Genomic DNA, 576716 nt, shown 5'->3' on the forward strand with positions numbered 1-576716 from the left:
CCTGGAGCAGCACAGTGCATTTTGCTCTATCCCATCTATGGCCAGCTGAGTTTTAAAACTCCAAACATTAGGGATTTGGTGTGGCGGGGACCTGTGCTGATCTTCTGGTAGAGAGTCTTGCAGCACTGGGATTGATACAATTTTGACCCAGAAGAGTAGTCACACCAAAGCACAGGAGTGTGGAATTTGGAGCAAAGCACACAAAACAGCAAGTGTCTGGGTTAGTTGACCTCAGCAGGTGTCTGTACTTCTGTGTTGAGGGATGGGGGAGGAAAATGGCATCCACCAGCTCTTTCCTCCCTGGAGAGACAATGCCACCTCTCTCAGATGTGCTTCAAGAAGAGGGAAGAGTCTCACCCAGTGTGTCTTAGGTGATCCTCCGTTCATGCTGTGCTCCTGGGTTACCTGCCTCGCTTCTCCATAGAAGCACTGCCTCGCCCTCAAGGCTGTGTATGATCCACGTCATGGAATTTTAAAACTTCAGTCTTTGAGCCTCGCTGGTTGCAAAAACTCATGAAAATCAGCTCCTTTTATTTTCCTAGTCAACGGCTTTGAGGGAAGTGTTCCCCTAGTTATTTCCACTGTGTGTTCCTCTCTTACCTTTCTCTGTGACCAGGGCTCCCTTCCCCTCTGCAGTACCTGCCATCTGTTTCTTTCCCAACCCACATCTCTGCACCTCCTACCTTCTACAAAATAGTCCCTTCTCTCCTTCTAGTTGTGCAGTTTGTTCTGTCAGTCCTCAAATCAATTTCTTTGATATTCAGAATGATTTGATATTTCTCTAGCTGTATTCAGGTGAAGAGGCAAACTTAGGGTCCTTCTACTCTGCCATCTTAGCTCCTCCATGATCATTGCTTTAAATTCTCTATCAGACATATTACTTATCTCCATTTTATTGAGGTGTCTTATGTAATTTTCTCCTGTTCTTTCATTTGGGATATATTTCTGTGTCCCCACTTTGTCTAACTCTCTGTTTCTGTTTCTATGTATTAGTACTTCAACTACATCTCCTTCCCTTGAAAGTAGTGGACTTTTGAAGAAGAAGTCTTGTATTCTCTTCAGGTAAAATGTCCCCTTTTCACCAAAACCTGGCTCTTCAGGAGTGTCTATTATGTGTGTTGCATGTGTCCTACTATTGTAGTTGAGTTGTGTTTGCCTTTTGTCTAGTCATGTGCAATGGCTCTCTTGGCCTATTTTTGGTAGGGTTTGGTCCCTGTGTTGTTAGTGGGTGAGTCTAGGGTCACCTTGGCCTTGAGTTGAGTCAGATGAGGCATTTGCTAAAGATGCAATACCATGGATCTACAGGACACTTTCCCTGTGCTGTCTCTTGAGCTTTCATTGGTGAGTGGCACCTGCAGTCAGACCTGATGATTGCTTCCATCCCACTACTGGGGCTGCAGTTGGACTATTGGGTGTGGTTATATTCTCTTCTCCCTGGGGTAGGAGTCACTTTGTAGAGCTGATGGCCTTTTGGGGGCTATTTGCACACTCCCAGCCTTCTGGTACTGTTTTCATGGGCTCTGGCCAAGGGCAATTGGTGGGGACAGGTCTGTATCAGAACACAGGGGTTGGGAGGTATGGTGCTAGCAAGGTCTGTATTGGTCTGTGGGAGGGTACCTGCAACTACCTGGGACAATTCCTGCTGAGGCCAGACATGTTAGAGGGGACAGGTATGCAGAAGTGTGCCAGGGCAGGTCACTGTTATCAAGCTTGGTGGAACGTTTTGGCACTACCCTGGCCTCCACAGGTTTCTGTGTATCTAGGCTAGGGAATGGTGTAGGTAAATGGTGCCTGCTAGCTCTTTTGTTCTTGGGTAAGTCTTACAAAGATACCTGCCCCTCCAACACAGATACTGAGATTAGTAAATAAAATCTTTCTGTATCCTCCAGGCATTTTTCAAATTGCTGCTTCTATGCTATATCTCAGTAGGGCCGTCTGCTGTGATGTCTCTTTAAGGGCAAGGACCCCATCCTTCCAGCTCTCCCAGAGCTGAGCTGCTGATTTTTAAGGTTCCAGGAGTTGAGCTTCACTGATTGTGAGGACTTTCTGGTTTTCAAAGCCAAATGTTTTGGGAATGTCTCTCCCCTATGCAGGTCAACTGTGCCTAGGGTGACTGGTGTGGGGGTCTGGTCCTCTTCCCTACCTAAGTCCACCACATTCCTACCTTCTGAGGACAGTCCTGAGAGTCCATTTGGTTCCTGACTGTGTCTCCACCCTTTTTACTCTTTTTAACGTGGCCTCTACATTTAGCTGTGGAGAGTTAGTCATGTAAGTCTTCAGGTCATTTTCCGGGTTATTTGCACTGATGTGGCTATTATGTAGTTGTATCCATGGGATGAGGTGACCTTAGGACCCTCCTATTCTGCTGTCTTACCCAGAAGTCACCTATTGTTATAAATTATTTTTTTAATTATTTAAAATTAAGTTAGTTAACATAGAGTACAATATTGGTTTCAGGAGTACAATCCAGTGATTCATCACTTACATACAATACCCAATGCTCCTCACAACAAGTGCCCTCCTTAATACCAATCATCCATCTAGTCCATCTCCCATCCACCTCCTTATATGCTTTGATACAGGGTCTTTGGCCCATTTAAAAAAATATTTATTTAAATTCAAGTTAGTTAACACATAGTGTAGTATTGGTTTTAGGGGTAGAACCCAGTGATTCATCACTTACGTATAACACCAAGTGCTCATCCCAACAAGTGCCCTCCTTAACTCCCATCATCCATTTAGCCCCTACACATATCCACCTCCCCTCCAACAACCTTAAGTTTATTCTGTGTATTTAAGAGTCTCTTATGGTTTGCCTCCCTCTCAGTTTTTATCTTATTGTTCCTTCCCTTCCCCTATGTTCCTTTGTTTTGTTTCTTAACTTCCACATATCGGTGAAATCATATGGTATCTATTTCTCTGACTGACTTATTTTACTTAGCACAATACACTCTAGTTCCATCCTCCATCCACATTGTTACAAACAGCAAGATTTCATTCTTTTTGATTGCTGAGTAAAATTTCATCATATATATATATATATATTCACAATTTTTTTCTATTTTTTTTAAGGTTTATTCATTTTTCAGAGACAGAGAGACAGAGTGTGAGTGCGGGAGGGGCAGAGAGAGAGGGAGACACAGATTCTGAAACAGGCTCCAGGCTCTGAGCTGTCAGCACAGAGCCCGATGTGGGGCCCGAACTCATGGATGGCAAGATCATGACCTGAGCTGAAGTCAGATGCTTAACCAACTGAGCCACCCAGGTGCCCCTATATACCACATCTTCTTTATCCATTAATTAGTCAATGGATATTTGGGCTGTTTCCATAATTTGGCTATTGTTGATAACACCGCTATAAACATTGGGGTGCATATGCTCTCTTTGAATCATCATTTTTGTATCCTTTGGATAAACAACTAATAGTGCAATTGCTGGGTTGTAGGGTAGTTCTATTTTTCATTTTTTGAGGGACCTCCATACTGTTTTCCTGAGTGGCTGCACCAGTTTGCACTCCACCAACAGTTCATAAGAGTTCCCCTTTCTCTGCATCCTCAACAACATCTGTTGTTTCCTGACTTGTTAATTTTAGCTATTCTGACAGTTGTGCAGTGGTATCTCATCGTGGTTTTGATTGTATCTCTCTGATGATGAGTGATGTTGAGCATCTTTTCATGTGTATGTTAGCCATACAGATGTCTTCTTTAAAAAAGTGTCAGTTCTTATCTTCTACCCATTTCTTCACTGGATTATTTGTTTTTTTGGATGTTGAGTTTGATAACATTCTTTATAGATTTTAGATACTAACCCTTTGTCTGATATGTCATTTGCAAATATCTTCTCCCATTCCATTGGTTGCCTTTTAGTTTTGTTGATTGTTTACTTCGCTCTGGTTTTTGGCCCACTTCTAATCAGTTTTTTTTTTCTTATCGTTGAATTTTAAGTGTCGTTTGTATATTTTGGTTAATAATCTCTTATCAGATGTGTCTTTTGTAAAAATTTTTACCCTGTCTGTGGCTAAAATCTTCCAATTCTCTTGACATCGACTTTCACAGAGAAGAAGTTTAAAAATTTTAATCAAGTCCAATGTATCTATTATTTTTTTCATAGATTATATCTTTGTTAAATATATAACAAGAAGTCATCACCATATCCTAGGACATCTAGGTTTTCTTCTGTATTCTTCTAGGAGTTTTGTAGTGTTGCATTTTACATTTATGCTTATAATCCAATTTGAGTTAATGTTGGTGAAGGATGTAAGTTTGGTGTCGATTTTTTTTTTTCCTTTTCGGCATTCAGTTGTTAGCAAAATTTGTTGAAAAGACTATCTTTTCTCCGTGGTACAGCCTTCACTCACTCGTCAAAAGCACGTTGACTCCATTTATGTGGGTCTATTTGGGGGCTGTATATTCTGTCCCATTTATCTATTTGTCTATTCATTTACCAATACCACATTCTCCTGATTACTATGACTTTATAATAATTCGGGAAGTCATATAGTGTCGGTGTTCCAACTTTGTCCATCTCCAATAGTGTTTACTATTCTGGATTTTTTACCTCTCCATATTTTCTTTAGAATCAATTTGTTAATATTCACAATATCCCTTGTTGAGATTTTGATTGGGATTGCATTGAACGTATAGATCAGGTTGGAAAAACTAAAATCTTGACAATATTTAATCTTCCTATCCATAAGCATGGAATATCTATAAATTTATTTAGTCCTTTAATTTCTTTCATTAGAGTTTGAAGTTTTCCTCATTTAGATATATATGTTACTTTTTAAAACATTTGTACCTAACTGTATACTTTTTTGGGTAGTAGTATTAAACAGTAATGTGTTTTTAATTTTTAAGTGGTTTTTCATTGCTGGTATATTAAGAATATACTGATTTTTGTATATTAACCTTGTATACTCCAAATTTGCTATAATCACTTATTATTTTTAGTTTTTCATTGTTCTTTCAGATTTTGTACATAGATGATCAAGTCAACAGCAAAGACTGTTTCATTTATTCCCTCCAAATCTGTATGCATTTTCTTTTCTTTTCTTGCATTATTAGCCAAGATTTCTATTATGATAATAAAAATAGTTGCATACTGGGATAAATCATACTTGATAATGATATATAATTACTCTTGTACATTATTTGATCTGATGTGGTAATATTTGGTTGAGGATTTTTTCACTATGTTAATGAGAGCTATTGGTCTATATATATTTTTTTTGTAATGTTTTTGTTAGATTTTACTATTAATGCTAGCCTCATAGAATAAGTAATGCTGGCCTCATAGAATAAGTTAAGAAGTATCATCTTCCTCTAACTTCTGAAATAAATTGTGAAGAATTCACACAATCTCTTCCTTAGATATTCGGTAGAATTAATGTAAATCCATTTCGGCCTGGTGTTCTATTTTGGAAGTTTATTAATTAATGATTTGTTGTTTCATAGATATAAGGCTTCTCAATTTGTCTATTTCTTCTTGGGTGAGTTTTGGCAGATTGTGTCTTTCAAGGAATGGTCCATTTTATCTAGGTTACAAAATTTTTGAATATAGAGTTCTTCATAGTATTCCTATATTATTCTTTTAATGTCCATGAGTCTGTAGTTGTGCCTTCTTTTATTTCTGATATTAGCAAATTGTATCATCTCTCTTTTTTTGTTAGTTAGCCTGCTTAGAGACTTAAGATATTACTGTTTTTTTCAAAGTACCAGATTTTTGTTTCATTGATTTTCTCTATTAATTTCCCATTTTCAATTTAATTGATTTCTGTTGCAATTTTCATTATTTATTTTTCCTGCCTACTTTGAATTCAATTTACCATTCTTTATCTGAGGGAAGATTATTGATTTTAGATCTTTTTTTTCTTTTCTAATATGTACATATTCAATGTCATAAATTTCCCTGTAAATAACGTTTTTACTGCATCCCTCAAATATCTATAAATCATATTTTTATTTTCATTTATTTAAAAATATTTTTAAATTTCTCTTAAATTTTTTGTTTGACCCATGTTTTTTTAGAAGCGCTTTGTTTAACCTCCAAGTATATTGAGATTTTCCAACTTCTTATTGAGATTTCCAATATTTTTTTGCTATTGATTTCTTCTTTAATTCTATTGTTGTTTGAGAGCATAATTGTGTGCTTTTGATTCTTTTAAATTTGTTAATGTGTGTTTTATGGCCCCAAAAGTGATCTATCTTGCCTTGATATCCATGTAATCTTGAGAAAAATGTGTATTCTGCTATTGCTGGATGAAGTAGTCTATAAATGCTAATTATATCCAGTTGATCGATACTGCTGTTGAGTTCAGCTGTGTCTTTATTAATTTTCTGCATTTTAGATTTGTCCAGTTTCTGATAGAGGGGAATGAAGTTTCCAACTATAATAGTGGGTTCATCTGTGTCTTTTTGCAGTTCTGTGTTGCCTCACAGATTCTGATGCTTTGTTAGATACATACACATTAAGAACTGTTAGATTTTCTTAGGGCATTGACCTAATTATCATTATGTAATATCCCTTAGGATCTTTGAAAATCTCCCTTCCTTTGGAATCAATTATGTCTAAAACTAGTACATGTACTTTAACTTTCTTTTGATTAATGTTACATTGTAGATCTTTTTCCATTCATTTACTTTTAATGTATACATGTCTTTATATTTAAAATGGATTTTTTTGTAAACAATGATAGGGTTCAGGATACACTACTGAAAAGTGTGGCATCATGCATTTTGAATATTTTGAACTGAAGGAATTTGAGAAAACCAAAGAAGCAAGAAGGTCACTTTGACTTTCTTCCCACACTTTTCCTACAAACAGGTCATAAAACCTTCAGGTGAAAAATGCCCTTCATATACGCAGAGGATAGGAGCATCCTTATCTTAGAAGATAAAGATAAAGGGATGCCAAGAAGAATCCTAACAAACACGATTTGCTAAGTTTCTACCATTTTAATGCACTTACCTCATACTTTTTAACCTATCATATTTCTACATGAATGTCCACTTTTTATCAAAACTTGCTTAAAAATATCGAAGCCTGTTTCTTAGTCTTCATTTCCTTAAGAAGGCTCCCACATCTCATAAAATTTATATTAATTAAATTTTAATGCTTTCCTCTTGTTAGTCTTTTTTTGTCAAATTAATTTTAAGGTCCATCCATAGTACCTAGGAGGGTCAAGGAAATACTTTTTCTCCCCTACAACTACATATACTTGGATATTGTTTTTTGATACATTCTGAAAATCTCTGTATTCTAATTGGTGTACTTAAACCACTAACATTTAAAGTGATTATTGATATAGGTGGCTTAGGATCCACTTTACTATTTGCTATTTTCTGTTTATTGTTCTTGTTACTTTTTCTTGTTTGTCTTGTACTCTTTTTGCCACTTACGGTTTTAATTTACTCCACTTTTCTCCTTTCTTCATATATTAATTTTTAAAATTTTAAGTTACTAGTTGCCATAGTGCTTGCAAAATACATTTCTAAATATTCCCAATCCACTTTTAAGTAATATTATACAACTTCATGAGTAGTGTGCCTGATAATGAAAAAAAAATAATTTTCCCTCCCATCCTTTATGTCATTGCTGTTATTCATTTCTCTTATACATATGCTATATATCAAATACATTGCTGGTATTGTCATTATTTATTTAAGTTTTATTTAAATTCCAGTTACTTACCATGTACTGTAATAATAGTTTCAGGAGTAGAATTTAGTGACTCGTCACTTACATACAATACTTCATGCTCAGCACCACAATTGCCCTGCTTAATACCCATCATCCTGCCCACCTCCCCTCCAGCAACCTTCAATTTGTTCTCTTTAGTTAAGACTTTATTATATGGTTTGTATCTCTTCCCCCCCCCCCAGATAATCTGTTTTGTTTCTTAAATTCCTCATATGAGTGAAACTATGTGGTATTTGTCTTTCTCTGACTTATTTTGCTTAGCATAATACACTCTAACTCCATAAACATTGTTCCCAATGGCAAGATTTCATTCTTTTTTTTTATGGCTGAGTTAAAAAGTTTTATGGCTTTTTAAATATATATATATATATATAATATTTATTTATTTATATATAAATATATATTAAATATATTAAATATATATTAAATATATCTAATATATTTTAAATAAATTTAAATATATATTAAATATATTAAATATATATATTTTTATATATATCTGCTATAAATATCAGAGTGCATATGACCCTTTTAATCAGTATTTTTGCATCCTTTATGTAAATACCTACCGGCGCAATTGCTGGATAGTAGAGGAGTTCTATTTTGAACTTTTTGAGAAACCTCTATACTGTTTTCCAGAGTGGCTACACCAGTTTGCATTCCCACCAACAGTGCAAGAAGTTTCTTTTTTCTCCACATCCTTGCCAACACCTGTTGTTTCTTATGTCGTTGATTTTAGCCATTCTGAGAGGTGTGGAGTCATATCTCATTGTATTTTTTGGTTTGAATTTCCCTGACGATGAGTGATGTTGAGCATCTTTTCATGTCTGTTAGCCATCTCTATGTCTTCTTTAGAAAAGTGCTTGTTCATATCTTTTGCCATTTCTTAATGGGATCATTTGTTTTTTTGGGGGAATATCAAATCTGATAAATTCTTTATACATTTTGGATACTAACCTTTTGTCATATATGTCACTTGCAAACATCTTCTCCCATCCTGAAGGTTGTCTTTTAGTTTTGTTGATTGTCTCCTTCACTGTGCAAAAGATTTTATCTTGATGAAGTCCCAATAGTTCATTTTTGCTTTTGTTTCCCTTGCCTCAGGAGGTATATGTAGTAAGAAGTTGCAATGGCCAACGTCAAAGAGGTTGCTGCCTGTGTTCTCCTCTAGGGTTTTGTTGGTTTTCTGTCTCACATTTAGATATTTCCTCCATTTTGAATTTATTTTTGTGTATGGTGTAAGAAAATGGTCCAGTTTCATCCTTCTGCATGTTGTTGTCCAGTTTACCCAACACTGTTTATTGTTTATCTGTTTATCTGTTTATCTGTTTACCCAACACTGTTTATCTGTTTTCCATTGGATATGTTTTCCAGCTTTGTCAAAGATTAGCTGACCAAATAGTTTTGGGTCCATTTCTAGGTTTTCTATTCTGTACCACTGATCTATGTGTATATTTTTGTGCCAGTACCATACTGTGTAGATCAGTACAGCTTTTTAGTAGGACTTAAAGTCCAGAATTGTGACACTTTCAGCTTGGCTTTTCTTTTTAAAGATTGCTTTGTCTATTTGGGGTCTTTTGTGGTTCCACACAAATTTTAGGATTGTTTGTTCTAGCTCTGTGAAAAATGCTGGTGGTATTTTGATAGTGATTGCATTAAATGTGTAGATTGTGGGGCTCCGGGGTGGCTCAGTTTGTTAAGTATCCCATTTCAGCTAGGTCATGATCTTATGGTTCATGAATTCGAGTCCTGCATTGGGCTCTCCATTGGCAGTGTGGAGATTCTCACTTGGGATTCTCGTTCTCTCCTCTCTCTCTTCCCATTCCCTGCTCACGTTTTTTCTCTCTCTCTCAAAATGAATAAATAAAAAACTTAAAAAAATAAATTTGTACATTGCTTTGGGTAGTACAGACATTTTAACAATATTTATTCTTCCAATTCATGAGCATGGGATGTGTTTCCATTTTTCTGTGTCCTCTTCAACTTTTTTCATATGAGTTCTATAGTTTTCAGAAGCACCTGGGTGGCTCAGTCAGTTAAGTATCCAACTCTTGATCTTAGCCAAGTCACAATCTCATGGTTCGTGAGATTGAGCCCTTTGTTGGGCTCTGCACTGACATCGTGGAGCCTGCTTGGCATTCTCTCCTTCCCTCTCTCTCTCTGCCTCTCTCCTGCCCATGCGCTTTCTCTCTTTATTTCAAAATGAAGAAATAAATTTTAAAAAGGGGGGAATTCTATAGTTTTCAAGAGTACAGATCTTATACCACTTTGGTTAGATTTATTCCGAGGTATCTTATGGTTTTTGTAAATGGAACCAATTATTTGATTTGTCTTATGCTTTATTATTTGTGCATAGAAATGCAACTGATTTCTGTACATTGATTTTACATCCTGTGACATTTCTTAATTCATGTGTCAGTTCTAGCTATTATTTTGGTGGGGTGTTGGGTTTCCTACATAGAGTACCATACCATCTGTGAATAGTGAAAGTTTACTTTCTTTCTTGCCAATTGGGATGCTTTTTATTTCTTTTTGTTGTCTGATAGGTGAGACTAGGACTTCCAGTACTAGCTTAAATAGCAGTAGTGAGAGTGGACATTCTTGTCTTTTTCCTGACTGTAGAGGAAAAGCTCTCAGTTTTTGCTCATTGAAGATTATATTAGATGTGGGTCTTTCACATATGACCTTTATGATGCTGAGATATATTGTGGTCTCTATCTCCCTGCTTTGTTGAGGGTTTTTTATCAAGAATGAATGCTGTATTTTGACAAATGCATTTTCTGCATCTATTGAGAGGATCATATGGTTCTTATCCTTTTTTTTAAAAATTAATGTGGTGAATTACATTGATTGATTTGCCAATACTGAACCACACTTTCAGCCTAAGAATAAATCTCATTTGATCATGGTGAATGATTATTTTAATGCATGGTTGGATTCAATTTGCTAGTATTTTGCTGAGAATTTTTGAATCCATGTTCTTCAGAAATATTGGCCTGTAATTCTTTTTTAGTGGGGTCTTTGTCTGATATTGTAATCAAGGCAATGCTGGTCTTGTAGAATGAGTTTGGAAAAATTTATTCCATTTCTATTTTTGGAAAAGTTTTAGAGGAATAGGTGTTAACTCTTCTTAAATGTTTGGTAAAATTCCCCTGCGAAGCCATCTAGCCCTGAACTTTTGTTTGCTGGGAGATTTTGATTACTGATTCAATTTCTTTGCTGGTTATCAGTGTGTTCAAGTTTTCTATATCTTCCTGTTTCAGTTTTTTTTTTACATTTTTAATGTATATTTATTTTTGAGAGAGAGAGAGAGAGAGAGAGACAGAGCATGAGAATGAGAATGAGCAGGAGAAGGGCAGAGAGAGAAACACAGAATCCGAAGCGGGCTCCAGGCTCTAAGCCATCATCACAGAGTCCGATGTGGAGCTTGAACCCATGAGCTATGAGATCACGACCTGAGCTGAATAAGTCAGACACTTAACGAACTGAGGTGCCCCTTCCTGTTTCTGCTTTATATGTTTGTAGGAATTTATCTATTCTTCTAAATTGTCCAGTTTTTTGGCAAATATTTTTTTTCATAATATTCTCTTATAAATATTTATATTGCTGTGGTGTTGGTTGTGATCTCTCGTCTCTAATTCATGATTTTATTTATTTGGGTCCATTTTCTTTTTGATAATCTGGCTAAGGGTTTATCAATTTTATCAATTCTTTTAAAGAACAACTTCCTGGTTTCATTGAACTGTTCTGCTGTTTTGGAGGAGTTGTTTTATTTTGTATATTATTTATTTCTGCTCTAATATTTATTATTTCCTTCCTTCTGCTGGCTTTAGGCTTTATTTAGTGTTCCTTTTCTAGCTCATATAGGTGTATGGTTAGACTGTGTATTTGAGACTTTTCTTGCTACCAGATGTAATCCCTGTATTGTTATATACTTCCCTGTTATGACAGCTTTTGCTGCATCCCAAATGTTTTGGACTTTCATGTTCATTATCACTTATTTCCATGTATTGTTTTATTTATTATTTAATTTTCTGGTTGTCCAATTCATTCCTTTTTAGGATTTTCTTTAATATCCTTGTATTTGTGGTCTTTCCAAGTTTTTACTTGTGGTTGACTTCAAGTTCCATTGCATTGTGGTTGGAAAATATGCATAGTATGAACTCAATCTTTTTGTACTTCTCTGAGCCAATTTGTGACCCAATATATCATCTCTGCTGGAGAATGTCACATGTGGACTTGAAAAGAATGTATATTCTGCTGCTTTAGGATGAAATGGTCTTAATATATGTTAAGTCCATCTGGTCCAGTGTGTCATTCAAAGCCATTGTTTTCTTGTTGATTTCCACTTAGATGATGTGTCCATTGATGTACATGAGGTGTTAAAGTCCCTTAATTGTATTATTAACAAGGAGTTCCTTTATGTTTTCTATTAATTTTTTTAAATATTTTGGTTCTTTTAAATGGGGCCATAAATATTTACAACTATTAGATCTTCTTATTAGATGGACCCTTTTATTTATTATGTAGTTCCCTTCTTTCTCTCTCTCTCTTTTTTTTTACAGTCTTTGGTTGAAAATCTAGTTTGTATGATAAAAGTATGGCTACTCCATAGGTTTCTTTTGACATCCATTAGCATGATAAATAGTTTTCTATTCCCCCTCTTTCAATCTGCAGGTGTCTTTAAGTCTAAAATGAGTCTTTTGTAGGCATCATATTGATGGGTCTTGATTTTTTTAATCCATTCTAACACCCTATGTCTTTTGATTGTAGCATTTATTTCATTTACATTTGAGTTGTTATTGATAGATATGAATTTAGTGCCATTGTATTACTTGGCAAGTCATTTCTGGAGATTTTCTCTGTTCTTTTGTAGTCTTTGTCACTTTTGGTTTTTCTCTCTTGCTCTACTTTCTTCCAGGCTAGTTTAGAGGTCACTAACTCTTAGTTTTTGTTTGGGAAACTCTATGTCTCCTGTTCTGAATTATACCCTTGGTGGTTAGAGTATTCTTGGCTGCAGATTTTTCCCATTCACCATACTTAATATATCATGCCACTCCCTTTGCTCTTCTAAGTTTCTGTGGAGAGATTTGCTGCTAACCTTATCTGTTTTTCCTTGTAAATTAGGGACTTTCTTTTCTCTTGCCACTTTTGGGATTTTTTCTTTGTCTTTATATTTTACAAATTTAATCACAATATGTCTTGGTCTTGGCCTGCTTTTGTTGATTTTGATGAGAGTTCTTTGTGCCTCCTGAATTTGGATGTCTGTTTCCTTCCCCAAATTAAGGAAGTTTTCAGGTATAATTTCGTCAAGTAAAGTTTCTGCCCCTTTTGCTGTCTTCTCCTTATAGAATTCGTACAATATGAATGCGTTATGTTTTATGAAGTCCCTGAGTTCCTTTTGTCTACTTTCATCATCCAATATTTTTATTTTCCTCTTTTCAACTTCTTTATTTTCCATAGTTTTATCTTCTATATCGCTTATTCATTTCTGTGCTTCTTCCATCCTTGTGGTCATTACCATCAGTAAGTTTCACATTTAGGTTACAGTATTTTTTATTTCAGCCTTACTAGGTTTTAGGTCTTTATCTCTGCAGTAAGGGACTCCCTTGTGTCCTCTATGACTTTCTCAATCCCAGCTAGTATCCTTATGATTTTTGCTTTAAATTCTGGATCAGGCATATTAGTTACATCTGTTTCAATTAGATCCCTCGCCATGATATTTTCTTGTTCTTTCTTTTGGAATGAATACCTCCATCTTAGTGTTTTTTCTTCATCTCTGTCATCTTGTGTGTGTTAAGAAAGCCTTTTATGTTTTCTGTCCTGAGAATAATGGCTTTATGAAGAAGAAGTCATATACTGTCCAGGGCCTGGCACTTCATGAAGTGTCTCTGGTGTATGCTGTGTGCACTCTGCTCTGCTCCTGTGTTATGCTCTTTCCCTCAAGCTAGTCGTCTGCTGAGTTTCTCCTTGCCTTCAGTGCAGAGTGTTTGGTCCTTGGCCAGAGTGTTGTGCGTTTTAAGTAGGTTTTCTCTATTCTGCTTGTTAAATGAGACTATGCTATTTCCACTAGAACTAAAATTTTGCAGAACTCTATTTTCAGCAGTTATTGTAAGTGTGGGATATTTGTACTATAATGTGGGACTGTCCCACTGCTCTGGTTCTTAGGCACACTTGCCCGAGAAAGCAGCCCCTGAAGAATGCAGGTGGACAGGACTTGGTGTAAGTGGTTTAGGCCTCCAGTGTTAGTGCTGTGCTGCTTACTGAGGGTAGTTTATGCTTAGGGGCAGAGGAAAGAAAGGGCATCAGCCCCCTCCTGGTCCCTGGAGAGGGGTGTTCGTGCCCCTGGAAGTCCTCCCTGAAGAGCATACAATCTCCACCTCATGTATTCCAGGTGTCCCTCAGATTCCCTCCTTCACCCTGTCTATATCCAGGCCATCTGCCCACTCAGCTACACAGTACACCTGTGTTCTATCCTATGCAGGCTGGCTGAGTTTTTAAAATCCAAATCATGGGGATGTGTCTTTTGTAGGCATCATATTGATGGGTCCTAGCATGCATGAACATGTGCTGGTCCTCTGGGGTAGCATCTCACAGCACTGGGACTGATGCAGGCTTGACCCAGAATGACAGCTGCACCAAATTACAGGGGTGTGGAGTTTGCAGAAAAATGTAGCCTAGCAAAAGACCAGTGTCCAGGTTAACTGCCCTCAGCAAGTGTCTCTGTGTCTATGCTAGGTGGCGGGGTGGGTAATGGTACCTGCAGGTTCTTTTGTCTCCCGAGAGACAAATGCCACCTCTCCCAGATTTGCTCCAAGAAGGGGGAACTGTCTCTCCCAGTGTGTCCTATGGAGTCCTTAGATCACAATGTCTGCTACTGGGCTTCTGTGCTCCTTCTCCACAGGAGCACTGCAGTGCCCTCAGGGCTCCACATCAGCCACAAGTACACCTCTAAAACTCCAGTCTTTGAGTCCCACTGGTTGTAAAACCTCATGAAAATCAGCCCCTCTCATTTTTTAGTCAATGGCTTTGGGGAAGTGCTTGCCTCATGTGATCCCCTATGTGGATCTCTCTCTCTCTCTCTCTCTCTCTCTCTCTCCCTCTCTCTCTCTCTCTCTCTCCTCCTTCCTCTATCCTCTCTCTCCATGACCAGTGCTCCCTCTTCTCTACAGCACTCATGATCTGTTTCTCCCCAAAATCATGTCTCCACTCCTCCTACCTTCCACAATGTGTCCTTTTTTCCCCCTCTTCTTGTGTAGTTTGTTCTGTCAGTCTTCATGTCAACTTCTTGGGTATTCTGAATGTTTTGGTATTCATGTAGCTGGTTTCAAACCAATTATGATAAGAAAAATAAATTTTCATTTATTCCTTCTCAGAGGTTCTTCCTTTCTTTATCTAGATCTGGATTCCTGACCTGTATAATTTTCCTTCTCTCTGAAGACCTTTACTTAGAAGCAAATCTGTTGGCCACAGATTCCTTCAATTTTTGTTTGTTCAAAAGTCTTTATTTATTCTACATTTTTTAATGAATAATTTTGTAGAGCACAGAGTTATAGGTTGGTGGTTTTTTTTTTCTTTCAGCACTTTAAATATTTAAGTCCACTCTTTTCTTGTTTCCATGGTTTTTCAGAACATATGAGATGTAATACTTACCTATGCTCCACTATGGAAATAATGTGGGCTCTTTCTGGCTTCTTTCAAGATTTTTTTTTCATGTTCTCTTTATGTTGATTTTCTGTAATTTGAAAATGATATGCTTGGTTGTAGTTTTTTCTTTTCTTGGTATTTATCCTGCTTGGTGTTTTCTGAGTTTCCTGAGTCTATGATGATGTCTGACATTAAGTTGGAGGAAATTCTCAGTCATTATTGCTTAAAATATTGTTTCTGCTCCTTCTTCTTTTTTCTCTTTATGATATTCCCATTATGTATATGTTACATTTTTGTTGTTATCCCATAGTCCATTATACATATATATATATATATACATACACACACACACACATATATATATATATATATACACACACGTGTGTGTGTATATTTCTCTGTGTTTTTTTTTCAGTCTTTTTAATATTTGCTTTTCAGTCTTAGAAGTTTCTTTATACATCCTCAAGGTCAGAGATTCTTCTCTCAGCTGTGTCTAGTCTACTTATGAGTCCAACCAAGGCATTGTTCATTTCTGTTACAGTGTTCTTTATTTCACACATTTATTTTTTATTCATTCTTGGAATTTCAATCTCTCTGCTTACATCACTTATTGGTTATTGCATGTTATCTGCTTTTTCCATTAAAGCTTTTAGCATATTAATCATAGTTATTTTAAATTAACAGTTTGGGTAGTTCTAACATTTCTGGCATATCTGTCTCTGATAATGATCCTTGTTCTGTCTCTTCAAACTGTGTTTTTTGCCTCTTTGTATCACTTGTAATTTTTTGTTGAAGGCGCACATAACATAGATAATGTAGAGGTGGAAGGAATTTAGGCAAATAGACTTTTAGTATTACTGTGGTATGAATGTGTATGTGTGCGGGTGTGTGTGTGTGTGTGTGTGTGTGTGTTTGTGTAGGGGCTATAATCTATAGTCTCTCAGTAATGTATGTCTTTGGTGATCCTGTGTCTCTAGACTGTGAACTTAACCAGTGCTTCTCAGGTTTATCTTTTTCTGGGTGGGACAGGATGTCTAAAGTGGGCTGGAGTTGGGCATTTCTCTTTCCTTAGGTAGGCTATGCACTGATAAAACCCCAGCAAGTTAGGCTCTAGTAAAGTAGTTTCTCCTGAGGTCCAGCCTTGTTAATAAGAACAGAAAGTTCTAGTTGATTTCAAAATGTTTACTTTTCACCTCTCACTTCCAGTATTAGGAAGGTAATATTCTCTGACACTCACTGAAAACTTAGTAGAGTTCCTGGAGGTAAAATTCACAAAAGTATGGAGGCCTCTCTCTGACTGGGATGCCCTGGAATTTAAAAAAAAAAAAATTTAATGTTTATTTATTTTGGGGATAGAGGGGGAGGGGCAGAGAGAAGGAGACAGAGAATCCAAAGCAGGCTCCAGGCTCTGAGCTGTCAGCACAGAGCCCAATGTGGGGCTTGAACTCACAAACCATGAAATCATGACCTGAGCCAAAGTCAGATGCTTAACCAACTGAGCCACCCAGGCGCCCCTGGGATGCCCTGGAGCTTTTAACTCTCAGACTCGTCCACATTGAACCTCCAACAAATTGTCTATTACAATTTAGGTTTTTCTACCCTAATAGTGGTTCCTACAGATATTTCTGTTGGGGGGGGGCGGTGTTCTGTTCTGAAGTTTTCATTTTCTGTGTCTGCCTGTTTGTCTCTCCAGTTTTAGGGTTAGCAGTTTTTCCTGTGGCTTCAATTCTCTGATGAATCTAAGATTTGTTGTTTTTTCAGCTTGTTCAGCCTTTTATTTGTTAGTATGGATTGGCAACTCCTAATCTACTTACATGTTGTACATGAAACCAGAAGTCCTTCTATTAGAATTTCATTCATAAAATCCTTAAGTCTAGTTAACTGGAAGATTATTTCCTGATATTTCAAGCAAGGAGATGAGAATGGAGAATAAAGAACTGCAAGAAAGATGTAGGGATAAGCTCATGGGGCTCTTGAAAATAGCAGTGAGCTATGGGAACAGGGAAAGAAGCAGAGGTGGAGAAAAAGAAGATCAGGGAAGTTATGAGGGACAGTTTAGGAACTGGATGACCAATTTGGAGACCCATGGTGGTTGTTGAGGATAAAAGTGACTAGAATGGGTTTAGAGAATATAAGGAAAGATATCTTATTGGATTTTATGGGTCTCTATTACTTTTTCTTGCTGAGATGGATGGTTGAAAAAATATGGGGTGAGATGTGGATAGACAGAATGCTGATTTGTTTTATGTGCATATGAATATAGTGAAGCTGAGGTGTCAGAAAGAAGCATCTCACATGCAGTAAGGACCTGAAATAGAGAAATGTTTGTATATCTAGTGTCTAACGTAGCTCCTGGAACTGAATGGCTGCTCAATGAATATTTCCTGAATGGATGCAGAAATAACTCTGCACAGTTCAATCAACACTTTTTGAAAAGTACTTATAATAAAAATTAATTTGACAAAAAGTTTTATCTTTTATTTCTGTAAGATTTGTCAATGAAAATATAAAAATAAGCATCCCAGGATGCCTGGGTAGAAATCAGAATCTCAAATTCTAGACCATATAGGAATGCATTGCATCAACAATCCTATTCATTTACTTTGCAATTAACTCAATTCAGTTTAGTTCCTCAATCTTTTTTCAGATCCCTCTCTTCCACTCCCATCCTCCTACTCCTTTTCTCCTCTTTCTTCATCTCTTTTCTCCTCTTTCTCTTCACTCTTCTCATCTCCTCACTTCTCCCCCTTTTCTTCATCCTTTCCTCTCCCTTTCTTCATCTGTTCCTCATGGACCTTGAGGGAAGTAGTCATGGTGGGTATATACATGTGATGTTTCTGAGAGGGGGAGGGAAAGGGAGACAGGCAACAGGGATACAGTGAATTTCTGTAATAGAAGAGTGTAAGGGAACAATTTGGCTGGTGATACCTGGTGGTAGTGGAGAATATGTTTGAAAGCTTCCTTTACACAACATGCACATATTACTTACATTAAATGGTTTTTTGGGGTGAGATGACTGATGAAGATTATTCCAACCACTCCCAACAACGTTGGAGCTGCCACTGTAGGAGAATAATTTAGCAGTCTATTTCAATTATCCAGGCCAGATATTATAGCAGCTGGAACAAAGATAGCAGAAGAAAAGGGAGGAAAAGACAAATTGTAGAAAATGGGCTAATGAGAACTGCAGAACTCTCAGCACATAACTGCCTAAATCCCTGCACGAAGAGACTTTCCACGCCCCTAGGATGACTCCCAGCTCTCTGTTGATTCCAAACCTCCATTAAAGTGCCTGAGAAAGCTCAACACATCAAAGATAATTTACTGTTCGTTCTATACAGCCTGATGATAGGTCCCTGACCTATTTTTCTCAGATTATTGTAAAGGGCTTACAATTGTGAATATGTATCTCTTACAATTCAGAAGTGTCTTTTTCAAGGACTTGAAAGCCATCCCATTGAAATACAATAATCAGGAAGGATAGGGCTTTTGTTTTCAAGTCTCTGTGGGAAGATAGATTCCTGACTTTGATAACTGCCTGCTAACAAACAGCTTAATTGCATTTATACTGACCAACCTTTATAGATTTTCATTTTTCTGACTCAAATGAAGCCCAGTTCTTCCCCCTCCCTCATTGTCCCTTTAAAAGGCCCAATTACCTCTGCACATATTGGAATGGAGCTCAGCTTTTCCTTCTACTGTCAGTAGTTACTGAATAAAATCTGTTTTCACTGCTTTAACTCAGACTCTGTTTATCTTTGACACTAAGCATGGCTTAGTTTCACTGTCTGGTATGGACGGCAACGAATCTAATGAATCTATGGAGGGTTTTGGGACTCAGTCTTTCACCACACACACACACACACAAAATTGAACAAATACTTGTTTGGGGGAAGCTGGTAGGTAGGAAGGAGTAAAATAGGGAGTGAAAGGGCTAAGGAAGCTGTGATCAGAATGAAATAAGTATTTCATGAGGTATGGCAGCTGTGGTGAGAAGGGATCATATAGAACAGCAATTGGGGAAATCTGGAAGCAGATAGCACCCTGGTTCTATCCAGTTTCCTTTCCCTTCCTACTTTCCTTCCTCCCTCCCTCCCTTCTGTCATTATTTCTTTCCTTTCTTATTAAGTAACATATACACGTGATATACCCATCTATATCTATATCTCTAGATATAGATAGATAGTACAAAAGGGCTTAAGATGAAAAGCAATAGTCCCCTCACTTCCTTTACCCTGCTCCTCTCCAGAAGCAACCCCTTTGAACTTTTTTGGCCATTTTATCTGGAGGTCTCTATGTCTAAATATATTATATAAATACCTATCAATGTCCCTTCATTATCAATTTTAGACTTTATTGACTTCTTACTATGGTCAGTGAGAATTTATTTCCCTTCCACTTTTAAACAAGTTTGGAGATGAGTATGCTTTCTAGACTTCCCAATGAGTACCTGGTCCCAGCAATAACTTTCATTGTGTGCATAGTATTCGAAAGACTTAGTTGTAATCACTTTGGATGTAATAAGTCATTTCATTACAAGCTCAGTTACAGGGACTAGTAATAAAAAGAAGACAAAGACTTAAAAAGCAGGAAGACAAAAACGATGCTCGGCCTTCCTCACAGAAAAATGTTAAGGGTGAAATAGCAATTAAAACAGCAACAACAACAACAACAACAACACACACGCACACACACACACACACACACACACACACACATACACACACACACACAAAGAAGCTAGCGTTGAAGCACTGAAATTGAAAACGTCTCCTTTAATTCTGCGTGGCAGGCCAGTTGGGTCAGGCCAGCCCACAAGGAAACAGTTTACAGGATGTTAGCTTCCCACCCGACTCAAGGCGGAGCGATAGCAGCTATGGCGACTGGCGACGCTCTTTCTCCGCGCAGTATCTATGGTAGTCTTCCCAGTCCACCCGCCCCTTGGGTAGCAGCCGTCACGTGACGGGCTTTGGGATTACAGGAGGTGCCCACGTGATCCTGGCCTGCTGTCGGTGCCTGCGGTGAGGTACCTGGGCTCCTGAAGGGCGGGCGTTTAGGTCATAACTGCCCCTGCCGGCGGACGCTCTCGGGCGACCAGGGTCGGTAACGACAAGCCGGCGGGGACAGTCACTACTTAGTGCCTACCGCACGGGTCTGCTCTTTCTGCCACCTCCGCCATCTCCACCTCTTTTCGGGTGAAGTCACATTTGCGTTTCGAGACTTTGGGTCCTGAGGCCCAAACTCGACACGAGTCCCCACCACTCCTCTTTTTCACTCATCCTCCGTCTCTTCCTTTGCACCACCACATCATTTAGCCTTTGAACTGGCCAGCTAGGCTGTTCCTTGAGGCCAAGTTCAAGGCGGTTTAAAGTAACCGTGGGGAAAGCAGCCCCCCAGTGGACAAAGGCGGAGGCAAGAATAGAGCAGGCCTAGCGGCCACAGGCAATTAAAGTAGGCGACTGAGGGTGTGAACAGGGAAAAAGGAAAAAAAAAAAAAAGAGTACTGCGGTTTAGAAAGGACTGGAAAGGACTTGTTGCACGATGGAAGAATCTGACTCTGAGAGAAAGATGGAGAAAGAGAATCTGGGGCCAAGAATGGATCCTCCCATAGGGGAACCTGAAGGATCGCTAGGGTGGGTGAAGTTTATTATGTCAAACCTAGAATGGGGGTTCTAACTGAAGAAAATATCATGAATTAGAACACCCCACCTATGATAAATTGCTTTGATTTACCAGTAAGGTTGATTGGTGTCATGCTTTTGGTGACAGGATAAACTGGAAAGAGGATCGATTGGTCGTTAACTGGGCAGAAACAACCCTTGGGATGGGCCTAATATTAGTCCTGAGGTTGAGGGAACTGTTCTAATTGAGAAGATAGTTTTGAGTTTCTTTGAATTATCAGTAAAGGAGATTTAACATCATCATGTTGAGGATAAGACGACTAGGGAGAAGGTTGGTATTTCCAGGGCAGAGATCAGTGGCTTGAGAGTACTTTCAGTGCATTTTTGTTCCTGAACTTGAGATTTCTATTGTATATACTTTGTGCATGTAATGAGTAAAATATGACAGCTGACTAAACATACTTCCAGGTTTTAAAAATAAGCTAACTTAAAAATAATAGAGGACATTCAAATAGGACAGTATTGTTTCACTAAAGCACTTATATATGTTGCTTTGATAATTTTTTTAAGATAATAAAAAATTAAATCTTGAATTTTATGGCTCATTTATATCCCTAAATAAACCTTAGGAGCCATCTCCTGAGCACTGTAATTAGGGGTTAGGGAACTTGAATCCAGTTTTATAATTTAGGAGAACAAGGACCTCTTTAACGAAGTTCCTGCACACAGCTGTACTCAGCTGTTGTGCTAAACATGTTCTTTTGCAACTCCACATTTATTTGTATTTTTTAAATTCCAATTTCTAAGGCAATGGATCCTGGAAACTGTCTTTTGGTTTATATCTGCAGGTGGGTGCTACCAAATACAGCCATGAAGAAAAAGGTAAGACATGTTAATTACATCAAATACATAAAAGTGAAGGTAAGAAGATATCATTCAGGAAATAAATTTGTGGTGTATATATATCATCTTTCCTGGACCATTTCAGGAATCTTCTACATTTTCTCTTTGACTCTTATCCCCTTCTCTGCTATCAGATTTAATTTTTCTAATATTTAAATCTAACTGGGTCATTCACATACTTCCCGAAGCCCATAGAATGAAATTCAAGTGACTTCATAGTATAGAATGCCCTTTAAAAATCTTTTCCTGACTAAACCAATCTCCCACACCTGTGCACCTTGTTGTAGCTCTCTCTACAGAATCTGTTTTTCTACAAATTACGAATTTGCATTTTGTGCAAGCCATACACAAACACTAAACAGGCGTCTTCCTGCACATTTTTGTGGAACCCAACTTAAATGTTACCTCTATAATGGCTTATATGAGTTTTCCAAGTGGAATTGAACATTCCTTCCCTTGTGCTCTTATGGTACTGTGCCCCACCTGGGGGTTAGACAGAATCAATAAGGGCACAGTTCTGGAGCAAATTTCTGAAATTTGGGCTTTCAGTTTCTTCATTTGTAAAATGGTGATAATAATATGATCTATCTCATAGGGCTGTTATGAAGTTTAAATGAGTAAATGCATGTGTAGGCCTTAAGTTAGCACCTAACACCGTTAGCCTTGGTTACTCTTTCCTAAGCAGTTGAAGATTTCTTAAATTAAAAAACACAAGAAAAACACCATATTTACCCGTAACTTTATCCAATAATTCAGTTATATAATTCAGTTTGCTAAAGGAATGTTCTTAATGAGCCTGTCCAAAGTTGCTATTGGGGTAGCTTAGTCACTTGAGTGTCTGACTCTTGATTTTGGCTCAGTTTATGATCTCATGGTTCATGAGATGGAGCACTACATCTGTCTCTGCACTGATGGAGTGTAGCCTGGTTGGAATTCTCTCTCTCTCTCTCTCTCTCTCTCTCTCTCTCTGCCCTCCCCACTAACACTCTCTCTTTCTTTCAAAATAAATAAATAAACTTAAAAAAATAAAGTTGCTGTCAATAAGGTTGGCTAAAAATACCAGAAATTTCTGTGTGATTAAGAATAAAACAAAGTTATTTTTCCAACAGCCTTAGACTGGCTTGTCAGTAACATTTTGTTAGTGAGATAAAGTTATGTAGCTAAAGAGCTAGATTAGATTAAATTGAGTCTGAGTGCAATACACTTTTGTTAATACTCCCTACATTTGTAATTAGAAAATTTCGTAAATTATTTAGGGCTTGAAGATATACCCCCTTAATTTGAAAAGCAAGGTAATTGGAACTATAGTCCATAAATTTTAAAGTTTGAAAAGACTGAAAAGTTACCTTACCAAATTCCCTCCTAGTGCAAGAATCTACAGTATCTTTGATAGGTGTTTTTCTGTCTTTGTTAGGTGCTGACTTTGATATGATGGCTATTCACCTTCATAAGTTCACCTTTTCCATTGGAAAGTTCTCATCATTAAAAACTTGCTAGGTTTATGTCTTTGTTTTGATAGCTTGGTCATTCTTTTGATGAACATATTTTAAGCGCCTGTTATATGTTACACACTGGAGATACAAAGAGTATTCTCCCTGCTATTCAAGAACTCAGAGTCTTGTGAAAGACCAAAAAAATCCCAGATAACCGCAGTGCATTATGGTCTTTGCAATGCTCTACAAGTGCCATGGGAGGAAAGAGGTGAGATGCACCCAAGCCAGCTTAGGACATTGAGATCAGAGAAGCTTCTTGAGGAGTTGGTTACTGAACCAAGTCTTGAGAGATGAATGGAACTTAGCTGAAGGAAGAAAAATGAATGGAAAGTTATTGGCAGAGAATACAGCATGAAACAGAGACATAGAGCTGGGCTGCCTGGAGTTCTGGGAGCAATCAAAGTCGATATAAGCAGTTTAGTTCAGTTCAGTATGGCTGGACTCTAAAAGTTCCAGGCCAGGAAGGTCAGGAGGTAATTACAGAGAAGTAGATAAGCCAGATCAAGGAAGGTCTTATATGTTGTTTAAGGACTTGATCTTGTAGGCCATGGGACACTTAAAAAAATATACAGAGTATACAGAGTAATTAAAGAATAAAATCATAGAGTAAGTAGAAGGCATGAGACCAAGGGCAGAGGTGGAAAGGTTGACCTTAATCAGGAGGAGGAACTTTCAGTTACAATGAAATCCCCTGCCAGGTAGTTCAGTGCATGAAGCATTAGATTATGAGTCAGGGTTTGATTTCCTCAAGTTGGTATTTCTCTAACATAGTTCTGAATATATGATAGTGTATAATGGTAGCATAATAAATTCATGTGATTATATTGCCAAGAGGATGTGTGATCCATGACAGGTAAGTGCCTGGTCCCTGGAATTTTAGGTATCTCTGTATTCACCATTGGTCAGGGAACTAGTTAGTTACAAGTATCTGCAGCAGGTTGTTGGTACTGTCACTTCAGTAAAACATCAAGTACAGGAGAGAAATAGGTCCCTTTAGACTTGATTTGCTCTAGATTTCTAACTTCATTGTTTTTTCTCACTTTTTCATTAGGTGCTGTTGATGGGTAAAAGTGGGTCTGGTAAGACCAGTATGAGGTCTATTATCTTTGCAAATTATATTGCCAGAGACACACGTCGCCTTGGTGCAACAAGTAAGATGTTTTATCTTATTGTGAAATCAGGTGATCTTAACTATTAATAGTCTGCATAAGGCACTTGATTGCATTAAGTTAGGGATGCAGAGGTTGAGAGATTTGTTTTGGAACATGTTTCTCCTTTGTTTTTCATTCCTTCTCAGAGGGGTGTGGCCTAATTCTGGTTACTACTACTTGCTCTCTTGGGGAAGGTCCCTTCTAGGTTGCTTACCAAGTAGGATACCCTTGTCCAACTTGTTTTTTGTCCTGCTGTTTCTTAAATAAACATAGGGACCCTTTTGTTTATTTGTTCCTTTTTTGTGGGGGGTTGTTTTTATTATATAAAAGGAAATAACATGATAGGTATTAACAAGCATAACAATAAAATCTCTAAGACTTTTTTTAAAGCTGTTAGTCATTAAAAGGTAAATTCTGGGTGGCGGGGGCTGTGGGCAGGAGGTTAGCTTGATGTGTATTCTCTGCTGCTTCTCTTCCTGGATATATATATAGATGTTCTCAATGGAGTTCCAGCTCTGACTTGAGAAATGTTTCATTGCCCTTTTTTGTTTGAATGTTAAATCTGGCTTCGTAATATAGGCTAACTGGACTGCTGTGGCTGCCAGTTCAGTGGATATGCTTCTGGAAGACCTCTTCTGTCTCTAGGTTGTAATGCCAATTTATTTTGCAACATCCAGGCATTTCTGGATTCTGCCATGGTCCTTGGCCTCTAAGTGATGAAAGCATTGCCCTACCTGGCTTTCAAAGATTCCTGATCTGGGTTTCTAGCATCTTGAACACTTTTAGGGACAAGTCACCCACTACTTCATAAGGTATCTCATTCTTGTTTCAAGAACCACAAACATTTTAAAACAGTTTATGTTCCACACCCTAGGATACAAAGAAGGATACCTCATTTTTGTTTATAAAGTACTGGGAGTATCATATATATATATATATATATATATATATGCACACATACATATATATACACACACATACATACACCCACATACTGTCAAAATTGGAGCAGCTTTAAATTTTTTTTTAATGTTTATTTTTATTTTTGAGAGACAGAGAGACAGAGTAGTGGAGGAGCAGAGAGAGAGGGAGACACAGAGTCTGTAGCAGGCTCCAGACTCTGAGCTGTCAGCATGAGCCCAATGCGGGGCTCGAACTCATGAACCCTGAGATCATGACCTGAGCTGAAGTTGGTCGCTTAACTGACTGAGCCACCCCAGCACCCCTGGAACAGCTTTAATAGTTAGAAAGCTATTTCTTAGTTAGAACCCTAAATCTATTTCCCTTTTGTTAGCTGGTCCTCTTTTTGTTCCTTTGTGTCTCTACAAATATTTGAGTATGATTAATGTCTCAATCTATCCTTGCTTCCCAAATCTTATCTACCTAAGTTAAATATCTCCAGTTCCTTCATATATTCCTCATTTGACATCATTTTGAAGCATTTTAAGGACTTCTTTGAATGTGTCTATGTTTTTCTTAAAGTGCTGAGACTTGAATATAGATGTGATCTGATCAGATCAAGGTAGGACTATTATATTTCTTATTCTGGGCATCGCACTGCTGTTAGCACAGTCTAGCCCCCTACTCTTATTTTTTGGAGTGGTTTTCATTATATTGAGTCATGCTAAAAAAAAATTCCTTTTCACATACATTGTTACTAAAACACGTATCATCCTTTTGACTCTTGTGCAGCTAATATTTAAAATCTAAGAATAAATTCTTATATCTATTAAATTATTCAGTTTTGTTTGTTTTAGCCTTTATGTTCCTGTACCCACTGTTTGTTAACTGTGAAGTCCAGGATGAGTCATTATCTCTCAGGGCCTCAGTTTCCTTATCTGTAGAAAAGGGATACGATACTGTTTTCATTTTATATGCTTATTATTTCATCTGTTCTGTTAGCTATTCTTCTTAGCTTGGTGCATTTTGTACATTTGATAAGCACCTCATCTAGTTTTCATCTAAGCCATTCCTCAGAAATTTTGGTCAGGACATGGTCAAGGCATGGTTTGTCATGCCTTGAGAGACTTCCTTTTAGAAAAGTACCTCTCCAGACTTCTTCATGTCTTGGTTTGCTAGATTTTAATTTGTTTCTATTCCCCCAAGTTAAATATCTAGACCTAATAATCATATGGTTTCAGTATATTAGAGGAAGCTGGTATTTATTATATGCTTTTTTATTTAGTCTTTATATTAGCTTCATTTTGATAGATGAACTAGAAGTTGAGCTTACTCAACTAGCAAGTGTTAGAACTGAAATGTCATTATATGCTCCTGCTCTATCCATTGTTCTATAGCCACCATTCCTGGGGAATTTCATTCTTTGTGTGTTTTAAATTATGTACATTTTACCGAAGTACCTTTTTCTAGTCAATTAATATTTTTGTGTTTAGCTAATCAGCAGAGGTTGATTTACTACCCTAAGTCTAGTGAATAGTCATGCAACCCAAATTTCAAAACTATTCAAGCTACTTGAAATAGTTTTGAAGTAATCTAGCAGCAGCATTAAAAGGTTACAAACAGAATGTTGCAAATTATATGAACCCCATATATTCAAGCAGTCCATTTATTCAACAAGTGCTTTTCTCAATCGTCCTGTGTGCCAGGCACTGTGAATGGGACAGGACACTTGTCCTTAAGAATATCGCAAGTGGGAGCTTTATTGATATACTTTGCTAGCAGTTGCTATATTTCCTTAAAGGTAGTAAAATATGCTTTAAATAATTATGTTGGACTTAATGCTTGAATGTATCTGCTGAAGAAAAGTCTGGATTCTACTGCTAAACTTAAAGACTACTTGAAAATACATATAGTGCTTTGATTTTCACTTATTGGTTTTTTTATGCAGTTGCTGATTTTCTTTAAAAGTAGTAAAAGAGTACTTCTAAAATATTATATCACCTTTAATGGTTTCCTAGTTTGTCATTGCTGAAAAAATCCAGTTTTATTTTGTTAAACTTAGAGCCTACTGTGTTTTAAACTTTGAGGTAAAGATACAGAATGGTGATATAATTAATTTATTAGAGGGCTATTAAAATGTGTTTGTTGGAATAGTAAACTTGTCAATAAAAATATGATTTTGAAGTATTTTAGTCACAAACACTGTTGACAGCTCCAAGATTTCTTACCTTCTCAAAATTCTCTGTTCCCTTGGCTTTTATTTAATGCTTTATTACCCTGGTTTTCTTCCTTTATCTTTAACTATCCCTACTCCTTTAAAAAATATTTTCTTCTTTCTGTCCCATAAGTGTATGTGATTTTCCAAAGCTCTCTTCTGGTTCTTTTCAGTTGCTCTTATGACAGCAGGACAGGAAGAATAGAAGAGGGAAGCAGAACATAGGGGTTAGATCATAAAGTCTTATAACCCAAGTCAGGTAGTTTGAACTGAGGGTAGAGGGCAGCCCCTAGAGAATTTTAAACAGAAAAGTAACATGATCAGATTTTATTAATTTTCAATTTTAATTACAAAAGTAATACGAAAAATTCAGGTATTATAGAAGTGTAGAAAGTCTACTTCCCTCATCATCAGGCCTGCTTCCTAGGGACAACCACCATTAGTAGTTTGAACTTGTCCTTCTGGCCTTTTTTAATTTTCCTGGGTGTATACAATCATACATATACAGAGACTTTTTTTTTTCTTTTTAAAGAAGGATGGAGTAAAATCTGCATTTTGGAGAGACCATTATATCTAATATGGAGGACAGATTGGACGGAGGCAAGGGTAGAAGCAGGTTGATAAATTAGGAAACTATTTTAGTAGACAAGGTAAGAGATGATGGGACCTTAACTTGGGTTAAAGTAGTGGTAGTGGATATAGTGAGGAGAAAATGAATTTGGGATATATTTAAGAGGTAGAGTAATAGAACTTGCTGATAGGTTTGGGGGGAATAGTAGAGGAAAGGATGGACTTAAGGATAAAATTAAGGTTTTTGCTTAGGCAACTGGTTAAATTCACTGAGATGGAGAAGACTGAAAGAATAGATTTTGTAGGGAAAATGGTGAGATGAGTTATATTTGGATACACTGAGTTTGGGATACTTGTGCATTATTCAAGTGAAGATGTCCAATACATGTTTCAGAAAGGGAGAGGGACATCTATATTAAGAGATACACGTTTATGAGTTAACAGTATCCAAATGGTAAATAATAGAAATAGAATAGAAAGCTTGCCTGGAGGAAAAATCTAGAGAAAAAAGTAGGTTGCCAAAGGTGAAATCCTGAAGAACTCTAACATTTAAGGGACAGAAAGAAGAATAGGAGGATCTGCCAGAGAGGTTATAGGTATGATATCAGAGGCCAAGAGAAGAGAATTTTTTGAGAAGAGAGTAGTCAACAGTGTCATGCTGCAGAAAGTAAGACTAGGACTAAAAAGTCCACTGGATTTGATAATGGGGCCACTGGTCACTTGATGAGAACAATTTCTGATATGGGAGTAGAAACCAGATTTCTGTCCCATGTGCTTCATATCTAAACAGTCACTGAATCCTGTCACTTCTTTTGTTATTGTCTTTCCCTTTCTCAGTAGCACTTCTTTCCATTTTTTTTTAGTACTAGACCGTTTACATAGTCTTCAAATTAATAGCAGTTTGAGCACCTACTCTCTCGTAGACTCTGTTGGAAATACAAAGACATGTAAGATATGATTCCTTTTCCAAGGAGGGGGAAGTAAGGGGAAGAAGGGAAATAGTTTGAGCACCTACTACGTGCCAGGCACTTGTAACTCCTTTAAACCTCACAATAATCCTGTGAGGTCAGTAGCATGCCTTCCATCTTTTTTAATAGAAAAGGAAACATGCTCAGAGGTTAAGTGACTTGCCCAAGGTCACACAGAGAAGTACAGCTGGTATTTGAACTAAAATTGTTTACCTCCAATGCCCATGTTTTTTATAATAATGCTTTGCTGCTTATGATCTAGGTTATAAGAAGAAAAAAATTGCACAAAGTTTAGAGAGCAGTCAATTTAAGCAATAGATTCAAGATAGTCATAGAAGAAACACCACTGTATGATTGATTGTCACATAAATTGTATAAATGATAATTGCTAGACTTTAAGGAAATTTTCAGGATAAGAATTTTCATTATTCCTCCTTGTGATTTTTGGTGCCTGGCAGAGAGTAGATGCTTAATAAATGTTTGAATGAATTCAGAGGGAGTTATGACGGTAAGTGGGGGTGGCCAGGTAGGGCTTTTAGAGGAGGTGGAATTTAATCTGGGTTTTAATAGATGAACATAACTTTGAAAGAAAGGTGGGGAGGACTTTCTAGGCAGATGAACAGAGTAGGCAAAGTATAGAGTACAGAGAGAAGTGTAAGGCAGAGGTCGCAAACAGGCAATCTATAAGCTGGATAAGGCCTGTAGATATGTTTTGTTTGGCCTGTACAATGTTTTAGAAAAATTGGAATTAGTTATTAATATGTAAAAGTTTCTGTAAAAATCTGGATTTCCTACTACTATTGGAAGTTTTAAAGATATGATCGTCTTGATCCCACATTCATGCCTGACAAATGAGCTACAGCTGAGTAATTGAGTAATTGACAACCACTCCATCATCCTCTTGGATGGATGTTTGCTCTCCATACATGATCTTTGCTTTTGTACATTTACTGGCCTGGCCCATATTAGCAAGTTTGCGACCCCTGGTGTAAGGTATATTAGGAGTTGGGGAGGTAGTGGGGTTGGGGAGGACTATGAATAAACCAAATTGGACTGAAGCAAAAGGCTTTATTAATGTGACTCACTGGGGATATAAAGGTAGATTGGAAGGCAAATTCTAAGGGACCTTGAATGCCCCCCTGTAGGCATGGAGGAACCATTGAAAGTTTTTTGAATGGGGAGTGACATGTTCAAAGTAGTGTTAAGAAGATGAACCTGACAGTAGCCTATAGGATGAAGTAAAGTGGGTAAGGTTTCCTGATGAGAGATAATTATAGAGCTATTATAGTTATATAGGCTTGAAAAGGTAAAGGGCCTTCCTTAATGTTAGTGGCAAGTTGTAAAACAAGGAGTGGAATTGAGAGATTACAAAGGAATATCGATGAATGTGGACAGAGAAGTCTACAATGACCTGTTCCCCCCCTCCAAATGGGACAGTGGTAGGATCATTAACTGAAATAGGGAAACCAATAGAGGGAGTGAGTTGGGTTATGTTTTATGCTTGCTTTGTATTTGGTGTTGGTATTAAATTTTTTTGTGGAGGGTGTTGGTGGGTTGGAGAAGAGCTATTAAATGGTATATGTCTCTGTCTTACATGTTGAAATGTTAACATTAATATTATAATTGGAGATTGTTTCTGCTCTAAGCACTAAAGTACTAAAAAGTAAAATGACGTACGTGAAAGCCAGCTCTGTAGCTCAGACTAGTTTAGGTGCCCACCTTGCCACTAAACTGCACTACTAAGCTAAATATCACCTTCTTGTTGTAGCTTTGAGCATTTCACTCCACTTTGGTCCTTCTAAATTCCATGGGTTAGTTCTTTTTGGGTTAGCTTATTTTGAATTTCACCTCACATGCTACAATACTAGATTTGTCATATTTGTCTTCCAGTTGATGTAGAACATTCTCATGTTCGATTTCTGGGAAACCTGGTATTGAACCTGTGGGACTGTGGTGGGTAAGTACCATCTGCTTGTTTGTGGGGCCAGTGGCAGTAATCATAGCACCTAGTATAATCAAGTGTAGAAAATACATTAAAGTAACTATCACTTGTAATAGATACATTCGATAGAAATTACTTCAGAACTGGCACTTGATTAAAGATTTCTGACTTTTATGTAATTGTGAACATGCCATATGTGACATGTTTAATCATCAGTAACATAAGCTATATCTAGGGGCTATATGTAGTATGAGATAGATTATCACCCTCTTTTGCAGGTGAAGAAATTAGGTTTTTATCTCAAGTGTCATAACACCAATGCTGAGTTCTTAGTCATCATACCATACCACCTCATTCTTTATTATTTTCAATCTCCAGGCAGTCTAAGCACTGTAGATTGCCCTAAGTATATATTCTCCAGCTGAGTTACCAGCTGTTGGAGGAGTAGGAAACAGTTTTTCCTCTCATGGCTGAGGCACTTCCAGAATAGTCCATCACAAATGCACATTCACTGTGCTTATATGTGGATACTGCTCCCTACAATATGGCCATTTGCATCTCCATGCTGTGCAGTGGTTAGGAGCCTAGGCTCTGGAGTTACATTGGGGTTTATAGCACACCTCTGTTAGCTGTGTTATCTTGGGTAGATTATTTAAACTCTTGAGCTACAGTTTCTTCATCTGTACAAAAGAGATAATAGTGGTACCCACTCAATAGGGTTGTTTTGATGATTCAGTAAGATGATATATAAATGCATAAGAAAGTTCCTCACAAAATAGACAGACATTATTGTTAGCTCAGTGTTTTACCAGCTCCTGGCATAGAACCAACCATATAACAGGTGCTGAATGAGTTTTTTGTTGAAATAATAATGAAATAGCCAAATATTCTATAAGAAATGACTCCATTATTGCTAGCAGATGGTTCACTTAATGCTCTAGGAGCTCTCTCCATACAAATCCTTCCTCATTATCATTCTTCTAGTTCTGTAATCTATTTCAAGAGATTAGTCATAGTTCCTTGCTTTTAGGCACTAAGGTGTTATTAATTTTGCAGATAAGGCAGCTGACGTCCAGTGAGCTTATGAATTCCCCAAGGTCACACAGCTAATTAATAACAAAGTACAAGACTAAAAGCTTGTGACATGACAAAACTGTTTTTTTATTATTTTATTTTAATTCCAGTATAGCTAGCATACAGTTTCACATTAGTTTCAGGTATACAATATAGTGATTCAACAATTCCATACAGTAACCGGTGCACATCACGATAAATGCACTCCTTAATCCCCATCACATATATCACCCATCTCCTCCACCTACTTCCCTTCTGGTAACCATCAGATTGGTCTCAGTACTTAAGAGTCTGTTTTTTGCTTTCTCTCTCTCTCTTTTTCCTTTGCTTACTTGTTTTGTTTCTTAAATTCCAACAAAACTACTGTTTTTTCACTGGCTGCCTGGTAATTGAGAAGTTCTTGGTAAGCAGTACACAGCCTAAGGATCAAAGAACAACACTTATAAAAAGTTATCTTGGAGTCATTGTCATATAGTTTAGAGTATATGATGGTTATTCATTCAATAAACATTCGCTGAGCACCTATCCTATGGCAGGCTCTTTGCATAAAGCTGGGAAACAACGACAGACAGTAACAGACATGATCCTTGCTTTCATGGAATATATTGTGTAGGGAAGTGAATTCCATTAATTAAAAATTTGCACAGACACATGTAATATCACATTTGTGGTTAAGTGTGAAAAATAAAAACAGTGTTGGGGCACCTAGGTGGCTCAGTCAGTTAAGTGTCCTATTTGGCTCAGGTCATGATTTCACGGCTCATGAGTTCGAGCCCCGCATTGGGCTCTCTGCTGTCAGCACAGAGTCTGCTTCGGATCCTCTTTCTCCCACTCTCTCTGCCCCTCTCCCACTTGTGCACATGCTCTCTCTCAAAAATAAATAAATATTAAAAAAACTGTTATATTAGGGACTATGGTGACTGGATTTGCTCAAGACAGGGATATCAGGGATAGTTTCTGTGAGGAAATATGGATTGAACTGAAATCTAAAGGGACAAGTAGGAGTTAGTTAGATGTGGAGATAGGGGAATAGCATGTGCAACAGAGTAAACAATGTGTAAATGCCCCTGGGTGGGTACACCACAGGCTAGTCCAAATAAGAGAAGGTCAAAGTGTATTTGGAACACAAGGAGAGGAGCAAAGAGTGGTGCAAGGTGGGTCTCAAGAAATAAGGTGAGGCCATACCTTTTTGGCCTATTTATTTTATTATTTATTTGCCTAGTAATTTGAAGCTGTAAGATTATCTTTCACATTGATTAAGCCAACAAAAATAGATTGTAAATAGGAGTGACTAAACCAAGGACTTGTTTACTACCTAGATTTTTTTTCCTACTAGACAGGACACTTTCATGGAAAATTATTTCACTAGCCAGCGAGACAACATCTTCAGAAATGTGGAGGTTCTGATATATGTGTTTGATGTGGAAAGCCGTGAACTGGAAAAGGACATGCACTATTACCAATCATGCCTAGAGGCTATTCTGCAGAATTCTCCAGATGCCAAAATCTTTTGCTTGGTACACAAAATGGATCTGGTACAGGAGGATCAACGGGACCTGGTAAGTAATATAAAGGGTGCTGCACAAAATGGTTTACATGCTTTCTAAACTTCTTTTGTACAGATATAGGTAAATGGTAGGATTGTTTTTAGGAAGAATAAATCTCAGCAGAAGCACTCAAAGTTTTTTTTTTTTTTAATATATGAAATTTATTGTCAAATTGGTTTCCATACAACACCCAGTGCTCACCCCAAAAGGTGCCCTCCTCAATACCCATCACCCACGCTCCCCTCCCTCCCACCCCCCATCAACCCTCAGTTTGTTCTCAGTTTTTAAAGTCTCTTATGTTTTGGCTCTCTCCCACTCTAACCTCTTTTTTTTTTCCTTCCCTTCCCCCATGGGTTTCTGTTAAGTTTCTTAGGATCCACATAATAGTGAAACCGTATGGTATCTGTCTTTCTCTGTATGGCTTATTTCACTTAGCATCACACTCTCCAGTTCCATCCACGTTGCTACAAAAGGCCATATTTCATTCTTTCTCATTGCCACGTAGTATTCCATTGTGTATATAAACCACAATTTCTTTATCCATTCATCAATTGATGCACATTTAGGCTCTTTCCATAATTTGGCTATTGTTGAGAGTGCTGCTATAAACATTGGGGTACAAGTGCCCCTATGCATCAGCACTCCTGTATCCCTTGGATAAATTCCTAGCAGTGCTATTGCTGTGTCATTAGGGTAGGTCTATTTTTAATTTTCTGAGGAACCTCCACACTGCTTTCCAGAGCGGCTGCACCAATTTGCATTCCCACCAACAGTGCAAGAGGGTTCCCGTTTCTCCACATCCCCTCCAGCATCTATAGTCTCCTGATTTGTTCATTTTGGCCACTCTGACTGGCGTGAGGTGATATCTGAGTGTGGTTTTGATTTGTATTTCCCTGATAAGGAGTGACATTGAGCATCTTTTCATGTGCCTGTTGGCCATCCAGATGTCTTCTTTAGAGAAGTGTCTATTCATGTTTTCTGCCCATTTCTTCACTGGGTTATTTGTTTTTCGGGTGTGGAGTTTGGTGAGCTCTTTATAGATTTTGGATACTAGCCCTTTGTCCGATATCTCATTTGCAAATATCTTTTCCCATTCCGTTGGTTGCCTTTTAGTTTTGTTGATTGTTTCCTTTGCTGTGCAGAAGCTTTTTATCTTCATAAGGTCCCAGTAATTCACTTTTGCTTTTAATTCCCTTGCCTTTGGGGATGTGTCGAGTAAGAGATTGCTATGGCTGAGGTCAGAGAGGTCTTTTCCTGCTTTCTCCTCTAGGGTTTTGATGGTTTCCTGTCTCACATTTAGGTCCTTTATCCATTTTGAGTTTATTTTTGTGAATGGTGTGAGAAAGTGGTCTAGTTTCAACCTTCTGCATGTTGCTGTCCAGTTCTCCCAGCACCATTTGTTAAAGAGGCTGTCTTTTTTCCATTGGATGTTCTTTCCTGCTTTGTCAAAGATGAGTTGGCCATACGTTTGTGGGTCTAGTTCTGGGGTTTCTATTCTATTCCATTGGTCTATGTGTCTGTTTTTGTGCCAATACCATGCTGTCTTGATGAGTACAGCTTTGTAGTAGAGGCTAAAGTCTGGGATTGTGATGCCTCCTGCTTTGGTCTTCTTCAAAATTACTTTGGCTATTCGGGGCCTTTTGTGGTTCCATATGAATTTTAGGATTGCTTGTTCTAGTTTCGAGAAGAATGCTGGTGCAATTTTGATTAAGATTGCAATTGAATGTGTAGATAGCTTTGGGTAGTATTGACATTTTGACAATATTTATTCTTCCAATCCATGAGCAGGGAATGTCTTTCCATTTCTTTATATCTTCTTCAATTACCTTCATAAGCTTTCTATAGTTTTCACCATACAGATCTTTTACCTCTTTGGTTAGATTTATTCCTAACCAAATTTATTTTATGGTTCTTGGTGCAATTGGGAATGGGATCAGTTTCTTTATTTGTCTTTCTGTTGCTTCATTGTTAGTGTATAAGAATGCAACTGATTTCTGTACATTGATTTTGTATCCTGCAACTTTGCTGAATTCCTGTATCAGTTCTAGCAGACTTTTGGTGGAGTCTATCGGATTTTCCATGTATAATATCATGTCATCTGCAAAAAGCGAAAGCTTGACTTCATCTTTGCCAGTTTTGATGCCTTTGATTTCCTTTTGTTGTCTGATTGCTGATGCTAGAACTTCCAGCACTATGTTAAACAGCAGCGGTGAGAGTGGATATCCCTGTGGTGTTCCTGATCTCAGGGAAAAAGCTCTCAGTTTTTCCCCATTGAGAATGATGTTAGCTGTGGGCTTTTCATAAATGGCTTTTAGATGTTTAAGTATGTTCCTTCTATCCCGACTTTCTCAAGGGTTTTTATTAAGAAAGGGTGCTGGATTTTGTCAAAGGCCTTTTCTGCATCGATTGACAGGATCATATGGTTCTTCTCTTTTTTTGTTAATGTGATGTATCACGTTGATTGATTTGCGAATGTTGAACCAGCCCTGCATCCCAGGAATGAATCCCACTTGATCATGGTGAATAATTCTTTTTATATGCTGTTGAATTCAATTTGCTAGTATCTTATTGAGAATTTTTGCATCCATATTCATCAGGGATATTGGCCTGTAGTTCTCTTTTTTTACTGGGTCTCTGTCTGGTTTAGGAATCAAAGTAATACTGGCTTCATAGAATGAGTGGCTTCATAGAATGACTGGCTCCCTCCCACCAGTTCGTGGAGCGCGCACCGCCTTGCCACCCTTCCTACCCTCTTCCGTGGGCCTCTCGTCTGCACTTGGCTCTGGAGACTCCGTTCTGCTAATCCTCTGGCGGTTTTCTGGGTTATTTAGGCAGGTGTAGGTGGAATCTACGTGATCAGCAGGACACGCGGTGAGCCCAGCGTCCTCCTACACCGCTATCTTCCGAGTTCTCTCAAAGTTTTTTAAAAATACTCAGAAATTTTCCATGGTAAGGGAAATATAATATCCATTTGGCAAGTAATTTTCAGGTTTATGTAAGGAACTTGTCAATGTGATATCATTAAGCAGCCTGTATGTTTTCTTAATTAAGTAAAATTAACATATAGTGTTATATTTCAGCCATACAGTATAATGATTCATCAGTTCTATACATTTCTCACTGCTCATCAAGGTAACTGTATTCTTAATCCCCTTTATTTCATCCATTTTTCCCAGCCACCTCCCCTCTGGAGACTAGGAGTTTGTTCTCTGTATTTAAGAGTCTGGTTTTTTGTTTGTGTTTTTTTCCTCTGTTATTGCTTTGTCTTGTTTCTTAAGTTCCACAAATGAGTTAAGTTATATGGTATTTATCTTTCTCTGGCTGATTTCACTTAGTATTATATTCTCTAGGTTGATCCCTGTTCTTAAAAATGGCAAGATTTCATTCATTTTTATGGCTGAATAATACTCCATTGTATATGTATATACCATATCTTCTTCATTCATCTATGGATGGACACTTGGGTTGCTGCCATATCATGGCTACTGTAAATATTGCTTCAGTATAGGGACCCACATATCTTTTTACATTTGTATTTTCCTTTCCTTTGGGTAAATACCCAGTAGTGGAATTACTAGATCACATGAAAATTATATTTTTAATTTTTTTGAGGAATCTCCTTACTGTTTTCCTCAGTGGCTGCACCAATTTGCCTTCCCACCAACTTCCCACCAAAGTGTATGAGGGTCCCTTTTTCTTTACATCCTCGTCAACACTTGTTATTTCTTGTGTATTTTTATTTTAGCCTTTCTGAGAGGTGTAAAGTGATATCTTGTTATGGTTTTAATTTGGACTTCCCTGATGATTAGTGATGTTGGACATCTTTTCATATGTGTTGGTCATTTGTATGTCCTCTTTGGAAAAATGTCTATTCATGTCCTCTGCCCATTTCTTAAATTGGATGTTTGGGGGTTTTTTTGGAGGGGGGGTTGAATTATTTAAGTTTTTAATATATTTTTTATATTAACCCCTTATTAGATATATTATTTGCAAATATTTTCTCCCATTTGGTAGGTTGCCTTTTTTGTTTTATTGATGGTTTCCTGTATTGTGCAAAAGCTTTTTTATTTTTATGTAGTCCCAGTAGTTTGATTTTGCTTTTGTTTCCCTTGCCAGAACAGATGTAACTAGAAGAATGGTTCTATTGCCAGTGTCAAAGAAATCATTGCCCATGTTTTCTCTTAGGAATTTTACATTTTCAGGTCTCACATTTAGGTCTTTACTCCATTTTGAGTTCATTTTTTGTGTATGGAGTAAGAAGTTGGTCCAGTTTAATTCATATGCATGTAGCTATTCAGTTTTCCCAGTAACATTTGTTGAAGAGATTATCTTTTTCCTATTGTATATTCTTGCCTCCATTATGGTAGATTAATTGATCATATAAGCATGGGTGTATTTGTGTTCTCTTTTGTTCCATGGGCTCTATGTTTATTTTTGTGCCAGTACCATACTGTTTTTATTACTACAGCTTTGTAGTAGATCTTGAAATCTGGGATTCTGATACCTCCGGTTTTGTTCTTCTTTTTCCAGATTGCTTTGGTTGTTCGGGGTCTTCTGTGGTTCCATACATATTTTAGGATTATTTGTTCTACTTTTGTTAAAAATCCTGTTGGTATTTTGTTAGGGATTGCGTTAAATCTGTATATTGCTTTGGGTAGTATGGACATTTCAGTATTTGTTCTTTTGATCCATGAGCATGGAATATCATTTCCATTTGTTAGTGTCATCTTCAGTTTCCTTCTTCAGTATGTTACAGTTTTCAGAGTACAGGTCTTTTATCTGCTTGGTTTATTCCTATATATTTTATTCTTTGTTTTGCAATTATAAAAGGGATTGGTTTCTTAATTTCTCTTTCTGTTACTTAATTATTAGTGTATGGAAATGCAGATTTCTGTATATTAATTTTATATGCTGCAACTTCACTGAATTCATTTACCAGTTCTAATAGTTTTTTGATTGAGTCTTTCGGGTTTTCAATATATAGTATCGTGTCATCAGCAAACAGTGTAAGTTTGAATTCTTCCTTACCAATGTGGATGCCTTTTATTCCTTGTTCGATTGCTTTGGTTAGGACTTCCTATTAATACTATGTTGAATAAAAGTAGTGAGAGTGGACATCCTTGTCTTTTTCCTGATCTTAGAGAAAAAACTGTCAGTTTTTCACCATTGAGAATGTTAGCTGTAGGTTTTTCATATGGTCTTTATTATGTTGAGGCATGTTCCTTTTAAATCTACTTTGTTGAGAGTTTTTATCATGAATGGATATTATATTTTTTCAAATGCTCTCACTGCATCTATTGAAATGATTGTATGCTTTTTCCCTTTTCTGTTGCTAATGTGGTATATCCCGTTGATTGATTTGCAAATACTAAATGCCTTGTATCCCAGATATAAATGCCACTTGATCATGTTGAATGATTTATTTACTGTATTGTTAGATTCAGTTCGTTAATATTTTGTGGAGGATTGTTGCATCTTTTTTCATCAGTGAGTTTGCCTGTAGTTTTCTTTTTTGTCGTGTTTTTATCTGGTTTTGGTATCAGGGTAATGATGGCCTCATAGATTGAATTTGGAAGCTTTCCTTCCTCATATTTTTTTGGAATAGTTTGAGAAGAATAGTATTCATTCTTCTTTAAATGTTTGTGCTGTCAGCACAGAGCCCAACGCAGGGCTCAAACTCACGGACTGCAAGATCATGACCTGAGCTGAAGTCAGATGCTCAACCGACTGAGTCACCCACGTGCCCTAGCCTCCATGTATTTGTGATCTTTCCAGATTTTTTCTTGTGATTGAGTTCTAATTTTGTACCATTGTGGTCAGAAAACATGCATGATATGCTTTTACTCTTTTATAATTTACCGAGACTTATTTTGTGGCATAACATGTGATCTGTTTTGGAGAATATTCCATGTGCACTTTAAAAGAGTGTATTCTTTTGTTTCTGGATGGAATATTTTGAATATATCTGTTAGTTATATCTGGTCCAGTGTTCAAAGCCACTATTTTTTTGGGGGGTGATTTTCTGTCTTGATGATATATCCATTGATGTAAATGGGGTGTTAAAGTCCCCTGCCATTATTACTTTCAATGCTTGTCTTTGTGTGTATATGTTTGTTTCTTTATGTTCTTTATTTAGGTACTCCTATGTTGATTGCATAAATATTTATAATTGTTCTTACCTCACATTGGATCATTCCCTTTATCATCATGTAGTTGTTGTCTCTTGTTACATAATGCTTTGTTGTCTCTTATTACAGTATTTGTTTTAAAGTCTATCTTGTCTTATATAAGCTTTGCTACCCCATCTTTTTTTCACTTCCATTTGCATGATAAATGTTTTTCCATTCCTTTGTGTTAAATCTGCATGTGTCTTTAAGTGTGAAGTGAGTCTCTTATAGACAGGGTCTTGCTTTTTATACATTCAGTCATGCTGTGTCTTTTGATTGGAGCGTTTAGTCCATTTAAACTCAAAGTAATTATTGATAGATATGTACTTATTGTCATGTTGTTATTTGTTTTATGGTTGTTTTTGTAGTTTTTCTGTGTTTTTTTCCCCTTGTCCTCTTCTTTGTGGTTTGATGGCTTTCTTTACTGATACGCTTGGATTCCTTTCTCTTTATTTTTTGGTTATCTATTATAGGTTTTTGATTTGTGATTACCATTATGCTCATATATAACATCTGATGACTATAGCTGTCTATGTTAAGTTGATGTGTTGCATCCACACAACTCCTGAAACAGAATGCTACAGGCACCAGTGACAGTCACAACAAAGTTTATTGCAATGAGAGGCAAGGCCAACCGATCAGGACCGACACTCTTGATAAGAGTGTGGCCCCGAACAGCCAGGATACAGAGTTTTTATGGCTGATCACATCATTTTATTATCACCTGGGAACAGAACAGAGAAACAGTTCCCAGACGAGTTAGAAACAGTTCCCAGATGAGCTAGAAACAGTTGCCGGATGAGGTGATTATTTTAGACTTTCTGCCGCTAAGTTGCAACCAGTGGATCTCCTTGACCTTGCCTCTGATGCTCTTTTCTTTGAGCTTTTGTTTCCCTCATTAGTGAAGCCTGATTTACAAGAGTGTGAAGCATAATTTACAAGGGTAAAGCAAGGCTATTATCTCTTGACCTTCAGTGTCAGAACAAAGCTGTTATTTTTTAAGCTACGTTAGCCCTACACTACAATTTAACCCTTACAGATGGTCACTTTGAACCCATTCTAAAAGTACTAAATTTTTACTCCTGCCATCAACAACCTTTTATGTATATGATGTCATAATTCATAACTTTTTATTTTGTGAATCTATGGAGTAATATTTATAGATATAATTTATTTTAATCCTTTTGTGTTTAACGTCCATACTAGTATTATAAGTAATTAGTCTACTACTTTTATTATGTTTATATTTACCTATGAAGTATTTTCATTTCATAATTTCATCATAATTTCATAATCTTTTTCCTGGTCATGCCTTTTCTTTCCTCTTGAAGAATTCCCTTTAACTTTTTTAAGGCTAGTTTAGTGGTGGTGAACTCCTTTAACTTTTGTTGCCTGTGAAACTCTATCTCTTCTTCTATTCTGAATGATAGCCTTGCTGGGTAAAGTATTCTTGGTTGCAGATTTTTTTGTTTTAGTACTTTGAATGTATCATGCCACTCCCTTCTCGCCTGCCAAGTTTCTGCTGAAAAAGCAGTGGATAGCCTGATGGGATTTCCTATAAGTTTTCTCATGCTGTTTTTAAAATTCTCTATTTCTCACTACTTTTTGCAATTTTACTTTAATGTGTCTTTGTGTGTACTCCTCTGGTTGATTGTTTTAGGTGTTCTCTGTGCCTCCTGGATCTGGATACCTGTTTCCTTGTCCAGATTAGAGAATTCTTCAGCTATTATTTCTTCAAATACATTTTCTGCCCCCTTCTCTCTCTCTTTTGGAATCCCTATAATGTAAGGGTTATTACACTTAATGATGTTGTTAACTTTCCTTAACCTATTCTTATTTTTTATTATTCCTTTTTTTTTTTTGCTCTTCAGTTTGGTTCTTCCTGTTAATTAGTCTCTCTTCCAGCTCTATGATCCAGTCTTCTTCCTCCTCTAAACTATTGATTCTGTCTTCCTCTTGTGTATTTTTAATTTCAGTTATTGAATCCTTCATTTCTTATTTGTTATTTTTATATTTTCTACCTCTTAAAAGTCCAGTGAGTATCTTTATGGCCATTACTTTGAATTCTTATCACACATATTGCTTATCTTCGTTTCACTTAGCTGTTTTGCTTTTATTTTCTATTGCTATTTCATTTGGGACATACTCTTCTGCCTCCTCATTTTATCTAACTCTGTGTTTGTTTCTGTATCAGATCATTTATGTCTCCTGGTATTGAAAGTAATAGCCTTATGAAGAAAAGTTCTTGTTGTGGCTTGTAGCACAATGTCCCTTGTTTATCAGAACCAGGTGCCTCAGGACTTTCTCCTGTGTGGATTGTGTATGCCTTATTCTTCTGGTTGAGCCACATTTGCCTTCCTATCAGTATGCTATAATGGCCTGCTTTGCCTATTATGCACGCACTGGGTAGGATTTGGTCCCTGTTCTGTTAAGAGGGCAGTCTGAAGCCACTGTGGGCTTATCATTGGGTGGTTTCAGCAATCAGAACAGATGCCTGCCCTCAGCACATTTGCAGGGGCTACAGTAGCATTAAAAACTGAAGTGCAGTCTCCTTGCATTGTCTAATGAGAGGCTTTCGTTTGTGGACAGAGTCTGGAGACGAACCAGCTCTCTGCTCCTGGTCTGTCTGTTGGGGCTGAAATAGCACCTACCAGCAGAGTGCTCTCCCTGTCTTGTCCCCTGAGGGGCTTTTGTTGGTGTATGGGGTCAGGAGTCAGGCCAGATTCCTGCAGGGCCTGCAGGAGTAATGTTTGGCAGGACTCTCTCTCTTTTTTTAAATTTTTTTTTTAGTGTTTATTTATATTTGAGACAGAGAGACAGAGCATGAATGGGGGAGGGTCAGAGAGAGAGGGAGACACAGAATCTGAAATAGGCTCCAAGCTCTGAGCTGTCAGCACAAAGCCCGAAGTGGGGCTCAAACTCACGGACTGGGAAATCATGACCTGAGCCGAAGTCGGACACTTAACCAACTGAGCCACCCAGGCGTCCCAGGACTCTCTTTATACTGCCAGTTATAAGGCTTGGTTACCGAGGCTTTAGTCGAAGGGTTATTTTCCCCTCTCCCCAGTACAGGAGTTACTTTGGAGTAGTGCTGGCCGCTGTAGGATTAGACATGCAGGAGCTGCTCTGGAGGGACTCCTCTGTAGAGTGGGTTGGATAGAACCGGTCCACAAGAGATTGTGAGGGTGAGCTGCATAGTGTTAGCAAGCAAAGTGGAGAGTGTTCATGGTATTTTCTGCAAGTGTCTAGCTATCTAGGCTGTGGGTGCAAAGAAATGGCTCCCACCAGTTCTTTTGTTCTTGGAGAAGTCTCCTAAAGATCCCTTGCCCTCCTTCACATGTTCTGAGATTGGAAAATAAATCTCTTTAATGTGTACCCTAAGCACTTTTCACACTGCTGCTTCTATGCAGTATCTCAGTGGAGTTGTTTGATATGCTGACTCTTTGAGGATGAAGACTTAGTTTCCTATTGCCTTCCAGCTCTCCCAGAGCTGAGCCAGCTGATTTTAAAGTATCTGAATTTAAGCCCCTGACTATAAAAACTCACAAAGTTAAGCCCCACTTGTTTCAAAACCAAATGTTAGGGGGACTCATCTTCCTAGTGCAGGTCCCTATGTCTGGGGTGCCTAATGTGGGGTCTGCTCCTCTCCCTTCTCCATGCTTGTAGTGTCCCTCCCATTTGTGGTTAGTCTGGCTGAGAGTTTGGTTCCCCACATCTCTGCCCCTCACCCTTTCAGTGTGTTCTATTAGCTATGGAAACTCTTTCTGCCAGTCTTTAGATTATTTTCTTGTTTGGTTGCACTGATGTGACTGTTATTTTTGTGTGTCCATGGGATAAAATGAGCTTAGCATCCTCCTAGTCCGCCATCTTCTCCATTTACATCCTCCTTTATGTATGTTTATGTTTACTTATCCTGTTTTATTGTCCTTCAAAAGAGGTAGTTACTGTGAAGGCCAGAAGACCCACCAGGGGTGAGATGAAGAAGGGTTATTGCATTCATTAGGTTAACTTAGAAAATATTTATGCACCAATAGAAGTGCCAATCACTTTAGGTTAGGCTCAATGCCCAGTCCCTCTTAATTACACTGATATGGTATCTTTGGCTTCTTTTCTAGCATGGGGATTAGTACACATAAATTAACCAAAGAAGACACAGTAGAAAGAGATGACTCCTAGCTAGCTATGAGACCCCAGGTCTGGCAAGTAACAAAAATAGTCCAACTTTAGTTTATGCAATATGAGAGGATTTGATTTTAAAGTCTAAGCTGAAAGAGAAGATCCTGTAAGGATAAAGGTAAGAAAAGCAGTTTCAGAATATTGTGGTGATATAGAAGAATACAGTTCCTTTTTGTATTGGAACCTAGGAGTCTAAGGATACCCTTTATTTAAAGGAATTTTTTGGTAATAGCTACAGTAAGGAATACTTTTTTTGTATAACTAGTTACAGTATTGCCTCCAGTGTTTTGGTGTTTGGGCATATTTTGGTGTTTCTAGGTAACCTTACAGGTTATAAACAACTTGACCGGGTTCTGTATTTGACTCTGAAAACTATTTTTGAGTATCTAGTCTTTTTTCCTTCTCTCTTTCCTTTTCTCACGAAATATTAATTCTGTTGTAATTCAGTAGAATATCTGCATGTAGCTTGAGTGTTGGGATTATGAGGGCTGTGTTACTGTTATTCTTGCTGTTGTTTTGTTTTCTGTTTTGTTTCCTTTAAAAATCACTTCATTACCTGGCCCAATTTGCGATAGAAAAACAGAGCATTCCAACAAATAAGGTCCTTATGGATTTTTTTAAATTACTTTTCATTTTTATTAATCAACTTATTGTTTCCTAAATGCTTATAGGATATATACCCAAAGATATATGAATGTTCTTTGTGATATTTTAAACTCAATTAATAAAAGTGTACTTCACTTAATTAAAGATTAAAACTTGCAAGTTTTGAAGTCAAAGTGGCTAGGGTGCTTCCCTAAATATCAATTTCAAGCAAGATAGATAGTTTATTTTATGTGTGTGGGTTCCCCAAGTAAACAGAACCAATAAGTGTGTGTGTGTGTGTGTGTGTGTGTGTGTGTGTGTGTGTGTGTAGGGGGGGGGGATTGATTGATTGATTGATTGGTTTTTAAGGAATTGACTTGTACAATTGTGGAGACTGGCAAGTCCAAAATCTGCAGGACAGGTTGATAGAATAGAGACCCAGGAAAGAGTAGTTATTGCAGTTCCATTCAGAAGTCAGTCTGGAGGCAGAATTCCCCCTTCCTGGCAGAATGGTGACCTTTTTTCTCTTAAGGCCTTCAACTGATTGTATAAAGCCTACCCACATTATGGAGTAGTCTACTAATATAAATATTAATCTCATTTAAAAATGCCTCACAAGAAGATCTAAACTGCTGTTTGACCAAATGTCTGGGTACTGTGGCCTAGCCACATTGATACATCAAATTAACCACCACAGTGTATACATGCGCTCACTACAAACCCACCCAGTCATGGAAAATACCTGTGTATATATATATTTGTACAAATAGGTATTCTTCGATGTGTATGTGGGCATTTATACATAGATACATATCATACCAAAATGGATAGATATTTCTGTTTGTGTGTGGGGGGTGTTATATAGCCAAATAAATGTAGTCCATTCAGAAATAATATATATGAGAATATATTTGAGTATATGCATATATTTGTGTGAGAGAGAAAAATACCTACAAAGGTTAAAGTATTTTAATTTACAATATTATTACCTTAAAGTGACCCAGATTAGGTGATTTGGAACATTAGATATATTTTATAAACACTCCTCTGTATGGTAATTTTTTTTCCCAACACAGTGCTCTCAGTGAGCACTCAGCACAAGCAGCAGAAGCCTGAAGAATTCTAGTAGTTGTACTTTTAGACCTGACCTGAAATAATTTCTGCCATCCTATTTTACGAAGTAATGTACACACTCCTCTGAGGAAAGAGGAAATGTTCTTGTTTAAAATACACTGAAATAATTACATTTCAGATTTTGCAATGAAAGAGAAGAGCTGTTATATGCTAATCTATATGTGGACTTTTTAATTCAGATTTTTAAAGAGCGAGAAGAAGATCTGAGGCGTTTGTCTCGCCCATTGGAATGTTCTTGTTTCCGAACATCTATCTGGGATGAAACTCTCTATAAGGTGTGTATGTTTCCCTTAGTGCCCTTACTTAAGAAAATGAAAAAAAAGCTAAAAGGGTATTGTCAAAAGTAAAAGATTTTAAACTCTGTCATATCCATTTAGATGTGTTGAACTGAAAAAGGAAATAATCTACAATAAATAATTTGCCCAGGTTAGGAAAGTTTTTCCGTTATGATTTGCTCACATAACTCTTCTACCCTATTTGAAAATTATCAAACTTAACCTTAAGAGATTTGGGGTTTGATCTTGAATTGTGTTGAGATACCTACCAAGTGACTGAACTAGCCAGTTTCATCATGATTAATTTCATACTGATCTTTGTGACAGCAGAGGTTTTACTGGCCATCATCCATTGTGACCTGTTGTGGTCTCAATGCTGATTGGATCTGTGTGTAATATTCAGGTATCTCTTCAGTATATAAACTAGTCTGCTTCAGTTTGGATGACAGTAGAATAACAACATTTAGGGACGATATTGGAAATGAGAGTCTTAAAATGAGATATGTTATGCCTAGAATATGGTAGCTTCAACTTTCATGCCATATTGGAGACTAGTATTCTTTTAACCAGGATTGTTTCCATTGCTGTAATGGAAGCACTGCTTGTAGTAGTTGTAGAGGTTATAATAGCTATGTTACAGATTAAGCTGAAATTACATTATTGGCACATAGGCTCCTTATCCTGATTTTTCCCTACTGATCTGGTGATTTGAAAGACTGGCTTCTTTGGGGTCCTCTCCTGGTCAGACCTTTCCTTCCTGCTGCTAATATTCATTGACAAGTCTGACTCTGGGTGGGAAAGCATCTTTCTCTGTCACTGGTAGCTACAGCCTCATTATCAACTGCATCTGACAATTATCTACAACCAGAGAAGCACAGAAACCTGATTTGCCAAGGAGAAAAACCAATGGGCATTAAAAATAGCCATTTATTTCTTTTTTAAACTAATTCATTTTTTCCCAATATTGTTGACTCAGCCTCACTCTAATAACAGATCATTTTGAGATACCTGTCTAGGAAATACTGCTCTAGATTAATTTGGGCCGAATTTCTCTCAAAGCCTTATTCCCATAGAACAGGTAACCGTGAATAAGGATGGACATGACGCACTGATAAGAACCAACTGCGGTGTGAAGGATGGCAATACATAACACGACCAAAGACAATTGGCTAATCACAACACTGCTGTGAGTGACAATGTCTCTGCTGTGGTTAGCTTTGGTGCCTTCTCCAAGGTAAATTCAGCAGTGACATTAACACCGACCTGGGAACTTGGAACCTGAACCCCTATGCTTAAGTAATAAAACTAATTGGAACAGAGACATGGCACTACTATCTCTTACATCAATGTTGCATAGAGCTGACTTAAATTTTTATTTTGTTTTATTCTACAAGCACTCATTGCATATCTGCTTGATGCTGTTGGACACACAAATTGACTAAGACCAGGTTCCTGCCCTCTAGTAGGGGAGAGAAGAACAAGCTTATCAGACAAATTGGAAGGAATTATTACAATGGAAATGCAAATAAAAGAGCCTTAAGAGAATAGAGGGAGGGTGTGGTTAATTTCAACTACTTACATTAGTAATACTTCTCTGGATGAAGTCAGTTTTAGGAATCACACAATGGACCATTTTTAATTCAATTGGATCAATAATTTATACAACTGACAATAATAAGCTTTTTGGAATGATAATGCCACTAATTTCTCTTGTGATTTCTTTTGTACATTATCCCATTAAGGGGAGGGGCCATTTTTCCATGTGACTCTGATGATACTTTTTACAAAATTGATTCTTGGATTTATGTTAAATATAGCACTATTATCTTCTGATATTTAGAGTGGTCTACATTATTGCACTTAAATATTTGTTGAATGGCTGGATTACAAACGTTTTATTTGGTCCAGTAAATCAGAGTTTTCAACTATTCTTAAGGCAAACGTCATGGAATTAAATTATTAATTTTTTAAAAAATTATCAATGGAAAGAAGTTTCTCCAGCATTTTATGTGTTTGAAACTTTAAAAAATTCCATCTGAAGGATAATAATCAAATATCACCTTCATCTCATTTTGTTTGTGTCATGCCATATTTGTTACAAGTATTTGTTTGGGACTCTATATCACCATATTTTGCTGTCCATATGTTATAGTATACTTACTCATTTGCAAAGGTCTGGGACTGCCTACCTGTTAGTAATATTACACTGTGCTTCTGTTCCGTTAGGCTTGGTCCAGCATTGTTTATCAGCTGATCCCCAATGTTCAGCAGCTGGAAATGAACCTAAGGAATTTTGCTGAAATTATTGAGGCTGATGAAGTCCTTTTGTTTGAGAGAGCTACTTTTCTGGTGAGAACTTTCTGTTCTGCAGGTGTACTTCACACTTACCTTCTATCCAGCAACAGAGAACAACATGTTGTTACTTTCAGGAAGAACCTTTTTCCCTCTTGTCATTGCATCAGCATATATAACCTTATTTACAGGTGACCCAAAAGAAGTCCTTTGTGTGTAGCTCTTTAGTAGTTAGTAAGACTTAGATTTTTACAAGCATGCCTTATTATAGAGTTTAGATTATTTCTGCTAAAAATTATTCATTTGTGTTAAATAATTCCTAATTTCCTATTGACTTTTATTATGAAATAAGAGGTATTTTCCTTTTGAGAAAACTCTTATCCCACCCCTTTCTCCAAAAGACTGATTTGAAAACTTTTAACATGTGATTTAGCTAAGAGTTCAGATGGAGAGGTGGAAGGGGAACGAGGTGCCTTGGCATTTTTATTTTTCTCATATAAATTCAACTTAACTATAGAGCCTACTGTGTGTATGGCCCTAAGGGGGTTGCAGTATTATATTTATAAGTAAAATTTTAAAGAACAGTAACAGAAGCTAATTAGGGATGTCATAAAACACTGCATATAATTGCTGATCAGTTTAATAAATATAATTCTAAGAGCAACTCACAGTAAATAATTGGTTACTGAGCTCTACCAATGCCTGATGGTTTTAAAACACATTTCTAAATCTATCTGAGCTTGGTTTCCCTTCTATAAAATGGAGATAATACATCTATACCATAAGTTTATTGTATGGAATAAATGGCACAAGGTAATGTTAAGCCCTAATACAAAGCTTACCATATAGTTGTCATGCTATAAAAAGTAGGTTCTTTTTGTTATTATAGCAACAGAGGGCAGAGAATGTGTACTGTAATTTTTCCTACTCCATCCTTTGTGGAAACATTATTTGTAACTGTAGTTTCTGAGTCATCTATCCTGCTAGGTGGTACAGCTGCAGCAAGAAGTTCTAACTAGAGTGACTTTCTGCTTCAGCTCACTGGCAGGAGTCACTTGCTTGCAGTTTTACTACCCTGCAACCTCTTGCTTCTAGTGTGAATAGCAACAAACAAGTGAGCTATTCTTACCATCTTGATACACATTGGCATGGCAGAATCCTGCTTTCAGCAGTATTCTCCTGCCTTATCCACCACATATGATAGAAGAGGTTAACCTTATATAAGTTCCCTCTTTCTCACTAACAGTAACAGGTGGCTTTGGTTTCTCTTGGAGACCAAGTTTAGTTGTGATCAACCATCTTCACTGAGCGAGTTGAAGTCAAGCAAGGGGAACCTGTTCCACCATTGGTCTAGGAATTACCTTTCGAAAGGTTCACATGGTTTCAGTAAATTGCCCTGTGAATTTTCTTCTGGTGAGCAACTCATTTTTGCTTCCTACTAGAAACTTTATATCTAAATATTCAGCCTATAAAAATACATGATTTTATTAAAATCTGAAAGTGGTAGAAGAAGTATTTTCAGCTGATGTGAGTGTTCATAATGAATAAGTTCATTTATAAATAGTAAATCCTTAGAGGTTGGAATCCTTTAGTTAAGATTTTCATTGTTTTTTATATATATTTAATTTACAATTAAAAAAATTATTTTAATTCTAGTTAACATATAGTGTTATATTAGTTTCAGATATACAATATAGTGATTCGACAATTCCATACATCACCCTGTGCCCATCATCACAAGTGTACTCCTTAATCATCATCCTCTATATCCCCCAACCACCTGGCCTCTAGAAACTATGAGTTTGTTCTGTTAATTAAAAGTATGTTTCTTGATTTGTCACTCTCTCACTCTGTCCTTTATTCCCCTTTGTTTGTTCTATTTCTTAAATTACACATATGAGTGAAATCACATGGTATTTATCTTTCCCTGACTGATTTACTTCGCTTAGCATAGTACTCTCCAACTCCATCCACTTCATTGCAGATGGCAAGATTTCATTCTTTTTTATAGTTGAGTAATATCTACTGTGTGTGTGTGTGTGTGCGTACATGTTATTATCCATTCATCAATTGATAGACACTTTGGGCTGTTTCCATATCTTCACTATTGTAAACAATGCTGCTGTAAACATAGGGTATGTGTCTGTATCCCTTTGAATTAGTGTTCTTGTATTATTTGGATAAATACCCAGTAGTGCGATTGCTGGATCTTAAGGTAGTTCTATTGTTAATTTTTTGAGGAACCTCCATACTGTTTTCCAGAGTGGCTGCACCAGTTTGCATTCCCACCAATAGTGCAAGAGGGTTCCTTTTTGTCTACATCCTCACCACCACCTGTTGTTTTTTATGTTGTTGATTTGAGCCATTCTGACAGGTATAAAGTGATATCTCATTGTAGTTTTTATTTGCATTTCTCTGATAATGAGTAATGTTGAGCATCTTTTCATGGGTCTGTTGCCCATCTATATGTTGTCTGTGGAAAAACGTCTATTCATATCTTCTGCCCATTTTTTTAACTGGATTATTCATTTTTTGGGTGTTGAGTTACAGAAGTTCTTTATATATTTTAGATACTAACTCTTTATCAGATATGTCATTTGCAAATATCTCCTCCCATTCCAAAGGTTGCCTTTTGGTTTTGTTGCTTGTTTCATTTGCTGTGCAGAAGCTTTTAATGTTGCCATAATCCCAATAGTTTATTTTTGCTTTTGTCTTCCTTGCCTCAGGAAACATATCTAGAGACAAGTTTGCCATTGTCAAAGAAGTTACTGACTGTGTTCTCTTCTAGGATTTTGGTGGTTAACACGTCTCACATTTAGGTTTTTTCTAGTTCTGTGAAGCTAGTGGTATTTTGATAGGGATTGCATTAAATGTATAGCTTGTTTTGGGTGGTATAGACATTTTAACATTGTTCTTCCTATCCATGAGATTGGAATGTCTTTACATTTCTTCGTGTCATCTTTAATTTCTTTCATCAGTGTTTTATAATTTTAGAGTACAGGTCATTCACCTCTTTGGTTAGGTTTATTCCTAGGCATCTTATTTTTGTTGCAGTTGTAAATGGTATTGTTTTTGTAATTTCTCTTTCTGCTGCTTCATTATTGGTATATAGAAATGCAACAGATTTCTCTACACTGATATTGTATCCTGTGACTTTAATGAATTTATCAGTTCTAGCAGTTTTGGGGTGGAACTTTTTGGGTTTTTTATATGTAGTATAATGTCCTCTGCCAATCATGAATATTTTATTTCTTACCAATTTGGATGTCTTTTATTTCTTTTTGTTGTCTGACTGCTGTGGCTAGGACTTCCAGTCCTATGTTGAATAAAAGTGGTGCCAGAAGGAGAGTGAAAATAACTTCTTGTTCCTGACCTTAGGGGGAATACTCTGTTATTCCCCATTAAGGATGACATTAGCTATGGGTATTTCATATATGGCCTTTATTATGTTCAGGTGTGTTCTCTATAAACCTACTTTGTTGAGGGTTTTTATAATGAATGGAAGCTATACTTTGTCAAATGCTTTTTCTGCATCTATTGAAATGATCATATAGTTCTTACCTTTTCTCTAATTGATGTGATGCATCATCTTAATTGATTTGCAAATATTGGACTAGTTTTGCAACCCATGAGTAAATCCTACTTGATTGTGGTGAATGATTTTTTAATTTATTGTTGAATTCAGTTTGCTGGTATTTTGTTGGTAATTTTTGCATCTATGTTCATCAGGGATATTGACCTGTAGTTCTCTTTTTTAGTGGTGTCTTTATATGGTTTTGGTATCAGGGTAATATTGACCTCATAGAATGAATTTGGAAGTTTTCCTTCCTCTTCTATTTTTGAAATTCTTTAAATGGTTAGTGGAATTTGCCTGTGAAGCTATCTAGCCCTGGACTTTTATCTGTTGGGAGAGTTGTGATTTCTTTTTTTTGTTTGTTTGTTTATCTTTTTTATTTTTGAGAGAGAGAGAGAGAGAGAGAGAGCGAGTGTGAGAGCACCCAGCAGGGGAGGAGCAGAGAGAGAGGAAGACACAGAATAAGAACCAGGCTCCAGGATCTGAGCTCTTGGCATGGAGCCTGATTCAGGGCTCAAACTCACAGACGGTGAGATCATGCCCTGAGCCTAAGTTGGATTTTTAACTGACTCAGCCACCCAGTGCCCCAAGTTTTGATTTCTAATTCAGTGTCTTTGCTGGTTGTCAGTCTGTTCAACTTTTTTATTTCTTCCTGTTTCAGTTTTGGTAGTTTATATGTTTCTAGGAATATATCCATTTCTTCTAGGCTGTCCAATTTGTTGGCATATAGTTTTTCATAATATTCTCATGCTTTTTTATATGGTTGGTTGTTATTTCTACTGTCTTATTTTATTTATTTGGGTCTTTTCTCCTTTTGTCTTGATCAGACAGCTTAGAGGCTTATCAATTTTATTTTTTCGAAGAATCAGCTCCTGGTTTCATTAATCTGTTCTATTGATTTTTTAATTTTCTTCATCATTTATTTCTGCTCTGATCTTTATTATTTCCTTCCTTCCACTGGTTTAGGTTTTGTTTGTAGTTCTTCTCTACCTCCTTTTGGTGTAGAGTTAGCTTGTTTGAGATTTTTCTTGCTTCTTGAGGTAGGCTTGTTAAACTTCCTTCTCGAACTGGTTTTGTTGCATCTGAGAGGTTTTGGATCCTTGTTTTCATTTGTTTCCATGTACTTTATTTATTCTTTGATTTTCTGGTTGATCCATTTATTGTTTAGTAGCATGTTCTTTATCTCCTTGTATTTGTAGTCTTTGCCAACTATTTCTTATGCTTGTCTTATAGTTTCATAATGTTGTAGTCAGAAAATATGCATGGCGCAATTTCGATATTCTTGAATTTGTTGAGGTTTGTTTTGTGGGCTTGAGAAGAATGTATATTCTCTTGTTTTAGGATGGAATGTTCTGAATATATCTATTAAATCCGTGTGTTCCATTATGTCTTTGAAAGCCATTGTTTCCTTGTTGATTTTCTGTTTAAATGATCTGTCCATTGATGTAAGTGTGCTGTAAAGTCCCCTACTATTATTGTATTATTATCGATTAATTCCTTTGTTTGTTATTAACTGCTTTATGTGTTTGGGTGATCCTAGCGTAGGAAACCTGTAACTAGTTAGCATGCCAGAGCCTTGTTCGTTATTGAAATTAACCAGGCAAATTGCTCCACAAACTAAAACTGGCCACCATGCACAGAAATGGGAAAGAGCTATCAGTGTCCATGTCTAAGCTATCCTGTCCATGTCTAAGTTGGGTGAGATTTCTTATGCTGACTCAAATTAAGCCACAGTCTCCAATTCTGGTGGTTCCCTTCCATCAATTCTTTTAAGTTTCTTTGCAGCCATACTCTTTCTGGAACCCAAAGACTTTGGTTTCCTACATGCTACCTGGTGGGTCATGGTAATAATTCTGCTGCATTGTTCATGGTTGGAACTATAAAAGTATCAGATCATATTTGAGTAATGACATTCATTCTTTTTTTTAATATGAAATTTATTGTCAAACTGGTTTCCATACAACACCCAGTGCTCATCCCAACAGATATCCTCCTCAATACCCCTCACCTGCCCTCCCCTCCCTCCCACCCCCCATCAACCCTCAGTTTGTTCTCAGATTTTAAGAGTCTCTTCTGTTTTGGCTCCCTCCCTCTCTAACCTGTTTTTTTTCCTTCCCCTCCCCCATGGTCTTCTGTTAAGTTTCTCAGGATCCACATAACAGTGAAAACATATGGTATCTGTCTTTCTCTATATGACTTATTTCACTTAGCATAACACTCTCCAGTTCCATCCAGGTTGCTACAAAAGGCCATATTTCATTCTTTCTCATTGACACATAGTATTCCATTGTGTATATAAACCACAATTTCTTTATCCATTCATCAGTTGATGGACATTTAGGCTCTTTCCATAATTTGGCTACTGGTGAAAGTGCTGCTATAAACATTGGGGTACAAGTACCCCTACACATCAGCACTCCTGCATCCCTTGGGTAAATTCCTAGCAGTGCTATTTCTGGGTCATAGGATAGATCTATATTTAATTTTTTGAGGAACCTCCACACTGTTTTCCAGAGCAGCTGCACCAGTTTGCATTCCCACCAACAGTGCAAGAGGGTTCCCGTTTCTCCACATCTTCTTCGGCATCTATAGTCTCCTGATTTGTTCATTTTAGCCACTCTGACTGGCGTGAGGTGGTTTCTGAATGTGGTATTGATTTGTATTTCCATGATGAGGAGGGACATTGAGGATCTTTTCATGCGCCTGTTGGCCATCTGGATGTCTTCTTTGGAAAAGTGTCTATTCATATTTTCTGCCCATTTCTTCACTGGATTATTTGTTTTTCGGGTGTGGAGTTTGTTGACTTTTTTATAGATTTTGGATACTAGCCCTTTATCTGATATGCCATTTGCCAATATATTCATCCATTCTGTCGGTTGCCTTTTAGTTTTCTGATTGTGTCCTTTGCCGTGCAGAAGCTTGTTATTTTGATTAGGTCCCAGTAGTTCATTTTTGCTTTGGTTTTTCTTGCCTCCAGAGACGTCTTGAGTAATAAATTGCTGCAGGCAAGATCAAAGAGGGTTTTGCCTGCTTTCTTCTCAAGGATTTTGATGGCTTCCTGTCTTGCATTGAGGTCTTTCATCCACTTTGAGTTTATTTTTGTGTATGGTGTAAGAAAGTGGTCCAGGTTCATTCTTCTGCATGTCGCTGTCCAGTTTTTCCAGCACTACTTGCTGAAAAGACTGTCTTTATTCCATTGGATATTCTTTCCTGCTTTGTCAAAGATTAGCTGCCCATACGTTTGTGAGTCCATTTCTGGGTTCTCTATTCTGTTCCATCGATCTGAGTGTCTGTTCTTCTGCCATTACCATACTGTCTTGATGATTACAGCTTTGTGGTATAGCTTGAAGTCTGGCATTGTGATGCGTCCTGCTTTGGTTTTCTTTTTCAAGATTGCTTTGACTATTTGGAGTCTTTTCTGGTTCCATACAAATTTTGGGATTATTTTTTCTAGTTCTGTGAAGAATACTGGTGTTACTTTGATAGGGATCACATTGAATATGTAGATTGCTTTGGGTAGTATCGAGACTTTAACAATATTTGTTCTTCCTATCCAGGAGCATGGAATCTTTTTCCATTTCTTTGTGTCTTCTTCAGTTTCTTTCATCTGCTTTCTATAGTTTTCAGTGTATAGATTTTTCACCTCTTTGGTTAGATTTATTCCTAGGTAATTTATGGCTTTTGGTACAACTGTAAATGGGATTAATTCCTTGATTTCTCTTTCTGTCACTTCATTGTTGGTGTATAGGAATGCAACCGATTTCTGTGCATTGATTTTATATCCCACAACTTTGCTGAATTTATGAATCACTTCTAGCTGTTTTTTGGTGGAATCTTTTGGGTTTTCCATATAGAGTATCATGTCACCTGTGAAGAGTGAAAGTTTGACTTCCTCCTGGTCGATTTGGATGCCTTTTATTTCTTTGTGTTGTGTGATTGCAGAGGCTAAGACTTCCAATACTATGTTGAATAACAGTGGCGAGAGTGGATATCCCTGTCTTGTTCCTGACCTTAGGGGGAAAGCTCTCAGTTTTTCCCCATTGAGAATGTATTAGCATTGGGTTGCTTGTATATGTCTTTTATGATCTCGAGGTATCCTCCTTCTATCCCTACTTTCTTGAGGGTTTTTATCAAGAAAGGATGCTGTATTTTGTCAAATGCTGTCTCTGCATCTATTGAGAGGATCATATGCTTCTTGTCCTTTCTTTTATTGATGTGATGAGTCACATTAATTGTTTTGAGGATATTGAACCAGCCCTGCATCCCAGGTATAAATCCCACTTGGTCGTGGTGAATAATTTTTTTAATGTATTGTTGGATCCAGTTGGCTAATATCTTGTTGAGGATTTTTGCATCCATGTTCATCAGGGAAATTGGTCTATAATTCTCCGTTTTAGTGGGGTCTTTGTCTGGTTTTGGAATCAAGGTACTGCTGGCTTCATAGAAAGAGTTTGGAAGTTTTCCTTCCGTTTCTATTTTTTGGAACAGTTTCAAGAGAATAGGTGTTAACTCTTCCTTAAATGTTTGGTAGAATTTCCCTGGAAAGCCATCTGGCCCTGGACTCTAGTTTTTGTCAGATTTTTTATTACTAATTCGATTTCCTTACTGGTTATGGGTCTGTTCAAATTTTCTATTTCTTCCTGTTTCAGTTTTGGTAGTGTATGTTTCTAGGAATTTGTCCATTTCTCCCAGATTTCCAATTTTGTTGGCATATAATTGCTCATAATATTCTCTTATTATTGTTTTTATTTCTGTTGTGTTGGTTGTGATTTCTACTCTGTCATTCTTCATTTTATTTATTTGGGTCCTTTCCTTTTTCTTCTTGATTAAACTGGCTATTGGTTTATTAATTTTAATTATTTCAAAGAACCAGCTTCTGGTTTCATTGATCTGTTCTACTCTTTTTTTGGTTTCGATAGCGTTAATTTTCGCTCTAATCTTTACTATTTCCTGTCTTCTGCTGGTTTTAGGTTTTATTTGCTGTTCTTGTTCCAGCTCCTTAAGGCATAAGGTTAGGTTGTGTATATGAGATCTTTCTTCCTTCTTTAGCAAGGCCTGGATTGGTATATTCTTTCCTCTTATGACCGCCTTTGCTGCGTCCCAGAGGTTTTGGGTTGTGGTGCTATCATTTTAATTGACTTCCATATACTTTTTAATTTCTTCTTTAACTGCTTGGTTAGCCCATTCATTCTTTAGTAGGATTTTCTTCAGTCTCCAATAGTTGTTACCTTTCCAAATTTTTCTTGTGGTTGATTTGGAGTTTCATAGCATTGTGGTCTGAAAATATGCACGGTATGATCTCGATCCTTTTGTACTTACTTAGGGCTGATTTGTGTCCCAGTATATGGTCTATTCTGGAGAACGTTCCATGTGCACTGGAGAAGAATGTATGCATAATTTTATCTTCCAATTCACCAATCTCTCCTCTGCCTCTTCATTACGAGCTATGGTCCCCTCCATTATATTTGCACCTCATTTATAGCATTTTTTAGCTCCTCATGTCTATTTCTTAGTCCCTTTATCTCTGTAGCAACAGATTCTTTGGTGTCCTCTATGCTTTTTTCAAGCCCAGCAATTAATTTTATGATTATTCTTCTAAATTATTGTTCCATTATATTGCTTAAGTCATTTTTGATCAATTCATTAGCTGTTTCTACTTCCTGGAGTTTCCTTTGAGGAGAGTTCTTCCGTTTAGTCATTTTGGGTACTTCCTGGGGTGGCGCTGAAGTGCAGGGCACTTCCCCTGTGCTGTCTGGAGTAACTTGTGTTGGTGGGTGGGGCCACAGTCAGATTTGATGTCTGTCCCCAGCCCACCACTGGGGCCACAGTCAGACTGGTGTGTACCTTTATCTTCTCCTTTCCTAGGGGAAGGACTCACTGTGGAGTGGTGTGGCTCCTGTCCAGGCTACTTACACACTGCCAGGCTTGTGGTGCTGCTTTGATGGGATCTGATGTATTAGCTGGGGTGTATCTGCAAGGTGCACAGGGGCGGGAGGGGCAGGCTAAGCTTGCTTTGCTGTCTGTGGTCCCCTGTGGGAGGGGCCCTGCAGCACTGGGAGGGAGGCAGACCTGTCGTAGGGATGGATCCACAGAAGCACAGCTGAGGGTGTTGGCGCAGTGCAAGCAAGTTTGGTGATGGAAAATGGTTCCTTTTGGGTTTACAGCTGGGGGATGGGAGAGGGAGATGGTTCTTGCCAGCACCTTTGTTCCCCTGCCAAGCTGAGCTCTGTCTTCCTGGGATTAACAACTCTCCCTCCTGGTGTCCTCTCGCCCTCCTGCTCTCCAAGCAGAGCTTTTGACTTTTAACATTCCAGATGTTAAGTCTCGATGGCTGTCAGAACTCACCGAGTCCGGCCCCTCCGCTTTTGTATGCCAGACTTCAGGGGCTCTGCCTTGCCGGGTGGGCTACCTTTCCACCACCCCGGGTCCCTCCCGCCAGTCCGTGTAGCACGCACCACCTCTCCACCCTTTCTGCCCTCTTCCATGAGTCCTCTTGGCTACGCTTGGCTCCAGAGAGTCCATTCTGCTAGTCTTCTGTTGGTTTTCTGGGTCATTTAGGCAGGTGTGGGTGAATCTATGTGATCAGCAGGACGAGGTGAGCCCAGTATCCTCCTATGCTGCCATCTTCCCCTGGATCCCACCCAATACATTCGACATTGATTCTTGAGTAATGACAACATTCTTGGCAAATAATTTTACTCTTGTCCATCTTGCACCAGTCCAAGAATTTCACCTGTAGTGCTGCAATATGAATGTCCCTGGCTATTCCTCTTAATTATGCCCTCAGTTCCAGAAACCAACAGAATAGAACTGCAGTCTTATTCCATTATTCCTGGCTTCTGTATCTATGTGACTCCAGCCTGCTTTGAACATTCTAATTGTTTCAGAGTAAATGCCTCAGGCCCCATGGGACACTCAGCTAACAACATGTAGGGGGCACTGATAGGAAAGGGGCAGGGACATGCAGGGGTTCTCCTCAAGGCATACTTAAGATTTTTAAATGTGATGCCAAAAGCTACTTAGGTATAGCCTTCATTAAAATCAGTACACTAGGGGGGCGCCTGAGTGGTTCAGTCAGTTAGGTGTCTGACTTTGGCTCAGGTCATGATCTCACAGTTTGTGGGTTCGAGCCCCACGTCTGGCTCTGTGCTGACAGCTCAGAGCCTAGAGCCTGCTTCAGATTCTGTGTCTCCCTCTCTCTCTGCCCTTCCTCTACTTATGTGCTGTCTCTCTCTCTCTGTGTGAAAAATGAATATACCTTAAAAAAATAAATAAATAAACATTAAAAATCTTTTAAAAAATCAGTACATTATGTACATCTGAAGAACCACTAAAAATATTTAATTTTTTTAAATTTGTACTTTTTAAAAAACTTTTAACGTTTATTTATTTTTTGAGAGACAGAGTATGAGTGGGGGAGGGGATGAGAGAGAGGGAGTCACAGAATCCCAAGCAAGCTCCAGACTCTGAGCTGTCAGCACAGAGTCCAACATGGGGCTCGAACTCAGGAACCACAAGATCATGACCTGAGCCAAAGTCAGATGCTTAACCGATTGACCATCCAAGTGCCCCTAATTTGTACTTTTTAAATCAAAAACATCCTGTGAAATACTGAAATAAGATGACCATTTAATTAACATAAATGAGAAATAACAGCAGTGAAACCAAAATAGGTAATATTTTAATGTCCAATAAAATTATAAATGAACACTACTGTATAGGTTATCCATAGGGATGTTGAAATTATGCAGTACATTGGCAGGATATGGGAGAGAAGAAGAGACAGTAAGGCTGGGTGCCAAGTCTATCCTGAAATTCAGGGTGACCAAGAAACTGACAGAGGTCTAACTTGAGGATTAAGTAGCAGAAGGTGATATGACTACTTTGCATATTTAAGAGTATTGCTTTTTTTCATAGGTGATTTCTCACTATCAGTGTAAAGAGCAGCGTGATGCCCACAGATTTGAGAAAATCAGCAACATTATTAAGCAATTTAAGCTGAGCTGCAGGTAAGAGATCTTTTGTGATCTATTTATGTCTGGAAAAAGTTGTCACTTTTGAGAGGTTCAGATAACCACAGTAGATTGCACTTCTGTGTTCAGAGTAGTTCTTTTAATTGAAAAGAAAGCTAAACTCTAAGGGAGCTTACAGTTGGTTCAGGTGAAAGTCATTGTCCTTTAATCCAAACTCAACTGATACAGAAGAAGCATGTGAAAAATATCTAAGCAGAAAAACCTTTTGAGATATTCGATACTATGTAGGAAGAAATAAACAGAAAATACCCAAGGGAGTTTTGAAAAAGAAGAAAGGAGAATTTACCCTACCAAATAAAAATTTTGCTATAATACTATAGTAATTAAAATAGATACTGATTCAGGAATGGTACAGAATACAGTCTGGAAATGTCTAATCATGTTGTCTCACTTTTGATTAAATACGGTTTGAATCTTAGCATTGTGAATATAGGAAGAAGGAATGGCTGAACATTATAATTTAGTAAATATGTAATAATCAAAATCCTTATCCTGGTAAAACTTTGATGCCCAGACAATAGAACAAGTATAAGTTTACTCTTTTTATGTCTTAGCACACTGTGAGACTTACTGGCATGTTTATGCTAACATTTTTAAGAAGAAATAGCAAATGGCATGCAAATATAATTACCTTGTTTGTTTTTAAAGAAATGGGATCATTTCTCTAATTTCAATATAATGAACATTCAAAAATAGTTATTCATCACAATGATAGGAAAATTTCAACCTAAACTTCTTAAATATTAGGGAAATCTTTTGTAATCTGTTATTTTAACATGGATCTAGGTCTAAGCCCATTTCACAGTCAATGTCAAGTCCTAATCCACTTTCTAAGTCACTTTCCAAAACATAGTAAATTTAGCATTAGAGTTTCCTTGGAAAACAAAGTGAAGTTAGTGATTAACTGTCTTAATGAAGTGGTGGATCAAGGTATAATGCTATTGAATGTTCAACATACAAAGTAAGAATTTTTTATATTGCTATTATTTTATGTTCTTTACTACTTTTTCTCATTTCGCTTATAGCAAGCTAGCTGCGTCTTTCCAGAGCATGGAAGTCAGGAACTCTAACTTTGCTGCTTTCATTGACATCTTTACATCCAACACTTATGTGATGGTCGTGATGTCTGATCCATCCATTCGTAAGTTCAAACTTAGCTGACATAGATTTAAAGCTTCATTCTTTAAACTAATTGCCCTAGAGGTAGTACTTTATTAGATAATGAACAAACATCTTGTAGTGGGGATGGTTGCACAGCAGTGGGAATATACTTAATGCCACTGACCTGTATATTTTTAAATGGTTAGAATGGTAAATTTCTTGTTATATGTATTATTTACCACAATAAAAAAGCTATTTTAGTACTAGTAATAACTAGTTTTTTTGTTTACTAAACTTATATTTTGAAGCTTAAAAATAATTTAGATTTGTTTTTTTTTTCTTCATGAAATTTCAGAAATCAAGGTACTAAATCTAGGGATTTTAAAGAAAAGAGAACCCATATGTATGATTTATGCTTCATATAGTATAAATTTTCAAAAGACTAATCAGTCTAAGCTCTGGATTACTAAATGCTGAACCATTTTATATGTCACTGTATATTCCTAAATACTATATTCCCACATTTGTACCCTGGGCATAAAAGGATGTATTTGGTACTTCCATGCCATAATAGCCATGTTCATCATAACTACTGAAATAAAGGTTCTAGCAGTGTTTCCAGGATGTTCCCAGAAGTTTAAATAAATTATCTCTGATCCACTGGCTTTTCCTACTTAGGTTAATATTAAAATACAACATAACATAATGGGTTTTATTCTAAAAATGAACCAAAAAAAGATTTGGAAATTTTATTTTGGAAATATATTTAAATATAAACAAATCTTCTGCTTATTCAGAAAAATTAAATCATAGTTAACTTGGGACCTCCTATTCCTGTATGTTCTCTGTGACCTATTTTGAGAGATTTGGCTCTCTTTTGTTTATTTATTTGTTTTTACTAGTCAGACATTCCGTTGGCTGCTTGTACTTATTATGTTGGGTATCTCCTCCACCCCTACCCTCCCTACCCTCAGCTTCTGCAGCTACTCTGATCAACATCCGCAATGCCAGGAAACACTTTGAAAAGCTGGAGAGAGTGGATGGACCAAAACAGTGTCTCCTCATGCGCTAAACATTGCCACATGTTGTTTCAAAAAATTTTGAAATACTGTTTCTTAATTAATCTTAATGTTGTATTCATATATGTAGGCTCTGAAATGTGATGCTTACCACTTGTGTATTTCTTCCCCACGTCATTCTTAACGTTTAACCTTGAATGCTATTTACTAAAATAGCCAGTGAGAAGTTAGAAAATGAGCTGTTCATGGACTTGATGTGACATAAAAGTATGTGATATGTAAGTGTTCTGATAACAAGATTCTAATAGTGTGTGTTCTGATAACCTGGTTCTAATAGTTGTGTATGCCATAGCCTTTTCCAACATCATCTTGTGTTCCTCATTGGATAGTAACCTATAAGTTTGGAATATTACTAATTTCTCAGCATGCATTAAAATTATTCCTTAACTTCAACTGTAAATAAACTTTTGCTGTTAGGGATTTCAGTGTCTGTTTTCTTTTCCTTGTCTTTTCAACTTTTTCCCTAAGAAAGAGCAAATGAATTTCATAGTTATCCTATGGGGAGGGGATCTGCTGTTTGGGAAATATTATAGAATAAAGTTGGATAGGAAGGATGGAGGCAGATTATAGTCTTAAAGTTAGAAGAGTTTAGATATTATGTGATAGGAAATAGGATACCATTGTAGGTTTTTGAGGAGGGAATTATGTGAAAGGAATTTTGAAAGAAAATTAACCTAGACTATATGGGCTGACTGGTGGCAGCTGGAGAAGCTGTGGCAGTAATATAGGCCTGAGGTGTGTTGAAAGCTTCTTCTAGGTTGCAGCTGGAGAAGGAATGAATAAAAAGTTGAGGGAAAAGAGATAAGATTTATGAGATATAAGTATCCTTTCTCTGTGGTCCAGGAATGGTTAACTTTATGTATCCCATTACATCTAATGGGATGTATCCCATTACATCTAATTATCCCATAATTACATTATGCTGATCAAGTAATATTAAAATATTTTTCAAGAAGTTGTGTTTTATTTCATCGCCTAATGAAAAGATGAAGCATTGTTAACTAGGAGAAAAGGAGCTTGATAACACTAACTAGAATTACTCAAAGCTCTTTATCTGCTTCTGTAGATACAATAAAAGAACACAAAAACATTTGGTAAATCTATAACACAGTGTATTCATCTCATTTCTCTTCTCTCTATATCATGAAGAAAACTTCTAGACCAACAGAACCTCACCCTTCCCAATCTTATCATCCTCAGTTGGGAGAAGTAGTTTTCACTAAGCAGTGAAGCACATGGTTTTTAGGTAGCCTACATTATGTAGATTAAAATTATCAAGCTTTAAAAGGTCATGGAACTAATTTTATCAACGGTTGTATTAATCCTCTGCAGAAGGGGAGTTTTTTAGTAGATATTCTAGATTCTTTATTTTCTTAATATCTAGGAAAATGAAGAAGAGTAAATGAAGTGGGGGTCTGTTCTGTGACTAATATGAGCCATGAGTTGATATGTTCTCATTATCCTCAATATATGGGGTTATATTTGAAGGTAGTTAGAAAGTGGACAGATAGATACAGATACAGACATTAAATCAGGTAAGTGTGAAAAAAGTGTAGTTATTATTTGCTCTTGTTCAACCCTTGCTCAGATTCTAGTTATAATTTGGACTTAGAGGATGCATAAAAGAATGAAAGGTTAGAAAAATTAAGTTATGATTTAGCTTGATCCTTCCTATTGTAATGACCAACTAGTCTTCTTTGTCACTGAAGACAAAATATGTTTTGTGATAGATATTTGTCCAAGATGGAACCACCTAGAAACTGAAATAAACACAAGTGAATAGTGAAAGCATATACACAGAAATGGAGAGATGAAATCAAAACTAGAGATATGAATATTATGGGATTATTGATACAATGAAATGATGGTTTTTATAGGCTATGTTAGTGATGTTATTAGGATAGGGCAATAGTTTTCAAACTGGAGCAGGCACTAGAATCACTTGGAAGAGAAATTGTTGAAACACACTGCTGCCCCACACCAGTACCCAGATTTCCAGGTTCTGTAGGTCTGGGGTGGGACCCAGGAGTCTGCATTTCTGACAAGTTCCCTGGTGAAGCAGATACTGATCCTGCTGGTCTATGGGCTATACTTGAGGAACCACAGCTTTAGGGAAAAGAAGAAATGTAGAAAGAGGAGTATGAAAACGTGTTCACTAAGTTTATAAGGATAAGTTGAAGGCATTATATGAACTAAGATATATATAGTATAGACCACTGATTTTCAAAGGGATCTAAAAGTTTGTGAAGCACTGTTTTATGCAAACATAATAACTAGGAAGCTTCTACTTTAAAAGTATGTTGTAAATGGAAACCATTACTAGCATAGAGTAGTGGTAGTGATTTGTGTAGGGAGCTAGTTTTTCCCAGTGTCAACCAGCTTTATTTTCTAACTCAATAGGATATATAACTTTATGTGGGTTACCAAATGAAAACAGTGCTACCTTTAGTTGAGTGTTTATTAAGTGTGAGCTTATAAATGCTTTATAAGGATTATCCCTGTGGAGTTATTTCTAGAGAGTGTATTGTAAGTCTGGAAGGGTGAATGGAGTAATTGCTGAAATGTCAGCGATGTTCTGGTCTCAAGGCTATCAAATGTGATAGCATTATGAGACACAGAGCCCCATGATCCCCCAGAGGACAGTTAGATACAAAATCTGCTGCAATTTCCTGACACTCCTTGGATCTGCACGTGTTCCCTGCATGTCTTCACATAGCCAGCAGAAGATCTTTGTGTTGTCTTTTCCTTCCCTTCCCCTATGGTATATTCTTTTAAGCTTCTTCAAATTCCATGTATGAGTGAAAATAAGTTATCTGTATTTTTTAACTTATTTCACTTAGCATAATATGCTCCAGTTCCATCCACGTTGTTGCAAATGGCAAGATTTCATTCTTTTTCATCACCGAGTAGTATTCCACTGTGTGTGTGTGTGTGTGTGTGTGTGTGTGTGTGTATACACATCTTCTTTATCCATTCATCAGTTGATGGGTTGATGGACATTTGGGCTCTGTCCATAATTTATTGTGATAGCACTGCTATAAGCATTGGGGTACATGTACCCCTACAAATAAGCACTACTGTATACTTTGGATAAATTCATAGTAGTGCTATTGCTGGGTCATAGGGTAATTCTATTTTTAATTTTTTGAGGAACGTCCACACTGTTTTCCAGGGTGGCTGCACCAGTTTGCATTCCTACCAACAGTGCAAGAAGGTTCTGGTTCCTCTTTGTCCACATCCTCGCCAAAATCTGTTGTTTCCTGAGTTGTTAATTTCAGCCATTCTGACCAGTGTGAGGTGGTATTTCAGTGTGGTTTTGATTTATAGTTCCCTGATGATGAGCAATGTTGAGCACCTTTTCATGTTTCTGTTAGCCATCTGGATATCTTCTTTGGAAGAGTGTCTATTCATGTCTTCTGCCCATTTTTTCACTGGATTATTTGGTTTTGGGGTGTTGAGTTTGATAAGTTCTTTATAGATTTTGGATGCTATCCCTTTATCTGATATGTCATTTGCAAATGTCTTCTTTCTGTTGCTTGTTTGGGCTCTCTTTTTGGTTGATTGTTTCCTTTGCTGTGCAGAAGCTTTTTATCTTGATGAGGTTCCAATAGTTCATTTTTGCTTTTAATCCCCTTGCCTTTGGAGATGTGTTAAACAAGAAATTGCTGTGGCTGAGGTCAAAGAGGGTGTTGCGTGCTTTCTCCTCTAGGATTTGATGGTTTCCTGTCTCACATTTAGGTCTTTCATCCATTTTGAATTTATTTTTGTTTATGGTGTAGAAAAGTGGTCCACTTTCATTCTTCTGCATGTTGCTGTCCAGTTCTCCCAGCATCATTTGCTAAAGAGACTTTCTTTTTCCCATTAGGTTCTCTTTCCTGTTTTGTTGAAGATTACTTGGCAATATATCTGTAGGTCCATTTCTGGGTTCTCTGTTCTATTCCATTGGTCTATGTGTCTGTTTTTGTGACAATACCATTCTGTCTTGATGATTACAGCTTTGTAGTAGAGGCTAAAGTCTGCGATTGTGATGCCTCCTTCTTTGGGTTTCTTTTTCAACATTACTTTGGCTTTCTTGCCGTTTTGGATGTGTTTTATTTCATTTTGTTGTCCGATTGCTGTGGCTAGGACTTCCAGTACTATGTTGGACAACAGTCGTGAGAGTGGACATCCCTGTCATGTTTCCAATCTTAAGGGTAAAGCTCTCATTTTTTTCCCTGTTGAGGATGATATTAGCTGCAGGCTTTTCATATATGGTGAGTGCACATGGAACATTCTCCAGAATAGACCACATATCAGGTCACAAATCAGCCCGCAACAGGTACAAAAAGATTAAGATCATACCATGCATATTTTCTGATCTCAGTGCTATGAAACTTGAAATCAACAACAAGGAAAAATTTGGAAAACCTTCAAATATATGCATGTTAAAGAATATCCTACTGAAGAATGAATGAGTGAACCAAGAAATTAGACAAGAAATTTAAAAATATATGGAAGCAAATGAAAATGAAAATATGACAGTCCAAATCCTTCGGGTTGTAACAAAGGCCATCCTAAGAGGAAAATAGATTGCCAAACAGGCCTACCTGAAGAGGCAAGAAAGGTCCCAAATACACAACCCTACCTTACATGTAATGGAGCTAGAAAAGGAGCAGCAAATAAAGCCCAAAGCCAGCAGAAGGGAAATAATAAAGATTAGAAATAAACAATAAAATATCCATAAAAACAGTAGAATTTATCAATGAAACTAAGCTGGTTTTTTGAAAGAATAAATAAAATTTATAACCTCCTAGCCGGACTTCTCAAAAAGATAAGTGAGGACCCACATAGATAAAAATCAGCAAAAGAGGAGAGATCACAAGCAAGAACACAAATACAATTATAAGAGAATACTATGAAAAATTATATGCCAACAAACTGGACAATCTGGAAGAAACAGGCAAATTCCTAGACACCCACACACCATCAAACCTCAAACAGGAAGAGATAGAAAATTTTTACAGGCCCATAACCAGCAAAGAAATTGAATCACTTATCAAAAATATACCAACAAATAAGAGTCCTGGGCCAGATGGCTTCCCACAGGAATTCTACCAGACATTTAAAGAATAATAAATACCTATTCTCCTCAAAGTATTCCAGAAAATAGAAATGGAAGGAAAGCTTCCAAAGTTATTCTATGAAACCAGCATTACCTTGATTCCAAAACCAAAGACTGCACTAAAAAGAATTATAGGTCAATATCTTTGATGAATCTGGATGCAAAAATTTTTTTCTTTTTTTTTTTCAATATATGAAATTTACTGTCAAATTGGTTTCCATACAACACCCAGTGCTCATCCCAAAAGGTGCCCTCCTCAATACCCATCACCCACCCTCTCCTCCCTCCCACCCCCCATCAACCCTCAGTTTGTTATCAGTTTTTAACAGTCTCTTATGCTTTGGCTCTCTCCCACTCTAACCACTTTTTTTTTCCTTCCTCTCCCCCATGGGTTTCTGTTAAGTTTCTCAGGATCCACATAAGAGTGAAAACATATGGTATCTGTCTTTCTCTGTATGGCTTATTTCACTTAGCATCACACTCTCCAGTTCCATCCACGTTGCTACAAAGGGCCATATTTCGTTCTTTCTCATTGCCATGTAGTACTCCATTGTGTATATAAACCACAATTTCTTTATCCATTCATCAGTTGATGGACATTTAGGCTCTTTCCATAATTTGGCTATTGTTGAGAGTGCTGCTAAAAACATTGGGTACAAGTGCCCCTATGCATCAGTACTCCTGTATCCCTTGGATAAATTCCTAGCAGTGCTATTGCTGGGTCATAGGGTAGGTCTATTTTTAATTTTCTGAGGAACCTCCACACTGCTTTCCAGAGTGGCTGCACCAGTTTGCATTCCCACCAACAGTACAAGAGAGTTCCCATTTCTCCACATCCTCTCCAGCATCTATAGTCTCCTGATTTGTTCATTTTGGCCACTCTGACTGGCGTGAGGTGATATCTGAGTGTGGTTTTGATTTGTATTTCCCTGATGAGGAGCGACGTTGAGCATCTTTTCATGTGCCTTTTGGCCATCTGGATGTCTTCTTGAGAGAAGTGTCTATTCATGTTTTCTGCCCATTTCTTCACTGGGTTATTTGTTTTTCGGGTGCGGAGTTTGGTGAGCTCTTTATAGATTTTGGATACTAGCCCTTTGTCCGATATGTCATTTGCAAATATCTTTTCCCATTCCGTTGGTTGCCTTTTAGTTTTGTTGGTTGTTTCCTTTGCTGTGCAGAAGCTTTTTATCTTCATAAGGTCCCAGTAATTCATTTTTGCTTTTAATTCCCTTGCCTTTCAGGATGTGTCGAGTAAGAGATTGCTACGGCTGAGGTCAGAGAGGTCTTTTACTGCTTTCTCCTCTAAGGTTTTGATGGTTTCCTGTCTCACATTCAGGTCCTTTATCCATTTTGAGTTTGTTTTTGTGAATGGTGTGAGAAAGTGGTCTAGTTTCAACCTTCTGCATGTTGCTGTCCAGTTCTCCCAGAACGAGACTGTCTTTTTTCCATTGGATGTTCTTTCCTGCTTTGTCAAAGATGAGTTGGCCATACGTTTGTGTGTTCAATTCTGGAGTCTCCATTCTATTCCATTGGTCTATGTGTCTGTTTTTGTGCCAATACCGTGCTGTCTTGACGATTACAACTTTGTAGTAGAGGCTAAAATCTGGGATTGTGATGCCTCCTGCTTTGGTCTTCTTCTTCAAAATTACTTTGGCCATTCGGGGCCTTTTGTGGTTCCATATGAATTTTAGGATTTCTTGTTCTAGTTTCGAGAAGAATGCTGGTGCAATTTTGATAGGAATTGCATTGAATGTGTAGATAGCTTTGGGTAGTATTGACAATTTGACAATATTTATTCTTCCAATCCATGAGCATGGAATGTTTTTCCATTTCTTTATATATCTTCAATTTCCTTCAAAAGCTTTCTGTAGTTTTCAGCATACAGGTCTTTTACATCTTTGGTTAGGTTTATTCCTAGTTATTTTATGCTTCTTGGTGCAATTGTGAATGGGATCAGTTTCTTTATTTTTCTTTCTATTGCTTCATTATTAGTGTGTAAGAATGCAACTGATTTCTGTACACTGATTTTCTATATTGCAACTTTGCTGAATTCATGAATCAGTTCTAGCAGACTTTTGGTGGAGTCTATCGGATTTTCCATGTATAGTATCATGTCATCTGCAAAAAGTGAAAGCTTGCCTTCATCTTTGCCAATTTTGATGCCTTTGATTTCCTTTTGTTGTCTGATTGCTGATGCTAGAACTTCCAACACTATGTGAAACAACAGTGGTGAGAGTGGGCATCCCTGTCATGTTCCTGATCTCAGGGAAAAAGCTCTCAGTTTTTCCCCGTTGAGGATGATGTTAGCTGTGGGCTTTTCATAAATGGCTTTTATGATGTTTAAGTATGTTCCTTCTATCCCGACTTTCTCAAGGGTTTTTATTAAGAAAGGGTGCTGAATTTTGTCAAAGGCCTTTTCTGCATCGATTGACAGGATCATATGGTTCTTCTCTTTTCTTTTATTAATGTGGTGTATCACGTTGATGGATTTGTGAATGTTGAACCAGGCCAGCATCCCAGGAATGAATCCCACTTGATCATGGTGAATAATTCTTTTTATATGCCGTTGAATTCGATTTGCTAGTATCTTATTGAGAATTTTTGCATCCATATTCGTCAGGGATATTGGTCTGTAGGTCTCTTTTTTTTACTGGGTCTCTGTCTGGTTTAGGAATCAAAGTAATACTGGCTTCATAAATGAGTCTGCAAATTTTCCTTCCCTTTCTATTTCTTGGAATAGCTTGAGAAGGATAGGTATTATCTCTGCTTTAAACATCTGGTAGAACTCCCCTGGGAAGCCATCTGGTCCTGGACTCTTATTTGTTGGGAGGTTTTTGATAACCGATTCAATTTCTTCGCTGGTTATGGGTCTGTTCAAGCTTTCTATGTCCTCCTGATTGAGTTTTGGAAGAGTGTGGGTGTTCAGGAAGTTGTCCATTTCTTCCAGGTTGTCCAATTTGTTGGCATATAATTTTTCATAGTATTCCCTGATGATTGTTTGCATCTCTGAGAGATTGGTTGTAATAATTCCATTTTCATTCATGATTTTATCTATTTGGGTCATCTCCCTTTTCTTTTTGAGAAGCCTGGCTAGAGGTTTGTCAATTTTGTTTATTTTTTCTAAGAAACAACTCTTGGTTTCGTCGATCTGCTCTACAGTTTTTTTAGATTCTATATTGTTTATTTCTGCTCTAATATTTATTATTTCTCTTCTTCTGCTGGGTTTAGGCTGCCTTTGCTGTTCTGCTTCTATTTCCTTTAGGTGTGCTGTTAGATTTTGTATTTGGGATTTTTCGTGTTTCTTGAGATATGCCTGGATTGCAATGTATTTTCCTCTCAGGACTGCCTTCGCTGCATCCCAAAGCATTTGGATTGTTGTATTTTCATTTTCGTTTGTTTCCATATATCTTTTAATTTCTTCTCTAGTTGCCTGGTTGACCCATTCATTCTTTAGTAGGGTGTTCTTTAACCTCCATGCTTTTGGAGGTTTTCCAGACTTTTTCCTGTGGTTGATTTCAAGCTTTGTAGCATTGTGGTCTGAAAGTATGCATGGTATGATTTCAATTCTTGTAAACTTATGAAGGGCTGTTTTGTGACCCAGTATATGATCTATCTTGGATAATGTTCCATGTGCACTCGAGAAGAAAGTATATTCTGTTGCTTTGGGATGCAGAGTTCTAAATATATCTGTCAAGTCCATCTGATCCAATGTATCATTCAGGGCCCTTGTTTCTTTATTGACCGTGTGTCTAGATGATCTATCCATTTCTGTAAGTGGGGTGTTAAAGTCCCCTGCAATTACCACATTCTTATCAATAAGGTTGCTTATGTTTATGAGTAATTGTTTTATATATTTGGGGGCTCCCGTATTCGGTGCTTAGACATTTATCATTGTTAGCTCTTCCTGATGGATAGACCCTGTAATTATTATATAATGCCCTTCTTCATCTCCTGTTACAGCCTTTAATTTAAAGTCTAGTTTGTCTGATATAAGTATGTCTACTCCACTTTCTTTTGGCTTCCAGTAGCATGATAGATAGTTCTCCATCCCCTCACTCTCAATCTAAAGGTGTCCTCAGGTCTAAAATGAGTCTCTTGTAGACAGCAAATAGATGGGTCTTATTTTTTTTTTATCCATTCTGATACTCTATGTCTTTTGGTTGGAGCATTTAATCCATTTACATTCAGTGTTATTATAGAAAGATACGGGTTTAGAGTCATTGTGATGTCTGTATGTTTTATGCTTGTAGCGATGTCTCTGGTACTTTGTCTCACAGGATCCCACTTAGGATCTCTTGTAGGGCTGGTTTAGTGGTGACAAATTCCTTCAGTTTTTGTTTGTTTGGGAAGACCTTTATCTCGCCTTCTATTCTAAATAACAGACTTGCTGGATAAAGGATTCTCGGCTGCATATTTTTTCTGTTCAACACATTGAAGATCTCCTGCCAATCCTTTCTGGCCTGCCAAGTTTCAAAAGAGAGATCAGTCACGAGTCTTATAGGTCTCCCTTTATATGTGAGGGCATGTTTATCCCTTGCTGCTTTCAGATTTTTCTCTTTATCCTTGTATTTTGCCAGTTTCACTATGATATGCCGTGCAGAAGATTGATTCACATTACGTCTGAAGGGAGTTCTCTGTGCCTCTTGGATTTCTATGCCTTTTTCCTTCCCCAGTTCAGGGAAGTTCTCAGCTATAATTTCTTCAAGTACCCCTTCAGCACCTTTCCCTCTCTCTTCCTCCTCTGGGATACCAATTATGCGTATATTATTTCTTTTTAGTGTATCAGTTAGTTCTCTAATTTTCCCCTCATACTCCTGGATTTTTTTATCTCTGTTTTTCTCAGCTTCCTCTTTTTCCATAATTTTATCTTCTAGTTCACCTATTATCTCCTCTGCCTCTTCAATCCGATCCATGGACATTTACATTTTATTTTGCATCTCGTTAAAAGCGTTTTTCAGCTCCTCCTGACTGTTACTTAGTCCTTTGATCTCTGTAGCAATAGATTCTCTGCTGTCCTCTATACTGTTTTCAAGCCCAGCGATTAATTTTATGACTATTATTCTAAATTCACTTTCTGTTATATCATTTAAATCCTTTTTGATCAGTTCATTAGCTGTTGTTATTTCCTGGAGATTCTTTTGAGGGGATCTTCCATTTGGTCATTTTGGATAGTCCCTGGAGTGTTGAGGACCTGCAGGGCACTTCCCCTGTGCTGTGGTGTATAACTGGAGTTGGTGGGCGGGGCCGCAGTCAGACCTGATGTGTGCCCCCAGCCCACCGCTGGGGCCACAGTCAGACTGGTGTATGCCTTCTCTTCCCCTCTCCTAGGGGGGGATTCACTGTGGGGTAGCATGGCCCATCTGGGCTACCTGCACACTGCCAGGCTTGTGGTGCTGGGGATCTGGCATATTAGCTGGGGTGGGTAGGCAAGGTGCACGGGGGCAGGAGGGGCAGGCTTAGCTCACTTCTCCTTAGGTGATCCACTTCAGGAGGGGCCCTGTGGCAGCGGGAGGGAGTCAGACCCACTGCCGGAGGGGTGGCTCTGCAGAAGCACAGCGTTGGGTGTTTGTGGGGAGCAGGCAAGTTCCCTGGCAGGAACTGGTTCCCTTTGGGATTTTGGCTGGGGGATGGGCGAGGGAGATGGTGCTGGTGAGCGCCTTTGTTCCCCACCAAACTGAGCTCTGTAGTCCCGGGGCTCAGCAGCTCTCCCTCCCTTTGTCCTCCAGGCTTCCTGCTTTCGGAGCAGAGCTGTTAACTGATGACCTCCCAGATGCTAAGTCGTGCTTGCTGTGGGAACACACTCTGTCAGGCCCCTCCACTTTTGCAAGCCATGCTCAGGGGCTCTGCTTGGCCAGCAAGCTGCACCTCTGCCCCAGCTCCCTCCCGCAAGTCCGTGTAGTGCGCACCGCCTCTCCGCCCTTCCTACCCTCTTCCATGGGCCTCTCATCTGCGCTTTGGCTCCGGAGACTCCGTTCTGCTAGTCTTCTGGTTGTTTTCTGGGTTATTTAGGCAGGTGTAGGTGGAATCTAAGTGATCAGCAGGACGTGCAGTGAGCCCAGCGTCCTCCTACGCCGCCATCTTCCAATCATCCCTGGATGCAAAAATTTTCAAGATTCTAGCAAACCAATTCAACACTACATCAAAAGAATTATTACCATGAACAAGTGGGATTTATACCTGGGTGCAGGGCTGGTTCATTATTTGCAAATTAATGTGTACATCAATATTAGTAAAAGAAAGGAGAAGAGCCATGTGATCCTTTCAATAGATATGGGAAATGCATTTGACAAAATACAGAATCCTTTCTTGATAAAATCCACCCCCCCAGTTTCACACTGAAGGTGTCTGTAGGTCTAGGATGAGTCTCTTGTAGGAAGCCTATCAATGAGTCTTGCCTTTTATTCATTCTGACACCCTATGTATCTTAACTGGAGCATTTAGTCCATTTACATTCAAAGTAATTCTTAATCAGTATGTATTTATTGTCATTTTATTATTGTTTCTGGAGATTTTCTCTTATCCTTTCTTATTTTTGTCAACTTTAGTCTCTCCTTGGCACTCAAAGAGTCCCCTGTAATATTTCTTGTAGTGTTGGTTTAGTGATCATGAATTCTTTTAGAGTTTGTGTGTGTGTGTGTGTGTGTGTGTGTTGTTTTTATTTTGTTTTGTTTTGTTTTTCTCTCCTACTTGAATGATAGCCTTGCTGTATAGAATTTTCTTGGCAACAGATTTTCCCATTCAACACATTGAAATATATCATGCCACTCCCTTCTGTCTTGCCAGTTTCTGTTGAAGGATCTCCAGCTAGCCTTATTGGTTTTCCCTTGTAAGTTAAAGACATCTTTTGTCTTGTTGATTTTAAGATTTTTCCTTTATCACGGTATTTTGCAAATTTAATTGTAGTCTGTTTTGGTTTTGGCCTGCTTTTTTTGATTTTGATGGGATATCTCTGTGCCTCCTGGATCTGGGTGCCTGTTTCCTTCCCCAGGTAGGGAAGTCTTCAGCTATTATTTCTTCAAATAAATTTTCTGCCTTTATGTCACTCTCTTCTAGGACTACTGTAATATGAGTGTTATTATATTTGATGGTTTCCGGAGTTCCCAAAGTCTATTATTTGGTTGCATAATTATTTCTTTCTTTTGTTCAGCTTCATTGCTTTCTATTACTTTCTCTTCTAGGTCATTAATTCATTCTTCTGCTTCTTCCAGTCTACTCTTCATTACATCAAGCATGTTTGTAATCTCACTTATTGCACTCTTCATCTCATATTAATTAGTTAACTCTTTATTCTCTGTGTAAGGATGTCATTGATTTCTTCTATTCTTTTCTCTAACCCAGTGAGTATCCGTATGATGGTTGCATTAAATTATCCACTGGGCATGTTACTTATACCTCTTTTGCCTAGATCTCTTGCCATGGTCTTATCTTTTCTCATTTGGGATAAATACCTCAATCTCCACATTTTATCTAAGTTTCTACCTTACTCTGAGTGTTTAAAAATCCTGTTATGTCTCCAGTTCATGAAGGACATGGCCTTATGAAGAAGAGGTCATGTAGAGCCCAGGACGGGTGCTTCAGGAAGTGTCTCCAGTGTGCTGTGTGTGCCCTTCTGTTGTATTCTGGCTACTCTATCCTTCAGGCCAGTCATCTGCAGAGGCTCTCCTTGCCTACTGTGGGCAGTGTTTGTCCCTGGCCTGAATGTTAAACCTGGTGAGTGTTTAACTCAGTGTGCACTGGTCTGCTTGTGAAATAAGATGTGATACTACTTTCACTTGAACTAAGGCCCTATGGAAATCTCTGGTCAGGAGACATGGTTTGGGCAGGGGTTTGTACTGTTCTTCTGGGGAAGGGGCCCACCATACAGGGATGTAGCCACGAGTGACTGAGAAAGGCAGTTCCACCAGATCTCAGGAGGTGGGGCTTGGTGTAAGCAAGTTTCACAGCCAATTGGTACTGCACTGCTTCCTGCAGGTGACTCTGTGATTATGCTGAGGGACCATGGAGGGAAATGGCACTAACCAGCTCTTTTGTCCCTGGAGAGGTGTCTCTGTGAACACTGCTTCTCAGGCATGTACTCTGAAAAGAGCCAATATTCTCCCCACTGTGTGCTCTGGGCGCTCTTCACTTCACTGTTTGCATGCTGTCTGCCCCCTGGCTTTTTCTCTGCCTTCTCTCCAGGAGCAGGGCAGTGCCCTCCATCCCCAGCCCAGCCAAGCCCACTGGCATTTTCAACTCCAGGATTTAAGCCCCGGTGGTTGTAAAACCTCAGGAAATTCAGCCACTTGTTTTCCAAGCCAATTGCTTTGGGGCAGTATTCTCCTTGTGCATTCCACTGTATGTTACTCTCTCTCTTGTCCATCTATCTACATGACCATGGCTCCATCCCCTCCATAAAACCCACAGTCTCTGTCTCCCATAAATGACATCTCTTTCTTTACTACCTTCTTTGATGTGGCCTCTTCTTTCCCTTTAGTTGTGAAGTTTGTTCTGTCAGCCTTCAGATTGATTTCTGTGGTATTTATGATGATTTGATAATTAGTGTTCATAAGACAAGGCGAGCCTAGGGTCTACCTAGTCTGCCACTATCTTCCTCTCATACTCTAAAATGAGTTCAGAATTGTTTCATCTTTCTTTATAATTTTAGAAGAGTTGAAAAATTATTGATAGTAATTAACATTTAAATGTTTAATAGAATCCACCTTGAAAACATATGGCTCTGGGCTTTGTTGATTGGAAGGTTTTTGTTTATTGATGCTATCCTAATGACCAAGCTTTCAATTTCTTTTCAATTTAGTCTTTGCATGTTGTATGTTTACAGAAATTCTTCCTTTGATCTACATTGTTTAAATTATTGGCATATTATTTTTCATAATTAATCACTTGAGAGTTTTTTATTTCTGTGGAATCAAGTATAATGATGAGTCAGGTTAAAATCCTTTTAAATTTCTGATTGTTTCTATTTCAGTTCTCTCTTTTAGTTAGACCAGAAAAAAGTTGGATATATTTCATATTTTCAAGAAAAGCACAACTCTTAATTTGCTTGATAGTTTTTACTTTTAAAATGTTGATCCTATATTTGATTTATTTGTGCTTTCATAATTATTTTTTCCTTCTGCTTATTTTAATCAATTTTTTTTCTTTTTTTGAAGTCTCTTGAGATGGCATTAGGTTGTTTATTTGAGAACTTTTTAAAAATGGGTTTATAAATTTTTTCTAACTATTGCTTTTATTTCATTGCATACATTTTGGTATGCTGTGTTTTATTTTTGGTTTTTTTTCGAGATACATTTTTACTACCTTTTGTTATTTTATTTGACCTACTGGTTGTTCAATAGCTGGTTGATTTTCACGTATTTGTGAATTTCCCCATTCTCTTAAGTTACTGGTATTGATTTTCATTTTATTGTACTCAGATTGTTGGGATAGGTTCAATCTTTAAAATTTGTTTATTCTTCCTCTGTTACCTAGTATATTCTCCAACGTGGAGAATGTTTTGTGCATGCTTGATAAGAATGTGTATTCTGCTATTGGGTGGAATATTCTGTGTATGTATGATAAAACCATTTGATCTATACTGTTGTGCAAGTCTGTTTTTCCATAATAGATTTTCTGTGTGCATGATTTACCAGTTATTGAAAGTGGACTCATGTAGTCTTTTACTATGTATATTTTGCTGCCTATTTTTACCTTCATATATATCAATCTTTTCTTTATATTAGAAACTCTGGTTTTGAGTGCATATGTTTATAATTATATCATCTTCTTTTTAAATTTAAATTCAAATTAGTTATAGTGTAGTGTAGTATTGGTTTCAGAAGTAGAATTAGTGATTCTTCACTTACATAAAACACCCAGTGTTCATCCCAGTAAGTGCCCTCCTTAATACCCATCATGCCAACATTTATTTAGCCCATCTTCCCACCCACCTACCTTCCAGCAACTTTCAGTTTCTTCTTTGTATTTAAGAGTCTCTTACAGTTTCCCTGCCTCTCTCTTTTTATCTTATTTTTAAGATATTTTATCTTTATTTTATCTTATTTTGCCTTGCCTTGCCCTATGTCCATCTGTTTTGTTTTTTAAATTCCACATATGAGTGAAATCATATGACATTTGTCTTTCTCTGCCTGACTTATTTCGCTTAGCATAATACACTCTAATCCCATCTATGTTATTGCAAATGGTAATATTTTATTCTTTTTGATTGCCGAGTAGTATTCCATTGTGTGTGTGTGTGTGTGTGTGTGTGTGTGTGTATATATATATATATATATTTCATTTATATATCACTTCTATCTTCTATCACCAAATGGACAAATCTTCTATCACTTGATGGACATTTGGGCTATTTCCATAATTTATCTATTGTTGATAGAACTTCTATAAACATTGGGGTGCACGTGCCCCTTCAATTCAGCATTTTTTCTTTTGGGTAAATACCTAGTAGTGCAATTGCTGGGTTGTAGTTATTACTTATTCATTTTTTTTTTTCTCTCTATGGGTCTGTCCAAATTTTTCATTTCTTCCTGTTTCAGTTTTGGCAGTTTGTATGTTTCTAGGAATTTATATATATCTTCCAGATTACCCAATTTGTTGGCATGTAATTTTTCATAGTATTCTCTTATAATTGTATTTCTGTGGTTTTGGTTGTGATCTCTGCTCTTTCATTTATGATTTTATCTATTGGGGTCCTTTCTCTTTTCTTTTTGATATGTCTGCTAAGGGGTTTATCAATTTTGTTAATTCTTTCAAAGAACCAGCTCTTAGTTTTGTTGATCTGTTCTACTGTTTTTTTTTTCTTACTATATCATTTATTTCTGCTCTGATTTTTATTGTTTACTTTCTTCTGCTGGTTTTAGGCTTTACTTGATGTTCCTTTTCTAGCTTCCTTATGTATAAGGTTAGATTATATATTTCAGACCTTTCTTGCTTCTTGACGTATGCCTGAATTGCAATAAACATTCTTCTTGAGATGGCCTTTGCTGCATCCTAAAGAGTTATTACTGTCATGTTTTCATTTTCATTAGCTTCCATGTATTTTTTTAAAATTTCTAATGTCATTTGCTCATTAATCCATTCATTCTTTAATAGGATGTTTGTTAACCTCCGTGTATTTGAAGGCTTTCCAAATTTTTTCTTGTGGTTGACTTCAAGTTTCTTGGCATTGTGATCTGAAAATATGCATGGTATGATCTCAATCTTTTTGTACATGTTGAGCACTGATTTGTGACAAAGTATGTGATCAGTTTTGGAGAATGTTCCATGTGCACTCAAGAAGAATGTGTATTCTACTGATTTACAGGAAAATGTTCTACATATATCTGTTAAGTCCATTCAGTCCAGTGTGTCATTCAAAGCCATTGTTTCCTTGTTGATTTTCTCCTTAGATGATCTGTCATTACTCTAAGTTGGCTATTAAATTCCCCTACTATTACTGTATTGTTATCAATGACTTTCTTCAGGTTTCTTATTAATTTATATGTTTGGTTGCTTTCAAGTTGGGGGCAGGAATATTTATAATTGTTATATCATCTTGATGGATAGACCCCTTAATTGTGATATAATTCCCTTCTTCATGTCTTATTATGGTCTTCGTTTTGAAATCTAGTTTGTCTGATATAAGTGTGGCTACTCTCACTTTCTTTTGACATCCATTAGTATGATAGATGACTCGACATCCCCTCACTTTTAATCTGCAAGTGTCTTTATGTCTAATTGTTATATCATCTTAATGAGTTCACTCTTTTATCATTATGTAATGAACTTTGTTTTATCTTGACTTACTGTTTGTTTTGTCTAAATATAGCTATCATTCCATTTTTTTGTTTTTTGTTAACATTTGTGTGGAATAACATTGCTCTCCTTTCATTTTTAGATTTATGCATTTATAAATCTACAATCAATATTCAGTATGTAACATATAGTTGGGTCTTTATTTTTGTTGTTTTCCATTCAGTTACTCTATATCCATTGACTCATGAATTTATCCATCTACAATTAAATTAATTATTCATAAAAAATAAAGTAACTGTTCATAGATATAAACATATGTATTCCATTTTAATAATTTTCCATATTTTTGTGGTTCTCTTGTTCCTTTTATTCTGTCTTTCTTAATGGTTTGATAATATTTTTATAGTGAAATGGATTGATTTGTTCCTCTTTGCCTTTTCTTTACTATAGCTTATTGTCTTTTTTTGTTTTTATGAGATATTTTTCAAAGCTATTAGTTATGAACATCTCTTTAAAGCTAATAACAACTTCAATAACTTTCAAAACCTGTGCAATTTACTCCTCCTACTCAGTCTTTCTGTTTTCCATATCAAAATTTACCTCATGGTTTAATTAAGTTTTTAATTTTGATTTCAGTAAACACATAGTATTATAATAAATTTAGGTATCAATATAGTTATTCCACAATTCTATACATTACTCACTGCTCATGATAATAAGTGTACTCTATAATCCCCATCAACTATTTCACTCATCCCCACCAACCTCTCCTCTGGTAATCATCATTTTGTTTCCTATACTACATAGTATGTTGGAGAAAGGAGTTTAGATGGTGGAGAAGCATGGAGACCTTGAACTTGTCTCATCCCTGAAATGCAGCTAGGTAAGCACTAAACCATTTTGAACACCTAAGAAATTGATCTGAGGATTATCACAAAAATTTCCATAACTTGAGCCACAGAACTCGGCAGATACATGGTGCAGAGAGGTATACTGGGGGAGAGAAAAGCCATAGAAGGTAGGGAGCTGTTTTTGCAGAGAGAGGACAGAGAAAGGGAAAGGGGGAGAGTGTGGCACATCAGAATCATGCAAGAAAAGCACTTCCCTGAAAGTAGCTGGAGAAAAAGAGAGAAAGAGTTTAAACACTCACAGGGACTAAACAAGACATCTGTTCCAAAGCCATAGATGGGAAGAAAGGAGAGGGTTTCAATACCACCAGGATTCTATAAACAGTTGGGCACAGAATCTGAAGTCCCAGAGCTCAGGGCCTGGCAGTGTTCCGGTGAGGAAGTAGGGCGAATCCTCAGAAGAACACAGTGGGGTCTGAGGGGTCCATGTGTCACACGGGAAGAAGCATTTCCCCTGCTTGGAATGAATTTGATAGCGGCCACACAGCCTCTCCATAGGCAAAGGTCACAGCGGACCCTGGAGAGCAGCCACATTTGCTGGTATTGAGACAAAGACATCAGAGTGCAGTAAAACCTGGTGCTGTGTGTTGTGATTTGCCATAATCTCTGAACCTATGCTGCTGTGTAATCTCATGAACGTTTTCTGGCATAAGCTGGCACCCAGCCATTGCTCAGCAACACCCTCTCCTAGAGAGTTGGAGTGGATCGAAGCCATGGGGATCTCTGAAGTGTGGGGTTTTGAAACAACCCCATCTGAAATAAAACTCTGGAGGGAGGTGCAGACTGATATGAGGACAGCTTGGACATGGACAGAGTAGAGGTGGGGACTGGACAGATGCCTGAGACAAAGGGGTGCTTTATTGTGGGTTGGTGAGATGGGGAACTTCCTGTGCCAGAGACTACCAAGCTGGGTGAAGCCATTTCTACCTCTCCTACACACATGCATGTGCATACACATGCATGACACACTGGTCCACCTCAGTAAGCTAAGCAGTGCCACCTAGTGGCGAATGGAGCTGTTACAACAAACCCACCCACTGCGCCCTCCAAGCACATCCCCTAGAAGACCAGCACAAGTCACTCTGCCTGTTTAAGACCAACACAAGTTACTCCACCTGCTTAGTGTATGGACTATAGAGGGCTTCATAGATTCAGTTTTAGGGGAAACTGAATGTAACTTCATTTGGGTTTCATTCTGTTTGCTGGTTCAGTTATATGTTTTCTTTGCTTATGTTTTTGCTTAGATTGTTTTTCTTTCTTTTCTTCCTTTCTTGGATAAACAAAGAGAAAAGGCTATTTTTCTCTTATTTTTTTAAATTTATTTTAAATTTATTTTTATTTTTTTCATTCTATTTCACTGCCTTTATTTCATTTAATTTTTTATTATATATTCTTTTTAATTTAAAATTTTTTCTTACTTTTTTCTCCTTTCTTTCCCTTTTTTTCTCTATTCTATCAAGCTTCTTTCAACAATCAGACCAAAACACATATAGAATCTAGCTTTATTTATTTTATTTTTTGCTTTGTTTTTAATTTTTTAATATTTATTTTTATTTAAATATTTTTCTTCCTTCAAAATGACAAAATGAAGGAATTCACTCCAAAAGAAAGAACAGGGAGAAATGACAGCCAGGGGCTTAAGCTACACAGATATAGGCAAGATGTCTGTAGTAGAATTTAGAATCATGATAAAAAGAATACTAGCTGGGGTTGAAAAAAGCAAAGAATCCCTTTCTGAGGAGATAAAAGAAGTAAAATCTAGTAAGAATGAAAGTAAAAATGCTACAACTGAGATACAATCTCAAATGAATATTTCAACAGCAAGGATGAAGAAAGCAGAGCAGTGAATCAGTGATATAGACAATGAAATTATGGAGAATGATGAAGCAGAAAAAAAGAGGGAAACCAAAGGCAAAAGCTCATGATACAAGACTTAGAAAATTCAGTGACTTATTAAAAAGGAATCACATCCAAATCATAGGAATCCCAGAAGATGAAGAGAGAGAAAAAGGGGTAGAAGTTTATGTGAGCAAATTGTAGCAAAAAACATTCCTAATCTGGGGAAAGGCACAGTCATCAAAATCCAAGAAGCACAGAGAACTCCCATTAGATGCAACAAAACCCGACCATCACCAAGGAATGTCATAGTCAAATTCACAAAATATACAGACAAGGAAAGAATTATGAAAGCAGCAAGGAAAAAAAATCCTTAACCTATAAGGGAAGACAGATCAGGTTTGCAGCAGATCTGTCCACAGAAACGTGACAGGCCAGAAAGGAGGGGCAGGACATATTCAACGTGCTGAATCAGGAAATTATGTAGCCAAGAATTACTTATGCAGCAAGGCTGTCATTCAAAATAGAAGGAGAGATAAAGAGTTTCCCAGACAAACAAAAACTAAAGGAGTTCGTGACCACTAAACCAGTCCTGCAAGAAATTTTAAGGGGGACGCTTTGAAGAAAACAAAACAAAACAGACCCAAAACAACAAAGACTAGAAAGGACCAGAGAACATTGCCAGAAACACCAACTCTACAGGCAACACAATGACACTAAATTCATATCTTTCAGTACTCACTCTAAATGTCAATGTACTAAATGTTCCAATCAAAAGACAGAGGGTATCATAATGAGCAAGAAAATAAGACCCATCTATATGCTGCTTACAAGAGACTAATTTTAGACTTAAACCTGCAAATTGAAAGTAAGGGGATGGAGTACCATCTATCATGCTAATGGTTGTCAAAATAAAACTGGAGTAGACATACTTATATCAGAAAAAGTAGATTTTAGGGGCGCCTGGGTGGCGCAGTCGGTTAAGCGTCCGACTTCAGCCAGGTCACGATCTCGCGGTCCGTGAGTTCGAGCCCCGCGTCAGGCTCTGGGCTGATGGCTCGGAGCCTGGAGCCTGTTTCCGATTCTGTGTCTCCCTCTCTCTCTCTGCCTCTCCCCCGTTCATGCTCTGTCTCTTTCTGTCCCAAAAATAAATAAACGTTGAAAAAAAAATTAAAAAAAAAGAAAAAGTAGATTTTAAAATTAAGATTGTAACAAAAGATGAAAGGCATTATACATACTGAAGGGGTCTATCTACCGAGAAGATCTAATGATTATAAACAACTTATGCCCCCAACATGGAACACCCAAATATATAAATCAATCACAAACATAAAGAGTCATTGATAGTAATAAGATAATAGTAGGGCAGTTTAACACCCCACTTATACCAATGGACAGATCATCTAAGAAGAAAATCAACAAGAAAACCATGGCTCTGAATGACAGACAGGACTGGATGGTCTTAACAAATATATTCAGAAAATTTCATCCTAAAGCAGTGGAATCATTCAAATCAGCCCTCAATAAGTACAAAAAGATTGTGTGTATGTATGTATGTATACACATGTATGTGTGCATACATGTATTTACAGATGTATGTGTGTACATGTATGTACACACATACATACCCACACATGATGGAATATTACTCAGCCATCAAAAGGAATGAAATCTTGCCATTTGCAATGACATGGATGGAGCTAGTGTGTATTCTGCTAAGCAAAATAATTTAGAGAAAGAGAAATACCATATGATTTTACTCATATGTGGAATTTAACAAAGAAAAACAGATGAACTTCTGGGAAGGCAAAAAAAGAGAGAGGGAAGGAAACCATAAGAGACACTTAAAAATAGAGAACAAGTTGAATGGTGATAGAGGGAAATAGGTGAGTGACAGGTATTAAGGAAGGCACTTGTCATGAGCATTGGGTGTTACATGTAAGTGATGAATCACTAAATTTACCTGAAACCAATTTTAACATATGTGTTAACTAGCGTTTGAATGAAAAGTCTAAAACAAAACAAAAAAAAAAAGAATGAGGAAAATAAAACAAGATAGTGAAGTAGAGAGTGACTAGTGGTGATTAGTGATAAAGCTATTTTAGCTATGGTGGACCCTGATAATTTCAACTGTTATGTTAGGCTGTATTTTGCCTCTAATTCATCATGGTGGAATTCATAAAGAAAGCAATTGTCAGTCCCTAACCTCAAAGTTCTGGAACTCCTTAAATTTGAACCATAGAACCAGGTATAACACCTATTTCAAGGTTGCTTAACCTGGAGTCCTTGCTTGCTTGAAGAAAAGGGTATACATTATTTCTTCTAACCTGCAAGTGAAAGGTAGCCTTTATTTCAATTAACTACAAATGAAAGGAACAAACCACAACAACACTAACATTACCTGTGACTTTGTCAGCAGTAGTAATCACAGATATTTTCATATCACATTATAGTTTTTCCCAGAAATCCATGTATGTATTCACACATATGTGTGTACATGTATGTTCATATATATTATATACACACACACATGTATAGATGGATTGAAAATGGTATACTAAAAGTGGTTACTGCTGTGTTGTTTGAATTTTTGTAGTAATAATATGTAGTCATACCCCATAATAAATAACATGTTAAAATAACATGTTTAACCCCATGTTAAAATAACAATTTTTAAAAGTCACCTCTTTCCAGATAGGATGGTATCCAGGGAGACTGTCCAACCACTTAGATTAAGTCCCCAGTATTAACTGCTTTACAACTACATGTTTAATATGCTTTGGTCAGATTTAAAATTCTGCTTTTCTGATCTTGTCCAATACATTTTCTTCAGGTTCTGAAGGTATCTTATTCTAGCTTCCATACACTGAGTATATGTCATGACGGAGATTATCTGCAAAATACAAGAGCCTTAATAATATATTTGACACTAAGCTGCTCATTCTGACAATAATAAGGCATCAAATTTGCTACTAATTTGCTCCTAGTGCTTCTCAACTATTAAGGAAAAACTGGTGGAGGGAAGGAGATCTTTGGGAGAGGATGCTAATCAGGAAAATATTTTCTTTCTACTGTTTAAATAGTTTGTTGTTGGGGCGCCTGGGTGGCGCAGTCGGTTAAGCGTCCAACTTCAGCCAGGTCACGATCTTGCGGTCCGTGAGTTCGAGCCCCGCGTCAGGCTCTGGGATGATGGCTCAGAGCCTGGAGCCTGTTTCTGATTCTGTGTCTCCCTCTCTCTCTGCCCCTCCCCCATTCATGCTCTGTCTCTCTCTGTCCCAAAAATAAATAAACGTTGAAAAAAAAATTAAAAAAAAAAAATAAATAGTTTTTTTTTTTTTACTTCTGGAGTTTTCAAAGCCTTTTATTTGGTAACTTATATTGAGAAGTTTCAAGAGGCAAGTCTATTCAAGAGCAGAATTCCTTGGACACCAATTAACATCTGAAGCTGGTATTCTAAAATACTATTATGAAAATATTCTTCAGAATTATTTTCTTATTATCAATAGCTAGCATAGCTATAACACATCGTAAGTGTTCACTAAATTTTGTTGAATAAATAAATGATAAATGAAAACTATACCAAGTTATTGAAATATATTAAAAAGAAGAGGCATCAGGATAGTTAAAATTTTAACTTTTTGTGCTGTGTAGAGGTATTATGAAGTTGGCTTATGAAATTTCACTCCAAGGTAGCTGAAAACAAGAAAAGCTATTTCAAGAATGCTTTTTGTTGCAAACAATAGTATATTGTCAACTTTTCTTTATGAGATAAAACTAATAGTGATTTATAGAATTGTTATAGTAGAAATGTTATATTCTACTTGTTATAGTAAAATTATAATAACAGAATATTGTAATAGTAAAATTGTTACAACCTAGCTATGAGATATGCTGGAAGTTCCTGAAAGGTATGCTGGGAGAGACAATGAACTAAAGTTTACTGGGACTGGAAAGTTACAAAGACTGGAGGACAAGTGCTGACCACCAACAGGAAGAAACCAAAATTCCAAATCACCAAGTCCAATAAGAATGCAATTACTCCAACAATTATCATTGTCCGAAGGTCTGAATGGGTGATAAATAGCTTCTAAGCAGTACTTGGAGTTAGATGGCTGCCAAAATTATAGTTTAGGATTACTGGAAGTAGGTCCCAGTCAGGGCCCCAGTTAATGGGGCTGTTATTCATGGTCAAGACTATAGCCTTTGTAGGAATCTAAAGTGAGGAACAGCAATCAACAATCTAAGAGACAATCATCAAAGTAACCTGGCTATACTCTGTGTTACCAAGTGTAACCTGGCTCTACTCTGCGTTACCAAGGATGTGTTACCAAACACAAGTTTGGCTGCCTGTTGCTTGAAAGATCATTACTCAAGAGACCAGTTTTGATTGGAAAGGAGTTAGAGCTTTATTCAAGGGGCCAGCAACCTGTAAAGAAGCCAAACTCTTGTCCAAAAGCCAACCCCGAGGTTTAGGGTAGTTAATCATCGAAGGGAGTGCAGTGGCCTGCAATATTTCTTGATTATGTGCATACTTGATGATGCCAGCTACCAACGTTATCTCAGTGCTCAGGGGTGTGAAAGGGGGTTCAATTCTTGTTTCATGCTGTATAGGAGTACTCTGTTCTGCAAAAGATGGCAAGTTCTAGAGGTACACAAAGGTATCAGTAAAATCATAAAGAAAATATTTTGCTAAAAAAATTGCTAGGCTAATCAGAAAGCCGAGGCAGCTCCAAACAGACTTGCTGGCCTCTGTGGCCTGGGAAGTTTTGGTTTGTCTCTCCTCAAGGCCAGTGGTCTGTAAAATCTCAGAGAAAGTAAATTAGTTCTGTTACAAATCAAAGGCCTAAAGTCAGCAAGTAAGGAGCATGTTAACTTGAAGCAAGTTAGCCCTTAAGACCTACTGCAGTGCTGTTACAGAGGGAGGGAGGAAACGAGGTTAGATCTCCCAAGATATTCAGTTACCTATTGGGCAAAATTTTCCCCAGTACATTCCTAGTGGAGGGATAGCAAGCTAATTCCATATCTTATGCATCCACTGTCCAGAGGCTTGCAAGAATAACAGTCTAGAAATTTATTTCCTATATTTGATTGAAAGATACATTAATAGTTATAACTAACATTTATTCAGGGTTTATGCTGTGCCAGGTTCTAAGTCTAATCCTCACAACAACCCTGTGAGGCATATATTATAATTATCCTCATTTTGTATATAACAATGCTGAAAAATGGAAAGAGTAAGTGACCAGTTTAAAGTGATACAGTTAAAGTAGTAAAGAGCTGAAATTCAACTAGGTTCACCTAGATCCAGAGCCCCTGGTGCTATTTTATACTCCTGAAACAAAAAATTTGGCTGAATCCAGCCCACAGACACATTATATTATAATCGAACAATGTTTTAAATTATTTAAAATTTGAATGCCTTTAGGTGAAGTATGACTGTCCACTTTGCCATGTAACACACTATTATCTTATTCATGACCACTTCACATGTTTATATTACCTGCTTATACTTGGAAAGCATTTAGGTTTGTAATATCTGCATATTGCCTCCCACAGTCCTCTTCACAGTCCTAGATACTTCTTCTTCTTAAGTAGGCCATCACATTGGCCCCATTTCTAGAGATATACATGATATTCCCACGAGAGTTATTCCATAAACTGTAGTTTAGCTTAATTATATTGTCATCATAAATAACTGATGGGGATATTTTTATTAGTCCCAGATCTCTATCTTAGAGAAAAAGCCCTTGGAAAAGCAATTATCCCAAGCATGCTTTTCTATAGGTGAAACTACTACCATTTTTGGTATTTATATGCCAAACAATGTATGGTTAAATGATATTAAACTCTGAATATTGTCTAACTTGATTTGAGTATCTGGCAGAATCAGTGTACACATTATAATATGGAGGTGATACATTCCAGGAGGACAAGATCATTTTATACCATTGGTAGCTCACAAGTTGCCTCTGCAATGCTAAAAAGACATGTGAGGCTAGCCTTATCTTCTAAGAACCATAATGAGAAGGCTGGGAGAGAAAAATACCTGTAATTTTGAACCATTTAATAAGTAATTACTACCTATCAGGTTATCTCTATCTCTATCTCTATCTCTATCATCTCTTTTTCTATTTTATCATCTATCTATTATCTATCTATCTATATCTATCATCTATCTACCTACCTACCTACCTATCTCTATTTATTTATCATCTATCTATCCTATCTATCTATCCATCTATATATATACATCATCTATCATCTACTTAGCCATCTACATATATATAATCTTATTTTATCCCACAACAATCTTAAGATGTAAATATTATTTTCTACATTTTACAAGTAAGGCACTAAAGAGAGTTTAAACCATTCAACCAAAGTCATCAAACTAGGAAGTGGTACTGCTTGAGTTGTTATTTTTACCCAGAAAAAGATGTCACATAAATTTCCATATCTTTATTTTCCATTACTGATGAAAATTCACCATAACTCTTAACCACTTTAAGGGAAACTTTAAACTTAAAACTTTTAATCAGTGCTATCTTACACACCTGCTGGTTTAAGTAATCTCTTTAGGAAATTGGAGTCTCTATTGGCTAAAGGCTCTGTTTTCTATCATTTTCCCCAGTTCCTAGATGGTGCCTAAGTATAGGGGCATGGGGAAGGGTCTTAGTGCTATGGGAACATCACAGCATTGAAGGAGCTGTTGTGAAGGCCTTGGGCCTGCTGTGAAGAGCCAGGATTGAAAATCTAGGTGTGTTTGACTTCCTAAGCTTGTACAAGAACTTTCCTCTAATGCTCCCTCGCTGCCAAAATCTGGATCTCTTAAGGAGGTGAAATAAAAACCCAGAATAAAGTTTGTAGGTTAATTAATGTTTCACCCTGTCCTACAGGAACTACAATGCAAAGAAGAAGAACTAATTTTACAATCAAAGGGGTTGATGCCATCCATTCCACCAAAAATCCTTACACATGTCTCTAATTCTGCTCCCTGTCCTATTTTTTCTCAGCAGCTATTTGCAAGTGTTTACAAAGAACATTACTCAAACTATTTTTTCTAAAGAAAAACAGACGTTGCCAGACTGGAACCGTTTCAGTTTTCTCCTATTTCCTGGTAATAAGAACAAATCTATATGGATCTGTACTCATCCAGTCCACTTTCTAACAGTACAGATGATCTGGACCTTCTTTGGGGCAAAATAATCTCCTATGCAGTCTGCTCTTTGAATTTACTTCTTCCTGCCTCCTGAAAGATTTTTCTTTATCACCAACTCTTGTACTTTCAGACTCTTCTTTCTTTTGAACTCATGACCCCTGTTTTTTCCTTGTATTTTTTCATATGCAAGCTTCTTGAGAAAATTATGACTAATTATTGTTTAATAGCATGGGCTCTAAATCCAGCCTGATTAGATTCAAATTCCAGCTCTGGAACTTCCCAGAATTTTTACCTTAAGCATGCTTCCTATCCTCTGCAATTCCATTTCCACATTTCAAAAGTGAGGCTAATAATAATACTTAATTCACTAGGTTGTGGAGATAATTCAATTATTTAATATATTTTGAGGAATTTAAAATTGTGCCTAGCACACATAAAGCACTATACAAAATGTTAGTGACTATTACAACTATCTATAAAGTGGGGATAGTAAAAATGTCAACTTCACAGAATTGTGTTGATTAACTGAGCTACTACTCGATCCTTCAACAACAACTGTGTGGGTCCACGTATATGTAGATTTTTTTTGATAATTACAGTTCAGAACTGTAAATGTGTTTTCTCTCTTTATAATTTTTTAAATTTTTTTTAAATTTTTATTTTTTTGAGGGAGAGAAAGAGAGAGAGAGAGAGAGAGAGAGAGAGAGCATGAGTGGGGGAGGGGCAGGGAGAGAGGGTGACACAGAATCTGAAACAGGATCCAGGCTCTGAGCTGTCAGCACACAGCCCAACGCGGGGTTCAAACTCATGAACCAAGAGATCATGACATGAGCTGAAATTCGACACTTAACTGAATGAGCCACCCAGGCGGGCACCCCACTTATTTATACTTTCATTAATATGAAATTTATTGTCAAATTGGTTTCCATACAACACCCAGAGCTCATCCCAACAGGTGCTCTCCTCAAAGCCCATCACCCACTTTTCCCTCAGTCCCACCCCCCCATCAACCCTCAGTTTATTCTCAGTTTTTAAGAGTCTCTTATGGTTTGCCTCTCTCCCTTTCTAAGTTTTTTTTCCCCTTCCCCTCCCCCGTGGTCTTCTGTTAAGTTTCTCAGGATCCACATAAGAGTGAAAACATATGGTATATGTATTTCTCTGTATGACTTATTTCACTTAGCATAACACAATCCAGTTCCATCCCTGTTGCTACAAATGGCCATATTTCATTCTTTCTCATTGCCAAGTAGTATTCCACCATATATATAAACCACAATTTCTTTATTCATTCATCAGTTGATGGACAATTAGGCTCTTTTCATAATTTCGCTGTTGTTGAAAGTGCTGCTATAAACATTGAGGTACAAGTGCCCCTATGCATCAGAACTCCTGTATCCCTTGCGTAAATTCCTAGCAGTGCTATTGCTGGGTCATAGGGTAGATCTATTTTTAATTTTGTGAGGAACCTCCACACTGTTTTCCAGAGTGGCTGCACCAGTTTGCATTCCCACCAACAGTGCAAGAGGGTTCCTGTTTCTCCACATCCTCTCCAGCATCTATACTCTCCTGATTTGTTCATTTTAGCCACTCTGACTGGCGTGAGGTGACATCTCCATGTGGTTTTGATTTGTATTTCCCTGATGAGGAGTGACGTTGAACATCCTTTCATGTGCCTGTTTACCATCTGGATACTTCTTGAGAGAAGTGTCTATTCATGTTTTCTGCCCATTTCTTCACTGGATTATTTTTTTTTTCGGGTGTGGAGTTTGGTGAGTTCTTTATAGATTCTAGATACTAGACCTTCAACTGACAAGTCATTGGCAAATATCTTTTCCCATTCCATCGGTGGCCCTTTGCTTTTGTTGATTGTTTCCTTTGCAGTGCAGAAGCTTTTTATCTTGGTGAGGTCCCAATAGTTCATTTTTTCTTTTAATTCCCTTGCCTTTGGAGATGTGTCAAGTATGAACTTTCTGTGGCTGAGAGCAGAGAGGTTTTCTCCTGCTTTCTGCTCTAGTGTTTTGGTGGTTTCCTCTCTGGCATTCAGGCCCTTCAATCCATTTTGAGTTTATTTTTGTCTATGGTGTAAGAAAGTGGTCTAGATTCATTCCTCTGCATGTTGCTGTCCAGTTCTCCCAGCACCATTTGTTAAAGAGACTGTCTTTTTTCCATTGGATCTTCTTTCCTGCTTTGTCAAAGATTAGTTGGCCATACTTTTGTGGGTCCAATTCTGGAGTCTCCATTCTATTCCATTGGTCTGTTTTTGTGCCAATACCATGCTGTCTTGGTGACTACAGCTTTGTAGTAGAGGCTAAAGTCTGGGATTGTGATCACTCCCGCTTTGGTCATCTTCTTAGAAGTTACTTTGGCTATTCAGGGTCTTGTTGTTCCATACAAATTTTAGGATTGCTGTTCTAGCTTCGACAAGAAAGCTGGTGCAATTTTGATAGGAATTGCATTGAATGTGTAGATAGCTTTGGGTAGTATTGACATTTTAACAATATTTATTCTTCCCATCCATGAGCATGTAATGTTTTTCCATTTTTTTATATCTTTTTCAATTTCCCTCATAAGCTTTCTATAGTTTTCAGCATAAACATCTTTTATATCTTTGGTTAGGTTTATTCCTAGGTATTTTATGATTCTTGGTGCAATTGTGAATGGGATCAGTTTCTTTATTTTTCTTTGTTTTTCTGTTGCTCTCTTATTAGTGTATAAGAATGCAACTGATTTCTGTACATTAATTTTGTATTCTGAGACTTTGCTGAATTCATGTATCACTTCTAGCAGACTTTTGGTGGAGTCTATCGGGTTTTCCATGTATAATATCATGTCATCTGCAAAAAGGGAAAGCTTGACTTCATCTTTGCCAATTTTGATGCCTTTGATTTCCTTTCTTGTCTGTTTTCTGATGCTAGAACTTCCAACAGTACGTTAAACAACAGCAGTGAGAATGGACATCGCTGTCGTGTTCCTGATCTCAGGGGGAAAGCTCTCAGTTTTTCCCCATTGAGGATGATATTAGCTGTGGGCTTTTCATAAATGGCTTTTATGATGTTTACATATGTTCCTTCTATCCCAACTTTCTCGAGGGTTTTTATTAAGAAAGATGCTGAATTTAGTCCAATGCTTTTTCTGCATCAATTGAAAGGATCACATGGTTTTTATTCTTTCTTTTATCAATGTGATATATCACATTGATTTACGAATATTGAACCAGTCCTGCAGCCCAGGAATGAATCCCACTTGATCATGGTGAATAATTCTTTTTATATGCTATTGAATTCGATTTGCTAGTATCTTATTGAGAATTTCTACATCCATATTCACCAGGAATATTGGCCTGTAGTTCTTTTTTTTGTTGTTGTTGAGTCTCTGTCTGGTTTAGGAATCAAAGGAATGATGGATTCATAGAATGAGTCTGTAAGTTTTCCTTCAATTTCTATTTTTTGGAACAGCTTGAGAAGGACAGGTATTGACTCTGCTTTAAATGTCTGGTAGAATTCTCCAGGGAGCCATCTGGTCCTGGACTCTTATTTGTTGGGAGATTTTTGATAACTGATTCAATTTCTTCGCTGGTATGGGTCTGTTCAAGTTTTCTATTCTTCCTGTTTGAGTTTTGGAATAAGGTGGGGGGGGGTAAGGAATTTGTCCATTTCTTCCAGGTTGTCCAGTTTGTTGGCATGTAATTTTTCATAATATTCCCTGATAATTGCTTGTATTTCTGAGGGATTGGTTGTAATAATTCCATTCTCATTCATGATTTTATCTATTTGGGTCATCTCCCTTTTCTTTTTGAGAAGCCTGACTAGAGGTTTATCAATTTTGTTTATTTTTTCAAGAATCCAACTTTCGTTTTATTAATCTGCTCTACAGATTTTTTTAGATTCTATATTGTTTATTTCTGCTCTGATCTTATTATTTCTCTTCTTCTGCTGGTTTTGGAGTGTCTTTGCTGTTTTGCTTCTATTTCCTTCAGGTGTGCTGTTAGATTTTTTATTTGGGATGTTTCTTGTTTCTTGAGATAGGCGTGGATTGCCATGTATTTTCCTGTTAGGACTTTTTTGTGCATCCCAATGTGTTTGAACTCTAGTGTTTTCATTTTCATTTGTTTCCATATATTTTTTAATATCTTCACTAATTGCCTGGTTGACCCATTCCTTCTTTAGTAGGATGTTCTTTAACCTCCATGCTTTTGGAGGTTTTCCAGACTTTTTCCTGTGGTTGATTTCAAGTTTCATAGCATTGTGGTCTGAAAGTGTGCATGATATGATCTCAGTTGTTTCATACTTACGAAGGGCTATTTTGTGACGCAGTATGTCATCTATCTTGGATAATGTTCCATGTGCACTCAAGAAGAAAGTATATTCTTTTGCTTTGGAATGCAGAGTTCTAAATATATCTGTCAAGTCCATCTGATCCAATGTATAATTCAGGGCCCTTATTTCCTTATGGATCCTGTGTCTAGATGATCTATCCATTGTTGTACATGAGGTATTAAAGACCTCTGCAATTAAGACATTCTTATCAACAAGATTGCTTATGTTTGTGATTGTTTTATATATGTGGGGCTCCCGTATTCAGTACATAGACATTTATAATTGTTAGGTCTTCCTGATGGATAGACCCTGTAATTATTATATAATGCCATTCTTCATCTGTTGTTACAACCTTTAATTTAAAGTCTAGTTTGTCCGATATAAGTATGGCTACTCCAGTTTTCTTTTGAATTCCAGTAGCATGATAGATAGTTCTCCATCCCCTCACTTTCAATCTGAAGGTGTCCTCAGGTCTAAAATGAGTCTCTTATAGATAGCAAATATATGGATATTGTTTTTTTTTATCCATTCTGATACCCTTTGTCTTTTGGTTGGAGCATTTAGTCCATTTACATTCAGTGTTATTGAAAGATATGGGTTTAGAGTCATTGTGATGTCGGTAGATTTCATGCTTGTAGTGATGTCTCTGGTATTTTGTGGTCCTTCCAACATTTCACTCACAGAATCCCCCTTAGGATCTCTTGTAGGGCTGGTTTAGTGGTGATGAATTCCTTCAGTTTTTGTTTGTTTGAGAAGACCTTTATCTCTCCTTCTATGATGAATGACAGACTTGCTGGATAAAGGATTCTCAGCTGCACATTTTTTCTGTTCATTACATTGAATATTTCCTGCCATTCCTTTCTGGCCTGCCAAGTTTCAGTAGATGGGTCTGCCAGTAGTCTTCTGGGTCTCCCTTTGTAAGTTAGAGCCTGTTTATCCCTAGCTGCTTTCAGAATGTTCTCTTTATCCTTGTATTTTGCCAGTTTCACTGTGATATGTCATGCAGAAGAGCAATTCAAGTTACATCTGAAGGGAGTTCTTTGTGCCTCTTGGATTTCAATGCCTTTTTCCTTCCCCAGATCAGGGAAGTTCTCAGCTATGATTTGTTCAAGTACACCTTAGGCCTCTTTCTCTCTCTCTTCATCTTCTGGAATTCCTATGATACGGGTATTGCTCCATTTGACTGCATCACTTAGTTCTCTAATTCCCCCCTCATACTCCTGGATTTTTTTTAATCTCTTTTTCTTAGCTTCCTCTTTTTCCATAATTTTATCTTCTAATTCACCTATTCTCTCCTCTGCCTCTTCAATGCTTGCTATGGCCACCTCCATTTTATTTTGCACCTAATTTATAGCATTTTTTAGTTCCTAATGACTATTTCTTAGTCCCTTGATCTCTGTAACAATAGATTCTCTGGTGTCCTCTATGCTTTTTTCAAGCCCATCAATTAAATTTATGACTATTATTCTAAATTCTTGTTCCATTATATTGCTTAAATCATTTTTGATCATTTTGTTAGCTGTTGCTACTTCCTGGAGTTTCTTTTGAGAATTTTTCTTCTTCATCATTCTGGGTAGTCCCTGCAGTAGTTCCAAACTGCAGGGCACTTCCCCTGTGCTGTCCAGAGAAACTTGTGTTGGTGGGCGGGGCCATAGTCAGAACTGATTTCTGCCCCCAGCCCACCACTGTGGCCACAGACTGGTGTTTTTACCTTATCTTCCCCTCTCCCAGGGGCAGGACTCACTGTGGAGTGGTGTGGCCCCTGTCTGGGCTGCTTGCACACTGCCAGGGTTGTGGTGCTGCTCTGATGGGATCTGGCCAAGGGTATATTAGCCAGGGTGGATCTGCAAGGTGCCCAAGGGTGGGAGGGGCAGGCTTAGCTAGCTTTGCCATAGGTGGTCCCCTGTGGGAGGGGACCTGCTGCACAGGGAGGGAGGCAGGTCTGTCAGAGGGAAGGATGAACAGAAGCACAGCACTGGGCATTTGCGTGGTGCCAGCAAGTTCAGTGATGGGAACTGGTTTCCTTTGGAATTTCATCTGGGGAATGGGAGAGGGCAATGGCGCTTGCCAACACATTTGTTCCCCAACCGATCTGAGCTTGTCTTCTCAGGCTCAACAACTCTCCCTCCCGGTGTCATCTCACCCTCCCTGCTCTCCGAGAGCAGAGCTATTGACTTTTAACATTCCAGATGTTAAAATCCCGCTGGCTGTCAGAACTCATGGAGTCCAGCTCCTCTGCTTTTGCAAGCCAGACTTCAGGAGCTCTGCCTTGTGGGGCTGGCTGCCCCTCCACCTCCCCAGCTCCCTCCTGCCAGTCTGTGTAGCATGCACTGCCTCTCTGCCCTTTCTACCCTCTTCTGTGGGCCTCTTGTCTACACTTGGCTCCAGAGAGTCTGTTTTGCTAGTCTTCCAGTGGTTTTCTGGGTTATTTAGGCAGATGTGGGTAGAATCTAAGCGATCAGCAGGACGAGGTGAGCCTAGCGTCCTTCTATGCCACCATCTTCCCAGGTTCCCTCATAGGATCTTTTTTATATTTTTTTATATAACATTTTCTTTACTCTAGCTTGCTTCATTATAAGAATACAGCATATAGTACATATAACATACAAAATATTTTTATTATATTTTCAATGTTTATTTATTTTTGAGAGAGACAGAGACAGAGTGTGAGTCAGGGAGGGGCAGAGAGAAAGGGAGACAGAATCCAGAACAGGCTCCAGGCCCCGAGCTGTCAGCACAGAGCCCAATGTGGGGCTTGAACTCACAAACTGTGAGATGATGACCTGAGCTGTAGTCGGATGCTCAACTGACTGAGCCACCCAGGTGCCCCCATACAAAATATTTTTTAAACACCTATTTATGTTATAAGTAAGCCTTCTGGTCAACAGTAGCTGTTAGTAGTTAAGTTTTTGAGGAGTCAAAAGTTATATACAGATTTTCAACTATGCAGGGGTTCAGCATCTCTAAACTTTGCATTGTTCAAGGGTCAATTGAATATGTAAAGTGTTTAGAAATTTAAAGTAGCTTCTTAATAAATATTAGCTATTTGTGTTACACTCCTTTTTTCTAATGTTTCACCTCTTATTTTTTATTCACCTCCCTGAAATTCAGCTTTGGTTCTAACCACTTAACTTGTTTCTAAAATGTGATCAATGACCTCATAGGTGGTGAATTAAGTCAATGTTTTTCTGTTGCTATCACATTGAATGTCTCTGCAGAATTTCATACTTTATTATAATTGCCTCTTTAAAGATTCTTCCCGTTAGGCCTCTTGAATGCTATTCTCTTTCTTACTACTATGTCTCAGTCTCTTTAGTATGATCCTTCTACTGTCCCTGAATTTAACTGTTCTCTAGAACTCTGTCCTATGCCTATTCTCTTCTCCAAGCTCCACCTGAATGATCACATCTATACCTACCTTTGAAAATGCCACCTATATACATCTAAAATATATGCATCCCAAATATATATCTCTTCAGTCTCTACCTTTCATCTGACATCCAGCTGTGAATATCCAAAGGGATATTTCAACTTGAATGGTGTATAGCCATCTCATAAGCACTATACACAAATCTGGATTCAGTGTCCTCTGCATACATAAGTTACTTCTATTACTAGAAAGTCATCTTTTTGGATGGACCTACCATTTGTCCATTTAAACCATACAGAACTGAGTGTAATCTGGTAAACTTTCTAGGGGAAAAATCTGATTTGTAGTGTTTGTTAATTTCCAGATGTAAATATGTCTCCTAAGACTATTTTAAGCTGCCAATGGTTTAACAAGTGACTATCAAAATTCCTGAAAAGTGGAAAATAAGCTTTCACAAGCAAATATGAGAATATTCCAGCACAAAGCTGTCTCTATAACACTGCACACATAAAATCAACTACTATGCCTTGCTAGTCCACTTTCTATGTATCTCTCCACTTGCTACCTTCCTCTCCGATAAGCCTGCCAACATTTTAGTTGAGGCCTTTATCATCTCTCATTTCTATTTTCACCAATATCTGGCCTATACTCAAAAAAAAAAAAAAGCAAAGTGGGTACAGGCCAACATGGCAGAGAAGTAGGGGGATCCACACTTCCCACATCCCTCAAACAAATAAGGGTTGAAGCCAAAGGACTTTGACCCCCAAGAGTCTGGGAGGAAAAGACACTGAGTCTAAGAGGGAGACACCAGGACAACCTGACGGGCCATAGGTGGGTGATTGCGAACTGGGGGATAAAACAGGCTGTGTAGGCACAGAGGGGAGAGATCCCCTTCTGCGGAGAGACAAAGGGAAGAGAAAGAGCATCTGCGGAAGCATAGGACTGTATATGGACAAGAGAAAAACCTCAGACTGGGACAGAGACGGATCCCATCTCTGTGGGCCTTTCTCTGGACTGGGGATGGCTGCTCTGTTAACACATCTGGGGAACAGGGGAGCCACCCCTGGGTTCAGTGGTATGTCAGGGGTGCAGTCCACAGTAGGAGAAAGTGGTCCCCTCTGACCAGCTGGGTCCACATATTGGGCAGCATAGAGAGGCACTTCCCCAGTGCTGGGGCACACAGAATGGGAGTTTAAATCCCAGCCAAGCACCAAGGCACAGGAGTCAGTGGAGTTAGATTGCCTCGTCTGCAGGCAGATGGCTCAATGGAGTGATTTGGGACACCAGATCCATGGAGAAGATACTGGGGGGTTGCCATTATTCTCCACACCACCACCAAGGTGGGGCCTCAGGGATTGGTTGGCAGGGCCCACAGTGGAGGCGGAATCCACCTACCTCATGCCACACCCCTCCACACCAGGCAAATGCATATCAGAGCAGGATAGAGATTGAGGAACCAGACTGCCCACTCCTTCAGACCAGTGCTGCTGCATTGCCTGGATTAATTCTAGGACAACTCTTGCTATTTAGGTATATTCTTCCTTCCTTTTCTCCTTCTTATCTCTTCCCTCTTTTAGGCTGGATACTCTGGTTGTTGGTTTGTTTAAGCAGACATATTTAATCCATTATCTTGATACATGCTCTACACCTCTTTCTTTACGTTCTTTTTTTTCTCTCTGGAATAATCAAGCTTTATACTTTCTATGGGTAACTTTACCTTCATTTCTCTCTGGATTAAGCAATTTAGTCCCTCTGCCCCGTCAATGTTTATTTTTTCTTTTTACCCACCGCTGTCACTTCTCTTTTTGTATGTGCTTTTCCATCAGCACCATCACCACCCTGTTCATAACTTATAGCTGGTGTTTCTAGTTTTTTGCTTTGGATTGTTTTTTGCTTTTTTGTTTTATTTGTGTGTTTGCGTGGTTTTGTTTCCTGTTTATTGCTCTGTTTTCCTTTCCAGGGCTACATCAAGGAACAAATCAAAGCACACTTGGTGGAGGGTACAAAACTACACTACGAGTAGGGAAATAAAAAAAAGCAAAGTCACAACAACAGAGAGCAAGTAACACTCACCAAAAAACACTTCTTGAAGGGGCAGGCCCTGGACAGTGTATGAACCCCCTTTAATATAGCAGTGCTCACAGGTGCAGAGCACATAACAAGCTTTTAAACTCATAAGGGAGAGAAAATTAGGAAAAGTGATGAAATGGAAGAATTCTCCTCAAAAGAAATTGCAGGAAGAAGTGACAGTTAAGAAATTGATCAAAACAGATATAAGCAATATAACTGAACAGTAATTTAGAATAATAGTGATAAGATTGATCACTAGGTTTGAAAATAGCATAGAAGACAGCAGAGAATCAATTGATGCAGAGACCAAGTAACTAAAATATAGTCATCATGAATTTTAAAAAGCTAATTAAAAAAGTCATCATGAATTTTAAAAAGCTATAAAAGATGTGGAAAATAAAATGGAGACAGCCACAGTGCAGACTGAAGAGGCAGAAGGGAGAATAGGTGAATTAGAAGATAAAATTATGGAAAGAGATGAAGCTGAGAAAAATAGACATAAAAAAATTCCAGGATCAAGAGGGGAGAATTAGAGAACTAAGTGATGCAATCAAACAGAACAATATCCATGTCATAGGAATTCCAGAAGAAGAAGAGAGAGAAATGGGCTGAAGGTGTACTTAAACAAATAATAGCTGAGAACTTCCCCAATCTGGGGAAGGAAACAGACATTGAATCCCAAGAGGCAAAAACAACTCCCTTCAGATGTAACTTGAATCAATCTTCTGCACGACATATAGTGAAAGTGGCAAAATACAAGGATAAAGAGAAAATTCTGAAAGCAGCTAGGGATAAAGGGTCCTTAACATACAAAGGTAGACACATAACAGTAGTAGCAGACCAGACCAGACAGGCAGACCAGAAAGGAATGGTAGGAAATCTAAAATGTGATGAACAGGAAAAATATGCAGCCAAGAATCCTTTATCCAGCAAAGCTGTCATTCAGAATAGGAGAGATAAAAGTTTTCCCAAACAAAAACTGAAGGAATTCATCACCACTAAACCAGCCCTACAAACATCCTAAGGGGGACTCTGTAAGTGGAAGATTGCAAGGACCACAAAGGACCAGAGACATCACTACAAGCTTGAAACGTACAGATAACAAAATGACTCTAAATGATATCTTTCAATGATAACACTGAATGTAAATGGACTCAATGCTCCAACAAAAAGACATAGGGTATCAGAATGGATTAAAAAGCAAGATATATCTCTTTGCTATCTACAAGAGACCCATTTTAGACCTGAGGACACCTTTAGATTGAAATTCAGGGATGGAGAACTACCATGCTCCTGGAAGTCAAAAGAATGCTGGAGTAGCCATACTTATATCAGAGAAATTAGACTTTAAAGGTTGTAACAAGAGATGTAGAAAGGCATTATACAATAATTACACGATCTATCCATCAGGAAAAGCTAACAATTATAAATGTCTATACACCAATTTGGATGTACCCAAATATATAAAACAATTAATCACAAATATAAGCAATCTTATTGCTAAGAATGTGGTAATTGCAGGGGACTTTAATTCTCCACTTATAGCTATCTATAGATTATCTTGACAGAAGATCAGTAAAGAAACACTGGACCAGATGGACTTGACGGATATAATTAGAACTCTACATCCTAAAGCAGCAGAGTATATTTTCATCTCAAGTGCCTATGGAACATTCTCCAAGATAGATCACATACTGGATCACAAAACATCCCTCAATAAATATAAAATAATTGAGATCATACCATGCACATTTTCAGATCACAATGCTGCGAAACTTGAAATCAACAACAGGAAAAACTCTGGAAAACCTTCAAAACCGTGGAGGTTAAGAACATCCCACTAAGGAATGAATGGGTCAACCAAGCAATTAGAGAAGAAATGTAAAAATATATGGAAACAAATGAAAATGAAAACACAACAATGCAAACCCTTTGAGATGCAGTAAAGGCAGTCCTAAGAGGAAAATACATTGCAATCCAGGCCTATTTCAAGAAACAAGAAAAATTCCAAATGAAAAATTAACGGCACCCCAAAAGAACTAGAAGCAGATCAGCAAAGACACCTCAAACCCAGCAACAGAAGAGAATTAATAAAGGTCAGAGCAGAAATAAGCAATATAGAATCCAAAAAAAAAAAATCAGTAAAACAGATGAATTAAACTGAGTTGGTTTTTTGAAGATATAAACAAAATTGATAAAGCTCTAGCCAGACTTCTCAAAAGAAAAGAGAGAGGAGCCAAATAGATAAAATCACGAATGAAAATGGATTTATTACAACCAATCCCTCAGAAATACAGCAATTATCAGGGAATACTATGAAAAAATAGTTTATTTCAACATTACTTCCAAATTAATACCATTTGAATATAATAGTATAATGGCATAATTATAGTACAATTTTCAAAATTATACCATTTGTCCAACAAACTGGAAAACTTTTAAGAAATAGACAAACTCCTAAGCACCCACACACTACTAAAACTCAAACGGGAAGAGAAAATTTGAACAGACCCATAACTAGGGAAGGAATTGAATCATTTATCAAAAATCTCCCAACAAATAAGAGTCCTGGTCTAGATGGCTTCCCTGGGGAATTCTATCAGACATTTAAAACAGATTTAAGATCTATTCTTCCCCCAAAAAATAGAAATGGAAGGAAAACATCCATACTCGTTCTACAAAGCCAGCATTACTTTGACTCCCAAACTATATAGAGACACAACAAAATACAGAATTACAGGCCAATATCCCTGATGAATATGGATGAAGAAATTCACAAGAAAATACTAGAAAATTGAATTCACCAGCATATAAAAAGAATTATTCACCATGATCAAAGGGGATTCATTCCTGGGCTGCAGGGATGATTCAATATTCACAAACCAATCAAATGTGGTACATCAAATAAATAAAAGAAAGAATAAGAACCATATGGCCCTGATAATAGATACAGAAAAAAATTTTTGACAAAATACAGCATTCTTTCTTAATAAAAACCATCAAGAAAGTCGGGATAGAAGGAGCATACTTAAACATCATAAAAACCATTTATGAAAATCCCACAGCTAATATCATCCTCAATGGGGAAAAACTGAGAGCTTTCCCCCTGAGAACAGAAACATGACAGTAATATCCACTCTCGCCACTGTTGTTTAACAGAGTGTTGCAAATCCTAGCATCAGCAATCAGACAACAAAATGAAATAAAAGGCATCAAAATTGGAAAAGAAGTCAAACTTTCACTTTTCGCAGACCACATGATACTCTACATGGAAAACCCGACAGACTCCACCAAAAGCCTGCTAGAACTGATACCTGAACTCAGCAATGTCGCAGGGTACAAAAATCAATGTACAGAAATCAGTTGCATTTTTATACACTAATAATGAAACAACAGAAAGAGAAATAAGGAAACTGATCTCATATACAATTGCACCAAGAACCATAAAATATTTAGGAATAAACCTATCCAAAGATGTAAAAGATCTATATGCTGAAAACTATGGAAAACTTATTAAAGAAATTGAAGAAGACACAAAGAAATGGAAAAAAAAAACATTCCATGCCCATGGAAGTCAATGAAAATGATAACACCACAACCCAAAACCTCTGGGATGCAGCAAAGGCGGTCATAAGAGGAGAGTATATAGCAATCCAGGCCTTCCTAAAGAAGGAAGAAAGATCTCAGATACACAACCTAAACTTACGCCTTAAGGAGCTGGAAAAAGAACAGCAAATAAAACCCCAAACCATCAGAAGACAGGAAATAATAAAGATTAGAGCAGACATTAATGCTATCGAAACCAAAACAAACAAACAAAACAAAACAAAACAAAACAAAACAAAACAAAAAAACCAAAAAACCAAAAAACAAAAACAAAAAACCCCACAACAACCAGTAGAACAGATCAATGAAACTAGAAGCTGGTTGTTTGAACTAATTAACAAAATAGATAAACCACTAGCCAGTTTGATCAAAAAGAAAAAGGGAAGGACCCAAAGAAATAAAATCAAGAATGAAAGAGGAGAGATCACAAACAACACAGCAGATAAAAAAAAAAAAACAATAAGAAGAGAATGTTATGAGCAATTATATGCCAATAAAATAGGCAATCTGGAAGAAATGGACAACTTTCTAAGAAACATATACACTACCAAAACTGAAACAGGAAGAAATAGAATATTTCATCAGACCCATAACCAGTAGGGAAATCGAATTAGTAATCAAAAATCTCCCAAAAAACAAGAGTCCAGGGCCAGAGGGCTTTCCAGGGCATTTCTACCAAACATTTAAAGATGAATTAATACCTATTCTCTTGAAGGTGCTCCAAAGAATAAAAATGGAAGGAAAACTTACAAACTCTTTCTATGAAGCCAGCAGTACCTTGATTCCAAAACCAGAGACCCCACAAAAAGGAGAACTATAGACCAATTTCCCTGATGAACATGGATGCAAAAATCCTCAACAAGATATTAGCCAACCGGATCCAACAATACATTAAAAAAATATATCCACCACGACAAAGTGGGATTTATAGTTGGGATGTAGGGCTGGTTCAATATCCACAAAACAACGAGATTCATCACATCAATAAAATAAAGGGCAAGAACAATATGATCCTCTCAATAGATGCAGAGACAGCATTTGACAAAATACAGCATCCTTTCTTGATAAAAACCCTCAAGAAAGTAGGGATAGAAGGAGGATACCTCCAGATCATAAAAGCCATATACAAGTGACCCAACGCTAATATCATCCTCAATAGGAAAAACTGAGAGCTTTCCCCCAAAGTCAGGAACAAGACAGGGATGTCCACTTTCGCCACTGTTATTCAACATATTATTGGAAGTCTTAACCTCTGCAATCACACAACACAAAGAAATAAAAGGCATCCAAGTCATCCAGGAGGGGGTCAAACTTCCACTCTTCACAGATAACATGATTCTCTATATGGAAAACCCAAAAGATTCCACCAGAAAACTGCTAGAATTGATTCATGAATTCAGCAAAGTTGCAGGATATAAAAATCAATGCACAGAAATTGGTTTCATTCCTATACACCAACAATGAAGCAACATAAAGAGAAATCAAGGAATCGATCTCATTTACAGTTGCACAAAAGCCATGAAATACCTAGGAATAAATCTAACCAAAGAGGTGAAAAATCTATACACTGAAAACTGTAGAAAGGTTATGAAAGATACTGAAGTAGACACAAAAAAATGAGAAAAGATTCCATGCTCCTGGATAGGAAGAACAAATATTGTTAAAATGTCATTACTACCAAAAGCAACCTACATATTCAATGCAATCCCTATCAAAGTAACACCAGTATTCTTCACAGAACTAGAAAAAAATAATCCCAAAATTTGTATGGAACCAGAAAAGACCCCAAATAGCCAAAGAAATCTTGAAAAAGAAAACCAAAGCAGGAGGCATCACAATCCCAGACTTCAAGCTATACTACAAAGCTGTAATCATCAAGACAGTATGGTAATGGTACAAGAACAGACAGATCAATGGAACAGAATAGAGAACCCAGAAATTGACCCACACACGTATGGCCTACTAATCTTTGACAAAACAGGAAAGACTATCCAATTGAATAAAGACAGTCTCTTCAGCAAGTGGTGCCAGGAAAACTGGACAGTGACATGCAGAAGAATGAACCTGGACCACTTTCTTACACCATACACAAAAATAAATTCAAAGTGGATGAAAGACCTCAATGTAAGACAGGAAGTCATCAAAATCCTTGAGGAGAAAGCAGGCAAAAACTTCTTCAATCTTGGCTGCAGCAACTTCTTACTCAAGACGTCTCCAGAGGCAAGGGAAACCAAAGCAAAAATGAACTACTGGGACCTCATCAAAATAAAAAGCTTCTGCACAGAAAAGGACACAATCAGCAAAACTAAAAGGCAACCGACAGAATGGATGAATATATTGGCAAATGGCATATCAGATAAAGGGCTAGTATCCAAAATCTACAAAGAACTTATCAAACTCAATAACCAAAAAACAAATAATCCATTGAAGAAATGGGCAAAAGATATGAATAGACACTTCTCCAAAGAAGACATCCAGATGGCCAACCAACACATGAAACAATGCTCAACATCACTCATCATCCCGGAAATACAAATCAAAACCACAATGAGATACCACCTGACACCTGTCAGAATGGCTAACATTAACAACTCAGGCAACGACAGATGTTGGCGAGGATGCGGAGAAAGAGGATCTCTTTTGCATTGTTGCTGGGAATGCAAGCTGGTGCAACCACTCTGGAAAACAATATGGAGGTTCCTCAAAAAACTAAAAATAGAACTACCCTATGACCCATCGAGTGCACTACTAGGCATTTATCCAAGGAATACATGTGTGCTGTTTCCAAAGGACACATGCACCCCCATGTTTATAGCAGCACTATCAACAATAGTCAAAGCATGGAAAGAGCCCAAATGTCCTCTGATGGATGAATAGATAAAGAAGGTGTGGTATATATATATACACACACACATTGGAGTATTACTTGGCAATCAAAAAGAATGAAATCATGCCATTTGCAACTACATGGAGGGAACTGGAGGTTATTATGTTAAGTGAAATAAGTCAAGCAGAGAAAGACAAATATCACATGACTTCACTCATATGAGGACTTTAAGAGACAAAAAAGATGAACATAAGGGAAGATAAACATAAAATAAAAACAGGGAGGGAGACAAAACATAAGATACTGATAAATATGGAGAACAAACTGAGTATTACTGGAGGGGTTGTGGGAGGGGAGATAGGCTAAATGGGTAAGGGGAACTAAGGAATCTACTCCTGAAATCATTGTTGCACTATATGCTAACTAATTTGGATGTAAATTATAAAAATAAAAAAGAAAATTAAAAATAAAAATAAAATAAAAAATACATGGAAGCAAACAAAATTAAAAACATGAGAGCCTAACACCTTTGGGATGCATCAAATCTGGTCAGCAGAGGGAAATACATTGCAATTGATGCCTATCTCAAGAAGCAAGAAATATCTCAGATACACAAACAAACAAAGGAGCTAGAAAAGGAATAGCAAGTAAAGCCTAAAGTTAGTAGAGGAAGGGAAATCATAAAGTTTAGAGTAGTAATAAATGATATAGAAACAAATAAAGAAACAAAAAACAGTATAACAATCAAACTAAAAGCTGGTTCTTTGAAAGAATTAATAAAATTGATAGACCCCAAGCCAGACTTATCAAAAATAAAAGAGAAAGGACCCAATTAGATAAAATCATGAATGAAAGGACAGAGATCACAACCAAAACCACAGAAATACAGTTATATTAGAATACTATGAAAAATTATATGCCAAAAAAGTGGGCTATCTGTAAGAAATGGACAAATTTATAGAAACTCACAAACTACCAAATCTGTGACAAAAAGAAATAGAAAACTTGAACATACCCCAAAGCAGCAAAGAAATTGAATCAGTAGTCAAAAATCTCCCTAAAAAATAGAAGTCCTGAGCCAGATGGCTTTCCAGAACAATTTTACTAGACATTTAAAGAAGAGTTAACACTTATTCTTCTCAAACTGTTCCAAAACATAGAAATGGAATGAAAACCTCCAAAGTCATTCTACACATCCAGCATTACCTTGATTCCAAAACCAGACAAAGACCCCACTAAAAGGGAGAATTACAGGCCAATATCCCTGATGTACATTGATGCAAAAATTCTCAATAAAGTACTAGCAAATGGAATTTGACAGTACAGTAAAATAATTGTTTGCCATGATCAAGTGGGATTATTCCTGGGCTGCAGTGATGGTTCAATATTCATAAATCAACACGAAACACCACATTTTTAATATATGAAATTTATTGTCAAATTGGTTTCCATACAACACCCAGAGCTCATCCCAACAGGTGCCCTCCTCAAAGCCCATCACCCACTTTCCCCTCACTCCCACCCCCCATCAACCCTCAGTTTATTCTCAGTTTTTAAGAGTCTCTTATGGTTTGCCTCTGTCCATTTCTAAGTTTTTTTCCCCCTTCCCCTCCCCCATGATCTTCTGTTAAGTTTCTCAGGATTCACATAAGAGTGAAAACATATGGTATCTGTCTTTCTCTGTATAACTTATTTAACTTAGCTTAACGCTTTGCAGTTCCATCCGTGTTGCTACAAAAGGCCATATTTCATTCTTTCTCATTGCCAAGTAGCATTTCACTGTGTATATAAACCACAATTTCTTAAATTTTTTAAACTTTTTTTATTTATTTTTGAGACAGGGAGAGACAGAGCATGAACAGGGGAGGGTCAGAGAGAGGGAGACACAGAATCTGAAACAGACTCCAAGCTCTGAGCTGTCAGCACAGAGCCCGATGCAGGGCTCGAACTCATGGACCGCGAGATCATGACCTGAGCCGAAGTCGGCTGCTTAACTGACTGAGCCACCCAGGCACCAAAAAACCACAATTTCTTTATCCATTCGTCAGTGGATGGACATTTAGTCTCTTTCCATAATTTGGCTATTGTTGAATGTGCTGCTATACACATTGGGGTACAAATGCCCCTATGCAAGAGACTCCAGAATTGGACCCACAAAAGTATGGCCAACTAACCTTTGACAATGCAGGAAAGAATATCCAATGGAAAAGAGACAGTCTCTTACACCACATTAATAAAAGAAAGTATAAGAACCATATGATCCTCTCACTAGATGCAGGAAAAGAATTTGTCAAAATACATCATCAATTCTTGATAAAAACCCTCAAGAGGGTAGGGATAGAAAGAACACAAATCAACATTATAAAAGCCATATATGATAAACCCACATCTAATATCATCATCAATGGGGAAAAACAGAACTTTTCCCCTAAGGTCAGGAACATGACAGGGATGTCCACTCACATGGCTGTTATTTAGCATGATACTGGAAGTCCCTCCCATAGCAGACAACAAAAAGAAATAAAAGGCATTCAAATCAGTAAGAAAGAAGCCAGGCTTTGAGTATTCATAGACAACATGATAGTCTATATAGAAAAGCTGAAAATACTCCAGCAAAAATATAGCTAGGACTGATACACGTATTCAGTAACAGTGCAGGATATAAAATCAATGTGCAGAAATTGGCTGCATTTTCCAAACACCAATTTGAAGCAGTAGAAAGATAAATAAAGGAATTAATGCCATGTCAAATTGCACCAAAACCAATTAAATACATGGGAATAAACCTAAACAAAGAGATAAAATATCTGTACTCTGGAAAGTATAAAAACCTTATGAAAGAGGTAAAATATCTGTACTCTGGAAACTATAAAAACCTTATGAATGAAATTGAAGATGACACAAACAAATGGAGAAACATTCCATGCTCTTGCATTGGAAGAACAAATATTGTTAAAATGTATATACTACCCAAAGCAATATACACATTCAGTGTCACAGACTATGAGTCTGGAGTTCTCTCTTGTCCAGCAAAAGAGCAGATGCAGAATTGAATACAAGAGAGGCTAATGTCCAGGAGGAGACAAGAGCCCCAAACAGGGGTTTCATCTCCTTTTTTACTGGGCTCTCAAGATCTTACACACATGGTGAATGTGAAGAAAACTATCAGATGGCAATCAATAACTTGTGTATTTAAGAAGCAAAGGGTCTGTGGGGCAAGTGGTATTTGTGATGAAAGTATATTGGTGCCATCTGGAAAGTAATTTCCTGTAGGTGATATAACCAGTTACTCGTGATCCCATTACAATATCTCCCTAGCTAACCTTGGGCAGTTCCTCCCCCCCCCCACATTGTGGCGGCTTTCCACTCTAAGCTTTTTTCTAACCCATTTATGTAAGTAGAACCTATCTCCCCACAGTTCCTCTTTTTTGTTTTTCTTTGTCTTCTTAAGTTTACATGCGAGGTCTGTCATGGCGAGCTCCTGATTTGTCTCTTGCTGTCGGGTGGTTTGAAAGGTGATTCTGCATTAAATTCCTGTCAATGATGGAGATCATGGTCATCAGATACAAATCAGGGTATGTGCAATACCATTGTGTTGTAAGAATATGCCAGTCTGGTAGATTTAAGGCTTCCCCATATTATATCAGAGGCAAGAACTTGTGTTTGTGGAGTGGCTTCAGGATGAGGAATCAATGAAGAGGTTTCTTCCATCTTGAAAAATGGGAGCAGTGGTCACTCATTCAGCATCATTCTCTGGAAGTCCTGGTTGATTGTAAGATATTCTGGGGGTCTCCTTCATGACATGATATGGTTTCACCAACGAAGAAGGAATCCACAGAAGTCGGGAATTTGAAAGAACACAAGCATATCCTTTACCCCAGGTGAGAAGTTTGAACCAACACCATAGGATGAGAGATTTTATCTGATTTTAAAGAATGTATTTCAGTTGCGGTTAGTCCTTGAGGGTCAAGATTTAAAAATTTAAGAGTGATTATATCTCAATCGAGGAGTAGTTGAGGTTGTAATGTAGACAGTCATGGGTAATCCCCCCTTTTTTGTTTTTAACATATTTTTAAATTTATCATGTGCTCATTCTACAATTGCTTGGCATTGTGGATTATAAAGAAATTTAATTTTATCTGCCATTTCCTTCTGCCGTTGTTTCCCACATCATTTCCCCTGAACAATTTTTACCCTTAAAATCTTTAAGGTTGCTGAGGGTGGATGGTCTTCTCTTCTATAATTTCTTCCTGCTGAATAGGAGTGTAGAGATGTTCCTACCTATGGCTCACCATTGCTTAGTTGGGGTAGGTATAGGGGAGTTACAAAAGAGAAAGACAGAGTTCAGGGGAAACAGAGCCTCCTTGAGTAGAGAGGATCATCTGTCTACTACAAGTTATAGAGGTGAAAAAGTCTTCCAACAAGAGTCACAAAACTATGACAAAAAGACTCAAAAGTGAACATGATTAAAAGAGCTAATGCAATTGACAAGGAAATTCAGTTATTTCTGTGGCACATAACACTTCAATAATCAGAATATCAAGTGATGACCTTATACCAAAAAATATTAAAACTAAGAATTGCATATAATCTCTAGAATAGTTATAACATTTACTCAAATGTAACCTAAGGCTTATTATTTGTTGGACAGTGTTCCAGAGTAACTTAATATACCAAAGAAGCCTAATTGTTCAAAACGACTTCATTTACAATTTAAATCTTGGGAAATTTGTTTAAGAAAATAAACCTCAGAAATTTATAAAGCACAAAGCTTGTTTACCATCAGACCCAAATATCCTTAGTTTCTCTGCAATAAGAAGCCAAAAGCAGATAAACCTTGCTTAGTAATCCATGCTTTATATCCCATCCTATTTAGAAAAGACTGAGATGTCCAACAAATTCAATCCCAATTTATTATACAAGCAAACCTTTTTAGGTTACTAAAGCCTTTGAAAGCTATCTTAAAAATTACCCATGACAACTATGAGATAAACAAAGTTAACCATTACTTTAAGTCATCCTTTTGCTAAGAAGTTGGAACAGAGATAACATGAGCTTATTTGACCTTCAGCAAACCGAGGTAGAATACAGTTTTTAAATTTAATGTTGATAGACAGGTCTATCTCAAGCCAACACACTTAAATTAGCTTAAACACTGAATATGTTTTACTTGGGTCCACTTAAGACAATTTGTTCCCCATGGTTCATTTTCACCTGAAACCTGGTGGGGAAATCTGAAGTGGGTGGTCTTTGCTCCTTGACATCTCAGAGACAATATTTAAGGGTTGGGAAAAGTTTTCTATAGCTAATAATATAGCTTGCAGTTCTGAATGTTGGTTAGAGCTCGGTCTAGTGTATAATATATGTTCCCAGTTTTTTTCTAGTTTTCCAAAGTGCAGAAGCCTTGTGAGTTTTCCCTGAGGCATCTGTAAACTCCATAAGGGTACACTTAATATGTTGTAGCATCGGGTTAAGGATGTTGTCAGAAGGAATCTTTTGTTCCTTTAAAAGGTTAGATTCTTCCCAATGACAAAGAAGGGAGTTGGCGTTCTCTGGATATAGGGGTGCTGAAGGGGCTGGCTGACAATAAGGATGCTTAGATTCCTTGGAATTTTTTTTTTTGCTTTGGGTAGGACTATATCTTCACAAGCATCATCCACACTCAGGGGGAGAATGGTTGTAGGGACAATAGACCATGTAAGTATAACCTCATGCAGAACATTAGCACGTTCCATATGGCGTGTCTTTAGTGTTTTAGCTATTAATTCCCAAATGTCTAGGTCAAAGGTTACTTTCTTGGAAAACCAAGGGCAGTGTTGCTGGATAATCATTAATAATTTAAGGAGTGCTATATGAATGTATTGTTTCTGTTCTAAGGATAGGGAGTCTCCCATAACGATTATCTCAAAACTTCCACAGCAGCAAATCCTAATATAGTTTTGCTTTCCTCTTCCCTCATTGAGAGAGATTGTATTCCAGTGCCCTTTTTCTTTTGTAGAGCGCTGATCATTCTGCGGTGTTTTGCAGTCCTTGAGTTATGTCGGCTTCTTAACCACATTGACTTCTTACCCACGTCAGCTTCTGATCACACCCTTCTGTCATGTTGACTTTTTAGTCATGTTGGCTTTTCTTCTAATCATGCTGCCTTCTATCACGTTGACTTGTGTTCTATCATGTCACCATCTGACATGTCGGCTTTTTTTCTAGTCACATAGGCTTCATGTTGTCTTCTGTCTCATCGAGGTCACCATCTGTCGCAGACTATGAGTCTGAAGTTCTCTGTTGTCCAGCAAGAGAGTGGATGCAGAATTGAATATGAGAGAGACTAATGTCCAGGAGGAGACAAGAGCCCTGAACAGGGGTTTCCTCTCCTTATCTATTGAGCTCTCAAGATCTTACACACATGGTGAACATGAAGAAAACTATCACATAGTATTCATTAACTTGCATGTGTAAGAAGCAAAGAGTATGGGGGCAAGTGGTGTTTGTGATCAAGGTACAATGACACCAGCTGGAAAGTAATTTCCTGCAGGTGATATAACAAGTTACTCATGATACCATTACAATATCTTGCTAGCTAACCTTGGGTGCTTTCACCCCTTGGTGGTGGCTTTTCACCCTAAGTTTTTCTAACCCATTTATGTAAGTAGAGCCTATTTCCCCACAATTCAGTGCAATTCCTATCAAAATACCACAAGCATTTTTCACAGAACTATAACAAACAACTCTCAATTTTCTATTGAATCACAAAACATCTGAATAGCCAAGGAAAACTTGAAACAGAAAAGGTGGATGCATCACAGTTCTGGAATTCAAGTTCTATTACAGAGCTTTAGTGACTAAGACAGTATGGCGCTGGTATAAAAACAGACACATAGATCAATGGAACAGAATAGGAAACCCATTAATGAACCCAAAGCTATATGGTCAACTAATCCTTGACAAAGCACAAAATGGGAAAAAAAGACAGTCTCTTCAACAAATGGCATTGGGAAAACTGGAAGGCAACATGCAGAAGAAGATAACTGGACCACATTCTTACACCATACAGAAAAATAAATTCAATGTGGATGAAAGGCCTAAATGTGAGACAGGAAACCATCAAAATCCTACAGAAGAAAACAGGCAGTAACCTCTTTGACATAGACCTTAACAACTTTTTACTGAATGCATCTCCTGAGACAAGGGAAACAAAAAAAAAATGAACTATTGGGACTTTGTCAAGATAAAAAAAAACACCAAACTCCACACCCGAAAAACAAATAACCCAGTGAAGAAATTGGCAGAAAACATGAAAAGACACTTCTCTAAAGAAGACTTCCGGATGGCCAATAGGCACATGAAAAGATGTTCAACGTCGCTCCTTATCAGGGAAATACAAATCAAAACCACACTCAGGTATCACCTCACGCCAGTCAGAGTGGCCAAAATAAACAAATCAGGAGACTATAGATGCTGGAGAGGATGTGGAGAAACGGGAACCCTCTTGCACTGTTGGTGGGAATGGAGACTGGTGCAGCCACTCTGGAAAGCAGTGTGGAGGTTCCTCAGAAAATTAAAAATAGACATACCCTATGACCCAGCAATAGCACTGCTAGGAATTTATCCAAGGGATACAGGAGTAGTGATGCATAGGGTCACTTGTACCCCAATGTTTTTAGCAGCACTCTCAACAATAGCCAAATTATGGAAAGAGCCTAAATGTCCATCAACTGATGAATGGATAAAGAAATTGTGGTTTATATACACAATGGAATACTACGTGGCAATGAGAAAGAATGAAATATGGCCTTTTGTAGCAACGTGAATGGAACTGGAGAGTGTGATGCTAAGTGAAATAAGCCATACAGAGAAAGACAGATACCATATGGTTTCACTCTTATGTGGAATCTAAGAAACTTAACAGAAACCTATGGGGGAAGGGAAGGAAAAAAAAAAGAGGTTAGAGTGGGAGAGAGCCAAAACATAAGAGACTGTTAAAAACTGAGAACAAACTGAGGGTTGATGGGGGGTGGGAGGGAGTGGAGGGTGGGTGATGGGTATTGAGGAGGGCACCTTTTGGGATGAGCACTGGGTGTTGTATGGAAACCAATTTGACAATAAATTTCATATATTAAAAAAAATAAAATAAAAAAATAAATAAATTCCAGGGAGTTAACATACAATGTAATATAAGTTTCAGGTGTAGAATTTATTGATTCATCACTTACATACAACACCTGGTGCTCATCACAAGTGCCCTCCTTAATACCCATCACCTATTCATCCCATCCTCCCTCATCCATCTCCCCTCCAGTAACCCTGTTTGTTCTCTATAGTTGAGTCTGTTTCTTGGTTTGTCTCTCTTTCTCCCCATGTGTTCATCTGTTTTGTTTCTTAAATTCCACATGTGAGTGAAATAATATGGTATTTGCCTTTCTCTGAGTGAGTTAACTTGCGTAGCATAATGCACCACAGCTCCATCCACGTCATTGCATGTGGCAAGATTTCATTATTTTTGATGGCTGAGTAATATTCCACATGTCTGCTTTTGTTCCAGTACCATACTGTCTTGATCACTACAGCTTTATAATATAACTTGAGGTCTGAAATCATGATGTCTTCAGCTTTGCTTTTCTTTTTGAGATTTGCTTTGGCTATTCAGGGCCTTTTGTGGTTCCATAAAACTTTTAGGATTGTTTGTTCTAGCTCTATGAAAAATATTAGTGGTATTTTGATAGGAATTGCATTAAATGTGTATATTGCTTTGGATAGTATGGATATTTTAACAATGTTTGTTCTTCCAATCTATGAGCAAGAAGCACTTTTCCATTTCTTTGTGTCCTCTTCAATTTTTTTCATAAGTGTTCTATAGTGTTCAGAGTAGAGGTCTTTTACCTCTTTGATTAGGTCTATTCCTAGGTATCTAATTGTTTCTGGTGCAATTGCAAATGCGTTCAATTCCTTAATTTCTTTTAATGATGCTTCATTATTGGTGTATAGTAATGCAACAGACACATAGACCAATGGAACAGAACACCCAGAAATGGACCCATAACTATATGGTCAACTAATCTTTGACAAAGCAAGAAAGAATATCCAATGGGGGAAAAAAAACCCAGTTTCTTCAACAAATGGTATTGGGGAAACTGGACAGCAACACACAGAAGAATGAAACTGGACCAGTTTTTTAAACCATATACAAAAATAATTTCAAATGAATGTAGGACCTAAATGTGAGATAGAAAACCATCAAATTCCTAGAGGAGAATTATAAAGTTGTAGTAATCAAGACACTGTGGTACTTTTTCTGTTTATATTGAGATGGCAATATGGCATTTAATCTTTCTTCTTTTAATCTGATGTATCACATTGACTGATTTGTGAATACGAAACCATTTTTGAATGTCTGAAATAAGTCCCACTTGATTGTGGTGAATAATGCTTTCAATATAGTGCTGAATTTGGTTTGGTAATATTTTTTTGAAAATATTTACATCTATGTACATCAAGGATATTTTCCTGTAATTTTCTTTTATTGTAATGACTTTATCTAGTTTTGCTACCATGGTAATGTTGGTCTCATAGAATGAATTTGGAAGTTTTTCTTCCTCTTTTATTTTCTCTTATATATTTTAGAAGTGGTGTTAAGTGCTCTTTAAAAATTTGTTAGATTTATCTGAAGCCATCTGGTCCTGAACTTTTGTTTGTTGGGAGGTTTTTGGATTTTTATTATGATTACTGATTCCATTAAGTTTCATTAATAGTAATGGTCATTCAATTTTTCTATTTCTTCCTAATTCAGTGTTGGAAGATTGTATATTCAAGGAATTTATACATTTCTTCTAGGTTGTCCAATTTGTTGGCCTATTGTTTTTTGGGTTTTTTTAAAATAATATTCTCTTATAATTCTTTGTATTTCTGTGGGGTCAGTTGTTATTTATCCTAGTTAGTTTCTGACTTTATTTGTTTGGGTCCTCTCTCTTTTTTCTTGCTAAATATGGCTAAAGGTCTATTGATACTGTTTATCTATTCAAGGAAGTACCTATAGTTTTGTTGATCTTGTCTATTGATTTTTTAGTCTCTATTTCACCTATTTCAACTCTCTAATCTATTATTTACTTCTTCTACTACCTTTAGGATTTGTTCCCTGTTTTCTAGTTCCATTAGGTGTAAGTTTAGGTGTTTTATTTGAGATTTTTCCTGACTTTTTTTTTTTTTAGGTTAAGCACATATTGGTATAAATTTCCATCTTAAAACTTATTATACTGTATTCCAAATATTTTGTACCACTGTTTTCATTTTCATTTGTCATTTTAAATTTTTTTTTTCAACGTTTATTTATTTTTTTTGGGACAGAGAGAGACAGAGCATGAACGGGGGAGGGGCAGAGAGAGAGGGAGACACAGAATCGGAAACAGGCTCCAGGCTCTGAGCCATCAGCCCAGAGCCTGACGCGGGGCTCGAACTCACGGACTGCGAGATCGTGACCTGGCTGAAGTCGGACGCTTAACTGACTGCGCCACCCAGGCACCCCTCATTTGTCATTTTAAAAATATCCTCTTTGTTTTCATTGTCACGTTGATTGTTTAGTAGCATGCTGTTCAGCGTCCATGTTGTTTTGTTTTTCAAGTCTTTTTGTTTCCTTGTAATTAACTTCTAGTTTTATTCTGTCGTCAGAAAACATGTTTGGTATAATTTCAGTTTTCTTAAAGTATTAAGACTTTGGCCTATCATGTGATCTATTTTGTAGAATATTACATGTATCCTTGAAAAGAATGTGTATTCTGTTCCTTTTAGATGGAACGTTCTGTGTATATGTAGTAGTTCCATATTAGTAGTATAATGCATTGTTCAAAGTCACTTTTTCTTTGTTAGTTTTCCATCTAGTTTATCTACCCATTCATGTAAAAGGGGTGTTAAAATTCTCTACTATTATTTTGGCACTGCCAATCTATCCCTTTAAGTCTGTTAATATTTGATTTATATATTTAGGTGCTCCTATATTAGAAGCACAGATATTTACCATTGTTTTATCTTCTTGTTGGATTGATTCCCTTATTATTATGTAACTCCCTTCTTTGTCTCTTGCTACAGTCTCTCTTATAGTCTATTTTTTTCTGATATAATTATTGTTATCCTGGTTTATTTTTTGCTTCCATTTGCAAGGAATACCTTTTTATATCCTTTAACTTTCATCCTTCATGTGTTTTTACCTCTAAATTGAGTCTCTTGTAGGCAGCATATAGATATGTCTTCTCTTTTTTTTATCCATTTAATTACCCTATTTCTATTGATTGGGACATTTATTCCATTTATATTTAGAGTAATTATTAATTGGTATGTGCTTATTTCCATTTTCATTTACTCGTGACTTCAATATATAATCAAGCACAGACCCTGAAGCCATAACATATCACTCGATTTTCTTAATGAATACTTATAACAACAAATAAATTTTCATATACATGGAGACAAACTTTCGGATTATCTATAGATATCCCATTTCAACATTAGCAAATTGATATTTGCTTATAATTTATAAGCAAATGATTTAACTTATAAGCATATAATTATGATTTAACTTATAATTAACTTATGATTAACTTATGATTAACTTATGATTTAACTTATAAGCATATAATTAATTTGAAGGGCTAGACATCTGCATTTTCCTTTAGTTAAGAGTTTCTTAAACCTTCAAGTATATTGGGTTAATTTACAGGACTGTATTCCCAAAACCATTTATGTTGTGCTTTATTGTTGAGATAAAGTAGTTTCAAAGGTAATTGTGATGTATATGCTTTTGAATTTTGCACACATATTTTATTATCTTACCACATTATTAGTCAGAATCCAAGTAAACTTGTTGAATGTGAAAACCAAACAGGAGAGTGTAAGTTGAGTCAGAATACAGAGCATGGTTTATTGTTAAAAGTTCAAGCCAGCACTGACAGAAGACAGCACCAAAATAGTAAAAGCCATATGAATAATGAAAGGACAGTCTAGAATTCAGTTTGGGCAAGGGAGTAACTTCCAGTGAGAGAATACTAGAATATAGAAATGGAAAGAGCTGGCTAAGGTTGCTCTGTATCCTAATGCCATTCCTCCCTGCAATTCCTGTTGGTCCAGGATGCTTACATTCTCTTACTTTTCTTTGTATTAGTGCTCCTATATGCTTATGTTTTTATTCTGTTCTGCCCCTACAAGCACCCTGATGTAGAACTGAGCCCCTTCAGTTTACACAAGAAAGCAACTTCAAGTATTTTGTGATTTTTGAGACATTTCTGAGAATTATTTTGAGAGTATTATAGGGAGAGTTAAATTGTATCCTTCTAGATGTAACCTCTTGCTTCCACATACATATATATATTCCATTCTTTCTCCCTCCTTCCTCTCTTTTCATCTTCAACCTCACCACCTGGAAGCCCAGTAAAAGACTGAATATTTTTTAGTCTTAGTGATAGTCAAGCCATTTGAAAACAACCAAGAACTTGATGCTAATTCATAGATCAAAACAGTGTATCTTGCCATAGAGTGGAGCCAGTGAGGTTTATAAAAAAGGGGAAAAAAGGATTCCCATAGGATTATTGTGAAAGCAGCCTCTCTTGGAAAAATGTATTACTCCCTGTCTGAGGCCTAAAGCCTGTACACTGATAGAGAAGATGAGGTTAAAAGTTATTAACACAACTTTGGAACACATTACGTGATAAAGCAAGAAAAAAATATGGGAGATATAGTGTGGGTGTGAAGTTTATGGATTATGGAACCACAAAAGACCTCAAATAGCTAAACCTTCTTTCTTGAGGATGGAGAAAATAGTTGAAAGTTTCACAATTCCAGATTCCATGGGATACTACAAAGCTATAGTAATCAAAACAAAGTGGTACTGGCACAAACATAGACAAATACATTAATGGAACAGGTAGAAATCCCAGAAATAAACCCACACGTATATGGTCAATTAACTTATGACAAAGGAGGCAAGAATGTACAATAAAGAAAATAGAATTTTCAATAAATGATGCTGGGAAAACTGAATAGCTATATGTAAAAGAATCAAATTGGTCCACTTTCTTACACCATACACAAACTAAAACCCAAAATGGATTAAAAACGTTTATGTGAGACTTAAATCCATAAAACTCCTAGAAGAAAATATAGGCAGTAATCTCTTGGACATTGGTACAAGAGATTAGCAACATCTTTCTGGATATGTCTTTCTGGATATGTCTCCTCAGGCAAGGACACAAAAGCAAAAACAAACTCTTGAAATTACACCAAAATAAAAAGCTTCTTCACAGCAAAAGAAACCATCAACAAGAAAAAAAGATAATCGACTAAGGGAGAGAATATATTTACATCCTATAAAAGATTCATATCTTATAAAAGATACAACCTATAAAGAGATTCATATCCAAAATATATAAAAAACGACAAAGAGACAATTCTTTAAAAAAAGCAAATTTTAAAAAAATGGAAAAGGGGCTGAATATATATTTTTCCAAATATACACAGATGGACAACAGAAAAATGAAAAGATACTGAACTTCACTATCAAATCAAATTAACTCAAATCAAAATAACAATGAGAACTTCTCGGAAGATGGGAGGATAGGAGGATTCCCAAGCTCAACTCCTCCCAAAGACACACCTAGATAATGGCCAAATCAGTGTAACTAATTCAGAGAATGACCCAAAGACTGGCAGAACAAACTTTCCACAGCTAACTGTAGAGAGGAAATCATAATGAAAAAGGTAGAAGGAGCAGAGACATGGTTAGAAACAAAACTTAAAACTAACAAAAGCAGAAGGGAGACATCACAGGCATGGGGAGAAAGAAGGGTAGAGCCCACACCAAGACCCCCAGGCATGGAAGACTTGCACTGGGAAGACAAATCCCCCTAAAAGGCACTTGCAGGAACCAGCACAAACACCCTCCATCCACCTTGCTGAAACCACACACTACCCTCTCATACTTCTGCAAATCTACTTCATCAACTCCACCATCATTCAGCAGGCATAACTACAAAATAGCTTGTGCCTCAACACATCCTGTAAGAAACCCCAACAGAGACTGTCACTACTCCAAAATGATGCCTTTCCTTCAGAGAAAGGAAGATAAGCACAAATACCGGTTTGACTGAAGCCCTAGAAGACAGACAGACTGGAATCAGACATCTTATCTGACTGCTAACTCCACCCACAAAAAAAATATCTCTCTGAAAAGAGCACAGGGAAATAAATGGAAGTTTGAGATCACTGTAGCCCAAATATATGGATTTGTGGCAGGCATATGGTCTGAGTGCTAACATTACTCAGCTACAATCCCACAGCAGCACCAAACTGGACCTATAACAGCACAGGGACAAATCATTGCCCGTGAAACCACAACAGGCATTTTAAACAATTGCAGCACACCAGACTAAAGGCATATGAGGCTCAGCCACAATAGTAGGGCAACACAACCCATATAGGAGAAATGACTGAAGTGCCTGATTCTAGTGTACAGGGCGCATTGTGCTACATGGCACCACAGGGCCAGTTCTTTATGAAGGCCCCATTTTCAAGATCAGGTGACATAGCTGATTTTCCTAAAATATAGAAACAGACACAAAAGTTAGATAAATGTGGACACAGAAGAATATATCCCAAATGAAAAAAAAAAAAAAACCAGGACAAAACTACCAAGAAAAAAAGAAATAAAAAAGAGATAAATGAAACAAAGATAAAAAATATACCTGATAAGGAATTAAAAGTAATGGCCACAGAGATACTAAACTTGGAAAAGAATGGAGGATATTGTGAAAACTTCAACCAAAAGAAAATATAAAAATGAAACAATCATATATAAATATCTCAATAACTGAAATTAAAAAACATACAAGAGAGGAGCACCTGGGTGGTCCAGTCAGTTGAGTATCTGACTCTTGATTTCAGCTCAAGTCATGATCTCACAGTTCGTGAGATTGAGCCCCACATCAGGCTCTGTGCTGACAGCATGGAGCTTGTTTGGGATCATCTCTCTCCCTCTCTCTCTGCCCCTCCCCTGCTCATGTTCTCTCTCTCTCTCTCTCTCTCTCTCTCTCTCCTCTCTCTCTCCCTCCAAATAAATAAAAAAAGCTTTAAAAAACACACACTCAAGAGGTAATCAATAACAAATTAAATAAAGCAAAAAAAAAAGTATCAACAAGCTGCAAGACAGGTTAATGGAAAACAACCAAGCTGAATAAGAAAAAGAAAAAAAAAGACTACTAAAACATGAATATAAATTAAGGAAATTCAGTGTCATCATCAAGCATAAAACAATTGCATTTTAGGGGGAAGCCTGGGTGGCTCAGTCAGTTAAGTGTCTAACTCTTGGTTTCGGGTCATGACATGAATCTCATGGTTCATGACTTTGAGCCCCACGTTGGGCTCCAGGATGACAACACAGAACCTGCTTGGGATTCTCTCTCCCTCTCTCTCTGCCCCTCCCCTGCTTACACGCACACACATTCTCTTTCTCTCTCTCTCTCTCTCTCTCTCTCTCTCTGTCCCTCTCTCTCTCAAAATATAAATAAATAAATAAATAAATAAATGTTAAAATAAAATTGCACTTTAGGGATCCCAGGTGGAGATGAGAGACAAAAGGGGGCACAAAATTTATTTCAAGAAATAATAGCTGAGGACAGTGGAAAATGGCAATGGAGTAGGAGGATCCTAGGCTAGTCTCATCATACAAACACAACTAGATAATTATAAAGTCATCCTAAATACCCCAGAAATAAACCCGAAGACTGACAGAACAAACTTCACAACTAAAGGGAGTGAAGAGGCCACATCAAAGAAGGCAGGAGGTAGAGACCTGGTTTAGGGAAGAAACAGACTGCAGGTGCTGCAGAAGAAAGAAAGTCATGGTCATGGAGACAGGTGAGAGAGACAGAGGGGCATACAGGAAATGCACAAGGAGAAGGTTTCCCAAAATACATTGGTTTGGAAAATAAGAGAGGCTGAATTTCGTGCATTCATGCAATGAGCAGGGCTTAAAGCTTGGAGTTTTAAAGGTTAGTAGACTTGGTTGGGATAGATCCCTGAGGGCACTGTGTTGCTCCTGAAGAGAAGGCAAACAATGGGGGACAGTGTGGGAAACAGTGATCTGAAGAGCACAAGGCGCAAACAGTGAGGTGGTTATTGGCTCTCCTTGAGTGTGTTCCTGAGAGGCAACATTCACAGAGAAGCCTCTCCAGGAATAAAGGAGCTGGCCAGAGCCAATTCACTCTCCCCACCCCTCAATATAAACACAAAGATACCTGCTGAAAACATCGCAGCATCAACTCTTGTTGTCTAACTTACACACACCAAGTTCCACCCCACTGTGTTCTGGCAGGAACTGCCCTTCTCAGTCATCCTTTCCTCAGTCTCAGAGCAGTGGGCCCCTCCACCAGAAGAAAACCTCAACCAGCACAAAACCTTGCCCATACCATTTCTCCTGACCAGAGAGTCTTGCAAGGCCTCAGGTCTGGTGGGATTGGGGTCAGGTCTCATTTTACAAGCAGATTAGAGGACACCTAGTTAAAACTCACCACATTCAGGCCAGGAACAAAACAGTGCCCACTGCAAGCAAGGAGAGCCTCTGCATGTCACTGGTCTGAAGGATAGAACAGCCAAAATACATCAGCAGAGCACACACAGAACACACTAGAGACACTTCCTGAAGCACCAGGTCCTGGGTACCAAATGACCACTTCTTCATAAAGCCATTACATTCAAGAGAAGAAGACATAACAGGTTTTTCCAACACAAAGAAGGCAGACTTAGACAAAATGTGAAGATACAGGAATTTAACCCAAATGAAAGGACATGATAAAGTCATGGCCAGAGATCTAAGTAAAACCGATATAACTAACATGTCTGGTGGAGAATTTAAGGCAATAACCATAAGGACACTCACTGGATTTGAGAAAAGAATAGAATACATCAGTTAGACTATCATCACATAGATAAAAGAGTTAAAAGAGAACCAATCAGACATGAGGAGTGTAATAAATGAGATTGGAAATAGGCTTGATGCAATAAACACCAGGCAAAAAAAAAAAATCAGAGGAATGAACAAGTGATCTAGAAGACAAAAAAAGTGGAAAGTAATGAAGCCGAAAAAAAGAGAGAGAATTATGCAACATGAGAATATATTTAGGGAACTCAGTGACTCCATCGAATGTAAAAACATTTGTATTATAGGAATCCCAGAAGATGAACAGAGAAAAGAGTGCATAAAATTTATTTGAAGAAATAATAGCTGAAAACTTCCCTAATCTGGGGAAGAAAACAGACATCCAACTCCAGGAGGAACAGATAACCCCCATCAAATTCAACAAAAGCAGCATGACACCAAGACATATTGTAAGTAAATTTGAAAAAATATAGTGACAAAGAAAAAAAATCTTAAAAGTAGCAAGACAAAACAAGTCAACTTACAAGGAAAGACCCATAAAGTTAGCTGGAGATTTTTCAGCAGAAATGTGGCAAGCCAGGAGGGAGTGACATGATATGTTCAAAGTACAAAATGGGAAGAATCTTCAGCCAAGAATAATACTCTGTCTATAAAGGCTATCATTCATAATAGAAAGAGCTATAAAGAGTTTCCCAAACAAAAACTAAAGATGTTCATGACCATTAAACACACACTGCAAGAAATATTAAAGAAGGCACTTTGAGTGTAAAGGAGAGACCAATAGGGACAAACACAAGAAAGGAACAGAGAAAATCTCCAAGAACAATGACAAAACAATAAATACATAACTATCAATAATGACTTTGAATATAAATGGACTAAATGTTCCACTGAAAACACAGAGGGTGTCAGAGTGTATTAAAAAGAAAAACAAGAAGAAAAACAAGATCCACCTATATACTGTCAAAAAGAGACTCATTTTAGACCTAGAGATACCTGCAGATTGAAAGTGAAGGAATGGAGAAACATTTAGTATGCAAATGGATGTAAAAGAAAGCTGGAGTAGCAATACTTGTAACAGATGAAGTAGACTTTAAAACAAAGACTTTAACAAGACACAAAGAAAGACACTATATAATAATAAAAATCCAACAAGATCTAAGAATTGCAAATATTTATGCATCCAAAATAGAGGCACCCAGATATAAAAATTCAATAACAAATATAAAGGAACTAATTGATAATAATACAATAATAATAGATGACTTTAATACCACACTAACATCAATGGACAGACCATCCACACAAAATCAATAAGAAAACATAGCTTTCAATGACACACTGGGCCAGATGGATTTAACTGAGATATTCAGAAGATTCAATTCTGAAACAACAGAATACACATTCTTTTCGAGTGCACATGGTACATTCTCCAGAGAAGATCACATATTATGCCACAAAACAGGCCTCAACAAATACAAAATAACTGAAGTCATACCATGCAACTTTTCTGAACACAACACTGTGAAACTAGAAGTAAGCCACACACACACACACACACACACACACACACACACACACAACAAGTGGGAAAGACAACAAATACATGAAGGTTAAACAAATGCTAGTAAACAATGTGTGAAGTAGGACATAATGGAAGAAATAAAAAAGTACATGAACACAAACAAAAATGAAAGCACAATGGTCCAAAGCCTTTGGCTCATCCAAAAAGGGAAGCATAGTGGCTGGAAGGTAAATGGTGGAGTAGTAGGAGGATCCTGGGCTTGCCTTATCCTTCAAACACAGCTAGATATATATCAAATCTTTCTGAATACCCAAGAAATCTGAGGACTGAATGAACAAAGTGCCCAACTAGAGGGAGAGAAGAGGCCACATAATGGAAGGTCAGAGTTGTATAAACATGATTTCAGGGAGAAAAAGATCACAGGTGCTGTGGTGGTAAGGGAGCCCTGGTTATGGACAGAGGTGAGTGAGAGAGAGAGGAGTACACAAATATTGTACAAGAAAACACCTCCCCCAAATAAATTGACTGGGAAAATGAAAGAGGCTGATTTTCATGTGTTTTTACAACTAGCAGGGCTCAAAGACTTGAGTTTTAGAGGCCCATGGGATGGCTGGTGTGGAGTTTGGCTGGTGCTGCAGTGCTTCGGTGGAGGAGGGAAGATAGCCCAGTAGTGGACAGTGTAATCTGAGGATCCCATGAGACACACTAGGAGTGATGGCTCCCCCTTCTTGGAGCACATCTGGGAGAGGTGGCATTGCTTCTCCAGGGACAAATAAGCCAGTGGGTGACATTACAACTCCCCCCAACATAGGTGCAGAGAAACCTGCTGAGGGTGGCTAACCTGGACACTGGCTCTTTGCTGTGTTTCACTCTGAAATCATGCCCCTGAACTTTTGTGTGCCTGCCTTTCTGGGACAAACCTGCATCAGTGCCACTGAAGTGAGACCCTGCCCCCAAGAACCAGCATGGGTCCCCACCATGCCAGGTCCCTAAAGTTTACTTTTAAAACTCAGCCAGCCTGCCTGAAATAGATCACAGGTGTACTGCACTGCCAGGTGGGAGTACGGTCCAGACACAGGGTGAAGTCAGAGATCTGAGGGATGCATGGGACACACGATGAGAGATTGCTTGCTCTTCTGGGAGGGCTTCCCTGACAGTGGCAGGTGCAGACTCCCTACTCCAAGGATGAGATAGGGGGCTGGCACCATTTCTTTCCCTCACCCCTCAGAATAAACTAACTTCAGTAACCAGCACAGTGCCAACAGTGGCAGCCTAAACTGCTTACACGAAACCCTGCCACATTCTTGCCTGCATGTGCTGCATTTCAAGGGCAAGTGTGCCAGACAATCAGAGCAGTGGACCTCACCCCCAAAAGACCAGCACAAATCAACTGCGCATATCCCGTCTACTGACCATAGAGTTCTATAAAGTTTCAGATCTAGTAGAAATAGTATCAGGTCTCTTAACAAGCAGACCAGAGCACACCTAGTTAAAACTCACACTCTGGTAAATGTCCAAACACACCAAACTGCATGCAAGAGAAAACACTCCAGAAGACTGACCTGAAGGAAAGAGCAGTCAAAACACAGCAGCAGAGTGCACACAGAATACACAAGAGACACTTCCTAAAGTACCAGGCCCTGGACAGTATGTGACCTCTTTTTTTTTTTTAAATATTTTTAAATGTTTATTTATTTTTGAGAAAGACAGGGAGAGAGAGAGAGAGAGAGAGAGAGAGAGAGAGAGAGAGAATGAGGCTGACAGAGGGGGAAAGAGGATCCAAAGTAGGATCCAGGCTGACAGCAGTGAGTGTGATGTGGGGCTCAAACTCACGAACCATGAGATCATGACCTGAGCTGAAGTCAGATACTCAACTGACTGAGCCACCCAGGCACCCTGACCTCTTATTTATATAGCCATTATTCTCAAGAGCATGAAACATAACAGGCTTACCTAACACAGAAAAGAAGTCAAAGACCTACACAAAATGCTAAGAAGAATTCATCTCAAAAAAATAACATGAAAGGTGCATTACCAGTAGTATAATTGAAACTGGTATAAATAATATACTTGATCCATAATTTAAAGGAACAATCATAGATAGTAGCTGGGCTTGAGAAAAGCATACAAGACACCATGGGTTCATTACCACAGAGATGAAAGACCTCAACACTAGCCAGGCTGAAAAAAAAAAAAAGCTATATCTGAGATGAGAAACTGACTGGATGTAATGATCACAAAGATGGAAGAAGCAGAGGAATGAATAAGTGATATAGAAGATAAAATTATGGAAAATAATGAAGCTGAACAAAAGAGGGAAAGAAAAATATTGGATCACGAATATAGATATAGGGAACTCAGTGACTCAATAAAGTGTAACGACATTCTTATGATAGGAATCCCAGAAAAAGAAGAGAGGGGAAAAAAGCAGGTTTATTGGAGGAAATTATAGCTGAAAACTTCCCTAATCTGGGGCAGGAAACAGACATGCAATCTAGGAGGCACAGACGACTCCCATTAATATCAATAAAAGCAGGCCAACACCAAGACAAATCACAGTTAAATTTGCAAAATATAGAGATAAAGAAAAAATCCTAAAATCAGCAAGATAAAAAAAGCCCCTAAATTATAAGGAAAGATAAGGTTAGCAGCAGGTCTTTCCACAAAAAGTTGGCAGTTTCAATAGGAATGGAATGATATATTTAACTTGCTGAATAGGAAACTTCTGCAGGCAAGAGTACTCTATCCAGGAAAGATGTTATTCAGAATAGAAGAGATCAAGAGTTTTCCAGACAAACAAAAACTATAAGAGTTTGTGACCATTAAACTGGCCCTGCAAAAAATATTGAGGGTGACTCATTGAGTGGGAAAGACCAAAAGTGACAAAGAGTAGAAAAGAACATAGAAAATATCCAGAAACAATGACTTAACAAGTAATACAATTGCAGTAAATTCATATCTATCAACAATTACTCTGGGTGTAAATGGAAAAAAATGCTTCAATCAAAAGATATGGGGTGTCAAAATGGATAGAAAAGCAAAACTTATCTATATTCTCCTACAAGAGTCACTTTAGACCTAAAGACAGCCGCAGATTGAAAGTGAGAGGATGGGGGACCATTTATCATGCAAATAGATGTCAAAGGAAAGCTGGAGTTTGCATAATTATATCAGACAAACTAGGTTTTAAACCAGACTCAAACTAGAGATAAAGAAGGGCACTATATCATAATAAAGGGGTCTATCCAACAAGAACATCTAAAAATTGTAAATATTTATGCTCTCAACTTGGAAGCACAACAGGATAACAACAGTGTTATATATTGTTGTTATGTATTATTGTAATTGATAATAATATAATAATCATAGGGGACTTTAAACCCCCCCCCTTACACAAGGGACAGATCATCTAAGTAGAAAATCAAAAAGAAAACAATGGCTTTGAATGACACACAGGACCAATGTACTTAACATATATATTCAGACATAGCCTTCTAAAGCAGAATATACATTCTTTTCAAGTTCATATGGGGCATTCTCCAGAATAGAACACAACTGGGTCACAAATTATTCCTCAATAAATATAAAAAGATTGAAATCATACCATGAGTATTTTATGACCATAATGCTATGAAACATGAAGTCTACCACAAGAAAAAATTTGGAAAAAGCACAAATACATGGAGGTTAAAGAACATCCTATTAGGGTTGGTGGTAAGATGTTGGAGAAGTAGGGCATCCATAAGCTTTGACAGTGGCATGCAGAAGAATGAAACTGGACCACTTTCTTACATCATACAGAACAATAAATTAAAAATAGAGGAAAGACCTAAATGCGAGAGAGGAAACTATCAAAACTCTAGAGGAGATCATAGGCAGTAACCTTTTTGACTTTGGCTGTAGCTGCTTGATAAATATTTGTTTAAGGAATGAATAAATGCTCCAATAAAAATCGTATACGTGGTTGCTTATGTACATTTGGGACAGTTTCTCAAGGGCATATCTAGGAATGATTTGATTATAAACTATGAACATCTTCACCTTTAATAATTTGTTAATGCTAACAAATGTGTTCAAATTTATATTCCCACCAGCAGTGTATAAGAGTTGATAGATACTTGGGCTATTTCCTAATTTGGCTATTGCAGATAATGCTGCTATGAACATTAGGGTGCTTGTATCTTTTTGAATGATTTTTTTTTTGTGTTCTTTGGGTAAATACCTACTGGAGCAAGTGCTAAACAGTATGGAGGTTATTCTCTGTTTTTATGAAATTGACATTTTTAGAATCCACATGTAAGTGATATCATACAGCATTTGTTATTCTCTGTTGGATTATCTCATTTGTCATAATGGCCTGAATATACATCCAGGTTATTACAAGTGCCAATATATCCTTCCTTCCCATGCCTGAATAAAATAATATGTATTGATTTATATATAAATCACGTATTCTTTATCCATTCATACATTGATAAGTACATAGGTTGTTTCCATGTCAGGCTATAATGAATAATGCTGCAATAAATATATAAGAACAAATATCTTGTTGGGAATATCCCTAGAAGTTGAATGTGGGTCATATGATAGATATACTTATTTTTATGGACCCACCATATTGTTCTCCATAGTGTTCAAAACAATTCATATTCCCACTGACACTGCACAAGGATTCTTTCTCAGGATTGCTATGGTTGTTTGGGGTCATTTGCAGTTCCATAAAAATTTTAGGAATCTTTTATGGTTCCATACAAATTTTAGGATTGTTTCTTCTAGTTTCTTAAAAAATGCTGTTGGTGTTTTCATAGAGACTGTATTAAATGTGTATATTGCTGTGGGTAGTATAGACACTACAAATATTTGTTCTTCTGATCCATGAGCATGGAATATCTTTCCATTTCTTTGTGTCATTTTCAACTTCTTTCATCAGTGTTTTTTTAATTTTCAGAGTACAAGTCTTTCACCTCTTTGTTAGGTTTATTCCTAGATATATTTTTGGTTTTGGTGCAGTTGTAAATCATATTTTTTCCTTAAATTCTCTTTCTGCTGTTACATTATGGTGTATAGAATTGCAAGAGATTTATGTCCATTGATTTTGTATCCTGAAACTTTATTTAATTCATTTATCAGTTCTAGCACTTTTTTGGTGAAGTCAGATTTTCTATAAAACCTGTTGTTTTTAAACCTGTTGTTAAAACCTGTTGTTTCTATAAAACCTGTTTGTTGTCTAATTGCTGTGGCTAAGACTCCAGTACTAGGTTAAAAAAAAGTGGTGAAAATGAACATTTGTCTTATCCCTGACCTTATGGGAAAATCTCTCAATTTTTCCCTGTTCAGGATATTAGCTGTGTATTTTTCATATGGGGTATTTATTTCCTTTTGGTGTGTTCCCTGTAATCCTACTTTTTTAAAAAAATAATGAATGTATATGCTAATCACATGGTTTTTCTGCATCTATTGAAATCATCATATAGTCTTTATCCTTTGTCTTATTGATGTGATGTATCAGGTTCATTGATTTGTGAATATTGAACCACCATTGCAACATCGGAATAAATCCCACTTGATTCTGGGAAATGATTTTTTAAGGTACTGTTGGATTCTGTTTGCTAGTATTTTCTTGTGGATTTTTGCATCTATGTTTATCAAAAGAGATTACTTGTAGTTCTCTTCTTTAGCGGTGTCTTTATCTGATTTTGTATCAGGATAATGCTGGCCTCATTGAAGGAATTTGAAGGTTTTCCTCCTTCTATGTTTTGGAATAATTGAAGAAGAACAGGTATTAATTCTTCTTTAAATGTTCGGTAGAATTTGCCCATGAAGCCATCTGGCTCTGGACTTTTGTTTGTTGGGAGGTTTTTTTGTTTTTTTTTTTTTTTTATAACTGACGCAAACTCTTTGTTGGTAATTGGTATGCTCAAATATTGTATATCTTTCTGCTTCAGTTTTGGTAGGTCATATGTTTCTAGGAATTTACCCATTTCTTTTAGGTTGTCCAATTTGTTGGCATATGACCTTTTTTTAAATAATATCCTCTCATAATTGTTTTTATTTCTGTGGTGTTGGTTGTGATTTTATTTATTTTAGTACTTTCTCTATTTTCTTGAGGAGTCTGGCTAGAGGTTTATCAATTTTGTTGATTTAAAAATAAAAACTCTCCTGCTTTCATTGATCTGTTCTGTTGTTGTTGTTGTTGTTGTTGTTGTTGTTTTAGTTTCTATATCATTTATTTCTGCTCTAATCTTTATTATTTCCTTCTGTTGGCTGATTTGAGAATTTTTTTGTTGTTCTTTTTTCAGCTTCTTTAGATTCAAGGTTAGGTTGTTTATTTGAGATTTTTGTATTGCTTAGGCCCTCTTAGAGCAGCTTTTGCTGCATCCCAAAGGTTTTGCACCACTGTGTTTCCTTTTCCATGTAATTTTTTATTTCTTCCTTGATCTCTTGTTTGATCCATTTATCTTTAGTAACATGCTATTTAACCTCCACGTATTAGTGATATTTCCAGATTTTTTCTTGTGGTTGATTTCTACTTTCATAGTATTGTGGTCAGAAAAGATGCATGGTATGACTTCAATCTTTTTGAATTTGTTAGGCTTGTTTTGTGATCTAATATATGGTCTATTGTGGGGAATGTTCAATGTTCACTTGAATATGTATTCTGTTGTTTCAGGATGGAATGTTCTGAATATATCTGTTAAGTCCCTCTGGCCCAATTTGTCATTCAAAGCCACTGTTTCTTTATTGATTTTTTGCTTAGATGATCTGTCCATTTCTCTATGATCAATAGACTGTATGTTTGTTGTTAATTGATTTATATATTTGGGTTCCACCAAATATGGGGCATAAATATTTGCAGTTGTTAGATCTTGTTGGATAGACCCCTTTATTATGATACAGTGCCCTTATTCATCTCATGTTACAGTCTTTGGTTTAAAATCTTGTTTGTCTGATATAAGTATGGGTGATATGGCTTTCTTTTGACTTCCGTTAGCATCATGGATGATTATCTCCTCACTTTCAATCTGCAGGTGTCTTTAGGTCTAAAATTAATCTCTTGTAGGCCGCATATAGTTGGGTCTTTGTAAAATCCATTTTGATACCCTATTTTTTTTTTATTGGAGCATTTAGTCCATTTACATTCAGAGTAATTATTGATAGATGTGAATTTAGTCCTATTGTATTACTTGTAAAGTCGGTGTTTCTGGAGATTTCTGTTTCTTTTAGTCTTTGTTGCTTTTGGTCTTTCTTTCCCATGCAAAGATTCCCCTTTAATATTTCTTTCAGGACTGGTTTAGTGGTCACAAACGCATTTAGGTTTTGTTTGGGAAATTCTTTATGTCTCGTATTCTGAATGACAGTCTTGCTGGATAGAACAATCATGGTTGAATATTTTTACCACTAAGCACATTGGGTACATCATGCCATTCCCTTTTGACCTGCCAAGTTTCTATGGAGAGATCTGCAGCCAAATAAACATTCTTCCCCCCTTTCCCTCTCTTTTTCTTTTAGGATTCTTGATTCAAATGTTATTCTGCTTTATGGTATTGCTGAATCCCCTAAATCTACATTCATGAGCCAATATTCTCTTTCCCTCTTCTCTTCAGCTTCATTATGTTCCATCATTTTATCTTCTATCATTGATTCATTTCTCTACTTCTTCACTTTGTTGTCATTACATCCTATCAGTTTTGTATCTCAGTTATACTATTTATTAATTCTTTCTGACTAGTTTTTAGCTCCTTTTTATCCCTGCAGTAAGGGACTCCCTAGTGTCTTCTATGTTTTTCTAAAGCCCAGTTAGTATCCTTATGATTGTTTTAAATTCTGGTTCAAGCATATTACTTATATCTTTTTTGATTAAGTCCCTGACTGTGACCTCTTCTTGTTTCTTCTTTTGGGATGAATTCCTGCACCTTGGCATTTTGCCTTGATCCCCGTCTTCTCTGTGTTAGGAAAGCCTGTTATGTTTCCTGCTCCTGAGAGTAATGACTCTATTAAGAAAAGGTCATATACTCTCCAGGGCCTGGCACTTTGGGAAGTTATTTTTGGTGTGTGTGTGTGTGTGTGTGTGTGTGTGTGTACACGCGCTGTGTTCACTCTGTTGTTGTGTTTTGGCTGCACTTTCCCTCAGATCAGTGCTCTGCAGTTTCTCCTTGCCTATAATGGGGAGTATTTGGATCATGTCCAGTGTGTGGTGAGTTTTAACTAGGTGTGTTTTGGTTTGCTTGTTAGAAAATGCTAGATCCTATTTCCCCTAGAGGTGAAGTTTTGCAGCACTCTATGATCAGTTAACTTGGTGAATGCATAGGGTTTGTTCTGGTCATCTGGATGAGGGGCCTGCTGAGCTCGTTCTCTGGCAGACTGTCCTAATAAAGATGCACCTGCAGGGCAAAGTGGGGTGGAGCTTGCTGTAAGGGGCTCCAGCCTGCCCTGGGGGCTCTGTGTTGCATACTAACATCTGTCTTTGCTGATGAGTGGGGGGAAATGGCGTCATACCTCTATCTTATTCCTGTAGAGGAGAATTTGCACCCACCGCTGTTCAGGAAGACCTCACAGAAGAAAGGACAATCTCCCTTCTTGTATCCCAGCTTCCATCAGAACCCTGCCTTCACCGTGTCTGTGTACAAGCTGTTTGCCTGCTTGGAGGCATAGTGCTCCTATGTTTTATCTCAGGTACAAGACTGGGTTTCAAAGTTCCAAATTTTAGGGACCCCACGTGGTGTGGACCCACACTGATCCTCTGGGGGAGGGTCTTGCCATGCTGTGGTTGGTGCCATTTTGTCCCAGAAAAGCAGTTACATAACTGCACAAGTGCTTGGAGTTTATCGGAAAGCATAGCCAAAAGCTGGCTTGCATGTTAGCTGCCTTCAGCAGGTTCCTCTACTGCTGTGTCATTTAATGGTGCAGCTCAATGGCACCTGCAGGCTCTTCTGTCCCCTGAGAGGCTGCATCTCTCCCAAATGCACTCCAAGAATGGGAACTGTCTCCTCCAGTGTGACCCAGGGGATCCTCAGACCACACTGTCTGCTCCCATGACCTCCTTCCTTACAGAAGTACTCGTACACCTGCCAGGCTTGACCCTGGTGATAGCATGGACTTCAAAAACTTCAGACTTTGAGCTCTTCTACTTGTAAAACTTGAGATAATCAACCCTTCTCCTTTTCCCATTCAATGGGCTTTGGGGAACTGTTTTTCTTGAGCAATCCCCAGCAAGCTGCTTTCTCTCTTTCTCCTCTTTCTCTCTCTCTCCTCTTTGCATGATCAGGGCTCCATCCCCTCCACAGCACCTGCAATTCTTTTCTCCCCCAAATCAACTCCCCACAGCTCCTACCTTCCATGATGTGGCCATTTTTCTCCCTCTAGATGTGCAGTTTGTTCTCTCAGTCCTCAGGTTGATTTCCTGGGTGTTCGGAATGATTTGATATGTATCTGGATTTGATATTTATCAGAATGATTTGATATTTATAAGCATGGGGTTTCCCTACGACACTGCCACCTTAACTCCAAAGGCCTGTCTCCATTTCATTCAGTTCTTTTTGTGAAGTTTTGTGTTGTTCTTTCATTTGTTGCATATTCTTCTCACTCCTCATTTTGCCTGACTTTCTGTGTTTGTTTTTTATGAATTAGGCAAAGCAAGTACTTCTAAACTGGAAGGAATAGTCTTATGTATGGTTGTGTTGTATGTTGATTGTATCCACCTTGTAATTTGGCTGGCTGGCTGGAGGTGTGGCTCGTGTCAGCTGTGCTTCTTGGGACATTCAGTGCTAGGGCTGCCCTGGTTGGATGGCTGGAGCTGAGGTAGGCATCATCCATGTCAGTATTGGGGCTCTCCCTGCAGAATGTGTCCTGGAAGGACAGCTGATGCTGAAGTAGGTGCAGATAGGGATGTCAGGGGCTCTCCATGAAGAGAGTGCTGTGGCAGCATAGATAAAACCAAAGTGGGTTCAGGTCATTGGGTCATGGTGCTTTCTGCACAGAAGGTGCTCTGAGAATAGAGCTAAAACTGACATGGGTGCAAGCTGAGGTTTCCCAGGGACAACTCTGGTAGGGTTTTGGAGCTAAGAATGGTATAGGATAGTGGGTTCTCGGGTGCTCTGCTGAGAGAGCACCCTGGCAGGGCATCTGGAGTCAGGACAAGCTGCAGGCAGAGGGGGTCCCAGGGTACTTCTTGCAGGGGGTGCCTTGGCATGGTAGCTGGAAACATTGTGGGTGTGAGCTGGTAGTTTTCAGTGTTCTGTACCAAGGGTGCCCTATTAACTCTTGTGGAGCCAATGTAGTGTGGGACTGGAATGTTCCAGGTTGTGTAGGACATGTGTCACTTTAGTGAGATGGCTAGAGCTCTAGGGAGCATTGAATAAGAAGGTCCTGGTTGCTCAGCACTAAGACTGCTTTGGTGGGGCATCTTGGGCTTGTGTGGGCTAGGTCCCAGGGCTCACTGAGGTAGTAGGTCAGCAAGGACACCCAGATATTGCTCCCATTTGCATTGTCAAGGAAGGGTAACATAAACCATGGTGCTCACCAGCCACTCTGACTGAGGGTTCCACCACCTCCCCCAACATTTGGTAGAATCCTTGGGCGGTAACTTTGGTATTCTAGTTGTTCTTTTAAGCCGTTGCTTTCTTCTGTGTCACAGGCATCCAAAGCTAATGTGGGCAAGGGGGCCAGGATTTGCTGAGGCAGTAAACTGGTTATGGTGCCCACATTCTGCTCCTGTCTGCATTATCAAGGTGGAGGGGGGACGTAAAATGTGGTGATAGCCCGATCCTCTGATGGAGAAAGAGTTCCAGCAACTTCCTACCATTTGGCAAAATTCTAGGGCTAGTTCCTTTATATTCTATTTGCCCTTTTAAATTAAGACTTTTTTTTCCCTGTGATTCCAGGAAGATGAATCTGCTCATAGTCCTTCAATACTATTATTCCCCAAATGTAGTTTGTAGTGGTGGGGCTGGGGATTTTCTTTGTTACCATGTCTCCATCTCTCTTCTTGTTCTGGATATAGTCTCTCTATCTTTTGTTGTGCCGAAGCTGTTCAGGCAGTCCTCAGTTCTTCAGGAGGAATTTCTCTATAAATAGGGAGGCTTTGGTATGTCCATGGAGGAGATGAGTTCAGGGTTTTCCTATGTCATCATCTTGGACCAGAAACCTATCTTTGTCATTGATTTTTGACAGTTTCATTATGTGTCTTGGAGAATATCTTTATGCATTGAGATAATAAGGTGTCTTATTAGCTTTGTGGACTTGTATATCAAAGTCCTTCTTCAGGTTTGGGAAGTTCTCAGCTATATTTCTCTAAACACACTCTGTGGTCCCTTCTCCCTCTCGTTTCCCTCTAGCACACCAATTATATTTATATATGCCATTATGATAAAATCTGATAGCTCTTATAGGGTTTATTTGCTTTTTAAAATTGTTGGTTCCTTTCTTCTTCCAACTGAATTAATTACATATTCCTATATTCCAAGTCCTTTATTTTTTCTTCCATCTCATCTGCCTTGTTACCGATACTGTCTATCACATTTGTCATCTCATTCATTGAATTCTTTATCTCCAGAGTTGTGTTTTTTTTGTTTCTATAATTTCAATATTTTTGGTAAAGAATTCCTTTCCTTTTTAATTTTATTCCTGATTTCATTGAATTGTTTTTCTGAGTTTTCTTGTAATTTCATTGAATTTGTTCATAACAACTATTTAAAATTCTTTGTCAGATTGCAATATTCTATGCCTTTGAGTTCAGTTGCTGGATAATTATTTTCTTTTTGTAACATCATATTTTCTTTATTTTTCATAGTGTTTATAGGTACAGGCTCCTGTTGTCTCATTAGAAGTACAGATATCTGCTTAATTATGGCTTTATGACCTCTTTGGTACTTATAAATCACCAGTCTGGCTATTTGAAACCACCTTTTGGATTCCATAAAGTTGTGCTATAGCTCAATGTGTGGTTTCTCCTTGCCCACTGACTTTGGCCTATATTCTTTTTTTTTTAAATTAAGTATAATTAACATACAATGTTATATTAGTTTCAGGTGTAAAGTATAATGATTCAACAATTCTATACATTACTCAGTGTTCATCATGATAATTGTAATCTTAATCACCTTCACCTATTTCATCCTTCTCCCCACAGCCTCTCATCTGACAACCACCAGTTTGTTTTTTTATATTTAAGAGTCTATTGGTTTATTTTTTCCTTATTCATTAGTTTTATTTATTAAATTCCACATGAGTGAAGTAATATGGTACTTGTCTATGTCTGGATGACATATGATTTTTGTCTTTCTCTGGCTGACTAATTTCACATAGCATAATACCCTCCAGTTCCATCCACGTAGTTGAAAATGGCAAGATTTCATTCTTTTTGATTGCCGAGTAATACTCCATTGTATATATATATACCACATCTTCTTTATCCATTCACCCATCGATGGACATTTGGGCTCTTTCCATACTTTGGCTATTGTTGATAGTGCTGCTATGAACATGGGGTTGCATGTGTCCCTTTGAAACAGCACACCTGTATCCCATGGATAGATGCCTATTAGTGCAATTGCTTGGTCGTACGTAGTTCTATTTTTAGTTTTTTGTGGAACCTCCATACTGTTTTTCCAGAGTGGCCGCATCAGCTTGCATTCCCATCAACAGTGCAAAAGAGATCATCTTTCTCTGCATCGTTGCCAACATCTGTTGTTGCCTGAGTTGTTAATGTTAGCCATTCTGACAGGTGTAAGGTGGTATCTCATTGTGGTTTTGATTTGTATTTCCCTGATGATGAGTGATGTTGAGCATTTTCCTATTTGCTGGAAGATATTGTGTGAAAGTGTGTATTTTTCTTTAAGTGACTGGTAGAATATGTCAGTGAAATCATTTTAGGTCTGGATGTTTCTTATTTTGTGTGTTTTCCCTTTGTGTGCTTGTTTAGTTTCTCAATTTTCACGTATGAGTGAAATCATATGGAATTTGTCTTTCACTGACTGACTTATTTCACTTAGCATAATACTCCATCCACGTCTTTGCAGATAGCAAGATTTCATTCATTTTTAATGGCTGCATAATAGTCTGTTAGCTGTTATATATATATATATATATATATATATATATATAGGGGGTGTGTGTATATATATATATGTATATATATATTTATATATAGGGTGTGTGTGTATATATATATATATATATATATTCTTATGAGACTGTATTTGTTATCTACTTCATCTTGGTTGAGTTTTGGTAGATCATAGTTTTAAAAGATTTCTTCAATTATTTTCCTAAGTTGTCAAATACATAGCAAAAAGTTGTTCATGGGATTTCCTTATCCTCATTTTAATGGCTGCAGGATATTTAGTGTTATTCTCATTTTATTCCTGATACTGGTAATTTGTGTCTTCTCTCTTTTAATGCTCATCATTTTTCCATAGGCTTATCAATTTTATTTTTTAATGAACTAGCTTTTACCTTTTTAAAGTTTATTTCTTTATTTTGAAAGAGAGAGACTGAGAAAGAGAACAAATTGGGGAGGGGCAGTGAAACAGGGAGAGAGAGAGAATCACAAACAGGCTCCACACTGTCAGCATGGAGCCCAATGAGGTGCTCAAACTCACTAACCTCGAGATCATGACCTGAGCCAAAATCAAGAGTCAGACATTTAACTGACTGAGCCACTTATGTGACCAATTAATGAATTAGCTTTTAAAGGGTTCATTGATTTTGTCTATTTTTCTATTACAATCTTATTGATTTCTGCTCTGACCATCGTTAATTCCTTTGCTTTCTTTGGCTATATTTTCTTCTTTAACTGGGTTCTTGAGGAAGGATCTGGTTTTTAATTTGAGACATTCCTTTATTTCTAATGTAACCATTTAGTGCTATAAAATTCTAGGGCTCAGTTGGTTAAGCATCTGACTCTTGATTTTGGCTCAGGTCATGATCTCATGGTTCAGGTTTATGAGATTAAGCCCCATATTGGGCTGTGTGCTGAGCATGGAGCCTGCTTGGGATTCTCTCTCTCTCTCTCTCTCTCTCTCTCTCTCTCTTTCTCTCTCAATAAGTAAACATTCTCAGCAATAAAATTCTCTCTCATCATTGACATATTTCAATATGCTATATTTTTATTTCATTCAGTTCTCTGAATTATTTTTATTTTTTTGAAATTACCTCTTTGGTTCATGGATTAGAGGTTTGTTTTAATTTCCATATGTCTATAGACTCTCCTGTTGTGCTTTATTTATTTAGCTATTTAGTTATTTACTTCTAGTTTGATTTTATTTTGTTCAGAGAACGCATTTTGTGTGACTTTAATTATCTTAAATTTGTTGAGGTTTCTTTTATGGCCTAAAATATGGTCTCTTTTGGTGAAAGTTCAATGGATAATTGAAGACAATATGTGTTTTTGCTGTTGTGTGGACTGTCAATTAAATACAATTATGCTGCTTATATGTGGGACATAAAAACAAAACAAACAAAAAGCAGACATAGGTCCATAAATAGAGAACAAACTGATTATTGCCACAGCAGAGGGGGTAGATGGATGGGCAAAATGGAAGAAGTGGATTGGCCTTCCAGTTATGCAATGAATAAATCATGGGGATGAAAGGCACAGTGTAGAGAATATTGCCAATGACATTGTAATAGCATTGTATGGTGACAGATGGTAGCTACACTTTTGGTGAGTATAGCATAATGTATAGAGATGTCAAATCATTATGTTATACACCCTAAATTAATGTAACATTGTGCATCAACTATACTTCAGTAACAAAATATGATTGTGCTGGTTACTTGTATTTTTCAGTCCTTCTATATCTTTGCTGATTTTCTTTCTTGTAGTTCTAAAATTTTCTGAGATATGTTGAAGCTCCCCAATATAATTGTGGATTTGTCTATTTCTATTTTAATTTCTATTAGTTTTGTCTCATATATTTTCAGGCTCTTGTTTAGTACACACACATGTAGGATCATAATGTTTTAAGGCAGACTGATCATCTTACCATTATGTAATGCCCCTCTTTTGTCTCTATTAATTTCCTTGTGAAAATTGTGAAGCCTACTTTGTCAGATATTAACATAGCTACTCCTGATTATTGTGGATTACTGTTTGCATGATATGCTTTTTCTCCTATATGTATTAGTTTTCCAGGGCTGCCATTACTAAATGCCACAAACTAGGCAGCCTAAAACAATAAATTTATTCTCTTACAGATATGGAGGCTAGAAGTCTGGCATTAAGGTGTCACCAGGACCATGCTCTCTCAAGTCCTAGGGGAGAGATCCTTACTTGCCTTGCCAAGATTCTGGTGGTTTCTAGCAATCATTGTTGTTAATTGACTTGTAGATATATCATTCTAATCCCTGCTTCCTTATTGACATCGCCTTCCCCTATGGTCCTGTATTCAAATTTTCCTCTTTCTAGAAGGACCACACTTATTGGATTGGTGCCCTCCTTAATCCCATAGGGCTCATTTTTACTTGCATACATATGCAAATTGGCACTATTTCAAAATAAGGTTATATTCACAATCTCTTGGGGGTTAGGACTTCAACATACTATTTTAGGGGACAAAATTCAACCCATAACATCATCTTTTTACTTTCAACCTGCCTATGTTATTAAATTTAAAGTGAGTTTCTTGTAAACAGCATATAGATGGGTCATTTTTTTCAATCTATAAATGGTTATTTATACAATTTACATTTAATTACTGATATGTTAGCACTTAAATCTTCCATTTAATTATTTGTTTTTTGTTTCTTCTGGTTCTCATTTATATTTTCCTACACTCCCGTGGGTTAATTAATTTTGTAGAATTCCACCATGATTTATTTATAGTGATTGTGAGTGAATCTCTTTGCATAGTTTCATTAGTAGTTGTTTTGCGTATTGAAATGCACATAAATGACATTAAAATCTCTATTGATATCAACATTTTCCACTTTGAGTGAAGTGTGGAAACCTTACATCCATTTAGGTCCCCTTACTTTCCTTACCTTTCACAATATTACTGTCTTGATTATCAAATGGTATTGCAAATTTTATTTCATTATTGAATATCAATTTTAAAATTCAAGAGAAGGGATAGTCAACTGTATGTACCTATAATTCTGCTCTTCTTGAGATTCTTTGATCCAGGTGCTTCAAGATTCTTTCCTTATTTTCTTTTTGTTTAAAGGACTTCCTTTAGTCTATATTTAAGGGGAAGTCTGCTACCAACAAATGCTTTTAGTTTTCCTTTGTTGGAGAATGTCTTTATATCCTCTTAATTCCTAAAACATAATTTAGCCAGATATAGAAATCAGGACTGACAGCTTTTTTTCTTTAGTACTTGAAAAATAGCGGATCCTGGGAAGATGATGGCGTAGGAGGACGCTGGGCTTACCGTGCGTCCTGCTGATCACTTAGATTCCACCTACATCTGCCTAAATAACCCAGAAAACTGCCAGAAGACTAGCAGAACGGAGTCTCCAGAGTCAAGCACAGACGAGAGGTCCACGGGAGAGGATAGGAAGGGCAGAGAGGCAGTGAGCACTCCATGGACTGGCAGGAGGGAGCCGGGGCAGAGGGGCAGCCTGCTGGCCAAGCAGAGCCCCTGAGCCTGGCTTGCAAAAGCGGAGGGGCTGGATGGAGTGTGTTCGGACAGCAAGCGGGACTTGTCATCTGGAAGGTTATAAGCTAACAGCTCTGCTCGGAGAACTGGAGGGCTGGAGGACAACGGGAGGGAGAGTTGCTGAGCCATGGGACGACAGAGCTCAGCTTGGCGGGGAACAAAGGCTCTCACCAGTGCCATCTCCCTCGCCCATCCCCCAGCCAAAATCCCAAAGGGAACCAGTTCCTGCCAGGGAACTTGCTTGCACTACACACACACCCAATGCTGTGCTTCTGTGGATCCATCCCTCCCACGGGTCTGACTCCCTCCCGGTGCCGAAGGGCCCCTCCCGAAGCGGATATCCAAAGGAAAAGCGAGCTGAGCCTGCCCCTCCCACCCCTGTGCACCTTGCCTATCCACCCCAGCTAATACGCCAGTTCCCCAGCACCACAAGCATGGCAATATGCAAGTAGCCCAGATGAGCGATGCCACCCCACATTGAATCCCACCCCTAGGAGAGGGGAAGAGAAGGCACACCCCAGTCTGACTGTGGCCCCAGCAGTGGGATGGGGGCAGACATCAGGTCTGACTGCGGCCCCACCCACCAACACGAGTTATTCAAGACGGCACAGGGGAAGTGCCCCGCAGTCCCACACCACTCCAGGGACTATCCAAAATGATGAAAAGGAAGAATTCCCCTGAGAAAAACGTTCAGGAAATAACAACAGCTAACGAACTGATCAAAAAGGATTTAAACAATATAATAGAAAGTGAATTTAGAATAATAGTCATAAAATTAATCACTGGGCTTGAAAACAGTATAAAGGACAGCAGAGAATCTCTTGCTATAGAGATCAAGGGACTAAGGAAAAGTCAGGATGAGCTAAAAAATGCTATCAATGAGGTGCAAAATTAAATGGAGACAACTACGGCTTGGATTGAAGAGGTAGAGGAGAGAATAGGTGAACTAGAAGATAAAATTTTGGAAAAAGAGGAAGCTGAGAAAAAGAGAGATAAAAAAATCCAGGAGTATGAGGGGAAAATTAGAGAACTAAGTGATGCACTAAAGAGAAGTAATCTACGCATAATTGGTATTCCAGAGGAGGAAGAGAGAGGGAAAGGTGTGAAGGTGTACTTGAAGGAATCATGGCTGAGAACTTCCCAGATCTGGGGAAGGAAAAAGGCATTGAAATCCAAGAGGCACAGAGAACCCCCTTCAGACGTAACTTGAATCGATCTTCTGCACGACATATCAGTGAAACTGGCAAAATAGAAGGATAAAGAGAAAATTCTGAAAGCAGCTAGAGATAAACGTGCTCTAACATATAAAGGGAGACCTATAAGACTCATGACCGATCTTTCTACTGAAACTTGGCAGGCCAGAAAGGAATGGCAGGAGATCTTCAATGTGATGAAACAGAAAAAATATGCAGCCAAGAATAATTTCTCCAGCAAGTCTGTCATTTAGAATAGAAGGAGAGATAAAGGTCTTCCCAAACAAACACAAACTGAAGGAATTCGTCAACACTAAACCAGCCCTCCAAGAGATCCTAGGGGGGATCCTGTGAGACAATTTACCAGAGACATTGCTACAAGCATGAAACCTATGGACATCACAACGACTCTAAACGAATATCTTTCTATAATAACACTGAATGTAAATGGACTAAATGCACCAACCAAAAGACAATGGGTATCTGAATGGATAAAAAAACAAGACCCATCTATTTGCTGCCTACAAGAGACTCATTTTAGACCTGAGGACACCTTCAGATTGAGAGTGAGGGGATGGAGAACTATTTATCATGCCACTAGAAGACAAAAGAAAGCTGGAGTAGCCATACTTATATCAGACAACCTAGATTTTAAATTAAAGGCTGTAACAAGAGATGAAGAAGGGCATTATATAATCATTACAGGGTCTATCCATCAGGAAGAGCTAACAATGATAAATGTCTATGTGCCAAATACGGGAGCCCCTAAATATATAAAACAATTACTCACAAACATAAGCAACCTTATTGATAAGAAAGTGGTCATTGCAGAGGACTTTAACACTCCACTTACAAAAATGAATAGATCATCTAGACACAGGGTCAATAAAGAAACAAGGGCCCTGAATGATACATTGGATCAGATGGACTTGACAGATATATTTAGAACTCTGCATCCCAAAGCAACAGAATATACTTTCTTCTTGAGTGCACATGGAACATTCTCCCAGGTAGATCACATACTGGGTCACAAAACAGCCCTTAATAAGTATACAAGAATTGAAATCATACCATGCATACTTTCAGACCACAATACTATGAAGCTTGAAATCAACCACAGGAAAAAGATTGGAAAACCTCCAAAAGCATGGAGGTTAAAGAACACCCTACTAACGAATGAGTGGGTCAACCAGGCAATTAGAGAAGAAATTAAAAAATACGTGGAAATAAATGAAAATGAAAATACAACAATCCAAACGCTTTGGGACGCAGCAAAGGCAGTCCTGAGAGGAAAATACATGGCAATCCAGGGCTATCTCAAGAAACAAGAAAAATCCCAAATACAAAATCTAACAGCACACCTAAAGGAAATAGAAGCAGAACAGCAAAGACACCCTAAACCCAGCAGAAGAAGAGAAATAATAAAGATCAGAGCAGAAATAAACAATATAGAATCTAAAAAAAAACTGTAGAGCAGATCAACGAAACCAAGAGTTGTTTTTTTGGAAAAATAAACAAAATTGATAAACCTCTAGCCAGGCTTCTCAAAAAGAAAAGGGAGATGACCCAAATAGATAAAATCACGAATGAAAATGGAATTATTACAACCAATCCCTCAGAGATACAAGCAATCATCAGGGAATACTATGAAAAATTATATGCCAACAAGCTGGACAACCTGGAAGAAATGGACAAATTCCTAAACACCCACACGCTTCCAAAACTCAATCAGGAGGAAATAGAAAACTTGAATAGACCCATAACCAGCGAAGAAATTGAATCAGTCATCAAAAATGGCCCAACAAATAAGAGTCCAGGACCCGATGGCTTCCCAGGGGAGTTCTACCAGACGTTTAAAGCAGAGATAATACCTATCCTTCTCAAGCTATTCCAAAAAATAGAAAGGGAAGGAAAACATTGAGACTCATTCTATGAAGCCAGTATTACGTTGATTCCTAAACCAGACAGAGACCCAATAAAAAAAGAGACCTGCAGGCCAATATCCCTGATGAATATGGATGCAAAAATTCTCAATAAGATACTAGCAAATTGAATTCAACAGCATATAAAAAAATTATTCACCATGATCATGTGGGATTCATTCCTGGGATGTAGGGCTGGTTCCACATTGGCAATTCAATCAATGTGACACATCACATTAATAAAAGAAAAGATAAGAACCATATGACCCTGTCAATCGATGCAGAAAAGGCCTTTGACAAAATTCAACACCCTTTCTTAATAAAAACCCTCGAGGAAGTCGGGATAGAAGGAACATACTTAAACATCATCAAACCATTTATGAAAAGCCCACAGCTAACATCATCCTCAATGGGGAAAAACTGAGAGGTTTTTCCCTGAGATCAGGAACACGACAGGGATATCCACTCTCACCGCTGTTGTTTTACATAGTGTTGGAAGTGCTAGCATCAGCAATCAGACAACAAAAGGAATTCAAAGGCATCAAAATTGGCAAAGATGAAGTCAAGCTTTCGCTTTTTGCAGATGACATGATATTATACGTGGAAAATCCGATAGAGTCCACCAGAAGTCTGCTAGAACTGATACATGAATTCAGCAAAGTTGCAGGATACAAAATCAATGTACAGAAATCAGTTGCATTCTTACACACTAATAATGAAGCAACAGAAAGACAAATAAAGAAACTGATCCCATTCACAATTGCACCAAGAAGCATAAAATACCTAGGAATAAATCTAACCAAAGAGGTAAAAGATCTATATGCTGAAAACTATAGAAAGCTTATGAAGGAAATTGAAGAAGATATAAAGAAATGGAAAAAACATTCCGTGCTCATGGATTGGAAGAATAAATATTGTCAAAATGTCAATACTACCCAAAGCTATCTACACATTCAATGCAATCCCAAGCAAAATTGCACCAGCATTCTTCTCGAAACTAGAACAAGCAATCCTAAAATTCATATGGAACCACAAAAGGCCCCGGATAGCCAAAGGAATTTTGAAGAAGAAGACCAAAGCAGGAGGCATCACAATCCCAGACTTTAGCCTCTACTACAAAGCTGTACTCATCAAGACAGCATGGCATTGGCACCAAAACAGACACATAGACCAATGGAATAGAATAGAAACCCCAGAACTAGACCCACAAACGTATGGCCAACTAATCTTTGACAAAGCAGGAAAGAACATCCAATGGAAAAAAGACAGTCTCTTTAACAAATGGTTCTGGGAGAACTGGACCGCAACATGCAGAAGGTTGAAACTAGACCACTTTCTCACACCATTCACAAAAATAAACTCAAAATGGATAAAGGACCTGAATGTGAGACAGGAAACCATCAAAACCCTAGAGGAGAAAGCAGGAAAAGGCCTCTCTGACCTCAGCCGGAGCAATTTCTTACTCGACACATCCCCAAAGGCAAGGGAATTAAAAGCAAAAGTGAATTACTGGGACCTTTTGAAGATAAAAAGCTTCTGCGCAGCAAAGGAAACAACCAACAAAACTAAAAGGCAACCAATGGAATGGGAAAAGATATTTGCTAATGACATATCGGACAAGGGGCTAGTATCCAAAATCTATAAAGAGCTCACCAAACTCCACACCCAAAAAACAAATAACCCAGTGAAGAAATGGGCAGAAAACATGAATAGACACTTCTCTAAAGAAGACATCCGGATGGCCAACAGGCACATGTAAAGATGCTCAATGTCGCTCCTCATCAGGGAAATAGAAATCAAAACCACACTCAGATATCACCTCATGCCAGTCGGAGTGGCCAAAATGAACAAATCAGGAGACTATAGATGCTGGCGAGGATGTGGAGAAACGGGAACCCTCTTGCACTTTTGGTGGGAATGCAAATTGGTGCAGCTCCTGTGGAAAACAGTGTGGAGGTTCCTCAAAAAATTAAAACTAGACCTACCCTATGACCCAGCAATAGCACTGCTAGGAATTTACCCAAGGGATACAGGAGTACTGATGCATAGGGGCACTTGTACCCCAATGTTTATAGCAGCACTCTCAACCATAGCCAAATTATGGAAAGAGCCTAAATGTCCATCAACTGATGAATGGATAAAGAAATCGTGGTTTATGTACACAATGGAGTACTACGTGGCAATGAGAAAGAATGAAATATGGCCCTTTGTAGCAATATGGATGGAACTGGAGAGTGTGATGCTAAGTGAAATAAGCCATACAGAGAAATACAGATACCATATGGTTTCACTCTTTTTTTAATTTTTTTAATGTTTATTTATTTTTGAGACAGAGAAAGACCGAGCATGAACAGGGGAGGGTCAGAGAGAGGGAGACACAGAATCTGAAACAGGCTCCAGGCTCTGAGCTGTCAGCACAGAGTCTGACGTGGGGCTCGAACTCACGGACTGCAAGATCTTGACCTGAGCCGAAGTCGGCCGCTTAACAGACTGAGCCACCCAGGCGCTCCTGGTTTTACTCTTATGTGGATCCTGAGAAACTTAACAGAAACCCATGGGGGAGGGAAAGGAAAAAAAAAGAGGTTAGAGTGGAATAGAGCCAAAGCATAAGAGACTCTTAAAAACTGAGGACAACCTGAGGGTTGATGGCGTTGGGAGGGAGGGGAGGGTGGGTGATGGGTATTGAGGAGGGTACATTTTGGGATGAGCACTGGGTGTTGTATGGAAACCAATTTGACAATAAACTTCATATATTGAAATAAATAAATTAAATAAATGGTTATGTTAAAAAAAGAAAAGAAAAGAAAAATATCGTGTTACTTCCTTCTGGGCTCCATAGTTTCAGATGTGGAATCTAGTCATCTAAATTGGTGTTCTTCTAAAGATAGTGTGTTCTTTCTCTATCATTTATATCAATATTCTGTCTTTCATTTTATGAAATTTAATTATAATGTTGTCTTGGCATGGAGTTCTTTGTTTTTTCCTGTTTTGGTTTCACTTATTTTAATCTGTAGATTTGTTTCTTTCATTACATATGAGAGGTCTTCAGCCATTATTTCTGCAAACACTCTGCTTCATTTGCTTCTCCATTGTTTCTGACATGTTAATGATACTAATGTTAGATTTTGTTATTGTCTTCCAGGTCCCTGTGGCTCTGTTCATGTTTTCTTTAAAAAAACGTTTGTTTGTGTGTTTGTTTGTTTGTTTGTTTGTTTATTTTGAGGAAGAGAGAGAGAATTAATGAATCCCAAGCAGGCTCTGTGCTATCAGCACAGAGCCCAACACAGGGCTTGATCCCATGAACTGTGAGATCATGACTCGAGTCAAAATCAACAGTTGGACTCTTAACCTACTGAGCCACCCAGACACACCTCATTTTCTTTCCTATTATTTTCTATTTTATTTGTGTTGTTCATATTGATAAAGTCTATTGACCTGTTCTCAAGTTCAATGATTCTATCTTTTGCCATCTCCATTCTACTACTGATCCCATATATATTAGTAATTTTTAAAAATTTAAATTTTCGGGGCGCCTGGGTGGCGCAGTCGGTTAAGCGTCCGACTTCAGCCAGGTCACGATCTCGCGGTCCGTGAGTTCGAGCCCCGCGTCAGGCTCTGGGCTGATGGCTCAGAGCCTGGAGCCTGTTTCTGATTCTGTGTCTCCCTCTCTCTCTGCCCCTCCCCCGTTCATGCTCTGTCTCTCTCTGTCTCAAAAATAAATAAACGTTGGGAAAAAAAATTAAAAAAAAAATAAATAAAAATTTAAATTTTCTAATTGTCAGTTCTATATTTTCCATTTTATTTTTTTTCAGCTCAAAATACTTTTTATTCTGCAGTGGATACTATAGACCCCTTCAGCCTTATTCCAAGGAGAGGATCCTGATAAAAAGACTCACCTTAATGAGATGTTGTGATGGCTGCTGGTGCTCATCACAAATCCGTTCCTCACTAATCCTTGCAATCCACACCTCTCAAACTGCAGCTCCTAGCACCACACCATACAGTGATGAGAACGACCTTTCCCCAATATGATTTTTCTGGTCCTGCCCCTATCCACTGCTGCTCAGGGTCAATTGTGGTCTCCAATCCTGAAGCCATGTTACTAAATCCCCAGCTGTATTTTTTTCTTTTTTTGCTTTTTGTTTAATTTATTTTTTTTTAATTTAAATCCAAGTTAGTATACAGTGCAACAATGATTTCAGGGGTAGATTCCTTAATGCCCCATACCAATTTAGTCCATCCCACCTCCGACAACCCCTCCAGTCAAACTCTGTTCTCCATATTTAAGAGTCTCTTATTTTTTTGTCCCCCTCCCTGTTTTTATATTATTTTTGCTTCCTTTCCCTTATGTTCATCTGTTTTGTCTCTTAAAGTCCTCACATGAGTGAAGTCATATATTTGTCTTTCTCTTACTGACTAATTTTGCTTAGCATAATACTTTCTAGTTCCAACCACATAGTTGCAAATGGCAAGATTTCATTCTTTTTGATTGTTGAGTAATACTCCATTGAATATACATACCACATCTTCTTTATCCATTCATCCATCAGTGGACATTTGGGCTCTTTCCATTCCTTGGCTATTATTGATAGTGCTGCTATAAACATCGTGTGCATGTGCCCCTTAGAAACAGCATACCTGTATCCCTTGGATAAATACCTGGTAGAGCAATTGCTGGTCATAGGGTAGTTCTATTGTTAGTTTTTTGAGGAACCTCCATACTGTTTTCCAGAGTGACTGCACCAGTGCATTCCCACCAGCAGTTCAAAGTAGATCCTCTTTTTCTACATCCTCACCAACATTTGTTGTTTCCTGAGTTAATGTTAGCTATTCTTTTTTTTTTTAATTTTTTTTCAACGTTTATTTATTTTTGGGACAGAGAGAGACAGAGCATGAACAGGGGAGGGGCAGAGAGAGAGGAAGACACAGAATCAGAAACAGGCTCCAGGCTCTGAGCCATCAGCCCAGAGCCCGACGCGGGGCTCGAACTCACGGACCGCAAGATCGTGACCTGGCTGAAGTCGGATGCTTAACCGACTGCGCCACCCAGGCGCCCCAATGTTAGCTATTCTCACAGGTGTGAGGTGGTATCTCATTGTAGTTTTGATTTGTATTTCCCTGATGAGGAGTGATGTTGAGCATTGTTTCATGTGTCAGTTGGCAATCCAGATGTCTTCTGTGGAGAAGTGTCTATTCATGTCTCTTTTCCCTTTTCTTCGCTGGATTATTTGTTTTTTGGGGTGTTGAGTTTGGTAAGTTCTCTACAGATTTTGGATACTAACCCTTTATCTGATATGTTTGCAAATATATTCTCCCATTCTGTTGGTTGCTGTTTAGTGTTGCTGATTGTTTCCTTCACTGTGCAGAAGCTTTTTATTTTAATGAGGTCCCAATAGTTCATTTTTGCTTTTGTTTCCCTTGCCTCTGGAGACGTGTTGAATAAGAAGTTGCTGCGGCCAAGGTCAAAGAGGTTTTTGCCTGCTTTTCCTCGAGGATTTTGATGGCTTCCTATCCATTTTGAGTTTATTTTTGTGTATGGTGTAAGAAAGCTGTCCAGGTTCACTTTTCTGCATGTCGCTGTCCACTTTTCCCAGAACCATTTGCTGAAGAGACTGTGTTTATTCCATTGAATATTCTTTCCTGCTTTGTCAAAGATTAGTTGGCCATACATTTGTGGGTCCATTTCTGGGTTCTCTATTCTGTTCCATTGATCTGAGTGTCTGTTCTTGTGCCAGTATCATACTGACTTGATGATTACAGCTTTGTAATACAGCTTGAAGTCCGGGACTGTGATGCCTACTGCTTTGGTTTTCTTTTTCAAGATTATTTTGGTTATTTGCAGTCTTTTCCGGTTCCATGCAAATTTTAGGATTGTTTGTTCTTCCTTTGTGAAAAATGCTGGTGTTATTTTGATGGCGATTGCATTGAATATGTAGATTGCTTTGGGTAGTATCAACACTTTAACAATATTTGTTCTTCCTATCCAGGAGCATGGAATCTTTTTCCATTTTTTTTTGTGTCTTCTTCAATTTCTTTCATAAGCTTTCTATAGTTTTCAGTGTATAGATTTTTCACCTCTTTGGTTAGATTTATTCCTAGGTATTTTATGGTTTTTGGTGCAGTTGTAAATGGGATCGATTCCTTGATTTCTCTTTCTGTTGCTTCATTGTTGGTGTATAGGAATGCAACCGATTTCTGTACATTGATTTTGTATCCTGCCACTTTGCTGAATTCGTGGATCAGTTCTATCAGTTTTTTGGTAGAATCTTTTGGGTTTTCCATATAGAGTATCATGTCATCTGTGAAGAGTGAAAGTTTGACCTCCTCCTGGCTGATTTGGATGCCTTTTATTTCTTTGTTTTGTCTGTTTGCTGACGCTAAGACTTCCAATACTATGTTGAATAACAGTGGTGAGAGTGGACATCCCTGTCTTGTTCCTGACCTTAGGCGTAAATCTCTCAGTTTTTCCTCATTGAGGATGATATTAGCGTTGGGTCTTTCATATATGGCTTTTATGATCTCGAGGTATGATCTTTCTATCGCTACGTTCTTGAGGGTTTTTATAAAGAAAGGATGATGTATTTTGTCAAATGATTTCTCTGCATATATTGAGAACATCATGTAGCTCTTGTCCTTTCTTTTATTGATGTGTTGAATCACATTGATTTTTTCATGGATATTGAACCAGCCCTGCATCCCAGGTGTAAATCCCACTTTGTTGTGGTGAATAATTTTTTTAATGTATTATTGGATCCAGTTGGCTAATATCTTGAGAATTTTTGCATCCATGTTCACCCGGGAAATTGGTCTATAGTTCTCCTTTTTAGTGGGGTCTCTGTCTGGCTTTGGAATCAAGGTAATTGATAGAACTCTTCATAGAAAGAGTTTGGAAGTTTTCCTTCCATTTCCACTTTTTGGAACAGCTTCAAGAGAATAGGTGTTAACTCTTCTTTAAATGTTTGGTAGAATTGCCCTGGAAAGCCATCTGGCCCTGGACTCTTGTTTTTTTGGATATATTTTCCATTTTATATAAAATCTATTTATTTGCTGAGATTTTCTATTTTTTCATTTGTCTGAAGAAAATTTATATTTGATATAAAGCATTTTCTAATGGATACTTTAAAATCCTTGCCATATAATTTTGACAATTCAAAATTTTAATGTTGGTATAAGTTGATTACATTTTATTATTCAAATTGAGCTTTTCTTAGCTTTTGGCATGACAAGAGATTTTGCATTATATCCTGAAATTTTTTCTATTAGGTTTGTAGACTCTGGGTCCTATTTAAATATTTTATTTTAGAAGGCAATTACTCTATTTAGGTTTAGCATGCAGGTCTTAGGCTACTTTGATAGGCTGAAGTTTTCTTTTTTTAATTTGAGTATAGTTGACACAAAATGTTACATTAGTGTCAGGTATACAACATAGTAATTTAACATTTCTATACATGATGCTATGCTCACTACAAGTGTAGCTACCATCTGTCACCATACAGTAGTATTACAATATAATAGCCTGTATTTCTCACTCCTCTTCATCCATTTTGCCTATTCCACAATAATCAGTTTGTTCTCTGTAATTCATAGGTCTGCTTCTTCTTTTTGTTTATTTTTTAGATTCAACATATAAGTGAAATAAGATGGTGTTTGTCTTTCTCTGTTTGACTTATTTCACTAGCATAGTACCCTCTAGGTCCATCCATGTTGTTGGAAATGTCAAGATCTCATCCTTTCTAATGGATGTGTAATATTCATGTGTATATATTTATACACACATCTATATATTCCTATACATATTTTTTGTCTTCTTTATATATCCATGTAATAATGGGCACTTAGATTGCTTCCAAATCTTGACTATTGCAAATAATGCTGCAGTAAACAAATAAACATAGGGGTGCATATACCTTTTTGAATTAGTGTTTTCATTTTCTTTTTTTAGTTGAAGCATAATTAAAATACAGTTTTATATTAGTTTTGGGTATACAACAATTATTGAACAATTCTACACATTACTTAGTGCTCATTAAGATAAATGTACTCTCAATTACCTTCACCTATTTCTTTTCTTTATTTTCTTTCTTAAATTCCACATATGAGTGAAATTACACGGTTGTCTCTGATTGACTTATTTCACTTAACATTATACTCTCTAGATCCATCCATATTGTTGCAAATGGCAAGATCTTGTTCTTATGGCCAAGTAATATTGCATTGTGTATATTTATAAGACATCTTTATCCATTTATCAATCAATGCACACACTTGGGTTGCTTCTATATCTTGGCTATTGTAAATAATGCTGCAACAAACATGGTGTATATATCTTTCCAAATTAGTGGGTTTTTTTCTAAGAACATAATAGTTGAATTATTGTATCATATAGTATTTTTATTTTTATCTTTTCTTAATTGTTTATTTATTTATTTTGAGAGAGACAGACAGACAGACAGAGTGAGCCCGATCAGGGGAAAGGCAGAGAGAGATGAGAGAGAGAAATCTGAAGCAGGCTCTTCATGGGGCTCATGGGCTTCGTGTATCCCAACGTGGGGCTCAATCTCATGAACTGCAAGATCATGACATGAATTGAAATCAAGAGCTTAACTCACTGAGCCATCCAGGCACCCCTATTTTTATTTTTATTTTTTTGAAAATCCTTCATACTATTTTTTAGTGACTTCACCAATTTACATTTCCACCCACAATGCATGAGGGTTCCTTTTTCTCCACATCCTAACACTTGTTATTTATGGTCTTTTTTTTTAATTTTATCCATTCTGATAGGTATAAGATGATATGTCACTGTATTTTTAATTTGTGTTTCCCTGATGATTAGTAATGTTGAGTACCTTTTGGCTGAAATTTTAGTGATGGTTTAATTTCACAACCATTCTAGTTTTCTTTTGATTGATTTGGTGCCATCAGGGCTCTACTGGATCTTACTGGTGTTACTTGATGTGATGGAAAGAATTCCCACATCCCAGACCTCTGGGTGTCTCTAGGATCTCTGGCATCTTCAGGTGGAAGAAAAATGAGTTTCACGGACACAGGGTAAAAGTTGTTTCCTTGGCAGGAACTTGTGACAGGAACCAATGCACTACTGTGGATGATGGAGAGCATTTCCTGAACCAGGCACTTTGTTGCAGTGGGTTTCTTTTATTTGTGCTCCTTGGCTTCCCTGGTGTCTCTGGGCAAGTGTGGGGATTCTCAGGCCTGTAGGATTAAAAGGGGATCTGCTTTCCTGGTCCAGTAATCTCAAGGTGAAGAGTTTTATGACCAATGGGGAAAGAGAAGACTCTTAGGCCAGACTGCTTGTTGTGGGTGGATCTCTCTTACTAGTTTTGTCAATCCATCTTGGTATCTCTTAGAAATATGGGGACTTGCAGGGAAGGATAAAACTTCTCTTGCCTCTTATACTTGGTGGGGCTCCCAATGGATTCCTCTTTTTTGGTGGTGTCAGAGGAATTTCCTCTCAATCCAGGGGAGAGATGTGCCTGATTGGGCTTTTTTGTGAGGTTGAGGGTCAGGAACAGCTGGGTGTGTGTCATGCTCTTTTGGTGTGTGTGTGTGTGTGTGTGTGTGTGTGTGTGTGTGTGTTGCTATAAGATTACCTAGTCACATGTTGTTCCTCTAGTCCTGGGATCACAAACCAATTCTTTCACAAACCTTTTTATTACTACCTTTTTACCTTTGGTTGTCTCTTATATTATTTCAAGTGTTTCTAGTTGTGCTTAGTAGGTTGGGGCCAGGAGAAATAGGTCTACCTCCTCTTGTACAGATTGGAAGTTCCCAAATTAGTTACTTTCTCATAGAGTATACTTAGATACTTTATATTTTAGAATGAAAAACTGGATTTTTAATGGTAAGAGTTCCAGCTGCTGGTGGCCACTCAGAAGCAGGCAGTATTAGAAAAGTTGTTCTCTCCCATACATGCAGGACTTTCATATGGCAAAGAGTAGTACTATATTCCAGGTGAGCCCACTGGATTTCTGGATGAGGGAGAGAGTAAAGGGCAAATTGTTGACTTTTACTCACACATTTTACTAGTGAAATTTAATAATAATAATAAATTTAATGTACTTATAATGGTTATTGTTACAGTTGAATATTATTTTTGCAACATAGGTTTATTGTTGAGAATAACTAAATTTTTTAAATATTGACATTATTTATTATTTATTTTGTTTCTTTTTAGTTTTATTGAGATATAATTGACAAGCATCACTGTATAAGTTTAAATTGTACAGCATAATGGATTCACATATACATGCATATGTATATGTATATAGTGAGACAATTACTGCAATGTTTAGTCAGAATCTATCATCTCATACAGATATAAATAAAAGAAAAAGCAAAAACAGGAAGAAGAAAAAAAATTTCCTTGTGATACAGCTTAGGATTTACTCTCTTAACAACTTTCATATATATCATACAGTAGTGTAAACTATAGTCATAATGTTGTACATTTGTGGTATTTATTCATTTATATTTATATATAACTGGAATTTTGTACCTTTGACCACCTTCCTCTAAGAATTAAATTTGTAAGATAACATTTCACTTAGCTTAGGTTCAAAGTTATTTTTCCCTATTATTAAAGTCAACTGAACTGTATCTGTTGATGAGTTTTTGTGACATTTTATGTATTCATCTTTGAAAAGGTCTTTTCACAGTGATAGGCACTGCCTAATACTGATAACAATCAATGTGTTTATGATTACATTAAAGTACATTCACAATGTTGTGCCACCATTATTTGTGCCACTATACATTTCCAGAATTTTTTATTGTCTCAAACAGAAATTGTCTACCTATTAGACAATACCTCCCCCTCCCACCATACTCCTGAATTTGCCTTTTCTAAGTACACCATATAAGTAGAATCATACAGAATTTGATGTTTATTAAAGGCTCATCTATGTTGTAGCCTGTATCAGAATTTCATTCTTATATAAGGCAGAATAATATTCCATTGCATGTATATACCATATATATTTTATCCATTCATCCATTGATGGGCATTTGGGCTGTTTCCACCTTTTGACTTTTGTGAATAATGATGCTATGAGCATTGGTATACAAGTATATGTTTGAGTTCTTGCTTTCAATTCTTTTGAGTATATATGTAGGAGTGGAATTGCTGTATCATATGGTATTTTTCAATGTAACTTTTTGAGGGACTATCATGCTGTTTTCCACATCATTGCACAATTTCACATTCCCATCAGCAATACACAAGGTTCCCAATTGGTCCACATCCTCACCAATACTTATTTTCTGTTATTTTGTTCTTTTACAATAACCATCCTAATGGGTATGAAGTGGTATCTCACTGTGGTTTGGATTGCATTTCTCTAATGACTAGTGATGTTGAGTACATTTTCATAAGCTTACTGGCCATTTGTAGATCTTATTTAGAGAAATGTCTATTTAAGTATTTTGTGCATGTTTGTATTGGGTTGCTTTGCTGTTTTTGAGTTGTAAGAGTTCTTTATATATTCTGGATATTAATCTCTTTTCAGACATATACTTTGCAAATATTTTTCCCATCTGTGTGTCTTCTTTGCACTCTGTTTATAATGTCCTTTGACTCAGAAAAGTTTTAAATTTTTATTATATACAATTTATATATTTTTATTTTAGAACCTGAGCTTATGGTGTCATAACCAAGATAATACTATGAAATCCAATTTTATGAAACATTCCTCCTATGCTTTCTTCTAAGAATTTTAAATTTTTAGCTCTCACATTAGGTCTTTAATTAATTTTGTGTTAATCTTTGTATACGGTATAAGGTAAGGGCCCAACTAAATTATTTGACATATGGGTATCCGGTTTCCCCAAAACCAATTATTAAATTGACTGTCTTTTCCAAATTACTGACTTTTAAAATTTGCTTTAAGGTAGTGATGTCAGCAAAATGGCTGCAGAGTTCTCTACTGTAATTTCTTAATAGAACATCAATTTTGACCCACAGATAAAAGTACTCTTGTGGGAGTCTGATCTAAGAACAGATGCATTGAACAGGGTAAGAGGAACAGTTTCACTCTGTCTATGTCACCTTTCTCCCAAGGTGGCATAGTCCGGTGCCAAGAGAAACCCCACAGCTCAGAATTTTTTCCATGGGGGAACAAGAGATGTGGGTGAGCTCTTGGCTATCACAGACATGCAGGATGGTGCCCAAAACACCCAATTCTTTCTCACCACCCAGATTACTAAGGTGGTCTATAAGATTGAAGGGTTAGGATAGGCTGGGAACATGGCATCCAGGTTTCAGAACTCCTTAAGGGAATGCTATTAATTGTTTCATGATTCTTCCTATTAACCAAATCATGGATATAATCAGTAATCTTGCCCATGAACAGCTGATGATGTCTCACCTATGAAATACCTTTGCTGACACATGGGCATCTAAGATTCTCTGACCACTTTACCTACACTCTCTGCATCCTTCCTATGTCAGGACCCAGCCAGGACAGTGAATGCTAGGTTTTGCAGATGGCTACTGATCAAGTGAAAAAAGCAGTCCCTACTATGAGGGATTGGGAGAAAGCTTACAAACTTAAGCATTTTAGGGCAGTCCACTAAGGAAAACAAACAGGAAGCTCTCAGCACCTGGCCGAGATTTGTAGGATTGAGAAAAAGCATGAATATAACAGCAGGAAAATACCCATCCTTAAGAACATTCTTTAGGATGTATCATATGTTAGGTCACAAACAAGTCTCAAGCAAGTTTATCTTGATTGAGATCATATCAAGCGCCTTTTCCAACCACAATGGTATGAGACTAGATTTTTAATTAAAAAATTAACATTTCTTCTTTTTTTTTTGAAAGACAAGAGAGAGAATGAATGGGGGAGGGGCACACACACACACACACACACACACACAATTGGAAGCAGGCTCCAGGCTTTGAGCTGTCAGCACAGAGCCCATCCCTGGGCTCAAACTCTTGAACCATGAGATCATGACCTGAGCCGAAGTCGGCTGCTTAACTGAGGTGCCCTGATTTTAATAACACTAAAGGTACTGGAACATTCACAAATATGTACAAATTAAACAATACATTCCTGAATAATGGGTCAAAGAAGAAATTTTAAAAATGTCTTGAGACAAATGAAAATGAAAACACACATACCAAAACTTAAAGAATGTAGTAAAACAGTTCTAAAGGGGAAGTTTATAGTGACAGATGCCTACATTAAGAGAAAAGATATATCTCACATAAACAACTTAACTTTATACATCAAGGAACTAGAAAAAGAAGAACTAAGCCCAAAGCAAGCAGAAAGAAAGAAACAACAAAGAATGGAACAAAAATAAATGAAATAGAGAACAGGAAAAAAAAAACCCAGATAAGATCAACAAAACTAAGAGCTGTTTTTTTTAAAGATAAAAAAATTTACAAATCTTTAGCTAGACTAAGATGAGAGAAGACTAAAATAAATGTAATCAGAAGTGAAAGAGGAGAGATTACAACTCATATTGCAGATATAAAGAGATCAAGAGAAACTACAATGAGCAAGAGTAATCCAGCATATTGGCTAGAAGAAATGGATAAATTCCTAGAAACATATAACCTACCAACACTGAATCATGAAGAAGTAGAAAATATGAATAGACCTATAATTAGTAGGGGGGGTTGAATTAGTAGTAAAAATCTCCTAACAAATAAAAGTACAAATCAGATAGCCCTATTGGTGTATTCTAACAAACAAGGAGGAATTAATGGCAACCTTTCTGAAATTCTTACAGAAAAATGAAGAGGTGGGGATTTTTAGCAGGATGGCATTATCCTGATAGAAAAGCCAGAAAAAAAGAACATTACAAGAAATAAAATTATAGGCCAATATCTCTGATGAACATAGATGCAAAAATCCTCCATAAAATACCAGCAAATTGAATTTATCAGCACATTAAAATTTTCATATAACATGTACAAATGGGATTTATCCCTGGGATGTAAGGATGGTTCAACATATATAAATTAATAAATGTGATTCACTACATTAACAGAATGAAGGATAAAAACCACAACATCATCCAGATAGTTGCATAAGAAAGCACTTGACAAACTGCAAGATTTTTTTTATGATAAAAACTCTCCATAAATTAAGTACAGAAAGAATGCATCTCAACATAATAAAGGCCATGACAAAGCCCACAGCTGCCATTATAATTATCAATGCTGAAAATCTGAAAGATGAAGATGCTCACTCTTGCTACTTTTATTCAACATATTTCTGGAAGTTCTAACCAGAGCAATTAGGCATGAAAAAAAATAAAAGCACAGAAATTAGAAAGAAATAAGTTAAATTGTCTTTGTTTTCAGATAACATAATCTTATGTAGAAAAAAATTCTAAAGACTTCACCAAAAAAATAAAAACTGTTGGAACTATGAAATGAATCAGTAAAGTTGAATAATATGAAATCAACATGCAAAAATCAGTGTGTTTGTTTATATACACTGAAACAAACTATCTGAAAGAAAAATTAAGAAAGCAATCCCATTACAATAGCATCAAAAACAATAAAATACTTAGGAATAAATTTAACCAAGGAGGCGAAAGACCTGAATACTAAAAACTATAAGACACTGATGGAAGAAATGAATGAAGACTCAAATAAATTGAAAGATATTCTGTGTTCTTGGGTTGGAAGAATTAATATTGGTCAAATGTCCATACTACCTAAAGCAATTTACAGATTCGTTGCAATCCCTATCAAAATTACAATGGCATTTTTTCATACAAATAGGAAAAAATTCCTAAAATTTTCTGAAAGCCCAAAAGACCATGAGTACTCAAACCAATTTTGAGTAAGAAGAACAAAACTGGAAGCATTACATTCTTGATTTCAAACTTATTACAAAGGTAGTCAAATCAAAACAGCATGGTACTGGCATAAAAACAGACACAGACTAAGGAAACAGGAAGAGTGAACAGTAATAGACTCACACACATATAGCCAATTAATGTTTGACGTGGCACAAAGAACAAACAATGGAGAAAGGATAGTCTCTTACATCAATGTTGCTGGGAACTGGATATTCACATCCAGAACAATGAAATTGGTTCCCATATTACACCACTCACAAAAGCTACCTCAAAATGGATTAAAGACTTAAGTGTAAGACCTAAAATCATGAGCTTCTAGAGTAAACCCTAGGGAAAAATCTCCTTGAAATTGGTCTTGACAATGATTTCATGGATATGACATCCAAAGAACAGCAAAGAAAGCAAAAATAAACAAATGGGCTCCAATAAACTAAATAGCTCTTGCACAGCAAAATGATCATCAAAATGAAAAGGCAACCTATGGAATGGGAGAAAATATTGCAAACTACATTTCTGGTAAGGGGTTAATATTTTATATATATAAAGAACTTACAACTCAATAGCAAAATAGTAATAATAAGAAGAAGGGGGGATTCTGGAAGATGGTGGCATAGGAGGATGCTGGGCTCACTGCCCGTCCTGCTGATCACTTAGATTCTACCTACACCTGCCAAAATAACCCAGAAAACCGCCAGAGGATTAGCAGAACAGAGTCTCCAGAGCCAAGCGCAGACGAGAGGCCCACGGAAGAGGGTAGGAAGGGTGGCGAGGTGGAGCGCGCTCCACCATCTGGCAGGAGGGAGCCAGGGTGGAGGGGTGGCCCACCGGCCAAGCAGAGCCCCCCAGTCTGGCTTGCAAAAGTGGAGGGGCTGGACAGAGTGTGTTCCCACAGCAAGCGGGACTTAGCATCTGGGAGGTCATAAGTTAACAGCTCTGCTCTGAAAGAGGGAAGGCTGGAGGACAAAGGTAGGGAGAGTTGCTGAGCCCCGGGACTACAGAGCTCAGTTTGGTGGGGAACAAAGGTACTAGCTAGCGCCATCTCCCTCAGCCATCCCCAGCCAAAATCCCAAAGGGAACCAGTTCCTGCCAGAGAACTTGCTTGATCCACGTAAACACCCAAAGCTGTGCTTCTGTGGAGCCATCCCTCCGGCAGCGGGTCTGACTCCCTCCCCTCACAGGGACCCTCCTGAAGTGGATCACCTAAGGAGAAGCGCGCTAAGCCTGCCCCTCCTGCCCCCATGCACCTTGCCTACCCACCCCAGCTAATACACCAGATCCCCAGCACCACAAGCCTGGCAGTGTGCAAGTAGCCCAGATGGGCCACGCCACCCCACAGTGAATCCCGCCCCTAGGAGAGGGGAAGAGAAGGCACACACCAGTCTGATTATGGCCCCAGCGGTGGGCTGGGGGCAGACATTAGGTCTGACTGTGGCCCCACCCACCAAATCCAGTTATACACCACAGCACAGGGGAAGTGCCCTGCAGGTCCACACCACTCCAGGGACTATCCAAAATGACCAAACAGAAGAAGTCCCCTCAAAAGAATCCCCAGGAAATAACAACAGCTAATGAACAACAGCTAATGATCAAAAAGGATTTAAATAATATAACAGAAAGTGAATTTAGAATAATAGTCATAAAATTAATTGCTGGGCTTGAAAACAGTATAGAAGACAGCAGAGAATCTCTTGGTACAGAGACCAAGGGACTAATGAACAGTCAGGAGGAGATGAAAAATGCTTTAAACGAGATGCAGAGTAAAATGGAAACATCCACAGCTCGGATCGAAGAGGCAGAGGAGAGAATAGGTGAACTAGAAGATAAAATTATGGAAAAAGAGGAAGCTGAGAAAAACAGAGATAAAAAAAATCCAGGAGTATGAGGGGAAAATTAGAGAACTAAGTGATAAACTAAAAAGAAATAATATACACATAATTGGTATCCCAGAGGAGGAAGAGAGAGGGAAAGGTGCTGAAGGTGTACTTGAAGAAATCATAGCTGAGAACTTCCCTGAACTGGGGAAGGAAAAAGGTATTGAAATCCAAGAGGCACAGAAATTCCCTTCAGACGTACCTTGAATCGATCTTCTGCATGACATATCATAGTGAAACTGGCAAAATACAAGGAAAAAGAGAAAATTCTGAAAGCAGCAAGAGATAAACGTGCCCTCACATATAAAGGGAGACCTATAAGACTCGTGACTGATCTCTCTTTTGAAACTTGGCAGGCCAGAAAGGATTGGCAGGAGATCTTCAATGTGATGAACAGAAAAAATATGCAGCCGAGAATCCTTTATCCAGCAAGTCTGTCATTTAGAATAGAAGGAGAGATACAGGTCTTCCCAAACAAACAAAAACTGAAGGAATTCGTCACCACTAAACAAGCCCTACAAAAGATCCTAAGGGGAATCCTGTGAGACAAAGTATCAGAGACATCGCTACAAGCATAAAACATACAGACATCACAGTGACTCTAAACCTGTATCTTTCTATAATAACACTGAATGTAAATGGATTAAATGCACCAACCGAAAGACAATGGGTATCAGAATGGATAAAAAAAACAAGACCCATCTATTTGCTGTCTACAAGAGACTCATTTTATACCTGAGGACACCTTTAGATTGAGAGTGAGGGGATGGAGAACTATTTATCATGCTAGTGGAAGCCAAAAGAAAGCTGGAGTAGCCATACTTATATCAGACAAACTAGACTTTAAATTAAAGGCTGTAACAAGAGATGAAGAAGGGCATTATATAATAATTACAGGGTCTATCCATCAGGAAGAGCTAACAATGATAAATGTCTATGTGCCAAATACGGGAGCCCCCAAATATATAAAACAATTACTCATAAACACAAGCAACCTTATTGATAAGAATGTGGTCATTGCAGGGGACTTTAACACCCCACTTACAGAAATGGATAGATCATCCAGACACACGGTCAATAAAGAAACAAGGGCCCTGAAAGACACATTGGATCACATGGACTTGACAGATATATTTAGAACTGTGCATCCCAAAGCAACAGAATATACTTTCTTCTTGAGTGCACATGGAACATTCTCCAATATAGATCATATACTGGGTCACAAAACAGCCCTTCATAAGTTTACCAGAATTGAAATCATACCATGCATACTTTCAGACCACAATGCTATGAAGCTTGAAATCAACCACAGGAAAAAGTCTGGAAAACCTCCAAAAGCATGGAGGTTAAAGAACACCCTACTAACGAATGAGTGGGTCAACCAGGCAATTAGAGAAGAAATTAAAAAATATATGGAAACAAACGAAAATGAAAATACAACAATCCAAACGCTTTGGGGTGCAGCGAAGGCAGTCCTGAGAGGAAAATACATGGCAATCCAGGGCTATCTCAAGAAACAAGAAAAATCCCAAATACAAAATCTAACAGCACACCTAAAGGAAATAGAAGCAGAATAGCAAAGGCAGCCTAAACCCAGCAGAAGAAGAGAAATAATAAAGATCAGAGCAGAAATAAACAATATAGAATCTAAAAAAACTGTAGAGCAGATCAACGAAACCAAGAGTTGGTTTTTTGAAAAAATAAACAAAATTGACAAGCCTCTAGCCAGGCTTCTCAAAAAGAAAAGGGAGATGACCCAACTAGATAAAATCATGAATGAAAATGGAATTATTACAACCAATCCCTCAGAGATACAAACAATCATCAGGAAATACTACGAAAAATTATATGCCAACAAATTGGACAGCCTGGAAGAAGTGGACACATTCCCAAACACCCACACTCTGCCAAAACTCAATCAGGAGGACATAGAAAGCTTGAACAGACCCATAACCAGTGAAGAAATTGAATCGGTTATCAAAAACCTCCCAACAAATAAGAGTCCAGGACCAGATGGCTTCCCAGGGGAGTTCTACCAGATGTTTAAAGCAGAGATAATACCTATCCTTCTCAACCTATTCCAAGAAATAGAAAGGGAAGGAAAACGTCCAGACTCATTCTATGAAGCCAGTATTACTTTGATTCCTAAACCAGACAGAGACCCAGTAAAAAAAGAGACCTACAGGCCAATATCCCTGATGAATATGGATGCAAAAATTCTCAATAAGATACTAGCAAATTGAATTCAACGGCATATAAAAAGAATTATTCACCATGATCAAGTGGGATTCATTCCTGGGATGCAGGGCTGGTTCAACATTCGCAAATCCATCAACGTGATACATCACATTAATAAAAGAAAAGATAAGAACCATATGACCCTGTCAATCGATGCAGAAAAGGCCTTTGACAAAATTCAGCACACTTTCTTAATAAAAACCCTTGAGAAAGTCGGGATAGAAGGAACATACTTAAACATCATAAAAGCCATTTATGAAAAAGCCCACAGCTAACATCATCCTCAATGGGGAAAAACTGAGAGGTTTTTCCCTGAGATCAGGAACACGACAGGGATGCCCATTCTCACCGCTGTTGTTTAACATGTGTTGGAAGTTCTAGCATCAGCAATCAGACAACAAAAGGAAATCAAAGGCATCAAAATTGGCAAAGATGAAGTCAAGCTTTCACTTTTTGCAGATGACATGATACTATACATGGAAAATCGAATAGACTCCACCAAAAGTCTGCTAGAACTGATACATGAATTCAGCAAACTTGCAGGATACAAAATCAATGTACAGAAATCAGTTGCATTCTTATACACTAACAATGATGCAACAGAAAGACAAATAAAGAAACTGATCCCATTCACAATTGCACCAAGAAGCATAAAATACCTAGGAATAAATCTAACCAAAGAGGTAAAAGATCTGTATGCTGAAAACTATAGAAAGCTTATGAAGGTAATTGAAGAAGATATAAAGAAATGGAAAGACATTCCCTGCTCATGGATTGGAAGAATAAATATTGTCAAAATGTCAATACTACCCAAAGCTATCTACACATTCAATGCAATCCCAAGCAAAATTGTACCAGCATTCTTCTCGAAACTGGAACAAGAAATCCTAAAATTCATATGGAACTACAAAAGGCCCCGAATAGACAAAGTAATTTTGAAGAAGATTAAAGCAGGAGGCATCACAATCCCAGACTTTAGCCTCTACTACAAAGCTGCACTCATCAAGACAGCATGGTATTGGCACAAAAACAGACACATAGACCAATGGAATAGAATAGAAACCCCAGAACTAGACCGACAAATGTATGGCCAACTCATCTTTGACAAAGCAGGAAAGAACATCCAATGGAAAAAAGACAGTCTGGGTAACAAATGGTTCTGGGAGAATTGGACAGCAACATGCAGAAGGTTGAAACTAGACCACTTTCTCACACCATTCACAAAAATAAACTCAAAATGGATAAAGGACCTGAATGTGAGACAGGAAACCATCAAAACCCTAGAGGAGAAAGCAGGAAAAGGCCTCTCTGACCTCAGCCATAGCAATTTCTTACTCGACACATACCCAAAGGCAAGGGAATTAAAAGCAAAAATGAATTATTGGGACCTTATGAAGATAAAAAGCTTCTGCACAGCAAAGGAAACAACCAACAAAACTAAAAGGCAACCAACGGAATGGGAAAAGATATTTGCAAATGACATATCGGACAAAGGGCCAGTATCCAAAATCTATAAAGAGCTCACCAAACTCCACACCTGAAAAACAAATAACCCAGTGAAGAAATGGGCAGAAAACATGAATAGACACTTCTCTAAAGAAGACATCCATTTGGCCAACAGGCACATGAAAAGATGCTCAACGTCGCTCCTTATCAGGGAAATACAAATCAAAACTACACTCAGATATCACCTCATGCCAGCCAGAGTGGCCAAAATGAACAAATCAGGAGACTTCAGATGCTGGAGAGGATGTGGAGAAATGGGAACCCTCTTGCATTGTTGGTGGGAATGCAAACTGGTGCAGCCACTCTGGAAAACAGTGTGGAGGTTCCTCAGAAATTTAAAAATAGACCTACCCTATGACCCAGCAATAGCACTGCTAGGAATTTATCCAAGGGATACAGTAGTGCTGATGCATAGGAGCACTTGTACCCCAATGTTTATAGCAGCACTCTCAATAATAGCCAAATTATGGAAAGAACCTAAGTGTCCATCAACTGATGAATGGATAAAGAAATTGTGGTTTATATACACAATGGAATACTACGTGGCAATGAGAAAGAATGAAATATGGCCCTTTGTAGCAACGTGGATGGAACTGGAGAGTGTGATGCTAAGTGAAATAAGCCATACAAAGAAAGACAGATACCTTATGTTTTTACTCTTATGTGGATCCTGAGAAACTTAACAGAAACCCATGGGGGAGGGGAAGGAAAAAAAAAAGAGGTTAGAGTGGGAGAGAGCCAAAGCATAAGAGACTGTTAAAAACTGAGAACAAACTGAGGGTTGATGTGGGGTGGGAGGGAGGGGAGGGTGGGTGATGGGTATTGAGGAGGGCACCTTATGGGATGAGCACTGGGTGTTGTATGGAAACCAATTTGACAAGAAATTTCTTATATTGAGAAAAAATGAAGAAGAAGAAGAAGAAGAAGAAGAAGAAGTCCAATTTACGAATGGGCAAAGGACCCAAATTTTCCCGAGAAGACATACACATGGATAACAGGCAATGAAAAAATGTTCAACATTGATAATCAACAGGGAAATGCAAATAAAAACCACAATGAGTTACCTCTTCACATCTGTTAGGATGGCTGTTATAAAGAAGACAGGATATAACAAATGTTGGTGAGGATGTGGAGAAAAGAAACCCTTGTACACTGTTGATATAATGTTCATTGGTATAGCCATTAAAGAAAACAGTATGGAGGTTAAAAAAAATTGAACACAGAACTACCATATCATTCAGCAATCCCACTTTAGGGTATATATCCAAAGGAAACAAAATCAGTATCTCAAAGATATATCTGCCCTTCCATGTTCATGTTCATTGCAGAATTATTCAAAATAGCTAAGATATGGAAAAGACCTAAGTATCTGTTGACAGATGATTTCACAATGAAAATGTGATAATTATATATATATAAATTATTATTTATATTTATTATACATATTATATTAAATTGTATACAATAATTATATATAACAATAATATTATATAATTTATATGTAAATTATATATTATATATAAATATACTATATAAATATAATATATTATATATTATTATATAATATTGTTTAATCACAAAAAGAAGAAAATCCTGCCATTTGCAACAACATTGTGCTATTTGCAACAACATTGAAGAAACTGTAGGGCATTATGCAAATCCAGAAAGGGAAAGACAAATACCATATAATATCATGTATGTAAAATCTGAAAAAAATAAGTCAGACGTGTAGAATGGTGATTTCCAGGAGGTAAGTGGTGGGGGAAATGGAGAGATGTTGGCCAAAGTGTACAAACTTTCAGTTTTACAGTGAATAAATTTTGAGGATCTAACATGGTAGCTTTGGTTAATAATAGTGTATTTTATACTTGAAATTTGCTAAATCTTAAGTGTTCTCACTACTGGAAAAAAGGTAACTATATGAGATTATGGATGTGTTAATTAACTTGATTGTTGTAATCATTTCACAATGTATACATAAATTGTCATGTTGTACACTTTAAGCATATACAATTTCATTTGTCAATTATATCAATAAAACTTGAAAAAATAAAATTTGCTTTAAGATGACTACTTTCTCCATGTTGATGGCTATTTTTCTTAATATTTGTAAGAACACTTTATATATTGACATTAACCCTTTGTTACATGTACTGCAAATACTTTCACCCCATTTGTCATTTGCCTTTCAACTTTACTTATGGTATGTGGTAGAAGATTTAAACTTTGTCTGTTAACATGTCTACTGACCTTTTACATTGTTTTTCCACTAGTGTCATGTTTAAAATAGCTTTCCCATTCCAAGATTTTAGAAATGTATTTTCCTCTGGTCCTTTAAAGTTTTTAAAAACATTGCTAATGGACTTCTGTTACATATAATTAGATTAATGATAATCCTTGGTTCTTCATACACTATCATTATTGTACCATTTATGTCATTTATTATGTAATAATTTAACAAATGTCTGTGAACCGACCACTTAACCCAAAAGTTACCATATTATCAATAACTCATATCTACCTATGGGTATCTTTTTTATTGTATTATTTTCCCGTTCCCAGAAGTAACCTAAATATTGCATTTATCATTCCCTTGCCTTAAAAATAGTTTTATCATATGCATATATATATACATACTTATATGTAAATAGACACTATATTGCTTAGTTCTACTTAGTTTTGAACTTTATAAGTTGCTGTATTCTGGGACTGCTTTATTCATTTAACTTTATGCTATTAAGATTTGTCCATTGTGTTGGATAAGGCTATAGTTAATTTTCACTTGAATAATTAATAGAAATAAGCCAGGTGAATGATGAATAGAGGAATACTTCAGGTGGCAAAATAACATGTGCTAAGGTCCCAAGATAGGAAAAAACATGCCAGTCTTGAGAAGCTATAAAAAGGAATGCCAGTGACTTTAGAATACTGAGGCCCTGGGGGGAGAGTAATTGAATATGAACCAGGAATGGCAGGTAAGAACCAGACTAGACAGAGCCTTGTAGATCACGGTACGGATCCGGGCTTTTATCCTAAGTGCAATGGAAGTCATTATGCAGGGGAATAACATGGTCTGGTTGGCCAAATTAAAAGATTAATCTGGCTACACATAAAGAATAGATTGAGAAGAGTTAGCATGAATCCGATCCTGAGGTGGTTTTCTGTTATTTTCCTTATTTTATAGATGAGGAAACTAAAGCTCAGAGAGGATCTAGGCATGGATCTGGAGTTCAGAGAGGTTGGTTCTGAGACATAGGTTCAGGTATTCATCAGCTTGTAGTCAAGCAATAAAATGAATGAGATCATAGGGGAGAGAATGTAGATAGAAAAGAGGGTTAAGAAAGGCTTTGAGACACTCTAATATTTAGACTTAGAGGAGGAGGAAAGGAGACCAAAAAGGAGCAGTAAGACTGAGTAAAACCATGGAAGTATTTTTACATAGAAGCCAAGAGAGAAACAAAACAAAACAAAACAAAACAAAACAAAACAAAACAAAACAAAACTGCTTCAAAAAAGTATCAGTGGTCACCTATGACAAATGTTGCTGACAGGTAAAGTGAATTAAGGACTGAAAAGTGGTTATTTGACTTAGCAACATAAAGGTGGTCAGTCTCTACTTCCTTATCCATCTTAGGACCTGCACAGAGGAGCTTGAGACAAGTATTATTATTGTCTCCTTTGTTTTTTTGTGTGAAGAAGTTAAAGCTCAGAGGAGTTAGGTAACTTGCTTCAGGTAAAACAGGTAGGGAATAGCAAACTTGGAATTAGAAGTATTCTTATCCCAAATTCAATCTTCTTTCAACTATACCACAGTTGATTTTTATATCTGGGAGGTTTTTTAGTTTGCTACAGGACTTACAAGGTCCCACAGGTAGTACAGAGCTGAATCCATTTCAACATGCCTGGAGTGTCTATTACTTATAAGGTTCTGTGGTCATCACCATAAAACATTTGAAAATGAAAAGACACAGACCATACCCCTAAGGAGCTTGTACAGTCTAGTAAGACAGTATCTATAGAACTACATTATAAGACAACATGGAAGTAATGGAAACACCAAAGTGAGGATTTGGGTTAGATATGGATATATGACTTGGTGACAGAGAGAGCTTGTTCATCTTCCTATTTATTGCTATATAATCTTATGTGCCTGACAAAAAAAGGTTGGTGCTCAATAAATAATAAGTATTGAGCACCAACTTTTTGCCAGGTGTGTAGTGATTATATAGCAGTAAATAGGAAGTAGACTCTGGCTATCATAAGTAATAAAAGTTTTTTTTTAATTAGGAGAATAGGGAACTTACTGAAAGTGGGATGTCATAGAGTTAAGGGAAGAGTTGAATCAGAAAGGTTAGGAACCAGGTCAGCTCTGTGGGCACAAAAGCAGTATGAATTTATGGATCTTCGCTCCAGCTTTAATGTGACTTCCCTGCTCCAAGTAACCCCTGACTGTTTCAATTAAAAATATCATGGTCCATGGAAAGAGAAATTGATTGTCCCAGTTGGATCAGGGATCTTTCCCTAAAATAAATTATGGCCAACAGGGAAAGTTTACATATCACAGACATCAGACATGGTCATTACAATATGCTTTCAAACCAGTTCAAAAGAAGGTAAATCCTTATTAATTGGACACCCATTCCATCACATATGGTACTTACTAAAAGACTAATATCAAGAGGAATGAGATTAAGGGAATGTGTTCACTTGCCACAGAAGATTGATATTACAAGTCTTTCCTGTCATAAGAACTTTCTGTCATCAGTGAGCTGACCAAAGGTAACTAACAGAGAATTTCTGAAATAGAAGGTGCCCATGGCCACTATTAATTCAATCTCCTCATTATATAATTCAGAATATGAAGCTATTTTTGCAGTATTTCATGTAGAGAAATAGCAAATAAGTGGTATACAAGAAACTTCTGAACTTTAATCCTGTGGACACTTTCTTTGCTAAACATTGTACAATGCTTAGCACTGTACTTATAACATAACCATAGTATCTTTCAAACCTCCTCATGATATCATGCTCAGGTATAGGCAGGAATCTAGCAAAAGGTATGTGTTATCCATGGTCAGAAGTCCAGAGAATTGGGTGAAGCTGAATAGCTTCTATAAGAAGACAGATAGCTAAGGTTAGGACACATGATGGATAAGTAATCAGGAAGAGATAGCTGAGGTTAGGACACATGATGGATAAGTAATCAGGGACATGCCAGTGACAGTTTAAGACAGGACTAAAAGACAGGATTCTTATCCTTCTGAATTTTCTCTTCTTGAAGCTAAAAAGCCCTAGTCCATCCACTGGGAAAGGGAAGTGACTTCCCCATATGACCTTTTATCAAGATCATAGCTTATAGAATTATTCAAACCATCCTTCCTGCTTTATGTAACAAATGTCCCTAACTATAACTGCCTCCATTTGTCTTTAACCTATTAATGTCAAGTAAACTGGGTGTCTTCTCTTCCCAATATCATGACCGATGAGGTTAGTGTAGGAAATACAGTATAGTGAGAAAGAATGTATATCTGGAGCTGTACTACTTGGGCTCAAATCCCAGATTTACCATTTCATAGGGGTGTGATTTTTGGAAAGTTATTATACTCCCTGGGCTTTGTTTTCTAACCTATAAAAATGAAGATAATAATAATGCCTGCTTCATACTGAGGTTGTGTAAATAAAATGAAGTGATGCATCTTTGGGGGCATGAGAAAGCATATATAAATAATCTGACTTCAAAGTAAGAAACACATCTAGAGGCAAAGATTCTATAATTCAGATGAACCAGACCCTCAAAAACTATGTACCCTAGCACTGACTTGACAGAACTCAGAACACTTAAATCAACCATCAGCAATCAACTATAAACCCTAGAAGTCATCCTAAAAGCACACTGCCACTAGGTGACTGCTCCAACTACCATTGCTAATTCAGCCCTGAGGCAAGGTATCCAGATGGATGTTCTAAGGGAGAATAGATGGGGCAAGTGATTCATAACAGGTGTGTCTCTCTTAGCTGCCCCCTTTTTTTGGTTTGTTTGTTCTTTTCTGTATTTTTTGCATTATTCTTTCTTAAACTGAAGTATAATTAACATACAATGTTTTATTAGTTTCAGGTGTTTGTTGTTTAAAACCAGATAACACTCAGATAGATTCCAGAAGATATTGCCTTCAACCATTCTTTCAACAAATACTGAGCTCCTACTATATGGCAACCACTGTTCAGTATGCTAATGATACATCAAAGATAAAAATAGATGTCCCTGCTCCTACTGTGCTTGTACATTAGAGGGAGGGTCATCACTGAACCACAGAAACAAAAATACATATGATTGTTTTAGATTGTGATCAGTACTATAATAAAGATAAAATGAGATAAGGTAACAGTGCCTGGGCTATGAGAATTACTTTAATCTGGGTGGTCAGGGAAAGCTTCCCTGAGATCTGGAGGATATTGAAGCCCATCATGGGTAGAACTAGATAGGAAGAAAGAGAAATGTAAAGTCCCTTAGTTCAGATAGGTATTAGCATATTGGAATAAAAAGGAGATCAGTGGGGCGCGTGGATGGCTTAGTCAGTTAAGCATCCTACTTTGGCTCAGGTCATGATCTCATGGTCCGTGAGTTTAAGCCCCAGGTGGGGCTCTGTGCTGGACAGTTCAGAGCCTGGAGCCTGCTTCAGAATCTGTGTCTCCCTCTCTCTCTTCCCCTCCCCCACTCATGCGCGCGCGCGTGCGCTCTCTCTCTCTCTCTCTCTCTCTCTCTGTCAAAAATAAATAAACATTAAAAAAATTTAAAAAAAAGAGGTAGGCAGGAGCTGGATATAGAGTTGGTGATGGCTTCTTAGGGGTAGTAGTGTAAAGCATAAGAAGTGGGCAGATTCTGGTCACATTTTTAAAGACAGAGCCAACAGGATTTCTTGAAGAAATTGAATGTGAAGTATAAGAGAAAAAGAGGAATGAAGGCTGTCTCCAAGATTTTTGGCCTGAGCAAACAGGTGTTGCCATTAACTATAATGGAGAATGGCATTAAATATAATTTCTGATTGGTCATTCTGGAATTCCAGTAATACCTGTGGATGGAACTTCAGGGCCCTCCTCTGACTTTGAGCTGCCTAGTTATGGAGTGGGACAGTGGGGTGGTACTGCTGTTTTGCATGAGTTAGAGACATGAAACACATTTCCCCACCCTCTCTTCCCATTCTAGTGAGAAACGTGGAGACTTACACAGATGAGAGATAGAAAAAACTGAGCACACTGGAACCAGAACGGTGAAGCCAAAGGGACAGCAGATCTGTTGTAGTGACTTCAGTCCAGAAACTGTAGGGTAGTGGGCGGCGCCAATGAGGGCGCCACAGTAACTTTCTTGGCGATTTGGCAGCCTAAGGAACCACTTTTCACCAGAAACAAAGCAAAGAGATGGGGTAGTGTAGGGCAGTGGCCTGGCAAGCCTGGAAGGAGTTTGGGTGGAGCTGTGCAAGCTTGGCTGAGGGGGAGGGGAAGCCGCCACTAGCAACTAACCTTAGCTTCCTAAACTCAGCAGAAAGGTCAGAGGTATTGTCGGAAAGGCAAGAAGCCCAGTGATTCTGCTTGCCCGCCAAACCAAGACAAAAACCCAAGTTATGCCATGCAGCTTTAAAGGGGCTGGTGATTGACAGAATGTGTAGCAGTGGATGGGGTGGAGCCGCTGGGTGGGGTCTGGGACAGGCAGCTGGGAGAAACCAAAAGGAAGAAAAAAGAAAACCATTGCCCCTGTTGTCGCTATTGCCGTCCGCGGGAAGCTAGCCAAAAAGAAACTAAAAGGAGTGGTTTGGAGCTCACCTTCACTCCTATCCCCAGCCAACTCTCTCGAACCCTCTGTCTCCTTTTGAGATCATTAAAATCGAGTAAACACCGGCACTAGTCTGTGCCCATTCCCCCAAGTCTGCACTGAACTAGGTTTGTAGTACCGAGGGAGTGAGGACCCCGTGTCCACCAGCTCAAACCCGGCCCCGCCCCGTCGGCTCTGGCCCAAGGCTCGGAGCAGAGGATGACTTTGGAGGTGCAGAATCCGAAAGTAAGTCCCTTTTATTTTGCCTACCCACCCCCTCTCCTTCCTTTTGCCACCCTCACTGGGGTCTCCCGCTGTGCTACAAAGGAGCAGTCTGACAGAAGGGGACTTTCAAGGAGGATCCTGAGGGTGGAGCAGAGTGGGATGGGGTAAGGGGAGGGGAGGGGAGGAGGGGTGGTGCTTTAGAGCCTAGGGGAACTGCTACCCACGGGATAGACGTTCACAGTTTAACGGTTGCATAGATACAGCCTTGATTTCCCCTTCTGTCATTACAGCCTCGACTTACCCTCTCCAGGCGTTCTTTCTTGGTGTCACACTCCAGCATCCCTATCTGGTTGCTTAATGCCTTAAAGCTGGGAGGGCTCCATCTTGCCTGGCTTCTTAAAGAGACAGTGCACCAGTTCAACTGAGGGAAGTCTGTACTGGAAATTCAGTTTGGAGAAGGATGACATTGACTCACTGTACTATGACACTACATGTGTTGTGGGAATTTGTGAGGCAAAGGAAGCTTTTAATTTCTCACACCAGCCTCTTAATGTTCAGTTGATACTCAGAAGGACACATTGGGCAGTGTTGTCAACTTGCACTTTGGCTCTGCAGGTTTAGCTAAAGGGGGAAATTTTATGCTTCCCGAGAGGTGACATGGTTGTGCAGATGGCTTGAAAATATGTATTTATTCTACAAATATTTATGGAATGCCAGATTTTTGCCTATGGCTGTTCCTGCTGCTGCTGTCTGTAATATGTCAAGACCATGTAGAATGGCGTCACCGACTCCTTTCTTAACAGATTGGAAGCCACAGTTTCTTCCTAAGATATGGAAATTAATGTTGAATTTGATTCCAACGTTTACCAAGCATCTGTTATGTTAAAGATCCAATGGTTCATGTTTATTGTCTTTCTGTTAGTAATAGGCATTGATATATCCAAGCCTAAGTGACTAGGAGATCCAGCTGGAAAAGACAGGAACTCAAGTGAAAATGACATGCAAAGAGAGAGGGGCTGCATGCTTTAATAGGGAAGCTAAGGCCACCTTGGGTAATCTGTCATTACCGTGTTCATGTCCTGTCAGGAACATTGTGTTGGGGAGTAGTGCTTCAACAACTTTCTTCTCCTGTTAAATAAAGTAACTTGTGTTGAGATTTGTTAGAAAGCCTCATACAGACCAGTGACATGTCTTCCACGTTTGTCTCTCTCATGTTTCTGCTTAGGGAGAGTAGCAGGACTTGGTGGAGACTGATGATATCTCATAGGTCAAAGAGATGAAAGCATGTTGTTTGAAGTTTTAGGGCTCCTATTTCACTGTGAAAGTTTCTGTTTGGTCAATGGAATGCCATTGCTCCCAGTGCTCTGCAATTCACCAGTTTAGCTGTCTCTGGTATTAAATGCAACACACAGAACACCTCCCTTTTTTATGTGCTAGGTTTCATTGCATCCTTAGTGCTAACTCCAATCAAGGGCATGTGCCAGTTCTAGGTTTCTAGGAAACATTTAGCTAAAGCACCTTCTTCCATGCCCATTCTCCTCAGTTGGTTTTCCAAACCTCAAAATGACCTTATTCTAAATGGCCATATTATTGAGCGTACTGGATTCAGATAAAGAAGAAAACTTCACCTCGGGTCCTTTCTTTCTAAATTCACTGGCCTATGGGCTACTTAAAACACAGGAAACATATTCAGCTGGAACCGTCCTAGTAACTTTCATCAGTGGGAGTACAGTCTTGTCCCAGAGCCAAGAGCTACTTGTACATGTCATACCCACGGAACTCTGCTATCCACACCCTTGGATGGAGGGTGGAGAAGGAGCTATGTGTTGGTTCCATAGTCAGCTTCCTGCATTTGGTATGCATGAAATATGTTAGGAACTGCTGTGCTTCCATTTTAACCTTTGATTGTCACGTTCTGTTCACGTTGGTTTGTTTTTCTTTAGGAGAGTTTCTAGTTGCAGGATAAGGGAACTGGGTAATTCTTAGCTGTCATAAAATATCATTGCTGAAATATGGCTATTATTTTCCTAGGATAATGAAAGGTTTGTGAACCCACTAACAAGTACTGCAGGCAAGCAACAGAAATCCTTCTTTAAGGGCTTCAAGTAACTTCCTCAGAGCAATTTAAATTGTTTGGTGTCATTCATTCTACTTCCTGGGATTGTGAAGAATGTCTGTCTATGGAGGGGCAAAAGAGTTTTATTGCAGAGAGGACACTTTTCATCCTATCTTTTTCTCTGTATTTTACTAACAGTAGTTTTGACCCCCAATTGCTCTTCTGGAATGCATGGATCCAGGGGTTAGGCTAGACCAGAATACCTTGCCTCTACATTTACTTTGGTCTGAGTTCCTTCCTAGTTGTTCCTCAGCCCTCAAGGGTTGGGAGCTGTGATAGACAAAGGTATCAACACAAAAGTGCATTGTGTTATGATATTAATTCATTCATTCAACAAATACTGAGAATTAACTCAGTGCCATCAGTGCACAAGATTCTGGGAATATATAACAGTAAACAAAACAAAGCTCTTGCCCTCTTGGAGATTATATTCTAATGAGGATGTGTTGGTGAAGGGGAAAGACAAACAGCAAAGGTGTTTTTTGCAGGAGGATATGGTGGGAGAAAGGATATAAAGCCTTGAGATTGTGGAGTGCTATTTATTATAGAGCAGTCAAGGAAAGCTTCTTTGATATGGTGATATTTATGAATATATCAGAATATAGTGAGAGAGCCAGCCATGAGAATACCTGATCACAGAGTGTTCTAGACAGAGGAAATAGAATGTGCAAAGGATTGCTGTGTTCAAGAAATAGGAAGAAGGCCCATATCACTAGAGTAGAAAGGAGGAGAATGGTAGGATATGAGGTCAGAGAGACAGAGAGGGTCAGATTTTATAGGACCTGTGAACACTTTGACTTTTATTCTGAGTGAGTTAGGAAGCCATTTTTAAAGAAAATAATCAACAATTTTATCATTTTAAATTCTACTCTAGTAAGAAGGATGAATCTTCAATCGTTCATCTTAACACAATCAAGATGATTATGTTTTAATGCTTTGGATACAATGCTCCTTTAAAAAAAACTTAGCTTATTGATGAATTCATGTCAACTCATACAATTTAATTTCATACTAACATTGTTTTATAACATAATTATCTGAAAAAGGTTTCAAACACATTTGAAACTACTTAGATACTAAAAGTCTTTTCCATGTACTTTAATAAAAAAGCACAATAAATTTATTAGCACTTGAATAATGCTTAAACTTTTAAAGAAAACATAAGATTTTGTAGTACTATTTTAGTCTATCATGAAATTGTGAAAATTACTGACTTGGAAACTTTTTTAAGCTTTCAGTCTTGCTAGCACATATGATTTCTACTAAGCTATTTACTATCCTTCTTCCCAAGTCCTTCCTAGTGGGGAAGTGTATTTCATGAACCATTTCATTTAATCTTCATAATAGTCTTGTAAAGTAGGCACTATTATCGTTTCCATTTTACATATGAGGAAACTAAGGCACTAAAAACTAATGAAAAGCAAAGTGCCTTACCCAAGGCCACACAGCTAGTAAGTGGAAGAGGACCCATTCTTTCCTATACCTTCGGAGAAGTTGTTCCATCAGCTTCCTTTTCTATCTTCCTTGATTTATTTTTCTTCTTTGGTTCTCCTACTCATCCAACTATCCCCACCTATTTATTGAAGATGTACTGTGTGCCAAGCCCTCTATCGAATACTTTATGTGTATCAATTCATACAAATCTCACAACAATTTTATGAAGAAAGTACTATTATTTTCACCATTTTTCAGTTAGGGAAACTGGGGCACAGAAAAATCTGGCAATATGCAAATCTTGCAATTTGTACAAGTTTACACATCTAGTAAATGGCAAAGCTGAGATTTAAACCCAAGCCTACAGACGGGGCGCCTGGGTGGCGCAGTCGGTTAAGCGTCCAACTTCAGCCAGGTCACGATCTCGCGGTCTGTGAGTTCGAGCCCCGCGTCAGGCTCTGGGCTGATGGCTCAGAGCCTGGAGCCTGTTTCAGATTCTGTGTCTCCCTCTCTCTCTGCCCCTCCCCTGTTCATGCTCTGTCTCTCTCTGTCCCAAAAATAAATAAAACGTTGGAAAAAAAATTTTTTTTAAAACCCAAGCCTACAGAGTCTGCACCTAGACTATTATGCTATACTGCCTAATCTTCAGCTTGTAAGCACATTCTTTCCCAAACCCCCTGAAAAAAAATCAATTTTTCTTTAACAATATTCACTCAAATTACCACTCCATTTTTCTGCAATTTTATTTAAATCATTACTGAAATTGCTCTTGCCAAATTTACCTAAAGATCTCCTCAGTGTCATGTCCAGTGCTCTCTTTTTAGGTTTTCAACATAGTTAACTCTACTACATTTGAAGCTGTTGTACATGCCATCCTTCTTTAAAACCTTCCCTTCCTTGTCTTCCATGAGAATATTCTATCTTGGATTTCCACCTATCTTTCTAACTGTTGTTTTTGTTCTCTTCTCTAGCTAGCCACTCTATAACCCCTTTTTTGTGTTATCTCATCCACTTAAGAGTTTCAACTGTCATTTATACGGTGATGATGGTCTGTATGACAAATTGCATCTCCAAGCTGAATGTTTTTCTTGAGAGTGGACCTACCCATTTATCTGTTAAGCTCCCATCTTGACACTTTATACTTAATATGTATAAAACTGAATTTGTAATCAAACCCTTCAGTCTCCTTTCTATCTCTGTCAGTAACATAATCAACCAAAAAATAAATTCTAGAGTCATCTGTGACTCTTTCTTCTCTTCACCTTCAAAATTTTGCTTCTTGGATCTTTATATGTTCTTCATCCTTACTTGTAGTGTCTTTGCTTAATTTTTCCATCTGTCTGATCTTGCACATGAAAATATCTCTTTTACTGTCATTTTATCTGCCTCTAACTTCTATAGGCTTTGTTACAGGTTAAATTATGTTACTCAAAATATTTTGCAGCTTTAATTCCTAATGCCACAGAATGAGACTGTAGTTGGAAAAAGGGTATTTACAAAGGTAATCAAGTTAAAATGAGGTCAATTAGGACAGGACCTAATCCAATATGACTGGTCTCCTTATAAAAAGAGGAAATTTGGACACAAAGACAGAATCACAATAGAGGGAAGATGATATGAAGAAGCATGAGAAGACAACCATCTGCAAATCAGAAAGACAGGACTAGAACAGATTCTTTCCTCACAGTCCTCAGAAGGAACCAATGCTGCTGACACCTTGACTTTAGTCCTTTAGCCTCCAGAACTGTGATAGTAAATTTCTGTTGAAGTTACCCAGTTTTGAGTACTTTGTTGTGGCAATCCTAGCAAACTATTAGGGACTCTAGAATACATGTTAGGATATCTCTAAACATGTTTTTATCTTGCCAGTCCTATGTTCAGAATCCTTCAAAGACTCCCCATCACTTATAGGATTAAATTCCTGCCACTTAGTAAGACACATCAGTCTGTCATGAGCCACCTTTGGTGTTTATTGCCTATGACTTTTCCTTATCACAAGAGCCACATTAAACAAACAGCTACTACTTGAATATAGCATGGTCTTTCACAAACACCATGCTTTATTTATGCTATTAGGATTTCCAAAATGTCTTTCTCCCTCTTACATGAACTACTCCCACCTCCACCTTTCCTTCTCTATCTTCCTTGATTTACTCTAGTTTTTATTCTAGTCTATTCTACTCTATTCTATGCTACTTTATTCTTCTCTTTTTGGTAAGCTTCTATGCATATCATGATATCCAATCAAGTGTCATTTTCTCTGTTCATGAAGCCTTGCTGTACCTTGGAGTATAGGTTCAGTTTGGATTGCCTGAGTGGAGGGGAAAGGGTATTCTAAGCAGGAAGAACCATATAACCAAAGACATCAACATAATGTGGGTTAGAGGAGGATGGAGTAGGGTTAAGGAAGGGGTGAGGTTAGAGAATTCTACCTGTGATAATAATATAAGCGGGACAAAAGCAGCTGCTGGAGAAGCAGCAATGTCAATATTCTTCCTCCATAGTGTCTCAGGGAAACAGCTAGGTCTCAAAGAATGTTATTATATAGCTAGTGTCACCTGATACTGAGATAGCCTGTATTTTGTTACTTGGAAAACTGTTCTTTCTAACAGTCCCTAACCTGGAGACACTTTTTTTCTGGTCAGCAATGGCACGGTAGTAGAGTAGAAAATATTTTAAAAGGTTCAGAGTGGAGTGCATGGGTGGCTCAGTCAGTTAAGCGTCTGACGCTTGATTTCAGCTCAGGTCATAATCTCATAGTTCATAAGATTGAGCCCCACATCAGGCTCTGCACTGACAGTGTGGAGCCTGATTTGGATTTTCTCTCTCCCTCTCTTTTTGCCCCCCCCCAAATAAATAAACTTTAAAAAATAACATAACATAAAATAAAAGGTTCAGAATGCTTTTCTGCTCTAGCAGAATGTGATATGCAGCTTTGACTTCTTTCAATGTGACTATATTAACCATCTTCACTTATTTAAGGCAGATGGTTTTGAAAAGGGGAAGCAACATTCATTGATTCATTCATCTCATTTACTCATTCAACATGCATGCCCTGAGAATCTTCTATGTAGCTAGGTCTGTGCTACAAGCTGGGAATACAAAAATATAAGACTTCAACCTTGCCCTGAAGCTGATCTGGGAGACAGAGAAAGCTCTAGCTAACATCCAGTATTTGTTGATCACTTACTATATGCCAGGTACCATGCTAAATCCTTTGCATGCTTCTCATTTAAACTCACCATAGGGTTATTCCCATTTTGTAAATGAAGACACTGAGGGTTAGAGGGCAGTTGAATAAACTCAAGGAGGGAGAAATTGGGAAACTGACAAGAAAATTATTAACATGAACAGGAAAGATGTGAGTGACATTAGGGGTGAAGGGGTCAGAGAAGACTTACTATAGGAGGTGATGTTTGAGTCTTAAAAATAATAAATAGGATTTTTTTCAAGGTAGGCAAGTAAAGAAAGAAAGGGCATTGTAGGTTAAGGAACATCGTATGTTGATGAATGGAGGTTCCAGAGATGTGGCATGTTTGGGAAATAGCGAATGTTTCATTATGGCTTGAACATAAGGATATTCTATGCCAGTGACAGGGAAAAGTCTGAAGAGGTAGACAGAATCCAGGACATGACCATAAATAAAGGAATCTCTATTTTTTTATAGGTACAGTATTAAGAGTACTTCCCCCCATATTCATTTTTATTGTTCAAAACCTTCAGGATTGCATAAAAAGCTGCTTCCAATGCTAAAGAGAAACTAGAGCCGTATTTGGCATTGAGGGTCAGTCAATATAGACTAGTAAAATTACTGGGGCCAGAGAGTGGACACAAACCTGATCATTCATTGGCTCTAAGAGTCATTGCAGAGCAGGATAAAAGGGTGAGTCCTCTACTTTCTGAGAGAACAGACTGATAAAAATAGCTCCTATTCAGGTAATCAATCAACAATTAATAATAAAGCAACTATGACAACAATAATAAATGAGACAGGTACTACTCTAACCACTGGATTTAGTATTTCCATGTGATAAATGGATAAATTATAGCACTCTGGATCTCTGGACCATATATGTAAGGAAACTGGGAAAATTCTGCTAATAATTGGCAGAACTTGAATTTGAACCCAGATAGCCTGCCTCCAAATCCAAATTTTTAATCATTTTGATATATTTAGCTAACTAGCCAGCAAGACCAAGAAGGAAATAGATCAAAGTGGATCACTACCACTGGGCCCTGCTATCAGTGTAATGCCGTGCACACATGAGTACATATGAAAAAGATAGTAACAGTTGGAAGATATAAGTAGTAAGAAAGCAACAGGTAAGGCAGGTACCTTGCTGACTGAGGTCACAATTTAAAGGCCCACAAACCATATTCAGGCCACAGATATACTTTATCTTGAACTATGTTTTTCCAAAATTTGATTTCACTACCAGTGTTTAAAAGGTAGAAGATTTCATGTTAAATATAGGCATGCAGCTTTCATGAAAAACATTAAATGTATGGCATCACTGGGCCTATACTGTTTCATGGTGACATTTACCAGGAACTGAGAAGCATCTACCCAATTAGGCATTTTTATTTATCCATTTCTATTCTTTTGTTGCAGTGGACAGGATCCATCTGGAGCTAGTTTAAGTGCAACAGAAATGTCACTGGATCTTGGGAATGAACTGGTTTTGCAAATGGGGAGTTGTTGGAAACACAAGCTGGTTTTCTTTATGTGTCTCATATTTGCTTCCTTGTTCATATCTGCTTGTTTCTTCTCTTTTAGCAGATTAAAGTACACAGTGGGAAACAGATAGCTCCTTCATCTCCCAAGTTCATATGTTATAGTTCGGTCACATGGAAAGGTAATGACTGGTTGTCTTAGTTCCAATCCTCAAGTCACAGAAAACTGAGCACTGATAGACCTGGCTCGAATCAGTTGCCTATACCTAAAGAAACTAGCTCTTGCCAGGAGACTAGGGTCATGTCATACAATATAAACTAGGATTATATATATTTTTAAATCAGAGAAGAGTTAGAAGAGGATTATTATGTATGGAGCAGATGCTTCCAAATATGCCCTCTGTACCAAACATTATTTTGGCCCTACTCACTTTGTGGTAGCTTTCTGCATTCTCTTGGAGGTCTCTCAACCGACTGCAGGCCTGACCTATCTAGTCTGCTTGCCATTTAAGTCCTGTTATTTTGGGAGTATGCAGGGTTCAGTGTACCCCAAGTGGCCTGATCCTTTCCTGTGATAAATTTGTTCCTATTACTGTACAAAGCAATTTGAGACCAAAATGGCCAGAACACCCTTCCTTAGCTTTTTTTTTTTTTTTGGCACTTTGAATCCCACAGGACTTTCTTTTTCCAGTAGCTTAAAATCACCTAATTAAATATTATAATAGCCTAAAGGCCAGTGAATGGGGCCTAGTGAGTATATTCTTTTTAAAATTTTTTTTTTACATTTTATTTATTTTTGAGAGAGAGAGAGAGAGAGAGAGAGAGAGCGAGTGCATAAGTGGGGGAGGGGCAGAGAGAGGGAGACACAGAATCTGAAGCAGGCTCCAGGCTCCGAGCTGTCAGCACAGAGCCCCATAGGGAGCTCGAACCCACGAACCATGAGATCCTGACCTGAGCTGAAGTCAGTTGCCCAACCGACTGAGCCACCCAGGCACCCTGTGAGTATATTCTTAAAGAGTTAACAGTCCTGTATGAAAAAGAAAGAAGTCTAAAGTAAAGCAGCTTATAGCGGTATCCCTAGTACTAGAGAAGTAGCAAATGTTTCATTCATAAATGTAATGCCTGGGCTTTAGAATTAAACAAGATGACAGGGATTTACTGTGTTCCCCTTTCCTGGATTCCACTGAATCACAGGAACTTTCCAAGTTTTGTGGTTCCCAGTTGAGGCTTGGGACACTTCATGTTTCAATGATTTTTTTTTTCAGTGACTTCAAAGTTCTCTTCCTGATACTCCTTACCAAAGTGGCAGTTGATACTGAAGGATTCCACTTTCAGGACTGAGCTTTGGAGTGCAGGGATTGCTAGCCCTAGAGGGTGTTGAGAGGGAAGTTTCTCTCACTTCCAAAAGTACCAAAGTAAGCTGTTCTGGATGAAACTGTCTTTTCTCAAGATCCTGGGATGGATTACTCCCTAAGGAATCCAATCTCTCTGTCCAAATCCTACTGACTCTTCTCATGATTTACTTTGCCTTTTATAAATAGATTTATCCTGACTTCCTCAAGCTAAGAGTCATTTATTTCCAGATTAAGAGTCTACACTTTTCAAAGTAAAGTGGGAAGAACTCAGAGCCACAGCCAAGCAACTTTCTAGAAAGAAGAATTTTACTTAAAGCGTTTGAAATCAGGGCAAACATTAATTTGCTTTCACATTCCTCTTTGATGATGCAGTAAAATGAGTAAAGTGGGTCTGTTGCTTTGGATCTCCCTCTCCTTCTTCTAGCTCCTTTCGCTGGCAGGTCTAGACAGTACTTATTGCAAATGACAATAGCAGTTAACATTTTTTTTCAGCAATTACTATATGCAAGACACTGTTCTAAATTCCTGACAACACCTATCTGGTAAAATTGTTATGATGGTTATATAATACATAAAAAGTACCTAGCATATAATGTTCAGTCAGTAATGGTAGTATTTGTATATTTGTTATCTGCTCTTATATTTTTCCCTTAAAAAATACAATATATAAACTTGTCAAATCACTAGGTTGTACACCTGAAACTAACATAACATTGTGTGTCAATTATACTCAAAATACATACATACATACATACTTAGATTAGGCTCACTGTAAACACAGGCTTTCTAATCATAGAAGAGACATCCTGTCTCCTTCACCATTCTTTCATCCAGCTCCACAGTAACAGTTCCAAGACTTTTTTAGATTTCTTAAGCCCCCATTCATACTAACCACCAATTTTGACCTCCTAATTTCCTGCTGAAATTATACTAATTCCCTCATTTCCCCTTCATTTCACCTAAGTAGCACTGCTCAAAGTTTAATGTGTAAAATCACCTATTGATATGCTTACAATTCAGATTTTGAGTCAGAAAATTGGGGGTGGAACCTGAGGAGATTCCACATTTCTAACAAGTTTCTGGGTGATTCAAATATTTTTGGGTGGATAACATTTTATGTAGGAAAAATCTAAATACTATGAAAGTTTATTAATCCCAATGTTTTTTTAATAGATGAAGAGATTGAGTTTTAAAATGTTAAGTGATTCTGTCATAGAACTAGTAAGTGGTAGAGTCTAGGCTTGGAACTAGTTCCTGAATCCCATGCTGTACTTATATTCACATTTTATTTTATTTTTTTTTTTTTTTAATTTTTTTTTTTTCAACGTTTATTTATTTTTGGGACAGAGAGAGACAGAGCATGAACGGGGGAGGGGCAGAGAGAGAGGGAGACACAGAATCGGAAACAGGCTCCAGGCTCTGAGCCATCAGCCCAGAGCCCGACGCGGGGCTCGAACTCCCAGACCGCGAGATCGTGACCTGGCTGAAGTCGGACGCTTAACCGACTGCGCCACCCAGGCGCCCCTATATTCACATTTTAATTGTCTTATCTTGAATGGGAAGAAGACAAGAGATATAACAGGACCCATGGAACAGAAGTAAGTAGATAAAGGTGGTTATTTCTACATTTGGGCTCTCAAAGCACTAGATTCAACAGTCTAAGGATTTCTCTTTTTTTAAATATTTATTTTTGAGAGAGAGAGAGACAAAGAGACAGAGAATGAGGGGAGGAGGAACAGAGAGAGAGGGAGACACAGAATCCAAAGTAGGCCTCAGGCTCCGAGCTGTCAGCACAGAGCCTGACGTGGGGCTCAAACTCACATACTGCGAGATCATGACCTGAGCCGTAGTCGGACACTTAACCGACTGAGCCACTCAGATGCCCCAACAGTCTAAGGATTTCTTAGTCATGTCTGCCTCCAGTGCCTAGCACATTGAAGTTGCCCTGAAAATGTTGAATGAATGAATGAATGAATGAATGAGTAAACTGATGAATTTAGAAGAGTTATCTACCTACTTTGAGACTTTCTGACAGATTGCACATCCTTTCACATGTTCCTGGTCAACTATATGTAGATTATGTATATAGGTACCCAGACAGAGATATACACAGTCATTCAGAAATAGCCATCTATATACACAGACTCATAGAGATACATCTACATATAAATGAATGGTGGGTGTATTAGTTTCTTGCTGCTGTAACAAGTACCATAAAGTGGGTGGCTTAAAACAAAGAATATTTATTCTCTCACGGTTCTGGAAGTTAGAAGTATGAAATCAAAGTGTTGGTAGGGCCTTGCTCCCTCAAAAGCCCCAAGGAGAAGATCCTTCCTGGTCTTTTTCAGCTTCTGACATTCCTTGGTTTACAACAGCATAATTCTAACTTTTGCCTATGTCTTCACATGTTTGTCTCCCTCTGTGTGGGTCTCCTTTTCTTCACACGGTGTTTTCCAATTCTTGATAAGGTTACCAACGATATTATATTAGGACACACCCTAAAGACCTCATCTTGATTACATCTGCAAAGACCTTATTTCCATATAAGGTAAAAATCACAGATGTCAGTGATTGGGACCTCAACACATCATTTTTTAAAAATTTATTTATTTATTTTAATTCAAAGATATTAACACAGAGTGCTATATCAGTTTCATGTGTACAATAGAATGATTCAACAACTGTATACATTGCTTAATGGTCATCACAATAAATATACTCTTAATACCCTTCACCTGTTTCAACCAACCCCATTCCAGCCTCCCATCTGGCAACCACAAGTTTGTTCTCTATATTTAAGAGTCTGCTTTATTTTTTAAGAGTATGAGTCTTTTTGTTTGTTTCTTTTTTCTGTGTTTTAATTTTTTTTAAATTTAAGTTCCAGTTAGTTAACATGCAGTGAAATATTAGCTTCAGGTGTACAATACAGTGACTCAACTCTTCCACACAATACAGTACTCATCACAAGTGAACACCCTAATCTTCATCAGCTGTTTAACCCATCCCCCTACCCACCTCCCCTCTTGTAACCATCAGTCTGTTCTCCACAGTTAAGAGTCTTTTTCTTGGTTTCTCTCTGCCCCCTCTCTTTCTCTCTTCCCTTTGCTCATTTGTTTCTTAAATTCCACATACAAGTGAAACCATGTGGTATTTCTCTCTCTCTGACTTACTTCACTTAGCATATCCCCTTTACATCAATTTATGTTGTTATAAATGGAAAGATTTCATACTTTTATGGCTGAGTGATAGTCTATTGTGTATATATAAACCATAGCTTCTTTATCCATTTATCTATTGATGGATACTTGAGTTCCTTCCATATCTTTGCTATTGTAAATAATGCTGTAATAAACATAGGGGTGCATATATCCTTTCAAATTAGTGTTTCCATTTTCTTTGGGTTAATACCCAGAGGTGGAATTACTGGATCATCTGTTAATTTTATTCTTATATATTTTGAGGAACCTCCATAGTGTTTTCCACAGTGGCTGCACCAGTTTACATTCCCACTGACAGTGCATGAGGTTTCTTTTTCTCCACATCCTCACCAACACTTGTTGTTTCTTGAGTTTTGATTTTTGTCATTCTGACTGCTGTGAGGTGACATCTCATTGTGGTTTTGATATTCATTTCCCTGATAATTAGTGATGATGAACATCTTTTCATGTGTTTGTTGGCCATCTGTATATCTTCTTTGGAAAAGTGTCTATTTATGTATTGTGCCCATTATTAATTGTTATTTAATTTTTGGTGTTGAGTTGTGTAAGTTCTTTATATATTTTTGGATATTAACCCCTTATTGGATATACCATTTGCAAATATTTTTCCCCATTTGGTGGGTTGTCATTTTGTTTTGTTGATTATTTCCTTTGCTGTGCAAAAGCTTCTTGTTTTGGTGCAGTCCCAATAATTCATTTTTGGTTTTATTTTACTTTAGTAGACATATCTAGAAAACTGTTTCTATAGCCAGTGTCAAAGAAATTATTGGCTATGAATTTTGTGGCATCAGGACTCACATTTAGGTCTTTAATCCATTTTGAGTTTCTTTTTCTGTATAGTTTAAGAAAATGGCCCAGTTTTATTTTTTTGCATATAGCTGTCCAGCTTTCCCAGAACTATTGATACAACTCTCTTTTTCCCATTGTATATTGTTGCCTTCTGTGTAATAGATTAATGTACTGTATAATCATGGGTTTATTTCTGGGCTCTCTATTCTGTTTTATTAATCTATGTGTCTATATTTGTGCCGAACCATACTGTTTTGATTACTGTAGTTTTGTAGTGTATCTTAAAATCTGGGATTATGTTACCTCCAGTTTTGTTCTTTTTCAAGATTCCTTTGCTATTGGTGTCTTTTGTGGTTCCATTACACATTTTGGGTTTGGTTGTTCTAGTTTTGTTAAGAATCCTGTTGGTATTTTTATAAGGATTGCACTAAATCTGTAGATTGCTTTAGGTAGTGTGGACATTTTATTAATATTTTTTTTCTCTCAATCCATGAGCATAGGATATGTTTCCATTTGTATCATGTTAAATTTCTTTCATCAATGTTTTATAGTTTTTGAAGTACAGGTTTTTCATGTCCTTGGTTAAGTTTCTTCCTAGGTATTTTATTTTTTTGTTCAATTGTAAATAGGTTGTTTTCTTAATTTCATGTTCTGCTACTTCATTATTAGTGTATAGAAATGTTACAGATTTCTGTACATTGATTTTTTATCTTGTGACTTTACTGAATTAATTTATCAGCCCTAGTTTTTCTGGCAGAGTGTTTAGAATTTTCTATATATAGGGCATTTTCTCTGAAAACTGAAAAATTTACTTCTTCCTTACTATTTTGTAAGCCTTTTACTTCTTTTCCTTATCTGATTGCTGTGGGTAGGAATTCTAATACTATGTTGAATGAGAATACTGAGAGTGGACATGCTTGTCTTGTTGCTGATCTTAGAGGAAAAGCCCTCAGTTTTTCACCAATGAATATGATGTTAGCTGTGGGTTTTTCATGTATGGACTCTATTAAGGTGAGGTATGTTCCCTATAAACCTGCTTTGTGTATTTTTATAATTAATTGATGTTGCAATTTGTTGAATGCTTTTTCCACATCTATTGACATGATCATTTGGTGTTTATCATTTCTCTTGTTAATGAGATGTATCACTTTAATTGTTCTGTGAATATTGAACTGGAATCCCACTTGATGGTGGCAAATGATTTTTTTAACATATTGTTGGATTTGCCTTGCCAATATTTTGTTGAGGATATTTGTAACTATGTTCATCAGTGATATTGTCCTTTAGTTTTCTTTTTTATAGTGTCTTTTCTCATTTTGATATCAGAGTAATGGTGGTTTGCTATAATGAATGTGGAAGCTTTCCTTCCTCTTCTATTTTTTGGAATAGTTTAAGAAGAATTAATATTAACTCTTCTTTTAATGTTTGATAGAATTCATCTGTGAAGCCATCTGGTCTGAGCTTTTGTTTTTTTTGGATGATGTTTTGATTATTGATTCAATTTCTGCTGGTAATCAGTTTATTCAAATTTTTTCTTCCTGATTGAGGTTGGGAGGTTATATGTTTCTAGGAATTTATCCATTTCTTTTAGTTGTCCAAATTGTTGGAATATAATATTTCATAATACTCTTATGATCTTTTGTATTTCTGTGGTATTGTTTGTTATTTCTCCTCATTTATTTCTGCTTTATTTAAGCTCTCTTTCTCATTTTTATTTTTGATAAGTCTGGCTAAAGTTTTATCAATTTTGTCGATTTTTTTAAAGAATTAGTTCCTAGTTTAATGGACCTGTTCTGTAGGTTTTTTAGTCTGCATTTCATTTATTGCTGCTCTAATTTTATTATATTCTTTCTTCTTATGGCTTTGGCCTTATTTTGTTCTTTGTTTTTCCTCTTTTATGTGTAAGGTTAGGGTGTTTCTTCTTGAGATAGGCCTGTATTGCAATAACCTTTCATCTTAAAACAACTTTTGCTCCATTCCAAAGATTTTGGACAATTGTATTTTCATTTTTCATTTGACTTCATGTATTTTTTTTATCTCTTCTTTGATTTCTTGGTTGAAACATTCCTTGTTTAGTAACATGTGATTTTACCTCTACGCATTTGTGTTCTTTCCATATTTTTTTCCTGTTGTTGATTTATAGTTTCATACTGTTGTGTTTTGAAAAGATGCTTGATATGATTTCAGTCTTTTTGAGTTTTTGAGACATGTTTTGTGGTGTAACATGTTATATATTCTGGAGAATGTCCATGTGTACTTGAAAAGCATATGTATTCCCCTGTTTTGGATGGAATGTTTTGAATATATGTGTTAGGTCCATCTGATCGAAGGTGCCATTCAAAGCCACCATTTCCTTGTTGATTTTCTGTCTGGATAAACTATCCATTGATGTAAGTGGAGTTAAAAAAAAACAACAAACCCTTATTGTTGTATTACCCTTCATTTCTTCCTTTATGTCGTTAATAGGTGCTTTTTGTTGTTTTTTTTTTTTTTTTTTTTTGTTTGTTTGTTTTTTTTTAAATTTTTTTTTTTTCAACGTTTTTTATTTATTTTTGGGACAGAGAGAGACAGAGCATGAACGGGGGAGGGGCAGACAGAGAGGGAGACACAGAATCGGAAGCAGGCTCCAGGCTCTGAGCCATCAGCCCAGAGCCCGACGTGGGGCTCGAACTCACGGACCGCGAGATCGTACCTGAGCTGAAGTCGGACGCTTAACCGACTGCACCACCCAGGCGCCCAATAGGTGCTTTTTGTATTTGGGTGTTCCCATGTTGGGTGATAAATACTTACAATGGTTATATCTTCCACTTGTTGGATTGTTCCCTTTTATCATCATATAGTGTCCCTCTTTGTCTATTGTTACAGTCTTTGTTTTAAGGTTTATTTATTTATTTTATGTAAGCATTAACTACCCCAGCTTTCTTTTCACTTTCATTTATAGTATGAATGTTTTTCTATCTCTTCACTTTCATTCTGCATTTTCTTTTAGGTCTGTTGTGAGTTTCTTGTAGGCAGGATATGGACAGATCTTGCTTTTTTATTGATTTAGTTATCCTATATCTTTTGATTGGAGAATTTAGTCTATTTTATTTATTTTTTTTCAATGTTTATTTATTTTTTTTTGGGACAGAGAGAGACAGAGCATGAACGGGGGAGGGGCAGAGAGAGAGGGAGACACAGAATCGGAAACAGGCTCCAGGCTCTGAGCCATCAGCCCAGAGCCTGATGCGGGGCTCGAACTCATGGACCGCGAGATCGTGACCTGGCTGAAGTCAGACGCCCAACCGACTGCACCACCCAGGCGCCCTGAATTTAGTCTATTTTAATTTACTTATTTTTTTTAAGTTTTTTATTTATTTATTTTGAGAGGGAGGCATGAGCTGGGGAAGGGCAGAGAGAGAGAGAGAGAGAGAGAGAGAGAAGAGAGAGAATCCCAAACAGGCTCTGAACTCTCAGTGTGGAGCCTGATGAAGGGCTTGAATCCACGAACCATGAGATCATGACCTGAACCAAAATCAAGAGCCAGACACTAAACCAACTGAGCCACCCAGGCGCCCCTAGTCTATTTTCATTTCAATAATTACTGACAGGTATATTCTTAATGCCAGTTTATTACTTGTCTTACAGATATTTTTGTAGATCTTCTCTGTTCCTTTCTTCTCTTGTGGTTTGATGACTTTCTTTACTGATGTCCTTGGATTCCTTTCTCTTTATTGTTTTGCACATTGATCACATGTTCTTTTATTTGTGGACACTATTAGGTTTATATATAACATTCTATGCATATAGCAATCTATACTATGCTGGTGGTCACTTAAGTTTGAACCCATTCTAAAACTACTAAATTTTTACTTCACCCATCATGTTTTATGTATATACTGTCATACTTTGTCTTTTACTCTGTAAATCTTTTGACTGATTTTTATAGATGTAATTGATTTTACCACTTTTGTACTTTAACATCTGTACTGGTCTTATAAGTGATTGGTGTACTACTTTTATCATGTTTGCATGTACTTGTGGAAGTTTTTGCTTTCCTAATTTTCTTCTGATTATGATTTTTGCTTTCCATTCAGAGAATTATCATTAACATTTCTTGTAAGGCTGGTTTAGTGGTGATGAATTATTTTAACTTCTGTTTGTCTAGGAAAGTCTTAATCTCTTTTTCTGTTGTGAATGGTAGCCTTGCAGAGTATTTTTGGTTGCTGTGGTTTTTTTTTCTTTTTGTTTTCAGCACTTTAAATATATCATACCACTCCCTTTTTGTCTACTAAGTTTATACTGAAAAATCAGCTGATAGCCTTATGGGGTCTTCCTGTATGTAACTGTTTTCTGTTCTCTTGCTGCTTTAAAGTTTTTTATCACTACTTTTTACCATTTTAATTATTATGTGTCTTGGTGTGGGACTCTTTGGGTTGATTTTGTTGGAGGCTCTCTGTGCCTCCGGGATTTGGATTTCTGTTTCCTACCCCAGATTAGGGAAACTTTCAGCTATTATTTCTTCAAATAAATTTTCTACCCTCTTTTTATCTCTCTTTGCCTTCTGGGATCCCTATAATGCTAACATTATCATGATTGATGGTGTCATTAAGTTCCCCTTATTATTTTTTTCTTTTTCCTGTTCAGTTTGTGTTGCTTTTCATTACTCTGTTTCCAGATTGCTGATCATTTTTCTGCTTCCTCTAGTTTGCTATATATTCCCTCTAGTATATTTTAAAATTTCAGTTATTGAGTTCTTCATATGTGATTGGTTCTTTTTTAAAATTTAATTAATTAATGAATTTATTTATTTGTTTATTTATTTATTTATAAAATTTCATCCACTTTAGTTAGCATATAATACAGTAATGATTTCAGGAGTAGATTCCAGTGATTTGTCCCCTATGTATAGCACCCAGTTCTCATCCCATCAAGTGTCTTCCTTAATGCCCCTTTCCCATTTAGCCCATCCCCCCCACAACCCCTCCAGCAACCCTCAGTTTGTTCTCTGTACTTAAGAGTCTTTTGTTTTGTTGCACTCCTTGTTTTTGTATTATTTTTGCTTCCCTTATGTTCATCTGTTTTGTATCTTGAATTCCTCATATGAGTGAAGTCATATGATATTTGTCTTTCTAAGACTCACTAATTTCATCCACATAGTTGCAAATGGCAACATCTCATTCTTTTGATTGCTGAGTAATACTCCATTGTGATTGTGTGTGTGTGTATCACATATTTTTTTTAAAGTGGAAAGTCTCGTTTATTTGTTTTATTTTAGAGAGAGAGAGAGAGAAAGAGAGAGCAAGGGAAAGGGCCAGAGCATGAGAGAGAGAATCTTAAGTAGGATCCACGCTCAGAGCAGAGCTTGATGCAGTACTCAATCCCATGACCCTGGGATTGTGATCTTAGCTGAAACCACAAGTTAGATGCTCAACTGACTGAGCCACCCAGGTGTCCCAAGGAAAGTCTTATTTTGACAGATGAAATAAAGTTCTTCTATGTAATGAACACCAAGTCAATAAATGCAGTAAAATTTTAACTAAGATGCATGAGATTAGCAAATTTGACATACATACTGTAAAAATCCATGTAAATTGAAACAAGAATTTTATGCTGTCACCTAGTTAGAGAATGTCACCATGTAGCACTTTCTTATAAACAACTACTTAACATGAAACTTAGGATAAAATTTTAGACCATGTCCAGAGGATGCTATAGGTAAAATAGGAAATATTTTAGTAAGGCATATACACAATTCTGATATAAGTGAATTTGAAATGCTATATACAATTTACATCAGAAAACAACATGGCAAGTTTATAAAGTGAATAAATAGTAAAGTGATCAATCACATGATATAGGTTACTGATTTAAAAAAAGACTAAGCAAGTGAGGATTTTTTCAGTCCTCTTAAGATGATTATGATCCATGTGTAAAATCATAAAGGGCATGGTGAATATTTTTTAAATACATCTCAAGAAGTTAACTTTTATTTTATTTTATTTTATTTTATTTTAAATATTAAATTTATTGTCAAAGTGGTTTCCATACAACAACCAGTGCTCCTCCCAACAGGTGCCCTCCTCAATGCCCATCACCCAATTTCTCCTCCCTCCCATCCCCATCAACCCTCAGTTTATTCTCAGTTTTTAAGAGTCTCTTATGGTTTGGCTCCCTCCATCTCTTTTTTTTCCTTCCCCTCCCCCATGGTCTTCTGTTAAGTTTCTCAGGATCCACATAAGAGTGAAAGCATATGGTATTTGTCTTTCTCTATATGACTTATTTCACTTAGCGTAACACTCTTCAGTTCCATCCACATTGCTACAAAATGCCATATTTCATTCTTTCTCATTGCCAACTAGTATTCCATTGTGTATATAAACCACAATTTTTAATGAAATTTATTGTCAAATTGGTTTCCATACAACACCCAGTGCTCATCCCAACAGGTGCCCTCCTCAATGCCCATCACCTACCCTCCCCTCCCTCCCACTCCCCATCAACCCTCAGTTTGTTCTTAATTGATGAATGGATAAAGTGCATAGACATTTGTAATTATTAGCTCTTCCTGATGGATAGACCCTGTATTTATTATATAATGCCCTTCTTCAATTATTGTTACAGCCTTTAATTTAAAGTCCAGTTTGTCTGAGCATTTCAGTACCACCAGTATTATATAAACAGTGGATCACAAGGTCTGAAATTTTGGAGCTCAGTGCCAGGCAGTGCCCTGGTGAAGAAGCAGGCTTAATCTTCAGGAGAAGGCAGCATGGTCCTAGGAGTCTGTGTGCCACACGGGGAGAAGTGGTTCCTCTGCTTGTCATGCATTTGGTAGAGGACACACAGCCTCCTACAGGCAAAGGTCCTGGTGGACCCCGAGACCAGCCATGTTTACAGCAGTGGGACAAAGATACCAGAGTGTGGTGAAACCTGGCACTAGCTGTGTGTTGTTATGTGCCATAATCTTTGAACTGCTATTGCTGCACAATCACATGAATGTTTTCTGGGGCAAGCCAGCATCTGGCCATTGCTCGTGAGACACTCCTCCAGAGAGTCAGAATGGGTCCAAGCTGCAGGAGTCTCTGAAGTGTGAGTTTTTGAAACACAACCCCATCTGAGATAAAAGTCTGGAGGGAGGTTCCTCCTGGAAGGCGAAAAGCTTGAACATGGAGAGACTAGAGATGAGGAGCGGACAGAGACCTGAGACAAAAGAGGGGTCCTTCGTCACAGGTGGTTGAAATCATGAAGTTCCTGTGCCAGAGACTAGGGAGCTTGGTAAAGCCATTTCCAGCTCTCCTGTGCATGCACAAGCACATATGCACTTGCACACTGATCCACTCCAGTAAGCTAAACAGTGTCACCTAGTGGATAGTGGAGCCATTACACCACGTGCTGCCCAACTGCACCCTTGAAACACATCCCCAGAAGACCAACACAAATCTCTCCACCTGCTTAGTGTATGCAGTACAGAAGACTTCATAGTTATATTTCTAGGGGAAACTGTATGCAACTTCATTCGGGTTTCATTCTGTTTGCTGGCTCATTTGTTCATTTTATTTGCTTCTTTTTTTTCCTTAAATTGTTTTCTTTCTTTCTTTTTTTCTTTTTTATTCCTCATTCTTGGATACAGAAAGAAATTTTTATTTTTTATTTTACTTTTTGTTTCTTTAATTTTTCTTCTATTTTATTTTTATTTCATTTTGTTATATATATATATATATATATATATGTTTCAAATATTTTCTTACTTTTTGTTTTCTTTCCCTTGTTTCTCCATTCTATCAAGATTCTTTCAGAATCAGATCAAAATACACCTAGTGTATAGCTTCCTTTATTAGATTTTTTGTTTTGCTTTTACTTTTTTTAATTTCTAATTTTTATTTTATTAATTTTCCCTTCCTCCAAAATTACAACATGAAGAAATTCACCCCACTAGAAATAACAGAAAGAAGTGACAACCAGGGGATTAATCAACACAGATATAAACAAGATATCCGAAGTAGAATTTAGAACCGTGATAATAATAATACTAGCCAGGGTTAAAAAAAAAAAAACACCAGAATCCTTTTCTTCAGAGAAAAAGGAAATAAAATCTAGTCAGGATGAAATAAAAAAAAAGCTATAACCAAGATGCAATCTCAAATAGACGCCATGTTGGCAAGGATAGAGGAAGCAGAGCAATGAATCAGTGATTTAGAAGATAAAACTATGGAGAATAATGAAGTATAAAATAAGGGGAAAACAGCAGAAAAGATCATGATACAAGAGTTAGAGAAACCACTGACTTATTAAAAAGGAATAACATCTGAATGATAGGTGTTCCAGAAGATGAAGAGAGAGAAAATGTTGCAGGAACTTTGTGTGAGCAAATGATGACAGGAAATCTTCTTAAATTGGGCAAGTACACAGTCATCAAAATCCAAGAAACACAGAACACCTAGTAGATTAAAAAAAAAAACAACTACCACCAAGGCATATCATAGTCAAATTCACAAAATAAACATACAAGGAAAGAATTATGAAAGCAGCAAGGGTAAAAGTCTTTAAACAATAGGGAAGACAGATCAGATTCAAAGCAGACCTATCCACAGAAACTTGGCAGAACAGAAAGGTGTGGAAGGATATATTCAATGTGCTGAATTACAAAAATATGCAGCCAAGTTTTTATTCAGAAAGAATAGAAGGAGAGATAGAGTTTTCCAGACAAACAAAAACTAAAGGAGTTTGTGACCACTAAACCAGCCCTGCATGAAATTTTAAAGGGTACCCTTAGACTAGAGAAAACAGAAAACAAAAGTAAAAAGACCAAAAGCAACAAAGACTAGAAAGGACCAGAGAACATCACCAGTGACACCAAGGCAACTGGCAACACAATAGTGCTAAATTCATATCTTTCAGTACTCACACTAAATGTCAATCGATTAAACACTCCAATCAAAAGACAAAGGGTTTCAGAATGAATAAACAAGACCCATCTATATTTGGCTTACGAGAGACTCATCTTAGACCTAATGACACTTGAAGATTGAAAGTAAGGTGATAGAAAGCAATCTATCATGCTAATGATTATCAAAAGAAGGCTGGAGTGGCCATACATATATCAGACAAACTAGTTTTTAAAATAAAGACTGTGACAAGATTTGACAAATGGCATTATTTCATAATAAAATTTCCATCCACCAAGATCTAACAATTGTAAATATTTATGCCATGAATGTGGGAGCTCCCAAATAAATAAATTAATTAATCACAAATATAAACTCTTTAATAATAACCATAATAGGAGTGGACTTCAACACCCCACTTACAACAATGAACACATCATCTAAGAAGAAAATCAACAAGAAGGAGATGAGAGGGGAAGATGGTGGTGTAGGAGGATGGTGGGCTCACCTCGTCCTGCTGATCACTTAGATTCCACCCACATCTGCCTAAATAACCCAGAAAACCACCAGAAGACTAGCAGAACAACTCTCTGGAGCCATGCCTAGACAAGAGGCCCACGGAAGAGGGTAGGAAGGGTGAAAAGGCAGTGAGTGCTACAAGGAGTGCCAGAAGGGAGCTGGGGTGGTGGAGGGGCAGCCCATCAGGCAAGGCAGAGCCCCCAAAGTCTGGATTGCAAAAGTGGAGAGGCCGGACTCCGTGAGTTCTGACAGCCAGCGGGACTTAACATCTGGAATGTTATAAGTCAACAGCTCTGCTCTCAGAGAGTGGGGAGGGCGAGAGGACACTGGGATGGAGAGTTGCTGATCCCCAGAAGACAGAGCTCAGGTCTACAGGGGAACAAAGGCCCTGGCAAGTGCCATCTCCCTCTCCCATCCCCCAGCCGAAATTCCAAAAGGAACCAGTTCCCGTCACTGAACTTACTTGCACTGCACAAACGCCCAACACTGTGCTTCTGTGCATCCATCCCTCTGATGGGTCGGCCTCCCTCCTGGTGCTGCAAGGCCCCTCCCACAGGGGACCACCAACAGCAAATCTAGCTAAGCCTGCCCTCCTGCCCCTGTGCACCTTGTGGATCCACCCCGGCTAATATGCCAGATAACACTGAAGCAGCACCACAAGCCTGGCAGTGTTCAAGTAGCCCAGACAGGGGCCACACCACTCCACAGTGAGTCCTGCCCCAGGGAGAGGGGAAGAAGGTAAACCAGTCTGTGGCCCAGTGGTGGGCTGGGGAAAGACATCCGGTCTGACTGTGCCCCACCGACCAACACAAGTTACTCCAGAGGACACAGGGGAAGTGCCCTGCAGTTTATAGCCACTGCAGGGACTACCCAAGATGACAAAATAGAAGAATTCTCCTCAAAAGAAATTCCAGGAATAAACGACAGCTAACGAATTGATCAAAAACGATTTAAGCAATATAATGAAACAAGAATTTAGAATAATAGTCATAAAATTAACCACTGGGCTTGAAAAAAGCATAGAGGACAACAGAGAATCTATTGCTACAGAGATCAATGATTAAGATAGTCATGAGGAGCTAAAAAAGGTTATAAATGTGGTGCAAAATAAAATGGAGGTGACCACAACTCAGATTGAAGAGCCAGAGGAGAGAATAGGTGAATTAGAAGATAAAATTATGGAAAAAGAAGAAGCTGAGAAAAGGGGAGATAAAAAAAAATCCAGGAGTATGAGGGGAGAATTAGAGAACTAAGTGATGCAATCAAACGGAACAATATCCATATAATAGGAATTCCAGAAGAGGAAGAGAGAAAGGGGCTAAAGGTGTACTTGAGCAAATCATAGCTGAGAACTTCCCTGAAATGGGGAATGAAAAAGGCATTGAAATCCAAGAGGCACAGAGAACTCACTTCAGATGTAACTTGAATCGCTCTTCTGAATGACATATCATAGTGAAACTGGCAAAATACAAGGATAAAGAGAACATTCTGAAAGCAGCTAGGGATAAATAGGCTCTAACTTAGAAAGGTAGACACACAAGAGTAGTGGCAGACCCATCTACTGAATCTTGGCAGGCCAGAAAGGAATGGCAGGAAATCTTCAATGTGATGAACAGAAAAAAAATATGGAGCTTAGAATCCTTTATCCAGTAAGTCTGTCATTCAGAATAGAAGGAGAGATAAAGGTCTTCCCAAACAAACAAAAACTGAAGGTATTCGTCACCACTAAACCAGCCCTACAACAGATCCTAAGGGGGATTCTGTAAGTGAAATGTTTCAAGGACCACAAAATACCAGAGACACCACTACAAGCATGAAACCTACAGACATTACAATGACTCTAAACCCATACCTGTCAATAATAACATTGAATGTAAATGGACTAAATGCTCCAACCAAAAGACATAGGGTATCAGAATGGATAAAAAAAATAATACCCATATATTTGCTGTCTAAAAGAGACTCACTTTAGACCTGAGGACTCCTTCAGATTGAAAGTGAGGGGATGGAGAACTATCTATCAGCTACTGGAAGTCAAAAGAAAGCTGGAGTAGCCATACTTATATCAGACAAACTAGACTTTAAATTAAAGGCTGTAACAAGAGATGAAGAAGGACATTATATAATAATTACAGGGTCTATCCATCAGGAAGAGCTAACAATTATAAATGTCTATGTGCCAAATACGGGAGCCCCCAAACATATAAAACAAATGATCACAAACATAAGCAACCTTATTGATAAGAATGTGGTAATTGCAGGGGACTTTAATAACCACTTACAACAATGGATAGATCATCTAGACACACGGTCAATAAAGAAACAAGGGCCCTGAATGATACATTGGATCTGATGGACTTGACAGATCTATTTAGAGCTCTGCATCCCAAAGCAACAGAATATACTTTCTTCTCGAGTGCACATGGAACATTCTCCAATATAGATCATATACTGGGTCACAAAACAGCCCTTCATAAGTATACAAGAATTGAGATCATACCATGCACACTTTCAGATCACAATGCTATGAAGCTTGAAATCAACCACAGGAGAAAGTCTGGAAAACCTCCAAAAGCATGGAGGTTAAAGAACACCCTACTAAAGAATGAGTGGGTCAACCAGGTAATTAGAGAAGAAATAAAAAAATATATGGAAACAAACCTAAATGAAAATACAACAATACAAATGCTTTGGGATGCAGCGAAGGCAGTCCTGAGAGGAAAATACATTGCAATCCAGGCCTATCTCAAAAAACAAGAAAAATCCCCAATACAAAATCTAACAGCACACCTAAAGGAAATAGAAGCAGAACAGCAAAGACACCCCAAACCCAGCAGAAGAAGAGAGATAATAAACATCAGAGCAGAAATAAACAATATAGAATCTAAAAAATGTGTAGAGCAGATCAATAAAACCAAGAGTTGTTTTTTTGAAAAAATAAACAAAATTGATAAACCTCTAGGCAGGCTTCTCAAAAAGAAAAGGGAGATGACCCAACTAGATAAAATCATGAATGAAAATGGAATTATTACAACCAATCCCTCAGAAATAAAAGCAATTATCAGGGAATACTATGAAAAATTATATGCCAACACACTGGACAGCCTGGAAGAAATGGACAAATTCCTAGGCACCCACACACTTCCAAAACCATACAGGAAGAAATAGAAAGCTTGAACAGACCCATAACCAGCGAAGAAATTGAATCAGTTATCAAAAAATCTCCCAACAAATAAGAGTCCAGGACCAGATGGCTTCCCTGGGGAATTCTACCAGACATTTAAAGCAGAGATAATACCTATCCTTCTCAAGCTGTTCCAAAAAATAAAAAGGGAAGGAAAAATTCCAGACTCATTCTATGAAGCCAGCATTCCATTTATTCCTAAACCAGACAGAGACCCAGCAAGAAAAGAGAACTACAGGCCAATATCCCTGATGAATATGGATGCAAAAATTCTCAATAAGATACTAGCAAATCAAATTCAGCAGCATATAAAAAGAATTATTTACCATACTCAAGTGGGATTCATTCCTGGGCTGCAGGGCTGGTTCAATATTCACAAAGCAATCAATGCGATACATCACATTCATAAAAGAAAAGAAAGTATCATATGATCCTGTGAGTCAATGCAGAAAAAGCATTTGACAACATTCCTCACTCTTTCTTAATAAAAACCCTTGAGAAAGTTGGAATAGAAAGAGTATACTTAAAACATCATAGAAGCCATTTACGAAAAGCTCACAGCTAATATCATCCTCAATGGGGAAAAACTGAGAGTTTTCCCCCTGAGATCAGGAACACAACAGGGATGTCCACTATCACTGCTGCTGTTTATCATAGTGCTGGAATTTCTGGCGTCAGCAATCAGACAACAAAAGGAAATCAATGGCACCAAAATTGGCAAAGGTAAAGTCAAGCTTTCACTTCTTGCAGATGACATGATGTTATATACGGAAAACCCGATAGACTCCACCAAAAGTCTGCTAGACCTGATACATGAATTCAGCAAAGTTGCAGGATACAAAATCAATGTACAGAAATCAGTTGCATTATTATACACTAATAACAAAGCAACAGAAAGTCAAATAAAGAAACTGATCCCATTCACAATTGCACCAAGAAGCATAAAATACCTAGGAATAAACCTAACCAAAGATGTAAAAGATCTGTATGCTGAAAACTATAGGAAAGCTGATGAAGGACATTGAAGAAGATACAAAGAAATGGAAAAACATTCCGTGCTCATGGATTGAAAGAATAAATATTGATAAAATGTCAATACTACCCAGACTACCTATACATTCAATGCAATCCCAATCAAAATTGCACCAGCATTCTTCACGAAGGTAAAACAAGCAATCCTAAAATTTGTATGGAACCACAAAAGACTGTGAATAGCCAAAGTAATATTGAAGAGGAAGTCCAAAGTGGGAGGCATCACAATCCCAGACATTAGCCTCTACTACAAAGCTGTAATCACCAGGACAGCATGGTTTTGGCACAGTAACAGACACAAAGCCCAATGGAATAGAATAGAGACTCCAGAATTGGACCCACAATAGTATGGCTCAATAATCTTTGACAAAGCAGGAAAGAATATCCAATGGAATAGAGTCTCTTCAGCAAGTGATGCTGGGAGAACTGGACAGCAACATGCAGAAGAATGAAAGTAGACCACTTTATTACACCATTCACAAAAATAAATTCACAATGGATAAAGGACCTGAATGTGAGACAGGAAACCATCAAAACCCCAGAGGAGAAAGAAGGGAAAAGCCTTTCTGACCTCAGTCGCAGCAATTTCTTACTTGACACGTCTCCCACGGAAAAAGGGAATTAAAAGCATTGATGAACTATTGGGACCTAATGAAGATAAAAAGCTTCTACACTGCAAAGGAAACAATCAACAAAACTAAAAGGCAACCAATGGAATGGGAAAATATATTTGCAAATGACATATCTTTAAAATATCAGACAAAGGGCTAGTATCCAAAATCTATAAAGAACTCGCCAAACTTCACACCTGAAAAAAAAATCCAGTGAAGAAATTGTCAGAAAACATGAATAGACACTTCTCTAAAGAAGACCATCCAGATGGCCAACAGACACATGAAAAGATGCTCAACGTCAGTCCTCATCAGGGAAATACAAATCAAAACCACACTGAGATACCACCTCATGCCAGTCAGAGTGGCTAAAATGAACAAATCAGGAGACTATAGATGCCGGAGAGGATGTGGAGAAATGGGAACCCTCTTTCACTGTTGGTGGCAATGCACCTGGTTCCTCAAAAATTTAAGAATAGATCTACCCCATGATGCAGCAATAGTACTGCTAGGAATTTACCCAAGGGATACAGGAGTGCTTATGCATAGGGGCACTTGTACCCCAATGTTTATAGCAGCACTTTCAACAATACCCAAATTATAGAAAGAGTCTAAGTGTCCATCAACTGATGAATGGATAAAGAAATTGTGGTTTGTATACACAATGGAATACTACATGGTAATGAGAAAGAATGAAATATGGCCTTTTGTAGCAACGTGGATGGAACTGGAGAGTGTTATGCTAAGTGAAATAAGTCCTACAGAGAAAGACAGATACCATATGTTTTTAATCTTATGTGGATCCTGAGAAACTTAACAGAAGAGTATGGTGGAGGGGCAGGGGGAAAAAAAGTTAGAGAGGGAGGGATCCAAACCATAAGAGACTCTTAAAACTTGAGAACAAACTGAGGGTTGATGGGGGGTGGGAGGGAGAGGAGGGTGGGTGATGGGCATTGAGGAGGGCACCTGTTGGGATGATCCCTGGGTGTTGTATGGAAACCAATTTGACAATACATTTCATATTAAAAATAATTCTCTGCCTCTATTTATTTTTGTCTTGAATCCCTATAATCCAAATGCTATTACACTTGATTGATGGTGTCAAGTTATTTTAACCTATTCTCATTTCTTAGTATACTTTTTCTTTTTCCTGTTCAGTTTGGTTGCTTTCAAATACTCTTCCTTCCATCTCTCTGATCCATTTTTTGCCTCCTCTAATGTAGTATATTCCTTCTAGTGTATTTTTAATTTTAGTTATAAGTTCTTCACCTGTGACTGTTCTTTTTAAATATTTTATATCTTTTGTTGAGATTCTCATTGAGGTCTTTGAGGGACTCTTTCCTCACGTCCAGTATATATGTAATTGACAATTACTGGACATTATTTATCAGGCATGTTACATACATATATATATATATATATATATATATATATATATATATATATTTATATATATATATATATATATATATTTATATATATATATTTAATTTAGATAACTCACTGTGGTGTTGCCTTTTTCTTCTATTTGGGACAAATTCCTCTGTATCCCCATTTCTCCCCTAATTTTCTGTGTTTGTTGCTATTTATTAGGAAGACAGTTATGTGTACTTATTGAAAATAGTGGCACTATGAATGAGACATCGTATGGTTACATGTCATGTAATGTTTCTTGTTCACCAGAACCAGGTGCTTCATGTGTGTCTGCTATGTGGGTTCCATGATCTTTACTGTTGTTGATGAGCCATGTTTGCTTTCAGTCCAGTTGGTTGCAATGTTTCTCTTTGCCTGTTGTTGGCTGAGTTTGGTTGTTGCACTTTTAAGAAATCAGTCTGGGGATATCATGGGCTCATAGTTGGATATTATTAGCAGTCAGGTCAGATGCCTGCCCTCAGCTCATGTGCCTGGACTACACATGGAAACTACAGGCAGCTTTGTTGGCCCCAAGGGGCTTTTATTAGGGGGTAGTTCCTGCATACAAACCAGATATCTTCCCCCAGTTTGTCTGTTGCTACTGCAGTAGCACAGACCTGTAAGATGCTCTCACTTCCTTGTCTCCTGGGAGGTTTTTGTTCATGGGCACAGCTGGGTGTCAGGGTAGATGCTTGCCATGGCTGCAGAGAAGTTGATGTATTAGGAACGCTGTCTTCACTGCCAGTTATAAAATTCAGCTCCTGGGACTGCATGTGTAGTGGTGTGTGAGATTATCGTCCCCTATTCCTAGAGCAGGAGTCACTATGGAGTGGTTCCCATTCCTACAGGGGTAGAATGCCAGATGAGACTTGGTAGAAGCTATTTTTTTCTGATTTTGATTTTATTTTTATATTTTTTTAATATGAAATTTATTGTCAAATTGGTTTCCATACAACACCCAGTGCTCATCCCAACAGGTGCCCTCCTCAATGCCCATCACCCACTTTGCCCTCCCTCCCACCCCCCATCAACCCTCAGTTTATTCTCAGTTTTTAAGAGTCTCTCATGGTTTGCCTCCTTCCCTCTCTGTAACTTTTTTCCCGTTCCTCTCTCCCATGGTCTTATGTTAAGTTTCTCAGGATCCACATAAGAGTGAAAACATATGGTATCTGTCTTTCTCTGTATAACTTATTTCACTTAGCCTAACACTCTCCAGTTCCACCCACCTTGCTACAAAAAGGCCATATTTCATTCTTTCTCATTTCCAAGTAGTATTCCATTGTATATATAAACCACAACTTCTTTACCCATTCATCAGTTGATGGACATTTAGGCTCTTTCCATAATTTGGCTATTGTTGAAAGTGCTGCTATAAACATTGGGGTACAAGTGCCCCTATGCATCAGCACCCCTGTATCCCTCAGGTAAATTCCTAACAGTACTATTTCTGGGTCATAGGGTAGATCTATTTTTAATATTTTGAGGAACCTCCATACTGTTTTCCATAGTGGCTGCACCAGTTTGCATTCCCACCAACAGTGCAAGAGGGTTCCCTTTTCTCCACATCCTCTCCAGCATGTATAGTCTCCTGATTTGTTCATTGTAGCCACTCTGACTAGTATGAAGTGGAATCTCAGTGTGGTTTTGATTTGTATTTCCCTGATGAGGAGTGATTTTGAGCATCTTTTCATGTGTCTGTTGGCCATCTGGATGTCTTCTTTAGAGAAATGTCTATTCATGTTTTCTTCCCATTTCTACACTGGATTTTTTTTTCGGGTGTGGAGTTTGTGAGTTCTTTCTAGATTTTGGATACTAATCCTTTGTCTGATATGTCATTTGCAAATATCCTTTCCCATTCCGACAGTTGCCTTTTAGTTTTGGTGATTGTTTCCTTTGCTGTGCAGAAGTTTTTATCTTCATGAGGGCCAAATAGTTCATTTTTGCTTTTAATTCCCTTGCCTTTGGGGATGTGCCAAGTAAGAAATTGCTGCAGCTGAGGTCAGAGAGGTTTTCCCTGCTTTCTCCTCTAGGGTTTCGATGGTTTCCTGTCTCACATTCAGGTCCTTTATCCATTTTGAGTTTATTTTTGTGAATGGTGTAAGAAAGTGGTCTAGTTTCATTCTTCTGCATGTTGCTGTCCAGTTTTCCCAGCACCACTTGCTGAAGACACTCTCTTTATTCCATTGGAAATTCTTTCCTGCATTGTCAAAGATTAGTTGGCCATACGTTTGTGGGTCCAGGTCTGGGATTTCTATTCTATTCCATTGGTCTATGTGTCTGTTTTTGTGCCAATACCATGTTGTCTAGTAGGAGCTACTTTGTAGGGTCTCCTGCCTTGTGGGTAGGTTGGATGAAGTAGATTTGTAGGAAAATGTGGGGGTTGGTACTCACAGTGTTAGCAAGGTAGGTGGAAAGTGTTCACACTTTTTCTTCAGGTGTTTAGGTATCTAGGCTGTGGGTAGTGGTAAGTGGCCCTCAACAGCTCATTTGTTCTTGTAGGAGTCTCCTAAATATCCATGCATTTCCAGCACATGTTCTGATATTAGTAAATAAACTTCCTTCATGTATACTCCAAGGCCTTTTCTTTTTTAAAATTTTTTTTTTCAACATTTTTTTTATTTATTTTTGGGACAGAGAGAGACAGAGCATGAACGGGGGAGGGGCAGAGAGAGAGGGAGACACAGAATCGGAAACAGGCTCCAGGCTCCGAGCCATCAGCCCAGAGCCTGACGCGGGGCTCGAACTCACGGACCGCGAGATCGTGACCTGGCTGAAGTCGGACGCCTAACCGACTGCGCCACCCAGGCGCCCCACTCCAAGGCCTTTTCAAAATGCATCTTCTATACTCTAAATAGTCTGGTTTGTTACAATGTCTCTTTAAGGACAGGGATTCATTTTCCTGCTACCCAAAAGTTGTTCTAGAGTCAAACCTGTTTATTGTTAAAGTACCTGAAGTAAATCCTCATTGGTACAAAAACTTGCAAAGTTAAGCCTTACTGGTTTTCAAAGCCAATTGTTGTGGGCACTCATTTTCCAGTTCAGGTTCCCCATTATTGGTGTGCCTGGTGTGGTACTACTCCTCTCCCTTTCCATGCTTATTGTGACCCTCCTATTTGTGATTAGTCCAACTGGGAGTTTTGTTCCAGACTAGCTCTCTGCCCCCCTTCCCTTTTAATGTGTCTTCTGTATGACTAAATACGAAAATTCTGTTCTGAATATTTGGGTCATTTTCTAGGTTGAATGAGCTGATGTGGCTGTTACCTAGGTGTATCCATGAGAGGAGGTGAGCTTAGAATCCTCCTACTCTTCCATCTTCCTACAGACCTCTAAGGTTAGATTTTTTTTAGTTGAGATTATTCCCTTTTCTTCAAGTAGGCTTGAATTGCTATGTATTTCCCTCTTAGTACGGCTTTTGCTGTGTCCCAAATATTTTAGACTGTTGTGTTTTCATTTTTATTTATGTTTATTTTTCTACTTATTTTATTTATTTTAAATTTCTTCTTTTATTACTTCATTGACTAATATGTTGTTTAATATCATGTTGTGTAACCATCAGAGCTTGTAGTTTTTCCCGATTTTTATTGTGATTTATTTCTAGTTTCATCTGATACTGTCAGAAAAGATGCATAGTATAATTTCTATATTCTTATATTTATTAAAGCATGTTTTGTGACCTAACGTGGTGCACTCTGCAGAATATTCCATTTATATTTGAAAAGAGTGTGTATTCTATTGTTTTTGGATAGAATATTCTGTATATATGTATTATGTCCATCTGCTCTAATGTGTGTTTTTTTTTTTTTACTTTAAATTGTACTTTGTTAAAATAGTCTAGTGTTGGCTTCAGGAATATAACCCAGTGATTCATTTCTTACATATGACACCCAGTACTCTAATGTGTTTTTCAAAGACTCTGCTTCCTTATTGATTTTCTGGTGGATGATCTATCCATTGATATAAATAGGGGGTTAAAGTCCCCTACTATTATTGTGTTACCATAAATTTCTCTTCTTATGTCCATTAATATTTGCATTATGTATTTATGTGGTCCAAGGTTCGGTGGGTAATTATTGTCAATTATTATATCCTCTGTTTGAATTGATCCTTTTTCATTATGTAATGCCCTTATCTCTTTTTACAGTCTTTGTTTTAAAGTTTATTTTGTGTTAAAAATTGTTACCTTTTTTTATTCCACTTGCATGGTAAATGTTTTTTACATTCCTTCACTTTCAGTGTGTATGTTGCTTTAGTTCTTAGGTGACTCTATTTTAGGCAGCACATAGATTGAGATTCTTATCCAATCCTCTACCCTATTTTTTTACTTGGATCTTAGGCCATTTACATTTAAATTAATTATTGATTGATGTGTACTTATCACCATTTTGTTATTTGTTCTCTTTGTGGGGGGGTTGCATTTTTCTCTGTTCCTATCTTTTTCTCTTGTTTGTTTACTTATATTTTTAATTTACTTCCATGCTAGTTAACATATAGTGTAATAATGATTTCAGGAATAGAATTTAGTGATTCTTCACTTATATATAAAATCCAGTGTTCATCCCAACAAATGCCCTCCTAAATGCCCCACGCCCATTTAATCCATCACCCCACCAAACACCCCTCCAACAACCCTGTTTGTTCTCTTTATATAAGAGTCTCTTATTGTTTGTTTCCCTCTTTTTTTTAAATTTTTGCTTCCTTTCCCTTACGTTCATCTGTTTTGTATCTTAAATTCCACATATGAGTGAAGTCATATGATACTTTCTTTCTCTGACTGACTTATTTCACTTTGCATAATACACTCTACTTCCATCTACATTGTTGCAAATGGCAAGATTTCATTCTTTTTGCTCGCCAAGTAATATTCCAATATATATATATATATATATATATATATATATATATATATATATACCGAATCTTCTTTATCCATTCATCAGTTGATGGACATTTGGGCTCTTTCCATACTTTGGCTATTGTCAATAGTGCTGCTATCAACATTGGGGTGTATGTGTCCCTTCAAATCAGCATTCCTGTGTCATTTGGACAAATAGCTAATAGTTCAATTGCTGGGTCATAGGGTAGTTCTATTTTTAATTTTTTGAAGAACCATACTGTTTTCCAGAGTGGCTGCACCAGTTTGCATTGCCACCAACAGTACAAGAGGGTTCCTCTTTCTCTGCATCCTTGCCAACATCCATTGTTTCCTGAGTTGCTAATTTTAGTCATTCTGACAGGTGTGAGGTGATATCCCATTGTGGTTTTGATTTGTATTTCACTGATGATGAGTGATCTTGAACATTTTTCATGTGTCTGTTAGCCATCTGTATGTCTTCTTTGGAAAAGTGTCTATTCATGTCTTTTGCCCATTTCTTCACTGGATTATTTGTATTTTTTGGGTGTTAAGTTAGGTAAGTTCTTTGTATATTTTAGATACTAACCCTTTATCTTATATGTCATTTACAAATATCATATCCCAGCCTGTTGGTTGCAATAGTTTTGATGATTGTTCCCCTTGCAGTACAGACACTTTTTATTTTGATGAGGTCCCAATACTTCATTTTTGCTTTTGTTTCCCTTGCCTGTGGAGACATGTCAAGTAAGAAGTTGCTGTGGCCGAGGTCAAAGAGGTTGTTGCCTGTTTTCTCCTGTAGGATTTTAATGGCTTTCTGTCTTATGTTTAGGTCTTAGTGTTTAAGTTTTTTTTACATTTATTCATTTTTTGAGAGACAGAGAGAGAGAGAGAGCATGAGTGGGGGAGGGTCAGAGAGAGAGAAGGAGACGCATAATCTGAAGCAGGCTCCAGGCTCTGATCTGACAGCACAGAGCCAGACATGGGGCTCCAACCCACAAACTGTGAGACCATGACCTGAGCTGAAATCAGAGGCTTAAGTGACTGAGACACCCAGGCACTCCCTTTTATCCATTTTGAGGTTATTTTTGTGTATGGTGTAAGAAAGTGGTCTAGTTTCATTCTTCTACATGCGGCTGTCCAGTTTTCCTAACATCATTTGGTGAAGAGACTGTCTTTTTTCCAGTGGATACTCTTTCCTGCTTTGTCAAAGAGTAGTTGGCAATACTTTTGTGGGTCCAGTTCTGGGTTCTTCAATTCTGTTCCATTGATCTGAGTGTCTCTTCTTGTGCCAGTACCATACTGTCTTGATGATTACAGCTTTGAAACCTGGAGTTGTGATGCCTCCAGCTTTGCTTTTTTTTTTTTTTTTTCAGGATTGCTTTGGCCATTCCGGGTCTTTTCTGGTTCCATACAAATTTTAAGATTGTTCTAGCTCTGTGAAGAATGCTGGTGTTATTTTGATAGGATTGCATTGAATATGTAGATTGCTTTGGGTAGTATTGACATTTTAACAACATTTCTTTTAATCCATGAGAATGGAACTCTTTTCCATTTCTATGTGTCTTCCTTTTTTTTCATAAGTTTTCTATAGTTTTCATTGAATAGATTTTTTAACCTCTTTGGATAAGTTTATTTCTAGGTATTTTATGGTTTAGCACAATTGTAAAAGGGAATGATTCCTTCATTTTCTTTCTGCTGCTTCATTATTGGAGTATAGCTATGCAACCAATTTCTGTTCATTGATTTTGTATCCTGCACATTGGCTGAGTTCATGGATCAGCTGTAGCAATTTTTTGGTGGAATCTTTTGTGTTTTCCACATAGAGTGTTATGTTGTCTGTGAAGAGTGAAGTTTGATTTCCTCCTTGCCAGTTTGGATGCCTTTTATTTCTTTGTGTTTGATTAATGAGGCTAGGACTTCCAACACTATGTTGGATAACAGTGGTGAGAGTGGAAACCCTTGTCATATTCCTGACCTTGGGGGGAAACCTCCCATGTTTCCCCACTGAGGATGATATTAGTGGTGGGCTTATCATATATTGCTGTTATGATCTTGAGGTATGATCATTTTATCCCTACTCTCTTCAGGGTTTTTATCAAGAAAGGATGCTATATTTTGTCAAATCCTTTCTCTGTATTTATGGAGAAGATTATGTGGTTCTTTGTTTTATTAATGTTTTGTATCACATTGATTGATTTGCAGATATTGAATCAGCTCTGCATTGCCAGAATAAATACCATTTGATCATGGTGAATAATTCTTTTAATGTATTGCTGGATCTGGGTTGCTAGTAAATTGTTGAGAATTTTTGCATCCATGTTCATCAGGAAATTTGGTCTGTAATTCTCCTTTATAGTGGGGTCTTCGTCTGGTTTTGGAATCAAGGTACAGGTGGCCTTTTAGAATGAGTTTGGAAGTTTCCCTACCATTTCTCATTTTTGGAATAGTTTCAAAAGAATAGGTGTTGATTCTTTAAATTATTGGTAGAATGCCCTTGGAAAGTCATCTGACCCTGGACTCTTTTTTTCGGGGGGGGGTGATTTTTGATTACTAGTTCAATTTCTCTACTGGTTATGTGTCTGGTAAAATTTTCTCTTTCATCCTGTTTCAGTTTGGTAGTTCATATGTTTCTAGGAATATGTCCATTTCTATCAGATTTCCCAGTTTGTTGGCATATAATTTATCTTAATATTCTCTTATTACTATTTCTTTTTCTGTGGTGTTGGTTGTGATTTCTATTCTTTCATTCGTGATTTTATTTATTTGGGTCATTTACTTTTTCTTTTTGATAAATCGGGTACGGGGTTATCAATTTTATTAATTGTTTCAAAGAACCACTCCTAGTCTCATTGATCTGGTCTACTGTCTTTTTGATTTCAATATCATTGATTTCTGCTCTAATCTTTATTATTTCCCTTCTTCTGCTGATTACGGGTTTTATTTGCTGTCCTTTTTTGAGCTCTTTTGGGTGTAAGGTTAGGTTGTGAAACTGAGACCTTTCTTCCTTCTTTTGGAAGGCCTAAATTGCTACATATTTCCCTCTTTTGACCTCTTTTGCTGCATCCCAGAGGTTTGGGGCTGTCATGTTTTCATTTTCATTGGCTTCCATGTAATTTCAAATTTCCTCTTTAATTTCATGGTTAACCCATTCATTGTTTAGTAGGATATTATTTTTTTTTAATATATGAAATTTATTGTCAAATTGGTTTCCATACAACACCCAGTGCTCATCCCAAAAGGTGCCCTCCTCAATACCCATCACCCACCCTCCCCTCCCTCCCACTCCCCATCAACCCTCAGTTTGTTCTCAGTTTTTAACAGTCTCTTATGTTTTGGCTCGCTCCCAATCTAACCTCTTTTTTTTCCCTTCCCTTCCCCCATGGGTTTCTGTTAAGTTTCTCAGGATCCACATAAGAGTGAAAACATATGGTATCTGTCTTTCTCTGTATGGCTTATTTCACTTAGCATCACACTCTCCAGTTCCATCCACGTTGCTACAAAGGGCCATATTTCGTTCTTTCTCATTGCCACGTAATATTCCATTGTGTATATAAACCACAATTTCTTTATCCATTCATCAGTTGATGGGCATTTAGGCTCTTTCCATAATTTGGCTATTGTTGAGAGTGCTGCTATGAACATTGGGGTACAAGTGGCCCTATGCATCAGTACCCCTGTATCCCTTGGATAAATTCCTAGCAGTGCTATTGCTGGGTCATAGGGTAGGTCTATTTTTAATTTTCTGAGGAACCTCCACACTGTTTTCCAGAGCGGCTGCACCACTTTGCATTCCCACCAACAGTGCAAGAGGGTTCCCATTTCTCCACATCCTCTCCAGCATCTATAGTCTCCTGATTTGTTCATTTTGGCCACTCTGACTGGTGTGAGGTGATACCTGAGTGTGGTTTTGATTTCTATTTCCCTGGTAAGGAGCGACGCTGAACATCTTTTCATGTGCCTGTTGGTCATCCGGATGTCTTCTTTAGAGAAGTGTCTATTCATGTTTTCTGCCCATTTCTTCACTGGGTTCTTTGTTTTTCGGGTGTGGAGTTTGGTGAGCTCTTTATAGATTTTGGATACTAGCCCTTTGTCCGATATGTCATTTGCAAATATCTTTTCCCATTCCGTTGGTTGCCTTTTCGTTTTGTTGGTTGTTTCCTTTGCTGTGCAGAAGCTTTTTATCTTCATAAGGTCCCAGTAATTCACTTTTGCTTTTAATTCCCTTGCCTTTGGGGATGTGTCGAGTAAGAGATTGCTATGGCTGAGGTCAGAGAGGTCTTTTCCTGCTTTTTCCTCTAAGGTTTTGATGGTTTGCTGTCTCACATTCGGATCCTTTATCCATTTTGAGTTTATTTTTGTGAATGGTGTGAGAAAGTGGTCTAGTTTCAACCTTCTGCATGTTGCTGTCCAGTTCTCCCGGCACCATTTGTTAAAGAGACTGTCTTTTCCATTGGATGTTCTTTCCTGCTTTGTCAAAGATGAGTTGGCCATACGTTTGTGGGTCTAGTTCTGGGGTTTCTATTCTATTCCATTGGTCTATGTGTCTGTTTTTGTGCCAATACCATGCTGTCTTGATGAGTACAGCTTTGTAGTAGAGGCTAAAGTCTGGGATTGTGATGCCTCCTGCTTTGGTCTTCTTCTTCAAAATTCCTTTGGCTATTCGGGGCCTTTTGTGGTTCCATATGAATTTTAGGATTGCTTGTTCTAGTTTCAAGAAGAATGCTGGTGCAATTTTGATTGGGATTGCATTGAATGTGTAGATAGCTTTGGGTAGTATTGACATTTTGACAATATTTATTCTTCCAATCCATGAGCAGGGAATGTCATTCCATTTCTTTATATCTTCTTCAATTACCTTCATAAGCTTTCTATAGTTTTCAGCATACAGATCTTTTACCTCTTTGGTTAGATTTATTCCTAACCAAATTTATTTTATGGTTCTTGGTGCAATTGGGAATGGGATCAGTTTCTTTATTTGTCTTTGTGTTGCTTCATTGTTAGTGTATAAGAATGCAACTGATTTCTGTACATTGATTTTGTATCCTGCAACTTTGCTGAATTCATGTATCAGTTCTAGCAGACTTTTGGTGGAGTCTATCGGATTTTCCATGTATAATATCATGTCATCTGCAAAAAGCGAAAGGTTGACTTCATCTTTGCCAATTTTGATGCCTTTCATTTCCTTTTGTTGTCTGATTGCTGATGCTAGAACTTCCAGTACTATGTTAAACAGCGGCGGTGAGAGTGGGCATCCCTGTCGTGTTCCTGATCTCAGGGAAAAAGCTCTCAGTTTTTCCCCGCTGAGGATGATGTTAGCTGTGGGCTTTTCATAAATGGCTTTTATGATCTTTAAGTATGTTCCTTCTATCCCGACTTTCTCAAGGGTTTTTATTAAGAAAGGGTGCTGGATTTTGTCAAAGGCCTTTTCTGCATCGATTGACAGGATCATATGGTTCTTCTCTTTTTTTGGTTAATGTGATGTATCACGTTGATTGATTTGCGAATGTTGAACCAGCCCTGCATCCCAGGAATGAATCCCACTTGATCATGGTGAATAATTCTTTTTATATGCTGTTGAATTCAATTTGCTAGTATCTTATTGAGAATTTTTGCATCCATATTCATCAGGGATATTGGCCTGTAGTTCTCTTTTTTTACTGGGTCTCTGGTTTAGGAATCAAAGTAATACTGGCTTCATAGAATGAGTCTGGAAGTTTTCCTTCCCTTTCTATTTCTTGGAATAGCTTGAGAAGGATAGGTATTATCTCTGCTTTAAACGTCTGGTAGAACTCCCCTGGGAAGCCATCTGGTCCTGGACTCTTATTTGTTGGGAGGTTTTTGATAACCGATTCAATTTCTTCGCTGGTTATGGGTCTGTTCAAGCTTTCTATGTCCTCCTGATTGAGTTTTGGAAGAGTGTGGGTGTTTAGGAAGTTGTCCATTTCTTCCAGGTTGTCCAATTTGTTGGCATATAATTTTTCATAGTATTCCCTCATAATTGTTTGTATCTCTAGGGGATTGGTTGTAACAATTCCATTTTCATTCATGATTTTATCTATTTGGGTCATTTCCCTTTTCTTTTTGAGAAGCCTGGCTAGTCAATTTTGTTTATTTATTTCAAAAAACCAACTCTTGGTTTCGTTGATCTGCTCTACAGTTTTTTTAGATTCTATATTGTTTATTTCTGCTCTAATATTTATTATTCCTCTTCTTCTGCTGGGTTTAGGCTGCCTTTGCTGTTCTGCTTCTATTTCCTTTAGGTGTGCTGTTAGATTTTGTATTTGGGATTTTTCTTGTTTCTTGAGATAGGCCTGGATTACAATGTATTTTCCTCTCAGGACTGCCTTCGCTGCGTCCCAAAGCGTTTGGATTGTTATATTTTCATTTTCGTTTGTTTCCATATATTTTTTAATTTCTTCTCTAATTGCCTGGGTGACCCACTCATTCGTTAGTAGGGTGTTCTTTAACCTCCATGCTTTTGGAGGTTTTCCAGACTTTTTCCTGTGGTTGATTTCAAGCTTCATAGCATTGTGGTCTGAAAGTATGCATGGTATAATTTCAATTCTTGTAAACTTATGAAGGGCTGTTTTGTGACCCAGTATATGATCTATCTTGGAGAATGTTCCATGTGCACTCAAGAAGAAAGTATATTCTGTTGCTTTGGGATGCAGAGTTCTAAATATATCTCTCAAGTCCATCTGATCCAATGTCTCATTCAGGGCCCTTGTTTCGTTATTGACCGTGTGTCTAGATGATCTATCCATTTCTGTAAGTGGGGTGTTAAAGTCCCCTGCAATGACCACATTCTTATCAATAAGGTTGCTTATGTTTGTGAGTAATTGTTTTATATATTTGGGGGCTCTGGTATTCGGCGCATAGACATTTATAATTGTTACCTCTTCCTGATGGATAGACCCTATAATTATTATATAATGCCCTTCTTCATCTCTTGTTACAGCCTTTAATTTAAAGTCTAGTTTGTCTGATAGAAGTATGGCTACTCCAGCTTTCTTTTGGCTTCCAGTAGCTGATAGATAGTTCTCCATCCCCTCACTCTCAATCTAAAGGTGTCCTCAGGTATAAAATGAGTCTCTTGTAGACCGCAAATAGATGGGTCTTGTTTTTTTATGTATTCTGATACCCTATGTCTTTTAGTTGGCGCATTTAATCCATTTACATTCAGTGTTATTATAGAAAGATACGGGTTTAGAGTCATTGTGATGTCTGTACGTTTTATGCTTGTAGTGATGTCTCTGGGACTTTGTCTCATAGGATCCCCCTTAGGATCTCTTGTAGGGCTGGTTTCGTGGTGACAAATTCCTTCAGTTTTTGTTTGTTTGGGAAGACCTTTATCTCTCCTTCTATTCTAAATGACAGACTTGCTGGATAAAGGATTCTCGGCTGCATATTTTTCCTGTTTAGCACACTGAAAATATCGTGCCAATTCTCTGGCCTGCCAAGTTTCAAAAAAGAGATCAGTCATGAGTCTTATAGGTCTCCCTTTATATGTGAGGGCTCGCTTATCCCTTGCTGCTTTCAGTATTTTCTCTTTATCCTTGTATTTTGCCAGTTTCACTATGATATGTCGTGCAGAAGATCGATTCAAGTTACGTCTGAAGGGAGTTCTCTGTGCCTCTTGGATTTCAATGCCTTTTTCCTTCCCAGTTCAGGGATGTTCTCAGCTATAATTTCTTCAAGTACCCCTTCAGCACCTTTCCCTCTCTCTTCATCCTCTGGGATACCAATTATGCGTATATTATTTCTTTTTAGTGTATCACTTAGTTCTCTAATTTTCGCCTCATTATCCTGGATTTTTTTATCTCTCTTTTTCTCAGCTTCCTCTTTTTCCATAACTTTATCTTCTAGTTCACCTATTCTCTCCTCTGCCTCTTCAATCCGAGCTGTCGTCGTTTCCATTTTGTTTTGCATTTCATTTAAAGCGCTTTTCAGCTCCTCGTGAATTCTCCTTAGTCCCTTGATCTCTGTAGCAAGAGATTCTCTGCTGTCCTGGATACTGTTTTCAAGCCCAGCGATTAATTTTATGACTATTATTCTAAATTCACTTTCTGTTATATTATTTAAATCCTTTTTGATCAGTTCATTAGCTGTTGTTATTTCCTGGAGATTCTTCTGAGGGGAATTCTTCCGCTTGTTCATTTGGGATAGTCCTTGGAGTGGTGAGGACCTGCAGGGCACTTCCCCTTTGCTGTGGTGTATAACTGGAGTTGGTGGGCGGGGCCGCAGTCAGACCTGATGTCTGCCCCCAGCCACAGGGGCTGGGCTGGGGCCACAGTCAGACTGGTGTGTGCCTTCTCTTCCCCTCTCCTAGGGGTGGGATTCACTATGGGGTGGCATTGCCTGTCTGGGCTACTTGCACACTGCCAGGCTTGTGGTGCTGGGGATCTGGTGTATTAGCTGGGGTGGGTAGGCAAGGTGCACGGGGGCGGGAGGGGCAGGCTTAGCGCGCTTCTCCTTAGGTGATCCACTTCAGGAGGGGCCCTGTGGCAGCGGGAGGGAGTCAGATCCTCTGCCAGTGGTTTGTCTCCGCAGAAGCACAGAGTTGGGTGTTTGCGCAGAGCGAGCAAGTTCCCTGGCAGGAACTGTTTCCCTTTGGGATTTTGGCTGGGGGATGGGCAAGGGAGATGGCGCTGGCAAGCGCCTTTGTTCCCCACCAAACTGAGCTCTGTCGTCAGGGGCTTAGCAGCTCTCCCTCCCTTTGTCCTCTAGCCTTCCTTCTTTCGGAACAGAGCTGTTAACTTATGACCTCCCAGATGCTAAGTGGCGCTTGCTGTCGGAACACAGCCCGTCAGGCCCCTCCGATTTTGCCAGCCAGACTCGGGGGCTCTGCTTGGCCTGCGAGGCGCCCCTCCGCCCCGGCTCCCTCCCGCCAGTCCGTGGAGCGCGCACCGCCTCACCGCCCTTCCTACCCTCCTCCATGGGCCTCTCATCTGCGCTTGGCTCTGGAGGCTCCGTTCTGCTAATCCTCTGGCAGTTTTCTTGGTTATTTAGGCAGGTGTAGGTGGAATCTAAGTGATCAGCAGGACGCAGGGTTAGCCCAGCGTCCTCCTACGCTGCCATCTTCTTCCCTCTCTGTTCATTTCTGTTAGTAGGATATTCTTTAATCTTCATGCATTCATGATATTTCCAATTTTTTTTCTTGTGGTTGATTTTGCATTTCATAGCATTCTTGTCTGAAAATATACAAGGTATGATCTCGATCTTTTTGTAATTGTTGTGGGATGATTTGTGTCCCAGTATGGGATCTATTCTGGGGAATGTTAAATGTGCACTCAAGAAGAATGTGTATTCTGCTGCTTTAGGATGAAATGTTCTGAAAATATCTATTACGTCCATCCAGTATTGTGTGTCATTCAAAGCCATTGTTTCCTTGTTGATTCTCCTTAAATGATCTGTCCATTGTTGTAAGTGGTTCGTGTTGAAGTCTCTTCCTATTAAGGTATTTTTATCAAAGAGTTTCTTTATTTTTGTGATTAATTGATTTATATATTTAGGTGCTATCACATTGAGGGCTTAAATGTTTTCAATTCTTAGATCTTCTTGGTGGATAGACCCCTTAATTGTGACATAATGCCTTTCTTCATCTCTCGTTACAGTCTTTATTTTAAAATCTATCTTGTCTTATATAATTATGGCCACTACAGCTTTCTTTTGGTGACCATTAGCATGATAAATTGTTCTCTATCTCCTTACTATAAATCTGCATGTGTCTTTAGGTCTAAAATGGGTCTCTTGTAAGCAGCATATAGATGGGTCTTGTTTTCTTTTCCATTCTGATACCCTCTGTCTTCTGATTAGAGCATTTAGTCCATTGACATTTAGAGTGAGTACTGAAAGATATTAATTTAGCACCATTGTGTTGCCAGTAGACTTGAATTTTGTGGTGATGTCTGGTTCATTCTAGTCTTTGTTGCTTTTGGTCTCTTTAGTGTTATTTCATCTTTTATCCCCTCAGAGAGGGCCCCTTAAAATTTTTTGCTGGGCTGGTTTATTGTTCATGAACTCCTTTAATTTTTTTTTTTGTCTCAGAAACCATCTCTCCTTCTATTTTGAATGTCAGCCTTTTTGGATGAAGACTTTTTAGCTGCATATTTTTCTGATTCAGCATGTTGAATGTATCCTGCCATGCCTTTCTGGCTTCCAAGTGTCTGTGGATAGGTCTGCTGCTAACCTGATCTGTCTTCCCTTATAGGTTAAGAACTTTTATTCCCTTGTTGCTTTCAAAATTCTTTTCTTGTCTTGTGTGTGTGTGTGTGTGTGTGTGTGTCTGTTTGTGAATTTGAATATGCTATGCTTTGCAGATAGTTCATTTTTGTTGAATCTAATGAGAGATCTCTGTGGTTCTTGGATTTTGATTTCTGTGTCCTTCCTCAGATTATGAACGTTTTCTGGTATAATTTGCTTACATAAACCTTCTGCCTCTTTTTCTCTCTCTTCATCTCTGGGACTCCTATGATTTGGATTTTCTCCTTTTGTAATAAGTCACTGAGTTCTCTAAGTCTTGTATTGTGCTCATTTGACTTTGTTTCCCTCTTTTTTCTGCTGCATTACTCTCCATAAAAGTGTTTTCTATATCGCTGATTCATTGCTCTCCCTCATCTATCATTGCATCTTGGTTATAGCATTTTTAATTTCACCCTGACTAGACTTTACTTCTTTTATCTCTGCAGAAAGGGATTCTATGCTTTTTTCAACCCCAGCTAGGGTTCTCATTAACGTGATTCTAAATTCTAGTTCAGACATCTTCCTTATATCTGTGTTGTTTAAGCCTTTGACTGTCATTCCCTCCTATTCTTTCTTTTTGGGTGAATTCCTTTGTTTTGCCATTTTGCAGGAGTAAAAAAATTGATGTCAAAAAATAAAAATTTAATATGAAAAAAACCGAAAAATCAAATACAGGAAGCTAGATTCTAGGTGTGTGTTGGTCTTCTTGTTGAAAGAAAGTTACTAGAATAGAGAAAAAAGGAAAGACTAGAAAGGAAAGAAAGGTAGAAAAAAACTTAAAAGCTAAAAAAATATATAATGAAATAGAACTAAATGAAAATGGTATAGAATAAAAATTTACAAATAGATAAAAAACATAGTTGAAGGTCGAGGGCAAGATGGCGGCTTAGGAGGACGCTGGGCTCACCGCACGTCCTGCTGATCACTTAGATTCCACCTACACCTGCCTAAATAACCCAGAAAACCGCCAGAGGATTAGCAGAACGGAGTTGCCGGAGCGAAATGCAGACGAGAGGCCCACGGAAGAGGGTAGGAAGGGCTGCAAGGCGGTGCACGCTCCACGGACTGGCGGGAGGGAGCCGGGGCAGAGGGGTGGCTGGCCGGCCAAGCAGAGCCCCTCAGTCTGGCTGGCAAAAGCGGAGGGGCCTGACGGACTGTGTTCCCACAACAAGCGCGACTTAGCGTCTGGGAGGTCATAAATTAACAGCTCTGCTCGGGAAGCGGGAAGGCTGGAGGACAAAGGGAGGGAGAGCTGCTGAGCCCCCTGACAACAGAGCTCAGTTTGGTGGGGAACAAAGGGCTCGCCAGCGCCATCTCCCCCGCCCATCCCCCAGCCAAAATCCCAAAGAGAACCAGTTCCTGCCGGGGAACTTACTCGCTCGGCGCAAACACCCAACTCTGTGCTTCTGCAGAGCCAAACCTTCGCAGCGGATCTGACTCCCTCCTGCTGCCACAGGGCCCCTCCTGAAGTGGATCACCTAAGGAGAAGGGATCTAAGCCTGACCCTCCTGCCCCTGTGCACCTTGCCTACCCACCCCAGCTAATACGCCAGATCCCCAGCATCACAAGCCTGGCAGTGTGCAAGTACCCCAGACAGGCCATGCCACCCCACAGTGAATCCCGCCCCTAGGAGAGGGGAAGAGAAGGCACACACCAGTCTGACTGTGGCCCCAGCGGTGGACTGGGGGCAGACATCAGATCTGACTGCGGCCCCGCCCACCAACTCCAGTTATACACCACAGCACAGGGGAAGTGCCCTGCAGGTCCTAACCAAGCCAGGGACTATCCCAAATGACCAAGCGGAAGAATTCCCCTCAGAAGAATCTCCAGGAAATAACAACAGCTAATGAGCTAATCAAAAAGGATTTAAATAATATAACAGAAAGTGAATTTAGAATAATAGTCATAAAATTAATCGCTGGGCTTGAAAACAGTATACAGGACAGCAGAGAATCTCTTGCTACAGAGATCAAGGGACTCAGGAACAGTCACGAGGAGCTGAAAAACGCTTTAAACGAAATGCATAACAAAATGGAAACCACCACAGCTCGGCTTGAAGAGGCAGAGGAGAGAATAGGTGAACTAGAAGATAAAGTTATGGAAAAAGAGGAAGCTGAGAAAAAGAGAGATAAAAAAATCCAGGAGTATGAGGGGAAAATTAGAGAACTAACTGATACACTAAAAAGAAATAATATACGCATAATTGGTATCCCAGAGGATGAAGAGAGAGGGAAAGGTGCTGAAGGGGTACTTGAAGAAAGAATAGCTGAGAATTTCCCTGAACTGGGGAAGGAAAAAGGCATTGAAATCCAAGAGGCACAGAGAACTCCCTTCAGACGTAACTCAAATCGATCTTCTGCACGACATATCATAGTGAGACTGGCAAAATACAAGGATAAAGAGAAAATTCTGAAAGCAACAAGGGGTAAACGTGCCCTCACATATAGAGGGAGACCTGTAAGACTCGTGACTGATCTCTCTTTTGAAACTTGGCAGGCCAGAAAGAATTGGCACGAGATTTTCAGGGTGTTAGACAGAAAAAATATGCAGCCAAGAATCCTTTATCCAGCAAGTCTGTCATTTAGAATAGAAGGAGAGATTAAGGTCTTCCCAAACAAACAAAAACTGAAGGAATTTGTCACCACTAAACCAGCCCTACAAGAGATCCTAAGGGGGACCCTGTGAGACAAAGTCCCAGAGACATCACTACAAGCATAACACATACAGACATCACAATGACTCTAAACCCGTATCTTTCTATAATAACACTGAATGTAAATGGATTAAATGCGCCAAACAAAAGACATATGGTATCAGAATGGATAAAAAAACAAGACTCATCTATTTTCTGTCTACAAGAGACTCATTTTAGACCTGAGGACACCTTTAGATTGAGAGTGAGGGGATGGAGAACTATTTATCATGCTACTGGAAGCCAAAAGAGAGCTGGAGTAGCCATACTTATATCAGACAAACTAGACTTTAAATTAAAGGCTGTAAGAAGAGATGAAGAAGGACATTATATAATAGTTACAGGGTCTATCCATCAGGAAGAGCTAACAATTATAAATGTCTATGCGCGGAATACCGGAGCCCCCAAATGTATAAAACAATTACTCACAAACAAAAGCAACCTTATTGATAAGAATGTGGTCATTGCAAGGGACTTTAACAGCCCACTTACAGAAATGGATAGATCATCTAGACACACGGTCAATAAAGAAACAAGGAACCTGAATGAGACATTGTATCAGATGGACTTGACAGATATATTTAGAACTCTACATCCCAAAGCAACAGAATATACTTTCTTCTCGAGTGCACATGGAACATTCTCCAAGATAGATCATATACTGGGTCACAAAACAGCCCTTCATAAGTTTACAAGAATTGAAATTATACCATGCATACTTTCAGACCACAATGCTATGAAGCTTGAAATCAACCACAGGAAAAAGTCTGGAAAACCTCCAAAAGCATGGAGGTTAAAGAACACCCTACTAACGAATGAGTGGGTCAACCAGGCAATTAGAGAAGAAATTAAAAAATATATGGAAACAAATGAAAATGAAAATACAACAATCCAAACGCTTTGGGATGCAGCGAAGGCAGTCCTGAGAGGAAAATACATTGTAATCCAGGCCTATCTCAAGAAACAAGAAAAATCCCAAATACAAAATCTAACAGCACACCTAAAGGAACTAGAAGCAGAACATCAAAGGCAGCCTAAACCCAGCAGAAGAAGAGAAATAATAAAGATCAGAGCAGAAATATACAATATAGAATCTAAAAAAACTGTAGAGCAGATCAACGAAACCAAGAGTTGGTTGTTTGAAAAAATAAACAAAATTGACAAACCTCTAGCCAGGCTTCTCAAAAAGAAAAGGGAAATGACCCAACTAGATAAAATCATGAATGAAAATGGAATTATTACAACCAGTCCCTCAGAGATACAAAGAATTATCAGGGACTACTATGAAAAATTATATGCCAACAAACTGGACAACCTGGCAGAAATGGACAAATTCCTAAACACCCACACTCTTCCAAAACTCAATCAGGAGGAAATAGAAAGCTTGAACAGACCCATAACCAGCGAAGATTTTGAATCAGTTATCAAAAATCTCCCAACAAATAAGAGTCCAGGACCAGATGGCTTCCCAGGGGAGTTCTACCAGACGTTTAAAGCAGAGATAATACCTATCCTTCTCAAGCTATTCCAAGAAATAGAAAGGGAAGGAAAACTTCCAGACTCATTCTATGAAGCCAGTATTACTTTGATTCCTAAACCAGACAGAGACCCAGTAAAAAAAGAGAACTACAGGCCAATATCCCTGATGAATATGGATGCAAAAATTCTCAATAAGATACTAGCAAATTGAATTCAACAGCATATAAAAAGAATTATTCACCATGATCAAGTGGGATTCATTCTTGGGATGCAGGGCTGGTTCAACATTCGCAAATCAATCAACGTGATACATCACATTAACCAAAAAAAGAGAAGAACCATATGATCCTGTCAATCGATGCAGAAAAGGCCTTTGACAAAATCCAGCACCCTTTCTTAATAAAAACCCTTGAGAAAGTCGGGATAGAAGGAACATACTTAAAGATCATAAAAGCCATTTATGAAAAGCCCACAGCTAACATCATCCTCAACGGGGAAAAACTGAGAGCTTTTTCCCTGAGATCAGGAACACGACAGGATGCCCACTCTCACCGCCGCTGTTTAACATAGTACTGGAAGTTCTAGCATCAGCAATCAGACAACAAAAGGAAATGAAGGCATCAAAATTGGCAAAGATGAAGTCAAGCTTTCGCTTTTTGCAGATGACATGATATTATACATGGAAAATCCGATAGACTCCACCAAAAGTCTGCTAGAACTGATCCATGAATTCAGCAAAGTTGCAGGATACAAAATCAATGTACAGAAATCAGTTGCATCCTTATACACTAACAATGAAGCAACAGAAAGACAAATAAAGAAACTGATCCCATTCACAATTGCACCAAGAAGCATGAAATACCTAGGAATAAATCTAACCAAAGATGTAAAGGATCTGTATGCTGAAAACTATAGAAAGCTTATGAAGGAAATTGAAGAAGATTTAAAGAAATGGAAAGACATTCCCTGCTCATGGATTGGAAAAATAAATATTGTCAAAATGTCAATACTACCCAAAGCTATCTACACATTCAATGCAGTCCCAATCAAAATTGCACCAGCATTCTTCTCGAAACTAGAACAAGCAATCCTAAAATTCATATGGAACCACAAAAGGCCCCGAATAGCGAAAGTAATTTTGAAGAAGAAGACCAAAGCAGGAGGCATCACAATCCCAGACTTTAGCCTCTACTACAAAGCTGCACTCATCAAGACAGCATGGTATTGGCACAAAAACAGACACATAGACCAATGGAATAGAATAGAAACCCCAGAACTAGACCCACAAACGTATGGCCAACTCATCTTTGACAAAGCAGGAAAGAACATTCAATGGAAAAAAGACAGCCTCTTTAACAAATGGTGCTGGGAGAACTGGACAGCAACATGCAGAAGGTTGAAACTAGACCACTTTCTCACACCATTCACAAAAATAAACTCAAAATGGATAAAGGACCTAAATGTGAGACAGGAAACCATCAAAACCTTAGAGTAGAAAGCAGGAAAAGACCTCTCTGACCTCAGCCGTAGCAATCTCTTACTTGACACATCCCCAAAGGCAAGGGAATTAAAAGCAAAAGTGAATTACTGGGACCTTATGAAGATAAAAAGCTTCTGCACAGCAAAGGAAACAACCAACAAAACTAAAAGGCAACCAACGGAATGGGAAAAGATATTCGCAAATGACATATCGGACAAAGGGCTAGTATCCAAAATCTATAAAGAGCTCACCAAACTCCACACCCGAAAAACAAAGAACCCAGTGAAGAAATGGGCAGAAAACATCAATAGACACTTTTCTAAAGAAGACATCCGGATGACCAACAGGCACATGAAAAGATGTTCAGCGTCGCTCCTTATCAGGGAAATACAAATCAAAACCACACTCAGATATCACCTCACGCCAGTCAGAGTGGCCAAAATGAACAAATCAGACTATAGATGCTGGAGAGGATGTGGAGAAACGGGAACCTTCTTGCACTCTTGGTGGGAATGCAAAGTGGTGCAGCCGCTCTGGAAAGCAGTGTGGAGGTTCCTCAGAAAATTAAAAATAGACCTACCCTATGACCCAGCAATAGCACTGCTAGGAATTTATCCAAGGGATACAGGAGTACTGATGCATAGGGCCACTTGTACCCCAATGTTCATAGCAGCACTCTCAACAATAGCCAAATTATGGAAAGAGCCTAAATGTCCATCAACTGAGGAATGGATAAAGAAATTGTGGTTTATATACACAATGGAGTACTACGTGGCAATGAGAACAAATGAAATATGGTCTTTTGTAGCAACGTGGATGGAACTGGAGAGTGTGATGCTAAGTGAAATAAGCCATACAGAGACAGACAGATACCATATGGTTTCACTCTTTTGTGGATCCTGAGAAACTTAACAGGAACCCATGGGGGAGTGGAAGGAAAAAAGAAAAAGAGGTTAGAGTGGGAGAGAGCCAAAGCATAAGAGACTGTTAAAAACTGAGAACAAACTGAGGGTTGATGGGGGGTGGGAGGGAGTAGAAGGTGGGTGATGGGTATTGAGGAGGGCACCTTTTGGGATGAGCACTGGGTGTTGTATGGAAACCAATTTGTCAATAAATTTCATATATTAAAAAAAACATAGTTAAAAGAATTTAAAATTTTTAAATGGATGTTTTAAAAAAGGAAATAAAATTTTCTTTTTCTGTATTCAAGAAAAAGAAAAGGAAGGAAAAAAATTTTAAACAAAGACAGAAGGAAACAAATGAACAAATGAACAAGAAAATAGAATGAAACCCAAATGAAGTTACCTCCAGTTTCCCCTAGAACTCAAACTGTAAAGCACTCTATAGTCTGTACACTAAGCAGATAGAGCAACTTGTGCTGGTCTTCTAGGGGATGTGCTTGGAACATGCAGTTGCAACGGGCTTTGTGTAAAGACTTTGTTCTCAACTAGGTGGCACTGCTTAGCTTACTTGGGTGGATCTGTATGGTGTGCATAAGTATGTTCAGGAGAGGTGGATATGGCTTCACCCAGCTCCCTAGTCTCTGGCACAGGAACTTAGTGCTCTCTCTGATCAGTGATCATGCACCCCTCCTTTGTATCAGGCCCTGGTCCACTCCCTGCCTCTAACCTGTCCGTGTCCAAGCTGTTCATCTGCCAGGTGGTACTTCCCTCCAGGGTTTTATCTAAGATGGGGTTGTGTTTCAAAACCCCTCTCTTCAGAGTCCCCTGTGGCTTGCACAGCTGCCAGTGGTCTGTGGGAGGGTCATGCTGAGCAATGACCCATGCCGTCTTGTCCCAGAAAATGTTTGTGTGATCATGCAGTGGCATCAATTCATAGATTATGGCAAACCAGAGCACACAGCTGGTGTGAGGTTTCACCACACTCTGGTGTCTTTGTCTCAATACCAACAAACATGGCTGCTCTCTGGGTTCTACATGGAACTTTGCCTTTAGGGAGGCTGTATGTCCTCTACCAAGTGCACTCTGAGCAGGGGAACCACTTTTCACCTGTGGCACATGGACCCCTCAGACACAGCTGCCTGCTCCTGGGGATTCACCCTTTTTCCTCACCAAAGCACTGCCAGGCACAGAGCTCCAGAATTTCTGACTTTGCACTCCAGTGTGTATAGAATCCTAATGGTATTGAATCCCTCTCCTTTGCCCCCCTCAATGGTTTTGGGGAAATGATTTCTTGTTCAGTCCTTTGTGAGTGTTTTTCACTCTTTCTCTTTCTCTCCAACTACTTTCTGGGGTATGCTTTTCCTGCAACCCCCTGATGTTCTGCAATCCCCCCTTTCTCTGTTCTGTCTCTTCAAAAACATCTCCCTAACCTCCATGGCTCTTTTCTCCCTCTGTTCACCTCTCCGCACCACATACCTACTGAGTTCTATAGCTCAAGTTATACAGATTGTTGTGTTAATCCTCAGATCAATTTCCTAGTTGTGCAAAAATGGTTTGGTACTGATCCAGCTGTGTTTCCAGGAGGAGACCAGCTGAGAGCTTCCATGCTGCTCCAACATCTTGTGTAACTCCTCCTCTCTTTGTGATTGATTGACTTTGTGTAGTCTTATGCTTGGTTTCCTTTTTTCTATTTTTTTGTGTACTTATTATAAGTTTTGGTTTTGTAGTTACTATAAAGTTTACATATAACATTCTACATATATAGCAAATCTATATAATTTGATGATCATTTACATTCAAACACATTCTAGAAAAAAAAAGTTTTTTTACCCCCTCCTTTGTGTTTCATGTATATAATGTCATACTTTGTATCTTTTTATTCATAATTTCCTAACATCTAATCATGGCTCTTTCTTTTCCACTTAATGAAGTCCCTTTAACATTGCTTGTAATGCTGATTTAGTTGTGATATAAACTCCTTTATTATTTCGGTTTTGTTTGTCTGGGAAACTCTTTATCTTTCCTTCAAATCTGAATGAGATCTTGCTGGCTACAGTATCTTGGTTATAGTTTCTTTTCCTTTTAGCAATTTACATATATCATGCCACTCCCTTCTGGCCTGCAAAGTTTCTGCTGAAAAATCAGCTGATAACCTTTTGAGTTTCCCATTGTAGATAACTTTTTGTTTCTCATTTGATTTTATAATTCTATCTTTATCTTTAAACTTTTACATTTTAATTATTATGTAAAATGATGTGGACCTTTTTGGATTGGAACACTGTGCTTCATGGACCTGGATTTCTATCTCCTTACCTAAGTTAGGTAAGTTTTCTCCTATTATTTCTTCAAACATTTTTCTACCCATTCTCTCTCTTCTTCTTTTTCTGGGACCCCTATAAGGAGAACATTTGGTCACTTGATGTTGTCCAAGGGCTCCCTTAACTTATGTTAATTTTTAAAAATTTTTTTCTCTTTTTGCTGTTCAGTTGTGTGTTTTCCATTACCCTGTCTTTTGAAGCACTGGTATGTCCTTCTGAATCCAGTTCTCTACTGATTCCCTCTAGAGTAATTTTTATTCCAGTTATTATATTATTCGACTCTGATTGATTTTTTTTAATATTTTGTTTTTATTGAAGTCAGGTCTTCCACTTTTATCTCCAGCCCAGTGACCATCTTTGTAATCATTATTTGAATTTTCTTATCAAGAATATTGATTATCTCCATTTATTTATTTTCTGAGGTTTTTGTCTTGTTATTATTTTTGAAGCATAGTCTTCTGTCTCTCCATTTTTCTTGACTTTCTATGTTTTTTAATGGATTAGGCAGAACAGGTACTTCTTTTAACTTGAGGTCTTGTATATGGTCAACCCCTATGTAGACTGCATGTAGTTGGTGAATTTTGCTAGCTGTCTGGACCTATGGCTGGTGTGCACTGGGGGGCTCAGAGCACCTCACACAGCTATCCCACTGTCAGGACAGAGAAAGTTGAAGTGGTTGCAGGTTGGTGTGTCCTGGGGTTCTATGTATTGAGGAAACCCTAGCAGGATAATTAAAGCTGAATTAGGTGTAAGCCAGAGACTTCCAAATTGCTCAGCACAAAGGGTGCCCTGGTCAGGTGGCTGGAGATGAGATCAGTATGGATGGATGTGTACTGGGCTGCTCCATACAGGGTTCCTCTGTTGGGATGGCTGAAACCATTGCAAGCACAAGTTGGGGTTTTCCAGGATGCTCTACCTGGGGGCATTCTGACAGCGTGGCTAGATCTGGAGCATATGTCAGCTGAGCACTCTGCATCACAGGTGAAGAGGAAGCGGTGTGGGCCTAGAGTGTTGCATTGTATTTTGCATCTGTGTCACCTAGGCAGGAAGGCGAGCCTGTAGCGAGCACTAACCAGGAATGTCCTGGTATGCACTGCTCTGAGGCTGCCTTAGGCAACCTTGGCTAACGCTGCTGTGAGCCATGAACTCAGAACTCACTAAGGGGACAGGTCAGTTAGGGTGGATGGACTGTGCACTTGTCTGCTTTCAAGATGAGGGGTGAGCATAGACTTTGTTCATTAGCCCCTCCCACCTAGAGACCATTCCAGCAGCTCCACTAGCTTGGGAGAATTCTAGTGCTGGCTCTTTTATATGCTACTCTTTTATTACTTTTTAAGTTTTTTATTTTAATTCTAGTTAGTTAACATACAATATAATATTAGTTTCAGGTGTACAATATAGTGATTCAACACTTCCATACAATACCCAATGTTTATCACAAGTGCAGTTGCTCTTTTAAAGCATGGGGGAAAATACTGTTGTTGTTGTTGGTGGTGGTGGTGGTGTTTTCTGTACTGTGGTGCAAATGGGGCTGCTGTGGGCTTGTGGACTTCGTGCTCACTGAAGCTGAAGTGATAAGCCAGCTATTGCATCCAGGGCCTGTTCTGATCTGCATTGTTAAGGTGGAGGGGAAACATAAATCTGTCATTCTTCAGTCCATCTGACCTTCCCTGAGCCTTCCCTCAGACTCTCCACCTTTTTAAACTATGGCCTTTTATCTGTGCTCCTGTGTGACAGGAGCTGCTATAGGCTTTTGTACCTGGTATTTGCTGAGGCAGTAAGCCATTTCCTCTGACCCAGATAGCATTCCCACACCTCCTTTAATTCTTTTAAACCATGGATTTTTTTTTCTGTGCCAGAAATTTATATATGTGTGTGTGTGTGTGTGTGTGTGTGTGTGTGTGTAGTGTGTAATTTGGTGTGTTCCATGGAAGAGATGAGTTTTGGGTCTTCCTATATTGCCATTTTGGACTGGAACTGCTGCTTCAGCTAGTATATCTTGCATTAAATTTTCTGCCCTTCCCATCTCTTTTCCTTCTTGGACCGATATAATGTGAATGTTTTTCTCTTGGTATTGTCCATAAGATCCCATAGCCTTTCCTCATTTAGAAAATTATTCTTTTCTTTTTTTTTTCTGTTCATCTAGGCTTCTTTCTCTTACCCTGTCTTTCAGATTGCTGATCCATTCTGTATTTTTTAATATACTGTTGATTATCTATAGTGTATTTTTTCATTTGGTTATTGTACTTTTCAACTCCAATTGGTTCTTTTATTATATTTTCTATCTCTGTTGAAGGTGTCACTAAGTACCTCCAATTTTCTTTCCAGTCTGGTGAGCATATTAATGTCCATTAATTTTTTTTGAAATGTTAAAAAGCATTATCTTTATTTTTTATTGTTTCCTTCAATTTTTTATTTAAACTCTAGTTAGTTAATATACTGTGCAATATTTGTTTCAGGAGTAGAATTCAGTGATTCATCCATCACATACAACACCCACTGCTCATCATAACAAGTACCCTCCTTACTACCCATCATCCATATACCCCTTCCCCCACCTACTTCCCTACAATAACACTCAGTTTACTCTCCATCTTCAAGAGTCTCTCATAGTCTGTTTCCCTCTCTCTTCCCTCTCCCATAGTTCATCTGTTTTGTTTCTTAAATTCCATATATGAGTGAAGTCATGTGATATTTTTTTCTATCTCTGACTGACTTATTTTGCTTGGCATAATACACTTTAGCTCCAACCATGTTGTTGAACTTGGCAAGATTTCATTCTTTTTGATGGCTGAGTAATATTCCAATGTGTGTATAATTGTATGTATATATGTATATATGTACATATGTATATATATTACTTCTTCTTTATCCAATCATCTATTGGTGGATATTTGGGCTCTCTCAATAGCTTGGTTATCGTTGATAATGCTGATATAAACATTGGGGTGTATTTCCCTTCAAATGTGTATTTTTGTATCCTTTGGGTAAATACTTAGCAGTGCATTGCTGGTTTGTAGGGTAGTTCTGTTTTAACTTTTTAAGGCAACTCCATACTGTTTTCCAGAGTGCCTGTACCAATTTGCTTTCCCACCAAGAGTACAAGAGGTTCCCCTTTCTCCACATCCTCAACAAAACATGTTGTTTTTGTGTTAATTTTGGGCATTCTGACAGATGTGAGATGATATCTCTTTGTGGTTTGATTTGTAGTTCCTTGATGATGAGTGATGTTGAGCATCTGTTAGCCATGTGGATGTCTTCTTTGAGAAAGTGTATATTCATGTTTTCTACCCGTTTCTTAAGTGGGTTAGTTGTTTCCTGGGTGTTGAGTTTGATTAGTTCTTTATAGATTTTGGATACTAACACTTTATCAGATGTTGTTGGAAAATATCTTCTCCCATTCCATAGGCTACTTTTTAGTTTTGTTTTGCTTCACTGTGCAGAAGCTTCTTTTTTAATTTAATTTTTTTAAATTTACATCAAAATCAGTTAGCATATAGAGCATCAATGGTTTTAGGAGTAGATTCCTTAATGCCCCTTACCCATTTAGCCTATCCCCCCTCCCACAACCCCTCCAGTAACCCTCTGTGTATTATCCATATTTAAGAGTCTCTTATGTTTGGTCCCCCTCCCTGTTTTATATTATTTTTGTTTCCCTTCCCATATGTTCATCTGTTTTCTTTCTTAAAGTCCTCATATGAGTGAAGTCATATGATATTTGTTTTTCTCTGACTAATTTTGCTTATCATAATACCCTCCAGTTCCAGGTAGGTAGTTGCAAATGGGAAGATTTCAATCTTTTTGATTGCTGAGTAATACTCCATTGTGTGTGTGTGTGTGTGTGTGTGTGTGTGTGTGTACACACACATACCACATCTTCTTTATCCACTCATCCATCGATGGACATTCAGGCTCTATCCATACTTTGGCTATTGTTGATAATGCTGCTATAAACATTGGGGTGCATATATCCCTTCGAATCAGCACAGCTGTATCCCTTGGATAAATACCTAGTAGGGCAGTTGCTGGCTCATAGGGTAGTTCTCTTTAATTTTTTGAGGAACCTCCATACTGTTTTCCAGAGTGGTTGCACCAGTTTGCATTCCCACCATCAGTGCAAAATATATCCTCTTTCTCTGCATCCTCGCCAACATCTGTTGTTGCCTGTGTTGTTAATATTAGCAATTCTGACAGGTGTCAGGTGGTATCTCATTGTGGGTTTTATTTGTGTTTACCTGATGATGAGTGATATTGAGCATTTTGTCATGTGTCGATTGGCCTTCTGGATGTCTTCTTCAGAGAAGTGTTTATTGATGTCTTTTGCTCATTTCTTCACTGCATTCTTTGTTTTTTGGGTGTTGAGTTTGATAAGTTCTTTACATATTTTGGATATTGACCCTTTATCTGATATATTGTTTGCAAATATCTTCTCCCATTCCGTCGGTTGCCTTTTAGTGTTGCTGATTGTTTCCTTCACTATGCAAAAGCTTTTTCTTTTGATGAGGTCAAAGCATTTGCTTTTGCTTTTGTTCCCCTTGACTCTGGAGATGTGTTGAGTAAGAACTTGCTGTGGCTAAGGTCAAAGAGGTTTTTGCCTGCTTTCTCCTCATGGATTCTGATGGATTCCTGTCTAAGATTAAGGTCTTTCATCCATTTTGAGTTTATTTTTGTGTATGGTGTAAGAAAGTCGTCCAGGTTCATTTTTCTGCATGTCACTGTCCAGTTTTCCAAGCACCACTTGCTTAAGAGACTGTCTTTATTCTATTGGATAGTCTTTCCTGCTTTGTCAAAGATTAGTTGGCCATACGTTAGTGGGTCCGTTTCTGGGCTCTGTATTCTGTTCCATTGATCTGAGTGTCTGTTCTTGTGCCAGTTCCATACTGTCTTGATGATTACAGCTTTGTAGTATAGCTTGAAGTCTGGGATTGTGATGCCTTCTGCTTTGGTTTTATTTTTCAAGATTGCTTTGGCTATTCGGGGTCTTTTCTGGTTCCATACAAATTTTAGGATTATGTGTTCTAGCTCTGTGAAGAATGCTGGTGTTATTTTGATAGGGATTGCATTGAATATGTAGATTGCTTTGGGTAGTATCGACATTTTAACAATATTTGTTCTTCCTTTCCAGGAGCATGGAATCTTTTTCCATTTTTTTGCGTGTCTTCTTCAATTCCTTTCATAAGCTTTCTATAGTTTTCAGTGTATAGATTTTTCACCACTTTGGTTAAATTTATTCCTAGGTATTTTATGGTTTCTGGTGCAATTGAGAATGCAATTGATTCCTTGATTTCTGCTTCTGTTGCTTCATTGTTGGTATATAGGAATGCAATCAATTTGTGTGCATTGATTTTATATCCTGCCACTTTGCTGAATTCCTGGATCAGTTATAGTACTTTTTTGGTGGAATCCTTTGGGTTTTCCTTATAGAGTACCATGTCATATGTGAAGAGTGAAAGTTTGACCTCCTCCTGGCTGATTTGGATGCCTTTTATTTTTTGTGTTGTCTGTTTGCTGAGGCTAAGACTTCCATTGCTATGTTGAATAAAAGTGGTAAGAGTGGACATCCCTGTCTTGTTCCTGACCTTAGAGGGAAAGCTCTCAGTTTTTCACCATTGAGGATGATATTAGCATTGGGTCGTTAATATATGGCTTTTATGATCTCAAGGTGTGATCATTCTATCCCTACTTTCTTGAGGGTTCTTATCAAGAAAGGATGCTGTGTTTTGTCAAATTCTTTCTCTGCTTCTATTGAGAGGATCATATGGTTCTTGTCTTTTCTTTATTGATGTGATGAATCACATTAATTGTGTTGCAGATATTGAACCAGTCCTGCATCCTAGGTATAAATCCTACTTGCTCGTGGTGAATAATTTTTTTAATGTATTATTGGAACCCATTAGCTAATATCTTGTTGAGGATTTTTGCATCCATGTTCATCAGGGAAATTTGTCTATAGTTCTCCTTTTTAGTGGGGTTTCTGTCTGGTTTTGGAATAAAGGTAATGGTGGCCTCATAGAAAGAGTTTTGAAGTTTTCCTTCCATTTCTATTGTTTGGAACAGCTCCAAGAGAATAGGTGTTAACTCTTCCTTAAAAGTTTTATAGAATTCCCCTGGAAAGCCATCTGGCCATGTACTCTTGTTTTTTGGGAGATTTTTGATTACTAATTCAATTTCTTTACTGGTTATGGGTCTATTCAAATTTTCTTTTCTTCTGCTTTGAGTTTTGGTGGTGTATATGTTTCTAGGAATTTGTCCATTTCTTCCAGATTTCCCATTTGATCGGCATATAATTGCTCCTAATATTCTCTTATTGTATTTATGTCTGCTGTGTTGGTTGTGATCTTTCCTCTTTCATTCTTGATTATTTATTTGGGTACTTTCCTTTTTCTTTTTTATCAAACTGGCCATTGATTTATCATTTTTGTTAATTAATTCAAAGATCCAGCTTCTGGTTTCATTGATCTTTTCTACTGTTTTTTTATTTTGTTTTGTTTTGTTTTGGCTTCGATAGCATTGATTTCTGCTCTAATCTTTATTTTTTCCTGTCTTCTGCTGGTTTTGGGTTTTATTTTCTGTTCTTTTTATATCTGTTTAATGCATAAGGTTAGGTTGTGTATCTGAGATCTTTCTTCCTTCTTTAGGAAGGCCTGGATGGCTATATACTCTCCTCTCATGACCGCCTTTGTTGTGTCCCAGAGGTTTTGGGTTGTGGTGTTATCATTTTCATTGGCTTCCATATATTTTTTAATTTCCTCTTTAACTTCTTGTTTGGCCCATTCATTCTTTAGTAGGATGTTCTTTAGTCTCCAAGTATTTGTTACCTTTCCAAATTTGTTCTTGTGTTTGACTCCAAGTTTCATAGCGTTTTGGTCTGAAAATATGCATGGTATGATCTCAATCTTTTTATACTTGTTGATGGATGATTTGTGTCCCAGTATGCAGTCTATTCTCGAGAATGTTTCATGTGCACTGGAGAAGAATGTATATTCCACTAATCTAGGATGAAATGTTCTGAATATATCTGTGAAGTCCATCTGGTCCAGTGTATAATTCAAAACTATTGTTTCCCTGTTGATTTTTTTTATTAGATGATCTGTCCATTGCTGTGAGTGGGGTGTTGAACTCTCCTACTATTATGGTATTACTATCAATGAGTGTCTTTATGTTTGTGATTAATTGATTTATATATTTGGATGCTTTCACATTTGGTGCATAAACATTTACACTTCTTAGGTCTTCTTGGTGGACAGACCCCTTAATTATGATATAATGCCCTTCTGCATCTCTTGATACAGTCTTTATTTTAAAGTCTGGATTGTCTGATATAAGTATGGCTACTCCAGCTTTCCTTTGTTGACCATTAGCATGATAGATGGTTCTCCATACCCTTACTTTGAATTTGAAGGTGTATTTAGGTCTCTTGTAAACAGCATATAGATGTATCTTGTTTTCTTATCCATTCTCTTAACCTGTGTCTTTTGATTGGAGCGTTGAGTCCATTGACATTTAGAGTGAGTATTGAAAGATATGAACTTATTGACATCATGTTGTTTGTAGCGTTGGAATTTCTGGTGGTGTTCTCTGGTCTCTCTCTCTCTATATATACATACACACACACACACACACACACACACACACACACACACACATCTTTTCTCCCCTCAGAGATTCCCCCTTAAAATTTCTTGCAGGGCTGGTTTAGTGGTCACAAACTCCCTTAATTTTTGTTTCTCTGGGAAGCTTTTTATCACTACTTCTATTTTGAATCACAGCCTTGCTGGATAAAGAATTCTTGGCTGCATATTTTTCTGATTCAGCACATTAACTATATCCTGCCTCTCTTTTCTGGCCTGCCAAGTTTCTGTGGATAGGTCTGCTGCAAACCTGATCTGTCTTCCCTTGGAGGTTAAGGACTTCTTTTTCCCCCTTGCTGCTTTCATGATTCTTTCCTTGCCTGAGTATTTTGTGAATTTGACTATGATATGCCTTGTTGATGGTCGGTTTTTGTTGAATCTAATAGGAGTCCTCTGTGCTTCCTGGATTTTGATGTCTGTGTCTTTCCCCAGTTGAGGAACGTTTTCTGCTATAATTTGCTCACATAACCCCTACTTTTCTCTCTCTTCTTCTGGGACCCCTATGATTCTGATGTTATTCCTTTTTAATGAGTCACTGATTTCTCTAATTCTTAAGTCATGCTCTTTTGCCTTAACCTCCCTGTTTTGTTCTGCTTCATTATTCTCCATAAGTTTTTCCTCTATATTTCTGATTCTCTGTTCAGCCTCATCCATCCTTGCCGCTGTGGCCTGATACGAGATTGAAGCTCAGTTATATCATTTTATTTCATCCTGACTAGCTTTTACTTCTTTTATTTCCACATAAAGGGATTCTAATCTATTTTTGACTCCAGCTAGTATTCTTATTATCGTGATTCTAATATCTGGTTCAGAAATCTTGCTTGTATCTCTATTGGTTAAGTCCCTGGCTGTTGTTTCTTCCTGCTCTTCCTTTTGGGGTGAACTCCTTCCTTTTATCTTTTTGAAGGGAGAAAAGAATGAATGCGGCAGAAAAAATTAAAATTAAAAAATATTAAAATTAAAAATTTAAAAACAAACACAGACACACACAAATCGAATAAATGATTCTAGATACAAGATGTGTTTTGTTTTTTTTTTTCAACGTTTATTTATTTTTGGGACAGAGAGAGACAGAGCATGAACGGGGGAGGGGCAGAGAGAGAGGGAGACACAGAATCGGAAACAGGCTCCAGGCTCTGAGCCATCAGCCCAGAGCCCGACGCGGGGCTCGAACTCCCGGACCGCGAGATCGTGACCTGGCTGAAGTAGGACGCCCAACCGACTGCGCCACCCAGGCGCCCCCAAGATGTGTTTTTGTCTGAGTGTTGAAAGTAGCTTCATAGATTAGAGAAAAAAGGGGAAAAAAGAGAAAAAAAAGAAATCATTTGAAATATTAAAAAATGAATACACTAAAGTAGACTAAAAGAAAATGATGGATAAAATAGAATTTGAAAAAATTTACACAAAAGTAAAAATATAGTAGAAAAAAATTAAAGGAAAATATTTTTAATAAAAACTTAAAAATAAATGTTTTCTCTTTCTGTATTCAAGAAAAAAAAAGAAACAACAAAGAAAAAAAGAAGAAAAAAACAGAAAGAAAATTGAATAGTTGGACCAGCTAACAGAGTAATATACTTGTGAAATTACTTCGTTTTCCCCTAGAAGTCAAACTATGAAGCATTTTATAGTCCATAAACTAAGCAGGTAGTGAGACGTGTGTTTTTGAAGAGTGAAGCTGGCCCAGTTGGGTGGGGCTTAGTCTAACGGCTCAGTTCTGCACTAGATGGAGCTGCTAGCCCCCTGGGGTGGATTGTCATGGCCCTTGTAGTTGCATATGTGTAGGCGCAGGAATGGTGAAAATGGCGTCACCCAGCCACTCTGTCTCTAGTATCAGAACTTAGTTCTCCCTGATCAGAAATCACGAACCTGTCCTTTGTCTTCTGTCTACTCCCTGCTTCCACACTGTATGTTACCAAGCCCCAGGTGACACTTCCCTCCTGAGTTTTGTCTCAGATGTGGCTGTCTTCCCTGGTCCCCCCTTCTGAGGGTCTGCAGCTTTGACCGTCTCCGCCTCTCTGTGGACTGCCTCACTGAGCAATGGCTAGGTGCTGGCTGCACCCAGGAATGCTTGTAGGATTGTACTGCTGTCAATGCCCTGTGACTGCGGCCAGGTGCCAGCCTGCCCCAGAAAAATTTTTTGAGACAATGTAGCAGCAGTACCTCAGGGATTATGGAAAATCGTAACACACATCTGGCACCAGACTTTACCCCCAATGACCTTATCTAGCACCAGTGAATGTGGCCGTTCTCTGGGGTCTGCTGGGCCCAGGTGGCCTCATAGCCTCTACCAAATGTCCTTCTAGCAGTGGAACTGCTTCTCCTTGTGTGGCCCGAGAACCTCCCAGACCCCACTCTGCTCCTGGGGCTTTGCCCTTCCCACCAGAGGACTGCCAGGTATTGAGCTGTGGAGTTTCAGACTCTGCACTCCCCCTGTTTACAGTCTTAATGGAATTTAAACCCTCTCCTTTCTCCTTTCTCCCTTTTTAGTTTAGTCCCTGTGGCTGTTTCCAATTTTCCACTTTCTCTCCACCTGCTTTTGGGGAGGGGTGCTTTTCCCATATCCCTCCCCCCCCCGTTTCCATCCTCTCTCCACACGCAAAAGTGGCTCCCTGCCCTCCATGGCTTCTCTCTCCCCAAGTTCACCTCTCCACACCATGTACCTGCTGAATTCTGTGGTTCAGGTTGTTTAGATTGTTGTGTTAATCCTCAGATCAGTTTTCTAGATGTTCAGGATGGTTTAATGTTGGTATGGCTGTATTTCATGGACGCAAGACACACAAAAAGCTACCATGCTCTTCCGCCATCTTAGCTCCTCCCCTAGAAGCTTTTAATTATAATGAAGTCCCAATAGTTCATTTTTATTTGTTTCCCTTACCTCTGGCAATGTGTCTATTAAGAAGTTGCTCCAGCCGAGGTCAAAGAGGTTGCTGCTTCTGTTCCCATCTAGGATGTTGATAAGGTTTCCTGTCTCACATTTATGTCTTTCATCGATTCTGAATTTATTTTTGTGTATGGCATAATAAAGTGGTCCAGGTTCCTTCTTCTGCATGTTGCTGTCCCTTTTTCCCAACACCATTTTTTGAAGAGACTATCTTTTTTTCCATTGGATACTCTTTCCTGCTTTGTTTAAGATTAGTTGATCATGTACTTGTGGGTCAATTTGTGGATTTCCTATTCTGTTCCATTGATCTATGTGTCTGTTCTTGTGCCAGTACCATACTTTCTTGATGACTACAGCTTTTTAATATAGCTTGATATCCGGAATTATGCCTCGAGTTGCTTTTTTTTTTTCACGATTGCTTTGGCTATTTTGAGTCTTGTTCCATACAAATTTTAGGGTTGTTTGTTCTACCTCTGTGAAAAATGTTAGCGGTATTTAGATGGGATTTGCATTAAATGTGTAGATTGCTCGGGCGCCTGTGTGGCTCACTTGGTTAAGTGTATGACTCTTGATTTCAGCTCAGGTCATGATCTCTCAGTTCATAGGATCAAGCCCAGCATCATGCTCTGCACTGACAGTATGGAGCCTTGCTTGGTATTCTCTTTCCCCACCCCTCTATGCCTCTCTCTCTCTTTCTCTCTCTCAAAATAAATAAACAAAAAAATGTATAGATTGCTTTGGGTAGTATAGACATTTTAACAATATTTATTCTTCCAATTCATGAGCATGGAATGCTTTTCCATTTATCTGTGCCTTCTTCAATTTCTTTCATAAATGTTCTATAGTTTTCAGAGTACAGATCTTTTTCCCTTTGATTAGGTTTATTCCTAGGTATCTAATTGTTTTGGGTGCAATTGCAAGTGAGATTGATTCCTTGATTTCATTTTTAGCTGATTTGTTATTGGTGTTAGAAATGCAAGCAATTTCTGTATGTTGATTTTATATCTTGTGACTGCTGAATTCATGTATTCTAGGAAATTTTTTATGGAATCTTAATAATCATTACTTTGAATTCTATCAGATGGTTTGGTTACCTCTCTCTTATTTAGTTATTTTTTTCCTGAAATTTGGTCTTCTTCTTTTGTTTTGAGTATATTTATTTGTCTCCTCATTTTACTTGACTTTCTTTGTTTCTGTGTATTAGGAGAAACAGCTACTTTTATGCTTGTGGGAATGGTCTTGTATGGTTTTCTCCTGTGTAGACTGTGTATACCAGGTGATTGGGCTGGCTGGCTGCAGCTGAGACCCTTTCTTTTGGCTGGCTGGCTACAGCTGAATGCTGAGGGGTTCTAGGGTACTTTGTTCTGGGACTGCCCTGGTGACATGGCCAGAATTGGAGTGTGCATGGATCAGGGAAGTCTTGGGGTTCTCCATGCAGAGGTCTCCCTTGCAGGACATCTGGTGCTGAAGAGAGTGCAAGCTCGGGGTTCCTGAGGCACTTCATACAGAAGGTGACCTGGCAGGACAGCTGAAGCTGAAGTGGGTATGAGCCAAATATTTCTGTGTTCTCTCAGTGCAGAGAGTGCCCTGTCAGGATAGCTTAACCTGCAGTGGTGCAAGAAGGATGTTGTGGGGTGCTTAGCAGTGAAGGCACACTGGCAGGCAGTTGGAGCCCAGGTTGCTGTGGGCTGCTATGCCCCATGTCATTTCACAAAGTGGCACCCTGGCAGGGAGGTTGGAAATGAAACAGTATATAGGCCAAGGGCTCCCATGAGCTCTACGCTGTGAGCTCTCTGGTAGGGCATCTGAAGCTGAGGGGGTTGCAAGCTGGTGGAATCCCAGGGTGTTTCGGGCAGGGAACACTCTAGAAGGACATCTGAAAAGCCAAGATGGGCAAGGGCTGGGACAGTTCTGGTAGTCTCTACACAGGAGGAACCAGGGCAGGACAGTTAAAGCTGAAGTGAGTGCAAACCAGAGTGTCCCAGGGTGCTCAATGCATGGGCACCCTGGCATAGGGGTTGGAGCCAAGGCATGGTACAGACTAGGGAGCACTGGGTACTCTGCATAAGGGGAACCCTGGTGGGGTAGCTGGAGATGAAGCAAGTATGAACTGGGAGGCCCCAGAGCACACTGCATTGGGTATGCCTGAGCAAGTTGTCTGGAGCCAAAGTTGTATATGCCTAGAGTGTTCCAGATAGCTTTTCTCTTGTGTCACCTTGGTGAGGTGGCTGGAACTGTAGGGGGCACTGACTGGAGACTGTCCCAGTGTTCAAAGTCCTGGTGCTGTCTTGGTGGGATGGTTTGGGCTTGTGTGGACTAGGAGTTGGGGTGTTACTGAGATGGCAGGCCAACCAAAACACCCACATCCTGCTCCCATCTGTACAATCAAGGTGAAGGCAGTACATAAACCTTGGAGGTTGCCAGCCCCTCTGACCTGGAGAGAATTCCAGCAACTCTCTGTTATTTGGCAGATAGGCTAGTCCCTTTATATTCTAGTTGCCCCTTTATATTATTTTTAAACATTTTTTAATTTAAAATTTTTGTAATGTTTTATTTATTTTGAGAGAGGGACAGTGTGAATGGCGGAGGGGAAGAGAGAGAGAGAGAGAGAAGGAGATACAGAATCTGAAGAGGCTTCAGGCTCTGAGCTCTCAGCCTAGAGCCTGAGACAGGGCTCAAACCAGTGAGATCATGACCTGAGCCAAAGTCATATGATTAACCCAGTGAGCCACCCAGGCGCCCCTCGTTGCCCTCTTAAACAACAGCCTTTTTTCTGTGCCCCAAGTAGATGAATCTATGCACAATCTCACAGTACTATCTTTACTTACTGTAGTTTGCACCAGCGTTGGGGTTTCTCTTCATTACTGTGTCAGTGCTCATCACGATATGTGTAAAATCCCCCTCACCTATTTCACCCATCTCCCAAACCATCTCCCCTCTGGTAACCATAAGTTTGTTCTCTATAGTTAAGAGTATGTTTCTTGGTTTGTTACGTTTTTTACCCCTTGCTATTTTGTTTCTTAAATTCCATATATGAATAAATCATATGGTATTTGTCTTTCTCTGACTGGATTATTTTGGTTAGCATTATACTCTCTAGTTCCAACCATAGTGTTGCATATATCAAGATTTCATTGCTTCTTATGGCTGAATAATATTCCATTATATATATCTTTTTTATCTTCTTGTCCATCTTCATTATCCACTCATCTATTGATGGACACTTGGGCTCCTTCCATAATTTTGCTATTGTAAATGATGTTGGAATAAACATGAGGGTGCATAAAGCTCTTTGAATTAGTACTTTTGTATTTTGGGGAGGGGGTAAATACCCAATAAGTACAATCACTTGATTATAGGGGAGTTTTGTTGTTAACTTTTTGAGGAGCCTCCATACTGTTTTCCATAGTGGCTGCACCAGTTTACACTCCTGGCAACAATGCACAAAGGCTTCTTTTTCTCTGCATCCTTGCCAATGCTTGTTTGTGTGTGTGTGTGTGTGTGTGTGTGTGTGTGTGTGTGTGTGTTTGATTTTAGCCATTCTGACAAGTGTGAGGTAATATCTCATTGAAGTTTTGCTTTGCATTTTCTGATGGTACGTGATGTTGAGCATGTTTTCATGTGTCTGTTGGCCATATGTATGTCTTCTTTGGAGAAATTATTCATGTCTTCTCACCATTGTTAAATACGATTATCTGGCTTTTGTGTGTTGAGTTGTATAAGTTCTTTATATGTTTTGGATGCTAACTCTTTATAGGATATGTCATTTGCAAATATCTTCCTCTATTGAGTATGTTACCTTTTATTTTGTTGATTGTTCTCTTAGCTGTGCAGAAGCTTTTTATTGTGATGTAGTCCCAATATTGTTTTTTTTTTTTTCCTTTTGTTTCCCTTGCCTCAGGAGATGTATCTAGAAAGATGTTGCTAGGGCCAATATCAGAGAAATTATTGCCTACGTTCTGTTCTAAGATTTTTGTGGTTTTTCAGAAGTCACATTTAGGTCTTTAATCCATTTTGAATTTATTTTTGTGTATGGTGTAAGAAAGTAGTCCAGTTTCAGTCTTTTGCATGTTGCTGTCCAGTTTCCCCAGCGTCATTTGTTGAAGAGACTATCATTTTCCTATTGGATATTCTTTGCTTCTTTGTCAAATATTAATTGATGATCTAATTGTAGGTTTAATTCTGGGTTTTCTATTATGAAATATTGATCTATGTGTTTTTGTGCCAGTACCATACTGTCTTGATGACTAAAGGTTTATAATATAACTTAAGTCCAGAATTATGATGCCTTCAGCTTTGCTTTTCTATTTCAAGGTTGCTTTGGCTATCTGGGGTATTTTATGGTTCCATAAAAGTTTTAGGATTGTTTCTTCTAGTTTGTTAAAAAATGCTATTGATGTTTTGATAGGAATTGCATTAAATGTGTAGATTGCTTTGGGTAGTATATTTTAACATTATTTGTTCTTCCAACCAATCAGCATGGAATGCCTTCCCATTTCTTGTTGTCATCTTCAATTTCTTTCATTAATGATTTATAGTTTGCAGAGTACAGGTCTTTGACCTCTTTAGTTAGTTTTATTTCTATGTACTTTGTTATTTTTGGTGCAATTATAAATGGGATTGTTTTATTCATTTCTTGTTCTACGTCTTCATTAGTAGATTATAGTAATGCAACACTGATTTTACATCCAGAAACTTTACTGAATTCATTTAATAATTCTAGTAGTTTTTTAGTGGAGCCTTTAGGGTTTTCCATATATAGTATAATGTCATCTGCAAATAGTGAAAGTTTTACTTCTTCTTTACTGATCTGTATGCATTTTATTTATTTTTGTTTAACAATTGCTATGGCTAAGACTTCCAGTATTCTGTTGAATAAAAGTGGTAAGAGTTCATATTCCTGTCTTTTCTCAACCTTAGTGGGAAAGCTCACAGATTTCCCCATTGATGATTAGTAGGTTTTTCATACAAGGCCTGTAGTAAGTTGAGTTATGTTTTCTCTAAACCTACTTTGTTGAGGTATTTTTTAATCATAAACTGATATTGTACTTTATCAAAAGCTTTTTCTGCAACTATTGAAATGATCGTACGATGTTTTTATTTATTAATTTTTTAAAAAAATTTACATCCAAGTAAGTTAGCATATAGTGCAACAATGATTTCAGGAGTAGATTCCTTAATGCCCCTTACTGATTTAGCCCATCCCACCTCCCACAACCCCTCCAGCAACCCTCTTTTAGTTCTCCATATTTAAGAGTTTCTTATGTTTGGTCCCCCTTCCTGTTTTTATATTGCTTCCCTTCCCCTATGTTCATCTGTTTTGTATCTGAAAGTCCTCATATGAGTGAAGGCATGTGATATTTGTCTTTCTCTGACTAATATCGCTTAGCATAATACCCTCTAGTTCCATCCACGTAGTTGCAAATGGCAAGATTTCATGGTTTTTGATTGCTAAGTAATAATCCATTGTATATACATACCACATCTTCTCTATCCATTTATCCATCGATGGACATTTGGGATCTTTTCATACTTTGGCTACTGTTGATAGTGCTGCTATAAACATGGGGGTGCATGTGCCACTTGGAAACAGCATACCTGTATCCCTTGGATAAATGCCTACTAGTGCTATTGCTGGGTCATAGGGTAGTTCTATTGTTAATTTTTTGAGGAACCTTCATACTGTTCTCAGAGGGGCTGCACCAGTTTGCATTCTCACCATCAGTGCAAAATAGATCCTCTTTCTCTGCATCCTCACCAACATCTGTTGTTGCTTGAGTTGTTAATGTTAACCATTCTGACAGGTGTGAGGTGGTATCTCATTGTGGTTGTGCTTTGTATTTCCCTGATGATAAGTGATGTTGAGCATTTTTTCATTTGTCAGTTGTCCATCTGGATGTCTTCTTTGGAGAAGTATCTATTCATGTCTTTTACCCATTTCTTCACTGGATTATTTGTTTTTTGGGTATTGAGTTTGATAAGTTCTTTATAGATTTTGGATATTAACCCATTATATGATATATCAATGGCAAACATCTCCTCCCATTCCATCAGTTGCCTTTTAGTATTGCTGATTGTTTCCTTCGATGTGTACCAAGCTTTTTATTTTGATGAGGTCCCTGTAGTTCATTTTCACTTTCGTTTTCCCTTGCCTCCGGAGATGTGTTGATTAAGAAGTTGCTCCGGCCAAGATCAAAGTGGTATTTGCCTGCTTTCTCCTCGAGGATTTTGATGGCTTCCTGTCCATTTTGAGTTTATTTTTGTGTACGGTCTAAGAAATGGTCCAGGTTCACTTTTCTGCATGTCGCTGTCCACTTTTCCCGGAACCATTTGCTGAAGAGACTGTCTTTATTCCATTGAATATTCTTTCCTGCTTTGTCAAAGATTAGTTGGCCATATGTTTGTGGATCCATTTCTGGGTTCTCTATTCTGTTCCATTGATCTGAGTGTCTGTTCTTGTGCCAGTACCATTCTGTCTTGATGATTACAGCTTTATAATATAGCTTGAAGTCCGGGATTGTGATGCCTCCTGCTTTGGTTTTCTTTTTCAAGATTGCTTTGGCTATTTGGGCTATTTTCTGGTTCCATACAAATTTTAGGAATATTTTTTCTAGCTCTGTGAAGAATGCTGGTGTTATTTTAATAGGGATTGCATTGAATATGTAGATTGCTTTAGGTAGTATTGACATTTTAACAATATCTGTTCTTCCTATCCAGGAGCGTGGAATCTTTTTCCATTTTTTTTGTCTTCCTCAATTGCTTTCATAAGATTTCTATAGTTTTCAGTGTGTAGAATTTCCACTTCTTTGGTTAGATTTATTACTAGGTGTTTTTGGTTTTTGGTGCAATTGAAAATGGGATCGATTCCTTGATTTCTCTTTCTGTTGTTTCATTGTTGGTGTACAGGAATGCAACCAATTTGTGTGCATTGATTTTATATACTGCCACTTTGCTGAATTCATGGATCAGTTCTAGAAGTTTTTGGTGGAATCTTTTGGGTTTTCCATATAAAGTATCATGTCATCTGTGAAGAATGAAAGTTTGACCTCCTCCTGGCCAATTTGGATGTCTTTTGTTTCTTTGTGTTGTCTTATTGTAGACTTACAATGCTATGTTGGATAACAGTGGTGAGAGTGGACATCCCTGTCTTGTTCCTGACCTTAGAGGGAAAGCTCTCAGTTTTTCTCCATTGAGGATGATATTAGCATTGTGTCTTTCATATATGGCTTTTATTGTCTCGAGGTATGATCCTTCTATCCCTACTTTCTTGAGGGTTTTTATCAAGAAAGGATGCTGTATTTTGTCAAATGCTTTCTCTGCATCTATTGAGAGCATGATGTGGTTCTTGTTCTTTCTTTATTGATGTGAGGAATCACATTGATTGTTTTGCAGATATTGAACCAGCCCTGTATCCCAGGTATAAATCCCACTTGTTGTGGTGAATAATTTTTTTAATGTATTGTTGGATCCAGTTGGCTAATATCTTTTTGAGGATATTTGTGTCCATGTTCATCAGGGAAATTGATCTATAGTTCTCCTTTTTCGTGGGGTCTGTCTGGTTTTGGAATCAAGGTAATTCTGGCTTCATAGAAAGAGTTTAAAAGTTTTCCTTCCATTTTTACTTTTTGGAACAGCTTCAAAAGAATAGGTGTTAACTCTTCCTTAAATGTTTGCTAGAATTCCCCTGGGAAGCCATCTGGCCCTAGACTCTTGCTTTTGGGGATATTTTTGGTTACAAATTCAATTTCTTCACTGGTTATGGGTCTGTTCAAATTTTCTGTTTCTTCCTGTTTCAGTTTTGGTAGTTCATATGTTTCTAGGAGTTTTTCCATTACTTCCAGATTGCCCATTTTATTGATGTATAGTTGCTTATAATATTCTTATTATTACTTTTATTTCCTCTGTGTTGGTTGTGACCTCTCCTCTTTCATTCTTTATTTTATTTATTTGGTCCCTTTCCTTTTTCTTTTTGATCCAACTGGCTAGTGGTTTATCAATTTTGTTAATTATTTTAAAGAACCAGCTTCTGGTTTCATTGATCTGTTCTGTTTTGTTTTTGTGGGTTTTTTTTGTTTGTTTCAATAGCATTGATTTCTGCTCTGATGTTTATTATTTCCTGTCTTCTGCTGGTTTTTTTTTTCTGGTCTTTTTCCAGCTCTTTAAGCTGTAAGGTTAGGTTATGTGTAACTGAGACCTTTCTTCCTTCTTTTGGAAGGCCTGGATTGCTATATACTTCCCTCTTATGACCACATTTGCTGCATCCCAGAGGTTTGGGGCTGTGGTGTTATCATTTTCATTGGCTTCGATGGAAGCAAATGATCATATGATTTTATCTTTACTCTTACTGATATGGTGTACTATGCTGATTTATTTGCTAAAATCGAACAATCGTTGCATCTTGAAAATAAATCCTGCTTGATCATAGTGAATGTTTTTTTTTTTTATGGATTGTTTGATTTGGTTTACTAGTATCTTGTTGAGGAATTTTTATCTATGTGAATCAGAGATATTGTCCTGTCTTTCTCTTTTTTCTGTGGTGCCTTATCTGGCTTTGATATCAGTGTGATACTGGCCTCATAGAATGAATTTGGTTCTTTTCCTTCCTCTTCTATTTGTTGAAATAGTTTGCGGAGAACAAGTTTTAACTCTTCAAGTGTTTCATGGAATTCATCTGTGAGCCATCTAGTCCTGGATATGTGTTTGCTGGGAGTTTTTGTATTACTGATTCAACTACATTGGTAGTAATTGATCTGTTCAAATTTTCTATTTCTTCCTTCTTCAGTTTTGGTAAGTTATATGTTTCTAGGATTAATCCATTTCTTCTTATAGGTTGTCCACTGTGCTGACATATAATTTTTCATAATCTCTTACAATTGTTTGTTTTTCTGTTGTATTGGTTGTTATTTCTCCTCTTTTTGCCCCCCCTCTTTCATATGTGTTTTTATTTATTTGAGTCATCTCTCCTTTTCCTTTTTGATGAGTCTGGCTAAAGTTTTATCAATTTTGTTGAACTTCTCAAAGAACCAACTCTGGGTTTCATTGATCTGTGCTATTGCTTTGTTTCTATATCACTTAAATCTTCTCTGAATTTTATTACTTATTTCCTTCTACTGGTTTGGGGTTTTGTTTGTTATTTTTCTAGCTCCTTAACGTGTAAGGTTAGGTTGTTTATTTGAGAAATTGCTTGCTTCTTGAGGTATACATGTATTGCTTTAAACTTCCCCCTTATAACTGCTTTTGCTACATCAAAAAGATACTGGAACATTGTCTTTGAATTTTCATTTGCTTTCATATATTTCTTAATATTTTGTTTCATGATTGACACATTCATTGTTTAATACCATGTTATTTAACCTCCATACACTTGTGATATTTCCAGATTTGTGTGTGTGTGTATGTGTGTGTTTGATTTCTAGTTTCATAATATTGTGGTCAGAAAATGTACATGGTATGACTTCAATCTTTTTGCATTTGTTGATCCTTTTTTATTGCGTAATATGTAGCCTATTCTGGAGATTGTTACATGTGCACTTGAAAATAATGTGCGTTCTTCTGTTTTAGGATGGAATGTTCTGAATACATCTGTTAAGTCCATCGGATTCCATGTTTGATTCAAGCCACTGTTTCCTTGTTTATTTTCTGTTTGGATGATCTTTCCATTAATGTACCAAAGTTGTTAAATTCTCGTACTATTGTTGTATTACTATCGATTCGTTCTTTTAGGTTTGTTATTAACTGTTCTGTGTATTTGGTGCATCCAAGTTGGATGCATAAATATTTAGAATTGTTAGATATTCTTATTGGATTGTGCTTTATTTATTTATTTATTTTTCAATATATTAACTTTATTGTCAAATTGGTTTCCATACAACACCCAGTGCTCATCCCAAAAGGTGCCCTCCTCAATACCCATCACCCACCCTCCCCTCCCTCCCACCCCCCATCAACCCTCAGTTTCTTCTCAGTTTTTTTTTTTTCAACGTTTTTATTTTTTATTTTTGGGACAGAGAGAGACAGAGCATGAACGGGGGAGGGGAAGAGAGAGAGGGAGACACAGAATCGGAAACAGGCTCCAGGCTCTGAGCCATCAGCCCAGAGCCTGATGCGGGGCTCGAACTCACGGACCGCGAGATCGTGACCTGGCTGAAGTCGGACGCTTAACCGACTGCGCCACCCAGGCGCCCCTCTTCTCAGTTTTTAAGAGCCTCTTATGCTTTGGCTCTCTTCCACTCTAACCTCTTTTTTTTTTCCTTCCCCTCCCCCATGGGTTTCTGTTAAGTTTCTCAGGATCCACATAAAAGTGAAACCATATGGTATGTCTTTCTCTGTATGGCTTATTTCACTTAGCATAACACTCTCCAGTTCGATCCATGTTGCTACAAAGGGCCATATTTCATTCTTTCTCATTGCCACGTAGTACTCCATTGTGTATATAAACCACAATTTTTTTATCCATTCATCAGTTGATGGACATTTCGGCTCTTTCCATAATTTGGCTATTGTTGAGAGTGCTGCTATGAACATTGGGGTACAAGTGCCCCTATGCATCAGTACTCCTGTATCCCTTGGGTAAATTTCTAGCAGTGCTATTGCTGGGTCATAGGGTAGGTCTATTTTTAATTTTTTGAGGAACCTCCACACTGTTTTCCAGAGGAGCTGCACCAGTTTGCATTCCCACCAACAGTGCAAGAGGGTTCCCGTTTCTCCACATCCTCTCCAGCATCTATAGTCTCTTGATTTGTTCATTTTGGCCACTCTGACTGGCGTGAGGGGATATCTGAGTGTGGTTTTGATTTGTATTTTCCTGATGAGGAGCGACGTTGAGCATCTTTTCATGTGCCTGTTGGCCATCTGGATGTCTTCTTTAGAGAAGTGTCTATTCATGTTTTCTGCCCATTTCTTCACTGGGTTATTTGTTTTTCTGGTGTGGAGTTTGGTGAGCTCTTTATAGATTTTGGATACTAGCCCTTTGCCCAATATGTCATTTGCAAATATCTTTTCCCATTCTGTTGGTTGCCTTTTAGTTTTGTTGGTTGTTTCCTTTGCTGTGCAGAAGCTTTTTATCTTCATAATGTCCCAGTAGTTCATTTTTGCTTTTAATTCCCTTGCCTTTGGGGATGTGTCAAGTAAGAAATTGCTGCGGCTGAGGTCAGAGAGGTCTTTTCCTGCTTTCTCCTCTAGGGTTTTGATGGTTTCCTGTCTCATATTCAGGTCATTTATCCATTTTGAGTTTAATTTTGTGAATGGTGTCAGAAAGCGGTCTAGTTCCATTCTTCTGCATGTTGCTGTCCAGTTCTCCCAGCACCATTTGTTAAAGAGACTGTCTTTTTTCCATTGGATATTGTTTTCTGCTTTGTCAAAAGATTAGTTGGCAATATGTTTGTGGGTCTAGTTCTGGGGTTTCTATTCTATTCCATTGGTCTATGTGTCTGTTTTTGTGCCAATACCATGCTGTCTTGATGAGTGCAGCTTTGTAGTAGAGGCTGAAGTCTGGGATTGTGATGCCTCCTGCTTTGGTCTTCTTCTTCAAAATTACTTTGGCTATTCGGGGCCATTTGTTGTTCCATATGAATTTTAGGATTGCTTGTTCTAGCTTCGAGAAGAATGCTGGTGCAATTTTGATTGGGATTGCATTGAATGTGTAGATAGCTTTGGGTAGTATTGACATTTTGACAATATTTATTTTTCCAATCCATGAGCAGGGAATGTCTTTCCATTTCTTTATATCTTCTTCAATTACCTTCATAAGCTTTCTATAGTTTTCAGCCTACAGATCTTTTACCTCTTTGGTTAGATTTATTCCTAGGTATTTTATGCTTCTTGGTACAATTGTGAATGGGATCAGTTTATTTGTCTTTCTTTTGCTTCATTATTAGTGTGTAAGAATGCAACTGATTTCTGTACATTGATTTTGTATCCTGCAACTTTGCTGAATTCATGTATCAGTTCTAGCAGACTTCTGGTGGAGTCTATCGGATTTTCCATGTATAATATCATGTCATCTGCAAAAAGTGAAAGCTTAACTTCATCTTTGCCCATTTTGATGCCTTTGATTTCCTTTTGTTGTCTGATTGCTGATGCTAGAACTTCCAACACTATGTTAAACAACAGTGGTGAGAGTGGACATCCCTGTCGTGTTCCTGATCTCAGGGGGAAAGCTCTCAGTTTTTCCCACTGAGGATGATGTTAGCTGTGGGCTTTTCATAAATGGCTTTTATGATCTTTAAGTATATTCCTTGTATCCTGACTTTCTCGAGGGGTTTTGTTAAGAAAAGATGTTTGTGTTATCAAATTCTTTTTCTGCATCGATTGATAGGATCATATGGTTCTTCTCTTTTTTTTTTGTTAATGTGATGTATCACATTGATTGATTTGTGAATATTGAACCATCCCTGAAGCCCAGGAATGAATCCCACTTGATCATGATGAATAATTTTTTTATATGGTGTTGAATTCGATTTGCTAGTATCTTGTTTAGAATTTTTGCATTCATATTCATCAGGGATATTGACCTCTAGTTCTCTTTTTTTGCTGGGTCTCTGTCTGATTTATTGATGAGAATGTGGTAATCACAGGAGACTTTAATACTCCATGTACAACAATGGATAGATCATTTAGATGGAAAATCAATAAAGAAACAAGGGCCCTGAATGATGCATTGTATCAGATGGACTTGACAGATATATTTAGAACTCTGAATCCCAAAGAAATGGAATAAACTTTTTCTTGAGTGTGCATGGAATATTCTCCAAGATAGATCACATACTGGGTCACAAAACAGCCCTTAATAACTGTAAAAGAATTGAGATCATACCATGCACACTTTCAGACCACAATGCTATGAAACTTGAAATCAACCACAGGAAAAAGTCTGGAAAACTTCCAAAAGCATTGAGGTTAAAGAACATCCTACTAAAGAATGAATGGGTCAACCAGGCAATTAGAGAAGAAATTTAAAAATATATGGAAACAAATGAAAATGAAAATACAACAATCCAAATGCTTTGAGATGCAGTGAAGGCAGTCCTGAGAGGAAAATACATTGCAATCCAGGCCTATCTCAAGAAACAAGAAAAATCCCAAATACAAAATCTAAATGCATACCTAAAGAAACTAGAAGCAGAACTGCAAAGTCACCCCAAACCCAGCAGAAGAAGAGAGATAATGAAGATTGGAACACAAATAAACAATATAGAATTAAAAAAAACTGTAGAGCAGATCAATGAAACCAAGAGTTGGTTTTTTGAAAAAAATACACAAAATTAATAAACCTCTAGCTAGGCTTCTCTAAAAGAAAAGGGAGAGGACCCAAGTAGATAAAATACTGAATGAAAATGGAATTATTACAACCAATCCCTCAGAAATGCAAGCAATTATCAGGGAATACGATGAAAAATTATATACCAACAAACTGGACAACCTGGAAGAGATGGACAAATTCCTAAACACCCACACACTTCCAAATCTCAAACGGGAAGAAATAGAAAACTCGAACAGACCCATAACCAGCCAAGAAATTGTATTAGTTATCAAAAATCTTCCAACAAATAAGAGTACAGGACCAGATGGCTTCCCAGGGGAATTCTATCCTTCTCAAGATAATACCTATCCTTCTCAAGCTTTTCCAAAGAAATAGAAATGGAAGGAAACTTCCTGACTCATTCTATGAAACCAGCATTACTTTGATTCTCATATTATTCCAATAAAATGGTGTCAGAATTGATTTAAAAAAAACCCAGACCCCTCAATATGCCGCCTACAAGAAACTCATTTTAGACCTAAACACACCTGCCAGTTGGAAGTGAGGTGATGGAGAAGTATATATCATGCAAATGGATATCAAGAGTGGGCCACAGTAACAATAATTATATCAGACCAATTAGACTATAAAACAAAGACTGTAACAAGAGATAAGGAAGGGCAGTATATAATTCTAAAGGGGAGAATACAACAAAAGTTATAACAATTGCAAACATTTATGCAACCAATGTAGGAGCACCAGACATATAAGAAAATTAAAGAGAAACATAAAGGAACTGATTAATAATAATAAAATAGTAGGGGACATTAACACCCCACTTACAACATCACCAAACAGGTATATTCAGAATATTCCATCCTCAAATGGCAGAATATATATTCTTACAATTGCACACAGAATATTCCCCAGAATACATCATATATTAGGTCACAAAATGGACTTCAACAAATATAAAAAGTTCGAAATAATACCACACATATTTTCTGACCACAATCCTATGAAACTACAAATCAACCACAAGAAAAAATCTGGAAAAACCATGAAAACATTGAGATTAAACAACATGCTGCTAAAGAATGAAAATCAAAGAAGAAATTTAAAAAATCCACTCAAAAGCAAAGCTGGAAGAGTGACTGTTCCAGACTTCAAGTAATATTACAAAGCTGTAGTAACCAAAACAATATGGTTCTGGAACAAGTATGGACACATAGAATAATGGAACAGAATAGAAAACCCACAAGTAAATCCACAACTATACAGTCAATTAATCTTCAACAACACAGCAAAGAATATTCAATTGGAAATAGTCTCCTTAACAAATGGTGTTGGGAAAAATGGAAAATAACATGCAAAACAAAGAACCTGGTCCACTTTCTAACACTGTACACAAAAATTAATTCAAAGTGGATTAAATACCTAAATGTGAGTCTCGAGACCATAAAAGTCTCAGAAGAGACCACAGGCAATAACTTCTCTGACATTGGCCATAGCAACATTTTTCTAGATGTTTCTCCTGAGGTAAGGGAAAGAAAAGCAAAAAATAAACTATTGGGACTACATCAAAATAAAAAGCTTCTGCACAGCAACAGAAACAATCAACAAAATTAAAAGGCAGTCTACTCAATCGGAGAATACATTTGCAAAGGAGATATTCAGCAAAGGGTTGGCATCCAAAATATATAAAGAACTTATAAATCTCTATCTTCCAGAAATAAATAATCCAATTAAAAATTGGGCAGAAGACGTTAAAAGACATTTCTCCAAAGATGAGATACAGGTGACTAACAGACACTTGAAGAGATGTTCATCAGTTACCATCATGGAAATGTAAATCAAAACTACAATAAGATATAATCTCACACCTGTCAGAATGCCAAAAATCATCAACACAAGAAACTACAGGTGTTGGCGAGGATGTGGAGTGCACTGATGATGGGAATGACAACTGATGGAGCCACTGTAGAAAACATTATAGAGGCTTTTCAAAATGTAAAATTATAACTACTTTACAAGCCAGCATTTGTTCTACTGGGTATGTACCCAAAGAAGACAAAAACACTAATTCAAAGTGATGCAAGAATCCCTATATTTATATCCGAATTATTTACAATAGCAAAAATATGGCAGGATCCCAAGTGTCCATCCATTGGAATGGACTGAAGTCCACTCTCAGTCCATTGATGAATGGATGAAGAAGGTGTGGTATATTTATAATGGAACGTTCTTCAGACATAGAAAAATAATGAAATCTTGCCATTTGCAACAGCATGAATGAAGCAAGAGAGTATAATGCTAAGTGGAATGAATCAGAGAAAGACAAATACCATTGTGATTTCACTCATATGTGGGAATTTAAAAAGCAAAACAAACTAGCAGATGGAAGATTAGAGAGAGAGAGAAACCAAGAAAGAGACTCTTACTTATATAGAGAAAAAAAAACTGACGGTTCCCAGAGGGGAGGGGGTGAGGGGGTGTATTAAATAAGTGGTGGAGATTAAGGAGTGTGCTTGTCCTGATAAACACCAAGTGATGTATGGAATTTTTGAAATATTTTTTTAAGTTTATTTATGTATTTTGAGAGAGAGAGAGAGAGAGGAAAGAGAGAGAGAAATCCCAAACAAGTCCCACACTGACAGCACAGAGCCTGACTCAGGGCTTGAATCCACAAAATGTGAGATCATGACATGAGCCCGAAGCCAAGAGTCAGATGCTTAATCAACTGAGCCACCCAGACGCTCCATGACATTATTGAATCACTATATTGTACATTTTAAACTAATATAACACTGAATGTTAACTAACTTGATGTAAAATGAATGCTTAAAAAGGTATTTTAAAAGGATGTAGGTGAAGTATGTGAATAAAAAAGCAAATCCCATCTATATGATGCCTGCAAGAGAGATATTTCAGAACTAAAGACACATGCAGATTGAAAATGAAGGGGTGGCAAAGCATTTAATATCCAAATGGAAGTGAAAGGAAAGCAAAATAGCAATACTTACATCAGACAAAATACACTTTATCTTTTAAAATGTTTTTAATGTTTATTTTTTATATGGAGAGAGACAGAGCATTAGCAGGGGAGGGGCAGAGAGAGGAGACACAGAATCCAAAGCAGGCTGCAGGCTCTGAGCTGTCAGCACAGAGCCCGACGCGGGGCTCAAACTCACAGACCGCAAGATCATGACCCGAGCTGAAGTCGGAGGCTCAACCGGCTGAGCCACCCAGGCACCCCAGACAAAATACACTTTAAAACAAAGACTTTATCAAGAGACAAAGTATAACACTATATAATCATAAAGGGAACAATCCAACATGAATAAATAATATTTATAAATATTTATGCATCCAACATGGGAGCACCCAAATACATAAAGCACCAAAATCAAACATAAAGGAAGAAATTGATAGTAATACTATAATAGTAGGGGACATGAATAGACATTTTTCCAAAGGAAACATAAAGATTGCCAACAGATACATGAAAACATGCTCAATATCACTGATTATTAGGGAAATACAAATTAAAACTACAATAAGATATTACCTCACACCAGTCAGAATCGCTAAAATTAACACAGGAAACAATTGTTGACAAGGATGTGGAGAAAGGAGAACCCTCTTCCTCTGTTATTGGGGATGCAAACTGGTGCAGCCACTCTGGAAAATAGTATGAAGTTTCCTCAAAAAGTTGAAAATAGAGCTACCCTACAGTCCAGCAATTGCAATACTAGGTATTTACCCAAAGGATACAAAAATACTAATTTGAAAGGATGCATGCACCCTTTAACAAGAGCGGCATTATCAACAGTAGTCAAATTATGGAAAAAGCCCAAATATCCATCAGCTGATAATGGATAAAGAAGATGTGGTATATCTATACATATATATTCACACAATGGAATATTACTCAGACATAGAAAGTAATGACATATTGCCATTTGCAACGACGTGAATTGATCTCAAGAGTATTATGCTAAGTGGAATAAGACTGTCAGAGAAAGACAAATATCATATGATTTCACTCATATGTGGAATTTAAGAAACAAAAGAAATGAACGGAGGGAGGAGATAAACCAAGAAACAGACTTTTTAAATTTAAAAAGTTTATTTGTTTAAGTATTTATTTTGAGAGAGAGAGAGAGAGGGAGAGAGAACAAGTGGGGGAGAGGCAGAGAGAGAGGAAGAGATCATCTCAAGCAGACTCATGCACCATCAGCATGGAGCACAGTGCGGGGCTCGAACACATGAACCGTGAGTTCATGACCTGAGCTGAAATCAAGGGTTGGATGCTTAACTGACTGAGCCACCCAGGCACTCCAAGAAACAGACTCTTAAATATAGAGAAGAAACTGATGGTTACCAGAGGGGAATTGGGTGGAGTGATGGGTTAAATAGGTGATGGGGATTAAGGATGTCACTTGTCATTAGCTCCAGATGTTATAGGTAAGTTTTGCATCACTGAATTCTACAATTGAAGCTAATGTTTTATTCCATGTTAACTAACTGGAATTTAAAAATAAGTAAGTAAAAATTTAAAAAATAAAAACTTAAAAATAGAAATAACAGATTTGAATGACACTATAAACCTACTAGACCTAACACTCTGTCCAACGATAGTAATATATGCCTTTTTCTGATGTGCTATGAACATTTACTAGGACAGGCTGTATGTTGGACTACAAATTGAACTTATAAGATGTATCTTCTCTAGCCTCAGTGGAGTGAAGGTTGAAATGAATAACAGAAAAACTGGAAATTTTTCAAATATGTGGAACTCATACCTTCACACAATGAATAGGTAAAAGAAGACACAATGAGAAAAATTGCATAATACTGGAGATGAATGAAAATAAAAACAGTATACCAAAGTTTTGAGATAAAGTGAAAGTGGTACTTAGATGTACATCTATAGCTGTAAATATCAGCATTCCAAAAAAGAATTTAAAAACTGATTTTGTACCTTAGAGAACTAGTAAAAGAAAAATAAATAAAATACAAAGCCAATAGAAAGAAAGAATAAAAATTACAGGGGAAGTAAAATATAAAATAGTGAAAGAATAGAGCTAACAAAATGAAAATTTGGTTCTTTAAAAAGATGAGCACAATTGACAAAACTTTACCTGAATTAGAAATAAAAAAGAGAAGACACAATGTAAAATAATTAAATCAGAAATGAATGGAGATATTACTACTTTACAGAAATGAAAAGGGTTATAAGAGAATGCTGCAAATAATTGTGCACCAACACGATATATAATGTCAATGAAATGGATAAATCCCTAAATGTACAAAAATTATACAAGTTATTGAAACCTACTCAAGAAGAAACAACATATGAATTAGTAACCAAGAATCTCTATGAAGAAAATCTTAGAAACAGGCAGACTCACTGATGTTTGTTTACCAAACATTTAATGACGTATTAACACCAGTATTTTTCAAACTCTTCCAAAAAATAGAAGATGAAAGTCATCTAATAAGGCCAAATTTAACTTTATATAAATGCTATACAACGACACCACAGGAAACAGAATATACAGACCAATATCCCTTATGTATATAAATGCAGAAATCTTCAACAAATTCCTTACAAACTGAAACTAAAATCATGTCATATATGGATATATAATACATGCATTACACAATTATGACCAAATGAGATCTATCTCAGTAATAGAAGGGTGGTTTAACATAAGAATATCAATCAATGTAATATACCACAGTAATAGAATGAAGGCAGAAAACACAAGAATCTCAGTTGATGTAGAAAAGGCATTTGGCAAAACTCAACACCATGTTGTGATTTTTTTTAAAAAATCAGAAAACTAAGAAAAGTGAGAATTTCCTCAATAATAGTCATCTATGAACAACAAATAACATTATACTTAGTGATAACTGACTAAAAGTATTACTCCTAAGATCAAGAAGACAAGGAGGCTTCTTTCATTGATACTGTCAACACTGTCCTGGAAATTTTAGCCAGAGAAATTATGAAGGAAAAATGAAAGGAATCCAAATTGGAAAGAAAGAAGTAGAACTGTCTCAATTCACTGACCACATGATCTGAATATCAAGTGTTAGTGATGATGTAGAGAAATTTGAATAGTCGAACATTGTTGGTAAGAAAGAAAAATGGTGCAGATACTGTGGAAAAGAGTTTTTCTGCTTCTTTAAAATATAATGTAGAATAGCTATATGATCCAGCAATTCCATTTCCAGATATATATCCAAAATAATTAAAACAGATATTGAAAAAAATACTAGCATACTAATTTTCAGAGCAGTGATTTTCACAATAGCTAAAAGGTGAAAACAACCCAAATGAATGAACAAATTGATAAAGAAACTATGGTATATACATAAAATCAACTATTATAATATTCAGTTATAAAAAATAATGAAGTACTGATACATGCTACAACATGAATGAATCTAAAAAACATACTGACTTAAAGAGGGCAGACAAAAATGTCACATACTGTATGAGTCTATTAATATTAAATATTCATAATAGGTAAATGTGAAAAGATAAAAAGGAAACTAGTGTTGGTCAGGTGCTGTGAGGTAGTGGGAAAGTGGAGAGACTGCTAAATAGATACAGAGTTTCCTTTTGGGTGATGAAAATGTCTTGGAACTAGATAGAGTTAGTAGTTGCATAACACTGTGAATGTGGTAAATGCCACTGCTCACTTGCAAATAGTTAATTTTAGGGGAACCTGGGTGGCTCAGTCAGTTGAGTATCTGACTTCAGCTCAGGTCATGATCTCATGGTTGATGAGTTCGAGCCCCGTGTCAGGGTCTATGCAGATAGCTCAGAGCCTGGAGCCTACTTTGGATTTTGTGTCTCCCTCTCTCTCTGCTCTTCCCTACTTGTGTTCTGTCTCTCTCTCTCTCAAAAATAAATGAGCATTAATATTTTAATAAAATAATTAATTTTATGATACGCAAATTTCACAATTGAATAAAAAAAGAAATAAAATAATTATTCATTTGGCAAAAGATACTCCTGAATACATGATACATGATACAAGATACCCCTGAATACATGATACAAAAATTAGAAGTCAAAAATTGAAAAAGGTAACTTATTTAACAACATAAAAGTAGAAAATATTTATACTGTATAGATACAATGTAATATGTTGGAGCCATTAAAAAAAGATGAGATTGCACCATCTGTGATGATATGAATGGACCTAGAGGGTATTATACTAACTGAAATATGTCAGACAGAGAAAGGCAATTACCATATGATATTACTCATATATGGGATCTAAAAAAAACAAACAAAAATAGACCTATAAACACAGGGAACACATTGATGGTTGCCAGAAAGGAGGGGTTGGGGGAATGGGCAAAATGGGTGAGAGAGTGAGAGACTTCCAGGTATGGAATGATCAATAAATATTGAAAGTAAAAGGCACAGCACAGGGAATATAGTAAGTGATATAGTAATAGTATTGTATGGTGATGGATGGTAGCTACACTTCTGGTGAGCATAGCATAGTGTATATAGAAGTTAAATCACTGTGTTGTACACCTGAAACTAATGTAAAGGTGTGTGTCAACTATACTGAAAGTGTATTTTAAAAAATTGAAACAGTGTATTTATACTGAAAGACACTATAAACAAAGACCAGCTTATACTAAAGGGTTAAAGTCATGACAAGAGTTAAAATATGTAAAAGAGGAATATGGAAGAAGAGTAGGAAGACCTTAGGCTCTTCTCATCCCACAAACACAACTAGATAACAATAAAATTATTCTAAAAGCCATAGAAATCGACCTGAAGACTGACAGAACAAATTCCACAACTAAAAGGAGAGCAGAAACCATAATGAATAAGGATCAAGAGACATAACTGGCTTTTTAAACACACAAAAGAAGGCAGAGCCTTAAAAAACGCTGGGACAGAGGAATTTATTCCAAATGAAAGAAAGAGATAAGACCACAGTGAAGATCTGGGTGAAAGGGTTATAAATAACATGCCTGATGGATAATTTAAAGCAACAATCATAAGGATACTCACTGGGCTTGAGAAAAGAAGAATATAGTGAGACCATTACCACAGAGATAAAACAGTTAAAAAAGTAATTAGAGATGAAGGCTACAGTAATGAGAATGGAAACATGCTTGATGAAATGAACAGCAGGATGGAAGAAGGAGAAGAACGAGTTAGTGATGCAGAAAACAAAGTAATGGAAAATGATGAAGTTGAACAAAAAAGAGAAAGAATAACTATGAAACAAAAGAATAGACTTAGGGAACTCACTGACTCCATGAAACGTAGTAATATTCATACTATAGTTCTCCCATAAAAAGAAGAGGGAGAAAGGGAGTCAGAAAATTTATTTGAAGAAATAATAGCTGAAAACTTCCCTAGTCGGGAGAAAGAAACAGACATCTTAATCAAGGAGGCATGGAGAATACCCATCAAAATGTACAAAAGCAAGCCAACTCCAAGACATATGCTAACTAAATTTGCAAAATATAGTGATAAAGAAAAAAATATTAAAATCAGCAGCAAAAGAACTCCTTGATGTACAAGAGAAGACCTATAGGGCTGGCTGATGATTGCTTAACAGAAACATGGCAAACCACAAAGGATTCAACATGCGAATAGCAAAAATCTGCAGCCAAGAATACTTTATCCAGCAAGTCTATCATTCAGAATAGAAGGAGATATAAAGAGTTATCCAGAAAAACAATAACTACAGGAGTTACCACTAAGCCATCTCTGAAAAAAAAATTAAAAGGGACACTTTGAATGAAAAGGAGAGACTAAAAGTGACAAAGAAAATAAAGGATTAGAGAAAACCTCCAGAAACCATGAAACAAGTAATAAAATGAAAATAAAAACATATCTATAAATAATTCCAATGTAAATGGAATAAAGGCTTCAATCAAAAGAGTGTATCATAATGGATAAAAAAAACAAGACTCATCTATATGCTGCCTACAAAAGACTTGATTTAGACCTAAAAACACCTGCAGATTGAAAGAGAGGGGATAGAGAAACATTATCATACAAATGGATGTAAAAAGAAAGCTAGAGTAGCAATACTTATATCACACAAGCTAGACTTTATAACAAATACTGTAACAAGAGACAAAGAAGGGCAGTATATAAGCATAAAGGGGACAATCCAACCATAATATCTAACAACTAAATATTTATGCACCCAACATGGGAGCACACAAACACTAAGAAAGTTCTGTAAAGCCACAGCATACCAAATCAATCTACAGAAATCTGTTGCATTTATATACACTAAAAATGAAGTAGCTGATATAGAAATTAAGAAAACTATCCAATTTATAATTGCACCAAAAACCATAAGATACCTAGGAATAAAGCTAACCAGAGAGGTGAAAGACCTGTACTCTGCAAACTACAAAACAATAATGAAAGAAATTGAAGATGACACAAAGAAGTGGAAAGACGTTCCAACCTCATGGATTGGAAGAACAAATATTGCTTAAATGCCTATTCTACCAAAACAGTCTATAGATTTAATGTAATTCCTATGAAAATACCAATATCATTTATCACAGAGCTAGAAAAAAATAATCCTAAAATCTCAGCAATCGTCAGTTAATTCTGTATAGTTGAGTCTTTCAATGGTTTGCCTCCCTCTCATTATTTTTCTTTCCCCTATATTAATTTGTTTTCTTTATTAAATTTCAAGTATGAATGAAATCAAATGATATTTGTCTTTCTCTGGCTGAATTAATTCGCTTAGCATAACACACTCTAGCTCCATTCAAATCATTGAAAAATGGGAAGATTTCATTGTACTTTATGCCGGAGTAACTTTTTTATCCATTCATCAGTGGATGGAAATTAGAGCTATTTCCATAATTTGCATACTGATAAGAGTGCTTCAGTAAACATCGGGGTATATGGGTACCTTCAAATCAGTATTTATGTATCCTTTGGGTAAGTACCTAGTAGTACAATTGCTGGATTATAGGATAGTTCCTTTTTTATTTCATTTTTGAGGAAGCTCCATACTGTTTTCCCATCCTTGCCAACATCTGTTGTTTCCTCTGTTGTTAATTTTAGCCATTCTGACAAGTGTGAAGGGGTATCTAATTGTGGCTTTGATTTGTATTTTCCTGTTGATGACTAAGGTTGAGCATCTTTGCATATGTCTCTTGGTCATCTGTATGTATTCTTTGGAAAATGTCTATTCATGTCTTCTGCCCATTTATCTGGATTATTTGATTTTTGGGTGTTGACTTTGATAAGATCTTTATAGATTTGGAATACTAACACTTTTTCAGATATGTCAGTTGCAAATATCTTCTCCCATTCTGTAGGATGCCTTTTCATTTTGTTGATCATTTCCTTCACTGTGCAGAAGTTTTTAACATGATGAAGTTCTTCTACATGTTGCTGTCCAGTTTTCCTAACACCATTTGTTGAAGACACTGTTTTTCATCAGATATTCTTCCTGCTTTGTCCAAGATGAATTGGCCATATAGTTGGGGGTCCATTTCTAGGTTCTTTATCTGTTCCATTGATCTATGTGTCTTTTTTGTTGCCAGTGCCGTACTGTTGTAATGACTACAGCTTTGTAATATAAATTGAAGTCCGGAATTGTGATGCCTCCAATTTGCTTTTCTTCTTCAAGAATGCTTTGGCTCTTTGGGGTCTTTTGCAGTTCCATCCAAGTTTAAGTATTGTTTATTCTAGCTCAGTGAAAAATGCCAGTGGTATTTTGATGCAGATTGCATTAAATGTGTTGATTGTCCTGGGTAGTATAGACATTTTCTATTTTATTTTATTTTTTAAATTTTTTAACGTTTATTTATTTTTGAGACAGAGAGAGACAGGGCATGAACGGGGGAGGGGCAGAGAGAGAGAGAGAGAGAGAGAGAGAGAGACAGAATTGGAAGCAGGCTCCAGGCTCCTAGCCATCAGCCCAGAGCCCGAGGCGGGGCTCGAACTCATGGACCACGAGATCGTGACCTGAGTCAAAGTCGGACGCCCAACCGACTGAGCCACCGAGGCGCCCCAATATAGACATTTTTTAAATACATTTTTTAATATTGAAGTTAGTTAAGTACACTGTAGGATTGGTTTCAGGAGTAGAACTCAGTGATTCATCACTTGCCTGTAACACCGAGTGCTCATTCCAACAAATGCCCTTCTTTATGCCCATCATCCATTTTCCCCCCACCCACATCCACTCTAGCAACCCTCAGTCTGCTCTCTGTATTTAAGAGTCTCTTATGGTTTGCCTCCATCTCTGTGTTTATTTAATGTCTATTTATTTATTTATTTATTTATTTATTTTTGAGAGAGAAATAGCACAGCAGGGGAGGGACAAAAAGAGAGAGAGGGAGACAAACCCAAAGCAGGCTCCAGGCTCCGAGCTGTCACAACAGAGCCCAACATAGAACTCGAACCCACAAACTGTGAGATTATGACCTGAGCAAAAGTCGGATGCTTAACTGACTGAGCTACCCAGGTGCCCCTCCCTTTCCATTTTTATCTAATTTTTCCTTCCCTTCCCCTTTGTTCATCTGTTTTGTTCCTTAAATTTCACATATGAGTTAAATCATATATTTGTCTTGCTCTTCCTGATTTATTTTGCTTAGCATAATACACTGTAACTCCATCTACATTGTGGCAAATGCCAAGATTTCAATCTTTTTGATCACCAAGTAGTATTCCATTGTGTATAGATATACCACCTCTTTTTATCCATTCATCAGCTGATGGACATTGGGCTCTTTCTATAATTTGGCTATAGTTGATAGCACTGCTATAATCATTGGGGTGCATGTGCCCCTTATAATCAGCATTTTTGTACCCTTTGTACAAATAGCTAGTAGTGGAAATGCTATCGTTTGGGAGTTCTATTTTTAATTTTTTGAGGAACTTTCATACTGTTCACCAGAGCGGCTCCACCACTCTGCATTCCCACCAAGAGTGTAAGAGGGTTTCCCTTCTCCGCATCCTTCCCAACGTCTGTTGTTGTCTGAGTTGTTAATTTTGGCCATTCTGATAGGTGTGAGGTGGTATCTCATTATGGTTTTGATTTGTATTTTCCTGATGATGAGTGATGTTGAGCATCATTTCACGTGTCTGTAAGCCATCTAGATGTCTTCTTTGGAACAGTGTCTTTTCATATTGTCTGCCCATTTCTTCACTGGATTATTTATTTTTTGAATGTTGAACTTCATAAATTTATTATAGATATTAGATATCAACCCTTTATCTGAGATGTCATTTGCAAATACTTTCTCCTATTCTGTTGGTTCCCTTTAGTTTCGTTGATTTTTTTCCTTGGCTGTGCAGAAGTTTTTCATCTTGATGCGGTCCCAATAGTTCATTTTTGCTTATGTTTCCCTTGCCTCCTGAAATATGCTTAGAAAGAAATTGCTGCAGGAGAGGTCAAAGAGGTTGTTACCTGATTTCTCCTGTAGAATTTTCATGGTTTTCTGTCTGACATTTATGCCTTTTATCCATTTTGAATTTATTTTTGTGTATGGTGTAAGAAAGTGGTCCAGTTTTATTCTTCTGCATATCTCTGTCCAGTCTTCCCAGCACTATATCCTGAACAGACTGTCTTTTTGCTGTTGGATACTCTTTCCTGCTTTGTCGAAGATTAGTTGGCCATACATTCATGGATCCAATTCTGGGTTCTCTATTCTGTTCCATTGATCTATTTGTCTTGATGCCAGTACTATAGTGCCTTAATGATTAGGTTTGTAATATAGCTTAAAGTCCAAAATTGTGATGCCTGCAACTTTGGCTTTTCTTTTTCAACCATCCTTTGTCTATTCAGGGTCTTTTCTGGTTTCTTACAAATTTTAGAATTGTTTGTTGTAGCTCTGTGAAAAATGCTGGTGGTATTTTGACAGGGATTACATTGAATGTGTAGATTGCCTTGGGTAGTATAGACATTTTAACAATATTTATTCTAATCCACGAGCATGAAATATTTTTTTCCGTTTCTTTGTGTCTACTTCAATATTTTTCATAGGCTTTCTATAGTTTTCAGCATACATATCTTTTACCTCTTTGGTTAGGTGTATTCCTTGGTAGCTTATGGGTTTTGGTGCAATTGAAAATGGGATATATTTCTTAATATCTTTTTTCTACTTAATTATTGGTGTATAGAAATGCAACAAATTTTTGTATGTTGGTTTTATATCCTCTGACTTTGTTGAATTCATGTATCAGTTCTAGCAGTTTTTGGTGGAGTCTTTCCAGTTTTCCATGTAGAGTATCATGTCAGCTGCCAAGAGTGAAAGCTTGACTTCTTCTTTTCCAATTTGTATGACTTATTTCTTTTAATTTACTGAATGCTGAGGCTAGGACTTCCAGTACTATGTTGAACAACAGTGGTGAGAGTGGACATCCCTGTCATGTTCCTGACCTTAGGGGGAAAGCTCTAATTTTTCCCCATTGAGGATGATATTAGCTGTGGGCCTTTCATATATGTCATTTATGATGTTGAGGTATGTTTCTTCTATCCATACGTTTTTTAAGGTTTTATCAAGAAAAGAAGTTCTATTTTGTCAAATCATTTTTCTGCATCTCTTGAAAAGATTATGTGGTTTGTATCATTTATTTTATTAATATGGTGTATTAATTGATTAATTGATTGTTTTGCCAAAACTGAACTATTCCTGCAGCCCAGGAATCGATCACACATGGTTGTGATGAATGCTTCTTTTAATATACTGTTCAATTCGATTTGCTAGCATCTTCTTGAGAATTTTTGCATCCAGGTTCACCAGGGGTATTGGTCTGTAATTCTCCATTTTTGTGGGGTCTCTGTATGGTTTGGTAATGACGGTAATGCTGGATTCATAGAATGAGTCTGGAAGCTTTCCTTCCATTTCTATTGTTTGGAACAGTTTGAGAAGAATAGGTATTAACTTTTTAAAAATTATCTGGTAGATTTCCCCTGGGAAGCCATCTGGCCCAGGACTCTTATATGTTAGGAGATTTTGGATAACTGATTCAATTTCTTTGCTGGGTTTGGGGCTGTTCAAATTTTTTATTTCTTTCTGTTTGAGCTTTAGTAGTGTGTGAATGTCTAAGAATTTGTCCATGTCATCAAGATTATCCAGTTTGTTGGCATATAGTTTTTAATAGTACTCTCTTATAATTTTTTGTATTTCTGTGGTGTTGGTTGTGATCTCTCCTCTTTCATTTGTGATGTTATCTATTTGGGTCCTGTCTCTTTGTTTTGAGAAATCTGGCTAGGGGTTTACCAATTTTGTTTATTCATTCAAAAAGCCAGGTTTAGTTTCCTGGATCTGTTCTACTGTTTTTGTTTGTTTGTTTGTTTGTTTGTGTGTTTTCTATATCAGTTTTTTTTTCTTCTCTAATCTTTATTATTTCCCTTCTTCTACTGGATTTAGACTTTATTTGTGCTTCATTTCTAGCTCCTTTAGTTATAAGTTTAGGTTGTGTATTTGGGACCTTTATTGCTTATTGATATAGGCCTGAATTGCAATGTACTTTTCTTTTATAAATGCCTCTGCTATATCCCAAGGGGTTTGGACTATCATGTTTTTATTTTCCTTTGTTTGCATGTATTTTTTTTTACTTATTATTTAATTTCCTTGTTGACCCATCTGTTCTTTAGTAGGATGTTCTTTAACATCCATGATCTGAGAGATTTCCAATTTTTTCTTGTGGCTGATTTCAAGTTTCATAGTGTGGTGACCTAAAAATGTACATGGTATGATCATGATGCTTTTTTTTTACCTGCTGTGGGCTGATTTGTGACCCAGTATGTGATCTATTCTGCAGAATGTTCCATGTGTGTTCAAGAAGAATGTATGTTCTGCTACTTTAAGAAGAAATGCTCTGAATATATCTGTTAAGTCCATCTGGTCCAGAGTGTCATTCAAAACCATTGTTTCCTTGTTGCTTTTCTGCTTAGATGATTTGTCCATTGCTGTAGTGGGGCGTTGAAGTCCCCTACTATTATGTTATTATTATCAATGAGTTTCTTTATGTTTGTTATAAATTGATTTATATATTTGTGTGCTATCAAGTTGAGGGCATAAATATTTACAATTGTTAGCTCTTCTTGATGAATAGACCCCCCTTCAGTATGATCTAATGCCTTTCATCATCTCTTATTACAGTCTGTTTTAAATTCTAGTTTGTCTGATATAAGTATGGCTACTCTGACTTTTTTTTTACCTCCATTAGCAAGATAGATGGTTCTACATGGTTCTCCATCCCCTCACTTTCAATCTGCAGGTGTCCTTAGGTCAAATATGAGTGTGTTATATGCAGCATATAGATGGAATTTGTTTTTTTAACCATTATGATACCCTATGTCTTTTGATTGAAGCATTTAGTTCACTTACATTCAAAATGATTGTTGAAAGATATGAATTTATTGCCATTGTGTCATCTGTAGCTTTGTCATTTTTGTTGGTGTTCTCTGGTCCTTTGTAGTCTTTCTTGCCTTTTTATTTTCCACTCAGCCCCCTTTAAAATTTCTTAAAGGGCTGGCTTGGTGGTCATGAAGTCCTTTAGTTTTTTTGGGGGGGGCTGTAAAAATATTTATCTCTACTTCTATTCTGAATGACAGCATCACTGGATACAGGATTCTTGGATGCATTTTTTTTTATGTACATCTCATTGAATATTTCCTGCCAGTTCCTTCTGATATTCCAAGTTTCAGTTGACAAGTATGCTACTATGTGTCTACCCTTGTAAATTAAGGGCCTTCTGTCCCTAACTACTGTCAGAATTCTCTCTTTATCCTTGTATTTTGCAAGTTTCACTATATGTTAGGGTGTTGACCAGTTTTTGGTGATTTTGCAGGGAGTTCTCTGTGCCTCTTGCTCTTTGTTGCCCATTTCCTTCTCCAGATCAGGGAAGTTCTCAGCTACAGTTTGTTCAAATAAACCTCTATCCCTTTTTTCTCACTCTTCTTCCTCTGGGACTCCTAAGATATGGATATTGTTTCATTTAATGGAATCACTTAGTTCTCTAAATTTACCCTTGTGATCTAGTAACTCCCTTTCCCTCTTTTTTCAGCTTCATTGTTTTCCATAATTTTATCTTCTGTTTCACCTATGAAGTGGCTTCATCAGTCTCCACTGTCACTGTATCTACTTTGTTTGGCATCTCAGTTATAGCATCTTTTAATTCATCCGGACTAGTTCTTACGTCTTTGATCTCTGCAGCTAGGGTTTCTCTGGTGTCTTTCATGCTTTTGTCAAGCTGAGATAGTAGTCTTATGATTGTTGTTCTAAGTTATTGTTCAGATATATTGTTTATATCTGTTTTAAGCAATCACCTGGCTGTGATTCATCTTGACCTTTCTTTTGGGGAGAATTCCTCTGTCTTATCATTTTAGCTAAGTTTCTGTCCTTTGTGTCTTTTAAAAGCCTGTTTCCTGCACCTGAGAGTACTACTGTATTAAAAATGAGTTATCCATTGTCCATGGCCTGGCAGTCATGAAGTGTTTCTGGTGTATGCTGTGTACTCTTTGCTGTTGTGTTTTGACTGCTCGTTCCCACTGGTCAGTCATCTTCAGATCTTCTCCTTGCTCATATTGGTGAAGTGTTTGGACATTTAACTAGGTGTTCTTTGATTTACTTGTTGAAAGTACCCTGGAATAAAGGGGAGGGGACTGATTCCTTAAAAAGAGAAACAGTAACAGGAACAGAAAACAAAACAGAATAAAAAAAAACTTATAAGGCTCATTCCAAAGAAAAAGGCAGGAAAAAAGAAAAGAAAAAAATCCGAAGAAAAGAGAAAAGAAGGGAAAAGTATTTTTTAAAAAACCTGATCAGAAAACAGAAGATAAAAGATGACCAAAAAAAGTCAGAAACTATGAGTTTGATTCCAAAAGGGAAAAAAAAAAAGAAGAAGAATATTAAAAAGGAAGGGAAAAAAAAAACGAGTTGTCTGTTGGTTCCTTGGGGATTGTGGCTCTGGTTGTCTGGAAGAAAGGCTGGCTGTGTTGGCTCAGTGCCAGTGTTGCCCCAGTAAATAAGGAGTTTCCAGGAATAAAGGGGCGGGATTTGGTGTAAGTGGGTCTTGCCTCCACTGAGGGCTGCTTTGTTGCTCTCTGAAGTCCCACCATGTTGGGGTTGGGGGTAAAAATGGTGCCATCCTAATCTCTCATCCTCAGACCAGGGATCTCAACCCCCACTGTTTAGGCAGCCCTCATGAATAAGCAAACGAAGCCAGATAGCCCTGTGCCAAAACTCTCTTGTGTTCTTTCTTTGGCACAAGGCTGGATTCAAAACCCAAATCTTAAAAGACTGGCATGGCATGGATCCAGTCCCCTCCTCCAGAGTAGAGCTTCTCCATCCTGCTGATGAAAGGCCTTTGGCTGGCACCTGCAGGGTCTTTTTGTCCTTATAGAGTCAATAAATCCTCTTACAAAAGTACTCCAGGAAGGGGACTGTTCTTTCCCAGTGCATCCTAAAGATCACTACACCACTCCAGGGTCAGCTCTCTCCTCCCCAGGGGTGCGCACCATGATTCTTCTCTGGAGAAAGTCACACACTTCCAAAGCCTCCAGGTTTTAGCTCCAAAAGCTGTTTGCAAAAAAGAACTGGGATACTCAGTATTTCTCACTCCCCAGTCTATGGTCTAGAGAGGTTTCCCTCTTGTGCTGACTCAACACCACACTTTCTCCATCCCTTTCTCTTTCTTTCCCTTTTGTCTCTCCATGGAAAGTGTTCTCTACCTCCACGCTTTCAGTGGTTTTTCTCCCCCAATTCATATACACGCACCTTGCATCTGCCAAGCTGTCTCCCTCCAACAGTGGAGATCTACTGCCACTCAGCAGATCTATTTCCTGGGTATTCCATATAATTTGACCTAAATAAAACTGTGTTTGAGGGATGAGGAAAACCCAGGGTCTGCCTACTTCTTCTCTACCATCTTAACTCCTCCCCACCTGCATGTCTTTGAATCAGGTAGTATAGACATCTTAACAATATTTGTTTTTCCAGTCATGAGCTTGGAATATTTTTCCATTTATTTTTGTCATCTTCAATTTCTTTCATAAGTCCCCTTTGTTTTCAGAGTACAGATCTTTACTTCATTGATTAGGTTTATTCCTAGGTATCTTTTGGGTTTTCATGCAATTGTCAATGGGGTTGATTCCTTGATTTCTTTCTGCTACTTCATTATTGGTGTTTAGAAATTCAACACATTTCGGTATGTTCATTTTGTATCCTGTGACATTACTGAATTTGTGTAAAAGTTTAGCAATTTTTTGGTGAAGTCTTTTGGGTTTTCCTTGTAAAGTATTATGTTGTCTGTGAATAGTGAAAGTTTGACTTTTCCTCGCCAATTTGGCTGCCTTATTGTTGTCTAATTGCTATGACCAGGACTTTCTGTACTATGTTAAATAACAATGGTGTGAGTGGACCTCCTTGTTTTGTTGCTGACCAGAGAGGAAAAGCTTTCCATTTTTCAACATTGAGGTTTATATTAGCTGTGAATCTTTTGTATATGGCCTTTATGATGTTGAGTTATGTTCCCTATATCCCTATGTTGTTGAGGGTGTTTATCAAGAATGGATGGATGGGGCGCCCGGGTGGCTCAGTCGGTTGAGCGGCCGAGTTTGGCTCAGGTCATGATCTCGCAGTCTGTGAGTTCAAGCCCTGTGTCGGGCTCTGGGCTGACAGCTCTGAGCCTGAAGCCTGCTTCAGATTCTGTGTCTCCCTCTCTCTCTGCCCCTCCGCCACTCATGCCCTGTCTCTCTCTGTCTCAGAAATAAATAAACATTAAAAAAAAGAATGGATGCTATATTTTGTGAAATGATTTTTCTGCATTTTTGTAGAGAATCATATGGTTCTTATCCTTTCTTTTATTAATGTGGAATATCATGTTGATTGAATTATGAATATTAAACCATGCTTGCAGCCCAGGAACAATACCACTAGATTGAGAAGAATGATTTTAAATGTACTTTTGGATTTGATTTGCTAGTATTTTCTTGAAAATTTTTTGCATCCATGTTCATTTGGGAGGTTGACCTGTAATTGTTCATTGTATAGGTGTCTTTGTCTGGTTTAGGAATCAAGGTAATACGAGCCTTGTAGAATGAGTTTGTAAGTGTTCCTTCCATTTCTATTTTTTGTGACAGTTTGAGAATAGGTATTAAATCTCATTCTCTCTGTCTCTCTCTCTCTCTCTCTCTCTCTCTCTCTCTCTCTCATATTACCTCTAATGTAAATGTTTGGTAGAATTTCCCTGGGAATCCATTTGTTCCTGGACTTTTGTTTTTGTTGAGATTTTTGGTTACTGATTCCATTTCTTTGCTGGTTATGGCTCTCTTCAAATTCTCCACTTATTCCTGTTTCAGTTTGGTAGTTCATACGTTTATAGGAATTTATTAATTTCTTCCAGGTTGGCCAGTTTGTTGGCATATCATTTTTCATAATATTCTCTCATAATTATTTGTATTTTATGTGGTGTTGGTTGTGAGGTATCCTCTCTCATCCTATTTTATTTCTTTGTGTTTTATTTTCCCTTTTTGGTAAGTCTGGCTAGGGTTTTTATCAATTTTATTAAGTCTTTCAAAGAACCAGCTCCTAGTTTCATTGTTTTATTCTTCTATGGGTGTTTTTTCTCTATTATTTATTTCTTCTTTAATCTTTATTATTTCCCTTTTTCTGATGACTTTAGACTTTATTTCCTGTTCTTTCTCTAGCTCCTTCAGGGGTAATGTTAGCTTGTTTATTTGAAATTGTTCTTCTTGAGGTAGGCCTGTATTGTATATACTTCCCTTTGTGACCATTTTTGCTGCATCCCAAAGATTTTCCGACCATCATTTTTCCATTTACATTGTTTCCATGTAATTTTTAAATTCTTCTTTAATTTCCCAGTTAATCCATTCATTCTTTAGTAGGATGTTCTTTAACCTCCATGTTTGTGGAATTTTCAAATTTTTTCTTGTGATCAACTTCAAGTTTCATAATACTGTGCTTGGAAAATATGCATGGTCTGGTTTAAATCTTTTTTTTTTAACTTTTTTAGGTCTGATTTGTGATTCATTATATGATCTATTCTGATGAATGTACCATGTGGACTCAAAAAGAATGTATTCGGCTACTTTAGGATGAAATGTTCTGTATATACCTGTTAAATCAACCTGGTCCAGTGCGTTATTCAAAGCCATTGTTTCCTTGTTGATTTCTGCTTAGATTACCTATCTGTTGCTGTACGTGGGGTGTTAAAGTCCCCTAGCATTATTGTATTAACATCAATGAGTTTCTTCATGTTTGTTATTAATAGTTTTATAAATTTGGATGTTTCAAGTTGGGGGCACAAATATGGCAATTGTTGGGGCCTCTTTTTGAATAAACTTCTTTATTATGATATAGTGCCCTTCATCTCTTGTTACAGTTTGGTTTAAAATCTAATTTTTCTTATATATGTATGGGTGCTTCAGCTTTCTTTTTACATCCATTAGCATGATAAATGGTTCTCCATCCCCTCACTTTCTTTCTTTCTTTCTTTCTTTCTTTTCTTTTCTTTTCTTTTCTTTTCTTTTCTTTCTTTCTTTTTTAGTTGTGCAAAATAATATTTTTTTAATTGGGGTAAAAACCACACGACATGAAGTGTATCATCTTTACCATTTTTAAGTGTACAGTTCAGTGATGTTAAATATGTTCACATTGCCATGTTACCATCACCAGATCTATCCCCAGAACTCTTTCATATGAGGAAAATAATGTCTCCTGTTCAGAAACCTTACATCTACCCTGGTTTCATCACCTTGCCTCCCGTGGCATGTAATGACCTGGGTTACTGATAGCCACTGCCACAGTGAGCTTCTTTTCACCTCTGGGACACAGAGAGGTTTAGGATCTTATAGGTCACCTAAGGGGAGTAGGTGCATATTGGGGTGTGTTTAAATACAAATCAGTTCATGTGAGTATGTACTGGAAAGCTTCAGGGGATGACCTGAATAGCTAAGAGCTGACCACACTCCCAGTCTCCTCTCAAGTTTCTTCTTTTTCATCACACACCATAAAGATGACCAAGTGCTGCCTCAGAATAGGGTCTTGTCATAGGCAAATATTAGGTACTTCTAAAGATGGGCAGCTTGGTGACTTTGGGGTACTGAAATGGTATCTAACCATAACAGTGTCATCAGATACTCAGAAGTCTGCCTGGAATTTGTGAGGTAATTCTATTTATTTGTTCATTCATTCATTCATTCATTCATTTGTCAAACTGGCTAACATACAGTGTGTAAAGTGTGTTCTTGGTTTTTGGGGTAGATTCCCATGGTTTGTTGCTTATATACAACACCCAGTGATCATCCCAACAAGTGCCCTCCTCAATCACCCATTTTCCCCTCTCCCCCTAACCCTCAGTTTGTTCTCTGTATTTAAGAGTCTCTTATGGTTTGCCTACCTCCCTCTCTGTTTCTAACTATTTTTCCCCTTCCCTTCTTCCATGGTCTTCTGTTACGTTTCTCAACATCCACATATGAGTGAAAACATTTGATAACTGTCTTTCTCTGACTGACTTATTCCACGAAGCATAATATCTTCCAGTTCGATCCAAGTTGTTGGAAATGACATGATTTCATTCTTTCTCTTTGTCAAATAGCATTCCGTTGTATATATAAACCACATCTTTTTATTAATTCATCAATTGATGGACATTTAAGCTCTTTCCATAATTTGGCTATGGTTGAAAGTGCTGCTATAAACATTGGGGTACATGTGTCCCTATGAATCAGCACTCCTGCATCCTTTGGATAAATTCCTAGTAGTGCTACTGCTGGGTGGTAGGATAGTTCTATTTTTTAATTTTTGAGGAACCTCCACACTGTTTTCCAAAGCGGCTGCACAAGTTTGCATTCCCACCAAAAGTGTAAGAGAATTCCCATTTCTCCACATCCCCACCAGCATCTATTGTTTCCTGAGTTGTTAATTTTAGCCACTCTGACCACTGTGAGGTTGTGTCTCAGTGTGATTTTGATTTGTATTTCCCTGATGATGAGCAACGTTGACCATCTTTTCATGTGCCTGTTGGCCATCTGGATGTCTTCTTTGGAAATGTGTCTATTCATGTCTTCCGCCCATTGTTTCATTGGATTATTTGCTTTTCGAGTGTTGAGTTTGGTAAGTTCTTTATATACTTTGGATACTAACCCTTTATCCAATATGACATTTGTCAGTTTCTTTTCCCATTCTGTCGATTGCCCTTTAGTTTTGTTGATTGTGTCCTTTGCAGTGCAGAATCTTTTTTATATTGATGAGGTCCCAATAGCTCACTTTTGGCTTTTAACTCCCTTACCTTTGGAAATGTGTTGAAGAAGAAATTGCTGCGGCTGAGGTCAAAAAGGGTGTTGCCTGCTTTCTCTTCTAAGGTTTTGATGGGATACTATCTCATATTTAGGTCTTTAATCCATTTTGAGTTTATTTTTGTGGATGGTATAAGAAAGTGGTCTAGTTTCATCCTTCTGCATGTTGCTGTACAGTTCTCTCAGCACCATTTGTTAAAGAGACTGTCTTTTTTCCATTGGATACTCTTTCCTGCTTTGTCAAAGATCACTTGGCCATAGAATTGTGGGTTCAGTTCTGGGTTCTCTATTCTATGCCATTTTTCTACGTGTCTGTTTTTGTGCCAATACCATGATGTCTTGATGATTACAGCTTTGTAGTAGAAGTTAAAGTCTGGGATTGTGATGCCTCTCACTTTGGTCTTCCTCTTCAAAATTACTTTGGCTATTCTGGGTCTTTTGTGGTCCCATACAAATTTTAAGATTGTTTCTTCTAGATTTGAGAAGAATGCCGGTGCAATTTTGATTGGTATTGCATTGAATGTGTACATAGCTTTGGGTAGTATTGACATTATAACAATATATGTTATTCCAATTCATGAGCATGGAAGGTTTTTCCATTTCTTTGTGTCTTCTCCAGTTTCATTAATACATTTTCTATAGTTTTCAGCACACAGATCGTTTGCATCTTTGGTTAGGTTCATTCCTAGGTATTTTATGGTTCATGGTGCAATTGTAAATGGGATTGATTTCTTGATTTCGCCTTTTGTTGCTTCATTATTTTGTATAAAAATGCAACCAATTTCTATACATCAACATTGTGCCCTGTGACATTCCTGAATTCATATATCAGTTCTACCAGCCTTTTGGTGGAGTCTTTCGGGTTTCCATGTAGAGTATCATGTGATCTGTGAAAAGTGAAGGTTTCACTTCTTCTTTGCCAATTTTGATGCCTTTGATTTCCTTTTGTTGTCTGATTGCTGATGCTAGAACTTCGACCACTATGTGAAACAAAGTGGTGAGAGTAGACATCCCTGTCATGTTCCTTATCTTAGGGTAAAAGCTCTCAGTTTTTCCCCATTGAGGGTGATATTAGCTGTGGGCTTTGCATAAATGGCTTTTATGATGTTTAAGTATGTTCCTTCTATCCCAACTCTCTTGATGGTTTTTATTATGAAAGGATGCTGAATTTTGACAAATGCTTCTTCTGCATCGATTGACAGGATCACATGGTTCTTATCTTTTCTTTTATTAATGTGATTTATCACATTGATTGATTTGCAAATGTTGAACCAGCCCTGCAGCACAGGAATGAATCCCAGTTGATCATGGTGAATAATTCTTTTTGTATGCTATTGAATTCGATTTGCTCATATCTTTTGTGAGAACTTTAGCATCCATATTCATCAGGAATGTTGGGCTGTAGTTCTCTTTTATTGCTGGGTCTCTGTCTGGTTTGAGAATCAAAGTAATGCTGGCTTCATAGAATGATTCTGGAAGTTTTCCTTCCCTTTCTATTTTTTATAACAGCTTGAGAAGGATAGGTATTATCTCTGCTTTAAATGTCTGGTAGAAATCCCCAGGGAAGCCATCTGGTCCTGGACTCTTATTTGTTGGAAGATTTTTGATAACTGACTCGATTTCTTCGCTGGTTATGGGTGTGTTCAAGTTTTTTATTTCTTCCTATTTGGGTTTTGGAAGTGTGTGGTTGCCTAGGAATTTTTCCATTTCTTCCAGGTTGTCCAGTTTGTTGGCATATAAATTTTTATAGCATTCCCTTATAATTGTTTGTATTTCTGAGGGATTGATTGTAATAATTCCATTTTCATTCATGATTTTATCTATTTGGGTCATCTCTCTTTGCTTTTTGAGAAGCCTGGCTAGAGGTTTATCAATTTTATTTTTTCAAAAAACCAACTCTTGGTCTCATTGATCTGCTCTACAGTTTTTTTTTAGATTCTATATATTTCTGCTATGGTCTTTATTATTTCTCTTCCTCTGCTGGGTTTGGGGTGTCGTTGCTGTTCTGCTTCTATATCCTTTAGATGTAGTGTTAGATTTTATATTTGGGATATTTCTTGTTTCTTGAGATCGGCCTGAATTACAATGTACTTTCCTTTCAGGACTGCCTTCACTGAATCCCAAAGCATTTGGATTGTTGTATGTTCATTTTCGTTTGTTTCCATATATTTTTAAATTTCTTCCCTAATTGTCTGGTTGACCTATTCATTCTTTAGTAGGGTGTTCTTTAACCTCCATGCTTTTGGAAGTTTTCCTGACTTTTTCCGGTGGTTGATTTCAAGTTTCATAGCATTATGGTCTGAAAGTGTGCATGGTATGATCTGAATTCATTTATACTTATGAAGGACTATTTTGTGACCCAGTATGTGATCTATCTTGGAGAATGTTCCATGTGCACTCGAGAAGAAAGTATATTCTGTTGCTTTGGGATGAAGAGTTCTAAATAGATCTGTCAAGTCCATCTGATCCAATGTATCATTCAGGGCCCTTGTTTCTTTATTGATCCTGTGTCTCGATGATCTATCCATTGTTGTAAGTGGGGTATTAAATTCCCCTGCCATTACCACATTCTTATCAATAAGGTTTCTTATGTTTGTGATTGTTTGTTTTATATATTTGGGGGCTCCTGTATTCAGTGCATAGAAATTTATAGTTGTTAGCTCTTCCTGATGGATAGAACCTGTAATTATTACATAATTCCCTTCTTCATCTCTTGTTACAGCCTTTAATTTAAAGTCTAGCTTGTCTGATATAAGTGTGGCTACTCCAGCTTTCTTTTGACTTCCAGTAGCTGATAGATAGTTCTCCATCCCCTCACTCTCAATCTGAAGGTGTCCTCGGTTTTAAAATGAGTCTCTTGTAGACAGCAAATAGATGGGTCTTGGTTTTTTTCTTTTAATCCATTCTGATACCCTATGTCTTTTGGTTGGAGCATTTAGTCCATTTACATTCAGTTTTATTATAGAAAGATATGGGTTTAGAGTCATTGTGATGTCTGTTGTTTCCATGCTTTAGTGTTGTCTCTGATACCTTGTGGTCCTTGCAACATTTCACTCACAGAATCCCTCTTAGGATCTTTTGTAGGGCTGGTTTAGTGGTGATGAATTCCTTCAGTTTTTGTTTGTTTAGAAAACCTTTATCTCTCCTTCTATTCTGAATGACAGACTTGCTGAATAAAGGATTCTAGACTCCATATTTTTTTTCTGTTCATCACATTGAAGATTTCCTGCCATTCCTTTCTGGCCTGCCAAGTTTCAGTAGATGGGTCTGCCACTACTCTTATGTGTCTACCTTTGTAAATTAGAGCGTGTTTATCTCTAGCTGCTTTCAGAATGTTCTCTTTATCCTTATAATTTGCCAGTTTCACTATGATATGTCATGCAGAAGAGCAATTCAAGTGATGTCTGAAGGGAGTTCTCTGTGCTTGTTGGATTTCAATGCCTTTTTCCTTCCCCAGATCAGGGAAGTTCTCAGCTATGATTTGTTCAGTACACCTTCAGCCCTTTTTGCTCTCTCTTCCCCTTCTGGAAATCCTATGATTCGAATATTGTTGCCTTTGATTGCATCATTTCGTTCTCTAATTCTCCCCTCATACTCCTGTATTTTTTTTATCTCTCTTTTTCTCAACTTCCTCTTTTTCCATAATGTTATCTTCTAATTCACCTATTCTCTCCTTTGCCTGTTCAATCCGTGCTATGGCAGGCTCCCTTTTATTTTGCAGCTCATTTATAGCCTTTTTTTTTTTTAAGCTCCTCAGAGTATTTCTTAGTCCCTTGATCTGTGTAGCAATAGATTCTCTGCTGTCCTCTATGCTTTTTCAAGCCCAGGGATTAGTTTTATGACTATTATTCTAAATTCTTGTTCCGTCATATTGCTTAAATCATTTTTGATCAATTTGTTAGCTGTCACTACTTCCTAGAGTTTCTTTTGAGGAGAATTCTTCCGTTTTGTCATCTTGGTTAGTCCCTGCGGTGGCTCCAAACTGCAGGGCACTTCCCTTTTGCTCTCTGGAGTAACTTGTATTGGTGGGCGGGGCTGCATTGAGACCCGATGTCTGCCCCCAGCCCACCTCTGGGGCCACAGTCAGACTGGTGTGTACCTTATCTTCCCCTCTCCCAGGGGCAGGACTCACTGTGGAGTGGTTTGGCCCCTGTCTGAGCTACTTGCACTCTTCCAGGCTTGTGGTGCTGCATCGATGGGATCTGGCATATTAGCCGGGGTGGATCTGCAAGGTGCACAGGGGCAGGAGGGGCAGACTTAGCTATCTTTCCTGTCAATGGTCTCCTGGGGGAGGGGCCCTGTAGCACCGGGAGGGAGGCAAACCTGTTGGAGAGATGGACCCACCGAAGCACAGTGTTTGCTGTTTGCGCAGTGCAACCACATTTGGTGATGGGAACTAGTTGTCTTTGGAATTTCGGCAGGGGGATGTGAGAGGGATATGGTGCTTGCCATTGCCTTTGTTCCCTGCTAAGTTGAGCTATGTCTTATGGGGCTCAACAACTCTCCCTCCCAGTGTCCTCTCACCCTCCCCGCTCTCCATGAAGAGATCTGTTGTCTTTTAACCTTCCGGATGTTAAGTCCCACTGGCTGTCAGAACTCACAGAGTTCTGCCCCTCCTCTTTTGCAAGCCAGACTTGGGGGCTCTGCCTTGCCGGGTGGGCTGCCCCTCCACCACCCTGGCTCCCTCCTGGCACTCCGTGTAGTACTCACTGCCTTTCCGCCCTTCCTATCTTCTTCCATGGGCCTCTTGTCTACACTTGGCTCCAGAGAGTCCATTCTGCTGGTCTTCTGGTGGTTTTCTGGGTTATTTAGGCAAATGTGGGTGGAATCTAAGTGATCAGCAAGAGGAGGTGAGCCTAGCATCTTCTTATGCCACCATCTTCCCCTCCTTCCCTCCCTGCCCTTATCTTTATTATTCATCTTCTTTTGCTGGCCTTGGGGTTTCTTTGCTGTTCTGTTTCTAGTTCCTTTAGGTGTGCTGTTAGATTTTGTTTGGGGGATTTTTCGTGTTTCTTGAGATAAGCCTGGATTGCCATGTATTTTCTTGTTAGGACTGCGTTTGCTGCACCCCAATGTGTTTGAACACTCGTGTTTTCATATTCATTTGTTTCCATATATTTTTTAATTTCTTCTTCAATTTCCTGGTTGACCCATCCATTTTTTAGTAGGATGTTCTTTAACCTCCATGAATTTGGAAGTTTCCCAAACTTTGTCCTGTGGTTGATTTCAAATTTCATATCATTGTGTTCTGAAAATGTGGATGGTATGATCTCATTTCTTTTATATTTTTTGAGTGCTGTTTTGTGACTCAGTAAGAAATCTATCTTGGAGAATGTTCCATGTGCACTCTGGAAGAATGTGTATTCTGCTTCTTTTGGATGAAAAGTTCTGAATATACCTGTCAAGTCCATCTGGTTCAGTGTGTCATTCAGGGTCATTGTCTTTTTATTGATTTTCTGCCTAGATGATCTATCCATTGATGTATGTGGAGTATCAAAGTCCCCTGCAATTACCACGTTATTATCACTACGATTGCTTATGTTTGTGATTAATTGTTTTATATATTTGGGTACTTCCAAATTGGGTCCATAAACATTTATAATTGCTAGCACTTCTTGATGGAGACACCCTGTAATTATGATATAATGCCTCTCTTCATCTCTTGTTACAGTATTGCCTTTAAAATCTAGTTAGTCTGATATAAGTATGACTACTCGAGCTTTCTTTTGACTTTCAGTAGCATGATAGTTTGTTCTCCATCCCTTCACTTTCAATATGAAGGTGTTTTCAGGTCTAAAATGGGTCTTTTGTAGACATCAAATAGATGAATCTTGTTTTTTTAATCCATTGTGATACCATATGTCTTTTGATTGGAGCATTTAGTCTATTTACATTCAGTGTTATTGAAAGATATCGGTTTAAAGTAATTGGGTTATCTGTCTGTTTCATGCTTGTAGTGATGTCTCTAGTCCTTTCTGGTGTTTTCAACATTCCACTCACAATGTCCCCCTTAGGATCTCTTGTAGGGCTGGTTTAGTGGTGATGAGGTCCTTCAGTTTTGGTTTATCTGGGAAAACCTTTATCTTTCCTTCTATTCTGAATGGCAACCTTGCTGGATAAAGGATTCTTGGCTTCATATGTTTCTTATTCATCACATTGAATATTTCCTGCCACTCCCTTTTGGCCTGCCAAGTTTCAGTAGATAGTTCTGCTACTATCCTTATGTGTCTATGCTTGTAGGTTAAGGATCATTTGTCCCCAACTGCTTTCAGAATTTTCTATCTGTGTTTTCTCAGTTTCTCTATGATATTTCATGCAGAAGATTGATTCCTGTTATGTCTGAAGGGTGCTCTCTGTGCCTCCTAGATGTCAAAGTCTGTTTCCTTCCCCAGATTGGGGAAGTTCTCAGCTATGATTTGTTCAAGTACATTTTTCACCCCTTTCCCTCTCTCTTCTTCTTCTGGAACTCCTATGAAACAGATAATATTATGTTTCATTATGTCACTTAGTTCTCTAATTCTCCCCTCAGGGTCTAGAATTTTTTTTTATCTCTCTTTTTTCTCAGGTTCCTCTTTTCCCATAATTTTAGCTTCTATTTATTCTCCCCTCTGCCTCTTCAATCTTCACTGTCACCACTTCTAGTTTATTTTGCACCTCATTTACAGTGTTTTTAATTCATCATGACATTTTTTTAGCTCCTTAATCTCTACAGCAATAGATTCTCTGCTGTCTTCTATGCTTTTTTCAAGCTCAACAATTTATCTTATGACTTTTATCCTAAATTCTTATTCAGTTATATTTTTTATATCTGTTTTGATCATTTCTTTTATTTTTCAATATATGAAGATTATTGTCAAATTGGTTTCCATACAACACCCAGTGCTCATCCCAAAAGGTGCCCTCCTCAATACCCATCACCCAAACTCCCCTCCCTCCCACCCCCCATCAACCCTCAGTTTGTTCTCAGTTTTTAAGAGTCTCTTATGCTTTGGCTGTCTCCCACTCTAACCTCTTTTTTTTTTCCTTCCCCTCTGCCATGGGTTTCTGTTAAGTTTCTCAGGATCCACATAAGAGTGAAACCATATGGTATCTGTCTTTCTCTGTATGGCTTATTTCACTTAGCATCACACTCTCCAGTTCCATCCACGTTGCTACAAAAGGCCATATTTCATTCTTTCTCATTGCCACGTAGTACTCCATTGTGTACATAAACCACAATTTCTTTATCCATTCATCAGTTGATGGACATTTAGGCTCTTTCCATAATTTGACTATTGTTGAGAGTGCTGCTATAAACATTGGGGTACAAGTGCCCCTATGCATCAGTACTCCTGTATCACTTGGGTAAATTCCTAGCAGTGCTATACCTGGGTTATAGGGTAGGTCTCTTTTTAATTTTTTGAGGAACCTCCACACTGTTTTCCAGAGTGGCTGCACCAGTTTACATTCCCACCAACAGTGCAAAAGGGTTCCCATTTCTCCACAGCCTTGCCAACATCTATAGTCTCCTGATTTGTTCATTTTGGCCACTCTGACTGGCGTGAGGGGTTATCTGAGTGTGGTTTTGATTTGTATTTCCCTAATAAGGAGCGACGTTGAGCATCTTTTCATGTGCCTGTTGGCCATCCAGATGTCTTCTTTAGAGAAGTGTCTATGCATGCTTTCTGCCCATTTCTTCACTGGGTTCTTTGTTTTTCGGGTGTGGAGTTTGGTGAGCTCTTTATAGATTTCGGATACTAGCCCATTGTCCGATATGTCATTTGCAAATATCTTTTCCCATTCCGTTGGTTGCCTTTTAGTTTTGTTGGTTGTTTCCTTTGCTGTGCAGAAGATTTTTGTCTTCATAAGGTCCCAATAGTTCATTTTTGCTTTTAATTCCCTTGCCTTTGGGGATGTGTCAAGTAAGAAATTGCTACGGTTGAGGTCAGAGAGGTCTTTTCCTGCTTTCTCCTCTAGGGTTTTGATGGTTTCCTGTCTCACATTCAGGTCCTTTATCCATTTTGAGTTTATTTTTGTGAATGGTGTGAAAAAGTGGTCTAGTTTCAACCTTCTGCATGTTGCTGTCCAGTTCTCCCAGCACTGTTTGTTAAAGAGACTGTCTTTTTTCCATTGGATATTCTTTCCTGCTTTGCCAAAAAGATTAGTTGGCCATACGTTTGTGGGTCTAGTTCTGGGGTTTCTATTCTATTCCATTGGTCTATGTGTCTTTTTTTGTGCCATCTACCAAACATTTAAAGAAGAGTTAATATCAGGGGCACCTGGGTGGCTCAGTCAGTTAAGCACCCGACTTCAGCTCAGATCATGATCTTGCAGTTTGTGAATCTGAGTCCCACGTCAGGTTCTGTACTGATAGTCCGGAGCCTGAAGCCTGCTTCAAATTCTGTGGTTTCCACTATCTTCCCCTCCCCCACTCACACCCTGTCTGTCTCTCTCTCAAAATAAATAAACATAAATTTGTTGTAATTTAAAAAAAGAAGAGTTAATACCTATTCTCTCAAACTATTCCAAAAAATAAGAGAGGAAGGAAAACATCCAAATCCATTCTGTGGGGCCAGCTTTACCCTGGAACCAAACTCATATAAAGACACCACGAAAAGCGACATACAGGCTAATACTTCTGAAAGAAGATAAAGGCAAACATCCGGCCGAAAATAGGAACAAACCAAATCTAACAATACATGTTAAAAAAATATTCACCACACTGAAGTGGGATTTATTCCTAGGTTTCAAAACTGGTTGAATGCTCACAAATCAATCAACGTTATACATCACATCAATATAAGAAATAATAAAAACCATATGATCATTTCAATAGGTGCAGAAAAAGCATGTGACGAAGTACAACATCTATTTGTGATAAATATCATAAACAAAGTAAATTTTCAAGGAACATACCTGAACATAGTTATAGCATTATATGAAAAACCTACACTGAACACCATACTCAATGAAGAAAACAAATAACATTTCCTCTAAGACAGGAACAAGACAAGGATATCCACTTTCATTCAACATGGAATTGGAAGTCCTAACCACAGCAATCAGAAAACAAAAAGAAATAAAAGGCATCCAAATCAGTAAGGAAGAAGTAAAACTTCCAGTGTTTGAATATGACATGATACTATGTATAGAAAAACTAACGACTCCACCAAAAAAAAAGCAAAAAAATACTAGAACTGATAAATGAATTCAGTAATTCTAAAGATACAAAATCAATGTACAGAAATACGTTGCATTTCTATATATTAACAATGAAGCACCAGAAAGGTAAATGAAAAAAAAAACAATACCATTTACAATTTCACCAAAAATAATAAAGTACCTAGAAATAAACTTAGTGAGAGAGATGACAGTCCTATATTGTACTCTGAAAACTATAAAACATTGATGAAATAAATTAAAGATGACACAAAGAAATGGAAAGATATCCCATGCTCATTGATGGAAAGAACAAATATTGTTAAAATGTCTAAAGTACCCAAAGCAACCTACACATATGATGCAATCTCTATCAAAATACCAACAGCATTTTTTGGGTGGCTCAGTCACTTGAGTATCCAACTTCGGCTCAGGTCATGATCTCACAGTATGTGAGTTTGAGCCCCTCATCGGACTCTGTGCTGAGAGCTCAGAACCTGGAGCCTGCATCGGATTCTGGGTCTCCCTCTCTCTCTGCCCCTGTCCCACTCACGCTGTGTCTCTCTGTGTCTCAAAAATAAATAAAAACATTAAAAAAATTTAAATACCAACAGCATTTTTCACATAACTGAAACAATCTTAAAATTTGTATGGAACCATAAAAGACTTTCAATAACCAAAACTGTCTTAAAAATTAAAAAAAAGTAATCCTGGGAATATCACAATACCAGACTTGAAGTTATACTAAAAAAAATAAGTATGGTACTGTCACAAAAATAGACAACTAGATTACTGGAACATAATAGAAAACCCAGAAATGAACACACAATTATATAATCAATTAATCTCTGACAAAGTAAGAAAGAATGGGAAAAAGATGTCTCTTCAAGAAATGGTGGTAGGAATATTGGACAGCAACATGCAAAAGAATGAATATGGACTATTTTCTTACACCATGCACAAAAATAAATTCAAAGTGGATGAAAGACCTAAATGTGAGACACAAAACCATAAAAATCCTAGAAGACAACATAGGCAGTAAACTCTTTGACAACAGCCATAGAAATTTCATCCTAGATACAGCTCCTGAGTTAAGGAAAACAAAGGCACAAATAAACTATTGGGACTACATCAAAATGAAAAGCTTCTGCACAGTGAAGAAAACAATCAACAAAATGGGTCCATTTCTGGGTTTTCCATTCTGTTCCATTGATCTATGTTTCTGTTTTGTGCCAGTACCATATTGTCTTGATTACAGCTTTGTAATACAGATTGAAGTGCAAAACTGTGATTCTTCCAGCCTTGGTTTTATTTTTTTCTTTTTAATGTTTATTTTTTGAGAGAAAGAGCATGAGAGGGGGAGGGACAGAGAGAGGGAGACACAGAATCTGAAGCAGGCTCCAGGCTCTGAGCTGTTATGACAGCACAGAGCTCGACATGGGGCTAAACCCAGGGAACAGGAAATCATGACCTGAGCCAAAGTCGGACACTTAACCAACTGGGCACCCCAGGCACTCCTCCAGCTTTGTTTTTCTTTTTCAACATTACTTTGGCTATTCAGGGTCTTACCTGGTTCCATACAAATTTTAGGATTGTTTGTTCTAGGTCTGTGAAAAACACTGTAGTTTTTTTCATAGGGATTGCTTTGAATGTGTAGATTGCTTTGGTAGTAGTATAGACATTTCAACAGTATTTGTTCTTTCAATCCATGAGGATGATTTTTTTTTCATTTCTTTGTGTCTTCTTCACTTTTGTTCATAAGCTTTCTATAGTTTCTGTTGCACAGATATTTTACCTCTGGTTAGGTTTATTCCTAGATATCTTATGGTCTTCGGTATAATTGTAAATGGGATTGATTCTTTGATTTCTCTTTCTGCTGCTTCATTATTGGTGTATAGAAATGCAACCGATTTGTTGATTTTATATCCTGCATGTAGATTTTATATCCTGCAACTTTGCTGAATTCACGCATCAGTTCTAGGGATTTTTTGGTGCAGTCTTGGATTTTCCATGTAAAGAATCATATTATCTGCTGGCCCACTGGCACATGAAAAAATGCTCAACATCACTCATCATCAGGGAAATGCAAATCAAAACCACAATGAGATACCACCTCACACCTGTCAGAATGGCTAACAATAACAACTCAGGCAACAACAGATGTTGGCGAGGCTGCAGAGAAAGGGGATCTCCTTTGCACTGCTGGTGGGAATGCAAACTGGTGCGGCCACTCTGGAAAACAGTATGGAGGTTCCTCAAAAAATTAAAAATAGAACTACCCTACGACCCAGCCTTTCCACTACTAGGTATTTATCCAAGGGATACAAAAGTGCTGTTTCAAAGGGACACATGCATCCAAATGTTTATAGCAGCACTATCAACAATAGCCCAAGTATAGAAAGAGCCCAAATGTCCATCGATGGATGAATAGATAAAGATGTGGTACACACACACACACACACACACAAACAATGGAGTATTACTTGGCAATCAAAAGAATGAAATCTTGCCATTTGCAACTACGTAGATGGAACTAGAAAGTATTATGCTAAGCGAAATTAGTCAGAGAAAGACAAATATCACATGGCTTCACTCATATGAGGACTTTAAGACACAGAACACATGAACACAAGGGAAGGAAAACAAAAGCAATATAAAAACAGGGAGAGGGACAAAACAGAAGAGACTCTTAAATATGGAGAACAAACAGAGGGTTACTGGAAGGTTTGTGGGAGGGGAGATTGGCTAAATGTTACCCATTATAGAATCTACCTCTGAAATCATTGTTGCACTATATGCTAACTAATTTGGGTGTAAATTAAAAAAAATAAAAAAGGCAAAAATGGAAACCAATAATTTTTCAAGGAATCATGTCATCTTCAAAGAGTTAAAGTTTGATTTCCTCTTTGCCAATTTGTATGCCTTTTATTTCTTTTTGTTGTCTGATTGCTGAGGCTAGGACTTCCAGTACTTTGTTGCACAACAGTGTTGAGAGAGGACATACCTGTCCTGTGCCTGACCTTAGGGGGAAAGCTCTCAGTTTTTCCAACTCAAGATGATATTAGCTGTGGATTTTTCATATATGGCTTTTATGATGTTGAGGTATGTTTCTTGTATCCCTATTTTCTTGATGGTTTTTTCCAAGAAAGGATGGTGGGGTTGCCTGGGTGGCTGTCAGTTAAGCGTCAACTTTGGGTTTTGGCCCAGGTCATGATCTCACAGTTCATGAATTCGAGCCCCACATTAGGCCCTGTGCTGATGGCACAGAGCCTGCTTGGCATATTCTCTCTCTCTCTCTCTCTCTCTCTCTCTCTCTCTCCCCATGCTCTTCAACCCAGCTCATACTCTCTCTTAGAAAAAAAAAGATGCTGTATTTTGTCAAATGCTTTTTCTGCATCTGTTGACAAGATCATATGATTCTTACCTTTTATTAATGTAGTGTATCACATTGACTGATTTGTGAATATTGAACTAGCCCTGCAGCCCAGGAATTAATCCCACTTGTATGGCCAACTAATCTTCAACAAAGCAGGAAAGAGTATCCAATGGAAAAAAGTCTGTTCAACAAGAGGGGCTGGGAAAACTGGACAATGACATGTAGAGGCATGAAACTGGGCCACTTTCTTACACCACACACAGAAATAAATTCAAAATGAATCAAAGACCTAAATGTGAGACAGGAAACTATCAAAATCCTAGGAGAGAAAACAGGCAGCAATTTCTCTAACCTCAGCTGCAGCAACTTTTTACGTGACATGTCTCCAGAGGCAAGGGTAATTAAAAGCAAAAATGAATTATTGGGGCCTGATCAATATGAAAGGCTTCTATACAGTGAAAGAAATAATCAACAAAAATAAAAGGCAACCAACAGAATGGGGTAAGATATTTACAAATTACATATAGGATAAAGTGTCAGTATCCAAAATCTATAAAGAATTTATCCAACTCAACACCCAAAAAACAAAGAGTGAAGAAACGGGAAAGACACATCTCCAAAGAAGATATCCAGATGGCTAACAGACCCATGAAAAGATGCCCATCACTCATCATCAGAGAAATTCAAATCAGAATGACAATGAGATATCACTTCACACCTGTCAGAATAGCTAAATTTGACAATTCAGGAAACAATAGATGTTGTTGAGGATGTAGTAAAAGGGGAGCACTTTTGCACTTTTGGTTGGAATGCAACCTGGTGCAGCCACTCTGGAAAACATTATGGAGTTCCCTCAAAAAATCAAAAATAGAACTACCTTATGACCCAGCAATTGCACTACTTGATATTTATCCGAAAGATACAAAAATGCCAATTCCAAGGGATATATGTGCCCCAATGTTTATAGCAGTGCTATCAGCAATAGCGAAACTATTGAAATAACCCAAATGTCCATGAACTCATGAATAAATAAAGAAGAATCGATGTGTGTGTGTGTGTGTGTGTGTGTGTGTGTACACACAATGGAATACTACTTGGCTATCAAAAAATAATGAAATATTGCCATTTGCAACAATGTGGATGGAACTAGTGGCTATTATGGTAAGCGAAATACGTCAGCAAGAGAAAGACAAATACCATATGATTTCACTCTTATGTTGAATTTGAGACACACAACAGATGGACATAGGGGAATGGAAGGAAAAATAAGATAAAAGAGAGGGAGGTAAACAAAAGAGACTCTTAAATACAGAGAACAAACTGAGGGTTGCTGGAATGAAGGTGGGTGGGGGATGGGTAAAATAGGTGTTGGGTATTAAGGAGGGCACTTAAATTTTAACAAAAAGATAAACTATGAAATTAGAGAATATATTTGCAAATGACATATGCAGTAAAGGGTTAGTATTCAAAATATACAAAGAACTTATAAACTCAACACCCCAAAGACAAATAAATCCAACTTAAAAATGAGCATAAGACTTGAATAAACATTTCTTGAAAGAAGACCTCTAGATGAATTACAAATCAAAGCTACAATAAGATATCATCTCATACCTGTCAGAATGGCTAAAATTAACAACACAGAAAACAACGTGTTTTGGTGAGAATGTGGAGAAAGGAGAATCTTCTTACCTTTTTGTGAGAATGCAAATTGGGGTAGACTCTCTGAAAAACAGTATGGAGTTTCCTCAGAAAAGTAAAAATAGATCTACCCTATGATCCAGCAATTGCACTACTAGGTATTTACCCAAAGTTTTTCCAAATATTGATTTGAAAGGACTCATTCACCCTGATGTTTATAGCAGCGATATCAACAATGCCAAGTTATGGAAAGTGCCCAAATATCCATCGACTGATGAAGGATAAAGAAGATGTGGTCTATATATACAATCAAATATTATTCAGCCATCAAAAAGAAAGAAATCTTGTCATTTGCCATGATGTGGATGGAGCTCAAGAGTATTATGCTAAGTGAAAAATTCAGAGAAAGACAAATACCATGATTTCACTCCTGTGTGGAATTTAAGAAAGAAACTAAACAAAGGGGAAAAATAAGAGAGATGGCAACAAAGCAAGAAATAGATTCTTAATTATAGAGAGAAATCTGATGGTTATCAGAGGGAAGAGGGTTGAAGGATTGGTTAAATAGGTGATGGGAATGAAGGAGAGAACTTGTCATCATGGACACAGGGTGATATATGAAACTATTGAATTACTATATCACACACATGAAACTAATATACCACTGTGTGTTAACTAACTGGAATTAAAATAAAAAATTTAAAAAATACTGAATCAGACTCATAGTGAGAACACACCAGTGGTTGCCAAAGGGGAAGAGTGGGATATGGGTCAAATAGGTGAAGGGGATTAACAGTTTAAAACTTGTAATTATAAAATAAATAATTCATGGAGGTCAAAAGTTAAGCATAGAGAAAAATCAGTAATTTTCCAATAATGTATAGTGACGGATGGTGACTACACTTATTGTGGTAAGTATTGAGTAATTTATGGAATTGTCAAGTTATTTTTATTTACACCTGTAACTAGTGTAACATTGCATGTCTAATATACTTCAATAATAAAAATTAAAATAGTTGGTAACACTAATTGAGAACTCACCAAACAGACACTTTGCTGAGTATTTTCTAGTATTATTTCATTTATGTCTCAAAGTAATTTTATAAGTTGGGTACTATCACCACTCCCATTTATCAAACAAAACAAAACAAAACAAAACAAAACCAAAAAGTAAACTAAACTAAAACTAATAAAACCTAAGCACAAGGATATTTAAATGACTTACCCAAGGTCACACTGCAAGTATATAAGAGAGGCAATATTCCAGTGCAGGCAATCCTCATTTGGAACTCATATTCTTTTTTTTTCAAGTTTTTATTTAAATTCCAATTGGTTAACATACAGTGAAATATTAGTTTCAGGTGTAGAATTTAATGATCCATCACTTACATGCACCACCCAGTGCTCATCACAAGTATCCTCCTTAATGCCCATCACCCATTTTAACACATACCCCCGCCCACCTCCCCTCCAATATGACCAGTTTGTTCTCTATAGTTAAGAATCTGTTTTCTGGATTGTCTCTCTCTTCCTGCCCCCACTCCCCCATTAATCTGATTTTTTTTTAATTCCACATATGAGTGAAATTGTATGGTATTTGTCTTTCTCTGACTGACTGACTTCACTTAGTATAATACTCTGAAGCTCCATCCACATCATTGCAAATGGCAAGATTTTATTCTTTTTGATGGCTAAGTAATATCCCATTGTATACAGAGACCGCAAAATCTTTATCCATTCATCAGTTGGTGGAAATTTGCGTATTGGTGATAATGCTGTTATAACCATGTATAAACATGTGTACCTTTGAATCAATATTTGTGTATTCTTTGGGTAAATACCTAGTAGTGCAATTGCAAATCATAGTGTAGTTCTATTTTTACCTTTTTGAGGGACCTCCATACTATTTGCAACTGTGGCTGCACCAGTTTGCATTCCCACCAACAGTGTAAGCGTTTTCCCCTTTTTTCTACATCCTCATCAGCACCTGTTATTTCTTGTATTGTTGATTTTAGCCATTCTGAAAGGATTAAGATGGTATCTCATCATGGTTTTGATTTGTATTTCCCCGATGATGAGTGATTTGAGCATCTTTTTGTGTGTCTGTTAGCCATCTGAATGTCTTCCTTGGAAAAACGTCTATCAGGGCTCCTGGATGGCTCAGTCAGTTAATCATCCAACTCTTGATTTCAGCTAAGGTCATGGTCTTACGGTTGTGAGATTGAGCCCCACATTGGGCTTCCACGTTGAGCATAGACCCTGCTTGGTATTCTCCCTGTCCTCTCCCTGCTCCTTCCCCACTCACAGTCTTTTACTCAAAATAAATAAACATTTTTTAACGTTTATTTTTTATTGAGAGACAGAGAAACACAGCATGAGCATGGGAGTGGCAGAGAGAGAGGGAGACACAGAATCCAAAGCAGGCTCCAGGGTCTGAGCTGTCAGCACAGAGCCCGATGCGGAGCTCAAACTCAAAACCTGCGAGATCATGACCTGAGCCAAAGTCAGAGGCTTAACCAACTGAGACACTCAGGCGGCCCAATAAAAAAATTTTTTTAAAGGATGAAAAATGTCTATTCATGTCTTCTGCCCATTTATTAACTGGATTATTTGTTTTTTGAGTGTTGAGCTTGATAGGTTCTTTACAGATTTTGGATACTAACCCTTTATCAGATGGGCCATTTGCAAATGTCTTCTTTTATTCTGAATGTTCCTTTTGGTTTTGTTGATTGTTTCCTTCACTGTGCAGAACATTTTATCTTGAAGTCCCAATAGTTCATTTTTGCTTTTGTTTCCCTTACGTCAGGAGACATAGTAAGAATTTGCTATGCAAGATATCAAAGAGGTTACTGTCTGTGTTCTACTCTAGGATTTTGATAGTTTCCTGACTCACATTTAGATCTTTCATCCATTTTGAATATATTTTTTGTGTATTGGAACCCATATTCTTTTTTTTTCAATATATGAAATTTATTGTCAAATTGGTTTCCATACAACACCCAGTGTTCATCCCAAAAGATGCCCTCCTCAATACCCATCACCCACCGTCCCCTCCCTCCCACCCCCCATCATCCCTCAGTTTGTTCTCAGTTTTTAACAGTCTCTTATGCTTTGGCTCTCTCCCACTCTAACCTCTTTTTTTTTTTCCTTCCCCTCCCCCATGGGTTTCTGTTAAGTTTCTCAGGATCCACATAAGAGTGAAAACATATGGTATCTGTCTTTCTCTGTATGGCTTATTTCACTTAGCATCACACTCTCCAGTTCCATCCATGTTGCTACAAAAGGCCATATTTCATTCTTTCTCATTGCCATGTAGTATTCCATTGTGTACATAAACCACAATTTCTTTATCCATTCATCAGTTGATGGACATTTAGGCTCTTTCCACAATTTGGCTATTGTTGAGAGTGCTGCTATAAACATTGGGGTACAAGTGCCCCTATGCATCAGTACTCCTGTATCCCTTGGGTAAATTCCTAGCAGTGCTATTGCTGGGTCATAGGGTAGGTCTATTTTGAATTTTCTGAGGAACCTCCACACTGCTTTCCAGAGCAGCTGCACCAATTTGCATTCCCACCAGAAACCCATATTCTTAAGTATACTACCTCTTACCTACGTGTGAAAGTTTTAAGGCAAAAAAATATATACACTGTTAATTAGACTTTAAATGAACACACAAATATGTATCAATTATTTAAGCCCCATTTCTCTTATTTTTAATGCTGAATTTTCATAACAAATTCTACAAGAGAATCATGATATGGAATATATCTTCATATATTGTTCTGTCAGGTAAGATTCCATCAGTTTGAAAGGTTTTCCTGCATTTAAAGCAGAGATAATACCTATCCTTCTCAAGCTGTTCCAAAAAATTGAAAGGGAAGGAAAACTTCCAGACTCATTCTATGAAGCCAGCATTACTTTGACTCCTAAACCAGACAGAGACCCAGCAAAAAAAGAGAACTACAGGCCAATTTCCCTGATGAGTATGGATGCAGAAATTCTCCATAAGATACTAGCAAATCAAATTCGACAGCATATAAAAAAGAATTATACACCATGATCAAGTGGGATTCACTCCTGGGCTGTAGGGCTGGTTCAATATTCGCAAATCAATCAATGTGATACATCACCTTAGGAAAAGAAAAGATAAGAACCATAGGATCCCATCAATGCAGAAAAAGCATTTGACAAAATTCAGCCTCCTTTCTTAATAAAAACCCTCGAGAAAGTCGGGATAGAAGGAACATACTTAAACATCATAAAAGCCATTTATGTAAAGCCCACAGCTATATCATCCTCCATGGGCAAAAACTAAGAGCTTTCTCCCTGAGATCAGGAACAGACAGGGATGTCCACTCTCACCGCTGTTGTTTCACATAGTGTTGGAAGTGCTAGCATCAACAATAAGATAACAAAATGAAATCAAAGTCATCAAAATTGGCAAAGATGAAGTTAAGCTTTCACTTTTTGCAGATGACATGATATTATACATGGAAAACCCAATATACTCCACCAAAAGACTCCTAGAACTGATAAATGAATTCAGCAAAGTCGCAGGATACAAAATTAATGTACAGAAATCAGTTGCATTCTTATACACTAATAATGAAGCAACAGAAAGACAAATAAAGAAACTGATCCCGTTCAAAATTGCACCAAGATTCATAAAATACCTAGGAATAAACCTAACCAAAGATGTACAAGATCTGTATGCTGAAAACTATAGAAAGCTGATGAAGGAAATTGAAGAAGATATAAAGAAATGGAAAAACATTATGTGCTCATGGATTGGAAGAATAAATACTGTTAAAATGTCAATAGTACCCAAAGCTATCTACACATTCAATGCAATCCTAATCAAAATTGCACCAGAATTCTTCTCGAAGCTAGAACAAGCAATCCTAAAATTCATATGGAACCACAAAAGACCCCGAATAGCCAAAGTAATTTTGAAGAAGAAGACCAAAGCAGGAGGCATCACAATCCCAGACTTTAGCCTCTACTACAAAGCTGTACTCATCAAGACAGCATGGTATTGGCACAAAAACAGACACATAGACCAACGGAATAGAATAGAAACCCAGAACTAGACCCACAAATGTATTGCCAACTAATCTTCGACAAAGCACGAAAGAATATCCAATGGACAAAAGACAGTCTCTTTAACAAATGGTGCTGGGAGACCTGGACAGCAACATGTAGAAGGATGAAACTAGACCACTTTCTTACCCCATTCACAAAAAATAAACTCAAAATGGATAAAGGACCTGAATTTGAGGCAGGAAACCATCAAAACCCTAGAGGAGAAAGCAGGGAAAAACCTCTCTGACCTCAGCCGTAGCAATTTCTTGACACATCTCCAAAGGCAAGAGAATTAAAAACAAAAATGAACTATTGGGACCTCATAAAGATAAAACGCTTCTGCACTGCAAAGGAAACAATCAACAAAACTAAAAGGCAACCAACGGAATGGGAAAAGATATTTGCAAATGACATATCAGACAAAGGGCTAGTATCCAAAATCTATAAAGAGCTCACCAAACTCCACACCCGAAAAACAAATAATCCAGTGAAGAAATGGGCAGAAAACATGATAGACACTTCTCTAAAGAAGACATCCGGATGGCCAACAGGCACATGAAAAAATGTTCAACGTCCCTCCTCATCAGGGAAATACAAATCAAAACCACACTCAGATACCACCTCACGCCAGAGTGGCTAAAATGAACAAATCAGGAGACTGTAGATGCTGGTGAGGATGTGGAGACACGGGAACCCTCCTGCACTGTTGGTGGGAATGCAAACTGCTGCAGCCGCTCTGGAAAGCAGTGTGGAGCTTCCTCAGAAAATTAGAAATAGATCTACCCTATGACTGAGCAATAGCACTGCTAGTTTACCCAAGGGATACAGGAGTGCTGATGCATAGGGGCACTTGTACCTCAATATTTATAGCAGCACTTTCAGCAATAGCCAAATTATGGAAAGAGCCTAAATGTCCATCAACTGATGAATGGATAAAGAAATTGTGGTTTATATACACCATGGAATACTATGTGGCAATGAGAAAGAATAAAATATGGCCCTTTGTAGCAACGTGGATGGAACTGGAGAGTGTGATGCTAAGTGAAATAAGCCATACAGAGAAAGACAGATACCATATGGTTTCACTCTTATGTGGATCCTGAGAAACTTAACAGAAGACCATGGGGGTGGGGAAGGAAAAAAAAAGAGATTAGAGAATGAGGGAGCCAAAACATAAGAGACTCTTAAAAACTGAGAACAAACTGAGGGTTGATGATTGGTGGGAGGGAGGGAGGGGTGGGTGATGGGTATTGAGGAGGGCACCTGTTGGGATGAACACTGGGTGTTGTATGGAAACCAATTTGACAAATTTCATTTTTTTAAAAAAGAAAGAAAGGGTGTCCTGAGGTATTTTGTGAATACAGTCATGTTCTAATAGGGAATGAAAATGATGGTGAAAGTTATGTTAATTGAAAATGTCTTTCAGATTATGTCACAGTTTTAGGCAAAACTTTTATAGGCTTCTAAACGCAGGCTCCTCAAAAACCTAGTAGCCTATATGAGACTTGATCTAACCCATTCCTCAAAAAATTCCAATTTTGCTAAACTAATATATGATATGTGCTATGGAGCCATAACTCAATATGGAGCCATTGACCCTTGATGCTTAGGCATGCCCTATCAAATGCCAAAAATTCAGAACTTATTTTGGATTTCTAAGAAACCACAGAAGTATGTCAACAATTTCCCTCTCATTGTCAAGACCTTTAAGGCTCTATTTGGGAATATCTGTGTATACAAAAGACGATCAGGGTATCCATTCTTGGAGAGTAAGCATGAACAATGCTGACACTGTCCAATAGTCCAACAAATGGACTTTTCTCATATCTACGAAAGATAATAGATACAGATGGAATTTTGAGAACCTTTCATTCCACATTGCTTGGGAAGGCCTTTTCTTCTCACTGAAACTGTTGTTAGGCTAGGTAGACTGGAAGTGGTGTTAGATTGATAAAGGATATATATGACCAATTGCTATTCCTAATCAGAGCCCCACTGATGTTGAGATCCTGGCACAGATGCATGAAGTCGCTGACCATTTCTTAAAGTATTTGTGTGGGAGTCAGCTTCACACAGTGACCTAGTCACATGATGATGCCTTATGGTATGGTGAAACATGTATAAGCTTTGGGATAAATCAGAGCTAGGTTGGAATGCTGTATCTACCAATAACTGTCTGTGAGAACTTGATTCTCAGTGTCATCCTTTACAATGATCTACTTTATATGGGTCATTGTTGTAAAATTAAATGAAATATATACAGATTAATAGGTAACATTCATTAAGTAGGGATAATGGACCAGAAACTGTTTTAAGTGCTTTTTGGATTAATTATTTTAATCTTCACAACAATCATATGACATAATATTATTAGTTGAATTGTGTTTTTCAAAATTCATGTTTAAGCCCTAACCCCCAGTATCTCAGATTGTGACCTTATTTGGAAATAGAGGCATAGCAGATGTAATTAGCTAAGATGAGGTCATCAGGGTGGACCATAATCCAATATGACTACTGTCTTTATAAAAAGTGGAAATTTGGACACAGGAACTTGATTGAGCAAAGGGAAGTTGATGTAAAGAGACAGAGGAAGAAGACAGCCATCTATAGGCCAAGGAGAGAGACCTGGAACAAATCCTTCCCTTATAGCATTCAGAAGGAACCAACATTTTTGACTCTTGATTTTGGACTTCCAGGCTTCAGTGCTGTGAGACAATAAGTTTATGTTATTTAAGTCAGTTAGTTATGGTACTTTGCTGTGACAACTCTAGCAAACTATTGTACATAGGTAGTACTATTAGTCTCATTTTCAGAGGAAGAAACTGAGGAACAGAGAGGCTAAATAATGTACCCAAAGTCACAGATCCAGGATTAACCCAGGCAGTCTAACTCTAAAAGTTACTCTCTTTACTACCTTATACTGCCTTCCATGCACAAATACATCTCAAATACCAGTTTTTTATTTGACACATAATAAGTGCTCAACACTTAACTTTCAATTTAGAAATATAACTATTGATAAGTTATATGCTATAGGACAGAGGTAGGTGACCAAACTGATCACTAGACTAGAGTTTCTTGCAGATAGTGAGCAGGTCTTAAGTCTCCAGTCTATCAAATAAGATGTATCACAACTTACAACTTGACACTACCATCATTACATTAATGATATTTATGTTAATGGAGAAAATTCACTATTTTAGAGATGGCTAATTAATTCAGTAAGTGTTGGTTGGAGTACTCAGGAGAGAAGTTGTTTTGATAAAACAAACAAAAATGCCTCCAAACTAAACAAGTATCCCTTAAATAAGTCTAAAATGCTGCTAGAAGAGATGCCCAAATAACAGCTCTGAAAAGTTGCTTTATATAAATAGATTATGACCTGAGATCTACAGAAGCAATTGGTGCTCTGTAAGGTTAAGTCCTTTACAGTAATATTCTCAGAAAACTACATATCCAATTGCTTACTTGGCATTGCCTAAAAGGCACCACGAACTCAACAAATACAAAACCAAACTCATAATTTTCCCTCCCTAGACTTCGTTCCTCAGTGAATGACATCACTATTCATTCAGCTGCTCAACTTAGAATTCTAAGAATCATCTGAGATACTTCCCTCTCCCTCACTTCCAATATATAATCCATTACCAACTTCTATTGATAAGACCCCTTAAGTATCTCTAAAGTTAGTCTACTTCTCTGCATCTTCACTGTCCGTATATATTCTAAACTAGAATTCTTTAGTGCTAAACTCTTGCACCAGATTCCTAACTTAACTTTCCCTATTACCACACCCCCCTCCTATTAGATCTCCATAGTGTATCCAAAGATACATTTCAAAATTCATATCTGATTATATTGCTCCTCTGAATAAAATATTTAGTGTATCTTTGAGTAAAAACAAAAATTTTTTAGAATCTTTACAAACTCCTTTATAGTCTGGCTCCTTCCAGCATCACCAACCTCAACTTGCACTATTCTAACTCACTTTTTTCCAATCTCTCTGGCCTTTTGGGTTTGGGGGCATATATAGCCTCCCCTGTTACAGGGTGTTTATTCATTATGTTATTTCTTCCTAATTCCTGCCCTCTGGGATTAGTTACCTTTTTTCACCCTTGTGTAAAGAATCTCTGATTTACCTTGCTAGCTCAAGTCTCTCTCTCATGGCATATGGTATGTGCCAAACAAATATTAATCATATGGATTAAAGAATGGAAGGCCTGGGGCGCCTGGGTGGTGCAGTTGGTTGAGCGTCCGACTTCAGCCAGGTCACGATCTCGCGGTCCGTGAGTTCGAGCCCCGCGTCGGGCTCTGGGCTGATGGCTCAGAGCCTGGAGCCTGTTTCCGATTCTGTGTCTCCCTCTCTCTCTGCCCCTCCCCCGTTCATGCTCTGTCTCTCTCTGTCCCAAAAATAAATAAACGTTGAAAAAAAAAAGAAAAAAAGAAAAAGAAAAGAAAAAGAAAAAAAATTAAAAAAAAAAAAGAATGGAAGGCCTAATGCTGTTAAGAATATTGCTCTGCTGCCCCATTATGGCCAAGAATGTGAACTTTTAACAGCTGTTTTCACAATGGTAGTGAAAGTGTATGTTATCTATTTGGAGAACTAAACTAATAGCAAAAATTAGTACTCATTGATTCCCTATCTTAGAGGCGTGCTCGAGAATGTGAACCACATGCTGGTAATGCTTTTATATGTAGCATGTCCATTAGATACAATAACATCTCCACTTCAACTCCAGTGATGTGGAAGAAGGATTTTTTATTGATAGTGTTTTCCCAGTAAAATCCACTAGAACTGAATGAAAGGCTAATTGCTCCAGGTTATAACTAACTGGGATTGTAGAATCCATGATTCTTCCATGCCATTCTCAATTGTACCTTCAAAAGCCTGAAAATATTTGGTGGATCCAAGAGTTTGAACAGAAGACATTGTGGATGGGGGGCTTGTTTCCTGCCCCTCCCAGTAGTTTACTGGACACTGCTTCTGGAGATTTTATTGAAATTTCAGAACAGAGGGGATTATCCCTTTGAAAAAAGAAAACAACATTGGAGTTAACAGATATTCTGACAGGCAGTAAACTGAAATGGACAAGTAAATTATGATTGGTAATATGGAGAGAGATTAATGAGTAAGAAACAGTACATTGAAGAAGTATGGATAGTAAGCAGGAGGTCCTAGCTTATAAGTCCCTGGATGTAGCTAGGGTCACTTGCTGCAGATCAGATGGGAGTAAGATCACAGCTTGGAGATGCAATTGGCAGAATCCCAGGAATTCCCTGGGTGTGAAATAGCCATTGTAGCAGTGGTTCTATTAAGAGGCAGAATCATCTGATTGCATTATATACTAACACCAAAAAGGAAAACCTGCACCAGTGCCTATATCTGTAGAGAGAGAATGCAAAGGTAACCTCATCTTAGGGGCAAAGATGAAGTAACCATGATTCTTTTGATTGATTTAGAAATCTATAAGTATCTGAGTTACCAGATAAAATATTAAAATAAACCCTTTTATACAAATAGGAGGTAGTGAGGTAATATGCCAAAACTGGAGTTCTGGGACCTAAAGCTAGAGTTTGGATTAGAATTATGGAAAGCAGAGTCCTACCTAATAGCAGGTACATGATAAAAATAGTCCTTCTGCTGGTGCAAAAAATGTTCTGGGATACAAACTCTGAAATATATTGGCTGTTTCCTTTATATAAAGCTGGCAGTAAACATACCACCAATGTTTCTTCTTAAAGCCAATAACCCTTCTCTTTAATTATGAACAGATCATCATTCTGAGAAATATACTATGAAAAACCCATAATATTTTAGTGACATAATTACACTAGAATGTAAAAAACATAATGTAACAGGGACTTCTGGAAAGACAGCAGAGTAAGAGAATTTTAATGTCACCTTGGCCCTTGAACACACCTACATGACAGCCACATCAGTGCAACTAATGCAGAAAATGACCTGAAGACTGGCAAAACAAACTTTCCACATTTTAACATAGGAAACAATATTGCAAAGGATATGAGAGGCAGAGGTGTAGTTGGGAACCAAACTCCTGATGATACTAACAGCAAACTGGAGGGACACCATACACACAGAGAAGGGAAAGGAGCATAGCCATACCACGCACCAAAGAAGGGATACCTGAACTGGAAGGATGAATCCCCATAACATTTGGCTTTGAAAACCAGTGGGGCTTAACTATGTGAGTTTTTACAATTATCAGGGATAAATTTGGGATACTTTAAAAATCAGCAGACTTAACTTTGGACACTCCAGAGGGTGATAGGAAAATAAATCCTCATTCTTAGAGAGCCAGCATAACAAACAGCCCCACCAATGTACAGCATAGAATCAGCACATTCAAAAGTGCCTAGGGTTACAGGGAAATCTATTTACTACTTTCAGAACATGGGCCAGAGGGGCAGAGATCTATAGAAGTCTTCTCCAAAAACAAAATGTCTGATAGTTGCAATTTCTCCCCCCTCACCCCAGCCTAGATAAACAGACACTTTCAAGAACAAGTGTACTCTTCACCTAACTTGCTAAAATCACATACCATGCCTCCACATTGTCCCGCTGCTTCCCCCCCACCCCATTCAGCAGGCAGGCATCTCTCCAAAGCAACTCCTGTCCCGACACATCTTGCAAGCAGCCCCAGAAAAGACAATGCCACTCCAAAGTGACTCCTGCCCTGGGTAGAGGGTAAGATAACCAACCACACACACCAGTTTGCAGACCCGCAGACATGGGAGGTAGACGTCTGGTCTGACAGCCACTCTTGCGTACCAATATATATATATATATATATATATATAATATATATATATATATATATATATATATATATATATAATATATATATATATATATCCAGGGGCAGCAGGGAAAGAGAGCCCTGGAGTTTGGTGTCACTACAGCCCCAAAAGATGGAATGAGGGCAGGCATCTGATTTGAATGGAAGCCCTGCCCATGAACAAAAGCCTCTCAGGGGACAATAGAGGGGAACCACCCTTCAGTACATGACCGCTAAACCAGCCTTATAAGAAACATTACTGGGGCGCCTGGGTGGCTCAGTCGGTTGAGCATCCGGCTTCAGTTCAGGTCATGATCTCGCAGTCTGTGAGTTCGAGCCCCGCGTCGGGCTCTGTGCTGATAGCTCAGAGCCTGGAGCCTGCTTCAGATTCTGTGTCCCCCTCTCTCTCTGCCCCTCCCCCACTCATGCTCTGTCTCTGTCTCAGAAATAAACATTTAAAAAAATTAAAAAAAAGAAACATTACAGGGAATTCTTTGAGTGGAAAAAATATGCCATAATCAAGAATAAGAAAATTATGAAAGGAAATCATTTCATGGATAAATACAAACATAATAAAAGTAGTCAATTAATTAGTTAAAAACCAGTACAAAGTTTAAACACAAAAGCAGTATAATCAATTATATCTATAAAAATCAATCAGGGATTCACAAAATAGAAGTATGACATCATATACATAAATGGGGGTAAGGAGTTGAAATTTAGTGCTTTTAAAATGGGTTCAAGCTTAAATGACCATAAACTTAATATATACTTCTATGTAAAATGTTATATATAAGCCTAATGGTAACTACAAATCAGAATCCTGTAATGGATATGCAAAAAATAAAGACAAAGGAATCCAAGCATATCACTAAAGAGAGTCATAAAACCACAAGAGAAAAAGAAGAAAGGAACAGAGTGGAAATACAAAAACCAGGAAAAAAGAAAATGGCAATAAGTACATACCTAGCAATTATTATGTTGAATGTAAAGGACTAAACGCTCCAATCAAAAGAAATAAGGTGGCTGAATGTATAAAAAAGCAAGGCCCATCTACATGCTACCTAGAAGAGACTCACTTTAGACCAAAAGGCACATGCAGATTGAAAGCAAGAGGATGGAATAATGTTTACCATTCAAATAGAAGTAAAAAGAAAACTACATAACCCTATTTATATTAGACAGAGTAGACTTTACTACAAGGACTGTAACAAGAGACAGAGAAGCACACTACATAACAATAAAAGGAATAACCCAATAAGAGGATAAAACAATTGTAAATATTTGTGCACACCATATGGGAGAACCAAAAGATACGAAGTAACTATTAACACACATAAAAGAAAAAAATATATATAATAATACAATAATAGTAGGGGACTTTAACTCTTGACTTACATCAATGGATGGACCATTCTAACAGAAAATCAACAAAGGAAGAGTGTCTTCAAATGACATATTGGACCAGATGTCCAACATATACATACAGAACATCACATCTACAGTGGAATGCACGTTTTTCACATGTGAATGGAACAGTCTAAAGAATACATGAAATGTTAGTCAACAAAACAAGTTTCAATAATTCACAAAGACTAAAATCATATTGTACACTTCCTCCACCTACAACTTCATAAAACTAGAAATAAATCAAGAAAAAATCTAGAAAGAATACAAATACATTGGCACTAAATAACATGCTACTAAATAATGAATGGTCAACCAAGAAATCAAAGAAGAAATAAAAAATACGTGAGGACAAATTAAAATGAAAACACAGTGGTCCAACATATTTACAATGCAACAATAGATGTTCTAAAATGAAAGATTATAGCAATACAAGTCTACATCAATAAAGAAGAAAAATCTCAAATAAACAACTTAACCTTACACCAAAAGAAGCTAGAAAAAAAAAGCCCCAAAGCAGTAGAAGGATAAGAATAATACAGACTACAGCAGAAATAAATGAAATAGATACTAACACACGAATGAATAGATCATTGAAACCAGGAGCTGGTTCTTTGAAGAGATCGACAAAATTGATACAACTTTAGCCAGATTCATCACGAAAAAAAAGTGAGAAAACACAAGTTAATAAATTCAGAAGTGAGGAAAAAGAAATAATAAACACGAGAGAAATATAAAGTATTATAAAAGAATATTATAAAAACTTATATGCCAAAAAAGTGGACAAACTCTAAAACATGAATTCCTAGAAACATATAACCTCCCAAAACTGTATGAGGAAGAAAGGAAAATTTGAACAGATTACCAGCAATGAAATTGAATCAGTAATTAAAATAAAAACTCCCAACAAGCGAAAGTCCAGAGCAAGTGGGCTTCATATGTGAATTTTACCTAACATTTAAAGAAGAATTAATATCTATTCTTTTCAAATATTCCAAAATAGAAGAGGAAGGAAGTATTCCCAATTCACTCTACAAGGCCAGTATTACCCTGATAACAAAATCAGATAGATATTACAAAAGAAGAGAAATTGTAGGCCAATATCTCTGATGAACATAGATGTAAAAATCCTCAACAAAATAGCAGCAAATCAAATCCAACAATACATTAAACAGACTCTTAACTATAGAGAGCAAACTGATGGTTACCAGAGGGGAAATTTATGGGAGTAGGGTGGTAATGGAGATTAAGGACTGCACTTACTGTGATGAGCAACAGGTGTTGTGTGTAAGTATTGAATCACTACATTGTAAACCTGAAATTAATATTATATTGTATGTCAACTAACTAGAATTTAAATACAAACTTAAAAAATATTATCCATCACAATGAAGTAGGATTTATAACAGGGATGCAAGGATGGTTCCATATTTGCAAATCAAATTAAAAAGAGAAAGGGTAAAAACAATATGATTATTTCAATAAATGAAGAGAAAGCATTTGACAAACTACAGCATTCATTCATAATAAAAACTCTTAACAAATTAAGTTTAGGGTAACATATTTCATCATAATAAAGACAGTATATGAAAACCCATGCTAACATTATACTCAATGGTGAAAACCTAAGAACTTTTCTTCTAAGATCATGAACAGGACAAAGATGTCCACTCTCACCACTCTTATACAGAAGAGTACAGGAAGTCCTGGCCACAGCAATCATACAAGAAAAAGAAATAAAAGGCATCCAAATAAGTAAAGAAGTAAAATTTTCAGTATTTACAGATGAAACAATACCATACAGAAAACCCTAAAGACTCCACCAAAAAGCTACTAGTACTGATAAATGAATTCAGTAAATGTTCAGAACACAAAATTAATATACATAAATTGTTGCATTTCTATACCCAAATAATGAAGTAGCAGAAAGAGAAACTAAGAAAAGTACCTCATTTACAATTTCACCAAAAAGAATAAAATGCCAATGGATAAACTTAACCAAGGAAATGAAAGACCTATACTCCAAAAACTAGAAAGCATTGCTGAATGTAATTGAAGAAGACACAAATAAATGAAAAGGTATTCCATGCTGAATTCTTGGAAGAACGAATTTTGTGTAAATGGTTATACTGTGCAAAGAAATCTCCAAACTCAATGCGATTCCTGTCAAAATACCAAAAGGCCTGTTTTAAAAATAGAACTAGAACAAATAATCCTAAATTTGTATGGAACCATAAAAGAAATGAATAGCCATAGCAAACTTGAAAAATAAAACTTGAAACTTGAAACTTGAAAAAAGCTGGAGTTATTACAATTCCAGATTTCAAGAGAGACTACAAACCTGTAGTAACCAAACCATTATTGTCCTAGCACAAACATAGTCATATAGATAAATGGAACAGAATAGAAAGCCCAGTAATAAGTCCATGATTTTCTGGTCAATTAATCTATGACAAAGAAGGCAAGAATATTCAATGGGGAAATGACAGTCTTTTCAACAAATTGTGCTAAGAAATATGGACAGCTATATGCAAAAGAATGAAACTGGACCACTTCCTTATACCATACACAAAAATAAACTCAAAATGAATTAAATACCTTAGTGTGATGCCTGAAATCATTAAATTCTTAAAATAAAACAAAGGCAATAATATCTTTGATATTAGCCATAGAAACATTTTTCTAGATATGTCTCCTTAGGCAAGGGAATTGAAAGCAAAATTAAACTATCTGGAATACTCCAAAATAAAAAGCTTATGTGCAGTGAAGGAAACAATAAACAAAACAAAAAGGCAACGTACTGAATGGATGAAGATATTTGTAAATGATATATCTGATAAGGAGTTAATATCTAAAATACATAAGGAACCTAGGCAACTTAACACCAAAAAAATAAATAATCCAGCTAAAAAATGGGCAAAGTATCTGAATAGATTTATTTCCAAATAAGACATACAGATGGCCAGCAGACACATGAAAAAATGATCAACATCACTAATCATCAAGGAAATACTAATTGAAACAACAGGGAGATATTACTTTATATCTGTCAGAATCACTAAAATCAAAAACAAGAAATAAATGTTTGTGAGGATACAGAGAAAAAGGGACTCACACACTGTTGGTGAGAATGCAAACTGGTGCAGTCTCTATAGAAAACAGTAAAGAGGTTTCTAATAAAGGTAAAACTAGAACTAACATATGTTCCACTATTGGATATTTACCCAAAGAAAACAAAAACACCAATTCAAAAAGATATTTGGACTCCTATGTTTATTGCACCATTATTTACAATATACAAGCTAGGGAAGCAAGTTAAGCATTAATCAATAGATGAATGGATAGGGAGAACTAAAGTGGTAGAATAATAGGAGGACCCTAGGGTTGCCTCATCCCTCAAACACAGCTAGATAAATATCAAATCATTCTAAACACCCAAGAAAACAATCTGAGAACTGACAGAGCAAACTGCACACTGAGAGGGAGAGAAGAGGTCATATGGAAGGTAGGAGGTTCAGAACCATGATTTGGGGGAGAAAAGGATTGCCGGTCCTGCAGAGGGGAAGCCTTGATTATAGAGAGAGGCAAGAGACAGAGAGAAGAGAGAGAAGCAAACGGGATTGCCAAGGAAAACATTTACACAAAGCTATTTACTAGGAAAAGAAGAAGGGCTGATCATTATGAATTTTTACAACCAATGGAGCTCAAAGACTGGAGTTTTAGAGGTCTGGACCATGAAGGGGGTGGGGCCTAGTAGGCACTACAGTGCTCCTATGGATAAGGAGGTCAAATAGCCTGGTAGCCAATGGCGAGATCCAAGTAATCCCTTGGGCACACTGGGAGATATATTCCCCCCTTCTTGGAGCACATCTGGGAGAGGTGGCATTGCCTGTCTGGGGACAAAAGCTGGAGGTGCCATTATGCTCCCCCACCCCTCAGCATAGGTGCAAAGACATCTGCTGAAAGTGACTAACCTGGATACCAGCTTGTTGTGCATTACTCCAAACTCTAAGCTCCTGCAAATTGGTGTGAAAGCCCGTCTGAGAAAAAACCTGCACCAGACCCACCGTGGGTCCAGGCCATGCCAGGTCCCTAAAATTTGGAGTTTAAAAACTCAGCAGTTCTACCTGGGATAAATACAGGTGTACAATACTGCTATGCAGGCAGGTGGCCTGGACACAGACAGGATGAAGACAAGGATCTGAGGGACACAAGAGTGGAAATTATTTACTCCTTTGTGAGGGCTTCCCAGACAGCAGTGGGCATGAACTCCCCTCTCCAGGGACAAGGGATGGGGCTGCAGAATTTCTCTCCCCCACCCCTCAGCATAAACTACCTTCAGTAAGCAGCACAGCTCCAACAGTGGTCATCTAAACCACTTACACAAAGCCCCACTTCACTGTGCTCTGCAGGTATGGTTTTAATAGGGAAAGGGTGGCTGACAACCAGAGTGGTGGGCCCCTACACCACAAGAACAGCACAAACCCACTTAACATGGCTTGTCTACTGACCATAGAGTATTGCAAAGCTTCAGCTCTAGTGAAAATACCATCATGTCTCTTTTAATAAACAGACCAGAGCACACCTAGTTAAAACGTGCCACACTCTGTACAAGATCCAAACATTCCCCACTTCAGGCAAGGTGAAACACTGCAGAGGAGTGACCTTACAGAAAAAGCAACCAAAACACAGCAGCATAGCACACACAGTATACACAAGAAACACTTCCTGAAGCATCAGGCCCTATACAGTATATGACTTCTTAATAAAGCCATTACACTCAGGACGGGAGACATAAAAGGCTTTCTTAACACCCAGAAGATGACAGAGACCTAGACAAAATGTCAAGATGGAGAAATTCATTCCCAAAGAAAACAGAAATGGTCATAGCCAGGGGTCTAATTGAAACAGGTATAAGTAATATGCCTGAAAAAGAATTTAAAACAACAATCATGAGGATACAAGCTGGGCTTGAGAAGACAATAGAAAACACCTGGAAGTCCCTTACCACAGAAATAAAAGACAGAAAAACTAGTCAGGCTGAAATTAAAAACAAAGTCTATAACTGAGATATGAAACCAACTGATGGAATGACTGCAAGAATGGAAGAATCAGAGGAACAAATAAGTGATGTTAAAGATAAAATTATGGAAAATATTGAAGATGAAAAGAAGGAAAGGAAAATATTGGATCACGAATGTAGACCTAGGGAACTCAGAGACTCCATCAAGCATAATAATATTCATATCATAGGAGTCCCAGAAGAAGAGAGGGGAAAAGGAGCAGAAGGATTATTGGAGGAAATTATAGCTGAAAACTTCCTTAATCTGGGGAAGGAAACAGTCATACAAATCCAGGAGGCACAAAGAACTCCCATAAAAATCAATACCAAAACATACCATGGTTAAATTTGCAAAATACAGAGATTAGGAAAAAATTCTAAAAGCAGCAAGACAAACAAAGTCCCTAAATTATAACGGAAGACAAATAAGGTTAGCAGGAGATCTCTCTCCAGAAGTGTGGCAGTCCAGAAAGGAGTGGCATGATATATTCAACATGCTGAATGAGAAAATTCTGCCACCAAGAATACACTGTCCAGGAAGGCTGTCATTCAGAATAGAAGGAGAGATAAAAAGTTTCCCAAACTAAAACCAAAGGATTTTGTAACCACTAAATTAGGCCTCCAAGAAATATTAAAGGGGACTCTTTGAGTTGGAAAGATAAACAACAGCAAAAAAGACTGGAAAGGAACAGAGACACTCTTCAGAAACAATGATTTAACAGGTATAGAATGGCACTAAATTCAAATCTATCAATAATAACTCTGAAGATAAATAGGATAATGCTGCAATCAAAAGACAGATGGTATCGGAATTGGTAAAAAGAACAACACCCATCTATATGCTTCCCACAACAGATTCATTTTAGACCTCTCTACAGATTGAAAGTGAGGGGATCGGAAACCAATTATCATGCTAATGGATGTCAAAAGAAAGCCAGAGTAGCCATACATATATCAGACAAACTAGATTTTAAACCAAATAACAAGACATGAAGAAGATGATCATAAGAAAGGGATCTATCCAACAAGAAGATCTAACAAGTGTAAATATTTATGTCCCCTCACTTAGAAACACCCAGATATATGAAATTATTAATAACAAACATAAAGGAACTCATTGATCATAATACAATAACAGTAGGGGACTTTAACACACTACTTACAACAAAGGACAGTTCATCTTAGTAGAAGATCAATAAGAGAACAATAACTTCAAAGGACACATGGGATCAGAATGATTTAACAGATGTACTCAGAACATTCCATCCTAAAGCACATTTTAACTGCACATGGGCATACTCCAGAATAGATCACATACTGAATGATCTAAAAGTCAGGCCTCAACAAGTACAAAAAGATTGAGACCGTTCAATGCATATTTTCCAACCACAGTGATATGAAACTAGAAGTCAATCACATGAAAAAATTTGGAAAGAGCACAAGTACATGGAAATTAAAGAACATCCTTCTAAAGAATGAATGAAATTAAAGAAAAATTTTAAAAATACATGAAAATAAATAAAAATGAATACATGACAGTCAATCAACCAGCCAAAAGCCTTGTAATGCAGCAAAACACTCATAAGAAGAAAGTCTATAGCAATGCAGGTCTAGTCATGAAAAAAAAATCTCAAATATGCAACCTAAACTTACACCTAAAGGAACATTGAAAAGAACCAGAAATGGACCCTAAAGCCAGCAGAAGAAGTGAAATAATAAAGATTAGAGCAGAAATAAATTATATACAAACAACAACAACAACAACAACAACAAAACAGTAAAACAATGAAACCAGGAGATGTTTCTTAGAATGAATTAATATCATTGATAAGCCCCTTGCCAGATGTATCAAAAACAAAAAGATTCCAACAAACAAAATCATGAATGAGAGATACCACAACCAACACCACATGAATACAAACAACTGAAAGAGAATATTATGAAAAAATATACTAACAGTTTGGGCAAACTGGAAGAAATGGGCAAATTACTAGAAACATATAAACTACCAATGCTGAAATAGAACACATGAACAGACCAATAACCAACAAAGATATTGTATCAGTAATAATAAAAAAAAAATCTCACAACAAACAAAAGTCCAGGGGCACATGGCTTCCCAGGAGAATTCAGCCAAACATTTAAAAACACGAGTTAATACCTATTCTATTCAATTAGTTCCAAAAAATACAAAAGGTAGGAAAACGTCCAAACTCATCTGAGGCCAGCATTACCTTGATTCAAAAACCAAGCAAAGGGTGCTCAGTTAAGCGAATCAGGAGCACATGTTGAAGTGAGCAGCTGAAACGACAGCTTGTGAGAAATAAACATTGGAAGATGGTGGCGTAGGAGGACGCTGGGCTCACCGCCTCCTGCTGATCACTTAGATTCCACCAACACCTCCTAAATAACCCAGAAAATCACCAGAAGACTAGCAGAATGGATTCTCCAGAGCCAAGTGTAGATGAGAGGTCCACGGAAGAGGGGCCCCTCCTGAATGGATCTCCAAAGGAAAAGCGAGCTAAGCCTGCCCCTCCTGCCCCTGTGCACCTTGCCGATCCACCCCAGCTAATACGCCAGATCCTCAGCACCACAAGCATGGCAATATGCAAGTAGCCCAGACGGGCCATGCTACCCCACAGTGAATCCCACCCCTAGGAGAGAGGAAGAGAAGGTACACACCAGTCTGATTATGGTCCCAGCGGTGGGCTGGAAACAGACATCAGGTCTGACTGCGGCCCCACCCACCAACGCAAGTTATTCAAGACAGCACAGGAGAAGTGCCCTGCAGTTCTGTACCACTTCAGGGACTATCGAAAAAGACGAAATGGAAGAATTCCCCTCAAAAAAATGTCCAGAAAATAACAACAGCTAACTAACTGATCAAAAATGATTTAAACAATGTAACAGAAAGTGAACTTAGAATAATAGTCATAAAATTAATTGCTGGCCTTGAAAACAGTATAAAGGACAGCAGAGAATCTCTTGCTGCAGAGATCAAGGGAATAAGCCAGAAGGAGTTAAAAAATGCTATTAATGAGCTGCAAAATAAAATGGAGATGACCACAGCTCGGATTGAAGAGGCAGAGGAGAGAATAGGTGAGGTAGAAGATAAAATTAAGGAAAAAGAGGAAGCTGAGAAAGGAGAGATAAAAAAATACAGGAGTATGAAAGGGAGAATTAGAGAACTAAGTGATGTACTAAAGAGAAATAATCTATGCATAATTGGTATTCCAGAGGAGGAAGATAGAGGGAAAGGTGCTGCGGGTTTACTTGAAGAAATAATAGCTGAGAACTTCCCTGATCTGGGGAAGGAAAAAGGCATTGAGAACTCCCTTCAGATGTCACTTGAATCGAACTTCTGCATGACACATCATAGTGAAACTGGCAAAATACAAAGATAAAGAGAAAATTCTGAAAGCAGTTAGGGATGAATGTGCTCTAACATATAAAGGGAGTCTGATAAGACTAGTGACGGATCTCTCTGCTGAAACTTGGCAGGCCAGAAAGAAATGGCAGGAAATCTTCAATGTGATGAACAGAAAAAATATGCAGCCAGGAATCCTCTATCCAGCAAATCTGTCATTTAGAATAGGAGAGATAAAGGTCTTCCCAAACAAACAAAAACTGAAGGAATTCATCACCACTAAACCAGCCCTACAAGAGGTACTAAGGGGGATCCTGTGAGACAAAGTACCAGAGACATCGCTACAAGCATGAAACCTACAGACATCACAATGACTCTAAACCCATATCTTTCTATAATAACACTGAATGTAAATGGACTAAATGCACCAAACAAAAGACATAGGGTATCAGAATGGATAAAAAAACAAGACCCATCTATTTGCTGTCTACAAGAGACTCATTTTAGACTTGAGGACACTTTCATAATGAAAGTGAGGGGATGGAGAACTATTTATCATGCCACTGGAAGTCAAAAGAAAGCTGGAGTAGCCATACTTATATCAAAAAAACTAGACTTTAAATTACAAGCTGTAACAAGAGATAAAGAAGGGCATTATATAATAATTACAGGATGTATCCATCAAGAAGAACTAACAATTATAAATGTCTATGCACCAAATACGGGAGCCCCCAAATATATAAAACACTCACAAACATAAGCAACCTTATTGATAAGAATGGGGTAATCGCAGGGGCCTTTAATATCCCACTTACAACAATGGATAGATCAACTAGACACATGGTCAATAAAGAAACAAGGGCCCTGAATGATACATTGGATCAGAAGGACTTGACAGATCTATTTAGAACTCTGCATCCCAAAGCAACAGAATATACTTTCTTCTCGAGTGCACATGGAACATTCTCCAAGATAGATCACATACTGGGTCACAAAACAGCCCTTCAAAGTATACAAGAATTGAGATCATACCATGCATATTTTCAGACCACAATGCTACGAAGCTTGAAATCAACCACAGGAAAAAGTCTGGAAAACCTCCAAAAGCATGGAGATTAAAGAACACCGTACTAAAGAATGAATGGGGCAATCAGGTAATTCGAGAAGAAATTAAAAAATATATGCAAACAAACCAAAATGAAAATACAACAATCTAAACGCTTTGGAATGCAGTGAAGAGTGTCCTGAGAAGAAAATACTTTGCAATCCAGGCCTATCTCAAGAAACAAGAAAAATCCCAAATACAATTCTAACAGCACAATAAAGGAAATAGAAGCAGAGCAGAAAAGACACCCCAAACCCAGCAGAAGATAAATAATAAAGATCAGAGCAGAAATAAACAATAAAGAATGTAACAAAACTGTAGAGCACATCAGTGAAACCAAGAGTTGGTTTTTTGAAAAAATAAACAAAATGGATACACCTCTAGCCAGGCTCCTCAAAAAGAAAAGGGAGATAACCCAAATAGATAAAATCATGAATGAAAATGGAATTGTTACAACCAATTCCTCAGAGATACAAACAATTTTCAGGGAATACTATGAAAAATTATATGCCAACAAACGGGACAACCTGGAAGAAATGGACAAATTCGTAAACACTCACACACTTGCAAAGCTCAAACAGGAGGAAATAGAAACATTGAACAGACCCATAACCAGCTAAGGAATTTAATCAGTTATCAAAAATCTCCCAACAAATAAGAGTCCAGGATGAGATGGCTTCCCTGGGGAATACTACCAGACATTGAAGCAGAGATAATACCTATCCTTCTCAAGCTATTCCAAGAAATATAAGGGGAAAGAAAACTTCCAGACTCATTCTATGAAGCCAGTATTACTTTGATTCCTAAACCAGACAGAGACCCAGTAAAAAAAGAGAACGACAGGCCAATATCCCTGATGAATATGGATGCAAAAATTCTCAATAAGATGCTAGCAAATCGAATTCAACAGCATATAAAAAGAATTCACCATGATCAAATGGGATTCATTCTTGGGATGCAGGGCTGGTTCAACATTCGGAAATCAATCAATGTGATACATCACATTAATGAAAGTAAAGATAAGAACCATTCGATCCTGTCAATCGATGCAGAAAAAGCATTTGACAACATTCAGCATCCTTTCTTAATAAAAACCCTCAAGAAAGTCGGGATAGAAGGAACATAATTAAACATCATAAAAGCCATTTATGAAAAAGCCCACAGCTAACATCATCCTCAATGGGGAAAAACTGAGAGCTTTCCCCCTGAGATCAGGAACACGACAGGGATGCCCACTCTCACCACTGTTGTTTCACATAGTGTTGGAAGTTCTAGCATCAGCAATCAGACAACAAAAGGAAATCAAAGGCATCAAAATTGGCAAAGATGAAGTCAAGCTTTCACTTTTTGCAGAAGACATGATATTATACCCGGAAAATCTGATAGACTCCACCAAAAGTCTGCTAGAACTCATACGTGAATTCAGCAAAGTTGCAGGATACAAAACCAATGTACAGAAATCAGCTGCATTCTTAAACACTAATAATGAAGCAACAGAAAGACAAATAAACTGATCCCATTCACAATTGCAGCAAGAAGCATAAAATATCTAGGAATAAACCTAACCAAAGATGTAAAAGATCTGTATGCTGAAAACTATAGAAAGCTGATGAAGGAAATTGAAGAAGATATAAAGAAATGGAAAACATTATGTGCTCATGGATTGGAAGAATAAATTTTGTTAAAATGTCAATACTACCCAAAGTAATCTACACATTCAATGCAATCCCAATCAAAATTGCACCAGCATTCTTCTCTAAACTAGAACAAGCAATCCTAAAATTCATATGGAACCACAAAAGGCCCTGAATAGCCAAAGGAATTTTGAAGAAGAAGACCAAAGCAGGAGGCATCACAATCCCAAACTTTAGCCTCTAGTACAAAGCTGTAATCATCAAGACGGCATGGGATTGGCACAAAAAACAGACACATAGACCAATGGAATAGAATGGAAGCCCCAGAACTAGTCCCACAAATGTATGGCCAACTAATCTTTGACAAAGCATGAAAGAATATCCAGTGGAAAAAAGACACTCTCTTTAACAAGTGGTGCTGGGAGACCTGGACAGCAACATGCAGAAGATTGAAACTAGACCACTTTCTTATACCATTCACAAAAATAAAGTCAAAATGGTAAAGGACCTGAATGTGAGACAGGAAACCATCAAAACCCTAGAGGAGAAAGCAGGAAAAGACCTCTCTGACCTCAGCCGTAGCAATTCCTTACTTGACACATCCCCAAAGGCAAGGGAATTAAAAGCAAAAATGAATTACTGGGACCTTATGAAGATAAAAACTTCTGCACAGCAAAGGAAACAATCAACAAAACTAAAAGGCAATGAACGGAATGGGAAAAAAGATATTTGCAAATGACACATCGGACAAAGGGCTACTATCCAAAATTTATAAAGAGGTCACCAAACTCCACACCCAAAAACAAATAACCCAGTGAAGAAATGGGCAGAAAACATGAATAGACACTTCTCTAAAGAAGACATCCAGGTGACCAACAGGCACATGAAAAGATGTTCAACGTCGCTCCTCATCAGGGAAATACAAATAAAAACCACACTCAGATATCACCTCATGCCAGTCAGAGTGGCCAAAATGAACAAATCAGGAGACTATAGATGCTGGCGAGGATGTGGAGAAATGGGAACCCTCTTGCACTGTTGGTGGGAATGCAGATTGGTGCAGTCACTCTGGAAAACAGTGCGGAGGTCCTCAAAAAATTAAAAATAGACCTATCCTATGACCCAGCAATACACTGCTAGGAATTTACCCAAAGGATACAGGAGTGCTGATCCATAGGGGCACTTGTACTCCAATGTTTATAGCAGCACTCTCAACAATAGCCAAATTGTGGAAAAAGCCTAAATGTCAATCAACTGATGCATGGATAAAGAAATTGTGGTTTATATACACAGTGGAGTACTACGTGGCAGTGAGAAAGAATGAAATATGGCTTTTTGTAGCAACGTGGATGGAACTGGAGAGTATGATGCTAAGTGAAATAAGCCATAGAGAGAAAGACATAGACCATATGTTTTCACTCTTATGTGGATCCTGAGAAATTTAACAGAAACCCATGGGGGAGGGGAAGGAAAAAAAAAAGAGGTTACAGTGAGAGAGAGCCTAAGCATAAGAGACTCTTAAAAACTGAGAACAAACTGAGAGTTGGTCAGGGGTGGGAGGGAGGGGAGTGTAGTGATGGTTATTGAAGAGGGCATCTTTTGGGATGAGCACCGCGTGTTTTATGGAAACCAATTTGACAAGAAATTTCATATATTAAAAAAAAAGAAATAAACATTAAAAATTTTTTTAATTAAAGAAAAGTAAGCAAAGATCCCACTAAAGTAAGAATTACAGGCCAGTATCAAGCGAAGATCCCACTAAAATAAAGAATTACAGGCCAATATCCCTGATTACCATGGATGTAAAAATTCTCAACAAGATACTAGCAAGTTGATTCCAACAATACATTAAGAGAATCATTCACCACAATAAAGTGCGATTTATTTCTAGCCTGCACATATGGTTCAATATTTACAAATCAATCAACATGCTACACCACATTAATAAAAGAAAGGAAAAAAATCCAGAGATGATCCTCTCAATAGATACAGAAAAAACATTTGACAAAGTACAGCATTCATTTTTGATAAAACCCTCAATAATGTAGTTATAGAGGAGACATATCTCAACATCATAAAGACCATATATGAAAGACTCACAGCTAATATCATCCTTAATGGGAAAAAACTGACAGCTTGTCCTGTATGGTCAGGAAAAAGGAATGCACTCTCTCATTGTTATATAATATAGTACTGGAAGTCTTAGCCTCAGCAGTCAGACAACAAAAAGAAATAAATGGCATTCAGTCAGCAAGGAAGAAGTCAAAATTTCGCTATTCACAGACATAATACTTTACAAGGAAAACCCAAAATACTATCAAATAATTGGTAGAACTGATACACAAATTCAGTAAGGTCACAGGACACCAAATCAAAGTACAAAAATCTATTGTATTTCTATATACCAATAGTGACAAAGCAAAAAGATCAAACAATCAATAAATATCATTGAAGCAGAAAGAGAAATCAAAGAATCAATCCCATTTACAATTACACCAAAAACCATAAGATGCCTAGAAAGAAACCTAACCAATGAGATAAAAGATCTGTAGTCTGAACATTATAGAACACTTATGAAAGAAATTGAAGATGACACAAAGAAATGGAAAAAACATTCCATGCTCATGGATTGGAAGAACAAACATTGTTAAAATGTCTATACTACACAAAGCAATCTACACATTTAATGCAGCCCCTATCAAAATACTACCAGCAATTTTCACAGAGCTAGAACAAATAATTCTAAACTTTGTATGGAACCACAAGAGACCCCAAATAGCCAAAACAATCTTGAAAAAAAATCTGGAGTAATCACAATTCTGGACTTTAAGCAATATTACAAATCTGTAGTCATCAAGACAGTATGGTACTGGCACAAATACAGACACATTGGTCAATGGAACAGAATAGAAAACCCAGAAATGGACCCACAAGTATAAGATCAAATAATCTTTGACAAAGCAGAAAAGAAAACCCAATGGGAAAATTAATGTCTCCTCAAGAAATGGTGTTGATAAAACTGAACAACAACATGCAAAAAAATGAACCTGGACCACGTTCTTACCCCGTACACAAAAATAAATTCAAAATGGATGGATGACCTAAATTTTAGATTGGAAAACATTAAGACCCTAGAGGAAAACATAGGTGGTATCCTTTTTGATATCACCCATAGCAACTTCTTACTAAACATGTCTCTGTAGGCAAGGGAAACAAAACAAAAAGAGACCTATTGAGACTTCATCAAGATAAAACCTTTCTGCACTGTGAAGGAAACAATCTACAAAACTAAAAGGCAATCTACAGAATGGGAGAGGATATTTGTGAATGACATATATGATAAAAGGGTTAGTATCCAAAATCTATAAAGAATGTATTAAACTTGACACCCACCTATACAATAATTTAGTTAAGAAATTGGCCGAAGTCATTAATAGACATTTTTCCAAAGAAGGCATAAAGATGGTTAATAGAAAAATGAAAGATGCTCAACATCACTCATCATCAAAGACATATAAATCAAAAACACAATGAGACACCATCTCACTCCTGTCATAATGGCTAATATTAAGGACACAAGAATCAATAGATGTTGGCAAGGATGTGGATAAAAAGGAACCCTCTTACACTATCACTGGGAGTGCAAACTGGTGCAGCTACTCTGAAAAACAGTATGGAGGTTCCTCAAAGAGGTAAAATGGAACTACCCTGTGACCCAGAAATTTCAATACTAGGTATTTGCCCAAAGGATACACAATACTGATTTGAAAGGACATATACATTTCAATGTTTATAGCAGCATTTTCAATGGTAGCCAAATTATGGAAAGAGACCAAATGTCCATAGACTGGTGAGTGGATAAAAAGGTGTTGTGTGTATATATATATACAAATGAAATATTACTCAGCCATTAAAAAAATGAAATCTTGCCATTTGCAATGACATGGATGGAACTGGAGAGTATTATGCTAAGCAAAATAAGTCAAAGAAAGACAAATATCATATGATTTCATTTATATGTGGAATATAAGAAACAAAAGAAAGGAACAAAGAAAAAAGAGATAGAAAAACACTTTTACTTCTTAAAAGTTTTTATTTAATTTCCAATTATTTAACATACATTGTAATATTAGGTATACCATATAGTGATTCAACCCTTATCTACACCAGGTGTGCAACACAAGTGCCTTCCTTAATCTCCATCACCTATTTTGCCCATGCTCCACCCATCTCCCTTCTGGTAAGGCTGAATTTATTCTCTACAGTTAAGAGTATGTTTCTTGGGGCGCCTGGGTGGCGCAGTCGGTTAAGCGTCCGACTTCAGCCAGGTCACGATCTCGCGGTCCGGGAGTTCGAGCCCCGCGTCATGCTCTGGGCTGATGGCTCAGAGCCTGGAGCCTGTTTCCAATTCTGTGTCTCCCTCTCTCTCTGCCCCTCCCCCGTTCATGCTCTGTCTCTCTCTGTCGCAAAAATAAAAATAAAACGTTGAAAAAAAAGAGTATGTTTCTTGATTTTCCTCTCTTTCTTAAATTCCACATATGAATGAAATCATATGGTATTTGTCTTTTATTTTATTTTTAAAATTTACATCCAAGTTAATTAGCATATAGTGCAACAATGATTTCAGGAGTAGATTCCTTAATGTCCCTTACCCATTTAGCCCATCCCCCCTCCCACAACCCCTCCAGTAACCCTGTTTGTTCTCCATATTTAAGGGTCTCTTATGTTTAGTCCCCCTCCCCATTTTTATATTATTTTTGCTTCCCTTCCCTGTGTTCATCTGTTCTGTGTCTTAAAGTCCTCATATGAGTGAAGTCATATGATACGTGTCTTTCTCTGACTGACTAATTTAGCTTGGCATAATACCCTCTAGTTCAATCCACGTAGTTGCAAATAGCAAGATTTCATTATTTTTGTGGCCGAGTAATATTCCGTTGAATATTTATACCACTTCTGTATTCATTCATCAGTCAACAGACACATGAGCTGTTTCCATGACGTGGCTCTTGTAGATAGTGCTGCTAGAAACTTATATAATTTTGCATATATCCCTGTGAATTCATAGTTTTTGTATATTTTGAGTAAATACTGAGTATTGTGATTGCTGGATTGTAGGTTAGTTCCATTTTTAACATTTTGAGGAATCTCCATACTCTATTCCACAGTGGCTACACCAGTTTGAATTCCTAACAGCACTCCAAAAGGATTCCCCTTTCTCCAAATCCTGGCCAACACCTGTTGCTTCCTGTAGTGTTGATTTAGCCATTTTTTTACAGGTGTGAAGTGATATCTCTATGTAGTTTTGACTTACATTTCCCTGATGATGAGTGATCCTGAGCATCTTTTCATGTGCCTGTGGGCCCTCTGTGTGTTTTCTTTGGAAAAATTTCTATTCATGTCTTCTGCCCATTTTTAAATTGGATAATTCATATTTTGGGTGTTGAGTTTTATAAGTTCTTTATATATTTTGAATACTAACCCTTTATCAGCTATGCCATTCACAAATATCTTCTCCCATTCCATTGGTTGACTTTTAGTTTTGTTGATTGTTTCCTTCTCTGTGCAGAAGGTTTTCATTTTCATGTAATCTCAATAGTTTATTTTTGCTTTTGTTTCCCTTAACTCAGAAGATATATCTAGTAAGAAGTTCCTACAGCCAATGTCAAAGAGGTTACTGCTTGTGTTATTTTCTAGAAATTGTGTGGTTTCTTGTCTCACACTTAGATCCTTCATCTATTTTAAATGTATTTTTGTGTATGGTGTAAGAAAATTGTCCAGTTTTCCCAACACTATTTGGTGACAAGGCATTCTTTTTTTCATCTGGTATTCTTCACTAATTTGTCAAAGATTAACTTATCATATAGTTGTGAGTTCATTTCTTGGTTTTCTGTTCTGTTGTATTGATCTATGTGTCTATTTTTTTTTTTTGCAGTACCATACCATATTGATGACTACAGCTTTGTAATATAGTTTGAAGTCCAGAATTGTGATGACTCCAGCTTTTCTTTTATTTTTCAAGATTGCTTTGGCTATTCAAGGTCTTTTTTGGTTCCATACAAATCTTAGGATTATTTGTTCTAGCTCTGTAAAAAATGCTATTTGTATTTTGATAGGGATTTCACTGAATGTGTATAGTACTAAAAAAAAGACATATTTTTATGTTTTATTTTATTTTATTCTATTTTATTTTATGTTGAGAGAAAAAGAGACAGCACAAGCAGGGGATTGGCAGAGAGAGAGGGAAAGAGAAAATCCCAAACAGGCCCCACACTATCAGTACAGAGCCCAACTTGGGGCTTGATCCCACCAACTGTAAGAGTATGATGTGAGCTGAAATTAGGAGTCATACACTTAACTGATTGAGCCACCCAGGTGCCCCCACAAAACAGACCTTTAAATACAGAGAACAAACTGGTGATTGCCAGGAGGGACATGAGTCGGGGTATTGGTGACATAGATAATGGGGATTAAGAGTACACTTATTTTGTTGAGTACTGAGAAATGCATAGAATTCTTGAATCATTATATTGTATACCTGAAACTAATATAACCTGTATGTTAATTATAATTGAACTTAAAAAGCTAATATATCATGTTTACTGATACACAAAATTGTTTTTTAGCCTTAACTGTAATTAGTTATAAATAGTAAAAAATGTTGGAAAGCCAATGAAAAATATAACTCTTAAGTTAACCCTAGATAAATTAGTAAGTAAATCTACTTTTCCGAAGCAATTTCTACAGGTTTGTACAACTGCAACAGGGTTTGTGAAGATTGGGTTAGGCTTTCACTTTGAGAGAGTTGAGACACAGGATTAAAGAATCTGGTGTTACTTTAGTTAAGGGGGTAATTGCATGTGGCCAGACCTCACTGTGGTCAAAGGATTTGGACTACTTTTCATTGGAATTCTAAACAATATTTTTTAAAGTGAAATATGAAAAATAGTATCTCCAAAATTGTGGCAAATTAAAATTTTTATAATAAACAAAATAACATTTTTTAATAAGCACACATCATACAATGCTATTGACAAGATATTTTAAACTCCCTTTTTATACATAAATATCAAAAACAGTGAGTTGTGGTCCCACCATAGGCTCTATAGTTGAAATTGTATGATGAAATCTTCCAATGCTGTGATTTGTCAATAAGAGCAACAGATCAAATTTGATTTGATATATTTTAGGAATGTGAAAGCTTGGGTAAATGACTTTTTAAAGACTCTAGTTGCAATAGACCATGAGAGGAACATAAAGCTGTTTGGAGACCTCTCTGAGGAATGTGTATTATTACATACAGGTGATCAGTGGCATGTTATCCTAATGAGTCCCCAGAATAGCAGCATCAGCATCATCTAAGTACTTGCTAGAAATGAAGATGTGTGGACCCCATCCATGGTCTATTAAATCAGAAACTGTGGAGGTTGAACCCTACAATCTGTGTTTTAACAAGACCTCCAGGTGATTCTAATGCATACTGAACAGTGAGAACCATGATATACTGGAGTGTTAAGAACTCAAAAAATCTTTATTCTGTGCAAGACACTACAAACACTGTGAATTTCTGACACTCTAAAGGGGGAACATAAAGGGATGCCTGGGTGGCTCAGTCGGTTAATTATCTGATTCTTGATTTCTGCTCAGGTCGTGATTTCATGCTTCATGAGTTTGAACCCTGCATCGGGCTCTGTGATGATAATGTGGAGCCTGCTTGGGATTCTCTCTCTCCCTCTCTCTCTCTGCCCCTCCCCCGCTGACTCTCTCTTTCTCTCTCTTTTTCTCAAAATAAATAAATAAACTTTAGAAAAAAATACAATGGGAACAAAAATACATGATGGAATTTTTAGGACTAGTTTTAAAGCAAAGTGTAAATACAAAAATAATTCTACAGCAAATGGGCTTTTTGGTCATCACTGAATTGTGCCTTCATCTTCATTAATACTAGGGACATTAGATGTGGCATCCCAACAGAGTAATCAAGGACAGATGTGAACATACAAGAAGGACTGTCATTTGGCAAAACTTCTGCAGGTTTAAAATAGTTCCTTATCTAGATATCTAGAACCTATTTCTGAGCATTCTGGAGTATTTCCCATGTTCTTTGGTTCCAAATATAATCAAAATAACAGAAAGGGTGATATGCTATGTGATCCTGGCAAGGTTACTCACGTTCTATCAGGCTCAATTTCCTCCTATGTAAAATAGGGATAATAGTACTTATGGGGTTGTTGCAGGAATTAAATTTCTTACTACATTTAAAGTGTTTAGGATAGTAACTATGCCCCATTCATGATTATAATTATTGTTATTGTTCTTATTATTACATAAAGGTAGAATAATTTAAGCTTCAAGTTTTTCCCCCAAATATCATTGATGCGATAAAAATTATAAAATAAAAATTATTCTGCTTAATTCTACCACACTGTTTTTAAAATTTATTTATTTAAATTAAAGTAAGTTAACATAAAGTGAAGGATTGGTTTCAGGAGTAGAACCCAGTAATTCATCACTTACATATTACACCCAGTGCTCATCCCAATAAGTGTCCTCCTTAATACCCATGACTCATTTAGCCAATTACCCTACCCATATCCCCTCCATCAGCCCTCAGTTTATTCTCTGTTTTTAAGAGTCTCTTACAGTTTGCCTCCTTCTATCTTTTTATCTTATTTTTTCTTCCCTTCCACTATGATCATCTGTTTTATTTCTTAAATTCCACATATGGGTGAAATCATATTATATTTGTCTTTCTGTGACTGATGTATTTTGCTTAGCATAATACACTCTAGCTCCATGCACATTGTCGCAAATGGCAGGAGTGTATATATATACCCATTCATCAGATGATGGACATTTGGGCTCTTTCCATAATTTGACTGCTGTTAATAGTGCTTCCATAATCATTGGGGTTCATGTGCCCCTTCAAATCAGCATCTTTTTTATCTGTTGAATAAATACCTATTAGTGCAATTGCTGGATTGTAGGGTAGTACTATTTTTAACTTTTTGAGGAAACTCCATACTGTTTTCCAGAGGGGTTTTACCATTTTGCATTCCCACCAACATTGCAAAAGGGGTCCCCTTTCTCTACATCTTCACCAACATCTGTTGTTTCTTGAATTAATAATTTTAGCCATTATGACAGGTGTGAGGAGATATCTCATTGTGGTTTTGATTTGTATTTCTCTGATGATGAGTGATGTTGAGCATCTTTTTATATGTCTGTTAGCCATTTGGATGCCTTTGGACAAGTGTCTATTCATGTCTTCTGCCCATTTCTTCACTGGATTGTTTTTTGGGTGTTGATTGGATACTAACCCTTTATCTACCATGTCATTTGCAGATATCTTTTCCCATTCCTAGTCTGCCTTTTAGATTTCTGGTTGTTTCCTTCACTTTGCTGAAGATTTTTATCTTCATGAGGCCCAAATTGTTCATTTTTGGTTTTGTTTCTTTTGCCTCTGGAGACATGTCTAGTAAGCAGTTTGTATGACAAAGGTCAAAGAGGTTGATGCCTATTTTTTCCTCTAGGAATTTGATGGTTTCCTGTCTTACATTTAGGTCTTTCATCAATTTTGAATTTACTGTATTTTTGTGTATGATGTAAGAAAGTGGCCCAGTTTCATTCTGCATGTCGCCATCCAGTTTTCCTATCACCATTTGCTGAAGAGATATTCTTTTTCCCATTGGGTATTCTTTCCTGCTTTGTTGAGGATTAGTTGGCCATACATTTGAGGGACCATTTCTGGGTTCTCTATCCTATTCCATTTTATGTGTCTGTTTTTGTGCCAGTACCGTACTGTCTTGATGATTATAGCTTTGCAATATAGCTTGAAGTCTGGAATTCTGATGCCCTCTCTTTGATTTTCTTTGTCAACTTTACTTTCGCTATTCATGGTATTTTCTGGCTCTCTAAAAATTTTAGAATTTTTTTTCTAGCTCTGTGAAAAATGCTGGTGTCATTGATAGAAATTTCATTGAGCGTTTCAACAATATTTGTTCTTCCAATTTGTAAGTATAGAATATTTTTCCATTTGTTTGTCTTCTTAAATTTTTTTCATAAGCTCTGTATAGTTTTCAGTGTACAGGTCTTTTACCTCTTTGGTTAGTTTTATTCCTAGATATCTTATGGTTTTTCATGCAATTGTAAATGGGAAAGATTCCTTGATTTCTCTTTCTGCTGCTTCATTATTGGTTTATAGAAATGCAATAGATTTCTGTATGTTGATTTTGTACACTGAAAATTTGCTAAATTCATGTATCAGTCCTAGCAATACTTTTGTGTAGTCTTTTGGGTTTTCCCAAAATAGAGTATCATGTCATCTGTGAAAAGTGAAAGTTTGATTTCTTCATTGCATATTTGGTTGCCCTTTATTTATTTTTTGTTGTCTTATTGATAAACCTAGGACTTCCAGTACTATGTTGAACTGCAATGGTGAGATTGTACATCCCTGTAATGTTCCTGACCTTAGGAGGAAAGCTCTGTTTTTCCCTATTGAGGATATTAGCTGTGGGTGTTTCACATATGGTCCTTATGGTGTTGAGTCATGTTCCTTCTATCCATACTTTCTAAAGGTTTTTATCAAGAACGTATGCTGTATTTTGCTAAATGCTTTTTCTGCATATTGAGAGGATTATATGGTTCTTATCCTTTCTTTTATTAATGTGGTGAATCATGTTGATTGATTTGTGAATACTGAATCATCCCTGAAGCCCAAGGATAAATCCTAGTTGATCATGTTGAATAATTCCTTTAATGTACTGTTGAATTTGATTTGCTATTATCTTGTTGAAAATTTTTGCATCCAGTTTCATAAGGGATATTGGCATGCAATTCCCCTTATTAGTGGGGTCTTTGTCTGGTTTTGAAGTGAAGGATTCACAAAATGAGTTTGGAAGCTTTCCATTCATTTCTTTCTTTTGGAACAGTTTAAAAGGAATAGGTATTACCTTTTCTTTAAGTGTCTGGTAGAATTTCTCTGGGAAGCCATCTGGCCCAAGACTCTTGTTTCTTGGGAGATTTTTAAATTTTTTTTAACGTTTACTTATTATTGAGAGACAGAGAGAGAAAGTGCATGAGCAGCGGAGGGGAAGATGGGGGAGACACAGAATCTGAATTGGGCTACAGGCTCTGAGCTGTCAACACAGAGACTGACACAGGGCTTGAACTCGTGAACCACGAGATCATGACCTGAGCCAAAGTCAGACGCTTAACTTATTGAGCCCCCCAGGTGCCCCTGTTGGGAGATTTTTGATTACTGTTTCAAATTCTTCATTGGTTAAGGGTCTGTTAAAATTTTCTATTTCTTCCTGCTTGAGTTTGGTAGTGCATTAATTTCTGGGAATTTTTCCATTTCTTCCAGATTGCCAAGTTTTCTGGCATATGATTTTTCATAATATTGTCTCATAATTATGTGTATTTCCGTGGTGTTGGTTGGGTTTTTCTCCTCATTTATTCATGATTTTATCTATTGGGGTCCTATATCTTTTCTTTTTGGTAAATCTGGCTAGGGGTGTATCAATTTTGTTTATTCTTTCAAAGAACCAGCATTTAGTTTAATTTACTGTTCTACTAGGTTTGGTTTGTTTGTTTCCATATCTTTTATTTCCATTCTAATCTTTATCATGTACATTCTTCTGCTGGGTTTATGTTTTTTCTTCTCCTTTCCTAGCCGTTTTGTATATGGTTAGGTTGTGTATTTGGGACCTTTCTTGATTCCTGAAATAGTCCTGAATTGCAATGTTCTTTCATCTTAAGACTGCCTTTGCATCCCAAAGGCTATGGATTCTCATGCTTTCATTTTCCTGTGCTTCCATGTATTTTTTTTATTTCTTCTTTATTTTCCTGGTTAACCCATTCATTTTTGGTGGGATGTTCTTTAACCTCAATGTATTTGAGAGCTTTATCAATTTTTTTCTTGTGGTTGACTTTAAGTTTCATAACGTTGTGATCTGAATATATGCATTGTATTATCTCAATGTTCTTGTACCTGCTGAGGGCTGAATTATGATCTAGTGTGTGATCTGTTCTAGAGAATGTTCCATGTGCACTTGAGAGGAATGTGTATTCTGCTGCTTTATGATGAAATGTTATTAATATATCTGTTATGTCCACCTGGTCCAGTGTGTCATTCCAAGCCATTGTTTCCTTTTTGGTTTCCTGCTTAGAGGATTTGTCAATTGTTGTAAGCTTGATATAAAAGTCCCCTACTATTCAGGTATTATCAATGAGTTTCCTTATGTTTGTTATTAATTGATTTATATATTTGGGTGTTTCAAGTGGGGGGCATAAATATTTATAATTCTTAGAACTTCTTGATAAATAGACCCTGTAATTAAGATATAATGTCCTTCTTAATCTCATGTTACAAAATTATGGAAAATAATAAAAGTGAATAAAAGAGGGAAAGGAAAGGATTAGATAATGAGGGAAGAATTAGAGAACTTAGTGATTCCATAAAGCAAAATAATATCCATATCATAGGAGTCCCAAAAGAAGAAAAGTGGGAAAAGGTGGCAGAACGTTTAGTTGAACAAATTATATCTAAGAACTTCTATAATATCGGGATGGAAACAGACATTCAAGTTCAAGAGGCACAAAGAACTCCTCTCAAAATCAACACAAACAGGTAAATAGCAGAACACATCATAGTGAAACTTGCAAAATACAAAGATAAAGAGAGAATCCTGAAAGCAGCTAGGTACAAAAGGTCTTTAGCCTACAAGGGTAGACACATAAGGTTCCCAGCAGTCCTGTCCACTGAAACTTGGCAGGTCAGAAGGGAGTGGCAAGAAATATTCAATTTACTTAATGGGAAAATATGCATCCAGGAATTATTTATCCATCAAGGCTGTCATTCAGAATAGAAGGAGAGATAAATACTTTCCCAGGCAAAAAAAATCTAAAGGATTTCCTGACCACTAAACCAGCCCTGCAAGAAGTTTTAAGGGGGACTCACTGAGTGGAGGGAAAAAAAAGGCCAAAGTAACAAAGACTACAAATGACTACAGAACAGCCCCAGAAACACTAACTCTACACATAACACAATGACACTAAATCTATATCTTTCAATAATTACTCTGAATGTAAATGGAATAAATGCTCCAATCAAAAACATGTGGTATCAGAATGGATAAAAAACAAGATCCATCTATATGATGCCTACAAGAGACTCATTTTACACATAAAGACACCTGCAGATTAAAAGTTAGCAGATGGGTAACTATCATCCTAATGGATGTCAAAATAAAGCCAGAGTAGCCATACTTATATTAGACAAACTAGATTTTAAAATAAAGAATGTAAAAAGAAATGAAGAAGAACATTAAATTCTACCCCATTATGATCTATTGCTATCTAGGCACATTCACGACCTTTTAGATCAAAGAAGTCAAAGATAAACACTGCATTAAAACAAAATAACAATGAAGATTTTATTCAGTAGGCCAGTCAGCAAAGTAGATAAATATTTATTGAGAAACTATTCTCTTTCAAACACTGGGTTGCATCTGTAAGGTATAGTGACCTGGGTTATGTCTTCACAGAAAGAGATCTAGTGGGAGAGACAAGTATAAAAATATTCACACAAATAGACAGCAACCTAATTACAAATTACAATTATTGCAGTGGAGGGAGGGGCCAACATGCTGGAGAAGTAGGGGGATCCAAACTTCCCAAGTCTCTCAAACAAAGCAATGTTGAGGCCAAAGGACTTTGAACTCCAAGAGCCCGAGTGGCAAAGTGACAGAGATACTTCCAGGGGCCAACGGGAAAACCTGACATAGGTACATGAATATAAACTTGAAGAGATAAAATGAATGGAGGGGAGGGATCCCCTTCTGTGGAATTACACATGGAAGAGAAAGAGAAGCTGGGGAACCATACAACTGTGTCTGGACAAGAGAAAAACTATGGACAGGGACAGAGAAATATCTAATATCTAACTGATGGGCTTTCTCCAGACTGGGACCAGCTGCCTTGTTTGCACACTTGGGAGGGGGGCAGCCCCCGGCTCCGTACCTAGTTCAGAGGTGCATTCCAAAGTGGGAGAGAGTGAGTCCCTCCAGGAGTGTTGTGGGAGGAAGGTATATATCCTCTCAAAGGAGTGGTACTTCCCTGAAACCAGGGCGGATGGAGTGGGAACCTTAAAGACAACGGGGTTTAAGTACGAGCTGAGCACCACGGAGCACGGGAATTAGTGGAGTGGGACAAGCTGTGCATACAGCACTGTGAGGTGGTAGGATGGCTCTTCCCCAGAATCAGGATGCGCAGGGTGGGAATTTTTAAGACATCAGGGTTTAAATCCCAGTGAAGCACCAGGGAGGCACGGGAGTCAGTGGAGTGGGAAAAACCTGCTGTTCACAGCCGTGGCACAGTGAGGATGGCTTGAACAGAATGGTTTTGGCCACCTGATCTGTGGAGGAGAGACTGGGGTGTCACTATTTTTCTCCCCATCACCAACATGGTGGGGCTTCAGGAAATGGACAGTGGACCCACATTGGAGACGGACCCACCTGCACCAAACCACACCCCTCCGAATCTGGTAACTATATATCTACCAGAGTGGGATTGACACTGACAAACCAGACAGCCCCTCTTCCAGACTAGCATTGTTGCATTGCCTGATTTAATTCTCGGACTATTCTTATCATATAGATATTTCTCCCTTCCTTTTCTCCTTCTTATCTCTCCTCTAATCTGGTTACTCTGATTGTTGGTTTGTTTAAGCAAACATACTTAATCTATTCTCTTGATACATGTTCTACATGCCCTTCTTTATTTTCCTTTCTCTCTCTCTGGATTAAGCCGTATAGTTTCTCTGTCTGGTCAATTTTTATGTTCTTTTCTTTTTCCCTGCCCCTGTCATTTCTCTCTTTGTGGGGGATAAGGCCTCTTCCTTCAGCCCCACCTCCAATCTGGTGTTTCCTTGTAGCTGGTGTTTCTGGGTTTTTTTTGTTTTGTTTTGTTTTGGGTTTTGTTTGTGTGTTTGCTTGTTTTTGTTTTCTGTTTGTTTTTTGTTTATTTGTTTGTTTTCCTTTCCAGGGCTACTTCAATGAACAAATCAAAGGATGCCTGGTGGAGGGTCCAAAACATCATTATGAGTAGACAGATAAAGTAACCAAAGTCACAACAAGAGAGAGCAAGTAACACTTTCCAAAAAAACACCTCCTGGAAGGCCAGGCCCTGGACAGTGTATGATGCCTCTTTAATATAGTAGTGCTTGATATTACAGGGCACATAACAAGCTTTTAAAACACATAAGGGATTAAAAACTAGACAAAATGACAAAACAAGAGAATTGTCCTCAAAAAAAAAAAATCCAGAAAGAAATGACAGCTAAAGAATTGATCAAAACAGATATAAACAATATAACTGAACAAGAATTTAGAATAATAGTCATAAGATTAATCTATGGGCTTTAAAAAAGCATAGAATCCAGCAGAGAATTTATTGCTCAGAGATGAAGGAACTAAAAAATAGGATGAATTTAAAAATGATGTAAATGAAGTGCAAATAAAATAGAGGTGGTGACAGCAAGGATTGAAGAGGCACAGGGGAGATTAAGTGACATAGAAAATAAAATTATGGAAAAAGATGAAGCTGAGATAAGGACAGATCATAAAAAGGGGTGCCTGGGGGGCTCAGTTGAGCATCCGACATCATCTCAGGTCATGATCTCACAGCTCGTGAGTTCGAACCCTGTGTCGGGCTCTGTGCTGATGGCTCAGAGCCTAGAGCCTGCTTTGGATTTTGTGTCTCCCTCTGTCTATGCCCTCTCACACTCACTCTGTCTCTCTCTCTCTCTCAAAAATGAGTAAACATTAAAAAAATTGAAGAGATATAAAAAAAAATTCTGGACCACAAGGGGAGAATTAGATAACTAAGTGATTCAATAAAATGGAACAATATCCATATCATAGGAGTTCTAGAAGAAAAGAGAGAGAGAAAGGGGCTGAGGGTGTACTTAAATCATAGCTGAGAACTTCCCCAATCTGGGGAAGGAAACATTGACATCCAGAAGGCACAGAAAACTCCCTTCAGATGTAACTTGAATCTGTCTTCTGAATGACATATCATAGTGAAACTGGCAAAATACAAAGATAAAGAGAGAATTCTGAAAGAAGCTAGGAATAAACGGGCCTTAACATACAAGGGTAGACACATGAGGGTAGTAGCAGTCCTGTATACTGAAACTTTGCAGGTCAGAAATGAGTAGCAGGAAATTTACAATGTGCTTAATAGGAAAACTATGTAGTTAAGAGTCCTTTATCCAGAAAGCTTGTCATTCAGAATAGAAGGAGAGATAAAGGTTTTCCCAAACAAACAAAAACTGAAGGAATTCATCTCCAGCAAACCAGCCCTACAAGAGATCCTAAGGGGGACTCTGTGAGTGAAATGTTGAAAGGACCACAAAGTACCAAAGACATCACTACAAGCATGAAACCTACAGATAACACAATGAATCTAAACCCATATATTTCAATAATAGCACTGAATGTAAATGGACTAAATGCTCCTATCAAAAGACATAGGGTATCAGAATGGATTAAAAAAACCAAGACCCATTTATTTTATGTCTACAAGAGACCTATTTTAGACCTGAGGACACCTTCAGATTGAAAGTGAGGGGATGGAGAACTATCTATCATGCTGCCGAATATCAAAAGAAAGCAGGAGGAACAAACTTATACCAGATAAACTAGATTTTAAACTAAAGGCTGTAACAAGAGATGAAGAAGGGCATTATGTCATAATTGTGGGGTCTATCCATCAAGAAGAGCTAACAATTATAACTGTTTATGCGCTGAATTCATGAGCACCCAAATATACAAAACAATCACAAACATAAGCAATCTTATTGGTAAGAATGTGGTAATTGCAGGGGACCTTAATACTCCACTTACAACAATGGAAAGATCACCTATGTAGAAAATCAACAAGGAAACAATGGCCCTGAATGATACACTGGACCAAATGGACTTGACAGATATATTTAGAACTTTTCATACTAAAGCAGCAGAATACACATTCTTCTCAAGTGCACATGGAACATTTTCCAAGATAGATCACATACTAGGTCACAAACAGCCCTCAAAACATATCAAAGAATTGAGGTCATACCATGAACATTTTCAGATCAGAATGCTATGAAACTTGAAATCCACCACAGGGAAAAGTGTGGAAAACTTCCAAATGCATGGAGGTTAAAGAGCATCCTACTAAAGAATGAATATGTCAACCAGGCAATTAGAGATGAATTTAAAAGGTATGCGGAAACAAATGAAAATGAAAATACAATAATCCAAAGCCTTTGGGATGCAGCAAAGGCAGTCCTGAGAGGAAAATACATTGCAATCCAGGCCTATCTGAAGAAACAAGAAAAATCCCAAATACAAAATCTAACAGCACACCTAAAGGAACCAGAAGCAGAACAACAAAGAAACCCCAAAGCCAACAGAAGAGAAATAATGAAGATGTGTGCAGAAATAAACAGTATAGAATCCAAGAAAAGAGTAGAACAAATCAATGAAGCAAAGAGTTGGTTTTTAAAAAGTAAACAAAGTTGATAATGCCCTAGCCAGACTTCTTGAAAAGAAAAGAGAGAGTACCCAAATAGAGAAATCATGAATGAAAATGGATTCATCACAACGAATCCCTCAGATATACAAACAGTTATCAGGGAATGCTATGAAAAATTATATGCCAACACCCTAGACAACCTGGAAGAAATGGACACATTCCTAGACACCCACATGCTACCAAAACTCAAACGGGAAGAAATGGAAATTTTTTTAACAGACTCATAACTAGTGAATAAATTGAATCAGTCATCAAAAGTCTCCCAACAAATAAGAGTCCTGGGCCAGAGGCTTTCCCTGGGGAATTCTACCAGACATTCAAAGCAGAGTTAATACCTATCCTTTTCAAGCAGTTCCAAAAAAATAGAAACGGAAGGAAAACTTCCAGACTCATTCTAAGAAGCCAGTTTTACCTTGATTCCCAAACCAGACAGAGACCCAACAAAAAAATTACAAGCCAATATTCCTGATGAACCTGGATGCAAAAATTCTCAACAGGATACCAGCAAATCGAATTCTGCAGCATGTAAAAAGAATTTTTCTCCCTGATCAGGTGGGATTCATTCCTTAGCTGCAGGGCTGATTCAATATTTGCAAATCAGTCAATGTGATACATTGATAAAAGAAAAGAAATAAAATTAATACAATTAAATAAAGAAATTTATTAAAATATATTTTTATATATTTTTTATTTTTATAATTTATTAATAAAATTAATAAAAGAAAAGGTAAGAACCATGGGATCCTGTCAATAGAATCAGAAAAGGCATTTGACAAAATACAGCATTCTTTCTTAATAAAAATCCTCAAAAAAGTCGGGATAGAAGGAAAATACTTAAACATCATAAGAGTCATATATGAAAAGCACACAGCTAATATCATCCTCAATGGGAAAAATTGAAAACTTTCCCCCTGAGATCAGGAACACGACAGAGATGTCCACTCTCACCACTGTTAACATGCTGTTGGAAGTCCTAATATCAGCAATCAGACAACAAAATGAAATGAAAGCATAAAAATTGGCAAAACGGAAGTCAAAGTTCCACTTTTTTGCAGACAACAGGATACTCTCCATGGAAAACCCAAAAAGACTCCACCAAAAGACTGCCAGAACTGATACATGAATTCAGCAAGGTCACATGGTACAAAATCAATGTACAGAAATCGTTTGCGTTCCTATACACCAATAATAAAGCAACAGAAAGACAAATGAAGGAACTGATCTCATTAACAATTGAACCAGGAAGCATAAAATCCCTAGGAATAAACCTAACCAAAGATGTAAATGATCTGTATTCTGGAAACTATAGAAAGCTTATGAAGAAAATTGAAGAAGACATAAAGAAATGGAAGAACATTACATGCTCATGGTTTGGAAGAATAAAAATTGTTAAAATGACAATACTACCCAAAGAAGTCTACACATTCAATGCAATCCCAACCAAAATTGCACCAGCATTCTTCTCAAAGCTAGAACAAGCAATCCTAAAGTTTGTATGGAACCACAAAAGACCCGGAATAGCCAAAGTAATATTGAAGAAGAAACCCAAAGCGGGAGGCATCACAATCCCAGAGTTTAGCCTCTACTACAAAGTTATAATCATCAAGAAAGCATGGTATTGGCACAAAAGCAGACACATAGACAAATGGAATAGAATAGAGACTCCAGAATTGGACCCACAAAGTATGGCCAACTAATCTTTGGCAAAGCAGGAAAGAATATCCAATGGAAAAAAGACAGTCTTTTTAACAAATGCTGCTGGGAGAACTGGACAGCAACATGCAGAAGGATGAAACTAGACCATTATCTTACACCATCCCCAAAAGTAACTCAAAATGGATTAAATACCTAAATGTGAGACAGGAAACCATCAAAACCCTAGAGGATAAAGCAGGGAAAAACCTCTTTGACCTCAGCTGAAGCAATTTCTTGCTCAACACATCTCAAAAGGCAAGGAAATTAAAAGCAAAAAATGAACTATTGGGACTTCATTAAGATAAAAAGCTTCTGCACTGTAAGGAAAACAATCAACAAAACTAAACGGCCCCCGACAGAATGGGAAAAGATATTTGCAAATGGTATGTGTGATAAAGGGTTAGTATCCAAAATCTATAAAGAACTTATCAAACTCAACATCTGGAAAACAAATAATCCAGTGAAGAAGTGGGCAGAAGACATGAATAGACACTTTTCCAAAGAATACATCCAGAAGGCCAACAGACACATGAAAAGATACTCAATGTCACCCATCATCAGGGAAATACAAATCAAAATCACACTGAGACACCACCTCACTCCAGTCAGAGTGGCTAAAATTAAAAACTCAGGAAACTACAGATGCTGGCGAGGAAGTGGAGAAATGGGAGCCCTCTTGCACTGTTGGTGGGAAAGCAAACTGGTGTATCTGCTCTGGAAAACAGTGTGGAGGTTCCTCAAAAAAATTATTTATAGCGATGCTTTCAACAATAGTAAAATTATGGAAAGAGTCTAAACGTCTATCAACTAGTAAGTGGATAAAGAAGATGTGGTTTATGTATAGAATGGAATACTACTTGGCAATGAGAATGAATTAAGTCATGGCATTTGCAGCAACATGGATGGAACTGGAAGGTATTATGCTAAGTGAAATAAGTCAGTCACAGAAGGACAGATGTCATGTTTTCATTGTGGACCTTGAGAAACTTAATAGAAGACCATGGGGAAAGGGAAGGGGAAAAAATAGCTACAGAGAGGGAGGGAGACAAACCATAAGAGACTCTTAAATACAGAGAAAAAACTGAGGGTGGGTGGGAGTGAGGGTGGGGGAGATGGGATAATGGGTGATGGGAATTGAGAAGGGCACTTGTTGGGATAAGCACTGAGTGTTGCATGTAAGCGATGAACCATGGAAATCTACCCCCAAAATCAAGAGCACACTTTACACACTGTATGTTAGCCAATTTGGCAATAAATTATATTTTAAAAAGAATTAAAAAGGGGCACCTGGGTGGTTCAGTCAGTTGAGTGTCCGACTTTGGCTCAGGTCATGATCTCGCAGTTCATGAGTTTGAGTCCCACGTCAGGCTCTGTACTGACAGCTCAAAGCCTGGAATCTGCCTCAGATTCTGTGTCTCCCTCTCTCTCTGCCCCTCCCCCAGTCACACTCTGTCTCTCTCTCTCAAAAAAATAAACATTAATTTAAAAAAAAAAAGGAAAAAATAAACATAATATAAAGAGATTTTTTTGGGTTAAACGTAAAAAAAATAAGGAAAATTATTTTGCCAAATGTGTAAGCATGGGAGGGAATATTTCTATACATTGGTTTGCAAAGCATTGTCCTGAGCAGTTCACAAGTCCTGGATGAGGCTAGGGAAAAAGTGTGACTCATTTATTACGACCTCTCTTATGGGCCACACTAAAAGATTTAGCTCTTTCTTGAGGGCAATGATACATCCTGAGGAATTTCTGATTTTGCAATGATCAATTCTAGCCATACTTTATGAGAGCTACAGTGGAGACAGGGAGACTAATTAGGAGGCTATTGTGATAGATTAGGTAAAAATGATGTGATTCACGCCAGCATTACGTATACATTCTATGTCAGTATCATTCCCTTAATCTGATGTGATTCAGACAAATGAGAGATATAAGATCCTGATTTACAATTTATCCTATTTATTTTATTCTAATTATAGAAATGATACAAATTAGCTATAGAATGCTTGGAAAATAGAGGAGTATAATAAAAGAAATAAAATTCTATTATTACTTCAAACATCTGCAACTCTAACCTTATGTCCAACTCAAATATTTTTCCAGTTATAAAAAGAATACATACTCATTTATAGAAAAAATTAAAGTATTTATTTAAATTCCAGTTAGTTAACTTAGACTGTAATATTACTTTCAGGTGTAAAATATAGTGATTCAACACTTCCACAAAACATCCTGTGCTCATCACAAGTGCCCTCCTTGACCCCCATCACCTATTTAATCCTTCCACTCACCCACCTCCCCATCAGTAATCATCACTTTGTTCTCTGTAGTTAAGAGTCTGTTGCTTGATTTCCCTCTCTCTTTCTCTCATTTTTTCCCCTTTATTCCTTCGTTTGTTTCTTAAAGTCCACATATGAGTGAAATCATGGTATTTGTCTCTCTCTGGCTATTTTATTTCATTCCACGCATGTCGTTGCAAATGGCAATATTTCATACTTTTTATGGCTGAGTAATATTCATATATATACACACATACATGCACATATGCATACACATATACATATATATACATACATGCATACATACATACATATACATATATATATCCCACATCTTTTTGTCCATTCATCAGTCAATGGACATTTGGGCTGTTTCGATGATGTGGCTTTTCTAGATAATGCTGCTATAAACATTCTGGTGCATATAACCCATTGAATTAGTATTTCTGTATCTTTTGGGTAAATACCTAGTAATGCAATTGCTGGATCATAGGGTGTTTCTACTTTTAAATTTTTGAGGAACCTCCATACTGTTTTCTAGAGTGGCTGCACCAATTTGCTTTCCTAGCAACAGTGCAAGAGCTTGCCTCTTTCTCCACATCCTCGCCAACAACTGATGTTTCTTGTATTCTAGATTTTAGTCATTCTGACAGGTGTGAGGTCATATCTCATTGTAGTTTTCATTTACTTTTCCTTGATGATGAGTGATGTTGAGCATCTTTTCATGTGTCTGTTGGCCATCTGTATGTCTTCTTTGGAAAAATGTCTATTCATATCTTCTGTGCATTTCTAATTGGGTTATTCATTTTTTGAGTATTGAGTTTTATAAGTTCTTCATGTATTTTGGATACTAACCCGTTATCAGATATGTAATTTGCAAACATCTCCCATTTACAGTTTGCCTTTAGTTTTGTTGATTGTTTCCTTTACTGTGTAGAAACTTTTTATTTTGATGAGGTTCTAATACATTATTTTTGCTTTTGTTTCCCTTACCTCCAGAGACATATCTTGTATGATGTTGCCAAGGCTGATATCAGAGAGGTTACTGCCTGTGTTCTCCTCTGTTATTTTTATGGTTTCCCATCTCAAATTTAGGTCTTAAATCCATTCTGAATTTACACTGTGTATGATGTAAGAAAGTGGTCCAGTTTCATTTTTTGAATGTTGCTGTTCAGTTTTCCCAATACCATTTTTTGAAGAGACTGTTTTTCTCCCCATTGGCTATTATTTCCTGCTTTGTCAAAGATTACTTGGCCACATAGTGGTGGGTTTGTATCTGGATTTCCTGTTCCATTCCATTGATCTATGTGTCTAATGTGCCGGTACCATACTATCTTGCTGACTATAGTTTGTAATATAACATAAAGTCTAGAAATGTGATGCTTCCAGCTTTGCATATCTTCATCAAACTTGTTTTGGCTATTCATGGTCTTTTGTGGTTCCATAAAAATTCTAGGAGTCTTTATTCTACCTGGTGAAAATGCTGGTGGTATTTTGATAGGGATTGCATTAAATGTGTAGATTGCTTTGGGCATTATAGACATTTAAACAATATATATTTTTTTCAAATCCATGAGCATGGAATATATTTTCATTTCCTTGTGTCCTCTTCAATTACTTTTATAAGTGTTTTATAGTTTTCAGAGTGCAGATCTTTCACCTCTTTGGTTAGGTTTCTTCCTGGGTGTCATATGTATTTTGGTGCAACTGCAAATGGAATTGACTCCTTAATTTATCTTTTTGCTGCTTCATTATTGGTGTATAAAAATGCAACAGATTTCTGTACGTTGATTTTATATCCTATGCCTTTACTAAATTTGTTTTTCATTTGTACGAGTTTTTTGGTGGAGACTTTTAGGTTTTCCATATAGAGTATCATGTCATATAAAATAGTGAAAATTTTAGTTCTTCCTTAGTTATTTGGATGTCTTTGTTTATTTTTGTTGTCTGATTGCTGTGGCTAAAACGTCCAATACTATGATAAATAACAGTGGTGAGAGTGGACATCTCTGTCTTGTTCCTGACCACAGAGGAAAATCACTCAGTTTTCCCCACTGAGGATCATATTAGCTGTGGGTTTTTCATATATTGCCTTTATTATGTTGAAGTATGGTCCCTCTAAACCTAATTTTTGAGGATTTCTATCATGAATAGATGTACTTTGTCAAATTATTTTTCTATGTTAATTGAAATTATTTTATAGCTCTTACCCAGTTTGTTTTATTAATGTGGTGTTGGTGGATTGATTTACAAATATTGAAACACTCTAGTAATCCATGAATAAATCCCACATGATCATGGTAAATGATTTTTTAATGTCTTGTGGGATTCAGTTTGCTAGTATCTGTTGAGGATTTTTGCATCTATGTTCATCAGGGATATTGGCAAGTAGTTCTCTATTTGGTCAATCTTTTATCTGGTTTGGTATTGGGGTAATGCTGGCTTCATAGAAGGAATTTGGAAATTGCCCTTCCTTTTCTATTTTTTGGAATATTTTGAGATGAACAGGTACTAACTTTTCTTTACATGTTTGCTAGAATTCCTCTGAGAAACCATCTGGCTCTAGCTTTTTGTTTGTTGGGATTTTTTTTTTTGATTAGTGATTAAATATCCTTGCTGATTATCAGTCTGTTTACCTTTTCTACTTCTTTTTGTTTCAGTTTTGGTAGTTTATATGTTTTGAGGAATTTGCCCATTTTTTCCAGTTTGTCCAATTTATTGGCATTTTTTTCATAGTAGTCTCTTATAATTGTATTTCTGTGCTGTTGGTTGTTATTTTTCCTCTTTCATTTGTGATTTTTGGGTTCTTTTTCTTTTCTTTTTGATAAGTATTGCTAGAGGTTTATCACTTTTTTTTTCAAAGAGTCAGCTCCTCATTTCATTGATCTATCCTTTGTGGTTTTTTTTTTTTTTTTTTTTTTAGTTTCTATATCACTTATTCGTTCTCTAATGTTTATTATTTCCTTCCCTCTTCTGGCTCTTTCTTTCTTTCTTTCTTTCTTTCTTTCTTTCTTTCTTCTAGCTTGTTTGTAAGTGTAGGTTTACATAGTTTATTTGGGATTTTTTTTGTTTCTTGAGGCAAGCCTATATTGCCATATTATTCCCTCTCAGAATTGCTATTACTGCATCCTAAACCTTTTAGACTGTGGTGTTTTCATTTTCATTTCTTTCTATGTATTTTATATTTTGCCTTTGATTTCCTGGTTGACCCATTCACTCTTTAGTAGCATGTTGTTTAACTTCCATGTGTTTGTGGTCTTTCCAATTTTTTTCTCATGATTGACTACTAGTTTCATAGTGTTGTGGTCAAAAAAGATGAATGGTATGATTTCAATCTTTTTGTATATGTTCAGTCCTAATTTGTGACTTTATATGTTATCTATTCTGGACTACGTCTCACGTGCACTTGAAAAGAATGTGTATTCTGCTGTTTTAGGAAGGAATGTTTTAAATATATCTGTTAAGTCCATCTGGGTCAGTGTGTCATTCAAAGTGTGTCATTGTTTTCTTATTCATAATCTGTTTAAATGACCTATTGATGTAAATGGAGTGTTAATGTACCCTACTATTATTGTATTATTATCAATTAGTTCCTTTCTGTTTATTATTAATTGTTTTATATATTTAGGCATTCTGTGATGGGGACATAAGTATTTACAGTTGTTGTACCTTCTGTTTTAATTGCCCCCCTTTTTAATGATACATTGTCCTTCTTTGTCTTTTGTTACAGTCTGTGTTTTAAAATTTAGAGTGTCCAGGGCACCTGGGTGGCTCAGTCGGTTAAGCATCCAACTCTTGGTTTTGGCTCAGGTCATGATCTCAGAGTTCATGGGTTCGAACCCCACCTTGGGCTGTATGTTGCCAGTGCAGAGCCTGCTTGGGATTCTCTCTCTCTCTCTCTCTCTCTCTCTCTCTCTCTTTCTCTCTCTCTGTCTCAAGATAAAAAATATTTTTCCCCTTCCCTTCTCCCATGGTCTTCTGTTAAGTTTCTCAAGTTCCACATATGAATGTAAACATATGATATCTTTCTCTGACTGATTTATTCACTTAGCATAATACTCTAGAGTTCCTTTCACGTTGCTGCAAATGGCAGTATTTCATTCTTTGCCATTGACAAGTAGTATTACATTGTATATATAAACCACATCTTCTTTACCCATTCATCAGTTGAAGGACATTTAGGCTCTTTCCATAATTTGGCTATTGTTGAAATAGAGGTAGGGAGGCAAACCATAAGAGACTCTTAAATACAGAGAACAAATTGAGGGTTGCTGGGGGGTGCAGGGGAGAGGGGAATTGGGTGATGGGTATTAAGGAAAGCACTTGTTGGGATGAGCACTGGATGTTGTATGTAAGCAATGAATCACGGAAATCCACCCCCAAAACCAAGAGCACACTGTATACACTATATATTAGCCAACTTGACAACAGATTATATGAATAAATAAATAAATAAGCTTAAAATAAAAAATAAATAAACTCTAGTTTGTCCAATATAAATATTGCTACTTAGACTTTCTTTGACATCCTATTGCATGATAAATATTTCTTCATTCCTTCACTGTCAATCTGTAGGTATCTTAGGACTAATTTGAGTCTCTTATAGGCAACATGTAGATGGATCTTGTTTTTTATCCATGTTATACCCTATGTCTGTTGATGGAGTATTTATTCCATTTACATTCAAAGTAATTTTTGACAGATATGTGTTTAGTGCCATTCTATTACTTGTTTTGATGTTGTTTCTGGAGATTTTCTCTGGTCCTTTTTTGTCTTTGTCACTTTTGGTCTCTCCTTTCCACTTAAATAGTCTCCTTTAATATTTATTGCAGGGCTGGTTTAGTGGTCACAACTCCTTAGTTTTTGTTTGTCTGGGAAATTCTTAATCTCCCCTTCTATTCTTAATGTTAGCCTTTTCTTGGCTGCAGATTTTTCCCATTCAGCACTTTGAATATATCATGCCACTCCCTTCTGCTTGCCAAGTTTGTGTTGAGAAATCTTCAGCTAGACTTATTGGTTTTCCCTGGTATATTATTAACATCTTTTGTCTTGCTTCTCTTAATGTTTTTTAATCACTATATTTTGCAAATTTAATTACAATATGTCTTGGTGTTGTCCTGCTTTTGTTGATTTCTATGGAAGTTCTCTATACTTCCTGGTTCTGGGTGTCTGTTACCTTCCCCAGATTAGGGAAATGTTCAGATATTATTTCTTCAAGTAAAATTTCTGCCCCAATTTCTCTCTCTTCTTCTTTTGAGACTCCTAGTATATAAATGTTATTAATTTTAATGGAGTCACTGAGTTCCCTGAGTCTAATCTCATATTGCATACTTCTTTCTCTCTTTTGTTTTGCTACATTACTTTCCATTACTTTGGTTTCTAGGTCACTAATTTGTACCTCTGCTTCTTCAAGCCTTGCTATTCATTGCATCAAGTCTGTTTCTAATCTCATTTATTGCATTCTTCATCTCTGAATGATTATATTTTAACTCTCCTATCTCTGTCTCCCAGATGTCTTCTTTCCTGAAGCCCAGTGAGTATCCTTATGATTGTTTCTTTATATTCTTCATCGGGCATTTCACTTATATCTGTTTTGTTTAGATCTGTGGCCATGACATTATCTTGTTCTTTCATTTGAGATACATTCCTCCATCTTTGCATTTTGTCTAAGTTTCTTCCTTCTTCTCTGTGTTAGAAAAGCCAGTTTTCTCTCCTGCTCCTGAAAGTACCGGTCTTATGAAGAAGAGGTCATGTAGTGACCAGGGCCTGGCACTTCATGGAGTATCTCCAGTGTGTGCTGTGTGTGGTCTGATGTTGTATTTTGGCTGTTCTGTCCTTCTGACCACTAGTCTGCAGAGGCTCTACTTACCTGCTCTAGGCAGTGTTTGGTCCCTGGCTTGAATGTGGTGAGTTTTAACTAGGTGTGTTCCAGTCTGCCTAAAAATGAGACTTGACACCATTTCTCCCAGAAATGGTGCCATGCAAGTCTCTCTGGTCAGGAAATATGGTATTTGCAGGGGCTTATGCTGGTCCTCTGGGAGAGGGACCTTCCTTGCTGAGTCTGCAGTAAGCTTCACTGAGAAGAACATTTCTAGCAGAACACAGGAGTGTGGGGCTTGGTGTAAGCAAATTAGTCAGCCAGTGTCTGTGGTGCACTTCTTTCCACAGGTGGTTTCTTCATATCACTGTTTCCATGCTGTCTTCCCCCAGATTGTTTGCCTGCCTTCTCTCCAGGAGCAGTGCAAGGTCCTCTGGATTCTTTCCCAGCCTAGCCTACTGACACTTAAAACTCTAGACTTTAAGCCTTTCTGGTTAAAAGAACTCACAAAATTCAGTCCCTCTTGTTTCCCAAGGCAATGGCTTTGGGGATCCTGCTCCTTATGCATTCCCCTGTGTGCTTCTCGCATGCACACCTTTCTCCATGACCATGGCTCCCTCACCTCCACATCACCCACCATCCATTTCTTCCCTAAGACAAGTCTCCACACTTCCACCTTTCTTTGATGTGACCTCTTCTCTCTCTTTATTTGTCAAGTTCACTCTGTCAGCTTTCAGGTTGATTTCTGGGGTATTTTGGATGATTTGTTAGTTTTCTAGTTGTGTTCATGGGACAAGGCAAGCCTAGGGTCCTCTCCCTTCACCATCATCTTCCAAACTCTTCTGCTATCCTTTTTAAAAATTAAGTTGTTTTTCTGTTAAAAATGTGTGACATGTATGTTAAACAAAATTTAAATTATAGTTTAAGTGTATTTATGTGTCCTGTTTTTACAGTTAACATTATTACATAAATATTTTTCATGGTCACTGAGAATTATTGAAAAACTTAAATTTTAATGGTTGTATAATATATCATATGGATATACTATCATTTAGTTTCCCAATATCTTGTGTATGTTTAGATTATATATAACTTTTCATTATTATATTTAAATGTAGGATGACCTTTATCCCATCTCTGATTTTCTGGTGATAGAAATATTTATAGTCACACTTGAAATTGCTTACCTAGTAAACAGTATGTAAAAGCATCTTGGTCTCTGTGAAATAGCATCCCAAGCCTGGGTGTTATTCTCGTTCTGTTCTGATCTACCAAGAAAGTGGAGTGTATTGAAACCATATTATACAAGGAATGTGTTAAACAGGGATGTCTATGGGAGAGTAAAGAAAATGAAATATTTGAGGGGCTGTAATATGGAAGAATGAGTAGCCTTGCTTTGTGTTTCTCCAGAGGTCAGTTCCAGGACTAATAGATAGAAATCTCAAGGAAGCATATTTCAGTTCAAAATAAGAAAGGCTTATTTTTATATAGTGCTTACTTTGTGTCAAGTACAGTTCTAAGTATGTTGCATGTACATGTATTATGTTGAACATTATCCTGTGAATATCCTATGAGGTAGGTACTATTATTAATTTTATGTTATACAGACACCAAAACCCAGATATGTTAAATAACTTGCCCAAGGTCACACAGCTAGTAAATGGTGAAGCCAGTATTCACATCCAGCCCTTGTGGCTCTACATTATTCCATTCCAGAGACTTTTATTGGGTACTTGTCATATAAGAAGCACAGTGCTCAGAGCTAAAAGTATAAAGATGATTGGATTACTGATGATTGAACTCCTGACTTTGAGGTACTAATAGTCAAATGGACGAGACTGTCATACAAAAAGATAGGTGTACTATAATGTGATCAGCTTCATGAGAGAAGTATTTCAGTGTGCTATAAGGGCTGGAAGAGGGCCTATTAGCCCAAAATTAAAGTTCAAGAAAAACTTCCTGTTGAAGTATGTTCAGAAATGGTGTAAAGTTTCATCTAGACCCAGTGGAAAACTTACATTTTCTTTTTTTTTCTTTTTTTTTAAATTTTTTTTTCAACGTTTATTTATTTTTGGGACAGAGAGAGACAGAGCATGAACGGGGCAGGGGCAGAGAGAGAGGGAGACACAGAATCGGAAACAGGCTCCAGGCTCCGAGCCATCAGCCCAGAGCCTGACGCGGGGCTCGAGCTCACGGACCGCGAGATCGTGACCTGGCTGAAGTCGGATGCTTAACCGACTGCGCCACCCAGGAGCCCCGAAAACTTACATTTTCTATTAGCAATTTTCCCATGGGCACAGGAGGCAGGCTTGCTATATATATATTGATTCAGGGGTTAGACCTTCTCTAAACCAAGGAAACCAATAAAAGAACTCCTGAATTAGGAGAAGAATTACATTTAGTCATGGTTTGCTAAATTTTTTTTATATTTCACCTTCATGATTTAGATTTTAGCTGTGTATCACATGTATAATTATTTACTTAATATGGTTCCTTAAGTAAACTTATGGTAGTAAAATTATAAAAAAAATGTTAGTACCTCCATCCATGTCATTGCAAGTGGCAAGATTTCATTCTTTTTTATGTCTCAGTAGTATTCCATTGTATATATGTACCTCATGTTCTTCATCCATTCAGTCGATGGACACTTGGGCTCTTTCCATAGTTTGGCTTTTGTAGACAATGCTGCTATAAACATAGGGGTGCATGTATCCCTTTGAATTAATATTTTAGTGTTCTTTGAGTAAATACCTCATTATGCAATTGCTGCTGGATCATAGGGTAGTTCTATTTTTAGCTTTTTGAGGAATCTCCATACTGTTTTCCAGAGTGGCTGAATCAGTCAGAGACAGACAAATACCATATGATTTCATTCATATGTGGAACTTAAGAACCAAAACAAATGAGCAAAGCTGAAAAAAGAGAGAGAAGCAAACCAAGAAACAGACTCTTAACTTTAAATAACTGATGGTCACCAGAGAGGAAGTGCATAGGGGGATGGCTTATTTATTTATTTATTTATTTATTTTTATTTTTTTCAATATATGAAGTTTATTGTCAAATTGGTTTCCATACAACACCCAGTGCTCAACCCAAAAGCTGCCCTCCTCAATACCCATCTCTCACTCTCCCCCCCCCTCCCACCCCCCATCAACCCTCAGTTTCTTCTCAGTTTTTAAGAGTCTCTTATGCTTTGGCTCTTTTCCACTCTAACCCCTTTTTTTTTCTTCCCCTCCCCCATGGGTTTCTGTTAAGTTTCTCAGGATCCACATAAGAGTGAAACCATATGGTATCTGTCTTTCTCTGTATGGCTTATTTCACTTAGCATCACACTCTCCAGTTCCATCCACGTTGCTACAAAGGGCCAGATTTCATTCTTTCTCATTGCCACATAGTATTCCATGGTGTATATAAACCACAATTTCTTTATCCATTCATCAGTTGATGGACATTTCGGCTCTTTCTATAATTTGGGTATTGTTGAGAGTGCTGCTATAAACATTGGGGTACAAATGCCCCTATGCGTCAGCACTCCTGTATCCTTTGGGTAAATTCCTAGCAGTGCTATTGCTGGGTAATAGGGTAGATCTATTTTTAATTTTTGAGGAACCTCCACACTGTTTTCCAGAGTGGCTACACCAGTTTGTATTTCCACCAAAGGTGCAAGAGGGTTCCCATTTCTCCACATCATCTCCAGCACCTATACACTCCTAATTTCTTCATTTGAGCCACTCTGACTGACATGAGGTGATATCACACTGTGGTTTTGATTTGTATTTCCCTGATGAGGAGAGACGTTCAGCATTATTTCATGTGCCTGTTGGCCATCTGGATGTCTTCTATACAGAAGTGTCTATTCATGTCTTATGCCCATTTCTTCACTAGATTATTTGGTTTTTTGCTGTGGCATTTGATGAGTTCTTTATAGAGTTTGGATACTAGCCCTTTGTCCGATATGTCATTTGCAAATATCTTTTCCTATTCCGTCGATTGCCTTTTCGTTTTGTTGATTGTTTCCTTTGCAGTGCAGAAGCTTTTAATCCTGACGGGGTCCTAATAGTTCATTTTTGTTTTTAATTCTCTTGCCTTTGGAGATGTGTCAAGTAAGAAATTGCTGTGGCTGAGGTCAGAGAGGGTTTTTCCTGCTTTCTCCTCTAGGGTTTTGAAGATTTTCTGTCTCACATTCAGGTCCCTCATATATTTTGAGTTTATTTTTGTGAATGGTGTAAGAAAGTGGTCTAGTTTCATCCTTCTGCATGTTGCTGTCAAGTTCTCCCAGCACCATTTGTTAAAGAGACTGTCTTTTTTCCATTGGATACTCTTTCCTGCTTTGTCAAAGTTTAGTTGACCATACTTTTTTGGGTCTAGTTCTGGGGTTTCTATTCTATTCCATTGGTCTATGTGTCTGTTTTGGTGCCAATACCATGCTGTCTTGATGATGACAGCTTTGTAGTAGAGGCTAAAGTCTGGGATTGTGATGCCTCCTGCTTTGGTCTTCTTCTTCAATATTACTTTGGCTATTTAGGGTATTTTGTGGTTCCATACAAATTTTAGGATTGCTTGTTCTAGATTTGAGAACGATGTTGGTGCAATTTTGATTAGGATTGAATTGAATGTGTAGATAGATTTGGGTAATATTGACATTTTAACAATATTTATTTTTCTAATCCATGAACACGGAATATTTTTTCCATTTCTTTATATCTTCTTCAATTTTCTTCATAAGCTTTCTCTAGTTTTCATCATACAGATGTTTTAAATCTTTGGTTAGGTTTATTCCTAGGTTTATTATGATTCTTTGTGCAATTGTGAATGGGATCAGCTTCTTTTTTTTCTGTTGTTTTATTATTAGTATATAAGAATTCAACTGATTTCTGTATATTGATTTTGTATCCTATGACATCGCTGAATTCATGTATCAGTTCTAGCAGATTTAGGTGGAGTCTATAGGGTTTTCCATGTACAATATCATGCCATCTGCCAAAAGTGAAAGCTTGACTTAATGTTTGCCAATTTTGATGCCTTTGATTTCCTTTTGTTGTCTGATTGCTGATGCTAGCACTTCCAACACTATGTTAAACAATGGCAGTGAGAGTAGACATCCCTGACATGTTCCTGATCTCAGGAGGAAAGCTCTCAGTTTTTCCCCAATGAGGATGATATTAGCTGTGGGATTTTCATAAATGGCTTTTATAAAGTTTAACTATGTTCCTTTGATCCCAACTTTCTCGAAGGTTTTTATTAAGAAAGGATGCTGAATTTTGTCAAATGTTTTTCTGCATTGATTGACAGGATCATATGTTTCTTATCTTTTCCTTTATTAATGTGATGTGTCACGTTGATGGATTTGCAAATGTTGAACCAGCTCTGAAGCCCAGGAGTGAATCCCTCTTGATCATGGTGAATAAAACCTTTTATATGGGGTTGAATTCGATGTGCTAGTATCTTGTTGAGAATTTTTGCATCCATATTCATCAGGGATATTGGGCTGTAGTTCTCTTTTTTCCCCTGGGTATCTGTGTGTTTTGGAATCAAAGAAATACTGGCTTCATAGAATGAGTCTGGAAGTTTTCCTTCCATTTATATTTTTTGGAATAGCTTGAGAAGGATAGGTATTAAATGTCTAGTAGAATTCCACATGGAAGCCATCTGGTCCTGGACTCTTATTTGTTGGGAGATTTTTGATAACTGATTCAATTTCTTCGCTGGTTATTGGCCTTTTCAAGTTTTATATTCCTGTTTGAGTTTTGAAGTGTGTGGGTGTTTAGGAATTTGTCCATTACTTCCAGGTTGTCCATTTTGCTGGCCTATAATTTTTCATAGGATTCCCTGATAAATGCTTGTATTTCTGAGGGATTGGTTGTGATAATTCCATTTTCTCATGATTTTATCTATTTGGGACATCTCCCTTTTCATTTTGAGAAGCCTGGCTAGAGGTTTATCCATTTTATTTATTTTTTCAAAAAACCAATTCTTGGTTTCATTGATCTGCGCTACAGTTGTTTTAGATTCTATATTGTTTATTTCTGCTCTAATCTTTATTATTTATCTTCTTCTGCTGAGTTTTGGGTGTCTTTGCTGTTCTGCTTCTATTTCCTTTAGATGCGCTGTTAGATTTTGTATTTTGGATTTTTCTTGTTTCTTGAGATAGGCCTGGATTGCAATGCATTTTCCTCTCAGGACTGCCTTCGCTGCATCCCAAAGTGTTTGGATTTATGTATGTTCCATTTCATTTGTTTCCATATATTTTTTAAATTTCTTCTCTAATTGTCTGGGTGACCCATTCATTCTTTTTTTTTAACTTTATTTTTTTTTATGTTTTAAACCTTACATCAAAATTAGTTAGCATATAGTGAAGCAATAATTTCAGGTGTAGATTCCTTAATGCTCCTAACCCATTTAGCCCATCCTCCCTCCCACAACCACTCCAGCAACCCTCAGTTTGTTCACCATAATTATGAGTCTGTTTTGTTTTGTCCCCCTCCCTGTTTTTATTTTTGTTTCCATTCCCTTATGTTCATCTGTTTTGTCTCTTAAAGTCCTCATATGATTGAAGTCATATGATTTTTGTCTTTCTCTGACTAATATCACTTAGCATAATACCCTCCAGTTCTGTCCACGTAGTTGCGAATGACAAGATTTCATTGTTTTTGTTTGCAGAGTAATACCACATTCTCTTTATCCATTCATCCATCGATGGACATTTGGGTTCTTTCCATACTTTGGCTATTGTTGATAGTGCTGCTATAAACATGGGGGTGCCTGTGTCCCTTCGAAACAGCACACGTGTATCCCTTAGATAAATGCCTAGTAGTGCAATTGCTGGGTCGTAGGGTAGTTCTATTTTTAGTTTTTTGAGGAACCTCCATACTGTTTTCCTGAGTGGCTGCACGAGCTTGCATTCCCACCAACGATGCAAAAGAGAACCTCTTTCTCCGTATCCTTGACAACATCTGTTGTTGCCTGGGTTTTTAATATTAGCCATACTGACAGGTGTCAGGTGGTATCTCATTGTGGTTTTGATTTGTATTTCCCTAATGATGAGTGATGTGGAGCATTTTTTCATGTGTTGGTTGGACATCTGGATGTCTTCTCTGGAGACACGGGAGACACTAGCCCACAGGAGAAGGTAGGAAGGGCGGAGAGGCGGTGCGCACTACACGGAATGGTGGGAGGGAGCCGGGGCGGAGGGGCAGCCTGCCAACCAAGTAGAGCCCCCGAGTCTGGCTTGCAAAAGCGGAGGGGTCAGAAGGAGTGTGATCCGACAGCAAGCAGGACTTAGCATCTGGGAGGTCGTAAGTTAACAGCTCTGCTCAGAAAGTGGGAAGGCTAGAGGACAATGGGAGGGAGAGTTGCTGAGCCCCGGGATGACAGAGCTCAGTTTGGAGGGGAACAAGGGCGCTGGCCAGCGCCATCTCCCTCGCCCATCCCCCAGCCAAAATCCCAAAGGGAACCAGTTCTTGCCAGGGAACTTGCTTGCTCCTTGCAAACACCCAACACTATACTTCTGTGGAGCCACCCCTCCGGTAGCAAGTCTGACTCCCTCCCGCTGCCACAGGGCCCCTCTTAAAGTGGATCACTGAAGAAGAAACAAGCTAAGATTGCCCCTGCTGCCCCTGTGCACCTTGCCTACCCACCCCAGCTAATATGCCAGATTCCCAGCACCACAAGCCTGGCAGTGTGCAAGTAGCCCAGACAGGCCACGCCACCCCACAGTGAATCCCCCCCCAGGAGAGGGAAACAGAAGGCACACACCAGTCTGACTGTGGCCCCAGTGGTGGGCTGGGGGCACACATCAGGTCAGACTGTGGCCCCGCCCACCAACTCCAGTTATACACCACAGCACAGGGGAAGTGCCCTGCAGGTCGTCACCACTCCAGGGACTATCCAAAATGACCAAATGGAAGAATTTCCCACAAAAGAATCTCCAGGAAATAACAACAGCTAATGAACTGATAAAAAAAAGATTTAAATAGTATAACAGAAAGTGAATTTAGAATATACTCATAAAATTAATCACTGGGCTTGAAAACAGTATAGAAGACAGCAGAGAATCTATTGCTACAGAGATCAAGTGACTAAGGAATAGTCAGGAGAAGCTAAAAAACGCTACACACGAGATGCAAAATAAAATGGAAATGACCACAGCTCGGATTGAAGAGGCAGAGGAGAGAATAGGTGAACTAGAAGATAAAATTGTGGAAGAAGAGGAAGCTGAGAAAAAGATAAAAAAATCCAGGAGTATGAGGGGAAAATTAGAGAACTAAGTGATGCACTAAAAAAAAAATATACACATAATTTGTATTCCAGAGGAGGAAGAGAGAGGGAAAGGTGCTGAAGGTGTACTTGAAGAAATAATAGCTGAGAACTTCCCTGAACTGGGGAAGGAAAAAGGCATTGAAATCCAAGAGGCACATAGAACTCCCTTCACACGTAACTTGAATCGATCTTCTGCACGACATATCATAGAGAAACTGGCAGAATACAAGGATAAAGAGAAAATTCTGAAAGCAGCAAGGGATAAACGTGCCCTAACATATAAAGGGAGATCTATAAGACTCGTGACTGATCTCTCTTCTGAAACTTGGCAGGCCAGAAAGGATTGGCACGAGATCGTGAATGTGATGAACAGAAAAAATATGCAGCCGAGAATCCTTTATCCAGCAAGTCTGTCATTTAGAATAGAAGGAGAGATAAAGGTCTTCCCAAACAAACAAAAACTGAAGGAATTCCCCAACACCAAAGGAGCCCTGCAAGAGATCCTAAGGGGGATCCTGTGAGACAAAGTACCAGAGACATTGCTACAAGCATAAAACATACAGACATCACAATGACTCTAAACCCATATCTTTCTATAATAACACTGAATGTAAATGGACTAAATGCTCCAACCAAAAGACATAGGGTATCAGAATGGATAAAAACACAAGACCTATCTATTTGCTGTCTACAAGAGACTCATTTTAGACCTGAGGACACCTTCAGATTGAGAGTGAGGGGATGGAGAACTATTTATCATGCCACTGGAAGTCAAAAGAAAGCGGGAGTAGCCATACTTATATCAGACAAACTAGACTTTAAATTAAAGGCTGTAACAAGAGATGAAGAAGGGCATTATATAATCATTACAGGGTCTATCCATCAGGAAGAGCTAACAATGATAAATGTCTATGCGCTGAATACAGAAGCCTCCAAATATATAAAACAATTACTCACAAACATAAGCAACCTTATTGATAAGCATGTGGTCATTACAGGGGACGTTAACACTCCACTTACAGAAATGGATAGATCATCTAGACACACGGTCAATAAAGAAACAAGGGCCCTGAATGATACATTGGATCAGATGGACTTGACAGATTTATTTAGAACTCTGCATCCCAAAGCAACAGAATATACTTTCTTCTCAAGTGCACATGCAAGTTTCTCTAAGAGAGATCGTATACTGGGTCACAAAACAGCCCTTCATAAGTATACAAGAATTGAAATCATACCATGCATACTTTCAGACCACAATGCTATGAAGCTTGAAATCAACCACAAGAAAAAGTGTGGAAAACCTCCAAAAGGATGGAGGTTAAAGAACACCCTACTAAAGAATGAATGGGTCAAGCAGGCAATTAGAGAAGAAATTAAAAAAATATATGGAAACAAACGAAAATGAAAATACAACAATCCAAACGCTTTGGGACTCAGCGAAGGCAGTCCTGAGAGGAAAATACATTGCAATCCAGGCCTATCTCAAGAAACAAGAAAAATCCCAAATACAAAATCTAACAGCACACCTAAAGGAACTATAAGCAGAACAGCAAAGGCAGCCTAAACCCAGCAGAAGAAGAGAAATAATAAAGATCAGAGCAGAAATAAACAATATAGAATCTAAAAAAACTGTAGAGCAGATCAACGAGACCAAGAGTTGTTTTTATGAAAAAATAAACAAAATTGACAAGCCTTTAGCGACGCTTCTCAAAAAGAAAAGGGAGATGTCCCAAATAGATAAAATCATGAATGAAAATGGAATTGTTACAACCAATCCCTCAGAGATACAAACAATTATCAGGGAATACTATGAAAAATTACATGCCAACAAATTGGACAACCTGGAAGAAATGGACAACTTCCTAAACACCCACACTCTTCCAAAACTCAATCAGGAGGAAATAGAAAACTTGAACAGACCATAACCAGCGAAGAAATTGAATCAGTTATCAAAAATCTCCCAACAAATAAGAATCCAGGACCAGATGGCTTCCCAGGGGAGTTCTGCCAGATGTTTAAAGCAGAGACAATACCTATCCTTCTCAAGCTATTACAAGAAATAGAAAGGGAAGGAAAACTTCCAGACTCATTCTATGAAGCCAGTATTACTTTGATTCCTAAACCAGACAGAGACCCAGTAAAAAAAGAGAACTACAGGCCAATATCCCTGATGAATATGGATGCAAAAATTCTCAATAAGATACTAGCAAATCGAATTCAACAGCATATAAAAAGAATTATTCACCATGATCAAGTGGGATTCATTCCTGGGATGCAGGGCTGGTTCAACATTCGCAAATCCATCAACGTGATACATCACATTAACAAAAAAAAAGATAAGAACCATATGATCCTGTCAATCGATGCAGAAAAGGCCTTTGACAAAATTAAAAATAGACCTACTCTATGACCCAGCAATATCACTGCTAAGAATTTACCCAAGGGATACAGGAGTACTGATGCATAAGGGCACTTGTACCCCAATGTTTATAGCTGCACTCTCAACAATAGCCAAATTGTGGAAAGAGCCTAAATGTCCATCAACTGATGAATGGATAAAGAAATTGTGGTTTATATACACAATGGAGTACTACATGGCAATGAGAAAGAACAAAACATGGCCCTTTGTAGCAACGTGGATGGAACTGGAGAATGTGATGCTAAGTGAAATAAGCCATACAGAGAAAGACAGATACCATATGGTTTCACTCTTATGTGGATCCTGAGAAACTTAACAGAAACCCATGGGGGAGGTGAAGGAAAAAAAAAGAGGTTAGAGTGGGAGAGAGCCAAAGCATAAGAGACTCTTAAAAACTGAGAAGAAACTGAGGGTTGATGGGGGGTGGGAGGGAGGGGAGGGTGGGTGATGGGTATTGAGGAGGTCACCTTTTGGGATGAGTACTGGGTGTTGTATGGAAACCAATTTGACAATAAATTTTATATATTGAAAAAAAAGAAAAAAAAGAAAAAAAAAGAATAAAATATGCACAAAAGTAGAGAATACAGTAGAAAAAATTAAAGAAAAATATTTTCAATTAAAATTTAAAAGAAATATGAATTTTTTCATTTTCTGTATTTAAGAAAAAGGAAAAAGAAAAAAGATAAAAAAGAACCAAATAAAAGAAATAAATTGTTAGAAAATTTGAAAAAGTGAATACACTGTAGTAGACTGAAATAAAATGATCGGAGTTAGATAGAATTTGAAAAAAATTACATACAGGCAAAAAATATAGTAATAAAATTAAATAAAAATATTTTAAAAGATATTGAATGTAAAAATAAGGTTTTTCTCTTCCTTCATTCAAGAAAAAGAATAGAAATTAAAAAGAGAAAAAAAGAAAAAAACGAAGAATAAAGGAAATTGGTTGAAAATTTGAAAAGGTGAGTACCCTGAAGTAAAGTAAAGGGCACTAAAATGAAATGATGGAAGTAAAGTAGAATTTGAAAAAAAATACACAAAAGTAAAAAATATAGTAACAAAATTAAATACAGATATTTCTAATAAAAATTGAAAATGAAAATGTGTTTTTTCCCTTTCTGTATTCAAGATAAAGAAAAAAAATTGTAGAAGAAAAAAAGGAAAAAGAGAAAAAAAATGGAAAAAATTTGAAAAAATTTGAATAGGTGAATCTGTTAACAGATTGAAGTAGGACTGAAATTACTTCGTTTTCCCCTAGAGGTCAGTCCATGTAGCTCTTTATAGTCCATAAATTAAGCTGGTGGTGAGGCTTGTGTTCCAGAAGAGCAAAGTTGGCCCATTTGGGTGGAGCTCGGTGTAACAGCTCCACTCTCAACTAGATAGCGCTACTCACTTACTTGGGTGGATTGTTGCGATGCATGTAGTTGTGCATGTGCATGTGCATGCACGGGAGCAGTGAAAATGACGCCACCCAGCTACCCAGTCTGTTTTCCTGGATAAGCATTCACGCACTGGTCCTCCGACTTCAGCTCTCATCCACTCCCAGCTTTTTCACTCTCTGTGACCAGGCCCCAGGCAGTACCTCTCTCCCAAGTTTTGTCTCAGATGTGGTTGTTTTCCCCGGCCCCTTACTTCTGAAGGACTGCGGCTTTGACCTGCTCCTCCCCTCCATATGCAGGACGGTATGACCAAGCAATAGCTGAATGAGCAATGGCCGAATGTCGGCTGCACCCAGGAAGGCCAGATGGACCCTGCTGTTGCCGGTACCCGAGACTGCAGCCAGGTGCCAGCCCGTCCCCCCAAAATATTGTGAGACAGTGTAGAGTCAGTGTTTCAGGGACCATGGAAAATTGCAACACACTTCTGGCACCAGGCTTCACCCTCAACAACCTTGCCCCAGCATCAGTGAATTTGGCTGCCTTCTGGGATCTGCTGGGACCAGGTGTATTCAACTGTCTCTACCAAATGTCCTTCCAGCAGTGGAACTGCTTTTCCCCTTGTGGTCTGAGAACCTCCTGGACCCCACTCTGTTCCTAGGGATTCATTTTTCCCATCAGAGCACCACCAGGTATTGAGCTGCAGTTTTGCAGCCTTTGTGGTCCTCTGGTTTACAGTCTTAATGGAATTTAAACCCTCTCCTTTCTCCTTTCTCCCTTTTTAGTTTAGTTGCTGTGGCTGTTTCCAATTTTCCATTTTCTCTCCAGCTGTTTTTGGGGAGGGGTGCTTTTCCCATATGCTCCCCACTCCCCAGTCTCTGCCCTCTCTCCTCCCACAAAAGGGGTTCCCGAACTTTCAGGGCTTCTTGCTCCACAAGTTCAGCACTTCATGTCGAGTACCTGCTGAATTCTGTGGTTCACGTTGTACAGATTGTTGTGTTAATCTTCCAATCAGTTTTCTAGGTGTGCAGGATGGTTTAGTGTTGGTCTGGCTGTATTTCATGGACGTGAGACATACCAAAAGCTTCCATGCTGTTCTGCCCTCTTGGCTCCTCCTGAAAACTTTTTCAACCCATTCATTCTTTGGTAGGGTGTTCTTTAACCTCCATGCTTTTGGAGGTTTTCCAGATTTTTCCTGTGGTTGATTTCAAGTTCCATAGCATTGTTGTCTGAAAGTATGTATGGTATGATCTCAATTCTTGTATACTTATGAATGGCTGTTTGTGACCCAGTATGTGATCTATCTTGGAGAATGTTCCATGTGCACTTGAGAAGAAAGTATATTCTGTTGCTTTGGGATGCAGAGTTCTAAATAGATCTGTCAAGTCCATCTGATCCAATGTATCATTCAGGGCCCTAGTTTCATTATTGATCCTGTGTCTAGATGATTTATCCATTGTTGTAAGTGGAGTATTAAAGTCCCCTGCGATTACCACATTCTTATCAATAAGGTTACTTGTTTGTGATTAATTGTTTTATATATTTGGGGGCTTTCATATTCGGTGCATAGACATTTATCATTGTTAGCTCTTCCTGATGGATATACCCTGTAATGATTATATAATGCCCTTCTTCATCTCTTGTTACAGCCTTTAATTTAAAGTCTAGTTTGTCTGATATAAGTATGGCTATTCCAGCTTTCTTTTGATTTCCAGTAGCATGATAAATAGTTCTCCATCCCCTCACTCTCAATCTGAAGGTGTCCTCAGGTCTAAAATGGGTCTCTTGTAGATAGCAAATAGATGGGTCTGGTTTTTTATCCATTCTGATACCCTATGTCTTTTGGTTGGAGCACTTAGTCCATTTACATTCGTTGTTATTATCGAAAGATATGGGTATAGAGTCATTTTGATGTCTGTAGGTTTCATGCTTGTAGTGATGTGTCTGGTACTTTGTGATCCTTGCAGCATTTCACTCACAGAATCCCCCTTAGGATCTCTTGTAGGGCTGGTTTAGTGGTGATGAATTCCTTCAGTTTCTGTTTGTTTGGGAGATCCTTTATCTCTCTTTATATTCTGAATGACAGACTTGCTGGATAAAGGTTTCTCGGCTGCATATATTTTCTGTTCATCACATTGAAGATTTCCTGCCATTCCTTTCTGGCCTGCCAAGTTTCAGTAGATACATCTGCCACTACTCTTATGTGTCTACCTTTGTAAGTTAGAACATGTTTATCTTTATCTTCTTTCAGAATTTTCTCTTTATCCTTGTATTTTGGCAGTTTCACAGTGATATGTCATGCAGAAGATCGATTCAAGTTACATCTGAAGGGAGTTCTCTGTGCCTCTTGGATTTCAATGATTTTTCCTTCCCCAGATCAGGGTAGTTCTCAGCTATGACTTGTTCAAGCACACCTTCAGCACATTTCTCTCTCTTCTTCTGAAATTCCTATGATATGGATGTTGTTCCATTTGATTGCAGCACTTAGTTCTCTAATTCTCCCCTCATACTCCTGGATTTTTTTTCTCTCTTTTTCTCAGCTTCCTCTTTTTCCATAATTTTATCTTCTAATTCACCTATTCTCGCCTCTGCCTTTTCAATCTGTGCTATGGCCACCTCCATTTTATTTTGAACCTCATTTACAGCATTTTTTAACTCCTTATGACTATTTCTTAGTCCCTTGATCTCTGTGTCAATAGATTCTCTGCTGTCCTCTATGCTTTCTTTCAAGTCCAGCGATTAATTTTATGACTATTATTCTAAATTCTTGTTCTGTTATATTGCTTAAATCATTTTTGGTCAATTCGTTAGTTGTCACTACTTCCTGGAGTTTCTTTTGAGGAGAATTCTTCTGTTTCCTCATCTTAGGTAGTCCCTGTGGTGGCTCCAAACTGCAGGGCACTTCTCCTGTGCTGTCCAGAGTAACTTGTGTTGGTGGGCGCAGCTGCATTGAGACCAGATTTCTGTCCCCAGCTCACCACTGGGACACAGTCAGACTGGTGTGTACCTTATGCTCCCCTCTCCCAGGGACAGGACTCACTGTGACGTAGTGTGGCCCCTGTCTGGGCTGCTTGCATACTTACAGGCTTGTGGTGCTGCTTCGATGTGATCTGGCCAAGTGCATATTAGCGGGGGTGGATCCTCAAGGTGCACAGGGGCAAGAGGGGCAAGCTTAGCTACCTTTTTCATTGGCGGTCACCTGCGGGAGGGGCTCTGCTGCACCAGAAAGGAGGCAGGCTCCTCGGAGGGCTGGATCCACAGAAGCACAGTGTTGGGCGTTTGCATGGTGCCATCAATTTCAGTGACGGGAACTGGTTCCCTTTGAAATTACGGCTGGGGGATGAGAGAATGAAATGGTGCTTGCCAGTGCCTTTTCCCCCGCTGAGCTGAGCTCTGTCTTCCTGGGCTCAACAACTATCCCTCCTGGGGTCCTCTCACCCTTCCTGCTCGCTGAGAGCAGACATATTGACTTTTAACATTTCAGATATTAAGTGCTGCTGGCTGTCAGAATTCATGGAATCCAGCCCCTCCACTTTTGCAAGCTAGACTTCAGGGGCTCTGCCTTGTTCGGTGTCCTGCCCTTCCACTGCCCCAGCTCACTTTCGCCAGTCCATGTAGCATGCACCATCTCTCCACCCTTCCTACCCTCTTCTGTGGGACTCTTGTCTAAGCTTGGCCCCAAGAGTCCATTCTGCTAGTCTTCTGGCAGCTTTCTTGGTTATTTAAGCAGATGAGGGTGGAATCTAAGTAATCAGCAGGAAGAGGTGAGCCCACTTCCTCCCCACGCTGTCATCTTCTCCAGCTCCTCCAAGTTGTCATTGTTTTTCTTCCACAATCTTTTTATAGGCTTTCTCTTCTCAGCTAATTAGATTTCCTTCTCTAAAATATCCTTATATTTTGCTGAAAGTAAACTTAGCGCTCTCCTCTGGAATGTGTGGTGAACTTAACACTGGTTCAAAATTATCAGAGGCGTAAAAGGTCTCCTTTTAGCTGAGCCCTTAACGGGGATATGTCCTCTGGGAAACTGCAAAGCAAGAAGAAAGTGGGTGAGGAGGGCAATTATGTCCCCATTATATTTGAGGTATGCATGCTTTCAGCTACAGTTTTGTTGTTCCATGAACAACAGTAATTTAAGAATTCAGACTTTAATGATTATGTATTGCTTGACTTCCCTCTTTTCCTCAGACCAGCTCTACCCTTAACTCTCCTCACTTTTCCATACTTCTCTTTAGTTTCACCCTATTCTACCCCACATTCTTCTCAGCCCCAGCTTTCCAAACCCTCTGTTGTTGTTTTTGTGGTTGTTGTTTTACTAGGAGCAGTGAGGGTGGAGCCCTCTTACTGTGGCTTTTCCTCCCCTCTCTCTAGTCCTCAAACTGGGCTCCACCCTAGTAGTTTGTCAGCTGGTTTTCAAAAAAAAAGGAAGGAGAAGCAGAAGGATGAAGAGGAGTGGAAGAGGAAAAAGGAAGAACAGCATCTTGTGGGCCCTGATACACTAAGTATCTGCATATCTTTGAGCTGTTGTTCTTTAGGTTCCATGCCTAATTTAACTCTTATACTCATCAACTGTGTCTTTGGGTATAGAGGAAAGCATAGGCTGTTACTTCAAGCAGGCCATCTCCCTAAGACTTAGGATGGGATGAAAGGAGCCGAAGATATTGCAAGTAGTTATTCAGTTTATGCTTTAAGCCAGCTTATACAAAAGAGAGCCTGTGGTTCTTCCTAGAAGGAGAGAGAAACTGATAACAACTTTTAGTTATTCATACATCCTCCTACACACCCTTTTTTATGACTTCTACAGTGCCAGCCACATGATGATTATTGATGTGTCAAGAGGCAAAGAATATAAAGGAAAAGCTGTGCCTTTGCCCTTACCTATGGTCATGGGGTACACAGTTCCCTGTGAGCCACATTTGAGTCGTAATTTGAGACAGAAGCCAATTCTAAAAGACTAAAGGGAAATATGGACTAACGTGCTGTGTTTCATTAACTAAATTTTCCTTCACCAGAGCTTCTTGCAAATATGAATGTTATCATTTCTCCCCCTAACAGCATGGTTCTTGGTATAGTGCAGTGCTTAACACATTTTATTGACTAAATGGATAGAAGAATGGACAGGGAAGAATATTGTGTTTATTTTCCAAGTTTCAATAATTTATTTATGTTTTTCAAAATTTGAATTTGCCATATGAGGTTTTAGTTTTCCCCACAAATAAAGTTGAGGAAGTATTACTAAAAAGCAAAGAAATAAACAAAAAAACCCCTAGGGTTTAAAATAAATTAAAGACTGTTAATAAGAATGTAAACTGTTTAACTATCTGAAGATGGATATTGCTTTTTAAAAAGCTTTTACAGATTGGACAAGGGACTCATTATTACCTTGAAGCACACCTAGCCTACACAAGGAATTGTATTGGCTACTCTTTAAATTTTATTTCAGTTATATGCTGATTTTCATCTGCATATCACAAAAATGGTTTAATTCTTGCTATAGACAGTTCATTGTCCTTTCATGAACTTGAATCTAATAGAATATTTTCTACTATTGTTGAAAATAACATTTGTTGGAGTGATGGGAATCCTATGTTGTGTAGAACTCCCAAAATTTTATACACTGAGATTCTAAGTCTCCATGGGATAAAGTGATTCATTTTTAAAGAATGTGTGGAGAGTTGTACACTTGCCTATATGGATCCATGCCAATATATCTTACCTTGATAGCTAGGCAGATGGTGGAAAAACATGATATAGTAAGACAGGGAGTTCTTTATAACCCCTACTGCAAGGATATTCTTTCATTCAATAGGGATATGATTTCATTCAACAAATTCATATGCATGTTAACTTAATCTCTTTCCCTTAAATTTTCTCATATGTAAAATGGAGGTAGTTACAATACCTACCCATAGGTTATTAGAAGGATTCAATAACTTTATGTGTGTACATAAAATATATAACATATGTGCATAATATGTATATACACATATATATGAATATAATTCAGTGACTTTATGTGTATATAAAATATGTAACATTCGTATATATATCAGATATATGTATATATAATAGAGAAACAGAGGGAGAGAGACAGAGATGCTTAGAACAGAATTTGGCACATAGTTAATGCTCAATAACTGTTATTGTGAATAATAATACCGGATACCCAGGTTGCAGAAATGATAATGCCTAGTGCCTAAACTCAGGAACTTTATAATGTAGTGGGGTGAGGCAATTCTGTCAACAAATATGGTAGAAAAGAGCACAGAGGAAGCAATGGTCAGTTTACATGAAGGAATTAAGGAGGGAAGGTGGATAGAGATCTTAGGCCATTTCAAATAAAGAAAGCAAGATTAGCCAAAGTATAGAGGATGGAAGAAGCCTGTCATTCTCAGGGATTTGTAATACAGGTAAGCAGCAAAACCTCTGCTGCTTGAGAAGTAGAGTGCAGATCACAGCAGGTCAAAGATGATTCCCAGGGTGCTGCCTTAGATGCTGAGGTGTCTGGTGATGCCATTCAAGTAGTAAGTTGGTGAAATACAGCAGGAATAACAGAGAGTTTGGGACAGAGTAAGAGAAGATTATTAGAAGGCATTCAGGTAGAAATATTAAGCCAGTGGGCATATATGTGTTTGGAAGTACTGGGCTTTGAATCTCAAATTCCTTATTTGAAAGAAAGGGGGCAGTCTTGGGGAGTATCATAGTACTTACTTTCCAGGGTTGTTATATAGCCTGGATAACAGGTTGTCACCTAGCCCAGTGACTTCCCCATATTAGGTACTGAATACACAGCAGCTATTATTTATTCTGCCCCTCTGCTCTATCTCTCCCCCTGCTTTGTTTCTTACTTCTCTTTCCTCTTTAAAATAATTGTGGTAGAGGGGCACCTGGGTGGCTCAGTCAGTGAAGCGTATGGTTTTGGTCATGATCTCATGGTTCATGAGTTTGAGCCTTGGATCAGACTCTGTGCTGACAACTCAGAGCCTGGAGCCTGCTTCAGATTCTGTGTCTCCCTCTCCCTCTGCCCCTTGCCGGGTCACACTCTGTCTCTCTCTGTGTGTGTCTCAAAAATAAATAAACATTTAAAAAAAATTTTTAAGAATTGTGTTAGAGAAGAGACACTGAAAAGCGCTTGTGGTTGTTTGTGACTTCCTGACCTCATTTTAAAGTGAGCTGGAGAAAGACTTCCAGGCAAGGGCAAAGAAATCCTGGAAATGTGACTGTTATCCTATGGATTCAGCTCTACAGGAATCTTTACTATGCACAGCTGACAGGCAGTCTCAGGGGGTTGAGAACTCCATTCTTACAGGTCTGGTATCTGGGAGATTAAAAGCTTTCTGTATTCACAATTCCATCAACTCTTTCTTTCCCACCCACTCTCAGTTCCTTCGCTTATCCCTTATGAGAAAATTCCACCAGATCCATTTTCCTTTGCTCTTAGTCTCCTCCCTTAGAAGATACTGTGACTTCATGGAAGCCGAAGACAAAGGATGGGTGTGTGACTGCTGATTGGGAAGAAAAAAGTTCCGATACTAGAGACTGGGTAGCAGTGTGATGCCATTTTCACCGCTCCCAAGCATGTGCCTACACACCTACAAGCTCCACAAGGATCCACCCCAGTAAGCTAAGCAGCGCCATCTAGTGGTGAACAGAGCTGGTAACCAACACCCGCCAAACTGGGCCAACCTCACTCTTCAAGAACACAAGTCTCACCACCTGCTTAGTTTATGGACTATAAAATGCTTCATAGTTTGATTTATAGGGGAAAATGAAGTAATTCCAGTTGTATTTAAGTCTGTTAGCCAGTCCATCTATTCAATTTTATTTCTTCTTTCTCTTGTTTCTTTTCTTTTTCTTGAATACAGAAAGAGAAAAAAAATAATTTTTTATTTTCAATTTTTATTAAAGTATTTTCTTTAATTATTTTCTACTATATATTTTACATTTGTGTAAATTTTCCAAATTCTATTTCTATTTTTACTAGTCTACTTCAGTGTATTCATTTCTTCAAATTTTCAAATGATTTCTTTGTCTTCCCCCTTTTCCATTTTTTCTCTCTAATCCATCAAGCTATTTTCAACACAGAGACCAAATCACCTAGGATCTAGCATCATTTATTCAATTTTTATGTGTGTGTGTGTTTGTTTTCAATTTGTTAATTTTAATATTTTTTTAATTTTGATTTTTCTAATTTTAATATTTTATACCTCATTAATTCCTTTTATTACTTCAAAATGACAAATGAGGGAATTAACCCCAAAAGAAAGATCAGGAAGAAACGACAGCCAGGGACTTAACCAACACAGATACAAGCAAGATGTCTGAACCAGAATTCAAAATCACGATAAAAAGAATACTAGCTGGAGTTGAAAATAGATTAGAATTCCTTTCTACAGAGATAAAAGTAGTAGAAGCTAGTCAGGATGAAATAAAATGCTATAAATGAGCTACAATCTCGAATGGAGGCCATGGTGGCAAGGAAGGATGAGGCAGAACAGAGAATCATCGATATAGAGGACAAACTTATGGAGAATAATGAAACAGAAAAAACGAGGGAGATTAAGGCAAAAGAGCATGATTTAAGAAGTAGAGAAATCAGTGACTCATTAAAAAGAAACATCATCAGAATCATAGGGGTCACAGAAGAGGAAGAGAGAGAAATAGGGGTAGAAGGGTTATGTGAGCAAATCATAGTGGAAAACTTTCCTAACCTGGGGAAAGACACAGACATCAAAATTCAGGAAGCACAGATGACTCCCATAAGATTCAACAAAAACTGACCATAAACAAGGCATATCATAGTCAAATTCACAAAATACTCAGGCAAGGAGAGAATCATGAAAGCAGCAAGGGGAAAAAAGTCCTTAACTTACAAGGGAAGACAGATCAGGTTTGCAGCAGACCTATCCACAGAAGCTTGGCAGGCCAGAAAGGAGTGGCAGGATATATTCAATGAGTTGAATCAGAAAAATATGCAGCCAAGAATTCTTTATCAATCAAGGCTGTCATTCAAAATATAAGAAGAGATAAAATGTTTCCCAGACGAAAAAAAAAAATTAAGGGAATTTGTGACCACTAAACCAGCCCTGCAAGAAATTTTAAGGGGGACTCTCAGAGTGGAAAAAAGATTTAAAATATAAATTAAAAAAAAAACAAATAAATAAAGACCAAAGTCTAGAAAGGACCAGACATCACCACCAGAAACTCCAACTCTACAAGCAACATAGTGGCAATAAATTCATATCTTTCGGTACTCACTCTAAATGCCAATGGATTAAATGCTCTGATCAAAAGACATAGGGTAACATAATGGATAAGAAAACAAGATCCATCTATATGCTGTTTACAGGAGACCCACGTTAGACCTAAAGACACCTTCAGATTGAAAGTAAGGGAATGGAGAAACATCTATCATGCTAATGGTCAACAAAAGAAAGCCAGAGTAGCCATACTTATATCAGACAATCAAGACTTTAAAATACTGTATCAAGAGATAAAGAAGGGAATTATATAATATTAGGGGTCTATCCACCAAGAAGACCTAACAATTGAAAATATTTATGCACCAAATGTGTAGAAACTTAAATACATAAATCAATTAATCACAAACATAAAGAAACTCATTGATAGTAATACCATAATAGTAGGGGACTTCAACACCCCACTCACAACAATGGACAAATCATCTAAACAAAAAAGTCAACAAGGAAACAATGGCTTTGAATGACACACTGGACCAGATGGACTTCACAGATATATGCAGAACATTTCATCCTAAAGCAGCAGAATATACATTCTTCTCCAGTGCACATGGAACGTTCTCCAGAATAGACCATACACTGGGACACAAATAAGCCCTAAGTAAGAAAAAAAAATCGATTTCATACTGTGCATATTTTCAGACTACAATGCTATGAATGTGGAAATCAAGCATGTGAGAAAATTTGGAAAGGTAACAAAGATTTGGAGATTAAAAACATCCTACTAAAGAACAAATAGGAAAACCAAAAAGTTAAAGAGGAAATTAAAAAGTACATGGAAGCCAATGAAAATGATAACACCACAGCCCAAAACCTCTAGGACGCAGCAAAGGCGGTCATAAGGGGAGAGTATACAGCAATTCAGGCCTTCCTAAAGAAGGAAGAAAGATCTCAGATACACAAACTAACCTTATGCTTTAAGGAGCTGGAAAATGAACAGCAAATAAAACCCAAAACCAGCAGCAGACAGGAAATAATAAAGATTAGAACAGAAATCAATGCTATCGAAACAAACAAACAAACAAACAAAAACAGTAGAAGAGATCAATGAAACCAGAAGTGGCACTTTGAACTAATTAACAAAATTGATACACCACTAGCCAGTTTGATCAAGGAGAAAAAGGAAAGGATCCAAATAAGTAAAATCAAGCACGAAAGAGGAGAGATCACAACCAACACAACAGAAACAAAAACAATAATAAGAGAATCTTATGAGCAATTATAGGCCAATAAAATGGGCAATCTGGAAGAAATGAACAAATCCTAGAAACATATACACTACCAAAACTGAAACAGGAAGAAATAGAAAATTTGAACAGACCTATAACTAGTAAGGAAATTGAATTAGTAATCAAAAATCTCCCAAAAAACAAGAGTCCAGGGCCAGATGGCTTTCCAAGGGAATTCTACCAAACATTTAAGGAAGAGTTACCACCTATTCTCTTGAAACTGTTCCAAAAAAATTGAAGTGGAAAAAAAAACCTGCCAAACTCTTTCTTTTTATTGTCTTTTTTTCTTTTCTTTTATTATTTTTTTTCAATATATGAAATTTATTGTCAAATTGGTTTCCATAAAACACCCAGTGCTCATCCCAAAAGGTGCCCTGCTCAATACCCATCACCCACCCTCCCCTCCCTCCCACCCTCCATCAACCCTCAGTTTGTCCTCAGTTTTTAAGAGTCTCTTATGCTTTGGCTTTCTCCCACTCTAACCTCTTTTTTTTTTCCTTGCCCTCCCCCATGGGTTCCTGTTAAGTTTCTCAGGATCCACATAAGAGTGAAACCATATGGTATCTGTCTTTCTCTGTATGGCTTATTTCACTTAGCATCACACTCTCCAGTTCCATCCACGTTGCTACAAAGGGCCAGATTTCATTCTTTCTCATTGCCACATAGTATTCCATTGTGTATATAAACCACAATTTCTTTATCCATTCATCAGCTGATGGACATTTCAGCTCTTTCCATAATTTGGCTATTGTTGAGAGTGCTGCTATAAACATTGGGGTACAAGTGGCCCTATGCATCAGTACTCCTGTATCTCTTGGGTAAATTCCTAGCAGTGCTATTGCTGGGTCATAGGGTAGGTCTATTTTTAATTTTTTGAGGAACCTCCACACTGTTTTCCAGAGCAGCTACACCAGTTTCCATTCCCACCAACAGTGCAACAGGGTTCCTGTTTCTCCACATCCTCTCCAGCATCTATACTCTCCTGATTTGTTCATTTTGGCCACTCTGACTGGCGTGAGGGGATATCTGAGTGTGGTTTTGATTTGTATTTCCCTGATAAGGAGCGACGTTGAACATCTTTTCATGTGCCTGTTGGCCATCCGGATGTCTTCTTTAGAGAAGTGTCTATCATGTTTTCTGCCCATTTCTTCACTGGGTTATTTGTTTTTCGGGTGTGGAGTTTGGTGAGCTCTTTATAGATTTTGGATACTAACCCTTTGTCCGAATGTCATTTGCAAATATCTTTTCCCATTCCGTTGGTTGCCTTTTAGTTTTGTTGGTTGTTTCCTTTGCTGTGCAGAAGATTTTATCTTCATAAGGTCCCAGGAATTCATTTTTGCTTTTAATTCCCTTGCCTTTGGGGATGTGTCAAGTAAGAGATTGCTATGGCTGAGGTCAGAGAGGTCTTTTCCTGCTTTCTCCTCTAGTGTTTTGATGGTTTCCTGTCTCACATTCAGGTCCTTTATCCATTTTGAGTTTTTGTGAATGGTGTGAGAAAGTGGTCTAGTTTCAACCTTCTGCATGTTGCTGTCCAGTTCTCCCAGCACCATTTGTTAAAGAGACTGTCTTTTTTCCATTGGATCTTCTTTCCTGCTTTGTCAAAGATTAGTTGGCCATACGTTTGTGGGTCCAGGTCTGGGATTTCTATTCTATTCCATTGGTCTATGTGTCTGTTTTTGTGCCAATACCATGCTGTCTTGATGAGTACAGCTTTGTAGTAGAGGGTAAAGTCTGGGATTGTGATGCATCCTGCTTTGGTCTTCTTTTTCAACATTACTTTGGCTATTCGGGGCATTTTGTGGTTCCATATGAATTTTAGGATTGTTTGTTCTAGTTTCGAGAAGAATGCTGGTGCAATTTTGATTAGGATTGCATTGAATGTGTAGATAGCTTTGGGTAGTATTGACATTTTGACAATGTTTATTCTTCCAATCCTTGAGCAGGGAATGTCTTTCCATTTCTTTATATCTTCTTCAATTTCCTTCATAAGCTTTCTATAGATTTCAGCATACAAATCTTTTACATCTTTGGTCAGGTTTATTCCTAGGTATTTTATGCTTCTTGGTGCAATTGTGAATGGGATCAGTTTCTTTATTTGTCTTTCTGTTGCTTCATTGTTAGTGTGTAAGAATGCAACTGATTTCTGTACATTGATTTCGTATCCTGCAACTTTGCTGAATTCATGTATCAGTTCTAGCAGATTTTTGGTGGAGTCTATCGCATTTTCCATGTATAGTATCATGTCATCTGCAAAAAGCAAAAGTTTGACTTCATCTTGCCAATTGTGATGCCTTTGATTTCCTTTTGTTGTCTGATTGCTGGTGCTAGCACTTCCAACACTATGCAAAACAACAGCGGTGAGAGTGGGCATCCCTGTCGTGTTCCTGATCTCAGGGAAAAAGCTCTCGGTTTTTCCCCGTTGAGGATGATGTTAGCTGTGGGCTTTTCATAAATGGCTTTATGATGTTTAAGTATGTTCCTTCTATCCTGACTTTCTCAAGGGTTTATATTAAGAAAGGGTGTTGGATTTTGTCAAAGGCCTTTTCTGCATCGATTGACAGGATCATATGGTTCTTATCTTTTCTTTTAGTAATGTGATGTATCACGTGGATGGATTTGCAAATGTTGAACCAGCCCTGCATCCCAGTAATGAATCCCACTTGGTCATGGTGAATAATTCTTTTTATATGCTGTTGAATTCGATTTGCTAGTATCTTACTGAGAATTTTTGCATCCATATTCATCAAGGATATTGGCCTGCAGGTCTCTTTTTTTATTGGGTCTCTGTCTGGTTTAGGAATCAACGTAATACTGGCTTCATAGAATGACTCTGGAAGTTTTCCTTCCCTTTCTATTTCTTGGAATAGCTTGAGAAGGATAGGTATTATCTCTGCTTTAAACGTCTGGTAGAATTCCCCTGGGACGCCATCTGGTCCTGGACTCTTGTTTGTTGGGAGATTTTTGATAACTGATTCAATTTCTTCGCTGGTTACGGTCTGTTCAAGCTTTCTATTTCCTCCTGATTGAGTTTTGGAAGAGTGTGGGTGTTTAGGAAGTTGTCCATTTCTTCCAGGTTGTCCAATTTGTTGGCATATAATTTTTCACAGTATTCCCTGATAATTGTTTGTATCTCTGAGGGATTGGTTGTAACAATTCCATTTTCATTCATGATTTTATCTAGTTGGGTCATCTCCCTTTTCTTTTTGAGAAGCCTGGCTAGTCAATTTTGTTTATTTTTTCATAAAAACAACTCTTGGTCTCGTTGATCTGCTCTACAGTTTTTTTAGATTCTATATTGTTTATTTCTGCTCTGATCTTTATTATTTCTCTTCTTCTGCTGGGTTTAGGCTGCCTTTGCTGTTCTGCTTCTAGTTCCTTTAGGTGTGCTGTTAGATTTTGTGTTTGGGATTTTTCTTGTTTCTTGAGATAGGCCTGGATTGCAATGTATTTTCCTCTCAGGACTGCCTTCGCTGTATCCCAAAGCATTTGGATTGTTGTATTTTCATTTTCGTTTGTTTCCATATATTTTTTAATTTCTTCTATAATTGCCTGGTTGACCCATTCATTCTTTAGTACGGTGTTCTTTAACCTCCATGCTTTTGGAGGTTTTGCAGACTTTTTCCTGTGGTTGATTTCAAGCTTCATAGAATTGTTGTCTGAAAGTATGCATGGTATGATTTCAATTATTTTATACTTATGAAGGGCTGTTTTGTGACCCAGTATGATCTATCTTGGAGAATGTTCCATGTGCACTTGAGAAGAAAGTATATTCTGTTGTTTTGGGATGCAGTGTTCTAAATATATCTGTCAAGTCCATCTGATCCAATGTCTCATTCAGGGCCTTTGTTTCTTTATTGACCGTGTGTCTAGATGACCTATACATTTCTGTAAGTGGAGTGTTAAAGTCCCCTGTAATGACCACATTCTTATCAATAAGGTTGCTTTTGTTTATGAGTAATTGTTTTATATATTTGGGGGCTCCCATATTTGGTGCATAGACATATATAATTGTTAGCTCTTCCTGATGGATAGACCCTGTGATTATTATATAATGTCCTTCTTCATCTCTTGTTACAGCCTTTAATTTAAAGTCTAGTTTGTCTGATATAAGTATGGCTACTCCCGCTTTCTTTTGACTTCCAGTGGCATGATAAATAGTTCTCCATTCCCTCACTCTCAATCTGAAGATATCCTCAGGTCTAAAATGAGTCTCTTGTAGACAGCAAATAGATGGGTCTTGGTTTTTTTTTTTTTCCATTCTGATACCCTATGTCTTTTGGTTGGTGCATTTAGTACATTTACATTCAGCGTTATTATAGAAAGATATGGGTTTAGAGTCATTGTGATCTGTATGTTTTATGCTTGTAGCAATGTCTCTGGTACTTTGTCTCACAGGATCCCCCTTAGGATCTCTTGTAGGGCTCGTTTGGTGGTGAGGAATTCCTTCAGTTTTTGTTTGTTTGGGAAGACCTTTATCTCACCTTCTATTCTAAATGACAGACTTGCTAGATAAAGAATTCTCAGCTGCATATTTTTTCTGTTCATCACATTCACGATCTCCTGCCAATCCTTTCTGGCCTGCCAAGTTTCAGAAGAGAGATCAGTTACGAGTCTTATACGTCTCCCTTTATATGTTAGGGCATGTTTATCCCTTGCTGCTTTCAGAATTTTCTCTTTATCCTTGTATTTTGCCAGTTTCACTATGATATGTCATGCAGAAGATCGATTCAAGTTACGTGTGAAGGGAGTTCTCTGTGCCTCTTGGATTTCAATACCTTTTTCCTTCCCCAGTTCAGGGAAGTTCTCAGCTATTATTTCTTCAAGTACACCTTCAGCACCTTTCCCTCTCTCTTCTTTCTCTGGAATACCAATTATGTGTATATTATTTTTTTTAGTGCATCACTTAGTTCTCTAATTATCCCTCATACTCCTGGCTTTTTTTTATCTCTCTTTCTCTCAGCTTCCTCTTCTTCCACAATTTTATCTTCTAGTTCACCTATTCTCTCCTCTGCCTCTTCAATCCGAGCTGTGGTCATTTCCATTTTGTTTTGCATCTCGTTTAAAGCGTTTTTCAGCTCCTCCTGACTGTTCCTTATTCCCTTGATCTCTGTAGCAGTAGGTTCTCTGCTGTCCTCTATACTGTTTTCAAGCCCAGCGATTAATTTTATGACTATTATTCTAAATTCACTTTCTGTTATATTATTTAAATCCTTTTTGATCAGTTCATTAGCTGTTGTTATAATACTTCATGGAAGGTTTGTTAGAGGGGCGATGGGCTAAATGGGTAAGCAGCATTAAGGAATATACTCCTTAAATCATTTTTGCACTTTTTGATAACTAAGTAGGATGTAAATTTAAAAAATAAAATTAAAAACAAAAAGAAGATACTGTGTCCTCGCTCTCCTGGCTGGTGTCATACTGTTACCATGGAGAACAAGGAGGTTAAACAATGCTTCCAGTTGCCAGCTTTCTTGCTCTTCTCTTACCCCATTCCTCTCTTCTTATGGAGTCCCCCAACACCCCCCCCCCGCCCGCATCCCTTTCATCCTTCTATGGTGAGTTAATTTTACCAGAATGTGTAGATGACCAAGCAGTGTGATTGTAAGCCTCCTCCTGGGAAGGATAAAGAACTGTAATTGGAGTTATATCTGCTGCTCCTGGAGACTGAGAGGAGGCTCCCAAGGGTGAGGTCAGAGCTCCCTGCTCAGAGCCCCACCACACCCCCTCCCTTCTCCCTTCCTGTTTCAGCCCCACACTTCTCCACCTCCTCCCTTTGTGGCTGCCTGTCCCATTTTAGGAACTCCACCTTTACCAAAGTTACACCTCTTTGGGTCTAGCCAGGCCAGAGACAGAATCACCGCATCCATTAAAGTTACCCAGTGAACAATTTAGGTTCTGATCCACATGAGCACAAGGTCCCCAATGGGACAACTAGATGCCTTTAAGAAACCTTACCCCAGAGGGGAGTATGGGTGGCTCCGTGGGATAAGCATCTGACTCTTGATCTAGGCTCAGGTCATGATCTCATGGTTCATGAATTCACCCTGCACTGGGCTCTGCACTGATGGTGCAGAGCCTACTTGAAATTCTGTCTCTCCTTCCCTCTGCCCCTCACCTGCTTGTGTGCTCTTCTCTCTCTCTCTCTCTCTCTCTCTCTCTCTCTAAATAAATAAACTTTAAAAAAATTGAAGAAACTTCCCCCACAGAACCAGCACCAATAAGTGACATTTTTGCTGAAGCCTCTCCCCTGAGCAGAGTGTCTGGTGGTGTGCCTACATGTTTCTATGTTTCCACCAAATGTAGGCATGTTCTCCCTGCCCTGGCGTTTTTGTTTTTGTTTTTGTTTTTGTTTTTTTGGTAGGCACTGGGGTGCGCATTGTCAACTTGCAGCAGTTAAAGGGATCACCTTGTAGTATTGTCTCGTGGGTTCCTTCCCTTAGTAATTTTATTTTATTTATTTTTATATGAAATTTATTGTCAAATTGGCTTACATAAAACACCCAGTGCTCATCTCAAAAGGTGCCCTCCTCAATACCCATCACTCACCCACCCCTCCCTCCCACCCCCCATCAACCCTCAGTTTGTTCTCAGTGGTGGGTTCCTTTCTGTCTTGAAGGATTCCGTTTCAACCTCAACGTTTTTTCAAGTGGTATTTTGAGATTTGGCTTGGGTTTTTTAGCTCCTACCCCAGTCCTCTTTTTAAGGGTATATGGAGCTCAGAGATGGGTTGAAAGTGGGCCTGGCCAGAACTGAATTAGCAGAGGTGAAAGGGAAACAGGAACCCCAGCCTTGGCCACTTACACCTTATTTTTAGCCAAGGAAAAGAGCTACATTGGAAGCAGGGGGATGATACTTTTTAGGAAGTATATTTTACTAATCTACCATCCACCAGAGTTTGGGGTTTGATGCCTGAGAGCTTTGTTTACCTTTTTCCAAGAGTAGCACAGCTGTGTCTGAATTGATTCCCTTTGCTCTGGCCCTCCTCCTCATTTTCCAGCCAGGAGGAAAACAGGAGGTGGGGGTAGAGAAAGAGAATGCAAGAGCTAGTTGCTCAGTGCGCTGACAGGGGCAGGTGTGAGATAAACAGCTGTTTAGCAATCAGCTCAGGAGAATGAGCCTCCCAGAGGACAGCATGAGCTTCAGATACTTCAGGAGTCACCAGCTAGAGACATGGGTGGTAAGTGATTCCCGGATTAGAACCCACTCACTCCTATCTCCTGGATCTCGGTTCTATCCCTCACTCCCATTTCTCTTTAGGTTTTAGCAGTGGACAGGCAGGTGGTTGAGGAATGAAGGATATAAACACTATATGGAATCAAATGAAACTCAAAGAAAAAATGACTGCTAAGGGTTGAACAAAGAGGGGCTAGGAAAGGGAGAAGGACTTTGGGGGAGACTCGAGGGAGAAATGAGGGGGGAGCATGAATGGATAGATTTGTCTAATTTAGTCTGCCCAGGCTTGGCATTCTCATTTCTCCTTAAGAAGAGGTTTGTCTTTGACTTAACTCTACACAGCCAAAGTTACAGCCAGAAAGAACAGGGTTCAGAAGGCCAACGTTCCCAAGTAACCCCCTAAGCAGTAGCAGGTACCTAGAGATGCTTCAAAAGGGAAAGAAGAGCAGGCAGAAGGTTAGGTTTCCAGGCTAAGCTAGTGGGCTCACTGAGCTGTGGAGCCCTGGAGGCCGCCTTTGGGTAGGAGCTGCTTTGGGCATGCCGGCCCTTTAAGGAGGGGCTGGACTTGGTTAGAGGAGGAACCTAGGTCCTAACCAGGCTCTTTAAGACATGGCCATGGGAGTTGGCTCATCCGTGTAGGTAGAAGATTGGGCTAAATTCCTGAGGTTGCTGTAGTGAATTAACTTGCAATGGTGATTTGGAAGAATTGTCTTTTTGTGGGCTTTTTCTTTAATTCTAAGAATTTGAGGAAATATAAATAGAAAAAAATATGTAAAATTCACTCTTTGGAAAAAATAAATCCAAACAATTGGTAAGGGAATGATCACATATTTCCTTTGGCATTGTCTTTATTGTAAAGAGAAAACATTTATTAAGCACCTGTATGATGTCGCTCAGTGTGATAATAATCGTACAAAGAGAATAATCTCAAAGTTTGAATTAGATACTGATACAGACTGTGATGGTGTAGAGTAACAGACAGATCTGATTTGAAACCCAAAGCAGATTTACTTACTGATTTACTTACTAGATGCATGAGCCTTGGGCATTGCTTTTCTCCTCTAGAGAATGTGGATTGATTATCTTATCTCAAAAGATATTTGAGTAGATTAAATACCATAGTGTATGTGACAGAGGCTGCATATGTATCTTAGTTTTACTTCATTTTCCTATTCAGTTTGAGACTCTTTCTCTGCAGCACTACTGATATAATTAGTGTTTTGCTGTTTTGTAAAATTTCTTGCAGATGGGGTGAAAGGAGACCTCAGAAGAATGAATTAGCTTGCCCTATGGCTGAGGCTAGAATAATGGTTTTATTTGCTTGTGATTTAACATTGTTCCCACTGGACTTTAGCACCCCTGAGAGAAAGGGCCTCTGGCCTGCCTTTCACCCTCGTTCTTTGGGCAACTTAACCAGGATGATATAACCAACAGGACCTTTGGACAACAGGAACTAGTGACTCACAAATGACCTCATCCCATTCTTCAGAATTTGTGAGGGGATCCCTTGTATATGAGGGTTGTTAATCTTTGGTAACTGTTGGGGACACAGAGAATGGGCTGGGAACAGTGTCTTCAGGTTATCTTTGAGGACAGAGAGCAGAAAACAGGAAGGATAGAAATATAAATTCAAAAGTAAAAGTGACATGTATATCCTCAAGACCAAGCTGGTTAATGGCTCTACTTCCAGAGCTCTGGGGAGTAGTAGGTCCCTCTTGTTTAGGCTTTCAGGATACATTGGAAAGAAAATTGGGGAAAAAACATTCTTCTCTCCAGATTGTGTGTCTGATGGTGAGAAAAATCTACCATTTATCCTTTATCATTATTTCAGGGGTATCATTATTATTTGACACATTTATATATTCACCCTTGCCTTGAGTCAGTTGTAGTTTATTACTTCACTTAAATTGATGAGTAATGAGAAAGTTGCCTTTAGCTATATAATTCATTTAGCAACTGTGTATTGGCATACTATATATCAGGAACTGAAACAATTGTTAAAAAGTCATTTTCTATTCCTTATTAAATGTCTTAATTCTTAACTGTCTTCAGTGTCTTTTTCTTTGCCTGCCCCTCCCATCCATTTTAGTCCTTGACCTTCGTATCAAGCCTTCCTTATATCCTCAGCTATTCCTTAGACCTTGTACGTTACTGTCTGTTCTGCTCAGTTGATACTTACCATAAATGAACTTAGAATGTACTTACATTCATTACTTTTTCCTTAAAACAATAGTTATATTATTCCTTCAGTTATTAACCCAAAATCAAATGCCATTTATATGAAACTTTCCCTGATCCTTGCATATAGAAATAAATTCTTTTGAGTTTCCATAGCATTTTGACCTGCATTATCTGAAATCTACACTATTGTCTTCCCTATATTATGGTCACTTGTGTACATGTCTAAGCCCCTGCCCCCTTTTCAGACAGAAAAAGGACACGTACTATTATTGTATCTTCAAAATACTGACCCAATTACCTTTCCCATGTAAAAATTTGGTACATATTTTATAGATGATCTTCTAAGATTTATATCCAAAAAGTCATGTTTTTGTTAGTGAAGGATCTTGATTGGGATTTTTGACCTAGATGATCATATAGTAGAATTGCCATCTTAATACTAAGTAGAGTGTGAATGAGTAACTACCATATTGGGCTCACTAGTTTATGCAAAGAAAGTGTGAGAATTTGTTTGATTTACTTTCTGATGCTCATATAATAATCTTTTCAATTTGGATTTTTATACCTGAAGTTGGGTTTCGGATGCATGTATTATTCCCAACTCACCTTTGTTATCTAGCCTTAGCTTCCTCACCTCTAAAATAATATGGTAACTTGTGATTATAAATAGTGTAAGTAAAACATTGGACCCCTATCTGACTTCTAATACATATTTCATAATTGGAGAGTGTCATCATTTTTGTTATTTTAAGTAATTTATTTTATTTAAGTGATGCTTGTGTGTTTGGAGAAGAAGAAGGTAGAGTAGTGGGATAAGACTCTGGTTTTATTTTTTTTTTATTTTTTTTTTTTTAAATTTAAAATTAACTTTATTTTTTTTTTTAATTCTATGAAATTTATTGACAAATTGGTTTCCATACGACACCCAGTGCTCATCCCAAAAGGTGCCCTCCTCAATACCCATCACCCACCCTCTCCTCCCTCCCACCCCCCATCAACCCTCAGTTTGTTCTCAGTTTTTAAGTCTCTTATGCTTTGGCTCTCTCCCATTCTAACCTCTTTTTTTTTTTTTTCCTTCCCCTCCCCCATGGGTTCCTGTGAAGTTTCTCAGGATCCACATAAGAGTGAAACCATATGGTATCTGTCTTTCTCTGTATGGCTTATTTCACTTAGCATCACACTCTCCAGTTCCATCCACGTTGCTACGAAAGGCCATATTTCATTTTTTCTCATTGCCACGTAATATTCCATTGTGTATATAAACCACAATTTCTTTATCCATTCATCAGTTGATGGACATTTAGGCTCTTTCCATAATTTGGCTATTGTTGAGAGTGCTGCTATGAACATTGGGGTACACGTGGCCCTATGCATCAGTGCTCCTGTATCCCTTGGATAAATTCCTAGCAGTGCTATTGCTGGGTCATAGGGTAGGTCTATTTTTAATTTTCTGAGGAACCTCCACACTGCTTTCCAGAGCGGCTGCACCAATTTGCATTCCCACCAACAGTGCAAGAGGGTTCCCGTTTCTCCACATCCTCGCCAGCATCTATAGTCTCCTGATTTGTTCATTTTGGCCACTCTGACTGGCGTGAGGTGATACCTGAGTGTGGTTTTGATTTGTATTTCCCTGATAAGGAGCGACGCTGAACATCTTTTCATGTGCCTGTTGGCCATCCGGATGTCTTCTTTAGAGAAGTGTCTATTCATGTTTTCTGCCCATTTCTTCACTGGGTTATTTGTTTTTCGGGTGTGGAGTTTGGTGAGCTCTTTATAGATTTTGGATACTAGCCCTTTGTCCGATATGTCATTTGCGAATATCTTTTCCCATTCCGTTGGTTGCCTTTTAGTTTTGTTGGTTGTTTCCTTTGCTGTGCAGAAGCTTTTTATCTTCATAAGGTCCCAGTAATTCACTTTTGCTTTTAATTCCCTTGCCTTTGGGGATGTGTCGAGTAAGAGATTGCTACGGCTGAGGTCAGAGAGGTCTTTTCCTGCTTTCTCCTCTAAGGTTCTGATGGTTTCCTGTCTCACATTTAGGTCCTTTATCCATTTTGAGTTTATTTTTGTGAATGGTGTGAGAAAGTGGTCTAATTTCAACCTTCTGCATGTTGCTGTCCAGTTCTCCCAGCACCATTTGTTAAAGAGGCTGTCTTTTTTCCATTGGATGTTCTTTCCTGCTTTGTCAAAGATGAGTTGGCCATACGTTTGTGGGTCTAGTTCTGGGGTTTCTATTCTATTCCATTGGTCTATGTGTCTGTTTTGGTGCCAATACCATGCTGTCTTGATGATGACAGCTTTGTAGTAGAGGCTAAAGTCTGGGATTGTGATGCCTCCTGCTTTGGTCTTCTTCTTCAAAATTCCTTTGGCTATTCGGGGCCTTTTGTGGTTCCATATGAATTTTAGGATTGCTTGTTCTAGTTTCGAGAAGAATGCTGGTGCAATTTTGATTGGGATTGCATTGAATGTGTAGATAGCTTTGGGTAGTATTGACATTTTGACAATATTTATTTTTCCAATCCATGAGCAGGGAATGTCTTTCCATTTCTTTAAATCTTCTTCAATTTCCTTCATAAGCTTTCTATAATTTTCAGCATACAGATCCTTTACATCTTTGGTTAGATTTATTCCTAGGTATTTTATGCTTCTTGGTGCAATTGTGAATGGGATCAGTTTCTTTATTTGTCTTTCTGTTGCTTCATTGTTAGTGTATAAGAATGCAACTGATTTCTGTACATTGATTTTGTATCCTGCAACTTTGCTGAATTCATGTATCAGTTCTAGCAGACTTTTGGTGGAGTCTATCGGATTTTCCATGTATAATATCATGTCATCTGCAAAAAGCGAAAGCTTGACTTCATCTTTGCCAATTTTGATGCCTTTGATTTCCTTTTGTTGTCTGATTGCTGATGCTAGAACTTCCAGCACTATGTTAAACAGCAGCGGTGAGAGTGGGCATCCTTGTCGTGTTCCTGATCTCAGGGAAAAAGCTCTCAGTTTTTCCCCGTTGAGGATGATGTTAGCTGTGGGCTTTTCATAAATGGCTTTTATGATCTTTAAGTATGTTCCTTCTATCCCGACTTTCTCAAGGGTTTTTATTAAGAAAGGGTGCTGGATTTTGTCGAAGGCCTTTTCTGCATCGATTGACAGGATCATATGGTTCTTCTCTTTTTTTTTGTTAATGTGATGTATCACGTTGATTGATTTGCGAATGTTGAACCAGCCCTGCATCCCAGGAATGAATCCCACTTGATCATGGTGAATAATTCTTTTTATATGCCGTTGAATTCGATTTGCTTGTATCTTATTGAGAATTTTTGCATCCATATTCATCAGGGATATTGGCCTGTAGTTCTCTTTTTTTACTGGGTCTCTGTCTGGTTTAGGAATCAAAGTAATACTGGCTTCATAGAATGAGTCTGGAAGTTTTCCTTCCCTTTCTATTTCTTGGAATAGCTTGAGAAGGATAGGTATGATCTCTGCTTTAAACGTCTGGTAGAACTCCCCTGGGAAGCCATCTGGTCCTGGACTCTTATTTGTTGGGAGATTTTTGATAACCGATTCAATTTCTTCGCTGGTTATGGGTCTGTTCAAGCTTTCTATTTCCTCCTGATTGAGTTTTGGAAGAGTGTGGTTGTTCAGGAATTTGTCCATTTCTTCCAGGTTGTCCAGTTTGTTGGCATATAATTTTTCATAGTATTCCCTGATAATTGTTTGTATCTCTGAGGGATTGGTTGTAATAATTCCATTTTCATTCATGATTTTATCTATTTGGGTCATCTCCCTTTTCTTTTTGAGAAGCCTGGCTAGAGGTTTGTCAATTTTGTTTATTTTTTCAAAAAACCAACTCTTGGTTTCGTTGATCTGCTCTACAGTTTTTTTAGTTTCTATATTGTTTATTTCTGCCCTGATCTTTATTATTTCTCTTCTTCTGCTGGGCTTAGGCTGCCTTTGCTGTTCTGCTTCTAGTTCCTTTAGGTGTGCTGTTAGATTTTGTATTTGGGATTTTTCTTGTTTCTTGAGATAGGCCTGGATTGCAATGTATTTTCCTCTCAGGACTGCCTTTGCTGCGTCCCAAAGCGTTTGGATTGTTGTATTTTCATTTTCATTTGTTTCCATATATTTTTTAATTTCTTCTCTAATTGCCTGGTTGACCCACTCATTCGTTAGTAGGGTGTTCTTTAACCTCCATGCTTTTGGAGGTTTTCCAGACTTTTTTCTGTGGTTGATTTCAAGCTTCATAGCATTGTGGTCTGAAAGTAAGCATGGTATAATTTCAATTCTTGTAAACTTATGAAGGGCTGTTTTGTGACCCAGTATATGATCTATCTTGGAGAATGTTCCATGTGCACTCGAGAAGAAAGTATATTCTGTTGCTTTGGGATGCAGAGTTCTAAATATATCTGTCAAGTCCATCTGATCCAATGTCTCATTCAGGGCCCTTGTTTCTTTATTGACCGTGTGTCTAGATGATCTATCCATTTCTGTAAGTGGTGTATTAAAGTCCCCTGCGATTACCACATTCTTATCAATAAGGTTGCTTATGTTTATGAGTAATTGTTTTATATATTTGGGGGCTCCGGTATTCGGTGCATAGACATTTATAATTGTTAGCTCTTCCTGATGGATAGACCCTGTAACTATTATATAATGTCCTTCTTCATCTCTTGTTACAGCCTTTAATTTAAAGTCTAGTTTGTCTGATATAAGTATGGCTACTCCAGCTTTCTTCTGGCTTCCAGTCGCATGATAAATAGTTCTCCATCCCCTCACTCTCAATCTAAAGGTGTCCTCAGGTCTAAAATGAGTCTCTTGTAGACAGCAAATAGATGGGTCTTGTTTTTTTATCCATTCTGATACCCTATGTCTTTTGGTTGGCGCATTTAATCCATTTACATTCAGTGTTATTATAGAAAGATACGGGTTTAGAGTCATTGTGATGTCTGTATGTTTTATGCTTGTAGTGATGTCTCTGGGACTTTGTCTCACAGGGTCCCCCTTAGGATCTCTTGTAGGGCTGGTTTAGTGGTGACAAATTCCTTCAGTTTTTGTTTGTTTGGGAAGACCTTTATCTCTCCTTCTATTCTAAATGACAGACTTGCTGGATAAAGGATTCTCGGCTGCATATTTTTTCTGTCTAGCACCCTGAAAATCTCGTGCCAATTCTTTCTGGCCTGCCAAGTTTCAAAAGAGAGATCAGTCACGAGTCTTATAGGTCTCCCTTTATATGTGAGGGCACGTTTACCCCTTGCTGCTTTCAGAATTTTCTCTTTATCCTTGTATTTTGCCAGTTTCACTATGATATGTCGTGCAGAAGATCGATTCAAGTTACGTCTGAAGGGAGTTCTCTGTGCCTCTTGGATTTCAATGCCTTTTTCCTTCCCCAGTTCAGGGAAGTTCTCAGCTATTATTTCTTCAAGTACCCCTTCAGCACCTTTCCCTCTCTCTTCCTCCTCTGGGATACCAATTATGCGTATATTATTTCTTTTTAGTGTATCACTTAATTCTCTAATTTTCCCCTCATACTCCTGGATTTTTTTATCTCTCTTTTTCTCAGCTTCCTCTTTTTCCATAACTTTATCTTCTAGTTCACCTATTCTCTCCTCTGCCTCTTCAAGCCGAGCTGTGGTGGTTTCCATTTTGTTATGCATTTCGTTTAAAGCGTTTTTCAGCTCCTCATGACTGTTCCTTAGTCCCTTGATCTCTGTAGCAAGAGATTCTCTGCTGTCCTGTATACTGTTTTCAAGCCCAGCGATTAATTTTATGACTATTATTCTAAATTCACTTTCTGTTATATTATTTAAATCCTTTTTGATCAGCTCATTAGCTGTTGTTATTTCCTGGAGATTCTTCTGAGGGGAGTTCTTCCGCTTGGTCATTTTGGATAGTCCCTGGAGTGGTGCGGACCTGCAGGGCACTTCCCCTGTGCTGTAGTGTATAACTGGAGTTGGTGGGCGGGGCCGCAGTCAGACCTGATGTCTGTCCCCAGCCCACTGCTGGGGCCACGGTCAGACTGGTGTGTGCCTTCTCTTCCCCTCTCCTAGGGGCGGGATTCACTGTGGGGTGGTGTGGCTCGTCTGGGCTACTTGCACCGTGCCAGGCTTGTGATGCTGGGGATCTGGCGTATTAGCTGGGGTGGGTAGGCAAGGTGCTCAGGGGCAGGAGGGGTAGGCTTAGATCGCTTCTCCTTAGGTGATCCACTTCAGGAGGGGCCCTGTGGCAGCGGGAGGGAGTCAGATCCGCTGCCGGAGGTTTGGCTCCGCCGAAGCGCAGAGTTGGGTGTTTGCGCGGAGCGAGCAAGTTCCCTGGCAGGAACAGGTTCTCTTTGGGATTTCGGCTGGGGGATGGGCGGGGGAGATGGCGCTGGCGAGCGCCTTTGTTCCCCACCAAACTGAGCTCTGTTGTCAGGGGGCTCAGCAGCTCTCCCTCCCTTTGTCCTCCAGCCTTCCCGCTTTCCGAGCAGAGCTGTTAACTTATGACCTCCCAGACGCTAAGTCGCGCTTGTTGTGGGAACACAGTCCACCCGGCCCCTCCGCTTTTGCAAGCCAGACTCGGGGGCTCTGCTTGGCCGGCGAGCCGCCCCTCCGCCCCGGCTCCCTCCCGCCAGTCCGTGGAGCGCGCACCGCCTCGCCGCCCTTCCTACCCTCTTCCGTGGGCCTCTCGTCTGTGTTTGGCTCCGGCGACTCCGTTCTGCTAATCCTCTGGCGGTTTTCTGGGTTATTTAGGCAGATGTAGATGGAATCTAAGTGATGTGCGGTGAGCCCAGCGTCCTCCTAAGCCGCCATCTTGCCGCCAAGACTCTGGTTTTAAATGTCTGTAACATGCTAGATGCTTTATATAATAAACTAAAAGAAATTAAATTGTACTTTGACCAAGTATGTAAGGTGGGCAAACTAATCTCTAAGATTATTAAACATTTTAAATTAAGAAGATATAACCTAACTCTATAGCCAAATCCAGGTATTTGATACCAATCCAGGTATGAAATCATTAGCATTTTGACTATTTTGTTGTAACCTTAAACATCATTTCTAAATAGAATTTGTCACTACTTCTAGACTCTTTTCCCATCTCTCATTCCAAACTTCTCCTTTTCATCTCCCTGGTTGCACAACTTACCATCATCATAACTTTAACAAGGTTATTTAAACTCTGCACTTGACTCTTGTCATTCATGAATTGAGGTTACTAATACAAACTACCTCATAAGGTTGCAGTAGGGAATAAATATGTTATTTTTATACAGCACTTAGAATAAGTGACAGTGTAGTAAACAGTGGGGGAAATATGGTTGTTGTGGTTCCCATACTCCATGCTCAAAATGCTGGCATCAACTTTTCCTTTTTCTTCAGTTTGCTTATCTACTTAGTTGCCAAGGACTGTTATTTTTTCCCCTTTGTATATAGCATCAGTTCCTTTCTTTTTATTCTGCCACCACATTAATTTAGTCCAGAGGTACAAACAACTAGCCTACAGAGTAAAAACAGCTCACACACGTTTTGCTTGCCCTAAATAGGTAAAAATTTCATTTTAAAATGTATTTAAATTGGTAATGCATTCTACATTGCTCAAAAATCAAAAAAGCACAAAAGGATATACAGTATTGAGTCTCCCTCTTAGTCCTTTCCCCTTGGCACTCATTTTGCCTCCCTGGAGGCAACTCTAAATTTATCCATTTATTAGAAATCCTTCCACAAACATTTTATGCATGTCAGAAAAGAGTAAATCTATATATTTTTTCTTCCCCTTCCCTTTTATACACAGTTATGAAGACACTCTACATATTTCTTTGTTTACTTGAAAATATACTTTGGAGACCTTTCCATGTCTGGTGTAAAGAAATCCTTTTGTGTGACTGCATAGTTTTTCACTACAGTTGATGCTTGAACAACACAGATTTAAACTGTGGGTCCACTTATACATGGATCTTTTTGGATAAGTACAATACAGTACTATAAATGTATTTTCTCTTATGATTTTCTTAATGCCATTTTTTCTAGCTTTATTGTACAATTACAGTACATAATATATATAACATACAAAATATGTGTTAATCATCTGTCAAAAGTTATATATGGATTTTTGTCTATGTAGAGGTCAGTGCCCCTAACTTCCTTATCATTCAAGGGTCAACTGTATATGGATGAGCCATAATTTATTAAGTAGTCTTCTACTGAGTGGGATTTAATATATTCCACAACTTTTGAAGTGTTGTTTGTAAGAGCAATAATAAAAAAAAAACCTGTAAGTATGTGTATTAGTCTGCTAGGGGTACAGTAACAAAATACTATAGATTAAGTGGCTTAAACAAAAGGAACTTATTTTCTCACAGTTTTGGAGACAATCAGGTTGCCAGCATGACCATGTGTTTTTTTCTGGCTTGCAGAAGGCTGTCTATGCTTTGTATGCTCATATAACCTCTTCTTTGTGCTCCTGGAGAAAAAAAGTGAGTTTTCTGGTGTCTCTTCTTATAAGGACACTAATCCCACTGGATGAAGGCCTTACCCTTATGACATCATTTAACCTAATTAATTCCATAAAGGCCCTATCTTCAAATACAGTCACATTTCAGGTTAGAGCTTCCACATATGCATTTGGGAGTAGGGAACACAGTTCAGTCTAGAGTATATCAGTTTTCCAAGACCCATACTTTAAAAAAATGAATGGTTGCCAATATTTCAAAATCATATTTTAATTAAAACTGAGAATTCCAGCTTCTGTTGAATAATCAGAAGATACTGGACCAGTATTTCTTCTTGTCAACAATTACATGGAGTTGTTGTTCCTTCCCTCCCCATCTGGCCTAGTTGACCTTAACCTGCCTGGACCCTGTAGCTATTGAGTTTGTGACACCTATGTAAGCTCTAACCATGAAATAGAGTATTCCAGTAGCTTCTAGTTCTACCTTGATTCTTTCTGACTTCTATGTTCTGTAGACCGCTGCCAGGACAACTTCCTTAAAACACACTTCTTAAATTATGCCATTGTCCTTCACTTTGCAATCATTTCCTGGGTGCCTACAAAGTTCTAGGCATGATGCTAGAAATTGGGGTTAGAGTGGTGAATAATTAGGATGGAACGCTGGCCTTCATACAGTGTATAGTCTACTTACTCTTCCTCTCACTGGATTTCCTTTCTGTCTCTTCTTGACTGATTCTACATCCTCAAGGCCCACCTCACCACAGGTCGTTTCTTAGGAATTTTTTCTGACTATTCCACTTTTAGCTATCTCGTCTTCTAATTAGTGCTCATAGCCTCAAATCATAATCCAGCACTGCAGCATCTATTATCTTGTGATGTTTTGTTGTTATTGTTTTATTCTTAATTTTACCTCCCACACAGACTTGGAATCTGAAATCTCTCTTTTTTATTTTCCAAAATAAGAACAGCATGCTCTATATAAAAGGAGCACCCATTGATCAGGTTCAGCTAATTTTTTCTCTCATGCTAGTGTAGACTCCATGTTGTAAGATCTCCCAACTTTTTCAGAAAAGCAAGAAATGGAATTTTAAAAATCTGCTTTTGATTTTAACTTTTAACATCATTGTGATAATAAGCCAACATCTACTCTGAGCTGCCAATTTTCTCTATCTGACATAGACTACAAATTCCCTGAGGGTAGAAACCAGGTAACGACCAGGTGGAAATCTGCCGTTATCTGCTTTTCCCTCTCATACATACACACAGTGTCTACTACAGTGTTGGATATTTAGTAAGTTCTCTGTAAAGACTTGATTATTATCAGTAAGTTCCTCTTTAAGTTGATTATAATCTCCAATAATAATATAACATTTCTGCTTTCTCTAAATTCCTAACATGTGCCTTTACAAGCAATTATCAGGACAGCCTTCTTCTCTACTTCCTTTTTTCCCAAATGTAACCATGCAAATTCCTTGACCTAGCTCCATTTTTGTATTTTAAAAAGTGACTCTTTATTTTTCTAGAGTATCTTTATTTTATTTATTTATTTTTTTGCATTTCTCTTCCATTTTACTTCCCTTGAATACAAATTCACAAACAAGGTGCAGTATTCTCAGAAAGATCTTCACAATGCTGAGCATATATTTAACTTTTATTTATTTGGGACTGATTATCCTAGTTATTTTTTTTTCTGTGCTGCCAATAATCTTGTTGTTTCATGTTAAATTAGAATGGGAGTGTATGATATGAATCTATTTTTTCTTGTTTTTTTAAACTAATTCTGATAAATATACACTATATAGTTATTTAGTTTTTTGTAGTTATATTCTAGAATCAATATGTAGCCTTGATAATAATAATAATAATAATAATAATATAATCAATATGTAGCCTTGAAAAATAATAATCAATATGTAGCCTTGATGATTATTGGCTCCTTTATTAAGCTTACCTCTTGGTGGTCCTACAAATTGAGATGGCCCAAGACTCTTCTAGAATGCCTTGAGTTGGTACTTCTGAGCCCAGGCAGTGAGTGGAAATGCCATTGAACAGATAAAGTCTCTACCCTTAGGTACCTGTTTTTCTAACCATGGACAAGGACCACTGTATTATTGTTTTGGTTGCTGCAGTGGCACCATGTTTAATTTGCTAGAAGAGACTGTTACATGAAATAATGGTATCGTTAAGTGAATTGCATGAGATTTTACATGTTATAGAGAAATGAGCTTATACTACTGTGGCTCTTTGTCCTTTTCCTAAACTGATGCCTCAGTGCCATGCTGAAGCTCTGTATTCTTACAGGTTTTGTCTGATGATTAACATCATGATTAAGGGTAATCCTTTAATGCTCTTTGCAAATTTATAATAGTAGACGTCACTGCTAATTTAACATCTGCTAACACCTCACTGCTAACACCTCAAATCACCTCCATTATCATGATATTCAAATCATCAAACTATTCCAAAGTACAGGATAGTAGAAAGTACTTTAAGCAGTTAAAAAAAAAAAGGCTTTGGTATCAGACATCATCACTGGGTTCAAATCCCAGTAATTTACCAGCTTTGTGACCTTGGGATTAATCTCCCTGGGCCTCTATTTCATCATGTGTATAATGGAATCAACAATAGTACCTACTTCACAGAAATTGTGAAGATTAAATATGTCCTATTAGAAATGCCACAAGAATGAAATAATATGATATTTGGGATTTGCCTAAAAATAACCATTGAGGTGGGGAGAGTGTGTTGGGGGTACAGATGAAACAAAAATTTCTATGAGCTGAAAATTATTGAAGCTAGTAATAGGCACATGGGGGATCATCTTTACTTTCGTATGCATTTGAAATGATACATAATAAACAAAAAATTGTTTTTAATGCTGTGGGAGTGATACTCAAGTTTACCTAATAGTTTGTGGAGAACTTGTTTTCCTTGACTTCAATTTCAAAGATTAAGAAGAAATTTGGAAAGATAGTATACACCTTCTTTCCATGTCCTTATCATAGAATCATATGTCATACAACGTTATAACTGGAAAAGAACTGAAAAGGGCTAAGTAGTTTACTCAAAATGACACTGCTAGATAACAATGGAACCTGGACTAGAACCCAGGTTTTCTAGCTCCTAGTTAAAAGATTTTCCCATTTTTTGACACTGTCTCATTTAATTATAGCACTTTTGTTGCGTATAAAAGTAGTTATTATTTTTAAAAAAATTTACCTTGGGGCGCCTGAGTGGCTCAGGCGGTTGAACATTCAGCTTTGGCTCAGGTCATGATCTCACAGATTGTGTGTTTGAGCCCCACATCGGACCCTGTGCTGACAGCTAAGAACCTGGAGCTGATTCAGATTCTGTGTTTCCCTTTCTCTCTGCCCCTCCCCTGTTTGTGCTCGCTTTCTCTCTGTGTCTCAAAAATAAACAAACATTAAAAAAATTTAAAAATGAACTTATACCTTGTGGTGGAGGTACCAGACAAGGGGACTAGTTCTAATACTCGGAGGCTATATTCATATAATATGCTTTCAAAGTCATAGTGAGCTACTTCCTGAGATGCCACATGTGAGGGTTCTTTGAGTTTGGGTTTTCCAATGGATCCCGTGGTGATAGGTGTGACCTTGTTTGGGGGACCTGAAGATCTTGCAATCTCCTTCTATTTTTTTAATGTTTTTTTTTTTTTATTTTGAGAGAAAAAGAGAGCACAAGTGGGGGAGGGGCAGAGAGAAAGAATCCCAAGTGGGCTTGGAGCCCAGTCTGGGGCTTGATTTCATGAATGCTGAGATCATGACCTGAGCCTAAATTAAGAGTGGGATGCTTAACCGACTGAGCCACCCCACAATCTCATTCTATCAGATACTTTTTCTCCAGCAACCATTCACTCTCCATTATGTGATCTGCTTCAAGCACAAGCAGGGGGATTCCACTGACTCTCAGGTCAAAGAGAGTTATAGCTTCATTATAGCTCTAGACTGCTATGGTTCAAATCTCAGTTCTGCCATTTACTAGCTTGGTGATTTGGGGATAAACTACTTTATCTCCCTGTGTTTCAGTTTCCTTATTTTAAAAATGAAGAAATAATGTGCCCAGTCAGAATTATGAATATTAAATGAATTAATACAAGTATTTTTTTTCTTTTAACAGAACAGTACTTGGTACATAGTAAGTACTCAGTGAATGTTGACAATTATTGTTCTTTTATCACCATTCTGTTTTTAATGTCATGCTGCAAAGTAGCCTGAAGGTTTTCCCAGAGGTCTATCCCAAAAGTACTTTCTATTCCCCTGCAAAATACACAATTAAACTGTCTGAAAATATATGTGTATTCTAGGTGTTCTTTAATTATCTTTTTCTAATATTAAAGGCACAGGTAATACTTTTAAAAAACTACTTATAGGGGCGCCTGGGTGGCGCAGTCGGTTAAGCGTCCAACTTCAGCCAGGTCACGATCTCGCGGTCCGTGAGTTCGAGCCCCGCGTCAGGCTCTGGGCTGATGGCTCGGAGCCTGGAGCCTGTTTCTGATTCTGTGTCTCCCTCTCTCTCTGCCCCTCCCCCGTTCATGCTCTGTCTCTCTCTGTCCCAAAAATAAATAAACGTTGAAAAAAAATTAAAAAAAACTACTTATAATCTCAAAACTGTAAAATACTGATTTTCATTTTTCAATAGTTCCAGCATTTCTTATAGTTCAGAGGCTGAAGGTGAATGGCTTCTCCTCAAGATCTGCCAAAATGATTGGTTTGTTGTCCTTAAACTTGTTCTTCTTTTAGAAGTTTTTGTTTTGTTTTGTTTTGTTTTGTTTCATTTTATAAAGGTGCTTACCAGATTTAGGATATTGGAAAGCAGTGAGGACCACCGCAATTTGAGTGAGAGGATAAGAATTCTAGCTCTGATTCCATTTCTTCTAAGCTATGTGACTTTGGGCCTCCAAATTCATTATCTGTTAAATGGGAATGATATATGAAATCTATTTCCTTACTGTAAAATCTATGTAGATACACATGAGGAATTATTATTTGTGTTGTCCAAATTCTCTATCTTGTTGTTAAGATACTAGGTACCTTCTTAAGTCTGTTTTAGGGCCCACAGTGCTTTGCTTGATTTTGAAGTTGTAGGCCCCAGTGACTATTCCTTGGTTTCCACCTTAAAGGTTTGACTGCTCTCATTATCCCTAGATTTTTTTTTCCTCTCAGGACTGACCCAAGAATAAGATGTGGTCTATTAGCCAGCCACCAACTCCTGTACCTTAAAGGAACTGTTCACTTTCATAAAGCAAACAGATCACTATGGAAAATGCTACTTTGGTAAAAAAAAAAACATGGAAACATGACAAAAGTAATATAATCATATCCAATTTCTATGGTCATAGTCCCTGGAATATGGTTTGTGATGTTCTGCATATATGAGATATTGATATGCTGTGGATGAGGCTCAATCCTCCCTATCTCCTCTTCTATTTCCTCTTCCAGTACTCCCTTCCTTAGGAGAAGGACCAAAAATTCCAGCTTCCAGACACAAATGCTTGAAGAGTCCAATCCAGGCAGAAAAATGGTTATTGTTTCAATTAGGTAATTTGCATTTCTGAAGCCCTCCTCCTGGTGTAAGTGACATCTCAATGGCCCAAGACACTCTAAACCCCTTTGGGTATTTCCTCTCCACTTTCTTCCCAGCTTCTGTGCAGATGTCTAGTCCCAGACAAGGAGCAGCAACTCCAACTCTAGAGAAAAGCAAAAGGCTTAAGAAGTCCTCTTTTTTTTTTTTTTTTAAGAAAAACTGAACTTTCTTTAAGACCATTCTGTAGGCCCAAATTTCATTCAGTTTTAAATTTTGGCTGGCTAATTATTAAAACTTTTGTTTGTTTGTTTGTTTTAAAAAAGCTTTCTGTTAGCTTTCTCTCTGTGCACTCCCCCCAACATTTAGGATGCTGTCCAGAGTTACTTAATGGCTATTCAAATTTTGCTGTTCTTTAAGTGAGAGGATACTAACAAGAAATGGCAGAGACATTCCTAATTGCCAGCTATCCCTTTTATGTCATTTGACTAACATATTGGCATTAGGGATGGGGCAAGAAGTATTATTAGACTCCTTGATTATTGCTGTTAAATAATATTGATATTATTTAACATTATAATATAATTGCTGTTAAATAACCTTTCTTATTTCCATGACCATTCATTGGGCATTAATTAGTACATTCTATGGAGGAGATATTCTGCTAAAAGATACAAGAGACGGTAGGCAATAGATACTAGTTAATTATTGAAGGGCTCAGTTGATGGTGAGGGAAACAGACAATGCCTCCTTGTGCCAGGAACTGTTGTAAATACTTGAGCACATATTAACTTGATAAATATTTATTACAACTCTATAAACTGGTACTATTATTATTCTCATTTAACAGATAGGGAAACAGACACAAGGAGGTGGAAAAAACTTGTCCAAGTTCTTATTGTTGAGAAATTAAAAAGCCAGGATGTGACTCTAGGCACTCACTCTAGAGCCCACACATCTTTACCATACTTAGGTAGCAATGTACAATATGGACTAGAAGGAAAAGTGACTAGGAGATGATGAAGGACTACATTTAAGAGATATTTCTGCTGTAAAATTTATTTCAACTGATAACCAGTTGGCTGGAGATAGGGAGAGAGGACTCAAAGGTGACTGATTCTTGGGTTTCTATACTGAGACTGGCTTGATGATGGTGCTGAAAATTGAGATTGTAAACATAAAATGAGGAGAGGTTTGTGAGCACATTGAGTATGAAAGACTTGTTTGATGCCTCAAGAGATAACCTTCTAAGCTAAAGCTAAGGATTCTGGCCTTCAACAATAATAATGGTGGTGATGATAATAATAGCTAATTATAAGAACTTTTATATGAAAAAAGTTATAAATGAATTTCCATGTACTAATTCATGGTATCCTCATAGTAACCCTATTAAATCAGAACCACCACCACCACCACCACCCCACTCCTGGAAGGTAAAGAAACTTAGGCTCATAGGGACTAAATAGCTTGTCAAAGTCACTCTTCTTCCTCAGCCCTGCTATCTTATAAGCCACAGGAATTGAAGAAAACCAATAGGAAATGACTCTTATAAGTTTGTCTAGCTAAAAATAATGAGATCTAGTCAAAGGATATGTGAATGGAAAGGAAGAACCAAATTCACTCCACTCTCTCCTACAAATGTTTCTGGCAGCAACCAAGCAAACTCTCCTGGCTTCACGGTGCCCAACTGTGACTATATGACAGTCATCTGACCTAACATTCTTTTTCTACCATTGTATTTCCTTTTCTCCCCCTCTTCCTTGAAATCAGAAAAGGCTGCCCTCTCTGGAAACTCACACTTCATAGCTAATTACACCTCAAACATCTCTTACACATAACATCTCTAATTTTCTTTCATTCTTTCCCACTCTTGTCCAATTCTTGTACTTGAGAAAACACACTTCCTCATTCTCCTTTTCTGTCACTCATCAAAAACCTTCATAAATGTGTTGAACACCTACTATGTGCCAGGTACCATTCTAAGATCTTGAAATACATCACTAAGAAAAATATCAAAGATGAAAATCTCTGTCTGCAAAGAGCTTACAGTCTAAAGGAAATCGTATTTTTCTGTGTCTGACTTATGTGTTTATTCTTTTCACTTCTTCCTCCATTAACAGCGACTTCACCTCCCCCCCCCAAGAGGCTTCATAGAAGCCTTAGGACTCTGCAGAAAATAGTTTGAAATATTTTAATTCTAGAAAGAAAAGTTGGACCTTCCAAAAAAAAGTCGTTGATAAAGATTATGGGATGCAATTCCTGGGCATCTATCAGGTCAGTGATCTCTGCTACACTTGCTGACTCTATGTCTGGTTGATCCAGATCCCAACCTGATAACAATGTGCCTAGCATAACTTCTGATACATAGTAATTATGCAATAAATATTTAGTAAATTATTGATGTATATGTGAACAGTTCTACTCATATACTTGGATGAAAATAAAAAAGAAAAGAAGGGAAGAGAAGAGAAGGGAAAAGAAAATCTATGTGTTTTCAGATAAAATTGAGGCTATTTTAATGTGTCAAAATTATCCAAACTCTTTGATAATGGCACAAAAGTTTTCCTCATAATCTCAATAGAAGATTCTTTGTGTGTTACTTCCATCAAATTAGGAATGGTTTCCTCAATTCCTGACATTCAATAAATAAAGGATTATTTTTAGCTTATTTTTGCTTTTTTGTGTGGCTATAATATAATTTTGTATCTTTGTTCATTGTATATTTCTTGTATTTTAACTGCATTAGGTATTAAATGGCTATTGTGAATTGACCTGTAAAATGAACATTTTTATGGGTAAATGTATTTGATATCAAAAACAATTAACTGATTTACGGACTACCTTTTGAAACACAATCAGGTCATAAATGAGGACACTAATTGTAATTGATTTGGAGACACTTAGTATGATCTAAAATCTGATCAATTAAGTTATAAGCAAGCTATGGATTTATCTTCTTTGCCCTATGTTTTTCTCTTTAGTGAGATTAGACTGTAGATCAATCAAAGGAAATCTGGTTGAAGAAGTACTGGTAGATGCTTCTGGTGGGAATGATTGTGATTGTGTAGGGCAGCATAATGAGGCCACCAAGTCTTTCCTTTTTATAGAAAGACAAATGAACAAGGAAATAGAAGACTACTTATACTAAGCCTACCTAGCTTGTGTGTTTAAGAGAGATAGACAGAAAAAACTTATTTAGAGAGATTTCATGCTAATGTGTTAACAAGCTCATTAGGATAAATATCCATACAAGTGTATGGAACTCCTTAGAAGGAGAACTAGACCAGGAAAGGGGAAATTATGTCACTATGCTGGTATCCTCCTTATGGATAGGGCTGGTTGGAGAGATTGGATTCTCATGTATATAGGATTTGGGGGGGCGGGGGGGCAGCCAATTCCATTTTGATGAGTAGAATATACAAATTAGAATGTTGTCCAAACACTGACTTCTCAATATCTAGTAAGTCTGAAAAGTAATGTTCATAGAATGCAAACAGGTATAACCAAGGGTAAATGGCATACGGTATGCATGTAGAGGATTAGATATTATTCTAAAATTGTGTTTCCCTTGTCTTTTTTTTTCCAGATATGGATCAACTCATAAACAACTTGGGGGTCTAACTTAATTCAGAAAGTGGCTCAATGCATGTCTTCAAACAGGTCAGTTATCAGGAAAATGAGATGCTAATAATATTAAACCATAATAGTGCTGAGTACCTGGCAATCATTATAGAGCTAATGCTCATTTTTTTCCTACATGTTTTTTGTAGTGTGTTGAGGACTGAAAAGGGGTGAAGGAAGGGATATTTCTAGGAAGTACCTGAAAGCTTGGGTTTCATGTCTGAATAAAGAATAGATCTGACCTAAGAGAAATATAGGCCCTGGGATCAAGACTATAGGGGCAAGTTAGACACTTGGTAGACAATGCCAACCATTTACCTAACACTGTTCCATATTTCAGGCACTATGAAGATTAAATAAATTGTCTTACTTAATCTTCATAATAACTGTTGAATAGTGTATTAGTTAGGGTTCTCCAAAGAAACAAAACTAACAGAATATGTATGTCTCAATCTCTCCCTAGATGATAGATAGAAAGATAGATAGAGAAATAGATAGAGATATAAATTAAAATATTTGTCTATATACAACCTATATCTAGCTAGCTCGCTAGCTATTTAGAGAGAGATTTTAATGAATTGGTTCACATGATTGTAGAATTCCAATGAGTTCAAAATTTAATAGGGGTAGGTTGATAGATTGGAAAGCCAGGGAAGAGTTGCAGTTCCAATGAAAGTCTGCTGGTAGGGTTCTTTCCTGCTTGAAGGGGCTTAATCTTTGTCTATTAAGGCCTTCAAGTGATTGAATGAGGCCAACCCATATTATTGAGGTGGGTTGCTTAACTCAAAGTCGAGTGATCTAAATGTTAATTTCACCCAAAAAATATATTCACAGAAACATTCAGAATAATGTATGATCAAATATATGAGCACCGTGATCCAGCTAAATTGACACAAAATTAACCATCATGGATAGGTTTTATCAATATTCCCATTTTACAGATAAGAAAATTGTGACCTTGGGCACTCCAAGGACAAGGATTGTTTTTCAAAGACAAGCATTCTGTTAGAATCAGAAGTCCCATTTTGCTCAGGGTTAAGTTGTAAAGTCACCCCATGAGTGAAACACAAATACAGTCAAAATTAACCTTGAAAAATCCCTTAAATTGTCTATAAAGTTGAGTGAGTATACAGTTTTGTATATCCAATAACTATCTGTTTCTTTATTTAAGTCACCAGATTAAGTATCTGGCTTACATTTAAGAGTCATATTTTACAAAAAAAAGTTTTCTTTGATTTTTTTATGTATTATTATTATTTTTTAATATGAAATTTATTGTCAAATTGGTTTCCGTACAACACCCAGTGCTCATCCCAACAGGTGCCCTCCTCAATGCTCATCACCCACTTTTTCCTCCCACCCACCCCCCCCATGAACCCTCAGTGTATTCTCAGTTTTTAAGAGTCTCTTATGGTTTGGATACCTCCCCTTTTTTTTCCCCATCCCCTCCCCCATGGTCTTCTGTTAAGTTTCGCAGGATCCGCATAAGAGTGAAAACATATGACATATGTCTTTCTCTGTATGACTTATTTCACTTATTTCACTTATAACACTCTCCAGTTCCATCCACGTTGCTACAAAAGGCCATATTTCATTCTTTCTCATTGCCAAGTAGTATTCCATTGTGTATATAAACCACAACTTCTTTACCCATTCATCAGTTGATGGACATTTAGGCTCTTTCCATAATTTGGCTATTGTTAAAATTGCTGCTATAAACATTGGGTACAAGTGCCCCTATGCATCAGCACTCCTGTATCCCTTGGGTAAATTCCTAGCAGTACTATTGCTGGGTCATAGGGTAGTTCTATTTTTAATTTTTTGAAGAACCTCCACACTGTTTTCCAGCATGGCCACACAAGTTTGCATTCCCACCAACAGTGCAAGAGGTTTCCCTTTTGTCCACATCCTCTCCTGCATCTAGAGTCTTTGGGTTTGCTCATTTTAGCCACTCTGACCTGTGTGAGGTGGTATCTCAGTATGGTTTTGATTTGTATTTCCTTGATGAGGAGTGACGTTGAGCATCTTTTCATGTGTCTGTTGGCCATCTGGATGTCTTCTTTAGAAAACTGTTAGTAATGTCTTCTGCCCATTTCTTCACTGGATTATTTGTTTTTCGGGTGTGGAGTTTGGTGAGTTCTTTATATATTTTGGATACTAGCCCTTGGTCCGACATGTCATTTGCAAATATCTTTTCCCATTCTTTCGGTTGCCTTTTAGTTATGTTGATTGTTTCCTTTGCAGTGCAAAAGCTTTTTATCTTCATGAGGTCCCAATAGTTTATTTTTGCTTTTAATTCCCTTGCCTTTGGAAATGTGTCAAGTAAGAAATTGCTGCGGCTGAGGGAAGAGAAGTTTTTTTCTGCTTTCTCCTCTAGGGTTTTGATGGTTTCCTGTCTCACATTCAGGTCCTTTATCCATTTTGAGTTTATTTTTGTGAATGGTGTAAGAAAGTGGTCTAGTTTCATCCTTCTGCATGTTGCTGTCCAGTTCTCCCACCACCATTTGTTAAAGAGACTGTCTTTTTTTCCATTGGATATTCTTTCCTGATTTGTCAAAGATTAGTTGGCCATACTTTTGTGGGTCTAATTCTGATGTCAATACTACCCAAAGCAATCTACACATTCAATGCAATCCAAATCAAAATTGCACCAGGATTCTTCTCGAAGCTAGAACAAGCAATCCTAAAATTTGTATGGAACCACAAAAGATCCCGAATAGCCAAATATTGGAGAAGAGGACCAAAGCAGGAGGCATCACAATCCCAGACTTTAGCCTGTACTACAAAGCTGTGATCAAGACAGCATGGTATTGGCACAAAAACAGACACATAGAAGAATGGAATAGAATAGAGACTCCAGAATTGGACCCACAAAAAAAGTTTTTCACCATTAAATGGTTTTGCCTTTGTTGTACAATTGAATTTAAGTTACATGTGCATACGTGTGATACTCCTTTGTACTGTGTTAACACCAAACCTAATTTGAAATTTTGTTTACCTTGTAGCTGTTGCCAATTAGGGACTATTAGCACATCAACACTTGCTAATTGTTGGCAAAACATCTGCTGGTTGCTGGTGCTAAGTCATAATTAATACTAAAAGGAAGCTGAGTATAAGTGTTAGATAAAAATCTATTGGACATGTAATAAAAAGTATCCTCAGTGAAATGTTGTCAGGTATGCATAGCTATTTTATTATGAAATCTCAGCACACCTCAGTACAATTCCAAAAATATTTTTCCATGCGTTGTTAAAGTATACTAATTTTCCAGAATTTGAAGGAACTTTGAAATTTGTTCAATGTATATAATATTCTGGATAGTAGATGATCTGAGAACTTTTTGTTTCTTGCCATTTCCAAGATATCTTGTTTTTAGTAAAGGTACGGTGCTTGTGGTTACATGACCACAGAACACTGGCCATATCCCAGGGAAAAAAGTCTCAGAACTTCTGTTCTATAAACTGCAATGTTGGCAACATTTAGGTGGGCAGACACCTACTGTTTTGGCTCATTATATGATTTGTTTATGTCATGAGAGAGGATTAGTGGGTGGCTGTCTAGCTCAGTACACACATGCTGCTCCCCCTTCTTTGAATTCCTACATACCATACCATATAATGAATATATTTGGTTGTCACTATCCTTTGTTTATAGTTTCTGATTATTTCCTAGAAGTAGGATTTCTTGGACAAAGTATATGAGCAACTTTAGGGTTCATATTGTATCATACATGTCTCCATCATCCAATTTAATATTTATTAACATTTCACATGTATTCTCACATAATTGCATGCTCTCTCTCTTTCACTCACTCTCTCTCCATCCCTCTAACTCCCCGTGCCTTTCTCTCATTTCTTCCCTTTCAAAGTAATTTGCATCAAGAAACTTCACCCATAAATAACTTAGCATGCATCACCTAAAATGACATTATCCTACATAACTACATCAACAATATTATACCCAAGTAATTAACAATATTTTAATAATATTATTTAATTGGGTCATATATTTCTAAAAGATCCTCAGTGACACCTTTTTCACACCTTTCTGCCTTGAATGTTCTTCAGTTAGCCTGTCTAATTAGCCATATTCCACACTTTTCTTAGGGCCCAAATTTCACTTCCATCTCTTCCATAAAGCTTTTACTGATAATTAATCTTACTAATCTCTAGTGCACTGGAATTCCTGGCATGCTAAATTATCTGTACCAGTTACTCATGTGGCTCTGTTCTCACCTAATTATCAACTGATTATATATATCTTATTTTTACAGTGATATTTTTGTTTTCCAAAATTCAATTATGTATGTACCACTTATACAATTTCTGCCATATCTTTATTATGGATATTATTTACATACCTAGATATGGATACCTATGGATATTATTTACATACCTAGAAGATTAGTGCAGCGACAAATAAATAAATACCTATACTGGTTCTGTCCTAAGCAATCTGGAGAATTCAGGTTTGATGTGGAGTATTGGTTTCCCAGGGTTGCTGCCAAAAATTGCCACCAGTTGGATGGCTTAAAATAACATAAATGTATTTTCTCACAGTTCTAGAATCCAGAAGTCAACAATTGTGTCATCACTAGGATCCTTTCCTAGGCTTTAGGGGATAATCTGTTTCTTGTCTCTTCCATCTTTTGGTGGATTCAGGTGTTCCTTGGCTTGCAGACTCAGCACTCCAGTGTCTACCTACATCTTCACATTGCTTTCTCCTGTGTGTCTCTCTGTGTGTCTTTGCTCTGTGTACCTATTTAAAGACAATTGTCATTGAATTTAGAGCTCACTCAAATAATCCAGGATAATCTCTTTTAAGATCCTTAGTTTAACTATATCTGCAAAGACTCTTTCCAAATAAGGTAATATTCATGGGTTCTAGGGATTACGATGTAGACATATATTTGGGGGGAACATCATTCAGCCCACTACAGTGTATTATACATTTACATATATTTCTAATATATAGTAAGTAATGCAGTACACAAAACAATTATAGAACTTTGAGAAAGAAAAAGTATTTCATCAAATTGTATTTTTAAATTTTATTTTTTAAATCTATTTACCTAAATTCAAGTTAGTTAACATACAGTGTAGTATTGGTTTCAGGAGTAGATTATAGTGATTCACCACTAACATATAACACCCAATGCTTATCCCAACAAGTGCCCTACATAATGCACAGCACCCATTTAGCCCAACCTCCCACCCATCTCCCCTCCAGCACCCCTCAGTTTGTTCTCTGTGTTTAAGAGTCTCTTATGGGTTGCCCCCTCTCTCTTTTTATCTTATTTTTTCCTTCCATTCTTCTGTGTTCATCTTTTGTGTTTCTTAAATTCCACATGTGATAGCAAGCATATGATATTTGCCTCGAACTTATTTCATTTATCACAATATACTCTATTTCAATCCACGTTGTTGCAAATGGCAAGATTTCATTCCTTTTGATCACTGAGTAATACTCCATGGTATATATATATATATATATATATATATATATATCATCTCTTCTTTCTCCATTCATCAGTTGAGGCACATTGGGGTACTTTCCATAATTTTGCTATTATTGATAGTGCTGCTCTAAACATTGGGGTGCATGTACTCCTCTGAATCAGCATTTTTGTATCCTTTGGATAAATACCTAGTAGTGCAATTGCTGGATTGAAGAACAGTACTTTTTTTTTTTGAGGAACCTCTATACTGTTTTCCAGAGTGACTGAACCATTTTGCATTCCCACCAACAGTGCAAAAGGGTTCCCCTTTCTCTGCATCCTCACCAACATCTGTTGTTTCCTGAATTGTTCATTTTAGCCATTCTGATACGTGTGAAGTGGCATCTAATTGGGGTTTTGATTTGTATTTCTCTGATTATGAATGATGTTGAGCATCTTTTCATGTGTCTGCTAGCCATCTGGATGCCTTCTTTGGAAAAGTGTCTGTTCATGTCTATTCTGCCCATTGCTTCCCTGGATTATTTGCTATTTCGGTGTGAGTTTGATAAGTTCTTCATAGATTTTGGATACTGACCCTTTATTTTATGTTATTTACAAATATTTCCTCCCATTCTATCAGTTGCCTTTTAGTTTTAATGATTGTTTCCTTCGCTGTGCAGTAGTTTTTTATCTTGATGAGGTCCCAATCATTAATTTTTGCTTTTATTTACCTTGCCTGTGGAGACATGTCTAGTAAGAAGCTGCTGCTGCCGAGATCAGAGAGGTTGCTGGCTGTGTTCTCCTATAGGATTTTAGTGGTTTCCTATCTCAAATTTAGGTCTTGCATCCATTTTGAATTTATTTTTGTGTATTGTGTAAGAAAGTGGTCCAGGTTCATTCTTCTGTTTTCTCTGTTCTTCTGTTTCTTCTGTTCTTCTCCAGTTTTCCCATCACCATTTGCTGGAGATACTGTCTTTTACTCATGGGATACTCTTTCTTGTTTGTTGAAGATTAATCGGCCATACATTTGTGGGTCTATTTCTGAGTTTTCTATTCTGTTCCATTGATCCATGTGTCTGTTTTTGTGCTAGTACCATACTGTCTTGATGATTACAGCTTTGTGATACAATTTCAAGTCCAGAATTTTGATGCCTCCAGCTTTGGTTTTCTTTTTCAACATTCAGGGTCTTTACTGATTCCATATAAGTTTGAGACTTGTTGTTCTAACTCTGTGAAGAACGTTGGTGTTATTTTGATAGGGATTGCATTGAATGTGTAGATTGCTTTGTGTAGTATTGACATTTTAACAATATTTGTTCTTCAAATCCATGTGTATGGAATGTTTTTCCATTGCTTTGTGTCTTCTTCAATTTCTTTCAAAAGCTTCCTATAGTTTTCAGCATACTGTTGTTTTACCTCTTTGTTTTGGTTTATTCCTAAGTATCTTATGGTTTTCGGTGCAATTGTAAATGGGATCAATTTTCTATAGTTTCATGCCAGGTAATAATTTTTCCATATTTTCAAGCTAGGTACTAATCAAATACCTAATGAATTAATATAGCCACACGTATACATACATACATACATACAAGCAACATAAATATGTACATATCTAACCTTATTTTGCTTGGATGCAGCTACTCTGCTTGATACTTTCTCTCAGTCCTTTAGGACTGCTTATTAGGACTGTTCATTAGTTTGTACAAAATGAATAATTTTATTGTCTCATAGTGCTACATTTCCAGGTACTATTGAGATGGTGATGATGTAAAATTTGAAATCCCTCTAGGTTTAGGTTAGGTCTAACTGTTAATAATACCCAACTCCAACCACTTCTCCTTCCTCTAATACATATACACTTGAAATCCTTATTGGAGAAGGATTAAGGTTTCAGAAAGTTAAACTGACTCTTTGACTTAAACAATGAATGTCCACATATATTTCTGTATTTACATACTTGTGTACCCAGGCATGAAAATAATAAGTGTAAACATAGATTAAAGCTAGAAGGGACCTGTGTACATGAGCAGCTTTCCTCTTTCTGTTTAGGAGCCTGGGTTTTATCTTAACTACCATAAAAATACTCTTTCCTCTCTTTTCCATCTGTTGTGCTGTCTGGAGTATTTTATTTCATTTTATTTCTAGTCTTGCTTTCCCACTTTTAAGCTCTAAATCAGGGATATTTTATTTATTTTTTATATTTAAATGTGTGAATTTGTGACAGTAGATTACACCTCAAGAAAACTGTTTCAAAATAGAAAAAGTATCATGCATCTACCCAGCATTTTTACTCCTAGGTATTCTGTTTTGTTTTTTTTTTTTCACACAAAGTGTCCATCGACTGATGGATGAATAAAGAACAAGTGGTAAATATATGTACACTGAAATATTACTCAGCCATAAAAAGAATGAAATCTTGCCATTTGAAATAATGTGGCTGGAGCTAGAGGGTATTATGCTAAGCGAAATGAGTCAGAGAAAGACACCATATGATGTCACTCATACGTGGAATGTAAGAAACAAAACAATTGAACATGGGAAAAAAGAGAGGCAAACCAAGAAACAGACTCTTAATTACAAACCGATGGTTACCAGAGGTGGTGAGGTGGTGGGGTGGTGGGTTAAATAAGTGATGGGGATTAAGCAGTGTACTTGTTGTGAGTGCACTGGGTATTGTATGGAAGTGTTGAATCACTAAATTCTATACCTGAAACTAATATTACACTGTATGTTAAAAAACTGGAATTTAAATAAAAGCTTGGAATTTTTTAAATTAAAAATAAATAACGTAGTAAATCAGAGCTGTTTTAAACACTTGATTCCCCCGACCCTCGACCTCCCAGGGCATTTCTACCTATCTTCATCAAATTCTAAAGAGCATAAATATTTGGAAATTACTTTTTTTTCTGGATTTCTTTCTAGAATTGAGGGTGCCTTTATCCATCATCTTTGATGATATATCAATAAATAACTCTTTTTTTGTCAACTCAAAATGACTTAAAATCTGATTAAGATTCTGGACCTTTGAGAAGGACTGTGAAAATTAAACTTCTTTTTAAATTAGCCCCATAGGCGCCTGGGTGGCGCAGTCGGTTAAGCGTCCGACTTCAGCCAGGTCACGATCTTGCGGTCCGTGAGTTCGAGCCCCGCGTCGGGCTCTGGGCTGATGGCTCAGAGCCTGGAGCCTGTTTCCGATTCTGTGTCTCCCTCTCTCTCTGCCCTTCCCCTGTTCATGCTCTGTCTCTCTCTGTCCCAAAAATAAATAAACGTTGAAAAAAAAAAATTAAAAAAAAATTAGCCCCATAAATGTCTGTGTTTTTTTTTTCATACTCAACCTTCTTCATAGACTCAGAAATTTGAGAAAGCAGAAGTCTGAAGTTTTAAAGTAGCAAATGGGTGCAGTAGCTATTCTCTTTCTTTGAAAAATGATAGTGACTGATGACAAGAACACTTAAAAACTGAAGCCATCACACAGTGTTGAATATGAAAAGAGGCTATTTAAAAAGAAAAATCTGATGGCACAGTTTTAAATTAATCCTCAGATGCACGATTAAAACTGTGATAATTATATTCATTTTGTGGAATGGGGAGCCATCTTGAGACATGTCAGTGAGAATTTTTAAAAATCACCAAAACTCTAGGGCTGAAAATTCACTTACTCCTTACACTATGTCTCTTTAGAAACTTTAAGTATGGTATGTCATGTACAAGAAGAAGGTATGGCAATAGTGTTTGTTTTATGTTTGTTTAACCACAGCTGTAGTTATATTCAAAATATAGAAGAAATTAGACTATATATTGGAATTATTATTAAAAGTGTTTGGCCATATAGAAAAGAGCATTCTCAGTGCACACAGAAATTATTCAATATAGGGGGGGTTTAGTCAATTGAGTGTCTGACTCTTGATTTCACCTCAGGTCATGATCTTAGGGTTCATGGGTTCCAGCCTCATGTTAGGCTCTATGCTGTCAGTACAGATTCTCTCTTTCCTTCTCTCACTCACATACGCTCTCTCTCCCTTTCAAAATATATAAATAAACCTAAAAAAAGAAATTATTCACTATAGTAATGTGTGGATATGAGATGTTTGTCCTATTATGCCTTCACATTACAAAGCAAGAAAAAGTAAGTTCAACCTTTAGACCTACTTTTGAACATAGTTTTTCTTGAGGAAGCTTGCTTACAGAATAAATCAATCACAAACCAGAAAATCCTTGCTACAGACTGGATTCACTTAGGCATACCAGGTGCACTTGAAAATGATATATACAGAAGGAAATACACAATGATATGCTGTGAGGAAGTTACTGTTAAAACAGGAAAACCCAAACACCTGGACTTCCAACATTACCTTCAAAGTCTTCTAATGATGGCAGAAGAGGAGTAATGATTGGAGTTTTATTGTGGAAATGATTTTTATTAAGAACAGAAGATCACAGGGCAGGCTTAGTCTACAGAAGCACAACTCATGATGGGTGTTAAAAAAGACCTTGCAATATCTTATCTCATCAGGACAAGAATATTCTCTATGATATGAAAGCAACCTGAGTGTCCATTCATAGATGAAAGGGTTAGAAGATGTGGTATACGGCCCTCCCCATGCCTCCCACCATGGCGCCCCTCACATCTCCACAGGGGGAAGTTACTTCCTGACTCTGAGCTCTCCCCCGGCTCAATCAGCCGAGTGCAGTGATCATTCTAGATCCCAAAAGTGTCTCTACACCCCTTGGGGAGTGAGAAGAGTGCAGCGTCGTGGGAAGCCAGCTTTGAGCAAGGCACCTGACCTTCCAGGACCTCAGGAGGCACCTCAGAGAAACGCTGCCTCACTGCTCGCGTCTCAACATCTGTCTACATGGAATCTACAGACCTTCTTTCAGAAGAGGAATCGTAGGAGAACTATTGACAGCCTTCAAGCAGTATCATGGCTGGATTTGTGTTTTAGGATAATCTCCGTGGCTCCTGTGTGGGGTAGATTCTGAAGATCCCATCAAAACAGTACCACAAGACTGGCAGTGTTCAAGTAGCCCATACAGAGGCCACGCCACCCCACAGTGAGTCCTGCCCCTGGGAGAGGGGAAGATAAGGTACACACCAGCATTACTGTGGCCTCAGTGGTGGGCTGGGGGCAGACATCAGGTCTGACTGCAAAACGCCCACCAAAACAAGTTACTCCAGACAGCACAGAGGAAGAGCCCTGCAGTTCTCTGCACTTCGGGGACTATCTAAAATGACAAAATGGAGGAATTCTCCTCAAAAGAAACTCCAGGAAGTAGCGAATTGATCAAAAACGAACTGATCAAAAACGATTTAAGCAATATAGCAGAAAATGAATTTAAAATAATAGTCATGAAATTAATCGCTGGGCTTGAAAAAAGTATAGAGGACAGCAGAGAATCTATTACTACAGAGATCAAGGGACTAAGAAACAGTCAGGAGGAGCTAAAAAAAAAGCTATAAATGAACTGCAAAATAAAATGGAGACGACTACAGCTTGGATTGAAGAAGCAGAGGAGAGAATAGGTGAACTAGAAGATAAAATTATGGAAAAAGAAGAAGCTGAGGAAGAGAGAGAAAAAAAAATCCAGGAGTATGAGGGGAGACTTAGAGAACTAAGTGACATAATTAAGCAAAATAATGTACGCATAATTAGGATTCCAGGGGAGGAAGACAGAGGGAAAGGTGCTGAAGGTGTACTTGAAGAAATCATAGCTGAGAACTTCCCTGAACTGGGGAAGGAAAAAGGCACTGAAATCAAAGAGGCACAGAGAACTCCCTTGAGATGTAACATGAACTGACCTTCTGCATGACATATCATAGTGAAACTGGCAAAATACAAGGATAAAGAGAGAATTCTGAAAGCAGCTAGGGATAAACATGCTCTAACATATAAAGGGAGACCAATGAGACTCGTGACGGATCTGTCTACTGAAAGTTGGCAGGCCAGAAAGGAATGGCAGGAAATCTTCAATGTGATGAACAGAAAAAAAATATGCAGCCGAGAATCCTTTATATAGCAAGTCTGTCATTTACAAAGGAAGGAGAGGTAAAGGTCTTCCCAAACAAACAAACACTGAAGGAATTAATCACCACTAAACCAGCCCTACAAGAGATCCTAAGGGGGAATCCTGTGAGACAAAGTACAAGAGACATCACTGCAAGCATGAAACCTACAGACATCACAATGACTCTAAACCCATATCTTTCAATAATAACACTGAATGTAAATGGACTAAATCCTCCAACCAAAAAAACAAAAGACATAGGGTATCAGAATGGATAAAAAAACAAGACCCATCTACTTGCTGTCTACAAGAGACTCATTTTAGACCTGAGGACACCTTCAGATTGAAAGTGAGGGGATGGAGAACTATCATGGTACTGGAAGTCAAAAGAAAGCTGGAGTGGCCACACTTATATCAGACAAACTAGACTTTATATTAAAGGCTGTAACAAGAGATGAAGAAGGGCATTATATAATCATTACAGGGTCTATCCATCAGGAAGAGCTAAGAATTATAAATGTCTATGTGCTGAATATGGGAGCCCCCAAATATATAAAACAATTACTCACAAACATAAGCAACCTTACTGAGAAGAATGTGGTAATTGCAGGGGACTTTAATACTCACAACATTGGATAGATCATCTAGACACACGGTCAATAAAGAAACAAGGGCCGTGAATGATACACTGGATCAGATGGACTTGATAGATATATTTAGAACTCTGCATCCCAAAGCAACAGAATATACTTTCTTCTTGAGTGCACATGGAACACTCTCCAATAGATCACATACTGGGTCACAAAACAGCCCTTCATAAATATACAAGAATTGAGATCATACCATGCATACTTTCAGACCACAAAGTGATGAAGCTTGAAATCAACCACAAGAAAAAGGCTGGAAAACCTCCACAACCATGGAGGTTAAAGAACACCCTACTGAAGAATGAATGGGTCAACCAGGCAATTAGAGAAGAAATTTAAAATATATATGGAAACAAATGAAAATGAAAATCCAACAATCCAAATGCTTTGGGATGCAGCGAAGGCAGTCCTGAGAGGAAAATACGTTGCAATCCAGGCCTATCTCAAAAAACAAGAAAAATCCCAAATGCAAAATCTAACAGCACACCTAAGGGAAATAGAAGCAGAACAGCAAAGACACCCCAAATCCAGCAGAAGAAGAGAAATAATAAAGAACAGAACAGAAATAATATAGAATCTAAAAAAAAACTGTAGAGCAGATCAATGAAACCAAGAGTTGGTTTTTTGAAAAAATAAACAAAATTGAAAACCCTCTAGCCAGGCTTCTCAAAAAGAAAAGGGAGATGACCCAACTAGATAAAATCATGAATGAAAATGGAATTATTACAACCAATCCCTCAGAAATACAAGCAATTATCAGGGAATACTATGAAAAAATATATGCCAACAAACTGGACAACCTGGAAGAAATGCACAAATTCCTAAACACCAACAAACTTCCAAAACTCAAACAGGAAGAAATAGAAAGCTTGAGCAGACCCATAACCAGCGAAGAAATTGAATCACTTATCAAAAATCTCCCACCAAGTAAGAGTCCAGGACCAGATGGCTACCCAGGGGAATTCTACCAGACATTTAAAGCAGAGATAATACCTATCCTTCTCAAGATATTCCAAAAAATAGAAAGGAAAGGAAAACTTCCAGACTCATCCTATGAGGCCAGCATTACTTTGATTCCTAACCCAGACAGAGACCCAGTAAAAAAAGAGACCTGCAGGCCAATATCCCTGATGAATATGGATGCAAAAATTCGCAGTAAGATACTAGCAAATCGAATTCAACAGCATATAAAAAGAATTATTCACCATGATCAAGTGGGATTCATTCCTGGGATGCAGGGCTGGTTCAACATTCACAAATCAATCAATGTGATGCATCACATTAATAAAAGAAAAGATAAGAACCATATGATCCTGTCAATCGATTCAGAAAAGCATTTGACAAAATTCAGCATCCTTTCTTAATAAAAACCCTTGAGAAAGTCGTGATGGAAGGAACATAGTTAAACATCATTAAAGCCATTTATGAAAAGACCATAGATAATATCATCCTCAATGGGGAAAAGCCGAGAGCTTTCCCCCTGAGATCAGGAACACGACAGGGATGCCCACTCTCACCGCTGTTGTTTCACATAGTGTTCGAAGTTCTAGCATCAGCAATCAGACAACAAAAGGACATCAAAGGTATCAAAATGGCAAAGATAAAGTGAAGCTTTCACTTTTTGCAGATGACATGATATTATACATGGAAAACCCGATAGACTCCACCAAAAGTCTGTAGAACTGATACATGAATTCATCAAAGTCTCAGGATACAAAATCAATGTACAGAAATCAATTGCATCCTTACACACTAATAATGAAGCAACAGAAAGACAAATAAAGAAACTGATCCCGTTCACAATTGCACCAAGAAGCATAAAATACCTAGGAATTAACCTGACCAAAGATGTAAAAGATCTGTATGCTGAAAACTATAGAAAGCTGATGAAGGAAATTGAAGAAGATATAAAGAAATGGAAAAATATTCCGTGCTCATGGATTGGAAGAATAAATATTGTCAAAATGTCAACACTACCTAAAGCTATCTACACATTCAATGCAATCCCAAACAAAATTGCACCAGCATTCTTCTCGAAACTAGAACAAGCAATCCTAAAATTTGTATGGAACCACAAAAGGCCCCGAATAGCCAAAGGAATTTTGAAGAAGAAGACCAAAGCAGGAGGCATCACAATCCCAGACTTTAGCCTCTACTACAAAGCTGTACTCATCAAGACAGCATGGTATTGGCACAAAAACAGACACATAGACCAATGGAATAGAATAGAAACCCCAGAACTAGACCCACAAAATTATAGCCAGCCAATCTTTGACAAAGCAGGAAGGAATATCCAATGGAAAAAAGACAGTCTCTTTAACAAATGGTGCTGGGAGAACTGGACAGCAACATGCAGAAGGATGAAACTAGACCACTTACTTACACCATTCACAAAAACAAACTCAAAATGGATAATGGACAAAATGTGAGACAGGAAACCATCAAAACCCTAGAGGAGAAAGCAGGGAAAAACCTCTCTTCCCTCAGCTGCAGCAATTTCGTATTTGACACATCCCAAAAGGCAAGGGAATTAAAAGCAAAAATGAAGTATTTGGACCTCATGAAGATAAAAAGATTCTGCACTGCAAAGGAAACAATCAACAAAACGAAAAGGCAATCGACGGAATAGGAAAAGATATTTGCAAATGACATATCGGACCAAGGGCTAGTATCCAAAATCTATAAAGATCTCACCAAACTCCACACCCGAAAAACAAATAATCCAGTGAAGAAATGGGCAGAAAACATGAATAGACACTTCTCTAAAGAAGACATCCAGATGGCCAACAGGCACACGAAAAGATGCTCAACGTCCCTCCTCATCAGGGAAATACAAATGAAAACCACACTCAGATATCACCTCACGCCAGTCAGAGTGGCTAAAATTAACAAAACAGGAGACTATAGATACTGGAGAGGATGTGTAGAAATGGGAACTCTCTTGTACTGTTAGTGGGAATGCAAATTGGTGCAGCCACTCTGGAAAACAGTGTGGAGGTTCCTCAGAAAATTAAAAATAGACCTACCCTATGGCCCATTAGCAGCACTACTAGGAATTTACCCAAGGGATACAGGAGTGCTGATGCATAGGGACACTTGTACCCCAATGTTTATAGCAGGACTCTCAACAATAGCTTCATTATGGAAAAAGCCTAAATGTCCATCAACTGATGAATGGATAAAGAAATTTTGGTTTATATACAAAATGGAATTTTACATGGCAATGAGAAAGAATGAAATATGGCCTTTTGTAGCAACATGGATGGAACTGGAGAGTGTTATGCTAAGTGAAATAAGTCATACAGAGAAGGGCAGATTCTATATGTTTTCACTCCTATGTGGATCCTGAGAAACTTAACAGAAGACCACGGGGGAGGGGAAGAAAAAAAATGGTTAGGGAGGCAGGGAGCCAAAACATGAGACTCCTAAAAACTGAGAACAAACTGAGGTTTGATGGGGGGTGGGAGGGAGAGGTGGGTGGGTGATGGGTATTGAGGGCACCTGTTGGGATGAGCACTGGGTTTTGTATGGAAACCAATTTGATAATAAATTTCATAATAAAAAATAAAAATAAGTAAAAAAAAGAAGATGTGGTACACACATACACACACACACAAGGGATTATTATGCATCCACAGAAAAAGGATGAAGCTTTGCCATTTGCGACAACATGGATGAACCTAGAGGGTGTGATGCCAAGTGTAATAACTCAGAGTGAGAAAAACAAATATTGTATTTCACTCATATGTGGAATCTAAAATAAACCCAATACACAAATGAATAAAAAGCATAATCAGACCTGTAAATACAGAGAGCAAACTGATGGATTCCAGAGGTGAGTGGGGTAAGGGATGGGCAAAGTTGATGAAGGGGAATGGGAGATACAGGCTTCTAATTATGAAATAAGTAATTCACAGGAATAAAAGACACAAGATAAGAAATATAGTCAATGATATTGGGATAGTGTTGTATGGTGACACATCATAGGTATACTTGTGGTGAGCTTAGCATAAACTTGTTGAATCACTATGTTGTACACTTAAAACTAATGTAACATTGTATGTCGACTATGCTCAAAAACATTAAAAAAAAGAATAGTCTATATGTTCTTTAGTTTCTTTATTCTTATTGGTCAGTTTCCATTTTGGATTTTCCTGAATAATGTATTTTTCAATAAAATGAATAACTGTGGATTGAGTAACAGCTATCCTACTGTTCCTTAGAGATTCCTGGGGTTCTGCCTTTTAATCTGCGAAGAGAGATTGTCAGGTTAAGTGACAAGTGGGAAATGTAGATAAAAATAGGAGCTCAAGTGGATTTGAAAGATTCAGAGGATAAGGAAGTTTTAAATTCAATACAGTCATTCTTTACAATTTCCATTCCTTATCTCCCCCCCCTCCCCAAGTAAGATTCTACTGCCTTCCTTATCTGGATGAAATGAATCCACCCATGAGGGATAGATCACATTACACATGTATGTGGAACAATAAATACAGAAAACAAACTGATAGTTGCCAGAGGAGAGGAATGGGAAAATGGACAAAATGGATGAAAGGGAATGGGAGATACAGGCTTTTCGTCATGGGATTAAAATGTATAGCATAGGGAATGTTGTCAATGTTATTATAATAGTGTCTTAGTGGCAGATGGTAGCTACACTTGCACTGAGCATAGGATAATTTATAGAAATGTTTAATCATTATGTTATACACCTGAAACTAATGTAATATTGTGGGTCGACTATACTGAAATAAAAATAGATTTAAAAGTATGTTAAATGATGGGGGAAATCACAGAAGTTAGGACTTACAGAAATAGTTGGAAACAATACTTGGACCACAGACAAGGCCTCAGTTGGGATCTAGGCTTATAAATCAGGAAACCAAGAGTATCATAGCACAGTAGAGGGAAAACACAGATGGGAGGCTGGGTAGATTCTGTAGATAAAGTATGGATATCTCTTGATGCCTATACTCACTCCCAGCATGCTCTGAGGGTTTTTTGAATAAAGTCAAACTCAGAGAACTCTTCCTGTACTTACCCCTCTATTTTCTGAGTTCAGACCTTTATTAACTCTCACCTAAATTTTTAAAAATCATAACGGTAATGTTTTATCAAACCCCTTTTTAAAGATATGTGCTTTCATTTTTATGTATTTCCTTATTAATTTTTAACATACAGCGTTTTATTAGTTTTAGTACAATATACAATATAGTGATTCAACAATTCCTTACCAACACCCTGTGCTCATCATGACAAGTGCACTCCTTAATTCCCATCACCTATTTAACCCATCCCCCACACCATCCCTTCTTGTAACCATAAGTTTGTTCTCTATAATTAAGAGTCTGTTTCTTGATTTGTCTCATTCTCTTTTTTTTCTCTTTGCTTGTTGTGTTTCTTTAGTTCCACATATCAGTGAAATCATGTGGTATTTGTCTTTCTCTGACTTATTTCACTTAGGATTAAACTTTCTAGCTCCTTCCATATTGATACAAATAGGAATATTTCATTCATTCTTTTTTTTATGGCTGAAATATATATATATATAAAACACCTCTTCTTTATCCATTCATCCGTCAATGGATACTTGGGCTGCTTTCACAATTTGGCTATTGTAAATAATATTGCTATATGCATCAAGATGCATGCATCCCTTTAAATTAATGTCTTTGTATTCCTTGGGTAAATACCCAGTATTGTGATTGTTAGATTATAGGGTAGTTCTATTTTTAATTTTTTTAGTAACTTCCACAATGTTTTCCACAGTGGCTGCATCAGTTTGCATTCTTTTCAACAGTGCACAAGTGTTCCTTTTTTGTCACGTCTTCACCGACAACTGTTGTTTCTTGTTGATTTTAGCCATTCTGACAGGTGTGAGGTGATATCTCATTACAGTTGTAATTTCCATTTCCCTGATGGTAAGTGATGTTGAGCATATTTGCATGTGTCTGTTGGCTGTCTGGATGTCTTCTTTGGAGAAATTTCTGTTCATGCCTTCTGCCCAGTTTTCATTTGGATTATTTGTTCTTTGGGTGTTGAGTTTTTATAAATTATTTCTATATTTTGGATATTAACTCTTTATCGGATATGTCATCTGCAAATACCTTCTTCCATTCCATAGTTTGCCTTTTTGTTTGGTTGGATATTTTCCTTGCTGTTCAGAAGCTTTTTATTTTGATTTAGTTCTAAAAGCTTATTTTTCTTTTGCTTCCCTTTTCTCAGGAGATATATCTAGAAAGAAGATTCTATGGCCTATGTCAAAGAAGTTATTGCCTGTGTTCTTCTATAGTATTTTTTGGTTTTAGGTCTCACATGTATGTCTTTAATCCAGTTTGTATTAATTCCTTGTATGGTATAAGAAAGTGGTCCACTTTCATTCTTTTGCATGCTGCTGTTCAGTTTTCCCAACACCCCTTTGTTAAAGAGACTGCTTTTTCCCATTGGATATGCTTTTCTGCTTTGTCCACATTAATTGACCATATAGTTGTGGGTTCATTTCTGGGTTTCTGTATTGTTCTATTGATCTATATGTCTATTTTTGTGTCATTACCATATTGTTTTGATGACTACAGCTTTGTAACATAACTTGAAGTCTGGAATTGTGATGTCTTCAGCCTTGCTTTTATTTTTCAAGGTTACTTTGGCTATTCGGGGTCGTTTGTGCTTCCATATAAATTTTAGGATTGTTTGCTTTAGCTGAGTGAAAAATGCTGGTGGTATTTTGGTAGGGATTCCATTAAATGTGTAGATAGATTTGGGTAGTAAAGACATTTTAACAATATTTGTTCTTCCAATCCATGAACATGGAATGTTTTTCCATTTCTTTGTGTCATCTTCAATTACTTTCATCAGTTTTTTTTTTTCAGAGTACATGTCTTTTCCCTCTTTGGTTAGGTTTATTCCTAGGTATCTTTTTACTGTTAGTGCCATTGTATATGGCATTGTTTTCTTAATTTCTCTTTATGCTGCTTCAGTATTGGTGTATAAAATTGCAACAGATTTCTCTACATTTATTTTGTACCCTGTGAGCTTGCTGAATTTGTTTATCAGTTCTAGCAAAACTTTTGGTGGAGTCTTCAGGGTTTTCTGTGTATAGTATCATGTCATCTGTAAAAGTTTTACACCTTCCTTAATGATTTGGATGCCTTTTATTTATTTTTGTCTTCTGATTGTTGTGGCTAGAACTTTCAATATTATGTTGAATAGAAGTGGTGGCAGTGAACATACTTGTCTTGTTCCTGACCTGAGGGGACAATCTCTCAGTTTTTCCCCATTGATGATGATGCTTGCTGTGGGTTCTTCATATATGGCCTTTGTTATGTTGAGGTATGTTCCCTCTAAACCTACTTTGTTGAGGGTTTTTATCATGAATGTATATTGTACTTTGTAAGTGCTTTTATCCATCTATTGAAATGATCATATGGTTCTTATCCTTTCTTTTATATATCACATTTATTGATTTGTAAATACTGAACCACACTTGCAACACAGAAATAAATTCCACTTGATTGTGGTTAATGATTTTTTTAATGCATTCTTGAATTCAGTTTGCTAGTATTTTGTTCAGGATTTTTGCATCTATTTTCATCAGGGATATTGGCATATAGTTCTCTTTTTTAGTGGTATATTTATCGAGTTTTGGTATCAGGGTAATGCTGACTTCATAGAATGAATTTGGAAGCTTTCCATCCTCTTCCATTTTTTGGAATATTTTGAGAAGAATATGTATTAACTCTTTAAATGTTTGGTAGAAATCACCTGTGAAGCCATTTGTTCCTGGACTTTTGTTTCTTGGGAGTTTTTTGAACACTAGTTGAATTTCTTTGCTGCCTATTGGTCTGTTCAAATTTCTGTTTCTTCCTGTTTCTGTCTTGATAATTTATATGTTTCTAGGAATTTATACATTTCTCCAGGTTGTCCAATTTGTTGGCATACAATTTTTCATAATATTCTCTTATAATGGCTTATATTTCTGTGGTGTTATTTGTTATTTCTTCATCAGTTTTGATTTTATTTATTTGAATTTTCTATTTTTTCTTGATAAGTCTGGCTAGGGATTCAACTTTATTGATTTTTTTCCAATAGCCATCTCCTGTTTCATTGAGCTGTTCTGTTTTCCATGTCATTTATTTCTGCTTTAGTCTTTATTATTTCCTCCTTTATCCTGGTTTAGGTTTTTTTTTCATTTTTTCTAGTTTCTTTATGTGAAAGGTTAGGTTGTTGATTTGATATTTTTCTTATTTCTTTAGGTAAGCCTGTATTGCTATAAACTTCTCTCTTAGAACCGATTTGCTGTATCCCAAAGGCTTTGGACTGTTCTGTTTTTCATTTTCATGTACGTTTTCATTTTTTTCTTTGATTTCATGGTTGACATATTTATTGTTTAGTGGCATGTTATTTGATCTCCATGTATTGGTGTTCTTTCAGATTTTTCTTGTAGTTTTATTCTATTTTAATAGCATTGTGGTCAGAAAAGTTGCATGGTATGACTTCATTGATCCTTGGACTTGTTGAAGCTTGTTTTGTGACTTAGAGTTCTATTATGGATAATATTCCATGTGCACTTGAAAAGAGTGTGTATTCTGATGTCTTAGGGTGGAATGTTCTGAATATATCTATTAAGTACTGTTCCAGTGTGTCATTCAAAGCCATTTTTTTCTTGTTGATTTTCTGTTTAGATCATCTGTCCATTGATGTAAGTGTGCTGTTAAAATCCCCTACCATCATTGTATTATTATCAATTAGTTCCTTTATGTTTATTGTTGTTTTATAAACATGGTTGCTTCTATGGGTGCATAAATATTTACAATTATTTTATGTTCTTTTTGGATTATCCTCTTTATTATTAATATGTCCTTTTTTGTCTCTTGTTACAGTCTGTGTTTTAAAATCTAGTTTTTCTGGGGTGCCTGGGTGGCTAGGTTGGTTAAGTGTCTGACTTCGAGTCAGTTCATGATCGCGTGGCTCATGAGTTTGAGCCCTGCATTGGGCTCTATGCTGACAGCTCAGCTTTGGATTTTGTGTCTCCTTCTCTCCCTACACCTCCCCTGCCCATATTCTGTCTCTCTCTCTTGAAAATAAACATTTAAAAAATAAAGTCTATTTTTTCTAATATAAGTATTGCTACTGCAGCCTTTTCTTGACATGTATTTTCATGATATTTCTCAGTCCGCTCACTTTCAATCTGCAGGGGTCTTTGGGTCTAAAATTAGTCTCTTTTAGGCAGCATATAGACATATTTTTTTAATCCATTCCATCACCCTATGCTTTTTTTCATTGGAGTGTTTAGTCCATTTACATTCAGAGTAATCATTGATAGATATGTATTTATTGTCATTGTATTATTTGTTATGTGATTATTTCTGAAAATTTTCTTTGATCCTTTCTTTCATGCTTTGCTGAATTTCTTTAATAATATATTTGACTTTATTTCTCTCTATTCTTTGTGTATGTATTTGTGATTTTTGATGTGTGGGTATTTGTATATAACATTATTTGTATATAACTACTTCTGCATATAGCAGTCTATATTAAGTCGATGGTCATTTATGTTTGAACCAATTCTTTACTCCTCTCCTCCCCATGTTCAAGGTAAAAGTTGTCATATTTTAGATGTTTTCTTTCATGAGTTCCTTGACTTATTGTTTACAGAAATAGTCGTTTATATTGCTTTTGTGTTACCTACCTTCAGATTGTCACTTATAATGCCCTGCCATGTAGTGTCCTGTTCCCTAGGGCCAGGCACTTCTGGGAGTATTTCTATTGTGTGCTGCGTGTGCACTGCTGTTTTGCCCTGCCACTTTATCCTTCAGGCCAGTAGTTCCAGAGGCTCTCTTTGCTTGTTGTGGGCAATATTTGGCCTCTGGAATGAATGTGACACATTTTAACTAGGTATGCTCTGGTCTGCTTGTGAAATGAAAGCTGTCACCTCCACGAATGGAACTGAGACTCTGCAAATCTCCTGAGCTGGGGCACTGGGTATAATCCAGGGTTTGGGCCTGTATTCTAGGGTAGGGGGCATACAGTGCTGGGACTGAGGCAGAAAATACTGGGAGGTGGTGTTTTCTGGAACACAGAGAGGGGGGCTTGGTGTAAACAAGTTAGTGAGCATTGGTGCTGGGCTTGTTCCTACTGGTAGCCCTGTGCTCATGCCGAGAAGAATGGGTAGGAAATGGCTTCACCCAATTTCTTTGTTGCAAGAATGTCTCTCCATAGATGCTGCCTCTGTGGGATGCACTCTGAAATGAGCAAATAACCTCCCCATTCTATAACTCAGGTGCTCTTCAAATCACTGTTTCCATGCTGTATGTTCTTGGGTTGTTTGCTTGCTTTCTCTCTAAGAGCGGTACATTGCCATCTGGGCTGCATCCCAGCCAAGCCAACTGACTTTAAAACTCCAGGCTTTAAGCTCCCCCTATGTTAGTCTGTCTCTTGCTCTCCTGTGTGACTGTGGCTCCCTCCCCACTGCAGCATCCACAATCTGTTTCTGTCTTAAAACATGTCTCCACCCTTCCTCCCTTCTTCAATGTGGCCTCTTCTGTACCTTTAGTTGTGGAGTTTGTTCTGCCAGTCTTCAGGTCAATTTCTGGAGTGTTTAGGATGATTTGATAGTATTCTAGTTGTATTCATGGGATGAGGAGAGCCTAGGGTCCTCCTACTCCACTGTCATCTTCCAGCAACCTATATCAAACCTATAAACATTAACAATAATTCTTTAATATCATCCAAAATCTAGCCAATATTCAAATTTTTACAATCATTTCATAAATGTCACCATTATTATTCCTGTTGCTTTCTTTATGGTCCCTTTTTGAATGCAGTCTTATTCTTCCTTCAATCTATCCTTCATTGGGAGCTAGTTAATTACCACCAAAATAGTTGTGCACTTGTAACTCCCCTCTTTGAAAGAATTATACTTTATCACCCAGCCTTTCTTTGAATTCAACCTTCCATCATATTCCAAATGTAAAAAAAAAGGATAGTTTTATTCTGTGTAAAGGATGAATTATTGAACATCTATCATAATTCAAAACCCCTATAAACCAAATCCAATTGTGAGAGAGAATGAGGTCTTATTTTGTTAACTGGATAAAGTAACACCACTATCTCCAAGGCCATCTTCAAGAACCAGGGTGTTGCTTAGCAATGGCAGACACAGTTCAAAATATCATTGACATTTACATTAATAAAATTTTTAGGAAGTTTTAAATTAGATTGAGGTTTTATGGGTTTTTACAAATATGTATTACCTATAAAGTGACCATTTAATTCATATTTTTTAATGTAGAAGTTTCACACTTTGGCTTTGCATATAATACAATTGACAATACTGCTTCATTATTCCCTAAGAATATTGTCTCTTGTTATATCTATATAGATTCAAAAAATCTCTCTTACTCATTTTCTGCCTAGATAATTCTTATTAATTCTCTAAGATCCATATATCATAGCTCTTCCTCCTTGAAGCCTTTTCTCATCTTGCCTAGAATGAATTTTTCCCTTTACTTTTTCTTAAATGCCTTGAATGTATATCTGCTGCATCACTTATGGTATGACTTATAAGCTATTCACATTACTCTATCATTATAGTTAGTATGTTAGTATACACTTTGTGGCTAGACCCTTACATTTGTTGTCACTGAGCTTAGCACAGTACTTATGGTTGATATTCAGAAAATGTTGACATTAAGTAATCTTTCAGGGTTATTATGAAGATTAAATGAAATAATTTGTATCAGTTGCCTGATACAGTGCCTGGTACTACTGTTTAGTAACGTTTCCTTTCCTTTTTCCTCATACTCCTGCCTCATTTCTCTCAACTCCCTATATATTGTGTCTATGAGAAGAAAATATAGATTTCTTGATTTCATTCTTCACATGACTTTTCAGGGTAATGAATATTTGCACCTTTCATTTATTTATTTATTCTAGGTCACTGGCTCTGTTCATATCAGAGATCCTCTTAAGACAGAAGATAGAGGGAATATGACATCTCCACCATTCCCAGATGCCAGTCCCATGGAGAACCCAGCACTATTTAGTGACATCAAGATTGAGCCCCCAGAAGAACTTCTGGCTAATGATTTCAACCTGCCCCAGGTGGAACCAGTTGACCTCTCTTTTCGCAAGCCCAAGGCTCATCTCCAGCCTGCCAGCATGCTGCAACCTCCAATATTCACTCCCAAGCCAAAGCCTGCTCTCCAGACACTTGTAGTGTCCACTTCAACGTCTGACACAGGCACTTCAGCAAATATCCCTACTGTTCTGACTCCAAGGTCTATCCTGGCCTCCTCTCAAGGAACTGGTGGCCAGCAGATCTTTCATGTGATTCACACCATCCCCTCAGTCAGACTGCCAAATAAGTTGGGTGGCCTAAAGACCATCCCAGTAGTGGTACAGTCACTTCCCATGGTGTATACTACTTTGCCTGCTGATGGGGGCCCTGCAGCCATTACAGTCCCACTCATTGGAGGAGATGGCAAAAATGCTGGATCAGGTAAGCATCAGTGTCCCCCTTTCCTGGGCCTCACCTTCCTCCATTTATTCTTTTAGAATTATTCTATCTTTTATTTAATTTCATCCCTTCCAATTATTCTTGCACACAGCTTCAAGAATAATTATTTGTAAACACTGTTTTTATCATGTCTCTTTAGTGCTTAATATAGTACAAATACTCTCTTGTTTCGTCCATGATTCTAAAATTGGGGTATGCATATATATTTTTAAGTTTTTATTTATTATTTTTGAGAGAGAGTTAGTGGGAGGGGGGCAGAGAGAGGGGGCTAGAAGATCTGAAGGGGGCTCCACACTCACAACAATGACCCTGATGTGGGGCTTGGACTCTCAAACTGTGAGATCATGACCTAAGCCCAAGTTGGATGCCCAACCAACTGAGCCACCCAGGCACCCCTGGGGTATGCATATTTTTGAGTAAAATACTGTGTATCTTTCTGTATTCTGTATGTTATTTGATAACAAGTAATTTAATCACATTTCATATTTTAAAAATTTTATTAAAGAGAAAATGTACAAATTTAATGACCTTTTATAATAAGACACAAATGTCAAAAATAGTTTTAACCTTATTAAGGAACACACTCGGATTTTATAGCAAAATGCATTTATTTGTCTATGCCATTAGGAATGCTTTTGTGGAAAAGTTAAGAACATTTCTAGTGCTACATTTCTAGCCAGGCTTAGCACCTGCGTTTCCCAATACCATAACTATTCTCTTCCCTAACAGGTAAATAGTCTTCTTTGAAACATTAACATCTTCCCGGTGCTCTCCTTCATTTGGCATCTATCATCCTCCATTTTACTTTCTTATTTGCCTGTGTCACAAGCATATGGGCATTCTTCTCAACTAAATTGCAAATTCCTCGAGAAGGAAACGATATTATTTCCCTTTGTGCATCTCTAGAGAACCCAACCCGGTGGTAGATAGTAGTTGTCTTGCAACAAATACTTTGATGAAAAAACTTGAAAACCTGTATAGGAGAGAGTTCACATGCTGCAATCTTCCCTTTTTATTTAATTTAAAAAATAAGTTCAGAATTCAGAAAGGAGTAAATTAAGTCCTTCTTTCACCACTATTTCCTAGCCAGTTCTCATCTCTGTAGATGTATCTATTTTAGTTTGTAATTGGAAGTGATCAAAGAAAATTTTAGCCCCTGAGTGGTTCAAAATATTTAGCTTCACCACAGCTCTAGAATTATAATCAGTTTTCAATATTGTGCCTTAGGAAGGACATTGGGAAGTTGGAGTATAATCAGAAGAGAGAGTTAGGATGGTGACAGGTTTCAAACACATGTCAAAGGAGGAGTTGATAAATGTTTAGCATGAATTAAAAAACCAAAAGCGAGATATGTGGGTGGAAATGACTAAAAATCAGATCTTAGATCATTATAGGAAAAAACTTTCTAAGGGTTTTCTATCTTTGAAATCCAGTGCCTTGTAATCACTCCATCACCAAATGTAGGAGACTGGAAAACAACATACTAAGCATCAAGTTGCTGAGACTCTGCAGTTGTGTTTTTCTGATTTAAAATGTCATCACTACTTACTAGTGGCTAATTGTTGTAATGGTAAGTGTTTATAACAGTCTTGTTTTTGAGATTCCTCTGAGGGGACTAATTAAAATTTTGGTATCAGTTCTCCTATGGGGAAAGAGATACAAACAAAAGGGGAAATGAGAAAATAAAATCCCTAGTGAGAATTTGCTGAAATCAAGGCAGTGATAGCACCAAGCAATGATATGATGGGTCTTTCAATTGCACCCATAATATCCATGAGTCCATCAGAGCCACTCTAAATAAGAAAAATAGGTTTTAAAAGTTTCAATGTAATTTTAAGCTAAAACCATTAGCCTAGTAGTCTCCAAAATGGTATTCTTACACCTTGGTTTGGAGGTGGGGGAGTGAGGAATGTAAACAAAACAATTGGAACACAAGAATAAGTATCAACATTTCTATTTGTATTTTCTCACTCTTTACATTTTAGTTTGATTTTTCATAATGTATACAGAATTTTAGTCTGCTACTACATTTATTACATATGTGCACACACACATGCAAAGACACACATACATACTGAGATGTATGATTAAAACTTTTTAGTGAATGATACACAATTAGTGTATAGAGGCAACTGCACTAGCCAAAATTCCACCCCACCAACTTTATTGCCACCCTTAAGTTTCTTCTATATAGAAATTTTGAAACTTTGACTAGATATAGGAGACTGGTGACCATTTGATTAAGTTTTGTTAGGTATGAGAAATATCAGTGGTTGATAATAAAAGATACTCAAGGGCTTCTCTTGACAAAGGTGGAAGGGAAGGATGCCAACATGTATCAAGCTAAGTACTAGTTATGCATTTCATCTTATTGACATTTAGGGGCACAAAACCCAAAGGAGTTCTTATCTCTGAGGTGAACCTAGGCATTTACCTTAGGACAGCCAGATAACTATTCAGAAAGTTCAATTCAACAAACATACATTAATCCTGACTTTTCAGGAGACATTTTGTTCTGGGGGCTGGAGATAGAAAGTTAAATCATACCCAGACCCTATTCCATTAACTTACTATCCTAGAGAAGCTCATTCCAGTGGTACTAGAATGTTCCTTATTACCTTTCCCTCAAAGGAATTTTAGCTATGCTAGAATTTTTTTAAGTTCTTCTGTTCCTTCCATATACATACACTTCTTTCATCTTTATTTTTCTTTACTTCCCTATCTTGTTGCTACTTCTCATTGTGGGCTAAAGTGGGAATCCTGAAAATGATATCAGAGGCACATATATTTGTAGCTCGCACTGGTCTTTTTCTTTGCTTTTAGTGAAAGTTGACCCCACCTCCATGTCTTCACTGGAGAGCCCAAGTGACAGTGAGGAGAGTGAGATTAAGAGTGGATCCTCAGCTTTACAGGGTGTTCAGGGACTACAGCAAGAGTGAGTACTTTTGTCTTTACTTCAGGCCTGTCTATATATGTGTGTGTTTGCGATAGAAGTGGAACAAATTCTCATACACAATGGCAAACATTTAATGATAATGTTTGTAAATTGTAGGTAAATTGCCTTCCCAGCAAAGGTGTTAGTTTGTGTGCACACATGTGCATGGACATGCATGTTTTGGAAGTGTTATGTCCTAATTGTCTACTTCATCAATTTTGTCCTTGAAAATTTTTCAAATTTCCTCTAAAGTACAGTTGAATAATGTTTCTCTCTTTAAGATTAAAGCACTCTTGTCTTCCAATGTTAGAACCAATAAGGCATTGTTTTGTGTTTTAACAACGATGTTGTATGAAAAAATACATTTATGTAAACACAAGCATGAGACTTGTTAGAGTGAAATGCTCACAACTAGAACAGAAAACACCCAAGGAAACATTACCACCTCTCAGGACCTGCACTTACTGCAAAGAATGGCCTAGTTGAGGGAATTGCTTGAACTATTTCAATTATTTCTTCTCTTGAAGACTTACTGTTAAATTTGCATAAATTAAATGCATGTATGAGGTGATCCCACTCTATGTAAGTCCATTTATTAGCTTCCACGTTAAAATCATTCTTTGGTCCTATCTCTCTTTCTTTGCTCAGACCATCAGCAATGACCCAAATGCAGGGAGAAGAGTCTCTTGATTTGAAGAGAAGACGGATTCACCAATGTGACTTTGCAGGATGCAACAAAGTGTACACCAAAAGCTCCCACCTGAAAGCCCACCGCAGAATCCATACAGGTCTGCCCACCTCCACTCCATCCCCAACATACACACACACACACACACACACACACACACACACAAGTCTGAGAGATCGGAGGAAAGAAAGTCTTGAAACAAAGACTAATCCATTTATACACATGGGCCCAAGCTTCATTAGTGGATTTTACTCTTATGTCTTGTTCTTACTCACATGTGGCTTTTATAAAGCCAAACTAGGAAAACACTAAGTCTGGTGTCTTCTGAATAGGCATTACCCCACTGAGAACCTGTGGCTCTTTCTAACTGGTAAATAATAACATTTATGTTAAAATTAAGCAGCTGAGACACCACTCCTTCCCTTATTACCACAGCGCCACAGGTTTTGTTGAGTATTGAAAAACAGAAAGGCAGTTTAAACCGAGTGAAATTAAAGCAGGCTTTTTGAGCTAAGCACAATACACCAACCTATAACATGCTCTTGTTCACTAGAAAAAAGGGTGCACATTAAAAAAATAGTAAGTAAAGCAGACCTGGTAGGGATGTGTCAAACCTGAGGGCACCTGCCCCCTCTGAAACAGAATTGTCACTCAACTGCAACTAATTATTACCAAATTTACCAAATTTACCAAATATTAAAGAAAATCAGAAAATTAATACTTTTATGTGAAATATGCTAGAATTTGGATGTTGGCCTATAATGTAAAAAGTTTTATAGCACCATGGAATCAAAGTAGCTTGCCTATGGGCCAGATGTAGATCGTCAATCATTAGTTTATACCCTCTGCTTTGTAGACTCCTTCTCCCCAGTCATCTCTAGCTCAGAATTGAGGCTTGGACACCATGGATAAGAAAAGGGCCTTTCTTTCTTGTAAACATGCATTGTGTTAACACTTGCTTTGTTAGGATTTGTATGTAGGAAACCAGAATCCTAGTTGCTGTGCCCTGATGCTCTGAACAGGTGACAAATTTCCAGGTTGCATTGTCCCAACATTCCTGTGGCACTCTTCTTATTCGTTGATGTTTTTTTTTGCCTCTCCTTCATGTAGAGTACAGGCTTATTCCACACACATGTGTGTGAGTGTGTATATATGTGTGTATATATATATGTATTTTTGTGTATAAACATAAATATATATTATATATTTGAGCTTAAAATTTCAACATGTAAAAGTAAAATAGTTTACTGGACTTTCAAGTAAGCTTCACCCAATTTAACAATTATATCAGTATTGCCCAATTTTGCTTTCTCCACATCCCTACTGACTCCCCCAATCTGTAGTGTATTATTTTGGACAATATTACAGACATCATATAATCATAGTCATAAATAATTCAACATGTTTTTTAAAAAGATAAAAGATTTTTTTTTTAATTTTTTTTTTCAACGTTTATTTATTTTTGGGACAGAGAGAGACAGAGCATGAACGGGGGAGGGGCAGAGAGAGAGAGAGACACAGAATTGGAAACAGGCTCCAGACTCCGAGCCATCAGCCCAGAGCCTGACGCGGGGCTCGAACTCCCAGACCGCGAGATTGTGACCTGGCTGAAGTCGGACGCTTAACCGACTGCGCCACCCAGGCGCCCCAAAAAGATAAAAGATTTTTAAAAATAGGTACAATATTACTATCACATACAAATTCCTTAATATTGATTTTTCTTAATATTGATATCACATTTCATAATATCAAATTTCCCCAACAGTCTAATAAATGTTTTTTTAATATTAGTTCAAATTAAAATTTAAACAAAGCTCATATATTAAATAATTTAGTCAACATGAGAAGGAGAGAGCTATGACAAAAGTTTGAGGAAATAGTGTTCTTTGCTAGGCAGAATACAAAAGCTGCTGTGATATGGGAGTAAGCTTGCCTTCTTTTTTTTTTTCAATATATGAAAGTTATTGTCAAATTGGTTTCCATACAACACCCAGTGCTCATCCCAAAAGGTGACCTCCTCAATACCCATCACCCACCCTCCCCTCCCTCCCACCCCCCATCGACCCTCAGTTTGTTCTCAGTTTTTAAGAGTCTCTTATGCTTTGGCTCTCTCCCACTCTAACCTCTTTTTTTTTCTTCCCCTCCACCATGGGTTTCTGTTAAGTTTCTCAGAATCCACATAAGAGTGAAAACATATGGTATCTGTCTTTCTCTGTATGGCTTATTTCACTTAGCATCACACTCTCCAGTTCCATCCACGTTGCTACAAAGGGCCATATTTCGTTCTTTCTCATTGTCCTCTAGTACTCCATTGTGTACATAAACCACAATTTCTTTATCCATTCATCAGTTGATGGAAATTTAGACTCTTTCCATAATTTGGCTATTGTTGAGAGTGCTGCTATAAACACTGGGGTGCAAGTGCCCCTATGCATCAGTACTCCTGTATCCCTTGGGTAAATTCCTAGCAGTGCTATTGCTGGGTCATAGGGTAGGTCTATTTTTAATTTTCTGAGAAACCTCCACACTGTTTTCCCGAGCGGCTGCACCAATTTGCATTCCCACCAACAGTGCAAGAGGGTTCCCGTTTCTCCACATCCTCTCCAGCATCTATAGTCTCCTGATTTGTTCATTTGGCCACTCTGACTGGCGTGAGGTGATATCTGAGTGTGGTTTTGATTTGTATTTCCCTGATAAGGAACGACGTTGAGCACCTTTTCATGTGCCTGTTGGCCATCCGGATGTATTCCTTAGAGAAGTGTCTATTCATGTTTTCTGCCCATTTCTTCACTGGATTATTTGTTTTTCGGGTGTGGAGTTTGGTGAGCTCTTTATAGATTTTGGATACTGGCCCTTTGTCCGATATGTCATTTGCAAATATCTTTTCCCATTCTGTTGGTTGCCTTTTAGTTTTGTTGGTTGTTTCCTTTGCTGTGCAGAAGCTTTTTATCTTCATAAGGTCCCAGTAATTCATTTTTGCTTTTAATTCCCTTGCCTTTCAGGATGTGTCAAGTAAGACACTGCTACGGCTGAGGTCAGAGCGGTCTTTCCTGCTAGGTCTTTTCCTTTAGGGTTTTGATGGTTTCCTGTCTCACATTCAGGTCCTTTATCCATTTTGAGTTTATTTTTGTGAATGGTGTGAGAAAGTTGTCTAGTTTCATCTTTCTGCATGTTGCTGTCCAGTTCTCCCAGCACCATTTGTTAAAGAGACTGTCTTTTTTCCATTGGATGTTCTTTCCTGCTTTGTCAAAGATGAGTTGGCCATACGTTTGTGGGTCTAGTTCTGGGGTTTCTATTCTATTCCATTGGTCTATGTGTCTGTTTTTGTGCCAATACCATGCTATCTTGATGAGTACAGCTTTGTAGTAGAGGCTAAAGTCTGGGATTGTGATGCCTCCTGCTTTGGTCTTCTTCTTCAAAATTACTTTGGCTATTCAGGGCATTTTGTGGTTCCATATGAATTTTAGGATTGCTTGTTCTAGTTTCGAGAAGAATGCTGGTGCAATTTTGATTGGGATTGCATTGAATGTGTAGATAGCTTTGAGTAGTATTGACATTTTGACAATATTTATTCTTCCAATGGATGAGCAGGGAATGTCTTTCCATTTCTTTATATCTTCTTCAAAAACCCTCATAAGCTTTCTATAGTTTTCAGCATACAGATCCTTTACATCTTTGGTTAGATTTATTCCTAGGTATTTTATGCTTCTTGGTGCAATTGTGAACGGGATCAGTTTCTTTATTTGTCTTTCTGTTGCTTCATTGTTAGTATATAAGAATGCAACTGATTTCTGTACATTGATTTTGTATATTGCAACTTTGCTAAATTCATGTATCAGTTCTGGCAGATTTTGGTGGAGTCTATCGGATTTTCCATATATAATATCAGGTCATCTGCAAAAAGCAAAAGTTTGACTTCATCTTTGCCAATTTTGATGCCTTTGATTTCCTTTTGTTGTCTGATTGCTGATGCTAGAACTTCCAACACTATGTTAAACAACAGCGGTGAGAGTGGGCATCCCTGTCGTGTTCCTGATCTCGGAAAAAGCTCTCAGTTTTTCCCCATTGAGGATGATGTTAGCTGTGGGCTTTTCATAAATGGCTTTTATGATCTTTAAGTATGTTCCTTCTATCCCGACTTTCTCAAGGGTTTTTATTAAGAAAGGGTGCTGAATTTTGTCAAAGGCCTTTTCTGCATTGATTGACAGGATCATATGGTTCTTATCTTTTCTTTTATTAATGTGATGTATCACGTTGATGGATTTGTGAATGTTGAACCAGCCCTGCATCCCAGGAATGTATCCGGCTTGATCATGGTGAATAATTCTATTTATATGCTGTTGAATTCGATTTGCTAGTATCTTATTGAGAATTTTTGCATCCATATTCATCAGGGATATTGGCCTGTAGTTCTCTTTTTTTACTGGGTCTCTGTCTGGTTTAGGAATCAAAGTAATACTGGCTTCATAGAATGAGTCTGGACGTTTTCCTTCCCTTTCTATTTCTTGTAATAGCTTGAGAAGGATAGCTATTATCTCTGCTTTAAACGTCTCGTAGAACTCCCCTGGGACACCATCTGGTCCTGGACTCTTATTTGTTGGGAAATTTTTGATAACCGATTCAATTTCTTCGCTGGGTATGGGTCTGTTCAAGCTTTTTATTTCCTCCTGATTGAGTTTTGGAAGTGTGTGAGTGTTTAGGAATTTGTCCATTTCTTCCAGGTTGTCCCATTTGTTGGCATGTAATTTTTCATAGTATTCCTTGAAAATTGTTTGTATCTCTGAGGGATTGGTTGTAATAATTCCATTTTTATTCATGATTTTATCTATTTGGGTCATCTCCCTTTTCTTTTTGAGAAGCCTGGCTAGAGGTTTGTCAATTTTGTTAATTTTTTCAAAAAACCAACTCTTGGTTTCATTATCTGCTCCACAGTTTTTTAGATTCTATATTGTTTATTTCTGCTCTGATCTTTATTATTTCTCTTCTTCTGCTGGGTTTAGGCTGCCTTTGCTGTTCTGCTTCTATTTCCTTTAGGTGTGCTGGTAGATTTTGTATTTGGGATTTTTCTTGTTTCTTGAGATAGGCCTGGATTGCAATGTATTTTCCTCTCAGGACTGCCTTCGCTGCATCCCAAAGCATTTGGATTGTTGTATTTTCATTTTCATTTGTTTCCATATATATTTTTAATTTCTTCTCTAATTGCCTGGTAGACCCGCTCATTCTTTAGTAGGCTGTTCTTTAACCTCCATGTTTTTGGAGGTTTTCCAGACTTTTTCCTGTGGTTGATTTCAAGCTTCATAGCATTGTGGTCTGAAAGTATGCATGGTATGATTTCAATTCTTGTATACTTATGAAGGGCTGTTTTGTGACCCAGTATATGATCTATCTTGGAGAATGTTCCATGTGCACTCGAGAAGAAACTATATTCTGTTGCTTCGGGATGCAGAGTTCTAAATACATCTGTCAGGTCCATCTGATCCAATGTAACATTCAGGGCCCTTGTTTCTTTATTGACCGTGTGTCTAGATGATCTATCCATTTCTGTAAGTGGAGTGTTAAAGGCCCCTGCCATGACCACATTCTTATCAATAAGGTTGCTTATGTTTATGAGTAATTGTTTTATATATTTGGGTGCTCCCATACTCGGCACATAGACATTTATAACTGTTAGCTCTTCCTGATGGATAGACCCTGTAATTATTATATAATTCCCTTCTTCCTCTCTTGTTACAGCCTTTAATTTAAAGTCTAGTTTGTCTGATATAAGTATGGCTACTCCAGCTTTCTTTTGGCTTCCAGTCGCATGATAAATAGTTCTCCATCCCTTCCCTCTCTAAAGGTGTCCTCAGGTATAAAATGAGTCTCTTGTAGACAGCAAATAGATGGGTCTTGGTTTTTAATCTATTCTGATACCCTATGTCTTTTGGTTGGAGCGTTTAGTCCATTTACATTCAGTGTTATAGAAAGATACGGTTTTAGAGTCATTGTGATGTCTGTATGTTTTATGCTTGTAGCAATGTCTCTGGTACTTTGTCTCACAGGATTCCCCTTAGGATCTCTTGTAGGGCTGGTTTGGTGGTGACGAATTCCTTTAGTTTTGTTTGTTTGGGAAGACCTTTATCTCTCTTTGTATTCTAAATGACAGACTTGCTGGATAAAGGATTCTCGGCTGCAAATTTTTTCTGTTCATCACATTCACGATCTCCTGCCATGCCTTTCTGGCCTGCCATGTTTCAAAAGAGAGATCAGTCACGAGTCTTATAGGTCTCCCTTTATATGTGAGGGCACGTTTATCCCTTGCTGCTTTCAGAATTTTCTCTTTATCCTTGTATTTTGCCAGTTTCACTATGATATGTCATGCAGAAGATCGATTCAAGTTATGTCTGAAGGGAGTTCTCTGTGCCTCTTGGATTTCAGTGCCTTTTCCTTCCCCAGTTCAGGGCAGTTCTCAGCTATTATTTCTTCAAGTACACCTTCAGCACCTTTCCTTCTCTCTTCCTCCTCTGGGATACGAATTATGCATATATTATTTCTTTTTACTGTATCACTTAGTTCTCTAATTTTCCCCTCATACTCCTGGATTTTTTTATCTCTCTTTTTCTCAGCTTTCTCTTTTTCCATAATTTTATCTTCTAGTTCACCTATTCTCTCCTCTGCCTCTTCAATCCGAGCTGTGGACGTTTCCATTTTTTTTTTTTTTTGCATCTCGTTTAAAGCGTTTTTCAGCTCCTCCTGACTATTCTTTAGTCCCTTGATCTCTGTAGCAAGAGATTCTCTGCTGTCCTCTATACTGTTTTCACGCACAGCGATTAATTTTATGACTATTATTCTAAATTCACTTTCTGTTATATTATTTAAATCCTTTTTGATCAGTTCATTAGCTGTTGTCATTTCCTGGAGATTCTTTTGAGGGGAATTGTTTCGTTTGGTCATTTTGGATAGTCCCTGGAGTGGTGTGGACCTGCAGGGCACTTCCCCTGTGCTGTGGTGTATAACTGGAGTTGGGTGGGGCTGCAGTCAGACCTGAGGTCTGCCCCCAGCCCACCGCTGGGGCCAGAGTCAGACTGGTGTGTGCCTTCTCTTCCCCTCTCCTAGGGGCGGGATTCACTGTGGGGTGGCGTGGCCCATCTGGGCTACTTGCACACTGCCAGTGTTGTGGTCCTGGGGATCTGGCGTATTAGCTGGGGTGGGTAGGCAAGGTGCATGGGGGCAGGAGGGGCAGGCTTAGCTCGCTTCTCCTTAGGTGATCCACTTCAGGAGGGGCCCTGTGGCAGCAGGTGGGAGTCAGACCCGCTGCTGGAGGGACGGCTGCACAGAAGCACAGCTTTGGGTGTTTGCACAGAGCAAGCAAGTTCCCTGGCAAGAACTGGTTCCCTTTGGGATTTTGGCTGGGGATGGGCGAGGGAGATGGCGCTGGCTAGCACCTTTGTTCTCCGCCAAACTGAGCTCTGTCATCCCAGGGCTCAGCAACTCTCCCTCCCTTTGTCCTTCAGCCTTCCTGCTTTCTGAGCAGAGCTGATAACTTATGACCTCCCAGATGCTAAGTCCTGCTTGCTGTCAGAACACACTCCGTCTGGCCCCTCCGCTTTTGCAAGCGAGACTCGGGGCTCTGCTTGGCCGGCGGGCTGCCCCTCTGCCCCGGATCCCTCCCGCCAGTCCGTGGAGTGCACACCGCCTCGCCGCCTTTTCTACCCTCTTCTGTTTGCCTCTCGTCTGCACTTGGCTCTGGAGACTCCATTCTGCTAATCCTCTGGCGGTTTTCTAGGTTATTTAGGCAGGTGTATGTGGAATGTAAGTGATCAGCAGGACGCGCGGTGAGTCCAGAGTCCTCCTATGCTGCCATCTTCCCTGTTCCCTCTGCTTGTCTTCTTTTAATAACTGACAGAATATCAGCATAACTAGGGTGTATTGAATACAGTGGTTGGTGGGAGAAACCTTCATGTGCAAGAGTGAAAGGTGGAAGACCACTTAAGAGGCTACTGTAATGATCCAGGCAAAAAAAAAAAAATTATAAAAGTCTGACTAGTAGGATGGGAGTGGATGTGGAGAAAAATGAGTGTATTGAGATGGAAAGGACACTTACAACTGTCAGATTTCTGTTTTGGGGGGCTGTGTGTACAGAGGTGTCATTTACAGAGATAGGGAGTTTGTCAATGATGAACACAGTAGTGGGAAAATTGCCATGGAATCAAACCTTGTTATTCAACCAAGGTATACTTTTCTCTATTCCTGGTATTCCACAGGTTCTTTAAAACTGAGGTAGCTGCATAAATGCCCTCTCCATTGATGTCCAAAGATTAGAGTTCATTGCAAGGGGCCCAGAGAATAATATCCCTGTCTCTGGTAGATATTCTCTCAGCAGAAAACCATGAGGTCCATGTTTATTTGGATACCACCTGTAGCATACAGCACAGCTGTTCATCTCCACTGAGCTTACAATTATACAAAGCAAGAGTTGCAGATACAACAATTCCTACTAAACAACTTTCAAGTTCTACTGTTTAAGAATGGGACCACCCAATCACCCTGGCTCAAAATTGATCATTGATTTTTAACATTCTTTTATGATCTCAGTTATTTGTTTCTGAAGTTCTATTATTTCTTTCTTCAAATAGTTCTTTTATTGAGGATGTAGACAATGTATGCCAAGAGCATATATTGTGGAGCTACATTGTCTGGATTTGACTTCCCAGTCTACTATCATTAGCTGAAAGTTACTCCACCATTTTCAGCCTTGGTTTTCTTATCTACTATCTGCATATTAATAGTGAAAAACACTTATAATAATATCTGACATACAGTAAACACTCAGCAAATATTAGCTATTATTAAGGTTCTCTCAGTTCCAATCTCACTGCCACACCCCTTAGCCTTTTTGTCTTGATTAATTCTTTTGCCTCTAACTTTGATAAACTCTAGTTGACAATTAAAATTGTATATATTTGAGGTAAATGAAAATGGTAATGGAGTAGGAGGACCCTAGGTCACTTTGTCCTATGAACACAGCCAGATAACTATCAAATCAACCTAAATATTCCAGAAATATACCTGAAGACATACAGAACAAATTACACAGCTAAAAAGACAGGGGTCACACCAAAGAAGGTAGGAAGTGTGGTCACGTGATTTAGGAAAGAAACATTGCTGTTGCTGCAGAGGGAAGGGATCCATGCTTTCAACAGAGAAAGTTGAGAGAGGACCACACAGGGGAACACACAAGGAAAATATTTACCCAAAGTCATTGGCTTGGAAAAAGAAAGGTGCTAAATTTCCTGACTTCATGCAATCAGCAGGGCTTAGAGCTTAGACTTTTAAAGGTCAGCAAGCTAGACTGGGATATAGCAGAAGGGCACTGCTCTGCTCCTAGAGAGAAAGAGGGCAAGACACCAAAGGGTAGACAGCATGGAAACAGTGAACTGAAGAGTGCCTGGGGCATTGAGCAGAGATATTATTTGCTTTCCTCAGAACAAGTCCCTGAGAGGTAGTACTCATGGAGATACATTTACAGGAACAAAGGAGGTGGCATGTGTCACTTCCTCTACCCACCCCTCAGCATAAACACAAAGCCACCTGCAGGAAGCAGCAAGTGCAGACATTGGCTGCCTAACTTTCATACACAAAGCCCCATTGTCCCATACACAGGTGGGTCTGCCCTTTACAGTCAAACTTGCCTCAGTCCCTTCAAGCAGGCCCCTCCCCCATAAGACTAGCACAAACACCTGCCCACACCACATCTCCTGACCTGAGAGTACTGTAGAGCCTCAGTACCAATAAAGATGGTGACAGATATCATTTCACAAGCAGACCAAGCACAACTAGTTGAAACGTGCCATATTCAAGCCAGGAACCAAACATTACCAACAGTAGGCAAGGAGAGCCTCAGCAGATGACAGACCTGAAAGAGCAGACAAAATACAAGAACAGTACACATGCAAAACACACCAGAGATACTTGGTGAAGTGCCAAGCCTTCACATTATGTGACCTCTTCATAAGGCCATTACTTTCCTGAGCAGGAAACATAACTAGCTTTTCTAACATACAGAAGAAGGCAGAGACATAGACAAAACTCAAACACAGAGGAATTTATCCCAAAATAAAGAAATAGATAAGGTTAAACCCAGAGATCTAAGTGAAACAGATATAAGTAAAATGCCTGATTTAAAGCAACAATGATAAGGATACACAATGGGCTTGAGAAAAGTATACAAACCATCAGTGAGACACTTATGACAGAGACAAAGAGTTAAAAAAAGAATCAATTAGAGATGAAAAGTGCAATAAATGAGATTAAAAACATGCTTGATGCAATGAACAGCAGGATGGAAGAAGCAGAGGAATGAATTAGTGACCTAGATGACAAAGTAACGGAAAGTAATGAAGCTGAACAAAAGAGAAGAAGAATTATACAACATGTGAGTAAACTTAAGGAACTCAGTGACTCTGTCAAATGTAATAATATTTGTACTATAGGAGTCCCAGAAGAAGCAAAGAGAGACATGGAAGTAGAAAATTTATTTGAAGAAATAATAGCTGAAAACATCCCTAATCTGGGGACAGAAACATATCCAGATCCAGGAGGCACAGAGAATTCCCACCAGAATCAACAAGAACAGGCTAACCCCAAGACATATTGTAATTAAATTTGCAAAATATAGTGACAAAGAAAAAATATTAAAATCAGCAAGACAAAAGAGGTCCTTAAACTACAAGGAAAACCCATAAGAATAGCCAGGGATTTCTCAACAGAAACCTGGCAAGCCAGATGGGAATGGAATGGTATATGCAAAGTACTAAATGGGAAAAATCTGAAGCCAAGAATACTCCATCCAGGAATACTATCATTCATAATAGGAGTGGTAAAAGTTTCTGATATAAAAACTGAATAGCTCCATGCAAAGAATGAAATTTGAACACTTTCTTGCACCATACAAAAAATTAAGTCAAAATGGATTAAAGACATAAATGTAAGACAGGAAATCATTAAAATCCTAGAGAGGAACACAGGTAATAACATCTTTGACATTGGCAATACCAACTTTTTACTAGATATGCCTCATGAGGCAAGGGAAACAAAAACAAAAATAAATTACTGCCACTTCATCAAAATGAAAAGCATCTCACAGTAAAGGAAACAAACAAGCAAAATAACCTAAAAGGCCACCAATGGAATGGGATAAAATTTTTGCAAATAACATGTCTGGTAAAGGGTTACTGTCCAAAATATATAAAGAACTTAAAATAGTCAACATAAAACACACAAGTAATCCAGATAAAATATAGCCAGAAGGCATGAATAGATATTTTTCCAAAGAACACAGAAGATGGCCAGTGGAAATATGAAAATATGCTCAACATCACTGATCATCAGAAATACAAATCAAAACTACAATGAGATATCACCTCACACATTTCATAATGGCTAAAATTAACAACACAGCAAATAATAGGTGTTGGTGAGGATGTGGAAAAAGGGAAATCTTCTTGCACTGTTGGTGGGAATGCAAACTGGTGCAGCCACTCTGGAAAACATGTGGATCTTCCTCAGAGTGTTAAAGATAGAACTACCCTATGATCCAGCAATGCACTACTAAGCATTTATGTAAAGAATACACAAATACTTATTTGAAGGGATACATGCATCCTAATGTTTATAGCAGCATTATCAACAATAGCCAAATTATGGAAAGAGCCCAAATGTCCTTTGACTGATGAATGGATAAAGAAGATGTGGTATGTATAATATAAAGCCAATATTACTCAGCCATCAAAAAGAATGAAATCTTGCCTTTTGCAGTAATGTGGATGAAGCTAAAGAGTATTATGGAAAGTGAAATATCACATATTTCACTCATATATTTCCACATATATATTTACTCATATGTGGGATTTAAAAATCAAAACAATCATGGGAGAAAAGAAGAGAAAAAGCAAACCAAGAAAACAACTTTTAACCATAGAGAGCAAACTGATGTTTACCAGAGGGCAGGTGGGTGGGAATTTGGGTTAAACTGGTGATGGGGATTAAGGAATGCACTTGTTGTGAAGAGCACTTGGCATTGTTTGGAAGTGTTGAATAACTGAATTATGCACCTGAAACTAATATTATACTGTATGTTAACTAACTGGAATTTAAATTTAAAAAAGAAGCCTATGGGAATAGCTGCATGCTTAGCACATGAAAAACCCACTGTGTGTAAACTTTCTGTCGAGTAATATCTGCTTTCATTAAGATATAAGTTATGTGTAGAAAGATATGATAGTATCAGTATGCTTAACTAGTTGGAATTATCATGTGTATAATGCATCCTTCAACTAATGTCTTCTTTGAGTAAGATACAGGTGTTTGTAAATGTATGTGTAGAAGCATATGGGAATAGCTGCATGCTTAACACTCTGAAACCATGCTATGTATAATCTTTCAAGTATCATCTTATTTCATTAAAGTTTCTACAGGGGCGCCTGGGTGGTGCAGTCGGTTAAGCGTCCGACTTCAGCCAGGTCACGATCTCGCGGTCCGGGAGTTCGAGCCCCGCGTCGGGCTCTGGGATGATGGCTCAGAGCCTGGAGCCTGTTTCCGATTCTGTGTCTCCCTCTCTCTCTGCCCCTCCCCTGTTCATGCTCTGTCTCTCTCTGTCCCAAAAATAAATAAACGTTGGAAAAAAAATTAAAAAAAAAGTTTCTACACATACCTGTAAAGGCATATGGGAATAATCATATGCTTAACTCTTTGAAACTACTTTGTATATAAATCATCATTCAAGTAACTTCTTTCATTGATATAGATGTGTTTATAAATGTATGTGTAGAAGCATGTGGGAATAGACCCATTCTTTCTTGAATGAGACTAGGTAGCATATAATGTATATTTCAAGTAACACCTTCTTTCATTAAGATATACGTGTTTGTAAACATATGTTAGAAGCATATAGGAAGATCCCTGTCCTTATCTCACTGAAACTACACTGTGTATAATCCTTCATTCAAATAACATCTTATTTAATTAACATATGTGTGTTTATAAATGGATGAAATAGAAGTACAAGGGAAGAGCCTGGTGCTTCACACATTGAAATTACAATGTATATATACAAATGGAATACTACGTGGCAATGAGAAAGAATGAAATATGGCCTTTTGTAGTAACATGGATGGAACTGGAGAGTGTTATGCTAAGTGAAAATAAGCCATACATAGAAAGATACCATATGTATTCACACTTATATAGGTCCTAAGAAACTTAACAGAAGTCCATGGGGGAGGGGAAGAAAAAAAAAGAAGTTAGAGAGGGAGAGAGCCAAAGCATAAGAGACTCTTAAAAACTAAGAACAAACAGAGGGTTGGTGGGGGTGGGAGGGAGAGGAGGGTGGTTGATGGGTATTGAGGAGGACACCTTTTGGGATGAGCACTGGGTGTTGTATGGAAACCAATTTGACAATAAATTTCATATTAAAAAAAGTAAAAAGAAATTACAATGTATAAACTGTCATCTAAGTAACATCTTCTTTCAGTAATATAAACCCACTAATAACTGACCCCATAACCCTAGGTATAAACCTTAACACTAACCTTAACTCCTAATAACTAAACCTAAACCTAAATCCTAACCTCTATCCCTAACCTTAAACTTAACCCTAAATATAACCTTCTGGTTTTAGAGGGTTATAGTTTTGTAAACTATAGTATACCAGGAACATACACTTACCCTGACCCTAAACCTAACCCTAACCCTATATCTGAGAAGAAAAAAAATGGAATGTATATGTGTATACACACACACACACACACACACACACAATGGGATATTACTCAGTGATTTAAAAAAAAAAAGAATGAAATCTTGCCATTAGCAATGACATGGATGGAGATAGAGAAGTGTATGCTAACTGAAATGAGACAGTCACAGAAAGAAAAATAACATGTGATTTAGAATTTAAGAAACAAAACAAATGAGAAAAGGGGGGAAAAAAGAATGAGAAGCAAACCCAGAAACAGACCATTTACCATAGATCAAAAACTAATGGTTACCAGAAGCGAGGTGGGTAGGGATATGTTTTAAATAGGTGATAAGGATTAAGGAGTACACTTGTTATGATGAACACCAGGTGTTCTATGTAAGCGTTGAATCACTATTTTATACACCTGAAAAAATATTACAAATATGGTAACTAACTGGAATTTAAATAAAAACACTAAAAAGAATTTCCCAGGCAAACAAAAATTAAAGCAGTTCAGGACAACTAAAACAGGCAAGCAGGAAATATTAAGGGAACTTTCTGAGTGCAAAGGAGAGGCCAAAAGTGACAGAGACAAGAAAGAATTAGAGAAAATCTCTATAAACAATGACAAAATAAGTAAAATGGCACTAAATACACTCCTATCAATAATTACTTTGAGTTTAAATGGACTAAACACTCCAAGAAAAGACAAAGAGTGTCAGAATGGATTTAAAAAACCACAAGACCCATCTATTTGTTGCCAACAAGAGACTCATTTTAGACCTAAAGACACCTTCAGACTGAAAATGAGGGCATGAAGAAAATTTATTGTGCAAATGGGTGTCAAAAGAAGGCCAAAGCATCAATACTTATATTAGACTAACTACATGTACAACAAAGACTGCAACAAGGAACAAAAAAGGGGAATATATAAAGATAAAAAGAAGACAATACAACAAGAAGATATAATCATTGTAAATATTTACGCACCCAACATGAGAGCACCCGGATATATAAAATAATTAATAACAAATATAAAAAAAACTAATTTAAAATAATACAATAACAGTAGGGAACTTTATTTATTTATTTTATTTTTTAATATGAAATTTATTGTCAAATTGGTTTCCATACAACACCCAGTGCTCATCCCAACAGGTGCCCTCCTCAATGCCCATCACCCACTTTCCCTTCCCTCCCACCCCCCATGAACCCTCAGTTTGTTCTCAGTTTTTAAGAGTCTCTTATGTTTTGGCTCCCTCCCTCTCTAACCTCTTTTTTTTGTTTTCTTCCCCTCCCCCATGGTCTTCTGTTAAGTTTCTCAGGATTCACATAAGAGTGAAAACGTACATTACCTGTCTTTCTCTGTATGACTTATTTCACTTAGCATAACACTCTCCAGTTCTCTCCACGTTGCTACAAAAGGCCAGATTTCATTCTTTCTCATCACAAAGTAGTATTCTATTGTATATATAAACCACAACTTCTTTATCCGTTCATCAGTTGATAACATTTAGACTCATCAGGGAAATACAAATCAAAACCACACTGAGACATCACCTCACTCCAGTCAAAGAGGCTAAAATGAACAAATCAGGAGACTTTAGATGCTGGCGAGGATGTGGAGAAACGGGAACCCTCTTGCACTGTTGGTGGGAATGTAAACTGGTGCAACTGCTCTGGAAAACAGTGTGGAGGTTCCTCACAAAATTAAAAATAGATCTACCCTATGACCCAGCAATAGCACTGCTAGGAATTTACGCAAGGGATACAGGAGTGCTGATGCATAGGGGCACTTTTACCCTAATGTTTATGGCAGCACTTTCAACAATAGCCAAATTATGGGAATACTAGGGAACTTTAACTCCCCACTTACATAAATGGACAGAAGAACTAAACAGAAAATCAACAAACAATGGCTTTTAATGACAAACTGTACCAGATGGACTACCAGATACATTCAGAACATTCCATCCTAGAACAACAGAATACACATTCTTTTCAAGTGCATTTGGAACATTGTCCAGAATAGATCAATATTATAACACCAAACAGACCTCAACAAATAAAAAAAAATGTAAACCATACCATACAACTTTTCTGATAACAATGGTATGAAACTAGAAATCAACCATAAAAAAAAACTATAGAGAGAACACAAATACATGCAGGTGAAACAACATGCTACGTAGCAATAAGTGGGTCAACCAGACAATGAAAGAATAAACTTAAAAGTACACAGAAACAAATGAAAGTGAAAACACAATGGTCCCAAAGCTTTAAGGTGCAGCAAAAGCAGTGTTAAAAGGAAAGTATATAGCAATACAGGCCTATCTCAGAAGCAAGAAAAATTTCAAACAATCCAACCTTACACCTAAAGGAGCTACTAAAAGAACAACAAAGACAAAACAAAAACAAAACAAATAAAAACAAAAACAAAGCCTAAGCTACCATAAGGAAGGAAATAGTAAAGATTAGAGAAGAAATAAATGATATAGAAGCTAAAAATAAAGAAAAACAATAGAAAAGATCAATGAAATAAAGACTTAGTTCTTTTACAAGTTAATGAAAAAGATAAGCCTCTAGCCAGACTCATCAAAAAGAGAAAGGACCCAATTAAATAAAATCACAAATGAGAGAGGAGAAATAACAATCAACACCACAGAAATACAAACCATTATAAAATAATTTTATGAGAAATGATATGCTAAAAAAAACTGGACAACCTGGAAGAAATGGATGATTTCCTAAAAACATAAATGACCAAAACTGAAACAGTAAGAAATAGACAACTTGAACAGACAAATAACCAGAAAAATAGTTGAATCAGTAATCAAAGACTGCCAACAAACAAAACTCCAGGACCAGGTGGCTACACAGGAAAATTATACCAAACATTTAAGAAGAGCTAATACCTATTTTCCATAAACTATTCCAAAATTAATAGAAAAGGATAGAAAACTTCCAAATTCATTTTATGAGGAAAGCATTACCCTGTTACCCAAACCAGAAAAAGACACCAATTATAAAAAGGGAACTAAAGGAGAATACCCTTAATAAACACAGATGCAAAAATTCTTAGTAAAATACTAGCAAGCCAAATCCAACAATACATTAAAAATTATTCACCACAATCACGTGGGATTTATTCCTGGGTTACAATGCTGGCTTGATATTTGCAAATCAACCAATGTGGTACACCACATTAATAAAACAAATTATAAGAACCATACCACCATTTCGATAGATGCGGAAAAAAACATTTGACAAACTACAACATCCATTCATGATAAAAACCCTCAGCAAGGTAGGATAAGAGAGAGAATATCGCAACATAATGAAGGACATCTATGAAAGACCCACAACTAATATTATCCTCAATACAGAAAAATCAGAGCTTTTCCTCTACAATCAGGAAAAAGACACTGCTGTCAACTAACACCACTGTTATTTAATATAATACTGGAAGTCTTAGCCACAGGAATCAGGCAACAAAAAGAAATAAAATGCATTGAAATCAGCACGGAGGAAGTAAAACTTACACTCTTTGCAGATGATATGGTAGTCTATATAGAAAACCTGAAAGTCTCCACCAAAAATTGCTAGAACTGATAAATGAATTGTGCAAAGTTTTAGGATACAAAATCAATATACACAAATCTGTTGCATTTTTATCCAACAATAATGAATCAACAGAAAGAGAAATTAACAAAACGGTACATTTACAACTGCACCAAAATCAATAAACATAGGAATAAATGTAACCAAAGAGATTAAAGACCCATATTCTGAAAAGTGTAAATACTCATGAAAGAAATAGAAAATGACACAAATAAATGAAAAGAAATTCCATGCTCATGGATTGAAAGAACAAATATTGTTAAAAATTACACTACACAAAGAAATCTACACATTTCATAAAATTTATGTCAAAATTAAAACAGCATTTTTCAGAGTTAGAACAAAGATTTCTAAAATTTGTATGGAACCACACAAGACCCCAAATAGCGAAAGCACCCTTGAAAAAGAAAATTTTGATGCATCACAATTCTGAACTTCAAGTTATATTAAAAAGCTTTAGTAATCCAAAAAGTATGGTACTGGCACAAAAATGGACACTTAGATGTAACAGAACAAAAGACCCAGAAATGAACGCACAACTATATGGCCAACTGATCCTCAAAGAAGTAGGAAAGAATATTAAATGGGATCAAGAATGTGTCTTCAACAAATGGTGTTGGGAAAACTGGACAGCAACATGCAAAATAATAAGTGGACCACTTTCTTACACCATACAAACAATAAATTCAAAATGGATTAAAGGCCTAAATGTGAGAACTGAAACCATAAAAATCCTAGAGAAGAACACAGGCAGTGACTTCTTTGATATTGGCCAATGAAATTTATTTCTAGATATCTCTCCTAACACAAGGAAACAAAAGCAAAAAATACACTGTTAAGACTATATCAAAATAAAAAGCTTCTGCACAACTAAGTAAAAAATCAATAAAAAAAGAAGGTAACCTATAGAATGGGAGAAGATATTTGCAAATGACATATCTGATAAAGGGTTAGTATCCAACATTCATAAAGAACTTATACAATTAATCACCTAGGCAAGGAATAATCCAGTTAAAAAATGGGCAGAATACATGAATAAATATTTTTTCCAAAGAATACATACAGATGGCCACCAGACACATGAAAAGATACTCAACATCACTTATAATCAGGGAAATACAAATCAAAACCATGATGAGACATATCACCTTACACCAATCAGAATGGCTAAAATCAACAATACAAGAAACAACACGTGTTGGCGAGGATGTGGAGAAAAAGGAACACTTGTGTACTGTTGGTGGGAATGCACACTGGTGCAGCCACTCTGGAACACAGTATGGAGGTTCTTCAAAAATTAAAAATAGAATTACCCTATGGCCCAGCAATTGCACTACTAGGTATCTACACAATGAATACAAAAATACTAACTGAAATTAATGCATGCACCCTGATCTTATAGCAGCATTATCTACAAGAGCCACATTATGGAAACAGCCCAAGTGTCCACTGACTACTGAATGGATAAATAATATGTAGTGTGTGTGTGTGTGTGTTTGTGTGTGTGTATTCACACACATATACAATGTAATATTACTGAGTCTTAGAATGATATCTTGCCATTTGTAATGATGTGGATGGAGCTAGAAAGTATTATGCTAAGCAAAGTCAGTCAGTCAGAGAAAGGCAAATACCATAGGATTTCATTCATATGTGGAATTTAAGAAACAAAACAATCCAGCACAGGGAAAAAATGAAAAAACATACTCTTAACTGTAGAGAACAAAGTGATTGTTACGAGAAGGGAGGTGGGTGAGGGGATGTTAAATAGGTGATGGGAATTAAGGAGTGCACTTGTGATGAGCAATAGTTGTAGGGAAGTGTTGAATCACTGTATTGTATACCTGGAACTAACATTACAACTGTGTGTCAAGTAACTTGAATTTAAATAAAAACTTGAAAAATAAAATTGTATATATTTAATATATGCAATTTTGTGATATGATATATGTATACATTGTGAAATATACACCACAATCAAGTTAATTAACATATTCTTTACCTCATAGTTACTTTCTTGGTGATGGAAACACCTAAGTTCTAACCTCTTAGCAAACTTCAAGTATACAGTACAACATTGTTAACTATAGTCAAATGGTTTTCCATTAGATCTCCAGGACTTATGTATCCTGCAAAACTAACACTTTGTACCATTTATCAACATCTCACCATACACCCCACCAGCCACTAGCAATCACCATACTTTTTTAAATATATATTTTATTTTATTTTAAATTGCAGTATAGTTAATATTCCATGTTATATTGGTTTCAAGTGTACAAAATAGTGATTCAACAACAATATACATCACACAAGCCTAATCACAACAGGTGCACTCCTTAATTCCCATTACACCTTTTACTCACACAAACCCACCTCCCCTCTGGTAACCATCAGTTTGTTCTTTGTAGTTAAGAGTTTGTTTCTTGGCTTGCCTCTCTCTTTCTCCTTTTGCCCTTTACTTTCTTAAATTCCACATATGAATGAAATCATATAGTATGTGTCTTTCTCTGGCTTATTTCACAACAGATGTATATGTTGTTATATATTTATTGCTGGTTATTGGGGTGCTCAAGTGTTATATTTCTTCCTGTTTTAGTTTTGGTAGTTTATATGTTTCTAGAAGTTTATTCATCCCTTCCAACTTGTCCAATTTGTTGGCATGTAGTTTTTCATAATATTGTCTTATAATGGTTTGTATTTCTGTGGTGTTGGTTTTTATTTCTCTTCTCTCATTTGTGATTTTATTTATATGTGTCCTTTGCATTTTCTTCTTGATAACTCTGTCTAGGAGTTTGTCAATTTTATTAATTTTTTCAAAGAACCACATCCTCATTTTATTTATCTCTTTTTTTTCTATATCGTTTATTTCTGATCTAATTTTTATTATTTCATTCCTTCTACTGGCTTTGGGCTTTGTTCTTTTTCTAGCTTTTTTAGGTATAAGGTTAGATTGTTTACTTGAGATTTTTCTTCTTGGAGTAACCCTGTATTGCTATATATTTCCCTCTTAGGACCACTTTTGCTGCATCTCAGTATTTGGAGCATTGTGTTGTCATTTTCATGTGTTTCCCTGTCTGTTTTTTTTTATTCTTCTTTTATTTTCTGGCTGACCCATTCATTGTTTAGTAGTATGTTGTGTAACCTTTTGTATTTTTCATCTTTCCAGATTTTGTTGTAATGTACTTCTAGTTTCATAAGAGTTGTAGTCAAAAAAATGGTCCATGGTATTATTTCAATCTTTCTGTATTTGTTGAGGCCTATTGTGTGACCTAATGTATAATCTGTTCTGCATAATGTTCCCTGTGCACTTGAAAAGATTGTGTATTCTACTGTTTTAAGAAGGAATGTTCTGAATATATCTGTTAAGTCCATCTGGTCCAGTGTGTCATTCAAAACCATTGATTCTTTGTCGATTTTCTGTTTATTTGATCTGTCCATTGATGTAAGTGGGGTGTTAAAAATTATTATATTATTGTCAATAAGTTCCTTTATGTTTATCATTAATTGTTTTATATATTTGGGTGATCCCATATCAAGTGCATAAATATTTCCAATTGTATATCTCCTTGCTTGATTTCCTCTTTATGATTATATAGTGCCATTATTTGTCTCATGTTAGTGTTTGTTTCAAATTCTAGTTTGTCTGATGTAAGTATTACTACTCTTTCTTTTGACACCCATTTGTACGAAAAATGCCTCTCCTTCCCCTCACTTTCAATCTTTAGGTGTCTTAAGGTCTACAATGAATCTCTTGTAGGAAGCATAGAGATGGGTCTTTTTAACATTTATTCTGACATCCTATGTCTTTTGATGGAGCATTTATTCCATTTACATTCAAATCAATTACTGATAGATATGGATTTAGTATCATTTTGTTACATCTTTTGATATTGTTTCTGAAGATTTTCTTTTTCTAATCCTTTCTGGTCTTTGTCACTTTTGGTCTCTCCTTTTCACTCAAAGAGTTCCCTTTAATATTTCCTGCATGGATGGTTTTGTGGTCATGAACTCCTTTAGTTTTTATTTTTCAGGGAAACTATTTATCTCTCCTCCTATTCTGAATGATAACCTTGCTAAATCAGGCATTCGGCTCCAGATTTTTTCCCATTCAGCACTTTGAATATACCATGCCATTCACTTCTACCTTGCTCCTATTTTTGTTGAGAAATCTCCAGATAGCCTTATGTGTTTTTCTTTTATGTTAAGGAATTATTTTGTCTTCCTACTGTTAAGATTTTTCTTTATCACATTTTGCAAATTTAATTACAAAATGTCTTGTTAATGACCTGCTTTTGTTGATTTTGATGGGAGTTATCTGCCTCCTGTATCTGGTTCTCTGTTTCCTTCCCCAGAGTAGGGAAGTTTTCAGCTATTAATTTCTTCAAATAAATGTTGTGTCCCCCCTTTTTTTCTGTGCTTCATCTTGGACTTTTATAATAGGGATGTTATTATGTGCGATGGAGTCTCTGAATTCCCTAAATCTGTTCCCATGTTTCATAATTCTTCCTTCTCTCTTTTGGTTAGCTTAATTGCTTTCCATTACTTCGTCTTCTAGGTCTATAATTCACTCCTCTGCTTCTTCCAGCCTGCTCTCCCTTGCATCATGGGTATTTCTAATCCTGTTTATTGCACTTTTCATCTCTGATTGATTCTTTTTTAAGTCTTTTATCTTTATAGTAATGGTCTCACTGATCTCTTGTATACTTTTCGCAAGCTCAGTGTGTATCCTTATGATTGGTGCTGTTAATTCTCCATCGGGCATGTTACTTATATCTGTTTCCCTTATATCTTTCCCCATGGCCTCTTCTTGTTCCTTCATTTGGGATAAATTCCTCCATCTTTGCGTTTTGTTTAAGTCTCTGCCTTATTCTTTGTATTAGAAAAGCCACTTATGTCTCCTGTTTCTGAAAATAATGGCCTTAGGAAGAGGTCATGTAGTGCTCAGGGACTGGTACTTCAAGGAGTGTCTCTGGTGTTTGCTGCATGCACTCTGCTATTGTGTCTTGGCTGCTTTATCCTTCAGGCCAGTTGTCTTCACAGACTTTTCTTGCCTACTGTGGGAAGTGTTTGGTTCTTGGCCTGAATGTGGTGAGTTTTAACTTGTTATGCTCTGGTGTGCTTATGAAATGAGACCTGTCACCATCTCCTCAGAAATGGGGCCATGCAGACCTCTCTGGTCGGAAATGTGTTGTGGGCAGCTGTTTGTGCTGGTCTTAGGGAGAAGTCTGCTGCACTCAGTTCAGGTAAGCATAACTGAGAAGGGCTGTCCCATTAGAGTGCAGGGGTGTGGGGCCTGGTGTATGCAAATTAGGCAGCCAGTGTCAGCACTGAACTGTTTCCAGCAGGTGGCTCTGTTTATGCTGAGGGGAATAGGAGGGAAATGGCACCAGCCAGCTCCCTTTTTCCCAGAGAGATGTCTCTGGGAAAGGTGCCACTCAGGGACACACTCAGAAGAGTGAATTGTCTTCACTTCATGTGCCTGAGGCACTCTTCAGATTGCTGTTTCCATACTGTCTCCCACTGGGTTATTATTTGCCTGCTTACTCTCTTGGAGCTGTGAAGTGCCTTCTGGGCTCTATCCCATCCAAGTTTGCTATCCTTTAAAACTACAAGTTTTAAGCTCTATTGATTGCAAGAACTCAGGAATTTCAGCCCCCCCCTCCCCCGCTTTACCGACAGTGGCTTTGGGAAGCACTCATTCTTGTGCATTCCCTTGTGATTTCCTCTGGTTGTGTTCATGGGGCAAGGTGATCTTAGGGTCCTCCTACTCCATCGTCATCTTTTCCCCAACTTATTAGTGGTTTTTGATATATAGTTACCATTAGGTTTGTGTATAGCCTCTTCTGCATATAGTGGTCTATATTAAGTTGTCATTTAAATTTGAACCCATTTTCCATTCCTCCCCTCCCCATGTTTTGGGTAAATGTTTTTATATTTTACATCCTTTTATTTTGTGAGTTTGTTGACCCATTTTTTACAAAAATATTCATTTTTATTGTTTTTGTGTTTCCTACCTTCAGACTGTCACTTTTGATCTTTTTTTTTCCACTCAAAGAATCCCCTTTAATATTTATTGCAGGGCTGGTTTAGTGCTCAGGAACTTCTTTAGTATTTGTTTGCCTGAAAAACTCTTTATCTCTCCTTCTATTCTGAATGATAGCTTTGCTGGACAGAGTGTTCTTGGCTGCGTATTTTTTTCCATTCAGCAGTTTGAATATATCATGCCACTCCCTTCTGACTTGCAAAGTTTCTGTTAAAAAAATCTTCTGCCTTATAGGTTCCCCTTGTCACTTATTGTCTTCTTTTGTCTTGCTGCCTTAAAAATGTTTCTTTATAACTTATTTTTGCCAACTTAATTACTACATGTCTTGGTTTGGGTCTGCCTTTGTTGATTTTGATGGCAGTTCTCTGTGCTTCCCTGATCTGGATACCTGTTTCCTTCCCCAGATTAGTGAAATTTTCAGCTATTATTTCCTCAAATAAGTTTTCTGTCCATTCTCTCTCTCTATTTTTCTGGGACTCCTATTATATGAATGTTATTATGTCTGATGTAGTTACTGATTTCCCTAACTCTTATTTTGCATAATTCTTTTTTCTTTCTTCTGTTCATCTTGATTAGAGTAATGGTACTGTATATTCTAGTTCACTAATATGTTCCTTTCCTTTTTCCAGCTTGCTGTTAATTCCATCAAGTGTGTTTGTCATTTTGTGTATTGGCCCTTTTATCTCTGTTATGGTATTCCTCATTTCAATGTTAAGGGTCTCACTCATGTCTTCCACTCTTTTCTCAAACCCATTGGGTTTCCTTATGATCATTACTTTAGATGATCTTTCAGGCATGTTACTTATATTGGTTTTGCTTAGGTCTCTGGCTGTGTCCTCATCCTTTTCTTTCATTTGGAATAAATTTATCTTTCTTTTCATTTTGTCTAAGTCTCTTTGTCTGTTTCTGTGTGTTAAGAAAGTTATGCCACCTGTTCTTGAGGGTAATGGTTTCATGAAGAAGTCCTGTAGTGCCCTGTTCTGTGGTGACTCCGGTTCCCCAAGTGCTCACACTTCCCAAAGTGTCTCCATTGTGTGCTGTTTGTGTTCTGCTGTTTTGTCCTGACGACTTTATCCCTCAGGCCAGTCATCTGTAGAGGCTATCTTGTCTACTGTGGTGTTATGGGAAGTGTTTGGTCCATGACCTAAATGTGGTGCTTTTTAACTAGTTGTGCTTTGGTCTGTTTGTGAAATGAGACCTTTTGCCACTGCTGCTGAAACTGAGTCTCTACAAAACTCCCAAGTTGGGAGACACAATTTGAGCAGAGTTTTGAGGCAGTCTTCTGGGGAAGGGCAGCCACTGTTCTGGGACTGAGGCAAGCTAGACTTGGAGTAGTGGTTACACCAGAACATGGGGTAGGGAGACTTGGTACAATCAGGTGAGGTAGAGAGTACAGACAATGTGCTGGTTTCCACAGGTTGCCCTGTGCTTATGCTAAAGGACAAGGGAGGGAAATGGCACCAGCCAGTTCCTTTGTTCCTAGAAGGGTCTCTCCATAAACACTGCCTGTCTTGGATATGCTCTGAGATGAGTAAATAACCTTCCCACTCTGTGCCCCTGGCACTTCTCTGTTAGAAGTTTCCATGCTGTATGTCCATTGTTGTGTGCGTGTGTGTGTGTGTGTGTGTGTGTGTTTCTTTATTTGCCTGCCTTCTCTCCAGAAGCCGCTATGTCCTCCAGGCTCTAACCCATCCAAGCCCACTGACCTTTAAAACTCTAGGCTTTAAGCCCTGCTTATTGTGAGAACTCATGAAATTCAGTCCCTCTTTCTTTCTAAGCAATTGATATGGGGATTTTTCCCCTGTGTGCTCCACTTTCTGTTAGTCTGACTCTTGCCCTTCTCCGTAACTGTGGCTCCCTCTCCACCACAGCGGCCACAATATGTTTCTCTCCCAAACTCTCTTTTCACTTCCTACCTTCTTCAATGTGGCATCTTCTCTATCATTAGTTGTGGAGTTTGTTCTGCCAGTCTTCAGGCCGATTTCTCTGGTATTTAAAATGATTTGGTAGTTATCAAGTTGCATTCATGGGACAAGGTGGGCCTAGGGTCCTCCTAGTCTATCACCATCTTCCAACCACAAATCTCCCTGTGCCTATATAAAAATTTTTATTATAAGATACATCATGATTTTAAAAACATTCAAACAATACAGAAATATGGGGAAAAAAGGAAAAGTCACTTTTCTACTATTCTCATCCTTATTTTCTATATATCCACTCACTGTTAATCATTTCTCATGATTTACACTTAAGTGTATTGGTACTGCCTTTATTCTGAGTATATACATATGTGGTGTGTGATCCATACACCATAATGGGGGTCATACGGTGTTAATGTTTTTTATATTACTTTATAAAATATTTAAGTTTATTTATTTATTTGGAGAGAGACAGAGAGAGCAGGGGAGGGGAAAAGAGAAAGGGAGAGAGAGAATTCCAAGCAGTCTCTGTGCTGTCAGCACAGAATCTGTGCTGAACTCATGAACCTGGAGTCAAACTCACAAACTGTGAGATGATGATCTGAGCCAAAACCAAGAATCAGACACTTCACCTACTGAGCCACCTTGTTGCCCCTTTCATTTAGCTTTCTACATGGAGTATACATATCCCATATACAATCCAGATGCAACATAAGGATACTAAGCATGGAGCTATTTCAAAAAGTTTGATGAGCTTCTTCCAATGCCATTCCATGCCCTTGAGTTTCTGACCTTACACAGAAGGCCTGTAGCCTTAGCTGAGGGCCTATTCTAGTGAATCACATTGTGTCTGTGTATATGGCTTTATTTTTGAGTATATATTAGGATATATTAGAAGAGAGGATATAGTTACTATAATGTGGTATGGTAGAAAGCGTCAGAGACCTGGGTTTGCATCCACTTTTTATTGTTCACTGTGATAAAAAAAAAAAGATGTCTCAAACATCCCTTGAGGTATTTCTATCCCCCTTTAAAGCTGAAGTAACAGAGATTGAACCAGGGAGAAGTGACTTATTTAAAGTCACACATCTAATACATAGTAGAGCCAGAATTCAAGCAAAGGCCTGTTTCAGGCAGAACCTGTGTGGTTTCTACTCTACCATTTTTGGCTCTTCTTTAGTACATCTGTAAGGATAGAGAAAATTTCTTCAAAGTGATTGCCACAAATTTTGACCAAAGCCTTGATTAAAAGATTAAGTACTCTGTTCTCTTTCCAGTATCCAAATATCTCTTCTCTGACTCCCTTTGTTTTGTCATATCCCCTTTTTAGGAGAGAAGCCTTATAAATGTACCTGGGATGGCTGTTCCTGGAAATTTGCTCGTTCAGATGAGCTCACCCGCCATTTCCGCAAGCACACAGGCATCAAGCCCTTCCAGTGCACAGACTGCAACCGTAGCTTCTCTCGCTCTGACCACCTATCCCTGCACCGCAGGCGCCATGACACAATGTGAGCAGCATAGACTACACCAGAAGAGCTGTGCTGGTCTTGTGTGTGTGTGTGTGTGTGTGTGTGTGTGTGTGTATGCATGCACACCGAGATCATAACCATCTTTTCCTCTTTGACTTCAGCTTGCCTCGGGGATGGGGTAGGCGCAGCTCACTGAGCCAGGTTGATTAGACTGTAGGAAAAAATAGATGGTCTCCCATGGGGGCTCCTCATATTCTACTTTCACTTCTCCACTGTCCAGTCTCCAATTTTTTCAGCCTTGCATGGATTTAATTCCAGTGTGGCACCCATGGCTTCCCCCCATTCCTCCACCATACCCTTGCTCTGACATAAGACATTTCCCTACAAAAACAAAACAGGAAATCAAACTCAAGGCTGTGAACAAACATGCACTGCTTTTTATTCCAATTTGTCTCTTATTTTCTAGAATTCTTATCCTTTCTTTCTTTTTTTTTTTTTGGAATCAGCATTTAAGAGTGGTTGGTAGTGTCTTAAAATGACATTTTGTAAATTTCCTAAACATAAAAAGGCATAATAATTTAGTTGATTGTTAAGATTTACAGGGATTTGGGTCCTGAGTATAGGGCACATCCTCAGTGAATAAGATGAGTCCCTTGCCAAACTGAAAGATTTTGTAAATTCAATCCTATATGTTATTACAGTTTGGTTTTCAGAAAGTGCTGATGCTTCTTCACAAGTCTATCAGAAGGAATGAAGTGATCTTCTCTCTCTTGTCCTCTTTTTCTTCATCCTTCTTTAGGATAAAGATTTGGCTGCACAGTTATCTTCTCCGTTAGGTTAAATTTGAAAAAGCTTTCAAAGCACACACTGACATACCAGTAGGGAGAAAAGTGTTCCAGGAAAATATGTTGGGCAGCGACAGGAACAAACAAAATCAGTATCATTCTGAAAACAAATAGAGGGGGACTTTCATTTGGATAAGATTTCAGAAGCTCTGTAATCACAAACCTCATTCAAATGGCAGCCTGTTGAGGCAGTGTCTTGAGGGGCTGTTTATTCTTTTGTTTATGTAAAGCAACTGTTTTGAGCATATTGCATGGTGAGAAATCACACACTGGGGTTATTTTATACAGAAGTGAGGGGTTAGAAGAAAAAAAATGTGTTCATTCTGTGGCATTATTAGCATGAATTCTTATATTTCAAATGGAATTTAAAAGGATTTTAGAGAAAACTGACACAAAAAACCATCTGATGTTCTGCAACTGCTATAAACCGCTAGCCATTTCTTTAGTCATTAAGGCAGGTTACATATTATACGCATCTGATTACCCAATTGGACTTTTAAGTAATAGTCTCTGGGACATCAAACCCTCTGTTCTAGGCTGTGGACTTCAGATCTACCTCCAAATGGCATATTTTCTCTACCTGAGGGCAGGGAGGGCTTTGCATCACTTAGTTTTAAATTCAGCCTCTCTTCTAAAGGTTGTCTTCATATTGAACCCCTTTTCTGTGGCAGATATTCAATCAGTCCCTGTGTGAATACTTTAGGTTACTACTTCCAAAGACCATCCATTCCAACTAAATCAAGAAATTCTAGTACCAAGAATGGATCTTATTAACCACTTAGTACTATCTATCATTTATATTTTAAAGATGAAACAAATACGGGCCAGATTCTTTCCCCAGATTTTTTATTGAAGTGTTATAGATCTGTGCACCCATTCTCCCAGGGATCGCATTCTAAAACCAAAATAAAGAAAAATTTTACATAATTGGTTGCAGTATTTTATATGCTCCAATTTTATATGCTATGCTTCAGAAAACTAGACCACTCACAGTATTATTTACAGTTGATTAAATACTAAGTAAAATGTGTTTGTGGTCATTGGTATATAACATTAGACACACAATTTTTCTATTCAAACACTGTCTATAATATTTCATATTTGATTTACCTCACTTTCACTTACAGTGTCTTTCCAGACTATAAACTGTCATAAATTCAAAGACTGTATATTTCTCAAAATGACATATGAATTTTTAATATTATTGTTATTTTGATATAGGCTTTCCCCTGACTTTGGGTGTTCAAGTTACACACTGTAAACTAATTGATGAAGCATTAGGAGATATCTAGGGCCAGTCTGTTAAAGGGAAATTCTATGTAGCTATAAGACAGATGGTTAAAGGTGAATTACCATCACACATAAGTTTAAGCATTTAATTGGGTAGTTGATGTGGCATTTCATAGTAAAGAGCTTAGCCATTTTCTCCAGAACTTTGATCCTGAGTCTCCTTTTCTAGAGTACATACATAAATGACTTGTGCCCCTTGGACCTCAGGATCTTTTGCACTGAGCATATAATCTTATAAATAAAGGCTATCAATCATACTGTTGTACTAAGATGATCAAATTAAGTTTCTAAATACTGGTATCTCTGACATCCTTAAGTCTAACACTTTACTCATTTTTTTTCCCCTTCAAAGTAATGTGGGACTTTGTTAATGCTTTATTGTTACAAAACATTTCAAACCCTATTCTCATTGCCCTGTCCCCTCCAAATAATGGTTAAAAAAATCCTTCCAATTATTTACATATATTGTAATAAATATGTCTAAATGCATTTAGAGTGTTTCATAGAGATCCAAATACAGTACACTACAGTACTACACCAAAACTACATATAGTTTTGCTAAATAAACAGTGAGATGGAAAGGAACTATTTTAGCTGACATTTGGAATTAATTGAATTTACTGTGCTCATGCCAGCAAAGCACCATTAAGTGGACATTTCCCATGACATGAAAAATAGCCTTGTTTGATAAGGTTGGATAATATTCTGGGATTCGTTGCCATGGAATCCTTCCATCTGTAGATGATTGGCAGTTGAACATAGGTATCAATAATTATGATTGGAGAATTCAGGGAAAACTATGAGGAATTGAACTGGTTGGGTAGGTTAGGTGGATTGAATTATGGTAACACAAAATGTTTCTGAGAGTAAGATCTTTTTTTTAAGAGTAAGATATTTTTAAATAAACTTTTTTAAAATTTAACTTTTTAATATTTATTTTTGAGAGAGAACACGAGTGGGGGTGGGCAGATAGAGAGGAAGACACAGAATCTGAAGCTGGCTGCAGGCTCTGAGCTGTCCGCACAGAGTCCAACATGGGGCTCGAACTCACAAACTATGAGATCATAACCTGAGCCAAAGTCATATGTTTAACCAACTGAGGCATGCAGGGACCCCCTTTTTACTTTAGAACTGTTTTAGATTTACAGAAAATTGTGAAGATAGTACAGAGAGTTTACCTATAAACAGTATCCAGTTTTCCCTTTTATTAATATCTTTTATTAATTCATTAGTAAGGTATATTTGTTACAGCTAATGAAGTAATATGATACATTATTATTACCTAAAGTTCAAACTTTATTCAGGTTTTCTCAGTTTTTACCTAATATTCTTTTTTTAAGCATCCTATTCAGGATACCACATTACATTTAATAGTTATGCCTCCTTATGCTTCTCTTGGTTGTGACAATTTCTCAGACTTTCCTTGTTTCCTATGACATTGACAGTTTTGAGGAGTATGTCCCAAATTGTCTGATGTTTTCTTCATGATGAAACTGAGGTTATGGTTTGAAGAAGGAAGATAATAGAGGTGAACTACCATTTGTATCACATTATATTAACATGGCTTATACTCTGGATGTTAACCTTGATCATCTGGCTGAGATTGTGTTTGTTAGATTTCTCCTCTGTACCCTTCCTTTCCCTATCTCCACGCTGTACTTTCTGGAAGGAAGTCACTATGTGAAGCCCACACTTAAGCAGTGGTAAATTATGCACCACATCCTAGAGGGTCTCTAGATAAATTATTTTAATTCTTTGCATGAGAGATTTGTCTTTTCTCTCTCATTTATTTATTAAATCATTTACTTGTATCAGTAGGGGTTCATGGATATTTATTTTGTACCTTGAGTTATAATCCAATACAACTTTATTTTGTTTCTCAAATTGTTCCAGCTTTGCCCACTGGGCACTCTTGGGTTGACTTCCAAGTACTTTTGACATGCCCTCATCACATTTTTATTAGCACATTCTTATTTTCTGGTACTACAAAATGCTCCAGTCTAATCATATATATTTTTTTGCCCCCAGTCTAATCATATATATATATTTTTTTGCCCTCTCTTACAATCAACCATTTATTTAAAGTGTACTGGTTCCTTTTACTGGAGAATTATCTTAGAAACCAAGACCTGGATATTTGATATGCTTGTTGCTACTGGTCATTGTTGATTCTAGGTGATCTCAGCTGACAGATCAGGAAATATGTGTGTGTACACTAACCCATGTATATACATATCTAGAAATATGTCTATATGTAATCATCCATATCCTTATTAAGCCGAATGTGAGTTTATACTGATGTCTGCAATTCATTACCACATGGTTCATTGTAAACCTTTACCTTTGTTTATATACAACCTCCCATTCCAACACTGAGAATCCTACTCCCACACTCTGTCATCTATTTACTTAATTGTTCAATCACAGTCTACACGTATAGTGGCATCTCAATTGTTAACCTGTACACCTGTGAGAAACAACTAGAGCACAGTGCTTAGGTATATAATAGTAATATATTTAGAACCCCAACAGCTCTTTGAAACAAAGTGATCTGCAAAATTCAGGAATTAGGGATTTCTGTGATCTGAGTTCCAGGAATATGGGGTCTATCTCTTCCAAAAAAAACTTTTCTCAAGGACCAAAACATTGGGAATTGACCTAACCTTGAATAAGTCAAGATAAATTATTGACTCTTCAGTATGTTAATACTTATATAGAGAGGTGGACACAGAATAAAGTAGGTGAGCCCAATTGAATTATTGAGCATTATTTTTCTCACTGGTAAATATGTCTCTCTGAAAATAGGGGTGCTACCCTAAATTATCTCTCTTCATATTTTCCTGTCCCTCACTTGGTAAAAGTTAGGCAAGTCACAACAACTCTCTGTGACTCAGTGAACCCATCTACAAAGTGGAGATCCAAAAATCTACCTCACAGAAATGTTGTGAGGATTCTCATTAAGAGATGTTGGCAAAAATAATAAGAGATATTTAAATTAACAACAAAGTATTATGATCATCACTATGATAATAACTATAGTACCCAAAATTTACCCTAGAAAAGGGAGAGACTTAGACTGCCTGTGTCATAAAGAACTAAATTTGAATCAATAAGAAAGATAATTGAAGAGTGGTCGCTGGAAGTAATATTATTTCTTCTCTTTCTTCCCCTTACATTCACTTTATTACTACCTGTAGGATTCTCATCTGTTTCCGGACTTGAAGCACATAAGGACCCAAATGAATAAGTAGGCAAAACCCATTGCTTCAAAATCTGAATTCTTCCCTTATTCTCACTTTGGACCACATTATATGTAACCCTGTTAGAAGCACAAAGGTAATTTCCCAGAGCCTTTCAGACTTTGGCCAGTTCAACTTCACCAGTTACATTTTTCTTTTTCCCTACTTACTGTCCTCTAAATAGTATAGATAAGGAAGGATGTGAGGTGAGGTGGTTGGGGAGAGAGTGGGATGGAATAGGATACAATTTATGCCAGTGACAGAATATTTCTTTGATTCCCAAACACTGGTTTTACTATCAATTTCCTTTTTTTCTGGTGGTGGGTCAAGGGCAGAGGGAAAGAGGATATTTTGTTAACTGTTAAGAAACTCTCCTTCCCTTCCAGTAGATATTTCCCAGGATCAGTACAAGTAGCTGTGTTGGCCATTACATTATAGCTATGTTGTATAGAGTGCCATTTTATTTGTATTGTTGAATAAGAAGAGGAAGAAAATTCCTAATAAGTGTCCATTCTTGTTTTTTGACATGAGGTCACAGCAGGAAATCAATTTCAGAGACTGAGTCCTTTTTTGTGAGTTGAGAAAAGGAGCCTGCAGTGAAGGGATTGCTTAAATTTTATGTCATCATTTAAAGAGATTATAAAACAGTATATTAAGCTTTAGCCTCTATTACTCTTATGTTTGTGCCTCCTTCTTTTAGTGTTTTAGAGCAATACTTGATTTTCCTCTATTTTATGTTAGTTCTTGCTCCAGAGATATGGTTTCAAGGCTACGATCATGAGGAATCTCTCACATACAACTCCGTTATGCACCTGGGGATACTCAAAAATTACTTAAGTTAGCATAGCCACTCAGAGTATTCTCTTCCTAGCCCAATGGGGCTCTCATTCTGTTGCAGCCAGGCAGGGTGTATGCTTGGGTACTAAGCAATCTTGTTTGATTGTTGTACTTTTTTATTAATAAAAATATATTAAACTCCAGAAACCATGGTTAATATCTTGACTTTTTCTCCATTTTATGTTTCCTCAACATGGCATGTAGTAGATTATTATCTTTACATTAGCTGGGTAAAGTTGTGGGGAAGATACACTACAGTAACATGGTGCAGGAAAGGAAGCTGGGCTATATAAATACAATAATTTCTCTGTTTCAGCACATAATTTCTCTGTTTCCCCATGTTCGGGAGCATATTCACCTATGTCTCTGAATGAGGTTCCATGAAGACTGTGTGCTCCTTTTATATACTTCCTAAAGTGGAACTCACAAGACTTTATGAGATACTCAGTAGGCTAAGTTTTCCTGCTCATCCCTGTTGTCCTCAAAATTTTATTTTATTCTATGAATACTGGAGAAGAAGGTATTGGGACATCGTTAGCTACCTTAGTACAAATACCAGTCCTGGGTGGGGATGTAGGAAACTGCTGTGACTAAAGACTGTGCTTTTACACAACCTAAAACAGCAGAACACACATCCTTTTCAAGTGTACACAAAGGATTCTCCAGAGTAGATCACATATTTTTCCACGAAACAAGCTTCAACAGAATTAGAATAGAAGTCATACCATGCATCTTTTTTGACCACAATGCTATAAAACTAGAAGTCAACCACACGAAAAAAATCTGGAAAGAGCACAAATAAATGGAGGTTTAACAATATTCTGCTAAACAGTGAAGGGGTAACCAAGAAATAAAAGAAGAAACTAAAAACACATGGAAACAAATGAAAATGAAAACACAACTGCCCAAGAACACTGGGATGCAGCAAAAGTGATTGTAAGACACAAGTATATAGCAATACATGCCTACATCAAAAGGCAAGAAAAATCACAAATAAACAACATAACTGTACACCTAAAGAAGTTAGAAAAAGAACACAAACAAAACATAAAGCCAGCAGAAGGAAGGAAATAATAAAAGGGCAGAAATAAATGACAAAGAAACTAAAAGATAGAATAGATCAATTAAACCAGGAGTTGGTTCTTTGAAAAACTCAATACAATTAATAAGCCTCTAACCAAACTTATCAAGAAAAAAGGAGAGAGGACTCATGAATAAAATCACAAAAGAGAGGAAAAATAAACACCACCACAGAAATACAAACAATCATAGGAGAATTTTATGAAAAATCATATGACAACAAATTGGATAACCTAGAAGAAATGTATAAATTCCTAGGAACATATAAACTACCAAAACAAACAGGATGAAAGAGAAAATTTGAATATACTGATAAACAGCAAAGAAATTGAATTGGTAATCAAAAAATTCACAAGAAACAAAAATCTAGAACCAAGTGGATTCACTGGCAAATTCTACCAAACATTTAAAGAACAGATATATAATACCTATTTTTTCTCAAATTATTCCAATTAATAGAAAAGTAAAGAAAATTTCCAAATTGATCCTACGAGGCCAGCATTACCCTGATACCAAATCCAGATATAGACACCACCAGAAATGAACTAGAGGCCAATATCTCTGATGAACATAGATGCAAAAATCCTCAACAAAATAATGCAAACAAAATCCAACATTCTTTTTTAAATTTATTCACCTTTTCCAAGTGGTATTTATTCTTGAGTTTCAAGTGTGGTTCAATATTCACAAATGAATCAATTGACATAATACATCACATCAATAAGAAAAGGGATATGAACCATATGATCTGTTAAATAGATGCAGAAAAAATCCTTTCACAAAGTACAACATAGAATTATGAAGAAAACGCTCAACAAATGTGGTTTAGAGGAAGCATACCTCAACATACTAAAGACCATCTAAAAACCACCCAAATGTAACATCATCTTTAGTGGAGAAAAACCGGGGCTTTTCCCCTAAGGCCAGGACCAAGACAAGGATGTCAATTCTCACCAATTTTATTCAAAATAGTACTGGAAGTCCTAGCCACAAGAATCAGGCAACAACAAGAAATAAAAAGCATCCAGATCGGTAAGGAAGAAGTAAATCTCAGTATTCGTGAATGATTTTTTTCTTCCAAATTTTAATTTAAATTACAGGTCGTTAACATATAGTCTAATGTTGGTTTCCAGAGTAAATCTAGTGATTCTTCACTTACATATAACACCCTGTGCTCATCATAACAAGTGTCCTCCTTAGTACTCATTGCCTATTTAGCTCACCCTCCTGCCCACCTATACTCCAACAACCCTCAGTTCTCTATTGTTAAGCATCTCTTATGGTTTACTTCCCTCTTTCTGTCTTTTTTCCCCTTCCCATTTGTTCATGTTTTGTTTCCTAAATTCCACATATGAGTGAAATCATAAGGTATTTGTCTTTCTCTGCCTTATTTCCCTTAGCATAATACACTCTAATTCCATCCACATCATTGTAAATAGTGAGATTTCATTCTTTTTTGATGGCTAATATTCCATTGTATATATGTATCACTTCTTTTTATTTTATTTCATTTTATTATTTTATTTCATTTCATTTTTATTTACTTTTATTTTACTTATTACTTTACTTTATTTCATTTTAGAAAGAGGGCCCAGGCTCAATCCCATGAACCTGGGATCATGACTTGAGCCAATTTCAAGAGTTGGACATTCAACTCAGGCACCCCAATATAACACATCTTTTTATCCACTCATCAGTCGAAGGACATTTGGGCTTTTTCCATAATTTGGCTATTGTTGATATTGCTTCTATAAACATTAGGGTGAATGTGACACTGTGAATCAGTATTTTTATATCCTTTGGAGAAATAACTAGTAGTACAACTGCTGGGTAATAGGATAGTTCTATCTTTAACATTCTGAGGAATCTCCACACTGTTTTCCAGAGTGGCTGCATCACTTTGCATTTCCACCAACAGTGTAAGAGGGGTCCCCTTCTCCACATGTTCAACAACATCTATTGTTTCCTAAGTTGTTAATTTCAGCGATTCTGGCAGGTGTGAGGTGTCCTTCTGACAGGATTTTTGTGGATTTGATTTGTATTATCCTGATCATGAGTGATGATAGGCATTTTTTCATCATCAGTGTCTGTTAGCCATTTGTATTTCTTCTTTGGAGAAGTGTCTATTCATGTCTTTTACCCATTTCCTAATTAGATTATTTGTTTTTTGGTGTTGAGCTTGATAAGTTCTTAATAGATTTTGTATACTGTTTATCTGATATGCCATTGGCAAATATCTTCTCCCATTCCATAGGTTGCCTTTTAGTTTTGTTGATTGTTTCCTTTGCTGTGTACAAGCTTTTTATCTTGATGAAGTCCAAATGGCTCATTTTTGCTTTCATTTTCACTGCCTCCAGAGACATGTCTAGTAAGAAGTTACTATGACCTACATCAAAGAAGTTGCTGCCTATGTTCTTTTCTAGGATTTTGATGGTTTCCTGTCTCACATTTAGCTCTTTATCCATTTTGAATTTATTTTTATGTATAGTGTAGCCACTATGGAAAACAGCATGGAAGTTCCTCAAAAAGTTAAAAATAGAACTACCCTATGATCCAGCAATTGCACTACTAGGTATTTACCCAAAGGATACTTATTGAAAGGGATGCATGCACCCCAATGTTTGTAGCAGCATTGTCTACAATAACCACATTATGGAAATAGCCCAAGTGTACACTGACAGATGAATGGATGAAGAAGATACAGTACATATATACAATGGAATATTACTCAACCATAAAAAAGAACAAAATCTTGCCATTTTCATGGATGTAGATGGAGCTAGGGAGTATTATGCTAAATAAAATAAGTTAGAGAAAGACAAATGCCATATGATTTTCCTAACACGTGGAGATTAAGAAGCAAAAGAAATGTACATAGCTGAAAGAAAAAGAGAATAAAATCAAGAAATAGACTCATACCTATAGAGAACAAACTGATGGTTACAGAAGGGGTGGTAGGTGGGAGGGATGTGTTAAATAGGTGATGGATAATTAGGAGAGCAGTTGTTGTGATGAACACCAGGTGTTGTATGTAAGTGGTAAATCACTAAATTCCACACCTTAAATTAATATTACAAAGTATGTTAAGTAACCAGAATTTAAATACTAACTTGGAGAAAATTTTTAAAAGCTTATAGGGAAAAATATTGCACATATGAAAGAAAGCATATATTATGTTTCTTTTTCTTTTTTTTAAAAAAAATTTTTTTTCAATGTTTATTTATTTTTGGGACAGAGAGAGACAGAGCATGAATGGGGGAGGGGCAGAGAGAGAGGGAGACACAGAATCAGAAGCAGGCTCCAGGCTCTGAGCCATCAGCCCAGAGCCCGACGCGGGGCTCGAACTCACAGACCGCAAGATCGTGACCTGGCTGAAGTCGGATGCTTAACCGACTGCGCCACCCAGGCGCCCCTGTTTCTTTTTCTAACAGACTTATTTTACTTAGCAAAATACTCTCTAGCTACATCGATGTCATTGCAAATGGCAAGATTTCATTATTTTTCATGGCTGAGTAATATTCCATTGTGTATATACTACTTCTTCTTTATCCATTTATCAATTGATGGACTTTGGGGATCTTTCCATAATTTTACTATGGATGAAAATTCTGCTAAACATATCAGGTTGTATGTGTCCCTTCACATCAGTATTTTTATATCCTTTGGGTAAATACATAGTTGTGCAATTGCTGAGTCATAGGTAGTTCTATTTTTAACTCTTTGAGGAAACTCCATACTATTTTACAGAGTGCACCACTTTACATTCCCACCAACAGTATAAGAGGGTTCACTTTTCTCCACATCCTCACCAATATCTGTTGTTTCCTATGTTGTTAATTTTAGCAATTCTGACAGGTGTGAGGTAGCATCTCTTTATGGATTTTATTTGTATTTCCCTAAGGATGAGTGATGCTGAACATCTTTTCCTGTGTCTGTTAGCCATCTATATGACTTCTTTGGATACATGCCTTTTAATTTCTTTTGTTGTCTGATTGCTGAGGGTAGATATCCCAGTAATATGCTAAATAACAATGGTGAGAGTGGACATCCCTGTCTTGTTCCTGACTGTGGAGGGAACAATCTCAGTTGTTCCCCATTGAGGATGATATTAGCTGTGGGTCTTTTGTGTATGGCCTTCATTATGTTGAGATATGTTCCCTATATCCCTACTTTGTTGAGGGTTTATATCAAGAAAGGATGCTGACTTTGACAAATGCTTTTTCTGCATCTTTTGAGAGGATCATATGGTTCTTATCCTTTCTTTTATTAACGTGGTATATCACATTGATTGATTTACAAATAGCAAACCTCCCTTGCAGCTCAAGAATCAATCCCACTAGATCGTGGTGAATAAATCTTTTATTTTCTGTGTAGAAAGCAACTTTATTTTGTTTTTTAACTTTTATTTAAATTTTAGTTAGTTAACATAAAATGCAATATTGGTATCTGGAGTAGAATTTATTGATTCATCACTTACATACAACACCCAGAGCTCATCATAACAATTGTCCTCTTTCATACCCATCACCCATCTAGCTCACCTCCCACCCACCTCTCTCCATCATCCTTAGTTTGTTCTCTATTGCTCACAGACTCTTGTGATTTGCTTCCCTCCCTCCTCATTCCTCTTATCATATGTTCATATTTTTTTTCTTAAATTCCACATATGAGTGAAATCATACAGTATTTGTTTTTCTCTGATTGACTTATTTCTCCTGACGTAATACATTCTACCTCCACCCACATTGTTGCAAATGGCAGGTTTAATTCTTTTGATGGCTGAGTAATATTCCATTTTATATTTACATATATAGATAGATTACAGATAGATAGATAATTAGATAGATAGATAGATACATCTTCCTTATCCATTCATTAGGTGATAAACATTTGGGTTTTCCCCATAGTTTGCTACTATTGGTAATGCTTGTATAAACATTGAGGTATATGTACACTTTCAAATCTGTATTTGTGTAATATTTTTGTAAATACCTAGTACTGCAATTGCTGGATCATAAGGTAGTTCCACTTTTAGTTTTGGAGAAACCTCCATAATGTTCTCCAGAGTGGCTGTATCTGTTTGCATTCCCACAAACACTTCAAGAGGGTTGCCCTTTTCTGAAACATTGTCAATACCTGTTGTGTCTTGTGTTGTTAATTTTACCCATTCTGACAGGTGTATAGTGGTATCTCATCGTGGTTTTGATTTGTATTTCGTGGATGATCAGTGATGTGGGACATCATTTCGTGTGTCTCTTAGGCACATGAATGTCTTATTTGGAAGCGTGTCTATGTTTTCTGCCCATTTTTTAACTGGGTTATTTGTTTTGTGTGTGTGTGTGTCTTGAGTTTGATAAGTTCTTTATAGATTTTGGATACTAACCGATTATTAAATATGTTCTTTGAAAATCTCTTCTCCCATTCTGTAAGTTGCCTTTCAGTTTTGTTTACTGTCTCTTTCACTGTGTAGAAGCTTTTTATCTTGATAAAGTCCCAATACTTCATGTTTCCTTTTGTTTCCATTCCGTGATAATGTGTCTAGTAAGAAGTTGGTATGGCTGGTGTCAAAGAGGTTGCTGCCTGTGCTCTACTCCAGAAGTTTGATGGTTTCCTGTCTCACATTAGGTATTTCACCCCCTTTTCAATTTGTTATTGTGTATGGTGTAAGAAAGTGGTCCAGTTTCCTTCTTCTGCATGTTGTTGTCCAGTGTTTTCAACACATTTTTTGAAGAGGCTTTTTCCATTGGATATTCTTTCCTGCTTTGTTGAAGATTTGGTGACCATATACTTGTCAATCCATTTCTGGGTTTTATATTCTGTTCCATTTATCTATGTGTCTGTTTTTGTGTCAGTACCATACTGTCTTATTACTACACCTTTGTAGTAGAGCTTGAAATCCATAATTGTGATGCCTCCAGTTTTGTTTTTCATATATGTATATAATTTTTTTGAAAAATTGGTTTCCATACAACACCCAGTGCTCATCCCAACAGGTGTCCTCCCCAATGCCCATCACCCACTTTCTCCTCTCCCCCACCCCCATCAACCCTCAGCTTGTTCTCAGTATTTAAAAGTCTCTTATGGTTTGCCTCATTCCCTCTCTGTAAATTTTCCCCCTTCCCCTCCCCCACCCTGGTCTTCTGTTAAGTTTCGCAGGATCCACATAAGAGTGAAAACATATGGTATCTGTCTTTCTCTGTATGACTTTTTTCACTTAGCAAAACACAATCCAGATCCATCCATGTTGCTACAAATGGCCATATTTCATTCTTTCTCATTGCCAAGTAGTATTCCATTGCATTTATAAACCACAATTTCTTTATCCATTCGTCATTTGATGGACATTTAGGCTCTTTCCGTAATTGGCTACTGTTGAAAGTGCTGCTATAAACATTGGGGTACAAGTGGCCCTATGCATCAGCACTCCTGTATCCCTTGGGTAAATTCCTAGTAGTGCTATTGGTGCGTCATAGGGTAGTTCTATTTTTAATTTTGTGAGGAACCTCCACACTGTTTTCCAGAGTGGCTGCACAAATTTGCATTCCCACCAACAGTGCAAGAGGGTTCCCGATTCTCCACATCCTCACCAGCACCTATAGTCTCCTGACATGTTCATTTTAGCTACTATGAATGGCGTGAGGTGATATCTCAGTGTGGTTTAGATTTGTATTTCCCTGATGAGGAGTGACGTTGTGCATCTTTTCATGTGCCTGTTGGCCATCTGGATGTTTTCTTTAGAGAAGTGTCTCTTCAATGTTTTCTGCCCATTTCTTCACTGGGTTATTTGTTTTTCGGGTGTGGAGTTTGGTGAGCTCTTTATAGATTTTGGATACTAGCCCTTTGTCCGATATGTCATTTGCAAATATCTTTTCCCATTCCGTTGGTTGCTTTTAGTTTTGCTGATTGTTTCCTTTGCAGTGCAGAAGCTTTTTATCTTGATGAGGTCCCAATAGTTCATTTTTGCTTTTAATTCCCTTGCCTTTGGGGATGTGTCGAGTAGGAAATTGTTGTGGCTGAGGTCAGAGAGGTGTTTTCCTGCATTCTTTTCTAGGGTTTTGATGGTTTCCTGTCTCACATTCAGGTCCTTCATCCATTTTGAGTTTATTTTTATGAGGGGTGCAAAAAACTGGTCTAGTTTCATTCTTCTGCATGCTGCTGTCCAGTTCTCCCAGCACCACTTGTTAAAGAGACTGTCTTTTCTTCCATTGGATATTCTTTCCTGCTTTGTCAAAGATTAGTTGGCCATATTTTTGTGGGTCCAAATCTGGAGTCTTTATTCTATTCCATTGGTCTGTGTGTCTGTTTTTGTGCCAATACCATGCTGTCTTGATGATTACAGCTTTGTAGTAGAGGCTAAAGTCTGGGATTTGATGCCTCCAGCTTTGATATTCTTCAGTATTACTTTGGCTATTCGGGGTCTTTTGTGGTTCCATACCAATTTTAGGATTGCTTGTTCTAACTTTGAGAAGAAGGCTGGTGCAATTTTGATTGGGATTGCATTGAATGTGTAGATAGCTTTGGGTAGTGTTGACATTTTAACAATATTTATTCTTCCAATCCATGAACACGGAATATATTTCCATTTCTTTGTATCTTCTTCAATTTCCTTCATAAGCTTTCTAAAGTTTTCAGCATACAGATCTTTTACATCTTTGGTTACGTTTATTCCTAGGTATTTTATGCTTCTTGGTGCAATTGTGAATGGGATCAGCTTATTTATTTGTCTTTCTGTTGCTTAATTATTGCTGTATAAAAATGCAACTGATTTCTGTACATTAATTTTGTATTTTGAGACTTTGCAGAATTCATGTATCAGTTCTAGCAGACTTTGGGTGGAGTCTGTCGCGTTTTCCATGGATAGTATCATGTCATCTGCTAAAAGTGAAAGCTTGACTTCATCTTTGCCAATTTTGATGCCTTTGATTTCATTTTGTTGTCTGATGGCTGATGCTACAACTTCCAGCACTATGTTAAACAGCAGTGGTGAGAGTCTACATCCCTGTCGTCTTCCTGATCTCAAGGGGAAAGCTCTCAGTTTTTCCCCGTTGAGGATGATATTAGCTGTGGGCTTTTCATAAATGGCTTTTATGATGTTTAAGTATGTTCCTTCTCTCCCGACTTTCTCGAGTGATTTTATTAAGAAAAGATGCTGAATTTTGACAAATTTTTTTTTCTGCATCAATTAACAGGATCATATGGTTCTCATCTTTTGTTTTTATTATTAATGTGATGTATCACAGTGATTGATTTGTGAATGTTGAACCAGCCATGCAGCACAGGAACGAATCCCACCTGATCATGGTGAATAATTCCTTTTATATGCTGTTGAATTCGATTTGCTAGTATCTTGTTGAGAATTTTTGCATCCATATTCATCTGGGATATTGGCCTGTAGTTCTCTCTCTCTCTCTCTCTCTCTCTCTCCCTCTCTCTTTTGCTGAGTCACTGTATGCTTTGGGAATCAAAGAAATGCTGGCTTCAAGGAATGAGTCTGGAAGTTTTCCTTCCCTTTCTATTTCTTGGAATAGCTTGAGAAGGATAGGTATTATCTCTGCTTTAAATGTCTGGTAGAATTCCCCAGGGAAGCCTTCTGGTTCTGGACTGTTATTTGTCTGGAGATTTTTGATAACTGATTCAATTTATTAACTAGTTATAGGTCTGTTCAAATTTTCTATTTCTTCCCGTTTGAGTTTTGGAAGTGTGTGGATGTTTAGGAATTTGTCCATTTCTTCCAGGCTGTCCATTTTCTTGGCATATAATTTTTCATAGTATTCCCTGATAATTGGTTGTGTTTCTGAGGGATTGGTAGTAATAATTCCATTTTCATGAATTATTTATCTATTTGGGTCCTCTCCCTTTTCTTTTTGAGAAGTTGGCCAGAGGTTTATCAATTCTGTTTATTTTTTCAAAACAATAACTCTTGGTTTCATTGATCTTCTCTACTGTTTTATTTTTAGATTCTATATTGTTTATTTATGCTCTGATCTTTATTATTTCTCTTCTGCTGGGTTTGGGGTGTCTTTGCTGTTCTGCGTCTATTTCCTTTATGTGTGTTGTTAGATTTTGTATTTGGGATTTTTCTTGTTTCTTGAGATAGCCTGGATTGCAATGTATTTTCCTTTTCAGAATTGCTTTGGATATTCACGTTTTGTTTTTCCATACAAATTTCAGCATTGTTTTTTACATCTATGAAAAAATTTCTGGTACTATATTGATAGGTATTGCATTAAATGTGTAGATTCATTTGTGTAGTATAGACATTTTAAGAACGCTTGTTCTTCTAATACATGAACACGGAATACTTTTCCTTTTCTTTGTATGTTTTTCTATATATTTCATAAGTGTTCTATAGTTTTCAGAGTACAGATCTTTTACTTCTTTATTTAGGTTTAATCCTATGTATTTGTTGGGTTTTGGTGCAATTGCAAATAGTATTAATTCCCTGATTTCTCTATTTACTGCTTCATTATCAGTGTATAGAAATTAAACACATTTGTACACATTGATTTTATATCCTGTGACTTTTCTGAATTAATGTAGAAGTTCAAGCAGTTTGTGCTGTATTCTTTTAGTATTTCTACATAGAGTATCATGTCGAATTAATGTATTAGTTCAAGCATTTTTTGTTGGATTCTTTTAGTATTTCTACATAGAGTATCATGTCTTTTGCAAATCGTGAAAGTTTGATTTCTTTACTGATTTGGATGCCTGTTATTTCTTTTTTGTTGTCTGATTACTGAAGTTAAAATTTCCAGTACTATGTAAATAATGTTGAGAGTGGACATCTTTGTCTTATTCCTGATCATAGGGGAAGACTCTCGGTTTTGCCCATTAAGGATGATGTTAGCTGTGGGACTTTTGATGTGGCCTTTATGATGTTGAGGTATGTTCCTTCTATCTCCAATTTGTTGAGGGCGTTTATCAACAATGGATACTGTACTTTGTCAAATTATTTCTCTGCAACTATTGATAGGGTCATATGGTTCTTATCCTTTCTTCTATTAATATGGTATATCACATTTGATTTATTTGCGAGTACTGAACCAATCTGGAGCCCAGAAATAAATCCTACTTGATCATAATGAGTAATTCTCTTGATGTACTGTTGAATTCAATTTGCTAGTACATTATTGAGAATTTTTGTATCCATGTTCATCAAGGATATTGGCTTGTAATTCTCCTTTATAGTGGAGCTTTTGTCAAGTTTTGAAGTCAATATAATGCTGGCTTTGTAGAATGAGTTTTGGAGCTTTCCTTCCATTTCTATCTTATCGAACAGTTTGAGAAGAATAAGTATTAACTTTTCTTTAAATGTCAGGTAGAATTCCCCTTGGAAGACATCTGGCCCAGGACTTTGTTGGGTGATTTTGACTACTGATTCAATTTCTGTTCTGGTTACTGGTCTGTTCAAATTTTCTATTTCTTCCTGTTTCAGTTTTGGTAGTTTATAATTCTCTAGGACTTTGTCTACTTCTTTCAGATTGTCCAATTTGTTGGCATATAATTTTTCATAGTATTCTGTTATAATTGTTTGTATTTTTGTCTTGTTTGTTGTGATCTCTGCTCTTTCATCTGTGATTTTATCTATTTGGTACTTTCTCTTTCCTTTCTGATAAGTCTGGCTAAAGGTTTAACCATTTAATTTAATAAATTGTTTCAAAGAACCAGATACTAATTTTATTGTTCTGTTCTACTGATTGTTTGCTTCTTTGTTTTATATTATTTATTTCTGCTCTAATCTTTTTATTTCCCTTCTGCTCTTATTAAGCTTCATTTGCTGTTAGTTTTCTAGCTCCCTTACATGTAAGGTTAGGTTGTGTATTTGAGACCTTTTTTGCTTCTTGAATAGGCCTGTATGCAATATACTTCCCTCTTAGTACTGCCTTTGCTGAATCCCAAACGTTTTGGAGTTTCATGTTTTCATTTTCATTTGCTTCTATGTACTTTTTTTTAATTTCTTTTCTAATTTCCTGGACAACCCATTTATTTTTTCGTAGAATGTTCTTTAACCTCCATGTATTTGAGGGAATTCCAATTTTTCTTGTGCTAGACCTCAATTTTCATAGCATTGTGGTTTCAAAATGTGGATGGTAATATCTCAGTCTTTTTGTACTTGTTGAAAGCTGATTTGTGACCCATATATGAACTATTTTGGAGAATGTTCCATGTGAACTCAAGAAGAATGTGTATTCTGCTGTTTATGATGAAATGTTCTGAATGTATCTGTTAATTCCTCTGGTCTAGTGTGTCTTTCAAAGCCATTGTTTCCTAAAGCTTTTTTGTGTAAGTGATCTGTCCAGTGCTATATATAAGTCGGGTGTTAAATTCCCCTAGCATTATGATATTATAGTATTGTAATCAATGAGTTTATTTTTTAAAATTTTCTACTGTTTATTTATTTTGAGAGAGATTGAGAGAGACAGAGATGGAGAGAGAGACAGAAAGAGAGGGAGACACAGAATCTGAATCAGGCCCCAGGCTCTGAGCTATCAGCACAGAGCCTGATGTGGGACTCATGAGCTGTGAGATCATGACATGAGCTGAAGTTGGATTTAACTTAACTGACTCAGCCACCCAGGTGTCCCTCAATGAGTTTCTTTATGTTTATGATTAACTGATTTATATCTGTGAGTGTTCCAAATGGGGGGGCATAAATATTTACAGTTGTTACATTTTTCTTTTTAGATAGAACCCTTAATTGTGATATAATGCTCTTCTTCAACTCTTGTTACTATCTTTGGTCTAAAATCTAGTTTGTCTGATATAAGTATGGATACACTCGCTTTTGTTTGTGGTCCATTAGCATAATACAGTGTTCTCCATCCCCTCACTTTCAATCTGCAGGTGTATTTAGGTCTAAAAGGAGTCTTTTGTAAATATCATATAGATGGTTCTTGTTTTTTTTTTTATCCATTCTTGTGCCCTATGTCTTCTGTTTGGATCATGTAGTCCAATTACCTTCAGAGTGATTATTAAAAGATATTAACTTTGCCATTGTTTTACCTGTGCAGTTATTTCTTTTGGTGATGTTCTCTGGTCCTTTCTAGTCTTTGATGCTTTTGCTCCCCCCCACCACCAAAGGGTCCCCTTTAAAATTTCTTTCAGGGCTGATTTAGTGGTCACCAACTCCTTTAGTTTTTATTTGTCTGGGAAACCCTTTATCTCTCCTTCTATTCTGAATACAGCCTTGTTGGATAAAGTATTATTGGCTGCATATGTTTCCCATTCAACACATTGAGTGTATCATGCCACTCCCTTCTGGCCTGCCAAGTTTCTCTGGATAAGACTCCTGCTAACCTGCTTTGTCTTTCCTTTTAAGTTCAGGATTTCTTTTCCCTTGCTGCTTTTAGGATATTTTCCTTATCTGTTTATTTTGCAAACTTTACTAAGATATATTTTGGTGTTGGCCTGCTTTGTTGACTTTGATGAGAGCTCCCTGTGAGTACTGGATTTGGACATCTATTTCTTTCCCCAGATTAGGGAAGTTTTCAACTAAAATTTCCTCAAATAAACCTCTGTCCCCCTTCCACTCTCTTCTTCTCCTGGAAATCCTATGATACAAATGTTATTTTATGGAGTTGATAGGCATCTTAAGTGTATATTCATGAACAAATATTTTTCTTTCCCTCCTCTTTTTACCTTCACTCTTCCATAATTTTATCTTTTATATCACTTATTACTTTGTCTGCTTCTTCTATCCTTGTGGTCATTACATCCAGTTGGCTTTGCACATTGGTTATAGCAATTTTTGTTTTGGCTTGACTAGTTTTTAGGTATTTTATCTCTGTGATGAGGGACTCTCTGTGGTATTCTATATTTTCTTCAAGCCTAGTTGAAATCCTTATGATTGCTATTATAAATGTTAGATCCATACTATTACTTACATCCTTTTTTATTATATCCCTGGCTTGTTCTTGATCTTCTTGTTCTTTCATTTGGCGTGAATTACTCTGCCTTTACACTTTGTCTTATCTTCTGTGTTTCATGAAAGTCTATTATGTTTCCTGATCTTGAGAGTAATGGCTATATTAAGAAGATGTCATATACTGTCCAGGGCCTGGAACTTCAGGAAATATCTCCGGTGTAGCTGTGTGCTGTAGTGTTTTGGCTGCTGTTTCTCTCTGATCAGTCCTGTACAGAGCTTCTCCTTGCCTACAGTGTGAAGTGTTTGGACTTTGTCCAGAACACTGTGAGTTTTAACTAGGTGTGTGTTTTGGTCTGCTTGTTAAAAGAGGCTATATCCTATTTCTGCTACAGCTGAAGCTTTGCAGCACTGTAAGGTATGTAGACTTGGTGCATGAGGGGAGGGGTTTGGCTGGACTTCTAATTTTTTTACATTTATTTATTATTTTTGAGAGACACAGTGTGAGAAGAGGAGGGGAAGAGAAAGAGGAAAACACAGAATCAGAATCAGGCTCCAGTCTCCTAGCTGTCAGCACAGAGGCTGACATGGGGCTCGAACCCATGAACTGTGAGATCATGACCTGAGCCGATGTTGGACGTTTAATCAACTGAGCCACCCAGGAACCCCTGGTTGGTCTTCTAGAAGAGGGGCTCACTGCTACTCTCACTTGCACCAGTAAAAAGAGCACCTGTAGAGCACAGGGTTGTGCAAGCCTCTACTGTGGGCACTGTGCTGCTCAGTGAAATCTATCTTTGCTGATCAGTGGGATGGATAATTGCATCAACTTGCTCTTTTGTGCCAAAAGTGGATTTTTTACCCTCAACTCTTCAGGAAGCTCCCACAGAAGAGTGAACAATCTCCCCTCATGCATCCCAGGAATTTCTCAGATCCCTGCCTTTATCCTGTCTGTGATTGAGCCATCTGTCCATCAAGTGTTGCACTGCTCCTGTGTTTTATTTCAAGCGCACTGGCTGGGTTTCAAAACTCCAAATTTGGGGGGCTTGGCATGAAATGGACAGGCTCTGATCCTCTAGGGGAGGGTTTCACTGCACTGTGACTGATGCTGATTTGTCTCAGAAGAGCAGTTGCACGAACACAAAAAGACTTGGAGTTTATGGTTATGGGCAGGAAAAAGCTGATTTCTGGACTTGCTGCCCTCATCAGATGCCTCTGCTCCTATGCTAATGAATGCGGCAGTTCAATGGTGCCCACTGACTCTTTTGTCCCCTGAAAAGCAGCACCATCTCTCCCAAAGGCACTCCAAAGAGGGGAATTGCCTCTCCCAGTGTGACCCAGGGTAACCTCAGACCATGTTATCCCCCTTAGGCCTTTGCCCTCCTTGTCCACAAGAGCACCACTATGCCCACCAGGCTCAACTCTGGTGATGACACAGAGTTCTAAAACTTCAGACTCTGAGCTCCACTGCTTGTAAAACCTTGCAATAATCATCCCCTCTCATTTTCCAGTCAATCATATTGGGGAAACACTTTTCTTGTGCAATGCCCTGCTTGCTACTCTCTCTCTCTCTCTCTCTCTGTCCACTCTCTGTAATAAGGCTTCCTCCCCTGAACAACATCATGATTCTTTTCTCCCCAAATTACATCTCGCCACCTCCTTCCATGATGTGGCCTCATTTCTCCTTCTAGTTTTCAGTGTGTTTTCTCAATACTCAGATCAATTTTTTAGGTGTTCAGAATGATTTTATATTTATCTACCTGTGTTCAAGGGATGAGGGAAGTATAGGATCCCCCTTCTTACTCTGCCATTTTAACTTTTACTGATATCTTATTATTTTTATGTGAATGTGAGTGGGTTTGTTTTCTTGATTGCTCTTTCTGCTACTTCATTAAAACTATATTGAATGCAACAGATTTCTGTACATTGATTTTCTATCCCACAACTTTGCTGAATTCATTTATCATTTCAAGCAGTTTTTTTTAATAATGTTTATTTATTTTTGAGAGAGAGGGAGAGGAGGGGGAAGGGCAGAGAGACAGAGAGAGGGACACACAAAATCCAAAGTGGACTCCAGGCTCTGAGCTGTCAGAACAGAGCCCAATGCAGGGCTCGAATTCATGAATGGTGAAATCATGACCTGAGCCTACGTCAGACACTTAACCAACTGAGCCATCCAGGCAACCCTCAAGTAGCTTTTTGATTCAGTCTTTAAGGTTTTCTACGCATAGTACATATCATATGCAAGACTTTTCTATGCATAGTACATGTTATATGAAAATAGTGAAGGATTTACTTCTTTACTAACTTGGATGCCTTTTATATCTTTTTGTTGTATGATTGGCTTGGCTAGGACTTCCACTACTGTGTTGAAGAAGGGTAGATATCCTTGTCTTCTTCCTGAACTTAGGGGAAAAGCTCTTAGACTTTCACCATTAAGGATGATGTCACTGTGGATTTTTCATACACAGTCTTCATTTGGTTGTGGCATGTACCTTCTAAACCTACATTGTTGAAAACTCTTAACAGAAATGGATGTTGCATTCTCCAGATTTCTATTTCTTCCTGCTTCACTACTGGTAGATTTTTGTTTCTAGGAATTTATCCAATTCTTCTTGGTTGTCTAATTTGTTGGCATATAGTTTTCATAATATTCTCTTACAATTATTTGGATATCTGTATTCTTGGTTGTTTTATCTCCTTCGGTTGTGATTTTGTTTAGGGAGTACATTGTTTTTTGATTAGTTTGGCTAGAAGTTTACCAACTTTATTGATATTTTCAAATAACTCACTCTTTGTTTCATTAATCTCTTCTATTTTTTAAATTTCTATATCATTTATTTCTATTCTAATATTTATTATTTCCTGCCTCATGTTGGTTTTGTCGCTTGTTATTTTTATTTTACTACTTTTAGATTTAAGCTTTCTTCCTTCTTGATGTAGGCCTGTATTGCTATTGCTATAAACGTCCCTCTTAGAAATGCTTTTGCTGTATCCCAAAGATTTTGACCCATTTTGTTTTCAGCTTTTTTTGTTTCCATGTCCTTTTTTTAATTTCTTCTTTGATTTCTTGGTTGCCTAATTCATTGCTACATATTATGTTCTTTACCCTCCATGTATTTGCAATTTTCCAGATTTTTTTCTTCTGCTTGATTTCTAGTTTCATAGCATTTCCATCAGAAAATATTCATGGTATAATTTGATCCCCTTGAATATCTTGAGACGTGTTTTCTGCCTTAATATGTGGTACATTGTGAAGAACATTCTATACGCACTTGGAAAAATATGTATTTTGTGGTCTTAAAATGGAATATTCTGAATATATCTGTAAAATCCATCTAGTCCAATATGTCATCCAAAGTCACTCTTTCCTTGTTGGTTTTCTGTTTTGATCTGTTCATCTATTGTTAAAGATCTATACTATTTTTCATTGCCATCTATTAGTTCCTTTAGTTTTTTTATTAACTGCTTTACATATTTTGGTGTTATCTGTTGGGTACATAATTATTTCTAAACGTTATATCTTCTTGTTGGATTGCCCCCTTTATTATTATGTAGTGTACTTTGTCTTATTCTATGGTCTTATTTTATAACATATTTGGGGAAAATGGTCAGCTACATACAAAGGAATGAAACTAGACCTCCTTCTTACATTATACTAAGAAATAAACTCAATGTGGTTTAAAGATCAAAATGTGAGACCTAAACCATAAAAACTCTAGAAGACAACACAGGCAGTAATGTCTCTGGCATCTACCATAGCAACATTTTACACCTCCTGAGCAAGGGAAATAAAAACAAAAATAAACTATTTTACATCAAAACAAAAAACTTCCACACAGCAAAGGAAACAATCAACGAAAATAAAAGGCAAACTACAGAAGTATAATAAACAGTATGATAGGAAGAATATTATTTCAGATAGCGATAACTGCTGGAAAGAAAGAAATAAAACATGTTGAATTGATTTAAATGTTATGAGGTGATACTTTAGTGATTGCAGATGGTCCATATGAGGAGATGAGATTTAAGGAGAACCTTGAAAGCGAGCTATGAGGAATTCTGAAGGAAAAGCATTCGAGAGGAGTAAGTGTAAATGAAAAAGCTTTGAGATAGAAATGAGTTTTGGGTATTTTAAAGACACCAAAAAAATGGTGGTAACAGACACTGTATATATTCAGTTGAAGGTTATTATATTTATTTGGTATCCCAGTCCAAAGTTAATGCACGAAACATTCAGTTCTCTCGACATCTACTCAATTGAACCTCTCCCTACACTTATACGTCCAGAAGTCCATTCCATCCCTGTGCTGCACAGGAAATTCTGGCTAGCTGTTTTCCAAACCTTATTTTTGATAAATCAAATACTGAGTCATAATGATGTTCAGGATTTAAAAGTTATAGGGTTTACATTACAGTTTTCCAGAAATCACTCATTGCATTATATTGTTGATCATCTAAGAAAACACTATCCAGACCATACTGCTTGCTCTCAGTAATTCACGCTGCTTCTTCACTGGAGCACCACCAGACACTGAGCTCTGAAAAATCAGACTTCACACTTCACTATAAAATACCAGTGGTGTTGAAACCTTTTTCTCCATTTTGGGGAACAGATTTCTTGTCCAATCTCCTGAGAGTGTTTTCAGTCTTTCTCTTCAGCTATTTCAAAGGGAGTGCTTTTCTTGAGCAATCCCAACCCACTGCACTTTCTCCCCATTTCTTTCTCTCTAGTTTTTTATTGGCAAAAAAGACTCCCAGCCTTTTGCAGCACTATGGCTTTTCTCTCTCCCATTTCACCTCTCCTCACTGTGTACTTGCCAAGATATCTCACTCAAATTATGCATATTTTGCATTAACCCTCAGATCAATTTCTTAGGTGTTCAAAATTGTTCAATGATGATAAAGCTGTGTTTCAAGGATGAGACAAACGCAGGGTCTCCATACTACTCTACCATTTGCAAAAGATACAAAAATGCTGATTTTAAGGGGCACATGCACTACAATGTTTACAGCAGTGCTATCGACAACAGCCAAATTATGGAAAGAGACCAAACGTCCAGAGACTGATGAATGAATAATTTGGTGTGTGTGTATATATATATATATATACGTAATGGAATATTATTCAGTGATCAAAAGGAATGAGATCTTGGGGGTGGGCTAACATGACAAAGAACTAGGGGGGCCCATAATTCCCTCGTCTCTCAAAGAAGTGCTAAATCCAAAAGACTTTGAACCCCAAGAGTCTGGGAGGAAAAGACTTAGTCTACCAGGGAGAAACCAGAACAACCTGACGGGCCATAGGTGGGTGATTGCTAACTGGGGGAGGTAAAACGGGCTGTGTAGGCATGGAGGGGAGGGATCCCCTTCTGCAGAGAGACAAAAGGAAGAGAAAGAGCAATTGGGGAAGCATAGGACTGTATCTGGAAAAGAAAAAAGATCTCAGGGACGGAGAGAGATCCCATCTCTAACTGCAGGGCTTTCTTCAGAATGGGGCCAGCTACCCCTTAGGGAAGATACATAAACCAATGGAATAGAATAGAGACTCCAGAATTAGACCCACAAAAGTATGGCCAACTAATCTTTGACAAAGCAAGAAAGAATATCCAATGGAAAAAAGACAGTCACTTTAACAAATGGTGCTGGGAGAACTGGACAGCAACATGCAGAAGAATGAAACTAGACCACTTTCTTACACTATTAACAATAATAAACTCAAAATGGATGAAGACCCTAATGTGAGACAGGAAACCATAAAAACCCTAGAAGAGAAAGCAGGAAAAAGCCTCATTGACCCCAGCCACAGCAATTTCCTACTCGACACATCTCCAAAGGCAAGTGAATTAAAAGCAACAATGAACTATTGGGACCTCATCAGGATAAAAAGCTTCTGCACTGCAAAGGAAATAATCAACAAAACTAAAATGCAACCGATGGAATGGGAAAAGATATTTGCAAATTACATTTTGGACAAAGGGCTAGTATCCAAAATGTATAAAGAACTCACCAAACTCCACACCCGAAAAACAAATAATCCAGTGAAGAAATGGGCAGAAAACATGAGTAGACACTTCTCTAAAGAAGACATCCAGATGGCCAACAGACACATGAAAAGATGCTCAATGTCACTCCTCATTAAGGAAATACAAATCAAAACCACAGTGAGATACCACCTCACACAGGTCAGAGTGACTAAAATGAACAAATCAGGAGACTCTAGATGCAGGAGAGGATGTGGACAAAAGGGAACCCTCTTGCACTGTTGGTGGGAATGCAAACTGGTGTGGCCATGCTGGAAAACAGTGTGGAGGTCTTTCAAAAAATTACAAATAGAACTACCATATGACCCAACAATAACACTGCTAGAAATTTACACAAGGGTTACAGGAGTGCTGATGCATAGGGGCACTTGTGCCCCAATGTTTATAGCAGCACTTTCAACAATAGCCAAATTATGGAAAGAGCCTAAATGTCCATCAACTGATGAATGGATAAAGAAGTTGTGGTTTATATACACAATGGAATACTACTTGGCAATGAGAAAGAATGAAATCTGGTCATTTGTAGCAACGGGGGTGGTACTGGAGAGTGTTATGCTAAGTGAAATAAGTCAGGCAGAGAAAAACAGATACCATATGTTTCACTCATATGTGGATCCTGAGAAACTGAACAGAAGACCATGGGGGATGGGAAGGGGGAAAAAGTTACAGAGAGGGAAGGAGGCAAACCATAAGAGGCTGTTAATTACTGAGAACAAACTGAGGGTTGATGGAGGGTGGGGGAGAGGGGAAAGTGGGTGATGGGCATCTGTTGGGATGAGCACTGAGTGTTGTATGGAAACAAATTTGACAATAAATTACATTAAAAAGTGATACAACATAGAACAAAGCTGAAAGTATCAGACTGTCAGATGTCAAGATATACAAGTCTGTAGTAATCAAAAAAGGATGGTTCAGGCACAAAAACAGAGACATAGATCAATGACACAAAATAGGGACCCCAGAAGTAATTCCACAATTACATGGTCAATTAATTTATGACAAAAGAGGCAAGAATATTAAATGGGGAAAAGACAGTGACTTTAATAAGTGGGCTGACAAAACTGGACAGCTACATGCAAAAGAATAAAATAACCACTTTCTAACATCATACTGAAACAAAACAAACAAAAACGCTCAAAATGGATTAAAGAACTGAGTACTAGACCTGAAACCATAAAAACATCTTATAAGAGAGCACAGGCAATAATTTATCTTACAGTTATACACTGCAACATTTTTTTTAGATATGTCTTCTGAGGCAAGGGAAACAAAAGTAAAAATAAATTACTGGGACTACATTAAAATAAAAATTTTTTTTTTAATTTTTTTTTCAACGTTTATTTATTTTTGGGACAGAGAGAGACAGAGCATGAACGGGGGAGGGGCAGAGAGAGAGGGAGACACAGAATCGGAAACAGGCTCCAGGCTCTGAGCCATCAGCCCAGAGCCTGACACGGGGCTCGAACTCATGGACCGTGAGATCGTGACCTGGCTGAAGTCAGATGCTTAACCGACTGCGCCACCCAGGCGCCCCAAAATAAAAATAGTTTCAACAGAAAAGTAAACCATCAACAAGACAAAAAGAAAACTTACTGGATGATATTATATATTTGCAAATGATATATGCAATAAAAGGTTAATATCCAAAAAAAAAAAAAAAAATATATATATATATATATATATATAACTTATACAACTCAACACCACAAAACTAAGAGATCCAATTTAAAAATGACAGAAAATGTAGACATTTTTCTAAAGAAAACATACAGATGGCCAACAGACACATGAAAAGATGCTCAACATCACTAATCATCAGGGAAACGTAAATCAAAACCACAATGAGATACCACTTACTCCAGTTAGAATAGCTAAAATCAAAAAGACAATAACAAGTGTTGATGAAGATATGGAGAAAAAGGAACCTGCATGATATGTTGGTGGGAATATAAATTGTTGCAGCCTCTATGGGAAACAGTATAGAGGTTTCTTAAAAAATTAAAAATAGAAATGCCATGCAATCTAATAATTCTACTATTGTGTATTTAACCAAATACAATGAAAACGCTAATTCAAAAAGATATATGTACCCCTAGGTTTACTACAGCATTATTTACAATATTCAAGATATGGGAGCTACTCAAGTGCCCATCAATAGACAAATGAGTAAAGAAGATGTGGTATAGATATACAATGGAATATTACACAGACATATAAAGATGAGATTGTGTCATTTGAGACAGCATGGGTATACCCGGAAGGTATTATGTAAGTGAAACATGTCACACTGAGAAAGAACAAATACCATATGATTCCACTCATAATTAAAATCTAAAAATAATGAATAAAAAAACAAAAAGTAGAAACAGACTTACAAATATAGATAATAAACTGATGGTTGCCAGACAAGAGGGGGTGCAGGGTTGGGCAAAATGGGTTAAGAGATGAGAGAGATAAAAGATTCCAGTCATGGGAATAAGAGACAAAGCATAAGGTGATGCAAGCATCATAGAAATGTAAGGAGACAGATGGTAGCTACACTTGTGGTGAACTAGCATATCATATAAAGCTGTCAAATCACTAAGTTGTAAACATTGTCAACTACACTTATATTTAGAAAGGTGGTGTTACATGGGATGCCTGGGTGGCTCAGTCGGTTAAGTGTCCGACTTCAGCTCAGTTCATGATCTCACAATTTGTGAGTTTGAGCCCTGTGCCGGGCTCTCTGCTGAGAGCTCAGGGCCTGGGGCCTGCTTTGGATTCTGAGTCTCCCTCTTTCTCTGCCCTTCCTCTGCTCACAATCTGTCTCTCTCTTTCTCAAAAATAAATAAAACATTTTTAATTTTTTTTAAAAAAGGTGGTATTACATTGCAAAAAAAATCTTATTTATAAGACCTTTGCCTTCAAAATCAGTAGAAGTAGGTGACTTTCTTAATACATAGAAAAAAAAGAGTGTTAGACAAAATGAAGAGACAAAGCAATATGCCCCAAATGAAAGAATAGGACAAAAATCTAGCAAAAGAGCTAAATGAAATGGAGATTAGTAATACACCTAATAAATAATTCAAAGTAACAGTCAAAAAGATACTCATTAGATTTGAAAAAGAGTGGAAGATATCACTGAGACCTTCAACAAAGAGATAGAAAATATTTAAGAAAGAACCGATCAGAATTGAACTCAATAACTAAAATAAAATATACTCCACAAGGAATCATAGCAGATTAGAGGAAGCAGAAGAATGGATCATCAATCTAGAAGACAGAGTAATGAAAAGCAATCAAGCTGAACAGCAAAAGAAAATAAATAAGTAAATAAATGAGAATGGGTTATGGGAACTCAGTAACATCATCAAGCATAATAACATTCATATTAAAGGAATCTCAGAGGGGGAAGAGAAAAAGAAAGTGGCAGAAAATTCAGCATAAAATTTGCAGGCAATAACAGAGTGACATAATATTTAAAAGTACTGAAAGGAAAAAACCTGGAATCAAGAATATTCTATACGCTGTTTTATCTCTCCCAATTCGCAATCACACACCTATAGCTGGCCAAGAAGGACAGATATCATATGTTTTCACTCATATGTGGAATTTGAGAAACTTAACAGAAGACCATGGGGGAAGGAAAGGTGAAAAATTAGTTTCAAACAGAGAGGGAGGCAAACCATAAGAGACTCTTAAATACAGAGAACAAACTGAGGGTTCCTTGGGGGGGGAAGCTGGGAAAAGGGGGAAATGAATGATGGGCATTGAGGAGGGACCTTGTTGGGATGAGAACTGGGTGTTGTATGTAAGCAATGAATCATGGGAATCTACTCCCAAAGCCAAGAACACACTGTGTACACGGTATGTTAGCTAACTTGACAGTAAAATATATTTAAAAAAAAAAAAAAGAATATCTGTCATAGACTCTAAGTCTAAAAATTCTCTTTTGGCCAGCAAAAGAGCAGACGCAGGATTAAAGCAAGAGAGGGCTAATGTCTGGGAAAAAGACAAGAACCCCGAATAAGTGTCCTTGCCCTGTATTTATTCAGATCAGAAGGCTTACTAACGTGATGGGTGTGCACAAAGAGACCAAGAAACTATGAACATTAACTTGGGGACGTGTGGGGGAGAAGGGATTTTGAAGATATACAGTGTTTGGGGTTTGGGTCATTATAAAACAAAATCCGGGTGCCAGGAAGATGGGTAGATGGTTGTTAGCAGCAGACAGGAGGTGCTGTGCCTGTTTATCTTTGCTAGCCTAGGGGACGAGACAGATAAGGGAAATAACCTCAGGGTTAATAAGGCACCTTTTCTTTTGTTAACCATCTCCGATCTGGCCCTGGGCTGCTTCGCCTGCAGCACAGTGGTCCATAGTCCAATTCACCAATTTCCCTAACCTGGCCCTATTCTGTGAAAGCAGCTTTTCTGCTATAGTACTAAATTGGGGTGCTTCCACCCTAAGCATCTAATCTTGTTTATTTCATATACATATGTATTGGACACCTTTGTCCAATTTCTATTTCAGGCCTTTGCCTCTCCCTCTCTATTTTGGGGGCTCTGTACCCCTTCTCTATGTTGGGCATCTTTGCGCCTCCCTATTCTTGGGGTGTCTTTGCTACCCCCTATTCTTGGAGTGCCAATCTGGTTTACCCAAACTCAGGTGTGAGCATTTTATGACTTTGTATTTCTTTATCCCTTGTTAACCCATTGGTGTAAGCCCGGGGGATTCCTAAGCTTATCCCCTACAAATATCCTACACTGCAAAATTGTCATTCAGAATAAAAGGAAAGAAAAATAATTGACAAGACAAAAGTTTAAAAAGTTCAACACCACCAAACCAGCCTTAAAGGCAACATTAAAGAGAATTCTTTGAGTGGAAAACAAAGGCCATAACTAGAAGTAAGAAAAGTATAAAAGGAAGAAAATCACCAGTAAATGCAACATATAATAAAAGCATTAGATTAATCACTTGCAAAACCAGTATGATTTTAAAGCACACAACTTTAAATTTTTAAATTAATTATATCTATAAAAATCATTCAATGTATTCACAAAATGAAAGGATATAAAATATGAAATGATGTGCATAAAATGTGGGGTGGTGGAGGGAGTAAGAATTTGGTGGTTTTAGAATGCATTAAAATTTAAGCAACAATTAATATGGACAGCAATACACAGATGTTATATATTAACCAATGGTAACCACAAATCAAAACCTTGTAATAGGTACACACAAAAAAAGGGAAAGAAATCCAAGCTTAAGAATAAAGAAAGCCATATAATCACAAGAGAATAGTGCAAGAGATGAAGAAACAGATAACAAATATAAAAACAAATGTAAAACCAATAAAAATAGCAATAAGTGCACACCATTCAAAATTACTTTATGTGTAAGTGGACTAAATACTCCAATCAAAAGACATAGCATGACTGAATGAATAGAAAAGCAAAACACATCTGTATACTGCCTTTAGAAAACTTACTTCAATGTGGTATAAATATGCAATGGAATATTACTCATCCATAAATAAGAATGAAATCTTGTCAATTGCAATGACATGGATGGAGCAAGAAGCATGCTGAGCCAAATAAGTCAGTCAGAAAAATACAAATACCATATTATTTCACTCATATGTAGAATTTAAGAAACAAAACAAAGGAACTTGGTGAAAAACAGAGGCAAACCAAGATACAGACTATAGAGAACAAACTGATGGTTACCAGTGGGGAGATGGGTTAAATAGGTGGTCTGTATTAAGGAGAGCACTTTGTAACGGGGTGTTGTATGTAAGTGATGAATCACCAAATTATACACCTGAAATTAATATTACACTGTATGCTAACTAACTGGAATTTAAATAAAAACTTGGGGGAAAAGAGAAGACTTATTTCGGAGTCATTTATCAACAGATAAATGCCTATTGAAAGTAAAGAGATGGAAAAAATATTTACAATACAAAGGGAAGTGAAAAGAACCCTGGGGTAGCAATAGTTGTATTTGAAAAAATAAACTTCAGAACAAAGATTGTAGCAAGAGACAAAGAAAGGCACTACATTATGATAAAGAGAATTAATGCAACTGTAGAATATAACAACTATAAATATGTACCCAGCATGGAAGGATCTAAATACATAAAGCAACTATTAACAGACAAAAAGAGTGAAATTAATGGTAATACAATAATAGATAAAATTAATGCCCAACTTACATCTCATGGATAGATCATCCAGAGAGAAAAGCAAAAAGTGAAGAAAAAGTCTTTAAGTGACACATGTGACCAGATGGACATTACAGATATATACAGAGCATTCCATTCTTAAACAGCAAAATGCACATCCTTATCAAGTGTCCATGGAACACTCTCCAGAATAGATCATATGTTAGGCCACAAAACAAGTTTCAATAAATTGAAGAAGTTTGAAATTATATCATGTATGTTTTCCAAACACAATGATATAAAACTAGGAATCAATTACAAGAAAAATCTGAAAAGAACACAAACACATGGAGACTAAATAACATGCTACTAAACAATGAATGGATCCATCAAGAAATCAAAGGGAAAAGCAAAAAATGGAATCAAATAGGAACAAAAACACAATATTTCAGTATTTTGATTCAGCAAAAGCAGTTCTACGATGGATATTTATTGCAGTACAGGTCTTCCTTGAGAAACAAGTAAAATCACATTTCCATCAGTAGTCCAATTTGTTGGTATATAGTTTTTCATAATATTCTCTTATAATTGTTTGTATGTCTGTGATGTTGGTTGTTGTTTCTATCTTCTCATTTGTGATTTTATTTCTTTGGGTTCTTTCTCTTTTATTTTTAATAGGCCTGGTTAGGAGTTTATCAATTTTATTAATTTTTTCAAAGAGTGAGCTCCTGATTTCATTGATCTTTTCTATTGTTGTTATTGTTGTTTTTAGTTTCTATATCATGTATTTCTGCTCTAATAGTTATTATTTCCCTTCTGCTATGTTTAGGCTTTGTTGTTCTTTTTAGAGCTTCTCTAGGTGTAAGGTTAAGTTGTTTATATGAGATTTTTCTTGCTGCTAGAGACAAGTCTGTATTGGTATAAACTTCTCTCATGACCCCATTTATTGCATAAGAATGAAATCTTGTCAATTGCAATGGATTATTTGGATTATTATTATTATTTAGAATTATTTGGATTATTGTGCTTTCATTTTCATTTGTTTCCATGTAATTTGTTTTCATCTTTGACTTCCTGGTTAGTACCATGTTGTTTAGCCTCCATGTGTTTTTGGTCTTTTGAAATTTTTCTTTAGTTGAATTTCTAGTTTCATAGTGTTGTGGTCAGAAAAGGTAAATGGTATGACTTCCAGGTTTTTGTATTTTTTTTGTGTATTTGACTATGATATGCCTTGGTGATGGTCGGTTTTTGTTTAATCTAATGGGAGTTCTCTTTACTTCTTGAATTTTGATGTTTGTGTCTTTTCCCAGATTACAGAAGTTTTCAGCTATAATTTGCTCATATAAACCTTCTACCTCCTTTTCACCTCATTCATCTTCTGGTATCTCTATGATACAAATGTTATTCCTCTTTAATAAGTCCCTGAGTTCTCTAAATCTTGTATCTTTGGCCTTTGTATCTCTCTTCTTTCATCTTTATTATTTTCCATAATTTTATCTTCTATATCACTGATTTGCTGTTCTGCTTCATCCATCCTCAGTCATGACATCCATTTGGGATGGCATCTCAATTATAGCATTTTTAATTATAGTCTTACTAGATTTTAGTTCTTTTATCTCTGCAAATAGGGATTCTCTGGTGTCTGCTATGCTATGCTTTTTTCATCTCCAACAAGTATTCTTATAATCATGGTCTTAAATTCTACTTTAGACATCTTACTTATATCAGTGTTGATTAAATCCCTGACCATGAGTTCTACTGCCTTTCTTTGTTTTGGGGTGAGTTTCTCCATCTTTCATTTTATCCAGAAAAAGAAAAAGCAAAGAAAGAAAAAAAATGAGAAGAGAAGAGAAGAGAAGAGAAGAAAAGATAAAGAAAGGAAACACACACAAAGAAATAAAAAAAAAGCAAGACAAAACAAAAAGCAAAACTAATTCCTGGGATTGTTTTGGTCTATTTGTTAAAAGAATCTAGATTCTAGGGGTGCCTGGGTGGCTCAGTTGGTTAAGCATCCGACTTTGGCTCAGGCCATGATCTTGCAGTTTGTGGGTTCAAGCCCCATGTCGGGCTCTGTGCTGACAGCTTAGAGCCTGGAGCCTGCTTTGGATTCTGTCTTTCCCTCTCTCTGCCCCTCTCCTGCTCATGCTCTGTCTCTCTCTGTCTCTTGATAATAAATAAATATTAAAAATGTTTTTAAAAATGAAAAAAGAATCTAGATTCTAAAATAAAATAAAATAATCAAATCAAATCAAATAGATGTATATACAAAAATGTATATAGAAACATTAAAAAATAAGAGTTAAAGGTAATTACAAGAATTAAAAAATAAAATAAATGAAAAAAATGTAATAATAAAAAAAGAATAAAAGTAAAATGGAATTTAGATCTTATTTCCCCTAGAGCTGGAACTTTGCAGTACTATGATAGTAGACTTGGTGCAAAGGAGTTGTTTGTGTTTGTTTTTCTGGAGGGAGGAGCCTGCTGTGCTGATTCAGAGGCTAACTTTTGTCAGTGGAAATGAACCTCTTGAGTGCCTGGGGGCAGGACTTGGTGTAAATGGCTCAGGCCTTCACCAGGTGGTGCTGTTTTGCTCCCTGAAGGCTTTCAACTCTGAAGGGTGGAGTGAAGATGGCCATGACCTGCTCCATAGCAGTGGAGTTGAATGTTCATGCCTTCTCGACTCTTCAGGTACACCTCACAGAAAAGCAATTAATCACCCCTCTTGTTTCCCTGGTTTCCATCGAAACCCTGAGTTCACCCAGCCTGTGTCCAAGCTTTTTTATTTCAGGTACGTGACTGAGTTTCAAAACTCCAAATTTTAGAGATTTCCATGGGGGGCCTCATGCTTCTCTCTGGGACAGGGTCTCACCTACCTTTTGTCTGCCCATGTGAAAAAGCAGTGGTATGACTGCGTTGTTGTTCAGAATTTGTTTGAAAACAGAGAAGAAAGCAGGCACCCCTGCTTGCAGCCTTAGCTGGAACGAGTCCCCTCTCCTGTGCCTGGAAACAGCACAGTACATTGGCACAACTCCTCTTTCTTGTGACCCAAGGGATCCTCAGACCATGCTGTCACTCCTGGAATTGTATACCCCACTTCACCACTTAAGCAGCTTTAAGCCAGGCACTTCACCGCAGTAGGGGACTGTTAAAAGTTTATACTACTTTGTCTTCTGGAACCAGCTCCCTCCCCCCAGGCCAGACCCAGGGCAGTATCTCTTCTGATAAATTCTCCACACCTCCTACCTTCCAAATGGTGGTCCCTTTTCTATATGTAGTCTTGCAGATTTTGTTAATTCAGACCTCTGATTGATTTCTTTGCTTTTCAGAATGATTTGATAACTATCTAGCTGTGTTCAAGGGACAAGATATGCTTAGAGTCATCCTACTCCCACTCCTCCACCATCTTAACTCCATCCCCATCTCATCACTTACAATCTGTGTGTGTTTTAGGTCTAAAAGTTTCTTGTATGCAGCATGTAGGGGGGTCTTGTTTTTTATCCATTCTGACATATTATATCTTTTGATTGGAATGTTTACTCTATTTGCATTCAAAGTAATTATTGGCAAATATGTATTTAGTGTCATTTCATTACTAGTTTTATCATTCTTTTGGTGATTTCTCTGATCCTTTCTTATCTTTGTGACTTTTGGTCTCTCTTGTGCACTCAACGAATCCCCTTTGATATTTCTTCTAAGGTTGGTTTAGCAGTCAGGAGTTCCTTTAATTTTTGTTTGCCTGAGAAACACTTTATCTCTGGTATTCTGACATAACTTTACTGGATACAGCATGCTGGCTGAAGATTTTTCCCATTCAGCACCTGAATATATCATCCCACTCATTTTTGGTTTGCCAAATTTCTGTTTAGAAATCTCCAGCTAGCCTTATGGGTCTTCCCTTTTAAGTTAAGGACTCCTTTAATCTTGCTGATTTTTTTAAATTATACATTTATTTATTTTTGATAGATAGAGACAGAGCACAAGTGGGGGAGGGGCAGAGAGAGAAGGAGACACAGAATCCAAAGCAGGCTCTTAGCTCCCAGCTGTCAGCACAGAGCCTGACATGGGGCTCAAACTTACAAACTGCAAGGGGCGCCTGGGTGGCTCAGTCGGTTTAGCATCTGACTTCAGCTCAGGTCACGATCTCACGGTCCGTGAGTTCGAGCCCCGCGTCGGGCTCTGGGCTGATGGCTCAGAGCCTGGAGCCTGCTTCCGATTCTGTGTCTCCCTCTCTCTCTGCCCCTCCCCCGTTAATGCTCTGTGTCTCAAAAATAAATAAACGTTAAAAAAAATTTACAAAAACAAACAAACTGCAAGATAATGATCTGAGCTGAAGTCGGACGCTTAACGGACTGAGCCACCCAGATGCCCCTCATCTTGCTAATTTTAAGATTTTTTTTTTCATTATGACTATAATTTACAAATTTATTTATAATATGTCTTTGTGTTGGCCTGTTTTTGTTGATTTGATGGGAGTACTCTATGCATCCTAGATCTGGATGTCTCTTTCCTTTCCCATATTAAGAAAGTTTTTAGGGGCGCCTGGGTGGCGCAGTCGGTTAAGCGTCCGACTTCAGCCAGGTCATGATCTCACGGTCCGTGAGTTTGAGCCCCGCATCGGGCTCTGGGCTGATGGCTCAGAGCCTGGAGCCTGTTTCCGGTTCTGTGTCTCCCTCTCTCTCTGCCCCTCCCCCGTTCATGCTCTGTCTCTCTCTGTCCCAAAAATAAATAAAAAACGTTGAAAAAAAATTTTAAAAAAAAAAAAAAAAGAAAGTTTTTAGCCATTATTTCCTCAAATAAATTTTCTGTCCACTTTTCTCTCCTTTCTTCTCTTGGAATTCCTGTAATACAAATTTTATTATGTTTGATGGAGTCACTGAGTCCCCAAGTCTATTATTGTGTTGCATAATTATTTTCTCTCCCTTTTTTTCAGCTACATTTCACACCAATATTTTGTACTCTAGTTCACTAATTCATTCTGCTTCTTTTATCCTGCTTTTCATTCCATCAAGTCTGTGTCCAATCTTATTTATTGCATTCTTCATCTCTGATTGAATCTTTTTTAAACTTTTTATCTCTGATGTAAGGGTCTCACCAATGTCTTCTATTCTTTTCTCAAGCTCAATGAGTATCCTTATGATTGTTGTTTTAAATTATTCATCAATTGTGTAATTTATATCTTTTTCACTTAAATCGCTGGCCATAGTCCTATCTTGTTCTTACATTAGAGATAAATTCCTCCATCTCTGCATTTTATATGTTCTTGTATTCTATTCTATGTTATAAAACCCAGTTGTGTCTCCTCCTGAAAGGAATAGGCCTTGTGAAGAAGAGGTCATGTAGTGCCTAGTGTCTGGCACTTCAAGGAGTGTCTTTGGGCTCTGATGCATGCACTCTGCTCTTGTGTCTGGCTGCTCTGTCTTTCAGACCAGTTGTCTGCACAGGCTCCCCTTTCCTCCTGTGGGCATTTTGTGGTCTCTGGTTTGAATGTGGTGATTTTTAATTGTGTGGCCTGGTTTGCTTCTGAAATGAGATCTGACACCACTTCCAGCATAACTGAGGCCCTGCAGAACTCTCTGATCAGGAATTATGGTGTAGATAGGGATTTGTACTGGTCTTCTGAGGGAGGGGCCTGCCACGCTGTGACTGAGAAAAGCAGTCCCACCAGAACACAAGGGTCTGGGTCTTGGTGTAAACAACTTAGGCAGCCAGTGTGGTCACTGAGCTGCTTATCTCAGATGGCTCTGTCTTTATGCTTAGAGATGGGGGAAGAAAATAGCACCAGACATCTCCATTGTTTCCAAAGTTGTCTTCGTAAATGCTGGCTCTCAGCTACTCCCTCCAAGAAACTTGAATAATCTCTCAAATGTGTGCTCCAGGGTTTCTTCTGATTGCTGTTTCCATGCTGTCTGCCCCCAGGTTTTTTGTCTGTCTTCTCTCCAGAAGCAACACAGTGCCCTCTGGGCTCTATCACAGCCAACTCCACTGACATTTAAAATCCAAGGCTTTAAGCCCCACTGGTTGCAAGAACCCACAAAATTCAGGCCCTCTTGTTTTCAAAGCCGTTGGCTTTGGGGAAATGTTATTATAATTCACTCCCTTACGTGCTCCTCTCTCTTTCCCTTCTCCAGGACCATGCCCCCTCTCACCTACAAAGCACCTGTGAACCATTTTTCTCCTTAACCCCATCTCCACACTTCCTTCCTTCTTTGATGTGGTGTTTTCTTCCCTTTAGTTGTATGGTTTGTTTTGCAAGTCTTAAAATCTATTTCTGGAGTATTTAGGATATTTTGATAGTTATCTAGATGTGTTGGTAGGATGAGAGGAGCTTAGAGTACTCCCACTATGCTGCCATATTCCTCTCCATTTAGTCTACCACTTTTATTCAACATAGTACTAGAAGTCTTATCCGCAGCAACAGAGAAAAAAGGGAATAAACTAAAAGGCATACAAATTAGTAAGGAAAATATAAATCTGTCACTAGTTATAGATGACATTGTAGTATATATAGAAAGCCTTAATTATAAATGAATTCAGAAAAGTCGCAGTATCCATAATCAATATACAGAAACATGTTGCATTTCTATACACCAATTATGAGTTAATATAAAAAGAAAGAAAACGATCTCATATACAGTTGCACCTAAATAAATAAAATATGTTAGAACAAACTTAACCTATGAGGTGAAAGAACTGTATTCTAAAAATTATAACACATTGATGAAAGAAACTGAAGACAACAGAAACAAATGCAAAAATATTCCATGATCATGAATTAAGATAACCTATGTTGTTAAAGTGTCCACACTACCCAAAGCAATCTATACATCGAATTGCATTTATATCAAAATACCAACACTTTTTTTATATGATTAGAAAAAGTAATCATAAAGTTTGGAAGTACAAAAGAGCCTGGATAGCCAAAAATATTTTAGAAAAACAAACATGGAGGTGTTAAAATTCCAGGTTTCAAGACATACTACACAGCTAGAGTAATTAAAACAGTGTGGTAGTGGCACAAAAATAGACACATTCTGTGTCTCATTCTCTTTCTGCCCCTCCCTCACTTGTGCTGTCTCTTTCTGTCTCTCAAAAATAAACAAATGTAAAAAAAAATTTAAAAAGAAATACTGATGGCCAACAAACATATGAAAAGATGCCTCAAATCACAAATATTCAGGGAAATGCAAATCCAAACCACAATGAAATATTACAGCAGTCAGAATGGCTAAAGTCTAAAAGACAATCAATAGCAAGTGTTGATGAGAATGTGGAGTGAAAGGGAACCTTCATGAACTGTTGGTGGGCATGTAACTTGATCCAACCACTGTGGAAAACAGTATAGAGGTTTCTCAAAAAAAAAAGTATTATATGATCCAGTAAATACACTATTGGTTATTTATTCAAAGAAAACAGAAACACTAATTTGAAAGCTTATATGCACTCCTATGTTTATTGAAGCATTATTTATAATAGCCAAAATATGGAGAAAAAAACAAAGAGTAAATGGATGGATAAAGATATGGTATATATGTATATAACACACACAATGGAATATTACTCAGTCATAAAAATGATATCTTGACATTTGCAACAACATTGATGGATCTAGAGGGTATAATTCTACATGAAATAATTCAGACTAAGAAAGACAAATACCATATTACTTAATTCATATGAAATTTATGAAACAGAAAAAAAGAACAAAGTAAAAGATAAAGAACAAAAAACTAACTCTTAAATACAGAGAGAAATCTGGTGATTGCCAGAGGGGAAGTGAATGGGGTGGGGGGAGATGAGAGAAATGAATAATAATCATTAAGTAGTACCAATTTTTCATTATAAATTAAATGAGTTACAGAAATGAAATGTATAGCATAAAGAATACAGACAAAAAGATTGTAATAACTTTGTTTGGTGACAGATGGTGAATACACTTATCATCACAATGAATTATGTATAAAATTGCTGAAGTATTATGTTGTACTCCTGAAACTAATATCACTGTATGTTAATTATACTTAAAATAAAAATAAAATGAATAAAATAAAACAAAGTTCCAACAAAGCAAAATCAAAAAGGCCTATGTGATCAATGTCATTTTTGCTGCATTTATGTAAATAATCTGGCCAAATCTAATGAGACATGACTTATTTTGTAAACATTAATTTAAAAATGACAAGTGTAGAAAGAATTTTGTACGTTTCAATAGAAAACTATGGCACCCTTGTGGGTTCTCTATTCTACTTTCCCCAATTCTATCTGGCTGCAAATATTCTAGCTAGTATTTCCAATTCCCTCCACCACGTTTGACTTAGCATCATTGAATACTAAAAATGGCCTTTTCCAAATCTTGGAAGCTTAAATTGGAAAACTTGATATAATCTTCAAAGTTACCACCACAACAAATCATATGGCCAACTTTTGTACCTTCTGCTCTATGGGCCACTCAAGGAAAGTTCACTGGAGCACGTGATGCCATCCTCAAAGACATTCAAGCTGCAATAGAAGAAATTCATCAGATTGTCACTGCTATCCCTACTCCATCTTCTAAAGATGCTTCTAGTACAACATCTAAAAATCTTCTCAACTGGCTATTCTCTGAAGTCAGAACTTGAGTTCCAACTATTACTTTTTGTTTTTATTTTATAAAATAAAAGTTTTTTTATAGAAACTCCTTTAATTACATTTCTGACTGCTCTTGCCATTCAGCAAATGTCCTCTATTATCAAAAGATGGTTCAGCTGATCCTTAATGAACAAAAGCTGGCTAAATGAGAAAATTGACTTATATTGTTTAATTAAAATACAAATGTATCTTCTTTTCTTGAAGAAAGGAGCATTGACAAAGATTCTATAATTGATCAAACCTATTTAGGCTCCCTTGAAGTATTTTTCAACTGGCTCTTATTTATGGACCTCCGTGTCCATCTCTGCATTGTCCAATTTTAGCAATAGCCCTGATTAATTAGTTTAACTATAACCCCCACACTTGATATCTGATCACCCTCAATATCTTGTTGATTTCATCATTCTTCACCACCACCCCCCCCCCCCCCCCGGTGATATCTGATCACCTTGGCCTGCATTCAGCAAGAATCCTATTAATTCAGTTTAGCCAAGAGCCTTCCTTACCCTTGATGTTTCCTCTTAGTAATTTTTAATCCACACACCCCATCCTGCTTCTTGGCTATAAATTCCCAGTTTTTTATGCTGTATTCAAAGTTGAGTCCAATCTTTGTCCCCAGCTGCAAGACCATATTGCAGTGGTGCCTACTTCTATTGCCACGGTCTCCCTTGAATAAAGTCTACTTTGCCTTCTATATATGTCATTATTTTTAGCAGTCCCCATTTCCAACTGTCCCCTTGGAGAATAGTATCACCACTGGTGGATAATCACTGCAAACATGGTGGATCTGCCTGGATTTTAATGCCAGTTTTAGCACTCACTATGTAATTTAAGTGAAATGTTAATATTAATCCAAGACTTGTTTCTTGTTTTGTAAAAATTAAGTAGTAATGATGTTTGCATCAGTGGGTCATGACAATAATTGAATGGGATTATGCAAATAAAACACATGGCATTAGTTTGGCAAATTAAAAATGTTTTAAAAAAGTCGGATCAACAATTTATATACCTGCATGGAAAATCATGGATTCAAGGATAAAAACAGGCTGGAAAGAATTTATGTAAGGTAAAAGGTGAGAGAAAGAGAAGTACTATTGCGTATTGCAGTGAGAATTTAATACTGACCACGTGGTTGATGGACAGAATGAATAATGTCAAATATGAAAGTTAATTAAAAAAATAAGAGTAGAAGAAAGAAAACTATAAAATACCTTGACCCCAACATTCTCCCCTCCATTAGTTTTCCCTGTGAAGTTTGAGTCTAGACCTGTATTCTCAGATTAAATATAAGTAATTTTTTTTGTATGTGGGTTAGGGATTTGAGTTATTAAATAACTCAAAATGTGTACATGATTAAGATTTCAAACATTTCTGGAAATGACTAGTAAACTGTATATGATGCAGCAGAAATATATTTTTGGAACAGAACTGACAAACAGTTGAGTATAAGAATCTGGAAGAAACCTTCTCCTAGGAGACAAAAAAAAAAAAATCCAAGAGATGAAGATGGACACAGCATACCTGAAGGTTGCAACAGACTTGACCCTATAACTGTCTTTAAAGAAGACCTTTGCTTCTCAATATAGCAGATATCCCTCAAATCTCCCTCGTGTAGATCTGGGGAAAAAAGAAGACTGTGTATAAGAACTGAAAAAGCTATTTCATTAAATCACTATCAGTTTATCATGAAGTGATCTAATTTGGGTACCATAAAGGTTCAGGACATGGTGATAGTACAGAAATGAGGATTTATTGTGACTCTGAGAGTCTCTTGCCCAAGATTATGTCAGTGATGACAGTGGGCAGCTTCAGTCACATTCAGACATAACAAATTCATGTAATTCACGTGGAAAGAATCACATCTTGGAGTTTGGTGAGGCTTTCCTGAAAAGGATATACTACTCAATGGTCTTGAGTAAATTATCATCAAAAGAGTACACTGAACAGCCCATCCCAAATGAAACTCAGATAAAGAATTCCTTTGTGTAAATGTTGAATCTATCATCCTTTTGTGGTATCCAAACCTGTTGCAACCTGAATTATGATCTAGTATGATATAATTCTTGTCTTTATTGTTTCTTTTCCCACAAGATACTGCAGGTATAGGTATTTGCATTGCATTCCCAAGCCTTTCCTGAACAAGATCCCAACATAGCCAAACAGATTTAGGATATCTATATATACAATTAAAGCACAAAACATTTGGTGAATACAGTAGTTAATATTTTCCTTAAGAACATTGTTTCAAAATTGTTTGATATAATAATGGTAGTAATAATAATAATAATAACATAGGGGCACCTGGGTGGCTCAGTCAGTTAAGCATCCAATTCTTGGTTTCAGCTTAAGTCATGATCTCACGGTTTTATGAGTTCAAGCCCTGCATAGGGCTCCACGATGACAATATGGAGCCTTCTTGGGATTCTCTCTCTCTCCCTCTCTCTCTGCCCCTCCTTCACTCGTGCTGTCTCTGTCTCTCTCAAAATAAATAAACAAACTTAAAAAATAATGGTAATAATAATAATATACTATTACTATGGAAAATACCTATGTATGTAATTGTATATACAATACCTCATTCAATATCTACAACTCAGTGAAATAGATTTCATTACTGAAGTGCAATAGATTGAATTAAATGTGTGAAAATAGATTCTCAGATAAGTTAAGTATGTCACTCAAAATAATATAGCTGGTAAACAACAAAGTCAGAAATATGATTATTTTTGCCAGAGGCTGTGAAGAAGGCAGAGTAGGAGAACACTAAGCTTGCCTGGTCCTAGGGATAAAACTAGAAAATACTCACATCAGTACAGATAACCAAAAAAAATAAATAAATAACACAAAGACTGGTAGAACAAACTCTACAATGAAAGATAGAGAAGTTGCATCAAAGAATGTAGGATGGACAGAAATGACCTTTGGAAGGGAAACAGACCATGACCCTTTCTGGTAAGGAGGGAGCCAGTGCTACAGAGAAGGGCATGAAACAGACTGTCACAGTGGGAAACCTAAATGAAGAAGATGAAACCCAGTAATATTCGGCTTTGAAACAGAGGAGCTGAATTTCTTGAGTTCCTACAACCAGTGGGTCTTTAAAAAGTCTGGAACTTCAAAAATTGTGTTCTCAGTTCTGGGAGAGCCTTGAGGGTGTTAGGAAGCTGAGTCCATGCCCTTAAAGTGACAGCATGGCAAACAGCTCCCGGAGATATAGCAGAGAAGCACTTTGAAAAAAAAAGAAAAGTCTGGGGCATACAAAAGGGAGAGTTATTTATTCATCACAGAGTAAGTCCTGGAGAAGTTGGGAGTATAGGGAGACTATTCCAGAAAGAAAGAAGTTTAAAGTCTCCATTTCCCACCACAACACTCCAGCATAAACACACAGTCAGCTGCAGGAAGTAGCGAAGCACCCACATTCACTAGCTAACTTGCTTACACAAGCTTCATTCTCACATACTTCAACAACTCTGCCTTCACAGTCACACTTGCCTCAGTTCCCACAATATGGGCTTCCCTCTGCAGAAGACTGGCACAAACCCTACCAACACCACATCTTCAACCTTCATGTTTTGTGGGTCCTCGGTTTTGGTGCTGGCAGTAGCAGGTCTCATTTACTAAGCAGACCAACGTGCAACCTGATAAAACATACCCCACCCTGACTGGGACCAAACACTGCCCACGACAGGCAAAGCGGGATCCAGCAGACAACTGAACTAAAGGAAAAAGTGGCCAGGACATTAGCAACGCACATAAAAGACACTCTGAAGCTCCAAGTCCTGGGGAACAGGGGAAGCTGCACTGCAGGTAACTCCAGAATCTCTTCTTCATAAGGCCATTATCCTCAAAACCAGACGTAGCTGGCTTTCCCAAAACATAGAAACAGAGAATTAGACAAAATGAGAATACAGAGGAATATATCCCAAATAAAAGAACGGAGCAAAACCATAGAAAGAGACCTAAGGGAAATGGATATAAGTAATATGCCTGATAGAGAATATAAAGTTATAATTGTAAAGATACTAATTGGACTTGATAAGGGTTGAAAACATCAGTGAGACCCTGAGCAAAGATATTAATAAAAGGACCAATCAGAGATGAAGAACATAATAAATAAAATGAAAATACACTTAATGGAACAAATGGCAGTCTAAAGGAAGCAAGGAATGATCTAGTTATCTGGAAGACAGTGTAAAAGAAAAAAACCAAACTGAAAAATGAGAGAAAAAATATGCAGCAGAAGAATAGAATTAGGGAACTCAGTGATTCCATCAAGCATAATAACATTTGCATTATAGGGATCCCAGAAAAAGGAGAGAGAGAAAAACGGGATGAAAATATATTTGAAGAAATAATAAAAGAAAACTTCCCTCATCTGAAGAATAAAACAGATATACAGACCCAGGAGGTACAGAGATACCCTTAAAAATTCAACCCAAGGATGTTCACACCAAGACACATAGGAATTAAAATCTTAAAAAGTAGCAATAAAGAGAAGATGGCACAGAAGTAGGGGGACTGGGATTTTCCTCATCCCTCAAACACAGCTGTATTGAGGACAGATCACTTGGAACATAGAGGAAATTAATCTGCAGAGTTGCAGAAGGATCTCCACAGTTGGAGGGAGACAGCAGGGTAGGATCAAGGTGCATGTATGTGAATTGGGGAGATAAAGCAACATAGCCATGGAAGGGAGGGAACCCATTCTGTGGAGAGACAAAAAGGAGAGAACGAGGGACGGGTGGTGGGTGTGCACCATAGAGTTAGTACGAGAGGGAAACCTCTCTGGACCACAGACTGGAGAACAAGAAATACCAACAGTGCCAGTTTCTCTTTTGCAAACAGCCTTAAGAGCTGAAACTTGGAGGTTTGGGAAAGCGCATGATTTTCTCTGAAGTGAAGCTGGGAGCCATGGCTTGCACTTCTGGGAAGGAGGGAGATGACCCTGGTGAGCATAGTGTGGTGTAGCAATCTGAGGAGTGCACTGAGAAACAACAGTCCCCTTCCTGGAGTAATTTGGAAAGATAGTTTATTGCCTCCTCAATGAAAAATGACCCTGCAGGTGAAAGCCAAAAGCCTTTTGGGTGGAGTGACTCTACTTTGTAACAGGGGAGAGGAGCTGCATAGAGCTGGGTCCTTTGAATCCCAGCTAAGCTCCTAGAAGGCACAGGAGAACTGTGGAGCAGGGCAGAATGATAGTTCCCACTATTCTGTGAGGGCTGCCTGAAGCTTGGGTTGAGATATTGGGTCTGGAGAGGAAAATTGGGGTGTCTCCATTTCTCCCCAAAAACCAACATGCTGGGACGTTAGAGAGTAGAACAGCACAGTGGCCCCCAGTGAAGGCAAGATACAATCAAATAAATCAAATCCCGCCCCTCTGTGCCTGTCAACTGCTTATTTACTGGAGCAAGACTGATGGACCCAATACAGCCAGCATTTCACACAGAACAGCATAGCCACAGATCGTAGGCACCAACAAGCAACTGTTCCTTATTTTACTATTTGATTTGATTTTTCACTTCTCCCTCTTCTTTTCTCTTTTGGAATTAAACCTATGGTTTCTGATTTGTTCTTGGACAATATAGATAGATAGAGAGATAGATAGACATATAGACAGATTTTTTTTTCCTATTATTTTTTCACCTTTCCTATTTCTTCCTCTTCTTCATTTTCCTTTCTCTTTCTCTGGATTTAGCCTCATAGTTTTTTTGATTCTCTGGTTTTCTTTTCTCTCATTTTATTTTCCTCTTTTTATGGGATCAGGCTTCCCCCTCACCATTTCCTCCCCCCCCCCAGGGTTATTTCAACAAAGAAATAAAAGCACACATGGTTGAAGGTCCAAACACCACTACTACAAGCAAGAGTAAGGAGGAACTCGCAGGATACTGACCAGTGGGATATAGCAGCCAAAACACAACAACAGAGTGCACACAACATACATCAAAAACACTTCCTGGGTGCCAAGCCTTGGACAGTGTGTGACACCTTTGTAATATACTACCACTCTTAGGTGCAGGACACATAACAAACTTTCAAAACAAGCAAAACAAGCAAGAAATGTAGCCAAATGACAAGATGGAGGAATTCTCCCCAAAAGAAAATTCAGGAAGAAATCACAGTCCAAGAATTGATCAAAAACAGTTGCAAACAATATATCTGAAAAAGAATGTAGAATAAGAGTCCTGAGACTAATAACTTGGCTTGAGAAAAGCATAAAAGACACCAGAAAAACTCTTGCTGCAGAGATCAAAGACCTAAGAATTAGTCAGGATGAATTTAAAAAATGCTATAACTGAGATGCAAAATAAACTAGATGCAGTGATGGCAAGGATAAAATAAGCAGAGAAGAGAACAAGTGAAATAGAAGATAAAATTATGGAAAATAATGAAGTTGGAAAAAAAGAAAAAGAAATTACTAGATCAAAGGGAGAATTAGAGAAATAAGTGATTCCATGAAACAAAACAATGTCTCTATCATAGGAGTGCAAAAAAAGAAAAGTGAGAGAAAGGGGCAGAAGGTTTATTTGAACAAATTATACCTGAGAACATCCCCAATCTGTAGAAAGAAACAGGAATCAAAGTTCAAGAGTCACAGAGAACCTCCTTTAAAATCAACAAAAACAGGTCAACACCATGAGATATCATAAACTGGCAAAATACAAAGGTAAAGAGAGATTTCTGAAAACACCTAGAGACAAAAGGTCCTTAACCTACAAGGGTAGACACACACGGTTAGTATCAGATCTGTCCCCAGAAACTTGGCAGGCCAGAAGTGAGTGGAAAGAAATATTCAATGTGCTGACTAAGAAAATATGCAGTCAAGAATGCTTTATCCAGCAAGGCTGTCATTCAGAATAGAAGGAGAGATAAAGACTTTCCCAACAAACAAAAACTGAAGGAGTTCATGACCAGTAAACCAGATATGCAAGAGATCCTGAGGGGGACTCTAAGTGGAAAGCAGAAGAAACTACAAAGGACTAGAGAACATCACAAAAACCATGAAATCTACAGATAACACAATGGCATTAAATTCATACCTTTCAACAATCACTCTGAATGTAAATAGACTAAATGCCCGCATCAAAAGACATAGGGTATCAAAATGTATAAAAAAACCCCACAAGATACATCTATATTCTGCCTACAAGAGATTCATTTTGGACCTGAGAACACCTGCAAACTGAAAGTGAGGGTATGGAAAATATCTATCATTCTAATGGTTGTCAAAATAAAGCTTGAATTATTAACCAAGATAAAGTTTATCTGAGTGACCCATCTGTGAAGTAGGACAAGCCTTTAGTTACCAAATATGTACTCTTATAACCCTGTAAAGTGCATTCCTTTCCTAGGAAGCTCCAGGTGCCTACCCGTTTTTCCTTAGTTCCAGATGACATATGTACCTCATCTTGCCTGACAGTCTGGAATTTCCACCTCTATGTGGATTCCCTGTATATACACCTATTAAATTTGATCATCTCCTGTTAAAAAAAGAAGAAGAAAGAAAGCTTGAGTAGCCATACTTTTATTAGACCAACTAGATTTTAAAACGAAGACTGTAACAAGAGATAAAGGGCATTATATCATAATTAAGGGGCCTATCCATCAAGAAAAGCTAAAAATTCTATATATTTATGCCCTTAATGTGCTAACACCAAAATATGTAAATCAACTAGTTACAAACATAAGCAAAGTAATAGATAAAAATACTATAATAATAGGAGACTTTAATACTTTGATTACAACGATGGACAGATCATATAGGCAGAAAATCAATAAGGAAATAATAGCTCTGAATGACACATTGGACCAGATGGTCTTAATAGATATATTCAGTACATTTCATCTTAATGCAGCAGAATACACACCCTTCTCCAGTGTACATGGAACAGTCTCCAAAATAGATCATATATTGGGTCCCAAAACAGCCCTCAACAGGTACAAAAAGATTGAGATTATACCATGTGTATTTTTAGATCTCAACACTATGAAACTTGCAATCGAACACAAGAAAAAAAATATTGGAGAGCCCTCAAATACATGAAGGTTAAACGACATCCTATTAAAGAATGAATGGGTTATAAAGGATATTAAAGAAGAAATTAAAAATGCATGGAAGTAAATGAAAATGAAGACACAACAATCCAAACCTTTTGGGATGCATCAAAGTCAGCCCTAAGAGGAAAATACACTGTAATTCAAGCCTATCTCAAAAAGTAAGAAATGTCTCAAATACACAACCTAACATTACACCTAAAGGAACTAGAAAGGTAGCAGCAAATAAAACCCAAAACCAGAAGAAGAAGGGAAATAGTAAAGATTAGAACAGAAAAAAATGATATAGAATAAAAACAAAGTAGAACAGATTAATTAAATGAAGAGATGGTTTTATGAAAGATAAACAAAATGTATAAATTCCTAGCCAGACTCCTCAAAAAGAAAAGAGAGATGACTCAAATAGGTAAAATCACAAATAAAATGAGATCACAAACAACACTACAGAAATACAAATAATTATAGGAGAATACTATGAAAAATTAAATGTCAAAAAACTGGACAAATTTGAAGAAATAGACAAACTGCTAGACACACACAGCACCAAAATTCAAACAGGAAGAAATAGAAAATTTGAACAGGCCCATAAAGAGCAAGTAAATTGAATCAGTTGCCAAAAATCTCCCAACAAAGAAGAACCCTGGACAGATGACATCACAGGGGAATACTACTAGACTTTAAAGAAGAGTTAATACCTATTCTTCTCAAACTGTTCCAAGAAATAGAAATGTAAGGAAATATTCCAAATTCATTCTATAAAGCCAGCATAACCATTGTTCCAAAAGTAGACTAAGACCTCACTAAAATGCAGAATTACAGGAAAATATCCCTGATGAACCTGGATGCAAAAAATCTCAACAAGATATGAGAAAATCAAATTCAACACTACTTTAAAAGAATTATTCACCATGATCAAGTGAGATTTATTCCTAGGCCTCAGGAATTGCAAATTCAATATTGCAATATTGCAAATATTTGCAAATCAATCAATGTGATCCACTATATTAATAAAAGAAAGGATAAGAACCATAGAACCTTTCAATAGATGTAAAAAAAGCATTTGACAAAACACAACATCCTTTCTTGATTAAAAAAACCTCAATAAAATAGGGATAGAGACAACATACCTCAACATCATAAAAGCCATATATATGATTGGAAAACAGCTAATATCATTCTCAATGGAGAAAAACTGAAAGCTTTCCCCTAAGGTCAGGAAGACGACAGGAATGTCCACTCTCAACACTGTTGTGAAACAGTGCTGGAAGTCCTAACCTCAGAAATCAGAGAAGAAAGAGAAAAAAAAGCATACAAGTTGACAAAGAAGTCAAACTTTCACTTTTTACAGATGACATGATACTCTTCATGGAAAACCTGAAAGACTCCATCAAAAACCTGCTAAAACTGACACGTAGATTCAGCAAAGTAGCAGGCTATAAAATCAATGTACATAAATAAGTTGCATATATATACACCAATAATGAAACAGTAGAATGAGAAATCAAGGAATTAATCCCATTTATAATTGCATCAAAAACCATAAGATAACTATGAATAAACCTAACCAAAGAGGTAAAAGATCTGTAAGCTGAAAACTATAGAAAGCTTATGAAAGAAATTGCAGAAGACACAAAGAAATGGAACAATAAGCCATGCTCATGGATAGGAAGAACAAGACATATTACAAAGCTGTAATCATCTAGGGAGTATGGTACTGGGACAATAAAAGACACATAGAAAAATGTACCAGAATACATAACCCAGAAACGGACCCACAAATGTATGGTCAACTAATTTTCAACAAAGCAGGAAAGAGTATCCAATGGAAAAAAAAAAACACAGTCTGTTCAGCAACTTGTGCTGGGAAAACTGTACAGCAACATGCAGAGGAAGGAAGCTTGACCCCTTTGTTAAACCATACACAAAAATAAATTCAAAATGGATGAAACAGCTAAATTTGAGACATGAAACCAAACCATCAAAATCCTTCAGGAGGAAACAGGCAGCAACCTCTTTGACCTAGGCAGCAGCAATATTTTAATACACATGTCTCTGGAGACAAGGAAACATTTTCAAAAATGAATGATTGGGACCTCATTAAGATAAAAAGCTTCTGCGCAGTGAAGGAAACAATCAGCAAAGCTAAAAGGCAGCCTACAGAATGGGGAGAAGATATTTACAAATGACACATCTGATAAAGGGTTAGTATTCAAAATGTGTAAAGAATTTATCAAACTCAACACACACACAAAAATAAATAATCCACTGAAGAAATGGGCAGAACAGGGGCACCTGGGTGGCTCAGTCAGTTAGGTGTCCGACCTCGGCTCAGGTCAGGATCTTATGGTTAGTGTGTTCGTGCCCCGCGTCATGGTCTGTGCTGACAGCTCGGAGCCTGAAGCCTACTTTGGATTATGTGGGTCTCTCTTCCTGCTCCTCCCCCACTCATGCTCTGTCTCTCTCTGTCTCTCAGAGATAAATAAACATTAAAAATTTTAATAATTAAAAATAAAATAAATGGCAGAACACATGATTAGACACTTTTCCAAAGAAGACATCCAGATGGCTAACAGACACATGAAAAGATGCACCACATCACTCATCATTGGTGAAATCCAAATCAATGCCACAATGAGATACCACCTCACACCCATCAGAATGGCTAAAATTAGCAATTCAGGCAACAACAGGTGTTGGTTAAGGATGCAGAGAAAGGGGAACATTTTTACACTGTTGGTGGGAATGCAAACTGGTGCAGCCACTCTGGAAAACCGTATAGAGGTTCCTCAATAAATTAAAAATAGAACTACCCTAAGACCCAGCAATTTAACTACTAGATTTTTATCCAAAGGATATAAAAATGCTTATTCAAAAGGGGCACATGTACCACAATATTCATAGCAGTGTGATCAACAATAGCCAAATTTTATAAAGAACCCAAAGTCCATAGACTGATGAATGGATAAAGGAGAATGGAATACTCCTCGGCATTCAAAAGGAATGAAATTTTGCCATTTGCAGCAATGTGGATGGAAACACATTATACTATGCTAAGCAAAATAAGTTAGTCAGAGAAAGACCAATATCATATGATTTCAGTATATGTAGAATTTAAGAAACACATCAGATGAACAGAGGAGAATGGAAGCAAAAATAAAAACAGAGATGGAGGCAAACCAAAAGAGACTCAAATACAGAGCACAAACTGAGGATTACTGTATGGGAGGTGGGTAATGGGAATTAAGGAGGGCACTTACTGCAATGAGCACTGGGTGTTATATATAAGTGATGATTCACTGTATTCTACTCCTGAAACCATTCCACACTGTATTTAACTTACTTGAATGTAAATAAATGAATTTTAAAAATTAAAGCTGAAAGAAAATACAAAAAAGTTACACACAGGGAAAGCCACATAATGCTTTCAACTGATTTTTCAACAGAAACTTGAGGGCCAGAATGTAGTGGCATGAAATATTTAAAGTGCTGAAAAGAAAAAAAAAAAGCTGTGACCAAGAATACTTACCCAGAAATGGTATCATTCAAAATTCAAAGCTAGATAAAGAGTTTCATAGAGAAAAAAATTAAAATATTTCATTACCACTGATCTGCCTTACAATAAATGTTAAAGGGGATTCTTTGAGGGGAAAAAAGGCCATAACTAGAAGTAAGAAATTTATGAAAGGGATTTTTTTTTCCACAAGCAAATACAAACATAATAAAAGTAGATTAATCATTTATAAAACTATTACATAGGTTAAACCACAAAAGCAGTAAAATAAATTATATCTATAAAAATCACTCAGAGGACATACAAAATAAAAAGGTTAATGTATGACATGATATAAACAAAACATGGGTGGGGTGGAGTAAAAACCAACTGCTTCAAAATGGATTTAACTTAAGCAACCAGAAACTTAATATAGACTGCTATAAACATAATGATATTATATGTGGGTCTAATGGTTAAGAAAAATTTAAAAAAAAACACATGATATGCAAAAATAAAGATAAATGAATAAAAGCTTATTAATAAAGAAAACCATCAAATCGCAAAGGAAGAGAAGAAGAAAAAAAGAAACAGAGAACTACAATACAATGGTAAAACAAGTAACAAAATGCAGTATGTACATATCTATCAATTTCTTTGAATGAGCGATGCCTGGGTGGCTCAGTCGGTTAAACGTCTGACTTTAGCTCAGGTCATGATCTCCTGGTTCATGGGTTCCAGCCCCACACCAGGATCTGTGCTGACAGCTCAGAACCTGGAGCGTGCTTTCCAATCTGTGTCTTCCTGTCTCTTCTCCTCACCCGCTCACACTCAGTCTCTCTCTCTCTCAAAAATAAAAAAAAAAACATTTAATAAAAACTAATAATTTCTTGGAATGAGTGAAATCATATGGTATTTGTCTTTCCTGACTAATTTATTTTGCTTAGCATAATACCCTCTACCTCCATTCATGTCTTTTCAAATGGCAAAATTTCACTTTTTTATGGTTGAGAAATGTGGAATTTAAGAAACAAAACAAACACTGAGGCACTTGGGTGGCTCAGTAGGTTAGGCATCCAACTTCGGTCAGGTCATGATCTCACAGTTCATGAGTTTGAGCCCCACATTGGGCTCCGTGCTGACAGCTCAGGGCCTGGAGCCTGTTTCAGATTCTGTGTCTCCATCTCTCTCTGCCCCCCAACCCACTCATACTCTCTCTCTCTCAAAAAATAAAAAAAAACATTAAAAAAGAAACAAAACAAACGAGCAAATGGAAAAAAAATGAGAGAAAGGAATCAAGAAACAGACTCTTAACTTAGAGAACAACGTGATGGTTACCGGAGGGAAGGTTGTTAGAGGGATGGCTTAAATCAGTGGTGGGGATTAAGGAGTGCACTTGTGATAAGCATCATATATTGCATGGAAGTTTTGAATAATTATACTTTGCACCTGAAACTAATATTACACTGTATGTTTACTAACATGAATTAAATAAAAACTTTAAAAAAACAATTTATTTGAATGTAAATGGACTAAATGTGACAACCAAAGACATAGGGTGACTGAGTGAATAAAAACGTAGACATGTATATATGCTGCCAACAAAAGACTCATATCAGCTTTAAATGCACATGCAGACTGAAAGTAAAGTAATAAAAAAATCTACTAGGCTAATGGCAAAAAGAAAGCTGTTGTGCCAATACTTGATTGAATGAAATAGATACTAAAATAAAGACTGTAACAAGAGACAAAGGCATCACATAATGATAAAGGGATAAATTCAACAAGAGGATATGAAAATTGCAACTATCTACTCACCTAACATACAAATACCTAAATAAATAAGGTAAATATTAGCACACATGAAGGGCGAAATTCACAACAATCCAATAATAACAGGGGTCTTTAACATACCATTTACATCCAGGGGTACATCAAACAGACAGAAAATCAACAAAGAAATAGTGTCTTCGAACAACACCTTAGGAACAGATGGTTGTAACATTTATAAAGAACATTACACCTCTCTCCCTGGTATCTCACCACTGCATCAGTGCAGTTAGGCATCAGCAAATTAATGAGAGGAGAGAGGAGGCCCCTGCTCTTGGGCACCCGCAGGAACTTACTCCAGCTCCAGACACACCGTAAACACTTTCATCTAATGGAAGATAAGCTGTAAAATCGGATGTCTGAACCACAAGACAAGAAATCACAGAATTTTCTGGCTGAAAGGGAATAACACACTTCTTAATTGAAGAGTGGTCAGGAAAGAAAGCACATGGAGAGCAGTGCCCTGTGGCAGCTTGTGTAAAAACTGTATTCCATGCCAGGCCTGAAATGTTCCAAAGCTCAGTTCACTATCAGCATCCCAGGTGGTGCAATTAATAAAGAGCTAGCGTGGGGCCACTGGCACAAACAAGGCAGCTCCTTAGAACCTGAACTTCCTATTTGTTCCATTCCTTGGGTAGATAATGCCTGTTAATTACTCTGGAGTATTTTCTTTTAGAAATTATTTTGGCGAGGAGAGAGGGAAGATGGCGGCGTAGGAGGACGCTGGGCTCACCACGCGTCCTGCTGATCACTTAGATTCCACCTATACCTACCTAAATAACCCAGAAAACCGCCAGAGGATTAGCAGAACAGAGTCTCCGGAGCCAAGCGCAGACGAGAGGCCCACGGAAGAGAAGCCCCTCCTGAAGTGGATCACCTAAGAAGAAGCGAGCTAAGCCTGCCCCTCCTGCCCCTGTGCACCTTGCCTACCCACCCCAGCTAATATGCCAGATCCCCAGCATCACAAGCCTGGCAGTGTGCAAGTAGCCCAGATGGGCCACGCCACCCCACAGTGAATCCTGCCCCTAGGAGAGGGGAAGAGAAGGCACACACCAGTCTGACTCTGGCCCCATTGGTGGGCTGGGGTCAGACATCAGGGCGGACTGCGGCCCCGCCCACCAAATCTAGTTATACACCACACCACAGGGGAAGTGCCCTGCAGGTCCTTACCACTCCAGGGACTATCCAAAATGACCAAACAGAAGAATTCCCCTCAGAAGAATCTCCAGGAAATAACAACAGCTAATGAACTGATCAAAAAGGATTTAAATAATATAACAGAAAGTGAATTTAGAATAATAGTCATAAAATTAATCGCTGGGCTTGAAAACAGTATAGAGGACAGCAGAGAATCTCTTGCTACAGAGATCAAGGGACTAAGGAATAGTCACGAGGAGCAGAAAAGTGCTTTAAACAAAATGCAAAACAAAATGTAAATGACGACAGCTCGGCTTGAAGAGGCAGAGGAGAGAATAGGTGAACTAGAAGATAAAGTTATGGAAAAAGAGGAAGCTGAAAGAAAGAGAGATAAAAAAATCCAGGAGTATGAGGGGAAAATTAGAGAACTAGGTGATACACTAAAAAGAAATAATATACGCATAATTGGTATCCCAGAGGAGGAAGAGAGAGGGAAAGGTGCTGAAGGTGTACTTGAAGAAATAATAGCTGAGAACTTCCCTGAACTGGGGAAGGAAAAAGGCATTGAAATCCAAGAGGCATAGAGAACTCCCTTCAGACGTAACTTGAATCGATCTTCTGCACGACATATCCTAGTGAAACTGGCAAAATACAAGGATAAAGAGAAAATTCTGAAAACAGCAAGGGATAAACGTGCCCTAACATATAAAGGGAGACCTATAAGACTCGTGACTGATCTCACTTTTTAACGTTTATTTATTTTTGTGACAGAGAAAGACAGAGCATGAACGGGGGAGGGGCAGAGAGAGAGGGAGACACAGAATCGGAAACAGGCTCCAGGCTCTGAGCCATCAGCCCAGAGCCCGACGTGGGGCTCGAACTCACGGACCGCGAGATCGCGACCTGGCTGAAGTCGGACGCTTAACCGACTGCGCCACCCAGGCGCCCCTGATCTCTCTTTTGAAACTTGGCAGGCCAGAAAGAATTGGCACGAGATCTTCAGTGTGCTAAACAGAAAAAATATGCAGCCGAGAATCCTTTATCCAGCAAGTCTGTCATTTAGAATAGAAGGAGAGATAAAGGTCTTCCCAAACAAACAAAAACTGAAGGAATTTGTCATCACTAAACCAGCCCTACAAGAAATCCTAAGGGGGACCCTGTGAGACAAAGTACCAGAGACATCACCAGAAGCATAAAACATACAGACATCACAATGATTCTAAACCCGTATCTTTCTATAATAACACTGAATGTAAATGGATTAAATGCGCCAACCAAAAGACATAGGGTATCAGAATGGATAAAAAAACAAGACCCATCTATTTGCTGTCTACAAGAGACCCATGTTAGACCTGAGGACACCTTTAGATTGAGAGTGAGGGGATGGAGAACTATTTATCATGCTACTGGAAGCCAAAAGAAAGTTGGAGTAGCCATACTTCTATCAGACAAACTAGACTTTAAATTAAAGTCTGTAACAAGAGATGAAGAAGGGCAATATATAATCATTAGAGGGTCTATCCATCAGGAAGAGCTAACAATTATACATGTCTATGCGCCGAATACCAGAGCCCCCAAATATATAAAACAATTACTCATAAACATAAACAACCTTATTGATAAGAATGTGGGGGGGCGCCTGGGTGGCGCAGTCGGTTAAGCGTCCAACTTCAGCCAGGTCACGATCTCGCGGTCTGTGAGTTCGAGCCCCGCGTCGGGCTCTGGGCTGATGGCTCAGAGCCTGGAGCCTGTTTCCGATTCTGTGTCTCCCTCTCTCTCTGCCCCTCCCCCGTTCATACTCTGTCTCTCTCTCTCCCAAAAATAAATAAACGTTGAAAAAAAAAAGAATGTGGTAATTGCAGGGGACTTTAACACCCCACTTACAGAAATGGATAGATCATCTAGACACAGGGTCAATAAATAACCAAGGGCCCTGAATGATACATTGGATCAGATGGACTTGACAGATATATTTAGAACTCTGCATCCCAAAACAACAGAATATACCTTCTTCTCAAGTGCGCATGGAACATTCTCCAAGATAGATCATATACTGGGTCACAAAACAGCCCTTCATAAGTTTACAAGAATTGAAATTATACCATGCATACTTTCAGACCACAATGCTATGAAGCTTGAAATCAACCACAGGAAAAAGTCTGGAAAACCTCCAAAAGCATGGAGGTTAAAGAACACCCTACTAAAGAATGAGTGGGTCAACCAGGCAATTAGAGAAGAAATTAAAAAATATATGGAAACAAACGAAAATGAAAACACAACAATCCAAATGCTTTGGGACGCAGCGAAGGCAGTCCTGAGAGGAAAATACATTGCAATCCAGGCCTATCTCAAGAAACAAGAAAAATCCCAAATACAAAATCTAACAGCACACCTAAAGCAACTAGAAGCAGAACAGCAAAGGCAGCCTAAACCCAGCAGAAGAAGAGAAATAATAAAGATCAGAGCAGAAATAAACAATATAGAATCTAAAAAAACTGTACAGCAGATCAATGAAACCAAGAGTTGGTTTTTTGAAAAAATAAACAAAATTGACAAACCTCTAGCCAGGCTTCTCAAAAAGAAAAGGGAGATGACCCAACTAGATAAAATCATGAATGAAAATGGAATTATTACAACCAATCCCTCAGAGATACAATTATCAGGGAATTCTATGAAAAATTATATGCCAACAAATTGGACAACCTGGAAGAAATGGACAAATTCCTAAACACCCACACTCTTCCAAAACTCAATCAGGAGGAAATAGAAAGCTTGAACAGAGCCATAACCAGCGAAGAATTTGAATCGGTTATCAAAAATCTCCCAACAAATAAGAGTCCAGGACCAGATGGCTTCCCAGGGGAGTTCTACCAGCCATTCCAAGAAATAGAAAGGGAAGGAAAACTTCCAGACTCATTCTATGAAGCCAGTATTACTTTGATTCCTAAATCAGACAGAGACCCAGTAAAAAAAGAGAACTACAGGCCAATATCCCTGATGAATATGGATGCAAAAATTCTCAATAAGATACTAGCAAATCGAATTCAACGGCATATAAAAAGAATTATTCACCATGACCAAGTGGGATTCATTCCTAGGATGCAGGGCTGGTTCAACATTCGCAAATCAATCAACATGATACATCACATTAAAAAAAAAAGAGAGAAGAACCATATGATCCTGTCAATCGATGCAGAAAAGGCCTTTGACAAAATCCAGCACCCTTTCTTAATAAAAACCCTTGAGAAAGTCGGGATAGAAGGAACATACTTAAACATCATAAAAGCCATTTATGTAAGCCCACAGCTAACATCATCCTCAACGGGGAAAAACTGAGAGCTTTTTCCCTGAGATCAGGAACACGACAGGGATGCCCACTCTCACCGCTGCTGTTTAACATAGTGCTGGAAGTTCTAGCATCAGCAATCAGACAACAAAAGGAAATCAAAGGCATCAAAATTGGCAAAGATGAAGTCAAGCTTTCACTTTTTGCAGATGACATGATATGATACATGGAAAATCCGATAGACTCCACCAAAAGTCTGCTAGAACTGATACATGAATTCAGCAAAGTTGCAGGATACAAACTCAATGTACAGAAATCAGTTGCATTCTTATACACTAACAATGAAGCAACAGAAAGACAAATAAAGAAACTGATCCCATTCACAATTGCACCAAGAAGCATAAAATACCTAGGAATAAATCTAACCAAAGATGTAAAAGATCTGTATGCTGAAAACTATAGAAAACTTATGAAGGTAATTGAAGAAGATTTAAAGAAATGGAAAGACATTCCATGCTCATGGATTGGAAAAATAAATATTGTCAAAATGTCAATACTACCCAAAGCTATCTACACATTCAATGCAATCCCAATCAAAATTGCACCAGCATTCTTCTCGAAACTAGAATAAGCAATCCTAAAATTCATATGGAACCACAAAATGCCCTGAATAGCCAAAGTAATTTTGAAGAAGACCAAAGCAGGAGGCATCACAATCCCAGACTTTAGCCTCTACTCCAAAGCTGTCATCATCAAGACAGTATGGTATTGGAACAAAAACAGACACATAGACCAATGGAATAGAATAGAAACCCCAGAACTAGACCCACAAACGTATGGCCAACTCATCTTTGACAAAGCAGGAAAGAACATCCAATGGAAAAAAGACAGCCTCTTTAACAAACGGTGCTGGGAGAACTGGACAGCAACATGCAGAAGGTTGAAACTAGATCACTTTCTCACACCATTCACAAAAATAAACTCAAAACGGATAAAGGACCTGAATGTGAGACAGGAAACCATGAAAACCTTAGAGGAGAAAGCAGGAAAAGACCTCTCTGACCTCAGCCGTAGCAATCTCTTACTCGACACATCCCCAAAGGCAAGGGAATTAAAAGCAAAAGTGAATTACTGGGACCTTATGGAGATAAAAAGCTTCTGCACAGCAAAGGAAACAACCAACAAAACTAAAAGGCAACCAACAGAATGGGAAAAGATATTTGCAAATGACATATCGGACAAAGGGCTAGTATCCAAAATCTATAAAGAGCTCACCAAACTCCACACCTGAAAAACAAATAACCCAGTGAAGAAATGGGCAGAAAACATGAAAAGACACTTCTCTAAAGAAGACATCCGGATGGCCAACAGGCACATGAAAAGATGTTCAACGTCGCTCCTTAGGGAAATACAAATCAAAACCACACTCAGGTATCACCTCAGGCCAGTCAGAGTGGCCAAAATGAACAAATCAGGAGACTATAGATGCTGGAGAGGATGTGGAGAAACGGGAACCCTCTTGCACTGTTGGTGGGAATGCAAATTGGTAATGCATTCGTGGGAATGCAAACTGGAAAACAGTGTGGAGTTTCCTCAGAAAATTAAAAATAGACCTACCCTATGACCCAGCAATAGCACTGCTAGGAATTTATCCAAGGGATACAGGAGTAGTGATGCATAGGGTCACTTGTACCCCAATGTTTATAGCAGCACTCTCAACAATAGCCAAATTATGGAAAGAGCCTAAATATCCATCAGCTGATGAATGGATAAAGAAATTGTGGTTTATATACACAATGGACTACTACATGGCAATGAGAAAAAATGAAATATGGCCTTTTGTAGCAACGTGGATGGAACTGGAGAGTGTGATGCTAAGTGAAATAAGCCATACAGAGAAAGACAGATACCATATGGTTTCACTCTTATGTGGATCCTAAGAAACTTAACAGAAACCCATGGGGGAGGGGAAGGAAAAAAAAAGAGGTTAGAGTGGGAGAGAGCCAAAGCATAAGAGACTGTTAAAAACTGAGAACAAACTGAGGGTTGATGGGGGGTGGGAGGGAGGGGAGGGTGGGTGATGGGTATTGAGGAGGGCACCTTTTGGGATGAGCACTGGGTGTTGTATGGAAACCAATTTGACAATAAATTTCATATATTAAAAAATAAAATAAAATAAAATAAAATTTCTTAGAAAAAAAAAGAACATTACATGCTTAAACAGAAGTATACACATTAGTTTCCAGTCCATAAGGAGCATTTTCCAAACTAGATCAAACGTTGGGCCACAAAACAAGTCTCAAAATTAAGAAGACTGAATTTATATCATGCATTTTTTAAAATTTATTTTATTATTTTTTTTAATTTATATCCAAGTTAGCATATAGTGGAGCAATGATTTCAGGAGTACATTCCTTAATGCCCCTTACCCATTTAGCCCATCCCCCCTTCCACACCCACTCTTATGTTTTTGTCCCTCTCCCTGTTTTTATATTATTTTTGCTTCCCTTCCCTTATGGTCATATATTTTGTATCTTAAAGTCCTAATATCAGTGAAGCCATATGATATTTGTCTTTCTCTGACTAATTTTGCTTAGCATAATACCATCTAGGTCCATCCACATAGTGGCAAATGCCAAGATTTTATTCTCTTTGATTGCCAAGTAATACTCCATTGTATATATATATATATATATATATATATATATATATCACATCTTCTTCATCCATCGATGGACATTTGGGCTCTTTCAATACTTTGACTATTGTTGATAGTGCTTCTATAAACATTGGAGTGTATGTGTCCCTTCAAAACAGCATACATGTATCCCTTGGACAAAGCCCTATTAGTGCAATTGTTGGGTCATAGGGTAGTTCTATTTTTAACGTTTTGAGGAACCTCCATATTGTTTTCCAGAGTGGCTGCAACAGTTTGCATTCCCCCCAGCAGTGCAAAAGAAATCCTCTCTCTCCGGATCCTCACTAACATCTTTTGTTGACTGAGTTGCTAATGTTAGCTATTCTCCATGTGTGAGGTGGTATCACATTGTGGTTTTGATTTGTATTTCCCTGATGATGAGTGATGTTGGGCATTTTTCATGTGTCTGTTCACCATCTGGATGTCTTCTTTAGAAGACATTATTTTGCCTATTCACTGGATTATTTGTTTTTTGGGTGAGTTTGGTAAGGACCTTACAGATTTTGGATACTAACCATTTATCTGCTATGTCATTTGCAAATATCTTCTCCCATTCTGTCAGTTGCCTTTTAGTTTTGCTGACGGTTTCCTTCACTGTGCAGAAGCTTTTTATTTTTTTGAGGACCCAAGAGTTTGTTTTTGCTTTTTTTTACCCTTGCCCCCAGAAACGTGTTGAGTAAGAAGTTGCTGTGGCCAAGGTCAAAGAGGTATTTGCCTGCTTTCTCCTTGAGTATTTTGATGGTTTCCTGTCTTACAATTAGGTATTTCATTCATTTTGAGTTTATTTTTGTGTATGGTATAAGAAAGTGGTCCAGATTCATTTTTCTGCATGTAGCTGTCCAGTTTTCCAAGCACCATTTGCTAAAGATACTCTCTTTATGACATTGGATATTCTTTCCTGCTTTGTCAAAGATTAGTTGACCATACGTTTGTGGGTCCATTTCTGGGTGCTCTATTCTGTAGCATTGATCTGAGTGTCTGTATTTGTGTCAATACTATAGTGTCTTGATGATTACAGCTCTGTTTTATGGCTTGAAGTCTGGGATTGTCATATCTTCTACTTTGATTTTCTTTTTCAAGATTGCTTTGCTTATTCAGGGTCTCTTTTGCTTCCATACAAATTTTAGGATTGTTTGTTCTAGCTCTGTGAAGAATGTTCGTGTTATTTTGATAGGTATTGCATTGAATATGTAGATTGTTTTGGGTACTATTGACATTTTAGCAACATTTGTTCTTCCTATCCAGGAGCATGGAGTATTTTTCCATTGTTTTGTGTGTCTTCCTCAATTTCTTTCATAAGCCTTCTATAGTTTTCACTGTATAGATTTTCACCTCTTTGGTAAGATTTATTCCTAGGTATATTATGGTTTTTGGTGCACTAGTAACTAGGATCGATTCCTTGATTTCTCTTTCTGTTGTTTTATTGTTGGTGTATAGGAATGCAACCAATTTCTGTGCATTGATTTTATATCCAGCCACTTTGCTGAATACATGAACCATTTCTACAAGTTTTGGTGAAATCTTTTGGGTTTTCCACATAGAGTATCATGTCATCTGTGAAGAGTGAAAGTTTGACCTCTTCTTGGCCGATTTGGATGCTTTTCATTTCTTTGTCTTGTCGGAATTCTGAGCCAAGACTTCCAATAATTTGTTGACTAACAGTGGCGAGAGTGGACATCCTTGTCTTGTTCTTGACCTTAGGGGGAAAGCTGTCAGTTTTTCCCCATTGAGGATATTAGCATTGGGTCTTTCATATATGGCTTTTATGATCTCAAGGTATGACCCTTGTATCCCAACTTTCTTGGGGTTTTTATCAAGAAAGGATGTTGTATTTTGTCAAACGCTTTCTCTGCATCGATTGAGAGCATCATGTGGTTCTTGTCCTTTCTGTTATTGATGTGATGAATCACATTGATTATTTTGTGGATATTGAACCAGCCCTGCATCCCAGGATCCCACTTGGTCGTGATGAATATTTTTTAATGTAATGTTGGCTCCAGTTGGCTAATATCTTGTTGAGGATTTTTGCATCCATGTTCATCAGGGAGATTGGTCTATATTTCTCCTTTTTAGTGAGGTTTTTGTCTGGTTTTGGAATAAAGGTAATGGTGGCCTCGTAGAAAGAGTTTGGAAGTTCTCCTTCCATTTCTATCTTTTGGAACAGCTTCAAGAGAATAGGTGTTAACTCTTCCTTTAAATGGTTGGTAGAATTCCCCTGGAAAGCCATCTGGCCATGTACTCTTGTTTTTGGGGGGGATTTTTGATTACTAATTCTATTTCTTTACTGGTTATATGTCTGTTCAAAGTTTCTATTTCTTTCTGTTTCAGTTTTGGTAGCTTATATGTTTCTAGGAATTTGTCCATTTCTTCCAGATTGCCCATTTTATTGGCATATAATTGCTCATAATATTCTCTTATTATTGTTTTTATTTCTGCTGTGTGGGTTGTGATCTCTCCTCTTTCATTCTTGATTTTATTTATTTGGCTCCTTCTCTTTTTCTTTTTGACCAAACTGGCTAGTGGTTTATCAATTTCGTTAATTATTTCAAAGAATCAGCTTCTGATTTCATTGATCTGTTCTACTGTGTTGTTGTTGTTGTTGTTGTTGTTGTTATTTATATAACATTGATTTCTGGTCTAATCTTTATTTTTTCCTGTCCTCTGCTTGTTTTGTGTTTTATTTGCTGTTCATTTTTCCAGCTTTTTAAGGTGTAAGCTTAGGTTGTGTAACTGAGACCTTTCTTCCTTCTTTAGGAAGTTCTGGATTGCTATTTCCTCTTATGACCGCCTTTGCTGTGTCCCAGAGATTTGGGGCTGTGATGTCATCATTTTCTTAGGCTTCCATGTACTTTTTAATTTCCTCTTTAACTCCTTGGTTAGCCCATTCATTCTTTAGTATGATGGTCTTTATCTCTTAGTATTTGTTATCTTTCCACATTTTTTCTTGTGTTTGATTTTGAGTATTTGTAGAATTGTGGTGTGAAAATATGCATGGTAGGATATCAATCTTTTTGTACTTGTTAAGCGCTCATTTGTGTCCCAGTATGTGATGTATTTTGGAGAACATTCCATGTGCACTGGAGAAGAATGTATATTCCACTGCTTTAGGATGAAACATTCTGAATATATCTGTTAAGTCCATCTGGTCCAGTGTGTCCTTCAAAGCCATTGTTTCCTTGTTGATTTTCTGATTACCTGGTCTGTCCATTGTTGTAAGTGGCGTGTTGTAGTCCCCTAGTATTGTCGTATTATTATCATGAGTTTCTTTATGTTTGTGATGAATTGATTTATATATTTAGGTGCTCTCACATTTGGAGCATAAATGTTTACAATTGTTAGGTCTTCTTGGTGGATAGATCCCTTAATTATGATGTAATTCCCTTCTTCATCTTTTGTTACAGTCTTCATTTTAAAGTCTATATTATCTGATATAATGATGGCTACTCTGGCTTTCTTTTGTTGACCATTAGCATGATAGATCATTCTCCATCCCCTTACTTTCAATCCAAAGGTGTCTTTAGGCCTAAAGCATATAGGATCTCTTGTAAACAGCATATAGATGGATCTTGTTTTCTTATCCATTTGGTCACCTTATTTCTTTTGGTTGGAACGTGTATTCCATTGACCTTTAGAGTGAGTACTGAAAGGTATGAAATTTTTGACATTGTGTTCTCTGTAGATTTGGAGTTTCTGGTGTTGTTCTCTGGTCCTTACTAATCTTTGTTGCTTCTTGCTTTTGGTCTTTCTTTTTCTTCATCTTTTTTCCCCTCAGAAAGTCCCCCTTAAAATTTCTTGCAGGGCTGGTTTAGTGGTCACAAACTCCTTTGTTTGGGAAACTTTTAATCTCTCTTCTGTTGTGAATGACAGCCTTTCTGGATAAAGAATTCTTAGCTGCATATTTTTTTTCTGATTCAGCAGATTGAATATATCCTGCCACTCCTTTCTGGCCTGTCATGCTTCTGTGGATAGGTCTGCTGCAAACCTGATCTGTCTTCTCCTGTAGGTTAAGGACTATTTTCCCTTGCTGCTTTCATAATTCTTTATTTGCCTGAATATTTTGTGAATTTGACTATGATATGCCTTTTTGATGGTTGGTTTTTGTTGAATTTAATGGGAGTCTTCTGTGCTTCCTGGATTTTGATATCTGTATCTTTCCCCAGGTTAGGAAAGTTTTCCGCTATGATTTGCTCACATAACCTTCTACATATTTTCTCTCTCTTCATCTTCTGAGACCCCTAAGATTCCAATGTTGTTCTTTTTTAATGAGTCACTGATTTCTCTAATTCCTAAATCATGCTATTTTGCATTAGTCTCTCTCTTTTTTCTGCTTCATTATTCTCCATAGGTTGTCCTCTATATAGCTGATTCACAGCCTTGTCTCATCCATCCTTGTTGCCGTGCCATCCATTTGAGATTGCAGCTAAGTAATAGCATTTTTTTCATTCTGACTAGCTTTTACTTCTCTTATCTCCACATAAAAGGGATTCTAATCTATTTTCGACCCCAGCTACTATTCTTATTATCGTGATTCTAAATTCTGGTTCAGATCTTGCTTGTATCTGTTTTGGTTAAGTCCCTGGCTGTAGTCACTTCCTGCTCTTTCTGATGAGGTGAATTCCTTCATTTTGTCATTTTGAAGGAACAGAATGAATTAACAAGGTAAAATAAAAAGTTTAAATTAAAATATGAAAAACAAAACACGCACAAAAAAATAAAATAAATGATGCTAGATTCTAGGTGTGTTTTGGTCTGGTTGTTGGAAGATGCTTGATAGAGAAAAAAAGGAAAAAAGGAAAATGTTTGAAAATTTGAGAAAATGAATACAATGAAATAGAATAAAATGAAATTATGGAAGTAAAATAGAATTTAAAAATTTTACAAAAATGTAAAAAATACAGTAGAATAAAAAAATGAAATAAAAATATTTTTAATAAAAATTTCTGTATTCAAGGGGCGCCTGGGTGGCTCAGTCGGTTAAGCAGCCGACTTCGGCTCAGGTCATGATCTTGTGGTCCGTGAGTTCGAGCCCCACGTCAGGCTCTGTGCTGACAGCTCAGAACCTGGAACCTGTTTCAGATTCTGTGTCTCCCTCTCTCTGACCCTCGCCCGTTTATGCTCTGTCTTTCTCTGTCTCAAAAATAAATAAACGTTAAAAAAAATTCTGTATTCAAGAAAAAGAAAAGAAATGAAAAAAAAAGAAATTGTGTAGATGGGCCAGTGAACAAACTGAAATACGGTTGAAATTACATTGTTTTCCCCTAGAAGTCAAACTATGAAGCACTTTATTGTCCATAAACTAAGCAGATGAAGACATTTGTGGTGTCCCTGAAGAGCGAGGTTGGCCCAGTTTGGTGGGGCTTAGTGTGATGGCTCAGTTCTCTGCTAAATGGTGCTACTTAGCTTCTCAAGGTGGATTGTTTTGGTGCTTGTAGGTGTGTATGTGCATGTGCAGGATGGATGAAAATGGCATCACCCAGCTACCCAGTCTCTAGCATCAGAACTCTGTTCTCCCCAATCAGTGATCACACAGCCATCTTTTGTCTCAGGCTTCCATTCACTTCCCATTTTTACGCTGTCTGTGACCAAGCCATCAGGCTGCCAGGGGGCACCTCCCTCCTGAGTTTTATCTCAGATGTGGCTGTTTTTCCCAACACATCACTTGTGAGGTACTGTGGCTTTGACCAATTCTTACCCCCCAGGTGAGGGTTTCACTGAGCAACAGCCAGGTGCCTGCCTGCCCCCAGAAGGTTCGTGGGACCATGCTGTTGCTGATGTCCAGAGACTGTGGCTGGGTGCCAGCCTGCGCCAGAAAAAGTTCACGTGTAACAGCAGATTTTCTGAGATTATGGAAAAATCACAACACACATCTGGCACCAGGTTTCACCCCCAACGACCTTGTTCCAGCACCAGTGAATGTGGTGTTCTCTGGCGTCAGCTGGGACCTTTGCCTGTGGGGTGGCCGCACATCCTCTACCAAATGTCCTTCCAGAAGGGGAACAGCCTCTACCTGTGTGGCCCAAGGTCCTCCCAGATCTCACTCTGCTCCTGAGGATTTGCCCTTCCCACCAGAGCATCGCCAGGTGTCAAGCTGTAGAGTTTCAGACTCTAGCTCCCCCTGTTTATAAAGGCTTAAAGGAATTTAAATACTGTCATTTCTACATTTTCCCTTTTTAGTTCAGTCCCTACAGCTGTTTCCACTTTTCCATTTTCTCTCCAGCTGCTTTTTTGGGGGAGCTTTTCCTGTACTCTCACTCCCCCATTTCCATCCTCTCTCTGCAAGCAAAAACAGCTCTCTGCCGTCCACAACTTCTCTCTTCCCCAGTTCACTTCTCTGTGCCACATACCTGCTGAGTTCTATGGTTCAGGTTGTTCAGATTGTTGTGTTAATCCTCAAATAAGTTATCTAGGTGTGCAGGATAATTTATTGTTGATCTCTCTGTATTTCATGGATGCAAGACAGAAAAAAATCTTCCATGCTGTTCCACCATCTTGGCCCCTACATTTATCATGCAGATTTTCTGACCACAACAATATAAAACTAGAAACCAATTACAGGAAAAGAAACATGGAAAAACACAAACGTGTGTGATTAACATGATATGAAACAACCAATGCCTCAATGATGAAATAAAAAAATAAAAATACATGAAGACAAATAAAATGAAAACACAAGAGTCTGAAATCTTTGAGACCATTCAATATCAGTTATAAGAGGGAAATTTATAATGTTACAGGTCTACTTCAAGAAACAATAATATTCTCAAATAAGCAATCTAATGTTACACCCAAAGGAACTAGAAAATATAAACAATACTCAGAGTTAGTAGAAGGCAGAAAATAGTAAAGAACAGAGCAAAAATGCATGCAATAGAAACTAAACAAAAACAAACAATAGATCAATGAAAGGTTAAGCTTATTCTTTGAAATCAGAAACAAAATTGATAAACCTCTAGCCAGACTCATCAAGAAAAATAAGAGATGACCCAAGTAAATGAAGTAAAAAGTGAAAGAGGAGAATAACCGATGCCACAGAAATGCAAAAGACTACAAAAGACTACTGGAAAGAATTAGTGCTAATGGAACTAAGTCAGTGGGGTAGTAGAAAAGCCCTAGGCTTGCTTAGTCAGAAACAGCTGGATGACTATCAAATCATTCTGAATACTCAAGAAATTGATCTGAGAACTGATAGAACATACTGCATAACTAGAGGGAGAGAAGAGGCCACTTAGAGGAAAGTAGGAAGTGTGGAGAAATGGTTTGAGGGAGAAACAGATCATGGGTGCTGTGGAGGAGAGGAAGCCCTGATCATGGAGAAAAGCAAAAGACAGTGGAGCATACAGAGATATGCACAGAGGGAACTCTTATCCCAAAGCCATTAGCTTGGAGAATGATGGTCTGAATTTCCTGAGTTTTTACAACCAGTGGGACACAAAGACTGGAGTTTTAGAGGTACCAGACTTGGCTGGGATGGAGTCCTGAGGATGCTGTCCTGCTCCTGGAGTGAAGATAGGGAAACAACCCTGGAACATACTCAGTGATCTAAAGATTGCCTAAGAGGCAGGAAGTGAGACGGTTTGTACTTTTTGGAGCACATCTGTGAGAGGTGGCATTGCCTCTCTGGGGACAAAAGAACTGGCATGTGCCATTTCTCTCCCATGTCCTTCAGCATAGGCACAGAGACACCTGCTGAGGATGGCTAACAAGGACACTGGCTGTTTAGCTTTCTTGTTCTAAATCCCATGACCTTGCACTCTGGGAAAACTGCAATTCTGCTATATATTTTCATTAGTCCCAACATGGTGGGACTGTTTCCTAGAGGAGCAGTGCAGATCTCTGCAACATCAGGATCCTGAGGTTTAGAAATTTAAAGGTCAGTAGGCCTGGCTAATGTAGAGCCCATGGTGTGCAGTACTGCTTCAGGAATTCAAACAACCCACAGATAGATGGTTTGAAATCAGATATCTAAAAAATCCCTGTGATGCACGAAAGGATAGTATTTGCTCATTTGAAAGTGTTTCTCCAAGAGCAGCAAGCACAGATTCCCCTCTCCAGGCGCAAATGAGTGGAATGCTGCAATTTCCTCCCCCCACACTTCAGCATAAACCAACTTCAATAAACAGCACAGTACCAACACTGGTTGCCTAAAGTGTTGTGCCTCTGCACATAGCTGGGACTGCATTTTTCTGGCAAGTGTTAATAAGGAAAAGCACAGCAAACTCCTCCCCCAGAACCAGCAGAAAACCCAGAACACATCATGAATACTGACCATAAAGTTTGGTACAGCTTTAGTTCTAAAGGAAATAGCATCAGAGCCATTTTACCAAACAGACCAGAGCACACCAAACAAACAAACAAACATACAAACAAACAAAAAACTCACTACACTCTGGCCAAGGTCAAAACACTCCCCAATGTAACTAAGGAGAAACTATGTAGATGACTGAACTGAAAGATAGAGGGGCAAAAAATAGCAGCAAAGTGTATGCACTACACACAAGAGACATTACTTGAAGTGCCAGATTCAAGATCGTATATGACCTCTTTTTCAAAACGCCATTGCACTTAGGAGCAAGAAACATAACAGGCTTTCCAAACAAAAACAAGACAGGGACATAGACAAAATGAGAAGACAGAGAAATGTATCCCAAAAGAAAGAACAAGTAAAGGTCATGGCCCGGGACCTAATTGAAACTGATAAAAAGCGATATGCCGGATCCAGAATTTAAAGCAACATTATTAGGATACTAGCTTAATTTGAGAAAAGCATGGAAGATATCAGGGAGATACTAACAACAGAGATTTTAGAAAGCTAAAAACCAATCAAGTCAAAGTAAAAAATGCAATAACTGAAATTTAAAACTGACTGGCTTTAATCATAAAGACTGAAGAAGTAGAGGAAGGAATAAATGATATACAAGATAGAATAAGGAAAAATACGAAAGCTGAAAAGACAGGCAGAAAAATATTGGATCACAAATGTAGATATAGGGAACTCAGGGAATCCATAAAGAGTAATAACATTGCTATCATAAGATTCCAAGAAGAAGAGAAGGAAAAGGGGGCAGAAGGTTTATTTGAGGAAATTATAGCTGAAAACTTCCTAATCTGGGGAAGGAAACAGACATCCAAATCCAGGAGTCACAGAGAACTGTCATAAAAATCAATGAAAATATGCCACACCAAGACATTCTGTAGTTAAATTTGCAAAGTATTGGTATAACGAAAAAAATTCTAAAAGCAGCAAGACAAAAGAAGTTCTTACCATATATGGGAAGATTAATTATGTTAGCAGCATATATCTATACAGAAACTTGGCAAGCCGCAAGGCAGTGGCATGATATACTCAACGTGCTGAATGGGGAAAATATTCAGGCAAGAATACACTATCCACCAAGGCTATCATTCAGAATAGAAGGAGAGATAAAGAGTTTCTCTTACAGCCAACAAACTTAAGGAGTTTGTGATCAATAAACAGGCTATGAAACAATTATTAAAGGGGACTCTTTGGGAAGGAAACAGCAAAAGTGACAAAGACCAGAAAGGAACAGAGAAGGTCTCTAAAAACAATGACAAAACAAGTAATAAAATGGCACTGAATATATATCTACCAATAATTACTCTGGTTGTATAAACGGACTAAATTCTACAATCACAGGACATAGGGTGCCAGAATAAGTAAAAAACCGAGACCATATATATGCTGCCTACAAGAGATGCATTTTAGACCTAAAGACACCTGAAGATTGAAAGTGAGGGGATGGAAATATATTTATCATGCAAATGGACGTCAAAAGAAAACCAGAGTACCACTACCAATATCAGACAAATTAGATTTTAAACAAAAGGCTGTAGCAAGAGATGAAGGGCACTATATCAAAATAAAGGAGTCTATTCAATGAAAGGATCTCACATTTGTATTTATGCCCCAACATGAGAGTGCCCAAATATATTAAACATTTAATAACTAACATAAAGTAACTCCATGATAATAATACAATAATAGTAGGGAATTTTAACACCCACTTACATCAATAGACAGATCATCTAAGCAGAAAATCAACAAAGAAACAGTGGCTTTAAATGACACACTGGAACAAATGGACTTAACAGATATATTCAGACTATTTCATCCTAAAGCAGCAGAATACACATTCTTTTCAAGTACACATGAGACACTCTCCAGAATAGATCATATGCTGGATAACAAATCAGGTTTCAACTAGTACAAAAGGACTGAGATCATACCATATATATTTTCTGACCACAACACTATGAAACATGAAGTTAAACAGAAGAAAAAATTGGAAAGACCACAAATACATGGAGGATAAAGAACACTATGCTAAAAAAAGAATGAATCAATCAGGAGATTAAAAAAATAAGTAAAAAATACATAAAACACAAATGAAAATGAAAACCAGATGGTTCAAAAGCAGTCAGGATACAGAATACAGCAAAAGCAATCATAACAGGGAAATTTAAACAACAGAGGCCTACATCAAGAAGCAAGAAAAAATCTTAAATAAACAACCTAAATTTATACTTAAAGGAGGTAGAAAAGAACAACAAATGAAGCCTAAAGACAACAGAAAAAGGAAAATAAGGACTACAGCAGAAATAAATGATATGGAAACAACAACAAAAACAAAGCAAAAACCAGTAGAACAGATCAATGAAACCAAGAGCTGGTTCTTTGAAAAACTTAATAAAATTGATGAACTCTTAGCCAGATTTATCAAAAAGAAAAGAGAAATGACCCAAAGAATTAAAATCACAAGTGAGAGAAGAGAGACCACAAACAACATCATAGAAATACAAACAATTGTAGGAATATTATGAAAAATTATATTCCCTCGAATTAATCAGGAAGAAATGAATAAATTCCTAGAAACATACATATTGCCAAAACTGAAATAAGAAAAAATAGAAGACTTGAACAGCCAATATCCAAAACAGAAACTGAATCAGTAATAAAAAATCCCCCAACAAAGTCCAAGGACAGATGTCTTCACAGGGGAAATCTACCAAACATTTAAATAAGAGTTAATACCTGTTATTCTCAAAGTATTTCAAACAATATAAATGGCATGAAAACCTCAAAACTCATTCTATGAGGCCAGCATTACTCAGCATTTGTCAAAAACTGGACAAAGACCCTACAAAAATACAGAACCACAGGCCAAATATCCCTAATGAATATGGATGCAAAAATTCGCAACAATATATAAGCAAATAAAATCCAAAAGTATATTAAAAAGATAATTAACTACATTCAGTTGGAATTAATTCCTTGGATGTAAGTGTAGTTCAATATTGACAAATCAATCAACGTGATATACCATATTAATAAAAGAAATGATAAAAACCATATGATCCTCTCAATAGATGCAGAAAAAGTATTTGATAAAGTACAACATCCATTCATTTAAAAAAAACCTTGAAAAAAGAGATAGAGGGCACATACATCAAAATAATAAAAGCCATATATGAAAAACAAACAGCTAATATCATCCTCAATGGGAAAAACTGGTATATTTTGCTCTATGGGCAAGGAACAAGAAAGGGATGTTCACTTTCATCACTGTTATCTAACATAGTACTGGAAGTCCTAGTCTCAGCAATCAGAAAATAAAAGGAAATAAACAGCATCCAAATCAGCAAGGAAGAAGTCAAACTTTGGTATTTGCAGATGACATGACATTCTATGTATAAAACCCCAAATATGACACCAAAACATTGCTAGAACTGACACATGAGTTCAGTAAAGTCGCAGGATACAGAATCAGCATGCAGAAATTTGTTGCATTTCTATACACCAATAATGAAGCAGCAAGAAGAGAAATCAAAAATTGATCCCATTTATAATTGTACCAAAAACCGTAAGATAGATACCTAGCTATAATGCTAATCAGAGTTATAAAAGATCTGTACTCAGAAACTATAGAACACTTAAGAAAAAAATTGAAAATGACACAAAGGAATGGAAAAACATTCCATTATCATGGATTGGAAGAACAAATGTTGTTAAAATGTCTATTCTACCCAAAGAAATCTACACATTTAATGCAATTCCTAGCCAAAAATCACCAGCATTTCTCACAGAGATAGAACAATCTTAAAATTGGTATGACACTACAAAAGACCTCTAATAGCCAAAGCAATCTTGATAAAGGAAAGCAAAGGTGGAGGCATCACCATTCCGGACTTCAAGTTCTATTACAAAGCTGTAGTGATCAAAGCAGTATGACACAAAACAGGCACAAAAACAGACACGCAGATCAGTGGAATACAATAGAAACCCCAACAATGAACCCATGACTGTACTGTCAACTAATCTTTGACAATTTCAGGAAAGAATACCCAATGGAAAAAAAGACAATCTCTTCAACAAATGGTGTTGGGAAAATTGGACAGCAACATGCAAAAGAGTGAATATGGATCACTTTCTTATACCATATACAAAAATAAATTCAATATGGATGTGAGACCAGAAACCATCAAAATTCTAGGGACCATAGGCAGTAACATCTTTGACATCTGCCACAGCAACTTCTTACTAGATATGTCTGTGTCCTGAGGCAAGTGAAACAAAAGCAAAAATGAACTATTGGGACTACATCAAGATATAATGTTTCTGCACAGCAAAGGACACAATTAACAAAACTAAAAGGCAACATTCTGAATGAAAGAAGATATTAGCAAATGACATATCTGATAAAGGGTAAGTATCCAAAATGAATAAAAAAACTGATGCAATTCAACAACCAAAACCAAATAATACAGTAAAGAAATTGGCTGAACACATGAATGCTTTTGTGTGTTCACAAAAGAAGACCTACAGATGGCTAACAGACACAAGAAAAGATGTTCAGCATCACCTAACATCAGGGAAATATAAATCAAAACTACAATGAGATATCATTTCACTCCAGCCAGAATGGCTTAAATTAACAACACAAGAGGCAACAGGTGTTGGTGAGGATGCGGAGAAAGGAGAACTCTCTTACAATGTTGCTGGTCATGGAAACTGGTACAGCCACTGGGGAAAACAGTATGGAGGTTCTTCAAAAAGTTCAAAATAGAAATACACTACAATACAGCAATTGCACTACTTATTTATGCAAAGGAAACACATATACGGATTCAAAGGGTACATGCTCCCCAATATATATAGCAGCATTATGCATAATAGCCAAATTATAAAAGGAGCCCAAATATCCATCATCTGAATGGATAAAGAAGTATATTATTCAGTCATAAAAAATAATCTTACTCAGTAATTTAAAAATGAATTCTTGCTATTGGTAATGATGTGTATAGAACTATACTGTATTATACTAACCAAAATAAGGCAGTCAGAGAAAAACAAATACCATATGACTTCAATCATAGGTAGAATTTAAGAAAAAAAAACAGGTGAACATAAGGGAAAGAAGAAAAAAGGGCGAACCAGAAAATAGACTCTTAACTATAGCGAATAAAGTTAGGGTTACTTGAAGGGAGGTGGACAAAGGGATAGGTTAAATGTGTGATGGGTATTAAGGATGGCACTTGATGTGATGAGCACTGAGTGTTGTATGTAACTGATGAATCACTAAATTCTACACTTGAAACTAATATTACACTGTATTTTAACTAACTGGAACTTAAATAAAACTTAAAAAAATGCTACTAAAGTGAAGCACTTAGCATCAGTGGATAAATTTCTACAAACATACAGTCTTCTAAAACTGAATCAGGAAGGAATAGAAAATCCCAACAGAACAACTACTAGAACAAAATTCAATGGGTAATTACAATTTTCCAAGAACAAAATATTCAGGGCCAGAAGGAATCACAGGTGAAATCTATCAAACATTTAAAGAAGAATTAATACCTATTATCTTTAAACTATTCCAAAAATGTTAAAGAGGAATGAAAGGTTTCAAATACCTTTACAAGTGTAGAATTACCCTGATTCCACAACCAAACAAGGACACAATGAAAAAGAATATTATGGGCTGTTTCTGATCAACAAGTATACAGAAATCTTCAACAAAATACTAACAAATTGCATGCAATAGTTAAGCAATAAACAGCATTGAAGTGGATTATTCACCATGATCAAGTTTGATTCATTTATTCTGGGATGCAAGAGTTGAACAACCAGAAATCAAAAACTTGATACACCACATTAACAAGAGAAATAATAAAAATTATATAATCATTTCAATACATGCAGATAAATTATTTAACAAAATTAAACACCAATTTATGATAAAAATCCTCAGTATACTCTGTTTAAGGGAACATACCTCTGTATAATGAAGGAAATATACGAAAAACTTACAGCTAGCATTGTACTCAATGGTGAAAAACAGAGAACACTTACTCTAAGATTAAAACCAAAACAATGATGCCCACCTCTCCCACTTTTCAACACAGTAATGGAAGTACCAGCCATACCAATAAAACAAGAAAAGAAATAGAGAGTATCCATATTGGCAAGAAGTATAATTGCCACTGTTTTCAGATAACATAATATATGCAGAGAACTCTAAAATGTACTCAAAAACACTACTAGAAATAGTAAATGAATCAACAAGTTTGTAGCATATGAAATTAATATGCATTCTATTGCATTTCTATACACTAATCACAAATTATCAGAAAATTAAGACAGCAATTCTACTTTTAATTGCCCCTCAAAGAATAAAATACCTAGGAATGAACTTAAGCAAGGAAGTAAAAGACATATACTCTGAAAAGTATAAAAGATTTATGAAAAAAATGGAAGACAACAAATACAAACTTATTCCACCCTCATTAATTAGAAAAATTAATATTGTCAAAATGTTCATACTACTCAAAGAAATCTACAGATTCAATGCAATCCTTATCAATATACCAATAATGTTTGTCACAGAACAAGAAGAAATATCCCTAAAATATTTATGGAACCATGAAAGACCCTGAATAGCCAATACAAACTTGAGAAAGAAGAACGAAGATGGGGGTATCACAATTTCAGGTATCAATATATAATATAAGCTATAATGATTAAACAGTATAATATGGGCATAACAGAATACAGATCCCCAAAATAAATCCACCCTTAGTCCACTAATTTATGAGAAAAATACATGAATATAAAGAGGAGTAGATAGCCTCCTACATAAATGGTACTGGCAAACCTGGACACCTACATGCAAAAGAATGAAGATGGAACACATTCTTTTTTAATTTATTTAAGTTTATTTATTTTGAGAGAGACAGAGAAAGCGAGTGGGGGAGGGGCAGAGAGAGAGGGAGATAAAGAATCTCAAGCAGGCTCCACAATCAACATGAAGCCTAATGTGGGAATTGATCTCGTGAAGTGTGAGATCATGACCTGAGCCAAAACCAAGAGTCGGATGTTTAAATGAATAAGTCACCCAGGCACCCTACGTTGAAACTTTCTTTCACAATACACAAAAGTAAACTCAAAATGGATGAGAGTCCTAAATGTGAAACATTAAACCATGAAACTTCAAGAAGAAATATAGGCTGTAATCACCTTGACCTCAGCAATATTCTTCTATGTTTGTCTCTTCAGGCATCAAAATCAAAAGCAAATATAAACTGTTGGGACTACATCAAAATAATCTTTGGCACAGATAAGTAAACCATCAACAAATCTAAAATCTACTTAATTGGAAAAGATATCTGAAAATGATATATCTGATAAGGGGTTAATATCCAAATTATATAAAAAATTATACCTCTCAGGTTGTTCTCAGTTTTTAAGAACAAACTGAGTGGTATAGATGGGTATTGAGGAGGGCAACTATTGGGATGAGCACTAGGTGTTGTATGGAAACCAATTAGACAATAAATTTCATATAAAAAACTTAAAAAAAGAAATGCATTTTATGCAAGGACCCAAGGAAAAAAATATACCACTCAACACCAAAAAAAAATTATCTGATTAAAAAAATGGACAGAGGACCTGAACACATATTTTTTCCAAACACCTACAAAGAGTTAACAGACACATGAAAAGATGTTCAACATCATTAATCATCATGGAATGTAAATCAAAACCAAAATGGGCTATCACCTTACATCTGTTAGAATGGCTACAATCAAAAAGACCAGAAATAACAAGTGTTGGGGAGGTTGTGGAAAAAAAGGAACCCTGCTACACTATTGGTAGGAGTGTAAATTGATGCACCCACTGTGGAAAAAACACTATGGAGGTTCCTGAATTCAAAAACTTTTAAATGCAGAAGATATGACCCAGTAATTCCACAATTTCTTATGTACTCAAAGAAAACAAAAAATGGTAATTTAAAAAGATACATGTTATTTGGAGCATTATATGCAGTAGTCAGGATTTGGAGCAAACCCAAGTGTCTGATAATAGATGAATGGGTAGAGAGGTGGTGGTACACACACACACACACACACACACACACACACACACATGAATAGCACTCAGTCATAAAAAGGGAAGAGATTCTACCATTTCTGACAACATGGATAGGCTTACAAGATATTATAGTGAGTGAGATGCATCAAAGATAAATACCATTTTGTTTCGCTATATGTGCAATCTTAAAAAAATACAAATAAAAGCCACAAATAGACCCATAAATACATAGAACAAACTGATGGTTACCAGAGGATAGGAGGGGGAGTGGGTGGGAAAAATGTGTCAAGGGGATTGGAAAGTATAGGCATTTAGTTATGTAATGAATAAATCATGGGAATGAAAGGTAGAATATAGGGTATAGAGTAAATAATATTTTTACAATGTTGTATGGTAACATACAGTAGCTACACTTGTGTTGAGCATACCATAACAAAATTGCCCCATTAGTATTGTATATCTGAAGCTGATGTAACATTGTGTGTCAAACATACTTCAACAAAAATATATTTACCTTTCTCTGACTCATTTCAATTAACATTATATGATCTAGATTCATTCATGTTGCTGCAAATGGGAAGAAATCATTCTTTTTTATGGCTGAGTAATATTACATTCTATGTATATACACTACATCTTCTTTATCCATTCATTTGTTGATGGACACTTGGGTTGCATACATATCTTTGCTATTATAAATAATGGTGCAATGAACATAGCAATACATATATCTTTTTGAATTATGTTTTTGATTTACCACCAACAGTGTGTGAGGATTACTTTTTCTCCATATTCATATCAACACTTGCTGTTTCTTTTCTTTTTATTTCATACATTGTGACAGGTGTGAGGTCATATCTCACTGTGGTTTTTATTTGAACTTTACTGATGGTTAGTGTTGAGCATCTTTTCATATGAAGGGATTACAAGTACACTTATCATCAATGAGGGCAAGATGGCAGTGGAGTAGAGGACCATTGGCTGGCCCCATCCTATAAATACAACAAGATATCTATCTGTTTATTTCAGAGCAGAGATGGTGCAGAGAGGTGAACTGGTGGAGAGAGAAGCCACAGAGGGCAGGGAGCTGTTTTTGCTTGCAAAGAGAGGATGAAGAAAGCACTCCCCCAAAAGAACTGGAGAGAAAGTGGAAAAGTGGAAACAGCCACAGGGACTAAACTAAAAAAGGAGAAAAGAGAAAGGAAAGGGTTTAAATTCCATTAAGACACTATAAACAGGGAGAACGCAGAGTCTGAAACTCTGCAGTTCAATACCTCCCAGTGCTCTGGTGGGAAGGGCAAATCCTCAGGAGCAGCATAGGGTCTGGGAGGTCACAGGCCACACAGGGAGAAGTGATTCCACTGCCAGAAGGACATTTGGTAGAGGCTGTGTAGCCACCCAGACCCAGAAGACTTCAGAGAACAACCACATTCACTGGTGCTGGAACAAGGTCATTGGGGGTGAATCCTGGTGCCAGATGTGTGTTGTGATTTTCAATAATCCCTAAAACTCTGCTGCTACACAATCACGTGAACTTTTTCTGAAGCAGGCTGGCACCCAGCCACACTCTGTGGGCATCAGCAGCAGCATGATCCCATGAACATTCCAGGGTGTGGCTGGCACCTGGCCATTGCTCAGTGAGACCCAGAGGATCTGAGTGGGTCACAGCCAAAGTCCCTCAGAAGTGAGGGGTCAGGAAATAGCCGCATTTGAGATAAAACTCAGGAGGGAGATGCTGCCTGGCAACCTGATGACTTGGTCATGGACAGTGTAAAAGCCAGGAGTGAACCAAAGTGGGAGTCAAAGGACAGGTGCACAATTGCTGGTTGGGGAAAGCAAAGAGTTCCAATAATAGAGACTGGGTAGCTTGATGACACTGTTTTCACCCCTCCTGTGGATGCACATTCACACCTACAAGCACCATAACAATCCACCCCAGTAAGCTAAGCCGCACCATCTAGTGGAGAACAGGGCCATTACACTAAGCATTGCCCAACTGGGCCAACCTCGCTCATCAGAAACACCACAAATCTTTCCACCTGCTTAGTTTATGGAATATAAAGTACATTACAGTTTGACCTCTAGGGGAAATGGATATAATTTCAACCATATTTCAGTCTGTTCACTGAAAAAGAATTGTCTTTTTTATTCTTTTTCATTTCTTTTTCTTGAATACAGAAAGATAAAAAAAATATTTTTATTTTCAATTTTATTAAATATTTTTTCTTTATTTTTTCTACTATAATTTTTACTTTCTGTAAATTTTTTAAATTCTATTTTAATTCATCTTTTCATTTTATTCTATTTAATTGTATGTATTTTCTCAAATTTTTAAACGTTTTCCTTTTTCCCTCTTTTTTTCTAATCTATCAAGCTCCTTTCAATAACCAGACCAAAACACACGCAGAATCTACTATGATTTATTTGATTTTTTATGTGTGTGCTTTTAATTTTTTAATTTTGATTTTTTTTAGTTTATCAATTCCTTTTTTCTCCTCAAATTGATGAAATGAAGGAATTCACCCCAAAATAAAGAGCAGAAAGTAACGACAGCCAGGGACTCAATCAACACAAACATAAGCAAGATTCCTGAACCAGAATTTAGAATCATGATAATAAGAGTAATAGCTGGGGTCGAAAATAGATTAGAATAACTCCATGCAGATAATAGAAATAAAAACTAGTCAGCATGAAATAAAAAATGCTATAACTGAGCTGCAATCTTGAATGGATGCTACAGTGGCAAAGGACGGTTGAGGCAGAAGAGCAAATCAGTGATGTAGAGGACAAATTCATGGAGAATGAACAAGCAGAAAAAAAGAAGGAAACTAAGGCAAAAGAGTGTGATTTAAGAATTAGAGAAAGCAGTGACTGATTAAAAAGGAAAAACATCAGAATCACAGGGGTCCAAAAAGATGAAGAGAGAAAAAGGGGAAAAAGAGTATGTGAGCAAATCATAGCAGAAAACTTTCCTAACCTGGAAAAAGAAACAGACATCAAAATCCAAGAAGCACAGAGGACTCCCATTAGTTTCAACAAACACTGACCATCAAAAAGGCATATAATAGTCAAATTGACAATATTCAGACAAGGAAAGAATGATAAAACAGCAAGGGAGAAAAAGTCCTTACCTACAAAGGAAGACAGATCAGGTTTGCAGTAGACCTATCCACAGACACTTGGCAGGCCAGAAAGGAGTGGCAGGATATATTTAATGGGCTGAATAAGAAAAATACGCAACCAAGAATTCTTTATCCAGAAAAGCTGTCATTCACAATAGAAGGAGAGATAAAACGTTTCCCAGGCAAACAAAAATTAAAGGAGGTCGTGACCCATGAGCAAGCCCTTCAAGAAATTTTAAGAAGGACTCTCTGGAAGAGTATGAAGGTGGCGGCATAGGAGGGCACTGAGCTCACATGATTCTGCTGATCACTTAGATTCCACCCACACCTGCCTAAATAACCCAGAAAACGCCCAGAAGACTAGCAGAATGGACTCTCTGGAGCAAAGCATAGACAAGAGTTGCACAGAAAAGGTAGGAAGGGTGGACAGGTGGTCCATGCTACACGGACTGACAGGAGGAAGCCAGGGAGGTGGAGGGGCAGCCTGTCTGGCAAGGCAGAGCCCCTGAAGTATGGCTTGCAAAAGCGGAGGGAGTGGGAATGGGTGAGTTCTGACAGCCAGCAGGACTTAACATCTGAAATGTTAAAAGTCAACAGTTCTGCACAGAGAGCAGGAGGGTGAGAGGGCGCCAGAAGGGAGAGTTATTGAGCGCTGGAAGACAGAGCTCAGGTCCACTGGCAAAAAAGGTGCTGGCCAGTGCCATCTCCCTCTCCCAGCCCCCAGCCATAATCCCAAAGGGAACCAGTTCCCATCACAGAACTTGCTTGCACCATGGAAACACACAATGCTGTGCTTTTGTGGATCCATCCCTCTGACGGGTCGGCTTCCATCCTGGTACTGCAGGGCCCTTCCCATAAGGGACCACCGACTGCAAAGTGAGCTAAGCCTACCCCTCCTGCCACTGTGCAGCTTGTGGATCTATCCTGGCTAATATGCCAGATCCTATCAAAGCAGCACCACAAGTCTGGCAGTGTATAAGTAGCCCAGACAGGGGCCACACAACTGCACAGTGAGTCCTGTCCCTGGGAGAGGGGAAGATAAGGTACACACCAGTCTGACTGTGGCCCCAGCGGTGGGCTGAGGGCTGACATCAGATCTGACTGGGGCCCCGCCCACCAACACAAGTTACTCCGGACAGCATGGGGAAATGCTCTGCAGTTCCACGCCACCACAGGGACTACCCAAAATGATGACACAGAAGAACTTTCCTCAAAAGAAACTCCAGGAAGTAGTGATAGCTAACGAATTGGTCAAAAACAATTTAAGCAATATAACGGAACAAGAATTTAGAATAATAGTCATAAAATTAATGGCTGGGCTTGAAAAAAGTATAGAGGACAGCAGAGAATCTATTGCTACAGAGATCAAGGGACTAAGAAACAGGGGGGAACATAAAAAAATGCTATAAATGAGCTGCAAAATAAAATGGAGGCGACCACAGCTCAGATTGAAGAGGCAGAGGAGAGAATAGGTGAATTAGAAGACAAAATTATGGAAAAAGAGGAAGCTGAGAAAAGGAGAGATAAAAAAAATCCAGGAGTATGAGGGGACAATTAGAGAATTAAGTGATGCGATAAAACATAATAACATACGCATAATTGGGATTCCAGAGAAGGAAGACAGAGAGAAAAGGGCTGAAGGGGTACTTTAACAAATCATAGCTGAAAACTTCCCTGATCTGGGGAATGAAAAGGCCTTGAAATCCAAGAGGCACAGAGAACTCCCTTCAGACGTAACTTGAATTGCTCTTCTGCACAACATATCATAGTGAAACTGGCAAAATACAAGGATAAAGAGAAAATCCTGACAGCAGTTACAGGTAAACATGCTCTAACTTATAAATGGAGACCCATAAGACTGGTGGCAGATCTATCTACTGAAACTTGGCAGGCCAGAAAGGAATGGCAGGAAATCTTCAATGTGATGAACAGAAAAAAAAATATGCAGCCAAGAATCCTTTATACAGCAAGTCTGCTTTTTCAGAATAGAAAGAGATAAATGTCTTCCCAAACAAGCAAAAACTGAAGGGATTCATCACCACTAAGCCACCCTTACAAGAGATCCTAAGGGGGATTCTGTGAGTGAAATGTTGCAAGGACCAAAAAGTACCAGACACATCACTACAAGCATGAAACCTACAGATATCACAAAGACTCTAAAACCATATCTTTATATAATAACACTGAATGTAAATGGACTGAATGCAGCAAAGACATAGGGTATCAGAACGTATAAACAAAAAACAAGACCCATCCATTTGCTGTCTACAAGAGATTCATTTTAGACCTGAGGACACCTTCAGATTGAGAGTGAGGGGATGGAGAACTATTTATCATGCCACTGGAAGTCAAAAGAAAGCTGGAGTAGCCATACTTCTATCAGACAAACTAGACTTTAAATTAAAGGATGTAACAAGAGATGAAGAAGGGAATTATATAATAATTACAGGGTCTATCTATCAGGAATTATTAACAATTATACAAGTCCATGCACCGAATATGGGAGCCACAAATATATAAAAGAATTAATCACAAACATAACCAAACTTATTGATAAGAATGTGGTAATTGCAGGGGATTTTAACACTCACTTACAGAAATGGATAGATCATCTAGACACACGGTCAATAAAGAAACAAGGGCCCTGAATGATACATTGGATCAGATGGACTTGACAGATCTATTTAGAATTCTGCATCCCAAAGCAACAGAATATACTTTCTTCTCGAGTGCACATGGAACATTCTCCAAGATAGATCACATACTGGGACACAAAACAGCTCTTCATAAGAATACAAGAATTGAAATCATACCATGCATACTTTCAGACCACAATGTTATGAAGCTTGAAATCAACCACAGGAAAAAGTCTGGAAAACCTCCAAAAGCATGGAGGTTAAAGAACACCCTACTAAAGAATGAATGGATCAACCAGGCAATTGGAGAAGAAATTTAAAAATATATGGAAACAAATGAAAATGAAAAGACAACAATCCGAATGCTTTGTCGTGCAGCGAAGGCAGTCCTGAGAGGAAAATGCATTGCAATCCAGTACTATCTCAAGAAACAAGAAAAATCCCAAATATAAATTCTAACAGCACACCTAAAGGAAATAGAAGTAGAACAGCAAAGACATCTCGAATCTAACAGAAGAGAAATAATAAACATCAGAGCATAATTAAACAATATAGAATCTAACAAAATTGTAGAGCAGATCAACGAAACCAAGAGTTGGTTTTTTGAAAAAATAAACAAAATTGATAAACCTCTATCCAGGTTTCTCAAAACAGAAAGCGAGATGACCCAAATAGATAAATCATGAATTAAAATCAATTTTACAACCAATCCCTCAGAAATACTAGCAATTATCAGGGAATACTATGAACGATTATATGCTAACACACTGGACAACCTGGAAGAAATGCACAAATTCTAAAGCACCCACACAATTCCAAAACTCAAACAGGAAGAAACAAAAAACTTGAACAAATCAATAGCCAGCAAATAAATTAAATCAATTATAAAAATCTCCCAACAACTAAGAGTCCAGGACCAGATGTCTTCCCTGGGGAATTCTACCAGACATTTAAAGCAGAGGTTATACCTATCCTTCTCAAGCTGTTCCAAAAAATAGAAAGGGAAGAAAAACTTAAAGACTCTTTCTATGAAGCCATCATTACTTTGATTCCTAAACCAGAGAGAGACCCATCAAAAAAAGAACTACAGGCCAATATACCTGATGAATATGGAAGAAAAAATTCTCAATAAGATACTAGTAAATCGAATGCACAGCATATAAAAAGAATTACTCACCATGATCAAGTAGGATTCATTCTGGGCTGCAGGGCTGGTTCAACATTCACAAATCAATCAATGTAAAACAACACATTAATAAAAGAAAAGATAAGAACCATATGATCCTGTCATCGATGCAGAAAAAGCATTTGACAAAATTCAGCATCTTTTCTTAATAAAAACCCTCGAGAAAGTCAGGATCGACTTTCGGAGGAACATATTAAACATCACAAAAGCCATTTATGAAAAGCCCACAGCTAATAGCATCCTCAATGGGGAAAAACTGAGAGCTTTACCCTGAGATCAGGAACACGACAGGGATGTCCACTCTCACCACTGTTGTTTCACATAATGTTGGAAGTACTAGCATCAACACACAGCAAAATGAAATCAAAGGCATCAAAATTGGCAATGATGAAGTCAAGCTTTCCCTTTTTGCATATAACATGATATTATACTTGGAAAACCCGATAGACTTCACCAGAATTCTACTAGAACTGATACATGAATTCAGCAAAATCGCAGGATACAAAATCAATGTGCAGAAATCAGTTGAATACTTATACACTAATAATGAAGCAACAGAAAGACAAATAAAGAAACTGATCCCATTCACAATTGCACCAAGAATCATAAAATACCTAGGAATAAACCTAACCAAAGATGTAAAAGATCTGTATGCTGAAAACTATAGAAAGCTGATGAAGGAAAATGAAGATATATAAAGAAATGGAAAAACATTCCATGCTCATGGATTGGAGGAATAAATACTGTTAAAATAATACTACCGAAAGCTATCTACACATTCAATGCAATCCCAATCAAAATTCCACCAGCATTCTTCTTGAAGCTATAACAAGCAATTCTAAAATTTGTATGGAACCACAAAAAGCCCCGAATAACCAAAGTACTTTTGAAGAAGACCAAAGTGGGAAGCATCACACTCCCAGAATTTAGCCTTTACTACAAAGCTGTACTCATCAATATTGCATGGTATTGACACAAAAACAGACACATAGACCAATGGAATAGAATAGAAACCCCAGAACTAGACCCACAAACGTATGGCCAACTCATCTTTGACAAAGCAGGAAAGAACATCCAATGGAAAAAAGACAGTGTCTTTAACAAATTGTGCTGGGAGAGCTGGACAGTAAAATGCAGAAGAATGAAACTAGACCACTCTCTTACACCATTCACAAAAATAAACTCAAAATGGATAAAGGACCTGAATGTGAGACAAGAAATCATCAAAACCCTAGAGGAGAAAGCAGGAAAAATCCTCTCTGACCTCAGGCGCAGCAATTTCTTACCTGACCCATCCCCAAAGGCAAGGGAATTAAAAGCAAAAATGAACTATTGGGACCTCATGAAGATAAAAAGCTTCTGCACTGCAAAGGAAACAATAAACAAACTAAAAGGCAACCAACGGAATGGGAAAAGATATTTGCAAATGACATATCGGACAAAGGGCTAGTATCCAAAATCTACAAAGAACTCACCAAACTCCACACATGAAAAAATAAATAATCCAGTAAAGAAATGGGCAGAAAACATGAATAGACACTTCTCTAAAGAAGACATCCAGATGGCCAACAGGCATATGAAAAAATGCTCAATGTCGCTTCTCATCAGGGAAATACAAATCAAAACCACAGTGAGATACCACGTCACGCCAATCAGAGAGGCTAAAATGAACAAATCAGGAGACTATAGATGCTGGCGAGGATGTGGAGAAATGGGAACGCTCTTGCACTGTTGGCGGAAATGCAAACTGGTGCAGCTGCTCTGGAAAACAGTGTGGAGTTTCCTCAAAAAATTAAAAATAGACCTATCCTATGACCCAGCAATAGCACTGCTAAGAATTTACCCGAGGGATACAGGAGTGTAGATGCATAGGGGCACTTGTACCCCAATGTTTATAGCAGCACTTTCAACAATAGCCAAATTATGGAAAGAGCCGAAATGTCCATCAACTGATGAATGGATAAAGAAATTGTGGTTTATATACACAATTGAATACTACGTGGCAAAGAGAATGAATGAAATATGGCCTTTTGTAGCAACATGGATGGAACTGGAGAGTGTTAAGCTAAGTGAAATAAGTCATACATAGAAAGACAGATAACATGTGTTTCACTCCTATGTGGATCCTGAGAAACTTAACAGAAGTCCATGGGACAGGGGAAGGGAGAAAAAGAGGTAAGAGAGGGAGGGAGCCAAAACATAAGAGAGTCTTATAAACTGAGAACAAACACAGGGTTGATGGGTGGTGGGAGAGAGGGGAGGGTGGGTGATGGGTATTGAGGAGGGCACTTGTTGGGATGAGCACTGGGTGTTGTATGGAAAACAATTTCAATAATTTTCATATTAAAAAAAGACTCTCTGAAGGGATATAAGAAGAAAAAAAGCAACCAAGACTAGAAGGGACCAGAGAACACCACCAGAATCTCCAACCGTACAAGAAACATAATAGCAATAAACTTATGTCTTCCAGTACTAACTCTAATTGTCAAGGGACTAAATGCCCAATCTAAAGACATAGGGTAACAGAATGATTAAGAAAACAATATCCATCTATTTGTCGTTTACAAGAGACCCACTTTAGACCTAAAGACACGTTCAGATTGAAAGTAAGGGAATGGAGACCCATCCATCATTCTAATGGTTGACAAAATAAAGCCAGAGTAGTCATCCTTATATGAGATAATGTAGACTTTAAAATAAAGACTGTAACAATAGAAGAAGAAGGGATTTATATCATAAATAAGGGGTCTATCCACCAAGAAGACCTAACAATTATACACATTTATGCTCCAAATGTGGTAGCACCCAAATATATAAGTCAATTAATCACACATATAAAAAAACTCATTGATAATAATACCATAATAGTAGGGGACTTCAATGCCCCACTTACAACAATATACAGATCGTCTAAACATAAAATCAACAAAGAAACAATGGCTTCGAAGGACACACTGGAGCAGATGGACTTAGATATATTCAGAACATTTATCCTAAAGCAGCAGAATACCCATTCCTCTCCAGGGCACATGGAATGTTTTCCAGAATAAATCACATACTGGAACACACATGAGCTGTTACCAAGTACAAAAAGATCGTGATTACACCTTGCACAAGTCAGGCCTCAACAATTACAAAAAGATCAAGGTAACACTCTGCATATTTTCAGACCACACGCTATGAAACCTGAAATCAAACAGAAGAAAAAATGTGGAAAGGTAACAATTACTTGGAGACTAAAGACCATCCTACTAAAGAATGAATGGGCTAACCAAGACGTTAAAGAGGAAATTAAAAGGTACATGGAAGCCAATGAAAATGACATCACAGCCCAAAACCTCTGTGATGCAGCAAAGGCAGACATATGAGGGAAGTATATAGCAATCTGGGCTTTCTTAAAGAAGGAAGAAAGCTCTCAGATACACAACCTTACCTTACACCTTAAAGAGCTGGAAAAAGAACAACAAATAAAACCCCAAACCAACAGAAGACAGGAAATAATAAAGAGGAGTAGAGTTGAATCTATTGAAATAAAAACAACAACAACAACTAGAGTAGAACAGATCAATGATACTAGAAGCTGGTTCTTTGAAAGAATTAACAAAATTGATAAACCACTACCCAGTTTGATCAAAAAGAAAAAGGAAAGGACCCAAATGCATAAAACCAATAATGAAGAGGAGATATCACAACCAACACAGCAGAAATAAAAACAATAATAAAAGAATATTATAAGCAATTATATGCCAATAAAATGGGCAATCTGGAAGAAATGTACAAATTCCTAGAAACATATAAACTACCAAAACTGAAACAGGCAGAAATAGAAAATTTGGACAGACCCACAACCAGTAAAGAAATCGAATTAGTAATCAAAAAACTCCCAGAAACCAAAGTCCAAGGCCCGGTGGCTTTCCACGGGAGTTGTATCAAACATTTAAGGAAGAGTTAACACCTATTCTCTTGAAGATGTTCCAAAAAATAGAAACGGAAGGAAAACTTCCATACTCTTTCTATGAAGCCTGCATTACCTTCATTCCAAAACCAAAGACCCCACTAAAAAGGAGAACTATAGACCAATCTCCCTGATGAACATGGATGCAAAAATCATCAAAAACATATTATACAACAGGATCCAGTAATACATTAACAAAAATTATTCACCATGGCCACGTGGGATTGGTCACTGGGGGATGCAGGGCTGGTTCAATATCCGCAAAAACAATCAATGTGATTCATCACATCAGTAAAAGAAAGGACAAGAACCACATCCTCTCATTAGATGCAGTGAAAGCATTTGACAAAATACTGCATCCTTTCTTGATAAAATCCCTCAAGAAAGTTGGGATAGAAGGATCATACCTCGAGATCATAAAAGTCATATAAGAAAGACCCAACGCTAATATAATCTTCAATGGGGAAACACTGAGAGTTTTTCCCCTAAGATCAAGATGTTCACTCTCCCACTGTTAGTCAACATAGTATTCCAAGTCTTGGCCTCAGAATTCCAACAACACAAAGAAATGAAAGGCATTCAAAGCGGCCAAGAAGAAGTCAAACTTTCACTCTTCACAGATGACATGATACTCTATATGGAAAAGCCAAAAGATTCCACCAAAAAACTTCTAGAACTGATCCATGAATTTAGCAGAGTGGCAGTATATAAAATCAATGCACAGAATTTGGTTGCATTCGTAAACACCAACAATGAAGCAACAGAAAGAGAAATCAAGGAATTGATCCCAGTTACTATTGCATGAAAAACCACAAAATTCCTCAGAATAAATCTAACCAAGAAGGTGAAAAATCTATACACTAAAAAGTATAGAAAGCTTATGAAAGAAATTGAAGACACAAAAAAATGAAAAAAAGATTCCATGCTCCTGGATAGGAAGAACAAATATTGTTAAAATGTCAAAACTACCCAAAGTATATACATATTCAATGCAATACTTATCAAAATAATAACATCATTCGTCACAGAGCTAGAACAAAAAATCCTAAAATTTATGCAAACAGGAAAGATCCCAAATAGCCAAAGCCATCTTGAAGAAAAACAGAAACAATCAAGAAAGGAAGATTGTGGCATAGGAGGACGCTGGGCTCACTGCGTCCTGCTAATCACTTAGATTCCACCCACATCTGCATAAAGAACCCAGAAAACTGCTAGAAGACTAGCAGAATGGATTCTCCAGAGCCAAGCATAGAAAAGAGGCCCAGGGAAGAGGGTAGGAAGGGCGGCGAGACGGTGCACACTACACAGACTGGTGGAAGGGAGCCAGAGCGGTGGAGGGGCAGCCCGCCCTGCAAGGCAGAGCCCCCGAGTCTGGGTTGCAAAAGCGGAGATGCCAGAGTGTGTTCTGACAGGCAGCAGGACGTAACATCTGCAATGTTATAAGTCAACAGCTCTGCTCAGAGAGTGAGAGGGCTAGAGGATAATGGGAGGGACAGTTGTTGAGCCCTGGAGGACAGACATCAGCTTGGTGGGGAACAAAGACACTAAGAAGAGACATCTCCCTCACCCATCCCCCAGCGAAAATCCCAAAGGGAACCAGTTCCCATCACAGAACTTGCTTGCACCATGCAAACACACAACGCTGTGCTTCTGTGGATCCATCACTCTCACGGGTCTGCCTCCATCCTGGTGCTGCAGGGACCCTCCTGCAGCAGACCACTGAAGGCAAAGTGAGCTGAGTCTGCACCCCCTGCCCCTGTGCACCTTGTGGAGGCACCCAGGCTAATACGCGAGATCCCATCAAAGCAGCACCACAAGCCTGGCAGTGTATAAGTAGCCCAACAGGGGCCACACCACTCCACAGTGAGTCCTGTCCCTGGGAGAGGGGAAGATAAGGTACACACCAGTCTGACTGTGGCCCCAGCGGTGGGCTAAGGGCTGACATCAGATCTGACTGGGGCCCCGCCCACCAACACAAGTTACTCCGGACAGCATGGGGAAATGCTCTGCAGTTCCACGCCACCACAGGGACTACCCAAAATGATGACACAGAAGAACTTTCCTCAAAAGAAACTCCAGGAAGTAGTGATAGCTAACGAATTGGTCAAAAACAATTTAAGCAATATAACGGAACAAGAATTTAGAATAATAGTCATAAAATTAATGGCTGGGCTTGAAAAAAGTATAGAGGACAGCAGAGAATCTATTGCTACAGAGATCAAGGGACTAAGAAACAGACAGAAGGATCTAAAAAATGCTATAAATGAGCTGCAAAATAAAATGGAGGCGACCACAGCTCAGATTGAAGAGGCAGAGGAGAGAATAGGTGAATGAGAAGATAAAATTATGGAAAAAGAGGAAGCTGAGAAAAAGAGAGATAAAAAAATCCAGGAGTATGAGGGGAAAATTAGAGAACTAAGTGATGTGATAAAACGTAATAACATACGCATAATTGGGATTCCAGAGAAGGAAGACAGAGAGAAAGGGGCTGAAGGGGTACTTTAACAAATCATAGCTGAGAACTTCCCTGATCTGGGGAATGAAAGACATTGAAATCCAAGAGGCACAGAGAACTCCTTTCAGACGTAACTTGAATGCTCTTCTGTACGACATGTCATAGAGAAACTGGCAAAATACAAGGATAAAGAGAAAACTCTGAAAGCAGCAAGGGATAAACATACTCAATCATATAAAAGGAGACTAATAAGACTAGCAACGGTTCTATCTACTGAAACTTGGCAGGCCAGAAAGGAAAGGCAGGAAATCTTCAATGTGATGAACAGAAAAAAAATATGCAGCCAAGAATCCTTTATACAGCAAGTCTGTCTTTCAGAATAGAAAGAGATAAAGGTCTTCCCAAACAAGCAAAAACTGAAGGAATTCATCACCACTAAACCAGCCTTACAAGAGATCCTAAGGGGGAATCCTGCGAGACAAAGTACAAGAGATATCACTACAAGCATGAAACCTACAGACATCACAAAGACTCTAAACCCGTATCTTTCTATAATAACACTGAATGTCAATGGACTAAATGCTGCAACCAAAAGACATAGGGTATCAGAACGGATTAAAAGAAAAAAACAAGACCCATCTATTTGGTGTCCAAAAGAGATTTGTTTAGACCTAAGGACACCTTTAGATTGAAAGTGAGGGGATGGAGAACTATCTATCATGCTACTGGAACTCAAAAGAAAGCTGGAGTAGCCATACATATATCAGACAAGCTAGACTTCAAATTAAAGGATGTAACAAGAGATGAAGAAGGACATTATATATTAATTACAGGGTCTATCCATCAGGAAGAGCTAACAATTATAAATGTCTATGCACCAAATAGGAAGCCCCCAAATATATAAAAGAATTAACCACAAACATAAGCCACCTTATTGATAAGAATGTGGTAATTGTGGGGGACTTTAATACTCCACTTACAACAATGGATAGATCATCTAGACACAGGATCAATAAAAAACAAAGGCCTTGAATGATACATTGGATCAGATGGACTTGACAGATCTATTTAGAACTGTGCATCTCAAAGCAACAGAATATACTTTCTTCTCGAGTGCACATGGAACATTCTCCAAGAGAGATCACATACTGGGTCACAAAACAGCTCTTCATGTGTATACAAGAATTGAAATCATACCATTCATACTTTCAGACCACAATGTTATGAAGCTTGAAATCTACCACGGGAAAAAGTCTGGAAAACCTCCAAAAGCATGGAGGTTAAATAACACCCTACTAATGAATGAATGGATCAAGCAGGCAATTCAAGAAGAAATTGAAAACTATATGGTAACAAATGAAAATGAAAATACAACAATCCAAACGCTTTGGGATGCAGCAAAGGTATGCCTGAGGGGAAATTACATTGCAATACAGGCCTATCTCAAGAAACAAGAAAAATCCCAAATACAAAATCTAACAGCACACCTAAAGGAAATAGAAGCAGAACAGCAAAGACCCCTCAAATCTAGGAGAAGAGAAATAATAAAGATCACACCAGAAATAAACAATATACAATCTAAAAAACTGTAGAGCAGATCAATGAAACCAAAAGTTGGTTTTTTGAAAAAATAAACAAAATTGATAAACCTCTACTCAGGCTTCTCAAAAAGAAAAGGGAGAGGACCCAAATAGATAAAATCATGAATGAAAATGGAATTATTACAACCAATCCCTCAGAAATACAAGCAATCATCAGGGAGTACTATGAAAAATTATATGCCAAGAAACTGGACAACCTGGAAGAAATGGACAACTTCCTAAACACCCACACACTTCCAAAACTCAAATAGGAAGAAATAGAAAACTTGAGCAGACCCATAACCAGCGATGAAATTGAAACAGTTATCAAAAATCTCCTGACAAATAAGAGTCCAGCACCAGATGGCTTCCCTCGGGAATTCCACCAGGCAATTAAAGTAGAGATAATACCTATCCTTCTCAAGTTATTCCAAAAAATAGAAAGGAAAGGAAACTTCCAGACTGATTCTATGAAGCCAGAATTACTTTGATTCCTAAACCAGACAGAGACCTAGTAAAAAAACAGAACTGCAGGCCAATATCCCTGATGAATATGGATGCAAAAGTTCTCAATAAGATACTAGCAAATCGAATTCAACAGCAAATAAAAAGAATGATTCACCATGATCAAGTGGGATTCATTCCTGGGACGCAGGGCTGGTTCAACATTCGCAAATCAATCAACGTGATACATGACATTAATAAAAGAAAAGATAAGAACCATATGATCCTGTCATTCGATGCAGAAAAGGCATTTGACAAAATTCATCAACGTTTCTTAATAAAAACCCTCGAGAAAGTCGGGACAGAAGGAACATACTTAAACATCATAAAAGCCATTTATGAAAAGCCCATAGCTAACATCATCCTCAATGGGGAAAAACTGAGAGCTTTCCCCTTGAGATCAGGAAGACGACAGGGATGTCCACTCTCACCACTGTTGTTTTACATAGTGTTGGAAGTTCTAGCATAAGCAATCAGACAACAAAAGGAAATCAAAGGCATCAAAATTGGTAATGATGATATCAACCTTTCACTTTTTGCAGATGACATGATATTATACATGGAAAAGCTGATAAACTCCACCAAAAGTCTGCTAGAACTCATACAGGAATTCAGCAAAATCACAGGATACCAAATCAATGTACAGAAATCAGTTGCATTCTTATTCACTAACAATGAAGCAACAGAAAGACAAAGAAACTGATCCCATTCACAATTGCACCAAGAAGCATAAAATACCTAGGAATAAACCTAACCAAAGATCTAAAAGATCTGTATGCTGAAAACTATAGAAAGCTTATGAAGGAAATTGAAGAAGATATAAAGAAATGGAAAAACATTATGTGCTCATGGATTGGAAGAATAAATTTTGTTAAAATGGCAATACTACCCAAAGCTATCTACACATTCAATGCAATCCCAATCAAAATTGCACCAGCACTCATCCCGAAGCTAGAACAAGCAACCCTAAAATTTGTAAGGAACGACAAAAGGCCCAAATAGCCAAAGAAATTTTGAAGAAGAAGACCAAAGTAGGAGGCATCACAATCCCCAGCCTTTAGCCTCTAGTACAAAGCTGTAATCAAGACAGCATTGGATTGGCACAAAAACAGACACATAGACTAATGGAATGAAATAGAAACTCCAGAACTAGAACCACAAAAGTATGGCCTACGAAACTTTGACAAAGCAGGAAAGAATACCCAATGGACAAAAGACAGTCTCTTTTACAAATGGTGCTGGGAGAACAAGACAGCAACAGGCAGAGGGATAAAACCAGACCACTTTCTTACACAATTCACAAAAACAAACTCAAAGTGGATAAAAGACCTGAATGTGAGACATGAAACCATCAAAACCCCAGAGGTAAAAGCAGGAAAAAACCTCTCTGACCTTATCCGCAGCAATTTCTTACTTGACACCTCCCCAAAGGCAAGGGAATTAAAAGCAAAAATGAACTATTGCAACCTCATGAAGATCAAAAGCTTCTGCACAGCAAAGGAATCAACCAACAAAACTAAAAGACAACCAACAGAATGGGAAAAGACATTTGCAAATGACATATTGGACAAAGGGCTAGTATCCAAAATCTATGAAGAGCTCACCAAACTCCACACCAGAAAAACAAATAATCCAGTGAAGAAATGCGCAGAAAACATGAATAGACACTTATCTAAAAAAGACACCCTGATGGACAACAGACTCATATAAAGATTCTCGACGTCACTCCTCATCAGGGAAGTACAAATCAAAACTACACTGAGATATCACCTCACTCCAGTCAGAGTGGCCAAAATGAACAAATCAGGAGACTATAGATGCTGGAGAGGATGTGGAGAAATGGGAACCCTCCTGCACTGTTGGTGGGAATGCAAACTGGTGCAGCTGCTCTGGAAAACAGTGTGGAGGTTCCTCAAAAAATTAAAACTAGACCTACCCTATGACCCAGCAATAGCACTGCTAGGAATTTACCCAAGGGATACAGGAGTACTGATGCATAGGGGCACTTGTACCCCAATGTTCATAGCAGCACTCTCAACAATAGCCAAATTATGGAAAGAGCCTGAATGTCCATCAAATGACGAATGGGTAAAGAAATTGTGGTTTATATACACAATGGAATACTATTTGGCAATGAGAAAGAATGAAATATGGCCTTTTGTAGCAACGTGGATGGAATTGGAGAGTATTGTGCTAAGTGAAATAAGTCAGGCAGAGAAAGACAAATACCATATGTTTCACTCTTATGTGGATCCTGAGAAGCTTAACAGAAGTCCATGGGGGAAAGGAAGAAAAAAAAAAAGGAGGTTAAAGAAGGAGAGAGCCAAAGCATAACAGACTCTTAAAAACTGAGAACTGAGGGTTGATGTGGGATGGGAGGGAGTGGAGGGTGGGTGAGGGGTATTGAGGAGGGCACCTTTTGGGATGAACACTGGGTGTTGTGTGGAAACCAATTTGACAATAAATTTCATCTAAATAAATAAATAAATAAATAAACAAACAAATAAATAAAAACGGAGAACAAACTGAGGGTTGATCCAATTGGGTGGGAGGGGAGGGTGGGTGATGTATATTGAGGAGGTCACCTTTTGGGATGAGCACTGGGCGTTCTATGGAAACCAATTTGATAGTAAATTTCATATTAAAAATAATTAAAATAAAATGGGAGATATTACAAAAAAAGAAGATATGGTACTACTTGGAGATCAAAAAGAATCAAATTTTGCCACTTGCAACTATGTGGATGGTACTAGAGGGTATTATGCTAAGCAAAATTAGTCCATCAGAGAAAGACAAATATCATATGACTTCACTCATATGAGGACTTTAAGATACAAAACAGATAAACATAAGGGAAGGGATGAAAAAATAATATGAAAACGGGGAGAGGGACAGAATCATAAGAGATACTTAAATATGGAGAACAAACAGGGTTACTGGAGGGTTTGTGGGAGGGGAGATGGGCTAAATGGGTAAGGGGCATTAAGGAATCTACTCCTGAAATCATTGTTGCACTATATGCTAACTAAATTAAAAAATTAATGTAAATTAAATGTAAATTAAAAAAATAAATTAAACAAAATTAAAAAAAATAAAGGTAGTGTAGAGGACACATCAAAGAAGGTAGGACGTGCAGAGATGTGCTTAGGATTGTGGGAAATACATCTAAGAGTTCTTCACCCTTGCACAAATCGGTTAACAAGTCTTAGCACTGAAAGCCACCACAGATTGAAAGCGCCCAAGATTAGACATTAAGGAAAACAAGGCTTAGGGTGGAAAGGAACTCCCACAAGACAAAAGTATCTGAGAACAGTTAGAAGACAACATTTAGAATCAGAAAGCCCCCACAGGGCAAAGACATGCAAGGTTAGGTAGCAAAAAGAGTTTCTGGTTTGCCTTGAGGCAGCATGCTCCAGAAATCTTAAACTTTGGAGATAACAGCTACTCAGCTATATTTCCTACAGAGAAAAAATGTCCATCTGGTATGTGGCACCAATATATCATTGTGCTTTAATCTCAACTGCTAACACCTTTCACCCCCCAAACCCTTTGCTTCTTACTCACACACATTAATGGTCACTAGCTTATTGTTTTCCTACTGCATGTTCACCATGTATGTGAAACCTTGAGAGCTCAATAAATACAGAGATGAAACCGCTGTTCAGGGCTCTTATCTCCTCCCAGACATTAGCCTCTCTTGTTTTCATTTCTGTGTTCTGCTCTCTTGCTGGACAAGAGAAAACTCCAGACTCATAGTCTGCAACATAGGGGAGAAATTGATCCTGGCTCCTGGGTAAGGTAGGGAGCCATGGTTATGGATAAGGGGGAAAGAAAGAGGAGCACACGGGGGAATGCACAAGGAGAACACTTCCCCATAGGTATTGGGTTGCAAAGTGACAGAGGATGAATTTCATGAGTTCTTGCAACTAGAGGGGCTTAAAGCCTGAAGTTTTAAATGTCAGCAGGCTGGGCTTTAGGAGAGCCTGGAGACAATGAGGCTGCTATTGGAGAGAAGACAGGCAAACAACCTGAAGACATGAAGCATGGATAAACCAATATGAAGAGCACCTGGGGCAAACAGTGTGGCGATTATTTGCTCCTCTCAGGGCATTCCCCTGAGAGACAGCATCCATGGAGAGACTTCTTTGGGAATATAGGAGCTATGTGGTGCCATTTACCTCCCCTGCCCCTCAGTATAAGCACAGAGTCACCTGAGGGAAGCAGCACAGTACACATACTGGCTTCCTAACTTGATCACATTAAGCACCACCCTGTTGTGCTAAAATGGAACTACCATACTCAGTCACACTTACCTCAGTTCCAGCAGAGCAGGCCCCTCCCCCAGAAGACCAAAACAAACCTCTACCCACACATCTCCTGACCAGGGCCTCATTTCTGGTGGAACTGATACAGGTCTTATTTAACAAGCAAATGAGAACACACCTAGTTAAAACTTGCCACATTCAGGCCAGGGACCAAACACTGCCCACAGAAAACAGGAAGAGCCTCTGCAGATGACTGGCCTGAAGGACAGAGCAGCCAGAAAACAATAATATAATGCACACAGCACACACTGGACATGCGCAGTGATGGTCCAGGCCTATGTCACTACTTGACCTCTTTTTCATAAGGCAAATAGCTTAAGGAGAAGGAGAAATAACTGGCTTTTATAACACAGAGGAGCAGGCAGAGACTTAGGCAAACTTTGAAGACCAAGGAATTTATCACAGATAAAGAAGAAGATAAGGCAATGGCCAAGATTTAGATATAGATAGATATAGATAGATATAGATATAGATATAGATATAGATATAGATATAGATACAGATACAGATATAGATATATCTTCATCATAAAGATACTCACTAGACTTGAGAAACGAATGGAAGACATCAGTGAGACCCTTACCACAGAGATAAAATAGTTAACAAGGAGCCAATCAGAAATGAAGAATGCAATAAACGAGATCACAAATACAACTGATGCAATGAAGAGGAGGGTGGGATAAAGCAGAGAAATGAATTAATGACCTAGAAGACAAAGTAATGGAAAGCAATGAAGCTGAATAATGGAACAAAAGGAGAATTTTGCTAAATGAGCATAGCATTAGGGAACTCAGTGACTCCATGAAATTTAATAACACTCCTATTACAGGAGACTCAGAAAAGAAAGAAAAAGGGGGAGAAAATATATTTGAAGAAATAATAACTGAAAATTCCATAATTTGGGGAAGAATACAAATATCCAGATCCTGGAGGCACAGAGAACCCATAACAAAATAAATAAAAGCAGATCCACACCAAGATATATTATAATTACACTAGCAAAATATAGTGATAAGTAAAAAATCTTAAAGCAGCAGGACAAAGGAAGACAGTTAATTATAATGGAAAGCCCATAAGACTATCACTACATTTTTTTTCAGCAGAAACTCTTCAAGTCAGAGGGGACTAGCATGACATAGTGAAAGTACTCTGTGGGATATATGTGTACCCAAAAATACTCCATCCAGCAATACTACCATTCAAAATAGAAGAAGAAATTATTTCACAGACAGAAATGAAAGGAGTTCATGACCATTAAACCAGCCCTGCAAAAAATACTTACGGGTACTCTGTGAGTGGAAAAGAATGACTAAAAGTGTCAGTAGGAAAGAAATACAAAAGCAGTAAAAGTTAATATTATTATAAAACACAAGTCAAGCAACTCGCAAAATAAAAACATGTTAAATATAATAACACATACCTAAAACGTGGGGACGAGAGGAGTAAAGGATCCAAACATAGACAACTATCAACTTAATATACACTTCTTTATGCAGAAAATATTATATATAAATATAATGGTAATCACAAATCAAAAACTACTAATAAATATATAAAGAATAAAGAGAAAAATCAAAATATACCACTAAACAAAACCAACAAATCATGAAAAAGAGAAAGATAAGAAAGGATCAGAAAAAATCCCCAGACACAATGACAAAACTAGTAATAAAATGGCAGCAAATACATATCTATCAATTATTAGTTTGAATGCAAATGAACTAAATGTTCCAATCAAAAGATACAGGGAGCATTGAAATGTTTCCTACAGGAGACTAATTTTAGATACAAAGACATCTCCAGATTGAAAGTGAGGGGACGTAGTAAAAATTATCATGCAAACAGGTGTCGAAAAAAAGCTGTAGTTGCAATTCTTACAACAGACAAACTAGACTTTAAAACAAATACTGTAACAAGAAACAAAGAAGGGCACTATACAATAATAAAGGGGGAAATAAAACAAGAAGAAATGACAATTATAAATATTTATGTGGCCAACACAGAAGCACCCAAATACATAAAACAATTAATAACAAACATAAAGGAACTAAGTGATAATACAATAATAGTAGGGGACATTAACACCCATATATCAATGGACAGATCATCTAAGCAGAAAATCAAGAAGGAAACAATGATTTTGAATGACACACTTGGGCAGATAGACTTAAGACATATATTCAGAACATTTCATCCTAAAGCAACAGAATACACATTTTTTTTCAGTGTGCATGGGACATTCTTCAGAATAGATCACATACTTTTTCAGAAATCAGACCTTCACAAGTACAAAAATATTGAAATCATACCACACATATTTTCTGATCCCAACACTGAAACTAGAAGTGCATCACAAAAAAAGAAATCTGGAAAGACCACAAATACAACAGCGTTAAGTAAGATGGTAATAAACCTGAATGGGTCAACCAGGAAAAAAAAAAAAAAGAAGGAATAAAAAAATATATATGAAAAAAATGAAAATCCTAAATGTGGAAAAACTGAGAGCTTTTTTTTTTATGGTCAGAAACAAAACAGGGATGCCCACTGTCACCACTTTTTTAAATTATTATTTTAGAGAGAGAGACAGACAGACAGAGTGCAAACTAGGGAGAGGTGCAGAGGGAGAGAGAGAGAATCCCAAGCAGGCTCCATGCTCAGAGTGGAGCACAATGCGAGGCTCAATCCCATGACCCTGGGGTCATGAACTGAGCCAAAACCAGTCAGATGTTCAACTGACTGAGCCACCCAGTCACCCCCACTCTCACCACTTTTACTCAACATACTACTGGAAGGCCTAGTCATAACCCTCAGACAACTGAAAGAAATAAAAGGCATTACAAATTAGGAATGAAGCAGTAAAACTTCCACTATTTGCACATGACATTATACTATACATAAAAATCTGAAAGGGACACCGGGGTGACAATCATTTAAGCATCCAACTCTTGATTTTGGCTCAAGTCACCATTTCACAGTTTATGACATCAAGCCTTGTGTCAAGCTCTGCATTGACAGTGTGGAGCCTGCCTGGGACACTGTCTCCTTCTCTCTCTGCCCCTACTCTGCTTGTGAATGTTCTCTCTCTCTCCCTCTCTCTTTCTCTCTCTCTCAAAATAAATAAATAAACATATAAAAAACGAAAATCTGAAAGACTCCTCAAAAGACTGCTAGAAGTGGTAAACAAATTCTGTAAAGTCACAGGTTAGAAAATAAAGATAGAGAAATCTGTTGCATTTCCACACACCAATAACAAAGCACCAGAAAGAAATTAAGGAATCAATTCCACTTACAATTTCACTCCAAACCATAAAATACCTAGGAGCAAACCTAACCAAAGAGGTGAAAGATCTGTACTCTGAAAACTATAAAACACTGATTAAAGGAATCAGTAAAGGAATTGAAGATGACAAAAAGAAAAGGAAAAACATTTCATGCTAACATTTCATGTTAGGAGTTGGGTCAATGCAAAACAAAATCCTGGTGCAGCAGATGGTTGTTTACAGCAGGCACGAAGCACCACCTCTGTTTACCTAAACTTGCCTAGGGGACAAGACAGACAGAGCATGCTACCTCAGGGTCAAGAAGGCACCTTTCTTTTGCCAATTAGCTCTGCTCTGGGCAAATTCACCATGCTGAGGTCTATATCCCTGTTTACCTAATTTGGTCCTTCTTTCCTGTGAAGGCAGCTTCCTGCTATTGTTTTAATTTGGGAACTTTTCAGCCCTGAATACATAATCTTGTTTACCTAATTTTGGATGCTTCCATCATGAGATTTCCTATTTATATACTTTTGTCCTATACTGGCCGGTCTTTGCCTTGTTTACCTAATCTTGTTTTCCTAATCTTGGATGCATTTATCCTGTGGCTTTATATTTCTTTATGCCTTATTAACCCATTGGGTACAAGCTCAGGAATTCCTAAGATTATTCCTCATACCTACTCTCTTAAACTATTCCAAAACAAATGAAGAGGAAGGAAAACATCTAAATGTATTCTATGAGGCCAGTATTATGCTGATACAAACACCCAAGACACCACAAAAAGAGAGAACTACAGGCCAACATCACTTACGAACATAGATGTAAAAATCCTCAACAAAATACTAAAAAGGAGAATCCAAAAATACGTTAAAAAATAATTCACCGCAATCAAGTGGGATTTATTCCCAGCATGAAAAGGTGGTTCAATATTTGCAAATCTGTCAACATGATATATCACATCAATAAGAGAAATGATTAAATCCACATGATAATTTCAATAGATGCAGAAAAAGCATTTGACAAAGTACAATATCCATTCATGATAAAAAGCCTCAACAAAGTGGGTTTAGAGGGAACATAGCACAACATAATAAAGACCATATATGAAAAATAACACAGCTAATGTCATCCTCAGAAGGGAAAATCTGAGATCTTTCCCTCTAAGGTCAGGAACAAGACAGGGATGTCGACTCTCACCACTTTTATTCAATGTAGTACTGAAAGTCTTAGCCACAGTAGTCAAACAACAAAAAGAAATAAAAGGCATTCAAATAGGAAAGGAAGTAAAATTCTCACTGTTTGACATGATATGACACTTTCTATAGAAAACCCAAGGACTCCACAAAAAAAATTTCCAGAACTGATAACTGAATTCAGTAAAGTCACAGGATAAAAAATAAATTTCCAGAAATCGGTTGCATTTCTATACACTAATAATGAAGCAGCAGAAAGAGAAAGTAAGAAAATAATCCTATTTACAACTGCAATAAAAATAAAATACCTAAGAGTAAGCTTAACCAAGGAGGTGACAGATTTGTACACTGGAAACTATAAAACATTGATGAAAGAAATTGAAGACAACACAGATATGGAAAAACATTCCATGCTCATCTATTGGAAGAAAAATATTGTTAAAATGCCTATACCACCCAAAGCAATCTACACATTTAATACAATCCCTACCAAAATACCATAACATTTTTTCACGGTGCTAGAACAAACAATTCTAAAATTTGTATGGAACAAGAAAAGGCCTTGAGTAGTCAAAGAAATATTAAAAATGTAAACCAAAACTCTAGGTATCACAATTACAGATTTCAAGTAATATTACAAAGCTGTAATAATCAAAACAATGTGTTACTGGCACAAAAAATAGCCACATAGATCAATGGTACAGAACAGAAAACCCAGAAATGGACCCACAATTAAATGGTCAATTAATCTTTGATAAAGTGGGAAAGAATATGCAATAGGAAAAAATGGTGCTTCAACAAATGGTGCTAGGAACATTGGTCAGCTACACAGAAAAAAATGAAACCAGACCATTTTCTAATGCAATGCACAAAAAAACAAACTTAATGTGAATTAAGAAGCAAAATGTGAGACCCAAAATAAGAAAAATCCTAGAAAAGAACATAGGCAATACTGTCTCTGACATTGCCCATAGCAACATTTTCCTAGATACATGTCCTGAAGCAAGGGAAATAAAGCAAAAATAAAGTATTGGGATTTCATCAAAATGACAAGTTTCTGCACAGCAAAGAAAATATCCAATAAAGGGTTAGTATCCAAAATAGATAAGGAACTTCTACAATTAGACACCCAGAATACAAATAATACAATTAAAAATTGGCAGAAAACATGAATGGACATTTCTTCAAAGAAGAAGTACAAATTACTTCATTTGTTGCATTTCATGTGCAACAGACACATGAAAAGATGTTCAACACCACTCATCATCAGGGAACTGCAAATCAAGACCACAATAAGTTGTCACCTTATGCCTTTCAGAAAGACTAAACTCAAACCTTACGAAACAAAAATTGTTGGCGAGGTTGTGGACAAAAGGGAACCTAGTGCACTGATAGTGAGAATACAAATTGGGCAGCCACTGTAGAGGATAGTAGTAGTTTCTCAAAAAATTGAAACCAGAAATACCTATGATTCAGTAGTCACAGTACTAGGTATTTACACAAAGAATAAGAAAACACTAATTCAAAAGGATACATTGGCCCTTATGTCTATTGCAATATTATTTGCAATAGCCAAATTATGGAGGCCAAGAAAATGTTCATCAATCGATGAATGGATAAAGAAGATGTTATATATATATATATATATATATATATATATATATTAAATGGAATAGTCTTCAGCCATAAAAAAAAATATATATATATATATTAAATGGAATAGTCTTCAGCCATAAAAAGAATGAGATATTCCCATTTGTAACAACATGGATGGATATAGAGAGCATAATACTAAGGAAAATAAGCCAGTCAGAGGAAGACAAATACCATATGATTTCACTTATATGTGGAATGTAAGAAACAAAATAAATGAACACATGGGAAAAATGGGACAAATAAAAAATACACCCTTAACTCTAGAGAATAAACATAATTAGCACAGGTGAGGTGGGTGAGAGGATGGGAAAATGAATAGAGTACACTTATCTTGATGAGAACCGAGTAATATATGGAATTGCTGCATCACTATATTGTACACCCGAAATTAATACAACATAGTATGTTAACTACACGGGAATTAAATAAAATCATGATGTACACACTAGATATGTAAAATTTCTCTCTATTATACAACACTAGAGCAGGATGAAAAAGAAAAAAAAACAATTAGAGTGGACATCCTTTTCTTGCTTCTGGTCTTAGTGGGATAGTTCCAAGTTTTTCAGCAATAATTTTTATGTTAGCTGTGGCTTTTTTTTTTAACGTTTATTTATTTTTGAGACAGAGAGAGACAGAGCATGAACGGGGGAGAGTCAGAGAGAGGGAGACACAGAATCTGAAACAGGCTCCAGGCTCTGAGCTGTCAGCACAGAGCCCGCCGCGGGGCTCGAACTCACGGACTGGCAGATCACGACCTGAGCCGAAGTCGGACGCTTAACCGACTGAGCCACCCAGGCGCCCCAGCTGTGGCTTTTTAATATATGGCCTTTATTAATTTTGGATATGTTCTCTCTAAACCCACTTTGTTGAGGGTTTTATCATGAATGGATGTTGTGTGTTATCCAATTAATTTTCTGCATTTATTGAAATGATCATGTGGTTTTTACTCTTTCTCTTATTAATGTGATATATCACATTGATATGTGAATATTTAATTACCCTTGAATCCCAGGAATAAATCCCAATTGATCATGGTGAATTATTTTTTTAATGTATTGTTGGATTCAGTTTGATAATATTTTGTTGAAGATTTTTTTCAACTATGTTCATCAGAGATGTTGATCTGTAGTTCTCTTTTGTAGTATCTTTATTTGGTTTTGGTATCAAAGTTATGTTGGCCTCATAGAATTTATTTAGAAACATTCCTTCTATTTTTTTGAAATAGTTTGAGAAGGATAGGTACCGACTCTTCTTTAAGTGTTTGGCAGAGACCTTGCATGTGCTCTATCTGAGCCAGCAGTTCTTCACTCATCCTGCATCCAGTGAGAGATGGAGTGTTCATGGGCAGAGCAATGGTGGCCTGGCTTGGACTGGGGCTGCTGTTTCTGACACTGTTTGTACCCACACAGATTTATTCAAATAAAACAACTGTTGTAACACTTTCAAGTAACCCCTCCCAAAATACCTCCATGGTTCCAAATCCAGCTAATGCCACCACCATGACAACTGGTGGTGCTATGCAGTCAATAGCCAGTCTCTTAACGATCTTGTTCTTTTTATGTCTCTACAGTTAAGAGACTCAGCCAAGAAACTTCTATACTTTCCCATCTTCTAAACCCAATCCAAATGGTGTCTAGACATCCAGTGTGACAAAAAACAAAACAAATGAAAACAAAAGCAAAAACCAGGTATTCATTGAATTTGCTAATTCCACACCTCATTTTATTGACACAGAAAATGTTGATGATCTCAAATCTGATTGGTTTGAAGAACATGTGAAGCATTTGAATAGATGATGAGTATCTATTCAATCTACTGGAGTTTCATGTACAAAATGAAGAGACAACATCCAAGATTAGTTAAGAGATGAATTCTTTAAGTGTGGCTTAAGAAGTATGGACACATAAAACTCTACCATGAAAATGAGAATAAATGGGGCGCCTGGGAGGCTCAGTCAGTTGAGCGTCCGACTTTGGCTCAGGTCATGATTTCACAGCTTGTGAGTTCAAGCCCCGCATTGGGCTCTGTGTTGACAGCTCAGAGCCTGGAGCCTCCTTCAGATTCTGTGTCTCCCTCTCTCTCTGCCCCTAACCCACTCATATTCTGTCTCTGTCTCTCTCAAAAATAAATATTTAAATTAAAAAAAAAAGAAAATGAGAACAAATAATTATGTTACCTAGATATAAAGGATGGGATGTGAACAGATTTAGTTTTCATTTGGTTTATCAAATCTTTAAGGCCATAAAACAGGTAATACTAAAAGCTTCCATAATTCTATGTATATGTACATTAGGAGGAATTTCCAGGTGTTACTTTAAACCCTCAATGCATTGTTTCAGCAGTACTAATTTAATGCCTCTGTGTTCTAGACAAAATTTTACATTGTTAAGCACTATTTCTTGGAAACTAAACTATTTCCTCTGAGTCTTTGGTTTTGACATTGCATTTTTTTAATATAGGAATTTATATGAACCAAGGCAATGATGGATTGGAGTCTACCCCAGATTGAAGCATAGTGAGCAAATTGTACTTATATAATCATCATATATTCCTATTCAACAAGAGTGCCACAATTTATTTAGCTAAAATGATTCCAAAGAGTACAAGTACCTCAACTAATTCCAAAATGCTTTTTTATTTCTGCATATTTTTAAAATTTAAAAAACGATCTGTTTTGGAGGTAAAATTGACCAATGTTAAAATTTAAAAAGGCAAAATATGTGCAGGAGCCAAAATGTAATTCCAGTAAGACTGTAAGCTTATTCACATTCGATCCAGAAAAACTTTTATACTCTTTCCGTAAGTACATTTTTTAAAAAAAATCTGAATCAGAATAGCCACATTTGTTACACTTTATGTTAGTCAATATTTTTAGATAGTTAGAACTTGGTCCTAACCCTAAAGTTGGCTTGATTCTGGAAAGTAAACATTTTCACAATGGCCTCAAGGCACAGAAATCTTTTTAAAATTAGACACTCTAAGGTCTTTTGTTCACATGACCACACACTGATGTTCCAATATCTGGTATGGCCACAGTACTCTTGGTAACGAAAGTCATTTTTTTCCCATCTTTTGAAACCTATAACCAGAACAACCATATCCAACAGATCTCAAGCTACTTTGTAAACGAACACTCCATTTTCTTTCATATCTGAATGCAGTGCACCAGTTTTGGATTGTACATTGTGTTTGTATATTTATGCTTTGATTCATAGTAACTTTTTTACATTATAGAATTTAATTGCACTAAACATAAACTGTAAATATAAAGAAATGGCTGAAGGAGAATTAATATATATATATATATATATATATATATATATATATACATATATATATTTGGAAGAATTCTCCTGTGACGTTGTTTGGTTCTGGGTTTGTGTTTGAGAGTTTTTTTTTCTTATTACTGATTTAATTTAATTGTTGGTAATTGGTCTCTTCAAAGTTTCTAGAAATTTATCCATTTTTACTAGATTTTCCAATTTATTGACATATATATATTTATAATATTCTCTATAAACCTTTGTAATTCTGTGATGTTGGTGGTTATTTCTCATTTTTCATTTATGATTTTGTTTACTTCAGTCCTTTCTTTTTAGATGATATTGGCTAAAGGTTTGTCAATTCTGTTGATATTCTCAACCAAATCTGATTTAGTCAATTGTTCTATTGTTTTATGTTTATATTTCAAGTATGTTTGCTCTAATCTTTAATATTTCATTCCTTATACTTGTTTTAGGTTTTTGTTCTTCTATTTCTAACATTTTTAGGTTTAAGATTAGGTTTTTATTTCAGATTTTTCTTGCTTCATTTTAATAATTTTGTTTTATTTTTTCAACATAAGTGTACTCTTTAATCCCCACCTCTTATTTCACCCAGACCTCCACTCACCTCCCCTTTGGTAACCATCAATTTGTTCTGTATACTTAAGAGCCTGTTTCTTGCTTTGTCTTTCTCATTCTTTTTTTCCCCCTTTGCTCATTTGTTTTGTTTCTTAAATTCCACATATGAGTGAAATCATATGGCATTTATATTTATCTGACTGACTTATTTCACTGCTAATACTGTCTGGCTCCACCCATGTCCTTGCAAATGGCAAGATTTCATTATTTTTATGGCTCAGTATACACACACGCAGGCACACACACCACATCTTCTTTATTAATTCATCAGTCGATGCACAATTGGGCTGTTTCCATAATTTAGCTGTTGTAGAGAATGCTGCTATAAACTTTGGGATGTATGTGTCCCTTTGAATTAGTATTTTTTTTGTATTCTTTGGGTAAATACCTAGTAGGACAATTGCTGTACCATAGGGTAGTTTTATTTTTAACTTTGTGAGAAAACTCCATAATGTTTTTGAGAGTGGTCACACGAGTTTGCACCCCCACCAACAGTGTAAGAGTGTTCCTTTTTCTCCACACTAGTAGAATCTTGTGTTTCTCATTTTAACCATCCTGACTGGCGTGAGGTGATATCTCATTGTAATTTCGATTTGCATTTCCATAATGATGAGTGATGTTAAACATATTTCCATGTATATGTAGACCATCTGTTTGTCTTCTTTGGAGAAATATCTTTTTATGCCTTCTGCCCAATTTTTAACTGGATTGTTTGTTTTTTGGGTATTGAGTTGTACAAGTTATTTACATATTTTTGATACCAACCTTTCATCAGATTTTTCATTTGAAAATATCTTCTCCCATTTAGTAGGTCACCTTTTAGCTTTGTTGATTATTTCCTTTCCTGTGCAGAAACTTATTTTGATGAAGTCCTAATTTTTTTTGTTTTTGGTTTTGGTTTTGGTTTTGGTGTTTGTTTGTTTGTTTGTTTGTGTCAAAATGTTGCTATGGCCAGTGTTAGAGGGATTATTGTCCATACTCTCCTCAAGGATTCTTATGGTTTCAGGTCTCACATTTAGTTCTCTAATCCATTTTGAGTTTATATTCGTGCATGATGAAAGAAAGAGATCCAGTTACATTCTCTTGCATGTGGCTCTCCAGTTTTCCCAGCACCATTTATGGAAGATACTGTCATTTTCCCATTGCATATTCTTTTCTGCTTTGCTGAGGATTACCTGATCATATAATCGTGAGTTTATTTCTAGAGACAGAGCATAAGTGGGGTAGGGACAGAGAGAGAGGGAGACACAGAATCCAAAGCAGGATGCAGGCTCTGAGTTGTCAGTACAGAGCCTGATGAGGGGCTTGAATTCATGAACCATGAGATCATGACTTGACCTGAAGTTGGATGCTTAACTGACTGAGCCACCTAGTTGCCCCCTATGTGTCTATTTTTATGACATTACCATACTGTTTTAATTATTTACACTTTGTAATATAACTTGAAAACTATAGTAGTGGTATCACTAGTTTTGGTTCTTTTTTTCAAGATTTCTTTGACTTTGAGGTCTTTAGTGGTTCCATACAAATTTTAAGATTGTTTGTTCTGTTCAGTAAAAACTGCTGTTGGTAGTTTCACATGAATATATACATATATAGTGACTGCATTAGATATGTACATTGCTTTGAATAGAATAGATATTTTAACAATATTTGATCTTCCAACCCATTATTTATTTCCATATAATTGTGTCATCTTGAATTTCCTTCATCAATGTTTTATAATTTTCAGATTACAAGTCTTTCACTTCTTTGATTAGGTTTATTCCTAGGTATCTTATTTTTGGTGCAGTTGTAAATGAGATGATTTTCTTAATTTCAAGTTTCACTGCTTCATTATTACTGTACAGGAATACAACAGATGTGTGTACATTGATTTTGTATCCTGAAACTTTACTGAATTCATTTATCAATTCTAGTAGCTTTTTGGTAGTGTGTTTAGGGTTTTCTATATATAGTATCATATCGTCTGAAAATAGTGAGAGATTACTTCTTCCTTACCAATTCGGGTACCTTTTATTTCTTGTTGTTGTCTAATTGCTATGGTTAAGTCTTGCATTACTATGTTGAACAAAAGTAATATAAGTGGACATTCTTGCCTTTTTCATGACCTTAGGAGTCTCAGTTATTCATCATTGTGTATGACGTTAGTTGTGGATTTTTCATGTAAGGACTTTATTATGTTGAGATATATTCCATCTAGACCTGATTGCAAAGGGCTATTATCATGAATAGATGTTATAATTTTGCCAAATGCTTTTTCAGCATCTATCAAAATAATCATGTCTTTTATCCTTTCTCTTATTGATGTGATGTATTACATTGATTGTGTTGTGTATATTAAGCCATTCTTCCAATCCAGAAACAAATTCCATTTGATCAGTGTGTGATTTTTTATATATAGTGTTGCATTCAATTTGTTAATATTTTATTGAAGATTTTTGCATCTGTATTCTTGAAACATATTGGCCTGTTCTCTTTATTGTGTGGTGTCTATCTAGTTTCTTGCATTTTTTGGAATGGTTTGAGAAGTATGAGTATTAACTCTATTTTATTTTTTTGTTTTGCAGAATTTTTAAATATAATTTATTGTCAAATTGGCTAACATACAGTGTGTAAAGTGTGCTCTTGGTTTTTGGGGTAGATTCCCGTGCTTCATCGCTTACATATAACACCCAGTGTTCATCCCAACAAGTGCCTTTCTCAATGCCCATTACTCATTTCACCCTCTCCCCCACATCCCCATCAGCCCTCAGTTTGTTCTCTGTATTTAAGAGTCTCTTATGGTTTGCCTTTCTCCCTCTCTATAACTATTTTCCCCTTCCCTTCCCCCATGCTCTTCTGTTAAGTTCCTCAAGCTACACATATGTGTGAAAACATATGATATCTTTCTCTGACTGACTTATTTCATTCAGCATAATACTTTTCTTTTTTTTTTAATTTATTTTTTTTAATTTTTTTAAATTTACATCCAAATTAGTTAGCATATAGTGCAACAATGATTTCAGGGTAATACCTTTAAGACATCAGAGTTTAAGTCCCAGCCAAGTGCTAGGGAGGCACAGGAGTCAGAAGAGCAGGACAAATTGAGTGCAGCATTGTAAGGCAGCACGGAACGGCTCTTTCCCAGAACCAGGGCACACGGAGTGAGACCCTTTAAGACTTCGGGGTTTAAATCCCAGCCAAGTTCTAGGGAGGTGTGGGAGTTGGCAGATCAAGACAAACCCCCTAGTTCGTGCCTGGGGCACTGCAAGGATGGCCTGAACAGAGTGGTTTGGGACACCCATTCCATGGAGAAACTCTTCTGTAAGTGTTTGGTACAATTGGCCTGTGAGGCTGTTTGATCAGGAGTTTTGTTTTGGGAGGTTTTGTTTACAGATTCAATTTAATTGCAGGCTATTGATCATTTCAAATTTGTATTTCTACTTTCATTTCAGTAGGTTATATGTCTTTCAGAATTTACCCATTTAAACTAAGTTTTTCAATATTTTGGTGTATAGGTTTTTAATATTTTGGTGTATAGGTGTATAGGTGTATAATACTGTGTTACAATGATTTGTATTTGTGTGGTGTTGGTTATTATTTCTCCTCTTTCACTTGGAGTTTTGTTTGTATGAGTTTTCCCTTTCTAAAATGAGTCTCACTAGAGGTTTATCAATTTTGTTTATCTTTTTTAAGGAATTAGCTCCTGCTTTCATTGATCTTTTTTTTTAGAGTCTGTACCATTTATTACTTTTTACACCAAGTTTTTATTTAAATTCCAGTTAACATATTGTGCAATACTAATTTCAAGTGTAGAATTTAGTGATTCAAAACTTCCATACAAGACCCGATGCTCATCACAACAATGATGCCATCCTTAATACCAATCATCTATTTAAACAATCCCCCTGCCTACTCCCCCTCCAGGAAGAAACAGTTTGTTCTCTAAGTTAAGAGTCTGTTTCTTGGATTGCCTCTCTCTCTGTTTTTAGTTTTTGCTCATTTGCGTTCTTTCTTAAATTCCACATATGAGGGAAATCATATGGTAATCGTTTTTCTCTGAGTTATTTCCCTTAACATAATAATCCCTATCTCCATCCACTTTGTTGCAAATGGCAAGATTTCATTCATTTTGATGGCTGAGTAATATTCAAGTGTGTGTGTGTGTGTGTGTGTGTGTGTGCGTGCGCGTGCCACAATTTCTACATCCATTCATCAGTCTTTGGACATTTGGACTCATTCCGTAACTTGACTATTTTTGAAAATGCTGCTATAAACAGCTGCTATAAACAGAATGCATTTGCCCCACTGAATCAGTATTTTTTTATCCTTTGGATAAATATTGAGCAGTGTAATTGTTGGATCATAGGGTAGTTCTATTGTTAACGTTTTAAAGAATCCCCATACTATTTTCCAGAGTGACTAGACAGGCTTGCATTCCCACAAACAGTGTAAGAATGTTGCCCTTTCTCAACACCCTCACTAACATCTATTGTTTCTTGTGTTGTTAATTCTATCCATTCTCACTGTTGTGAGGTGATAACTAATCGGAGTTTTGAATTGTGTTCCCTTGATGAAGACTTATGTTGTGTATCTTCTCATGTATCTGGTGGCCATCTGGATGTCTTCTTTGGAAAAATGTCTATTCATGTCTTCTGCCCATTTTTAACTGGATTATTTGTGGGTTTTGGTGTAGAGTTTGATAAGTTATTTATATATTTTGGATAATAATCCTTTATCAAATATGGCATTTGCAAATATCTTATCCCATTCCATAGCTTGCCTTTTAGTTTTGTTGATTGTTTCCTTCATTTTGCAGAAGTTTTTTTTTTTATTTTGGTGAAGTCCCAATAGTTCATTTTTGTTTTTGCTTCCCTTGCCTCAGGAAACAAATCAAGAAAGGAGTTGCTATGATAGATGTCAAAGAGGTTACTTCCTGTATTCTCCTCTAGGATTTTGATGGTTCCTATCTCACATTTAGGTCTTTTATCCATTTTGGATTTATTTTTTGTGTGGAGTAAGAAAGTGGTCCATTTTAATTCTTTTGGAAGTTTCTATCCAGGTTTCCCCACACCATTTGTTGAAGAGATTGCCATTTTTCCATTGGATATTCCTTTCTGCTTTCTTAAAGATTAATAATTGACTATACAGTTGTGGGTCCATTTCTGGGTGTTCTATTCTGTTTTATTGATCTATTTCTGTGCCAGTGCCATACAGTCTTGATCACTACAACTTTGTAATATAACATCAAATCCGGAATTATGATGCCTCAGCTTTGTTTTTGTTTGTTTGTTTGTTTTTTGTAAGACTGCTTTGGCTATTTGGTGTCTTTAGTGATTCCGTACAAATTTTATGATATTTGTTACATATATGTGAAAAATGCTGGTGATATTTTGACAGGGATTGCATTACTTGTGGAGATTGCTTTGGGTACTATAGACATTTTAACAATAACTGTTCTTCCAATCCATGAACATGAAATGTTTTTCCAATTCTTTCTGTCATCTTCAGTTTTTTTCATCAGTGTTTTCTAGTTTTAAGGGCACAGATATTTTATCTTTTTGGTTAGGTTTATTCCTAGCTATCTTATGGCTTTTGCAACAAATGTAAATGGGATGGATTCCTTCATTTCTCATTCTCCTACTTCATTATTGGCATGTAGAAATGCAACAGATTTCTGTACATTGATTATGTACCCTATGACTTTACTGAATTCGTGTATCGGTTGTATCAAATTTTTGGTGGAGTCTTTCAGGTTTTCCATATATTGTATCATGTAATCTGCAAGTAGTGGAAGTTCAAATTCTTCCTTGATGATTTGATTCCCATTATTTCTTTGTGTTTTCAGATTACTGTCTGGAACTTACAATGCTATCTTAAATAACAGTGGTGAAAGTGGATGCCTCTGTCTTGTTCCTGACGATAGAGGAAAAGCACTCAGTTTGTTTCCATTGAGGATGATATAAGCTGTGGATCGTTCATATATGGCCTTTATGATATTAAGGTATATTCCGCTATACCTAGATTCTTTAGGGCTTTTATCAAGAAATGATGCTGTACTTTGTCAAATGTTTTTTTCACATCTGTTGACAGGATTATATGAGTCTTATTCTTTCTTTTATTAAATGGATGTATCACGTTGATTGATTTCCAAATACTGAAACACCCCTGAAGCCAAGGAATAATCCCATTTAATCATGAATAATTCTTTCATGTACTGATTCAATGTCCTAGTATCCTGTTGAGAGTTGTTACATTCATCTTCATCAGGGATATTGGCCAGTAATTCTTCTTTTTAGTGGAGTCTTTGGTTTTGGAATCAAGGTAATTGTGACCTCATAAAATGAATTTGGAGGTTTTCCCGCCATTTCTTTTTTTTTTTTGTATTTTTTGGAACAGTTTGAGAAGAATAGGTATTACCTCATCTTTAAATGTTTGGTAGAATTCCCCTGGGAAGCCATTTGGCCCTGGACTTTTGTTTATTGCGGGATTTTTTTTACTGATTCAATTTGTTTCCTGGTTATGAGTCTGTTCAGATTTTCTATTTCTTCCTGTTTCAGTTTTGGTAGTCTTTATATTTCTAAGAATTTATCAATTTCTCTCAGATTGCCCAATTTGTTTGCATATAATTTTCATAATATTCTCATAATTATTTGTATTTCTGTGCTATTGGTTGTGATCTCTCCTCTTTCATTCCTGATTTTATTTATTTCAGTCCTGTTTCCTTTTAGATAAGACTGGTAGGGTTTTATCAATTTCATAGTCCTTTCACAGAACTGGCTCTTGATCTCAATGATCTGGTTTCATTGATCTTTTCTCCTGTTTTCTTTGTATATAGTTTGTTTCTGCTGTAATCTCTATTATTTCTATTTTTCTGCTCTTTTTAAGCTTTATTTGCTGTTCCTTTTCTAGCTCCTCTAAGTGTAAGGTACTTTGTGTATTTGGGACTTTTCTTACTTCTTGAAGTAGCCATGTTTGGCTATATACTTCCCTATTATGACTGCCTTTGTTGCATCTCCAAGTTCTGGAAATTTTTGTTTTTAATTTTCATTTGTTTCCATGTATTTTTTAAATTTATTCCTTACTTTCCTGGTTAACCCATTCATTTCTTAGTAGGATGTTCTTTAACCTCCGTGTATTTGTGGTATTTCCAAATATTTTCTTGTGGTTGACTTCAAGTTTTACAGCATTGTGGTCTGAACAGATGTTTGGTATGATCTCAATCATTTTGTACTTGTTCAGTCTTGATTTGGTACCCAGCTCCATCTATGCTGGAGAATGTTCGATGTGCACTTGTAAAGAAAGTATTATGCTGTTTGGGGATGAAATGTTCTGAATATATCTGTTAATTCCTCTGGTCAAGTATGTCTTTAAAATCATTGTTTCCTTGTTAATATTTTGCTTAGATGATCTGTCCATTGCTGTGTGGTGTGAAATTCCCCTACTATTACTGTATTATTATCAATGAGTTTGTGTTTGTTATTAATTGATGTATATATTTTGTGTTCCAATTTGGCAACATATGTATTTATAATTGTTAGATCTTCTTTTTGGATAGTCTCCTTAATCATGACGTTGTGTCCTTCATTTCTTATCACAGTCTTTCTTTTAAAATCTAAAGAAATTTAAAAATTTATTTTAAATTATAGCTTGTTTGGTTAAAGTATGGCTACTCTGGCTTTTTTATTTTTTGAAGTCCATTAGTATGATAGATGGTTCTGCATTACCTCACTTTTAATCTGGAGGTCACTTTAGGTCTAAAATGAGTCTCTTGTAGGCAGCATATAGATGGGTCTTATTTTTTATCCATTCTGATTCATTATGCCTCTTTATTGGAGCATTTAGTCCATTCACATTAAAATTATTTTTGACAGGGGTGCCTGGGTGGCTCAATCAGTTAAGTGTCCTACTTTGGTTCAGGTCATGATCTCACAGTTTCTGAGTTCGAGCCCCGCATTGGCTCTGTGCTGACAGCTCAGAGCCTGGAGCCTGCTTTGAATTCTGTATCTCCCTCTCTCTCTGCCCCTCCCCCACTCACACTATGCCTGTCTCTCTCTCTCAAAAATAAATACACATTAGCATTTTTAAAAAATTATTTTTGATAAGAATTTAATGCCATTATACTACCTGTAAAGTCACTCTTTCTGAAGATTTTCTTCGTTCTTTTGTGGTCTTTGTTGCCTTTGGTCTTTCTCCACACTTAATGTGTCCACTTTAATATTTCTTGCAGGGCTGGTTTAGTGGTCATGAAGTCTTTAGTTTTTAGTTTTTCTGGGAAACTCTTTATCTCTCCTTCCATTCTGAATGACAGCCTATCTGGGTAAAGTATTCTTGGCTGCATATTTTTCTCTTTCAGCATGTTGACTATATCATGCCACTCCATTCTGGCCTGCCAAGTTTCTGTGGAGTGATCTACTGCTAAACTGATTTGCCTTCCTTAGTAGATAGGAATTTCTTTTCCCTTGGTGTTTCAGGTTTCCTGTCATATCTCTATATTTTGTCAATTTTACTATAATATGTCTTGGTGGTGGCCAGTTTTTGTTCAATTTGATGGAAGTTCTCTGTGATTCCTGGATTAGGATGACTCTTTCCTTCCCCATATTAGGACGTTTTCAGCTATAATTTCCTCTAGTAAACCTTCTGCCTCCATGTCCCCTCTCTTCTTCTTTTGAGACTCTTATGATACAAATGTTATTACACTTTATGGGGTCCTGAGTTCCCTAAGTCTACATTCTGATCCAATATTTTTCTTTCCCTCTTCATCATTCAGTGTTTTCCATAGTTTAATCTTCCATATCACTTATTCTTTCCTCTGATTCTTCCATCCTTGTGGTCATTACAACCAGTCGGTTTCACATCTTGGTTATAGCCATTTTTATTTCAACCTGACTAGTTTTTACATCTTTTCTCACTGTGGTAAAGGTCTCTCCGTTTTCTTCTATGCTTTTATCAAGCCCAACTAGTATCCTTACGAGTGTGGTTTTAAATTCTGGTTGAGGTATATTACTTATGTCTATTTTAATTAGCTCTCTGGCCATGATGTCTTTTTGTTGTTTCTTTTGGGATGAATTCATCCGTCTTGGCATTTTGTCTAGGACACTGTGTTTTGTGTGTTTTGCCCATTTTACACTGGCATGGAAGCTTTGCAACACTCTATGATCAGTGCACCTGGCAGGAATGGGGGATTTGTGCTGGTCTTCCATGGGAGAGGATCCCTGAAGCACTACTCTCAATCACACTTACCCCAGTAGAAAATGTACCTGCAGAGTGCAGAGGGGTAGTGCTTTGTGTATGCAGCTCAAGCCTCCACTGTTTGCACTGTATCAATCCCTGAAGTCCATTTGTGCTGATGTGAGGGGTGATAAGCAGCATCAGCTCTCTTGCTTCCTGTGAGAGGGGAGTATGTGCCCACTTCTGTTCATAAAGCCCTTACAGAGTAGCAAACAATATCCTATCTTGTGTTCCAAGCTTCTGTCACATCCTTGCCTTGACTTTGTATGTGTTCAAGCCTTCGTCCTGGCCAGTGACACAATACTTCTGCATTTTAACTCAGACGTTTGGCTGGGTTTCAAAATTCCAAGTTTTAGAGACCTGGCATGGTAGGGACCCATGCTGATCTTCTGGGGAGAGTCTCACCATGCTGGGGTTGTGCCAGTTTGTCACAGAAAAGCAGTTTCATAACTGCACAGAGTCTTGGATTTTATGGTAAAGCACAGCAAAAACGTGAGGGAGAACATGAGGAGAACATGGTGGTAGGGTACTGATGTCAGCAAAGTTTGCACTGCTGCACTTTAAGAGGGCAACTGTAGCAGCTTGAGGCTTGCTATATTGCAATAGGAATGTCGGGTAGAGAATGAAATGGTGGGGCACACAGTATTAACAAAATTTGAGCTGGTCTGCTGTGGGAGAGGCCTGAAGCTGAGACCTTGCTGGGGGGGGGGGCGGTGTCCACAAGAGAACATGGGTTGGAATGTACTGCTAGCAATTTAGAGAATGCTAGTGATCTACATTAGCACTAAACACACAAATGTCTGTGTGTGTAGGCTGGGGAGTGTCGGAATGGTGCCTACCAGCTCCTTTGTTCCTGATGAAGTCTCCCAAGGATCCCTGCTTCTCAAGCATAGGCTCTGAGATTAGAAAATTAATCTTCCTCCTGTATTCCTCAGGTGTTTTTCAAACTGATGCAACTATACTGTATCTTCTTTGGTCTCTTTTTTGTGCTTTCCCTTTAAGGGCAGGTACAAAGTTTCCTCTCCAATTTCTGGTTCTCCCAGAACTGAGCCCACTGATTTTTAAACTTCTGGGTGTTAACCACAACTGATTGTATCAACTCACAAAATTCACCTGATATGTATTTCAGAGACAAATGTTACGGGAATTTGCTTCCACATGCAGTTTTTCTGTGTCTTTACTGACAGGGGTGAAAGACTGTTTTTTTTTTCACCATCTCAGTGCCTGCCATGTTCCTGCCTCTTGCAGAAAGTCTTGTAGGCCAAATTAGCTCCCAACTCTATGTCTGCCCTTTCTACTCTCTTTGAAGTGAAATATTTTTTACATTAAGCTTTGGAGAATAGGTTTTGCCAGTATTTGGGTCATTTTCTGGGTTATTTACACAGATGCAGGTTTTATCTAGTTGTAATCATGAGGTGAAGTGAGCTTAGATTCCTCCTACTACACCATCTTCCCCAGAAGTGGAATTCTTTTTTTTTAACTTAATTAGTGATACTTTATTTTTTTCAATATATGGAGTTTATTGTCGAATTGGTTTCCATACAACACCCAGTGCTCAATCCAAAAGGTCCCCTCCTCAATAACCATCACCCACACTCCACTCCCTCCCACCCCCCATCAACCCTCAGTTCTCAGTTTTTAAGACTCTCTTATGCTTTGGCTCTCTCCCACTTAACTTCCCTTTTTTTCCCCTTCCCCTCCCCCATGGGTTTCTGTTAAGATTCTCAGGATCCACATAAGAGTGAACACATAAGGTATCTGTCTTTCTCTGTATGACTTATTTCACTTAGCATCACACTCTCCAGTTCCATCCATGTTGCTACAAAGGGCCATATTTCATTCTTTCTCATTGCCACGTAGTACTCCATTGTGTATATAAACCACAATTTCTTTATCCATGCATCAGTTGATGGACACTTAGGCTCTTTCCATAATTTGGTTATTGTTGAGAGTGCTGCTATAAACACTGGGGTACAAGTGACCCTCTGCATCAGCACTCCTGTATCCCTTGGGAACATTCCTAACAGTGCTATTGCTGGGTCATAAGGTAGGTCTAGTTTTAATTTTTTGAGGAATCTCCACACTGTTTTCCAGAGTGGCTGCACCAATTTGCATTGCCACCAACAGTGCAAGAGGGTTCTCATTTCTCCACATCCTCGCCAGCATCTATAGTCTCCTGATTTGTTCATTTTGGCCACACTGACTGGTGTGAGGTGATATCTGAGTGTGGTTTTGATTTGTATTTCCCTGATGAAGAGCGACATTGAGCATCTTTTCATGTGCTTGTTGGCCACCCAGATGTATTCCTTAGAGAAGTGTCAATTCGTGTTTTCTGCCCATTTCTTCACTGGGTTATTTGTTTTTGGGGGTGGAGTTTGGTGAGCTCTTTATAGATTTTGGATACTAGCTCTTTGTCCAATATGTCATTTGCAAATATCTTTTCCCATTCCGTTGGTTGCCTTTTAGTTTTGTTGGTTGTTTCCTTTGCTGTGCAGAAGATTTTTATCTTCATAAGGTCCCAGTAGTTCACTTTTGCTTTTAATTCCCTTGCCTTTGGGGATGTGTCAAGTTAGAAATTGCTACGACTAATGCCAGAGAGGTCTTTTCCTGCTTTCTCCTCTAGGGTTTTGATGGTTTCCTGTCTCACATTCAGGTCCTTTATCCATTTTGAGTTTATTTTTGTGAATGGTGTAAGAAAGTGGTCTAGTTCCATTCTTCTGCATGTTGCTGTCCAGTTCTCCCAGCACCATTTGTTAAAGAGGCTGTCTTTTTCCCATTGGATGTTCTCTCCTGCTTTGTCAAAGATAAGTTGGCCATACCTTTGTGGGGCTAGTTCTGGGGTTTCTATTCTATTCCATTGGTCTATGTGTCTGTTTTTGTGCCAATACCATGCTGTCTTGATGATTACAGCTTTGTAGTAGAGGCTAAAGTCTGGGATTGTGATGCCTCCTGCTTTGGTCTTCTTCTTCAAAATTACTTTCGCTATTCGGGGCCTTTTGTGGTTCCGTATGAATTTTAGGATTGCTTGTTCTAGTTTTGAGAAGAATGCTGGTGCAAATTTGATTGGGATTGCATTGAATGTGTAGATAGCTTTGGGTAGTATTGACATTTTGACAATATTTATTCTTCCAATCCATGAGCACGGAATGTTTTTCCATTTCTTTATATATCTTCAATTTCCTTCATAAGCTTTCTATAGTTTTCAGCATACAGATCTTTTACATCTTAGGTTAGATTTATTCCTAGGTATTTCATGGTTCTTGGTGCAATTGGGAATGGGATCAGTTTCTTTATTTGTCTTTCTGTTGCTTCATTATTAGTGTATAAGAATGCAACTGATTTCTGTACATTGATTTTGTATCCTGCAACTTTGCTGAATTCATGTATCAGTTCTAGCAGACTTGTGGTGGAGTTTATTGGATTTTCCATGTATAATACCATGTCATCTGCAAAAAATGAAAGCTTGACTTCATCTTTGCCAATTTTGATGCCTTTGATTTCCTTTCATTGTCTGATTGCTGATGATAGCACTTACAACACTATGTGAAACAACAGCAGTGAGAGTGGACATCCCTGTCATGTTCCTGATCTCAGGGAAATGCTCTCAGTTTTTCTCAATTGAGGATGATTGTAAATGTGGGCGTTTCACAAATGGCTTTTATGATGTTTAAGTATGTTCCTTCTATCCCGACTTTCTCGAGGGTTTTTATTAAGAAAGGATGCTGAATTTTGTCAAAGGCCTTTACTGTATCAATTGACAGGATCCTATGGTTCTTACCTTTTCTTTTATTAATGTGATGTATCACGTTGATGGATTTGCGAATGTTGAACCAGCCCTGCATCCTAGGAATGAATCCCACTTTATCATGGTGAATAATTTTTTTTATATGCTGTTGAATTCGATTGGCTATTATCTCATTGAGAATTTTTGCATCCATATTCATCAGGGATATTGGCCTGTAGTTCTCTTTTTTTACTGGGTCTCTGTCTGGTTTAGGAATCAAAGTAATACTGGCTTCATAGAATGAGTCTGGAAGTTTTCCTTCCCTTTCTATTTCTTGGAATAGCTTGAGAAGGATAGGTATTATCTCTGCTTTAAACGTCTGGTAGAACTCCCCTGGGAAGCCATCTGGTCCTGGACTCTTATTTGTTGGGAGATTTTTGATGACTGCTTCAATTTCTTCACTGGTTACGGGTTTGTTCATGCTTTCTATTTCCTCCTGATTGAGTTTTGGAAGAGTGTGGGTGTTTAGGAATTTGTCCATTGCTTCCAGGTTGTCCAGTATGTTGGCATATAATTTTTCATAGTATTCCCTGATAATTGCTTGTATTTCTGAGGGATTGATTATAATAATTCTGATTTCATTCATGATTTTATCTATTCGGGTCATCTCCCTTTTCTTTTTGAGAAGCCTGGCTAGAGGTTTGTCAATTTTGTTTATTTTTTCAAAAAAACAACTCTTGGTTTCATTGATCTGCTCTACAGTTTTTTTTAGATTATATATTGTTTATTTCTGCTCTGATCTCTATTATTTCTCTTCTTCTGCTGGATTTAGACTGTCTTTGCTGTTCTGCTTCTATTTCCTTTAGGTGTGCTCTTAGATTTTGTATTTGGGATTTTTCTTGTGTCTTGAGGTAGGCCTGGGTTGCAATGTATTTTCCTCTCAGGACTGCCTTTGCTGCATCCCAAAGCGTTTGGATTGTTGTACTTTCATTTTCGTTTGTTTCCATATATTTTTTAATTTCTTCTCTAAATGCCTGTTTGACCCATTCATTCTTTAGTAGGGTGTTCTTTAACCTCCATGCTTTGTAAGTTTTCCACACTTTTTCCTGTGGTAGATTTCAAGATTCATAGTATTGTGGTCTAAAAGTATGAATGGTATGATTTCAATTCTTGTATACTTATGAAGAGCTGTTTTGTGACCCAGTATGTGATCTCTCTTGGAGAATGTTCCATGTGCACTCGAGAAGAAAGTATATTCTGTTGCTTTGGGATGCAGAGTTCTAAATAGATCTGTCAAGTCCATCTGATCCAATGTATCATTCAGGGCCCTTGTTTCTTTATTGACCGTGTGTCTAGATGATCTATCCATTTCTGTAAGTGGAGTGTTAAAGTCCCCTGCAATGACCACATTCTTATCAATAAGGTTGCTTATGTTTGTGAGTAATTGTTTTATATATTTGTGGGCTCCCATATTCAGCACATAGACATTTATAATTGTTAGTTCTTCCTGATGGATAGACCCTGTAATTATCTCATGCCATTCTTCGTCTCTTGTTACAGCCTTTAATTTAAAGTCTAGTTTTTCTGATATAAGTATGGCTACTCCAGCTTTCTTTTGACTTCCAGTGGCATGATAAGTAGTTCTCCATCCCCTCACTCTCAATCTGAAAGTGTCCTCAGGTCTAAAATGAGTCTCTTATAGACAGCAAATAGATGGGTCTTGTTTTTTTATCCATTCTGATACCCTATGTCTTTTGGTTAGGGCATTTAGTCCATTTACATTCAGTGTTATTATAGAAAGATATGGGTTTAGAGTCATTGTGATGTCCATCGGTTTCATGCTTGTAGCGATGTCTCTGGTACTTTGTGTCACAGGATCCCCCTTAGGATCACTTGTAGGGCTGGTTTAGTGGTGACGAATTCCTTCAGTTTTTGTTTTTTTGGGAAGACCTTTATCTCTCCTTCTATTCTAAATGACAGACTTGCTGGATAAAGGATTCTTGGCTGCATATTTTTTCTGTTTCATCACCTTGAAGATCTCCTGCCATTCCTTTCTGGCCTGCCAAGTTTCAGTAGAGAGTTCAGTCACGAGTCTTATAGGTCTCCCTTTATATGTTAGAGCACGTTCATCTCTAGTTGCTCTCAGAATTTTCTCTTTATCCTTGTATTTTGCCAGTTTCACTATGATATGCTGTGCAGAAGATTGATTCAAGTTACGTCTGAAAGGAATTCTCTGTGCCTCTTGGATTTCAATGCCTTTTTCCTTCCCCAGATCAGGGAAGTCCTCAGCTATTATTTCTTCAAGTACACCTTCAGCACCTTTCCCTCTCTCTTCCTCCTCTGGAATACCAAATATGCATAGATTATTTCTCTTCATAGATCATCACTTAGTTCTCTAATTTTCCCCTCATACTCCTGGATTTTTTTAATCTCTTTTTCTCAGCTTCCTCTTTTTCCATAATTTTATCTTCTAGTTCACCTATTCTCCCCTCTACCTCTTCAATCTGAGTCGTGCTTGTCTCCATTGTATTTTGCAGCTCATTGATAGCATTTTTTAGCTCCTCCTGGCTGTTCCTTAGTCCCTTAGTCTCTGTAGCAATAAATTCTCTACTGTCCTTTATACTGTTTTCAAGCCCATCGATTAATCTTATGACTATTATTCTAAATTCACTTTCTGTTATATTGTTTAAATTGTTTTTGATCAGTTCGTTAGCTGTTGTTATTTCCTGGACTTTTTTTGAGGGGAAATCTTCCATTTTGTCATTTTGGATGTCCCTGCAGTGGTGCAGGACTGTGGGGCACCTCCCCTGTGCTGTCTTGAATAACTTGCATTGGTGGGCGGGGCTGCAGTCAGACCTGATGTCTGCCCCCAGCCCACCGCTGGGGCCACAGTCAGACTGGTGTGTGCCTTCTCTTCCCCTCTCCTAGAGGCGGGATTCACTGTGGGGTGGCATGGCCCGTCTGGGCTACTTGCACACTGCCAGGCTTGTGGTGCTGGGGATCTGGCGTATTAGCTGGGGTGGATCGGCAAGGTGTACAGTGGTGGGAGGGGCAGGCTCAGCTCGCTTTTCCTTTGGAGATCCACTTCGGGAGGGGCCCTGGGGCATGGGGAGGGAGTCAGACCCACTGGAGGGATGGATCCGCAGAAGCACAACGTTGGGTGTTTGCATGGTGCAAGCAAGTTCCCTGCAGGAACTGGTTCCTTTTGGGATTTTGGCTGTGGGATGAGTGAGGGAGATGGCGCTGGCGAGTGCCTTGTTCCTCGCCAAGCTGAGCTCTGTCATCCGGCGCTCACCAACTCTCCCTCCTGTTTTCCTCCAGCTTTCCCGCTCTCCGAGCAGAGCTGTTAGCTTATAACCTTCCAGGTGTTAGGTCCTGCTTGTTGTCCGAACACACTTTGGCCCTTCTGCTTTTGCCAGCCAGACTTAGGGGCTCTGCTTGGCCAGCCGGCCGCCCCTCTGCCCTGGCTCCTTCTCACTGATCTGTGTATCGTGCACTGCCTCTCTGCCCTTCCTACCCTCTTCTGTGGGCCTCTCGTCTGCGCTTGGCTCTGGACACTCCCTTCTGCTAGTCTTCTGGTGGTTTTCTCCAGAAGTGCAATTCTTTACTGATTTTCTATATGAAGATCTATCCATTGTTGAAAGTGGGATATTGAACTGCCTTGCTATTGTTGTATTGCTGTCTATCTCTCCCTTCATATCTATTAATATTTGCTTCATATATTTATGTGATTTTATTTGGGTTAAATAAAATTTACAATTGTCCTCTTTAGATATTGACCTCTTTATCATTATATTATTAGCTTCTTTGTCTATTAGTACCATGTTAAAGTTAGTTTTGTCTGATATAAGTATAGCTACCTCTAATTTTTTTTTGTTTCCATTTTCAGGGGATGCATTTTTTCCATACCCTCACTTCCAGTCTATGTATGTCCTTAAAGCTGAGGTAAGACTCTCTAAAGCAACCTCATATTTTTAAGTTCATTCAACCATTTCAACCTGCTTATGTTAGAGAACTTAGTACATTTATATTTAACATAATTATTGATAGGTATGGACTTACTATTGCCATTTAGTTAATTCTTTTCTAGATGAATCATAATTCCTGGTTACTTTCTCTCTGTCTTGCTCTATTCGTTGTGATTCTATGATTTAGTGTAAAGTTATCCCTTATGTGTGTCTTTTGTGTATCTACAATAGGCTTTTGTTTTGTGCTTATAATGAAGCACACATAAAACATATATAATGTTTGGGTGTTGATGATTGCTTTGAATGCATAGAAAGGACCTCCTAACCCCATATTTTATGTTTTTGATGGCATACTTTGCATCTTTTTATATTGTATATTCACTAACTAAATATAGTAATTTTTAAAACTTTAGCTTTTAAATTTCATGCTAGAGTAATATATGATTTATTCACAACCACTATGATATTAATACATCATGATTTTTAAATGTTTATCTTTTATACCAAAAGGCTTTATACTTATATATGTTTTACTCTTATTTTTTTTACAGCTTGAAAAACTACTTTTAACATTTCTTATAAGGACTAAGCCCACTGGTGATAAACTCCTTCAACTCTTATTTGTCTGAAAAATTTTTATATGACCTTGAATTCTCAAGGTCAGCTTTGATGAGTACAGTATTACTGACTGGCAGGGTTTTATTTTTTTAAGCACATTCATTAAGTTTATCATCCCCTCCCTTCTGGCCTACAAGATTTCTTCCTTTTTTATTCTTATTTATTTACATACTTACATTTAACTTTTATTTTTTAATTTAAATACAAGTTAGTTAACATATACTATAATAAAGGTTTCAGGAAAAGAATTAAGTGATTCATCACATTACATATAACACCCAGTGCTCATTTCAACAAGTGCCCTCCTTAGTGGCCATCACCCATTTAAACCATTTCCCACCTACCTTCTCTGTAACAACCCTCCGGTTTTCTCTGTATTTACGAGTCTCTTATGGTTTGCCACCTTCTTTGTTTTTATCTTATTTTTCCTTCCCTTCCTCTGTGTTCATCTGTTTTGTTCCTTAAATTCCACATGTGAGTGAAGTGATATGGTATTTGTAATTCTCTGAGTGACTTATTTTGCTTAATACTCTCTAGCTCTATCCACATTGTTGCAAATGACAAAATTTTATACATTTTAATCAACGAGTTATATTGCATTATATATATAATGCACTATATATATGTATATATATGAATATATATGTAAGTATATATGTGTGTGTGTGTGTGTGTGTGTGTAATCACATCTTTTTTTGAGAGAGAGAGAGAGACTGCACAATCAAGGAAGGGACAGAGAGAGAGAGGGAGAGAGAGGATCCCATGAAGGCTCCACGTTCAGTGCAGATCCTGGTGGGGGGCTTGATCCCATGACCCTGGGATCATGACCTGAGTCAAAATCAAGATTTGGACATGTAACTGACTGAACCACCCAGGTGCCAGTTATGCCATATCTTCTTTATTCATTCATCAGTCGATGGATATTTGGGCTTTTTCCATAATTTGGCTATTGTCGACAGTGCTGCTATAAATATTGGGGTGTATGTGCTCCTTTGAATCAACATTTTTGTATCCTTTGGATAAATACTGAGTAGTTAAATTCCTGGGTCTTAGGGTAGTTCTATTTTTAGTTTTTTGAGGAACCTCAATACTATTTTCCAGAATGACTGCACCAGTTTGCATTCACACCAACAGTGCAAAAGGATCCCCTTTCTCCACATTCTCGCCAACGTCTGTTGTTTCCTGAGTTGCTAATTTTAGCCATTGTGACATGTGTGAGGTGGTATCTCATTGTGGTTTTGATATGTATTTCCCTGATGATGAGAGATGTTGAGCATCTTTTCATGGGTCTGTTAGCCATCTAGATGTCTTCTTAGGAAAAGTGTGTATTCATGTTTTCTGCCCATTTTTTCACTGGATTATTTGTTTTTTGAAGGTTGTTGAGTTTGATTAGTTCTTAACATATTTTGAATACTAACCCCTTATGAAATATGTCACTTGCAAATATTTTCTCCCATTATGAATGCTGCCTTTTAGTTTTATTATTATCTCCGTTGTGCAGTTTTGTTTGTTGATGAGGTCCCAATGGTTAATTTTTGCTTTTGTTTTCCTTACCTCCAGAGACATGTCTAGTAAGAAGTTGCTATGTCCAAGGTCAAAGAGGTTGCTGCCTTTCTCCTCTAGTATTTTGATGGAATCCTATGTCACTTTTAGTTTTTTCATCCATTTTGAATTTATTTTTGTGTGTCGTGTAAGAAAGTAGTCCAGTTTTATTCTTCTCCATGACACTTCTGTCACTTCTGCACTTCTGCATGTCTAATTTTCCCAACACCATTTGGTGAAGAGATCATCGTTTTGGATATTGGATATTCTTTCCTGCTTTGTCGAAGACTAGTTGTACACACATTTGTGTGTCTGTTTCTAGGTTCTCTATGCTGTTCCATTGATCTATGTTTCTGTTATTGTGCCATTACCATACTGTCTTGGTGATTACAGCTTGGAAATACAGCTTGAAGTCCAGAATTGTGATGCTTCCAGCTTTAGTTTTCTTTTTCAACATTAGTTTGGCTATTTGTTTTTTTCTAGTTCCCTACAAATTTTAGAATTGTTTGTTCCAGCTCAGTGAAGAATGCTGTTGTTATGTTGATAAGGATTGCATTGATTGATTAGATTGCTTTGAGTCATATATATGTTTTAACAATATTTGTTCTTCTGATTCATGATCATGGAATGCTTTTCCATTTCTTTGTGTCTTCTTCAATTTCTTTTATAAGATTTCTGTAGTTTTCAGGGTAAAGATATTTTACCTCTTTGGTTAGGTTTATTCCTAGGTATTTGATGGCTTTTGGTGTAATTTTAAATAGGATTAATTCCTTGGTTTCTCTTTCTGTTGATTAACTATTGGCATATAGAAATGCAACCAATTACTGCATGTTGATTTTATATCACGTGACTTTGCTAAATTCATGTATCAGCTCTCAGTTTTTTGCTGGAGTCTATCGGATTTCCCATGTAGGGTATCATGTCATTTGTGAAGAGTGAAACTTTGACTTCTTCCTTGCCAATTTGTATGCTTTTTATTTTTGTTGTTGTTGTTGTCTGATTGAGGCTAGGACTTCCAGTATTATGTTGAACAATAGTGGTGGGAGTGTACATCCCTGTTTTTTCTTGATCTTAGGGGGAAAGTTTTCATTTTTTCCCCTTTGAGGGTGACATTAGCTGTGGGTCTTTCATATATGGCTTTTATGATGTTGAGGTATGTTCCTTCTATCCTTACTTACTTGAGAGTTTTTATAAAGATGCTATATTTTATCAAATGCTTTCTCTGTGTCTGTTGAGAATATTATGTGGTAAACATGCTTTCTTTTATTAATGTGAATTATCATGTGGATTGATTTGCAGATATTGCACTGTCTTTGCAGCCAAGGATTAAATCCCACTGGATCACGATGAATGATTATTTTAATGTATATCTGGATTGGGTTTGCCAATTTCTTGTTGAGAATTTTTGCATCCATGTTCATCAGGGATATTGGCCTGTAATTCCCTTTCTTAGTGGAGACTTTGGTTTTGGAATCAGGGTAATGCTGTCCTAATAAGATGTTTTTGGAAGTTTAACTTCCATTTATATTTCTTGGAGTAGTTTAAAGCTCTTTTCTAAGTACTTGGTATAATTCACCTGTGAATCCATCTGGCGCTGGACTTGTGTATGTTGGGAGATTTTTGATTTTTGATTTAATGTCTTTGCTTGCTATAAGTTTGTTCAAATTTTCTATTACTTCCTGTTTCAGTTTTGGTAGTTAATATGTTTCTAGGAATTGATCCTTTTTGTCTAGATTGGCCCATTTGTTGCCATATAACTGTTCATAGAATTCTCTCATAATTCTTTACATTTCTGTGTTGTTGCTTCTTATTTATCCTCTCACATTTATCATTTTATTTTTGGATGCTTCCTCTCTTCTATTTAATAGAACTCCATGGTATGTTTATCAATTTTATTAATTCTTTCAAAGAACCAGCTCTTGGTTTCAGTGATATGTTCTATTGGGCTTTAATTTTTTCCATATCATTTATTTCTTCTCAAATATTTATTATTTCCCTTCTGCTGGATTGAGCCTCTATTTATGTTATTTTTGGCTTCTTTGGGTGTAGGTTCAGGTTGTATATTTGAGATGTTTTGCTTCTTGAGATAAGCCTGTATTCCTATATACTTCCCTCTTATGACTGCATCTGCTACATTCTAAATATTTTGAATTGTTGTATTTTCATTTTCATTTGTTTCCATGTATTTGTTTACAATTTTTCTTTAATTTCCTGGTTGAGACGTTTATTGATTAGTAACATGTTTTTAACCTCCATGTATTTGTGGTCCTTACAATTTTATTCTTGTATTTGACTTCTTGTTTCACAGTGTTGTTGCCAGAAAATATGCATTGTATGACCTCAATTTTTTTTTACTTGTTGAGTCCTGATTTGTGACCTATATGTGATCTATTCTGTTTTAGGTCCCACCTGAAATCAATGTCTATTCTGTTGTTTTATTATTTTGTCTTTCTTTCTTTTTTTATTCTGTTGCTTTAAGATGAACTGTTCTGAATATATCTGTTAACTCCTTCTGGTCCAGTATGCCATTCAAATCCATTGTTTCCTTGTTGATTTTCTGCTTAGATTTTCCCATTCATGTAATCGGTGTGTTAAAGTCTTCTATTATTATTGTATCATTATCAAGAAGATCCTTTACATTTGCTATTGTTTTGTATATTTGGGTTCTTCCAGGGTGGGAGCATAAAAATTTATAACCATTAGATCATATTATTGACGTTCCCTTTATTATGATATAGTGCCCTTCTTCATCTCTTATTACATTCTTTGGTTTAAAATCTAGTTTGTGTAATATAAGTATTGCTACACCAGCTTTGTGCTGATGTACATTTTCATGACAAATATCTCTCCATCCTTTTTATTTCAATCTGCAGGTGATCTTAGGTCTAAAATAAGTCTGGTAGCCCCCATACACATTCACATACAGAATTTTAAGATCTTAGAGAAATTTAGTTCAGACTTTGGAGATACCACCTCCATAATATATCAACTATATTAAAATAAGTCATGGAAATCACTTACAACTTTACAGGTTGAGCTGAAGTAGACTACTAGATATAATATTATGTTCTAAAGATAGGTAAATTGAATATTATTTGGAGGAGGGGCCAGATGCTGGAATAGCATGGAAGTTCTTTTTGCATCTCTCATCGCTGAAATGCACCCAGATCAACATTAAAACATCTTGCACACCTAGGAAACTGATTTGAGGATTAACACAACAATAAACACAACCTGAACCACAGAACTTGGCAGGTATGCAGCACAGAAAGGTGAACAGGGGGAGAGAGAAGCTGCGGAGGACAGGGAGCTGTTTTGGCTTGAGGAGAGAGGACAGAGATGGGAGGAAAGTATGGGAAAGCATGCTTCCCATGAAGGCAGCTGGAGAGAAAAGCAAGAGTATGTAAAGTAGTGAACAAAATTGGAGAAAGGAGAAAGGATAGGGTTAAAATTCCATTGAGACTCTATAAACAGGGGGAGTGCAGAGTCTGAAACTCTGCAGCTCAATACCTTGGTGGAGCTCTGGTGGGAAGGGAGAATCCACAGGAGCAGAGAGCAAGGTCCAAGGGGACTTTGGGGCACATGGGGAGAGGCGGTTCCCCTGTTGGGAAGACATTTGGTAGAGGCGGTGTGGCCATCCCATAGGCAAAGGTACCAGCAGCCACTGGAGAACAACCACATTCACTGATGCGGGAACAAGGATGTTAATGAAGAAGCCTGGTGCCAGATGTGTGTTGTGATTTACCATGATCCCTGACACATCGCTACTACATGATCACGTGAACTTTTTCTGAGTGGGCTGGCACCCAGCCACAGACTCTGGGCATCATGGTCCCATGAATGTTCGTGGGGGCAGGCACGCACCTGACCTGCTCAGTGAGACCTTCCCCCAGAGGGTCAGAATGAGTCAAAGCCACAGTCTGTCAGAAGTGAGGGGTTGAGAAACACAGCTGCATATGAGATAAAACTCAGGAAGTAGATGCCCCTTGGCAGCCTGATGGCTTGATCACAGACAATGTAAAAGCAGGAAGTGGATGGAATCCAGAAACAAAAGAGTGCGTTTTATTGCCAGTCAGGAAGAGCACAGAGTTCTGATACTAGAGGCTGAGTTTCTAGGTGATGCCATTTTCACCCCTCCAGTGCATGTGCATACAAGCCTTTATAAGCCACAAGAATCCACCCCAGTAAACTAAGTAGCGCCATTTAGTGGACAATGGAGCTGTTACACTAAGCCCTACCCAACTAGGCCAACCTCGCTCTTCAGGAACAACATACATCTCTGTACTTGCTTCATTTACAGACTATAAAGGGCTTCATAGTTTGACTTCTAAGGGAAACCCATATAACTCCACAAGTCCATGTATTCAATTTTTTCTTTTTATTATTTTTCTTATTCTTGAATACATAAAGAGAAAAATATTATTTTATTTTCCATTTTCATTAAAAATAGTTTCTTTACTTTTTCTACTATATTTTTTGCTTTTTTGCACAATTTTTAAATTTTTTTTAATTCCATCATTTCATTTTATTCTATTTTATTGTATTCTTTTTTCACATTTTCAAACGTTTTCCTTTTTTTTCTTTTTTTCCTTTTCTAGTCTCTCTCTTTTTTCCCTAATCAAGCTCCCTTCAAAAACCAGACCAAAACACACCTAGGATCTAGCATTTTTTGTTTGATTTTTTGTTTGTTTTTGATTTTTTAATTTTATTTTTTTTTACCTTAATAATTCATTTTCTTCCTTTAGCATGACAAAATGAATGAATTCACCCCAAAAGAAAGAACAGGAAGAAACGACACCCAGGGACTTAACCAACACAGATAAGAACAAGATGTCCGAAATAGAAATTAGAATCACGATAATAAGAATACTATCTGTGGTTGAAAATAGATTAGAATCCCTTTCTGCATAGATAAAAGAAGTAAAAGCTAATCAGGATGAAATAAAAACATGTTATGAATGAGCTGCAATCTTGAATGGATGCCACAGAGGCATGGATGGTTGAAGCAGAAGAGCGAATCAGCAATATAGAGGACAAACATGGAGAACAATGAAGCAGGAAAAAAGAGAGACACTAAGGCAAAAGAGCATGATTTAAGAATTAGAGAAATCAGTGACTCATTAAAAAGAACATTAGAATCATAGAGTTCCCAGAAGGTGAAGAGTGAGAAAAAGGGGTAGAAGGTTTATGTGAGCAGATCACAGCAGAAAACTTTCCTAACCTTGGGAGAGACACAGACATCAAACTCTAGGAAACACAGAGGATTCCAATTACAGTCAACAAAAATCGACCATCAACAAGGCATATCATAGACAAATTCAAAAAATACTCAGGCAAGGACAGAATCATGAAACATCAAGGGAAAAGAAAAGCCCTTATCCTACAAGGGAAGATAGAAAAAGGTCACAGCAGACCTATCCACAGAAACTTGGCAGTAAAGAATGGAGTGGCAGGATATATTCAATGTCCTGAATCATAAAAATATGCAGCCAAGAATTCTTCATCTAGTAAGGCTGTTATTCAGATAGGAGAGATTAAAAGTTTCCCAAACAACAATTAAAGGAGTACATGACCACTAAACCAGCCCTGCAAGAAAGTTTAAGGGGAACACTCTGATGGGAGAAAAGACAGGAAAAAAGAGACCAAAAGCAACAAATACTAAAAAGGACCAGAGAACACCATCAGAAACTCCAACTCTACAGGTAATATAATGGCAATAAATTCATATCTTTCAGTACTCACTCTAAACGTCAGTTGACTAAATGCTCCAATCTAAAGACATAGGGAAACAGAATGGTAAGAAAACAAGTTCCATCTATATGCTGTTTACAAGAGACCTACCTTAGACCTAAAGACACCTTCAGATTGAAAGTAAGGGGATGGAAACCATCTATCATGGTAATGGTCACCAAAAGAAAGCTGAGGTACCCATACTTATATCAGACAATCTAGACTTTAAAATAAAGATTGGGGGCGCCTGGGTGGCGCAGTCGGTTAAGCGTCCGACTTCAGCCAGGTCACGATCTCGCGGTCCGGGAGTTCGAGCCCCGCGTCGGGCTCTGGGCTGATGGCTCAGAGCCTGGAGCCTGTTTCCGATTCTGTGTCTCCCTCTCTCTCTGCCCCTCCCCCGTTCATGCTCTGTCTCTCTCTGTCCCAAAAATAAATATTGGGAAAAAAAATTAAAAAAAAAATAAACTTAAAATAAAGATTGTAACAGGAGATGACTAAAGGCATTAAATCATAATTAAGGGGTATATCCATCAATAATATCTAAATATTGTAAACATTTATGCTCCAAATGTGATAGCACCCAAATATATAAATCAATTAATTACAAACAAAATGAAACTCATTGATAATAATACCATAACACTAGGGGACTTCACACCCCACTTACAGCAAGGGACATACCATCTAAACAGAAAATCAACAAGGGAACAATGGCTTTGAATGACACATGACCTGATGAACTTAACAGATATATTCAGAACATTCCATCTTAAAGCAGCAGAATATACATTCTTCCCCAGTGCACATGGAACGTTCTCCAGAAGAGAGCACATAATGGGACACAAATAAGGCCTCAACAAATACAAAAAGATCGAGATAATACCGTGCATATTTTCAGACCACACGCTATGAAACTGGAAATCAAACACAAGAAAAAATGTGTAAAGATAACAAATACTTGGAGACTAAAGACCATCCTACCAAAGAATGAATGGGCTAACCAAGAGGTTAAAGAGGAAATTAAAAAGTACATGGAAGACAATGAAAATGATAATACCAAAGCCCCAAACCTCTCGGACTCAGCAAAGGCGGACACAGGATGTAAGTATATAACAATTCCTTCCAAAAGAAGGAAGAAAGGTCTCAAATATACAACCTAACCTTACACCTTAAAGAGCTGGAAAAGGAACAGCAAATAAAACCCCAAAGTAGCAGAGGACAGGAAATAATAAAGATTAGAGCAGAAATCAATGTTATTGAACCAAAAAAACAGAAGAGATCAATGAAAACAGAGGCATATTCTTTGAAAGAATTAACAAAATTGATAACACCTAGCCAGTTTGTTCAAAAGGAAAAAGGAAAGGGCCCAAATAAATAAAATCCAGAGTGAACGAGGAGAGATCATAACTAACACAGCAGAAATACAAACAATAGGGGCGACTGGGTGGCTCAGTCATTTAAGCAGCCAACTTTGGCTCAGGTCATGTTCTCGTGGTCTGTGAGTTTGAGCCCCATGTCAGGCTTTGTCCTTATATCTCAAAGCCTGGAGCCTGATTTGGATTCCGTTTCTCCCTCTGTCTCTCTCCCCTCCCCCAATCTCTCTCTCTCTCTTTCTCTAAAAAATAAACATTAAAAAAATTAAAAAACAAGAAATAAAAACAATAATAAGAGAATATTATGAGCAATTATATGCCAATACAATGGGCAAACTGGAAGCAATGGCAAATTCCTAGAAACATATAAACTACCAAAACTGAAACAGGAAGAAATAGAGAGTTTATCAGACCAAGAATCATAAAGAAATTGAATTAGCAATCAAAAATATCCAAAGAAACAAGAGTCCAGAGTCAGATGGATTTCCAGGGGAATTCTACCAAACATTTAAAGAAGAGTTAACACCTATTTTCTCGAATCTTTTCCAAAAAATAAGAATAGAATGAAAACTTCCAAATTAATTCTGTGAAGCCAGCATTACCTTGATTACAAAACCAGAGAAGACACCATTAAAAAGGAGAACTACAGACGAATTTCCCTGATGAGCATGGCTGCAAAAATCCACAACAAGATACTAGCCGACCAATCTAACAATACATTAAAGAAGTTATTCACCACGACCAAGTAGAATTTCTAACCTGTGATGGAGGACTGGTTCAATATCCAGAAAACAATTAACGAGATTCATCACAACAATAAAAGAAAGGACAAAAACATGATCCTTTCAATAGATGCAGAGAAAGCAGTTGATAAAATACAGAATCCTTTATTGAAAATAACACTGAAGAAAGTAGAGATAGAAGGATCATACCTCAAAATCATAAAAGCCATATATGAAAGGCCAAGTGCTAATATCATCTTCAATGGGGAAAAACTGAGAGCTTTCCCCCTAAGGTCAAGAACAAGACAGCGATATCCACTCTCACTGCTATTACTCAACATTGCATTGGAAGTCTTAGTCTCAGCAACCAGACAACACAAAAAAATAAAAGGCATCTAAATCAGCCATGAGGAGGTCAAACTTAAGCTCTTCCAGATGACAGTATACTCTATATGGAAAAGCCAAAAGATTCCACCAAAAAACTGCTAGAATTGATTCATGAATTCAACAAAGTGGCAGGATATAAAAATCAATGCATAGAAATCGGTTGCATTCCTATACACCACTAATGAAGCAACATAAAGAGAAATCAAGGAATTGATCCCATATACTATTGCACCAAAAAACACAAAATACCTAGGAATGAATCTAACCAAAGGGGTGAAAAATCTATACACGGAAAACTCTAGAAAGCTTATGAAAGAAATTGAAGAGGACACAAACAATTGGAAAAATATTCCATGCTCCTGGATAAAAAGAACAAATATTGTTAAAATGTCAATAATATCCAATGCAATACCTATCAAAA

At 37.5% G+C, this 576716-nt stretch overlaps 2 protein-coding genes across 6 annotated transcripts; both read left to right on the forward strand.

Annotated features, from left to right (window-relative positions):
* The first annotated feature begins 20306 nt into the window (after positions 1–20306).
* Positions 20307–62851, forward strand: RRAGB (Ras related GTP binding B). Of its 5 annotated transcripts, none has more exons than XM_047844271.1 (11): positions 20307–20371; positions 21815–21848; positions 24414–24513; positions 29062–29145; positions 31057–31123; positions 33519–33741; positions 45971–46066; positions 48293–48415; positions 59850–59941; positions 60991–61106; positions 62041–62851. In XM_047844271.1, the coding sequence occupies exons 2-11, from the start codon at positions 21837–21839 to the stop codon at positions 62136–62138; spliced, it is 1011 nt and encodes a 336-aa protein (XP_047700227.1). In that variant the 5' UTR covers positions 20307–20371; positions 21815–21836; the 3' UTR covers positions 62139–62851. The 5 variants fall into 5 exon arrangements, with proteins under 5 accessions (XP_047700227.1, XP_047700226.1, XP_047700225.1 ...); XM_047844270.1 differs by having other exon boundaries at positions 20334–20366; XM_047844269.1 differs by having other exon boundaries at positions 20339–20444.
* Positions 62852–171414: 108563 nt separating this feature from the next.
* Positions 171415–441769, forward strand: KLF8 (KLF transcription factor 8). Its single transcript, XM_047844974.1, has 6 exons — positions 171415–171727; positions 386366–386439; positions 410422–410986; positions 413828–413939; positions 414588–414727; positions 441261–441769. Exons 2-6 carry the CDS (start codon positions 386422–386424, stop codon positions 441440–441442), a joined length of 1017 nt encoding a protein of 338 aa, XP_047700930.1. The 5' UTR covers positions 171415–171727; positions 386366–386421; the 3' UTR covers positions 441443–441769.
* Positions 441770–576716: the final 134947 nt, after the last annotated feature.

Source organism: Prionailurus viverrinus, chromosome X (genome assembly GCF_022837055.1).
Source record: "Prionailurus viverrinus isolate Anna chromosome X, UM_Priviv_1.0, whole genome shotgun sequence".
Taxonomy (NCBI): Eukaryota; Metazoa; Chordata; class Mammalia; order Carnivora; family Felidae; genus Prionailurus; species Prionailurus viverrinus.

Bases quoted from the DNA above. Each gene is read 5' to 3' on its own strand.
- KLF8 (XM_047844974.1), top strand. The intron at 413,940-414,587 runs GTGAGTACTTTT...TTCTTTGCTCAG, and splicing joins GTTCAGGGACTACAGCAAGA to ACCATCAGCAATGACCCAAA. The intron at 414,728-441,260 runs GTCTGCCCACCT...TCCCCTTTTTAG, and splicing joins CCACCGCAGAATCCATACAG to GAGAGAAGCCTTATAAATGT.
- RRAGB (XM_047844267.1), top strand. From the start codon at position 20,887: ATGGAAGAATCTGACTCTGAGAGAAAGATGGAGAAAGAGAATCTGGGG. The intron at 20,979-21,814 runs GTGGGTGAAGTT...TTATATCTGCAG, and splicing joins GAACCTGAAGGATCGCTAGG to GTGGGTGCTACCAAATACAG. The intron at 29,146-31,056 runs GTAAGATATGAT...TTTGTCTTCCAG, and splicing joins TGTTGGAAATACAAAGACAT to TTGATGTAGAACATTCTCAT.